We start from the raw sequence: 470259 nt of genomic DNA on the forward strand, positions 1-470259 counted from the left end.
TGTGCTACAGGCACAGTAAGAATAATTCAGAGCGGTACTGGGAGTTGGTTCAATTTCATGTCATCACTTTTCAATGAAGGGAGTGTATTTCCTGAGTAGTAAATGAGTATATTATTTGTGGCAGCTTTTCTGTCAAGGGAGCTTTCCAGACATCTGGTTGCAAAGACAAATGGGGTATATGTTTGTACTTCTTCTCTGTGGACATGATTTTGTGACACACAGTTATCTCTAGGAGTTGATGTCTGTGGGCACTAAGGGACTGGGGTCGGGGGAGAAAGCTGAGGAGGCTTTGGAAGAGAAAGTGAGGAACATTTCAGAATTTGCAGTCCCCTCCACAGGTATCCACATCTGAGCTGGTGGTGTTCCAATAATGAGGCATTTGGGGCAACCAATTCTGGAAGGATAGAATAGCTTTATGTGGAGCAAACTCGAGGATCAGTTGGAGTTGAGTGGTTTAAAACTTAAAGATGGCACATTGAAGAGAGGAGAATGCCAGGAAGCTGTATCATTTACAGGTGAAAAAAATAAACGGGTCTGACTTTAGGGCCTCAACTCTTTGTATTTCCTACTTGGAAGATGGGCCATTAGCTATTTTGAAAGCAAAGGCTTTGGTTTACATTTAAACTCTATAATTTTTTAAAAAATGTGTTCTTTCTAGTCTTGTTACCATAGCCAGCTGGAAAGGGCAAATTGCAAGCCTATATTGGGAACAAGTCTTCTTGCCGAAAGTAGGGCAGTGAAGTTCTTGGCAGATCTGAGATGAGAATGCCTTTCCCTGACTCCTTCATCAGCGTTCAGTGCTCACCTCCTCTGGCAACCAGTGTGCTAGACAGATTAGGCTTTGCTATGATCACAAATTAAATTCCAGATCTCTGTGACTTGCCCAATAAAGGTTTATTTCTTACAATATTTTTATGAGGCTGGGCGGAGTTCAAAACGGCTGTCTTCCATATGGTGACTCAGGGATCCAGACTACATCCAGCTTGTGGCTCTGTCCACTCAAAATGTCTTTGTCTGCTCCAGCACAGGAAGGCACAGCTCTAGAGATTTCCACTGGCCCTTAAACGCTCTGTGAGGGGGCTCATCACTTCTCCCACAGCCCATTGGCTGGAACTGGTCATACTGCCTTGTCTATGAGCAAGAGGCTGGGAAATATGGGAGCATAGGGCTACTTATGGTGCAGCTAATGTTTCTCCCACCTTAGGGAAGGTACAGCTACCTGCCATTTATTTGTTCTTTGTTTTTGTTTTTGTTTTTGCTTTTGTTTTGAGATGGGGTCTCCCTCTGTCACCCAGGCACAATCTCAGTTCATTGCAATCTAAAACCTCCTGGGTCCAAGCGATTCTCGTGCCTCAGCCTCCTGAGTAGCTGAGACTACAGGCACACGCCACCATGCCCAGCTAATGTTTGTATTTTTAGTAGAGACGGGGGTTTCACCGTGTTGGCCAGGCTGGTCTCGAACTCCTGACCTCAACTGATACTCCCGCCTTGGCCTCCCAAAATTCCAGGATTACAGGCGTGAGCCACCGCGCCCGGCCAAGATGCCCGCCATTTAAAGGTACCCTAAAACTGGACTAGCCTTTTCCCATTGTCACACAATTATAGCACCTCTTAGTAAAAAGTTACTTTTTAAAAGAATTAGCATTGGTAAATGTTAATGTTTACGGAGAGTGTTTTGGGCTGAATTCTTTCCTCCACAAATTCATATGTTGAAACCCTCAACCCCAGTACCTCAGAATGTGACTAGTTGGAGATAGGGCATTTAAAGAGGTAAGTTAAAATGAGGCCTTTAGGGAGGAACCTAATCCAATCTGACAAGTGCCCTAATAAAAATGTGAGACCTGGGCCGGGCGCGGTGGCTCACACCTGTAATCCCAGCACTTTGAGAGGCCGAGGTGAGTGGATCACGAAGTCAGGAGTTTGAGACCAGGCTGGCCAACATAGTGGAACCCCATCTCTACTAAAATACAAAAAATTAGCTGGGCATGGTGGCAGGCGCCTGTAATCCCAGCTACTTGAGAGTCTGAGGAAGGAGAATTTCTTGAAGCAGGGAGGCGGAGGTTGAAGTGAGCCTAGATTGCGCTGCTGCACTCCAGCCTGGGCGACAGTGCGAGACTCCATCTCAAAAAAATAAAAATAAAAATAAAAAATCAAACAAACAAAATGAAAATGTGAGATATGGAAGCACGATGGGACACCAGACAGAGGAAAGACCAGGTAAGGACACAGAGAGAAGGCAGCCCCAGGAGTGAAGCCTCAAGACGAACCAGCCCTGCCAACACCTCGATCTCAGACTTCCATCCTCCAGAACTGGGAGGAAACAAATGTCTGTTGCTTAGATCCCAGTCAGGTATTTCATTACAGCAGCCTAAGCCGACTAACACGGGGAAAAGATCAGATAGTAAAATTTACATCTTCTAGGAATCTCATGTTTTGCCCCATGTGCCAAATTTCCATTTATCCTTTTCTAACTAAATCACTCCCAGAAAATTTTTTTTTAGAGTGAAATTCCACCATCTCCTCTCCTCTCCCCTCCTCTCCCCTCCCCTCCCCTCCCCTCCCCTCCCCTCCCCTTCTTTTCTTTCTTTTTTGAGACGGAGTCTTGCTCTGTCACCCAGGCTGGAGTGCAGTGGCGCGATCTCGGCTCACTGCAACCTCTGCCTCCCAGGTTCAAGCAATTCTCCTGCTTCAGTCTCCCGAGTAGCTGGAACTACAGGCACCTGCTGCCACGCCCAGCTAATTTATTGTATTTTAGTAGAGACGGGTTTCACTGTGTTGCCTAGGCTGGTCTTGATCTCCTGAACTCAGGCAATCCGCCTGCCTCGGCCTCCTGAAGTGCTAGGATTACAGGCATGAGCCACTGCGCCCGGCCTGAAATTCCACCTTTTCTAAGTGTTTCCTGTGTGTTAAGCTCAGTGTGCCAATTATTTTCAAGTTTCTTTCTTCCTTTAATCCAGAGGTCTGCAAACTTTTTCTTTTAAGAACCAGATAATAAATATTTTAGGCTTAACAGATGACTGTTGCATATTAGTCTGTTGCATATTACTCTTTGCGTTGTTTTTAAGTTTAATTTAGTTTTTGTTTTTGTTACAACCCTTTGAAAATATGAAAACCATTCTTATCTGGTGGACCTATAAAAACAGACCATAGCAGATTTTGGCCCTCGGGTAGTTATTTTGCTAACCCCTGATTTAATCTTCACAAAAACTCCGTGAAGTGTCATATTTTCTCTATTTTATAGAATCGTTTTGTGGGTTGTTTTTGTTTTTAGTTTTTGTTTGTTTTTTTGAGACAGAGTCTCACTCTGTTACTTATGCTGGAGTACAGTGGTGCAATCATGGCTCACTGTAGCCTCGACCTCCTGGGCTCAAGTGATCCTCTCACCTCAGCCTACCAAGTAGTTGGGACTACAGGCACATGCCACCATGCTCGGGTAATTTTTAAAGTTTTTTTTTTTTTTTTTTTTTTTTTTAGAGATAGGGTCTCACTATATTGCCCAGGTTGGTTTCAAACTCCTGGGCTCAAGCAATCCTCCTGCCTCAGCCTCCCAAATTGCTGGGAATACAGGTGTGAGCCACCACACCCAGTTGACACAATCAGGACTTCTGCAATCACACACCACAAACGTTCATGTTAGGAACTCACCACTTGAAAGACAGAGAGGGCTCCTTTTGTGACATCTGGGCCAGTGGACTCTCAGAAGGGCCTGTGGTTAATGGTAACAAACTTGTTAAGGGTTTGGCAAAATGATTCAATCTAAGGGAACTTGGAGGTGGGCAGAGACCCTGGCTCTTTTCTTTGCCACTCCTTCCTGCATTGCTTTTGGTAGATTTCCAGGGTTGGTTGCCAGCCACAGGAATGGCAGTGCTTCAGGAGAGCCATCCTGGTCTCGAGTCTGTCATTGCCATTTGGTCCCCACCTTTACATTCAATCCTGCCTTCATCTGTGCAGAATGGAACATGGCCCTAGTCCCCAAGCTGTTTTCCATTCAAGCTGTTTTCCATTCAAGCTGTTTCCCTTTTCTCTTTTGTGAATAGCCTCTCAAAAATGGGCTCTTAATTGCTTATAAAAAGACAGAGCTTACTCAAAGTCTCAGGAAACAAGTCTAAATCTGGAGCAGATGTGAAGCTGGATGATGCTTGTAGACAGATCGTTACCATTACTCACAACTGGATGACGTGCGGGCCATGGGATGGAGAGGTGTCCCCGCCAGTGAAAGATGAATCATGTCATCTGAGTCAGAGAATTTCAAAGAGCCATTCAGAGTCCTTACCACCCACAGCCCCTTGAATTATTTGAGCCATTCTCACGTTCAGACCATTAGGCCAATGGTCTGAATCACAGGACAGTGGTGGTCACCCAGCCCTGGGCTTAGATCTACAGAAGTTTGAACCAAGAAATTTTGGATTTTCAGATTCTCAGTCTAAGCACAATGCAGCTTGTTGGAGCATCCTTTTTACAACTCACTGCTACTTTTTTTTTTTTTTTTAGACAGAGTCTCCTGTCACCCAGGCTGGAGTGCAGTCGCACGATCTTGGCTCACTGCAACCTCCACCTCCCAGGTTCAAGCAATTCTTGTGCCTCAGCCTCTCAAGTAGCTGGGACTACAGGTGTGCACTATCATGCCCGGCTAATTTTTGTATTTTTAGTAGAGATGGGGTTTCACCATGCTGGCCAGGCTGGTCTCGAACTCCTGACCTCAGATGATCTGTCCACCTCAATCTCCCAAAGTGTTGAGATTACAGGTGTGAGCCAACCCACCAAGCCTCACTGCTACTTTTACAAAACAAAACAACAAAACAAAACAAAACATTTTTACCTATAACTAACATGTTATGTATCCCAGATGCAAAATCAGTTGAATTTTGTGAGTACAATCCTTATTGTCCTCTACGCTTTGGGACATTCAGGGAATCATTTTAATAAGCAGATGATGCATTTGAGACCAGAAGGGAGAAATGATGTATTGAAGAACTCACAACTTCTCAGTCGCAACCTCTGCCTTCAAGCTCAGTTCTCCTCCCAGGAACCTGGACAAAGAACCCAGAATTAAAAGAGGATCTGGGGGTGCTTTGGGGTGTCATGATGTCTGGGGTCTACTCAGTCCCTTTTGCAAAATGTTGCACAACAGAAAGGGAGGACATGATGATGGCCATAGTAGGAAGAAGGAAATTGATTTGTGAGGAGTGTTTGAATGAAGAGGGTGTATATGAGTGCTCTTTTCACCTTCCTAAGCTTGGTTTGTCTTGCCCTCCTCTGAGTACTCCTGGCAGCAATGATTACCTGTAATAATTGTTACATTACTATTTCTCCTAGGGCTCTGGGACACTGTCTTACTCATCTTTTTAACTACACCCAGTGATCCAACCACATGGATGAATGAGTAGACGATGGATGGATTTTTGGTGGAATAGATGGGTAGATGATGGATGGATGGATGAATGGATGGATGGATGGTGAATGGATAGATACATGTACAGATGGATGGGTATTTGGTGAATAGATGAATGGTGGAATGGATAGATGATGAATGGATGGATGGGGAGGTGAATGGATAGATGGTTAGATGGATGGATGGAAAGATAGATGAGTAGATGATAGATGGTTGGTGGGATGAATGGGAAGATGATGGATGAATGGGTAGGTAAATGGATGGATGGGTGGGCGAATGAATGGATGGATGGATGGATGAATTCAGTTGATAATAAATGTTAAGGGGAGTTAGATGAATTAGATTAGTGGATTTCTGGGAGGGCAGTTCAAGGAAAGGAAAATACTTCCTTAATCCACGGTATAAACTCTCAAATACACAATAAACAAAAAAATAGAGGGCCTGGAAAACAAATAGAGCTCTAACTTTGGGTACAAACAGGCTTTACAGCATTGCCTCCTCCTACCACAGATCCACTCACCACCCTGAAAGCAAGGAATCACAAACCCCGGTTGCATGGTGAAGCCATTGTCCCTGTCATCAAACGTATGTGTGTCTATTTGATTGCTTTCTTTTGGTGAACTTATAGGAATTTGGCAAGGAGATAAGGTGACTATCAAATAAGCCGGAACAGGTACCCTGCCACTCTGTCCACCCATACAGCTGTTTATGAGGCCAGTGTACTGAGGCCCAAACTGCTGTCAAGTCAAAGTAAATCCTGACTGAAGTACTGTGTTAGCCTCACTTTCATGCCTCGTCAGCCCCAAGCTTCCAGCTGTGTTGTGCAAAAACATCTCAAAGCCATAGTTGGTTAATTAGGCATTTTCACAGGAGATGGGTAGCTAATCAAGATGACGTTCACACAGCTACGTCTCACCCCAGCTAACCTGCTCACTTTCCCACTGCTGTGGGCTGAATTATGCCCCCCCAATTCACGTGGAAGCCTGACTCCCAGTACTTCAGAATGTGTCTGCATTTGGAGCTAGGGCCTTTAAAGGGGTGATTGAGTGATTAAGGTGGGCCCTACTCCAGTCTGACAGGTGTCCTTATAAGAAGGGGAAATTGGGACACACAAAAAGACACAGGGATTCAGGCACACGGAGGAAAGACTATGTGAGGACACTGTGAGAAGGCAGCCGTCTCCCAGCCAAAGAGAGAGGCCTCTGGAGAAACTGAACCTGCCAACACCTTAATCTTGGACTGCTAGTCCCCAGAACTGTGAGAAAATAAATTTCTGTTGTTAAGCCACTCAGTCTGTGGTGTTTTGTTATGGCAACCCTGGTAAACTGATACACCCACAAGCCCAGGTGTGGAAATAATGAAGTCCCTTTATGGAGAACAAATGGGCTGTTTATTCAGAGCTTGCTGTAGCAAGGGAGTTGGCCACCATCACTTGCATTGGGCAAAGACTCAAAGGAGTGGAAAAGTGTCACTGGGGGAAAAGGGAAGGCTTCAGCTAGGCTCTGACTGGAGGTTGTTGGCACAGGGAAACGGGAGGTGGCCTAACTAGAAGTAGGACATTGTATTAGTTCATTCTCACACTGCTATGAAGAACTTCCTGAGACTGGGTAATTCATAAAGAAAAGAGGTTTAGGTGGCTTATGGTTCCACAGGCTGTCCAGGATGCATGATTCTGGCATCTGCTCAGCTTCCGGGGAGGCCTCAGGAAACTGACAATCATGGCAGAAGGTGAAGAAGAAGCAGGCATGTCTTTCACGACTGGAGTAGGAGGAATAGAGTAATTGGGGGAGGTGCTACACACTTTTAAACAGCCAGATCCAGTGATAATTCACTCACTATCATGAGAACAGCAGCACAGGGGAAACCCGCCCCCACGATCCAGTCACCTCCCACTGGGCCCTACTTCTAACACTGGAGCTTATAATTTGACATGAGATTTAGGCTAGGACACAAACCAAAACTGTATCAGACATCTTATGTGATTTTGTTTTTGGGAGAATATTTGACTTTTTTTCTGACATGGAAGTGAGGGCAAAGGAGGAAAGCTGGCAGTCACTGACCAAGTCCTGACCACTCTGGGCCCACAGCTGCAGAGGTTTGGCTTAGTGGGTTGGTTCACTGCAGAGCTGAGGGCCTGAGTTCTATTGTCGTATGTGATCTGGCCATCGTCCGTTTGTGTATTCAGTATGTTACAGGAGTGGTGGGATGTCTTCTCACTCATGTCTGCCTGGCTGCATTAGTTTCCTAGGGCTGTTATAACAAATTATCACAAACATGATGTCTTACAACACAAATGTATTCTCCCACAATTCTAGAGACAAGAAATCTAAAATTCTCACACTGCTATAAAGAACTACCTGAGACTGGGTAATTTATAAAGAAAAGAGGTTTAGGTGGCTTATGGTTCCACAGGCCACTCTCTCTCTGAAGGCTATAGGGGAGGATCCTTCCTTGCATCTTCCTGTTTCTGGTGGCTCCCAGCAATCCTTGACATTCTTTGGCCATCTTCCTGTTTCTGGTGGCTCCCAGTAATCCTTGACATTCTTTGGCCATAGGAGCATTCCTCCATTCTCTGCCGCCATCTTTACCTGGTGTTATTCCCTGTGCGTGTCTTCACATGTCCTCCTTATAAGGACACAAGTCACTGGATCTAGTTAGGGATCCACCCCAATCCAGTATGACCTCACCTTAACTAATTACACTTGCAATAACCCTATTTTCAAATAAGCTTACCTTCTGAGGTCCCAGCAGACATGAATTTTGGAAGAGACACTGTTCAACCCAGTAGACTAGTTAAGGGCCCTCTTCTGCTGTCACTGGGGCTGAAAGCCTCGTGAGTCAGGACCTGACATGGGGCCACAATGGGAGATTCAACTCTGCGATGTCTTGGGACATCCAGAGTAGAAGATGTTAGGACGTGACCTTTTGGGTGGAAACTTTGGGACCCTTACGAAAGGGAGGAAAGGAATCCATATCTAATCATGTGGCGTGACTGACAGTCCCACTCCAAGGAACACAAATCCTGGGGCCAAGTTGATGATCTGGTGACCTCCTAACATAGACTTTCACAAAGGAATCAGAGAGACAACTAGGATGACTTGAGGGCCAGGGTGGGGACTCTTGATTGTGGGAATGCTGTGCCAAGGGTTTACGGAGGCTTGACATAACTTGGTATTCCTCAAAAAGCACATAGATTGTCAACATGTTGTTGACCCCAAAACCGTATCTCTAGACCAGAATATTCTCTGGAGCATTAGGCAGGTTTATCAAACCCCAGAGAAGATCCACATTCGATTCAGTATGTCCAGAGCCAATGAGCTCGTTCCCCAAGACCGGGTCTTCCTGTGCTCCCTCTTGTATGACGAAGGGCATCACAGACTCCACTTTGCCCAAGCCCCAACCTGAGCATCATCCTGAACCACACTCTCCCCTCATCTCCAGCATCTAGTCCGTTTACAAATCTCACCACTTCTACCTCTTGTTTGCTTCTTGCTTAGTCAACTGCCCCAAAGATGAGGGGCTATCAAGGGCCACCAGGACCAACTCCAGAGGGGAGGATGAAGCCCACTCTCTTTCTACACTTGATGTTTAGCATGGTGCAGTGAAATACACATCAAATCAGGAACCATCCGCAAAACAGGGATTTGAGGTAATAAGGTGGTATTGCTTGAATGTTTGTCCCTTCTGAAACTCATATTGAAACTTAATCTCCAATGTGACAGTGTTGGGGTGGGGGTCCTTTAAGAGGTGATTGGGTCATGAGGGCTCTGCCCTCGTGAATGAATTAATCTATTTCCCAGTTAATGGGTTAATGGATTAGTGATTTACCATTGGAATGGGTTAGTTGTAGAAAAGCAGGTTGGCTGTCTCTCATGAGCCCCTTGCCATGTGATGCCCTGTGCCACCTCAGGACTCTACAGAAAGTCCCCACCAGCAGAAGACACTCACTAGTTGCAGCCCTTTGACCTTGGACTTCCCAGCCTCCAGAACTGTAAGAAATATTTTTTTTTAAATTGCCCAGTCTCAGGTATCCAGTTACAGCAACAGAAAATGGACTAAGACATAGGATCAAGGTTATGATTAAAGAGTTAATATATGCAAGACACTTAGGATAGGCTGTAGGAAGTGGTGCTACAGAAGCATTAGCTATTGCATGTTGGCTATACTGTTGTGCTACTGGATAGAGTCAAGGGGTCTGGTTCTCAAACTTGATCTGCATTAAGCAGCTATGGAAAAGTTGCCCCCCTCTCAATGGACAGATTCCTCACTGAAAATAAAAAACAGAAATAAAACAAAACAAAATCAGAATTAATTTCAGCCCCTTGAGAGACTGAACACATGTTCTAGTGTCACTACCATTTTTCAAAATGCTTTTGCGGAATTCTATTTTGCCCATGGAATTCATGGCAATTTTGTTTTTTTTCTTAACAATATCAACTTTTTATTTTGCAATAATTGAAGATTCACAGAAAAGTTACAAAGATAGTATAGAGAGTCCCCAAATACCCCTCATCCAGTTTCCCCCATTGTTAGCATCTTATATAATCCATTACATTTGTCAAAATGAAGAAAGTGGCATTGGGTTATTACTATTAACTAAACTCCAGACTTTACTTGGGTGTCATTAGTTTTTTTCTTTAATATCCTCTTTCTGTTCCAGGATCCAACTCAGGGTACTCAATTGCATTTAGTTGTTATGTCTTTACAGTCTCCTGTGGTTTGAAGTAATTGGTCAGTCTTTTCTTGTTCTTCATGACCTTGAGAGTCTTGAGGAGAACTGGCCCAGCATCCTATTGAAGGTTCCCCATTCTGGGTTTGCCTGTTGCCTTCATCATGAATAAACTGGGGTTATGGATTTTTGTTAAGGATGCCATAGAGATGAAGTCTCCTTTTCATCACGTCATATCAGGGAGTACATGATAGCCACATGGTATTACTCATGGTATTGACCGCAGTTAAGGTAGAGTTTCCCAGGTTTCTCTATTGTAATGCTTCTGTTTCTCCCTTTCTCTAGTCTTTGGAAGTAAGTCACTAAGTCTAGCCTACCCTTAAGGTGTGGGAGGGATTGAGTGCCACCTCCTAGAGGGGGGAAGATTTAACATGTATTATTTCAAATTCTTCTTTAAGGAAGATGTGTCTCTTTTCCCCTATTACTTTATTTGCTTGATCATTTATTGGTATCAGTATGGACTTATGGATATTTCTTTTATAATTTGGGTTATAATCCAATACAGTATTATTTATTTTGTTGCTCAAATTTTTGCAGCTTTGGCCATTGGGAGCTCTTTCAGGCTGGTTCCTGTTTCTCTCTGACGTGCTTCCTTCCCTTTGATTTGTGGGCACTTCCTCACCTCCTGGCACTACAAGATGCTCCAAGCTCATGTTGTATTTCCCTTGCTCCAGCCCTAGAATCAGCCATTTCTCAAAGGAGCCTTCGTTCATTACATTCTTTTGAATGTTACCAATAGTGGCAAATTCAATTTCTTTGTGGGTGGAATTAACAACCCAAAGTGAATTGTAATCATATCTGGTGAAATAGATTGGTAATCAAGAGCATTAAATAATGTCTTTCATCAAAAACTGTGACGGCATACATACACATATTTATAGCAGCACAATTCACAATTGCAGAGATATGGAACCAATCTGAGTGCCCATCAACAAATGAGTGGATAAAGAAAATGTGGTATATGTACACCATGGAATACTACTCAGCCATAAAAAAGAATGAAATGATATCTTCTGCAGCAACTTGGATGGAGCTGGAGGCCATTATTCTAACTAAGTGAAGTAACTTAGGAATGAAAAACCAAATATTGTATCTTCTCGGTTATAAGTGGGGGCTAAGCTATGAGGATACAAAGACATAAGAATTATATAATGGTCTCATTTATCCCTCATTCCCCCTTCCCAACCTTCTCTCTCAGGTGAGGGATCAAAGACTACTCATTTGATACAGCGTACACTGCTTGGGTGACGGGTGTACCAAAATCTAAGAAATCACCACTAAAGAACTTATCCATGTAACCAAAAGCCACCTGTACCCCCAAAACTATTGAAATAAAAATAAAAATTAATTAAAAAAGAAAAAAACAAAACCCTGTGTGACAGGAAGTAAGCATTGAGCCCAAAGAATTGTCAAGGCTGAGAAGCAAACACAGCCAGAGTTTCTTTTAAAAAAGGCTTGGCCGGGCATGGTGGCTCACGCCTGTAATCCCAGCATTTGGGAGGCCGAGGCGGGTGGATCACGAGGTCAGAAGATCAAGACCATCCTGGCTAACACGGTGAAACCCCGTCTCTACTAAAAATACAAAAAAAATTAGCCGGGCCTGGTGGCAGGCGCCTGTAGTCCGAGCTACTCAGGAGGATGAGGCAGGAGAATCGCTTGCACCTGGGAGGCGGAGGTTGCAGTGAGCCAGGATCACACCACTGCACTCCAGCCTGGGTGACAGAGCGAGACTCCATCTAAAAAAAAAAAAAAAAGCCTTTAACATTTTCCAGTCACTTCAGTATTTATGCCTAAAACAATCCAATCAGCTTTCTGCTTTTGTGGGATGCATTGAGCATGGACAACGTCACTGATGTTAAAGGAGCAAATGCGCATTCTCTTCACTTTTGAAATAGGTATTTGTCTTACGTCTCAGGGATGTTGAGCTTTCTACAGCAAACGCTGATGCTTTACTTCTGGATCATGATAGAAACACTATGTTCTATGATTGGTCATTATTTTTCTCTAAAGCGTGTGTGCTTTTTATTTTTTCAAACCTCCCTTGAGAGATCAGAGCAAATGCCAAGGCTTTTGAGTGTAAGTTTATCATTCAAAATTGTTGGCAAGTTTTCACAGAAATTTCCCTGCTGTCCCAGTTCTCTTCCCTCTGAATGTAACACTCTGGCCAACGTGCTCACAATTACTTGTTCAGCACACTGCCCGGTTCAGCACTTCCACAGCCCTTGTGAGTGACCAGGCTCCATGGCAGTGCCATCTCCTTCCTTCCTTAAACCTTCCATGACAACCCCTAACTCTTGTCTTTGCCATCTGTGCTTGGCTCTTTCTCCAAATGTTCCTTTTTAACATGTCAAATGTCTTGCTGGCCCCACTATGTTACTTTATGCAAAATGTAAGACTCTTTGTTCCTAAAACTGCTATCATTTTTACTCAGGCAGAGGCACCCGCTCTTCCTTAACCTCTGGCACAAATCTGCCTGCAAGGCAGGTTGTAGCAAGTCCCCGTTAAGACTGGTCTTTGATTTCCACCGGCCTCAAGGGACACCTCCTTGGGTACACAGAAATCCATTTCATTGGCTGGACAGATATTCACTGCGCAGAGCTACAAATGTCTGTGCTGTCCTTAGAAGGACTGCATGTCACTCAGCTAGGAGACACCCCCAGAAATTCCCCGTCAAACTCTATTCCATAGAGCCCCCATCAATGACAGTAAAGCACGCCAGTACTGCCCTAGATCAATCCCACACAGTTCCAGCGTGAATCTCTTCTCTCTTTCCCTTCTTATCCCAACTTACCCAAATTTAATGAAAATGCTGAAATCAAAGCTGACTGAAATAGAAATTGCTGCTCCCATATTTAAACGTTGTTCAGTGCATCTTGCTCCCCCGCATTCTGGATTCTTCTCCCACTGCCTTGTTGAAATTGCTCTCTGGCTTCACCAGGAGCTCCCTTGTGGTAAAATGTAATGGACATTTTTCATCTATTTCACTGGGCTCTCTCTCTGACATGGTCGAAACTGTGTGTCCCCCGCCACCCACCCCAATACATGTGTTGAAGCGCTGACCTCTCATGTGACTGTATTTGGAGATCGGATCTTTAAGGAGATAATTAAAATTAAATCAGATCATAAAGGCAGGGCTCTAATCCAATAGGACTGATGTCCCTCTAAGGAGGTAGGGGTGGGAGGGGAGAGAGAGAGAGAGAGAGAGAGAGAGAGAGAGAGAGTCCAGGGATGCGTGCACAGAGGAAAGGCCACATGAGGACACAGCAAGAAGGCAAACATCTGGAAGCCAAGGAGAGGCCTCAGGAGAAACCAAACCTACCAATTCCTGGATCCCAGACTTCTAGCCTCCAGAACTGTGAGAAAATCAATGCCTCGTGGAAGGCACCCAGCCTCATATTTGCTGTGGCAGCCCGAGCAGACTAACATACGCTCCTTCTAGAAACACTGTATTATCCCAGCTCTGTGATTCTCCTCCCACCTTTCCAGCGATTCCTGGGGATTTCCTCTTTCAGGTATTCTGACTGTTGCGGTCTCCATCTTCCATCCACAGCCTTCTCACTCATAGCGTTTCAAGCATTTCAACTCCTATTCCCAAGCCAAAGAGTCAAGAACATCTATGTCCCCTAGAACTTCAGATGTGAGTATCCAATTTCTGGTTGGAAGTCTCCCAGGTATCTCATAGGAACCTCAAAGTCAACATGTGCAAAGCTGAACTTACCCATTTCCACCTGTTTTTTGTTTGTTTGTTTGTTTTTTGAGATGGAGTTTCACTCTTATTCCCTAGGCTAGAGTGCAATGGTGCGATCTTGGCTCACTACAACCTCCGCCTCCCGGGTTCAAGCAATTCTCCTGCCTCAGCCTCCCGAATAGCTGGGATTACAGGCCTGTGCCACCACGCCTGGCTAATTTTTATATTTTTAGTAGAGATGGGGCTTCTCTATGTTGGTCAGGCTAGTCTCAAACTCCCGACCTCAGGTGATCCGCCCACCTCAGCCTCCTAAAGTGCTGGGATTACAGGAGTGAGCCATCGCGCCTGGCCCCGTTTCACCTGTTTTGACTCTAAATCTGCTCCCATGCCTATGGCCTCTATCTGTATCTCCCAGAGGCCCCCAAGCCAGAATCCTGGCCACTGTGCTAAGTTCACTTCTCCCTTGGTTCCCACATTCAGCCAGCCTCTAGAGTTTGCTCTGTCCCATCCTCACTGAAGCTTGTCCGCCTCTTCAATAGGCATCACACAGGCCTTTGTTGCCTCTGGCCAAGCCTATCACAGCAACCATCTGATGGGCTTTCTCAAATCTATCCCTTGTCCAGCTGGCCACTGCTCTTAACCAATATTAAACTTTGACCATGTCAATCCTTAACATTTGACGTTAAACGTTACAGCTTAACATCTTTGGTGCCTCTGGAATAACTCTCAGCTAATGTCCTCACTCCTTAGCAAGAATATGGGGCCCAGTGCAGCGTGGCCACTGCTCACCCTCCAAGCTCAACTTTTACTATTTTTTGCCTGCAGCTTTGTGCTTTAGCCATGCTCAGGGTGCACCTTCCTGTGCATCTGCTGTCTTCTCTGAGGGCCCCGCTCACCTACTCCTGCCCGTTTTGTAAGAGTCTCTCAGGAGTTCCCACATCTAGAATCTCGTCTTTACTAGATTGATGTATTGCCTGTATTAGTTTCCTGTTGCTGCTGTGACAAGTAACCACAAACGTTAATGTATTAAAACAACACAAGTTTATTCTCTTACATTTCTGGAGGCCAGAAATCTGAAATGTGCATTATGGGGCTGAAATCAAGGTTTTGTTAGGGTGGGTTTCTTAGGAGGGTCTTATGTGAGAATCTGTCTTCTTGACTTTTCCAGCCTCTCACAGCTGCCTCTGTTCCTTGGCTTGTTGCCCCCTCAGGGTGCATGACTCTGATCTCTGATTCCTTATCACACCTCTTTTTTCTGACTCTAGTCCTGCTCCTTTCCTCCCTCTTATAAGGACCTTTGTGATTGGGCCCTCCCGGATAATCCAAGATAATCTGCCCTTGGCAAGATGCTTAATTTAATCACATTCTCAAAGTTCCTTTTGCCATGTAAGGCAAAATATTCACAGGTTCCAGGGATTGGGATGTGGATATCTTTTGGGACCATTATTCAGCCAGCTATACTGCCCGTCTCTGATTCTCCCATAACTATTTGTGTGCATCCTGATCATTTTTCTTACTACATTATGTTAGTGTTATCTATTTCTGCATCCGTCTTGCTCCTTCCACCCTCAAATATGTGCTCTTTGAGCATAGGAATAATGTCTTTCTCATCTTGTATTCTCAGTTCTAGCTGTGCCTGGAATATAACAGGTGCTCAGCAAGCATTTGTGGAATGATGAAATGAATGGTGATCACCTCAGTTTTGAGATCTGATCTGTGGCCAGACTCCTGTGCTGAGATTGCTAAAGAATCTAGTCAGTTGAAAGCGGAAAGGGCAAGTTGTAAGTTTGCCCTCACCCACCTCCCAGGAAGGCCAGAGATGCAGCAGGGTCAGGGGTGTGCCCAGGCAGGGCATCCCTGCAGAATCTGGGCAGAGGAGGCTAAGGGTCCTTCTTCTCCCATGCAGGGGGAGTTTGATGTTTGAAGATGTTAGCATCCTAGATTTCTCATGTTGCTAAACTACACAGAGTTGGAGCTCATGATGCCACTTGGACCCACCAACCACTTCCTCTATTGTGGTGTATGGGCTGTGGATGTCCTTAATTCTGGGCCAAGCCACAGACTGCAGGGTTGGGGCCACTATCCCTGCCTCCCAGGGTGGGAACTTAGTACCCCTATGCCCTGACTGAGAGCCATGCAAGGTCATGGAAATGACTGTTTAGAAAGGTCCCCACAGGGCCACAGAACCTTGTGCCTTTTAGCCTTCCAGTGTGGCAGGCCCTTTGGGGCCTGAAGGTCGTCAGGTCCTGTGGTCCCTGCTGTAAGCTATAGTGGGGTAGCTTTAGGGGATGGAGATGTTGGTGTTAGGAGCCCATTTGTTTTGGTAAGGAATGCACCAGACCTGAAAATAACAAGACAAAGGGCTGGAGGAGCACGGATGAGACATTTGTATCTTTGAGGTGCAAATGGAAGAATGACAATTTCAGATTTGGGTTTGAGAAAGAGACTTTAAACTAAGAAGGGCTGAATTCAAAGGCATGGAGCCTCCCCTTCAGCCTCCTGAAGGGGATTTTTCAGGAAGGCAGTCAGCTTGGGAGATGCCATGAAGGTGAGCTTGCCAGGATTGCAGCAACAAATTACCCCCAAGCTGGGCAGCTTGAATAACAGAAATTCATCATCGCACACCTGTGGTGGCTGGAAGTCCAAAATCAAGGTGTGGCATGGTTGGTTCCTTCTGAGGGCTGCAAGGGAGAATCTGCTCCAGGCGCCTCCCCTCGCTGCTCGTAGCCTCAGGTGTTCCTTGGCTTGTAGATGACTTCTCTCTCTGTGTCTTCACTTTGTCTTCTCTTTGTGCATGTCTGTCTCTGTGTCCAAACTTCTCCTTTTGTAAGAACACCAGGGGGCCAGGCACGGTGGCTCACACCTGTAATCCCAGCACTTTGTGGGGCCGAGGCAGGTGGATCACCTGAGGCCGGGAGTTTGAGACCAGCCTGACCCACATGGAGAAACTCAGTCTCTACCAAAAATACAAAAGTAGCTGGGCGTGGTGGCGCACGCCTGTAATCCCAGCTACTGGGGAGGCTGAGGCAGGAGAATCGCTTGAACCTGGGAGGCGGAGGCTGTGGTGAGCTGAGATTGTACCATTGCACTCCAGCCTGGGCAACAAGAGCAAAACTCCATCTCAAAAATTAAAAAATAAAATAAAAATAAAAAAGAATACCAGTCATATTGAATTAGGGACCACACTGATGACTTCGTCTTGATTACCTCTCTCAAGACCCTGTCTTATTTTGCTTGGGCTATGATAACAAAAAACCATAGTCTGGGTGGCTTAAACAGCAGACATCTATTTCTCACAGTTCTGAAGGTTGCGAAGTCCAAGGTCAGGGTGCTGGCATGGCTGAGTTCCAGGGAGGTTCCTCTCTCCTCTCTCCCTGTGTCCTCACACGGCAGAGAAAGAGAGAGCTCGGATGTCTTCCTTTTCTAATAGGGGCACGAATCTCATCATGGAGCCTCCATTCTCATGACCAAATTTAGCCCTAAGGTTCTACCTCCTAATACCGTCACCTTGGGGGCTAGGGTTTCAACATATAAATTTGGGGGGACACAAACATTCGGTCTATAACAGAACCCCATCTTCCAATAAGGTCTCATTCTCTCAACATATCGATTTAAGGGAGATAGTTCAATTCAAACCAGCTAGCTAGCTGGGAGGTGAGAAATTTTGTTCCAACTTTCCCACAGTGACTCTAGAGAAAACTTTTCTGTGCAATTTGTGGGGTGGGCTGGCTTGGGGATGGGAGTGTGGAAAGGGACCGAGGATCTGATGAAAGATACCAGAACCCGAACGTTATGATGAACTTTATAGAAAAGCTTCCTGATTGCCAGCGGCGAAGGCCACTAGTCTGTTCATGGCAATGACCTTCTTTCCGGCCCAGGATATAACATTGGCTGGGACTGATGCCTTTTGTTTCCTTTATTAGCCGTTGGTCTGTCTGGTTTTCATCTCAGCATGATTGTAATGGGAATAGTGATTACAATTTCTTCAACAAAAATGTATTTGCACCTATAACATGCTGGGCACTGTGAAGATCTCAAGTTGTGACTTCATTGTGGTCCTTGAATGTCAAAAAGAGAATCACATTTCTATGTGTTACTGGAAGAGTAGCAAGAGATTCCTAAAAGTTTTTTTCAGGCCAGGCGCGGTGGCTCAAGCCTGTAATCCCAGCACTTTGGGAGGCCGAGACGGGTGGATCACAAGGTCAGGAGATCGAGACCATCCTGGCTGACACGGTGAAACCCCGTCTCTACTAAAAAATACAAAAAATTAGCCAGGCGAGGTGGCAGGCGCCTGTAGTCCCAGCTACTCGGGAGGCTGAGGCAGAAGAATGGCGTAAACCCGGGAGGTGGAGCTTGCAGTGAGCTGAGATCCGGCCACTGCACTCCAGCCTGGGTGACAGAGCAAGACTCCGTCTCAAAAAAAAAAAAAAAAAAAAAAGTTTTTTTCACCCTAATTGTGATAGTTAACAAGCCCAGAAGAGCAGAAAAAACAAAAAGAGTTACCACCAAATCCCATGACCTAAATTTGGTGTATTCTCTTATAATTTTTGTTCTATACATTTGGAAATGCATGTGTTACCCTTTTATATGGTTTGTTCATTTAAAAAAATTTTATTTTGAAATAATTTTAGATCCATATATAAGTGGCAAAAGGAGTACAGAAAATTCCTCTGTACTCTTCCCCAGGTTCCACAGCAATAACATTTTAAAATTTTTTTATTTTTAAAATTGTGGTAAAATACAAATAACACAAAATTGACCATTTTAAAGATGTTGAAGTGCACAGCTCAGTGGTGTCAAGAACATTCAGGCCAAGTGCGGTGACTCACACCTGTAATCCCAGAACTTTGGGAGGCTGAGGCAGGTGGATCACCTGAGGTCAGGAGTTCGAGACCAACCTGGTCAACATGGCGAAACCCCGTCTCTACTGAAAATACAGAAATTAGCCAGGCGTGGTGGCAGGTGCCTGCAATCCCAGCTACTTAGGAGACTGAGGCAAGAGAATAGCTTGAACCTGGGAGGCGGAGGTTGTAGTGAGCCGAGATTGTGTCACTGCACCCCAGTCTGGGAGATAGAGTGAGGCTCCATCTCAAATAAAATAAAATAAAAACAACAACAAAAAACCCATTCACAGTGTTATGCTGCCATCACCAGCATCCATCTCCAGACCTTTTTTCTATCTTCCAAAATGGAGACTGTGTGCCAATTACACAGCTCCACATTCCCTCTCCCCACAGGCCTTGGCGACTCCCGTTCTACTTTCTGTCTCTGTGAATTTGACAACTCTAGGGACTCAAGGGGCCCTGGCTTCCCTGCCGTGAGTGGACTTGAAGGAGCAGGGAGGAGTTTCCAGGACACCCAGTTTCCCTATCCCTGGAGCGAGTCCAGCAGGTCACTGGGCTTCCGGTGTTCTGGGTGACTTCTCAAGCCTAGTGACCCGGAACAGAGGTGCACAGTGGGAGGACAGAGGCTCCCTGATGTGTGTGTGGCATTGCCAATCTCCTTATTAGCTTATTGGTGCCATGAGCCACCAGACCTGGAAATCTCACCATAGGAGGCTGGCTGACAGGGAACACTGATTTCTAGCGTGTGTTCTTGAGGTTCAAAAGGAAAAACAGCCATTTGGGGTTTGCTTAGAGAATGAGGTTTCAGCTAACCATGGCTGATTGCAGAGTTGCTCCAGTAGTGACTGTGTTTGACCTCGACCCCCAGCAGCTGTCCCTGCTGTGTCTGTTCAGTGAAACAATCCTTACAACCACGCCTCCAAGTCCATCATCACAGATCCCCCCTGCCTGAGTTTTCAGTGGCTGCTGTAATAAAGTACCAGTAGCAGGGTGGCCTAGAACAACGCATTTTATTCTCTCACAGTTCTGGTGGCCAGAAGTTCCAAATCAAGGTGTCCAAACCAAAGCTCTTTAATGTTGGGCAAGTTGCTTAATGTCCCTGTACCTCACTTTGCTCATCTGTCCAATGGGAGGGTAAGAGCACCCCAGGACACTCCTGGTGCTCTGCCCAGACCTTCAGAGATCCCTTTTACCCATTTTGTGTGTGCATCCCCCAGCTTGTGTGTGCTTTCCTTCTACCTGCTCCTATCTGTGATCGTCTTCAGACACCTGCTAATACAGCTGCTTTGCCTGCAAGGGACATAGAGTTGGAAGTGCCCGGCACTGTGTGGTGCTCCCTGGAGCCAATGCACAGCATGCTGGTCTTCCCAGGGTGGAATACGGGCTTGCAGGGTTCCCACCTGAGGCTTTATAGGGAGATACAGGGCATGGGGTCTTCTAGGCAGGGTGATAACCGCATCCAGTTTGGCCAGGCCTTTCCCAGTTTTAGCGCTGAAGTCCCCATGAAGGTGGGTCATAGACACACTATCAAGTCACAGGAGCCTAGAAGGAGCCTTTCTGAGTGATCATCCTGCCCTTGGCATCAGGTTCATGCCTCTGTGCTCACATAGATGACGTGGGACCCTCGCCTTGGCTGCAACAGATGAGACCGGCACTGTTGTGGATAAGCTTAGGGGGTTTCCAGGGCCTCCCATGCTTTTCTGCTGCCTGACCTCTCCCTTTGGCATCTGATGACAGCAAGCCTGCGCCAGGAGTGAGAATGATGGGGGAATCCTGGGCATTACCCCCCTTCATTGTGACTGGTGGGGATATTCCGGGAGGAATTCACTTTGGCACCGCTCAGGGAAGCTGTGAATGAAAGGCAGCTGCACGGACATCATAATCTTCATCCGGGAACAGGCAGGCCCCTCTGGCACGCGGCCCGCCCCGTCCATGTGGTGCCAACAGCTCCTGGGCAGACACAACCGGGAATTTTAAGGCAAGGCCTGTATTTGCAGTCCTCCCTGCTGGCCATAAACTGCGGCTTGTTAGTTTCAAAGGCTTGAGGCCAAATGTATCACTATAACAAGTTAGACCAGTTTATAAAAGAAGACCAAGGTAGGAGGTTTTGCCAGTCTTTCCGTTTCACATCATCTTGCTCTTTGATTTAAATGTTTTGGTGAACTGCCCTGATGGTCACGATGCTGGTGGCCAGTGAAATCCTACCAAACCTTCCTGCACTAATTCTGCCCCGAACATGGTTGGAGAATCCTTAATGATCACAATGCAGTAATCTTCCACTTTTCACCATTCAGAACTATTGCAAAACTTTCCAAGCAATTGGCCTGATTCCCTGGCAGTGGGGGTGGGGTGCTGGCCTTTCCTCATCCTGGAACCCTGATATTTTGTAGAACTGCCACTTTGGGAGGTAGGATGTGGATAGACCAAAGCACAAGAACAATGCCTTATGGCATTTCTGCAACGCAAAAGCTTCATTTCTTAACCACTTCCTCTTTTTTTGTGGAATCAGAGGAAGTCGAGAAAAAAGGGGAACAGGAAATTCATTCCAGCATACGGAATAAAATCTGTCCTTCAACAAATGAAGGCTGAAAGGGACATGTGAACATTTCATCTTGCATATTCCTGTTCTTAGACAATGCTAAGCTGTCATTTCAGAGGATATCCAGCCTCTTCGCTGTACCTCCAAATCCCAATTTTCTGTGAACAGGGACAGAGGAAGAGCTGCTAACAAGGAAGGTACCTAGGTTTTGACAGCTTATTAGTTCTATTATTCTGACTCAGGCTCAGGGCTGCATGGGCCAGTAGAGTGCGGGAGAGTCTGAGAAATACAGGGACTGGATAATTTTCTCCTATAAAATTCAATGCTGTTGTCAGTTTTGATTTCACCAAATGAAATCTCCAAATGACCAATGAGAGAAAGCACTGTCGTCTCACAAAACTGCCTTGAGTTATGATTTCAATAGATTCCAGCTACCATGCTTTTATTAAACTCCCAAATACCTGCAACTTTTGTTGGTATAATATTATTTCACTATCATTTAAAAAAAAAACAAACCCAAAATCAGAATCATTTACATCTTGAGGCATAGCCAGTGAGTTACAGGCTTAAAGTTACCTTATTTGGTAAGAATGAAAACCATATCCCTCCATTGTTTTTCCCAAGGAATCATATTGTTTTTCATTCCTATTTCTGGAGTTACTTTGTGAGGTTGAACATCTTTTTTTTTTTTTTTTTTTTGAGACGTAGTCTCACTCTTGTCCCCTAGGCTGGAGTGCAATGGCGCGATCTTGGCTCACTGCAACCTCCGCCTTCCAGTTTCAAGCAATTCTCCTGTCTCAGCCTCCCAAGTAGCTGGGATTACAGGTGCCTGCCACCATACCCAGCTAAATTTTGCATTTTAAGTAGAGACAGGGTTTCATCATGTTGGCCAGGCTGGTCTCGAACTCCTGACCTCAGGTGATCCACTGGCCTCGGTCTCTCAAAGTGTTGGGATTACAGGAGTGAGCCACTGCGCCTGGCAAGGTTGAACATCTTATGTTTTTCAGCCATTTGCAATTCTTCCAGAGCCTTCGACCCACATCTGTTTTCTTAACTCTCTCCTAGAATCATTTTAGAATTGTGGAGAATTATTAAGGGAAAGAGGAGAAGTGCATAGTAGGGGATGAAGGGGAAGAGGTGAAGCTAGGTGGGGAGCACTGTTCTCAAGCCCTGCCCCTACCGCTCTCACTTTTCTTTCCCCAGGGCTAGATTCCCTCCACCCCACTCCTACTTTTCCTCGAAGGCCATGTCAAGTCTCTTAGGATAAGTCCGTCTTCTCCTCAAATAACTTACTACTCTTGATCTTAGCCAAAACGCTGAGAAGCGATTCCTATAATAATTTGTTTTACTTTTAATAATTTCAGGTAAAGAGAGAGGACCTTCAGTCTCGGATCCTGACCTCCTCTTAGGCAAAACTTCCTCTGAAGACAAAGTATAGATGGTCCCAGTGTCCCTGTCTCATTTAAAAAGTAAAATACTGGTAGTGTAGCTTGGGATAAGCAAACTAAGGAATCAGATTCTGGCATTCTAAATCTTCCTTTTGCTTAGGAATTGCTAAGGCCAAGGGTTGTCTCTGGCTCAACGTTTGCATGAACGTTCAGTCTCCTTTTGGGTCTGTGAGGAAGCAGATGCTACTGCGGGAGCCTCAGGGAGCCCTGCCCACACCTTCCTCTTCTCCTCCTTAAAGGTCACAATAGCTGGGTTCATCCCAGAAGTGGATGTCAAGTTTGCTTTTAAAATTGATTGTAACACTCAATTCTTGCTGTCATCCTGTAGGAAATATCATGATTCGGTGGTAGCCTCCAAGTATATCACCCTGAAAACAATTCTGGTGGTCTCCAAACAGAAAGTACAGAGGCCCAATTAAGATGCTCAAATCTCGGCCAGGCACGGTGGCTCAAGCCTGTAATCCCAGCACTTTGGGAGGCCGAGACAGGTGGGTCACGAGGTCAGGAGATCGAGACCATCCTGGCTAACACGGTGAAATCCTGTCTCTACTAAAAAATACAAAAAACTAGCCGGGCGAGGTGGTGGGCGCCTATAGTCCCAGCTACTCAGGAGGCTGAGGCAGGAGAATGGTGTGAACCCGGGAGGCGGAGCTTGCAGTGAGCTGAGATCCGGCCACTGCACTCCAGCCTGGGCGACAGAGCAAGACTCTGTCTCAAAAAAAAAAAAAAAAAAAAAAAGATGCTCAAATCTCATGGCTTATTAAATCAACACGAAACTCACGACAAGAAGCAAGGGGATAGGGATGGGTTAGGTAGTGTATTAGTCAGGTTTCTCTAGAGGGCAGAACTAATAGGATAGAGAGAGATATATATAAAGGGGAGTTTATTAAGTAGTATTAACTCACACAATCACAAGTTCCCACAACAGACCAGCTGCAAGCTGAGGAGGAAGCCAGTCAGAGTCCCAAAGCTGAAGAACTTGGAATCTGATGTTTGAGGGCAGGAAGCATCCAACACAGGAGAAAGATGGAGGCTGGGGGGCTAAGCCAGTATAGTCTTTTCACATTCTTCTGTCTGCTTTATATCCTGGCCATGCTGGCGGCTGATTAGATGGTGCCCACTCAGATTGAGGGTGGGTCTGCCTTTCCCAGCCCACTGACTCAAATGTTAATCTCCTTTGGCAACACCCCTCACAGACACACGCAGGATCAGTACTTTGCATCCTTCAGTCTGATCAAGTCGACACTCGGTATTAACCATCACAGGTAGCCACACTGAGTATAGTGTGAAAATGGGGTGGAAAGACCACCCACCTCAATCCAGAGTTACATGATGAGTTCACGCATCCTATTTCTCTGCTGTCTGCATCACATCCCCCAAGGAATGTTGAGCAGTGGCTCAGCAGGCAGAGGTGCCTGCAGTCAATACTTGCTTGTTTTATGGGAGAGATGCAGGAGCAGTTACTCCTGGTCACAGCAGCACAGTAGTTACCCCTTTATCTGAGGTTTTCCTTTTTGCAGTTCCATTTACCCATGGTCTGAAAGTATTGAACAGAAATGAAATATTGAATGGAAAATTCCAGAAATAAACAATATATGTCTTAAATCATGTACCATTCTGATTAGTGTGATGAAATCTTGCAAAGTTCAGCTCCATCCCACCTGAGATGTGAATCCTTCTTTTTCCAGCGTCTCCACGCTGTAGATGCTTAGGGGTCATCTCGATTATCAGATCCCCTGACGTATTGCAGAGCTTGCCTTCAGATCACCTTTATTTGACTTCATAATGCCCCAAAGCATGAGTAGTGATGCTGGCAGTTCAGATATGCCAAAGAGAAGCCGTGAAATGTTTCCTATAAGTGAAAAAGTGAAAGTTCTTGACTTAATAAGAGAAAGATCATAGGCTGAGGTTGCTAAGATCTATGGTAAAGATGAATCTTCCATCCATGAAATTGTGAAGAAAGAAAAAGAAGTGGGTGCTAGTCTTGCTGTTTCACCTTAAACTGCAAACATTATGGCCACAGTGCATGACAACAGAACTCAGTTAAAATGAAAAATATATTAAATTTGTGGGTGGAAGACATGAACACACACGTGTCTTGGCTGATGGTGATCAGGTTCAGTACTATCTGCGGTTTACACATCTACTGGGGACCAGGGAACGTATCTCTTGTGGATAAAGGGGTACTCCTGTAGTTTGCCAACTATTTCACTGAACAGTTATGGATCTTATCTGTGTTCCTTGGGCAGAGCATGTGAGTCTCGAATGGGACATACTGTTACCAATGGGTGGCCAGTAAAAGATAACAAAACCATCAGCTTAGAGTTGCTTGACCCCTTGCCTTATAACTTGATCTTTCCATCCTTTTCCATCCTTTTCTATCTAGAATTGCTCTTGCTACTCCATTCTTTTTAAAAACTCACACATCTCTTACATGTCACTAACTTATTATCTGTACTTGACATCTTTTATGGCTTCTGCTCATCTTACAAGCTACTTGCTTACTCATTCTCTGCACTTCACCTTTTCAGTTTTATACAACCCATTTGTTTTCCTGTCTCCTATTGCAGAATTGAATATCCTCAATTAATATGACAAATTCATGTCGTAACTTCACTTTAGTGAAGGTGACAAATTTACAAAAAAAGAAGTGAATTAGAGTTGGCTTATACTTAAGGTATCTAGACATCACCTGCACGGAAGGTTTTGACAGAGAGCACACATTGCGGTTCGCATCAGTCTCTGCCCAAATCACCGGTGGGTGCCAAAGACCCAGGGCTTACCTAGATTAGGGTTTGGAGGTTGGATCTGATCTAAAAAATACAAATAGGCTGAGGAATTGAGTATGTCCAGATGAGTGAGGCTCAGTGAAGAGAACTGGATGAGACTTCCCTGAAGGGAGAGAGAAATTTCACCTTCTGTATAGTAAAACTTTGAACCTTGCTCAAAGAGAGATCTGGCTTTTGCTATTGGCTCCTGGGAGATGATCTCTAAGCCCTTGAGATTTCATGTCATGGTGTGTCTTTATTTGCCTGGAAGTTTTCAGCAACACCAAAAATGTGATACAGGGTGGGGATTAGGGCCATGTGATATTTGTTGATTTCTGGAGGGGCTGGAGACTGAGATCAGCCACGTGGGTAACCAACCAAGTTTAAGTGATGGAGTCCCATTCAACACTCTAGACATCAAGGCTCAGGAGACCCTCCGTGGTTGGCAACAGTCTGTGCATATTGTCACACGCCCATGCTGGGAGAGTGACACTGTCAGCTCCATGGGAGAGGTTAATGGAAGCTCCACACTGGGAACTCTCTTGGGTTTCACCCTATGCTCCTCTTCCCTTGGCTGACTCTGTATCCTTTTCTGGGAATAAATCATATCCGTGAGGATAACAGCTTTCAGTGAACTCTGTGAGATCTTCTAGTGAATTATGGAGCCTCAGGATAGGTACTGTCTTCCCTTGAACTTTGCAGTTGGTGTCAGAAGTGAGAGTCCTGTGGATGGATAGCTCCCACACTGCATCTTTCCAAGCAAGAGACAGACAGGAAGGGGATGAAAAAGAATGAAGCTTAGTGTTTCCCTTATGACTAATTTTGGGACTTCTCCTTCTCCATCATCCCCTTCCCTTCTTCCTATTTGTCTCGCATGGGTCCCCACTGGGGCCAGATTTCCAGTTGTCAATGAAAAAGTGAAAATGTTTGGCAGAGCACTTACCGTCTTGGATTTCAGAGCATTTTGCACATGCATCCAGTTAAGGCTTTCCTACGTTAGAAGGTGAATTAGGAAACCAGGTTCATAGTGACACCTTTTGTCTGCTCTCAGGCACAGAACAGGTCTGTGGTTTGGCCCCAGTGAAGAGTAGGCATCTCAAAGCCTCTAATGACGGGGTCATTGCTCCCAGGAGGGAGTGTTTCCCTGCCCTGCCTGAGCTGGGACCAGCTCATCTTCAGATATATCTCGTTCAGTGTTGCAAATCAGAGACACCTGGGCTTTGTTTGGCTTCAGGTGTTTTTACTTAAACAACCGAACACAGAAATGAATTAAAGAGAAGCAAAGCCAACCCGTCAAGGGCAGTATCAAGTGCAACCATACAAAATTGCCATTTTTGTAGGCCAATTTTATACAGCCCAACTTCATACATACAAGTTCACCGACAGCTAAAGCAGTGGTTCTCAGTTTGACTACACATAAGATACACGAGGGAGCTTTCAAAACAAAACAAAACAAAAACCATGCCCAGGCCATACCCTAGACCAATTAAATTGGAATCTCTAGGGTTGGAACTCAAGCAACAAGACTTTTAACACTCCCCAGGAGGTTTCAAGAGGCAGTCAAGGCTGAAAATTTCTAAAACAAATTAAAATATGTGGGTTTTACTAAATCATCAGTCATCCCTCCTCATGGGCCACAGTCATTTAACAGACTCTTGCCAGGGGCTGACCACGAGCCAGGCACTGATGAGATCCTGGGACAGCAGGGAGCCCCACTCCCTTAACTTGTAGCCACTCTGCTTCCTTTCCATCCATGCCCATCGCTCTGCACAGCTGTACCTGGGATTATGCCTCCAAGTGACAGTGCCCATCTTCAGGTGCCCTTAGGGCTGGGTGGTTTTCCCAGGTGGGCTCACATGCAGACCCCTCTTAGCTCTTTGCAACTACCTGGAGGAGAGCACTTTTTCTGGGGTCCCCACCTGGCAAAACAGTTTTCTCTGTCCTCTAGGGCCACGTTTCTCGAGATATGGTCCAGGGACCACCTGCTTCTAAACAACACAGGGATGTTTGTTTCAATGCAGGTCCTGGGCCCACCCTAGACCAGTTCAGACTGTTTGCAGGTGGATCATGGGCGTCAACATTTTAAATAAGACCCTCTCCCTAAGGTGTCTGCTCTGCACCCAGAGTTTGAGAACCAGCCAAGGGACTCAACCTGGCTGCCTGGCCACAGGGTCAGTGACCTCCCTTTTCTCACATCTCTCAGCCCAGGCTGGCCACCCCCATAACTGACCAGGGGCCGCATGGAGCAGGCTGGTCTCCCTGGCAGCACTGGCCCCATCCCTTTAGATTTACATGTCTCAGGTTTGCTCTGACTCTCACGTTTTGTGAGATGTTGGAGCTCTGAAATACCTCAAACCTCCCCTCAGCCTAAGGGACAGGTCTGATTACATGCACAGTTGACCCTTGAATGGCATGATTTGAATTGTGCAGGTCCACTTCTACATGCATTTCCTTCTGCCTCTACCACCCCCGAGACAGCAACACCAACCCCTCCTCTTCCTCCTCCTTCTCAGCCCACATAACCCGAAGACAATTACGATGAAGACCTTTATGATGCCCCACTTCCACTTAATCAATAGTAAATATAGTTTCTCTTTCTCATGATTGTATTAATAACATTTTCTTTTCAATAGTTTATGTATCGTAAGAATACAGGATATAATACATATAACATACAACTGTTATGTACGTGTTAATCAACGGTTTGTGTTATTGGCAGGGCTTCCGGTCAACAGTAGGCTATTAGAAGTTAAGTTTTGGGGGAGTCAAAATCTATACTGGGGTTTTCCACTACATGAGGGTCAGCATTCCTAACCTCTGCATTATCCAAGGGCCAACTATATCATCTATCTATCCATTCATCAACCCGTCTGTTTCTCTCCTCCTCCTCCTGCTCCTTCTCCTCTTCTCTCTCCCCTCCCCTCTCTCTCTCATACACACCACACACACACACACACCCCCCACACACCCCATACCCACTATGCACCAGGTACTGTACTAAGCACTTGAGACATAGAAATGAACAACACAAACATCTCTGCCCTTAGGAGCCTCCACCCCAGTGAGGACAGAAAGACAATGTTTTCTGGGGAAGTGGTAACTTCAAGGACACAGAATTGTTAGGAAGATACTCTCAAAGGAGTGAAATGTAATATTTTAATGGACTTTGCCATTCTCTCTTTAACATCTTTCCCCTTCCTCTACAACTAGAGAATAAGGGGCAGAAGATTCCTGCTTCACGTGGAAGAAGTCTGAGTTCTACCTCTGCCTGTTAAAAGGATACACACTGGGGCAGGTTCTGAAATGGGTGTGGCCAGATCCACTCTATTTAGGTCCAGTCCATCCAAGTGTGCTCCACCCAGGTGCACTCCATCCAGATTCACTTCATCTGAATTCACTCCATCCGGTCCACTCCATCTGAGTCCCCTCCATCCAGGTCCACTTCATCCAGGTGAACTCCATCCAGGTCCACTCCATCCAGGTCCACTCCATCTGGGTCCACTCCATCCAGGTCTGCTCCATCCAGATCCACTGTATCCAGATCCACTCCATCCAGGCGAACTCCATCCAGATCTACTTCATCCAGATCCACTCCATCTGGGTCCACTCCATCCGGGTCCACTCCATCTGGGTCCACTCCATCCAGGTCCACTCCATCTGGGTCCACTCCATCCAGGTCTGCTCCATCCAGATCCACTGTATCCAGATCCACTCCATCCAGGCGAACTCCATCCAGATCTACTTCATCCAGATCCACTCCATCTGGGTCCACTCCATCCGAGTCCACTCCATCTGGGTCCACTCCATCCAGGTCCACTCCATCTGGGTCCACTCCATCCAGGTCTGCTCCATCCAGATCCACTGTATCCAGATCCACTCCATCCAGGCGAACTCCATCCAGATCTACTTCATCCAGATCCACTCCATCTGGGTCCACTCCATCCGGGTCCACTCCATCTGGGTCCACTCCATCCAGGTCCACTCCATCTGGGTCCACTCCATCCAGGTCTGCTCCATCCAGATCCACTGTATCCAGATCCACTCCATCCAAGCGAACTCCATCCAGATCCACTTCATCCAGATCCACTCCATCTGGGTCCACTCCATCTGGGTCCACTTCATCCAGGTCCACTTCACCCAGATCCACTCTCTCTGGGTCCACTCTATCCAGGTCCACTCCATCCAGATCCACTCCATTCAGGTCCACTCCATCCAGGTCCACTCTATCTGGGCCCACTCTATCCAGGTCCACTCTATCTGGGCCCACTCTATCCAGGTCCACTCTATCTGGGTCCTGTCATGGGCATAGTCAAACTGAGGGATGTTTGCAAAAAACAAACAAAAAACAACGTGTTGACAAAGATGTGGACTGGTTTAGAGAAACCACAAAAGACAGTGCAGAAGCCTGGGGGCCAGCAAGAGCCGAGTGCTGTTACCACCCTGATACTGTTTGGATGTTTGTTCCCTCCAAATCTCACCTGCAATGTGATCCCCAATGTTGGAGGTGGAGTCTACTGGGAGGTATTTGGGTCATGGGGGTGATCCCTCATGAGTAACTTGGCGCTGTCTTCACAGTGGTAAAGTGAGTTCTCACTCTATGAGTTCACAAGATATCTGGTTGTTTAAAACAGTGTGGCATCTCCTCTCCCTCTCTCTTGCTCCCTCTCTCGCCATGAGAGACACTGGCTCCCCTTCACCTTCCACTATGATCGCAGTCTTCCTGAGCCCCTTGCCAGAAGCAGATGCCAGCACTGTTTCCTCTACAGCCTGCAGAACCATGAGCCAAATAAACCTCTTTTCTTTATAAATGACCCAGCCTCAGGTATTTCTTTGTAGCAGGGCAAATGGACTAATACACACCCCTTTCTTGGAGGGGCAAAGACAGGAAGCGGTTACCCCCAATCAAAGAGGGCAGCAGAACAGCAAGGGCTATCTGAAGAGAGCTGTGTCATCTGCTGGCTTGACACAGCGAACTTTAAGCAACTCAACAGAAAAGGAGCTGGGAAAATAAATATCTGGAGCTCTCTCCCTTATCCCTCCTCTGCTCCCTCTCACTGCGCTGGTGCCTACCACTGGAAGCCAGAGTGGAGGGAGGTTGTGATGCAGCTTAGGTGGGTCAGGTCCACCTTGCAGGGCTTAGTGCCGAAGGCAGGAGGATAGATGGAAATCACCGGCATGACCATTTATCATAGCATATCCAGAGGACCATATTCCCAGGGAAAGGGTTTGAAAGCCCAGGCCTTCATGAGCCCAAACACCCTCCCCTCCATCAGCTATACAACTAAGCCCCTTGTAGCTAGAGAGAACTTGCCCCTTCTTGTCCCTTCTGTGGGTGATCCAGAGTAATATCTGGAGAGAGAAAGCTGCTAAATTGCACGAGGTTCTTCCGAGTCACTCATTCAGATTATCCCTTTCTTCCCATTCTGCTGTGTTGCCCGTAGTGCTAGCCACCTGTGGGGTGTGCACGCATGCATGTGTACCTTTGGTCCATAGTGCTTGGATGATAGCCACAGAGGTTTCACGAACTGGCCCTTCTGGACATGATGGGCTCCAGCATGGGGTCAAAACCGCTGCCGGTGCTGGTGGCCACTGGGCCCCAGGGAACAAAGAGGTTTCTCCCTCATGCACTTTCCTCCTCGCAGGGGTAAGCACTGCTCAGTGTCACGTGCAGCTGAAGCAGAATTGTTGGAAAGATACTCCTAACGATTGTTTCCCTTCTCCCCCCGCCCCCCGCCCCCAGACGTACTGGGAAGGCCTCAGCCTGTCTGACACTACAGATGTTGGAGTTCCCCATTTTGTGTGTGGGAGGTTAGGGTGTGTGAAGGGAAGCTGGAGGTTTGATGAACAGAGAACCCAGAGAATGGAATAATTAGGGAGCATTTCCCAAGACCCAGAACAAAACTGTTTCCACTCTGATGACAGAGTCTAGGATAGCATTTTTAGAGGCCTCTTGCTGCTTTTTAAATCCCTGAAAAGGTAGCATGACGTCATCGGTGCCTCAGTTTGCAGGCATTTATTAGGTCCCCTGCATCTCAGACAGGAGCAGCGCCTGTAGCATGGAAGCAGTGGGCCCCAGACCTGGGAGGAGACAGGGAGAGGTGAAGGCTGTTAAGATGGACCTCGGCTATTCCAGACTCTTACCCAAGCCCAGCATCTGTTTCTAAAATCCTAAATGGAAACTCACCAGACAGCCCAGGAGCCCCTGGGGCCTTCTCGAGAGGGAGTGTGTTTTCCTGTCCGCTCGGGCAGGGTGAGAACCCCTGCACCCTCTTCGTCCTTCATCTCATCTTCATCCCGGGAGGTCCCAGACTTAGCGAGGAAAATGGCAATCCAGAGACAATCTTTGTTGGCCAAAGTGCTCCTGGAACTAAAAGTGAGGATTCAACACGTGTGAGAAGAGACAGCCCCGCCGTGCTCATGATGTGTGCAAGTACCCTGCTTGTGAGCTAGACTTGCACTGGCCAACCGGTGGGAGAGGAGAGAGGCAACGCGCAGAAACCATGCTACCAGAAGGAATTCTGCTGGTATTGTGCAGGCCAGGGTTGCATTTTCCAGAAGGGCCAGGTAGAGGCTCACTAATCACCCAAGACGGTGAAATCAGGCAGAAGAAACAGCAGAGGTTGCTTTTCTGGGGGTGAAAAGAAAACAAACTGCCATACAAGGTGGGTGGGGTGAGAGCCTGGGAGGGGCAGGCGATCAGACCCGTCATCCTCAGGCCCCAGGGAGGACTCTGTCCACTGGTGGGGGCTGGGCCTCCATCCTGTTCAGCATGACCGGACTAGCCATCTTCTGATCTTCTTTAAGCAGCCTCCAAGTCACTGCCCAACCCTGTGGGAGGCCCTGCCACATAGCCTTTGCCAGAGACAGTCACCCCAATGTGTTCTTCTGGGCCCTCCCTGCCTCAAAGGCCACATGAGGCGTGTTCCTCACAGGCTGCACTTTGTTGGTTAGGAGGTCATTCTTCTGAGTAATGAAGGGAAAGATTTTAGTTCCCACTGTCCCTCTAAGTAGACATCCCCCTTACGTGACCCAGAAGTGTGGCTACCATGACTCACTGCACCTGTAAGCTACAGAACACGACCCTAAGGTTGGTTGGGAGGACCCAGCTATACCTACCTCTTTATTGAAGAATCACCTTGGAGCTTCTTGCCATGAGATGCTGCCGGTGTGTTGAGGAAGCATAGACTAACTACGCAGGGTCTTCCCTACTGACAGAGAACAGTTCACGTATGTTTGTTAATCAGCTAAGATGACTCTGGGTCTAGTATCTTACAATTCTACCCTTAAAAAATTTCAAACATTTATTTCAGCCTTACCAAAAAGAATCTAGAGAATGCATTCCTATTTGGTTGTCTAGAGCAGGAATTTTCAACGTTGGCATATTGACATTCTGGATTTGATCATTCTTTGGAGTGGGCCTGTTCTGTGCCTTGTAAGATGTTGAGCTGCATCCCTGGCCTCTACCTACTAGACACCAGTAGCACCCACTATACCCAACCACTCATGACAACCAAAAATGTCTCCAGATATTGTCAAATGTCCCCAGGGGTGGTGGAGGTGGGGAACCACACATGGTTGAGAACCATTGCTATTAGAGCAATTTTGTTCAAACAACAAATATGTATCAAATACCCGTGTGATAATTCAATATTTAAACATCTTACCTGAACCAGGAACTGGAGAGGTAAAAGTGTGACTAAGACATTATCCCTGTTCTTTGTGAGCTTGCAATATGGGACTGGGAATGTCCCACAAGTGACAGGATAGAAGACAGAAAGTACGTGCCTAAAAGGGGTCCTTACTGAGCCTCACTCTTGATTGGGAATGAAGTATCATTCCCAGAAAGTCCCCAGCAGACTCATCCTATTTCTCATTGGCCAGCAAGGTGCCACATGCTCACTTCCAGACCAATCACTAACCAAACGGAAAGTGATTGCAAGATAGGCTTGGCCAATCATGACTCATTCTCTAGGGCACAGTGTTTTCATATGCTCACCCACTTACCTGCAAAGTCCATTTTTTAGTTTTTATTTTTGCAGGAAATTAAATGGAATTACTGCTGATGATTCAGCTAATGGTGTCTGCCACACCATGTCCCAAGCTTAGGTCTTCCTGACCCTCTTTCATCCATTGCGTACCACCCATAAAACATACTCTGCTCTTTGCAGTCACAGAAATTGCCTTTTTTGGAGGTGGGAAGTTGCTTTCTATGAGAAAGCCAAGTTAAGGCTGCTTTTGATAATGTCATAGTAAAGTACATTGTGTCAAGAATAGACTGATAAAGGGATGAGTGGGTTCTGCCTCAGCATGTGAGCAGTTCATTATGCTTGCCGAGTCAATTCATGCTTTGACCAAAAGCGTTTGCCAAAGCCCAGAGGCCAACATCAGCATTAACAGCCAGGCTACACAAAGAAACCACTGGTTATGCTTCAAGTGCTTGGATCAAGCACTGTGGACGCTTGCATTGGTATAGAGCTGTTGAGTGACGGTCCCTTGTCTGGTCGGTTGTGTGTTAGGTTGTTCTGCCCGTGGTTGGTGTGTGCGCAGGCTGATATAATGGTAGCCACCATTTATTGTGTCTATACTATTTGTCCCCTTATGTACATTACTTCATTTAACACTCACAACAGTCCCGGGAAGCAGGTATTGCCTTCACTGACAGACACACGAGGAAGTTGACTCAGACAGAGAAAGTAGGTTCCTAATGTCACCAAGCTAGTACTGGGCAAAGCCAACAGCCAGGTTACCCCATGCCTGTCTGTGCAGTGTGGCAATCCCCCCTCCAGGTTACACTTAAGGGTGTATGTCCACTACCTGAACCCTGAAGGCCAGGTGATGAGCCAAAGCCATCATGCCTAGCCAAAGAGCAGACATCCCTGATAACCCAAACATCCTGTAGTGTATCTGAGAATCCATCAAGGAAAACAGTCCCATTATACACACAGTGGGCAAAAATCCAGAAAATTAGCTTAAGGATGGGAGGTAATGCAGATCTCTAAAGCTATTCTGCTGCCATCCAGGAGAGCCTCACATGTAAGCTGGACGTGTCCGAGTCATTCTGTGGTCTCTTGGCTCCCTCCTAGTTTGGGGAAGGTTTTTCTTTTTTTTTTCTTTTTTTTTTTTTTTTTTGAGACGGAGTCTCGCTCTGTCACCCAGGCTGGAGTGCAGTGGCCGGATCTCAGCTCACTGCAAGCTCCGCCTCCCGGGTTCACACCATTCTCCTGCCTCAGCCTCCCGAGTAGCTGGGACTACAGGCGCCTGCCACCTCGCCCGGCTAAGTTTTTGTATTTTTAGTAGAGACAGGGTTTCACTGTGTTAGCCAGGATGGTCTCGATCTCCTGACCTCGTGATCCGCCCGTCTCGGCCTCCCAAAGTGCTGGGATTACAGGCTTGAGCCACCGCGCCCGGCCAAGGTTTTTCTATATGATTCTGGGTTTTTCTTATTACAGTCTGCACATCAGATGCTAAATGGGCTTGGGAAGATAAAGGAGGGGCCCTCTGTTAGGTTAAGGAATAGAGAAAAGAAAGTGAGCACAGATGTAAGATGCTGAAGGCTGTTACATCCACCTTGGAGGATGGGGGACCAGCATTCTCTCTCGTCCTCTCCAGGGCCCACATGACACACACACACAAGAATTGCTGGACCCCTTTGGGCCACCCATGCCTGCCCTTTTGCAGATGTCCCCTTAACATCACCTGATGATGCCTTTCTTTTCCACCCTCCCTCCCCAAACAATTGACCCGCCCATCTTGCACCTTCACAATGGAACATCCATCGGCATGGGTCCTTACTTCACAGGCTGGTTCTATCTGCAGCATTCTCCACCACACCTTCACCTGAGCATGATCTCACCTTCCTTCAGAGGTCAGCTCAAGTACCACCACCTCCATGAAGTCCACCTGGGTCATCTGTATGCTTCTAGTAATTCCCAGGGGTGCCCTTTTTTTGCTTAATTTGTCTTGCATTAGAGCTTGCTGTGGGGCATCTCACTCTCAACCCAGTTATGAGTCCTTCAAGGGCAGGGACTTCAGCATCCCTCCCTAGTACCTAACAGGGTATCTTGCAAGCTACATAAGTTTATTTAATTAGATTAGAGTGGATAATTCAAAATTGATTGCTTGACGTGATCGAGCTTTAGCAATAGCCCTCATAAAGAAGCTAAATGTGTCCTGCTCACATTTTGAGAGTCTGCACTTTACTCTGGGCTTTTGACTGGATCTGTCCTGCAAATTTAGTCTCAGCTCAGAGAGGCTGAATGCATACTGAAATAACTCAGCAAAATGTCCCTGACCCTCTGACACGTGATGCTTCATCACTGAAGTATTCCTGGTCAAATCACGCTCTTATCCACGACCATTTCTCGTGTGCCTTCCCATTCTCCCCCTACACGTACACCCCAAAGACACAGGAGAGTTTAAATCTTATTTTATAAAGAAAGCTTCAGAAAAGATTCTCTGTGGCAGAAGATATGAGTGGCTTGAGAACAATTCCTGTCTAGTTGGAATGGGAGTGATTGAAGTGCTTTTGCGCATGCAGTAGATTTGTGTGACATAAAATGTCTTCTGAGAATCCAGCGATACCTAGTGGGCCGCAGGGCCTAGAGTTGGCGTCTATGGCAATGAATCTCAGAGCTTTAGGATGGACTATAGTTTGGAATATAAGGACGTGCATGAATATGAGGACAATTTCCTTCTCTTCACATTTGCCTGGACGCCAATGCAATTCTGAGATCCATTCATCCTTCATGTCTTTGCTTACTGGGAGCCTGGCCTGAGTTAGGAGCTAGGGTTTCCAAAGTGATGTGGCATCACAGCCCTAAGTTTCTCCCGGTCTAGGGGTGGTGGGTAGCAGAGCGCACAATAACAGCACCAAGGGCAGCTTGGGAAGGGGCTTAGCACCCGTCTTCACCCTTCCCCCAGCTTTCTTTGATATGAACCACCAACATTTTCTCCATCATAGTGAATCAATGGCTTCAAGGCCTGCTTCCAATGAGATGTTGCCCCCAAGACTTTCCTTTATACAAATTCTGGGCCTGTCACTGGGCAACAGGAGTGAGAAAGTGACCAGACCTCCCGGGTGTCTGGTTGGAGTTCGTAGGCCCACAGGGCAAGGACTCTGGAGTATGGGAGATGCATCCAGTTAGGTTTAGAGGAAAGGCTTTGCTCTCCTAGTGACTAGGGCAGCTGGAAGACAGAGCGTCAGGAGGTAGGTTGGAGAGGGTGGTCATAGCCTTCCTTGAAAAGAAACAGGAAACTTGCCAAACTGATGGAGAGAACAAACCACCTGACAGAGCACAAACTGCATCTGGGGCTCGTGGTTAGGACATCCTGGAGCAGAGAGGAGCACAGGCAAAAGGGAAAATCCCCCAGCCCGTGCAGGTGCACAAGTTCACGACCAATGTCCTTAAGCTGAACCATGCTCATTTTAATGCTAAAACACACACCCCTGGGTAGAGATTTAAGGTGCTAATGAGACATGGGATGTATGTGCTAGCGTGCACAGCAATAGTGCATGGGCATCCAGGAGACCTCCCACAGCATGCTTAACAACAGTGCCCATTCCCACCCCTTCATGAATAATCATGTAAGACTCCCATAAAGGGAGCTTCCCTGGTGTCAGTGGGCGCTGTCTCATTATCTCGAGCAGCCCACTCTGACCCAGCTATCAGAGTGTGCTTTTCACTTTGCAATAAACTACTCACTTTCACTTTTGACTCGCTCTCAAAATCTCTTAAGCAGCGAAGTCAAGAACCTGAACTGGCCCAATGACAACATCAGGAGAAAGGGTTGATTTCGCGGGGAGGCTGGGAACCGAGATGTAGCAGTCCAAGCCTGAGCATGAGGGGCTGTGTGCCAGGGAAAATGAATAGCAGGGCTCGGGCGAGAGGGCATCCTTTTGTGCCAGTTTTCAAAGGTAAAGGGATGAATGCAACAAGAAGAGCTAACTATCTTAAATATAAATGCACCCAATACAGGAACACCCAGATTCATAAAACAAGTTCTTAGAGACATACAAAAAGACTTACTCTCCCACACAATAATAGTAGGAGACTTTACCACCCCACTGTCAATATTAGACAGATCAACGAGACAGAAAATTAACAAGGATATTCTGGACTTGAACTTAGCTCGGGACCAAGCTGACCTAATAGACATCTACAGAATTCTCCACCCCAAATCAACAGAATATACATTCTTCTCAGCGCCACATAGCACGTATTCTAAAATTAACCACATAATTGGAAGTAAAACACTTCTCAGGAAATGCAAAAGAACGGAAATCATAACAGTCTCTCAGACCACAATGCAATCAAATTATAACTCAGGATTAAGAAACTCACTCAAAATTGCACAACTGCATGGAAATTAAACAACCTGCTCCTGAATGACTACTGGGTAAATAATGAAATTAGGGAAAAAACAAAGAAGTCCTTTGAAACCAATGAGAACAAAGAGACGACATATTAGAATCTCTGGAACACAGTGTTAAGAGGGAAATTCATAGCGCTAAATGCCCACGTGAGAAAGTGGGAAAGATCCAGAATTGACACCCTAACATCACAATTAAAAGAACTAGAGCCGGGCGCGGTGGCTCACGCCTGTAATCCCAGCACTTTGGGAGGCCGAGACGGGCGGATCACGAGGTCAGGAGATCGAGACCATCCTGGCTAACACGGTGAAACCCCGTCTCTACTAAAAAATACAAAAAACTAGCCGGGCGAGGTGGCGGGCGCCTATAGTCCCAGCTACTCAGGAGGCTGAGGCAGGAGAATGGCGTGAACCCGGGAGGCGGAGCTTGCAGTGAGCTGAGATCCGGCCACCGCACTCCAGCCTGGGTGACAGAGCGAGACTCCGTCTCAAAAAAAAAAAAAAAAAAAAAAAGAACTAGAGAAGCAAGAGCGAACAAATTCAAAAGCTAGCAGAAGACAAGAAATAACTAAGATCAGAGAAGAACTGAAGGAGGTGGAGACACGAAAAACGCTTAAAAAAAAATCAATGAATCCAGGAGCTGTTTTTTGAAAAGATGAGCAAAATAGATGGACCACTAGTTAGACTAATAAAGAAGAAAAGAGAGAAGAATCAAATAGACACAATAAAAAATGATAAAGGGGATATCACCGCTGATCCCATAGAAATACAAACTAACATCAGAGAATACTATAAACACCTCTACGCAAATAAACTAGAAAATCTAGAAGAAATGGATAAATTCCTGACACATACACCCTCCCAAGACTAAACCAGGAAGAAGTCAAATCCCCTCAAATGAAACTGAGGGAGTAATTAATAGCCTACCAACTGAAAAAAGCCCAGGACCAGACAGATTCACAGCCAAATTCTGCCAGAGGTACAAAGAGGAGCTGGTACCATTCCTTCTGGAACTATTCCAAACAACCCGAAAAAGAGGGAATCCTCCCTAACTCATTTTATGAGGCCAGCATCATCCTGATATCAAAACCTGGCAGAGACACCACAAACAAAGAAAATTTCAGGCCAATATCCCCGATGAACATCGATGCCACAATCATCAATAAAATACTGGCAAACTGAATCCAGTAGCACATCAAAAAGCTTATCTACCACGATCAAGTCGGCTTTACCCCTGGGTTCCAAGGCTGGTTCAACGTATGCAAATCAATAAACGTAATCCACCACATAAACGGAACCAATGACAGAAACCACATGATTATCTCGAGAGATGCAGAAAAGCCTTCTATAAAATTCAACATCCCTTCATGCCAAATATTCTCAATAAGAAGTATTGATGGAACATATCTCAATAAGAGCTATTTATGACAAACCCATAGCCAGTATCATACTGAATGGGCATCTGTGCTTCTTTTATTGATGTTTTGCTCCTCCACTCAACCCAACTGAAACACCGACTCTATGGGAGCAGAGCCCTCTCTGCTTCGTACATTACGTGGCTGTATTCTCCGCTCCCAGAGCAGAGCTGGCTGCTAGGAGTGCTGGGTGAGTGTTTATTTATTGAATGAGAGAAAGAATGAAGGAGTAACGAATGGTTTAATTCGTCCTCTGTGATCTCCCAAACAACAACGAGCCACAGCTGAGACACTGGGACAGGCAGGAAAAGCGTTGGGAAGCCTGGGATCCCAGGAACATGGGCTTCGAGGGAAAAAAGGCTGATCCCTTGGTGACAGTGGCCAAGAGACCTGCAAGAGGACCAGGGCAGGCAGCAGGGGGTGGGTGGGGCGACTGTTTGAGGGCTGCCCGGGGAAACCCTTTCACACCGGCTTACACTAGACTGGCAGCTCCCCCAGCCCTTGGCACCCGGCTAGGCAGAGCTGGTACTGAAGCCCATTCCAGCCAGCAGATGGTATTCCCTAGCCCACCTGCAAGCTGGCCTCCTGGTGGCTTCGAGAAAATTAGAGTGGTCTCGCTGAGGGGGTCTCCCCTGACTTACACTCTGTGGATTGGCCTGGCTTCTATGTCCTGCCAGGGCAGAGGGAGAGGTTTGACTTGAAGGGCTTTGTTCAAGACAATCAATGACCTCTTTAGGTGGGGCCGTGTCTCCAGCGGGGAAGCGCAGTGGGTGTGTGTGAGTGAAATGCGTGTGAGCATGAGAGTGTGCACATATGTGACAGTGTGTGTGTTTGAGCATGTATGCGCATGTGAAAGTGTGTGTGAGCATGACAGTGCACGTGTTTGTGTGTCCATGAATGTGTGTTTGTGTGTCCATGAATGTGTCTACATATGTGTGAAAATGTGCAAGAGTATAAGTGTAAGTTCTGAGCATGTTGAGTGAATTCACACGTGAGTGTACTTGTGTAAGCATATACAGGTGTGAGCATGCACATAAGTGTGTGAGCATACACGTGTGTGTACACATGAGCATACATGTGTGTGAGCATACATATGTAAGTATACACAAATGTGCTGACTGTACACGTGAGTACATATGAGTGTGTGAGCATGGACACATGTGAGTGTAAGCATAGAAATATGAGTGTGTGACTACATGTGGGCATGTTAGTGTACATGTATGTGAGGGTACACATGTGAGTGTGTGAGCATACATGTGTGTACATGTGTGTACACATGTGAGTGTGTACACATGTGTTAGCACACACATGTGACTACATGTGTATAGGTGTACACGTGTGTGATGTACACATGTGTGAGCATACATGTGTGAGAGTAGAGTGTGTGAGCATACATGTGGGTGAGCATACAAGTGTGTTAGTGTATGCATGTGTGTACACGTGTGTGAACGTGCACATGTATGAGTGTACAGGTGTGTGAGAGCACACACAAGTGTGAGTGTATGTGTGTGAACATACACATCTGAGTGTGTGTACATCAGTGTGAACATGTGAATGTACACGTGTGTACATGTGCACATATGAGTGTGTGTACATGTGAGTGTGTGTATGCATATGTGTCAGTGCACATGTGTGTAACTGTATGTGTGTGAATGTACACATGTGAGTGTGTGAGCATGTACACATAAGTGTGTGCACGTGGAGCAGTGCAGTGGAGCAGGCAGGGGCCTGGATCCCCTCCCCTTGACAGACTTGTCTTGATTTCATTCCTTGCAGGACTCTCCGGAGGGTGGAGGCCCTTGTCACTGGGCACCTTGAAAGGACATCCTGCCATTGTTCACAGGACTCAACTACAGACGGCCCTTCCAGATCTTGAAAGAAGTACCCCCTGGCCTGGCCCAGGAGCCTGCCAGGCCCCGCACAGGATGGTGGGTGGACACAGACAGCCCAAGGCTTCCCTTCCACGCGGTGGGGAGCCGAGGAGTGAGAAAGCTGGAACTCCGCTGTGCAGGGGAGCTGACAGATGCACCCTGGGCGGACGCCGGCCAACTTAATGGGGTCACTCCAAGGCCAGAGACTCTCCCCATCTTTCATGGTGTGACCTGGACCCCCACACACGTGGCGTCAATCAAAACATTGCTCTAGCCCAGGGTGTTACCCCCTTCCTGGCCCCTGAGCTTTGTGTGCTTGGGCCGCATGCCCCGCCCCCGCTCCGTGACGTGTGAGACACGAAGACATGAACTTGCTTGATACCTGCTCCCCCTGACGCGCAGCTGGAGCACGCAGCCTCCCCACGTGTCCAGAGACTGCGGACAGCCATCCCCACGGCCACATTGACCCTTGCCCTGATGCAGGCAGCACCATCAACCTTCTCTCCATGGCCACCAGTCTCCCCGAGGAAGGACACTTGAGAAGCATGTGTGCACACATATGTTTAGTTTGGACGAAACCTGCTGCTGAAACCCAAAGCACCACATAATTCAAGGCGTTTATTTGTGGGGCCCAAGGATAGACAGAACGGCTGTGGAGTGCCTTGGCTCAGGTTTCCAGTAAAAAAAAAAAAAAAAAAAAAAAAAGGCTGGGAACTTGTTCACATAAAGGGGAATATTTATAGATGCTGAGGGAACCTCTTATTTTTCTGATTTAGAATTTCCTGACATGATTTGGTGTATGTGGGAAAATTCCCACTTTAAAACCACAGAAATCTGGTAGTCATAAAGCCATGTGCAGAAGATCGGAGCTCTACACCCAGGCATCTCATGCTTAAACTACGGAAAATTAAAGACACAGAGAAAATCCTGAAGCAAGCCAGATGGGGAGGGAAGCACCTTACCTATAGAGGAACAAAGATAAAAATTACATCAGACGTCTTTTCAGAAACCATATAAGCAAGAAGAGAGTTATTTAAAGAGTTGAAAGAAGACAGAAAAAAAACAAAATCACCAACTTAGGCATCTGTACCCAGTAAAATTATCCTTCAAAAGTGAAGGAGGAAGAAAGACTTTCCCAGACAAAGACTGAGGAAATTTGTTTCAAGTAGACTTGCCTTGCAAGAATTGTACCTCTTAAGAGAGAATGAAAATGATACACGTCAGAAATTCAGCACTGCATACATAAAGAACAACTTCAGAAGGAGATACCTGGTGGTTTGAATGAAAACACTTCTTTCCGAAGACACTGGTCTTCAGTGAAGTCCAGAACTTCTTGAGCAAGAAACTGTAGCACGGAAGCAAAGAATTTGAGATAAGGAACAAATGCTGCAACCCTTGAACACACAAATGAAAGCTACTGTGAATGATAAAATGAGCCCATTGGAATCTTTGGCTGAACCATGCTGAAGACCACCCATCTGGGAGTCAGAAGTTAATCTGAAGAGTCACGTTGATGATTTGATTTAAATGTGTCCTTTGAAAGGCCTGAAGGAAAAGAACAAGAACTATACATAAAATAGTGCGAGGAAAATAAAAATGAATGAAGAGCTTGCAGGACAAATAAAAAGGTCCCAAACTGAAGCATTTGGGCAGTGTGAAAATTCACAGCTTGAAAATGAGATATAGAAGCCTTAGCTGAAGCTTCAAATACTGCCTAAATTACATCCAGAACATGTAATGCAATGGCAGAGAAAATGACTGAGGAGGAAATACGCTGCTTGGAAATTAAGAAGAAACTTCCCAGCGTGTGTAGAAATGTGAATTACACACATCAGATTCACAACCTCTACAAGAAGATGGCCCAAGACATGGACAAAGAATGAGAAAGAACCACTTTCTTCTATCAAAAGGAGATTCCCTTCCTTGAGGAAACAGTACAAGAAAATTGGATGGCAGTTCTGTTGACTGAGAGAAAACTCAACTTGCTAAGAAAAAAAAAAAAAAAAAAGATCGCAGCAGTAAAGTCCTGGTTAATGTCAAGTTCAAGTCTCACCTTTCCCAAGTGGCCTTTTTGTTCCTGCTATTCCAAGCACAACCCACAGAGGCCCAGAACTACTAGGGGTCCTCTGAACCATCAGGTTCTCCAGGAAGGAGGAGGACGGTGCTATGAGGCTCAGGGATCTGGGTCACCTGCAGATTCCACTCAGCTCTCACAGCAGGGGTCCCTGAACACTCACAACCACAGCAGGACATCCGCCTGTGCTGTCTCTTTAAAGTGATTTTGATGTATCTCTTTTTAGTTCAGCTGCTCTTATTCAATGGATGCTACCATTGCTCTTATTCAAGTAGACATAGCATTATAATTTTAAGACAGGCTTTTTTTTGTTTGTTTGTTTTTGTTTGTTTTTTTTGATGGAGTTTCGCTCCTGTTGCTCAGGCTGGAGTGCAGTGGCATGATCTCGGCTCACGGCAACCTCTGCCTTCCGGGTTCAAGTGATTCTCCTGCCTCAGCCTCCCGAGTAGCTGGGATTACAGGCATGAGCCACCATGCCCGGCTAATTTTTTGTATTTTTAGTAGAGACAGGGTTTCTCCATGTTGGTCAGGCTGGTCTTGAACTCCTGACCTCACGTGATCCACCCTCCTCTGCACCCCAAAGTGCTGGGATTACAGGCGCGAGCCACTACACCTGGCCTTTAAGATAGTATTTTTCTTTTCTTTTTTTTTTTTTTTTTGAGACGGAGTCTAGCTCTGTTGCCTAGGCTGGAGTGCAGTGGCCGATCTCAGCTCACTGCAAGCCCCGCCTCCCGGGTTCACGCCATTCTCCTGCCTCAGCCTCCCGAGTAGCTGGGAGTACAGGCGCCCGCCACCTCGCCCGGCTAATTTTTTTTGTATTTTTAGTAGAGACGGGGTTTCACCGTGTTAGCCAGGATGGTCTCGATCTCCTGAACTCGTGATCTGCCCGTCTCGGCCTCCCAAAGTGCTGGGATTACAGGCTTGAGCCACCGCGCCCGGCCTAAGATAGTATTTTTCAAATAAAGGTTTACTTTATATTAACACTTACCAATACATTATTTTTCATGTTGTTGAACTCTCTACAATTAGGCCATAGAAATCTTGTTTTGTTTTTGAGACAGTCTCTCTCTGTTGCCTAGGTTGGAGGGCAGGGGCACAATCTCGGCTCACTGCAGCCTCCGCTTTCTGGGTTCCAGAGATTCTCAAGCCCAACCTCCTGAGTAACTGGGACTACAGGTGTGCACCACTATGCCCGGATTATTTTTGTATTTTTAGTAGAGATGGGGATTTGCCATGTTGCCCAGGCTGGTATCAAACTCCTGACCTCAAGCAATCCACCCATGTTGGCCTCCCAAAGTGCTGGGATTACAGGCATGAGCCACCATGCCCAGCAAAATACTGTATTTTAATTTAAATGGAAGGTCCACTATTACTTAAACTACCAGTGAATAAAGATGTTTAGAACAACAAAGACCATTTCCATATGCTGGCAACCGCTATTAGACATTTGTTCAAGTAATTTCATATTTACCAGAATACATTTTGATGGGTTTTAAAAAGTTGAGGGGAAAAACCCCTTAACAATTCCCCACTCAAACATCATAATGTTGTTATTAGATTAGCCCTCAATTCATAGATTGATTTAGGGGAGTCGATATTTTGCAACCACTTTTTTGCTTATTTTGTAATTTTTAAAGACTTTGTTGTTTTGTTTAAGATGCTGTTTGTTGTTTAAACATTTCTAAATTTTATACAGTCAAAAGTTTTCCCTTGCATGCAGGGCTTAAAACCTAGATGACGGGTTGATGGGTGCAGCAAACCACCATGGCACATGTATACCTGTGTAACAAACCTGCACGTTCTGCACATGTATCCCAGAACTTAAAGTAAAATTAAAAAAAAAAAAGTTTTCTCTTAATGTCATGCGCACCTGTACACACACACACACACACAGACAGACACACACAGACTCACACACCCCACAATGCAGATATGAGATATTTTCAGTTGTTAGGTCAGTACTTGAGGAAAATGTAAAAATAAAAAGAGCCACTATTTTAAAAACATTTTTAAAGTAAATAAATAAGTGAAGAAAGAAAAAATTGAGTGCATGCCAAATTTGTATATACAGAAAAGAGATCCAAATCATAAACACACAAAAGGAGGGTTGCTAATGTATCAAACAGGATTCAAACAAGAAGCAGTTCATCCCAAACCGTGCAGATGAAGAGACGTTGATGAAAGCGGTTTCCTGAGCCATGGGTGGGGATAAGGAACTGACAGGGGATGGTGAGGCTCTCAGACGCCAGCCAGCCATAGGGGGATGACTGCCCTCCCCCACCTAGGCCCCAAGGAAGGAGGGAAGAAGTGGTGTCGTCTGAGCCCAGCGAGCAGCTTTTAAGGGATGGGTAAAACTGGTCCCCACCCTCTCTGCTCGTCTTCCTGTTGACTGCTGGTGCACAGGCAGCCACCAGCCACAGGGCCTGAGCAGTGCAGGCCAGAGGAATTGGCCTCCTAGGCACAGAGCAGGCCCACAAAGGCTGCAAAGCAAATTTAGAGAATGACCAGTTCACTTGACTCTATTCGACTGAAAGAGCGCATGTTATTGCATTCATTCATTCCCATGTGTATATCTAATAAATACCTATTGCACTTCTGCCGTATCTTACCATGGTTCCAGGTGCTTGGGATGCAGCAAAGGAAAATCAACCTGAGGAAGCCTGTGGACCACCAGAGCTTACATTCCAGTGAGGGGCAAGATCAGGTAACAAAAAGGAAGCAGAAGGTGGTGATGGTGGAAAAGGAGGAGGAAGAGGAGGAGATGACAAGATCACAAGACTGGCTTTGGCGCTGTAGCAGGGCTGGCTCCCTCTTACCTCTGCAGGGACCTTTGGCTGTGGTCTCCGCAGGGCCTGGCCCACGACAGAACTTTGCTGGGAAGCAGCTTCAAAGCCCAGCATGTAGCCAGGTGGCTCTGATAACAAGGCTTCTTTCCTCAACAGAGGCTTCTCTTTTTCCTGCCATCACTGGAGTCCCCGCCTGATGCAGAGAGGCTGAGTTCATGCTGTGTTTATGCTGGCTGGCGGCAAAGGTCAGAATGGAAGCATCATGCCTTCTTCACCATAGGAAGTCTTCTGTCTTTCTTGCTGTATGTGATCACTCCCCTGTCTTGCAAGTGCCTCACTGTGCTGAACTACTCAGCCTCCTTATTGCCTGATTCAGCATAGCACAAGGGTTTCGAGTGTGAATTCTGGTACTACACATACTAGCTGTGTGCCCTTGACCAAGTTTCTTACCCTCTCTGTGCCTCAGTTTCTTATCTGTAAAATAGGAATGCTAATATGTGGTACATGTCATCTACGTTTGTTGTGGGGTCATGTGATCACACAGGTAAAGTGCTTACAACAGTGCCTGGCTCACAGCAGAATCTAGGTACGTTTGCTAACAGCAGTTTTCCTCTTGACCACATGGAGCTCTGGGGTAAAGAGACATGCCTAGAGCCAGGCATGGTGGCTCAGGCCTGTAATCCCAGCACTTTGGGAGGCTGAGGCAGGAGAATCACTTGAGGTCAAGAGTTCAAGGCCAGCCTGGCCAACATGGTGAAACCGCATCTCTACTAAAAATACAACATTTATCCAGGCATGGTGGTACATGGCTATAATCCCAGCTACTCAAGAGGCTGAGGCAGGCGAATTGCTTGAACCTGGGAGGCAGAGGTTGCATTGATCTGAGATCGTGCCACAGCAGTCCAGCCTGGGCAACAGTGTGAGACCCCATCTCAAAAAAAAAAAAAAAAAAATGTAAGCCATGCCTAGAAATCAAAGAGGTGAGGCAGATGCATGGTGATCCAGCCCAGCTGATGGGCATGCAGGAGGCGCAGCCAGGCTGGCACAGGCTGGCCAAGCAGAGTGCAATGACAGGCAGAAGGTAGATGGGACACTCAGGGGGCTCAGCAGGTCTCCAGGAGGTAATGACAGCTACTGGGAAACTGGTGTGGACTGGAGACTGGGATCCAGGTTCCCAGGCTACCATTATTCTCGGAACCACTGGACCCCCTTGACTAGCCCTTCCTCTGGTGCTCAAGAGTGGGGAAGGGCTGAGCTGCAGGTTCAAAGCTCCTCCTCTGGGGCTGAGCTGAGCTGGGTGTCATGCCGGTCACCTGTAGAGGCAGGCACCACCAGCTCAGGTGGGATTGTCAATAAAGCCAATTCTCTAATGACCTTCGCAGATGGGCCCAGGAGGAGTGAGACTGAAACATCCCAGATTGGGCAGTCACTTGGCCATACCAGGAAACCGGCTGATCCTATCTTCTAGGCTCTTGGATATTCCTTTTCCATTGTCCTCACGTGCCTGAAGCTACCATGCTGCCTGTCAGCTGGCCAGAGGCCTCTGGTTGATCATCCATCTGAGCCTGAATTCTCCCTCCTGGGCTTATTTAAAAATAGTACTTTCCCCTGCTCCTTCCACTCACGAGGCCCTATTCCTGGATTCTTATCAGCTGGGCCTTGGATAAAGATAAACTGATGGATTCGTACTTTACCGAGCGGCTGACAGCCCTCAGGAACACGTGCTGGGAGGGTAGCACACCCCAGCTCCGCTGGGACAGAAGCGGCTGTGCTTGGGATCTTTCCAGATCTCGCCTTATGTATCCTTCATCTGTCTGTTTGTTTATATATTTTAAAGTATCCTTGGTAATACACTGGTAAAGGTAAGTGTTTCCCTGAGTTCTGTAAGCAGTTCTAGCAAATTAATCAAACCCAAGGAGGGGGTCATGGAACTCCAATTTATAGCCGGTGGATCAAAAAGCACAGGCAAAATAACCCGGGGCTTGTGATTGCCCCGGAAGCAGAGGGCGGCCTTGTGGGACTGAGCCCTCACCCTGTGGGATCTGATGCTAGCTCCAGGTAGATGGCATCGGAACTGAACTGGAGGACACCCAGCTGGTGTCTGCTGCAGAATGGATTGCTTCCTTGGTGTGTGGGGAAAAACCCACACACATTTGATTGAAGAAGTCTTCTGGCTGGGCGCGGTGGCTCAAGCCTGTAATCCCAGCACTTTGGGAGGCCGAGACGGGCGGATCACGAGGTCAGGAGATCGAGACCATCCTGGCTAACACGGTGAAACCCCGTCTCTACTAAAAAAATACAAAAAACTAGCCGGGCGCGGTGGCGGGCGTCTGTAGTCCCAGCTACTCGGGAGGCTGAGGCAGGAGAATGGCGGGAACCCGGGAGGCGGAGCTTGCAGTGAGCTGAGATCGGGCCACTGCACTCCAGCCTGGGCGGCAGATCGAGACTCCGTCTCAAAAAAAAAAAAAAAAAAAAAAAGAAGTATTCTGTGTTGGTTGTTGTGGTGTGAGAGAAGAGGAAAACCAGACTGAGTTTTCCCCCTCAATGTCTAACCTCAGTTCCCCCTCAGTTAGGCATAGTGACCCAACACACATTTCTATAAACAAGTAGATACAGAGGCACAGTGACCCAACGCACACATTTCAATAAATAGGTAGATGTTGGGAATAGTGAAGCAACATACACATTTCTTACGCACCTTATACACATATTTATCATGTCCCAGCCTGCTTGGGCTGCTACAACAAAATACCCAGATGGCTGGAGTGGCTTATTGATATGGTTTGGCTCTGTGTCCCCACCCAAATCTCATCTTGAATTGTAATCCCCATCTGTCAAGGGAGGGAGCGGGTGGGAGGTGATTGGATCATGGCGACAGTTTCTCCCATGCTGTTCTTGATCTGGTGGGTGAGTTCCCACAAGATCTGATGGTTTTGTAAGTGTTTGGCCGTTCCTCCTTTGCTCTCTTTTCCTGCTGCCTTGTGAAGAAGGTACTTGCTTCTCCTTCACCTTCCACTATGATTGTAAGTTTCCTGAGGCCTCCCCAGCTGTGCAGAACTATGAGTTAATTAAACCTCCTTTCTTTATAAATTACCCAGTCTCAGGTATTCTTTATAGCAGTGTGAAAACGGACTAATACATTTACAAATAACAGATTTATTTCTCACGGTTTTGGAGACTGAAAAGTCCAAGATCAAGGTACCAGCAGATTCTGTGTCTGGTGAGGGCCTACTGCCTTGCTCATAGATGGTGCTTTCTAGTTGTGTCCTCACATGGTGGAAGGGGAAAACTCTGTTCTCTTTAGTCCTTTATAAGGACAGTAATCCCATTGATGAGGGCCCCACCCTCATGACCTAGTTACCTCCCAAAGGTTATACTTGTTAATTCTATCACACTGGGGATTAGGCTTAGGCATTACCATCTGAATTTTGGGGTCAACAAACATTCAGAACAAAGCATATCATAATTGTACAATTCAATGAATCGCCATAAAATCAATACACTCATGTAACCACAACCCAGGTGAAAAAACGGAATCTTATCATTATCTTCAGCCTTCCTCCCCACCTCCACTCTGTGATGTCTACCCCTTCCTTCTCCCATGACTTCTAACACCACAGATTAGTGTCTGAACATAACGTATTTGTCTTGTTTTGAGTCTGGCATCCTTCCCCCTATGTCACGTTTTGGCTTAGAGCAGTGATTCATTCATTCACTTAAGTATTCCATATATGAATATATCACAATTTGTTTATTCATTCACTTGCTAATGGATATTTGGGTTGTTTCATCTTTGAGCTTTCACTTATAATGCAGCTATGAACATTCTTGCTCATGTCTTTCGGTAAACCTATATACAGGTGTGATTTTAGTAGATGCTACCAGTTTTCCAAAGGGGTATACAGTTTTTCCCTTCTAGTAGCATATGAGAGTTCCAGTTGCTCCATATCCTTCAATAAATGATATTGTCAGTCTTTTTAAATGTAGCTTTTCTGATGGGTAAGGATGGTTTTTCTTATGGTTTTAATTTGCATTTGTCTGCTGAATAGTGTGGCTCAACACCTTCTTGTTTGTCATTATGTTTATTAGGTAGCCTCTTTTATGAAGTGCCTGATCCATTTTCTTACCCATCATTTTCCTTTGGATTGTCTTTTTGCTTTTGTTTAATTAGAAGGGTTCTTTATATAAGTCCTTCCTTACGTCTTATCCCACGCTGTGGTTTCCATTCTCTTTTGTTGAGACAGGGTCTCACTATGTTTCCCAGGCTGGTTTTGAACTCCTGAGCTCAAGCAATCCTCCCACCTCAGCCTCTTTTCCACTCTCTTAATAGTGTTTATTGATGAATATAATTTTTGTGAAATCCAGTAAATCAGTATTTTCCACTGTGGTTATTGTTTTAAGTGTCTCGTTTAAGAAAATTTTGCTTATTCCTAGCTCAGGAAGACATTTCCCTGTTGTATTTCTAGGATTGTTATTGCTTTGGTGTTCACATTTAGGTCTACAATTGACATGGAATTGATTTCTGTGTATGATGCGAGGTAGCTGGCAAGAGAAATATTTTTCCTTAGGAATAACCAGTTGACTTGGAATCATTTGTGGAAAATCTCCCATTTCTCCTCTGTTCTGAGGTGTGGATTTTTTTTTTTTTTTAAGATGAATTTTCTCTCTTGTTGCCCAGGCTTGAGTGCAATGGCACAGTCTCGGCTCACTGCAACCTCCACCTTGTGGGTTCAAGCAGTTCTGCCTCGGCCTCCCGAGTAGCTGGGATTATAGGTGCCTGCCACCATGCCTAGCTAATTTTTGTATTTTTAGTAGAGATGTGGTTTCACCATGTTGACTGGGCTGGTCTCGAACTCCTGACCTCAGGTGATCTGCCCGCCTTGTCCTCCCAAAGTGTTGGGATTACAGGCTTGAGCCACCGCACCTGGCCAGATCTTTTTTTATAAATCAAAAACAAGTGTTTATATATATGTGATTCTGTTCCTGGATGTTCCATCATTCGATTTGTCTCTGTGCCAGTAACGTGCTACCTTAATTACTGTAGGTTAATAATAAGTCTTGATTGACAGTAGGGCAAGTCCCCAGGGTAAGTCTTCATTCTTGTTCTTCAAGGTTGTCTTGACTATTCTTAAACTTTTGAACTTCTGTGCACATTTTAGAATCAGCTTATCCATTTTCACAAATATCTACCTAGATTTTGATTTTGGGTTGCATTTAATCTACACCTTAATTGAATTAATTCATTTGGGGAGAATGGATATCTTTACACTATTGAGTCTTCCAGTCTACAACATAACATATACCTTCATTGATTTAGACCTTCTTAATAATATTTTATGTTTTTCTATGTGGAGGTCTTATATATCTTTCGTTATATTTATTCCCATGTGTTTAATATATTTGATCCTATCATCAATGGTATAGTTTAAAATATTTATTTTCTAATTATTTATTACTAGTGTATAAGTACTATTGATTATTGATTTTTAAAAATAAGGGTCTGCTATTCAGTAAAATCTAAATTTACTTCCCAAAATATTCTGGGCATCTGGATTTGTTTCCTAGGCTGCTGCAACAAAGTATCACAAACTTGGTGGCTTAAAACAACACGAATTTATTCTCTCACAGTTGCAGAGGCCAGAAGCCCCCAAACCAGGTGTTGGCAGAGCCACACTCCCTCTGAGGGCTCTGGGGGAACATCCTTCCTTGCCTCTTCCAGCTTCTGGTCGCTCCAGGAGTTCCTTGGCTTGTGGCAGCCTCACTCCTATCTCTTCCTCTGTTTTCACATGGCTGCTTCTATGTACCTGTGTCTCAAACCTCCCTCTCCTTTCTCTTATAAGGATACTCATCAGTGGGTTTAGGCCCATCCTCCATCCAGGCTGATCTCATTTTGAGATCCACAACTTGCTTCCCTCAGCGAAGATACGATTTCCAAAGAAGGCCACATTCACAGGCACTGGGGGTTAGGACTTGGACGTATCTTTTTGAGAGATACAATTCAACACACAATAGCATCCAAGCAAATATATATGTTTGCTCCATTCTTCACCCACGTGGTCACTGTTCCATACCTTGCCTTTATTCACTTAGCAGTGCGCCTCCAAGATTGTTCTGTGGCACCCCTTCGAGAGGTCTGCATTCTCTCAGAGGCTGCACAGCATAGCATGGGGGTGGGGGGGTAGGGGGTGGAATACCACATTTTAGGGGACCCATCCTCTATTGCTGGATATTTGGGAGAGAGCAGAGCCTTAGAGCTCATCCAGCCATATTCAGGCCAGTGGCCTTTCCTGGACAGGTGCTTCAGTGTATGTCCCCAGGCTCCTCCTCTGTAAAGCGGATGGTTGGGGAGATGATCACAGCCTACTTTCCGGGTGCCAGGCATTCGGGTCTACTCCTCCCAAATGATTCTTCCTGTGTGTTTTAAATGGGGGTCGAGGGGATGGGAGAAGGTGGCCCTGACCTCCTCTGCTCCCTGACAGGGTCACAGATTGATGGTGGTTTGTGTGTGTGGGAGGGAAGTGTGGGAAGAGGCAGAGCGTCTTGATTCATTTGATGAAAGCCAGAGAAGAGGGCCGAGGAAGCTTTCTGAACGAGGTCCAGATGGCTGAACACTCAGGTACCAACCACCGTGTCCAAACCAAGGGCTTGGGGTGTTGGATGGAGCAAGTGTCCAGATGTCTGCTGCCTGCAGCATTGCCTCCTCTGACAAGCAAAGCAGGACTGTTTGCAGCCTTCAGAAGGTCTGGCTTGCTTTTCAACTTCTTGCCTTTGCTTTTATAATCCTCTCAGCGACCTCCATGACTTACTAAGGTTTCTGAAATAAAAACCAGATGCATGACGTCTTAGGCCTATGAAAGCTTTTCTAAAACTCCTTCTGAGCTGCTGAAGTCTCAGGCTGCTAGTGACTCGGAAGTGCTCAAACACTCTGCTGCAAAAAGCAAGTGTCATAATATTATTCTCCAGCCTGGGTTAATTATAGTGATTTTTCTCTATTCAAGGCAGCTAGAAGATCCTCTGTGGCATGCAAGGATCTAGGTTGCTGGGATCTGGGTGGATCTTGCATTTACTGTCGGAATTCCCACTAGCGTTGGTTTTCTCAGCCTCCAGGGAGAGGCCACTGTCGTTCTGCCTTTAGGTTACCTCAGGCTAGGTTTGTACAGACGCCTATCCATCTCACTGTAAGCCACTCTGACCTCACACACTGGCAGAGCTAGCAAATTCCAGAGCTTTAATAGGGGACTCATAAGCATAGGATGCAGCAACATCTGTCCAGAGTGTCTTCCCCAGCTGGTCCTTCTCACCTGGAAATGGTTCCTTTTTATTTGTAAGAGCCAAGTTTTCAGACACCTAAACCATCAGCCAAGGCCTGGGGGGTACACATGGCAGAGAGTCTGGGGTCAGGAGACTTACTTACCGTCTAGCCTGGGCTCAGCATGGAAGTTCTTGGTCTTAGGCTCCACCAATAGAGACATTGACTTTCTGAGCCTCAGTTTACCCACATAATTATTCAACCACATGCTGAGGCTCCACAGGGGAATCAGGAACAGCCCAAGCTCTCAAAAGCCTTGCGGTTTAGGACGGGAGACAAACACTCACGCAAGGGTTCAAAGGCATTTTAGGTGCTTCGACAGAAATACATAGGGGTGACCATGAAAACACAGTGGGGGAAAACTCAGTTCTCCGTGTCTGGGGAGACACACAAGACATGGGTACAATGATGTTGAAAGGTGAGGGCGGGCATGGTGGCTCACACCTGTAATCCCAGCACTTTGGGAGGCCGAGGCAGGTGGATCATGAGGTCTGGAGTTCGAGACCAGTCTGGTCAATATGGTGAAACCCTGTCTCTACTGAAAATATAAAAATTAGCTGGGTGTGGTGGTGCACACCTGTAATCCCGGCTACTTGGGAGTTTGAGGCAGAAGAATCGCTTGAACCTGGGAAGTGGAGGTTGCAGTGAGCTGAGATCACTCCACTTCACTACAGCCTGGATGACAAGAGCGAGACTCCATCTCAAAAAAAAAAAAAAAGAAAGAAAGAAAGGTAAGAGGGCATTTACCCAGTGACAGGATGCGGAGGGCATTCCTGGAAGGGACTGATGAGCAAAAACACAGAACTGTGAAGAGCCTGGCAGGCCTGGGAGACTGCAGGAGGCTTAGCACGGCTGGAGCAAGGGGCACAACAGGCAATGTGGGGAGGGAGGCAGAGCCGGGGAGGGGGCTTGGACTCCACTCTTAGGGCAGAGGCTGTCACCCAGGGATGATTTCGCTGTGCTTGAAGACGTCTTTGACTATCGCTCCCAGGGAGCTGGGGATGCTACTGGCATCTAATAGGTGAAGGTCAGGTCAGGGATTCTGCTAAGAATTCTAAACGCACAGAACAGCCCCTACAACAAAGAATCATTCAGCCCCATATATCAATAGTGCCGAGGTTGAGACCTTTACTGTATTAGTCTGTTTCATGCTGCTATTAAAGACATACCTGAGACTGGGTAATTTATAAAGAAAAGAGACTTAATGGACTCACAGTTCCACGTGGCTGGGGAGGCCTCACGATCATGGCAGAAGATGAAGGAACAGCAAAGGGACTTCTCACATGGCGGTGGGCAAGAAAGCTTGTGCAGGGGAGCTCTCATTTATAAAACCATCAGATCTTGTGAAACTTATTCACTGCTTCGATAACAGTATGGGGGAAACCGCCCCCATGATTCAATTATCTTCACCTGGTTCTGCCCTTGACACATGGGGATTATTAAAATTTAGGGTGGGATTTGGGTGGGGACACAGCCAAACCATATCACTTCCTCTCAGGGTAATGGGGACTGCTGGGGGGTTTGAAGCTAGGGAGAGGCGCTCCCAGCTTTTTTCTTAGGAAGATGACTGTAGCAGCACCACAGCGCGTGATCAGAGGGGAAAACCCCAGCAGAAGGAAGATCATTTCAAGCAGGAGTTGTTATGCCTTAAAGTAGGAGTTGCCCAACTGCAACCTGTGGTCCAAATCTGGCCTGTCATCTGTTTCCGTAGGTCTACAAACTAAGAATGCATTTTACATATTTTAGTGGGTTGAACAAAATCAAAAGAAGAAGAATGTGTCATGTTATGTAAAAATTATATAAAATTCAACTTTCAGTATTCATACATAGTTTTATTGGAACTCAGCCACTCTTATTTATTTACACATTATTTAGAGCTGTTTTGCACTAAAATGATGGAACTGAGTAGCTGCAACAGAGACCATATGGCCTGTAAAGCCTAAAATATTTACTATTTGGCCCTTTATAGAGAAAGTTGGTCAGCTCCTGACTTAAACCAAGGCAACAGTGGTGAAGATGACAGAAAGATACAGGCCCAGGAGTGACGTAAGAGGAGTAGCATTAATGGACGTGGCCATTGATTGATTATGGGGTGAAGAAAGGAGATCATTTTCTAGCTTGGGAGCTTTGGTAAGAGAGGAAAAAAGAGCAAGGGTTTAGGGTTTAAAGACAGGTTGGCCACGCCTGTAGTCCCAGCAATCTGGGAGGCTGAGGCAGGTAGATTGCTTGAGCCCAGGAGTTCTAGACCTGCCTGGGCAACATGGAGAGACGCAGTCTTTACAAAAAAATACAAAAATTATCTGGTTATGGTGGCATGTGCTTGTAGTCCCAGCTACTCAGGATGCTGAGGCAGGAAGATCACTTGAGCCCAGGAGGTTGAGGCTGCAGTGAGTTGTGATCATGCCATTGTCCTTCTGCCCAGGTGGCAGAGCAAGATCCTGTCTCAAAAAATACAATAAAGACTTAGGTTTGGGACATGTTGGGTTTGAAGTAACTGTGAGATGACTAGGCCAACCTATAAAAGGAAAACCAAAGCTAGTGGGAAGACAATAAATGCAAGATGCACCCAGATCCCAGCAACCTGGATCCTTGCATACCATAGAGGATTTTCTAGCTGCCTTGAATAGAGAAAAATCACTATAATTAACCCAGGGTAGAGAATAATATTATGACACTTGCTTTTTGCAGCAGAGTTTTTGAGCACCTCTGAGTCACCAGCAGCCTGGGACTTCAGTGGCTCAGAAGCAGTTTTAGAAAAGTATTCACAGGCCTAACCCACACACAGGACTGGGGTGTAGGAAAGACATACAGATTGGAAATGACTATTAACAAATCTTCAGCCTGTGGGGTTGAGATGAAGCCAGGACAGCAGGTGACATGGCCTAAGACAATGGGTTGTCCTTGTGTAGGTAACAGCACCCTGGAGGAATCTTTTGAAAGCTTTGGCTTTCTCCTCAGAACAATAACACACTCAAAAATCTTCATATGGTTTCTGGTTCTCAAATCATGGGTTTAATGAAGTCCTGGACTCAAGATTAAGAACTTTTGGCCTAGAATGAATTTATAAGTCAAAGGAAGGCCAAGCACAGGCAGATGGGCACACCCACATGCAAGGTGTGGGCAGAGGGACAGAGCCCATGTAGGAGACAGACAGGGGCTGGATGGAAAGAGAGGAAGAGAACAGAGGTGTTCTAAAAACCAAGCAAAAAAAAGCATGTGCCAAGAATGGATGGAAGGATCAATGGTGTTCTAGCTGCAGGGAAGTTAAGCCACATGGGCTGATGAGAATCTACTGGGGATTTAAGGGTGGTGGTCATGGGTAAGCTTTGCCTGAACCTCTCTGGGGAAGGGGGAGGTGGAGACAGGGTAGGCTAACAACTGAGTGGGAAGTAAGGTGGAAGAAACATGAGTGCAGGTTCTTCTTTCAGGGGTTTGGGTATGAGGAAAGAGGAAAACTCCAGCAGGAGTAGTGGAAGGCATGCAAAGAACTTAGGGATGGACAGTTAGAGTGTACAGCTCATATTGTCTTAATCCCAGAAAGACTTGAGTTGTATAATACTTTGTCAATTACCAGCTGTATTAGTCTGTTTCCACACTGCTGATAAAGACATACCTGAGACTGGGCAATTTATAAAAGAAAAGGTTTAATGGGACTCACAGTTCCACGTGGCTGCAGAGGCCTCACAATCATGGCAGAAGGCAAGGAGGAGCAAGTCACATCTTACATGGATGGCGGCAGGCAAAAAGAGAGAGAGCTTGTGCATGGCAACTCCCAGTTTTTAAAAGGTCACATCTCATAAGGCTCATTCACTATTATGAGAGCAGTGCAGGAAAGACCCACCCCCATAATTAAATCATCTCCCACCAGGTTCGTCCCATGACACTTGGGAATTGTGGGAGTTACAATTCAAGATGCGATTTGGGTGGGGACACAGCCAAACCTTATCACCAGCAGACAGGGAGAGGCAGAAAAGACAGAAGAGAGCAGAGAGAACCGAGGAACACAATTTTGGTCCTAAGAAAGATGATGCAGATGGGTGCTGTGGTGGGCGGAGTGGGGAGGTCAAGAGGTTTCACTGCTGTCCCTGAACCCCAATTCCCACATTCCCCTTTCCCTATCGGGCAACACCCCACCTGCCCTCTATAGCCAGAGTGACTTCAGCTGAATGTCTGTGGGTTACTCTGGTCATTCCTGCCAATTTGGGATAGACACTGATCTGGCTGGAAATGGTTTTTGAACTTGCATCCAAAATACATAGACTAATTTGAATCTCACCAGAGAAGTCTGGCTCTGAAGCAATATTTGAACTCAAATTTATTGCTGCTATTAGCTCTTTCTAAGGGAATCATAAGTAGATGTTGATATTTTAATGACAGTTATGTCACTGACTGGCATATATAAAAGTAGTCTTTTTAAGATGTTTCAACAGATCAGTCATGCACCCTGTCAAATGAGAGGTGCAAATTAGCAGTAAAATATATAACAAACTGTCCTTTTATAGGTATTGCCGAATTTGAGAAATCCAGTAGAGGGAATATAAATTACTGTGACTGATACATTGGTAGTCCATCAGTCTGCATATCCAGAGAATCTGCTAACATATTCCTGTAAATGCTGAGTGTGGGAGAATGCTCTTCTGGTGATTCCCAGTGAATTGCACCTCCCAGTACTCACTGCCTTTAAATTTGGCCTTGCCTGGGTCTGCTTTAATGAGTCAAGTATGTGGCAAAAGTGTTCCTGGGCCAATTCTAGATCTACATCTTTTTTTTTTTTTTTGCTTTTTCATTTTTAGAGTCAACATCTTGCTGTGTTGTTCAGGCTGGAGTGCAGTGGCACGATGAGAGCTCACTGCAGCCTCCCCAGCCTGGGCTCAAGTGATCCTCCCACCTCAGCCCGTTGAGTAATTGGGACTATAGGCTCATGTCACCCCACCCAGCTAACTTTTGTATTTTTTGTAGAGACGGGATTTCACCATGTTGCCCAGGCTGGTCTTAAACTCCTAGGCTCAAGTGATCCTCCCCTGACAGCCTTCCAAAGTGCAGGGATTATAAATGTGAGCCACTGTGCCCAGTCCAACGTCTTTCAAAGGCCCAACAGCATCTGCTTTTGTCCTCTGGGGGAAGCCAGCTGCCACGTAAGAAGTCCAGCTACCCTGAGATGTCATGCCCCGAGGAAAGCCCACACTCACCATGTGAAGAGGCCACAGCGGGAGAATCAAGGAACTACCCACTTCCCACTGGACAACAGTGTCAGCCGAGGCCCCAGCTGATTACCCAGGTTGAGCCATTCCAGCCAGCTCTAGCTGGCCAATCTACCCAAGTTGATACCACGTGGAGCAAGACAAGCTCTCCCCATTGAACTCTTCCCAGGTTGCAACATCTGGAGCGAATAATAAAATGATAACTGTCTTAAGCCACTAAATTTTGAGTATATTGGTAGAGTATACTGTTTTGTAGCAATGAGTATATTTTTTGAGTATAAGTATGGGTATTATGAGTATTAGGTATGAGTATTATGTTGGAGTATATTGTTTTGCAGCGATAGGTGACGGAAACATGGTGCTTTCTGGCACATTTTGCTTGTTTGTTTGTTTGTGGAGATGGGGTCTCACTATGTTGCTCAGGCTGGTCTTGAACTCCTGGCCTCAAGCAATCCTCCTGCCTCAGCTTCCTGAGTAGCTAAAACTATAGGTATGAGCCACTGTGCCCAGCATTTGGTACATTTGAAATATGCAGAATGGGAGAGAGTCATGTACATGAAATGTTTGGAAAGGATTAGTCCATGGAGCTGGATCAGTTGGTTAGCCTTGTGTGGGGAGGGGAGGGATAAAGTTAGATCTTTCACTTCAATCTAGATGAAAATTAATTCCAAACAATATTTGTACAACACTTCTGAGAAATGCTGTAAGACATGTCAGTAAGACTGTATTTTCATCAGCTTTTAGTTTACTTCTGGGGATTTGGCAGTGGAAAGGGAGTGGGGGCATAAATAATGTATGTTCATTGCATAAAAATTCAAAAGTCCAGATGAGCAGAAAAGGAGAAAAATAAAAATTATCCACAATCTTGTCACATAGAGGTAACCACTGTTAGCATTTTTGTTTATATTTTTTCATGGTTTTACCGTATATTAATAATCATAAAAAATAGACTCATATTGTATAATTGTTGTAACCTATTTTGTTTTACTTGACACCCTATCATGAACATCTTTGCATGTCCATCAATAATGCATGTGTTATGAATGCATAATATTACATCAAATAGATGTTCCATAATTTGTTCAACAAATTCCTTACTGCTGGACATTGAGGCTGGTTCCAATTTTTCAACTCCATAGTGAATGCTTCAGTGAACATCCTTGTAGCTAAATCTTCATGTACATACAGAATTATTTCCTTAGAATAAATTCCAAAAAGTGGAATTGATTGGTAAATAAATTTGCATATAGTGACGGCTTTTCAATATAAAATTTCAAATTACTCTCAAAAGTGATCAGCCTCCTTGGTAATATAAGAGAATTATTCTCCCCCTTACATGGTCTTACATGTAGGTAATATTACTTTTTATTTTTTTATTGGTTTTCAAAGAAGGCACTACTGTTTGACAACTGTTAATGAGTGTTTGGCTAAGGTACAGGTGTTTCAACTCCAAATAACCAAATGCCAAGTTAGAGTGGTTGTGGGGGCGGGGTGTGCATCTAGTAAACATTTTAGGGTTTGAGATCCAAGAGGCACAATTGAGAATATTATGTAGGTATTTATATAAGAATGCAAAAATGTAAAACACCTAGATGCCACACAGTTACTTCAAACCCAACATGCCCAAAACGTAAGTCTTTATTTTATTAACTCATAACTTCTTAACTCCTAACTGTACAAAAACTGGTGGTGAGTCCGTTTGCCCACAAGTCATAATTCGCTGACTGCTGCTCTAAGCGGTTGCTCCTCCTACTTGAGACACTTCACTGGATAATTTTTAGAAGTCAGGGGTTAGTGAGCCCATGTTGGGTAACACTTAGGGTACATCTTTCCACAAAAGCCTCCTATGGAGGAATTTACTGGAATCCTAGGTTGCCATCATTTGGTGAGCTTTATTTTGTACGACCTATTAATGAATATCTCAGCCACGACACGGGTATATGGGTGGGTGGTGTGCGGGAAGAGTGATGCAGATATTCACAGCTACGCAGCATCCAACCCACAGATAACGCTGTGCTTGTCACCTTGCTGTCAGGAAATGGGGGCTCATGTAAGATTTTGTGTGTTTTACATTATAAAAATTGTGGTTTTTTTTCCCATTAAAGAAGTACTACCTACTTGTAAAAAGTACAAAGAGTGTTAATACACTCACTCTGCTAACAGAATCTCTACTAATATTTTGGTTAATTTCCTTGTAAGTGCCTGTGTGATAGAGAGAGAGAGACAGACAGACAGACAGACAGAGAAAGAGACAGACTCCAAAACAGACATCATATTTGTATATAGTGTGGCATAAGTTTGTTCACTTAGCATTAGTTATGAATGTCATTAGCTAATTCATATCCCATCACAAGGAAGTAGCTTTTTCAAGTGAATTCCCAGCTGATGGGCATTTGGGTCTTTACTAGTCTTCCAATGTTATAAATAATGCTACAGGAAATATCTTTAAATGCAAGTCTTCATTCATGTCTTTATATCTTTTATGATTTCCTTTGAACAGGTTCCAAAAGTGGGGTTGACAGTTCACAGAGTAGGAGTGTACCTGAGATCTTTTATACATATTTCTACTTTACTTTGATTTTCCAGAAGGCTGCCCTCATTTACAGCAGTGTACTAGTGTGATCATTATCACATCCTTAGGATAATATCATTTTCAAAATATTTGCTAATTCTGACAGGTTGAATGATGTTTTATTGTTGGTTTAAATAATACTGATTTAATTTCTAGCTTTTAAAAAACTATTTTCTTATGTGTTTTATTTGTATTTCTTTTGTGAAATATGTATTCAGATTCTTTTTTCCATTTTGTTGCTTCCCCTCATTTTCTTATTGTTCTGTAAGAATTCTTTAAATACTAATAACATGAGCCATATTGCATATGTACCTACTGTATATGGTGTAAACAGTGTTGCAAATATTTTGTGATTTGCCTTTTAATTTTGCTTTGGATGTCTTTCTGGCATGGAGAAGTTTTGTATTTTTATGTACCCAAATCTAGCAAGCTTTTTCTTTTTGACTCCTTTTCTTGCTTTCATGTTTGGGAAGTTCATCTGTGGGATCATCCCCCAACCCATAGCACCTTTGAAGTTTCATTTTTAATGGCTTCATGTTTTACATGTAATTCTTGAAGCCATCTGGAATTAATTTTGGTCTAGGTTGAAGTGAAGGATCTAACTTTATCCCCCAGCCCCGCAAAGTTAACCATCTGATCTGGCTCTATTGACTAATCCTTTCCAAACTCCTAATGTGCATGACTCTCTCCCACTCTGCGGTATTGGACTGGGGGAGGGGGAGGGAGAAAGAGAGAGGAGGAGAAGGAGGAGGAAGGGGAGAGATTCTTCAGCTACACACCAAAGTTGCACAGCTGTAGGTGCTGCAGAGACTTTTGTCCCTAACTGTGTGATCACCACGTGATCCCTAACAATGCACTGAAAAATCTCATGGTTGCTGCTGACCCCAGAACTTCGATGCCTAGTGGAGTAACAAACAGTTGACCAAGGCCATTTCTGACCCCAACTCCAAGTCCTCTGACACAACTCAGATTTAAGCTGAATTATCAACCTAGGTGGGAAGGAGGTGGCAAGTGTCTCTGTCTCTCAGGCACTCACATAAGTTCCAGAGTACTTTGTTGAAGAACGGCGCTGAACCTTCTAGGAGAAGATGCTGCCTTCAGCCACCTCCCCCCACTATGTGTGGAAACAGATCCTGTTACCCAGACATTTTCAGAGACGTGTCTTATCATCTGTCTTCCAGAGACGAGAGCCTTGGCCACCGCTCTGGCTGGCTATGAGCTCCCTGTGCTGGTTTCCACTCTGCCATGTTATTCATTTAAATATTTACTGTGTGGACAATGTGAGATCTCAACCGTGACACACAGCCCCTCCCTTCCCTCCAGGAATTCACAGTCTAAAATTGCTTGTGGCATTTTACTCATACCCTTTGCTAGAGGATGAACAGCAGGGGCTGTCTCCTTGGGACTGCAACCCTGGACCCACCTGCTAAACCTAAATATAGACTAAACCAGCATTTCCTAAGTACCTAGGATGTACCTGGGCATGAGGGATTGGGGGAAAATGAGTGCATACACTTTACGCATATGTTTACTTATAAATATTATTACCAATATACTTGTTCTTATTTTGTATATAGATAAACAGAATCCTGTATAAAGTCTTTCTGGGCTAGGTTTCTAAGGCATTACCAAGTTAAGTAGGTACCTGCTCAAAATCGCGCTGGGAAATGGCAGCCCTGGGGGTCAACCCTGAAGTAACCTGCTCTCCCAGGCTTAGTGCATCTGATCCATCATCACTCCCCCTTTCATCCCATCCTCTAACATATCCATTGCCACGTACCAGGTGTCAGCCTTTGCTTGTCCTAACTCTAAAGACCTCATTCAGATGTCTTCTCTCTCCTTTCAGTTATTTTGCTGTTTCCTCACATCCACCAGCATGCCTGCCCATCCCCAAAGAGCTCCTTCTCCCTATACATTTATATTTGCCTTTGCACAATGATGATATTTGCATAAGATGCTTTTTGCCCTCAGCCCAAAAGGGTGCAGCCACATTACACATATAATCGGGTGTGGTGGTTCTTTACCTTAAGCCTTGATGGGTGTACATTGATAGCACACCAGGGCAGAGAGGTCACGTGTGCAAAGATTTGCACATTAGAAGGAATATAAGCCTTGAGGGACGTTGCGTTTATTTCATCCCTATACACCCCCAGCTTAATTATTATTGACATTCAGAGTGAAGAATTATTATTATTTCCCAGAGAAAGAGCCTTGTCTTTGGCAGACTTCCCGGAAGAATACTCAAGGAAAATCCGGCTGTTTCTATTGCCTGGAGGTGTGAAACATGAAAGGTGGTTTGCAGTGTGTTCCTGACGTTTCTAAAGTGTGGGCAGAGGGAAACAGACATAAGGTATTTTTTAAAGCAGTTTCTTTTCTGTGAGCCCAGATCCCACGGGTTCAAGGGTGCCAATTTGCCTACCTCTCTGCTTTTCTTCCTCCCCTGGCATGGCCATGTGAGCTCAACCTTGAGAACCCAAGCAAAAGGAATGATAATAGCAACACTGACACTGTGACAGCAGTGTTGTTCTGTTTCCTTCCTAGGTGCCGGGCACTATGCTTGGTTTGTATAAATTATCTCATTTACTTTCACAACAGCTGAGGCAGAAGCTCCTTTTGTCACACCCATTTTACAGACGGGCAATTGAGGATCAGAGAAATGAAGAAACAGGCCTAAAGTCACACAGCTAGCGAGTGGCAGAGCTGGGGTTTGAAACAGACTTTTTGGCTCCGGAGTCCTCACTCCTAACTGTTAGAGCTATTCTGCTTCTGACATTGGAGCTTAGTTTATGGGGGTGGTATAGAGGGTCTAGCAGTATGTCTGACAACTACTAAGTGCCTCCAAATTTAATGGTGGTAGTTGCCATTGCTGGAATTTGTGAATTGTTTGTAAAACAGCTCCCCTTGGCCAGGAGTGGTGGCTCACGCCTGTAATCCCAGCACTGTGGGAGGCTGAGGTGGGTGGATCACCTGAGGTCAGGAGTTTGAGATCAGCCTGGCTAACATGTCAAAAGCCTGTCTCTACTAAAAATACAGAAATTAGCTGGGCATGGTGGCGGGTGCCTGTAATTCCAGCGACTTGGGAGGCTGAGGCATGAGAATTGCTTGAACCTGGGAGGCAGAGGTTGCAGTCAGCCGAAATCGTGCCCCTGCACTCCAGCCTGGGTGATGAAGTAAGACTCTGTCTCAAAAAATAAAATAAAATAAATAAAATAAAATAAAACAAAACAAAACAAAGCATAAAAAATAAAACAAACAAACAAACTGGAACAACACGAAACAACCCCAGCTGTCTCGGGGCTATGTCCTAATGGGGTCCCGACCCCTGTGTTGCCTCCTTCTAGCAGTTGCAGTCACTCGATGTCCACCCGAGGGGCAGCCCCATTTTCATGAGCAATGCTGAGCTGAGGGTGGGGGACAATTAAGTCCCTCCAGATGGATTGCGACCCTGATTCCTTCTCACAAGGACCCTCTCCTCCCTCTTCCTGTCTACTTGCCTCTGTTCTTCCAGCTGGGGCCCGCCTTTGTCCTAGTTCTTAACCTTCTACGTTTCCCGGACGTGGGGCCACGCTCTTGCCCGCTGGGAACCAGTGCTGCTCCCTGTGGACCTGGCTGCCTGCTTTGGGCTCTTCTGCAGACCATCTTTTTGTCGGGGCCTGGCTCTGGTCAGCTTGCGGTGTTGGGAAGCATTACCTGCCTACAGGCTGCCAAACCAGAGCTGAGAGGCCAACAAGCTTCTGGGGCAGTTTGGAATCTAAATGCTCCCTGGAGCCACTGTAATTTAGGCAGAGAGGGGAAAACCTCAGGAAAAAGCTGAAGGGAGAGAAATCAGGATCAGGGAGGGGAGCTGGGGTGCAGAGGGAGAGAGGAGGCACCTGGAGGCACCTGTTCCTGCAGCAGGCGGGCGGGTGGGAGCTGCACCTGCATGTGGCTGTGTATCCTGGCTGGGATGCTCCGCCCATCACTTCTGTTGCCACCATGTTGCCAGGAAATATTTGTATTGCATCCTACCATCGAAGAAGCTCTGCCAAGAGGGCCAGGCAGGGCCAGGGCATGGCTCTCTCCTGCTCACAGCTGGCTATGCCCAGCTGGTTCTCCAGAGGGCACCAGCACCAGGGATCAGGAGCTCACTGGGTATTTCTTTGCATGGCAAGTGGTAACCTACAAAGCAGGGCCCTGCACTGTGAATTGGCAAGTTCAGTTTCGTTGGGTCTTGACACAGTGTGGTGAAATAACACCTGTAGATGGAATCACCAGGGGAGCTTGTTAAAATACAAATTCCTGGGACTACCCCTAGGTACCCACAAACCTAGTCAAAACTCCCACTCTGTGCCAAGTACTGCTCAACTCACTTTATATGTGCTAACTCAGAGTTAACACCTGCAAGGTAGGTGCTTCTATCACTGTTCCCATTTTACAGATGAAGCAACTGGTGCAGAGAGGGCTGGGAACGCACCCTGGTCACATAGCTAATAAGAACTGGGATCTGAACCCAGGCTGAGTGGCTGCAGAGCCCTCTGCCAGGCCAGCTTGGGAGCCTCCTGTCTCAGACAAGAAGCCTGTCTACCCTCAGGAATGGCTTTTCAACCTACCAGGCTAATTAGTGCTCACTTAAAGCAAATATTGTTAATCTGTAAAATTCCTAATGCCATGGGTCAGCCACCTTGCTGCCCTGCAAATGATAGGGTATTATGTTCCCAAACTCAATAAGGTTTTCAACCTATTTGGGAGTCAGTGACCTCCTTGGCAATCCAACGAAAGTGTGGATTCTGCCCACATAACAAAAGACACCTACTCACATTTAATATGTAATAGCAAGAATGCACAGGAAATCTGTGGATGCCATGTTGAGAACCCCAACCTACATGAATACACGAATCTTCCCTAAACTGAGGTTCCCCCACCCCTAATCTCCTTATCTCTTAAAATTCTCAGTAAGAAGGAAGGCACACCTAGGAAAATTATTTGATTGGAGTCAAAGTAATTAAGGCACAACTTCCCTTTGGTACTTACAAACATCCATCTTAATTAAAGTGTTCATTATGAGACCAGTGCTCGGGGCTGCCAGGAGTCTGGATAAGACAGAAAACCCCTTGGGATTATGAGAGGTCACTGTTATTGAACCTGGGATTCTCATTACTGAAGTGACCCTCTGCCTTGGGTAGCTTAAGGAAGATTCTCTCTGGTAGCAGACATGGCTTTTTTGCATTTTCTTTGAAGCCAGTTTTTAACCATGAACTGTAGAGTTACCTTACTGTGTGTTATTCAACAAATGTTCTTTCCCTACAGTTCTACTCTGGGTAAGTAGGTTAACCAATTAAGAAATGTCCTGTGACAGTTAGTTTTATGTGTCAATCTGGTGAGACTCTAGTACCCAGTTATTTCATCAAACACGGATCTAGATGTTGCTGTGAACGTATTTTGTAAATGTGGTTAACATCTACAATCAGGACACTTTAAGTACAGGAGCTCATTCTCAAGACTGTGAATGGACGACTTCCAATCAGTTGGAAGAGGCCTCATGAGTAAAGACGGACATTTCCCAGACAAGAAATTTTGCTTCGAGACTAGAGGATCACACTCTTGCCTGAGTTTCTAGCCTGCTGGCCTAACCTACAGATTTTGGCCTTGACGGCCTCCCTAATTGCAGAAGCCCAGTCCTTAAAATAAATCTCTTTAGATAGATATTAGACAGACAGACAGACAGACAGAGAGAAGGATAGATCTGTATCTATTTCTACCTACCTACCTACCTATCAATCTATATCTGCCTAACATCTCTCTGTACATATGTATCTCCCGTTTGTTCTATTTCTCTGGAGGGCCTTAACTAATATGCATCCCAAAGAGCCCAGTCATCTATGTGGATGACAATTGCTTTGTAATAAATAAAAGAGCTGTATGTTATCAAATGTCACTCGATTACCCACATCCCCTGCTCCTGGCCCCTGAAGGAAGCGATGTGAAGTCAGAACGGTGAGCTGGGAGCAGGCAGTCAACTTGGTACTTCTCAGCTTGACTATGTGTCAGTGTCACTGTAGGGGATGTGGGAGGTATGGGGTAGGAAGAGTTTGTTAAAAAGACAGTCTCTCAGAGTTCTGTCCACCAAAGTTCTGACTCTACAGGTCCAGGCTCTGAAGTCTGCATCTTAACAATCTCCCAGAGTAATTCCACTTCAGGCGGCCCTTTGGGAAATACAGCTTACAGGACGGCTCCCAAGCCTCCAGACCAGGCCCAAGTCCATTCTCCATGCCCAGGGTTTTCCCATTAGGTCCCTCAAGTCCTGAAGCTAAGAGCAGGGGGGCCAGTTTTTACCTCCTGGTTAGTCCCCTGGCCTGGCTGTGCCTCTTGAAGTCTAAACACTTAATGCCAGGAAAGGTACATGTGAGGCCTTCTAGCTCCCATGGTGTAGTTGCTAAGCGGATGGACTCTTTAACCAGACTGTGTAGTGTTCAAATCCCAGCTTGGTCTTTTAATGACTGTTCTTATAACTACACGTCACACTATTTCTTTCGTTCTGCAATTGTGGTATCATCTTCCGACATGACATATAGTGGACTTGCTCTACTTGCCAATCCAATAGCAGATTTGATTTTGCCTCTTCCCACAATTGCAGGTTTAAACAGCAAAATATGGATGTGTTGGTCTGAATACCCTGGTGGCTTCACAGTTTGATACTGATCTGTAGCCTCCTTTTATAGTACAAACCTCATCGAGTCAGTAGGATGGGATGAAACTCAAGACACACGCCAGGCACTGGTCCTCCAACAACCCCCAGCTTTGAGGCTTTCCTTACCTCCCAAAAAGCTTCTCTGGGTACACACAGAGTAGCTTTGCTCCTCCTCCAACAAAGAAAGCTGGCCCATCCCTGCCCAACCTCAAGGTACATTCCCAGTAGCTGATGTGAACCTTGTTTGCCTGTGTTTGAGAATGAAGAAGAATGGGGCCAACCTAACATGTGACTGGATCTTCACCAGGAAAAGAAATATCAGGATACTATGAAAGTTATGGGGGCAGAGCAAGGAGGAGAGCGGGGGTGGCAGCGCTCATAAAACTTAAAGATAAGGAAGCAGAGGTCTCTTGCCGTGTTTGCTCAGGGGATCTTCCACCCTCCGTGGCCTTCCAGTAACTGATCTCCCCTACCTTTCAGCACTTGCTGACCTGCCCTTGCCTTCTGCCTCTGGCCTCTTCTAGACATGGACCTGCAAAACATCTGCAAAAACAGTGCTGGGCTGCCCTGGCTGGTAACAGAGCCCTGGCAGAGTCTGTTTCGTTTTCGAGTTCTGATTTTATCTTGTTTATAAAATCCATATGGAGAGAGAAGGAAAAAGAGAGTCAGGGGGAACAAATCACTTCAGGCTGCTACAAGGGTAGGTTGGCTTCTGGCAGACGTGGTGTCTCTTCTGGGCCCAGGGTTTGGCTTTGCCGATTCCATTGCTCACAGCTTCTCCTCCGGTCAGTCCAGCTGCTTATTTGAGCATTTTGCAGAAGAGGAAGTTTAAACTCAGAGCTGAACTCCAGGATTGAGGTTGCTATTAACCTTGTCATCTGAGCTTGTCCTCTCTCATCTATGGAAGAAAAGTTGGCTGTATCTAATCTGGACTAGGGCTCTGAAGACTCGATCTGGGTCTCTGGTACCTGCTGGCTGTGTGACTGTATTAGTATGTTTTCACACTACTGATAAACATGTACCCAAGACTGGGTAACTGTAAGGAAAAGAGGTCTCATGGACTCACAGTCCCACGTGGGCATGGTTTAAGGCGAAAGGCATGTCTTACATGGCAGCAGGCAAGAGAGAAGCTTGTGCAGGGGAAACTCCCATTTATAAAACCATCAGATCTTGTGAGACTTATTCACTACCACAAGAACAGCCTGGGAAAGACCCGCCCCCATGATTCAATTTCCTCCCACTGGGTCCATCCCATGACATGTGGGAATTATGGGAACTACAATTCAAGATGAGATGTGGGTGGAAACACAGCAAAACCGTATCACTGACCTTGGGTGAGTCCAAGGCCAAGCTCTCTAAGTCTTGGTTTTTCATCTGGAAAATAGAGGTAATACCTCAAGAAATGTTTGTGAAGATCTGACACATAATGAGAGCTCAAAAGATGTTAGCTATTGGGTCCTACTCTTTGTCCCTTGTAATGACTTCATCTTGTAAGTGCCACATGTCCTTCCCTGGCATCACCCTCCCTAACTTATATGGCTGTTGGAGAATTAATTGCAACAAGGGTCATGAACACATCTTGTAAATGTGACTCAAACTCCACGCTAATGCCCAGATCATCATAATTACCTCCCTAACCTGCATCTTGCTTTAGTTCATCTTTGCCTCCATATCTGGAATACCCTCCATTCCTCCCCCCTTTTCTGCTTAAGAAATTCCTACTGAAGATCCAATCAAGTATCTCTCCCTCTAAGAAGCCTCTCCAGCCTCCCCAGGCCTCTGGTTGTTTCCTTTACTGAATGCATAGTTATATTTATAGTTTTCCATCCTGATTCCATCATTTGAATTAAAGTTCTTCTAAGGTCAGAAGCTAGACCATGTTCTTTCACAAATCCTAGGGTCTAGCAAAATACTTTACACAGAGTAAGGATCCGGTAAATAAATGGAAGGGTGGATGAATGGATGGGTGAATGGATGAAAAGATAATGAATGAATAGATGGGTTTTGGAAGGATGGGTGGTTGGATGGATGGAAGGATGGATGGCTGGTTAAGTGGTTGAATGGATGGCAGAATTTTGTAGACACGTCTCAAGAACCATCAACAGTTGATATCCAGTCTCTCAATGTCTCCATTGTGCTAAAATGATTCCCTTGTCTTCAGTTGACATTTATCACAGGAGGACTGATGGACTTCTAGCAAAAGGTTAATTCGCTCAACTCCACACCTAAAATATGATCTTAGGAGATTTTGACGTGCAGTTGGTCTTCTGCAGGGGAGTCTGCCTGTGGCAGGTTGGACGCTTATCCCAGTTGGAATCATGGTGTCTGTCCAACTCTTCCAACTCCTATAGAAGAACTGCCATGGCAAACCCAATCAAATATGTCACAGCCTTCGTGATCAGGAAGGGTTTCTCAGAATCCTTTACAAATCTCTCAAGCTACGGAAGAAAATAACTATCTCTTGTTAAGATGCAGCATGGTATTTAACAAAGATCACTGGGTTGGAAACCAGGACATCTATGTTCTTGGCCTGGTTCTGCCGCTAATTTGCTCTGGGATTTGGGGCCAGCCACTTCACCTCCCTGGACCTTAGCCTCTTTGTGAGAGAAATGGGGACTGTATGATTTCAAAGCCCTGTTCGGCTCTGCAAGGCATGATTTTATGTTCTGCACGGCCGCAGGGTCTAAGACCCCAACTTAGCCCTGCATGACGGACTTCAGAGGCCCTTCCCTGCAACCCTCCTGCTTGGTCCTGCTGTCTGCTCACAGACTTCCCACGGAGAGGAGAACACAGCCCACGGTGGTTACCAGCACGGAGCTTGGCTCTGTCACCTACCAGCTCTGTGGCCTTCGGCAAGTTCCTTAACCTCTCTGTGCCTCAGTTTCCTGATGCGTAAGACGAGATAACGAAGGGACCCACCCGCTAGGGCAGTTAGAGGATGAAAGGACAAAATGCACAGAAAGTGCTTATCATGGTGCCAAACGCAGAGGAAATGCTGGAGAGACGGGAGTTATGACGGTGGTGTTTAAGAGACTGATGGCAGAAGTCACAGTTTCTGGCCTCTCTTCCTTGGAGACCTCCCTGAGAGCCGCCTCAGTACCAGGACTCTTAGATCTGCAGGTCCTGGTTCTTAAAGGCACGTTCAGCCTCCACACTCCTGGTGTGTGCCTGGGCCCCAGTAGCTTGAATTAAACCATTGTCTGGATAAAGGGGGAGCCCACATGGAGCAGGGGCCGTTCCTAGCTCTCTGGGCTGCCTGAACACCCCTTTCTCTATTTTCTCTCCTTGTTCTTGTGTCCCTGTGGCTGCTTTTATCTGAGCCGAGGGGCTCTGACCCCTGACGGGGACAATGGCCGCCCTCCTCCCGCATGGCAATTACTCTGAACTGCATCAGAGCCAGAGCTCTGGGCCCAGGAGGGCGGCTTTAGCACAGGGTGGGCTCGGAGGAGGCGGCTGCTCCTCATCGGAACATTGTGAAAGTGGCTTTGTCTCCAGCCAGCAACCCTTTGGCTGCCGGACTCCTGCGCACCTTCGAACAACAAGGCCGCAAAGTGGTCCATCCACCCACAGAGGGAGAAAATGCGGCCGTCCCGCTGACGCTGAGAAAAGGAGCGCTCAGCTGGCCTTTAGGTCTGCGGGGGCTGCCGTGAGAAAACACCACAGGCTGGGGCCTTGCACGGCAGAAGTGGGTCGTCTAAACTCAGGAGGGCGGAAGTCTAAGATCAAGATGTCGGCAGAGCTGGTTCCTCCCGAGGCTGCGAGGGGGAATCTGTCCCGGGCCTCTCACCTACCCTCTGGGGGTTTCCAGCAACCTTTGGCCTTCCTTGGTTTATAAATGCATCACCATTGCCTCTGGCTACAGCTTCACATGGATTTTCCTCCTGGGGGCCTGTCTGTGCCCAAATCTTCCCCTTTTATGAGGATACGAGTCATATTGGATTTAGGACCCAGCTTACACTGGTATGACCTCATCTTATTTAATTACACCTGCAATTACCCTGTTTGCAAATAAGGTCACATGCTGAGGTACTGGGGGTTAGGACTTCAACATATGATTTTGGGCAGATTGTGGGGGCAAAATTCAACCCTTAGCATGTGGCATTTGGCCTTTCCTTAAAGGAGGAACTTTTAAAAAAAATTTTTATTTTATTTGTTTATTTTTGAGACGGAGCCTGGCTCTGTTGCCCAGGCTGGAGTGCAGTGGCGTGATCTTGGCTCACTGCAACCTCCGCCTCCTGGATTCAAGCGATTCTCCTGCCTCAGCCTCCCGAGTAGCTGGGATTAGAGGTGGACATCACCACACCCGGGTAATTTTTGTATGTTTAGTAGAGATGGGGTTTCACCATGTTGGTGAGGCTGGTCTTGAACTTCTGAGTTCAAGTGATCGCCCACCTCAGTCTCCCAAAGTGCTAGATTACACCGTGCCCTGCGTCAAGGAGGGGCGATATTGAGTCCACCTGTATTCTGTGTCTCTACGCTCATGAGAGGCAGTCAGCAGGCGTTTCCCAGGCCTCTGGGCAGAAAGGAGCCTGGAAGGTCAAGGTGATCCATCCTTCACTGGCTGGCTGCATCTCTGGCCCCCGGCTGGGGACTCTCCATGTGGAGTTTGCATATCTCTAGCAAGAGCAAACTGACTACTTCCCTTCTCCTTGGGCAGCTCTTTAATGGAGAATGGCCTTCTATGTAACACTTTTTTCTTTTTTTTGTTCTTTTTTTTTTTCCTTTTTTTGAGACAGAGTTTCACTCTGACACTCAGGCTGGGGTGCAGTGGTGCCATCTCGGCTCACTGCAACCTCCACCTTCCGGGTTCAAGCAATTCTCCTGTCTCAGCCTCCCAAGTAGCTGGGATTACAGGCATCTGCCACCACACCCAGCTAATTTTTATATTTTTAGTAGAAACAAGGTTTCGCCATGTTGGCCAGGGTGGTCCTGATCTCAGGTGATCCGCCCAGCTCGGCCTCCCAAAGTGCTGGGATTACAGGTGTGAGTCACCCCTCCCGGCCACACTTTTGTTTCTCACTTGAGCTCTCTGCAGTGAGACAGAGTTGAGGGGAAAAGAAAAAGGTGCTGTCAAAGTAGCTGAGAGATAAGCCAAGCAGCAAAAGAGTCAATATTAGCTTTGCAGTCATCTTATTACACTAAATTTGTTTTAAACTAAGATATTAGTTTACAAATTCTCTCCAGAAATGACAGACTATTTATTCTTCCATGCAAGGCAAGCCGTTTGAAAGGTTTTTTAAAAAGCAAGGATAAAAGAGCCATCTACTGTGCCAGAATACAAGGCTAAAACGATTTTTTTTCTAGAAAAACAAAAGATCCCAATCTATTTATAGAGTATAGCTAATGGATAGAAGAAAATCGTTTCAGGAAAATTAATGACAATGTGAAGAGTCATTCCTTCGTTTGAAAACTGGGTTAGCTTCCTGAAGGGAGGGAGAGAGGCTGTCACGCTTTTGGTTCACTAAGAGCCACGCTGGCTGGGACCACCAAAGCCGTCCCACCAACCCTTCTGAAGAAGAGACTGTGGTCTCAGTGGCAACTACCATTTATTAAGAGTCTCCTACCTTCCAGGTCTTTTACGTGAACTTGCTCATTTGGTTCAACAGCTCTGCAAGAGGCTTTAGTGCCCCTACTTTGGGAGGGGCGTGGGGCGTGAGGATGTCTCCCTTTAGAAGCTGAGATTCTAAGAACAACTCAGGTACAGCAGACTCCCTGGGCCTTGCTCTGTGTATCCAGCCGTGCGCGCATCACAGCCAGGACCTCAGGTGGCTTCTCTCCCATCATGGGCTCCATGTTCCAGGCTGCTTGAGCTAAGCCCACTTCCATTCTGGAAAGCTTTGTGCTGGGAGCTGATGGCAGGAGGCAAAGAAGGGCAGACTCGTGGGCTGCTCAGACTGTGATCACAGGCCACCAGGAGAGGGACCTGGAGACAGTCCTTGTGAAACCTCCCTGTGAGGCCGGCGAGGCCTCAGGGGTGCATTGGGCTCCACAGTCCAAAGGAGGCGTGAGGGTCCCGTTGGGTCTCCAGCTCTCCAGCTCTGGCGTCTGTAGGCTGCTCCCTTCCAACGCTCCAGTGTCACCCTCTCTGGGAGACTCTCAGCTCCCCAAGGTCCCCGGTCCCTCCCAATGGGCCACATTCGGCCCTCTGTGACCTCCTTTGGAGACAGCATTATGACCCGTTTGTCTTTTCTCCCTGCCACGGGACGGTGGGTTCCTGCGGGCTTTGGTGCGTTCTCCATGATGCTGAGGGCCTGAGCCTGCTCCACAGCCTTGAATGTTTAAGGCATCCCCGCCCCTGTCCCCCATGTGGCGATAAAGCAGTAAAGGAGGAGAGGGAAGGTCTGGAGCCCCACGGCCAAAGGAGGCACCTGCGCAGAGCACACAGCACCAGCTGGCACCTCACACTTCCGTGGCAGCCGTGAGGCCCGCACTATGCGGGAAGCGGCAGCCCAAGGGCCCGGATTTGAGGCCAGCGTGGACTCAGGAGCTCGTGACCTTGGGCCAGTCGCTCCACCTCTCTGAGATTCTGCTCTTTTCTCTTTGACAATGTGTGGTGTTCCCCAGGCACCTTCAGGGCAGGAGGGAAAGCCAAGATGACAGATGCTAAAGAATGACAGGAGGCACAGAATCGATGACTTTCTCACATACACACAACACACACACACACACACACACACACACACACACACACACACACACACACAGAGCACTGCCTGCAGCGCCTCATTATTCCCAGATAGATAGGATCGGGGGAGGGAGCCGACTGCTCTATTTTTCTTTTAATTAAATAATTTGGACTCTGCCTTGTTCTAGAAATTATTAAAACCAGGCAGCCAAAAATTTCCAGTTAACATATTTTCTTCATCACCAAAGCAATTCACTTTCAATGTAGAAAACTTAGAAAATACAGATAATTTTTTTTAAAAAACCAACCCACTCATCATCTCCCCAATTCTCCTGCACAGTGAAATATTGGATGCTTCTGCTGTTTATTTTTCTGGGCTTCTTTCCTGTGCCTCAATACATTTTAAGATATTTACTTAACAAACATGGGATCTTACCTGGTTATTGTTTTTCAGCTTTATGCTTTACCTAATTGAGTGGTAAATATCTTACAGTATCAATCAATATAACCATAAGTGCAAATTTGCAATTACAATTTTGCGTAGCTCCTAGTATTTTATTCTAAGACCATGCCATACATTAATCATTTGTTTTTCAGGTATTGGGTTTTTCTAATTTTTCACTACTGAAAGTATTAACATTAGGTTGCACATCCTTAAACAGAGTGTCAACAGACCTGAAGATAACAGTGAAAATATCATGGTTTCTTAGTCACTTCATTCCCTTGTCTCATTCAGAGGGAAAAAGAAAAACAATAGCAAGCCATGAAGAAAGTTCAACAAAATTCTAGTTTGTCTATGATGCCTACTCCAATCCATTTTTGAAATGTTGAAAATATAATTCTTTTAAAAAATTGATTCTCTCGTTTCACAGATATCTAAACATCCTTATCTCTGTGCTTTTAATAAACAAAAGTACATTGCTGGGTCAAAGGACGTGCATATTCGTATGACTTTGGAGATATAGTGTCAAACATATTCGTATGACTTTGGAGATATAGTGCCAAACTGTCTTCCAGAAACCACCTATCAGTTTATATTTATTTGGGGTGAACTGACTTCTCCACACTCTCTTTGCCAACCCATTAGGCAAAAAGTGTCTCCTCTTTATTTCATGTGCATTCTATTCACTAATGAGTTTCAATACTTTTTTTCATCCATTAATTGGCTATTTGTACTTACTGGAAGAATAGTTGGTTCTTATTCTGTCCTATTTATTTATTTATTTATTTATTTGTTTGTTTGTTTAGAGATAGAGTTTCGCTCCTGTTGCCCACGTTGGAGTGCAGTGGCACAATCTTGGCTCACTGCAGCCTCTACCTCCTCCCAAGTTCAAGTGATTCTCCTGCCTCAGCCTCCTGAGTAGCTGGGATCACAGGTGCCCACCACCATGCCTGGCTAATTTTTTTATGTTTAGTAGAGATGGGGTTTTGTCATGTTGACCAGGCTGGTCTCGAACTCTTGGCCTCAAATGATCTGCCCGCCTCAACCTCCCAAAGTGCTGGGATTACAGGCGTGAGCCACCGTGCCTGGCCTCCCATTTATTTTTTTACAGGGCTATCTTTTTCTCGTTGTCTGTCAGAGTTCTCTGTATTTTAAGGATATTAAACCCTGTCTTTGTAATCTGTCACAGCTATTTTCCCAGATGTAATTTACCTTTTATGTTTTTATTCATGCTTTTAAAAAATTTTTGGGTAAAATATTTTTTATAATCCTATTTCCCAATATGTCATTTATTGATTTTTCCTTTGGTGTTATGCTTTAAAAGTTTTCTTACTACAAGTTTACATAAAATTTTACTTCTTTTTCCTCTCAGTACTCTTATAATTTTTTAAAAATATGTAAACCGTTTGCAAATTATTACCACTTATGAGGAGGGAATCTCACTTTATTTTTTTCCAGATAGCTAGTTATTCCAAATCCATTTATCAAATGGTTCATTCTTCCTCACTTAATTGGAACAGCATCTTTAGCTCATCCTCATTACTTATACACGATCAGGGATGTACCTGTGCTTTTTATACCTATCTATTTGTTTTTAAAATAGTATCATTCTATTTATATTTTCTTTTAAAATATGTTTTAATATCTGGAAAAACAAATACCCCTGCTTATTCTTTTTCTTTTTAAAAGACTGACCAGTATCACACATTCTGCCAAATTAACTTTAAAATCATTATGAAGTTCCAGAAATAGTTTTGTTGGGATAGAGACTGTAAGTGTAATGAATATATATAGTTAGTTTGGGTTGAATAAACATGTTTACAATGTTAAACTTTCCCAACATGATTGTGTCTACTTTATGAAGTGGATTTAAAGAAAAATATTACTCAATAAAGTTTGTAGATCTCTGGTTCTAGATTCTGCACACTTTTTTTTTTAACCCCTCAATACTTTATATTTTTGTGAGCAGAAATTTCATTCTGTTTTCTTAACAGCCACACAAATGTTGCTAGTCTCTTGTATTTCTCTGCCATGAGGTCAGGTCTATAGGCCATTTAAGATCATCTTTTTCCCCATTAATGTCAAAACTAAGAGTTCTGATAGAAGGTTTTTTATAGACTCAAATTTGTCCAAAGCTTCTGGGAATTTGGAGAACACCCTTTCAGAATCTCTCAATACCCCTAGATGTGACAGCAAAACACAGCTGCCCTGAACATCCTTCACTCATTACCCGGTGCCGATAGTGGGCGCTCGCTTCTTTTTGGTTTTTCCTTAAAGGAAGACCCAGATATCCCATCCCCACTCTAGGATGTTCAGACAGAAAGCTCCCAGATGGTCTGTTTTACACTTCTGAGCATGCATCATGGCTGCCGAGGATTTTGTAACAGTGGTCACACAATTAGGACTCCATAAAATAGCTGATTTGGACCACCAGGAAACCAAACTCATTCGGCAGTTCTCAACCCTGACTGAATATTAGAATCACCTTTGGAAATTTTAAATGCTACCAATGCGTAGGCCCTACCCTTGGAGATGCTGTCAATCTGTCTGGGATTGGGCATCAGTACCTTTCAACCCCCTGCCCCGTCCACTCCCTTGGAATTTGATTCTGACATGCGGCCAGGGCTAAGACACACTTCTTTAAATGGTGCCCAATTGATTTATCAAATGCTTATTTATACGCAACAGAAACAAATTATGGATGATTTAAGCAATAATCTATTAAATGATATTTAAATAGATACCTTTGGCCTTTGGGAGATCCGAAGAAGCAGCCTTGAAGTCCACGTTCCAGTCCCAGTTCCGCACATCACACCATAGAACTGACACAGTGATGATACTACTGCCTGTTGCTGGGCATACGCGCCCAGAGACACAGTCAGGTTTTAGGAGCCATTCTAACGAAAAAATACAAAATTATAAACAGAAAATTAGGCACCAAAGTAAATATTCATAATGAGAAAAAAATCCCAATTTAATATCATTAAAGTTAAATATTTAGACCTCATCTAAACCAAATTACCTCCCAAATGCCCCATATAAGCATCACGAAATTTAGAAATATTACATAATATTTTAACTTTTTGCCTGACAACACCACTCTACAATGTATTTTTCTTTTTCTTTCCTTTTTTTTTCTTTTTTCTTTTTCTTTGAGATGGAGTCTTGCTCTGTCGCCCAGGCTGGAGTGCAGTCCTGGTGCGATCTCGAGTCACTGCAACTTCTGCATCCTGGGTTCAAGCGATTCTCCTGCCTCAGCCTCCTGAGTAGCTGGGACTACAGGCGCCCGCCACCACGCCCAGCTAATTTTTGTATTTTTAGTAGAGACGGGGTTTCACCATAATGGTCAGGCTGGTCTCAAACTCCTAACCTCAGGTGATCTGGCTGCCTCAGCCTCCCAAAGTACTGGGATTACAGGAGTGAGCCACTGTGCCAGACCTCAATGTATTTTTCTTTTTTGTTTTTTTTGAGACGGAGTCTCGCTTTGTCGCCCAGGCTGGCCTGCAGTGGCGGCATCTTGGCTCACTGCAAGCTCCGTCTCTCGGGTTCCCGCCATTCTCCTGCCTCAGCCTCCCGAGTAGCTGGGACCACAGGCGCCTGCCACCTTGCCCGGCTAGTTTTTTTTTGTATTTTTGGTAGAGATGGGATTTCACCGTGTTAGCCAGGATGGTCTCAATCTCCTGACCTTGTGATCCGTCCATCTCGACCTCCCAAAGTGCTGGGATTACAGGCGTGAGCCCCCGCGCCTGGCCCTCAATGTATTTTTCGATTTCGCTTTTGGCTGTGTCTTACTTAGTCAGCTTGGGCTGCTGTAACAAAATGTCATAGACCAGGTGGATAAAACAACAAACATTTATTTATCCCAATTCTGGAGGCTGAGAGTTGAAATTAGGGTATCAGTTTGGTCAAGCTTTGCCCCTCATGACTTCGTCTATACCAAGTTACTTCTCGAATGCCCACTTACAAATACAGTCATGACAGGGGGTTAGGGCTTCGATATATAAATTTTGGGAGGAGAAACATTCAGTCAATAATAGGCTATGTAAGAATATGGTTATAAAATGTGATTTTATATTTTCTGTAGAAAGAATAGACAATTTGGTCTTTCTTTTAGCATGGTTGATCCAAATTTCTTTTTCAAGTAATCTTTTTAATATAGAATAGTTTTATATTTACAGAAAGTTGTGACGATAGTACAAAGAGTTCCTTTATATTTCTTACCCAGTTTCCTCTATTATATATTTGTTACAATGAATGAACCAATATCCATAAATTATTATTAACTAAATTCCATATTTTATTCACATTTCCTTAGATGTTTTCTCATCTCTTTTTCTGTACCAGGATCTCATTCAACATAATGTACTACATTTAATCATCCTGTCTCCTTAGCCTCCTCCAGACTGTGACAGTTTCTCAGACTTTCTGTTTTTGATGACCTTGACCGTTTTGAGGAGGGCTGGTCAGGTATTTTCTAGAACGTCCCTCCGTTTGGGTTTGTTTGATATTTTTCTCATGGTTAGACTGGAGCTATGGGCCTTTGGGAGGAAGGCTACCGAGGCGAAGTGCCATTTTCATCCCATCATTTCATAGGCTGTCACTGATAATGTCGATCTTGATCATCTGTCTGAGATCCAAATTTGTTTTACATTATTTATGATTTAGAAAAGTTGCTTTCAACTTCATACCCACTGTTGGCATTGTTATGTAAAGTTATAGGATTGCCGTTAAATTTGGAACGACCTCTATCAAGTTTCATCTGCGATCTGAGGGTCTAGAAGGGTTTCCCACAGGCTAGCTTCTAGCTCCATGCATTTTGGATCTTGTTTCCCCTCCACTCTCCACATCATTCCACAGCCTGGGACTCAGGACATGTTTATATTGCAATGCAATTTCTGTCCCGGAACCTTCATATCATGAAGTTTGTTCATTTGGCACAGTGGACAGTAGAGATTTCCTGGCAGCCATTCTGACCCCGGGGAGGCCAGCAAAGACTGCAGAAGTAATTAGGAACCACATAAAAATGATGCCACACTGAACTCAAACAAAATGTAACCTAATGCCTCTTCCCCTTAGTTTGTCCCCCCAAAATGCCAGAGCCACTCCAACACCACATGGCATGAAAGGAAGTGTGACAAATGGTACGTTGGAGTGGATGGAGACAATGATCAGCCTTAACAAATTACAGTTCAAATATCTTGCTTTTGCAGCTTTTATAGAAACATGTGAACACATTTCTGGAACATCCTCCTAGGCCTTGGAAGAGGCTTGTTAGAGTAAGGCGCCTCCAAATGTAAGTCATTAGATTAACCATTAATCTGGCTCTGCAAATGCCTTAGTGTAGGCTGCAGGCTCCCTTGACCCTGAACCCAAGACGCTGCAGCTTGAAACACTAGCGCTGCTGTCTCTGGAAATCAGATACGGCTGCTGCTGCCCTAGAGAAGATTCTTCACTATGTCTGCTTCGGTTTGTCACCACCTTTCAATTCAAAGTCTGGGGAGGGTGTTTTGCATTGGCTGAGCCTAAATCTTATGCCTTCACCCTAGCTGCGGGGGAGGCTGGGAATGTATCTGTTAATTTGAGCTTATAGAGTGAAGACAAGTTCTGCCTTCTAGTGTGGCAGCCCTCAAATCAAAGCAGAAAGTTTATTGTTTGTAGTTGTATTACAAAAAAAAAAAAGAAAGAAAAAAAAGCATGAAACGATATAAAAGGAACTGATGAAAGTAGTTACCTATGGGGGTGGGTAGTAGGAGGAGATTAGGAGCCAGACTTCTTAATGTGAACATTTTCCTATCATTTTGAGTCTTAAAACATGAGCATATATTATCTAGTCAAAAATTAAAAATTTTAAGGGTAATATAATCATATTAACAAATATCACAAATCGAAGTAACTTCTCTCTTTAATCAACATTCTGAGCAAGGATTAAAAACATTATACTACTAAGTGCGCTGCTATGCTTACATCTGTGTTATTTAATGCCACCAAATCCATCAGGCCAATTTGCTTTCCTCTTTTCTTTGCCTACTTTGGCATCCTCCCAAATGGCTCATTTTCACAACAGCCCCATGAATTGGCAGTGATCAGCCTTACTGGTAGGGGGAGAAATGGTATGGATTTCCCATACAATGCAATATAACGTGACTCAGTTTCTTGTCAGGAGATTTCAGAACAGTTTCTCACACACAAAGGAGCCTTTTCAGAACCAAACACTGCATCAGGTGCTGAGGGAAAGTGAAGCCAGTGAAGATTTGCTCATTGTCCAGAAATGAATCCTTAGGGTTAGTGAAGTTCTGGGGAAGGAGGCAGGGGGAGATCACCATTTAAGGAGTGGAGTGGAAGATTTCATCAAGTGCTTCTGGAGCAATCCTTGTCTATCAGAAAGACCAAGGATTCTTCTTTGAGAAGAGAAAGCCCTTGATGGGGAAGATAAAGAAAGGACCCAGCTAGAAGTGATGTCAAAATATTTAACTGCTTGTATGGGATGGACCTGACCAATCAGAACCCGACAAGTTTCAAAGCTTCAGAGAAGTCTAGAATCCCTGGTGATCAAGAGAAAGTGATCAGGAACAGGGCTGAGAAAGCTGGAAACACACCTGATACGAAAGTCATGGTTGGAGTCTGTTCTGATTAGGAGGTGGAGAGACAACTGGATCCTAACTACGAATTCGCTGTTTATTACAGAGGCTGTGCTGGCTATATTCTCTGCTAAAGTCTGTCTTTCTCTTTCTCTCTCTCTCTCTTTCCTTCCTTCTTTCCTTCCTTCCTTCCTTCCTTTCCTTTCTTTTCTTTCTTTCTTTCCTTCTTTCTTTCACAGGGTCTCCCAGGCTGAAATACAGTGGTTCAGTCTTGGCTCACTGCAACCTCCACCTCCCAAGTTCAAGTGATTCTCCTGCTTCAGCCTCCTAAGTAGCCGGGATTACAGGCTTGAGCCACCACGCCCAGCCCCAAACTCTTTCTAGAAGGATTCTTCACCTTATTTTTGTCCTAGAGACACTCAATACTCCGTAATCTCATCCTAATCCAATATGGCCTACCCTGAGGAATGGAGGAAGAGCTTGGTTCTGGACTGGACTCTTCTGAGAAGGCAGGCATGAGAGCAGACTTTGCTATTCACGAGCTTATGAAAAATCTTGAGGAAACTTGAGCTCACCTGTGGTCATTCCTTCTCCCCACCCCAAGGAGAAGAGAAGGTTGTCCTCTTGGATGCCGTTGGGAGCCTACAGCCTACTCCCACACCCAGGCCTCTGTGACTGTCCAAAGTTCAGGTGTCCCCAAGACCATCCTCACTTGGGGAGGGCTTCAGCACATTAGGAGTGTCAGTCATTCTGGATATAACTATCTTCTCTATGACCAGGTCAAGCTACATATAGCTTAGAAATTTTCAGGTGCTCGACTAGTAATCACAACCAATGTGATTCAAGCATCTGTCTGTTTGGATTTTTTTAAAAAGTGTTTTCAGTCATACCATCCCAGCGTACCATCCTGGTCCTGGATATTTTAAGCAGAAAGACCCATCCAAGTATCATAGAATAAGCACCCAAATCAGAACAAACTCCTGGTGTCTCAGCCCTAGGTGCAGCTCCTTTCTCATTACTGCCCATCTTCCCTGACCAGACTTTGAGGTTTTATCCGCTGTTACAGTCCTGAGATTGCCCCTTGGATACAAGGACAGTTTCACTTTGGTCTGATCTTCTGCCACAGATTTGATCCTCTGATCTGCCCTGTGCAGTAAAGAATTCACCTTGTCCAAAAGAGGTTTGACTTTTGCCCTCAGCACATGGGAGGTAACTTCTAGCCCTTGAAATGTTTCTGAGGCAGGAGAACGGCATGAACCCAGGCGGTGGAGCTTGCAGTGAGCCGAGATCGCACTACTGCACTCCAGCCTGGGTGACAGAGCGAGACTCCGTCTCAAAAAAAAAAAAAAAAAAAAGAATGCCTTCATTTACATGGGGGGCTTGGACTATGCCAAAGGGTCTATGTTATCAATGTGATTTATGGTGGGGACTTTGAACCACACAGTATCAACCTGACCTCTGGAAAGGCTGGTGACCAAGGTCAGCCAAGCAGATGGTCAATCATGTCTACATGAACAAGTCCCAATAAACACTGTGCACACCAAGACTCTGGTAAGTTTTTCCTGGTTAATAATACCCTGTGCATGATGTCAAGTATTATATTTGAGAGGTGCTCTCTGCACAACTCATGTTTAGTGACTTCTAAAATCTGACCTATATGCCTCTTCCCATGGAGGATTTTAATCTGTATCCTTTCATGGTAATAAACCATAATCATGAATATCATGACTTTTCTGAATTCTGTGCATCTTGTTAGCAAATTATTGAATCTGAGATGGTCCTGGGGGCCTTCAACTTGTTGTTGGTGTCAGAAGTGAGGAGTATCTTGTAGACACCTGAACTTTGCAACCTTCAAAGTAGAACCCCAGCATCGACTCACTTGGCCAGAACTCCCATGAAAAGCGATTAGCAATCTTCATCCTAGAACCTGGGGGCATTCTGTTTTTCCTCCTTTTCTGGTCAACCGGTCTCTTCTCAGCCACTGCACACTTAGAACAGTCTGACCTCCTAGTTTCCCATTGGAGCCTTTCCTACCTCATTCCCAAACCAGATTAAACCCTCCCACTTTCTGTTTATCCTCTTTTAGAGATATCTCCCTTTTCTGTGTCATTACCTTCTCTTATCAGGCACATACCTCAGGCTCATACCTGCCCAAATGAGGTCCTCCTTCTGTCAATCAATTCCTGAATTATCAAAGCTTACCACATCTTCTGAGCTGGCATTTCTATATCATATCAGTCTGCTGAAAATAAGTTCCAATATACAGACACAAGGAGATCCAGTTAAAAGAGCCCAAGAAATTCACTGTTTATTACAGAATGACAAGTAGAAGTCTTGATATAAATGCAGAAAAGCAGGAGGCCCTGGAATTCCACAGAAAGAAATAACATGAGAATTGGGAAGGACAGTTCTGCAGCTTTCATAAGACAAATCCATCAAACACAAGAGAGAAAATTAGATTTCCTATTCTGCTTTTTCAATAGTGATCCAATTAGTACTTGAGCTAAATACCATCTACAATAGTATCATGTTTCTTTAAATCCCAGATTAAATGTTGGGGAAGTACAATAAAAACACAGTAATTTGGATCAATTGGTAAAGAGCTCAATATGAGTTAATGAAAGTTAGAATTGCAGAATATGGTGGAAGAAACACAATAAAATTACTTCCAAATATTTACATAGATTTTTAAAAAACAGGTCACCAAGTAGAAGTCTTATGGGTCGATTGTAATAAGTAGACAGTTTTCGTGTGCCAGTTCACATTATTTTAATCCAATCAGTGCTGCTCAAGTGCTTTAATAATGTGCAAAATAGTTCCCATTCTTAATCAGATCAAATATTTTCCTTCCAAGGCTTCTGAGATTGTGTTTAGCAAATTTGTATAAATAGTAATTCTCATCTCTCATGAAGGCAAATTTGAGGGAGGAGGAGGGATGGGAGGAAGGCCTATGTTAATAAAGAATTACTTGATTAGAATGAGTTGGCATATTGTAGATCTAGAAAATAGAGAGGGCTTGTTTTTCATGGATAAAAGTAGATTCCTACTAACAAATGTGTGGTCCAAGAAAGTACTATTAATACTTCGTTTCATTTATTTATGTATTCATTCACACATTCATGTGTTCAGCAAACATTTCTTTAAGACTTATTTCAGGCGCCATGTTTGGTTTTGGTGATCAAAGATATGCAAAACACTATTTCTGCCCTCAAGACATTTGCAGTCCACTAGGACTCTTCAAATGACAACGATTCCGTGTGGCAAATAGTCTCCTGGTGGGTTCTCAGAGAACACAGAGTAAAGGACACTCCCCTTCTTCCTAAGTGTAGAGTTCAATATTTCCCAGCCTCCTCTGAGGTCACAAGTGGCCACATGACCCATTTCTCCCAATGGCATGTTGAGAGAAGTCATGTCTACCTCTGCTGGGTGTAGGCTTAGGAGATGGGCATACCTTCTGCCTGTTTTCCCCTTGTAACTGGGGCAGAATAGTCCAACGTTGACCATAGGTGAGGACAATGCCATTGGGTCTAGAGGATGATGGAGCAAAGACTTGACAACCTGGAAGAAATTGAGTCCCTGCCCACAAACCTGGCACTCTTGAATGGGCAGATGGAACAGAATTGCCCAAGAACCTGGCCCACTCACTTTAGAACTGTTACTTGAGGAGGAGGAGAAACAGCTACAATTTTAAAACCACTTTATGATGGGGTCTTTTTATTCATTTTTACTATGAAAATGTTCACACGTATAGAAAAGCTAAAAGAATTGTACAATAGACATTTATATATCCACAGCTTAAATGATACCATTAAAATTTTACTGTACTTTCCTTTTTAAAATTATACACCTACCTATTTTTCCACCCATCTAGTCACTCATCAGTCCTTCTTAATTTTTGAACAAAACTCAAAGTATGTTGCAGACATCTCTACATTTCAACCTAAATACTTTGGCATGCAAATTATTAACTAGACTTTTTCTTCTGATGAAAAAACTAACAATGAAATGCATACATCTTCAGTGTGTAGTTGTTGAACTTTGACAAATATGACACCCATATAACCCAAACCACTGTCAAGATCAAGATCATTCAATTTCCCCAGAAGTTCCATTAGGATATTTCTGTTACAGCAGCTTAGCTTTACCTTAAATTGTATACAGAGTCATAATTTTAATAATCGTTAGAAGAGCTGAACATCTTTTATGCGTCAGGGATTACATAATGCAGATTTTACTTAATTTTCACAATAAAGTCATGCTGTAGGTATGATTAGCTCTGTCATATTGATAAGAAAAATGAGGTTTAAGAAATTTTCCAGGTTCACTCAACTAGTAAGTGGCAGACATGAGCTCTGTGTCTAGATCCCACTGATTGTAACACTTTGCATCTTTCCACTACTGTCTTTGACTGACCCTGCTTGAGGGCTTTGGAGGGGAGCTTAGCTGCACAAAGGAAGAATATTTAAGCTACATCTTGAGCCTCATCCCTGGAAGACTGAGCTGAATTCACTTATCAGAAGGACAAAGCAGGGAAGGGCCTTCCATGCAGAAGAAACATCACATCCAAAGCAAAGAAGGATGAGATTATAGCATTTGGACAATTGCTGATGTCTCCGTCTGCTCAGAGCTTAGGGTAATAATGTAGGGGCAGCAGAAGATGAGAGTTAAAAACTGACCAAGATACTAATGCTTTGCTAAGTGGATTGGATTTGATCCTACAGGCAGTGAAGAGCCATCAAAAGGATTTAAGCAGGGAAGTGACGTAATTAGATTTGCATTTTACAATGCAACTTAGAATGCTGTTGATGCAGAAAATGGTATCAGAAAGAGACAGGGGCTAAGGAAACCAATGATGAAATAGGTGAAGTAGTCCTTCGGCCTGAGGATCCAAACAGAGCAGTTACTATGGAGACCATGAGCAGGAGCTGGAAGATAGGTCAGCTGGTGATTCCCGCTTCTAGGACAAGCTTCCATTTTTTTCTGTATGTGCTCTAATTAAGAAATCTTTAAAGGCCGGGCGCGGTGGCTCACGCCTGTAATCCCAGCACTTTGGGAGGCCAAGGCGGGCAGATCATGAGGTCAGGAGATCGAGACCAGCCTGGTCAATATGGTGAAACCCTGCCTCTACTAAAAATACAAAAATTAGGCAGGCATGGTGGTGTGCACCTGTAGTCCCAGCTACTCAGGAGGCTGAGGCAGGAGAATCATCTGAACCTGGGAGACAGAGGTTGCAGTGAACCAAGACTGTGCCACAGAACTCCAGCCTGGGTGACAGAGTAAGATTCTGTCTCAAAAAAAAGAAAAGAAAAGAAATCTTTTCCATTTATTGTGTGGTGGGGACTGCTATTGCCTCCCACAATATCTTTCACTCCCTTCTATAGTAATAAAAGTTTCATCTTGATCAATCCAGTCAAAAACTAAGTTATCTAGCCTCTCTTGAGGCTAAATATGACTAACTGTACGGCCAGGTTCAAGCCTACTGGGATGTGAACAGAAACTGTGTGTGCAACTTCTAGGATGTTCCTATAAAAGGAAAGGGGCGTGCGCTCCATTCCTTCCTCTTCCCTCTCTCCTGGGCTGGAATGTGGAGGTGGTGGAGAGCCACCTTTGATCATTTGTTCAAGGAGAAGCCTGTACAGATGGTAAAGCAACAAGATGATAAGAGCCTGGGTCCACACAGAGTTCACCTGTGACCCTGGGCCGCCTGCTAGGACTTTTTCAAAGGGAAGAAACCTTTATCTCATTTAAGCCATTGTATTATGGAAAAAATTTGTTATAGAAGTCCAATATGTGGCAACAAAATTCTTCAGAGTAGTAAAGGAGATGGAATCTCTCATGCAGGTTCTGACCTGGATGGCTCCCTAAGTGTAAGACATGGTAGGCGACTTTGTGGCAAGAATAGCTATCCTGGGAGTTAGATCGGGATTTGAACACCAGCATGCCATTGGCTAAATGGCCTCAAGCATATTATTTTACCTTTCTGGACCTGTGAGTTTTTTTCTTGTTGCTGTTTCTTTGTGTCCTTCTATAGAATGGGGAAAATGGTGGTGCTACTATAAAGAGTTGAGATGGTATTTGTAAAAGTCTGCACCTTAGTCCCTGGCACATGGTGGGCCTCTATCATGGCAGGCATTGTCATTATGAATAACTCTGGGTGAAGTTGGCAGGGGCAGCTAGCTCACCAGGAAGGGGCATCCCAGGAACTTGAGCATACAAATGCACTTCTCTCTCAATCCGCACCATATTTGCTTTTTTTTTTCAGATAGAGTCTCACTCTGTCACCAGGCTAGAGCGCAGTGGCGCGATCACTGCAACCTCCGCCTCCCGGGTTCAAGCGATTCTCCTGCCTCAGCCCCCCAAGTAGCTGGGCCTACAGGTGTGTGCCACCATGCCCAACTTATTGTTGTATTTTTAGTAAATATGGGGTTTTATGATGTTGGCCAGGATGGTCTTGATCTCTTGACCTCGTAGTCCACCTGCCTTGGCCTCCCAAAGCACTGGGATTATAGATGTGAGCCACCGCACCCGGCCTCAATGCTTTTATTTCTTTTTGCCATCTCCATAAGAGAGTAGGATTTGTATTCCTCTCTTATGAGTCTTACCTTTTAATTGCAGTCTTGTTGCTAGCAAGATAGGCAATCTTGGACAAGATTGATTAGGTTTGTGATCATCTGAACATTCAGGGGTTCTGCGAGACCAACAGCCCTGGTTTGGAGTTGAGTTTACAGGGTAACCTCAGTTTCCAAACTGAAGAATGAGACTTAGCTGCTTCCTCAGTCAGGTTTATTGCACATGTCGAGAAGCAACTGACTCCATACCAGCTTCTTTTCACCCTTGTAAGGGCCATGGTTCAAACTGATGGGACTGTCCTTATCAGTCCTGCAACCCTAACTAATCAGGGGAAACTTCTTGACTCATAAGCTACAAGGAAGAAAAAGGGAAACAAAGTTTTCCAGGAGGCCAATGGGTGAATGTCTTTTCCTTCTGGGAAGCGTTTGCTCTGAATTCCTGCTCTAGAAAGAATCACCTTGTTAAGTAAGAGTTCTTCCTCTCTTTAACTTTCTGTATACAGACCTTAGACCAGTGAATCTCATGCTCACAGTAGATCAGAGTCACCCGGAAAGCTTTTAGAAAACTCAGATCCCTGCACTCTATTGGCCAAGAAATTGAGACATGATTGATCTGTGGAGGGGCTCAGGAAATGGTATTTTGAGAGAAGGACTCAAGCTAGTTTTTATAGAGAGTATTTTAGATAGAGTGCATGGGCTTGATCCTTGGTTAACACTTTTTATGGTGATTGGCACTCAAACAACATTTCTGATGGAGAGAATGGGACTCCCATGTCTTGCCCTGGCATCTGGAAAGCTCAGAGCTCCTGCTCCTCGAGTGCTGCTGCTGCACCTCCACCTGCACCCCCACTTCACTTGTGTGGAGGATTCTCAACCTATTTTAGAAGCAGAGGCTTATTAATGTGAAGGCCACTGAATAGCCTTGAAGTAGAGTTTCCATCCAGATGAACGTCTAAATATTTTCAATCTGAGATTATTTTCCTGACTACAAGAAGAAGGAAGACATAATTTTCATGGTTGACTTGAGAGAGGCAGACTGCCTGCCCCACCCTTACCTCTCCTTCCAAACTGATCTTTCTTTTTGGTGTCATTTGGCTCTTGGTGGGAGGAGCAAGGAGGAAACTCTTTCCCAGGCAAGAATATAAGCACCCCATCTCTTGCAAGGAGCAAGTGCATTTTGGAAGAAGAGCCCTCTGTCCCCTCCAGGGAAGACTGTGGGAATGCGAGCCCCTATTTTTTTTTAATTCCTGTGGTCGTTGATTTATTCTCCAATTCTAGTAGACAACCAAGGACTCTGGAATTGGTCACAAAAGCAACTGTGGGAGAGGAGATGAGAGCTTTTGTGTAGTGAGGTAGAAGTGGAAGAGGCCAGAAGGAAGGGAGTTGAAGAGATTCCAACCACATGGCCACTCCAAAGCTGCAAGGGCACCGTCCTAGTGTCCACTAGCCACTCTGCAGCAAAGGGCATGGTCAGCTGCCTGTTCCAGCTGCATGGGATGCGAACGGTCCATCACCCGCCCATGCCCTTGCTCTGGGCCCACACTCTTCTGTCACCTCCCTACAAGTGGGTTCTTCACTGAGCACCCTTCTTGTGGCTACCTAACCCCCAAGAGGGGAGGCAATGCCTGACCAGGATCTCCCAGCTCCATGATAGGGTCACCTTCTTCAAAGCCCCCAGCTCTCATTCCAAGAAAACTGTAAAATTGAAGACCGTCAGAATACCTGGTATCTGGGTTCCCTAGGGCTGCCGTGGCGAAGGTACCACAACCTGGGGGGCTTAGACCAACAGAAGTCTACTGCCTCCTGGTTCTGGAGGCTAAAAGGCCAAAATCAAGTTGTCAGGAGGGCCATGGGCTCTCTGAAACCTGTAGGGGAAGCCTCCTTCCCTGCCTCTTCCAGCTTTTGGTAGCTCCAGACATTGTTTGGCTTGTGGCAGCCTCACCCTAATCTCTGTCTCCACCTCACATGGCTTTCTCCCTGCATGTCTGTGTCTTTTAAAAAGAAAAACAGTCATATTGGATGAGGAGCCCACTCTGCTCCAGGATGATCTCACCTTAACTTATTACATTTGCAGTGACCCAATTTCCAAATAAGGTCACATTCTAAGATACTGAGGGTTAGGCTTCAAATATCATTTTTTGGCAGGGAGGATATAGTAGTCTGTTTTCAAGCTGCTGATAAAGATGTACTTGAGGCTGGGCAATTTATAAAAGAAAGAGGTTTAATGGACTTACGGTTCCACATGGCTGGGGAAGCCTCACAATCATGGTGGAAGGCAAGGAGGAGCAAGCAATGTCTTACATGGATAGCAACAGGCAAAGAGAGAGAGCTTGTGCAAGGAAACTACCCCTTATAAAGCCATCAGATTTCATGAGACTTATTCACTATCACAAGAACAGCACGGGAAAGATCTGCCCCATGATTCAATTACCTCCCACCAGGTCCCTCCCACAACATGTGAGAATTCAAGACGAGATTTGGGTGGGAACACAGCCAAACCATGTCAGAGGGAGGCACAATTTAACCCAGAACACTTGGGATCATGAGGAGTATGAACTGGAAATGCCTGAGCCCCCTAAACTGGACTAAGGAGACAATCCCTCCCTCTCTCCTACCTTTCCTCCTCTCTCTCCCTTCTTTCCCTCTCTCTCTTCCTCTGCTCCCTCCCTCCCTCCTTTTCTTCCTGCCTTCCCTCCCTCCCTTCCTTCCTTCCCTTACCCCTTCCTCTTATCCTTTCCCTTCTTTCTTTCCCTCCCTCTCCCCTGTCCCCTCTCTTTCTTCTTGCCATTACTCCTGCCCCCATGTCCTCTTCCCCTCCATCTGTCCATCTCCTTAGGAGGCCCCCAGTGAGGTGAATAGATGAGGAATGTCAGGCTGCCCAGGATGGCACCAGCCAGCTGGCTGCTTGCAAGTGGCTCTATGGGCCCTAGGGAAGGGAGGAGGCCAACCTCCTCCATCTGAATGCCCTTCTGCTTTACAAGCCTTGTCTATGCTGCCATTTTTAGCAGCAGCTTAACTTGCAGGGATACTGCCCTGGTCCTCAGCTGCCATCCCAGACCTGCAGGCAATGACTTGGCACTCCTTCCCTGCTGTCATGGGACACTCACCACCCGCTGATAGCCAGCCTGCTTTTTTGACATTGTGAGGCATCTGCCTGGACAGCCGAGGACAATGCTGCAGTTTCCGTGGAAACCTGAGTGCCGGTAAGGACTCTAGTGGGGACTCTACCCCACCATTGCGCAGGCTCTGGGAGAGCTGTCAAGAGGCTAGGAATGGTGGTCAACCACCTGAGTGAGGTCTCTCTGATCTGTGACCCAAGGGATGTCACTCACTCTGCAGCAAGGGGCCCTCTCTGGGCCTCAGCTTGCTTCTCCAGTGAGAAATTGCCAAGCCTGGCCACCTGCCTGAAATGAGGGTAAGAGGAGACAGAAACAGCACAAACACAAACTAACATTTAAAGGGATTACCTTGTCAGTTGCATGGGACTCTCTTTTGCTGTCCATGGAGATAGCTATAGGAAGAGGGATGGAAAGACGGAGGAGGGGGTGGGACCTGATTCCTTGATGTAGAGAGAGATACAAGAAGAAGCAGAAGGCTTGGTTTTGATAAGAAGCATTTTAGATTTGGCCATCCCAGGGGCTCAGATGATGCAGTAGTGGAGGGAGCCAATCTCGGACTCCCTCTTCTCCTCAATTCTTCCCTGGGTCATGGTGCAGCTTGGGACTTCTGAAGGCTTTGGCTGCTCTCTGTGGAAGACTTTGGGAGAGCCAAAGTCTATGTCAGCACATGGCCTATGGGCAGATTCACAAAGGGCATCTCCCATCTTGCTCTGCTGTATGAATGAATGGTTATGAAGCCTTCACAGGTACCACAGAGAGGCCCCAGGGCTGAAGACCATGCACATACTCTTTTAGCTTTGAAAAACACTCACAAAGGCAGTTATTAGTTATAGCACCTTGTTTAGGGACTTTATAAGACACAATTTTTGTTTATCAATTTGTAGGAACATAGATCATTTACTGTTGCTAACTGTGGTTCTCCTGTGAGAACCTCTCTCTCTCATGCTTCCTTCTTCCTGGTAGTTATAGAACCACTCAGACTACATTTCCCAGCTCCCCCAGCACCTAGCCATGGTCATGTGACTACATTCTAGCAAATGGGATGCTATGGAAGCAATGTGTGTAAAGCTGCCAGGGAAGCTGTTTGCCCTCCACATCTTTCACCAAAGCTGGAAGGTGAACTTGGGGTAATGAACCAGTCCTAATAAGGCTGTAACCAAAGGGAACAGTGGAACAATGAAATGAAAGGAAGTTGGATCCCTGTATGATCTGCCAGATCAGAGCAGCTGCCCTCCATCCTCTCTCCCGAAACTGCCCTGTTCAGCTCAAACTTTAAAGGAGAGAAAAATGAACACTCCATCTTATTTAAGTCACTCTTATTTTTATCTCTGCTAAAGCAACTGAACCAACATATACAAACTGGATCGATAAGTAATTTGCGCTGTGACTTTGCTTATTATCATGCACGTATATTGGTCTCCAAAAAACATGAGTGTTAAATCTTGTCAAAAGTTTGCTCACATGTTACCTGTTTTTTCCTGCCAACCAACACCACACACCACTTTCTCATAAAGGGCTTCTTAGATCCAGGAAGCTAACCCAGAACCCTTTAAAAATGATCATATTCTCAAACAGCTAATAGAAAGGTCAATTCAGAGTGATTTACCTTCAGAGACGGACCCTCAGAGAGAACCCTGTATTGGAGAGTTGTAAGAAGTCCTGTGGGCTCTATGACCTCGTATCTCAGATTTTTAGGACAATTCTAATTTAAACTATTCTGGCCCAGTTCCCACAAACGTATTTATAAGTGTGCTTGCTATGGTTTTTGTTGAGAAATGTGGTCGCAGTCCCTACAGGCCCCTCAGCTGATTGTCATCCCTTCTGGTCTTCCTCTGGTCTTCCTCCTGCCAGCTCAGGAAGGTCTAAACTCAGGAGACAGAGGACCGCTCCCTTTGAGCTGCTCCCTCCGAGCTGCTCCCTCCGGCCCCCTCTCTGATGGACTTTTTCTATTCTAGGACTGAACTGTACTGCACTCATTTGTAGAGAAGCTTTTTTTTTTTTTTCTTCCTTTTTGGAGAAGTTAAGCTTCTTTAGAGATTAAAGTTGGTTTCCTCTAGCTTCCTCACAAACTCACAGTGTTAAAACTGGGTCATAGAGACATAGTTGTTCCATTTTCTAACCAGACAACAGCTTCAGGCAGTGCCAGAGTTCTCTTCCTCTCTGCCCGCTTTCTGGAGCCCCAGGAAGCCACTGAGCAAATCCCTCCTGCTGGGAGTGGACAGACCTCCTTTGCACCTGCCCTCCTCCCTGGGCCAAGGGCACTTGCCCTTGTCACCAGCTTAAACTGTCCCCTTTTCCTTTGTCTCTAATTTATGCTACTGGCCTCCAGGGGGCTCCCCTCTGCTCCTGCTTCCCTCTCCTTCCCTCCTCCCTCTAGGATGCATTCTAATCAAGGGCAAGGACATTTTTTGGGGTCATGGTGCTAGGGGTGGAATTTTTGTTGGTCCACAAGGGCTTCATGCGTTGAGACTGTCATAGATGGTATCATCATTCAAAAATATTTCCTGGCCTTTCCTGAAGGAGAGGATAGTTCTCTATCCCCCGCCCCCCCGCTGACATCAGATTTGACACTGTGACTTGCTCTTGCCAAGAAATGCAAGCAAAAGTGATGTGACATGTGTCACTTCCAGGCAAAAGCTTTAAGAGCCAGTGTGTGGTTTGCTGTGTGTCTTTTCTGTCTTCCACAAGATGGACAACGGTTCAAAAAGGGGCTGCTTCATCAGCCTGGATCCCAAAGAAGATAACATGAAGCGGGGACATACTTGACCCATGACAGATGGGCAGCTTGAGCAAGAAATAAACCTCTCTGACTGTCAGTCATTGCAGGTTGGGTATGTTGTTATTGTAGCATAATCTAACCTGTCCTGACTATTTTAGAACATACATAGAAATGATCTCAGACTCTTTTTCTATGAAGCTCTGGTGAGTTGGGCTTGGGGTAGGCATGCAAGGAGACTGCTGCATCTTGAGAATATAGTGTGGATGGATTAGTCCACCTCTGCTCTAGGCCTTAGAAAGAACCCCACCACTCCCCACGCCCTACTCCACTCTCTTTTCTGGCCCTGGAATGACCTTAATGTTATCTGTTTCCATATATGCCTGTGTATTAGTCTGTTTTCACACTGCTGATAAAGACATACCCGAGACTGGGTAATTTATAAGGAAAAAGAGGTTTAATGGACTCACAGTTTCACATGGTTGGGGAGGCCTCACAATCATGGCGAAAGGCAAAAGGCACGTCTTCCATGGCAGCAGACAAGAGAGAATGAGAATCAAGCAAAAGGGGAAACTCCTTACAAAACCATCAGATCTTGTGTGATTTATTCACTACCATGAGAACAGTGTGAGGGAAAACATCCCCAGGATTCAATTATCTCCACCTAGTAGCTCCCACAACACATCAGAATTATGGGAGCTACAATTCAAGATGAGATTTGGTTGGGGACACAGCCAAACCATATCAGCCTATTTTTATCTCTGTTCCACCTTAAGAAAGGATGCAGTCTCTCTTCCCAGGCACCAGAAAGAGGCCATTGCACTAGAAGAGCTGATGATAAATATTGATTTTACTGAAGATCTCACAGGAAAGATAGAGAGAAGGTTCATATCACATCCTCAATGCCAACTGCCTAGGCATGTCTTTAGCAGTTCTCCATTGGCTTTCTGGAGCCAAAATACTTAGGTTCACATCTCAGCTTTACCACTTAATGTGTGATCCTGAGCAAGTGAATTTAATTCTATGTCTGAGTTTTCTTTTCTGCAAATTGGAGACAATGACGCTTCCTGTCTACTAGAGTTGTTATTCTTGGTCTCTGACAAGCATGAAAGTTAGACTCAGACTAACCTCTTCTTGGTAACTTTATTCTTTACCTGTCTTCTCTGCATGACCAGAGATACCTCTGTAAAATGAGGCTGAGCAGGAATATCAAGCCTGACACACAGCAAATGCACAGCAAATGTTAGTCATCATCATCATCGTTATTTCAGCTATAAACAATCTTCATCAGATATGCTTGCTTTTCTAAGTCCCTTCCTGCCCATTACGCTATTGGTAGCTGTGACTTTCTTTTTTTTTCTTTGTTTTTTGTTTTTTTTTTTTTGAGACGGAGTCTCACTCTGTCCTCCAAGCTGGAGTGCAGTGGTGTGATCTCGGCTCACTGCAACCTCTGCCTCCAGGGTTCAAGCAATTCTCCTGCCTCAGTCTCCCGAGTAGCTGGGACCATAAGTGCATGCCACCATGCCAGGCTAATTTTTGTATTGTTAGTAGAGATGGGGTGTCACCATATTGGCCAGGCTGGTTTCGAACTCCTGACCTCATGATATGCCTGCCTCAGCCTCCCAAAGTGTGGGATTATAGGCATGAGCCACTACGCCTGGCCTGTGCCTTGCCTTTCATTTGATCTTCTCCTGTGTTGTGTCCAGCCTCATGGGCTCCTGTCCCTCCCCTTCTGAATTGAAGCTTCCCCAACACAGTTGAGTCCCTTGTGTATTTGGGATCTGGCCTTTGTGCCCTCCTCTTTCTCTTCCCTCCTACACTCCACACCGCCACCCCTACCACAAGCACACATATCTCTGGCTCTTCACCATCCTACTTTGGAGACATCACTTGCAGAAAATAGCCTGTAACCTACTGTGAAGTTCCCTCCCTGGGGAAAAGAGGCCATCTTGAGAACTTATATCCTACAGCCCCCAGCTTCCCATGCTGGGACCTTCTCACCTCTTCTGTCCTGGCAAGCAGCCAAGTGTGGCTCAGAGGCTGAGCAGAGGGAAAGATGTTGGCCCTTTGCTCCTCAGCATCGGTGGGCTTAAGTCTGGTCCACAATCCAGACCTAGAGTGTTTGCATTTGAAGGCTTATTTCCACTCGAGTGAAACTCTAGTTCAAGGCCTTCCAGGCCAATGAAAACTTCCAGCCAACTGAGACCAAGCAAATGTGGCTGTATCCACATATTCAGAGCCAGGCCTTGGGCAGGGCAGGTGACAAGGAGCATGTCATTTGGGGGAACCTAGCACTGAGTGAAATCATCACAGTTAATTCTTTACTAGCTGTGTCACAATTTTGGCTCATTTTAATCTTGGTATTCAATGAAGACCCTGAGGTCTTCCTCCTGGGTCCCCTGCATTCTGATGAAATTGCCTTTAGTGTCCCAGGAGGCTGTGTGGTTCAGAGCATGGGTGTGGAGTCAAGAGATGTCCATTCAACTCCAGGTTTCACCCTAAAAAGCAGTGTGAGGTGGAACAAGTTATTCTGAGGCTCAATTTTTTCATCTATAAAATGATCATTATTACCATCATCATCATCATCATCATCATCATTATCAATCACCCTGCCCCCTGCCTCACAGCCTTATTAAGGTCCAACAGGATAAGGTTTGTAAAGTGTTTGGCCCAGGGCCTGGGACCTGTTGTTCCTGCTTCTGCTGTTGTTATTTTACTATTATTGTTTCAGGTCACCTGGCCCTCCAGGGCCTCTTTGTAACTCTTACAAAATGATCTCTGACACTCTGAGCCTGTTTTTATTTGGAATCTTAGGGAAAAAAGCATTTGTGAGGTCCAGGATTTAATCTTGTTTGTCCTCGGGGCATGTGGCTATTAATGAGGGTTGTTTACGGAAGGCCTGCCCATCCTGCTGAGCTCACGTGCAGTGCCTTGAGTGATCCTCACAGTGGCCCTGTGAGGTCAGCATTATTATTTCCATTTCATGAATGAAGAAGAGGCCCGGGGAGGTTGAGGCACTTGCTCAAGTTCACACATCCAGAAAGGAGCCGGATTGGAGTAGGAACCTGCGTCTGATTCATTTTGCAAAAACTTTTCTAGCACTTTCTATGCTCCTAGCACTGTTTCAAGTACTTTTTAAATAAGCATTAATTGATGTCATCCTCTTAACAACCCTATGAGGTAGGTACCATGACTGCCCCCCTTGTGTAGATGAGGAAACTAAGGCACAAAGAGTTGTTAAGCCACTTGCTCAAATTCACCGAGGTTTGCATGGCAGTGACAAATTCACTTTGGCAGCTTGACCCCAGCTGCCTCTCAAGGGTGTTCTTTCCAATACACGTCACTGTCTCTCACAGGGGTCCTGCTTTTTCAGTGGGTACATAGGCTGCCTTCCTGGTACAGACATAGCCCCCTTCCCTGGTCCCCTTCAAGCCTCTTAAAAGGGAAGCCACTGCTCTGTATTCATCCCTCCATGACTGCAGGCTGCCTTTTCTGCTTCCTCCTCAGAAGCCAGTGGGTTTGTTCTGCAAATTGCTAGAGTCAGAGGAGGCCAGGCATTGTTTAGGCTGCTGGTGGTGACGGCCAATGCCAACTACTGGACCAGAGCCAGACCTGCCCCCGTGCCAAACCCACCACAGGGAGGCCCTCTGTACCTCCTCCTGGGAGGTCTCCCTAGGGCATCACCGGAGAGCATGCAAAACAAAAGCCACACAACCAAACCATTTTTCCAAGGAGGGCCTGCTTGCCCAGGATGGTAAAATCCAACTCCCATCGCTTGTATTCCGGTAGATGCATTCGGTGTGTCCCTTGGCAAAATAACATGGTCATTGCTGTAGGAGATTGCCTGCTGCCTTCCCCAGTGGATGCTCTATCCTTCACCAGTGCTCATGGGCATTCGTGGAGGGATCCTCTTCCATGGCCAGCCAACAGCCCCACTTCTGCACCCTGGCTCGTACCATCCAGAGTCTGCACCCTGGACTGACTTAGACTAGGAAAAGACTTTAATCAACTGGTTCCATCTCTCCAGCCCACACCAGATATCTGGGGAATCCTAAAAACACCATCTCTGCCTGAAGAAATTCCCCTAGCATCTGCTAAAGCAGGCTAGCAAAGAGGGAAGGGGGCTCACTCCGTCTTTTAACAAATTGACTTATTAGGAAGTGTCCTCACATCCTGAGTCAAATCTACTCTCTTAAAATTTTCTCCCATTCTCTTCGTGCATGTTCTGGAGTAACAAGATCAAGACTGTTTCCTCCCCTACATGACAGCCCTTTAATATTTAAAAGCAGCTGTTCTTTTTTTTTTTTTTTTCAGTCTCCAATTCCCTAGGCTAAATATATCCAGTTCTTCCATCTGTTATTCCAACAGGATGGTTCAGAATTCCTTACCATTTGGGCTGTCCTAATGGGAGAATGCTCAAGATTGCCAATATCCCCTTTAAAATGAGGCCCCAGGAACTGAACCCACTGTCAGAGCTGACTGTCATCTGGATTCCCTGGGCGTGAGCTGCATTTATTTTCCTTAGGAGCCAGGTTGCCCTGTTGGCTCACTCCAATCTGCTCTTCTCACATAAGCTGCTGCTGGTTATGTTTCTCCCACATTCTAAACTTGAACAAGAGAGTTTTTAGATCTAAATGCAGGCTTTTATATTGATTACTATTTAAAATCCTTTTAATCCCTTTTAAAGGAAATTCTAGTCAAATTCAACATGTTCCCATATCAACAGCATTATTTTACCTTTCCATTTCATATTATCTTCAAATCTAAAAAAAAAATTTCCCTTCACACATTTGTCCAAGAAAAATGCTGAAAAATTCTGCCAGAGCATCTGGGTTATCCACGAAAGAGAATCCTCCAGAAGAAGGTCAATTGAAGAGATGGCCTGCCATGCTAATCATAAACAAATTCTAAGCAGATGGCTTGGAAATTCGTTAGAAAATGGATGATGTGATCACCATCCGTCAACCAGCTGGTTAACTCAACCAGCTATTAATACTCTGGGTAACATTCCATCTCACCCACAAACATATCATGGTAGACTTTGTCAAATGCTTCATGGAAATCAAATCATGTAAAGGATAAGTCTCCTGACTTTAAAAACTAATACCCTTGGCTGGGTGCGGTGGCTCATGCCTGTAATCCCTGCATTTTGGGAGGCTGAGGTGAGCGAATCGCTTCAGGTCAGGAGTTTGAGACAATCCTGGCCAACATGGTGAAACCCCATTTCTACTAAAAATACAAAAATTATCCAGGTGTGGTGGCGGCGTGCCTGTAGTCCCAGCTACTCGGGAGGCTGAGGCAGGAGAATTGCTTGAACCCGAGAGGCAGAGGTTGCAGTAAGCCAAGATCACACCATTGGACTCCAGCCTGGGTGACAGAGTGAGTCTCTGTCCCCCCACCAAAAAAAAAAAAAAAAAAAAAAAAAAAAAAAAAAAAAAATCAAAAACAAAACTAATACTCTTAAAAAACAACAACAACAAATGATGTTGGTTTGTTTTTTAAGAACACGTGCTGATTCCTAGTGATCACTCGTCCACAAACCATCCATTTCCTACTCAAATCCAGTGGGAGTATGTTATCCCCTGGCCCCATTGATTGAGTCAGAGATAGGCATGATTCAAGCCAGAAGAATCAGAGTCAATCCAGAAACTTGTACTGGAACTATCTGGAAAGAATCTTCTTTCCACTGAAATTGCTAAGCTTGGAGGATATAAGCCTGGGAGTGTCAAGAGCCATCACATGAGATGGTTGAGACGGAAGTCAATAGAGAAACTAGCAAAGAAACTGGCTGGGTTGCTACTAAGTCCTCATGGTGATATCTGACACCTGATCTAACTGTGCCTGAAAATGGAACTCCCATTTGGATTTTTCAGTTGCAGGAGCCAATAATTTTTGCCAAGCCTCCATCTTTTTGAAATTTGCATCTAGGTCATTTTTTCGACCCCTGCCCCAAATATATGCATAACTGTCCCTCTAAGCACAGCTTCCACAAGCTCCAATATGTCACGACTTCATTAATTTTCAGTTCAATATATTTTCTTATATCCATTGGGATTTCTTATTAGACCCATGGATTATTTAGAAGTGTGTTGCTTAATTTCCAAGCATTTAGGTCTTTTCTAGATATCTTTTGTTATTATTTCCAGGGCTCACCAGTCTGTAAATATATGCACAGGATCTCATTTCCCTTGAGGTCTTCCTCAGTGAAGATTCTGCACACTCAACATGGGTATCTTCCTTATGACTCCTCATGTGTTCATCTCCTCAGTGCCACCTTGGTCCCACCACATCCTGCATAGATTTTCAGTGTAGTGTGGTATTTGCTATCTCCCATGGAAGCAAGGCCTCTGGAGCCCTCTAAATGTAAAGCTGCACCTCATTTAATAATGGAGGGAGAAGAATGTCCTCAGTAGACATACTTAGTTTGTCCATCCAGCAGCTCTTCCTTGGAGGAACTATGCTACCTCTCTTCCATATAGTTCTAGTGGGGTTGTCAATCACTGTAAAGCCCCTCCCCCACCACATGCAGAAATGGGCATGTGACTCAAAATGGCCAATCAGAGTTTTCCTTAGGAATTTTCTATACAGTTATCAAACAAGACTGTCTTTTTCAACTGCAAGGTTATGTGTGGAGGTTTTCTAGGGGCTATCGTCACAGCCCCATCAGAAAGGTCTGTAGAAGAAATAAAGTCAAATTGAGATAAGCAAAACTGAGAAACACGATGATAGATAGAAAAGAAACCTGCTAACATTGTCTGAGCCTTCCATCCATTGGAAACTTGAACCTCTCCTGTGCTTTCCGTTTTCATGAACCTGCAAATTTCCCTTTGGCTTATTTTAACTTGGGCAGTGGTCTGTCACATAAATCCAATAGAGCCCTATATTGCTTGAAAGGGTTGAATGGTGGCCCCCAAAATGTATGTCTATGTCCTAATCCCCAAAACCTCTGAATGTGTCCTTATTTGGAAAAAGGTATTTGCAGATGGAATTAAGTTAAGCATCTGGAGATGAGATCATCCTGAATTACCTGAGTTGACCCTAAGTCCAATGGCAAGTATCCTTATAAAAGACACACAGGAGAGAGAGGAGAAGACAGCCGGGTGAAGATGGAGGCAGAGACTGGAGTTATGCAGCCACAAGCCTAGGAACACTGGCATCCATCAAGTTGGCAGGGGCAAAGAACATTATCTCCCTTAGAGCCCCCTGAGGGAGTGCAGCCCTGCCAACACCTTGACTTCAGGCCTCCGGAACTATGAGAGAACAAATTTCTGTTGTTGAAGCCCCCAAGTTTCTGGGAATTTGTCAGCAGCCTCAGGAAACTAACACATTATTCCACTTTTGTATCAGCTGAGGGGAGGGTTATTTGGCCCTGATGTCTTCTAAGGCAGACTGGTTCCTGTCTGTGGCCTGTTATGAACCAGGGCTGCACAGCAGGAAGTCAGTGGCGGGCGAGCAAGTGAAGCTTCATCTGTATTACAACTGCTCTCCATCACTCACATTACTGCCTGAGCTCCACTTCCTATCAGACCAGCAGCGGCATTAGATTCTCATAGGAGCACGAACCCCATTGTGGACCATGCATGCGAGCGATCTGGGTTGCACACTCCTTATGAGAATCTAATGCCTGATGATCTGTCACTTGTCTCCTGTCACCCCCAGATGAAACCCTAGTTTCAGGTAAACAAGCTCAAGCTCCCATTGATTCTACATTATGGTGAGCGGTGTAACTGTTGCATTATATATTACAGTGTACTAATATTAGAAATAAAGTGCACAATAAATGTAATGCACTTGAATCATCCTGAAATCATTCACCCCCAACCCCTGGTCCATGGAAAAATTGTCTTCCATGAAACCAGTCCCTGGTGCCAAAAAGGTTGAGGACTGCTGTTCTAAGGCTTACAGATAATAAAGACGGAGACGGGACGGACATACCATGCTATATTCCAGATTCCCTATCCGCTCTGACAACCAAAGTTTCCTAGCTGGCTTGGTCTGGGCATGCCTACTACACTCTTCACTCAGAATGAGTTATCTCCCAGGAGATATCACAATCCCCTTACAAATGGACTCCTGATGAGTCCATCACCGGTAACACACACACACTTTGCCATAGGGCAATGTTAATACCTCAGACATTAGAGTCAGCGAGACCAAAATTCAAATTCTACATCTGCTAATTCCTGTGAGACCGTGGAGACAAATTGGTTTACATTTCCAGGTCCCAACTTTCTCAGCTTGCAAATTAGGGATCTCTAGCTCACAGGGTATTATAAATGTTAGGTAATCCACACAAAGCACAGAGCAGCCCATGGTCCATCTTCTCAGCAAATGCAAGCTAGGGTATGTTGCTAGATATTTTTAAAACCTGGCTTTGGACTTTTTTCAGATATTGAGCAGCAATATGTTCAGGAAAGGTGTACGAAGCTTCATTGGGGTGAGTCATGATTTGCAAAGGATGGTTTAGGATTGGGCATAGGATCTAGTTTGGGCCAATGAGATGAGAGGGGAAATTTTTGCTGGGCTTTTCTGGGGAAACATGATTTTAGAAAATTAGACACACAAAGAGACACTCACTCAGACTTCGTGCTTTTGGACACTGTGCTGTGAAGATACAGTGCATAGAGTGCTGGCAGCCATCTTGTGACCATGAGGCAAAAGCCCAGAAAATTTTAGTGAGTAGTCATAGAGCTTTGATATCGATAAGCTGCTAAATTCACCAATTCTGCAAACCCAGGCCTCCAGAACTCTTAATGTGTGAGGTCATAAACTCTACATGTCTATGTCACTTTTGCAGCTGATAGCCTCCTGAAATGTTCCTAAAGGACTTTGTGTGTTGTGTAGTTGTTTTTGTTGGTGATGCAGTGTTTTTAGGCTCAGCGAGTGTATTAGTCTGTTCTCACGCTGCTAATAAAGACATCCTGGAGATTGGGTAATTTATAAAGAAAAAGAGGTTTAATGGACTCACAGTTGCATGTGGCTGGGAGGCCTCACAATCACGGTGGAAGGTGAAAGGTACATCTTATATGATAGCAGGCAAGACAGAATGAGAGCCAAGCAAAAAGGGTTTCCCCTTATAAAACCATCAGATCTTGTGAGACTTATTCCCTACCATGAGAACAGTAGGGGGAAACCATCCTAATCATTCAATTATCTCCCACTGGGTCCCTCCCACAACACGTGGAAATTGTAGGAGCTACAATTCAAGATGAGATTTGGGTGGGGACACAGCCAAACCATATCAGTAAGCAACACCTTCAAGTGGTTTCATGACACCTATTACCATTTATGATTCTCTCCTCAGTGTCACACCAAATAAAGCTTCATCCTCAGGGTTCTGCCTTCTATTGCAACATTCTCACATCACTTGGGGAAAAACACCCCTTTTTAACCAAATTTATTTGCCCCCCAAATCTCAACACATGGGTGATCAATTTCTGCCTTGGAAATGTTTTCCACATTAAAATTCAAGCACAACATTTGCTTCATCTGGGGACAGAGTGAGCAGGAGAACAACTTTGAAAACTATGAACCATGTGAGACACAGGGGCTTGGCTGTCTGGATCCTGAATCCTGTTCAGCTCTGACAGTGAGCTTTATTTCATTTCTTTTCACTCTCTCCTACATTAGTTCTCTTGAACATCAGCCAGGTTCTTCCTTCCTCCTCTCGAGAACAGGCAGGTCTCCCTGAAAGAGCTCAAGATCCAGGCTGCGGGGTGACTAATGGTCACTAATTTAAAGAGGGGAACCCTCTTGCTCTTTGGTGCATAAATTCTCTCTACTCTGCCTAATGCAATCACTAAGAAGTCCCTCTCTGCCTTCTAGGAAAACACAAGGAATATGTTCTACTAGAGTAATAGTTAACCCTTAACAGCCACATAGAATATTAAGAGGGTTTAAACTAAAGGATGCTACGGCACAAGTGCCAGCTTTTCAGAGAGCCCTTCACTTGACCACATAATTACAAAAAGAACCCTGGTCGTTCTCTGGTTCCTTACCTGACCCTTTTCTGAAGTCACATTTCCTGAAGTATAATTTATTACAGTAACATTCACCCTTTAGGTGTACAGTTCTCTCTTGGTGAGGGGCAGCTGTGCAGCCCCCACTGCAATCCACCTGGAGAATTTCCTGTCCACCAAAATGTTCCCTTGCACCCCTTGGCAGAGAATCCCCTCCTCCTTTCTAACTCCTTAAAAACCACAGATCTGATCTCTACCCCTCTGCTATTGCCTTTGGTGAATGTCACATAGAAGGAATCACATGGTATGTAGCCTTTGTGAATTGCTTCTTTCACTTAGCACAATGCTTTTGAGATTCATCTGTGTTGTGTGTATCCACGGTTCATTCCATTTAGTGCTGGGTAGTATTCTTTTATATGGTGATACCATAGAGTGTTTAACTATTTATGTATTGAAAGGCATTTTACTGGTTTCCAGTTTTGGTTTTGTTTCCAAATGATTGTTCCAAGCTGCTATGAAGAATCACGTACAGGTTTTTGTGCTCATACGCTTTTATTTCTTTGGGAAAAATGCCCAAGAGTGCAACTGCCAAGTCATAGGGTAAATGTTTGTTTGTTTTTTTCCTAAAAACTGTCAAACTATATTCTAACTGGCTATTTTATGTTAATTTAAATAAGGGCCAATTTATTAATAATTTATTTTATGGTTCAAGCTTTTGATGTCATGTTCAAGAGCTCTACCTAAGCCCAGGTCACAGACATCTTCTCCCACATTCTCTTCTAAAAGTTTTAGGCTGGGCTTGGTGGCTCATGCCTGTAATCCTGGCACTTTGGGAGGCCGAGGCGAGCAGATCACCTGAGGTCAGGAGTTCGAGACCAGCCTGGCCAAAGTGGTGAAACCCGCCTCTACTAAAAATTCAAAAAAATTAGCCTGGTGTGGTGACGCACACCTGTACTCTCAGCTACTCAGGAGGCTAAGGCAGAAGAATCGCTTGAAGCGGGTCCCTCTCACTTGGCTTACAGTGAGCCAAGATCACGCTACTGCATTCCACCCCGGGTGACAGAGCAAGACTCCATCTCAAAAACAAATAAAATTAAATTAAAATAGTTCTAAAATATTATACTTTACACTTAGATCTATGATCCATTTTGAGTTAATATTTTGTATGTGATGCTTAGGTTGATGTTCATTTTTTTTTTCTTATAACTGTCCAGTTGTTTAAAAACCATTTTTTCTCTTTTCTCCATTGAATTGCCTGTGCATCTTTATCAAAAATCAACTGGCTGGCATGCTTTAGTCCCAGCTACGCAGGAGGCTGAGGTGGGAGAATTGATTGAACCCAGGAGGCAGAGGTTGAAGTGAGCCAAGATCATGCCAGTGCACTCCATCCTGGGTGAGAGAGTGAGATTCTGTCTCAAAAAAAAAAAAAAAAAATCAAGTGGCCATCCCAGCAAGTTATTTTGTGGATATAGACTAACTGATTCCAAAGTTTTAATATAGAAGCAAAAGATCCAGAATATCCAACTGAATAGTGAAGAACAAAAACAAAGTTGGATGACAGATACTACCCATCTTCAAGACTTCCTGTAAAGCTACAGTAATCAAGTGTGGTACCGGTGAAAGAATAAACAAGTAAATCAATGGAACATAACAGAGAGCCTAGAAATAGATCCATACACATATCATCAACTGATCTTTGACAAAGGAGCAAAGGCAAAACAATGAAGCAAAGTCAGCCTTTTCAACAGCTGGTGCTGGAACAACTGGACATTCACATGCAAAAAAACTGAATCTAGGCCCAGATCTTACAGCCTTCCCAAAAGTTAACTCAAAATAGATCACAGACCTAAATGTTAAATGCAAAACTATAAAACTCCTAGAAGATAACGTAGGAGGAAATCTAGATGATCGTGGATTTGATGATGACTTTTTAGAAGCAAAACAAAACACATGATCTATGAAAAAACTAATAGTTAAGTTAATAAAATTAATCATTCCTGCTCTGCAAAAGACACTGTCAAGAAAATGGAAAGATAAGCCACAGGATGGGAGAAAATATTTGCAAAAGACATATCTGATAAAGGATTGTTAACTGAAATAAACAAAGAACTCCTAAAATTCAACAAAAACAAAAAAACCTGATTTAATGAGATATACAGATGACAAATAAGCATATAAAAAGATGCTCCACTTCATAGTCATCAGGAAAGTGCAAATTAAAACAACAATGAGATACTACTACACGGTCCAGAACAGTGACAATACCAAATGCTGCCGAGGATTTGGAACAAAAGGACCTCTCATTAATTGCTGGTGAGAATGCAAAATGGCACAGTCACTTTGGAAGACAGCTTGGCAGTTTCTCATAAAACTAAACGTACTTTTACCCTATGATCCAGCAATTGTACAGCAAGTGTATGAGGAGTGCTTCAAATGACATTGCCTTTTGAAAAGATATGTTGAAAATTATGTCCATGTAAAAACCTGTACACAAATGTTTATAGCAGTTTTATTCATAATTGCCAAAACTTGGGAGCAACCAAGATGTCCTTCAGTAGGTGAATGGATAAGTAAACTGTGGTACATCCAGGCAATGGGATATTATTTAGCAGTAAAAAGACACATTTATCAAGTCATGAAAAGACATGGAGGAACCATAGATGCATATTACTAAGTAAAGAAGCAAATCTGAAAAGGCTGCATATTCTATGATTCCAACTACATGACATCTGGAAAAGGTAAAACTATAGAGATAGTAAAAAGATCAGTGGTTGCCAGGGGTTGTGGGGGAGGAAGGAATAAACAGGTGAAACACAGGGGATTTGGGGGCCAGTGAAACTACTTTGTATGATTCTGTAATGGCAGATACATGTCACCATACATTTGTCCAAACCCATAGAATGCTACTATAAACCCACAATACTAATAGTGAACCCTAAGGTAAACTATGGACTTTGGGTGATTATGATGCATCAATGTGAGTTTATCAATTTAACAAATGTACTACTCTGATGGGGGATGTTGATAATGGGGAAGGCTATGTGTGTTAGAATGTTGGGGGCATGCGGGAATCTCTGTACCTTTTGCTCAATATTGCTGTGAACCTAAATCTGCTCTAAAAAAATAAAGCCTATGAAAAGAAAATCACTTCATCATATTTACATGGACCTATTTCCAGACTCTCTATTCTGTTCCATTGATCTATACGCTTATCTCTTCACCAATACCACAGCATTATTTCTCCAAATTTATGTTTCTTTTTAAAAACTGTTTTTGCTACAAGTTCCTTTTGCTTGCCATACAAATTTTAGAATCAAATTACAAAAAATCCTCCTGTGATTTGGATGGAAAGTGTGATAATCCTATAGATGAATTTGAAGATAATTGACATCTTTGCTATGTGAAGGCTTTCGATCCATGAACATAGTTTGTCTTCATTTATTTGGTTCTTCTTTGATTTTTGCTACCAGGATTTTTTTGGAAACAGTCAACATAAAAATTCTGTGCAACTTTTGTTAAGTTTCTGTTATAGTATTTTATTTTGTGGGGGAGGAGCTATTGTAAATTTTCTTGACTTATACATTTCAACTTCCAATTGTACATTGCTAGAATATAGAAATATGATTGATTTTTGTGTGTGTTGACCTTGTATCCCACAATCTTACTAAACTTAGTTATTTTTTCTAGCTTATTTATAGATTCCTTGGGGTTTTCTATGTAGACAATCATGCTGTCTGCTAGTAGAGATTATTTTCTCTCTTACTTTCCAACCTGGATGTGTATTATTTCGTTTCTTGACTCACCGCACTGCCTAGAGCCCCCAAAATAATGTTGAATAGGAGTAGTAAGAGAGGACAACCTTGTTCTCAGCCTTAGGGGAAAAGCATCCCCTTTCCTCAGTAAGTGTAATGTTAGCTGTAGGTTTTTGTAAATTTTTACCACTTATCAGGTAAAAGAAGGACTCTTCTGGCAAGGTGCAGTGGCTCACACCTGTAATTCCAGCACTTTTGGAGGCCGAGGCAGGTGGATCACCTGAGATCGGAGTTCCAGACTAGCCTGGCCAACATGGTGAAACCCCATCTCTACTAAAAATACAAAAATTAGCCAGGTGTGGGGGCATGCACCTGTAATCCCAGCTGCTTGGGAGGCTGAGGCAGGAGAATTGGTTGAACCTGGGAGGCAGAGGTTGCAATAAGCCGAGATCATGCCACTGCACTCCAGCCTGGGTGACAGAGCAAGACTCTATCTCAAAAAAAAAAAAAAAAAAAAAAAAAAGGACTCTTTTTTACCTAGTTTGACGAGCTTTTAAAAAAGTCATTGATGCATTTCAAATATTATCAAATAGTTCTTCTACATAAGTTGATATTGTCATGTGGTTTTTCTTCTTTAGATTGTTCATATGATGGAGTACTTTGACTGATTTTTAAAAAATATTTCAATGCCATGACCCTTAGTTTAATATTGCTGTGGATACAATATCTTTGTATTCTCTGGGGATATAAAACATATTTATTCTAAAATTCTATTCTTACTGTATTAATGCTCTGTCTTTGGGTATAAGTAAGTTTTTTTTCATTTTGTTTTTTTCCTTTCCATCTTTTATTTTATGTTCAGGGGGTACATGCACATGTTTGTCGCGTGGGTAAATTGCATGTCATGGGCGTTTGGTGTACAGATTATTTTCACACCCAGGTAATGAGCTTGACTTCCTAGGAAAAACCCACTTGGTTGTAGTATATTATTCTTTTTCTATATTATTGTATTCAATTTCTTAATATCTCAAAATAATTTTTGTATTTATGTTCATGAAGCATATTGGATTTTAGTTTCTTTTTTGTAACATTTTTGTCTGGATGTGGTATCAGAGTAATGCTGGGAGGTTTTCTCTCTTGTTCCTTTATTTTCCTTCAGAACATTTACATACTGGCCTCTCTCAATAGGAATATAAGCTCCATGAGGGCTGAGGTCTCCTCTCTTTTGTTCATTGTTCTAGCCTAAGTGTCTAGAACAGTGCGTGGACACAGTACACAATCAATAAATATTTGTTGCTGAATAAATAAATGTCCTCTGCCTGAGCCAAGCAAAAAGAAAAAGGAAGAAACTAAAAGGGAAAAGAGCCAGGAGGATCTACCAGGAGGGGCTTTTGCTTGAATTGAACTTGGAAATGTGAAGATATAAAAATGATATTGAAGACAGTGTACATCAATAATGGAAGGGGAAAGACTGCTTTGGAGTCAAACTGCCTGGGTTTGGATCCTGCCTCTACCACTCCCCACCTGTGTGTCCTTGGACAAATTGATTAGCCTCTTGAAGTTTCCATCTCCTCTTCTGCAAAGTGGCGATAATGATAATACCTACGTAGCAGGGTTGAGATAGGTGATGATGTATACAAGGTCCCTGGCAGTGAGCCAGCATTCAACAGGTGGAAGGTACAGTAGCAATAATAGTAGGTTCTTTATTGAATGGCTGCTAGCAATCTCTTCTACAACCAGAAGTGGATCTGAGCTCAGAATGATCTGGAGCACCTTAGAGGGAACTATACCTTAGCTGCTTAATACTCTTGAGAGCTAAGAAAGATTTCATTCTTCTTCAGTTGACCCCAGGTAAGAGAGCAAAAGTCACTAGAAAAATCTCAGCTAAGTTACTGACAACCATATCTTCTCCCAGACCCTATCTCTGACAACTGACCCAGGTTCCAGCATCTTGGACCTCATCCAGACCCACTTCCTCAGTAGCCTGTCAGACAACTAGGAGAGCACACTGCTGCCTTCCTGCAAAAGAGAGCAAAACCAGGCTCGGAGACCCTCAGTAAGAATGCCTGTGTTTTTCAGGTGAAAACTGAAAAAGGGTTGGGAAACCAAGAAATCTGAGCCATGTATTTGGTCATAGTTATCCTCCAGCTCTGCCAAAAGTCAAATGCCTAAGAGAGAAGACCTGGAACAAGACGAAGTCAAGAATGTTCTTCCAGTCTTGGATCTGAAATGGATGTAGCTGAAGGAAGAGCAGTGGCCTAGAGGGAGAATGCAGGAGACAGGGAATCCATAATTCCACTGGCAGCGTTTTGTGAAACATTAAGCCCAGGTCCATCTCAGTGCTGATTCTCATGGAAACCCCAGAGGCCGGGCTGAGTTCCTTAGCCACACTATGCTGCCACCAGCTCTCACACCCCCTCCCAGCCTTCTACCTCACTGGATCCTCATACCCAGCCTGCTGTGAACCCCTGTGCCATAGCACACACTTGTCTGCCATTTTGTCAAGCAGCATGGACAAAGCCAACCAGAGAGCAGAGTGTTAAATGGTCATTGCCCTTTTGGTTGGGCTGAAACATCAAAATGACTTCTCTGAATACATTTGGCTCTAACGTAATTACTATTTCCCATGAGCAAAAGCACAACTAAAAGTCAACACCACACCAGGACTTTTTAATTTCCAAAGGTGTTTATTTTCCCTCTGAGGACAAGCAGTAGCTTTTTATTTTGTTTAATGACATACACAGGAGGAAAAAAAGAAACTAGAGATCACTTGAGGTTTCTGTGAGAAACAGGGCTTTCTCCCATCTAAAATGTAGATTGCATTCCTGGCTTGACATTTATGCTCTTGGAGTGTGAAACAAGAACCTTGGGAAATTATCGTCCATTGGACGAAAAGCCAGGCTTCCAAGTTTGGAAGTATCTGCTGGCTCGCCGGAATGGGCATGCTTGCTGCTCACGGTCTGGGAAACAGAGGCAAAACTGGAGTTGACCTCCTCTGCTGTTTTTGGGGCGGCAAAAATCACCATCTGCTCTAACTCAGTCTTTCTTCTGATGCTTACATGTTAGACCAGACTCCTAGGTCCTAGCCCAACTTGTTACAAGGAAGATGTGTTTTTCTTTGTGTCAATATACCTTCCCCTGGTTGATTATTTCAGACTGGGCCAGGCGCGGTGGCTCAGGCCTGTAATCCCAGCACTTCGGGAGGCCGAGGCAGGTGGATCACCTGAGGTCAGGAGTTCCAGACCAGCCTGAACAACATGGTGAAACCCCGTCTCTACTAAATACAAAAAATTAGCTGGGCGTGGTGGTGCGTGCCTGTCATCCCAGCTACTCTGGAGGCTGAGGCAGGAGAATCGCTTGAACCCGGGAGGTGGAGGTTGCAGTGAGCCGAGATTGCACTATTGCACTCCAGCCTGGGCAACAAGAGCCAAACTCTGTCTCAAAATAATAATAATAATAATAATAATAATAATAATAATAATTTTAGACTGGACACGGAACTTTTGACTCTGACTCTTATAGAGAAGACTACATAAATAAAGGTATTGTAAACAAGTATTTTGGAGGATTGTATGTGACTTCATAATTTTCCCCTTATGTTTTAACGTTATATTACATTCTATCACATCTAAAACTATAACCTCAGATGGTTTCCCATTACCCTCAGCAATGGCTTTCAGACTTTTCTAAGCAATGGAACTTGTTTTCCTCAAGTGAAACGTTACACAGATCTCAAATATATAAAACAGATAGAATTGGAGCTTAAACTAAACTCTTCAGAAGCCACAGAGGAGAGATTAGGACCTTGACTGACTCAGACATTGCTTAATCTCTGCTAAAGGAAGAACTAAACATGTGTCAAGACGGGGAGCTTTAGTTGAGCCTAGCTGCTACCATGTTTACATGATTAGAAGGCCAGAGAGCAAGGAGGAAGGTGGGCTGGGAGCGTGGCCAATGCATTCCAGGCTGAAGACCCCCCTCCTCCATCCCTACCCAACACGTGGAAGATCCTTCATGAAGCTACATGCCCGCTTCTGGGTTTTGGTCACCCTGTGGAGAAGTGGAGGGGCCCAGACACATTTGCACATCTGGTTCCAATGACTGAAAACCCATCCAAGCCGAATGAGTTGAGTTTCCCAGAACAGCTGCTGCCCTCCTTTTCAGTCGAGAAATCCTTCTCTGCCTCCCGTGAGGAAGGGAAGCAGGCTCTATAGAAAATGTGCTCTCAATAATGTTTGCCCATCAAATGAACACACGACAATCCCTGTGTTCAGGAGAATGAGAACCACTCACAGTGAAGTTGAGATTCTGTTCAAACAAAGTACTTCCTTCCCCACTTGGCCAGAGCAAACTATCACTTTGGAACCCATCACACTCTAAGGAAGACAAGGTGTCTCATTCCCAGCAAAGGTTTGATCACAGGCTTATGGTGGGGGCCCCTACAGAGTCAGTTAACCTCTCTGCACCTGAGTCCTCTCCCCTGTCAGACTAAGCATAGGGTTGGGCTCAAACATTCCAGAATTTCCAATAACAGAAACGAAGGCTCAGTCTGCAAATGCTTGAAAGCACTTAGCTTTGAGTACGGTCAGAGAATGAGCTCACATTCAAAAAACTACAGAACGGAAAAGAACCATGGATATTCCTGTATTCAAATCCCTATATTAGGTTGATGGTCTTTCCTATGTGTCACCTTGGCAGGCTGTAATATCCAACAGTTTGTCCAACACTGACCTAGGTGTTGCTGTGAAGGTGTTTTGTGGATGTGACTAACATCTACGATCAGTTGACCTAAAATAATGGAGGCTACCTTTGATAATATGAGTGGGCTTCATCTAATCTGTTGAAGACTTTAAGAGAAAAACAGGTTTTCCAGAGAAGAAACTCTGCCTCAAGACTGTGACATAGAAACTTTACCTGAGTTTCCAGCCTGCTGGCCTGCCCTAGAGATTTCAGAGTTGCCAACACCACAATGGCATGCAGGAGCCAATTTCCTAAAATAAAATCTCTCTCTCTGTCTCTCTCCCTCTCTTTCTCTCTCTCTCTATATATTATATTATTATATATCATATATATTATGAGATATAATAATATATATTATATATCATATATATTATATATATTATGATATATAATATATGTGTGTATGTTATCGATCATCTATCATCTACCTACCTATCTATAATCTATAATTCTATCTACCTATACATCTATTATCTATCTATCATCTACCTATTATCTATCTGTCTGTCTATCTACCTATCTATCTATCTATCTATCTATCTATCTATCTATCTATAATCCTATTGCTTCTGTTTCTCTGGAGAACCTTAACTGATATACCAGAACTCTTCAAGGAAAATAGTCTGAGATCATATTATTCCTAAGAAACAGAGGCAAGATCAGGGACCAAATCTCCTTGGACTCATTCCATGTTCTTTCACCAGGACGCACAGCTCTTCAATTACCCTGCTATAATCTAAAAATACAAGTTAAAATGAACTTCATTTTCTGAAAGAATTAAGAGATAATTCCAGCTGAGCAGCATTTTTCACCCTGACTCATAGGAATGAAAACACTGTAGGTTGCAACCCGAAATACACATATATACAGAGGCACATTTAGCATGTTAACAAAACAAAAAATTCCTGAAATAAGACTTTTCAGATGTAATGCATTTGATAATTTCTATGTTACTCTCTTTTACTTCATTTTTTGAAAATGCTAGTCATAGTCATTAAATTGCTCGTGTGAGCCTAAATGGCCCACTGTGGCGGGTGCCTCAGGTGCTCATAACCCATTTGTGAGCCACCTCTGATTTCAGTCACAGCGGTGGTAGACTCCCATGTGAGTTCAGATTCACTTTATTCATAGTATCTCCCCTGAGGCATGCTGTACACATTGTTCTGCTTTGAGCCCCAGGGTCTTGTGGTAGCTCCTATGGCCCCCACACAAGTACAGCCTGAGAGTGTGGGAGAGTTAACATTCTACGGGGCAGTCCTCATCCAGTGTGGAGAGCAGTTGGTGTAGAGTGGCCCAGCCTCCCACCCTTCTAGCAGCCCATCTAGGGAGGTGTTCTGTACACTCCTCGGGAGGACTTGGAGAGCTGAGCTCCATGCTCATTGCAGTGACCTTGGTAATGCACCTGCTCCTCCCTGCTGGTTCCTGGGATCACCTCCCAATCAATGAGCTGCCCCAAGTCTATGCCCCAGGCTCTACTTTCAAGAAAATGTGAACCAAGACCCAGCCTCCCTGTCACTGAGGGAACTTTCTACAACCCCCCTTCAGATGGTCACCAGTGTTTGCGAGAATCTCCAGGGATGACAGGAGTTTGTGTGCCTCAACTAAGTCTTCCCATTGCTGGACAACAGAGAGGGATAAGAAAAGGGAGCCTGGGGGTAGCCAGGGCCTCCCACAGATAAAGCACTGTGCTAGTTTATTTTTTTCACTTTTATTTTCGAGAAGTATTTCCTCTTTTTAAAAACAGGCCAATCATTTTTTTATAATAGCTTTATCGAGATATTTATGTACTATGCAATTTACCCACAGTAAAGTGTTCAATCCAGTGATTTTAAGAAGTAGTTAAGAAGTGGTTTATTTTTTTTAAGTTAAAAACAGACATTATTTTTTATAACAGCTTTTTTTGTTTTGTTTTGAGACAGAGTCTTGCTCTGTGGCCCAGGCTGGAGTGCAGTGGCACAATTTCAGCTCACTGCAACCTCCACCTCCCAGGTTCAAGCGATTCTCTTGCCTCAGCCTCCCGAGTAGCTGGGACTACAGGTGCGCACCACCATGCCCAGCTAATTTTTGTATTTTTAGTACAGACAGGGTTTCACTGTTGTCCAGGCTGCTCTCAAACTTCTGATCTCGTGGTTCGTCTGCCTCGGCCTCCCAAAGGCTGGGATTACAGGCCTAAGTCACTGCACCCAGCCTTTATAACAGCTTTATTGAGAAATGTACACACTATACAATTCATTCACGTAAAGTGTTCAATAGTTTTTTAATACATTCACAGAGTTGTGCAACCATTGTGGCAATTTTAGAATGTCCTCATTACACCTAAAAGAAACTCCATAACCGTTAACAGTCACTCCCCATTTCCCTCCACACCTTAGCCCTAGGCAACCACTAATCCACTTTTCTGTCTCTATGGATTTGCCTATCCTGGATATTTCACATAAATGGAATCATGCAACATGTGGATTTTTGTTATTGGCTTATTTTGCTTAATGTAACATTTTCCAGGTTCATCCATGTTGCAGCACATACTGTAATAAATTGCAGTACTTTAGTTCCTTTTATTTGCTTTTTAGTTCCTTTTTATTGCTGAATAATATTGCATCAAATGGATATGCCACTCTTTTATCCATTTATCACTTGATAGACATTTTGGTTGTTTCAAAAGTAGTTTCTTACTGAACTAAACTCTGCTTTAGAATTCTATCTTAGCTTTGACCTTCTAGGTCAATTCAGGACAAACCTTCTCCCTCTTCATGTGAGAGCCCCTCTAATATATGGAAGTTCTTCTCCACCCTATCTTTCTGCCGTTGTTGATGTTCTGGTCTGATCTCTAGCTCACACCTTCCTCATTATACTGATCACATTCCCCTGACAAACTCCTGTTTATCACAATCACCGTAAAAGTTGGGTGGCCAATGTAGAATATCATAGTGAGTACTATCCTTTTTAATTATAAATTTGTATAATATTAATAAAATGATAATTACCTGGAATGGAAATCATACTGTGAGACTGTGTCCAAAAGAGGGCATATTCGATTTTAATTTTTAATGTATTAATACATTCTGCAAAACTGAGTAATGGCCCATTTACCACAATGACATTCCTCTGAGTGAGTAGGAGGGTCTGGCTACAATAACAAAACCATTTACTCAGGAAGCCTTTGTGAAGCAGCTCAATAATGCCTTTTCCCAGGAAGTGTCAATGTGACCACATAATTACCTTTATCTCAGGAAGAAGTTTGACAGAGAAAGGCTTCCACACAGGTGTCCAAGAAAATGGAGGAGAAGGAGAGTGAGGCAAGGGGTGAAGAGGTCCCCATGACTCTCTTGTACTCCTCAGTTTTGATCATTCTCCTGTGTTATCTTTGCCTCATGAGTCTGTCTTCCCAGCTCAAATAAACGTTCCCCTAAGACAAGGGTCCTTCTTCAGCATGTCCTGAAATCCCACACAGAGCCTGCTGCCATCCCTGCAAACCAAGTATATGTTTAATAAATACTTTTGGAAAATAGATGGATGGGGTGGATGAATGGATGGATGGGTGAATGGATGGATGGATAGTTGGATGGATAGTCAGATGGATGAATGGATGGATGGATGGATGGATGGATGGATGGATGGATGGATGGACAAATGGGTGAACAGCTGGATAGATAGATGGATAGACTGATGGATCCATGGATGGACGGATGGACAGGTATAAGGATTGATGGGTGAGTGAGTGGATAGCTGTTTGGACAAGTGGATGACTGAATGGGTAGATGGGTGAGTGAGTGGATGGATGGGTGGATGGATGAATGGTGGGTAGATGAATGCATAAAGGGATGGAGAGAGAGAAGAAGAGATGAAGACTCATGACTACAAACAGAATGGGTAGATAGCTGGTTGGGTGAGTGGATGAATAAATAGGTAGATGGGTGGGTGGATGGATGAATGGTGGGTGGATGGATGGATGAATGGGTAAAGGGAAAGAGAGAGAAGATGTGATGAAAACTCATAACTACAAACAGAATCATCTCCTCAGGGATTAATTAACAGTCTGCACAGGCATACATTGAAGACATGGCAGGGATGGTTCCAGACCACCACAATGAAGCAAATATCACAATAAAGCAAGTCATACAAATTTTTTGGTTTCCAAGTTATGTTTACACTATACTGTAATCAATTAAGTGTGCAGCAGCATTATGTCTAAAAAACAACGGGCATACCTTAATTTAAAAATGCTTCATTGCTAGAAAATGCTAACAGTCATCTGAGCTTTCAGCAACTCCTAATCTTTTCGCTGGTGGAGGGTCTTGCCTAGATGTTGATGGTTGCTGACTTATCAGGGTGGTGGTTGCTGAAGGTTGGGGTGGCTGTGGCAATTTCTTAAAATAAGACAACAGTGAAGTTCACTGCATTGATTGACTTTTCCTTTCACAAAAGTTTTCTCTGTAGCATTCAATGTTGTTTGGTAGCATTTTACTCACAGTAGAACTTCTCTCAAAATTAGAGTGAATTCTCTCAAATTTTGCTGCTGCTTTGTCAACTAAGTTTACATAATATTCTAAATCCTTTTGTTCTCACTTTAACAATGTTCACAGCATCTTCACGAGTAATAGACTCCATCTTGAAAAGCCACTTTTTTGCTAATCCATAGGAAGCAACTCCTCATCTGTTAAAATTTTCTCATGAGGTTGCAGAAATTCAGTCACATCTTCAGGCTCCACTTCTAATTCTAGTTCTCTTGCTATTTCTGCCATACCTGCAGTTCCTTCCTCCACTGAAGTCTAAAATCCCTCAATGTCATTTATAAGGGTTGGAGTCAACTTACTCCAAACTCCTGTTAATGTTGATATTTTGACCTCCTTCCATGAATCACAAATGTTCTTAATGGCATCTAGAATGGTGAATCCTTTCCAGAAGGTTTTCTATTGAAAACCAATTCCATCAGAGGAATCACTATCTATGGCAGCTATAGCTTTATAAAATGTATTTCTAAAATAGTAGGACATGAAGTTAAAATTGCTCCTCAATTGATGGGCTGCAGGATGGATGTCATGTCAGGAGGCATAAAAATAACAGTAATCTCCTTGTATGTCTCTATCAGAGTTCTTGGGTGAGTTGGTGCATTGTCAATGAGCAGTAATGTTTTGAAAGGAATTTTTTTGAGCAGGTCTCAACAGTGGGCTTAAAATATTCAGTAAAGTATGCTGTAAAAAGGTGTGCTGTCATCCAGGCTTTGGTGTTCCATCTACAGGCAAAGTACATTTAGTATAATTCTTTAGGGACCTAGGATTTTAAGAATGGTAAGCGAGCAATGTCTTCACCTTAAGTCACCTGCTGCATTAGGTGGTTCGAAAGAGTCAGCCTGTCCTTTGAAGCTTTGAAGCCATGCATTGACTTCTCCTGTGTAGCTGTGAAATTTCTAGATGGCATCTTCTTCCAACAGAAGGCTGTTTCATCTACATTGAAAATTTGTTGTTTACAGCTGCCACCTTAATAATTTTTGCTAGATCTTCTGGGTAACTTGCTGCAGCTTCTCCATCAGCACTTGCTGCTCCACCTCCTACTTCTATGTTATAGAGGTGGCTTCTTTCCTTAAACTTAATGAATCAATTTCTAGCTTCACACTTTTCTTCTGCAGCTTCCTCACCTCTCTTAGACTTCATAGAATTTAAGAGAGTTAGGGCCTTGCTCTGAAGTAGGCTTTGGCTTAAGGGAATGTTGTGGTTAGTTTGATCTTCTATCTAGATCATTAACATTTTATTCGTATCAGCAATAAGGCTGTCTCTCTCTCTCTCTCTCTTTTTTAATCATTTCTGTGTTCACTGGAATAACATTTTTAATTTCCTTAATGAACGTATCTTTTGCATATACAATTTGTCTAACTGGCACAAGAGATCTAGCTTTTAGCCCATGTTGGCTTTTGACATGCTTTCCTAAGTTTAATCATTTCTAGCTTTTGATGCAAAGTAAGAGATATACAACTCTTCCTTTCATTTCAACACTTAGAGCCTACTGTTGGGTTATTAATTGGCTTAATTTCAATATTGTAATGCGTCAGTGAATAGGGAGGCCCACAGAGAGGGAGAGAGATAAGGGAATGGTTTTTCAGTGGAGAAGTAAGAACAGACACAACATTCATCAATTAATTTTGTCATCTTATATGAGAATGGTTCATGGTGCCCTAAAACAATTACAATGATAACATCAAAGATCACTGAGAACATACCACCATAACAGATATAATAACAATGAAAATTTTGAAATATTGTGAGAATTACCAAAATGTGACACAGAGAAACAAACTGAGCATATGCTGTTGGAAAAATAGCACTAATAGACTTGCTCAAGTCAGGGTTGCAACAAATCTTCAATTTGTAAAAAACTCAGTATCTGTGAAGTACAATAAAGTGAAGCATAATGTAACAAGATATGTCTATACCTAGAAGCAGCCTGTCTAGTCCCAAGTGTGGCCAGCTTCTGGGGGCTCACCACACTTCTTCCGGTTGGTCACGGAATGTGTCCTTTTCAAATACTCATATCCATGTCAGGTGTCCCAGTAGCCTGGGGAAAACTGGGTTGCTTATTTTACTCATTAAGATAATATGTCTTCATCCATTTGGTCTGCCATAACAGAATACCATGAACTGACTGTATTATAAACAACAGAAATCATTTCTTACAGTTCTGGAGGTTGGGAAGTGCAAGATCAAGGCACCAGCAGAGCAGATTTAGTGCCTGGTGAGGGTCCACTTCCTGGTTCACAGACAGCTGCCTTCTCGCTGTGTTCTCATATGATGGAAGGGCCAAGGCAGCTCTGTCTGGTCTTTTTCATAAGGACACTAATCCCATTCATGAGAGCTCTGCCCTAATGACTTCATCACTTCCCCAAAACTTCACCTCCAAATATCATCATCTTGGGAGTTAGGATTTCAGCATATGAATTTGGGAGGGGTATAAACCTGCTGTTATGTTTATAGTCACTCATATTATTTCCCCTGGTATAGATCTGGCCCAAAATATCCAACAGATTAATGTGTCTCTATTAATCCCTTTGCATATGAATAGTGTGTGGCAGTGATAGTATTCTTTCCCTAGGGTGTTTAGGTATAGGGAAGTGACAGGTATTCTCTGACCACTAGCAATAGGATTAAACATATCAGATGGTTATAGGATGCTCAAGAAATGGGATCACCTTCTCCAACTACCTCTTTGTACAAATGAGGACAAGAAAGGAGAGGTGAATTCTTCCAGGTCACAGGAGTAGATAGTAACTGATCGAGAATTAGGATCCAGGTCTTATAATTCCTACTTTCTTCCTCTTTCACATCCTTACTGAATCATTTCTTTCTTTTTTTTTGAGACAGAGTCTCACTCTGTTGCCCAGTCTGGAGTGCAATGATGTAATCTCAGCTCAGCTCACTGTAACCTCTGCCTCCTGGGTTTAAGCAATTCTCCTGCCTCAGCCTCCTCAGTAGCTGGGATTACAGGCACACACCACCACAACCAGCTAATTTTTGTATTTTTAGTAGAGATGGGGTTTCATCATGTTGACCAGGCTGGTCTCGAACTCCTGACTTCAAGTATCCGCCTGCCTTGGCCTCCCAAAGTGCTGGGATTATAGGTGTGAACCACCACATCTGGCCCTGAATTATTTCTTAAAGAACAGCAATCATCCCAAACACACTATCATTAACCTCTAAGGACAACTTCCTGGCAATCTAAGAGGAGCTCCCCTGAGCACTCCAAATTCTCTTTCGTGTCTATGTTGGCTTAATGATAGGGGCTCTTGGCTCTTTGTGAATTCAGTTCTTCCAGATGGTTCTATAGCTCCTGTTTTGGCCCCGTGGCTAATGAGTTCAAGATCTGCTGATGAGAATGGGAGCCTTGGAGAGCCTCTGAGAGAAGCAAATGACGTCTCTGATGACGCACGACCTCATCACAGTGCTTGGTGGACTTAAAAAACCTCTTCCAAGTCACTCAGATTATTTCCCCTGGTATAGATCTGGCCCAAAATATCCAACAGACCATTCCCAGTGTACTTTTCAAGGCTGAGATACTGCTAAGATAGTGATCTTGGGAAATGCAGCCACTATTACATAATAAGGGTTTGTACCTTTATTCTGCTTTAGCAGATAAAATCTTCCCTGTTCATTAAGGGTAAAAATAAGAATTTATCAAAATTATTTTCTTCCTCAGCCCTGACACTAACACTTTTTGCTCCAATAATTCTGAAAGCTAGAGACGCACCTCTTTTTTGTGTCTGGAGGAAAGCAAGCACATGAATTTGGGAATCAGAAAAGCCAGATGATGGGAAAACTTTCCCCGTCCCCAACTGTATGATGTTGGGTGAGTCACCCAACTTAATTGAGTTTCAGATTCTTCAGCTGGGAAACAGCAATTGTAATAACAGCTATGTCATAGGCTGATATTACACGTAGCAAAGGAATAATTTAAATCAAAAATAAAAACATTAAATGTCTTCCAACTTGCTTGTCGGGAAAGGTTGATCAAAAAAGATGAGCAAAGGGAGAAAACGAGGCACCCGGATCTTGAGGAACCAGCCGCAAGCCTGACTTCCCAGCCGATTGCACCTTGTCTCCGTGTAATCTATGTCTACAGCAGAACACTTCTTCCTTAGACCTCAGATGCCATGAAAATTCACTTCAGGATTTATTTTATGCTTCCAGATTTTGCACATAAGGAAATAGTGGAGCAGGGACTAATGGCTCAAAATTGCACAGCACGTCAGCTGGGAAACGTATGTGGATCGTCCCGCCTCCCGGTGCTTTCCCACCTGAATCTCAAGGCCTCAGGATGTCATGTGATCTTTCCTGGTAGACCAGTTGGATTTCTGTTTGTCTCTGGGCTCAGCATTTTGTATCATTTTTGATAGGCACTCCAGGGTCCTTTTGAGCACAGGTATGTTTTAAAATGTACTCCTTTTAAAAAGTGAGCTCATGAATCCAATCATTTATCAAGGATGGCAAAAAAAAAGCTGACTCGATTTAACTTATCGAAAGAAACAGAGCTTCCCCTCCCACCATTCAGGCAACTTAAAATCTATCAGACTGGCCAGGCACTGTGGCTCACGCGATCCCAGCACTTTGGGAGGCCGAGGCGGGTGGATCACAAGGTCAGGAGATCAAGATAATCTACTAAAATACAAAAAAATTAGCTGGGTGTAGTGGCATATGCCTGTAAGCCCAGCTAGTCGGGAGGCTAAGGTAGGGGAATCGCTTGAACCCTGGAGGCAGAGGATGCAGTGAGACAAGATTGTGCCACTGCACTCCAGCCTGGTGACAGAGCGAGACGCCATCTCGAGAAAAAAAAAAAAAAAAATTCTATCAGACCAAAACCACAAAGGTTTTTCTAGAATGCTGCAGAATGATGCAATTTCACCTTATGAGCATCTTTCTCATCATCTGCCCTCCCCAAGCCTTTCTCAGTTAAAACAGACATGTGGGATTTAGGACTTTGCCACAAAGAGAAAAAAGACAGAATCAAGCAAAAATGGGCTGAAGGGAAATTAGATTTTTCAGAGAAGAAGTGAGCAAACCAGGGCGGCCCCTGCAGAGGAAGCTCTCTGCTCTCACGGGCTTGTTAATCACTCGAAGCACAGCCTCTGAGTGCTGAGCCCCTAGTTGGTGCCCCCTCCATGGGCAGTGGATGGTGTCCTGCAGGCCTAGGGGAAGTCATCACCTGGGACCTCCCCTGAGCAGCTTCCGCAGCCTCACTCTGGGCTGCATTTAAAACTTTCAACCTGAAAGATAAACACTGGAACCCAAAGGGATTGATTTGGGGAGCCTGGAGTGAGCAGATGAGGTCAGGGGCTGGAGGGAAATGAAACCACTTTTGCAAAATTAAGACTGAGACAGTGAAAGAGATCTAACTTAACCAACTCCATCATGCTTCTAACCTCCAAGCTGTCCTTGTTCATTCCTGGGCATAGGCTGAACTGACTTTGGAAGAAACTTAGTTTATAGTTTAAACTAAGATGTTTAAAACAACCCTTTAAAACAGCCCTTTCCCAAAGCAGATCTCCTTCTTGCCTGGGGTCTAGGCAAGAATTGCCCTTGTAGGACTAACATTAGCCAGAAGATTAGAAAGTATGGTTTAGGAGTCATGCAGCTGGAGGCTACAAGATTCTGACCCTCCCTACACCACTCAGATCAGTGCTTGAGATATTTTGCAGATGCTACACTTGATGGATCAGCTGGCACCATCCAGATGGATAAACCGACTCATCTGATCTTGTGGTCTCCACCCAGGAACTCAGTGCAAGAAGACAGTTTCCACTTCCTATGATTTCATCTCTGACGAATCAGCACTTCCAGCTCACTAGCTTCCCCCCATTCACCAAGTTGTCCTTAAAAAGTCTTCTTCCCGAATGCTCAGGAAGACTGATTTGAGTAATAATAAAGCTCTGCTCTCCTGCACAGCTGGCTCTGCATCAATTACCTTTTCTCTATTGCAATTCCCCTGTCTTGATAAATTGGCTCTGTCTAGGCAGCAGGCAAGGTAAACTCCTGGGGCAATTACAGAAAGGGCAGTCAGATGTTGGAGGTCTCCTACCTCCTGCTACCCCCAGGTCGGCCAGCAGGGTGGAGGATAGGCTCAGAGGCTTGGGGAAAGGGAGAGAGAGAGACGGGATGAGGGTTGTGGAGAGAAGGAAGAGAGGGAAGAAAGATGAAACAGACAGGTACACAAAGACAAGGGAGAAACGAAAGACGGAAGAGGGAAGAGAAAGGAACAACTTGAGAATCACAAGTTAAAAGAGAAGTTTCTCTCAAGAACTCTGAAACCAAAACCACACAAACTTGCCTTCAAGTCTTATTTTCTAAAATTAACAGCAGAGCTTCAGAAGTAGCCTAGTTTCTGAGTGCAGCTTTAAAGGTATCCACATTTCCTTAAGGTCCGAAGGGGATCTGCAAAACTGCCTCTCTCTCCTTCTTCACCCCAGAAGCAGCTTCTGTTTGCAGAAGAGGCTGCCTTTTATATTCTTTTACAATGTTAATATTTGTTTTGCTCCATTGGCTTATTTTGGCTTTTCTAAAGGGCTGATGAGCCGCTGTTGAATGAGTTCTGCCAATACTCTAGTTTCAACCACAATTTGGAATGTTAGGGATCAGAAGCTGATCCGACGAAGGGAAGGGGTCATTGAGCAGAGGAGTATAAGGGTGAACACTTAGCTATCCTTTATGCATGAAAATTTAAAGTATATCAAGTTCAGCCAACAGTCTAAGCTCTAGTCACCTGCTCTAGTCAATAGTCCTATCCCCTAGGGATTATCTTGTGTTTCAAGTATTCGCTTACTTTTCATGGGCTTTATACCTTTGGCTGAAAATGTTGCTGCAAAGATGTGGGCAGGATTAAATGACCACATGAGGTTTCAAAGGGCTCCCAGTAATTCTCCACTCCCAAAGGGGTCGACACCTGATCTTTGAAAGGCTTCTGTCCAAGCACTGGATTTGAGGACTGGAAAGGGTATCCGCCTTCAACCCGTCATTTTACAGACCAGGAAATATTTACAAGTCAGGAGCACAGGGAGATTCTGTAACATATTCATGCCTCAACACCCTGTCTGTGCCATGGTGAAGACTAGATGCTGAGACTCTTTGGGGAGGGAATTCGGCAGTCCTGTGTTTATACATCCTATCACCCTATCACACTGCCCTCCATCGGGGGGTGGTGCTTCGGAAGCAACCTCTCAGAGGAACATCTTAAGTCAAAAAGATGGCATCTTAGTGCTTGAAAGAAGCAATACACAATCTGGTCAGTGGAGTGATGAAACCTAAGTGTCTGGGGTAAGAATAGGAACTGAGTATCGGGAAGAAAGTGGAAATTTGCAGTCTCAGGATTTGGAGGTCCAAGGACCCAGGAGAGCAGGGATGTGGGTGGGATTAAAAACAGCATCGGTGCAAGAAGGAGCTACATCTTCCCAGATCTATGCAGTGAAGGGACTGTATCCCTCCATAACCTAGACCTCCCCAGATCTATGTAGCCAGGAGATTGTTCCTCCCTAACCTGGTAGAAAACTGCAGCAGAGTTTATACTCCCTGGAGAGGTTGAACCCAAGTACCTTTGACCTCAGAGACCTAAGGAGTACCTCAGAGAGGCATGAGATGCTGTACTAAGAACAGGGGAATTAGGTGAAGGCTGGCATGCTCTTTGTCCATTCTTGAGCTCCCAAACACTGGATCCAGACTTATACCCCAACCCAGTCAGAAGAACACCCTTTGCCAGCAAGACTAAACTGTCTTATCTAGTGGGAAAGGCCTATAGGTACTGACACTTAGCTATCCGTAGCAAAATGACAGGGTTCCTGGCCAATCTCCCAGGACCAGGTCTGCCAGTCAATGGGTGGGCATTCAATACATGCCAGAGATTCTACTCTTAATGCAGTTCTCTGCTTTGTTTTAAAAAAATTGTTTGTATTGAGGTGAAATTCAAGTAACATAAAAGCAACCAGTTTAAAGTGAACAGTCAGTGGTATTTAGCACATTCTCAATGTTGTGCAACCACCACCTCTATCTAGGTCCAAAACATTTCATCACTCTAGCAGGAAACCCCTGTGCTTCACCTTCCACTATGCGCAACCGGGAGTCACCAAACATTGGAGGAAAAGCTTCTGATATGAATGACAAACAGAAAAAGACAGCAGGCAGGAAGAACGCAAATGAAACAGAGTGAGAAGAGCAGAAGAAAAATTAAAAAGCAAAACTTCTGAAAATTCTCCTCAGAAAGATGAGAAGTCATTGCATATTTGAAACAAAAAACTGATGCTTCAAAAGCATTGGGGGATATATTTGTAAAATGTACAGAATGAGAAAGAGCTCTTAGAAATTCAAAGTATGAGCATGGAAATTTAAATATCTTACAGAAAATATTTTTTTTAAAATGGAAGAGTTAGAAGTTGAAAAGATCACCCAGAAAGTAGGCAAATAATGTAAACAGGGAAGAAAAGACAAGACAATTAGAATCCATGAGTCAGTCTAAAAATGTCAACATTGAATAACAGGAGTTCTAGAAAGAAAGAACAGAGAACATAGAAAGATGCTATTAAAGAACAAATACAGGAAAAGCTTCCTAAACTGAAGACATTAGTCTCCACATTGAAAGGGCTGCCTGAGTTTCCAGCACAAAGAATGAAAAAAGAGATTCACACCAAGACTCTCTGTAAGATTTTAGAAGAGCTGGCACAGGAAAATACCTTAAAATTTCCTGGAGGAAAAAAACATAGGCCACGTATTGAGGATTTGAAATCAGAATGACTTCAAACTTCTCAATAGTAATAATGGAATCTGGAAAATAATGGAACAATGCTTTTGAAACTTTGAGTGAAAATAATGTCTAAACTAAAATTTATACCAGCCAATCTAGCAATCTGTCATGATGGTAGAATAAAGTTATTTTCAGACATTTATGAACTCCATTTATTAATATGTTCCACCAAAATAAGGAAGCATATTTTTAAAACAAGATGATATGAAGTCAAGGAAATAAAGGATTCAACATGGGGCTGGGCACAGTGACTCACACCCGCAATCCCAGCACTTTAGGATGCTGAGGCAGATGGATCACCTGAGGTCAGGAGTTTGAGACCAGCCTGGCCAACGTGGTGAAACCCCATCTCTACTAAAAATACAAAAATTAGCCAGGCATGGTGGTGCACGCCTGTAGTCCCAGCTACTCAGGAGGCTGAGGCATGAGAATTGCTTGAACCCAGGAGGTGGAGGTTGCAGTGAGCTGAGATCGCACCACTGCATTCCAGCTTGGGCAACAGAATGAGACTCCATAAAAAAAAAAAATGTATTTAACATGAGAAAGAGTTAAAAGGAATCCCTAGAGTGGTTAGGGTAGTACAGGGGAATCCTAAGATGAGTAAAGGGGAGTGACAGAATTGCAATCGGGAGTCTTTCTGGAGGCACGTCCAAAAACGGTCCAGGAGAGACGTAGCTAAGACAAAAATGGAACTTGACATGCTGGTATTCAAAGGAATTTTAAGATCTGGTAGAGGCCATGAATTAATGTAAATACAAAGAAAACTAAGCAAATAGAAAAATGAGGCCATTATTATTTCTGGGAAAACAAAAGCTCTGCATGAGAAAGCAAAGGAACCATGGTCAACTACATGGTTTAAATGTATTTACGTGGTCAAAATAGTACAACATCTGGATACTGACTTTTTTTAATTTTTAATTTTTGTGGGTACATAGTAGGTGTATAGGTTGATGGGGTACATGAAATGTTTTGATACAGGCCTGGAATGCATAATGATCCCATCAAGGAGAATGGGGTATCCATCCCCTCAAGCATTATCCTTTGCATTACAAACATCTAATTATACTCTTTTAGTTATTTTAAAATGTACAAGTAAGTTATTATTGACTATAGTCACCCTGTTGTGCTATCAAATAGCAGGTCTTATTCATTCTTTCTATTTCTTATAGCCTGATTACTGATTTGATCAAACATTGTTATATAACTATATCAGAAGGCTAAGAAGGCAGAGGAAGTGTGGGTGAGTACTGGGGGAGTGAGTCTGGTATAAAAGTATCCAGAGTCAAGAAATCAAGAAATGGCAATATACACATGTTATTGAGAAACCCAGAGGTAAAGACCATAAGAAGCATTTAAAAAGACTTGGGGCCGGGCACGATGGCTTATGCCTGTAATCCCAGTACTTTGGGAGGCCAAAGCAGAAAGACTGGGCTCAGGAGTTCAAGACCAGCCTGGGCAACATGGTGAAACCCTGTCTCTACAAAACATACAAAAAATTAGCCAGGTGGTGCATGCCTGAAATACCAGCTACTTGGGAGGCTGAGGCTGGAGGATCACCCGAGCCCAGGAGGTTGAGACTGCAGTGGGCTGTGATTGCACCACTGCATTCCAGCCTGGGGCGACAGGCAAGACTGTATCTCAAAACAAACAAACGAACAAAAAAGACTTGGCAGTGTTTGCCTCAGTGGAGGAGGAATTAGCTAGGGGAGAAGTGGGTCAGAAGACTGCTGTTTCAGTATCAACGTTTTAAAACTGTTTGGCTTTTTAAACTAGGTCCATAAATATCTTTGAGAGAGATGTAGATTAATTTTTTAAACCCCGTTACTGTAACAACTTGGCCCATCAACCAAGCTACAACAAACCAAGTTATACCCAGTGGCATGAGATGGTCCTCCCTGCTATAGCAAGTGGTTCACAGAGGAGAAATGCTACTCGCTGTCAAGTCCCATTTCTGAAAGATGTGAACTCTTTTTCAACCCTGAGAAAATGTAGCCACTAAATACAAGTCAAATCTGGTTACCATCAAAATCCAAGTGATGTGTAACCAAAATATTTGTAAGCCCCAGGTAATGGCCTAGTTATCCCAGCATAATGTGTTGTAACAGCATCTTCGAATACTAAAAAATGTATAGTAGTTGCTTTCAACCTGGGCTCCTATAGTAAGTACCCTACTGCCCTTACCAATGGGTAATTTATCACGTTTTTATTGTACTTTATTGTTGGGATTTTCAAAGTGTTTGTTAAATGGTCTGTCTTCATGAGGACAAAGACCATAGCTAGTTAATTTTTTTTAATCCCCTTTATCCAACACAGTAACTAATATATAGAAGGCATGAAGGAAATGTTTGAATAAAGAAAGAAAGAAAGGACTAAATCAATTTAAAACAAATAAATAAAGCAGCATCCAAGATAATCGATGCATACTGAAAGCTTAGAGTGAAGAGGACCAAAAAGAAGGGCCCATTAAGAGTGACAAACACTGCAAAGCCTGAAGAATAACAAGAATGGCTAACTCTTACAGAGTGTTTGCTATGTGCCAGCATGGTTGTAGGAGAGGCATGGGTAACAGCTCAATTAATTCTCATGATAACCCATGAGGCAGGTTATCACTATTCCCATTTTATAGAGAAGTAAATAAATGGCCCAAAATCACACAGTCTGCAAGTGACAGAGGGCATGTTTAGGACCCAAGCCACCTGCCTCCAGAGTCTGTGCTCATAAGCACTTCACATGAAGGCCTGAAGTCCTCGGAGGCAAAGGCCTAAGGCATATAGCCCAGGCAACTGACTTGGTTGGGTACATTCAGCCAGTTTGGAGTTGTTAAGAAAGTTCTAAAGGAGAAGAGGTCTTCAGGAGAGAATAAGAGCTTGTAGGATGAGAGCTACCTGGAACCTTTAGATTGGGAGTGAGGCCTCACCTCAGTTTCCTCAGTTGTGTAGGGGGAGGGCTACCCTTGTCCTCTAAGTTGTTGAGCTGGGTAAGGGAAGAGCCAGTTGATGGGAGAGAGTGCCCAGGCACAAGTAGGTGTGAACCAAAGGACAAACGGCTATGTCTGGTGCTCTTGGGTGAGCACTGATTGTCCAAGGTCCTGGTGTTCTCCAGACCCAGGAGAGAAGAGCAAGAAGACTGATTAAGCGAAAATAAAACCTGGTTAGTGAGAATTTCTGCAGAAAACTGAGAGTAAGAGGACCCAAGGAAGCCCTGATTGGAGAAATAACAGAACCAATACTGAATGTTTTCACCTTCCCAAAATTCATTTATTGAAACCTAATGCCCAGTGTGATGGGGTTAGGAAATGGGGCCTTTGGGAGGTGACCAGGTTATGAGGGCAGATCCTTCGTTTGTTCCCTTTAAAAGAGACTCTAGAGATTTCTTGCCTCTTCCACCATATGAGGGCACAGTGAGACAGCCATCTATGAACCAGGAAGTGGGCCCTCACCAGACCCTGAGTTTGCTGGTGCCTTGATCTTGGACTTCCCAGCCTCTAGAGCTATCAGAAATAATTTCTGTTATCTACAAGTCACTCAGTTTACGGTATCCTATTACAGCAGCCCAAGCTGACTAAGACAACCAATGAGGTACAATTCATAAGGAAACACATTTTCCACATGGTTGCTGTGGGCCAAGGTTGACAGAACAGAATCTCTTGGGTCCTTCCATGATGCCAGGGCACTGTGGTCTCCCTCAACATGAGATAGAAGCTGGGATAGATTGATTATGAAAATGTCTGCTATTCTTCACCTGTATCTAGTGCTTTCAACGTTTCTTTGCAGTTCTGATCCCCAAACATGTGAGAGCCCAGCCAAGATCAGCAGAGCCACCTCCCTGACCCTCAGCCAACCTCAGATGGATGGATGAGCCCAGGCGAAACTAGAGGGACCATCCAGCTTACCTGTAGACTTGCAAGCAATAACAGTGCTTGTTATTTTATCCCACTGGGTTTCTGGGTGGTTTGTTATGTAGGTATCATTAACTGATACAGGAACCATGTAGAATACCAGGAAGACAAGAGTTGCAGGGCAACTCAGAGCTCCCCATCTTCTCACTCTTTGGGGAAGAGATATGGCAGGGAAAAAGATGGACCAGCTAGCTAGTAGAGGCTATCAAATGAATTTTAAAAAAAGAAAACAAAAACAAAAACAAAACACTCTTTAATGAGCACCTACTATGCAGATGGCAACTTCGTGAGGTGGGCATGGGGGCAGCAGCTAGGTGACTACCCAATACATATTCTCCACTTCATTCTTCCTTTTTTACTAACAGAACCTTATTTGGGAAAGAAAGAAAACAATGTACCTGTATTAAAAAATAACATTTCCTAAACTCCCTTGCAGGTAAAGGTGGCCATGTGACACAGTGGATAGGGCTTCTGGGAAAGCTCTTTCAGAGGAAGGCTGTCCCCACTGAAGCATACCTTGTGCTATTTGCTCTACCCATTTCTGGCTCTTAGAAAGACACTGAGGCCAGGCATGGTGCCTCACAACTGTAATCCCAGCACTTTGGGAAGCCAAAGTGGGTGGATCACCTGAGGTCAGGAGTTCCAGACCAGCCTGGCCAACATGGTGAAACCCCATCTGTACTAAAAATACAAAAAATTAGCCAGGCGTGGTGGCGCGTGCCTATAATCCCAGCTACCTGGGAGGCTGAGGCAGGAGAATTGCTGGAACCCAGGAGGTGAAGGCTGCAGTAAGCTGAGATTGTGCACTGCACTCTAGCCTGGGTGACAGAGCAAGACTCTGTTAAAAAAAAAAAAAAAAAAAAAGAGAGAGAGAGAGAGAGAGAGAAAGGAAGGACGGAAGGAAGGAAGGAAGGAAGGAAGGAAGGAAGGAAGGAAGGAAGGAAGGAAGGAAGGAAGGAAGGAATTGAAAGAGCTGGAGTTATTGCAGCCATCTTATTACCATGAGGGAAAAGCCAAGGGAATTGCAGAGACTTACACCATGATATTATTTATAATGCCTCTGAACTAAAGACTACCAAATGCCAAACTCAGATATCATGTCACATGAGGGGGGAAAAAATCCTCAATTATTCACACCATACTTTGTTGGCATTTTGTATTACATGAATCCAGCCTATTTCCAAGTGATACATCAAAGATTATTCTCATTTTACAGATCAGAAAACCAACACTTGGAGAGATTAAAAGCTTGGCCTGGGCTGCCAGTATAGTATATTATTATACTAATGATCTCCAATGAATTCTACCTCTCAGTATCTATATCCTTCTATAATTTACCCTCCCTCCCATATTAGCTCAGAACTTGACCATGTGACTTGCTTTGGCCAAAGGGACATCAGCAAATATAATGCAAACAAAGGCTTTATAAATGCATGTGCACCTATTCACAATAGCAAAGACTTGGAATCAACCCAAATGTCCATCAGTGACAGACTGGATTAAGAAAATGTGGCACATATACACAATGGAATACTATGCAGCCATAAAAAAGGATGAGTTTGTGTCCTTTGTAGGGACGTGGATGCAGCTGGAAACCATCATTCTTAGCAAACTATCACAAGAACAGAAAACCAAACACCGCATGTTCTCACTTATAGGTGGGAACTGAACAATGAGATCACTTGGACTCGGGAAGGGGAACATCACACACCGGGGCCTATCATGGGGAGTGGGGAGGGGGGAAGGATTGCATTGGGAGTTTTACCTGATGTAAATGACGAGTTGATGGGTGCTGACGAGTTGATGGGTGCAGCACACCAACACGGCACAAGTATACATATGTAACAAACCTGCACGTTATGCACATGTACCCTAGAACTTAAAGTATTATAATAATAATAATAATAATAAAAATGTTGACCTAAAAAAATAAATAAATAAAATAAAATAAATGCATGTGCACTTATAAAGGGGCTTCCCTTTTTGGAATGGTCCCTCCCTCCACCATGGGAAGAAACCTTGTCTTCACATGTTTCTCACGTGAGAGACCAGGATGAGAAAAGACCACATGGAGAAAGAGGCCCACCTGTCCCAATCATTCTAGACATTCCCACTGGGACCCACCAGCCCTTGCTGCAGCCACACAAGTAACCCCTGCAAAGACTGGCAGAGGAGCCTTCCAACTGAGTCCCATCCAACTGTAGAATTTTTGAACAAATACATGGTTGTTAATTCAAGCCACTAAACACTGGGGTGGTTTGTTACACGAAAATATATAACTGCTACACCTAGCTAATAAATGGCAAAAGCAGAACTTGAATTTAGATCTGTATGACACCAAGGGCCACGTTTGTAACCACTCTCCTATTCCCCACCACCATATTCCTGTTTTACTTGTTTTAACTACACACTTCCCCCAGGTCTGAAGAAAGACTTGCATTTCCCGTTCAGATTCTGTAAAATCACTTTCCCACGTTGGTGGCTCTTCCTTTCTACTCTGAGCTCTGGACTCTAAGTTGACAGAGTTCCTGTCCAAAAACAAAGAGCATCTGATGCTGACTGAACCTCCAGACGCAATCTTGCTCTGATCTCCACTCTCGGCGCTCCAACGCCTTCAAAGCATGTGCGGAACTGAGTCAATGAAGTCAGGGAGGTGGAGCTATTCCCAGAGGGCATTTCATTCACCTAATAATGAAATGTGTGTGTACCTCTCCACCACCAATCCCTTCCGCAATTAAAGTAGGAACATTTTGCATTCAGGGTGTTCTTGTCACGACTGAAGCCTCAAAGGGCTTTGCAACCCTGGGTGAATCCTCCCAATACCAAGGCCTGCATCTGCCAATCCCTGTCACTCAACACTCCCTTGAGATCACCTCAAGCCATGTACGCTGAATTGAGTACTTTTCCAAAAGCAATCTCTCTGAAGACATCTATTTAACTTGCACATTCTATGGTACTAGTGTGGTTTAGTTAGGGACACGGACCCTATGAGTGTTGAGGATTTGGTAGAGGTGTCACAGCCTGGCTGCTGGTACTAGCTTCCCCTGTGGCACCTCCATTCATCCCTGTGTGGCCTCTCATCTTCCAGTAGGTCAGGCCAGCTTCCTTATGTGACATCCACAAGACAATGTTCCAGCTTTGGAAGTCAGACAATGTCACTTTTATCACATTCATTCCATTAAAGAACGTCGCATGTTTTCAAGAGTGAGAAAATAGACTCTACTTCTTGAGCTGTCAAGCACCTAGGGCCACACTGAATCTTCCATGCCTGTATTCAAGGTGAATTGTTGTTATTGACTATTACTTAGGCTGAAGAGTGGGACGGATCTCTTTAAGAGCAATGCTGAGTCATCCACTCAGCTTCAGCCCAAAGACATCACTCCAAGCTCACAGGAGATACTGAGGTCAGTGCAGACACATGGTTTTAGGGCAGTGCAAAAATCACAGGACAGGTCGACAAAGAGAAAGACCGGAGGTGTAAGGACTGCTCCAAGAAGGCACCTGAGAACCTTTCACAGGAGAGAACCACAAAGAGAAATTGAGGCTGCTGTGTGGAGTAGGGAGGGGTGAGGGTTGGGCAAGTACCTACGATGTACCAGGTGCATGTCACCAAGGCCTCACACAACCTGTCATCATCCTCATTGGAAATCCTCACACTATGCTATGTGCCAGGGCTGTGCTAATCACTTTATGCAAGTGACTTGGTTAACATCAGCAACAACTCCGAGATAGGTGTCATTGTGTCTCCCATCTCACAGATAAAAGAAAACTAAGTCCCAGAGAGGTTAAGTAACTATCCCAAAGTCACACAGCTAATAGCCAATGGAGTTAGGTTGGGCCATTGTACAGAGGAGAAAATTGAGGCTTGGAGAGATTAAATAACTTGCCAAAGAACACAGAATTGAACTAAGAGTCATGCCTAAATCTTTCTGTCTCCTCAAATGGGGCTCTTCCCTTGAATGCACTGTGTTGCCTCTGAAGTATTTGCTTCATGAGAAAGATTATTCCAGACTCTTCCAGAAAGAGAAGACTGGCTGCCATGGAAGAGGCAGACCCAGGCACCCAGACCTTCTTCATAAAGCAAATTTAACATGAAATTAACATGTTAAATTTGGGCATTTAAAAATATGCTTAAGCTAAGAATGCACTGTATGCTGCACCCCTAATAATGCAAGTGAAGTCAGAAATGGCAGTGTGTGCCTGTTGCTTATACTTCTTTTCTTTTCTTTCTATTTTGATGTTTAATTTCTTGCCAGTAAAGAGAATTAACTACTTCCTGTCTTAAACAAATGTGGACATATTTATGGGAAGCTATGTGTAAACACAGGTAGGGTTTCACTGGGAGAGCCTTCACAGTTTGATTCTCCTGTCACCCCTAAATTCCCCGCTGGACAGCCTAGTCTAAAAATGGCACTGCTCACGTCTCTAATCCCAGCACTTTGGGAGGCCACGGCGGGCAGATCACTTGATGCTGGGAATTCAAGACCAGCCTGGCCAACATGGTGAAATACTGTCTCTACTAAAAATACAAAAATTAGTGGGACATGGTGGCGGGTGCCTGTAATCCCAGCTACTCAGGAGGCTGAGGCACAAGAATCACTTGAACCCAGGAGGTGGAGGTTGCAGTGAGCCAAGATTGCACCACTGCACTCCAGCCTAGACAATAGAGCAAGACTCTGTCAAAAACAAACAAACAGACCAACGGACAAACAGCACCGACTTCCCTGATGCCCGGGACAGAAGGAAGGGACCAGTCCAGAAATCCCTACTCAGAGTCGGTCCAGCCCACAGGCAGTGAGAGCATTTCCCCTGGATCCTGAGCCTATCAGTGCCTTCCTTGAGGCAGCGTGGGTGGGTTCTAGAAGGAGAAGAGGGAGCGAGGAATTTAGCAGGAAAATCACCACTCTGGAAGGTGCCCTTGGGAAGGCAGCTCGGACCCTAATCAGACCTAACAAATGCCTGAGGAGAGAAAGAAGAGACGCTGGCATGGGTTCTTTCCAGTCTGTGCTTGGAGAAACGCCCACTTAGGTTTTGGCCATCTGCCTGTTATGTTCTAGAAAATTCCACAGGACCCTGAAGGATAAGCCATTCTGGGAGGGAGTTAAGCAGGATGTGACGGCAGAGATGAGGGATCCTGGCAGAGATCTTGTGGGGACAGAGGGGTGCAGAGCCACCCTCCCTGGGAAGAGAGCTCGGGCTTCCCACTCTCAGGCTGGGCCTCTGCTCGTGACCCATTCCAAAGATGGAAAAACATAACTGATTACCTTATCAGTTATGTTTATAACTGATATAAACATATATCAGTTTATAGATATGTTTGATTTTTCATTGTCTTAGTGGGCTTAGGTTGCAGTGAAGCTCGCAGTTGAGACAAGGATGGAGAAGAACAAGCACTAGGGAGAAGGTGGCAGAGCTGTGTTAAAAATATCTGTGAGTGTCTGGGCACAGTGATTCACGCCTGTAATCCCAGCACTTTGGGAGGCCGAGGCAGGTGGACCACCTGAGATCAGAAGTTCAAGACCAGTCTGACCAACATGGTAAAACCCCATCTCTACTAAAAATACAAAAATTAGCCAGGCATGGTGGTGCGCACCTGTAATGCCAGCTACTCAGGAGGCTGAGGCAGGACAACAGCATGAACCCGGGAGGCGGAGGTTGTAGTGAGCCGAGATCGCACCACTGCACTCCAGCCTGGGGGACAGAGCAAGACTCCGTCTTGAAACAAACAAACAAACAAGCAAAAACAAACAAACAAACAAAACAAACAAACAAAACATTCTGTGAGTGCAGGGGACCTTGCTGTGCAACAGGAGATGTTGGTTTGTGGGCCAGTGTCTCTCTTAGCATCTCCCTGGAATCTCCCTTTCCACCTGCCACCATGGCCCCCAGGACACTCAGGGTCCCTGGGGACAGTGGGCAGCAGCCACAAATCCTCCCAGGGCTCCTCCTCACTTAGCTCCCTCCTGTCCTCCGAGCCTCTTCCTTCCCTCTGCATCACCTCCCTGAGCAGGCATTTCTTCCATCTGTCCAGTCCCTGTCTACACACATTATTCCTCTTTTATGATCTCAATGTAATGGAGTGAAATGATCACATAAACACAAGAAGAGTCTCTGGGCCTCTTCTCCTCTCCCCACCTCCTCCCCAGCATCCGATCTCCCTCTGGCATTGTCTGTGTGGGCTGTTGGCCACATCTCACTCCCCAGTCCCTGCAGGCACAACCCCAAAAGCCTCACACATTTCAGGCCCCAGAGGGAGGGAACAGGCCATGGAACATGTCTGAGACCTCCTCCTGCCTTTTGTTTTGGGGACTGTTCAGACCAACCCACTTTTTTCTTTTCCCCAGTGCCCAAGGTTCTCACCGCTCAAAATCACTCTCAGATTTCCACAGCAAGTTGAAGCTTTGGCAGCTCAGGTGTCCACTGAGACCTCAAACACCCCACAGTCACCCCCAGAGGATTAAGTAGCTTCGAGCTCAAACTTGGAGGATTTTTGGAGAAATGGGATTCCAGTAGGTACTGGATTCAGTTCAGTCTAATTTCCCTGGAATCCTTTCATCCCCCTAGAAAAGACTTGGGGTTCCCAAAGTGTAACCTGGTCCTCTGGAGAGGGCGTGAGGGACTGAGGTGCATGTAATGGCCCGAACGCTGCTGCTGGACTTGAACTTGATCATCGTCAACCAGTCTGCTGCTAGGATTCTGATTTTCAAGGAGCTAGGAGCGACTCACTTCATTAGAAGCGAATGCACACTGTGTACCCCAGCTTGCTCCAGTTTCTACATGACCCCAGCGTTTCCCCAGTGCCTGCAGTAGTACCTGGCACATAGGGGGCCTCCCAAAACGTTTAATGATTGAAGAAACAACCTCACCCTCTCAAGAGGCTGCCACCCTCCCGCAGCCCACAGGAAAGGAATCTGGAAGCTCCCTGCAGAGGGGAGGTTGTGTGATGGTCATCTTTTAGTTTGTTTTCTCTAAGCCCTCACAGTGGGTACTGACTACATTCACTGTTCATATTTTACTGAGAAAAATATTCATCACTTCCCTCTCAGAAAATCAAACGCTGCTTTGCATGTTGGAGAAGCAGCACGATCTAAAAATCCCCACTGGGTAGAGCCAGGCAGAGTGATTCATACCCTCTATTCAGAGGCAAGACTGACATATGTCGTGCACATGTGCCCAGCACCGACCAAGCGGCCAAGCTGAATTCTCAGAGCAGCCCACTCAGAAGAACATTCTTTATTTTTACCCTTTGCCAAAAACAGAAACTCGCACCGATGCTCCCTCATAAATAGCCTTGCCATTTCAGAAAGCTGCTTCGAGGTACAAGATGCTCAGTGGAACTGAGACCACGGAAGCACGACTGTGGTTTACAGAAACTGAATTAGACTCATTATCTAAGAATGAAAGAATTCAGCTTCTAAAAATACAGTAGCTTTTATTTCTGGCCCAGCCTCCGTGTTTGTGTACTTTTTATTTTATTTTATTTTTATAGAAACCTATGCCTTTTTAAAGACACTCTCTACAGCACTTGCCACAAAGGACCAGTTTCTAAGTGTGGTTGAAAATAGCCTGTGGCCTCCGGTGCAGTGAAAGGGAAAATCGGAGGAGGACAGCGCCTGAGAAGTGCAGAGACACAGGTGCGTGGTGATCGAGAGGTCTCGGGAAGGATTTTTGTTGTACTTTGAAAGGCAACTGGAGACTCCACAGCTGTAAGAAGAGCAAGAAGAACAAGTTCTTTCAAGGAACTTACTTGGTAAATATAATGATGCTTTATATCAACACGATTGTCCCAAGACACAGGAAAAATGACAACAAAACCATTCCAGTGGCTCCTTTGGGAAGAAGTAACTATGATGCATCGCCTTCTCTTGATTTATAATTGGGGAAACTGAGTCTAACTGAGGTGAAGCATTTTTCCCAGCATTGTGCAATAGATGCGAACCCTCGGTTCTGGCTGTTTTCTGTTGATTCGTCAGCCATGAATCTCAACAGCTGGGTGAGATCTGGCTCTCATCCAAACCCTGTGCCAGTGGAAGTGATCTTTGTTTGTGGGCAGAGAAGGCAAGAGTAGGAAGGGGACAACGATGGTGTCTGCTTTGACCCCGGTGGGAAGCATCACTGGGATGTTTCTCCTCCGTGATTACTCACAGCCTAACTGCAATCCATTCTCTCCTGTTTTGCAGAGGTTCTCATCCTGAATTTTCCCAAACAAAGAGTAGACTGGACTTAGTCTAGTCTTACAATCCCATGGTGGGGAGAAATGGCCCCCCCAGAGATATGTCCACATCCTAATCCCTAGAATTTGTGCATATGACCTTATTTGGATAAAACGTCTTTGCAGATGTAATTAAGTTAAATATTTTAATGAGGAAATAATCCTGGGTTATCTCGGTGGGTCCTAAATGTAATACAATGTCCTTACAAGGCACTTATACAAAGAGGGAGATTTGACACAAAATAAGAGGAAAAGGTGATTTGAAGATGGAGGTAGAGATTGGAGTGATGCGGCCACAACCCAAGGGAAGCCAGCAACCCCTAAGGAGCTGGGAGAAGCAGGGAACAGTTTCTCTCCTAAAGACCCAGTAGGGAGTGTGGCCCTGACAACACCTCGAACTCAGATTTCTGGCCTCCAGAACCATCAGAGAATAAATATCTCTTGTTTAAGCCACCCAGCATTAGGTAATTTGTCACAGGAGCCACAGGAAACTAATATAGACTACATCCTGTCTAAAATTCTGTTAGATTTGCCTAAGGGCTAAATTGCAACTCCCTAAATCTGATTCAATGGAGGCTTGCTTTCCTATTTTGTCATTCTCTCAACAGATACTCAGGAGTGCATATTAGGCAGTAACAATGAGCTAGGTGCTGGGATAATGATGGGCAAATAGACACAAACCCTGTCTTCATGCAGCTTACAGCAGGGGAAATAGTTCAGGAAGCAAATACCAATGCCAACTGCATTATAATCTGTAATAAAGGCTGAGAAGGCAGAGTGCAGGTGCTGTGACAGGTGATGGCAGTTAATGGCCTAATGTGAAGAGGAAGAGAGTGAGCTTGAGACTGAGACCTGAAGTCTAATAGGAAAAGGGGCTTTCCAGCTAGAGAAAACAGCTCATAGGGAGACCCCCAAAGCAGGAAGGAGGTGGAAACTTTCAAGGATGGACTACAGGCAGAAAGCAAGGAGGGGAATTTTAATCTCTGTTCTTAGGACATGGGGAAGCCAAGTGTTTTATGCAGAGGGGTGGCCCAATGAGATGAAAGTTTCCAGCAGCTCAGTCCAGCTGTGGAGGAGATGGGAGTGGGCCAAGACCAGTGAGGAGACTCTTGAGAAGCCTAGGCAAGAGGTGGTGGTGGTTTTGATATGGGAGGGGGGCAGGGAAGTGCTGAGTAGAGAAGGGCAGGGCCCCTGGCGAGGGTTCCACCCTCAGTCTTGTGCCCATGGACCTAAACGAGAACTGGCACTCCTGTTTCCATGCCCAAATGTTGCATTGTACAAGACTACTCCGAACTACCGCACCGCTGATCCTGTGCCCATAAAAACCCTGAGACCCTAGCAGGCATAGACACAAGCAGCTGGACATCGAGAGGAGCAGAAGAGCACACCAACAGACACCAGCAGACACTGGCAGGCCATCAACAGCAGGACAACATGGAATTCAGTCAGGGGCAGTCAGAGGAGAGACCGGCTGCTGAGCAGCCCACTCCAGGGGAAGACCACCTTCCCACCCCATTCTCCTTCTGGCTCCCCATCCATCTGCTGAGAGTTACTTCCTCCACTCAATAAAACCTTGCACTAATCCTCCAAGCCCACGTGTAATCTGATTTTTCCAGCACACTAGGACAAGAACCCGGGATACAGAAAGGCCTCTGTCCTTGCGATAAGGCAGAGGGTCTAACTGAGCTGATTAACACAAGCTGCCTATGGATGGCTAAACTGAAAGAACTCATTGTAACACATGCCCACTGGGGCTTCGGGAGCTGTAAACATTCACCCCTAGACACTGCTGTGGGGTCGGAGCCCAAAAACACTCCCCATGACCTGCCTGTCTGCATGCTTCCCCTAGGAGTTTGAGTAGCAGGTCACCGACAAAGCGAGCCACACCCCTGTCACACGCCCTGTGAGGGGGAAAAGGAACTCCTCCCGTTTCACTTTGTACTAGGATAGGAAATGCTGAGATGGGGAGAAGTGGGTGGATTCCAAAGGAGTTGGTGATGGGTTGGAGGTGGGTAGTGGAAAGGATACAAACCAGGTTTCTCAGTTGTACCGTAGCCAGGATAGAAGTGCCAGAGACATTGGGAACATTCAAGAAGGACTCAGATTTGGGCAAAGAAAACAACTAGTATTTTCATTTGGAATGACCATGCATCTCAGTTTTCCAGGAACCATCCAAGGTAAGCCTATCATCCCAAAGTCTTGTCTGGTTTAGTTTAGAATTTGTTATTCTCAAAAATGCTCTGGTTTGGACCAATACATTACACAGTCACTCTAGGCTAAGACTTGTGTGATTTGAAAGGCCTTGGAGACATCTGAGAGAAGATTTTGAGAATCTAGAATGAGAAGAGGAGGAGCGCAGGAGTGAGGCTTCCTGAACTTTAATATCTGAGGACAGGCAAAGTTGCCGAGCAGGCGGGGTCCAAGAGTGAGGAGGCCAGAAATGTTACGGGAGGTGCATGACCTGTCTTCTAGTTTTCCTTTAGATCAGGGGATGGCAAACTTTTTGTGTAAAAGGCCAAATGAACATTATTTGGCTTCCCAGGTCAAATGGTATTGGTCGCTGATATGGTTTGGCTCTGTTTCCCCACCCAAATCTCATCTTGAATTGTACTTCCATAATTCCCACATGTTGTAGGAGGGACCCAGTGAGAGATAATTGAATCATGGGGGCTGTTTCTCCCATACTGTTCTCGTGATAGTGAATAAGTCTCACGAGATCTGATGGTTTTCTCAGGGGTTTCCATTAGCTCTGCGTCCCCACCCAAATCTCATTTTGAATTATACTCCCATAATTCCCAAGTGTTGTGGGAGGGACCTGGTGGGAGATAACTGAATCATGGGGGTGGTTTCCCCCATACTGTTGTCATGATAGTAAATAAGGCTTATGAGGTCTGATGATTTTATCAGGGGTTTCCGCTTTTGCGTTTTCCTTATTATCTCTTTGCCTGCTGCCACATATGTAACACAGGACTTGCTTCTCCTTGCCTTCCACCATGATTGTGAGGCTTCCCCAGCCACATGGACCTGTAAGTCCAATTAAACAGTTTTCTTTTGTAAATTACCCCATCTTGGGTATGTCTTTATCAGCAGCGTGAAAACGGACTAATACAGTCTCTAATACCCAACTATGCCATTGGAGCAGATTTAGACACTGTGTAAATCAACCAGTGTGGCTATGTTCCAAAAACACTTCATTCACAAAAACAGGTATGAGCTACATTTTGCCCACAGTAAGTAGCTGGCAGAGCTCAATTTAGAATAACACTCCGGGCCTCTCCCTTTCTTATTCCTCCCCAGTGGAGGTGGGAAGGGGAGCAGGGCATCGGCACTGACGGGCTCTACTGGAGAGCTTAGGCCACCTCCTCTTTGGGGAGCTCTGTCTGAGTGCAGAGAGCTCCACAATGCTGGAAGTCATAGGGGGTGGGACTTGTAGGAGGGCCCTAAAGCTGTTCAGTGCTGACAGAAACACGTCTATGATCCAGCCTTATTCTGGGGTGAGTTATTAGTAGTCCCACTAGGCTAAGAGCACTAACTATGGTCTGCTATCCTAGTTTTGTCAGAAATGGAAGTGATACTGTGACTCCATCTGCATGACATTTTTGCTCCAAACTGGGACGGGAAGGACTAGGTACATTGGCCACTGCCCTGACCAATTCCAACAGTAAAGGAAGTGTCTATTTCTCAGTTCCACTGTATTTTGGGTTGGATCTTTTTGTTGATGACTTGCCACTCTTTCAGGCAACTTCAGAAATAGAGTAGTCACTGTAGAGTCCGGTAGCATCTATTCTCTCTTCTGCTAAATGAAAACACAAGACAGCCTGGTTGCTAAGTAATACATGTAATGCATGTTGATGTAAATGGTGGTCGAGAGGTGGAGTTGGGGTGAGACACAAAAGGGGACAAGACCTTGAAGGCCTTGGAGATTCTACCAGGTAGGGGTGGGGGCTAAGTTCCCTCTCGTGTCTGTCTCGCTTTCAGATGCCCACCCTCACTCAAAAACATCATTAGGTTTGCAGCAATTACCCAAGGACTATACATCCTTTATTATTATTATTACAAAATACAGACAAGCAAAGGAGAAAATAAAAACCACCTTTAATCTCCACCCAGAGATACTTATTAATAACGATTTGGCATGTATTTTTCCAGATGCAAAAATGAGATCATACTATCCATGTTGTTTTGTGGTCTACTTTTGGCATTTAAAATATAATAAATATCCTTCCCTGTTCCAGAGAAGAACATACACCGTGATTTTTATTACACGATTCATTTACTCATTCCTCTGTGATTGGCCATTTAGCTTGTTTCCAAGTTTTCCCAGTAAAAACAATGCTACAGTGTGCATTCTGATAGCTAGTTCTGGGAGCACTTTTTGAATTATTTTCTTAAGCTGAATTCCAAGAAGACAAGCATGATTGTAGAAGACCTCATCCTTCTTAGGGGGCCTTGACTTGAAGTAAGTTTAAGTTTCCTATAGAGGAAAAGCAGGCTTGACTGTGCTTACATGTTGGTTCCAGCAATCTCTCGACAACTGCCAATGTGGGTTATGGAGTCAGAGCCTCACTCTAGAAGAATCTCTAACCCGCTAGGAGAGTACAATAGTGTGGAGTCTCTGTTTCCATCTCTCCGGGGAAGATGGGCCTTGTCAGTTGCAATGGAGAGACCAGAGAAATGCAAAGATCAACAGACTAGGTGAGTCCCAGCCATTTAGAAGAAGATGAGGTGAAAATACCCCAAATATTCCCTCTGTCTGCACTGTGAGAAGTGGGGAGTCTGCAGTTTTCTCCCTCTTTTTGCCATATTTTAAACTGTGTCATCAGAGCTTGGTAAGGTTACCTTAGGGGCCAGAAATGGCTCATCGGGAGGCCCCTCAGTTATTCAGAACTCATTGAAGCAGGGGTCTAGGAGAGGGGCAAGGACCTGGCTCCGGGCTTCATGGAGGAAGGCAGTGAACCCTAGGACTTCCTTCTGGACCATCAAGCCCAAGTCAGCAGGTCAGGAAAGAGCTAGACTCAGGGCAGAAGTCCTGCCAGGAGTAAGGAACATGTCTTTGGCTTCTATCTTCCTTGTTATTCTTTCAGACTCAAGGAGATGTGGCAGGTGGGCTGCAGCAGCCACCGCAGAGGGAAGGGCTCCCTAAAAAGGGGCTGGATCTCCACACCAACTCCAAAACTCTGCATCACCTAACATGCTTCTACAGAGGTTCTCAGCCCCACCATGCATCCGGGTCACAGTGAGCGAATTTAAGGCACAGGTGCTTAGACCCCAGACGTTCTGACTTAATAGGTCCAGGGAGAAGCCTCAATGTTGGTAAGACTTTAAAAGGCTTTGAAACCACAGAGTAATGGCTTTAGATGGCAGGGAATAGTGTAAAGGAAAGACAGTGGGCTTTGGAATTGACTGATTGATCTGAGGGCCTGGATAGTGGGAATAAAAATAAATAATAGTATGTACCTCTATAAAGTGGCTTCCACACAGTAGGTACTCGAATGGCAACTTAACATGATGAGTATTAATTACTTGCATGGCTGCAAGAGGAAATATAAAAGGGAATGGAAGAACAGGTGGTGGGAGAATACAGCACAGTCACTCTTGCTTGTCAAATCTGACCTAAGAGTCTTGGCATCAAAATGGCATCAAAAGAGAACTGGAACTATTTGTTTTGCAGCAAACAAAAGGTAAAGAGCTAGTCTTAAATGTTGGCCCTGGGATCCAGAATTCCTATTTGTACCAATGTGCTGTGCAAATGGTTTAAGGATTGAGTGGCCATTTAGCTTTATCTTCCCTTCCTGGCCTGCTGTTAGATTGGAGGGCTAGGGTCTGCTTTGTGTTAAAGATTATCTCCCTGGAGGGAATGTAATCTGCTATTCGTATGTCTCGTAGGTGGAGGCCAACTGCTTTCCCACAGTCTAAATCTGAGTTCTGTTTCCCCACCATTCTATTTAGTAACAGCCATTGGCCAAGGGGAAGAGAATGAAGGATTCCAAGACAGGCTTAAAGCTTTGAGTCTAAATTGAATAGGTGTTTCCTCCTGCAGGTTTAGGATGATCTCTTTGTGTAACTCACAAGGAGGCTAATCCAATTCCAGGTCTGAGGTCGTCACATCACTGCTTTTAAGGCTCCCGAAAAGTCCACGGTATCTCAAGCAGTCTTTCTTTCTCCCTTAGATGCTTTATACTTCAAGATTCTGGTCTCTTGACTTTTTAATTGATCTTCACTTGGCACTTCATACTTAGAACACATCAGCTGGAAGGTTCTTTGTTCCTTCCCTCAGAAATTAATGATGTGTGGGGAAACTTTTAGATGCACCAGGGGGAATGTTAATTAAAAGAGGCCTGCTCAGAGACCTTCTGCAAAACAATCATCCTTTGAATACGTGGCCGCTCACCCTGCCCCAATCTGTCAGCTTTGTAAGTTTGGGTTTCACGTATTAAGAGTTTCTTAGTGTAGGACTCACTTTTGAACCTCCTTCGGGCTCCAAGATAAAGCCTTGAGCTGGGTCTGCAGGGAGCAGTGTGAGCCAGTTAGCATGTGGTGGTGACGGCCACAGCCTCTTGCTGGGCTCTAAATCATGGCAAAAACCCCAGAGCTAAAAGCATCACCCCTTTCTGGCACTTTCAATTTAAAAACCATGCTATATTTTTGTTTCCAATTATAGAAGGAGAAAAATAAAAGCATCTGGAACTCATTACTGTCCCTTTATTCCACGCCATAACTTTAAGAAAGCAAAATAAGCACTCTCACAAATGCACAGGAAAAGAGAGGAAGCAATGACTCCAGAACTAAGCCCTCACACCCTAGACCTCACTCCCCTGTGCATCTCTGTGCCCATATTGCAAACACATGGAGCGTGGGGTTTATGACGGAAACCTTGACAGCTTGCCGGCTCACGGGTCACTGGCTCTTGCAAGGAGAAAGCTCAAGGGAGTCTGCAAGTCACCCGGCTGCTCAGGACACTGGCTCCCTCTGTCTGGCCGTTCCTAATGTGCAACCCTTGACCCCATTCCAAGAATCCAAGCCTGACAAGGTCAGGCCTTCTCCTGAAACAACCGCATGGATGGCAAGGATCCTGGTTCCAGGAATCCAAGACTCCAGTGGATGATAGGAAGAACTCAACTTGCAAAAAAGGCAAGGTGGTATCCCCTTTCATGCCACACAGAAGAAGACTGACACATGACTCCTGGGGGCCTTGGGACCAAAACCCGAACTCTTTGGCATGCCACACAAGGCCCTTCCTGGTTTGCTCCCTGTTGCTGCCCTGGAATTGTTATCTTCGTGCTCTCTGAGCACACTGTCCTCTCCCAGATGATAATTTATTTCTCTAAACAAACCGTGAACAGCCTTGTCCTTGCCCAAACAGCTCCCCAATCTTCAAAGCCCTTCCTTGACCCATTTCTATGCCTCTGCCCATGCCTGATAATACAGTTCATAAATAGTGCCTTCATTTGAAATGCACTCTAAATAGTTATTGACCTCTAACTCCATGCTCAGTGTGGTGGTGGAGTTGGGGCTCAGAAATACAATACCCCCAAACATGGCATCTTGGAAATTAAGAAAACAGCAGAAGCAAAAAGGTCATTCTCTTGACTTTTTTCCACCTTCCTCTGTAAGAGCTGGCCATAAAGGAATTCTCTCACCTATCTCTTCTGAAAGTAGGTCACAAGACCCTATGTGACAGGTGTCCTACCCTATACCCAGAGGAGAGGAATGCTACACAGAGAAGCCAAGAGGGATCTGAACAAACAGACCATGCTAATTCCCTTCAATTTATTATTATTAGCTCATACCTCTCTTATCTGATCATATTTTTACATAACTGCCCATTCTTCATGAAACATAAGCATAAAAATATAGTTTTCCCTGAGTCTTTACTTGTTCATTTCTTTAAAAAAAAAAAAAAAAAAAAAGGCCTTTAGGAGACAGGGTTTTACTCTGTCACCCAGGCTGGAGTGCAGTGTTGTGATCATAGCTCACTGTAGCCTCAACTCCTGGACTCAAGTGATCCTCCTGCCTCGACCTCCCAAGTAGCTGAGACCACAGGTGCATGATGTCTCACCCAGCTAATTTAAAAAGATGTTTTTTGTTTTTTGTTTTTTAGAGATGGGATCTTGATGTGTTGCCCTGGCTGGTCTCAAACTCCTGGCCTCAAACGATCTTCTCAGAGTGTTGGGATTATAGGCTTGAGCCACCACATCTGGCCTAACTGTTCATTTCTGAGGGCTCTCATGTCATGGGAAAGCTTGGTTAAATAAATTTGCTATGCTTTTATCTTGTTAATTTGTCTTTTGTTATGAGGGTGTTAGCCAAGGACTCTCTTGATGGGTGAGGAAAAGATATTACCCTTTTTTTTTTTTTAGACAGTTTCGCTCTTGTTGCCCAGGCTGGAGTGCAATGGCATAATCTCAGCTCACCGCAACCTCCACCTCCCAGGCTCAAGCAATTCTCATGCCTCAGCCTCCCGAGTAGCCGGGTTTATAGGCATGTGCCACCTAACCCAGCTAATTTTTGTATTATTAGTAGAGACAGGGTTTCTCCATGTTGGCCATGGCCTCGAACTCCCAATCTCAGGTAATCTGCCTGCCTCGGCCTCCCAAAGTGCTGGGATTACAGGCGTGAGCCACTGCACCTGGCCAACATTATCTTTTCTCGGCTGCAGTAGACACTAGAGCTACAGGAGAGAAAAAGACAGGGTACTTGTCCTCAGAGAACCTAAAGGGGAGTGCTCATTCAGTTTGGTTTATTTTCAGCCAGTGACTACGGGGTATCAGGCACTGTAGGGGTGTTTTGGTTTCCTACGGATGCTATAACAAACTTAATGGCTCAAAACAACCACAAATTTATTAGCTTACCGTTCTGTTGTCCAGCATGAGTCTATGCTAAAATCAAGATGTCAGCAGGAGTGCATAACTTCCTGGAGGCTCTAGGGGAGAACTGGTTTCCTTTCCTTTTCCAGCTTCTAGAGGCCATACTTTCCTTGGCTCCTGGCCCCATCCTCCATCTTCAAAGCCAGTAACAGCAATAGGGGCCTTCACATACCACATCACTCTCTCACTGCCTTCCTCTTCTGTTTCTAAAAACTCTTGTCCAGCCGGGCGCGGTGGCTCACGCCTGTAATCCCAGCACTTTGGGAGGCCGAGGCGGGTGGATCACGAGGTCAGGAGATTGAGACCATCCTGGCTAACACGGTGAAACCCCGTCTCTACTACAAAATACAAAACATTTGCCGGGCGCGGTGGCGGGCGCCTGTAGTCCCAGCTACTCTGGAGGCTGAGGCAGGAGAATGGCGTGAACCCGGGAGGCGGAGCTTGCAGTGAGCCGAGATCGCGCCACTGCACTCCAGAATGGGCGACAGAGCCAGACTCCGTCTCAAAAAAAAAAAAAAAAAAACTCTTGTCCAAACCCTTGTCTAAAAACATTTGGTCCACCTAGATCATTTAGTATAATCTTTTTAAAGCCAGATGATTAGCAACTTTCATTCCATCTGCAATCTTAATTTCCCTTTGCCATGTAATGTAAAACATTCCTGTGATTAGGACATGGACTGGACATCTTGTGGGGATGCATTATTCTGTCTACCACAGAGGACCCAATGATAAAGGGAATACTGTCATTCCCCTTAAAGAGACATTTTGCAAAGCCTTCCTTTAAAACACAAGCAGGATTAAGAAACTGCTTTTATATTCCCATTACACTATTTGCACTTTACAAACACCTCTTGTATAACATTTAACGTGCTTAAAGCAGTGTTTGTCAGAGTGTGGGACGAGTAATACTTGAGAGTTTGCATTTAGTCATTTTGCGCTTTAATAATTATGCATTTATTTTAATGTGATTGAAGAGCATAAGCAGCATATCCAACCTGTGATATAATCTTTCCTTTTAAATTAAATCCATTTAAGCTTTTAAAGAGTGAGACATGTAAAATATGAATTAGTGGTACATATTATATAGGCCAAGCCAAAAAAAAAAAAATAGGAAAGCTGTACTTGAGATGACTGCAATATAGGAAAAACTCTCCTAATGTTTTCTGGATAAATTCTGAGTTCCTTAAGGGCAGAGATTTGTCCATCTGCTTATTACTGTATTAATTTTCATATTTTTGGAATCTGGTACCTGTGACAGCAATAGGCGCTCAAATGTTTATTGAATGAATAAATACAGTAGGATTGTCTTGTAGACTTCCATTTGCTTCAACTTTATACCTTTTGAATTACTTTCACATTATGGAAATGCAGCTAAAGTAACAGTTGAACAATCATCATCTGCTATTTTAGTTATTTTATTTTAGTGAGATTTTGCTATAATGTGTACTCTATGGAAATAATATATGATGGCACAAATATTAAAGATTAAATGTGGCTGAGGCTCAGATTCTTGTTAGTGGATTAACAAGTGAAAATTATACCAAAGTATAGGAAGGTCATATAGGAAGTATATATAAATTATATTTTATATGTACTTTAAATATAAATTATATTTTATATATAAACTATATATTGTAGTTTATAATATAAAATTTTACCAAAGTATAGGAAGCTGATATATACACTAGACTTCCATCTTTTCCCTCCTGATACCTGAATATTAGTAAAAGTGTTCTGGTTTGGGGGATGTTTCTTGAATTGCATGGTTCATTAGCTTGTTCATGCATTCAGCACTATGGCAGGTCCATTGTCTGCTGAGAATAAGCAAGATGTGGAGGACACAAAAATAAGACCCAGTCACTGCCTTTGAGAAGCTCTGAGAGCAAGATCCACACTTAAACCTATTACTGCCACATAATCAAAGAGCTATACCAGGAATGACATTTCCTTGGCTTGGAAGCATTCAAGCTGAGTTTGCAGTTTGACTTCAATCGAGTTAATTAATGCTACACCAAAGAAAGCAAAAACAAACTCCTATGAAAGAATATAACAGAATCCAGAATGCTACAACATAAACTTTGTAATATGCAGGGTACAATAAAAAAACTATTCAACATATGAAAAGCCAAGAAAATGTTCCCTATTCTTGCGAGAAAAGACAATCAATGGAGATCAAAACCAGATGGTGAAATTTGCAGATTTGGGTTTTAAAGCACCTTTAAGCCACATTCATTGACTTAAAGGAAAATATGCTTGCAATGAATGAAAAAAATAGGAAATCTCAGTGGAGAAATATAATCCATAAAAAGACCCAAATAGAAATTCTAGAACTGGGCTGAGCACAGTGGCTCATGCCTGTAATCCCAGCACTTTGGGAGGCTGAGGCAGGCAGATTGCCTGAGCTCAGGAGTTCACCACCAGCCTGGGCAACATGGTGAAACCCAGTCTCTACTAAAAAATACAAAAAAAAAAAAAAATAGCCAGGCATGGTGGTGTGTGCCTGTAGTTACAGCTACTTGGGAGGCTGAGACAGGAGAATTGCTTGAACTCAGGAGGCAGAAGTTGCAGTGAGCCGAGATCACGCCACTGCACTCTAGCCTGGGTGACAGAGCGGGACTCCGTCTAACAAAAAAAAAAGAAAAGAAAAGAAAAGAAATTCTAGAACTGAAAAACACAACCTCTGAAATTTAAAATGTACTGGATGTGCTTGAGAGCAGAATGGGAATGATACAGGAAAGAGTCAGTAAACTTTAAGATAGATCCATAGAAATTATTTAATCTTAAAAAAAAGGGAGAGAAAAAAAGTTTAAAAAATAATAGTCTCAGGAACCAATTTAAAAAGTTTAACATGTATACATTTGGAGCCTCAAAAGGAGATAAGAAAGATTGGGACAGAAACAATTGTAATAAATAATGGATGAAATTTCCCCAATTTTGTGAAAGACAAAAATGTACAGATTAAAGAAACTCAGGAAACCCCAAGCAAGGTAAATATGAATAAATATGAAGAAAACCATGCCTAGGGGACATCACAGCTAAATGCTGATAATAAAAATAAAGGGGAGAAACCTTAAAAGCAACCAAAGAAAAATGATGTAATACATATAGGAGACAAAGATTTGAATGATTTTTGACTTCTTATTAAAAACTCTGGAGGCCAGAAGACAGTAGAAGAACATCTTTAAAGTGCTGAAAGAGAATTCACTTGGCAACCATTCAGTGAAAATATTCTTCGAAAACAAGGTGAAATAAAGATATTTTCAGATAAAAAGAAAACAGAATGTGCTAACAGAATGACACTATGCTAAACAAAAGAAAAACTTTAAGTTGAAGAGGAATAAGAAAAGCTGGAAAATCAGGTCCTTAAGAAGGAATATAGACTGTCAGCAATGACAAATATCTGTCTAAATATTATCAACCCCATAACTGGGAACTGTATCCCTCCTTCCCTACATGAGTTCTGTTTAAAGTTGAACACAAAAGGAATTCCATGATATCTCTGACATGGAAATGAAGCAGTAACCATTACTCCCTGAAGGCTTGGAGTCAGACGTAGTGACTGAAGAAGAAACAATTTGGGCTTGGTTTACAGATGGTTCTACACAATATACTGGTACACAAAAGGAGGGCTGCAACATGACATTGCCACTGAAGGACAAGGGTAAACAGAAATTCTCTCTGTTGGCAGGAATTCAAGCAATGTACCTGTTGTTCATTTTGCCTAGAAGGAGAAGCGGTTAGAGATGCTATGTATACTGGCTTATGGGCAATGGTAAATGGTTTGGCCAGATGGTCAGGGACTTGAAATACAATTGGGAAATTAGTGACAAGAGGATCTGGGGAAGAGATATATGGATATGTGGATAGGCCTCTTGAATGGACACAGAGGACAAAGATATTTGTGTGCCACATGAATGCTTGCAAAAGAGCAAACTTACCTGGGAAGATCTTAATAGACAAGACGGTCCATTCTGTAGATGTCAGTCTCGTTACCACCTTTCCCTGTCTTTGCCCAATGGACTCATGAACAAAGTGAACATGGTAGCAGGGTTAGAGACTATGCATGGTCTTTCACTTACCAAAGCTATCCACCTACAACCACTGCTGGGTGCCCAACCAGCCAACTGCAGAGATCAACAATGAGTTCCTGATAAGTTATCATTCCCAAGGGAATCAGCCAGGCACATGGTAGCATATTTTTTACATTCTCTATCCCTTCCATATGGCAGGGATAGCACTTTGGTCTCACCAAAATAGACACTTACTCTGTATATGGATTTGTCTTTCTTGCCTGCAAACCTTCTGCTAAAACCATCATCTCTAGGCTCACAGAGTGCTTTATTTAGTGCCATGATATTCCATGTAGCATCGCTGCTGATGAGAGGGCTCATTTTATAGCATATGAAGTGCCACAATGGACTCACAGAATGCCCAAGTCTCACAATCATCCTAAAGCAGCTGGCCTGGTAGAATGATGGCATAGCCTTTTGAAGACTCAGTTGTAGTGTCAGCTGGGTGGCAACATTTATGGGCCTCCAGAATGTGATACTTGCTGTAACTCCATACAGGCTGATGTTTCTCTCAAAGTCTGAATTAAGATGTCTGGGAATCAAGGGGTGGAAAAGGGAGTGATTTCTCTTACTATTCCCTTAATAATTCACAAGCAAAGTTTTTGCTTTTTGTCCCCATGATTCTGGGTTCTGCTTGTCTAGAAGTGTTTGATTGTGACAAAGGACATGACAGTAGTTCTATTAAACTGGAAGCTGAGACTACCACCTGGCTCCTTTGTGTTTCTCATGCCATGAACCAACAGGAGGAGAAAGAGCTTACTGCACTGACTGGGGTGCTCTATCCTGACTCTCAAGTGGAAACGGTGGTGACCTCACAAGAGGGCAGATGAGCGTGTGTCTGAACCATAGGAGATCCTCTTGGGTACCTCTTAGCACTCCCATGTCCTGTGACAAATGTTTGTTAGCAGGAAATGACAACAAGCCAGTTCAGACAGGACTGCCAGTGGCACAGAGCTTTCAGGAATGATGAAAAGCATGACTGCTGAGGTGCTTGCTAAGAACAAAGAGAATATAGACTGGGTGGGGAAGAAGTAAGTGATGAATGTCATCCATGACCATGTGGCCAGTTGAAGGAAACCAAGACTGTCATCATGATTCATAATTTCAAAAAGGGACTCAGTTAGAAGAGAAATGAGCATCACACCAAGATGGATAAGAGGAAGCTTTGTGTATCCTCTTTCAGGGAGAGGATGACATGTTTTGGGTGTTCAAGGATAGTTGTGCATCATGTTAGGTGGAGGCATTACTTTTCTACTCTCATTTGGAGGTCATGGTTCAAAGAGGTGTGTGTGGATACCAAGTTGATATAGAATCCAGTGGTGTCCAATCTTTTAGCTTCTCTGGGCCACACTGGAAGAAGTATTGTCTTGGACTATATGATACATTAACACTAATGATAGCTGATGAGTTTTTTAAAAATTGCAAAAATAATCTCGTAATGTTTTAAAAAAGTTTACAAATTTGTGTTGGGTCCTATTCAAAACTGTGCTGGGCCGCATGCAGACCTCGGGTCACAGGTTGGGCAAGCTTAGTGTAGACTGTGTTAGATTGTCCTATCGACAACTTGGTTGAGTTGGAAATTTCACTCCCAGAATCCTCTTTTCTGTATAGTTCTAGGTTAAAATTGGCCAAGAGGGGAACTTGAAAAAGATCTGGGAGGCAGAAGTGAAGCGACATCATTTTTGCAGGTCATGATGGTCACATGCAGAAACAGTAGCACGGAGGTGCCACAGATCCCGGCTTGGCCTTGCTCCCCTCTGCTCCACGCCCAGCACATCCTCCTGACTGTAGATCCACTGACCAACAGTGGCCCTGGGGCCACCATCAGACTCTTGGTGGCAGACCCACAGAGTGGTGGTTGTGCTCAGGCAGCAGCCTCCCATCAACGTGTCCCCCACTTCCTGGTCCCACTTGGTGGCTGGATGTACCTGGTCTCTCAGATTTCTCTTCAAAGCTCCAACTTGTCCATCTACACCAGTGCTTCAGGAAGACTGGTTAATGACTTTGTCTGTAGCCTTCTAACTCTCCTTAACTACCCTCACCTCCCCAGTTCCTCTCATCATTATGTAAGGTCTAATTCCTGAACTAAATATCTGATTAGGTTGCTGCAAAAGTAATTGCAGTTTTTGTCATTACTTTCAATGCCGTTACTTTTGAAAGTAATGGCGAAAATCGCAATTACTTTTGCACCAACTTAATATCTAATAATATTCATAGTGGTTCCACTTCCCTGGATGTATTTTGGCTTCCACATCAGGTGGAATGGGGGAGGGGAGGTTAGGGGGTATATTAGGGTTTTCTAGAGAAATGGGAACAATACTATATTTACATTATATATATATTCTATATATAATATATATATATGATTTCTTATGGGAATTAGCTCATGCAATTATGGAGACCAGGAAGTCCCATGACCTACTGTTGCAAGGTGGGGAACCGAGAAAACCAGTGATGTAATTCAGAGTCCACAGCCCTGTGAAACATGGGAGGCATGGCCTCCCAGTCTGAGGTCAAAGGCCTGAGAACTGCAGTGTGGGCAGGGGAGACCTGTAGGGTAAGTTCCAGGTTCCAATGGCTGGAGAAGCAGGAGCACAGAAGTCTGAGGGTAGGAAAAGACGGATGTCCCAGTGCAAGGAGAATGAGAATGTGTCCTTCCTCCCCCTTTTTGTTCTATTTCAGGCCTTCAATGGATTAGATGACGCCTACCCACAATGGGGAGGGTGGGTCTTCTTGACTCCATCCACTGATTCAAATGCAAATCTCTTTCAGAAACACTCTTCTAGACACACCCAGAAATAATATTTTACCAGATATCTTGGCCACCCTTAGCCAGGCAAGTGGATGAGTAAAATTAACCATGACAAGTAGTGAAGTAAAATTTACCATGACAAGTAGTGAATTGCACACTTGGGCTGAAAGTTTCTGTCAGTGAAGAGGTACATCATTTCTGCTTAAGCCTCATTAGCCAAAGCAGATCCGATGGCCACACCTAACTTCAAAAATGGCAGGGAAATGGGATCCTATTGACCCTAAAAGGAACGTGAACCAGAATATTTGTGAACATGTGAAGGTGACCACCATGCATAGGAAATAAGTAAATGACCAATAGATATTTGGATATTTGGATGAATGTACAGATGTGAGATTTTAAATATTTATGAAGGTCAGTAGAAATCAACAAAGAGGAAAACAAACTTTCATTCACCAAGTCTCATGCACTAACCTTGTATAAAATCACATACAAGCTTTTCATTAGACCTCAAAAACTCCTATCAAATCAATTTCCTTCTCATTTTACAAACTCCATGAAATGAGGAACCATGCTTTTTTTTTTTTTTAATGGACTGTATTTTTTAGAGCAGTTTTAGATTTCCAGGAAAAACATTGAGAAGATAGTCTGGAGAGTTTACATAATGTTGATGAAAAGAGTCAAACTCTGTAAAATATTTGAAGAGATTTATTCTGAGCCAAATATGAGTGACCATGGCCTGCAACACAGCCCTCAGGAGGTCCTGAGAATGTGTGCCCAAGATGGTTGGGGTACAGCTTGGTTTTATGTGTTTTAGGAAGGCATGAGACATCAATCCAATGCATTTAAGAAATACATTGGTTTGGTTTAGAAAGGCGGACAACTCAAAGCAGGGGCTTCCCGGCTATACGTAAATTTAAACATTTTCTGGTTGAAAATTGGTTGAGGTTCTCTGAAGATCTGGGATTGACAGAAAGAATGTTCAGGTTAAAGATAAAGAATTGTGGAGACCAAGTGTTATTGTGCAGATGAAACTCTTAGATAGCAGACTTTAGAGAGAGCAGGCGGTAAATTGTTTTATATCAGACTTAAAAGGGTGCCTGGCTCTTAGTTGATTATCTCCTGGATCTGGGAAGGAAGGAAGGAAGGAAAACCAAGGGGAAAGGGGATTCTCTACAGAATGTGGATTGTTCCCATAAGAGACTTTGCAGGGCAATTTCAAGGTATGGCAAGGAAATATATTTTGGGGTAAAACATTTTGATTTTCTTCCTTGTTATGCCAGAGTCAGTTTGGAAAGTCATGAATACAGGATTAAATAAAATCCATTTGATTAGAATTTATGGTTTGTAGGGCATGACTCCCCAGACCCTTTAGAAAGGAATTTGGGTAAGGTAAAAAATCAGAGCTTAGTCCTCAGTCCTCCCTCTTGGCCAAAAAGCATTCGCAGAAAGCACATTCTATGGCTCTAGGAACGCTTATTCCTAGAGTTGTCTGATCTGGTCATTTGGCGAGGTCCCACAGTGCTAGGAAGGCGCATTCCTAGTGTAGTCTGGTTGATGGAGTAGTTCTAAATATTAGCGATTTGGATAATGGGGGAAGGACACGGTCTGACCTGATGCAATAGCCAATTGTTTACCGAGTGAGATGGAGTCAGTCTTAGGGTTTAGTCTAAAAAAACCATTCTGGATCAGATCTATTTTCTGAGTTACTATGACACAGGTTTTTAATTGTGTCTTTCCTTTTGCTGTATCTGGCATAACATGTACAAGAAAATGTCTAATGTTAATAGAGTAACAAATATTATAAAGATAGTGAAGGTTTGGGCATCCAGGGTTAAGTTAGAATCAGAGGGTAGTAACCAACCCAATCAGCCAGAAAATCCCGCATGCATCATCATATTTTTGATCAGACTCACAATGTATTTACCCTCCTTATTAAGGGCTATTTGGACCTTGTGATAAATCTTACTTGAGAATTGTAGGACCAACATTAAATGAGAATTTAATAAATTTAATGTTTTCCAGCCAATGTATTTCCATAGCTATAGTAACCTATGCATATAACATAAATTAAATGCCAGAAACACCTGGTCCTCAGTGTTTAAATTGTTATAGACTTGTTAACAGTAGACAAATCTATTCCTCCCCCACCCCCACTTTTGTATTGCACCATATACTGGTATTTGGAGAGAAAAGGTCTTGTCACAGGAGAAGTTATATAATTCTACAGTGTTATTTTTTCCTTGGCAGGACTTCCTATGGCTGAAGACCATAAGAGTGAAAAGACTTATAGCCAATTAGTTGCTCTACGCCAGATAGGAAGGGTTGTGGACAGCCATTTGTTACTTTTTAAAATTATTATTTTAAGTAAAAAGGCCAACAGAAAAACCAAAAGGCAAAATTGCAAGACTGACTTATGTTTAACTTCTATGTGTTGAGCTGCTGTGAGCTTGGTTTTTTTTTTTTTTTTAACAGACTTATAGCAATTAGCTATACAAAACATAAGTGCTGTTCTGAAAAATTAAAAATATATATGGATAGATAGGTTTATTTTTACCACTCATCATTGGGAGTGTTACACCCAGGAAACTTGGTGGTAAGGTATTTTATCCTATTAGTAAATATTTTTCTTTAATTTTATAGTAAAATTTTATGGTTGGGATGGATGCAAAAGGGTTAGAAGACAACCAAACTTGTTTTACCAGCTGTTTAGGCTTTTTTTTTTTTTGGACCTCCTTCTTGATTTGGAGGGTTTGATCTTGTCCTAATTTTATCCCTCAAAACTGGCCCTTACAATTGTACATGCCCACCTCTTCCACGATAGTCCCTGGGCCTAGAGGTAAGCAGCTTGCATAGTTCTGGCAGCAAAGCATTAGCAGTGAAACAGATCCAGACCCAGTGGATGTCAAATGAGGGAGATTCCTATCTCTGGTCTTCAGAATACCATGATTTTGGTTTCCATGGATGTAAAACAAAAAGAGATAAATGACATTTATAGTTTGACAGTTATAAGTCATTTGTATGTTAGAACAGAAAAAGGAACCTATTCCATTAGGGAACCAGCTAAAAACGTGAAGAAAAATTATAATCTGGTACTTTTTAGAGGATTATTGTAGCCAAGAAATAATGATTTAATCTGTACGTAAAAAGTTACGGTTGAAATTTAGTGTTAAGTGTTACACTTTGCCCTTGAAACAATGTTTTTGCTGCCTTTTTTATGAAAGAGAATATTATAACCAGGCCAATTTGTGTGCAATGCTAGTTTTAGGCTTATTATGCTTGCCTGATTATTTGCATAAAATGCAGCAAGAAATTAACTGGCCATATAGACTCCTTTTAAAGTTGGTTTTGCTGCAACTTTACCTAAAAATAGGCTATACCAGTTTCACTCTTGGTAAAATAATCAGTGTCACCAATTGTTAGGAAAAAAAAAAAAAACTATTATTGAACTTACACAGACAACTGTATTGCCATAAAATTACAATCTGAATTTTGGAGGACTCAGAAAGGGAAATTTGCTTACAAAAACATACTTTACCCAAATAATTTGAAAGAAAAAGATTTTCTTGCCCTTTTTTAACCAGAGCAGCAGCTTTTAAAACAAGATGTTTGTTTACCTTCGAAATGCCGCTTACAAATGAAACAGCTCAGGAGAGCTATGAGGCACTGTGGAATTCAGCAACTCCTTACAATTAGTTCTAGAAAAGAGCCCCTCTGCTTATTAGGCAGCAAGATTTTACGTAAACCATTTTTATTTTATTATGGAACTTTGTGGGAAACATTATTTCCATTAATATAGGGGTAACTTTAGTTAATATTCCATAGCAAGCCAGTAAATGCCCCATCAAAATACCTCAGCGGTTGTTATTGAAAAGTACTCACAGTTTTTGCCATCAGCCCTGATAAATGCTCCACATGAAAGGCTATGCAGTGGAGGATTTACATGAGCAGATTTACATGTCTTCAGTCTTATAGTACTAGAAAGGGGAAAACATCCCCCCAGTGACTTAGATACAGTACCCATTTTCATAAGACATTTAGGTAAAAGGGGTTACAACTAGCTTACATAAAGCTTGTTTAAATATTTTATGTTTTATAATTCTATGAACCAATATATTTTTATGTTCTGGTCCCAGGAAGCATTTTTACCCCCAGACCATTTTACCTTTTCTGGTGAAAAGGGTTTGGGTTTCCAGCGGGGGACTGCATCTGTAAGATCTATGAGGGATATCAGATTTGATACGGCTTCCTAAACAGACCTATGATTCTGTGGGAGGGGCACCCATGTAAAAGAGAGGCCCCTGAACCCCTAAATTTACCATGATCCAGGTAATAGACTTATTAGGTAGGAGGATATCTAGTTATAAAGCTAGTCCAACATGGCTTGCATATGAAACATATTAACTGCTTCATCTAGGTACTCCACTTGGTATTTTATAGGGAGACTTGGGCAGTCCCCTTCTCAGGGCAAACGGACCTTATATGGCCCACTAGGCTGATTGCTCGCTCTCTCTCTCGCTCTCTCTCTCTCTCTCTCTTTCTTTTGAGATGGAGTAGTCTTATTCTGTCGCCCAGGCTGGAGTACAGTGGCGCCATCCTGGCTCACTGCAACCTCTGCCTCCCGGGTTCAAACGATTTTCCTGCCTCAGCCTCCCGAGTAGCTGGGATTACCAGGCACCTGCCACCGTGCCTGGCTAATTTGTTTTCTTTTTTGTAGTTTTAGTAGAGACGGGGTTTCCTCATCTTGGCCAGGCTGGTCTTGAACTCCTGACCTCATGATCCACCCTCCTCAGCCTCCCAAAGTGCTGGGATTACAGGCGTCAGCCATCGCGCCCGGCTGTTTTTTCAGGAATAACTCCTTGTGCATTAGTGATTGTTCGGTAGTGAGCTCTGGGTCCTGCAAGCTCTTAAATTTTGTAGCATTTAAAATTAAGAATTTTGTCCTTAAAGCGGTTAAGTGGTTATTTTTACAATTTACTACAGTAAAGTTTGTTGTTGTTGTTGTTTTTAAAGAAGCTAAATGATACCAATCTACAAAGTGGAACAATTCCTTTACATTACACCCTTTGGTTTTAAATAGTTACTTGGTTTTGCCCTTCCCCCATATCAACTATTTTCTTGGTAACCATAGGGCTCAGAGTTTTGTGGCTCTAGATTTTTTTTTTTTTTTTTTAGTTTTATTTGTATAATTTCCTTTATTATAAAGCAACCCTTAGTTTCTTAACCAAAAGAAACTTACATTTTTTTTTTGAGAACTGACATCCTTATGTTTATAAAATTTTAACGAAAGCATATTTTATGCTTCTATTTAACTGTTTAGTAACCCAAATTTCCAGTCAGGGAAAACGAAAAACCCAAGGGTTTAACATGACTTCGAGAATTTTAAATTACTGGAGAATTTTGAGATTAAATTTATGAAATTAATTTTTACCAAAGATTACCAAGGTCATGTGAATTAAAAGGCATCTGAGCTAGTGTTTACCAATTTGATAAGCATTTACAATTTTTTAAGTTACTTGATCAGAGCTTTTTCATGTGGTTTGGCAGTGAAATATCACTTCCACACGACACGTACAGAAATAGAGATATAACAGGCATGCAGAATTAAAAGGCAGGTCTTTATTTGCCTGTTTTCAAAAATAATTTGTCTCCCTTCTTAGATAATTAGTAACAGTTACAGAAGGCAACAAAAAGTGAAGAAGAGAGCCATCATTCAAGGCCTTTTTAAAAGAGAAAGAATGGCATTTTAAAGATACCAATCTGAAGAATGTTAAAGAAACAGATGATAGAATTTAAAAATTTTAAAGCTTTTTGCATTGTAAAAGGTCAATACTTATAATAAAATCTTGTTTTTACCAATTGTTTAGTTTTGTATTAGTGCATCAGTATTAAAGACCCATCTCTAAAAAGATTATTACGATTTTTTTTTCTTTTTGAGACAGAGTTTTGCTCCTGTTGCCCAGGCCGGCATGCAATGATGCAATCTCGGCTCACCACAAGCTCCGCCTCCCAAGTTCAAGTGATTCTCCTGCGTCAGCTTCCCGAGTAGCTGGGATTACAGGCATGCACCACCATGCCCAGCTAATTTTTGTATTTTTAGTAGAGACAGGGTTTCTCCACGTTGGTCAAGCTGTTTTCAAACTCCCGATCTCTGGTGATCCTCCCGCCTCGGCCTCTCAAAGGGTTAGGATTACAGGCATGAGCCACCGCACCCGGCCTGATTTCTTTTTAATTATAGCCAACACCAGCTGAATTATACAACATCCTTAAAAATTCATTTTACTAACCTTATTACAACTTACCTAGATCTTTCACAATGATTAGACTTTCTGTTTTATCCTAAATATCGCTCTTCCTTGAACAACCCAGTTATTTTATTTTAGGGCAAAAATTTGCCACACAAGATTCTTTCTTATATAAAATTACTTTCCTTTTTGCCTTCTTTACCAAAAACACCTCTTGATATCTTTAACTTTTTCCATCTCTTATTTCCTGATTTCTTTACCTTGTTTTATATATAACCCTTAAATAAGGTTTGAACTGGACAAAGATATTGTACCTCTAATAAGACCGTTAACAAAAAATGTTTTCCTACAATTCTTAAATTGGAAATTACCCAGATACTTAATATGAAACAATAACATTAGGTCCTAAATTATGACAACTTTGTTTACAAGCATTTATTCCATTACATTTACCTGATTAATTTTGTAGTTTACCTAGATTATTTTAAAAAACTGTGAGAGCCAATATTTAAAGTTATTTTGCTATTAACCATTTTTATAGCTGTGAATTTCAGGTATTTACTTTAGTAATAAAACTTATGGTTAGTTTTAAAAGTATTTATACCAATAACTCAGTATTTAGCTGTTTTCATTTAAGCCAACAATATTTCATAAGCATATACAAGCAAAAATCATTCTGTCTTGGTCTGGGTTTTATAGTTTATAACCCTTATGGCAAACCTTATAGTATTCAAGAGTCAAACTCTGTAAAATATTTGAAGAGATTTATTGTGAGTCAAATATGAATGACCATGACCCATGACACAGCCCTCAGGAGGTCCTGAGAACATGTACCCAATGTGGTTGGGGTACAGCTTGGTTTTATGTATTTTAGGAAGGCATGAGACATCAATCAAATACATTTAAGAAATACATTGATTTGGTTTAGAAAGCTGGGACAACTCAAAGCGGGGGCTTCCAGGCTGTAGGGAAATTTAAACATTTTCTGGTTGACAATTGGTTGAGTTATCTGAAGACCTAGTCAACAGAAAGGAATGCTCAGGTGAAAGATAAAATGGAGACCAAGTTTTATTGTGCAGAGGAAGCTCTTAGGTAGCTGACTTTAGAGAGAGCAGGCGGTAAATTGTTTTATATCAGACTTAAAAGGGCGCCTGGCTCTTTTAAGTTGATTATCCCCTAGATCTGGAAAGGAAGGAAAACCAAGGGGAAAGGGGTTTCTCTATAGAATGTGGATTTTTCCCACCAGAGACTTTGCAAGGCAATTTCAAGGTATGGCAAGGAAATATATTTTGGGGTAAAACATTTTGATTTTCTTCCTTGTTGTGCCAGAGTCAGATTGGAAAGTAAGTCATGATATACAGGGTTAAATAAAACCCATCTGATGAGAATTTATGGTTTGTAGGCCATGACTCCCCAGACTGCTTAGAAAGGAATTTGGGTAAGATAAAAAATCAGAGCTTAGTCCTCAACAGAGCTTAGTCCTCAGTAAACACCTCCACAACACACACACACACCCCACACACACTCCATTTCCTCTATTATTGATATTTTACATTAGTACAGTATGTGAACCCCAAATATCGGAAGCAGGTCACAGTTAATATAGAAAGTTTATTTTGCCAAGATTGAGAATGGGCGCCTGTGACACAGCCTCAAGAGGTCCTGCCGGGCGCGGTGGCTCACGCCTGTAATCCCAGCAATTTGGGAGGCCGAGGCGGGCGGATCACAAGGTCAGGAGATCGAGACCACGGTGAAACCCCGTCTCTACTAAAAATACAAAAAAAAATGAGCCGGGCGCGGTTGTGGGCGCCTGTAGTCCCAGCTACTCGGGAGGCTGAGGCAGGAGAATGGCGTGAACCCGGGAGGCGGAGCTTGCAGTGAGCCGAGATCACGCCACTGCACTCCAGCCTGGGCAACAGAGCGAGACTCCGTCTCAAAAAAAAAAAAAAAAAAAAAGAGGTCCTGACAACACGTGTCCACGGTGGTCAGAGCACAGTTTGGTTTTATACATTTTAGGGAGCCATGAGACATCAATCAACATATGTAAGATAAACATTGGTTTGGTCCGGAAAGGTGGGACAACTCTAAGCAGGGAGGGAGCTTCCATTTCAGATACATAAGAGACAAATGGTTGCATTCTTTTTTTTTTTTTGAGACGGAGTTTCGCTGGAGTGCAATGGCGTGATCTCGGCTCACTGCAACCTCTGCTTCCTGGGTTCAAGAGATTCTCCTGCCTCAGCCTCCCGAGTAGCTGGGATTACAGGTATGTGCCGCCATGTCCAGCTAATTTTGTATTTTTAGTAGCGACAGGGTTTCTCCACGTTGGTGAGGCTGGTCTCAAACTTCCAACCTCAGGTGATCCTCCCACCTCAGCCTCCCAAAGTGCTGGGATTACAGGCGTGAGCCACTGCGCCCGGTCGATTGCATTCTTTTGAGTGTCTGTCTAGCCTCTCCAAAAGAGGCAATCAGATATGCATTTACCTCAGTGGGCAGAGGGGTGATTTTAAATAGAATAGGAGGCAGGTTTGCCCTAACCAGTTCCCTGCATGACTTTTCCCTTTAGCTTAGTGATTTGGGGACCCCAAGATTTATTTTCCTTTCACAGTACATTTATTATAATTAATGAATCGATATTGATACATTATTATTAAAGTTCATACTTTAGCTTGATTTCCTTGGTTTTTATCTAATATCCTCTCTTCTTCAAGAATCCCATCCAGGATACAAATTACATTGCATTGTTGTGTCTCCTTTGTCTCTTTTTGGCTGTGACCATTTCTCAGATTCTCAGACCATCCTTTGTTTTTGGTGACCTTGACAGTTCTGAAGAGTAGTGGTTGTGTATTTTATAAAATGTCCCTCATTTGAGATTTGACTGATGTTTTTCTCAAATCTGATTAGTGTTTTGGGTTTTGTAGGTGACCATTTACTTAAGCAACACAGGGCTGCATTTGGAAGCTTGTTTTTTGTTTGTTTGTTTGTTGTTTTTGAGACGGAGGCTCACTCTGTCACCCAGGCTGGAGTGCAGTTGCAGTGGCATGATCTCAGCTCACTGCAAACTCCGCCTCCCAGGTTCAAGAGATTCTCCTGCCTCAGCCTCCCAAGTAGCTGGGATTGCAGGTGCCCACCACCACACCCGGCTAACTTTTGTATTTTTAGTAGAGATGGGATTTCGCCGTGTTACCCAGGCTGGTCTCGAATGCCTGATCTCAGGTGATCCGCCCACCTTGGCCTCCCAAAGTACTGGGATTACAGGCATGAGCCACTGCACCTGGCCGGAAGTTTTTAAATAAACGTTTTTTGAGTACATGAATATTTACCAGTAAGAAAATAAATTCAGAAAGTTTAAGAAATATGACAAAATGAAATATGACAGTTTTGCCTCATCAGAGGCAAAACTAGGATCAGAACCCAGGACTCTGACTCAGAAACTCTACTTTCCAGTAGATTATATTAACCTCAAAATAATTACAGCAACAGCTTCTAGACACTGTCCTAGTTAAATAGTATATATTGTTTCTAATTCTCTCAACAACATTTCAAGGAATGCATTATTATCCTATTTTCCTGAAGCTCAGGGATATCTGGAGCATCTTCTCCAAGGCCACACAGTGAAAAAGTGGCCTGGCTTTTGAACCAACTGTGGCTGCCTCTAGAGTTTCTGCCCATACCATTACCATTGCAGAGAGTTCTCAAAGACGACTAAGTGATTCTTCCCGCCTCAAAACTCTCCAAAGCCTCCCCGACCTGCCAGTGAAACTTTGCCTGCCCTACACACCCTCACTTCCCACTTTCCCAACTGCACTTCCTACTCCAGGCATAGGAAGCCCCTGGCCACTCCCCTAATGGGCACACTGCTTCGTGGATCTTTGTAAGTGCTGTTGTCATGCTTAGAACACCTTTCCTCTCCCATCTCTTACCTCTCTGTGGGAGACAGGGGATCTTATTTATATTTCACCCATCAGTTTCAACTCCTAACTCTATGAAACAAACCTCTGATCCATCCAAGTGAACTTCATCCTCCCAGCGCTGTGCACCTTAGTTCATAGTACATGCCACTATTATTGTACTGCTCATACCATAGTGACGTTGTTCAAGTATAGCTCTTACTCTCTAACCAGAGATGGAACTTCTCTGGGCAAGGATACTTTCCTATTCATCTTCATACCTACCATAACCTAGTAGAGTGCCTGGCCCATCACCAGTGTTCAATAATGAATGAATGAATGACAAATACATGAGTAAATATGGAAGAGTATATAACAATCTTCCACGCAGGAACGTACAGCTCCCAAAAGTGAACTGAATGCTGCCTCCAGACTCCCTTCTCCTCCAAAGCCAGGGGCACATGGCCAATCTCTCTAGGAGTTTTCCATCTTGCTATTAAATGCATCTTGTTGGATCCATGGACGAATAACACCAAGGACCTCAGAGTGAAGAATTGGCTTAATCTCAGTATCTAAGCGAGTTAATGAGCCAGAAATCCAGCAGAGCCTCTTCTGTCATTTCGCAAAGAAAACACAGGAAAAGTTCCATCACAAACTACCTTAAAGGCCAAATATCTATTCCACAAAGACATTCTCATCAGCTCTGTATAGAAGAATCCGATGCTGGTTTAATCCCCTTTCCCTTTTGCTGTCCCTGAGCAATTCAAAGTGGAGTGGAAACCTGGCAGTTAACCAATCAGCTTGATTGGAATAAACAGCCAAATTAGATAATTAATGACCATGTTTGCCAAATTTCCGCTTCATTTTTTGCTGGGTAGATACATCCCTGAGGCTACAGATACATTTACGAGCAAATTGCCCAATTTTCCTGCTGAATCCTCCTGTATCATGAATCTCACATCTACCCTTTCTGGTTCTTTTCCATCACTTTAGAAAACAACTAGAGAAAGAGTCATGCTGACGGCACTGGGAAACTAACCCTCACACCCAGTTCTTAGAAGAAGACTGGTGGCCTCGTTTGGCAGGTCAACCCAGGCCAAGGTTATGACCTTGCCTTTCCTTTCTACATCAGCATCCACAAAGTGACTGCTCTGCCTGCCCTTTGACACAGGAGCCAAGAAAAGTGGGAGATCCTCTCCTACAGGTCACATACTGGATGTGACTTGAGGAATTGATATCCTTCCTCTCTAGATTGTTTCATCTCGCTATTTGCATGACTGGGAGAAGCTATGTCTATTGCTTCCCCCTGAGGCTCTTTTTGGCCACTATTGCATTGATGGAAAGTTGAGTGGCAGGACATTTCTAGATCAAAAAAAGATTTCTGGATTAAAATCTAGAGGTCTAAAGGAGGCAGTTTTTTGTAATGGAAGTAACATGGTGGTTGTCTTCATTTGTTTGTGTTGCTATAAAGGGATACCTGAGGTTGGGAAATAAGGAAAACATGTGTGCAAGAAACATGGGGTCTGCATTTGTTTCTGGTGAGGCCTCAGGAAGCTTCCACTCACGAAGGTGAACAGGAACAGTCATCACATGATGAGAGAAGAGGCAAGAGAGAGAGGAGGTGCCAGGCTCTTTTCAACAAGCAATACTTGTGAGAACCATGAGTAAGAACTCATTCATTACCATGTAAGGACTGCACCAACCCATTCTTGAGGGATCCACCCCCATGATCTAAACACCTCCCACTAGACCCCACCTCCAACATTGGAGTCAAATTTTAACATGAGACTTGGTGAGGCCAAATAAACCATATCCAAACCATAGCAATGGTCAACAAGATAAGGAGTATAAAGCATCTTGCACAGATTTTAATCAGGTGCTGGGAAGCTGGAAGATAGGGGATAGAGAGAGTTGCAGAGCTAGTATTAGCAGAGTCAGTCCACCCTGTAGCTATATTCAATTACTGGCGTTAGAGTACTCAGGAATTCTCGAACCTTTCAAGAAGCACAGTTTTTTTTTTTCATTATTTAGAGAATACTTCATTAGTTTCTGTAATCAAACCCATGTAGATAAGATCTTACATATTTAATATAGTGTGTTACCCCTGTACAAGTGGAAAAATATTACATTTAACATTTCTAGACCAATACGGCTGTTAACTTCTGTACAATGCCAACTTAATACAGTAAACTGGGATATCTTTTCCAAAGGTAACAACACAGCTAATGTTTCCAAAAATTCAAATTACATATGTGTATATATATATTTATGTTAAAAAACCAATAATAGCAGTATGTTATGCATCAACAACAGCAACAGCTTTTCTAGGTTCTGCAGTCATCTGAACAAAATTACAGAGATATCCAGCACACTCCATTTTAAAAAGTCAGGGTGGGGGAAGGTAAAAAACAAATCCCCAGAATATTGCAAAGTTCTGTTACTGTTGTGGTACCTGGCACCATTTTTTAAAATTAGCTTTTGAATCATCATCTGGAAAGAAAACATTCTAGAATAACATCCTTAAAAACAGCTCTGATAAAGCACGGTCACTACTACATATCATAAAGCAGGTACAAGATATTTTACAATCACAGAGGTATAATACAGTACCGTCCTATACCTATTATACTAGAGGATACAATTGAAAAGGCATTATTTGGCCGGGCATGGTGGCTTATGCCTATAATCCCAGTACTTTGGGAGGCCAAGGCAGGAAGATCACCTGAGGTTGGGACTTCGAGACCAGCCTAACCAACATGGTTAAAACCCTGTCTCTACTAAAAATAGAAAATTAGTCGGGTGTGGTGGCACATGCCTGTAATCCCAGCTATTCGGGAGGCTGAGGCAAGAGAATTGCTTGAACCCAGGAGGTAGTGGTTGCAGTGAGCAGAGATCGCGCCATTGTACTCCAGCCTGGGCAACAAGAGCAAAACTCCATTTCAAAAAAAAAAAAAAAAAAGGCATTATTTGAGACTTGATTCTACTTTTCCAGCAGAGGGCCCAAAGGATGGCATGACACAGCTCTGTAAAGAAATGCACCTTCTTAGGATTTCCTTTAATTAGTGGCACAGTTCTAGGTACTCACTGTTCTTCATGAACACCAGCTAAAAACTGGTTTCTTAAAAAAAAGAAAGAAAGAAAAAGGAAAGGAAAAAAAAGAAAAGACAAAAACCCAAAACCATGAGATTCATACAAAGATGACTGAGTAGGGGCTAGGAAGACTCAACCTAACTTACTTACATGATGAGAGCTCCATGGAAGAAAGGAGATGCTAAGCAGTGAATAAGCACACTTTTAATGGTCACACGTCTACATTACATTGGAACCCTTGTTGGGATTTTATGCATTAAAAAATATCTTTTTAGTGTTTACCTACTTCATGCTAACTGCTATTCTACAGACACAATGATAAACAAGACAAATAACTTAAAATCTAGTGAACAGGCACTATCACCTTCTCACTCCTGCAAAACTGATATTAAAACCCCATCTTGGTCATCCTTGACCACTCCAAGGTCTACAAACCAGGCAGGGATACTAGAACTGGAACTAAATGCCGAAAACAGATCAGAGTTTCCAGGGGATGAGGGGCAGGGTGGACAACTACAAAAGAGATGCACAGGACAATTTTTAGGTGAATGTAGTGTTCTACATGGCACTATGGTGATGGATACATGATTCTATGCATTTTCAAATGCCATTGAAATGTATCTCACAAAGAATGAAGCAAAATGTAGGCAAAAATGTTAAAAATCAACTAGGAGGTGATGGAATCTCAGGGGGGAATGCAGACTGTGATAAATTGTATTACAAATGTATCACATAATCCAATTAAGCAGCAAGCACACCAACACCAGATATTGGCTTCTAAATACCATTCTCTAACAAAAGAAACCAGAGCACTGGAGAAGTGCTTGATTCTAGGGCTGGGACAGGGAAAATGCAAAATGAGCCTGAAGTATTGTGTAGTATCAAGAAAGGAAGTGCTCAAAAAACAGAAGGATGGAGGCAGGTCAAAAGGACACAATAACCAAACTGAAAGAGTTCCCAGTGGCCAAAGCTGGAACAATTTGAGTACTAAATTAATTAATTAACTAAATAACATGATACTAAATTGCAATCCAAAGCATAAAATAATTATACATGAGTCCATACTGATATAAATGTATTCATATAATTAAATAAATATGTAAATAAGGGAGAAAACATAAATCTTTCTTAAAAAAGAATTCCAAATAGTTATGTAGATACTCCCCTTCAAAAGATGGAGTCTAGTTCTACCTCCCTGTGCTTGAACCTGGGTGGATCTTTATGACTTGCTTCCAAAGAAGAGAATATGGAAGGGGGGGGATGGGTAACTTTACAGTGAAGAAAACTTCCAGTTACTACCTTGACTGAGTGATCAAGGTTAACATCAGCACTAGTAAGAGATGTTGACAGTATGTACCCCTTGATATGATGCAATTCGAAAGACATGTTACCTTTGTGGCATTTTTTTCTAAACAAAAATATAACCCCAGTATCAACACATGAAAAACATCAGAAGCCCAAATTGAGAGACATTCCACAAAATAATCAAAAATCCTCAAAACTCAATGTCATTAAATAAAGGAAAGCCTGAGAAACTGTCCCAGATCAGGGAACCCAAAGGAGACGTGACAACTAAATGTAATGTGGGATCCTGGATTGGATCCTGAAATAGATAAAGAACATTAATGAACGATTAGTGAAATCCTAATAAGTCAGGAGTTTACTTAATAGTAACGTGCCAATGTCATGTCTTTTAGTTTTTAAAATGTACACTGGTAATATAAGATGTCAACATTAGGGGAGGCTGGGTGAAGGACAGACAGAAATTCACTGTGCTCTCTTTGCAAACTTTATATCAATCTAAATTTTCTCCAAATAAAGTTAAAAAAAAATTTTTATTTTTAATTATTATGGATACATAATAGTGGCACAGATTTATGGGGTACATGTGATATTTTGATACAAGCATGCAAGGCATAATGATCAAATCAGGGTGATTGGGATATCCAACACCTGAAGCATTTCTTTGTATTAGGAGCATTCCACTCTTATTTATTTTGAAATATATAATAAGTTATTAACTATAGTCACCCTATTGTGCAAGCAAACATTAGATCTCATTCCTTCTTCCTAAATAAATGCAGTTTGTCAAAAACCCATAGAAGGTACAACACCAAGAGAGAATCCAATATAAACTATGATTTTGGGTTGCTAATGATGTGTTCATGAAGGTTCACAGATTATAGCAAATGCAATTGCAGTGGGGGATGCTGATAGTGGAGGGAGATCTGCATGTATTAGGCAAAGGCTGTATGGAAACTCTCTGTGCTTTCTGTTCAATTTTGCTATTCACCTAAAACTTCTTGAAAAATTAAAGTCTATTAAAAACAAATGCATGCAGATTTACCCCTAGCTGTGACTGATTTACTTTTTGGTAGGTTATAGGGTTTGGCTGTGTCCCTACCCAAATCTCACCTTGAACTGTAATTGTAAATTTCCCACGTGTCAAGGGCAGGGCCAGGTGGAGATAATTGAATCATGGGGGCCGTTCCCCTATACTGTTCTTGTGGTAGTGAATAAGTCTCACGAGATCTGATAGTTTTATAAAGGGGAGCTCCCCTGCACAAACTCTCTCTTGCCTGCCACCATGTAAGACACTCCTTGGCTCTTCCTTCATCTTCCGCCATTATCATGAAGCCTTCCCAGCCATGTGGAGCTATGAGTCAATTAAACCTCTTTCCTTTCTAAATTACCTAGTCTTGGGTATGTCTTTATTAGCAGTGTGAGAACAGACTACTACAGTAAATTAGTACTGGTAGACTGGGGTGCTGCTGTAAAGATGCCTGAAAATGTGGAAGCAACTTTGAAGCTGGGTAACAGACAGAGGTTGGAACAATTTGGAGGGCTCAGAAGAAGACAGAAAAATGTGGGAAAGTATGGAACTTCCTAAAGACTTGAAGAGCTCAGAAGACAGGAAGATGTGGGAAAGTTTGGAACTTCCTAGAGACTTGTTGAATGACTTTGACCAAAGTGCTTACAGTGATATGGACAATAAGGTCCAGGCTGAGGTGGTCTCAGATGGAGATGAGGAGCTTATTGGGAACTGGAGTAAAGGTCACTCTTGTTATACAAAGAGACTGGCAGCATTTTGCTCCTGCCCTAGAGATCTGTGGAACTTTGAACTTGAGAGAAATAATGTAGGGTATCTGGGGAAAAAAATTTCTAAGCAGCAAAGCATTGAAAAGGAAGCATGGCATAAAAGTTAGAAAAATTTGCAGCCTGACAATGCTGTAGAAAAGGAAAACCCATTTTCTGGGGAGAAATTCAAGCTGGCTGCAGAAATTTGCATAAGTAAAGAGGAACCAAATGTTAATTACCAAGATAATGGGAAAAATGTCTCTAGGGCCTATCAGATACCTTCACAACAGCCCCTCTTATCACAGGCCTGGAGGCCTAGGGGGAAAAAATAGTTTTGTAGGCCAAGCCCAGGGACCCTGTGCTCTATGCAGCCTCAGGACACAGTGCCCTGTGTCCCAGCTGCTTCAGCTCCAGCCTTGGTGGAAAAAAGCCAAGGTACAGCTCAGGCTGTTGCTTCAGAGGGTACAAGCCCCAAGTCTTGGTAGCTTCCATTTGGCATTGGTCTTATAGGTACACAGGAGTCAGGGACTGAGGTTTGGGAACTTCTGCCCAGATTTCAGAAGATGTATGGAAACTCCTGGATTTCCAGGCAGAAGTTTGCTGTGGGAGCAGGGCCTTCATGGAGAACCTCTGCTAGGGCAGTGCTGAAGGGAAATGTGGGGTTGGAGTCCCTACACAGAATCTCCACTGGGGCACTGCCTAGTGGAGCTGTGAGAAGAAGGCCACACTCCTCCAGACACCGGAACGGTAGATCCACTGACAGCTTGTACCATGCACCTGGAAAAGCCACAGACACTCAATGCCAGCCCATGAAAGCAGCTGGGAGTAGCGCTGTACCCTGCAAAGCCATAGGGATGGAGCTGCCCAACGACGTGGGAGCCCACCTCTTGCATCAGTGTGACCTAGATGTGAGACACGGAGTCAAAGGAGATCATTTCAGAGCTTTAATATTTGACTGCTTCATTGGATTTCAGAGTTGCATGGGACCTGTAGTCCCTTCATTTTGGCCAATTTCTCCCATTTGGAAGGGGTATGTTTACCCAATGCCCATACCCCTATTGTATCTAGGAAGTAACTAACTTGCTTTTGATTTTACAGGCTCATAGGTAGAAGGGACTTGCCTTGTCTCAGATGAGACTTTGGACTGGGGACTTTTGAATTAATGCTGAAATGACTTAAGACTTTGGGGGACTGTTGGAAGGGCATGACTGGTTTTGAAATGTGAAAGAATGAGATTTGGGAGGGGCAAAGGGTGGAATGATATGGCTTGGCTGTGTCCTCACCAAAATCTCATCTTGAATTGTAATAATCCCCACATGTCAAGAATGTGGCCAGATGGAGATAATTGAATCATGGGGGTGGTTTCCCCTATACTGTTCTAGTGGTAGAGAATAAGTCTCACAAGATTTGATGGTTTTATAAATGGGATTTCCCCTACACAAGCGCTCTCTTGCCTGCCACTGTGTAAGACATCCCTTTGCTTCCTTTGTCTTCCACCATGATCGTGAGGCCTAGCCAGCCATGTGGAACTGTGAGTTGTTTAAACCTATTTCCTTTAGAAATTACCCAGTCTTAGGCATGTCTTTATTAGCAGTGTGAGAACAAACTAATACAGTAGGTCCATGCTTACATAGAAAAACAACTAGAAGAGCTAGATTAAAAGAAAAAAAAGTAACCTATTTGAAAACATTAAAGAGCTTCAAGGCTATTGAACTTCAGACAGCAGATTCCAGAGAAAGGGGAAGTGCACTGGAGAAGCCAAGCTTTTTACATGAGGCTTTTCCCCCTTGGAGCATTTACCAATCTTTATATAAGGCTGAAAAGCCAGCAGGTCTTCATAAAAATCTCACCTGGTGAGAGAGAAAAAAATTGGACTGTATAGATACCAGGGCACCCATGTCTTGAGAAGCCAGGATTGTGGAGAGAAGGAAAGCACAGACGGCTAAGCCTGACATTCAGCATCAGTTTTTCTATCAAAGTGCATTTTCTTCTTGGTAGGAAAGATGCTAAGAAACCAAGTGGAAACAGTTGAAAATAGAGTCAAGCTTTCAGTGGTTTCACAGTGCTGAGAAATTAAAATTAAATTTCAGGACTCATCAAGGAGAAAGAACCCTAAGAAACTTCCTGGTTCTCCCATAGCCAACATCATACTGAATGGGTTAAAGATGAAAACATTCCCCCTAAGAACTGGAACGAGACAAGGATGTCCACTCTCACTACCCCTATTCAACATAGTACTGGAAGTCCTAGCCAGAGCAATCAGGCAAGACAAAGAAATAAAAAACATTCATATAGGAAAAGAGAAAGACAAGTTATCTCTCTTCACTGATAATATGATTCTATACCTAAAAAGCCCTAACAATTCCAACAAAAGATTCCTAGCCCTGATAAACTACTTCAGTAAAGTTTCAGGATACAAAATCAATGTACACAAATCAGTAGCACATCTATGCACCAATAACATTCAAGCCGAGAATCAAATCAAGAATGCAATCCCATTTTACAATAGCCACAAAAAATATAAAATATCTAGGAACACATATAACCAAGGAAGTGAAGGATCTGTACAAGGAGAGCTACAAAACATTGCTGAAAGAAATCACAGATGACACGAACAAAAGGAAATATTCCATGATCATGGAGTAGAAGCATCAACATCATTAGAATGTCCATACTGCCCAAAGCAATCTACAGATTCAATGCAATTCCTATCAAAATAGCAATGACATTTTTCACGGAATTACCAAAAAAAAGTTCTAAAATTCTATGGGACCAAAAAAGAGCCTAAATAGCCAAAGCAATCCTCAGCAAAAAGAACAAAGCTGGAGGCACCACATTACCCAACTTCAAACTATACTACAAAGCTATAGTAACTAAACAGCATGATACGGATGCAAAAAATAGACATACAGACAAATGGAACAAAATATAGAACCCAGAAATAAAGCTGAACACCTACAACCAAATGATCAACAAAGTTGACAAAAATAACCAGAGGGGAAAGGACACCCTATTCAATAAATGGTGCTGGGAAAACTGGCTAATCCTAAGCAGAAAAATGAAGCTGAACCCCTGTCCCTCACCATATACAAAAATTAACTCGAGATAGATTAAAGACTTAAATGTAATACTTAATAAAAATTATAGAAGAAAACATAGGAAATACTCAAAGATTGGTAAGGCACTTCTGGATTGATGGGGCCCTCCAAAATTCCACTCCTCCATAAAAGCGCAGAGAACAACAGAAGCAGAATTGGTCAAAATCACCTATTTCAGAACTCTGGAAATTAACCAAAGGCTAATCAATATGAGGTGCATTTATTTAAGAAAAAGAGCTAAATCTTAGTAAGGATAACAATCTTAGTGGTTTTTTAACTTGCCTTGGTCTCACCCCCACTCCTACCTTTCAGCTTAAAAACCAGCAGCCTCACAAGCACAGTAGCTATGAAGAACAGCAGTGTAGCAGCCACGGGAAGGGGCATAAGAGATTTGAAACCCTCTCAGAAAACTAATTCGCAGAGAGCTGTCACTCTATGACCCTTCTAGCAACTCCCTGGAAAAGCCCCATTCATAAAGCCCCTCTTTATTTGACCTGACTCAGAGCTTACTCAGTGGGCATTTGTCAAAATCATCAGTGCCAATTAATTAACATCACAGCTGCCTCAAGTGGCGAAACTAGTTGGGCCAAATGACAGGCTGGCAGAAAACTCAAAAGGAAAATATGGAAAACGAGATGTCCATAGGGAACTTTGAAAAATCTAAAAGGCCATGAGCATGGCTAGGATTTCATGCATGCCCGGGAAATACCTGAGAAAACCCTAATCTCTTACCTGTGTCTAACCTTGAGGCTCTTTTCAAAGCAGGAAATGAAGGCAAAGGCAGAATTGTAAGCCACTGGAAACCTGGAGATATACCCCAACACACACAAAGAGCCCCTCAACTTAAAATGAGAGATACACTGGTTCAAGGCATTTAAGGAAACCTCTGTCTCTAATAATTATATGAACATTAAGTTAGTAAGTAGAAGCTTCAGTGGCCACACACAACAAAGAATAAAACTTTACAGAATAAGTCCAGGAAAGCCACTAGGAAAACAAACAACAACAACAACAACAACAACAACAAAAAAAAAAAAAAAAAAAACTTGAAGAGCAAGGAAGAATCTGACTTCCAGAGTGGCTGCATTCTATTATTTTTAATGTCCAGTATCCACAAAAAAGTATAAAATGTGAAAATAAATAGGAGAGTATAGCCTACATATAGGAAAAACAGTCAACAGAAACTATCCCTGAATAAGCCCAGATATTGAACTTGCTAGACAACTACGTTAAACAAGCTATTATAAATATGTTCAAAGAACTAAAAGAAACTGTATCCAAAGACTTAGAGAAAATTATGACAACAACATCTCACCAAAAAGAAAATTACCGGGTATATACCAAAAAAAAAAAAAAAAACCATTCTACCAAAAAGACACCTACACTCATATTTTTATCACAGCACTATTCAAATAGAAAACACAAGGAATCAACCTAGGTGCTCATCACTGATGGATTAGATAAAGAAAATGTGGTACATTGGAATTCTACAGAAAATCCCCATTCATAAGGCCCCTCTTTATTTGACCAGACTGAGAGCCCATTCAGTGGGCATTTGTAAAACACCATCAGTGCCAATTAATTAACATCACAGCTGCTTGTGATATTATATTTATATAGAAAATATAAAGAAATGGAAATTCTGGAGTAGAAAAGTAGAATAACTAAAATGAAAATTTCAGTAGAGGGGCTGAATAGAAGATTTGAGATGGCAGAAGAAAAAAATAGAAAGACTGAAGATACGTCCATTGGAAGGACATAAGGAACAGAAAGGGGAAAAAATTAAGAAAAACTAACATAGCCTCATAGACTTGTAGGACAACATCAAGCCTACCAACATACACATAATGCGAGTCCCAAAAGGAATATAGATGCAAACATCCTCAATAAAATACTAGTGAACTAAATCAAGCAGCATGTAAAAGGATTATACATCAAGACCAAGTGGGATTCATCCCAGGAATGTAAGGTTAGTTTAATATCCAAAAATCAATCAATGTAACACACAATATTCATAGAATAAAGCTGAGGGGGGAAACATATGATCATCTCAATAGATACAGAAAAAGCATTTGACAAAATCCAACATCTTTTTATAATAAAACACCCTACAAACTAAGAATAGAAAGAAACTTCTTCAACCTGATAAAGGGCATCTAGGAAAAAACCTACAGTTATCATTATACTTAATGGCAAAAGACTGAATGCTTTCCTTTAAGATCAGGAAGAAGACGAGGATGTCCATTCTTGCCTCTTCTGTCCAACATTATACTGGAGGATTTAGGTAGTGCCATTAGGCAAGAAAATGAAATAAAATATATCCAGATTGAAAAGGAAGAATCAAATATCTCCATTAGCAGATGGCATGATCTTCTGTATAAAAAGATCCTAATGAATCTGCAAAAAAAACTATCAGAACTAACAAATGAATTCATCAAGGTTGAATTCAGCAAGATAGGCTACAATGTAGATCAATACACAAAATTCAATTGTAGTTCTATACACTAACAATAAACAGTTTTAAATTTTTTTTATGAACAATTCTATCTATAATAGCACCAAAAAGAATAAAATACTTAGAAACAAATTTAACAAAAGAAGTACAGTTAATGACAGGGATACATTCTGAGAAATGTCTTTAAGACAATTTCATCATTGTATGAACATCATAGAGTGTACTTACACAAACCTAGATGGTATAGCCTGCTACACAACTAGGCTATACGGTATAGCCTATTGCTCCTAGGCTACAAACCTATATAGCATGTTACTTGACTGAATCCTGTAGGCAATTTTAACACAATTATAAGTACTTGTGTATCTAACACTCTAAACATAGAAAAGCTACAGTAAATATACAGTATTATAATCTTATGGGATCACTGTCATACATCCAGTCCACAATTGACTGAACATTGCTATATGGCATATGATTGTACAAGATTTGCAGAAATGAGAACTAGAAAACATTGTTGAAACAAGTAAGAGAAGACCTAAAAACATGCAAAGATATTATCCCATGCTCATGGATCAGAAAACTTCATACTGCTAGAAAGACAAGACTCCCCCATATTGGTCTATGGAACTTAATAGCAAGAAAACAAGCTTATTTTAAAATGGGCAAAGGACTTGAATAGCCATTTCTCTGAAGAAGACATAAAAATGGCCAAGAGGTATATGAAAAGGCACTCAATTTCACTAATCCACAGAGAAATGCAAATTAAAGTCACAAGGAGATATCGCCTCACACCGTTTAGGATGGCTATTATCAAAAAGACACACGACAACAAGTGTTGGTGAGGGTGTAGAGAAAATGAAACCCTTGCACTCTGTTAATACGAATATAAATTGCTGCAACCTTTATGGACAATAGTATGTAGATTCTTCTAAAAATTAAAAACAGATCTATCATAGGACCCAATAATCCTTCTTCTGGGCATATACCCAAAGGAAACAAAATCAGCACTTCATGGAGATATCCATGCTTCCATGTTCATTGCAGCATTATTCACAATAGCAAAGATATGGTAACTTCCTAAGTATCTGTCAACAGATGAATGGATAAAGAAACTGTGAATAATATTCCATTTGACTATAGTAACACTTCACTATGTATATCAAAACGTCATGTTGTACACCCTAAGTATACACAATTTTTAAAAACCAAATTGGTGTATAGATTCAAAGGAATTGTGATCAATCCCAGCTGCCTTTTTTTTCCTTTTCTTTTTCCTTTCCTTTTTTTTTTTAACAGAAACTAACAAGATGATCCTAAAATTCATATGGGAAATGCAAAAGACCCAGAATAATCAAAACAATCTTTAAAAAGAACAAAGTTGGAGCACTTACAAATCCTAGCCTCAAAACTTAACAATAAAACAGCATGGTACTGGCATAAGGATAGACCAAAATATCAATGGAATAGAATTGGGAGTTCAAAAATAAACCTTCATATTTATGGCAAATTTATTTTTGATAAGAGTCCAAGACAATCGAATAGGGAAATTGTCTTTTCAACAAATGGTGTTGGGACAACTGGATATCCATAAAAAGACAAAAGAAGTTAGATTCCAACCTCACACCATAGCCAAAATTAACTCAAAATGGATCATCAACCTAAATGTGGGAGCTAAAACTATAAACCTCTTAGGAGAAAACTGTTGTGGTAAATTTTTGTGACCTTAGGCCAGGCAGTACTTTCTTGGATATGATACAATAAGCATAACAAAAAAAAAGATAAATCATACTCATCAAAATTGAAGTCTTTGGTGCTTCAAAGAAGACAATCAAGAAAATGAAAAGGCAACTAATAGAATGGAAGCAACCATCATATGAATGAATGCTCAATAGCACTGGTCATTAAGGAAGCACAAATCAAAACCACAATAAGATACCACTTATTAGAATAGCTAGAATCGAGATCGACCATAACAAATGGGGGCAAGAATGTGGAGAATTTGGAATCCTCATGCAATGCTGGTAGGATTATAAAATGGTGCAGTAACTTTGGAAAACTGTTTGGCAGTTCCTCAAAACGTTAAGCATAGAGTTATTGTATGATCCAGCAGTGTCACTCCTACAAATATACCCAAGAGAAATGAAAATATATTTTCACACAAAAACTTGTATTTGAATGTTCCTAGCAACGCTTTTCATAATAGCCAAAAAGTGGAAACAACCCAAATGTCCATCAATGGCTGAATAAACAAAAGGTGGTATATACACACTCTGGAATATGATTTGGCAGTAAAATGAAGTACTAATGATGAACCTTAAAAACATTAAGTGGAAGAAGCCAGTCACAAAGGCCACATATTGCATGATTCCTTTTAAATGAAATATCCAGAATAGGCAAATCCATAGTAACAGAAAAATACATCGGTGTTTACTAGGGGCGAGGGGGTGGGGGTGATGAAGAATGACTGCTAACGGATATGGGTTTCTTTTGGGAGTAGTAATGAAAATGACCTAAAATTAGATAGTTGTGATTGTTGCAAAACTCTGTGGATATACTAAAACCACTGAATTTTATACTGTGAAATGGTAAATTTTACTGTATGTGCATTACATGTCAATAAAATATTACTTTTTAAGTAATTTTTTTTTTTTTTTTTTTTGAGACAGAGTCTCACTCTGTTACCAGGCTGGAGTGCGGAGGCAGGATCTTAGCTCACTGCAACCTCTGCCTCCCAGGTTCAAGCAATTCTCCTGCCTCAGCCTCCCAAGTAGCTGGGATTACAGGTGCACGCCACCACGCCCAGCTAATTTTTGTATTTTTAGTAGAGACGATGTTTCACCATGTTGGTCAGGATGGTCTTGATCTCCTGACCTCGTGATCTGCCTGCCTCAGCCTCCCAAAGTGTTGGGATTACAGGCATAAGCCACCACACCCGGCCTTTTAAAATAATTTTTAATACCAAAAATTGTCAGACTGCGTTTTTAAAACATACATGCTGCTTACAAGATGTCCTATATATAAGAAAGTTGAAAGTAAAAAAAAATGAAAAATATATACTATGCAAGCACTAATTAAAAGAATGCTGACATAGCTCTCAAACAAGGTAGACTTTAAGACAAGAAGCATTGTTAGAGCTATAGATGAACACTACCCATTGTACATGTTTACCTATGTAACAAACCTGCACATCCTGTACATGTACCCTGGAACTTAAAACGATGAACATTTCTCAATGAATGAAAAGAGGTCAATTTCCCAGGAAGACACAACAAAACTTGCATGTGTTAATAACACAGCTTCAAAATATAGACAACAAAAACTGAAAGAGCTAAAAGATATAGCAAATAAATCTACAACCATAGTAAGAGTCATTAACACACCATCCTCAGTAACTAATAAAACAAGCAGAGAAACGACAGTAAGGATGATGAAAACTTGAACATGATTAACCAACTTCACAAGTGACATACTGAGAACATAACATTCAATGACATAGAATATACATTCCCTTCTCAAGGACACATAAGATATTTGTTAAAATAGACCATATCCTGGTCATAACACAAGTCTCAAATATAAGAGAACTGAAGTCACTAAGAGTAAATTTTCTAAACACTATGGAATTAAGCTAGAAATAAATACAGTCATGCATTGCTTAGCAACAGGTATACATTCTGATAAGTATGTAGTTGGACAAGTTTGTTATTGGGCAAGCCTCATACATAGAGTGTACTTACACAGACCTAGATGGTATAACCTACTACACACACAGGCTATATGGTATACCCTATTGCTCCCAGGCTACAAACCTGTATAACATGTTACTGGACTGAATATTGTAGGCAATTGTAACACAATGGTAAGTATTTGTGTATTTAAACATACCCAAACATAGAAAGGTACAGTAAAAAATGATATTAAAGATATCAAAATGGTACACCCATAGACACCACTTACCATGCATGAACGGAGCTTGCAGAAGTCGAAGTTGCAGTGGGTGAATCTGTGTGAGTGGGGAGTGAATGTGAAGGTCAGACATTCTTGTACGCTACTGTAGACTTTACAAACATTGTACACTTAGGCCACACACATTTATAAAAATATATTTTATTTTTTCAAGAATAAATTATTGACCTCAGCTTACTGTAACTTTTTTACTTTATAAACTGTAATTATTTTTAATGTTGGCACTTTTGTAATAACACTTAGCTTAAAACACAAACACATTACCCGGGCAGAGTGGCTCATGCCTGTAATGCCAACACTTTGGGAGGTTGAGGCGGGTGGATCATGAAGTCAGGACTTTGAGACCAGCCTGGCCAACATGGTGAAATCCCGTCTCTACTAAAAATACAAAACAAAAAAATTAGCTGGGGGTAGTCTCGGGTGCCTGTAATCCCAGCTACTCAGGAGGCTGAGGCAGGAGAATCGCTCGAACCTGGGAGTGAGCTGAGATCGCACCATTGCATTCCAGCCCAGGTGACAGTGAGAGACTCCATCTCAAAAAAACAAAAACAAACAAACAAAAACCCACATTGTACAGCTGTACAAATTTTTTTTCCCTTATATTCTTATTCCGTATGCCTTTCTATTTTAAATTTTTTATTTTTAAACTTTTTGTTAAAAACTAAGACACAAACACACACATGAGCCTAGGCCTACACAGAGTAGGATCCTTAATCCCACTGTCTTCCCCCTCCACATTTCACCCCACTGGCAGGTCTCCACACAATAACAGGCATGGAGCTGTGTATGATAACAATGCTGTCTTCTAGAATACTTCCTGAAGAACCTGCCTGAGGCTGTTTTACAGTTAACTTTTTTTATAAGTAGAACGAGTACACTCTAAAATAACTAAAAAGTATAATATAGTAAATACATAAACTAATAACATAGTTGTTTATTATCATTATCGAGTATTATGTACTATATGTAATTGTGTGTGCTATACTTTTATACAACTGGCAGCATAATAAGTTTGTTTACAGCAGCACGTAGTTCACTGAGCTAGGATGTTACAATGGATATGACATCACTAGGTGATAGGATTTTTTTTCAGCTCCATTATAATCTTATGGAACCACCACTGTATATGCAAACTGTCATTGACCAAAATGTTATTATGTGGTACACAGCTATAGCTAAAAATCCCTAGGAAATATTCAAATATTTGTAAACTGTATTGTTTAATTTTAAAAATTCCATTTTTAAATGAATGATAATGTAAACATGACCTATCAAAACTTGTGAGTTACAGCTAAGGCTGTACTCAGAGGGAAAATTTATAGCTTAAAACTGTATATATTAGAAAATAAGAAAGGCTGAAAAATCGGTTGTCTAAAGATCCATCTCAAGAAGTTAGAAAACAGCAGGAAAATAAAAGAAAGTGGAAGGATGGTAATAATAAAGACAAAAGCAAAAATTATCAACATAGAAGACAAACATATGGCAACTGAATATCAACAAGGCAAAACCTGATTCTTCAAAAATACCAGTAAAAGTGAAAGAAGAAATAGCACAGATATTACACAAAACTATCCCAGAGAATAGAAAAAGAGAGTATTCATACAAAACCATTTTATGAGGATGAAATAATATGGATATAAAAGTGTGATGAGGACATTACAAGAAGACAAAATTACATTCTATAGGATGAGCTGCAGGTAATAAAAGAGAGAGAGATAGAAAAAATTTCAGGAAAATCTCTCTCATGAAAGCAGATGCAAAAATCCTAAATAAAATATTAGCAAGTCAGATCCAATGACAAATAAAAAGGAGAATCCTTCGTGATCAAATGAGTTTATTCCAGATAGAAGATGCCAGTGTAAAAATTAAAACTCAGTTAATGAGTTTACCATATTAACATAATAAATAAGTTAAATTATATGACCATCTTAATAAATGCAGAAAAGCATTCAATAAAATTTCACCTGTGTTCATGGTAAAACCTTTAGCAAACTAGGAATAGAAAATAACTTTCTCAATCTAATAATAGTATCTTTAAAAAAAACCTACATCAAATATGATACTGATGAAAACTTTCCGTCTGAGTTCAAGAATAAAACAAGAATCCCCGCTTTCACTATAACTATATTGTACTAGAAGTCCCAGCCATTGAAAAAAGTCAGGAAAAAATGCAAGTATTGGAAAGTAAGAAATGAAACATCATTATTCCCACACAACATAACCACAACATAATTGTATGTATAAAACTCCAAAGAACTTGCAGACAGTTGAGTAATCTTAGCAAGGTCATTGGATATAAGGTCAATTTAAAAATCAATTATATTTTATATACAAGGAATGAACAATTAGAAAATGAAATTTTAAAAACAGCATTTACAATAGAATGGAAAATCAGAATCGTGGGAATAAACCCAAAGAAAATTTTTCTATATAGAAACTACAAACCTAATATTTCTACCATTATATTATTAATTAGTAATTATTAGTAAGTAAAGAGAGAGATGATGTTCATAAATGGAAAGACTCAATATTATGAAGATATCAATTATCTCCAGATTGATCTATAGATTCAATGTAATCCCAATAAAAATCCTGGCTTTGTTTTTCTTTCTTTTTTTTGAGACAGAATCTCATTCGGCTACCCAGGCTGGAGTAGAGTGGCATGGTCACGGCTCACTACAGCCTTGACCTCCAGGGCTCAAGAAAGCTTCCCTCCTCAGCAGCCTGAGTAGCTAGCTAAGATCACACGTGCACGCTGCTATACTAGGCTAATTTTGTTGATTTTTTGTAGAGACAGGGTCTCACTATGTTGCCCAGGCTGGTCTCAAACTCCTGGCTCAAGCAATCCTGGGCTCAAGCAATCCTCACATCTCCGCCTCTCAAAGTGCTGGGGTTATAGGCATAAGCCACAGCACCTCATTTCCAGCAACTTTTTCTTATTCCTGGAAATTAAAAAAGCTATTCCAAAATTTACATGGAAATGCAGAGAGACCAAAAGAAGCCAAGACATTTTCACAGAAAAAATTAGACGTTATTGCTGTTGTTGTCGTTTTTATACAGTCATTGTTTTCTTAGGTTTATTCACATATTTACATTTTTGTTTTTCTCTATTTTTTCCTACATTTCAGACTTCCTTCTGAATTCATTTCTTTTCTTCCTGAATTGTATTTTTTAAAGTTACTAATAAATGTCACTTACTAAAGTATCTCAAGCTAGCTCTGCAATTCTAGGTTTACAATTATTTCTTTAGCATTTTGAAGACAGAGTATTTTAATGTTGTCTTGATGATTTTGAGAATTCAGCTATCAATCTTACTGTCATCCCTTCATAGGTCATTTATCTTTTCTCTTTTAAAATCTTCTTTGTCTTAGTCTTTGACTAAGTACAAGGTACTCTTTCCTTATCCTATTTGGAATACATTGAACTTGTTGAGTCTGTTAATTCATATCTTTCATCATTTAGGGAAAATCCTAAGCCATTATCTCTTCTAATATTGCCTCTCCATCATTCTGTCTAGTCTCTCCTTTTGATTAAACTCATGTAAAACCTTTTCGATCTGCCCTCTTCTTTTTTTTATCCGTTATTTCTCTCTGCTGCACTTCCAGTAATTTCTCAGCATCTATCTTCAGCTGCTTCATCTGCTGTTTAACCCAACCATTTGAGTTCCTAATCCCGATTATTACATTGTTTGTATTTAGAATTTTATTCATCTTCCCGGTTCTTTATAATAGTGTCTTGTCCCTTAGTTTTATTTTCAATACTCTGTTATTTTTTAAAATATATAAAAATATATATCTTATATTTCTCTTTGCTGATTCCAGTATCTGGAAAATGTATCTCAGTATGGTATTACTGGATTTCAGTTCCCAACCCACACAAGAACTTGAAATTAGGAACTCTCTAGACTTTCTCTTTTCCCCTGTACTCAAAGCGAAGGCCAAGATCACCAAGAATCTTCACTTTTTACTTCTGTGAGACAGGCTTCCTTCTTGGGATTCTTGGCTGTCTTTGGGAGAAGTCCCAGGTTTAGTGGAGGTGAGTGGTCTCTGATTCAACTTCACACTTTGTGTGGGCCAAGATCACCTCCTATGTCCTTCTTCATGCACACACACACAAGCACACAAATGCACATATGCACACATCTACACTCTAGTCTTCCAGGAGCCTACAGATGACCCCAGGGTAACTGTCAGCTGCAGCACTGATGTGCCGTTCTAGATTCACACCTAATCTTGAAGGATTTCCCTTGCTGTACCGCCAGATCACCCATGCATTCATTTTTCTTCTATTTTATCAGTGTTTTAGCTGCTATGTACTGAGAGTTTCTCTCCAGACATCAATATCACCAATTTTATTGAAAAGGAAATATAAGCTTAAGGGTTTCTATTAGATAAATGAGGAGTAGCCTATTGTTGGGTCAAATGACGTTCTCGAGTTCAGGCAATGTCACTCACTAAGGAATGTGGGATAAAAACGACGACAACAACAAAGAGGAGTGTGAATGGGGTGAAGGTTGGGATGTTCTCACGAAACTGTGTATACAATGTTCCAGTAATGGAGTTAGGAATGAAATCTACACCTCCTGATTTCCAAGGTTAGTCCTTTGCCTAGGCTTTCTGACAGCTCTTTCTTCAGGAACACAGGTAGAATACTGTACATGAGAGTCCACAATAGAGTGGACACGGCCAATGCCTATCAAACAGCGGTGTGTTTCAAAGAAACCCAGAACTGGCTTATCAAGGTAAAGACTTCAGAAAGCTCTATATTCAGCAAAGTAAGCAAAATGTATTCGAGGGAATTAATGAGACATGTTCCCTCCTCAAGGAACTTCATGTACAGACTCACCTAGGCCAGTTCTTGGCTTTCAGACAGGTGAACCTACACTGAAAATAGAGCATGGTCTTCTGTGGATCAATTTCAGAAGTCACCCAAGCTGGAACTCTGCTTCTACTGAAGCCAAAGCTCTCTTCATCCAAAAAATAGGACAGCAGCCCAGCCCCTAAGGTCTCCGCTGCCAGACTCCATCATGCCACCTTCATTTCCCAAGGCTTCCCTCTGCTACCCACCCTGCTTTCCGTCTATAGCTGACCATCCTTTCCCCTTCCCCCACAAACCTCCACAGTCCCTCTCTCTCACAGCCCTCTTCTCCATGATCTTGTGAATGCACTGTTGTTTGTAATTTTCACTACCACAGCTGCAATACATGTTCTTGGGCACATGTGTCAATTTCTCCAGGAAAAATGCCAATGAGTGAAAATGGTTGATCATAGAGTGTGCACATTGTTCACTTTCCTAGATATCACCAAAGACCTCACCAAAGTGGTTTACCAACTGCACTACCATCCACAGCATATGGTGGAATGCTGGTCCTCCATATCCTTGCCAACACACGGTGTTATCAGACTTTATTTCTTAAGGAGCTTCTCCCTACAAGTCTGTCCAGTGAACTACTCCCTTCTGACCTGCTGATGGGTAGTGAATAACACATTTGCACTAGTTCAGGCCCTTCCAAACATTGGATCTTAGAGCAGGGCTCTATAGCACTTTCTGAAGAGTGAGCTGAGATCCGTCCATTTCTCCCAGCAGCTGACTGGGAGAAGGGAATGTGATGGTTAATTTTATGGGTCAACTTGATTGGGCCATGGGATGCCCACATAGCTGGTTAGACATTATTTCTGGATGTGTCTGGAAGAGTGTTTCCAGGAGATAGTAACATTTGAACTGGCCGATAGAATCAAGCAGATGGCCCTCCCCAGTATGAGTAGGCATCATTCAAATCACTGAAGGCCTGAGTAGAACAAAAAGGCAGAGAAAGGTTGAACTAATTCTGCCTGACTGCCTGAGCTGGAACATCAGTCTTTTCCTGCTCTCAGCACTCCTTGTTCTCAGGCCTTCAGAATCAGACTGGAACCTACACCACAGCTCTCCACTTCTAAGACTTTTGTACTGTATCCCTGGCTTTCCTGGATCTCCAGCTTGCAGGCAAAGATCATAGGACTCTCCAGCCTCCATAATTGCATGAGCCAATAACTTAGAATAAATCTCTTTGTAGATACAGATATAGACATTAATATGCTTTGTTGGTTCTGTTTCTCTGGGGAACCCCCACTAATACACTGGGAATAATGACTCTATCTTACTTTGAGTGAGAGCACATGCCAGTGGGAAGGAGAAGGAGAACTGAGGCTTCTACCACCCGCACTGCTTACCAGCATGGCTGTTGGAGGTAAGGTCAGAAGTGGCACTGACTCTTGAGCCAGGGAAACTAGCCAGCCTGCCGCTGCTGGGACATAGTGCCCAGATAATGGGAACACCAGGTCCTGGAGTCAAAGGGTAGAGGGATATTTGGCCTCAATGATAGACAGCAGGCCAGAGAAGGCCAGGCAAAGAAGGGACAAAGGAACAGGAATGAGGGCAGTGAATGGCCTGGGAAATCTCTGTGCACATCTGGGTCTGAGATATGTGTTTGTCCATCATTCCACTTGTCAGTGTCAAGAGGCAGCAAAGAGGGCAGAGTGATTAAGCCTGACCTCAGAAGGTAGCTAAGCCAGGGTCTTCTACCTACGAGTCCATGATCTTACACTGACCACTTATCCTCTCCCTGCCTCTGGTTCCTTGTCTGTAAAATGAGAATATTCATACGTGTTTATAAGGTTACCATGAAAATAAATGAGATAATACCAGTAAAATACTTAGCAAGGGTCTGGTGCATAGTGAGGACTCAGTAAATGTTAGTTGTTATTCTTATCACCATCATTATTGCTATTTCAAATCATAGCCTATGACCAGCTTCCTCAGAGCAAACCGCAGATCGGGATTGGTATCTTATCCATCAATTCTGATTGATAGTGGTTGTCTGCTGAGGATTCCATGGTCACCCTTGTGCTCATCCGAAAAGAACAGTGGATTGTGATCCATTGGCAATGTCTGCCATGGCTCCAGATGGGAAGCAGTAGCAGAGGCGCCATGCACTTGACTCGCATGGTCTACATTTCACAATTTATCTGGCAGGAAATATTGATTCAGGAATGTTCCTATTTTAAGTTTCTAAGAGAGTACCTATGAACACCACCCCACCCCCCACTGCCCCCAACCCCAACACACAAAAGGACTGGTTTTTAAACGAGGCCAACTGCACATGGCTTTTTAAAAAACTGTACTGAAAGCAGGTTCTCCCTCCTTTTCTGCTCTGTAGACAGTATCTATTTCATCATTCCTGGCTGCTCAGCTGCATCCCACCTGCAGCGGCAGGTGAGCCTCAGGTGGGCTCGTCGTAAGTGCGGTCCACACATAGCTTTCCACAGCTGGAGCTACTAAAGCAGACAGCCCTAGGGTGCCAAGAGATTCACATAAGAACACTGAAAAATAAAATTAAATTAAAAATGCCTGGGAATCCACAGGCCTGGATTCCAGCTTCAGCAGAAACCCACACTGTGAAACTGGGTGCAGCAAGTCACTTCACAGAGGCCTAGTTTCCTGTCACCAAAATAAAGGTCAGTGATCGCCAAGATCCCATCCAATTTTGTTATTCTGTTCTGGCAAAGGGAGTGCATCTCCTGTAGTTACTGTATGTTTGAAAGAGAGAGAAATGTGCCAAGATGTACACTTTAGTAGACCCTTGACTTTCTTAAAGGGGAAGCTCCAAAATTTTCCTAGATTCCCAAATGGCGAAATAGCACTCCAGCCCCATTTCTTCTGGGGACTAGTTCTTCACAATGATCAAAGGGTTTATCGGTATGAAAGATGATATTACAGAAAAGCGAGAATTAGAAAAATGGATTCTGGGGCAGGAGCTGGTCCTGTCTTAGAATCTATTCCCCCGCCCATCCTGCCCCACACACCTGTACTCACACACACAAACTTCTTAGTCCATTGAACCAATGTCATATTTCAGCAAAGTTATAAATTAGTGCCTATCATGGACTTCTGCTATTAACACTACAACTGTTAAATTCCTAACCATGAGGCAAGCATCTATTGAATACACACATACACAAAGTACTTAGACAACCATAGCTATGTAGTCTGTTTTGGTAATATGTCATCACGCAAATTTGCAATTGCTTTTGCCAACAGCTATATACTGAAAACATCATGATAATTTCCCAAAACCATAATGGATTTTGCACCTGTCTTTTCTCATATACAATAAATATAATATGTAATGATTTATTAGCATAAACTCATACGAATGACTTTTCAGAACCATCCAGGTCCTCTCATCTGAGTGAGACATGTCCCTTTCCAAACAACCCCCTCCTCGGGAGTGGCTGTTCTCACTGACATGGTGTGGTCATTTTTGGCCCTTCTCCTTAGAAACTGCTTTTCAGAGCCAGTGAAGGAGTCTCAGAAGGAAACTGGATCCCAGCTGCTGACATACCTTGTTTCAGATCCAAAACAATATTTCCAGATCCATCCCAATGACACAGTTCACTTCAAGTCTCAAAAACCGTTTATAATTTGCCTCTGAATGGCTTTTTGCTGTTGTCCAAAACCCAAATCTACCCTTTATGGAGGAAAGTGGTCACCACTAAGGTTACTGGAGAAAGTGCACCACATCTGAATGCAGTTCCTCACGGACAACATCAAACATGTTTTAGACGTGGGCAGCACACACAGGATCTGATGATACCATCCTTAAAGGGGTTGTATTTAAGGGAAGGACATTCATTTGGGTTTTTCAAAATACCAAGTCATATATGAGTTTCAGGGATTTCCGAGTCAATTTCTACACTTCCACTCTGTCTACAACCATTCAGCCTCACCCTCTCCCTGATTCCCGTTAAAGTGGCTGCGTCAAAATAGCCACTTCAGAAAGCCCCCAGCATCACAACTGCCACCTGGGCATGACTGGGAGATCATCTGCCTATCATCCCGGATCAAGAAATTCTGTAGATTCTGCTACTGCCCTCCAGACGCGATTTGCTTGTTTAGCCACCTACTTACAGGGTGAGGCTGCAAAGCAGGGCATTTTCGAAGACATCATCAGGAGAAGCAACAAACCGGGATCTCGCTTCCATACTGAGAAGATAAAAGAGGAAGCGACAAATAAAATGTCCAAATGCCACCTTCTGACTCACTTATAATTCTGCCACCAAACTGAATAGAAAATGTCAGACCCAGGTTACACTGGCTACTCTTTAGGAAATAGGACATTTGAAATTTTTTAACAATCTCTGTTCTTACACGGGCTGTGGAAAGGTCATCTGAGACATCCCAATCATCACCCTTAATGGTTTCCAATCTGCACTCATCTGACCTGATGTCCGTGACATGTGACACCTACCCACCTCCTTCTGGTTCCTGCATCCCTTTTCAGTTGCACAGCCCCCTCCTGTGTCGCAGTCCCATATGACCAACAGATGTCCCACTTGCACTTCATGCTTGAGATGCACAAATGCGCCCTCATCCCCGCCCACCACAGGTTGGGCTCCCTCCGTTGACACCTTAGTTGCTGTCCCCGTAGCATCATGCTCTGAGTCCTCTGGGCACAAAGCCTCGACTGCTCATTGCCACTCTCTCCTTGTCCCTCACAATCAGCCACAAGGTCCTGGTGATTGTGCCTCCTCTGTGTCTCCCGGCCACCGCAGCCAACCCCCTGGCTAGAGCACTTACGGCCTTAGCTCAGGGCCGGCTCCCACCAGCCTTTCTCTTCCTGTCCCTTCTCCGGGGATATCCACTTCACATGTCTGTCATAGATTCATATCCCTTAAAGGCTGCTTAAGGCATTTCCCCAAATTTTCCATGGCTCCCATTGCCTATGACGTAAGTACCCCAGCCCCTCTCTGTCAATCAAGGGACTCTTCACATAGTCCCCGTTTAACCTTACCCCATTCAGACAGGCCTCTCCACTGCTCCCTGCACGCTTACTAAAGGAGATCCCACCTCCCCCACAGCTGGCTTCCACCTGGGGCAGTTTCTATAAACACCCTGGTCCTCCTCCCCCTCACTCACTCCTCCCCAGGAGGGACTTATCTGATTGGTTAGTTTGGGAGAAGAAACGGAGCACTCCCAGCCCAGCATTTTTCTCTTCCCTCTTTACCTTGGGAGCTGAGCAGCCCATTGGGCTCCTCCAGGCCATGCTCCATGGGGAGGTCTGTGGTGCTCCCAGGCTACCTGTGATGCTGTCAGGAGCCACCTTCCCTGTCAATGTGGCGTGCATCCTCCTATATCAGATTTCTCAGTAATAAAAGTGATCGTGGTTTTGGACTCCCAGGTGCCATATTCCTTTTGATTCATTCTCAATTGCTGTAGAACCCCAGGGAAGAGAAGAGCTCTTGACAGGGCCCTTTTACACACCAACAACCCTGGAACTTTGCTGCCTCTGGGTCTTGCGCCTCTCATTCCTCCTTCCCAGGAGCACCTTCCCCTCTCGCTCTGTCTAGCTCTTACCCACCTTCAAGACCCTCCTAAAGTCCAACATTACCTGAATCTTCCCTGGGCCCCTGCCACCTCCCCTCCCTCTGAACTCACAGTTCCTGGCTAAACTCATCACTTGGCAACCGTGCACCGCCACATCATATTTCCGGTAACTTCATCCTTCATCCTGCATTCTGGTGCAGGGGTCTCACCTGTTTCCGCTTTGCCTCCCTGGTTAGTTACGCCTGAGGACAGGTGCATTCCCTTCAGCCTTATTATCATGCTTACCCTCCACAGCACCTGCCCAGGGTCTTGCTCAAGGTAAGCTCTGGATGACTGTTTAATTTTGCTGCTGACAATGCACAGGCAGCTTCCCACCTTCTCATCTCAGCCCTAGACAATGTGAAGGTCCAAATTATGGCATCAAGGCAACATTGGCATGGTGCTTTTTAACTCCTGACACTTTGATTGTGGCCTTGGACAGTAACTCTACCTGACAAATGGAGAAATGATCACAACGACTTGAGAGATTTTCAGACTCTGTTCTCTGACAACATGTCTATCCTGTACCAAATAACTTTGCCTTGAACAGTGAGTAAAATAGAAGAAGACAGCAAACACAGAGCACAGGCATGCTAGCTTTGCATCGCCCATGAGCCTGCTGGCTCCTGAAGGCTAGGCCTTGTGTTCTTTTCTTCTCCCTAGTAACATGGGTGCTGTGTCCAAGGTAGGTGCTCAGGAAACACTTGTTAGCTCCACTTATCTAACAGTGGGAACGATCTCCAAACTCTGACATCAGGGTCACCTGTGCTTTTGATTATGTAATATGGTATTTTGTTACTGAGGTTAAACTTTATGCTTTAGTTGCAAATAAAATAAGGAAGAGGGTGATACATCTACAACTAGCTTAGTGGGGGCAGGTGTGTGAAAGAGCGAGCGCAAGAGTGAGAGACAGAAAGAAATTAAGAGCAGTAAGGCCAGTCTTTAAATAAAGTACCATTTACATGAGCAAAATAGTTCTCATTACAGTTATTTTGCCCTCCCTGAAGCCTCCATGAGCACTGAATGGGTAGAAATACCTCTTTGATTCAAGGCGATGGTTGGCAAAGTAAACCATATGCTCCTGGCTGGTGCAAGGAGCCCAGAGAGCGCCCATTCTAACCGAGAACAAAGGTTCGGGGAAAAGCAGTTTCCTGCACAATGCAGCTGAATGATTGACAGGCAGATTATTATTAGGCTGAGTTGGCCTCATCTGGCCTTTTTTAAGTGCAATATGGTCTGCATAACATGACATATGAATGCTGAACTCCTGGCAGGTCCTGCGAAGGGGACAATGGAGCTGGCAGCCTGACACCGGTGCAGCTGGGAGGGGAAGGCTTGGTTTCTGCACATTAACACATTTGACATTTGGTATCTAAAGGGAAGGGCTAATAAATAACCCGCCAACGATGACACTCTGTAATGACAGCTTTTATTACCAGCCAGTTAATCCTCCACTCCAGCTCTGTCCTTTCAGGCCATCTGGTGTTGAATTCTTATTTACTTATTTTTATTTTCCTGGAGCTTGAACTTGGGGCATTTGCCTCCTGCCAGTGTCATATTTTGAAGTCGATTCAGGGGCCAGGAGGGTGGCAGACTGATTGTGGATGATTCTGCACCAAGGTCTGCAGAAAGTGGAGTGAATGGAGTTTTTAGCAGGTGACCTTGGGTTTGGGGTTCAGCTGCATGAAGCCAGTTAGTCATCCTGGGTCCAGAGGGATGGGGGAAATCCACCTCTTGATTACCACCTCTTTCTAGAAACAATATACATGGTTTCTGCCTCGATGGATCTGACACACATTTACTGAGCATCCACTCTGTGGCCCATAAAAAGATGTGTTCTAGGGATGTTACTCCATCCCTTTAAGGCCAAAGCTGACAGACCAGAAGGTGAGACCCTTGCATAATATATCTACATAATAGGATCTGAACTCTAAGAGGAAGAAGCATAAAGTGCTAGGGGGTGGGAGACGACAAGGAAATCCCTTCTTCCTCAGAGGATTTGAGGAAGTTGTCCAGAATTATAAAGGATCTGAGGTTTTACCCTATTTGCGTGCTAACAGGTTAGCTGGCATTATATACTGAATGCCCCAAAATTCGTATGTGCAAGTCCCAACCCCAAGTGTGATAGTATTTGGACATGGGGCCTTTGGGAGGTGCTTAGGTTTAGATGAGGCCATGAGGGTTGGGCCCCATGTTGAGATCAGGGTCTTCACAACAAGAGAGACCAAAGGGCTCCCTTTCCGTCTCTCTCTCTCTCTGTCCCTTTCTCTCTTTCTCTCTCTCCATCATGCAAAGACACAGCAAGAAGGTGGCCATCTGCAAGCCAGGAAAAGGGCCCTCGATAGGAACCAACCATTCTGGGACTTGATCTTGGACTTCCAGCCTCCAGAGCTGAGACAAATAAATGTCTATTGTTTAAGCCACCCAATCTGTGGTATTCTGCGTTGGCAGCCTAAGCTGACGAAGACAGCTAGCCACAGTTTCATGCATGTTGGCAGAAGACACAAGACACCAGGGTCAGAGACAAAGGACTTTATTACTCACAGCATTGGCAGTCGCCAGAATATCAGCTTTTGTATGGATTCTCCAAGCTCAGTTCCCACAGAGTGACACAAAGAAGGCACCTGCACACATGGCAAGTTACATTGCAAGAGACGAACCCTGGAGCTAGGGAACCCAAATCTTTCATAATGGGCAGTAAATATGCCCCATTTTTGCACTGGAGAAAGACACTAACTCTGTCTTTAGTCCCTTGTAAATTCAGAGCCATGACATCAAGCGCTGAGTGGAAGAGAAAGTGAGGGTTGTTCCCTTAGTGAATATTTGTTGGGTAAGTGCACAGGGCTGGGTCCTTTGCTGGGAGCAGAAAGAGGAAAAGACATTGCTCCAGGTATCCCAGAGACTGGTGTGGAGAGAAATACATGCAGATAACTAAGAATGATGTGGAAGACAGTGACAGGCTGGGCACAGAGGATGACAGGAAGCAAAAGAAAGGCATCCCCTGTAGCCTAAGATGATGAGAGATGGGGTGTCCACTGAACAAACACCCATGAAAAGAAAATGTAGAACAAGGCAGTGAGTGCCTCTGCTCACAGATGTGCAAAAACACAAGGGACCCAAGGAGAATTGTCTCCCTGCAGAGGCCACCACATCAATGGATGTCAGTTCCCAAAGGATTTTTATAAAGGCCAAGATGTTTTCAAAGAAGAAAGCAGAAATTTTCTCAAGGTTGTGTTTCTCTGTGGTTGGGCTGTCTATAGGACCCCCTTAAAATACAACCCACAGTGGTACTTCTGGACAAACCCCCTCAGCTGTCACCTCATGGAAGAGAGGAAGCGGCCATGGAAAAGCAGGCGGTGTGCGGAGCGCCACCAGGACTCCATGTGCAGGTGCATCAGAAGGGAGACGGGAAGAGGTATTCAAGGCCCTTCATGATGTGGTCCTTCCCCAACTCCCCTGCCTTGTGTCTGGGAACTCCCTGCCTCATACTTCATTTTATTTTATTTATTTAATTTTGAAACAGAGGCTCACTCTGTCACTCAGGCTGGAGTGCAGTGGCATGATCATGGCTCACTGCAGCCTTGACCTCCCGGCCTCAGGTGATCCTCCCACCTCAGCCTCCAGAGTAGCTGGGACCATAGGTATGCACCACCATACCTGGTTAATTTTTCCAATTTTTGTCAAGAAGGGGTTTTGCCATGTTGCCCAGGCTGGTCTGAAATTCATGTGTTCAAGCAATCTGCCTGCCTTGGTCTACCAAAGTGCTGGAATCCGCACCTTGCTGCTTCTCCCATCCCTTTACCTTTTATCATGCAGTGCTCTCTGTCTTTCCCACCCCAAAACTCAATTCCCTTGACTCACCTGTGTCCTTTAGGACTTAGCTCCAATACTGTCACCTGCAGGCAGTCCTCCTAGATCACCTCAGGCTGCAGGAGATGCCTTTCTTTTGCTTCCTGTCATCTTCTGCATCCCCTTCCAAACCATTCTTAGTTATCTGTGTGTATTTCTCTCTGCACCGACTCTGGGATACCTGGAGCAACATCTTTTCCTCTTTGTGCTCCCAGCACAGGACCCAGCCCCGAGCAATTACCCAACAAATACTCACACAAGGAACAACCCCCACTTTCTCCTCCACCCGGCCCTTGACATCATGAGTCTTGGTCTACAAATGTCTAAGGATCCACCAGCAAATGTGAAAATTACAGAAGAAGGTAACCATGTGCCACAGAAAACTCCGTTATTTTCAAATTAGCCCCTAAGGGCCGTGGGATAGTGAAATTGATTTTTTCCACTACTTTATTTTCACCTTCTTCCTCTCCTGAAATGCAAACAGCAACTGCAGCATCATCTCACTGTCTCTCTTTCTCTTTTCCTCTTTTTCCTGCTTCCCTTCTCGTGGCATGATTATACCAGTTGCATGCAATGGTATTGCACAACCCCTCTGGTAGCTAAAGGTGCCACCCACCTCTGTTCTACAGAGAAAAATGAGAAATGGAAGATGCTCGATGATTAGATGGTTCCAAACCTTTGTTTGTGTTTTGAGAATTGGTAGTGAGCGTTCGTGATAGACACCCCTGAGAATCTGATGAAGTGCACAGTTCCCTCAAAATGCATACGCCCATCTACCCACAAAATTTCATAGACAATTGCTGGGAGTTCGTACAAGCCCATGGTCTCCAGCTATAAGAACGCATTTTTAAAATACACTAAACAAGACACCCACCTATTAAACCCACATATGTTTAATTTTTCTAGATCCTAAGCTTCCGTAGCGATGAAGCACACTGTCTCAGAAGAGGGCCAGGTCCTGCAGCTCCTGTCAAGTGAGCCAACCGTGGGATCTAACAACGGGGACTGAGGAGCAGATGGCATGTGACTGTTTGCTGTGGCCTCACTGCATGTGGGTGATAAATAGGCAGAGAAGCTATGAGAATAGTTTTTAATAATCTTTAGACCGATGAAAGTTCAGCCCAACCTGGAAAGTCCGCATTCATTAATTCTACCTCCTCCTGCTTCTGGACAGGTCGATGTCCGTCTGCCACTGCCAGTTGTATTGAATATGCAAAATGGAGTCAGATGTGTCATACATACATTCCCCTACCTGTGCCCACATCCTGTGAGGCACATCGCTTTCCCTGAAAGTGAAACAAAAGATGTGCCAAAAGAAGGAACCAGGCAGATGATATTTAGGATGTGTAACCTGAGTTCGGCCCACCAGGCTATCCGTTCTTGGAGAGCAGTAGCCATCTCTTGTTCACGGCTGCACTTCCAGTCGGCACCTGGCATATAATAAGTGCTCAAGAAATACATGTCCAGGGAATAGATGCATGAATGGACAATGTAAAGTGTACCATAAATTCCCAGTGCCCCCACAATATCTTTTCTCCATGAAAGTACAGAAATTTAGTGTATCCCACAGCCTGAAATCCACCTCAGATTTTCAGCATAAAAGTCTTGCTCTTGGCTGGGCATGGTGGCTCACACCTGTAATCCCAACCACTTGGGAGGCTGGGGTGGGAGGATTGCTTGAGCCCAAGAGTTCAAGACCAGCCTGAGAAACATAGCAACACCCCATTTCTACAAAAAGCTTAAAAAATTAGCCAGGCATTGTGGTGCAAGCCTGTAGTCCTAGCTACTAAAGAGGCTGAGGCGGAAGGATCATTTGAGCCCGGGAGTTCAAGGCTACAGTGAGTTATGACCCATTCCAGCCCTGAGTGAGAGCAAGACCCTTTCCCTTAAAAAAGAAAAAAAAAAAAAATTTGGCCAGGCACGGTGGCTTACAGCTGTAATCCCAGCACTTTGGGAAGCCGAGGCGGGTGGATCACCTAAGGTCAGGAGTTCAAGACCAGCCTAGCCAACACGGTGAAACCCCATCTCTAATAAAAATACAAAAATTTAGCCAAGCATTGTGGCAGATGCCTGTACTACCAAGTACTTGGGAGGCTGAGGCAGCAGAATCGCTTGAACCCGGGAGCTGGAGGTTGCTGAGAGCCGAGATCATGCCATTGCACTCCAGCCTGGGCAACAAGAGTGAAATTTTGAGAGAGAGAGAGAGAGAAAGAAAGAGAGAAATAATCTCCCCTTGCCCCCCTTTACCCATGCTCTTTCTCCTTCAATCTAAGGTGACACAAATGTTTGCAGACAGAGTAGAATAAAACCCATTGGAAGGAAGGGAAGATACCTCACCAAATCCTGATGCCATCAATCATGGTGCTGATTGAATTGAGCTTGTATCCTCTTTCTGGACTCAGTAGACTCCTGTACCCAGATGCACCCTACTCACTGTTCCAGTGGAGTCTCCTCTGTTCCCATAGACAGCCCCAGGACAGGACGAGCAGTCTGGCATTGGCCCTATGGATGTCTTTTGCAAATGCTGTCATAGGGAGCCTCACACCAGGCCCTCCAGCCCGACTGCAGAACTGCAGCCCCACCCCAACCCTGCCCTGGGGTCTCCTCGGGTGGCTGCGTCTCCCCTCTGCTCAGGAACAACGTCACTGAGGTCTTCCTCTTGGCCTCCACATGGGTACTCCTTTCTATCTGTCCCCCACCCCCCATACTCCAGGAGCTTGGCAAATTCTGCGGGGAGCCCAGAACCCCCAGGCCACCAAGCCACACTGAAGTTGTAGGTGGGGGTGGTCACAGACTAGCCCTCTTTCCAACTCCATCATCTGGTTATGCTACAGTCTCACGTGGTCTCTCGTGGATTCACGTCCGTCAGCCTCTTGCCCTGACCCTGCCCTCCAAGAGGCATCGCGCTGCCCTTTAGCAGGGAGCAGGGGGAATCATGGTGGGAATATCAACGCTTCACTTCTCCCCACTTCCCCCTCCACATCTCAGGTGCCTCCAAACTCCTCCTTCCTCTTTTAGTCCAAACACCCAAGCTCGGCTGAATAACCCTCTCGTAGGAGCAACCGCTTGCAAGGTGGGAGCAGTCACCCATGTGGCCCACCTAAGAAGCTCTGGCGGTCTTTGCGAGGCCTGCTTCTAGGAGCTATGAGATGTCATTAAACAGATAACTACGTCCTCAGCTTGAGGTTGACCGTTATCCCCATCTCTTGTTTGCCTGATTAAATCAGATTAAAATCAACATCAAAGGCTGCCTGTGGGCACATGAGAAAACACAGGGTCAACGCTTTCGTTTCTTGATCATGAAAAATGAGGGAAGACAGCAAAGGTTCCATGCCCAGAATCTGCCTCACATTTTCATCTTGTTTTGTTTTATTTTAACATGAGCTGAAGCAATTCCCTTGTGCTCTGTCCCCTGAGCCACTACCAGGGACAGGCAGTGCAGCAAGAGGTGAGGGCATGAGGAGGCCAGGCCCGGGGCTCCTGGTGCTGTTTCCCAAGGACAGTCCTGTCTTTAACTGCAAGGAGAAAAGGCCTCCCACATCCTGAAGAGTTCATGGACAAAGGATTGTGTTCGTGGGGTTCTTCCCACGTGGCAGATTACAACTAGAAATGCACAGCTAGATGGTGGGCCAGCAGTGGAAACAGAAACTCACACGTTTCAGCCCAAAGAGAAAGGACCTCATTCTGTTTTACCAAAGTTCAAGCAATTTGTGCTTGATATAATGGATGATAGATGATAGATAATATAGATGATAGATGATAGATAGATAGATAGATAGATAGATAGATAGATAGATAGATAGATAGATAGATCTAATCGAGCTAAAACCATACTGAGCTCTGGAATTGCATAAATAATTTTAAGAAAATAAATCTGTAGAAACTAATGGTTTCTGTTTCATTTTTGCCCTCAATCAGTAGCCATTCTATTTCTCTAAGAAATGTGTTTTATTTAAGAGGTCCACTACTGTCAACTATAACCTGTTAAACTATTTCTTTCTTTCTTTTTTTTTTGTGCAGCAGATTTGTCACTGCTTTGGTTTTACTTTTCTGATGTTTTAACACGTACTTCTGCAAATGACCAATAAACAAACTAAGAAAGATTTGGTGACAATTTTGGCATAAAACTCTGAAATGGCTTCTCAGCATTGGCTCTACTGGTATTTGGAGTCTGCTCATTTTTTGTTGTAGGGTAGGGGGCTGTCCTATGATTGTGGTACATCCCTCACCTGTACCCACTAGAGGCCAGTGGTAACCCCTTGCCAGTTGATAACCAAAATATCTCCAGACATGGTCAAGTGGGAGGCCCCCAGCTGAGAGCCCCAGTTCCGAAGCGATGAGGCTGTGGAATGGGGAATCTCAGTCACCCAAACTGAAATTTGGGCACCAATATTTGTAGATTCCCTGGAAGCTGGAGGACCCACACCTGTGCCTTTCCATGCAAGTCCCTGGACCTGTGTGGAAATGGGAAAACAACCATTGTCTTCATGAGTAAGCCCTTCTGTACTTTTGTGTATCACAGCACTATTCACAGTGGCAAAGTCACAGAACCAATCTAAGAATTCATCAATAATTGGATAAAAAACATTTTGTGTGTGTGTATATATATATATTCCATATATATGATATATATAGTATATAGATATAGGTCAGGCATGGTGGCTCATGCCTATAATCCCAGTACTTTGGGAAGCTGAGGGGGGCGGATCACCTGAGGCTGAGAGTTCAAGACCAGCCTGGCCAACATGGAGAAACCCTGTCTCCACTAAAAATACAAAATTAGCCGGGCATGGTGGTGCATGCCTGTTATCCCAGCTACTCGGGAGGTTGAGGCAGGAGGATAGCTTGAACCTGGGAGGCAGATGTTGCAGTGAGCCGAGATCATGCCACTGCACTCCAGACTGGGCAACAAGAGTGAAACTCTGTCTCAAAAAAATATATAGATATAGATATAGATACAGATATAGATATAGATATAGATATAGACGCCTTGGAATACTAGTCAGACATAAAAAAGAATGAAATCACGTCTTGCAGCAACATGGACGGAACAGGAGGCCGTTATTCCTAGTGCAACAACTTAGAAACAGAAAGTCAAAAACCATAACTTCTCACTTACAAGTGGGAGTTAAACAATGGGTACACACAGACATACAGAATGGAATAACACACATTGGAAACTCCAAAGGTGGGAGGGTGGGAAAGGGATGAGGGATGAAATACCATCTGTTAGCTACAATGTACCCTGTTCGGGTGATCCTGCACTAAAAGCCCAGGCTTCTCCAGTCCACAACATATCCACAAAACACAATTGCACTTGTAACCCTAAACCCATTTAAAAAATTTAAATAAAATAAAATAATAAAATTCATAAAATAAAACGCAGAGGGTTACAAAATGCACCAATTCTATGGAAAGACAGTTATCAAAAAGATTTGAATCTGCCATATGGCAGGCCTCATAATGACTGTACTTTTCACATGCTGATGAGCTCAAGAAATATTGTGAGATGCCCGTCTTAACTGTAATGTGATATAAAATATGTGTTTGGTGTCTCTTGGTTTCAAAGTCACAGGCACTATTCATACTACTGAACTGTATGGCCTATGTGCATCATTCAAGAAAATCCTCAATTTCAGTTAGAGAGGATAGTTGAAATTAAAATGCAAGTTCTCAGACTAAGTTTGCTTACCTGAATTCTGAGGCCCTTAAATTCCAGTGGCTTCCATGTGCCAAGGCAGGAGCTCTGCTTCCCTCACCACAGGGGCTGACTGGTTCCCCATGCTAGCCAGTTGGAAACCCCTCCCTGAAGACCTAGTAAGTTTTTCAGGGATAGGCACTTGACCTGAACCAGACTAATCAGGGCCCTTTCTGGAACTTTCTGACAAATTTGTCAAGGTAGATCCTCTCTTTGCACAGGGGATATTGTGAGTGTGTGTGTTTATTTTTAATTGTGAGCTCCGTGCTCCAGGGCAGCTTGGAGGCATGGAGGTGGGAAGCAGGTGCCTCAAAATTCTAGTCTGTCTGGGCCAGGCACAGTGGCTCACACCTGTAATCCCAGCCCTTTGGGAGGCAGAGGCAGGTGGATCACTTGAGGTCAGCAGTTCGAGACCAGCCTGGCCAACATGGTGAAGGTCCGTCTCTACTAAAAATACAAAAATTAGCTGGGCATGGTGACACGCACATGTAGTCCCAGCTACTCAGGAGGCTGAGGTGGGAGGATCGCTTAACCTGGTTGGAGGAGGTTGCAGTGAGCCGAGATCGTTCCACTGCACTCCAGCCTGGGTAACAGTGAGACTCCGTCTCAAAAAAAAAAAAAATTCTTGTCTATCTGTGATGGTTACTTTTATGTGTCAGCTTGACTGGGCCATGGGGGTGTCCAGATATTTGGTAAAACACTATCTGGGCATGTCTGTGAGAGTGTTTTGGAAGGGATTACCATTTGAACTGATAGACTGAGTAAAGCAGGTTGCCACCTCCATGTGGGTGGGCCTCATCCAATCTGTTGAAGGACTGAATGGAAAAAAGGGCTGAATAAAGGAGAATTTGCTCTCTCTCCCTGCCTGTCTTCAAGCTGGGACATTTGGTCCTCTCCAGTCTTCAGATTGGAACTCACACCGGAACTCACACCATCAGCTCTACCACTTCTTAGGTCTTAGGACTTAGGTCTCAGCTCTCCTGGGTTCCCAGCTTGCTGCCTGCAGATCTTGGAGCTTCTCAACTTCCATTACTGAGTGAGCTAATGTCTTTTTTTTTTTTTTTTAGACAGAGTCTCTCTCTGTTGCCCAGGCTGGAGTGCAGTGGCACAATCTCGGCTCACTGCAACCTCCCAAGTTCAAGCAATTCTCCTGCCTCAGCATCCCAAGTAGCTGGGACTACAGGTGCATGCCACTGCGTCCAGCTAATTTTTGTAGAGATGGAGTTTTGCCACGTTGGCCAGGCTGGTCTTGATTTCCTGACCTCAAATGATCCGCCTGCCTCGGCCTCCCAAAGTGCTGGGATTACAGGCATGAGCCACCACGCCTGGCCGAGCTAATGTCTTTTAATAAATTTCCTTAGAGATAGATCAATGATTAATAGAGAGATAGGTCAGATAGATAGATAATTGATTGACAGGTAGGTAGTTAGGTAGATTGATAGATAGACAACCTATTGGTTCTGTTTCTCTGAGGAGCCCTAACACACAATCTAAGTCTAAAGTCCATGGTACACACATGTTTGTGTAAGATGTAGTACACACACACAGAAAGTTTACAGTTTTTCCAATGTACAAGCCTGTCATTAATATCTTAATCTCAGGACAGCAGGACTTTTTTTTTTTTTTTAAAAGACCTATTGAGAATAACAGAACCTATTGTACAAAATGAACTGATACAGGTTTATTACAGGGTAAATACATAGTCCCATAAACTGAGTATAACCTACCAAGTAGTTCTGAAGTTAAGTTCCAATCCCTCAGGATAGCTTCTGGAAAGAAGGCAATTTTGAAGTCAAGCACCTTCTTCACAATGTCTGTCCTTATTAGGTCAAAAAGACATTGCCCTTTGGTAGTTCCTTCTGCCATGCTATCACATTTATTATCCCAAGAGCTGTAGCTGTCTGAGGTTTTGCTACCTATTTTCTACCCACCTACGTGAGGCTGACATTTACACATTCACTGCCCATCTATAGGTCTTGCATGATACATGGATTTGAATCTCCGCATCTGACCATCAGTTCCAGCCACGCCAAGCAGATAATGAGCCCAAGGATACAAGAAGAAAGCTTTTTAATGGATTCAATATTTCTGGTTCACTTGTAGCATCTGGGAAAAGGTCTCAGGATCCCTAAGGCTGAAACTGAATATTTTGAGCAACTATGCACTAATGAAATAATCAAATCAAAATTAGAACTATTTAGATCATTTCTGCAGAGACCGTCTGCCTGCTCTCTGATCAAAGCACAGCAGAGAAAAAGTTTCCTTGTAACTTCCTCCCTTTTCATTTTGAGGGTGGGAAGCACGTTTCAAAGACCCACTGGAGCTTTAAATCAAGGAAAGATAAAACAATCCACACCTGAATTCTAGGAGGGCTAATTCCAGACACAGAGCTGTTTTCTCCACCAGCACGTCACGGTTGGCCCCAAACAGTTTGCAGTTGTTTTTGGTGCCTTGTGCATCTAATTCCAAAGAAACGGCTATTTTATTTGGCTTTCATGCTATTACTCATGCAGTGCAACATGTCTGCAACCACACATCCAAGAAAGTGAAATATAAGAGATTAAAAACAGATCTGTCTAGTGAACAGGTGTCGAGCATTATCTAATAGCAAACTAAATATAAAAAGGGAGCCTAATTAGAGTTCTGGCATCTCTCCTGCTCTGGGCTTCACAGCTCTTTAACTCTTGAAGTTGCTTCTCAGATCAAAGACCAGAATTCATCAACAAAGGGAGGCTGTGATTTCTGTATGTAGGAGGGTGTGCACGTGCATGTGCACACATGGGAAGGGAAGGAAGAGGGCCTGGGAGGGGGCAGTTTTGCCCAGCAGTGCAAAACAATGAGATACACTGAGGAGAACTTGCTTTTCTATCAAAGGTATTGAATGAGAAGAAAAATAAAATAATTAAAAAGAAATTTTAAAAAAGAAATTGCTTTTCCTGAAAAAGTCTTCTAGAATCTTGTTCCTCAAAGTGTGTTCCTTCCCGGGTGTGTATCAAAAATGAGAATAAGGATTTACCAGTGACTCCTTTGGCAGAGACCTGGGCACTCTGGCCAGCAGAGAGCTGGGACCTGTTAGTGTAGAGAAGGCAGGGTCCACGCTGCCACCGCCTCCCCTCGGATGCCACTGCCCCGGGCCCGAAGCACTGGGCAGTCTGCCCAGTTCTGCCCATGGCTTCTGCTCCAGAGGAGCCCAGCAGGGACACTCACAGTGGAAGAGGGAGGAGCTGTCCCTGCAGAGGCCCTGACTGCGGAGTCCCACCAGTGGCACAGTCTCCCAAAGTCTCTGGAGGCCCCAGAGGGCCAAGAGGCCAAAGACCCAGCTTTGAATGTAGTTGAAATATTCTTGGAGCAGTGATACTTGCTACAGAAGAATTTACCGGGAATTGAAACGTGGCTTTAGTCCATATGTTATTAGGCTGAGATGATAAGGAGTTTTAACCAGTTGACCCCATGGTATGGCATGGGCCTGGGCGACAGAGTGAGACTCTGTCTCAAAAAACAAACAAAAAAAAGAAATACAGTCTTGGGCACCATCCCAGAGGTACTGAGTCAGAACCTGTATTTCTCAGGACTGATTGCTAGTCGATTCATATGCACATCAAGGTTACAAAAGTGTGTTTCAGGAATTTGAACAGATTGGATTGGGCTTTGCAGCAAGGCGGGCATGGGGCCGGGCTAAAGTAGGCGTTTCCTGAAGAGGCAGATTTGAGTGGGATACTTGGCAGTTGCCTGAGGCAGAAGTCAGCAAACTTTTCCTGTAAAGGTCCAGACAATAAACATGTAGACTTTGCAGGCCATACAGCTTCCGTCACAACTACTCAACTGTATCACCATAGTGCAAAAGCAGCTGCAGACATTATGTAAACGAGTAGGCATGGCCGTATTCCAATAAAACTTTATTTGCAAAAACAGGGGCTGGGTCCAGTTTGGCTCACGGGAGTAGTTTGCTGACACCTGGCCTGAGAGAACAAGTATGTCTTCATAAAGCGCGAAACATTCTAGATCAATTGTGGGTTTGGTTGTACCTGGTCCCAAGACTCAAGGTCTCACTAGCTTCTGAACCCAGCTCTGTTAACGGAGCAGAATACTTTATATCAAGGCGTTTTCTTTAAAAATTAAGGTCATGTGATGTAGTTCTATTCCTCAACCATGCTCCTTATTCTGAAAAATGTTCAAAACTCAGGTTACTGCACACTTAGAGCGCTCCTAATTATCTACTACTTAAAACTCTCCTAATTATCTTATGATAACCCTCAGGAGGCAGGAGAACCAGAGGATGAATAAGTCAGCCTACCTGTGCCTATTAGTGCCCTTTGCCTTGCTACAAAGGAGTACCTGAGGCTGGGTAATTAATAAAGAAAAGAGGTATATTTTGGCTTATAGTTCTGTGGGTTGCGCAGGAGACATGGCGCCAGCATCTGCTCCTGGTGAGGCCTCAGGAAGTTTACAATTGTGGTGGAAGGTGAGGAGGAGCAGACATGGTGAGAGAGGGAGAAAGACAGAGAGGGGACAGGTATCAGATTCTTTGTAATAAGCAGAGCTCACATGAACTCACTGCTGCTGGGAGTGCACTAGCCACTCACCGGGATCCGCCCCTATGACCCCAACTCTCCTCACCAGGCCCCACCTCCAACATCGGAGCTGACCACGAGACAGAGGATAAATAGAGGAGCCAGATGGAAAGAAAAACAGAATACACTGAAAGTCTGTTTACAGACTGGTGGAATCCTTATACTCATCCCCCACTTACCCTCAGAACCTTGGAAGGCAATTTAATAAACTTTTCTCTTGAGATTTTTAAAGCCCCAAAATAAAGACCTCCAGTATTGACATTTTTGATCCCCAGTTGTCCCCCAATGCTACAAAGACATCTACCCATTAAAAAGTTCCTTGCGGGCCGGGCACAGTTGCTCACGCCTACAATCCCAACACTTTGGAAGGCCGAGGTGGGAAGATCACCTGAAGCCAGGAGTTTGAGACCAGCCTCAGCAACATAGTGAGCCCCTGTTTCTACATAAAATTTAAAAATTACCCAGGCATGCACCTATAGTTCTGGCTACTTGGGAGGCTGAGGCAGAAGAATCACTTGAGCCTGGGAATTCAAGGTTGCAGTGGAGCTATGATCGTGCCATTACACTCCAGCCTGGGTGACAGAGTGAGACCCAGTCTCTAAATAAATAAATAAATAAATTTTTATTTAAAAAAACCTTTTTTTTAATCCTTGCAACACAGGAAATGCCCTTTCAACTTTGCATTACCTTTCTTAAATATAAATAGAAAGCTGAATATTACCTGATATTCAAGAAGGCCATCAAAATTAAAGGCAAATACCCAAACATACAAACCAGGGATAAAGAAACCCTGAGGCCAGGTGCAGTGGCTAATGCCTGTAATCTCAGCACTTTGGGAGACCAAGGAAGGCGAATCACTTGAGCCCAGGAGTTCAAGACCAACCTGGGAAACATGGCGAGACCCTGCCTCTACAAAAACTTAAAAAATTAGCTGGACATGGTGATGCATGCCTGTAGTCCCAACTACTTGGGAGGCTGAGGTGGGAGGATCACTTGAGCCTGGGAGGTTGAGGCTGCAGTGAGCCGTAACCATGTCACTGAACTCCAACCTGGGTGACAGAGTGTGACCTTGCCTCAAAAAAAAAAAAAAAAAAAAAAAAAAAGAAACCCTGAGTTCTAGAAATTTGTTTTAAACGTCAAAGAAACAAATCATTACTATGAAAGATGAGTTTGAATTCATGAAACAAGCACAAGATGCTATGTAAAACAATTAGAAAATAGCAAAGAGCTATTGGAAATTTTTGTAATCAAAATACACATAACATAAAATGTACCATCTAAACCCTTTCTAAGTGTACAAGGGTATCAAGTACATTCACATTGCTGTGCAACCATCACCACCACCTTCCATCTCCAGAACACTTTTCATCTTGCAAAGTTGAAACTTTGTACTGATTAAACAGTAATTCCCCATTCCACATCCCCCCTTGGCAAAAACCATTCAACTTTCTATGTCTATAAATTTAACTACTCTGGAGACGTCACATAAGTGAAATCTGACAGAATTTGTCTTTTTATGACACACTTATATCACTTAGTACAATGTCTTCAAGGTTCACCCAGGTTGTAGCATGCGTCAGAATTTTCTTCCTTTTAAGGCTGAATTAATATTCCATCATATGTATATACTACTGCTTGCTTATCCATTCATCCATTGATGGGCACTTTGGTTATTTCTACCATTCGGCTATCGTGAATAATGCTGCTATGAACTTGACTGTAAAAATATACTTTAAGACCTTGCTTTCAATTATTTTTGATATATGCCCGGAAGCGGAACTGCTGGGTAATATAGTAATTCTATTTTAAATTTTTGAGAAATCACCATACTGTTTTCTTAAAAATATTAATGTAATAGAAAGTTTTAAAAGTATCCCCCAAATAAAGATGAAAGAAAACATTAAGAAACTCTTCCAGAAAGTAGAACAAAGAGACTAGAAATAGGAAACAGAAAAGAGAAAAAAAAATGAGGATTGCTCCATAAGGTCAAGTATACTACTAAGAGGAACTCCAGAAAGAATGAACAGAAAAAATAAAGAAGAAAAAATTATTGTCTAAAAACATGCAGACATTTACCCTAAACTTAAGAAAATTAGTTTCTAAAATGAAAGGGTCATTAAGAGCTCAGTACAAGTCATGATGAAATCTCAGAGATAAAGAAAAGATATTACAGTTTTTAGAGAGTGATGGGGGAATCAGTTTACATGCTAAGGGGTGAAACTTAGAATGGTATCTTACTTCTCAATATCATCCTTGGAAGCTTAAAAAAAGGTAGTGTTACCTTTAATATTCTGCATAAAAACGCATTTCCACCTAGCAATTTATACCTAGCTAAACTATCAATCAAGTGTGAAAATGGAATAAAAACATTTTTTTTAATGCTTTTGTTGTTGTTGCTGTTGTTGAGATAGGGTCTCACTCTGTCACCCAGGCTGGAGTGCAGTGGCGTGATCACAGCTTACTGCCTCTAATTTCTGGACTCAAGTGATCCTCCCACCTCAGCCTGGGACTACAGGCACATGCCACCATGCCCAGCTAATTTTTTTGTAGAGACAACGTTTCACTATGTTGCCCAGGCTGGTCTTGGACTCCTGGGCTCAAGTAATCTGCCAACCTCAGCCTCCCAAAGTACTAGGATTACAGATGTGAGCCACTGTGCCCAGCCCAGCAAATTTTTTGAAGAATGGGTGAGCTAATTAATGGAAGACATAGGCCCAATCATTGGACTCATGGATTCAAGCCTGTAAGGGAGAGGAGCACAAGAATGTCTCAGGAAGGAAGTAAACCGCAGGACAAGAAGAACTAGTCCAGCTGAAGGTGTAGAGAAGCCTTAGAAGAGAGGTCAGCCAGAAGAGGATATGAATCAAATGAATTAAAGGACATATTGCACATTTGTAAAATAACAAACGGCTGATGGAGCAATTAGAGGGGCTCATAGAAAATGAAGCAAATGAAAAAAAGGAAGGCCAGGTGCGGTGGCTCACGCCTGTAATCCCAGCACTTTGGGAGGCCGAGGCAGGTGGATCATGAGGTCAGGAGTTCAAGACCAGCCTGGTCAAGATGGTGAAACCCTGTCTCTGCTAAAACTACAAAAATTAGCCAGACGTGGTGGCAGGTGCCTGTAATCCCAGCTACTCAGAAGGCTGAGGCAGGAGAATCACTTGAACCTGGGCAGCAGAGGTTGCAGTGAGCAGAGATCCCGCCACTGCCCTCCAGTCTGGGTGACAGAGTGAGATTCCGTCTCAAAAAAAAAAAAAAAAAAAAAAGGAAAAGAAAAAAGGAAGCATTTATTAACTTTGGGGAAAAAAATCCAATGGTACAAGAAAGGAAATAGAAACATGTAATTGCTACACTGAAAGTTGCAACTTGACATGTAATTTAGGCCAGGCACAGTGGTTCATGCCTGTAATCCCAGCACTTTGGGAGGCCAAGGTGGGTGGATCACCGAGGTCAGGAGTTCGAGACCAGCCTAGCCAACATGGCAAAACCCTGTCTCTACTAAAAATACAAAAATTAGCCAGGCGTGGTGGCAGGTGCCTGTTGTTCCAGTTACTCAGGAGATTGAGGCAGGAGAATTGCTTGGGCTCAGAAGGTGGAGGTTGCAGTGAGCCAAGATCACGCCACTGCACTCTAGCCTGGGTGACAGAGGAAGACTCCCGCTCAAACAAACTGTATCTTAAAACAACAACAACCCTAGACTATAACTTCAACAATGAAAAAGCGGAGTTAAAGGATAAATGGCACAGCCTCCCATTCACTGGATGGCCAATTCTAGGAAGTATTCTCCATTCTCTGCCAAAGTCCTGGCAAGACTGAGCCACCTTTGCCTACCTCAGTGACTTTACTAATTATGCCCTTATAAGAACTTGTCCTTCTTATCTGTCTCATTCTCCCTGCTCCCTCACTCCTAGTTTCTGGAATCACATTGCAGATAGAGAACCTGCAATGAAAACAAACCCCATTTTCATTTTTCCCCCACCCCTACTTAAATCCACCCTGCACAGCCTCACCATTTGAATAAAATCTAAGACAAATCCAATGATCTATGTGTCTGTGTTGGGGGTGGGGAGGGTTATTATTAAGTAATTTAAAAGCTTCTTGGCCATCTACCATAAGAAAAAGTGACTTGTTTCAGTGTTACAATCTGCAGATCTGTCTAGTGGTAATGTATTTTACTTAAATTTAGAGCTCCGCCTTCTCTGACTGTCCCGTTCTGGGCCGGTTGGCTGCCTGAGGAAGCTGGCAGCTCAGCCTTGAGTTTTCTGCTGTCTACTCTCAGCTTGTTAAGCAAGGGTTCTGGCCTTTTCAGGGTGGGAGAAAGGAGAGGTAAGGTTCAAGGAAACAAGAAAGGTCAGATTTGCCATAAGATGGCCAACCAAGCTGCTTCTGGGCTGGATAGGGGGGTTTGGGAGACTCCCCCATTCCAATCATTCTTGGGGTTTTCTCACCAGCAATTCTCTTGATACTGGCCAATGCCTTTCCCTGGCTGGCCACTCCTTGTTTTCCCTTCAGCTCCTGGGAATCCAGTGGTTTTCTGACCCACTGTAGTCACCAGGTCCTCCAGGCCAAACTCTTAGAATTCAGATGACCCCTCTTGTGTGGTCCCATCTGGCTCAGTCTCACTTTTAGATTTTTTAGGTGTGATTCAGGCACCACCTAACAGGTCTCCACAGGCTCGTGGAGACTTGCATCAGGGACCCCTGGAAACCCCCTTCCCTAGGCTGGGGGTGAAGGAAAAGTATTCTCCATCCCTTCCATGTGTGGTAGGGTGTATATTGGGTGAGGAGGGATTAGTGTTAAGATTCTCAGCACTCTGACAGCTCTTTCCAAAAGGACTCATCTGATCTCCAACTCCCTAGACTTCTAAGTCTCCTGGTATAGACTGGAGCTAGGTGGTCAGTTAAGGACAGAATCTCATTACTGGATTCTCCGTTGCAAGTCCTGCTTGGTGGCCTCATTCCTCACTTTGAAATGTGGGATTCATCAGCATTTTTTGTCTTGGAGTTTTAGCTTAAATTGAGGGAAAAAGCATCCTTTTCTAACATCCTGTTACATATGATACACAACTTGGTTCAGCACTAAACAACATTTACGTGGTCATAATAATGTAAACACTGAAGACTGATTTAACGAAAAAATGATGGCACCATAACGGGAGATGGGCAGAAGGGTGAGAGAGCTGCAGCTTCATCTACCAAGTGTGAAAGTCAAGGCTCTGAGCTGCAAACGGCAGACTTTCCCTGGCTGGTGAAAGCAGGAAATGAGGTTATTAAAGGAGATCAGGTCACTCTCCAGCACCTCAAGGAACAATGCCCAGCCACACTGCGGGCTGCTCTGTGAATGCCCCGCCGTCTCTGGTGCCCAGCACCCACACTACCCCTGACACATCACGCCACCGATGCCTGGGACCATGTACCAGAGGCTCTGGCCGTTCTGTTTCACAAACGCCAAACCGTGCGCCACCACGGCTGCTAGAAGATTCCTTCCCTGCACGCCCCTTTCCTCCTGGGCTTACTTTGGGATCAAAATCTTAATAAGGGGCATCTGATTGATGAAGTCTAAATTCCATGCCTGCGCCCCAGCTGTCATGTAATGACGCATTTTTTTATGACTTCTATCTTGGGAACTCAGGAAATTACCAGAATACGAGGCGTGTTCAAAAAATGTTGAACTTCTACAAGTAACAAATGTCTGCTTCAGGAAGTCAACAGATAATGAGGAAAATGGATAAATGCAAAAATTGCAGATAAGCATCTCATCTAGAAAGAAAATGGTAAATACCAAAAGAAACAGGTCAGGGTTGAAAGTCCTGGAAAGAAGCATGAGGGGGAGAAGGTGGTGGGTCGAGGGCAGATGTTTTTTACATAAGTTGTTGGGAAATGTTACATTTTTTTGTACCATGTGCATGTGATACCCTGATAAATATAAAATTGAGAAAGGGGTCACATTTCATAAGCATCAGATTTTAAAGGTGATGCACCTCAGGTGCTGCAGTCCAGCTGGCCTGGTACAGCCGCTTGCCAGAATATCTGGCATGTTGCCAAATCATGCATTTTCTGCTAATCTGCCTGCAGCTGTCTGCGGTGGAGGGGCTGCTGTCTCTCTTGCTAACAGTTCAACACTGGCATAAATAGGGAAACAGATTGGTTGGAATTTTTTGGTTTCTTCTTTTCTTTTCCATTTTTTTTGGCTTATCCACCATAAATATAAATATCGTGTTGAAACTTTAAAAATTATAATACCAAGTTCACCAAACGTTTATTAATGCAGGATATTACATTTTACGAGGCTGTGCTTTCAAAAACAGACCAGAAAGCCCAGTGTACCTCTTGGCCTCCTGGGCCCAGGGTCTACTTCATGAGCAAGGGATCCGTGCAATGGCATAGGGGCCTGTGCTCAAGCTTGGTTTAATGTTTAATGCTTGGTATTGCTGTCTGGAAATCCTTAATGATGTTTGAACCAGGGACCCTGCATTTTCATTTGGCACTGGGTCCTGCAAAATATGTAGCCAGTCCTGCATGGACCTCAAAGTCCAGCATCAAATTTAGGCATAAACACACAGGTCCCATTAGTCAAGGTTTAGTATATTTCTTTTCTCCTGCCTCCTCATCTGTCTTTTCTCTCTCTCTCTCTCTCTCTCTCTCTCTCTCTCTGAGACTCTTAACTTGAGGACTCCACAAACTGCAGACAAACATTTCTGTGGACATGTGAATGTGTATGACATGGTTTAGATCTGTGTCCCCACCAAATCTCATGTCGAATTCTAATCCCCAGTATTGGAGGTGGAGCCTGGTGGGAGGTGACTGGACCATGGGGGTGGATTTCTCATGAATGGTTTAGAACCATCCCCTTGGCTCTGATCTCAGGATATTGAGTGAGTTCTCATGAGATCTGGTTGCTTAAAAGTATGTGAGACCTCCCCTCTCTCTTGCCCTTGCTTCTGCTTTGGCCATATGAGGTGCCTGCTCCCCCTTCACCTTCCACCGTGATTGTAAGTTTCCTGAGGCTTTCCCAGAAGCTGAGCAGATGCCAACACCATGCTTCCCATACAGCCTACAGAACCATGAGCCCATTAAACCTCTTTTCTTTATAAATTGCTCAGTCTGAGCTATTTCTTTATAGCAATATGAGAATGGATTAATACAGTGCAATTTTCAGGAAAGAGCATCTCGTTAGCCTTTATCAGGTTCTCAAAAGTTCTGTGGCCTCCAAAATTTGAGAACCACCAATTTACAGGAGCTTTGGCCTTCTAGTTTCTCTTTAACCACTCAGCATAAATGTGGATGTCATCCTATGTCATCTCCAAGCCTTATTGATAGCAGGTGGCACATAAATTATAACTACATGGAGTGTTCACTGAGAAGGCTGAACCTCGTCCTTGTATTTCTCATCACCAGGTGTCCCTCCCAATGGAGAAGATGGCACAAAACAGTGGGCAAACCTCCTTTGTTTAAAATGGCTAGAAATGGTATAGTTACTAGTCTAACTCTCTTCTGAGATCAAAAAGCAGGTGCTTGAAAGCAAAGTTCTCACAGTAGCTATCTAGAAGGAGGCATTTTATTTATGTAGGGAAGTCACCTAAAAGAAAATTCATTCATTATGGTGTGGCTCTAAGAGTTACTTACTTTTAATGGAATCCCCCAGATAATAATAAATTCTGAAAAAAATCAGAATCATGGCATGTTAAAACTGGATACATTCCTAGAAATAGATGGAAACTGCTCTTGCAAAAAGCTTAGCACATGTTAAAGCGTTTTAGAAACAGTTTGCCAAAGTTTATTTAGTCTAGTGATTTTGACAGGTTAAATGGACCCTTTGAGATCTTTCTTCCTCAAGCACACAGGCTCACTTGCTTAATGAACAGTCCCAGAAAAGCAGGAGCCTGAACTTCGGCTCTACCATCTTACCTAAGATTCTAGAGTTAGCGAAGGGTTTCCACAAACCCAAATTATTATGTTTAATCTTTTCAATTATCTGTGAAGCATTAGGTTGGTGCAAAAGTCACTGCAGGTTTTGCCATTAAAACTGGCAAAAACCGCAATAACTTGTGCATCAAGCTAATAATAACACTATCCCTATTGTTCAGGTAAAGACATTGATATGGTTTTGCTGTGTTCCCACTCAAATCTCATCTTGAATTGTAGTTCCCATAATTCCCATGTGTGGTGGGAGGGGCCCATTAAGAGGTAATTGAATCATGGGGGCGCTTACCCCAAGCTGCTGTTCTCATCATAGTGAGTGAGTTCTCATGAGATCCGATGGTTTTTTAAGGGACTTTCCCCACTTTTGCTCATTCTTCTCCTTCCTGCTGCTACATGCAGAAGGACATGTCTGCTTCCCCTTCCACCATGATTGTAAGTTTCCTGAGGCCTCCCCAACCCTGTGGAACTGTGAGTCAATTAACCCTCTTTCCTTTACAAATTACCTAGTCTTGGGTATGTCCTTATAGCAACAGGAGAACGGACTAATACAGAAATCAAAACTCAGAGAAGTTGTATAACATGCTCAAGGCCAAGAATGGAGCAGGTTGAACAGAGTTGTTGGACTCTGAATCAAGTGCTCCTTTCACTACCAGAGACAGTGACGCTTTCCCCAAATAGCTTCTCTGCAAAGTCTCTGCTGAGTGGCGTCATAGGGAGGTGCTGGCACTCACTTCTTAGCTGTGTGATCTTAGACAAGTCACTTAACCTTTTCTTGCCTGTTTCTTCATGCTTACAACGGGAGTAATAATAATCTCCATCTCAAAGAATTATTGTGAGGATTGAACGAGTTGTTATTTGTACAACTGTATTTTTAAAAGGCCCTAGCTTATAGTAGGCACCATGGTGTTGTCATTATTAATAATACTATTATTATCCTTATAGCTCATCAGTATTGTAAATTATTTGATTTGCACACTTGGATACCTAGAGAGGCTAAATTCTTCATCGCTAGTAGCCATTTGTGCTTATTTTGTGAGTTGCCTCACGTGTCCTCATGCATTTTTGACAGTCGAGAAGGGCTTCAGGCGGACGGTATGCATCGGATGGGATCAGTGTATTTTAATGCGCCTCCTCCCCATCACCCCCCATCTGCATATTGAACATTGACTTTATGATGTCATGAGCACAAATGTCCCTTGAAAATTAAATTCATTGTTCATTTGGAACAGTGTTGGGGGAGCAGGAATGTTTATGCTGACAACTCAGGCCGTTAACAGTTTCAAAACTGTAAGGGAGAACACAAACAGTGTGACCCACTCATTGTTAATAGAGGCATTAAAAGGTGGAAGGACTTCGATTCCCATAAAGGTGACTTTCAAATCCACATGCAATCTACTGCCTTTTTATCACATCACCATTCTTGCCCCCTTCTGACCAACCCGTGAGTGTGGGATTTATTCTCATCTCCTACTCAGTCCATTTTCTTCACTTCCATTAATAAAATAAATTCTGGAAAAAAAATACTTTTCTGAGTCTGCCTCCCAAATAACTCTCAGGTCATCTTGATAGCCCTGTGCCAAGCCAGTCACCAGTCCACACAAGCCAACCAATGGGCAGGACTTTTTCTTTTTTTCTTGAGATGGAGTCTCTCTCTGTCGCCCAGGCTGGAGGGCAGTGGCGTGATATGAGCTCATTGCAACATTTGCCTCCCGGGTTCAAGCGATTCTCCTGTCTCAGCCTCCTGAGTAGCTGAGATTACAGGCATGCACCATCATGCCTGGCTAATTTTTGTATTTTTACTAGAGATGGGGTTTCACCATGTTGGTCAGTCTGGTCTCGAACCCCTGACCTCAGGAATCAGGAGTTCCACCTACCTTGACCTCCCAAAGTTCTGGGATTACAGGCGTGAGCCTCCATCCCTGGCTGGGCAGAACTATTAATTGGAGAAAGGAGGAAAGGGGAAATAAGCAACTGTTCCATGAAATCATGCCTCTCTTCTTTCTCTTTCTGAATTTCAGTCAGGAAATGACACGCATCCCCTGCCATACTTAACTGCCACCTAGACACCATCTCCTAATGAGAGCCTGTTTCGGGAGATGGCTGTCACCTCCCTATGATTCTGTTTGCAAGATCCCAAAAGACAGATTAGCTCAGTGTCCTCCCTGCCACCACTGAGTTACAATACAAGAGAAATCCTAGGCACGCAACTCATGATGGAAGTCTTAGGAGAGGCTCTGTTTTGAACTAGAGATTAGAAACTTCTCATTGGTAGTTTCTGGTTTCTCTCACTGACCATTAGGCCAGACATTTCCATGATGGACTTCATAATCATGCAAGCTGCAATAGCAAAAATAGAAGGAAAAGAAAATGACCAGAATGGTGCACACAAAGGGCACATCCCAAATTATATGATTTTGTTCCCATCTGCATTAAAAGAATCACTTTGCATTTTTCAGAGACTAAATGTCTAAAACCCAAGACTCTGTTTTCTCCTCTCTCAGGCCTCTCCCCAGGCCCATACCCTATCTCTCCCCTGGCACTCTGATTTTGATGCAATGAATGCATATGAGGGACTATATGATAAATAAGAAGTTTTTGGTCTGACGGAAAGTCTAAAATTAATAATGCCTTTTTACCAGCAGTGAGTATGGGCTGATGATGCTACTTGTGAAACAAACCTGGTGGAGAGAGGCAGGACAGAGGTGAGTTAAGTCAGAGAGGAGAGCCTTACATCAAGGCAACCCAGTATGCTTTTTATTTGAATAACTGGATGGCTTTCTCTTATGTAAAGTTGTTACACAGATTACCAGGAGAATTTGATGAGTGTCAAATGCAGCACAATCAGAAGGCATGACTTTAATGTGTCCTGAAAATGCAGTCATGCCTCCGTCCTTCTACTTCTTGGGGTTGGCAGGAACCTGTAGCAGCTCAATGCCTCCATCCTGTCCCTGAATGGCCCAGACTTTGCACCCTCAGCTGCAAGGGTCTACATTTTATCCAGCCATGAAGAATGCTGTCAAAGAAGGAGCTGGAGAAGTCAGACTCTCACACCTGCACCTCCAGGAAGGCTGAAGGTGAAGGGGGAAGTAGGGGTGCTGCTCAGGTATGCAGTGACTGAGGACCCAGGAAGGGGCCCTTCTGGGCTTGGATGCTGGTGATCCTTCTCCAGCTTGTTTCAAGAGTTCATCAGGTCCCCAAGCTTTCACCTACTGATATGGTTTGGCTGTGTCCCCACCCAAATCTCACCCTGAATTGTAACAATCCCCACATGTCAAGGTGGAGGGCCAGGTGGAGATAACTGAATCGTGGGGGCAGTTTCCCCCTTACTGTTCTCGTGGTAGTGAAAAAATCTAATGAGAGCCGATGGTTTGATAAATTGGAGCTCCCCTGCACAAGCTCTCTTGCTCATCACCATGTAAAAAGTCCCTTTGCTCTTCCTTTGTCTTCCTCCATGATTGGGAGGCCTCCCCAGCCATGTGAAACTGTGAGTCCATTAAACCTCTTTCCTTTGTAAATTACCCAGACTCGGGTATGTCTTTATTAGTAGCATGCGAACACGCTAATACATCTATCAAGCTTATAGAAAAGATCAAATCAGATAACTGGGGCTGGGGAACAGCTACTTTCAAATGTTGCTGCTGGGAGTGTGAATTGGTACAACCTTTAAGGTGGGCAACTCAGCCATATCTACCCAAATTTTAAAAAAATGCACATGCCCTTTGGCCATCCCCCTTCTGGGGTTTAATCCTGTAGATAGGGTTATACATGTACAAAATGTAACATTACTAAGATATTCACTGAAATATTGTTTGGAAAGAGATTGGAAACAACCCAAATGTCCATCACTAAATGGCTGATTGTATGAATGACAACACATAGACAGACAAAAGGAAATTAACACTGCTATTAAAAAGAAGAATCAGCACTGTACATTCTGATACAGAATTCACTCCATGATAATATAAAGTGAAAAAAGAAAGTGCAAAATACTGTGTATAATATGCTACTCTTTGGACACAGTGTACTTTATGTATACTTTATGTACACTATATGCTTTTTTATGCACAGAATATCTCTGGAAATATCCACAAGAAACTGACTAACTACGGTTCCTTCTAGGGAGGAGAAACCAGTGGCTGGGAGATGGGAGAAGAGAGTCTTTCTGCACTGTGTATACTTTTCTACTTTTCAACATGTGGATCATATTCAAGTATTAATTTTTTGACTGAAAAAGAAATTAGCTATAAACAGCATTATAAAGACTATTACCAGGAACTCTTCTAACGTTCTCAGAGTCAGAAGTCCAAAATCAGTCTCATGAGGTTAATGTCAAGGTGTCAGCAAGTCTTGTTCCTTCTGGAATCTCTAGGGGACAAGAGGCTCCCTGCATTCCTTGGCTTGTGGCCACATCACCCTGACCTCTGCTTCTGTGCTCACATCTCTTCCTCTCTGACTCTGACCCTCCTGACTCCCTCTTATCAAGATCCTTGTGATTACATTGGGATCTTGGGTAAACAAGGATAATTAACAGATTCTAGGAATTCTAGGACTGAATATCTTTGGGGGTCCATTATTCAGTCTACCACACAGGGTATGGGAGGAAATACTCCTGTTCTCTCTTCATTCCATTTCCTCTGTCCCCTAGGAAACCGGAGTGGACACTCTGACATCCACCAGCCAGGGCTCCCCAGTGGAGGGATTGCTGTGGTAAAGGCTGTGGTCCCTCGCTCCCATGGTGCCCACGCCCTTGACCCCACACCCCACCTCTCTTCTCTGAGGAACATAGCTATCAAGTCCACCTTGGAGGCCAGAAACCCCCATTGTGAGATGGGACATGAGAGGCTCCACCACATTCCTCAGGAGGTTGACTCAGAGCTCTACATCTTGGCAGTTGGTGGGGTCTCATCTAGAGAGTGCATTGGACCCAGAAAATTCTGACAAAGTCACTTCCTTTGGCAAGAACCTTGGAGAGGCGAGAGCTGGGATTCAGACGGGTTGCAAGGGTCCCAGTCAGGGAGGTTTGGTGCTGCACTTCCCAAATTTTATACATATATATGGTTGACTAGTGATCTTATTATTTTTCTTCCATGAGCGCTTGGGTTTTAAAAGCTTTTTGTCTTCTTAACCATCTACATTTAGTAAGTAGTAGCCTGTATGTTCTAATCACAGATTAAGGCATAATTTCCATTAAACTTTTTAAAATCTTGAAAAGAAGCCACAACTCCCATTACCATATTTAGAAATAAACCCTTGACAGTCTCCGAAGTCCAGATTGGGAAACAAGGATACAGAAATAACGGCAATGACAACAGTAATATTACTTACAGCACAAGGAGCTCTGGGCTGAGGGTCAGGATACCTGCAGCCTGGCCCTTGCCCTGTTACTCACTCACTATGCCAAGCTAAGAAACCACTCACCTGCCCAGAGATCACAACCCCCAGCCCCGGAGCCTCTGGTTTAACTGGCCCAGGATGGGATTCCCCCAGGTAAGTCCAGTGTGAGTCAAGACCACTGGTTGGACAGGGTCTAGCTGCCCCAGAGAACTCTCCAGGCTGAGTCTCCTGGAGCCAAGGGGACAAACTTGGGACTCTGCGAGAGGGAGGGCAATGGGATGGGGACATAAGCATTCACAGGCCCCAGGGCCTGTGAATGTTGACATCTTGTGGGCTCAGGCCACCTGGTGAGGCTAAGCAGGAGAGCACTTGGCTATTCTGACACTGCTCATCAAGCCAGGGACAGACAGAGACTAATGTGATTTAAAAGCCTCCAAAAGACACACTGCAAATCAGGGTCACAGCAAGGGCCAGTCAGCAGCCAGCCCAAGCTTGCCCTCTCTCCGTCTCACCCCTCTATTCCCCCTGCACTCACCTTGTCTGAGCCAAATTGTTTTCCCACCAAAATTCACAGGGGTAGCACTGTGGTGAAACATTTGGGAGAGATCTCCGGCTGTGACCCACTGTTAAAAGCATCTCCACTGGCTGTTGCTAAACATAAAAGATTGTGGCTTCCCAGTAAGGCTGATTTCCCAGACAACAGGCCCTGGTAGGCCAAAGCGTAGGAATGCGAGGTCCTACTAGGATGTCCACTAGGGAAGCCAGGGACAGTCAGGATATGTCACCCCAGCTGAAAACAGATGACAAGCTGGTGTTCATCTCAAAGGGAGCTCCAGAGGACAAGCAGAGGCAGGCTGAACATAGGTATCTTCTTTTTGTTGAAACATAAAGATAGCTGCTGCCTTTCTTTCTTGCCCTCTAACTCATAATTTTGTCCTGGAGAGGATCAGGAGGAGCCTCCCTGGATTATTCCAATTAGTCATTAGTCCCTTGTTTCTCTGGTATAGGATAATCTGGTTCTATGATTAGAGTGACCTAGAGCACCTGAACCAAAAACTGAGAGGCACATTTTAGTAAAAATTGTTTTGGTGGGAGGTTTTTCCCACTATTTGTTGTTCTGTGAAAACAAAAAGTTTGCAGGCTAGAAGACAAAAATTTAGATCATAACAAAAAGGTCTAAAATTCTAAGATGAATTTCTAAGGCTCTGCGGTGCCATCACCATAGGAAGATATTGTGGGGGATGTTAGTGGACGTGGTGGACTAAAGACCTCTAAAACTCCTTTCCTCCATAAAAGCAACAAAAACACTAACCAAAAAAAAAGTCAGAATCAAATTTTTCAGAAATTTAGAAATTAACCAAAGGCTTGCAACAATCTGAGGTGCATTTATTCAGTAACAATGGCTGAATCTTGGTAAGAAATAGAAAGCTTCATGGTATTTTAATTGGCCTATTCCCATCCCTTACCCCTACCCCCAGATTTGCAGCACTCTGGAAAACCAACAGCCCACAATCGCAGTGAAAAATCTCAAAAACCTAGTCTGACAGCCACTGGAAGGAGAACAGGTCTGGAACCCCCTCAAAGTTCCATTTCCAGAGAACTGTCATCATTCCACCTGTCTATTTTCCTGGAAGACCCCACCAACAATGCTGTCTTTATGTGATGTGACTCAGAGCTCTTCCAGCGCAAAAAGCCTTTTCTTCAGAGGATATTTGTCTAAAACAAAGCATCTCGACTGCCTGAGGCAGTAGATAGCAGTTGGGGCAAACAATAGGCCAACTAAAGAGCTTAAAAGAAAAAGCTGGAGAACGACTTGTTCACAGAGAGCTTTTAAAAACTCTGACATATTCCTGTTAATCTAGAATGCCACATATATGCATAGGACAGTGGGCATGCCCAGAGCTATATCATGCCCAAGAAAGACCTGAGAAGGGTTGGCTGACTTTGAAGCTCTGTGGTAGCAGGAAGTAAAGGCTAAGGCAGAGTTTTTAACTACTTGACCAAATGTTAAAGGTGGGCTCCCAATACACATACAGAACCTCTCAGCAAAAATTGGGAGACTTATTGGTTCCACATACTTAAGAAACATTTGACTAATTATTAGTGTGCCACTAAGCCAAATGAGCAGAGCCTTCAGGGGCAAAGAATGACAAATGTCACTAAACAAACATTTACAAAACAAACAGCAAGAACAAACCATGGAGAGGGGTGAAGATCTGATTTCCACAGTTGTCATATTATATTATGTAAAAATTCCAGTTTTTAATAACAATAAAAAATTATGAGACATGCAAAGAAACCAAAAGTATGACCCATACAGGCTGAAGGAAGCAGTCAAGAAACTGTTCCAAAGGAAAACTACATATTAGACATATTAGACAAGGACTTTAAACCACCTATTTTAAATATGTTTAAAGAACTAAAGACACATGTAAAGAACTAAAGTATGAAAATGATGTTTCACTATATAGAGAATACCAATAAAGAGATAAAACAAATAAAAACAACCCAAATAGAAATTCTAGAGTTGAAAAGTACGAAAACTGAAATGAAAAAAATTTCACTCAACAGCAGACTTGAGCTGGCAAAAGAAAGAAACAACATACTTGAAAGTAAGTTAATTGAGATTATTCAGTCTGACTTACAGAAAGAAAAAAGAAGGAAGAAAAATTAACAGAGCATAAAAGACCAACAAACACATAATTGGAATTCCAAAACTAGTGAAGAGAGAGAAAGGGTCAGAAAGAATAGTTGAAGAAGTAATGGCTGAAAACTTTCCAAATTGGATAAAATACATTTACCCACACATCCAAATAGCTCAACAACCTTCAAGTAGGAGAAACTCAAAGAGACTCACACATAGACTCATCATGATCCAACTGTCAAAAGATAAAGAGAGAATCTTGAGAGCAGCAAGACGGCAGGGATCCATCATGTATAAGGGATACTCAAGAAGGTTAACTTTCTCACTGGAATCCATGGAATCGCAAAGGCAAAGGGTGACATATTCAAAATTCTGAAGGAAAATTTAAAAGACTATCAACCAATAATTTTACATTCAACAAAACTATCCTTAAACATGAAGGTGAAATTAAGACATCAAGATAAACAAATAATGAAATGATCTGTCACTTGCACCTAAACTACAAGAAATATTAAAGAGAATCCTTCCAGCTGAAGTGATAAGACACAAAACAGTAACTTATGAAGAAGCAACAACATGAAGAAATAAAAAGCACTGGTGAAGATAACTACATAGTATGAAAGACAGGATAAATGTATTCCTTTTTGTGTTTTACTCTTTTTTCTCCAGATTTAAAAGATAACTGCATGAAGCAATAATTATAAGCCTGTGTTAACAAGTGAATATGATATAAATATGCAATTTGTATAATAAAAGCACAAAGGAGCAGAAAGGAAATAGAGCTATAATACAAAGAGTTTTGTATCCTTTTTAAAGTTAGGTTGTTACAAATCCTAGATTGTCATAAATTAAGATGTTAAATGTAATCCCTAGGGCAACAACTAAGAAAAAAACTAAAAAACATATAGTAAAAGAAGGAACAAAGGAACTAAGTTGGTACGCTAGAACATGGCTGTTTAACATAAAAGAAGGGAGTAGTGGAGGCATAAAAGAAGATATAAGACTTACAGAAAACTAATATCAAAATGGAAGAAAGAAATCTTAGCCACTTTGGGAAGCTGAGGCGAGTGGATCACCTGAGGTCAGGAGTTCAAGCCCAGCCTGGCCAACATGGTGAAAACCCCATCTCTACTAAAAATACAAAAAAAATTAGCCGGGTATGGTGGTGCACACCTGTAATCCCAGCTTCTAGGGAGGCCGAGGTAAGAAAATCGCTTGAACCCGGGAGGCAGAGGTTGCAGTGAGCTGAATTCATGCCATTGCACTCTAGCCAGGGTGACAGAGTGAGACTGTGTCTCAAAAAAAACAAATCTTATCAGCAATTACATTAAACATAAACGGATTAACATTCCAATCAAAAGACACAGATTGGCAGAACTAATTCTTAAAAATGCATTCTTCAGGGGCTGGCAAGGTGGCCGAATAGGAACAGTTCCAGTCTGCAGCACCCAGTGAGACCAATGCAGAAGGCAGATGATTTCTGCATTTCCAACTGAGATACCTAGTTCATCTCCTTGGGATGGTTAGACAGTGGGTGCAGTCCACAGAGGGCGAGCAAAAGCAGGGTGGGGCATTGCCTCACCCGGGAAGTGCAAGGCATTGGGGAACTCCCTCCCCTAGCCAAGAGAAGCCATGAAGCACTATGCTGTGAGAGATGGTGCTATCCCGCCCAGATACTACGCTTTCCCCACGGTCTTTGCAACCTGCAGACCAGAAGATTCCCTTGGCTGCCTACATCACCAGGGCCCTGGGTTTCAAGAACAAAACTGGGCAGTCGTTTGGGCAGACACCAAGTTAGCTGCAGGAGTCTTTTTTCGTACCCCAGTGGCACCTGTAATACCAGCAAGACAGAATGGTTCACTCCCTGGAAAGGGGGCTGAAGCCAGGGAGCTAAGTGGTCTTTCTCAGAGGATCCCACCCCCATGGAGCCCAACAAGCTAAGATCCACTGGTGTGAAATTCTCTCTGCCAGCACAGCAGTCTGAAGTCAACTTGGGATGCTTGAGCTTGGTGAGGGGAGTGGCATCTGCCATTTCTGAGGCTTGAGTAGGTGGTTTTCCCCTCACAGTGTAAACAAAGCTGCAGGGAAGTTCAAACTGGGCAGAGCCCTCCACAGCACAGCAAAGCCACTATAGCCAGACTGCTTCTCTAGATTCTTCCTCTCTGGGCAGGGCATCTCTGAAAGAAAGGTAGCAGCCCCAGTCAGGTGCTTATAGATAAAACTTCCATCTCCCTGGGACAGAGCACCTGGGGGAAGGGGCAGCTGTGGGTGCAGCTTCAGCAGATGTAAACATTCCTGCCTGCTGACTCTGAAGAGAGCAGCAGATCTCCTAACACAGCACTTGAGCTCTGCTAAGGGACAGGCTGCCTCTTCAAGTGTGTCCCTGACTCCTCTGCCTCCTGAGTGTGAGACACCTCCCAGCAGGATTCAACAGACACCTCATACAGGAGAGCCCCAGCTGGCATCTGGTGGGTGCCCCTCTGGGACGAAGCTTCCAGAGGAAGGAGCAGGCAGCTGTTCTGCAGCCTCCACTGGTGATACTCAGGCAAACAAGATCTGGAGTGGACCTCCTGCAAACTCCAGCAGACCTGCAGAAGAGGGTCTTGACTGTTAGAAGGAAAACTAACAAACTGAAAGCAATAGCATCAACATCAACAAAAAGGACACCCACACAAAAACCCCATCCAAAGGTCACCAACATCAAAGACCAAAGGTAGATAAATCCACGAAGATGAGGAAAAACCAATGCAATGCAAAAAGGCTGAAAATTCCAAAAGCCAGAATACCTCTTCTCCTCCAAAAGATCACAACTCACCAGCAAGGGAACAAAACTAGACGGAGAACGAGTTTGACAAATCGACAGAAGTAGGCTTCAGAAAGTGGGTGATAACAAACTCTTCTGAGGTAAAACAGCATGTTCTAACCCAATCCAAGGAAGCTAAGTACCTTGATAAAAGGTTACAGGACCTGCTAACTAGAATAACCAGTCTAGAGAAGAACATAAATGACACGATGGAGCTGAAAAACACAGCACAATAACTTTGTGAAGCATACACAAGTATCAATAGCTGAATCAATCAAGCAGAAGAAAGTATATCAGAGATTGAAGATCAATCTAATGAAATAAAGTGTGAAGACAAGATTAGAGAAAAAACAATGAAAAGGAACAAACAAAGCCTCCAAGAAATATGGGACTATGTGAAAAGACCAAACCTACGTTTGATTGGTGTACCTGAAAATGATGGAGAGAATGGAACAAAGTTGGAAAACATACTTCAGGAAATTATCCAAGAGAACTTCTCCAACCTATCAAGATAGGCCAACATTCAAATTCAGGAAATACGAGAAAACCAAAAAGATACTCCTCACGAAGAGCAACCTGAAGACACATAATCATCAGATTCACCAAGGTTGAAATGAAGGGAAAAATGTTAAGGGCAGTCAGAAAGAAAGGTTGAGTTACCTGCAAAGGGAAGCCCGTCAGACCAACAGGAGATCTCTCTGCAGAAACCCTACAAGCCAGAAGAGAGTGGGGGCCAATATTCAACATTCTTAAAGAAAAGAATTTTCAACCCAGAATTTCGTATCCAGCCAAACTAAGCTTCATAAGTAAAGGAGAAATAAAATCCTTTACAGACAAGCAAATGCTGAGGGATTTTGTCACCACCAGGCCTGCCTTACAAGATCTCCTGAAGGAAGCACTAAATATCAAAAGGAAAAACCAGTACCAGTCACTGCAAAAACATAACAAAATGTAAAGACTATCAACACTATGAAGAAACTCCATCAACTAATGGGCAAAATAACCAGCTAGTGGTCCAGGTGTGGTGGCTGACACCTGTAATCCTAGCACTTTTGGAGGTTCAGGCAGGTGGATCACGAGGTCAGGAGTTCAAAACCAACCTGGCCAAGATGGCAAAACCCCATCTCTACGAATAATACCAAAAAAAAAAAAATTAGCCAGGTGTGGTAGAGGGTGCCTGTAATCCCAGCTACTCGGGAGGCTGAGGCAAAGAACTGCTTGAACCGAGGAGGTGGAAGTTACAGTGAGCCAAGATCATGCCACTGCACTCCAGCCTGGACAACAGAGCAAGACTCCGAAAAAGAAAAAGAAAAAAAAAAGCTAGCATCATAATGACGGAATAAATTCACACATACAATATTAACCTTAAATGTAAATGGGCTAAATGTCCCAATTAAAAGACACAGACTGGTAAATTGGATAGAGTCAAGACCTATTGGTGTGCTGTATTCAGGAGATACATCTCACATGCAAAGACAAAACACACATAGGCTCCAAATAAAGGGATGGAGGAATATTTACCAAGCAAATGGAAAGAAAAAAAAAAGCAGAGGTTGCAATCCTAGTCTCTGATAAAACAGACTTTAAACTAACAAAGATCAAAAAAGACAAAGATGGGCATTATATAATGGTAAAGGGATCAATGCAACAAGAAAAGCTAATGATCTAAATATATACTCACCCAATACAGGAGAACCCAGATTCATAAAGCAAGTTTTTAGAGACCTACAAAGAGACTTAGACTCCCAAACAATAATAGTGGGAGACTTTAACACCCCACCAACAATATTAGACAGATCAATGAGACAGAAAATTAACAAGGATATTCAGGACTTGAATTCAGCTCTGGACCAAAAGGACCTAATAGAAATCTACAGAACTTTCCACCCCAAATCAACAGAATATACATTGATCTCAGCACCACTTAGCACTTACTCTAAAATTAACCACATAATTGGAAGTAAAACACTCCTCAGCAAATGCAAAAGAACGGGAATCATAACAGTCTCTCAGACCACAGTGCAATCAAATTAGAAACCAGGATTAAGAAACTCACTCAAAACCGGCCAGGTCTGGTGGCTCACGCCTGTAATCCCAGCACTTTGGGAGGCCAAGGCGGGCAGATCACAAAGTCAGGAGATCGAGACCATCCTGGCTAACATGGTGAAACCCCGTCTCTACTAATAATACAAAAAAAATTGCCAGGCATGGTGGTGGGCACCTGTAGTCCCATCTACTTGGGAGGCTGAGGCAGGAGAATGGTGTGAACCCGGGAGGTGGAGCTCAGAGTAAGCCCAGATTGCACCACTGCACTCCAGCCTGGGTGACAGAACAAGACTCCATCCCAAAAAAGAAAAAAAAAAAAGAAAGAAAAGAAAAGAAAAGAAAAGGAAGGAAGGAAGGAAGGAAGGAAGGAAGGAAGGAAGGAAGGAAGGAAGGAAGGAAGGAAGGAAGGGAAGAAACTCACTTAAAACCTCACAACTACATGGGAACTGAGCAACCTGCTCCTGAATGACTCCTGGGTAAATAACAAAATTAACGTAGATATAAAGAAGTTCTTTGAAATCAATGAGAACAAAGACACAACATACCAGAATCTCTAGGACACAGTTAAACCAGTGTTTAGAGGAAAATTTATAGCACTAAATGCCCACATGAGAACGTGGGAAAGATCCAGAATTGACACCCTAACATCATGATTAAAAGAATTAGAGAAGTAAGAGCAAACAAATTCAAAAGCTAGCAGAAGACAAGAAATAACTAAGATCAGAGCAGAACTGAAGAAGTTAGAGACATGAAAAACTCTTAAAAAAATCAGTGAACCCAGGAGTTGTTTTTTTTGAAAAGATTAACAAAATAGATGGACCGCCAGCCCAAATAATAAAGAAGAAAACAGAGAAGAATCAAATAGACACAATAAAAAATGATTAAGAGGACATCGCCACCAATCCCATAGAAATACAAACTACCATCAGAGTATACTATAAACAAATCTACACAAATAAACTAGAAAATTTACAAGAAATGGATAAATTCCTGGACACATACACCCTCCCAAGACTAAACAAGGAAGAAGTTGAATCCCTGAATAGATCAATAACAACTTCTGAAATTGAGGCAGTAATTAATAGCCTACCAACCAAAAAAAGCCCAGGACCAGATGGATTCACAGCCCAATTCTACCAGAGGTAAAAGAGGAGCTGGTACCATTCCTTCTGAAACTATTCAAACAATAGAAAAAGAGAAACTCCTCCCTAACTCATTTTATGAGGCCAGCATCATCCTGCTACCAAAACCTGGCAGAGACACAACAAAAAAAGAAAATTTCAGGCCAATATCCCTGATGAACATCAATGCAAAAATCTTCAATAAAATACTGGCAAACCGAATCCAGTAGTATATTAAAAGCTTATCCACCACAATCAAGTTGGCTTCATCCCTCGGATGCAAGGCTGGTTCAACATACACAAATCAATAAGCGTAATCCATCACATAAACAGAACTAATGACAAAAACCAGATGATTATCTCAATAGATGCAGAAAAGCCCTTTGATAAAATTCAACACCCTTCATGCTAAAAACACTCAATAAACTAGGTATTGATGGAACATATCTAAAAATAATAAGAGCTATTTATGACAATCCAAAGCCAATATCATACTGAATGGGCAAAAGCTGGAAACATTTTCTTGGAAAACCATCACAAGACAAGGATGCCCTCTCTCTCCACTCCTATTCAACATAGTATTGTAAGTTCTGGCCAGGGCAATCAGGCAAGAGAAAGAAGTAAAGGTATTCAAATAGGAAGAGAGGAAGTAATTGTCTCTGTTTTCAGATGACATAATTGTATATTTAGAAAACCCCATCGTCTCAGCCCAAAAACTCCTTAAGCTGATAAGTAACTTCAGCAAAGTCTCAGGACACAAAATCAATGTGCAAAAATCACAAGTATTCCTATACACCAATAATAGATAAACAGAGAGCCAAATCATGAGTGAACTCCCTTTCACAATTGCTACAAAGAGAATAAAATACTTAGGAATACAACTTACAAAGGACATGAAGGACCTCTTCAAAGAGAACTACAAACCACTGCTCAAGGAAATAAGAGAGGACACAAACAGAGAGGATATAAGAAAATAAGAGAGGAAAATAAGAGAGCAAAAACATTCCACACTCATGGACAGGAAGAATCAGTATCATGAAAACAGCCATACTGCCCAAAGTAATTTACAGATTCAATGCTATTCCCATCAAGCTGCCATTGGCTTTCTTCACAGAATTAGAAAAAGTCACTTTAAATTTCATATGGAAAAAAAGAGCCTGTATAGCCAAGACAATCTTAAGCAAAAAGAACAAAGCTGGAGGCATCCTGCTACCTGACTTCAAACTATACTACAAGGCTACAGTAACCAAAACAGCATGGTACTGGCACCAAAACAGATACATAGATCAATGGAACAGAACAGAGGCCTCAGAAATAACACCAGACATCCACAACCATCTGATCTATGAGAAACCTGACAAAAACAAGCAATGGAGAAAGGATTCCCTATTTAATAAATGGTGTTGGGAAAACTGGCTAGCCATATGCAGCAAACTGAAACTGAACACTTTCCTTACACCTTATACAAAAATTAGCTCAAGATGGATTAAATACTTAAACATAAGACCTAAAACCATAAAAACCCTAAAAGAAAACCTAGGCAATACCATTCAGGACATAGGCATGGGCAAAGACTTCATAACTAAAACACCAAAAGCACTTGCAATAAAAGCCAAAATTGACAAATGGGATCTAATTAAACTAAAGAGCTTCTGCACAGGAAAATAAATATCATTAGAGTTAACAGGCAACCTACAGAATGGGAGAAAAATTTTGCAATCTCTCCATCTGACAAAGGGCTAATATCCAGAAACAAGGAACTTAAACAAATTTACAAGAAAAAAAACAGACAACCCCATCAAAAAGTGGGCAAAGGATGTGAACAGACACTTCTCAAAAGAAGACATTTATGTGGCAAACATATGTAGAAAAGCTCATCCTCACTGGTCATCAGAGAAATGCAAATCAAAACCACAATGAGATACTATCTCACGCCAGTTAGAATGGCAATCATTAAAAAGTCAGGAAACAACAGATGCTGGAGAGGATGTGGAGAAATAGGAATGCTTTTACACTGTTGGTGGGAGTATAAATTAGTTCAATCATTGTGGAAGACAGTGTGGCAAATCCTCAAGGATCTAGAACTAGAAATATCATTTGACCCAGTTATCCCATTACTGGGTATTTACCCAAAGGAATATAAGTCATTCTACTAGCAAGACACATGCACATGTATGTTTATTACAGCACTATTCACAATAGCAAAGACTTGGAATCAACTCAAATGCCCATCAATGATAGACTGGATAAAGAAAATGTGGCATATATACACCATGGAATACTATGCAGCCATTAAAAAGAATGAGTTCATGTCCTTTGCAGGGACATGGATGAAGCTGGAAACCATCATTCTTAGCAAACTAACACAGGAACAGAAAACCAAACACTGCATGTTCTCACTCATAAGTGGGAGTTGAACAATGAGAACATATGGGCACAGGGAGAGGAACATCACACACCAGGGCCTGTTGCAGGGTGGGGGGTAAGGGGAGGGATAGCATCTGGAAAAATACCTAATGTAGATGATCGGTTGATGGGTGCAGCAAACCACCATGGTACATGTATACCTATGTAACAAACCTGCACGTTCTGCAGATGTATCCCAGAACTTAAAGTACAATAAAAAACGTTTTTCATAAAAAAATGCATTATTCAACTATATGCTGTCTACAAAAGACGCATTTTAAACTTAATGACATAAATAGGCTGAAAATAAAAGGATAGGAAAGCCTATACCATTCACACAAAAGAGAGCCAGAGTGGCTATACCAATATCAGACAAAATGGACTTTATACAAAAATCATTACTAGAGACAAAGAAGGACATTTTATAATGATAAAAGTGTCAATCTATCAAAAAGAAACAACAATTATAAACATGGAAGGACCTAAAAACAGGGCTCCAAAATACATAAAGCAAAAACTGACAAAATGGGCAGATATGAAAGAATAAATAGACAAGTCAGCAATAACAGTTGGAGTCTTTCAACCGTACTTTCAATAATATAGAGAAAAACTAGACAGAAGATCAACAAGAAAGTAGAACACTTGAACAGTACTATGAACCAACTAGGCCTAATAGACATCTACAGACACTTCAGAATACATATTTTTCTCAAGCACACATGGAATATTTTCTAGGATAAACTATATTGCCATAAGACAAGTTTCAATAAGTTTAAATTGATTAAAAATACACAAAATATGCTCTCCAACCACAATGAAATGAAATTAGAAATCAATCACAGAAGAAAATTTAGAAAATTCACAAACAGGAAAACAACACAATTCTAAAAAAATCAATGGCTCAAAAATAAAATCACAAGAGAAATTGGAAATTGAGCAGAATGAAAACAAAACACAACATATCTATGGGATGCAAATAAAGCAGTGCTCATAGGGAAATTTATAGTGTAAATGTCTATATTTACAAAGTAGAATGATCTCAAACCAACAACCACTGGCTACCTTAAGAAACTAGAGAAAGAACTAAACCCAAAGCAGAAAAAGGAATGAAATAATAAATATTAGAGACAAAATAAATGAAATAGAGAATAGAAAATAATAAAAATAAATTAATAAAACCAAAAAGTAGAATTTGATATGATCAACAAAATTGATAAATGTTTTCCAAAACTGAACAAGAAATAAAGAAAGGATTCAAATAACTAAAATTGGAAATGATATAGGGAACATTACTACTGACCTTACAGAAAAAAAAAAAAATAAGATTATAACAAAAAACAATGGGCAATTGTATATCAAAAAATCAGATAACCTAGATGAAACGGACACATTCTTAGAAAGATAAAACAACCCAAACTGACTCAAAAAGAAACAGAAGTCCGAATAGAATTATAAAAAATATGGAGATTGAATTAGTCAACAAAAACATAGCAAAGAAAAGGTCAGGCCCAGATAGCTTCACTGGTGAATTCTACCAAAAGTTTAAAGAATACTTGACATCAATCCTTCACAAACTCTTCCAAAAAATAAAAGAGGGAGAACGTTTCGCAACTCATTCTATGAAGCCAGTATTACTCTCATACCCAAATCAAAGACATCACAAGAGAAGAAAATTACATACTAATACTTCTTGTGCATATATGCAAACTCCTCAACATACTATTACTAAACCAAATCCAACAAGGTATGAAAAGATGTGTACACTGTGACCAAATGAGATTTATCCCACAAATGCAATGTGGATTCAACATACAAAAATCAAGCAATGCAATATGTCATATTAATAAAGGACAAAACCACATGGTTATCTCAGTAGACACAGAAGGTATTTGATAAAATCAATATCCTTTCCTGATAAAAACACTCAATAAACTAGTAATAGAAGGGAATTTCATCAACCTCATAAAGGGTATCTACAAAAAAAGTTAACATCGTCTTTTTTTGTTTGTTTGTTTGTTTGTTTTGTTTTTTTGAGATGGAGTCTCTCTCTGTCACCCAGGCTGGAGTACAGTGGTGTGATCTCAGCTCACTGCAACCGTGGCCTTGCAGGTTCAAGCGATTCTCCTGGCTCTGCCTCCTGAGTAGCTGGGATTACAGGCACGTGCCACCACACCTGGCTAATTTTTGTATTTTTGAGACAGGGTTTCACCATGTTGGTCAGGCTGGTCTCAAACTCTTGACCTAGTGATCTGCTCACCTTGGCCTCCCAAAGTGCTGGGATTACAGGCGTGAGCCACTGCGCCCAGTCGTTAATATCGTCTTTAACGGTGAAAGGCAGTGCTTTCTCCCTATGATCACGAATAAAGAAAGGATGTCCACTCTCTGTACTTCTATTCAACATTTCGTGGGAGATTCTAGCCAGGGCAACAGGCAAGAAAGAGAAACAAAAGACATGCAGATTGAAAAGGAAGAAGTAAAACTGTCTCTATTGACAGATGGCATGATTTTGTATATAGAAAATCCTAAGGAATACACACACGCACATACACACTCCAACCTATTAGATCTAATAAACGAGTTCAGCAAGTTTGCAGGATACAAGATTAATAAACAAAACTCAATTATACTTTTATACACTACAATGAATTATCTGAGAATGAAATTAAAAAGCAATTCTATTTATAATCAAAAAGAATAAAATGCTTAGCAGTAATTTTAACAAAAAAAGTGCAAGACTTGAACAGTGAAAATTATAAAATACTGTAGAAAGAAATTAAGGAAGGCTAAATAGATGAAAAGAGACAATGTGTTCATAGATTGGAAGACTTAACAATGTTAAGCTGGCAATACTCCTCTATGCCAATATTACGAAAAACAAATCACCTAGGTATGTTTCTAGTTTTCATTTTTAAGTATTTAATTCTTTTATTTTATTTTATTTCAGCACAAGCAATCTAGTTTTTTTCCAAATGGCTGCCACTAATTCTAATGTTATGTATTAAATGTCTCTTTTCCTCACTGATTTGAAACACTGCCCTCTAAATTCCCAAAGTATTTCTTAATTACGATGTTTCTTAGTCCCTTGGGATTCTTACAAAACCTGTGTTAACTGGCCATGTGTCGAAAAAACAAACGATATAAATAAGAGAATGGAAATATTCACCTAAGGGTAAGTCAGTAAGAAAGTTCTTCAAGGACATAGTCACCTTAACCAAGTGCTATGTCTAAAGTTCAATTGGATGGTCTGCATCTGCGGCAGGTGCCAGGCAAACAAGCAAGCGGGCAAGGATCTAGGGCAATCTGGGGTTTTGCGGCCCTCTTAGTGTAAAATCCTTCCCATTAGGGTTCTTGGATTTTTGCGAGAACACGGTGGTTTTTAATAAGTGCATAACCGAAAGAAGGCTTTGCATTTCAAAGCCTGTTGCAATTACACCCGCTGCATTAGTAAAGTAAGAGGACCAGTTGCAACAAGAACTTTAAGTGTTTCATGGCATCTCTTTGCAGCAAGACAGCCTTTCTGAAGGTGACCGCAGACAGACATGGTCCTGCATCTTTGGCAAATACAGAATCAATTCGGCATCTCACTGACACTAGTTATCAGCTTGTGTTTATTCACATCACAGAGAAGAGCTTAATTTACATAATACATATTGGTCAATTATTTGCTTCTGAACTTTACCTTTTCCCATCAGCAGATCAATATGTATTTAATCTTCTGTTTTAGAACTGATTTTAAGACTCACAGTAAGAGGCCCAGATTTCACAATCATTCATTGCTATTATCATCCCCTTTTCATTTCCTAAACATCAGCAGTTTCTTAAAGTTCTGCTTTCATTCCTTTATTAAGTTATCCCTTCTTGTTCATCACTTGGTTCTATTGCGTCTTTCAACCAAGTGCAGAGCTTACAACTAGCCAAGAATGCAAAACAAAAGAATGCTCTGAAATTTTCCATTGACCCTCCCGTCTATCTGACCTCATCAACAACTGCATACAAAACTCAAGTCGTCTGACCATTTCCTGATGGATGCCATCAAGTACTTCCAAAGTTCCAGGTAGGTCTGCCAAAGGGTAGAGGACTCAGATTTTTCCTTTCTCTCTTTTAAATAAGAACTGAATTATCTTCTTTGGATGGCTAATTATTCTGTATATTACAGTGTAACTGGTTTCTCCCTACATTTTCATACTTTCAGATATATCAAAATATCCTATACTCCTGACTCGCATCAGGAGAATCTGCCATTCCTTCACCACCTAATTCAGGCAAGTCACTTAATCCCTCTGGGTCTTAGTATCCTCATCTGTAAAATGGATTAACAATAGAGCATTTTTGAAAATTGTGCAATAACCTGAATAATGTATTTTACACAGAGCCTGGCTCCCAGGACAAATAAGGGACTCAAAGCCCAAATGAAGGACTGTCTCTGTTAACAGTGTTGGTATCACTGCCAACACGTAGACTAAATAAAGGGTAGTAACTGAATGGAAGGGAGTCATCTGACTGAATGGTCAGTTGTGTTCATACCAGCCCTCACATTTACCCTCAGCTGATTTTCAACAAGGGAGCCAAATTAATTCAACGGAGAAAGAATATTCTTTCCAACAAATTATGCTGGAACAACTGGGTATCATCATGCAAAAGAATGAAGTTGGACTCCTATTTCACACCATATACAAAAATGAACTCAAAATGGATCAAAGACCTACATGGAAAAACCAAAACTCTTACAAGAAAACACAGGGATACGTCTTTGTGAGTCTGAATTAGCAATGGTTTCTTAGATATTACATCAAAAGCACAAATAACAAAAGCAAAAATACACATATATGACTGCATCAAAATTAAAATATTTCGTGCTTTAAAGGACTTCATCAAGAGAGTGAAAAGACAACCCACACAGGCTGGGCACAGTGGTTCATGCCTGTAATCCTAGCACTTTGGGAGGCTGAGGTGGGCAGATCACTTGAGGCCAGGAGTTCGAGACCAGCCTGGCCAACACTGTGAAACCCTGTCTCTAATAAAAAATACAAAAATTAGCCAGGCATGGTGGTGCATACCTGTAGTCCCAGCTACTTGGGAAGCTGAGGCAGAGAATCACTTGAACCTGGGCGACAGAGGTTGCAGTGAGCTGAGATCGCGCCACTGCACTCCAGCCTAGGCAACACAGCGAGACCCTGTCTCAAAATAAGAAAAAAAAAAAAAAAAGCCCACAAAATGGGGAAAGTTATTTGCAAATCACGTATCTGATAAAGACTTGTATCTAGGATATAAAGAATTCGTAAAACTCAGTAATAAAGAGACAAATAATCTCTTACAAATTGGGCAAAGGATCTGAACAAATATCCCATGAAGATAATGCAAATGGCCAATAAACACATGAAAAGATACCCCACATTACTAGCCATCAGGGAAATGCCAGTCAAAACCGCAATGCGCTATCAGGTCACACCCACTACGATGGCTAGAATCTAAAAGACAGATAATAAATGTTGGCAAGGATGTGGAGAAATTTGAACGCTCATATGCTGCTGGTGGGAATGTAAACTCGTACAGCTACCTTGACAAACAGTCTGTCTAGCAAAGCCTCAAAGTGTTAAACATGAGAGTTACTCCCAGCACTTTGGGAGGCCGAGGCGGGCAGATCACGAGGTCAGGAGTTTGAGACCATCCTGGCTAACACGGTGAAACCCCATCTCTACTAAAACTACAAAAATTTAGCCGGGTGTGGTGGCGGCGCCTGTAGTCCCAGCTACTCGGGAGGCTGAGGCAGGAGAACGGCAGTAACCCGGGAGGCAGAGCTTGCAGTGAGCCGAGATTGCGCCACTGCACTCCAGCCTGGGAGACAGAGCGAGACTGCGTCTCGAAACCACAAAATAAAAAAAATGTTAAAGTTCATACGACCCAGCAATCTCTGCTGGGTATATTCCCAAAGGAAATGAAATCAGCACATTGTAGCGATATCTGCATGCCCATGTTCACTGCTGCGTTATTCACAATAACCAAGATACAGAAACAACCTAAGCATCTGTCAACAGAAGAATGGATTAAAAAACTGCAGTATGCACATGTATGTAGATCTCTATCTCTATCTCTATATGTCTATAACTATAGCTATACATCTAGATATATCTAGGATCTGAACAAATATACCACGAAGATCTACATATCCAGATATATAGATCTGTAGATATATCTAGATATATAGATATATGTGCATACCACAATTTATCCATTCATAGATATAAAGATATATCTATAGATATAGCTATATAGATAAATATATGTGCATACCGCAATATATATATATCTATGTGGTATGCATAGACACACATTATATATCTTTATATTATATATATAAATCTTTATATCTTTATATTACATATGTAAAGATATATATCTTTATACTACATATATAAGATATATATAAAGGTATTATATATGTAATATATAAAGACATATGTATATATCTAGATATATAAAGACATATATGTATATATCTATAGATATATAAAGACATACGTATAGATACATAGACATATATGTATATATCTATAGATATATAAAGATATATATGTATATATCTATAAAGATATATGTATATCTTTATATATCATATATAATATCTTTATATATGTAATATATATCTTTATAGTATCCATCATTTTTAAGGGTGAATAATATCCATTGTATACTGAATAACATCCTTTGTATATAGAATAGTATCCATTGTGTGTGTGTGTGTGTATATATATACAAAATTGAATATTATTCAGCCTTTAAAAAAGATGAATATTATTCATCTTCAAGACAACATACATGAACTTGGAGGACATCATGCTACGTGAAATTAACCAGGCACAGAAAGAAAAATCCTGCATGATCTCACTTATGTGAGGAAACTTTTAAAGAGTCAGATGCATAGAAACAAAGAATTAAAACTGTGGTTACTGGGGTGGACAGAGAGGGAAGAAATGAAGAGATACAGGTCAAAGGAGACAAAGTTGCAGATAGGCAGGATGAATAAAATCCAGAGACCTAACGTACAACATGGGGACTACAGTTATAATATTATATGGTATACTGGAAGTTTGGTAAGAGAGTAGATTTTAGGTGCTCTCTACAGGGTATTAGAGTGAGCAGAGATGGAGCATCACTGGGAACCTGAAAATGATCATTTTATCTGGTTCAGCTTTGACATACACAGTGAAATTGTTTCTGTTTGAAAACAGGAAAGGCAGTAGTCTAAATTCACTTAACCTTTACATACTAGGCAAACAAATAATTGTACAATTTACAAAAGAACAACAGGTTTCTTTAAATAGGCCAGTGTTTAATTGCTTTCCTGGATGAATTATTTGTTTTCTGGATAAAGGCATGAGTCAATGAGTTCAATGAGTTCAGCTCAGTTCAGTGAGCACCACAGCTCTTTGCTATGTAAATGACCTATTTAGAAATGAATTGCATTTCTGAATTTTTCTCAGCAGCAGTTGTTTTTAACCAAGGGCCTTGCACATCAATTGTTCTGTAATCTTCAGGGTCGGGATGGGGAGAGAAACAAAAGAAATAGCAAATTAATTGTATCTTGTAATCGTAAGAAACCACAGTTTGAGAGTTTGCCATCTTGTTGAAAGAAAAAAAATTGCTATGTGCAGTGATACCGTAATCAAAATGACAAGCCATGGAAAAGGAATTTCAGGCATACTGTCCTGTTTTAAGCTGAAGCACAGAGAATAAAGTATGTAGCAGCCACGGCTTTGATTCTGGTCAGAATGACTGAGGTTTCTTCTCTACAATTGCTTAACCTTGGCCATCAAATTTTGTGCCACTTCTTAAGCTACCATTGTGGGCATATGGAATCATCCTCCTGGGACCTAACTCGTGTCATCTTATCATGCAGGCAGGGGACCCTGATTTCATTACCAGGATTGTAGGCACAAAACAGGATGGATAGGGTTCACAAGGACCCCTACCCCAACCATGGACTTGCTCTGCTCCCTCTCCGCCCCTGGCCATGGCAAATTGATCCAAGGAGGAAGACAGTGGACTCAAACTGAGCCAAAATTAAAGGGGAACACAAAGTAAAAGATATTCTACAAACACCTCACCAATACTCCTCAAAACCGTCCAGTCATCAAAAACAAGGGAAGTCTGAGAAATTCTGTCTAGAGAAGCCTCAGGAGATATGACTACTAAATGTAATGCAGTGCCCTGGATGGGCTCCTGAGGCAGACAAATGATATTAAATAAAAACTAAGGAAATCTGAGTAAACTGTGGAATTGAGGTAATAACAATGTGTCAACATCCATTCATTATTTGTGACAAATGTACCATAGCAGTGTTAACAACAGGGGAAATAGTACAGGGACTCTTTCTCATATTCTTGCAACTTTTCAGTAAACTGAAACTATTCTAAAATTATAAGTTGATCAAAAAGAAGGAATTTAGAGACCAGAGGTGGTTGGAGCAGAGGGTTCTCGCCCCACCCTAGAAAGTGGTCCTGATGCTGACGATGCTGGAGTGGCCCCAATTCCTGCTCAGCCTTATGGTCTTTCTTTGATCCCATGAGCTTCCTCAATGTGCTTCCCATAGTCCTAATGCCAAACATGCTGAAGTTACCTAGGATGAAATCTGTTGCTTGCAACCAAAGGTTCTTAGCAGAAGCTCTGCTTCTGAGTCCTTAGGAAAAAGGTAGTGCCAGCTCTCAATTTATAAGGCAATGGTTGGGCCACCATATGGTGTGGATGTCTGTCCCCTCCAAATCTCCTGTTGAAATGTAATCCCCAATGATGGAGGTGGGTCCTCTCACGACTGGCTTAGCGGCATCCTTGGTGGTGAGTGTGTTCTCACCCAGTTCATGTGAGAGCTGCTTGTTTAAAGGAGTCTGAGACCTCCCCCTTGGCTCTCTGGCTCCCTCTCTCATCATATGACATGCAGGCTCCACCATGATTAGAAGCTCCCTGAGGCCTCACCAGAAGCCCAGCAGATGCCGGCACCACACTTCCTGTACAGCCTACAGAACCATGAGCCAAGATAAAACCTCTTTTCTTTATAAATTACCCAGCCTTGGGTATTCCTTTATAGTGACACAAGAACGGACTAACAGTAAGCTGTAATGCAAATCTTATTCTATAATTTTCATACTTTTCCTCAGTAAACATTTTACCAGAGCTCTTGAGACAGAGGAGCACCTATTTCACTCTTTCCTCTCCTCTCCTCCCAGCATGGGTCTCCACAGAGATAGTGTCCATGACCATGGCAGACATAGCTAATTGATCACAACACTTATTCCCTGAGCATGAATGCAGAGGAGTAGATGCTGTTGGTATTGCTCCCAGGTTCCTTTTATCAGCAAGGGCACCCATTTCCTGGCTGCTATGAATGCCAATACTGGATACTCACAGCTGCCCCCACCTCCAGAGAAATGTCTTCAGCAGAATTGGAGGATCTTCACCTGAGGCAGCCAGCAACCAATAACTGACTGATAAAGTCCAGCCCCCTTGCTTCGAAGTGCATACAACTCTGAGGTTTGATTTATGCTCTAGAGGCCTGCATGGGATTAAACTGAAATTGGGCTGCAGCTGAGACCACATCCCTATGTAGCTCCTTCCCTATCTGGCTTCCCTCACTCCCTTCTCCAAAGAGCCCCTTTCAATAAACCCAGTGCATCTGAATCCTTGCCTGAGGTTCTGCTTCAGAGAACCCAACACAGTGACTCATGCAGCCACTACCGATACATAAGTGTTGACACAGGAGGTGAAACCTATTTGACATTTCTACTAGGAAAAATACGAACAAATGGGAGAAACTGTGCCAGCAAAAAAGGAAACATCAACAAAGAAGCTAGAAGCCTATTTAACCACCAGCCCCTGCAAAGGCCAAGGAGAGTGTACAACCTGCACGTTCTCTGTGGAGACACCGCGTTCAGGCACGGTTTGAGACCTGCCCACCATCATCCATCATTGGACTGCCTGGTCCTCAGTCCACCATGGAGAACAAGATTTTCTATGGGAAGGACATCTGCAGGATAAAACGGGAAAAGGAGAAGGTAAAGAGGGACAGCTGTTACTTCCAGGAGCTGTCCTGTCTGATCACAGAAAGCATTTCTCATTCCCTTTGAAAAGTGTCCTGGTGAAGAAGCAGGCGCACTGTCTCAAGAGCCCCCCTGCAAGTGGCATCAGGGAACTCTCACGCAGTTGGGCATTTTTATTACTAAATATAACCTAGTCTTTTTTTTCCCCTGCTATTGTTTAATGCCAGCTGTGTTTTATTTAAAATAAAAAAAGAGTGTACTTGGGCAGGAAATGTGTATGTAAGACTGATGAAACAGAAACCCAAAATAACATTGGTCAAAAAAAAAAAAAAATCAAAATCTATTTATCTATTTCTGTCTTATGTAGAAGTCCAGGCTAGTATGGCAGCTCAATGGCCTAGCTCTTGAGCGGGCACAGATTCCTCCCCATGTTGCTTTGCCATCTCCAGAGCATCACTCTTGTCTGGTGAGTCCAGCATGGTTCATCATTGCATCTGGACTTCAGCCAGCAGCAAGTGGGAACAGGTAAAGGGGTGGATATGTCCCTTCCTTTTAAGGGCATCACACATCATCTTAAGGCTATATTTTAATTCACCAAAAAGTTAAATACACAGCCACACCTACCTGCAAGGGAGGCTGGTGGATGGAGGGTTTAACTTGGGAGCCGTGAGTCCAGCTACAAATTGACTGTTCTATTGCTATGAGCAAAAAGAGAATGAGGGTACAGTTGGCAGGGCAATGAGATATCAGGAATGCAAGCAAGGGTTTGAGAGCAATGATACCTTCTTAGGGAAACTGGGCTGACTTGAGGGTCTCAGACACCCCAGTTCATTGCCTCTGGTGGATTGTATTACTGTTCCCCCAAATTCTACTTTCCTCTCATGGTGCAACACCTTCACCCACCCCCTGCAAAAATCAACTTGCTTCAGCCAATGAGATGTGGGCAGAAGTGGCATGTGTTGCTTTCAGGAGAAAGCTATAAAGGCCAGCCCATGATTCATGGTCTCTTTCTTCTCTTTGCCACAAAACCAGCAATGTTCCAGACAGGCTGTTCCATCAGCGTTGGAACTGCAGGTGATGTGGGCAGAACCAAGCCAACCTGAGGGGGTCATGCAGCATGAAAGAGAAACAAACTTTGATGCTGCTGCAAGCCCCTGAGGTTGCCAGGTTGCTGATGTGTTAGCACAGCATAACTCAGCCTGGCCTGACAGGTACAGTGTCATGTCTGCCTGCCAGTGTATCCAGAGTGGAGTCAACGTCCAAAAAGTACAACCAATTGCCGTAGCTTAATAGTACTAATGGCTGCCTTTCACTGAACACTTACAATGGGCTAAGCCTTAATAATTTAAGTAACATTAAAGAAACCATTTAAGCTTCACTTGGAGTTGATAATCAAATTACAGATAGTTCCTAATGCTTTCATTTCATAATTGATCACTGAAATGCACATGGGTAACTCGTATTTGAAACAACTCTAATGAGTCCTTTTATAAAATAAGAGTCTTTGGGGAAGAAACCCTGCCCCTAAATATATTTTATGAGTTTAACATTTTACAAATTGCAAAACTGTAAAATTATATTCCTGATAATTAGGAAAAATGATCATTTTAATTATTTTATCATTAACATACTATTAGATGGACAGCTAGGATACTCTGACTGTGAGTAGGGGAGGAACCAACCAGAACTAGCTAAAAGGCTAAGGATGGTCTTAACAGACCCAGTCAGAAGTACAGAGGCAGGGAAGCTCCAAGCTTGGTTCAGTGGCTCTATGGTGTCATTAAGGACCCAGATGCTCTCCATCTTTCTGCCCTGTAATCCTTATGTCAGTAATGCCTCCCCTTATGGTCACAAGGAGGAGGCTGCCATAGCCCCAAGTACCATATCTATATAATATGACAACATCTGGCAAAAGGAGAGGGGAGAATGGCAGTATCTCCATACTCATCTCTTCTTCTAAGGCAGAAAAGCCATTTTCTAAAGCCCCATAATAGATTTCACCCAACCCCTGTGTCACATGAACTCTTTGCCCATGCCTAGCCACAAACAAGACAAAGAAGGCAAATTTCTTGTACTTGTAAGAATCCACATGGCTAAATTAGTTAGGATAGGATAGGTTGTGCTGCAGTGACTACAATCCCCCAAATCTCAATGGCTTTATACAACTTAGGTTTGTTCCACACATTCATACTATAAGTCCACGAAGTCTCTCAGGGATCCAGGATACACCATTTTTAATGTGAGGCCTTCCCATTTCCTACAGCAGGGGATGAGAGAGCCAGAGGGTCATACACAAGCTTTTCTTTACTTCAGTCTGGAAATAATTTATGTTTCTTCTACCCACTTTAATCATAACTTGCTCCATGACCCCACCCTGCTGTAAGTGCTAGACAATGCACAGGGACAGATGAAATTCTGTCTCTGCCATGTTGGCTTTTCCCCATTATCACCATTCCCTCTTTGTTATCCCTTTGCCCCTTCCTCAGTCAACCCCCAATACCATCACCTCTATGCCCTAGTTTGTGTGGTCCACGTCACTCCTCCCTTCCTCAGAGCTCTGTGGGTCCCAAGTCCTTCTTGCATCTTTGTGACTGTACCACTCTAGTGACTTCTGTAAGTCAAAAGCATTCTTTCCTCTGCCTGTTGCTGCTGTCAAGAAGAGGGAGGGGTGATTTTTGGGAACCATGAATAGAGGAAAAAGGACATCAGAAATTCCTGTTCCAATGTACAATTTGATGTTTGTCAAAGTGTGTAAATAATCATCCCAACCTCACAGTATGAGGATTTGTTTCTTGGGGTAAAGAAAATACCTATTTTAGTTTTACATAAGAGATACGGATTCCACCTAACATAACATTGTCTTTATAATTTTAATTGTATAAGGAAAAAATTATATATATGCACTGGGAAAAAATATTAGCAAAATATTAACAGCATTTATACCTGTGCAATGGGATTATGAGTAACTTATTTTCTTCTTAACATATAAATGTAATCCTTCAATAATGGAGTGGGGGAAGAACTATTTTAAAGAGGTCAAGCTTTTTCAACCCCAAGGTAACACTTCTCTACACTTGCTTTCCGTCTGACCTTGAGAAGTTAATTTCCAGCACAAATACCAAGTATTATTATTATTAGAGGTTAGTTTTCTGGTAGGGAGGCAGGAGCTAGGGACAAGGGGAAGGATATTTTACCTGAACTTAAAGTGGAAAGCATTTATGCAATTTTTCATTCCCAGGAACAATCTTCCAGCTGAACTAAACATTCTTCGGAGCTGATACTGATAAGGTTTGACAGAAAATATAATCCCAATCATTTCCACCCAGAAATGTTGAGCAGAAAACTGAAGTGGGAAAAGAATTTCTATCACCAAAAGCTTTCTTGTGCTGCTCTTTGTTATTTATAAGATTCTCACCATGAAAGATTCCCTACGAAGGGGCCATCGCAACCAGGTATGTGCAAGCTGCCTTGGAAGAAAAATGGATTCTTTGACTGACTGTGAGCCACAGGAGGCTTTTATAATATTCTGGCCACAGAAGAGCCACGAGAAAGAAAACAGAACGGGAAAAGGGCTCAGCTTGAGTTCCACCCTTAGGTTTGGTATTTTCTGTTGCTGCTTTTAAACAAAGAAAGCTCAAACTCTATTTAGCCCTCTGAGGAGGAAAAGTGCTACAGGATTGGCACATTAATTACATGCCAAGGGCATTTTCCTAAGGAGAAAATCTTTGGTGGTTTCAAAGAAAAATACACTGCTGTTGACTGAAAGAGCTTCTGGGTTATTCCTGATCACCTTTCCTGAACCACAGACATCTGTTTCTTCTGGGTACTATTGAAACAAAAAAAGTTATACCTAAATAAGTAAGCATCCTTAAAGCAGAATTGCACTTGAGTTGTTGGGAATTATGTACCAATACGCAGCCCAGGTCTGTGGGGGACACGGTGATGTCAAGGTCACGGTGCTGCGAATGTTGCATCGCATCGCTGCGATGTTGGTTCTGCAGAAAGCAGAACCAACATCAACCAATTATGTGACTGTATGGACTGAACCTTTGCGTCCCTTAAATTCATACATTAAAACCTAATCCCCAACATGGTGGCACTGGGATGTCTTTGGACAGGTGACTAGGTCATGATGGTGAAGCCCTCATGAATAGGACTAGTGTCCTTATAAGGAGCTAAAGAGAGGAGAGTTCTCCCTTCTGCCTCATGAGTACGCAGCAAGAAGATGTCATCTAGGAACCAAGAGCAGCTGCCACCAGATGCCAAATCTACGGGGCCTTGTTCTTGGACTTCCCAGCCTCCAGAATGGTGAGAACTAAATTTCTCACAGTTGTAGTTGATAAGCCACCCAGTTGGTGGTATTTTCTTATAGCAGCCAAAACAAACTAAGACAGTGACCCTGGGCAAAATCAAGGGATCCAGCCAGACTTGGTTTCTTCTCCATCTATAGGATGGTGATAATAATAGCCCACAACAACGTTGTCAGGATTAAATAAGACTTGGATATACAATATATGTTGCTACACTTACTTGGATCTATACATGAATGCCCTCGTCTTTGTACACAAACATCTGTGTCTGCAACGAACTGCCACAAACACTGATGCCCAAAAGATGTGGTTTTGGTTCTGTTTTTAAAGTACCTACTCAAGGAAATTCGTCCAGCAATCCCTTCTCAGTGAACTCATACTGCAGAGCGTATTTGTATCCCTCTCCCTTGGATTCATTTATTTGCAGTTTATTTTTCTAGCAGTCACTACAATCCCCATAATACAGGAAGTCTCGTTCATGGTTCACGTCTGGGAGACTTGACAGATGCTGCTTAAATATTTAGAAATTTCTCCTTAAAGAAAGCAGCTGAAACTGAGGCCTGTCAAGCTGTTAAAATGTGGCCCTATTCCTCAAACTCACGTTTCAATGTTAAGACTGTATTTGGCTTTCGGTGTTTCTAGAAAGGCCGTAGTGATTTTTACATGTATATTTTTTCAAAGTCAACATAGATGGCACTTACCTTTTCATAACTTTCATATACAACGTCATGACTGAAAACCAAACATGTAACTGACTGTTCACTTTCAATTTAAGTTAAGTCATTTGGTGTGGTTATTACAAAAGTAGAACTTCAAATTCTTCTCCATCCAAAGAAAATACAATTAAAATCGAAGCAACATTCCAGTGGAGTACTGCTTTATTTGAAGAAGAAAAATGTCTAGCTGACAATAAAAAAAAAAAAAAAATTCAAGAAAGCAAGACAGCCAACTGTCAAGGATGTGACACCAAATGGCACCTTAAGCATCATCATTCTTATGATTCTGTCTCAGTGAAGATGGTGCGGCAGGGTGATGGGCTACATCCTATTTCCCTTTCCTTAGAAGGAAGGAACACGGAGTTCCTGAGAATTTAGGAAGACTTGGAGCCAGCTTCCTCGGCCTTGTGGCCTGTCTGCTAGACCAGACTGTCTGAAGCGGAGATGTGAGAAATTAAACATCAGAGAAGGAAGTAGGGCTTCTCAGGCTGGGTTTCTGACATTCTTTCCTCCCCTGACAGGTGTAATAAAAGACACACATGTCAACCCTTAACAGCTCAGAGGCAAAGCAGGTAACATTTCACGATAAAGAACACCATTATGGAAAACTGCCTTATCGAGCTATTTTCTTGTCCCACAGAAGACTCAAAGAAATTCTTCTGTGTTGCTCTCTTGACAATTTCATACCAGAAAGGATTTTTACAGCAGCAAGAAGCAGCCTGAGAGCGACTGAATTTTCCAATACAAACCTGAATGCACTTCAGGATGAAGGATGATAAGGCTCCATGGCTTTCACTTTCCAAAGATGCCTGGATATGGCCATTTTGGAAGGTGAAAGGCAGTGCCTGTTTCCTCATCATATTATTTTACTGAGTAAAATAGATAATCTTAGGTAAAAATATCTGTCATTTTTTTTCCATGGTATTTAATATAATGATTTCATTTTGATTGGGGAAAAAGCCCGTAAGTATATTTTCTTCATCTGAATTAGACTATACTTAAAGAAAAAAAAAAAGTTTCTGAGTGCTGCAGCACAGCAACAACGTCTCTGCTCCCTGTTTGTAGAATGATCACTCTGTGATTAAAAGCCTCCTTCTAAATGTGACTTCTTGTCTGTATTCTTGAATGTAGACAGTGTTTAGCCAGTGAACCATTAGTCATTTTTTCCCACAAATATGATTGGGCACCTGCTGTGTGGCAGGTCCTGTGCTGGGCTTATCAAAAAGAATGTCACTATCCCTGCCCTCCAGAAGCTCCCAGTGCTGTGGGACTCTGACAGATGGACAGGGGTAGCGAAGACCCAGACATGGTGGGGCCAGATCGAACTGGCAATGTTTTAAAACACTTCTTTCAGTAAAAGTGTAGCCAGAGTCCTAACAAATGAGTGAACTATTTACCTACCTCCCCAAGACAGTGTGGTATTGGCAGAACAAAAGAGAGCACCTGGAAACAGACCCACACAGATAGAACAAACTGATTCTTGACAAAGGTGAAAAGCAATTCACTGGAAGAAGGATGGCTTTCCAACAAACGGTGTGGACCTACTGGACATCCAGAGGCAAAATAAATAAACTTCAGCATAAACCTCATACCTTATTAAAAAAAAATTCAAAATAGATCACAAACCTAAATGAAAAACGTTAAACTTTTTAGAAACAAACATAGGAGAAAATCTTTGTAATCTGAGGTTAGGCAAAGAGTTCATAGATATGACACCAAAAAAGATAAAGTTGCTAAATTGAACTTCTTCAAAATCAAAACCTTTTGCTCAGTGAAAAGTTAAGAGAATAAAAAGTCAAGCTACAGACTGGGAGAAAATATTTTTTAAATACCTAACAAAAGATCTAGAATATAAAAAGAACTACCAGAGTGCAGCAGTAAGAAAACTGAAACCCAGTTTTTAAAAATGGTCAAAACACTTGAATAGGTGTGTTACCAAATGGTATATATATGTGACAAGCATATGAAAAAGATATTTATCATAGTTATTAGGCAGATGCAAATGAAAATAATCATGAGGAACCACTGCAGACCTATTAGAATAAATTTTAAAATCTGACAGTAACAAGTGCTGGTGAGGATGCAGAGAAACTGGAACATCTAAACATTTCTTATAAAGTTAAACATAGACTTACCATATGACCCAGCAATTCTACTCATAGGTGTTTACCCAAGAGAAATGTGAGCCTGTGTCCACTCAAAAATTTGTATGTAGATATTCATTAGAAGTTTTATTTGTGACAAGGCCAGATGCGGTGGCTCACACCTGTAATCCCAGCACTTTGGGAGGCCAAGGCAGGCCTCCCAGATCACCTGAGGTCAGAAGTTCGAGAGTAGCCTGGTTAACATGGTGAAACCCCATCTCTACTAAAAATACAAAAATTAGCCAGTGAGCTGCAATGAGCCGCAGTGAGCCGAGATCGTGCCACTGCACTCTAGCCTGGGTGACACAGCCAGACCCTGACTCAAAAAAAATAAAAATAAAAAAGAAGAAGTCATAACAGCATAAAACTAGAAACCACCCAGATGTCCATCATCAGTGGGTTAACAAATTGTAGTATATCCATACGATGGATCACCAGCAGCAATAAAAACATACAACCTAGTGATTCCTGCAATAACATGGATGATCTCAAAAGCATTCTGCTAAGTGAAGGAAAGTCAGATACAAAAGACTACATACAGTATGATTTCCTTCATATAATATTCTAGAAAAGGAAAACGCACAGCGACAGAAGAAAGCACAGTGGGTTGCACCGGGCCAGGGCTGGGGAGGAAATTGACTCTAAAAGGGTGTAAGGGAATTTTTTTAAGGTGATATAAATATGCTACATTGTAATTGTGAGGGGGTTATGTGAGGGTATGTATGTGTCAAACTCATCAAATTGTACATTTCATTTTTTACTAATTTGATCCTATGTAAAATATGCCACAAAAAGCTGACTTTTACAAAATCAGTGGGGGCCAGGCATGGTGGCTCATGCTTATAATCACATTTTGGGAGGCCGAGGTAGGAGGATCGCTTGAGTCCCAGAATTTGAGATCAGCCTGTGCAACATAGTGAAACCTCATCTTTACAAAAAATCAAAAAAGTAGCCAGGTGTGGTGGTGCTTGCCTGTAATCCCAGCTACTTGGGAGGCTGAGGTGGGAGGACTGCTTGAGCCTGGGAGGTCGAGGCTGCAGTTAGCTATGATTGAGCCACTGCACTGGAGTCTGGGCAACAGAGACCCTGTCTCAGAAACCAACCAACCAACCAACCAATCAATGGGAAGTAAAAATCCATACATGAAGCCAAGAGTTTTTTGGAAAAGGCACAATGATGGAAGGATTTTATATAGAAGATATCAAAATATGGTAACTATAAAGTGACCATAATTTTAAAAGTATGCTACTGGTACAGCAATAGACAAATGGATCTGTTGTTGTAAAATAAAGTCCAAAAACAGAGCAATGTGCATATTCAGTAAATAGTTTAGGCAGCAATTTAAATTTGCAGGAAAAAATGAACTGTTCATAATTCAATAAATAGAATTGAAATCTGGATTTCATTTGGAAAAAGAATTGTTCCATAGTGCACATCGTTCTCAACAGTAAAATCTCAATTGATTAATTAATAATTGACCTACTTGTGAAGACTCATGCCATTGATTTCATGATCCTATTTAATGTCTGGAAGACCACTTCCTGCATTATGGTAGGCAGGTCCCTACAATAAATGAAAAGAATGCTCCCGAACACCCAAACTGATGGTTTCACTTCTGCCTTCTAGTGGGCATCATTCCTCACACTGGGAAGATAGGTATCTGAAGTGTTCCCTTCCACCTACACAGATAAAGGAGAGAGGATGGAAACCCTGAAATGTCAACATCCCTGTAGCTCTTCCGAGATGCCAAAGTAGATAGATGATCGTGTGTGTAGCTGAGCCCTTTAGTGTTCCTTAGATGTCCAACAGAGGGACGAAGAGTCAAAATTCTCTCTGCATCGTAAGAGGAATTCAGGAGAAGCACCTTTCAGGAGGGAAGGCTCTAGCAACACCAGAGGAAGCTGCAGCTGGGAAGCAGACGGCCAGGGAACAGTTCTTGGTGGCAGGGCCAAAGGACTTCCGAGATAAGGAGGCCAATGGCTAATACTCAAGGTTAAGCCATCAGTGTCAGGCAGTGTGAGCCTGCCCTCTGTCCTTCCAAACCTTCAGTAAAGACCTCACACCTGACTATGCTGGGTGAGTTGTTTCGGGGTAAGTGTCAGTGTTGTGGGGAAGCTTTTCTTCCTATTCCTGATCTTTCCTTCTATGAGTCATGACATCCATTCACCTGACACTCAGCCTCCCTCTGCCCCTGGCCATCTGTATTAGGCCATTCTTGCATTGCTATAAAGAAATACCGGAGACTGAGTAATCTGTAAAGAAAAGAGGTTTAATTGGCTCATGGTTCTGCAGGCTTTACAGGAAACATGATGCTGGCATCTGCTTGGCTTCTAGAGTGGCCTCAGGAAGCTCATAATCATGGTAGAAGGTAAAGAGGGAGCAGGCACAGGGCCAGAGAAGGAGCAAGAGATGGAGGGGGAGGTGCTACACCCTTTTCAACAACCAGATCTCACAAACTGACTCACTATGGTGAGGACAGTATCAAGGGGATGGTGCTAAACCATTCATGAGAAATCCGCCCCCATCATCCAATCACCTCCCACCAGGCTCTACCTGCAACACTGGGGATTACATTTCAACCAGATATTTGGGCGGAGACATGTATACAGACTCTATGACCACCCCTCATTTGCTGGAAAGGGAGGCTGGGCCAGCAGAGCTCAGCTGCTGCTCCTGCTTGTCTTTCAGAACCCGTCAGGTGTAGACCTGGGACTGCGCGTGCCGTTCAGCGCATCCCTCCTTCCCATCAGTTCTGCTGGCCTCTGAGTCTCTGGTTTCTGTTAGGAAACCCACTACTGTGCCCCCGAGGCACATTCTCCTCTCCTTTTGTCTTGGCTTAGGAGTCTGGCAAGGGAGAGAGGGTATGATTTATGGAGCCCCTCAAATCTCAAGAAGAGGTTCTATGTGTAAAGGAAAAGCCCCAAGATTCATCCAAGCACACAGGAAACCAAGGACAGTGTCCTTGTGGGAACTCCCTGAGAAAATTTCATTCCAGAACTCAGAGTTGAGGGCATCTTCCTTCTCTTTGTCTTATCTGACTCTTGTCCTAAATCCTTCATTTGTCACCAGAGTCCTGACAGACCCTTTCCGGCGCCTTCTCTTTCAGTCACTGGCCTTCAGAATCTCAAGAGCAGCAATCCCAGTTCTGCCAAGCCTCCAGCAGTGTCTGCCAGAGCGGGAGCTGGGGCAGACAGGCTGATGATGGAGGGAAACGAGCAGAAAGTGCTTTTCTCTGAGACTTCCCTTCAAAATATGTGCTGCTTTGGCTCTGAAGGGCAGAACTTTATTTTATTTTATTGTCAGAAGAAAAAGAGACAAGTTGCTTCTGACCAAAAAAATGCAGTCAGTCATAGATGATGACTGGCTCCAACCCAAACACAGATTATGGGAAACACTCCATTTTGAGCAAGCACAAAGGCTTTCCCAGCAACTCTCGTCAACACCAATTATTTACCCCTCACTTTGGCGCTCTGCCCTTAACCAAGGCGAGGCTTAGAATCACTGAATCATGGGATCATCGGGCCCACTTGCCTCTACCTACCCACCCCAGTTCATCCACGAGAAACTGACCCAAAAGATGACATTGGGCCCACTTGGCTCTACCTACCCACCCCATTTCATCCATGAGAAACTGACCTAAAAGCTGACATCTCTTACCCACTTGGTAAGCAGTGGCATGATCCGGACCAGGATCCCAGACTCTGGAGTCTCAAGTCTACATTCATCCTGTGGCTCGGGATTTGTTTCACAGCTTCAGGCATCATCTCCCTTGGGGAAAAAGACTTCCGTGATGGCAGAGAACTAGTGCTTTGCAGAGAGAAGGAAAGAGTACCAAAATGTGAAGAGAGCCTGCTATGTTCCTGTTGCTGGGCTAGGGACGTGGCTAGAGTGGACACCTTTGGGAATGTCTTCCTAACAAGCCTCTCTGTTGGAGGACATTGTTTTGGGCTGACTTGTGGGCCACAAAAAGTTCATATGTTAAAGACCCAACCCCTGGATCTCCTAAAGTAACCATATTTGGATGTAGGGTTACGAAAGAGGTGATTAAGTTAAAATGAGGCCGTTAGGGTAGGCCCTAATCTGACCGCAGTCCTTATAAAAAGAGGAGATTAGGACACAGACCCATACGTGGAGGAAAAACGTGTGAAGACACAGGGAGAAGGTGGCCATCCGCAAGCCGAGGAGAGAGGCCTCAGAAGAAACCAACCCTGCCCACACCTCGATCTTGGACTTCCAAGCTACTCTAAACAAAGCCCAGTTGTTTCAGCCTCTCAGTCTGTGGTATCTTGTCGGGGCAGCCCAGAGACTCATATAGGCACCCAGTCCCCATCCTACTCAGGCTTCCAGGCTGGGAGCCTACCCCTCAGGCCAGAGTCAACTGAACCAAACAGACTGTATGTGAAGAGCTGGAACTGAGAGTGGCATAGAGATTGCTGCAGGGAAGAGCCTTGTTAGTGCAGACTTCAGGGTAAAGGTACCCCCTCCTAGTTGCTGAGCCCCAGAACAGCCCTGGTCTTCTCTGTCCTCCCTGTGGCTCCCAGGCTAGTCTTCCTGGTAAAATCCAGGAGAGACCCCAACACCCTTCCAAGAAATTCCCTTTCTTGGTTATGTGGCTTTGTTACTTGCAACCGAAGGGACTTTAGCCATGACACTGACATATGTCACCCCACGCAGTGTAATTTCTCCCTGAGGTATTACTGCCCCATCTTACAGACCAAGGAACTGAGATTCAAGGATATTAAGCAGCCGTTCCAAGTCACGAAATGGTGGAACTATAGGGATCTGCACTCAAGCTTCTTCCTCTCTCCATGCTCTCCTGGATGCTACACTTCTTCCTTGTCCCCCTGCAGCGCTCAGCTAGGAGTCAGGCATATGGTAGGTGCTCAATAAAAGCTTGTTAAATGGAATGGAGCTCACAGGCATATGTTCCATCTTTAGACTAAAGCATAGATAAATATGCTGCCCGTTCACACAATTGGAGCCACAGGTAAATAAAACCGGTGTCAGGAATTGATTCATCTCGTTACCCTTCTCTATTCAGACCTAATGAGGCCAGAGAGCTTAACCCAGGCTTTCCATGGAACCCTTTGCTTCACTCAGTAACACCAAGATAGTCCGGTCTCATTGAATTCACAAATTCCCTCTAACTCTTCCCATCTGTTCCGTGTTTATTTAACCTGCAGACCAGGGCAGCTACTTCCCCAGAGGAACTTCATAGTCTCCAGAAAGAAAGATCTGAACTTCCTCCCCTCCCCCATTTGTCTTGTAGCAAAAGGATATAAACCACCCCTTGTTAGGAACAGTAAACTTGCCTTTTTTCAAGGTTTAGAGCTTTGTAGGCAGTAAGTAGCTGGGGAGAAAAATGAAGAAAGGGCTCCACTGGCAAGGGCTTTCAGGGTATTTTTCTCTTCTTTATAAAAATAAAATTACTTTTCCCCTGTTGCTTTGGAAAGGCCCCAAAATAAACCTAAGAGCACTTGCATAGCTGTCATTAAACTTCCCAGGCTGATCGAGACTCTGAGGCTCCCTGGCAGAGAAAGATGGTTGATCTGGCCCTGCCATCTTGTATTTCATTGTGGATGCTTCAAGCTTGGGAAGGGGCCCTGACCTCTTAGCGCAACATCCCAGAGCAATGAGAGAGCAATGCGTTATTCTCTGACATTTGACAGACTAGAGGAGTGAGTGTGGGGGTGCTTCTCCCCACCGTGAAACCCTCCATGCGGAGCCCTCAGTAGACAGATGCAGCCTGTGCCTCCTCGTCTTCCACCCTCTAACACAGGACGGCCGGGTGGGGAAAGACAGCACAGGTGCAGTGAGCACGCCGCACAGGCACTCATCCACACTGTTTGCGTTTCTATTATATGTAGCCGTAATTAATCATGAAGACATCTGGGAGGAGCCATGGATATTCCAGCCTCAGCAGGGGAAAAAACACACCAAAATTATATCCCAGAATTAGAGCCGCTGATGTTTACATAGCTATTTACAAAGTAATTTTTATGGGGCTGTGTTAGTCCATTTTGTGTTGCTATAAAGGACTACTCGAGGCTGAGTAACACATAAAGAAAAGAGACAGGGCACCGGCATCTGCTTCGGGTCAGAACCTCAGGAAGCTTCCACACATGGGGGAAGGGGAGGAAGGGGGAGAGGGAGCTCTTTTAAACAACCAGCTCTTCCGTGAACTAATAGAGCCAAAAACTCAGTAGCATGGAGAGAGAATTAATTTAATTACCGAAGGTGGGAGACAGGTGGGAGACTGTCTATGGGCACAGGGTAATGTCTCTCAGAAACATTTATGCGTCTGTGTTTATGGTCCATAATATACTCCTGTCTCTCATATTTACCAGATGCTACAGTCCTTTCTTTGGACTTTAATAGCAACTAAAAGTCCATCTTACAAGAAGCACTCCTCTTCTTCCAGATTTTTGTCAATATAGTTTTAGAAAATTACCAGCCTAGGCAACATAGCAAGACCCTGACTCTACCAAAAGAAAATTAAAAATTAGCTGGGCATAGTGGCATGTGCCTGTAGTCCCAGCTACTCAGAAGGGTGAGGCAAAAGGATCGCTTAAGCCCAGGAGTTTGACACTGCAGTGAACTAAGATTGCACCACTGCACTCCAGCCTGGGCAACAAAGTGAGATCTTGTCTCAAAAGAAGGAGAAGGAAAAGGAGGAGGAGGAGGAGGAGAAGGAGGAGGAGGAGGAAAAGGAGGAGGAACAGAAGGAGGAGGAGAAGGAGGAGGAGGAGGAGGAGGAGGAGGAGAAGGAGAAGCGGAGGAAGAGGAAGAAAGAAGGGAGAAGGAAGAGGAGGAGGAAAAAGGAAGAGGAAGGAAGGAAGGGAGGGAGGGAAAGAGGAAGACAGAATAAGGAGAAGGAAAGAAGAAGAAGAAAGAAGAAGGAGGAGGAGGAAGAAGAGGAGAAGGAGGAAAAAGAAGAAGAAATGTATGTATTAATATATTTACTTGGTCAGCATTAGATAACTGCAAGGGAGCTATCTACAGCAAAGCAAAAAATATATGTTTTTAATGTAGCATTTATTCATCTCTGCTCCTGAAGAATGAGTGTACTCTCATCCCCTGGGGTCCAGCATACCCGCTGTCAGGAGTACCCCCTCCTTTCTCCCTCCCTTAACTAAGTTGACCTCCTACCTCACTGAGTTCAAGTTTGGGGGCCTAACCAGGAAAGAAAAATATGTCAGCTTTACAATGTGCCTTTCAGAAAACTGAAGTGTTGTCTTTATAAATTTAGATGTATCTCTTTTTTTCTAACCCAAGATGTCTTCCTTCATGGGTGAGAATACAAATTATTTTGCTTAGGGATCCCAAAGAATGACTGTGAAATTCCTGCCCCGCTGGCAGACAGGTGGTGCAGAGATCTCCCACCTCTGGATCTGGTGCTACTCACTCGTCCATTTCGTGAGCGCACAATGAGCATCTACTCTATGCCCAGATCCCTCCTAGGCTTAGAGAACTAAGGAAGGGGAGCTGTCGTCGGGACCTCTCCAGCTAGGAAAGGATGGAGGGATGGGATGTGCTTTAGGGGAGCTGTCCTCAGGACCTCTCCTGCTGGACGAGGATGGAAGGGTGGGATGCGCTTTAGGAGGGGTCACTCCATCGAACACCATGCAGATGGTGCCCCCACCATGACCTCCAGCATCAGAGGTGTGCACTGATGGCCTGCGGATGAGCATGGGAGAAACGAAGGCTCTATGCCGCTTTGCGTGTGGTCAGAGGCATTTCTCCCAATGCTTCTGCATCCTATTGGTGAGTGACAGGTACACAGCAGGCATGTGCAGTTTCCAGCTGAGGATTGTCACTTTGGAGCTCATTTGGGCTGCAAGGTTTCCATTCATGTTACCTACTTGCCCTCCCCCCCACCCCATTAGGCCTGCTCCCAAGGGAGGCTGAAATTCCCAGAATTCTTTATTAACATATTTTTCTTCTGACTCCACTTCCAACAGCCATTTTTATCTCTGACAGCAAGCTGGCCTCTGTCTCTGGAGCTGGACAGCATCATGCCCAGATCACTCCATTTTCAGAGCAGGCTTTAGCAGACTCCTGGCTGATGGGAGCCCCAGGGAGGGGAGCGGGGGAGTGAGCGACCTGCCCCCACTGCAATCACACGGCGAAGGTTACTTTCCCCTCCACCAAGTGGGACCCTTTGCAAAGCATTTGCTCCCTCTGCCTTTGGGTTGTCCTAATTCAGAAGGCAGGCTGCTGTCTGATTAGCCCAAAATGCTCCTAGAAGCTTCTCCCAAGAAGCACCCATTCAGGCACTACAGCTTCCAAATTACTCAACATTCAATTAGTTCATAAAAATTCATATTCCTGGAGAAAGTAAAAAAATTGGAAATAGTTTTAGTTGATATAATAGAATTTTTTTAAACCACATTTTGAAAAAAAAAAAAATCATAAATCCCTATAGAAGTAAACTGCTGGCCAGGCAGTGACTCACGCCTGTAATCCCAGCACTTTGGGAGGTAGAGGCAGGTGGATCACCTGAGGTCAGGAGTTCGAGACTAGCCTGGCCAACTCTGTCTCTAAAAATACAAAAAGAAATTAGCCAGGTGTGGTGGCAGATGCCTGTAATCCCAGCTACTCAGGAGGCTGACACAGGAGAATCACTTAAACCTAGGAGGTGGAGGTTGCAGTGAGCCGAGATCATGTCATTGCACTGCAGCCTGGACAACAAGAGTGAAACTCCATCTCAAAAAAAAAAAAAAAAAAGGACGAAAAAGTAAACTGCTTTATAACTTTAAATAGTTTTTCACACCTTTACCATGTCTACAGTAAACCAGTTCAAGGTTTCATTAATTATGTCTAATTTTTGTCATGTTATTATAAATAAGAAAACTAACCAGAGGGAGGTTAAGTAACATGCTCAGGGTTCTATGCTGGGCCGGACCTAGAACCCATCTCCTCTTTTATTCTTATTGCGTGTTCATTCCACAATCACATCTTAATCCGGGCCCAGATTTAACAGCCTCAGTTCTCCCACCGAATTCACACAATCCAGATTCATTCATTATATGGCACAAAGATTTCACTAGATGTTCAGAACTACATTGCAGTACAAAAAGTCTACAAATAGCTTCGTACATAATGCGGAGAGTTTGGGTAAGTGAACTATTCAATATTGTGAAATATTATGCAGTCATCAAAACAAAGTTGCAAAAGTATATTTGGCGATATAGCAAACCATAATATAATAATATAGAATATGCACAGCAAGCTGACCTTTTTATAATTATATGTATAAATAAAATGTATAGGAAATCATGTGAAAGGATATACCCTAAGATATTAATAGTGGTTACTTATGGATACTTGGATTATAGGTGATTTTATTGTCTTCAATTCAGTTTTCTGTAGAATCTTCTAATTTTTCTACAGTAAAAGTACATTTCTTGGGTACTTTTTTTGTTTGTTTTTTCTGAGACGGAGTCTTGCTCTGTCGCTCAGGCTGGAGTACAGTGGTGCAATCTTGGCTCACTGCAACCTCCGCCTCCTGGGTTTAAGCGATTCTCCTGCCTTAGCCTCCTGGGTAGCAGGGATTACAAGTGCATGCCACAATGCCTGGCTAATTTTTGTATTTTTTTAGTAGAGACAGGGTTTCACCATGTTGGCCAGGCTGGTCTTGAACTCCTGACCTCAAGTGATTTGCCTACCTTGGCCTCCCAAAGTGCTAGGATTACAGGCATGAGCCACCATGACCAGCATTCTTGGGTACTTTTTAAAGTTTCAAGGTTGTTTCAGCAGGAAGACCCATCTGGTTAAAAAACAAATGTGTGTTTGGCCAGGCGCGGTGGCTCACACCTGTAATCCCGGCACTTTGGGAGGCTGAGGAGGGCGGATCACGAGGTCAGGAGATCGAGACCATCCTGGCTAACATGGTGAAACCCCGTCTCTACTAAAAATACAAAAAAAATTAGCCGGGTGTGGTGGTGTCCACTTGTAATCCCAGCTACTCGGGAGGCTAAGGCAGGAGAATGGCATGAACCCGGGAGGTAGAGCTTGAGGTAAGCCAAGATCGTGTCACTGCACTCCAGCCTTGGCAACAGAGCGAGACTTTGTCTCAAAAATAAATAAATAAATAAACAAACAAAAACGTGTGTTTATGCCTGGGTTAAATACATTTAATAGTGTAAAAGTTCAGTCATTTCCATCTATTTTATCTCATCCCTAACTGGCTATGGATGTTAGTAAACTCAGTTGACTTCTTTGAGGATAAACATAAACATGTTTCACAAGCTTATTGATGTCTACTTTTAGTGAATTTCTTTAGGAAACAGAAGATTCATTACTAAACATTTTTTTCATGTCTATTATGTTGGGATTGTTCTCCCCAGAAACTGTGTATTGCTGCTCGAACCTAAAGAGAATTACTGTACTCTTTAGTGGACAAAATCACAAAACCACTGACTGGCCCACCCCGAATTGTGTTCCCTCAGAGACGACCACTGCCTCCAAGTCTTTTTTATCTATTTCTGCTTGATCTATCATCAGATTTCCCTGAGTTGCTGTTCAAACGTGTCCACATTTCTTTCATTTCTCTACTCCATTCCCACCCGACTCTGTTTCATCGGAGGACTTGGCATCTTTCTCCCTCACTTGAGCCTCGTGGCTTTCACACTCTGGTAGCTGAGGCCACCTTTGTTCAAAGGGCTCTCTACCAGGAGGCACACAAAGTAAGGTGACATGTGTGCTTGTTTTCCCAGGACAGTTGACATCTGTCATCCTGACTTAATTATGAGACGTTCCCTCTTCCACTCGCGAATGTGCCCTGATTTGGACAATAATTTTTATAGTCCTACTAATGACGAGAAAAACATTGAAGATGGAAGCTGTTCTCAGTGGGGACGGTCCCTTGCCCCTTTTTCGGCCTCTGTGTCTTGGCTTATGCTAATCTTTCTTGTACTCGGTGACAAAAATGATCTCTTGTTCCTGTGAGAATTCTGACGTTATTACTTCTTAATCTGGATGGTTGTCTAGTGCTTCTCAGACTGATGATCTGTGTATGTTTTCTTTTAACCACCCGTCTCAAACAGTTCAATTCAAATCCTCATTTCAGAGCTACCCAAAAATGCATGTGAGTAAGACTCATTCTTGCAGAGAAAAAAAAAACAAAACAGGCTGGAACCAAAGTCTGCTCATTCACAGATTGCTTTCCCCCACCCTGGCTCTCTTAAGAGCCACATCAGGACTGGATTCTCCCAGGTTTTCCTTCAGAGTGGAGAGAAACACAGCAGTCGTTGCCTTGGAAACTCTGTCCAGGGGCTGGCATCACGGGACTTGGCTCGCCTGCTCTGTGGCTGACATCCAAAGCTGACTCACTTAAGTTTTGATTGGTTATGGCTTCGCTAAGAGGGACATAGCGATTGAGGAGAGAGGACAGGGGAACTTGAGCAAGTGAAATGACTATAGCAAGACATCTGTCTTTTTCACAGAGTAACTCAAATGATGGCAAAAGAAATAACCAGTGCACGTTAATAATTAAGAGTCTTGATGAAATGTTGGCAGCCAGAGATGCCCGTGTTTTAATCCAGTTCAGAATTCCATGAGCTGATTCAAGAATATCTTCAAGACGTGCACCTGGTGCCACCTACAACTGTTCTTACACAGCAGCAGCAAATGTGGGTGGTTCTTCTATTCTAAGCTTCTTTTGTGGTCTTGGTTCTCCAATGGGCAGAATATTGTCAATATCCATCAGATTACAGATGCTTTAAATGAGTCTCTATCAGCTATCAATCGAGGTTTCCATTTCAAATCAATAATTAAAATAACAAAACATTTCTGATTGCTTTTTTAGATTACTTTTAAAAGGAAACCTACAGAGCATCCTAACGCAACCCCCTCTTTCTATAGATGAGGAAACCTAGCTTGGGAGATGGATGCCAGGGATGTGAATTGCTCCAGTTGTTAGAGGCTCAGTAGGACACAGACCCCAAGGCTCTAGGACTCCCAGTGTGCTGGAACCTCACAGAACTACCACTTTGCCTCTGCTACATTCTGTGGAGTCTAATCGCTTAATGCATGAGTATTTTTTTTAATCTGTTTCAGCAAATGGAAGTCTGGCATAAAATGTAGTTGCCTGAATTCACTTTAAAGCTTTGGACAATGTTGTCATTCTGAATAATGTGCTTTGGAGATCTTGACCCATAACAAGATAGCACTGTTCCTTAATCTTTCCAAAGGAATCTATAGCGTTAACACAGATAGAGCGTTCCTGCAAAGTCTCGTGTGAGTCAGACACATTAGCAAGGTGATCAGAAATGTACTTATTCTGGAAGACTGCCACCTCTCAGCTGGCAACTCTGAAGTGATCTGGCAAACACAGCATTAAGGACTCAGAAAGCATTGAGGGAGGGGATTTAGTAACAAATCTGAGTCATGAAAACAGGAAACGACGGAAAGAGAAAACATAATTAACTTCCAGCGTAGAATGCTAGTGCCTCAGGGACAATACTGAAAAAGCTGTTAGCAGTCTGAGAGGGGCTGCATCGGGGACGGGGGGTGGCCTTGACTATTATTTTATTTTAATTAAGATTCTTGGTTACAAGAGTGAAGGGATAAAGTCAGGCTGCAATGAGGCGACCTTCCTGTTGGACAGGGCCTCCTGCAGCTACTGAGTTTCCCACTGTGTTTGTGCACAGGCTGGACACGATGAATGTTTACGTGGTGAAATGCGGCCCCTTGTGGCCTGGTTCGGAAAACATAACAAAAAAGTCCGACTCACAGCCTCAGAGTAATACTAACCTACTTTACAGCGTGTCAAACAGTGACACTGAAAAAATGACTACGGTACTCAGCAAAGTTAGTAATCACACCAAAACGCACCAACATATAAAAGAACCATTTTATTCAAGAAAGCCGGGAAGAACTGTCCCCTAAGCCAACTCGTGTCACATTTGAACGTGCCTGGGGACCCCCTGGCATGTTGTTGCAGCAGCACAGGTTTGGTTCAGCAGGCCTGGACGAGGCGTGAGGGTCTGCATTTTATTTATTTACTTACTTGCTTACTTGTTTTGAGATAGGCCTGTCGCCCAGGACGGAGTGCAGTGGCGAGATGACGGCTCACTGCAGCCTCGACCTCCCAGGCTCAAGCAGTCCTCTCACTTCAGCCTCCAGGGTAGCTGGGACTGCAAGTGCACGCTACCATACCTGCTAATTTTTTATTTTTTCATAGAGACAGGGTCTTGCTATGTCGCCCAGGCCAGTCTCCTAGACTCAAGTGATCCTCCTGCCTCGGCCTCCCAAAGTGCCAGGATTTCAGGTGGGAGCCACTGTGCCCAGCCAGGGTCTGCATTTCTGATAAGCCTCAGCAATTCCCACCCTGAGAGTGGCCAGTGGCTCAAGGGAAGGGTTGGCCAGGTCTCCTCTATCAGGGCCTCCTCACTCCAGGACCACAGGCCTCTGGAGGGCATTCTCTGCCTTGCTTTGGCCTCCCCGGGGTTACAATTATTTCCCACACCCAAGCACTGAGAAGCCTGGGGAGCTACTTTTCTTTCGCATCTTCCAGCTCCAGGGTCTCCTTGCCCCAGCTCGAGGTCATTTCCCCGTAAGAAAGAGTGTCCTGTGGGGAGACAGCCCACTCCCCGACACCTTCCTAGCCTACTCTGGACCTTCCTGCTGCAGGAAGCAACCATTCCAGGCTGGCAACTGACTGTGTCTTATGGATTCCGCAGTCATGAAAGCCACAGGTTTCTTTCTTGATCACTGAAAGCAGCAGGTGGTTTTCAATGCCATTGCCTCCAAGTCTCCTCTTGGGATGTGCATCTCTGAAGGTGGCATTAATGTGTATCTGCCAGGCTTCTCCCTCGCACCCAGACAGCGTGCACTGAGGCCCACTCCGGCATCTTGTTTCCAGTGTCAGAGTGGCACTCACACCCCACCCCACTCCCAGTCCCCAGAATTCATTGTATTTGGTTAGGAAGAAAATCTTTAATACAAAGTATTTTTAACCCGGTGTGGGAGGAGAAAGACAGAATAAATACAACAGTAGAATCATCACAGATGGGTAATTACACATGTAAATGAGCTCAATTTGGTTAATTTCCCTTGAGTTCCTATTTACCTGGTTAACATTTTATGCTAGCCCCACAGCACCACTGAATTTTGGGGTACTTTCTTTTTACTCTTAAACGTCAGTTCCAAAATATGAAAAGCAATTTTGAATAGTTTGGTGGAACCATTTTTCTCAGCTTATTTTTTTTTCAGATTTTTCCATTTACCATCATAAATGGTCTATAAAGTATGAATTGCCTCCAGTGTACAGAGTCCTACAACATGTTGGATCTCAGGAAAACACAACCCTAGTATTCCAGGAACAGTGGCCACAAAACTAGAATACAAAATCTAAGTAATAAGGTCAGGCCATGCTGGAGTCATTTAAGAATAATGAAGTGGGAGAAATGACATCGGGCTGAGAAATCAGCAAGGGCTTCCTAGAGGAAGTGGCACTCAAGCAAGATCTTGAAGGACAAATAAGAACCGTATGTATAGAAAAGGATCAGGTGTGAGACACAGAGAGTACACAGGGCATATTCAGGGGATATCTGCAGATCATTAGAAAGTCAGGACCAAGGACCCGGGGAGACAATTGAGGGCTGTGGGAATTAGAGACACAGGAATAATCATTGAAATCCTGGCAGGGCAGAAGTATCCAAGAGAGACTGCAGAGAAAGAAATGAGGGCAAAGGCAGAGCCGGGGAGAAGCAGGAGGAAGATGAACTCCAGCAAAGCAGCAGCAAGGAGGCAGGAGGCCACCAGGAAAGACAGACGCCATCAATGCCCGAGGATGACAGCACACTTGTTTGTTTTTTGTTTGGTAAAAATTTTCAAACAATACACAGGCCAGGTGCTGTGGCTCATGCCAGCACTTTGGGAGGCCAAGTGGGGAGGATCACCTGAGGTCGTAAGTTCGAGACCAGCCTGGCCGACATGGGGAAACCCCATCCCTACCAAAAATACAAAAATTAGCCAGGTGTGGTGGCACATGCTTGTAATCCCAGCTACTTGGGAGGCTGAGGCAGGAGAATCACTTGAACCCAGAGGCAAAGGTTGCAGTGAGCCAAGATGGCACCACTGCACTCCAGCCTGGGTGACAGAGTGAAATGATCTAAAATAAACCACAGGTACTCAAAAGTGCAGATATAATGAACCCCTACCCATGCCCATTCATAAATAATCAGCAGAGAGTAAGATGAGGGCCATACTATCCCTTTTGCTGTGTGGTTACTTTATCGACATTTTACCACAAACCCCAGGCCCCACAGCATCCAGCCCCTGCATACGTCATTATGCCTCGCTCAGAAATGTGGGCAATCAAGAAGAAAATGTTAAAGGAGAGGACAATTTAAAATCATTGGAAATTTTAGGGATTTCAGACAGAGAGTAACACTGTGTAGGAACTCACCGGCGGCCTTCAAGAGAGTAGTTTCAGCAAGATGCCTGGAGCGACGACCAAAGACCCAGAGTGGAAGTCCCTAGTGGGCAAAGTCAGCGCGGTTAAAAATAAGAACGCAGTTCAGCAAGGTGCCTGGGCCACAGGAGGGCTCTCTGTCACCAAGATGAGACGTAAGTATGCTTGCGGGTCAAGATAAAGAATCAATAGAGTAGTTAGAGAATGAAGATGTGAGTAAACAGATACTCGATGCAGCAACATTCGTTCGTTCCATTGAAGATGAAATGAGCACGTATTACCGGGCTGCATTCTTTTTGGCCCAGGCCACGAGACGGATAAAATCCCTGCCCTCGTGGAGCTAACACTCCAGTGGCGGGACAGACATTAAACAAACAAATGTAAAATACAATGCCCAGCAATGATCACCGCAATAAAGTAAAATAAATGACTCAAAGGAGGTGGCACACGACAGAGCCAAGAAGACACATGAAGAGGTGAGAGCTTGAAAGAGAGGCCAGACAGGACCTCTGGGCAGAAGAGGGGCTGGGGGATCTAGTAGCCAGAGAATCTCAAGGGAGGGACAACAGCAGGGGAGGGAACTCACGCTGAGTTCACTGTGTTTTATAGAAGAAAAAGAAGAGAGAAGCTCAGGACTTCTAAACCCTTCTAGACGCGAAGATTGCTAATACTCTATTAACTGACACAATGTCCCTTTATGTGTTTTACTGCGAAAAAACAAGCTCAGAGCGAGGCAAGAAGGCAGCCATGCACGGAAGGAAGGCACTGGGTCTGTTTATTAGCCAAGTGGGACTTCAGGCAATGTAAAGTCTCCGAGTCTCAGTTTCTGCATGTGTAAAATGGATATGATGCTTCCTGTGGAAGGGGTTTCTGTGAGAATGAGGTGGTATCATACATGGAGCCCAAGCACAGTGCTCGGCACCTCCTAAATGATCGTTAAGTGCTATCTTAGAAAAAAAAAAAAAAGGAAGCAGTTGTGACGGTCAAAAAGCAGCTGTTCCGTTTTGGAAAGAACCTTTAGAAGGCTTCCTAAGATTTCTCCTCAAAATGGCTACGTGCTCTTCTTTTTGGTCTGGAAAATGTTATGCAATCAAACACACGCTTTACTTTCTCAAAATTTCTACTGTTCTCAACAAGCCCCCAAAATTGCATGCTCCTGGTAAGGGTGGACAACGGTTAACGGAGAGAAACGTGAAAGTGACGACATCCTGGAGAAACCTAAATTATCGCATTTCCTCGAATCCACACAGTAGGTTCATGGAGTCTCACTTCCCCGCTTTGAACTTTTCTCATTTTCTTTCAGGGTTACATGAATTAGAAGGTTGAAGAGCCCTTGAAGGGTCACCTTGTCCATCTCTGCCTTAAAATTAGATAATAACTAAAAACCATGGTGGTAATTGTTCAGGGAGAAAAAAAAGAGTTATAGAGTTCATTTAATTTTGTTAAGCTAATTAGCAGAGGTCGACAGAGCCAACTTGAATGAAATGAGGCCAGTTCTATTTGAAATCACATTTAGGCCAATAAAACTCTGGGCCCCAGCACATCCATTCCTCATCCCACCCTTCTCTACCTTCAAGCTTATTATCACTGGGATTTAAATGGGTGTGACTATCCCCAAGAAACTATAACTCTATAAACTGGCCTTGACTGCACTCATACTCTCGTGATCAGCTGCCTAAATAATGAATTAGCCCACAGATAGAACTCAGCTCTCACTAAAAAAATTAACGATCAATACCCAAAATATGTCAGATTAGATCAAAAAATAAGTTATTCTCCCTCAGTTCAAAAGTGATTGCCAACAAACTGTCTCTGCATGTTCACTCAAGCAACTGCCCAGTTATTTATCCTATCTGGGGAGAACAAAATAGATGTACATAATATCAACTACTTGTATAAAATTTTAAGTCATTTGTTTCAGGTATTTTGGGTTTTCTCCAGGAGAGGTGGAGAATGTGGCTGTAATCCCTAAAGTCTTAGAACGAGACTCGGCACAGTGGCTCACACCTGTAATCCCGGCACTTTGGAAGGCTGAGGCAGGCAGATCACTTGAGGCCAGGAGTTTGAGACCAGCCTCGCCAACATGGTGAAACCCTGTCTCTACTATAAAAATACAAGAATCAGCCAGGTGTGGTGGCACATGCCCGTAGTCCCAGCTACTTGGGAGGCTGAGGCACAAGAATCGCTTGAACCCAGGAGGCGGAGGTTGCAGTGAGCCCAGATTGCGCCGCTGCACTCCAGCCTAGGTAACGGAGTGGGACTTTATCTCAAAATAAATAAAATCATATTTCCAGACATGGCTAACTTTAAAAAAATAAGTTTCATTTTAGACATACTAAATGAAAAGATGTTAGAACTTGTTCTTTTGGGTGTTGAGAAGTCATTTTGTCTTTTCAACTTTAAGTCAAACAGTATAGAAGGAATACACAGCAATATGCTGGAAACCCAGCTGGGGTGGGGGAAGCCTTCATTTTTTAGCACTTGCTGATTTCTCAGGTGTAAATATCCCCACCATGGCCAGTTTCAAGCTACCAACAGTTTAATGACCAGCTGAAAAATTCCTGAAAAATTGATAATTGGTTCTCCCCTGCACACCACTGGAGCTAGACAAAGAGGCGACTGGTCTAAGATTTCTTTCACACCCTGTCTTATTTGGTTAGTAAACTCAGTTGTTAAATAAACCACTAAAAAGTGTGAATTTCATACCATATAATCACATTTAAACAAGCTTTTAAATATGGTTCTCATCCTAGGTGATCATTAAAACTCAGGTTATAAAATAATATTCAATTATATAGAAATATTTTTAGGAAATATTTTAAGTGAAAATAGTGTGACCAGTATGACCCCAAATTTGCATATAAAAATGACTAGAAGGATATACCCCAAAATGTGAATAATTATTAATTTTAAGATTATGTGCTTTATTTCCTTCTTTGTGCTTTTTTTTTTTTTTTTTTTGAGATGGAGTCTCGCTCTGTCGCCCAGGCTGGAGAGCAGTGGCATGATCTCAGCTCACTGCAAGCTCCACCTCCTGGGTTCACGCCATTCTCCTCTCTCAGCCTCCCGAGTAGCTGGGAGTACAGGCACCCGCCACCACGCCCGGCTAATTTTTTGTATTTTTAGTAGAGATAGGGTTTCACCGTGTTAGCCAGGATGGTCTCAATCTCCTGACCTCGTGATTCACCCACCTTGGCCTCCCAAAATGCTGGGATTACAGGCGTGAGCCACCACGCCCGGCCATGCTTTTTTCTATTTTTCAAATTTTGTGCAATGTTTACAACTGGAAAAAAAAATAAAGCCAATAAATGTTACATAGTTTAGAAAAAAATATATAGCATTTCAGATTATGTCATTAGAATCTTACAAATAGACTGGCTAGAAGACTGAATCAGATTGACTCTATTTAAATAAGGCTAAATCTTTATCCTTTATTTTTATGATGTTTTACTGCTTTCAAAGTACTGTCGTATGCATTATCTAATTTGATCATCCTTGACGCAGGGAAGACAGGTTATTGTACTTTCACTATACAGATGCAAAAACAGATGATTACATGATTTGCCCCTGATCACATAGCTAATAAAGCAGTTAAACTGGGACTTTGACCCTGGATTTCTGGTTGCTATCCCCAAGACCCTCCTTCAAAAACAAGCTAGGGGAAGCTTTGCTCATGGCGCCTTGGTTCAAGAAGTTCCTACTGAAAACCTAGACCTGATTCTGCAAGGGGCCACTCTCCTGGTCTTGAGCATTTTAAATGTCCTGTGCTTGACTGGAATCATCCGGGTAGGACACATGCCATTCAGGCATCGATGCCACACAGAACGATGCCTCCAGTGGACTCTTTAGCTTGGAAATGTATGAGCATGACTGGAGAACTTGCTGAGGACAGCACCCACACTCTGGGATGAAAACTATGCACAACGTTCTACACACACCCAGTTACAACAATCTTTAAAAGCTGCACACCAGGTTCTGGTATCAGTTTCCATATCTTCTCCTTAAAGAACTAGGGAGTGCCCTTTATGGGAATGGCTGAAGGAGTAACTTCTGGGGAGATCTGTCTGAAGCCTCCACTGGGTCCCGTGTGGTTTGGGCTGGGACATCGGTCTCCTGCTTCTGGACTCTTACTCTTGCTCACAGGCAGTGCTTTCCCAGGGCTCATTCACCAGAAACGACCACATGCTGGGTTTTCCAATTGTAAGAAACAAAAATTTGTTGCCTCAAGTAGTAGGTTTTAGCAGGTGGATATATGGGACCACACATACACGTTCTGATGAGGCCTCATAGAAAGCCAGAAAAGCCACGCCACCAGATTCAGAGAAACAGGTGGCCCAGGAGGGGGTGGCCCAGAACAGGGGAAGGCGCAAGTGTCACCGTGCAGCACAGACAGGAGGCAGCACTCCCACCTGGACCCCAGCCTTGGAAGTCCCTCTCTCACTGCGATGGCAAGGCCACTCCTTCAGGGATGCCACAGGTTGAGGCCAAAGATGAAGACTGTCTTATGAAACAGTGTTTCCTGGATTGGCTTTTAGATGCTTCGGTGGAGGCCATGTGATACAAAAGTGTTCTGGCTTCCATCTGCAGCCCAGGGGAGCTTCGTTAACTTCATGTGAAGAACCCTAACAAGAATACACGTGCAGGGATGGAAAGGTAATCAAAGGCCCACTCTAGAGGCAGGCACTAAGGCATGAGCTACATTTATCTCCTGATCCGTAACAGAATCTTAATGAGCACCAGGACATTAGAAATTACTTTTCATTGGTGAAATGAGCTTTCAAGATGAGTGAATTGGCTACAAATATTGTACAGCCCCTTCCTTCCCTAGTATCAACAGGGTATAAGGAATCAGGGAGCCAAACTGCCTATGGCTTTGGAATGGAATCTGAAAATGCTTGCTGGAGTACTCTGTAACCTGCACAACCAGAGTTAGCTGAGTCTTGTGGCTAAAATACTCTCTCATCTGTTTGGAATGAATTTTCACACAAGATGCCATCAAAGCACCTAAGAGGACAGACACCTGGGACTACATCAAGCTTACTGCGGCCAGACGTTTCCTTGTTGCCAGCCGGTGTTGACATTTGCTTCCACAGCACCATAGTCTGTTAGTGGGAGAGGAGTCTGCGAGAGAGAACACCTAGAGGACTCACTCAACTCTGAGGTTGTCAACAATCTCTCAAAAAGAACACAAGAATCCTGCAGGATCCAGTCAGTGTGACTTAGGACCTTTTGCTCTCAGAACTTTAGTATTCTCACAAATAATCAGGGAACTTCTGAGCACAAGCTGAGTGAGTTACTCATACCACTGGGTACTGTTTTGTGACCTCACTCGCACCCAGAAACAAAGGGGTCTGGGGAAATGTGGGGTTACCTTTATATTCCTGAGCAGGCCTTCCACACTGCCATGCTAATGTGTGGCTTTCACAGCACGAGGATTTCTGATCTCAATTAAATATAATTCAGTTGGTAAAAATCAATCTTAAAGAACTTTGTTTTAACCTTTATTCTCTTCAATTATAAAAATACATACTACAGAAGTTTTACATGACAGAAAACAGAAAAACCAAAAACTCCCCCAGAATCCCACCCTCAGAGATGGCTACTCCTCTTTGGTAAGTATTCCTCCAGGTTTTTTAAGCATATAGTAGTACACAGCAGGAAAATGTAAAATCCTACTATATATGCGACTGCTCTTGAAGAAGTTTTCAAACAGTTCTGACAGATCATTCTGACCAATTTCTCTAGGAAACTTTAAGCATTAGTTTTCAGAGAAAATTCCATGACGCTGCGGGTAGAAAAACCTCTAAGATTTTTCTTATCATTTATAATAAATATTATCCCAAGTGTTAAAGGTCAAATAAAGTTTTTAAAAATAGTAAATAAATGTGATACAGAGGAAAAAAGTTCAGAAAATTATCCCAGTTTCTTATCAAAATCAAAACTCCTAAGTCCCAATTCCAACAAGTACCATAAAACGGCTTTAAAATGGGATTTTGAGAAACAATCACTTTTTACCATAAAATATAGCTAAAAGTAATTCCACAATTTTGGGGTCTTTTTTTTTGCGGGGCGGGGGGACAAGGTCTCAGTCTGTCACCCAGGCTGGAATGCAGTAATGGCATGATCAAGGCTCACTGCAGCCTCGACCTCCCAAGCTCAAGTGATCCTCCCACCTCAGCGTTTCGCATGCCTGGCTAATTTTTTTTTTTTTTTTTTTTTTTTTTTTGTAGAGACGACGTCTCACTATGTTGCTTCATTTAACAAATAAGGGGAGGAAGGGCGGGGGCAGAATGGAGGACACAGACTAGAGTTCAGCTTTTACAAGTGGCAAAGGACAATTTTGATTCGGCCTCCCACAGCTTCATTTGTAATGCTTTCAAGACATCTTCCATCTATTGAATTGAAAAAATAAAAAATTAAACACACATATCATTTAAAATTATACATGGTTAAAAATAATTAAGATATACACTTAATGCAATTTTGGATATGTCATACATTACATGGTAGATATTCAGTGTTTACCAAAACTATTTGCAGGCATAAATTTTTTTAAATAAAGCATAATTCTATCAACATTAGTTCTCAACCTACAATCTGCATCTCTTTTATACAATCATCACCATCTCACCTATCTGGCCATGACAAAATGTTAACATCCAACAACAAGGCTATTTATACCACAAGAATCGAAGCAAACAAAATACTGATTTGAATCAAAGATGTATTTCTAGCTTAGCAAAATTAGAATACATAGTTTTGATTTTGTCATGAAATGTCTTCCTTATTATTTTGTTGATTAAGATTTAGCTTCATTTGAGTTCCCCAAAAATCAACTTTACTAACACCTGAAATGAAACAGGCACACTTCCTGCGATCAAGACAGATGACGTTATGAGAATTATCGTTTGTGGGGAAGCACTTCTTCACTGACAAATTGTTCATACAGAGATACAAAACGTACAGAATAAAATTACCTGTGTTAGAGACTTTTCTATTTCAACTCTGCTTTCAAGATTAAAAAGCTCTTTATCTTCTGACACAATTTGCTTTTCAGAGGACCCTAAAACATAACTGACGTACGGTACAAGGTTAAAATACAAGCCTGGTGTGGTGGCATGCACTTGTTCCCAGCTATTCAGGAGGCTGAGACAGAAGGATCATCTGAGGCTAGGAGTTTGAAACCAGCCTGGGCAACACAAGACCCCAGGCAATACGCCTGTTGTCTTAGCTGCCTGGGAGGCTGACGCAAGAGGATTGCTGGAGCCCAGGAGTTCAAGGACGCAGAAAGCTATGACCACAGCATTGCACTCCAGCCTGGGTGACAGAGTGAGACCCCATATCTTACAAAAATAAGTTTTAAAAGAAATAAAAATAAAAAGCTAGGGGCGGTGGGCAAAATCCTACTAAACTACATTCAATTTTTAAAAACAACTGAATATACTTTTATTCCAAAAAATTTCTCACAGTGTTTTCTCCTACAATTTAGAGTGTCTGACTTTTCCAATACCAAATAAAGAAGCAGGTCAAAGCAAAAAAAAAAAAAAAAAAAAAAATTACTGGCTTGTTAGAAATCATTACTTGAAAATATATTTAACCAAACAGTATTGATTTAGTTCGGACACTTCCGTGCCAATTTCTCTGCAAACTTAACTTTCTGAAACACCAGTTGTGAGGTAAACATTTATATATCAAACTTACCTTTCAATGGCTTCAACACTGAGGCAAAACAAGTCTCTCTTGTAATCAAGATTCTTGGGTGTGCATCTGTACACGTAGCCAAGATTGAGCGAGCACCCTGCACAGTACAAAGTCTCCAGGATGCTGCAATAAAGAAACGCCTTGCTTTAGGAAACGAAGTAGCAACTCATTCTAATCTCATTGTTAAAATCCATAAACACTTCAGCTTCTAAAGTATGCTATTCTGACCACACTAGGTCATACATAAAGGATAGGAAAAAATGATAGTAATATATTTACAATAAAAATGTAAAGACAGTCATCTCCAAGTCACAATGCCTTAAGTATCAAATAACAAGGGACATACAAAAAAGTGACAAGAGAGGATATCGAGGTGGTGTTTTTCTAGAATATAAATTCCTCAATCTGGTACTAATGTAACAAAGTGGAAAATAAATATTTTAGGCTTGCCAGCCATATGGTGTCTGTCACTACTCACCTCTGTCATTGTAAAACAAAGCACCTATAGACAATACTAACTGAATAATCTGTGTTCCCATAAACTCGTATTCACAAATGAGTGCCCTCCCCATGGGCCATAGTTTACCAAACTCTGCTCTAGTGTCTTAATTAAAAAAAAAAAAAAAAAAAAACTCTCCAAAGTTAGATGACAACCCATGCAATTGTTCCTTCATTCTAGTTACCTCTCAACTCAGGTTCCACACACTTGAATATACCCTCCCCTAAAGCCTATTCATGTCTCCTTAAAACCCGGCTTAGAATCCAGTGTCTCTCAAACGCCTTGTTGAACTGACCCATCCAAATTTACCATTCTATAAATACACTAAAATTGCCACTCCAACACAAAGCAAAGTGATGACTGGAGATTTCAATCCAGTAGTGATCACAGTAGTAAAACATACACCACAATCGATTATTATTGCAAAAGTATTATCTCCTACTCAGTACATGAAATACTTGTAATCACAAAATATCTATTCCTGCTATCAAGCAAAAGGGAGCTACCCAAGACTCACAGATTACAGACTACATCATTGTTTACTTACAGATACTGAGACACTGTTAATTATTACAGCAACATATGGATCAAAGAACAAAATGGAATTCTCACTGATGATGTGATTAGCTGGATAATATGCCACTGATTACATATTAAGTGTCTACGGGCTTTTATAAGTTTCTACACTTTTTTTAGTTTTATAGTAGAAACAATCTCACTATGTTGCCCAGGCTGGTCTTGAACTCCTAGCCTCAAGCAGTCTTCCACCTTGGCCTCCCAAAGTGCTGAGATTACTGGCAGGAACCACCATACCCAGCCAGCTTGTACAAGTTTTTATATAAGAAATATAAAAGTATGTTAGTAAATCCCACTTAAATTACTCACAGTGAACAGGCAAACCTCCATGCTATATATCAAACCTCATTACCATTATGAGACCGCCTCACACCATTACCAAGATTGTAAACTAGTATCTAATGTCATCAGCCAAGAAAGGACACTCAGAGAAACCAGAGGCTTGAACTCCCCAAACACACTGAGCCATGAATAAGACTGTTTTATCCTGAGTTATCAAAATCAACCTAAACACCACCAAAAATAGGAAAAAACCCATTCACACTTCTAGAATCATCTTGTGGAACAATGAATGGTAGCTACTATTAAGGCAGCATCTTTCTGCTTTCACAGTTGGCAAGAATTTGGCCAGAATTCACCCTTGTCATCGAACACTAACATTGAGAAGGCAGTGCCAACAATCGTAAGGTAATGTTAGACAAGGAATAATCCGATTGTAAGATCCTCAACAAAGGACAAAGTCAGACTTAAGAGAGAAAACAGCACTGCTACCTTCACAACATATTTCTAAAGCCCTCAGTGCTCTTGCTGACCATCAGCAGAATGGCTCAGGCAGGTATTTCACAGGATGGGCCTATCAAAAAATTCCCTAGTGAAGTCCAAGACAACTGAAGGCAGTCTAATCGATGGGTTTAGGTGATACGAACAAACAGTATTAATAACTCTGGATCAAAGAGAGTGAATTCTCTATCAATCCTGATTAGAAAAAAGAAGAAAGTCTCTGTTTGGTGCTAGACTGTCTTTGACACTTGTCTCATAGTTGCAAATCTTTTAATAGTAAGAGAACAGACCTCAGGCAGAGAACGAGCCAGGCAACAATATCTCAGCTAGAACTAACAACAATTGTTTTCACTGTAATTCTCTCCAGAGTTACTTTCTAGTTATGGCAAGTATATATTTATGATAGTAAAAAGAATCCTTTTAAGATAAATTTAAATAAAAATTTTGAGTTGATTTAATTTAAAAAATTTAGTATGTAATAGCACAGTTGGTAGGTAGTACACAAATAGAACAAAAATGATGGTGACATCAAAATGGCTAGAGCTAGGAAGTGGGGAAGAAAAAGCACTTCGAAGGCAGTAAGGAAGGATAACAAGCATAGTCCTAGCTCTTACTGCTAATTCGTCCTGTGACCTTAGCAAATTCTAGCCTCCCTGGGCCTAACTTTCTTCAACTACAAAATGAGAAATGATCTGAGCCTGGGTTTTCCAAATTTTTATGGCCTGCATGCCAGCACCACAATTTTTGTCACATTCACAAACTATCTGTACTGTTACTAATGTATCTTAAATGGAGAAACTTTTTTTTTAACTTTTTATGGAAGAGATACATAGGGCAAAGATTACAGAAGGAGGACACAGAGCTTCCAAGACCTTTCTAGGTACACCCGGCATCTCATATTCACCAACCTGGAAGTTCTCTAAAACCTGTGGGGGTTTTGGAGGTCTTAGAACACAGGCATGATCAAGTAAATCATTGCTGATAATCTCTAGCCCCTCTCCCCTCCACGGAGGTGGGAGAAGAGGTTGGGGTAGGGCTGAAACTTCCAACCCTCTAATCATGCCTTGGTCCTTCTGGACCCCAATCCTTAAGCTACCTAGAAGCCCCCCAGCCACAGTAATCTCATTAGGATTCAAAACGACATCATCATCACTCCAGAGATTCCAAGCATCTTAGAAGCTCTTCTGTCAGAACTGGTGACTAAGACCAAACATGGTAACAAAAGATACCCTTATCACCCCATCGCTCAAGAAATTAAAAGGGTTTTAGGAGTAACTAAGTATTGAATGTTTCTGTCCCCCACCAAACGTATCAGTTGAAATGGTAGCTCCTAATGTGATGGTATTAGGAGGTGGGGTCATCAGGAGGTATTGGTCGTAAGTGCACAGTTAACTTTTTTTAAATTGAAATATACTTTATTTGACAGGATACTCTAGCATCACTAAAAATGAAAAGCCAGGATTTTTAATATACATAAAATATATATAAAATTAATTTGTGTTTAACTGTGTACCGCCTAAAGTTATTTCATATGCAAGTATAAGATACAGTTTACATTTGGAGCAACAATTACATAGGGCAGCGCTTCCCACTCAGTTTGCTCAGGTGTCACTATGGCACATGGGTGGCAGGTATGGCAAGACATTTGTCCCCTCAACCCTTAAAGTGGCCACACAGGGCCTCAGATTGCTGGGGCTCCTGTGTTGTTTGCTCTTGCCACAAACAGCCTTATCTGTTTACCCCAATAGGCTGTGTATGTGACAGCAGCATTTCATGTGTGCCATAACATGAGAAAGGTGGGCAACATTAGCCTAAGGCACTCTTTAACATTCAGATTTTATAATACAGCTATTTTCTTTTTTTTTTTTTTCAAGACTGAGTCTTGATCTGTTGCCCAGGCTAGAGTGCAGTGGTGATCTTGGCTCACTGCAAGCTCTGCCTCCCTGGTTCAAGTGATTCTCCTGTCTCAGCATCCTGAGTAGCTGGGATTACAGGCATGTGCCACCATACCCAGCTAATTTTTGTATTTTTAGTAGAGATGGGGTTTTGCCATGTTGGCCAGGCTCGTCTCAAACTCTTAACTCCCAGTGATCTGCCACCTTGGCCTCCCAAAGTGCTGGGATTACAGGTGTAAGCCACCGCACCCAACCTTCTTTTTCTACTTTTATTTTCGATTTTCTTCAGCACCAAGCCCAAAGATCCAAAAAGGGAGTGTCAGAATATGCTTTTAGAAATCTGGAAACTCTAACTTTTCAATATTTAAAGGTGACCACAACCACTCAAGAACTGATATATTTTCTAAAACAGGATATAGAAAAAGCAAAAAGAGAACTGATATATGCAAATGACTGATTTTTTACTATCATGGAAAGTTTTATCCCAAGTAATCTTACTACTAGTAATGACCTTTTAAAGATTTTTATTAAAAAAAAAATTCTCTAACATATTCATATACAGCTTTACTCACCAACCATTTTCCTTTTCACGTTTGGATAACTTCTGTTCCTTATCCACAGAAACATTACAGGAAACACCTAGAAACAGAGAAAGTAACAATAATTTATTAATGTGGTTCATTATAACATATATGCAGACAATTTCTAGTCCAACTTTTTAGAACTTGAAGGACAAAAAATAAGCCCAAAGTCACACACACACAACAGTGGTTTGAAATGAAATGTACTGGGGCCTTCTGGGAAAAGATGGCAGAATAAGAGTTATTTCCAACCAGATGCAGTGGCTCACACCTGTCATCCCAATAATTTGGGAGGCCAAGGTGAGAGGATGGAGTGCGGCCAGGAGTTCAAGGTCAGCCTGGACAACATAACGAGACTCTATCTTCAAAAAAATGTTTAAATAAAAATTTAAGAAAAATTTTAAAAGGTTATTTCCTCCCTTTCCCTGAAAACCACTAACATTAATAGTATGGCTAAAATTAGAGGGAAAAATTCATTCCACAGTAAACTTGGAACCATTAGAATCTCAAATCACAGACTGAAAAGAACTATCTGCCAGTTAGTGAAACTGGGTTCCCAAACTAGGAAGATGCAAACAGCCAATACATATATCTCCAGATTTCCAACACAGGGCCCATTTCTCTAAAAGTAACTGAGAAGGTCCTCAGGATCCCAGCCACACATCTTTTACTTGAACAATGACTTGGACAGAGGTCACTGCTGGACTTGAGGCAGCAGCAAACATTCCCAAAGAATCCAGGTCTAGGACACACTAAAGGACAGGGTAGAGGGTGAAGAGAAATGAAGAAAGGACATCAGACCTAAAATGGCCAAAACAGACTCTTGATTTCATGGCCTCCTACAGTCTACCTTAACTCTGTAAACTCCATCCACCTGCTTGCTGAAATCAGAAACCAGGGTGTCATCCTTGATTCTTCATCTCCTCATCTTGCTCCCCCATATCTACTCCACTGATCCATCCCATCAATTCTACGTCACAAACCTCACTCCAGCCCCCAAACGACCAGCACTAACTCTTGCCTGGACTACTACCCTGGCTCTTCACTGACCTCCCCCCTTCCATACTTGTTCCTCCTTCAATGCTTTCTCCAAAGAAAATGCAGGGTCATATTACTCCCCTGCCTAAGCTAGCATAATAATGTACTTACTAGAACAGATTACTACTCTTTAGAACAGACTAAAACGTCTTGCAGTTTCTGGTCTCTTCCTTCCTCCCTAAATCTTATCTTTATTCTCTTTGACCATACTCTAGTCTCAAGGATTTTGCACCAGCTGCTCAGCACCTATCAAAAGCAGAGAGCATGACCAAGAACTGTACCCGCAGCCCAGCTAGCATTCACGTATAAAAACAGGAAAATATTTTCAAGCACATAAACTTGAAATTTTCTTGGAGATGTGGACGTGGGGAGCACTAAAGATTAAGCAAACAACTCAGGAATGAAAAAAGCTATTAAGAAGCTTTCTTATGTTAATGAGTACTGGAGTTGGGAAAAAAAATTATATAAACATTATAGAATCGGGTGCTCTAACTCACATTTGCAATCCCAGCACTCTAGGAGGCTGAAGCAGGGGATTGCTTGGGGCCAGGAGTTTGAGATCAGCCTGAGCAACATAGCAAGACTCTGTCTCTACAAAACATTTAAAAATTAGCCAGGTGTTAGTTTGTGTCTGTTGTCCCAAGCTACTTGGGAAGCTGAGCTGGGAGGACAGTTTGAGCAGGCATTCAAGGTTACAGTGAGCTATGATTGTGCCACTGTACTCCAGCCTGGGCAACAGAGGGCTGTTAACCCACTATAACCCTATTTAAAAAATAATCTATTAAATAATTAACCCTATTTTAAAAAATCATAGTAAGGCTGTTATGTCTACAACAGAATGTAAATGTACAGAATGTAAATGTATAAACCTTAACAAAATGAAAATAATTAAACTAATTCAAATTGGGTAAGGAAGGAATGGAAATGAATCAGAATTCATGTTTGTCTTTACGGGGGTGGGGGGGAGGGCGGGGAGATGTTAAATCCTATTATCTAAATCTGATTAATCAAAAAGTGTATAGTTCTTTAAACTATGTTTACTATTTTAAAACTACGTTTTAAATTTAAAAACTATTAATATAAAAATTAACAAAAATAATTGCCTTTCTATAAGTAAAGCAAAACAAAGAAAAGAGGCCACATGGTAAAAGATACTATCGAAACAAAGTACAAATAAAATGAAAGATGTAACACCAAACATGTTATTTCTTAAAAAGATGTAAACAAGGTAAACTCATTCAAAGAGCTTTTCCTACTGGATCAAAAATCTGCCTGGTTTTTCTTTTCTTTTCTTTTTTTTTTTTTTTTGAGATGGAGTCTAGCGCTGTTGCCAGGCTGCAGTGCAGTGGCACAATCTCGGCCCCTGCAACCTCCTCCTCCCTGATTCAAGCGATTCTCCTGCCTCAGCCTCCGGAATAGCTGGGATTACGAGCGCACACCACCATGCCCGGTTAATTTTTGGCTTTGGCGAGGGTGGTCTGGAATTGTTGTATTTTCAGTAGAGATGGGGTTTCACATGTTGGCCAGGATGGTCTCGAACTCCTGACCTCGTGATCCGCCCATTTCAGCCTCCCAAACTGCTGAGATTACAGGTCTGAGTCACCGCGCTTGGCCTAGTTTGATTTTAAGAGGTGCAAAGAGTTTATCTCAACTTTCAGTTAACTAGGGGACACTGGTGTGCTCCTTTATTCCCAGTATTACACCAAGGAAAACGTTCCAGAAACGTCGATAAGCCGGTGATGAATTTCTGCCATCGAAACATTTACAGTATTCAAAGAGAGGAAAAACCTCATCTTGAAAAACCACAATCCAAAACAACAGCCATTTTTACACCAATTCAGAAAAAATATGTGAACCACTTTATCCCTAAATACTGTAAAAATAGCAAAAGGAGGGAACAGAGGAAAAACAGGTAACTGCTAGGACCAGGATTAGAAACGAATTCCCGCCGCCTTCTGAACTCTTTTGCTACGTCCTCCTTCCTCGCCAATTTTGATGAGGTTGGTGGTGCTTTTACGGCAAATTTCCTTCCCTTTCTTCCCCATAGCACTGTTCCGTCAGCTCCGCGGCCCTATCACTGGAGACTGTAGAGGTATCCGCTGATACACACAGCCCGCTAATTTCTGTGGGGAGTAATAGTACTGGCTGCACCTCAAGTGTTTACAGTCTAGTTGACCATTTGTTTCTCTTTTTTTAGGGTCTTTAAAAGTGTTATTCTTTGTTGCCCTTTGCTTCTGAGTAATGCTCACGATGATGCTGACTCAACCGCTGCTCTTCTGGGATCGGGGAGCCCAGAACAGAACCAGTCGCCCGAGAACCAAAGTGGAGGGGTGACCCTCCTCCCCTTTTCCTGCGACAGCTCACACACTCAGACTTTTTGCTCTCAAAGTCCCTGGACAGCGCCAAGGAGCCCCCGCCCCCTCCGGGGCCGCCCCGGCGCGGCACACCTGGAAGAAGGCGACCCCACGCCCCCATGCCCGGCTCGACCCAACTGACAGCGCAGCAGGATGCAGTTGGTGTCCTCCTGGCTGGCCACCCAGCTCAGCGAGTCGCCCAGCGGCCGCCGGCAGCCGCAGCACAGGAACACCAGCGGCCTCTCCTCCGCAGCCCCCGCCTCCTCGAGCCGCGCCTTCTCCGTGTCGGCCACCGACGCGTCTTCGCTCACGGAGCTCCACATGCTCGCCCACTTCTGCAGCAGCTGGTGGCGGCTCGAGTCTTCGGAGAGTCTCTTGCCCAACAGCGAGGAGTCGCTGCCCTTGCCCTTGTCGCCGCACTCACAGCCGCCAGCGCATCCTCTGCTGCACCTCAGGGCCCGAACGCCCGCCATTACCTACAAATCGCCCGCGCCCCAGAGCGCGAAGGGAAAAAAAACCGCCGCTGCACATGCGCGGGGCGGGGCGCGTTGGCGGAGGCCGAGAAGGGGCAAACGCTTGAAGGGGCCGGACGGCGGGCGGCTTCTAGTGCGCATGCGCGCCGTGCGCCCTTGGCCTGGCGTGTTAGTCACTGCGCCTGCGTCAGGTTTTCCAGCCTGAAGAAATTGACGCTGTTGACCTGTTTGCTTGTCTTCCTAAGGATTATTCACCCCTTTCCGTGGGAGGGGCAGCGTCACTGAGAAAGTTACGGGCTGCAAGCCTGAGTGTCTAAGAACCACCTGGCGAGCTTCTTAAACAGATCGCCAGGCTCCATCTTCACAGACTCTGGTTCAGCAGGTAGCAGGTTAGCCCGAGAATCTGCATTTCTAACAAGCTCCTAGGCTTGCCCACGCTGTCAGTATTGGCAGCCCAACCTTTTTTGGGGGATGGGGAGGAGTCTTTCTATGTTGCCAGTCTCGAACTCCTAGCCTTAAGCGATCTTCCCGCCTCGACCTCCCAAAATGCCAGGATCACAAGCGTGAGCCACTGTGCCAGACCACCACCCTTTTTCTTCTTTTTTGTAAATGGACTAATTATAGTTGCATATAAGCGACTCCACTTTTGATGAACACTGCGCTATTTTGTCTGCTCCTGGGGGCCTCCTTTCCATGAAGTGGAGAAGGAAGGGGATAGGGGAGCCCCTCGTCACAGGGTCTTTTTGCGCATTGCTATTCCTAGAATGAGACCCTGGGAAGGGCCCCGGATCACTCAGGCTGTCACTGCAAGGAAAAAGTTGAGGAAGCAGCCATGCCCCTGGAAAGCTTGGAAGTGTGCCTGCTGCTTGGATCAAGGAATAATTCGTCCTTGCAAGGAAGAAGCATCCCTTCTTGATGATAAGGACAGATTTCCCCAGCTGCCCCAGAAAGCCAGCCTCTGCCTAAAACACCATAGGTCAGGAGGGAAAGCTGACGGGGAACCAGCCAGCTTTATGCACCGGAGACAGCCTGGTGGCATACCTGGGAAGAAAGCTACCTGCAAGGACCTACCTCTGTTCCCACTACGCGCTGGGTGTCCCCCAAGTCACTGCCTACTTTGCTTGGTTGCATAAACTATTTACGTACTTACAGCCACTAGCAAAAAGCAAAAGCTTTGGAGTCAGTGGTCCTGGTTAACTTACCCCTCCCTCCACAAGGTAGTAACAGTGTAGGGAACTGTGGAAAAGGCTGTTTGCCTTTCCTGAGTCTGATTCTTCCTGGAGTAAATGGAGTCTGTTTCTTCAGTACTACACCAAGTTGTTCATAAGGATCAAGTTTTCTAATATTCATGAAGATACTTTGTAAACCCTAGCACACCATGCTCATGTTAATGAGCTTCTTACTGGAAGAAAATGCTTTAGATAATTTGGGCTTTTTTTTTTTCCACCCATAGAATTCCCTTCCTTCCTTCTGCTTTTTTTCCTTTATTTTTTCAGAGATGATGTTTCAGTATGTTGTCCAGGCTGGTCTCGAACTCCTGGCCTCAAGCGATCCTCCTGCCTCAGCCTCCCAAGTAGCTGGAACTACAGGCATGCATCACCATACTTTGCCCCTTCTGCTGTTGTGGAGCCAAGCCTGACCTTCCTGGACTGTTGTTTTCAAGCATAATATATCTGGTGCAACATTGATACAATCCACATGAGTTCTTTAATTAAGTGGCTAGTTACTTTGGGATTCAAAGGATCATCTTGTCTCAGGCTTTGGGTTCCTATTGTCAATACTTTAATTCTATGATAGGGTGCCCCAGGAAAGAAGGAATACAAGGCCGAGCTGCATGGTGACTTTCAGGGACCCTATTTTTGCCTCAGTAGGCCTTTCCCTCCATAAAACAGTTAACAAAAATTTCATTATATAGTCACATTGCTATGAAGATAATTATATTAAAATGATATCATAAAACATTTTTAGACCTATAAGTTCATTTATTTCTCCTGATTAAAAAAATGGAAACATTTTCATGATCCTTCAAAATATGGTTTGTAAGCATGGTGACTCCTGCACCTCATGGAGAAGTTGGCTGGTGCAAAATGAATTCCTCTATAGGCACAAGTGTGTGTGTATTAATATTAGGAATATAAAAACAAGACTAGCCTTGGTGGCTCATGCCTGTAACCCCGGCACTTTGGGAGTCTGAGGCGAGAGAGTCACTTGAGCCCGGGGGTTTGAGACCAACCTGGGCAACACAGAGACACTCTGTCTCTACAAAGATTTAAAAATCAGCCAGGCATGGTGGTGCGCCCCTGTAGTCCCAGCTGCTTGTGAGGCGAAGGCAGAAGGATGGGTTGGGGTTGGGAGGTCGAGGCTGCAGTAAGCTGTGATCATGCCATTGCACTCCAGCCTGGGTGACAGAACGAGATCCTGTCTCAAAAAAATAAAGAAAACAAAAACCTCAGCTAACCACAAAATCATCCTATTTATGGAGGGAGGACAAAATGAGATGCTTGAATAAGATGACCTCATATTTCGTGGTTGTAGTTGCTTCCTAAACTACATTCTCACCATACCTCCTAGTTATATAACTAGGAGATTTGGATAAGGTTGAGTCCATCTCCACCACTCTCACCACCAGTTCCAGGAATGAGTCCCTATAGGTTTAACCCGATCAACAGGGATGACCATGACTCTTCCATAGTGATTGGGGCAGGGATGGCACCTACCCCTGGCTACCCATGCTGCTCCCCTGGCAATAGGGATTGGCTCAGAATAAAAACTTGACCTTGTCAAGTTCAGTTTTTCCTAATCTGAGTAAGGGAATCACAGAGAAACAGCACCCAATCTCTAGATCCTTCCAGTTGTATGAGCCAACCAGTTCCAGTTATTGTGGAAGCCAGTTTCAATTGTTTTGTTTTTACTAGCAACCAAAAATGTATGTAACAATTGAGGTTTCCACTAAGACTCCAAGATGAGGTAAAAATGAGATACCAAAGTGTGTGTGAGACAGATTGCCCTCCTTCCTGGAGGAATCTTCAGCATAGATTTAGGAGAGATGATTTCCTCTTGTTTTTTTTTTTTGTTGTTGTTTGTTTGTTTTGTTTTTGCAGTCTCGCTCTGTCACCCACGCTAGAGTGCAGTGACATGATCTCAGCTCACTGCAACCTCCACCTCACGGGTTCAAGCAATTCTCCCACCTCAGCCTCCCGTGTAGCTGGGATTACAGGCGCCCACCACCACACCCAGCTAATTTTTGTATTTTTAGTAGAGACGGGGTTTTACCATGTTGAACAGGCTGGTCTTGAACTCCTGACCTCAGGTAATCAACCCACCTCGGCCTCCCAGAGTGCTGGGATTACAGGCATGGGCCACCATGCCTAGCTGATTTCCTCCTTCTCTTACACCTCTCTCACACACTTTGGGAATATAAAGGAAGGGAGAAAATGGTGACCAAGATGATGTCACTGGAAGGATCTCTTTGGAGATGGGCCCCTCCCTGATAGAGAAGATGAGGGCATCTGCCTTCTTGCATCAGTTTGGCTGACAAGAGACTTTGAGGAGACACTTACATACCTGTTGGTTCCCAGGCACTTGGGGACAGGGTGACGTGCAGGAGCGGCAAGCTGCATGTGTTTTGATAGCACAACAAAGGCAAACAAGGTAGGTTGTCAGCTAGATCTGAACTTTGCTGGCAGGATGTCACCTGGAGTCTTAATTTCTGCCTAAGGAGCTAACCTGAAAGCACGAAGACCCCCCGTGGTGAGTCAAGTGTGAACAGCACTCCTGGAGAACCAGGGCAGAGGGAGAGCCGGCCTGAGATGAGGCCTTGTCCAGTGGGTTATGGGCATGCACTTGGGATTTGGGAGGTACAGGGAGTCCCCGAGGGGGCTAGGAGAGAGGGTCAGTTCTAACTAGACCTGACCTAAGAGTGCAAAACAAAGTTAGAACAAGTTCAAGTGTGTATTAGTCTGTTCTCATGCTGCTATAAAGAACTACTTAAGATAGGGTAATTTATAAAGGAAAGAGGTTTGATTGACTCACAGTTCTGCATGGCTGGGGAGGCCTCAGGAAACTTACACTCATGGCAGAAGGCGAAGGGGAAGCAAAGCACATCTTACATGGCAGCAAGAGAGAGAGAGCAAGTCAAGAGGAAGTGCCACACTTTAAAACTATCAGATCTCATGAGAACTCACTGTCATGAGAACAGCCTGGGGGAACTGCCCCCATGATCCAATTCCTCCCACCAGGCCCCTTCCTCAACACATGGAGATTGCAATTCAAGATGAGATTTGGGTGGGGACACAGAGCCAAACCATATCAAAGTGAAAACTGTCCTATCCCCCACCTTCTCCATCTCAAGCTAGGCAGAAATGAAAACCGCAGGGAACAGGTGAGGTGGGAAAGAGCAGGGCCAGCCACAGCCCCTTCCCCACCTGAGGCAGGGAAGGCTGAGGCAGCCTATGTCCTACCTGGGGCAAAAGGAAAACAGTTCTCATCCTGTAGTGAAGATTGCTGTGTTGACTAATATCTTGGACTGATGCTACCATTTCTTCACTGAGATTCTGTTTGCAACGAAAGTGCCTGCAGAATTGTCTATTCCCTAAGAGGGCCTTGGAAGAACACAGAGGGCATGCACTAAAATTCTGCTAGTATGGGTTTCTTTGCAAAGGTGTGTAGGAGAGAACCATGAGGGATGGTACAGGAATCCAGGTTAGCAGCCCTGAAGCCAACACCACTTCTCCTACAACCTAGAGGGATGCTGGGCGAGGTTATCAGAAGGAAGGAGAGTTGCGAAGAGCAGACCACCTTGAGACGATCACCTTCCATCCAGGGTCACAGCCACCAGCTGGGGTGACCTCATAGGGTCATTAAGGAGATTAAATTCTCTGACCTCACTCTCTTCTGTCCCTCTGTTTCCTGCTGGAACTCGCCACTGCCCACATCCAGCCAGAATCCACAGGGCACAGAGGATATTGATGTAATCCATACAAGTTCACCATGGTTGAGAGCAGGGTGGAGGGTGAATGGGAAGGGATCCCACACACAGACTGCCCTTGTGCTCATCCAGGGCCACAGGGAAGGTGGTCATCACCAAAGAAGGTCTAAGGGCATAGTGGAAGGCAAAATGTGAAAGAGAATTCCATTTTTATTGTAACCTGCAGTCTTTTCTTGCACAACGTATGGGTTACTTGAACTACCTGATTCAACCCTAATTTTTGGCTTGATTCAAAAGCTTTGGTGTAAATAACAAACAAATGCTCATCCAATTTATATCAATGGCTAGCACTAGAGGGGAGAGAGAGAGAGAGCAAGAAAATATAACTGGGGGAGAGAAGGAAAAAGAGAAGAAACAAATGAGATCTTGATAATTTGGGTGAATTATGGCCTTTTAAGAGTGCTCTGGCAATTGAGGAAAATCAGAAATTAATGGCTACAGGCCAGGCATGGTGGCTCATGCCTATAATCCCAGCACTTTAGGAGGCCAAGGGTGATTACTTGAGGTCAGGAGTTAGAGACCAGCCTGGCCAACACGGTGAAACTCCGTCTCTACTAAAAATACAAAAATTAGCCAGCTGTGGTGGCGGCCACCTGTAGTCCCAGCTACTCAGGAGGCTGAGGCAGGAGAATCATTTGAACCTGGAGGGCAGAGGTTGCAGTGAGCCAAGATTGTACCACTGCACTCCAGCCTGGGTGAAAGAGTGAAACTCTGTCAAAAGAAAGAAAGAAAGAAATGGCTATAGAACACAATCAGTCTATATTTTAATTTCATTCCCTTCCTTACACTAATATGATGGGATGACAGGTCGCTGGAATCAGTCAGCTGGCTCCTTTAGTGTGATCCACTTCTTTTTTTTTTTTTTTTTTTTTTTTTTTTTTTTTTTTTTGAGACAGTCTTAGTCTGTCACCCAGGCTGGAGTGCAGTGGTGTGATCTCAGGCTGGAGTGCAGTGGTGTGATCTCAGCTCAGTACAACTTCTGCCTCCCAGGTTCCAATGATTCTCGTACCTCAGCTTCCTGAATAGCTGGGATTACAGATGCATGTCACCACACTTGGCTAATTTTTTGTATTGTTTGTAGAGACAGGGTCTGGCTATGTTGCCCAGGCTGGTCTGCAACTCAAGTGATTCCCCCCACCTCAGCCTTCCATAGTGCCGGGATTACAGGCATGAGCCACCACACCTGGCCTGATCCAATTATTGGTAGAAATATGTCTAGGGGCCAAATGGCACCCAAAGCTGCCTTCCCAAGAGAATGCCATGCTGAACATTCAGCCCCAAGGGACCTTCTGCCACCATCCGAGCCCTCCTTAGGGCGATAAAATGCATTGTGGGAAAAGTGTGGATAGATATTTCTAGCTCTGTTCTGGGAGTGAAACAATATCTACAGGAATACACTTCACCTTCTTAAAAATCCTCAGAGGCAAGATGTTCTTTAAATAGTTCTGTTTCCCTCTCCTATTTAGTGTGTGGAATCACGATTTGCTAGTCTTTAACAGAGATGTTTGGTTCTCATGCAAGTTAAAAAAGAATAAGGAAAAGAACGTGATTTTCAGCAAAGTCATAATATATTTCAGCTGGGAAAGAATCCACACATCATAATCCACATGTCTCAGTCTACAAGTGGAAAAGCTCAGGTCTGGAGTAGTTCAGGAGTCACGGATCTAGTTAGTGGCAGAGACTTATGGACATCTGGGCTGATAGATGTCAGGTACCCTTCCCCTCTCAGGAATACTGCGCCTCCTCTCCCCACTCCAGCAGTATGACTATGGTGGGCTCCCACCCTGAAGGTCTTAACTCACTCCTACCCTATCCCAGAGGTGGCTACACTCTAGCCCTGGTGATCAGTCTTAGCCACCAGCCACCTTCCTGGCCACAGCAACTGGTTCAAGGTGAGCGGGTGCCCAAACTAGAGTCCGTCCTGGGACTTTTCATGCCAAAGCTTGAAAGGAGAGTCCTCTGCTCATCCTTTCCTCTTGAATCACGACTCCAGAGCTGTCATGAGCCATGTCCCTAGTCATGTGGAACAGCCTGGCATGACCATGACCCTCAGAAAGAGACAAGATGCAAGGCAGAGCACGGGAGTCCTAGCAGCACCCACACCCCACTGCTCCCCATCCAGCTCCACGGCCCCCACCTCACAGCATGGTCCCATTAAACCCCACTGGTGTTTAAGCCACTTAAAATTGGGTTTCTGTCACTACCAAAAGAATCCTGACTGAATGCAGATTCCAGTCCAGAGCCTAGGACTCTGAACCCCAAGTACGGTGGTCACACCAAACTGTTGAAATGTAACACCATATATCTATAGGCCCATGTAGTTTTCAAAATACGTCTTTCAAGGGGGCTAACTCTGAGGAATTCCAATATCATGTGGGAGAAGAATATGTTTCCAATGTAAAATTCTTTTTTTTTTTTTTTTTTTTTTTTTTTTTTTGAGACAGAGTCTCACTCTGTCGCTCTGTCAGGCTGGAGTGCAGTGGCGTGATCTTGGCTCACCGTAACCTCCACCTCCCTGGTTCTAGCTATTCCCCTGCCTCAGCCACCCAAGTAAGTGGGATTACAGGTGCATGCAACCACGCCCGGCTAATTTTTTTGTGTTTTTAGTAGATACAGTGTTTCACCATGTTGGCCAGACTAGTCTCAAACTCCTGACCTCAGGCAATCCACTTGCCTCCATCTCCCAAAGTGCTGGGATTACAGGTGTGAGCCACTGCACCCGGCCTCTCAATGTAAAATTCTTCTATCAGCCCCTCGCTCTCTTTCTAAGCACTCCTTTGTTTCCCTGTAGTTCTGTTCATTTTTTTTTTTAAATACAACTGGAGGAAGATGGCTAAGACTGATCACCAGGGCTATGCTATAGCCGTTAAGGAATAATAGGTTTTAGCATCTATGCCAAACGCATAAATCTCCCTTTTAACTAAAAGGGTATTTTCTAAACCCAGCACAGACTAATCAGAACATGAATTTTGTGACTTCTGAATCTGGAATAATACCAGAGATGCTTAAGATTACAAATCAAGTATTCTTGGAGAGATTCAAGAAATGTCATATCCATAGCTGAAGGATTGGAAGATAAAGGAATTCACAGAAAATAAAGTAAGTAAGAAATGTAAATGACTAAAGAAAAGACAAGAGGCATAGGTCCAGGAGGCCCAACATCTGACTAATAGGTGGTTCAAATACCGGGAACACAAAATAAAGAGAATAAATCTTTAAAGAAATAATACAATTGACTGGGCACAGTGGCTCATGCCTGTAATCCCAGCACTTTGGGAGGCTGAGGTGGGTGGATCGTTTGAGGTCAAAAGTTCAAGACCAGCCTGGCCAACATGGTGAAACCCAGTCTCTACTAAAAATACAAAAATTAGCTGGGCAGTGGTGACGCATGCCTGTAATCTCAGCTACTCCGGAGACTGAGGCAGGAGAATCGCTTGAGCCTGGGAGGCAGAGGCTGCAGGCAGTGAGCTGGGATCATGCCACTGCACTCCAGCCTGGGCAACAGAGTGAGGTCCTGTGGGAAAAAAAAAAAAAAAAAAAAAACCAGCAATTGTCACTGCACTCCAGCCTGGGTGAGAGAGTGAGGCCCTGTCAAAAAAGAAAGAAAAGAAAAGAAAACAAAAGAAAGGGAGAGAGAGGAAGGAAGGAAGAGAGGGAGGGAGGGAGGGAGGGAAAGGAAGGAAAGGAGGGAATGCAATTGCCCAGAGCTAAAATATGAATCTTCACATTGGAAGAGCATACTAATTTCATGGCACAAGAAATGAAATAATCTCACACCGAGGCTTAACATTGTAAATTATCAGAACCCCAACCTTAAGAGAAATTTCTAAAAGTTTCAGAGAAGAGGGAAAAGGTAAAAGAATCAGATCACATTAGACTTCTCATCAGCAACCTGACTTCAGAAGCCAGAAAGCTCAAAGTTCAATGGGCAGATGATTTTCAGACTAGAGTTATATGCCCATTCCAATCATGATCCAGGTATAATTGACATTTTCAGATGTAACGGAGCTTGAAAATTTTATCTTTTACATCACTGTTTTTTTTTTTTTTGAAAAGAGTCTTGCTCTGTCACCCAGGCTGGAGTGCAATGGCGTGATCTCAGCTCCCTGCCACCTCTACCTCCTGGTTTCAAGTGATTCTCCTGCCTCAGCCTCCCAAGTAGCTGGGATTACAGGTGTCTGCCACTATGCCCAGCTTATTTTTGTATTTTTAGTAGAGACAGGGTTTCACCAGGTTGGCCAGGCTGGTTTCGAACTCCTGACCTCAGGCGATCCACCCGCCTCGGCCTCCCAAAGTGTTGGGATTACAGGTGTGAGCCACCACACCTGGCCACATAGCTTTTCTTATTTGAACATATGCTACAACAAGAAATGTAGAAAGGTAGGTCACTATAAAAGAAAAGCAAATATTTAATATATGAAAAGATTCTCTGCCATGCTCATTTTTAAACTACACTAAAAACCAATAGCTCACCTGTCACTTTGATAAAATCCAGAAGTTTGACAACATAATCTGTTGTCCATACTATTTCCCAAGAAAACAGGCACTTTCATACATTGTTGATAGAAATGCAAGGTATTATAACCTCTATGGAAAGGAATTCGGCAATATCTAACACCATTGCATACATATGTATCCTCTCTCTCTCTCTCTCTCTCTCTTTCTCACACACACACACACACACACACACACACACACACACACACACACACCCCTACCTCAGATCTAGGAATTGATTCCAAAAGTACATTCGCAAAAATATTGTAAAACATGAACACAAGACATTGCAGCACTACTTGAAATAGTGTAGTAGTGGTAGTACAGCCACACAATGGGAGCATTACATACCTGTGAAAAAGAGAGAGGCTTATCTCTACATGCCATGGAGGGGACACCAGAATAAACAGTTAAGTGAAAAAAGGCAGTCTAGGTGCGGTGGCTTACGCCGGTAATCTTAGCACTTTGGGAGGCCAAGGCGGGGGGATTACTTGGGTCCAGTAGTTCGACACCAGCCTGGGTGACATGGCAAGACCCTGTCTCTACTAAAAATACAGTAAAAGTTAGCTGGGCATGGTGGCACATGCCTGTAGTCTCAGCTACTCAGGAGGCTGAGGTGGGAGGATTACTTGAGCTTAGGAGGCAGAGGTTACAGGGAGCCAAGATGGCGCCACTGCACTGCAGCCTGCACAACAGAGCAAGACCCTGTCTCAAAAAAATAAAACAATGTTTTTTTTTTAAATGTAATTTGCTAATGGACATCTAAAAAAAGGTAGAGGGAAGACATTAATATACATACATATTTACTTATATTTTTAAAAATTGAAGGATATACCAAAAATTTTTTTTAAAAAGTGCTTACTTAGCTGAGAGTAACAGAAACACAGAGGAGGAATAGGAACTGTGGATCCACAAGTGTACCTTGTCTTGTATATTTGACTTTGGAATCATGTAACTATTTGACATAATTATAAAACAAAATCTTTTTTTAAAAAGTGATCTCTAAATATGTAGATATCGAATATATCTAAGTGGATGGCATAGCTGCATGGAGAAGAACTATTTTGAGTAATTTTAAAACACGAACTTGAGTATATATATCTCATGAGATATGCCCTAAGTACCAAAATAAATAAATAAATTTCTGCCATCTCTCTCCCAAAAAGATTTAAACCATTTTTAGTAAGCATGTTGTTGTTGTTAGAATTGATATTGTTAGATGCAAAGAATAAAATAAAATACTGACAAATATACCTAACCAAAAAGGTGAAAGACCTCTACAAGGAAAACTACAGAACACTGCTGAAAGAAATCACAGCTGACACAAACAAATGAAAACACATCCCACGCTCATGGATGGGTAGAATCAATATTGTCAAAATGACCATACTGCCAAAAGCAATCTACAAATTCAATGCAATTCCCATCAAAATACCACCATCATTCTTCACAGAACTAGAAAAAACAATCCTAAAATTCATATCGAACCAAAAAAGAGCCCACATAGCCAAAGCAAGACTAAGCAAAAAGAACAAATCTGGCGGCATCAAATTGCCTGATTTCAAACTATATTATAGGGCCGTAATTGCCAAAACAGCATGGTACTGGTATAAAAATAGGCACATATACTAATGGAACAGAATAGGGAACCCAGAAATAAACCCAAATACTTACAGTCAACTGATCTTTGACAAAGCAAACAAAAACATAAAGTGGGGAAAGGACACCCTATTCAACAAATGATGCTGGGATAACTGGCAAACCACATGTAGAAGAATTAAACTGGATCCTCATCTCTTACCTTATACAAAAATCAACTCAAGATGGATTAAGGACTTACATCTAAGACCTGAAACTTTAAAAATTCTAGAAGATAACATCGGAAAAACCCTTCTAGACATTGGCCTAGGCAAAGATTTCATATCCAAGAACCCAAAAGCAAATGTAACAAATACAACGATAAATAGGTGGGACTTAATTAAACCAAAGAGCTTTTGCACGACTAAAGGAACAGTCAGCAGAATAAACAGACAATCCACAGAGTGGGAGAAAATCTTCACAACCTATACATCTGACGTGGAACTAATATCCAGAATCTACAAAGAACTCAAATCAGCAAGCAAAAAACAATCCCATCAAAAAGTGGGCAAGGACATAAATAGACAATTATTAAAAGAAGATATACAAATAGCCAACAAACATATGAAAAATGCTCAACATCACTAATGATTAGGGAAATGTAAATCAAAACCACAATGCAATACCACCTTACCCCTACAAGAATGGCCATAATCAAAAAATCAAAAAATAGCAGATGTTGGTGTGGATGCCGTGAACAGGGAACACTTCTACACTGCTGGTGGGAATGTAAACTAGTACAATCACTATGGAAAACAGTGTGGAGATTCCTTAAAGAACTAAAACCATTTGATCCAGCAATCCCACTACTGGGTATCTATCAAGAGGAAAATAAGTCGTTATATGAAAAAGATAGTTGCACACGCAGGTGTATAGCAGCACAATAGCAATTGCAAAAATGTGAAACCAGCCCAAATGCCCATCAATCAATGAGTGGATAAAGAAACTATGGTGTGTATATATATATATATATATACACACACACACCATGGAATACTACTCAGCCACAAAAAGGCATTTGCAGCAACCTGGATTGGATTGGAGACTATTATTCTAAGTGAAGTAACTCAGGAATGGAAAACCAAACATCATATGTTCTCACTCATAAGTGGGAGCTAAGCTATGAGGATACAAAGGCATAAAAATGATACAGTGGATTTTGGGGACTCAGAGGGAAAGGGCGGGAAGGGGGTGAGGAATGAAAGACCACAAATTGGGTTCACTGTATACTGCTCAAGTGATAGGTGCACCAAAATCTCACAAATCACCACTAAAGAACTTACTCATGTAAGCAAATACCACCTGTTCCCCAGAAACCTATGGAAATAAAAAGGTTTTGAAAAAAAGAACAGAAATGATAAATTATTCCAAAGACAAAATAGAATCGATATTGGTATTCTGAGGTTGTTTGTGTGTACATTGTATATTGAGTAATTATGTTAGTCTTGTTGGGAATGTAATTTTACATTTTGGAGAAAGAGATATAGCTAAGAAAGATAAGGTTAAGTAAAAACTCCATGCTTGTGATTTTGCAGTGGAAGCATCAGTATGAACTCATGCTATTTTGTATCTCAAAAAATAAATATTTCCTAGCTCTCTATATTGAATAGGTCTAAACATTATAACCAACCCAGTAGCAACAAGCGCACCTATCATCTAGACAGTGATAGCTAAATACTATTTTCTGCTAAGAACTGGGATTCCTTCGAGAAATGACTGAATTCAAGGTTCGCAGGGGTATCCAATCTTTTGGCTTTCCTGGGCCACACTGGAAGAAGAGTAATTGTCTTGGGCTACACATAAAATACACAAATAGTAACAATAGCTGATGAGCTTTAAAAAAAATGCAAAGGAATCTCATAATGTTTTAAGAAACTTTATGAATTTGTATTGAGCCACACTCAAAGCCATCCTGGGCCACATGTGGCCCATGACAAGCTTGTTCTAGGACAAGAAACGTACAAAATGTACATAGATTTAAGTTCAAAAATGCATCTCTCTCTCTCTCTATATATATATATATATATATGTGTGTGTGTGTGGGTATATATATACATACACACACACATTTTTTTTTGAGACAGAGTCTCACTCCATTACCCAATGTGGAGTGCAGTGGCATGATCTTGGCTCACAGCAACCTTCACCTCTTAGGTTCAAGCAATTCTCCTGCCTCAGCCTCCTGAGTAGCTGGGACTGACTACAGGTGTGTGCAACCGTGCTCGACTAATTTTTGTATTATTTTAGTAGAAACAGGGTTTCACCCTGTTGGCCAGGCTGGTCTCAAACTTCTGGCCTCAAGTGATCCTTCCGCCTTGGCCTCCCAAAGTGCTGGCATTAGAGGCATGAGTCACCATGCCCAGCCCCCGAAATGTATAATAATTTTTTAAGCTTCTTATTATTTACTGTTGGAAGACTCTAGACAGGGATAAATAGGTGTAGCATAAAAGACTTTCAGGGCAGTGAAACTACTTTGTATGATACAATAATGGTGGATACATGTTATTATACATTTTCCCAAACCCATAGAATATACAACAACAGTGAACCCTAATGTAAACTATGGACTCTGGGTGATAGTGATGTGTCATTGTTGGTTCATCAGTTGTAACAAATGTACCACTCTGAGGCAGCATGTGGATAATGGGGAGGCTATGCAGGTGTGTGGGCTGGAGGTATATAGAAAATCTGTCCCTTTTTCTCAATTTTGCTATGAACATAAAACTGCTTTTTTTTTAAAAAAAAAAAAAAGGTTTATTAGACAGAGAGAGAGTAAGAATAGGAAGGAGAAGACATCTGTAAATTTAACAAGACTTCAGAGACACATCTCCCATCAAGCAATTGCAAAACATGGCCCTTACTTGCTCCCAATTTGAGCAAATTAACTATAAAAAAAATTATGAGACAAAGAAAATGTGAACATTGACTAGATATTTGATTCAATTAAATAATATTCAGGTGGGATAATATGGTTTTCTTTAAAAAAAAAAAAAACCCTCCTGCAGAGATACATACAGAAATATTTGCAGATGAAATGATATTTTTTGAATTTGCTTCACAGTAACCCAGGGTTGGAGACGTGCATAGGGTTACAGATGAAACTAAATTGGCCTTGGCCATGACTTGATAAAAACTGTTCAAGTTGAGTGATGGTTACATGGGAATTAATTATGCTTTCTCACTGCTTTTGCAAATGTTGAAATTATCTATGACAAAAATTGACTTTTTAACAAAGTTATGCAAATTTTGCAAGTACTCTGATATATACCTATGTTTGTTTCAATATTAAAATGTAACTTTTTTTTCTTTGAGTTGGAGTCTCGCTCTGTCCTCCAGGCTGGAGTGCAGTGGCGTGATCTTGGCTCACTGCAAACTTTGCCTCTTGGGCTCAAGCCATTCTCTTGCCTCAGCCTCCTGAGTAGCTGGGATTACAGGTGTGCACCGCCACGCCTGACTGATCTTTGTATTTTTAGTAGAGATGGGTTTTCACCATGTTGGCCGGGCTGGTCTCGAACTCCTGACCTCAGGTAATTCACCTGCCTTGGCCTCCCAAAGTGCTGGAATTACAGGTGTGAGCCACCATGCCCAGCCATTAAAATGTAACTTTTATAGCAAAAATCTTTAATAAAAACATGGGCACTCCAGAAAGAAGTGTGTTTATTTTGAGGATTTATATTCCCAGGAAGTGACATTGATTTGCCCAGTGCAGAGGCTGACTCATGGCCCCCAAAAATATCTACATTCGAATCCCCTAAGCCTGTGAATTTTACTTTGTGTGGCAAAAGGGACTTTGCAGATGTCATTAAGGATTTTGAGATGGAAAGATTATCCTTGATTACCTGCGCAGGCCCAGTATAATCACAACTGTCCTTATAAGAAGAGGAGCTTTGGAAGAAGAGAGAGTTGACTATGGAAGAGGGAAAAGGTGATGTGATAATGGAAGCAGGGGAGAACGACAGTGTGGTGGGGGCCACGAACCAAGGCATGAGGACAGCCTCCCAAAGCTGGAAAGGGCAAGGAAACAGATTATCTCCTGGGGCCTCCAGAAGGAACCAGTCCTGGCAACACCTTGTTTGAGCCCCATAAGACTCATTTCAGGCTACTGGCCTCCAGAACTGTAAGACAAAAAAAGAAATAGAAATTGACATAAGGTAAGACATCAAATCTGTGTTGTTTTAAGCCACCAAGTTAATAGTAATGTGTTGTAGCAGCCATCGCACATTAATGCAACCAGTTTGCAGATCTCAGGGGTACTGGAGACTACTGTATCTGGCTGTATCCAGCTCTTTGCCGGGAAAATGAGGTTCCCACCACCTGAGACCATAGTATTGTGAGAATTGCCTGAAGCACCTTGTCCAGGTCATCGTTCAATAAACGTTTGTGCGGTCTTGCTCCCTAGATTTCTCCCTTCTACCTTTCTCTCCACACTCAATCTGTAGTTGCGATGTAATAGAAAACATCCTAGAAAAGACAACTTTGCCTTCAAGCTTTGGGTTACAAATTAAAGAGAGAAGAAAAACAATGCTAACAGTCAAGGTCTTTGAGGTATTTGTTAATGTAAGTATGTCATTATTATCTTAGAGTTAACCTTGATGACAGTATCACTTCTTACTAATGTCAAAGGGGCAACATTTTTTAAAAACTGTTTTTCTACCAGGGTGCTTGCATGGATCTTTCTTTTCTAGTCAGTCTCTGCTTGTCCATCATGGATATTTTAAAACCTAGATTATTATCAGACAAATAAATTCAACTTAACAATCAGTATTCTGTCAGAAGTGAAAATTCCAAACTAATAAAATTACGCTCAACTGGAAAACGTAGGAAGGTCTTTTTAATTTTATCCATTCTGTAGAGGTATCTCCTGTTTGTTTTTTGTTTGTTTGTTTGTTTGTTTGAGACAGAGTCTTGCTCTGTCGCCCAAGGCTGGAGTGCAGTGGCGCGATCTCGGCTCACTGCACCCTCCGCCTTCCGGGTTCACACCATTCTCCTCCCTCAGCCTCCTGAGTAGCTGGGACTACAGGTGCCCGTCACCACGCCTGGCTCATATTTTTGTATTTTTAGTAGAGACGGGGTTTCACCATGTTAGCCAGGATGGTCTCGATTTCCTGACCTCATGGTCCACCCGCCTTGGCCTCCCAAAGTGCTGGGATTACAGGCGTGAGCCACCACGCCCGGCCAGGTATCTCTTGGTTTTATTTGCATCTCCCTGATGACTAATGACTTGGAGCGCTTTTTCTTGTGCGTATTGGCTATTCACCTATCTTTCTTTATAAAGTATCTGTTCAAGTCTATGGCCAATTTTTTAATTGGGTTATTTGTCTTTTTATTATTGATGTATATATTCTTGGTATAAATTCCTTAGTAGATATATAATTTTTAACTTTATTTCTTTCCAGTTTGTGGCTTGCCTATTCATTTTCTTAGTAATCTCTTTGATAAACAAAAGTTTTAAATTTCAGCTGAATGTAATTTATCAATATATCCATTTCTACAGTTTGTAAAGCTGCTGGGATGATGATTGGGATTGCAGTGAACGTGATCAATTTGGGGCCATTTAACATCTTAATAATACTGAATTTTTCAAACCATAAGCTAGTATCTCTCTCCATATTTTAAGTCTTATTTCATCTCAGTAACATTTTGCAGGTTTTACTCTGGCACATATTTTGTTAATTTTATTCCTATATATTTTATAATTGTTGACACTAACAGAAAACATTTATCAGAGTATCAAAAAAGCATAAATTACACTAAAAAATAATGTGCATTCTGCAACTGTTGAATATAGTAATTCCGTCCAAGGCAACTAGATCTAGATGACAGATAGTCGTATCGCTACTGGCAGCAAATTCATATGGGTCTACAGCAACCTCAATCCTTGCCTCCCCAGAAGGAAGAATTCAACTAAGGGGTGTAAGGCAGGAAAAGAGACGGAAGCAAGTTTTAGAGCAGGAGTGAGAGCTTCTTGGAAAGCTTTAGAGCAGGAACGAAAGAAAATAAAGTACACATGGAAGGGGGCCAAGCGGGCACCTGGGGAGATGAAGTGCACAGCTGGACCGTTTGACTCGGGGCTTCATACGTGGGCCTGCTTCCGGGGTCTTGCATTCCTTCTCCCCTGATTCCTCCCTGCGGGTGGGCTGTCCACATGCCATGCTTGAGCCCACGCACCCAACTCCTGAGATCCTATCAGAAAGCTGCTGACTGGTTTTAGGTGTTTTCTATCTATTGGGAGCCTGCCTTTCCCTGGTGCCACCTGTGACCAATTATGACTTTAGAGAGACAGTTAACAACAGCCTAACCATCACCTGATGGTTGCCCGACACTCCCCGTGTGTGTGGGGGGGCCCCCTCCTGCCTTGCTCATACCTGACTAGCTACCCATTGTAACAGTATTAGTCTGCTCGCTCTGCCCAACTAGCCCAAAGTCCCACAGAATAGGTGTCTTAACAGAAATATGGCCAGGCATGGTGGCTCACGCCTGTAATCCCAGCACTTTGGGAGGCCAAGGCAGGCATATCTCCTGAGGTCAGGAGTTCGAGACCAGCCTGGCCAACATGACGAAACCCCCGTCTCTACTAAAAATACAAAAATTAGCCAGGCATGGTGGTGCATGCCTGTAATCTCAACTACTTGGGAGGCTGAGGCAGGAGAATTACTTGAACCCAGGAGGCAGAGGTGGGAGTCAGCCAAGATCAAGTCACTGCACTCCAGCCTGGACAACAGAGCAAGACACTGTCTCAAAAAAAAAAAAAGAAAAGAAAGAAAACCAGAAATGTATTTCCTCACAATTCTGGAGGCTAGAAGTCCAAGATCAAGGTGTAAGTGGCCTGGTTTCATTCTGAGGCCCCTTGCAATAGTCAGTGGCCATCTCCTCCCTATGTTTTCACATCATCTTCTTTCTGTGCCTCGGTGCTATCCCAACCTCCTCTTCTTATGAAGACACCAGTCATCTTGAATTAAAACCCATTGTCACGGCTTTTTAACCTAATTATCTTTCTGAAGATCCTATCTCCAAATACAGTCACATTCTGAGATACTGGGGGTAAAGGCTTCAACTTAGGAATTTGGGGGAGCACAGTTCAGCCCAGAACAGACGTGATATCTGCACAGTGTTGTACACACCTGGGAGGCACGTGTACAGCAGTGTACACAGAAACATCTGGAAGTACACAGGTGGGTGTATGGTGTGGGGGATGTCTGTGATATTTTGATACAAGAAACATGTAGAGTCATGTGTCACTTCACGACGGGGATACATTGTGAGAACTGCATCGCGAGGTGATTTCGTTATTGTGTGAACACCAGAGAGTGTAACTTACATGAATCTAGAGGGTACAGCCTACCACACACCTCGGCTGTACGGCCTAGCCTATTGTCCCCAGGCTACAAACCTATTGTTACTATGCTGAATACTTTAGGCAATTATAACACAATGGTAAGGATTTATGATAGTATTATGATATTATTAGTGTTAGATATAAACATATCTAAACATACAAAAGATACAGTAAAAAAAAAAAAAAAAAAAAAAAACAGTAAAAAAAATAGTACATCTGTATAGGGTCCTTACCTGAATGACTCCTGCAGGCCTGGAAGTTGCCCTGCATGAGGCAGGGAGTAGTGAGTGAATGCAAAGGCTTAGGACATTACTGGCCACTACTGTAGACTTTACAAACACCACACTTAGCGTATACTCAATTTATTTATAAAATAAAGTAAATGTGCAATGATGTTATGTTGGCTACAACGTCACTAAGTGATAGGAATTTTCCAGCTCTATGATAAGCTTATGTGACCATGGTTCTATATGGAGTTGGTCATTGATGGAAGCATTATTAATCAGCATTTGACTGTATTTGATCTTTGTCCCTGGTAGCACAGCCCATAAAACTTGCAATACCTGAGTAATGGAGTAAGAGGAGCGTCTTCTGTTACTCAGCATAAACCACTTTCAACTCTACCTGAGTTTATGCTAATGAGGTGGGGGCTGGTTGTCAGAGGAACCCACCATATATTAGAGGGTTGCAACGTTCCCTCCCACCCTGGAAAAGGGAGAGAGGCTGGGGATTGAGTTCATTCACTGATAGCCAGTGATTTCATCAATGCTGCCCACATAATGGAATATAATAATAATCTAGATGGCATAGCACATGATGAAACCCTACAAAAACCCTCCTCAAGGGGGTTCAGAGAACTTCCAAGTTGCTGAACACGTTGAGGTGCTGGGAGGGTGTGCACCTGGATCAAGCGTGGAAATATCCGTGCCCCTTCCCATACCCTGCCCCACGTGTCTCTTCCACGTGGCTGTTCCTGAGTTGTATTCTTTTATGACAAACCAGTCATTTAGTAAGTGAACTGTTTGTCCCAAGTTCTGTGTATGAGCCATTCTAGCAAATGACATAGTGTCAGGATTGAGTTACATTGTAGGACACCCAGCCAGTGTCTGCCAAGAATAGGAAGTTGCTTGGTATGGAAAAGCCCACACGTCTGGTGTCAGAAGTGTAGGGTGTAGCGGGACCAGGGGTTTTGTTTTACTGTTCAAGTGGATCTTTTGCCCCTCCCTTTGGAAACACAAAAGCCTCATTCCTCCCCTTCCAGTCAACTGAACTACCCTCAAAGTGCTCCCCAAGGAATGCCTCAGGCATGGCAAGCCTCAGCAAAACCAGCAGAGGGGCTCAAGTTATCTGGGTGGACTGTCTACACTGTCAATACCCAGCTTTATTCTGACAGTGTAGACCTGAATCAAGAACACAAGAAAGCGGGGCGTATTGGAGGGAAAGGCCCCATAAGCTGTATATTTTGGCGTCCTAATTCTCAAAGGCTAAATTCTAGGGTTCCTGTCACCTGTGGTCCTGCTCATTCCAGATGTTCAGAATGTTCCTCTTGTTAGTGTCTGAGGATCTTAGAAGAGGGTGTAGAATTTGGAGTCAAGCCCTACAGAAACCCAGCAGAATCTACGTCACGTGTGGTATCAGCCAAGAGCTGAGTGGACTCTATTTCCCAAGAGCTCGAACCACATGGGGTCATGGCCCAGATAAACAGCCTTTTGAGTTTGAACAAATGCGGCCAGCTGGTTGGTTCTTGGGGGCTTAGATATAAGCGGAGAGGTGCACTCTGTTGGGACAGGGGGCTCTCATTGGTTTTAATTAACTGGCTTTGAGTACATGACAGAGGTTTTTACAAGTTCACGGCTGACATCACTCAATTTCTGCCCTCAGATTTTGAATCTAAGCCAGCAGTTCGGTGGTTGCTCAATAGCATCAAGAACTGCTTAAATGTAAGTCAAGGGCACTGTCAGGCTTACATTTTGATTCTTTTAACTTTTCAAGTATTTAAGGCAAAAAGCGATTGTCTTTCCGTTCCTACTGGGCATTTTCTAAGGGGCCCTGGGCATCTATTTCCTGCCCAGCTCCCTGTCCTGACACAGAGGGGCATCCTAGGGCTGCCCTGGAAAGCCATTCTCCCGTCTCTCTGCTCTGTTTGCTTTGGAGTTTTATCAAGGAGCAGCAGGATGGGAGGCTCTGCTGGATGCTGGCGATGTGAGGCACACTCCCCTGACCTTTCTTCCAGCCAAATAGCTCTGATAAGTGGGCAGACCTTGAGCCTAGAGACCCACAGACACACTTGGACGATTCCTGCAGAAATCAGTGAGGCAGTCTCCTCCCAGGGGCTCGGCGCCTGGCTCCAGAGGCGAGGCAGCTGGCCCGGACGCTGACTGCCCAGTGCCACAGACATGGCCAACGGGACCAACGCCTCTGCCCCATACTACAGCTATGAATACTACCTGGACTATCTGGACCTCATTCTCGTAGATGAGAAGAAGCTGAAAGCCCACAAACGTAAGTCTAAACTAGGGAAGCCGGCCCGACAGAGGCTGGGGGCCGGCCCAAATGACTGGCCACTCCCAGCTTTTTCTGCATTCACTTATTAACTCCAGTAGACATCACGGGAAAGCAGCAGTGTGGCTAGTTCACTCGTAGATATAAATGAATGGGGCCGGGAAAGAAATTGTATCTGTTAAGTTCTGTAATAAGCTTGGAATTAACCTGCTAAGTCACGAAGACACTTTGGAAGCAGAATTTTTATTTTATTTTATTTTATTTTGGAGATAGGGTCTAGCTCTGTTGCTTAGGCTGGAGTGCAGTGGCATGACCATAGCTCACTGCAGCCTTGACCACCCTGGGTCAACTAATCCTCCTACCTTAGCCTCCCAAGTAACTGAGACTACAGGCACATGCCACCACGCCTGGTTAATTTTGTGTAGTTTTTGTAGAGACATGTTATGTTACCCAGGCTGGTCTGGAACTCCTGGCCTCAAGTGATCCCCCCATCTCGGCTTCCCAAAGTGCTGGGATTACAGGTGTGAGCCACTGCACCTGGCCAGAGTATTCTTTTAAAGACAGATTTCTTGTTTAATTTGTTTGGGGCTCCAATAAGCTGAGCGAGTTTCCTCAAATTAGAGATTTGCCTTTTCCATTGTCTGTATTTAGATTTGGGACAGTTATTCTCTCCATCCCTAAGATGCAGGATTTAATAATTTTTGCTAAAATGCCAACATACATTTAATCATCATGGTCTCAGCAAGGACAAACTAGCATGACTTTGCTTCTTTTTGCTCATCTGCCCTCGGGTTCCTTATCTCTTGGCTAACATGGCATGTGTGGATAATCTTCTCTGAGGAGTCCAGTTACTTGAGCACAATGACAAATTAGATGAGGAAGTGAGCATGAGAAACAAAACAAAAACAAAGCCTGGAAAGATTGGGTCTCAGCCCTGGAAACCCATGCATTACCTATCCCATAGGAAGTCTTGGCTTCCTTGGGTTTTCACTCACTATAATCAGATACTGTCCGTCAAACAGTAAATGCAGGGCTAGGTGCCGTTGCTCACACCTGTAATCCCACCAACTAGAGAGGATGACTTGACGCCAGGAGTTTGAGGCCAGCCCGGGCAACATAGTGAGACCCTCATCTCCACACACACACAGAAAAAGTAAACGCAGTCCAGGCACGGTGGCTCATGCCGGTAATCTCAGCACTTTGGGAGGCCGAGGCAGGTAGATCACTTGAGGTCAGGAGTTTGAGACCAGCCTGGCCAACATGGTGAAACCCTATCTCTACTAAAAACACAAAAATTAGCTGGGTGTGTTGACACATGCCTATAATTCCAGCTACTCAGGAGACTGAGGCACAAGAATCGCTTGAACCCAGGAGGCGGAGGTTGCAGTGAGATGAGGTCACACCACTGCATTCCAACCTGGGCAACAGAGCAAGACTCCATCTCAAATAATGATGATGATGATAATAATAATAATAATAATGTTTTTGCTTCCAAAGTATCTTCATTTCTTAGGAGGTGAATTCCAAATTTATGACAGAAGATAACAGACACCATTTCACCTCCAAGCCCCTTAGGGTGTCAGGGGTCCTTGACACCCACAGAGAGAGATGCTTCTTGGGGTCTTTTTTATTCCTATTTGTGTCACAGTATCCCAGTCTTTATGTTTTATTTGAATGTAATTTCTATATTCCCTAGAAGAGAAGTTTGGGGCTAGACAAAAATCCCCCCCTACCCCCCACAACAGACATAAGAATCTTTAAACTCCAAATAGGTGGTTGTTGAGTTTTTTTCTAGGGAACCCACCAGGAGGCAGGGGCTAGGCAAAGGCCAGGCACGCGGACTGTTGAGCCAGTCAGCTGGATTCACATCTTGGCTCTGCCACGTCCTGGCCGTGTTCCCCTGGGCAGGTCCGTTACCCAGGCTAGCCAGATTCAAGTAGAGAGAATGAGAGCCCCCGTCTCAATGGGAGAACTGTTGAAAATATGAGGTGGTCTTTAATTCACCATAAACAAGAAAAATGTGGCAGATGGTAATATGAAAATATGAGGTGGTCTTTAATTCACTATAAACAAGAAAAATGTGGCAGATGGTAATATGTGCTCCATACAGAAAAATAAAACTGGGCTGGGCACGGTGGCTCATGCCTGTAATCCCAGCACTTTGGGAGACCGAGGTGGGTGGATCACGCCTGAGGTCAGGAGTTCAAGACCAGCCTGGCCAACATGGCGAAACCCCATCTCTACTAAAAATACAAAAACTTAGCTGGGCATGGTGGCGGGTGCCTGTAATTCCATCTGCTTGGGAAGCTGAGGCAGAAGAATTGCTTGAACCTGGGAGGCAGAGGCTGCAGTGAGCTGAGATTGCACCATTGCACTCCAGCCCGGGCAACAAGAGCAAAACTCTGTCTCAAAAAAATAAAAAATAAAACTAGAGGGGGCAGCTAGGGAGAACAGGGACCCAAGGAAAGATTGCCACTGTGAACAGGGCACCAGTGAAGGCCTCCCCAGGGTCCCTGGGAGGAGGTGAGCCATCACGATGGCACCTGGAGGAGGTCTCAGAAGAAGCCTCCCATGCAGCAGGAACGGCAGGGCAAGGGCTCCAGGGCAGGTGAGCACCTGGCATTTTCAAGGAAGAACAAAGAACAAGAAGTTGCAGTGACTCTCCCTTCCTCTCCCTTCCCTTCCCTTCCCTTCCCTTCCTTTCCCTTCCCTTCCCTTCCCTTCCCTTCCCTTCCCTCCCCTCCCCTCCCCTCCCCTCCCCTCCCCTCTTCTCCCCTCCCCTCCCTTCCCTTCTTCCTTCTTTTTGTTTGTTTTGTTAAGATGGAGTCTATCTCTGTCACCTAGCCTGGACTGCAGTGGCGTGATCTCGGCTCGCTGCAACCTCCGCTTCCTGGGTTCAAGCGATTCTCCTGCCTCAGCCTCCTGAGTAGCTGGGATTACAGGTGCCTGCCACCACACCCAGCTAATTTTTGCATTTTTAGTAGAGACAGGGTTTCACAGTGTTGGCCAGGCTGGTCTTGAACTCCGACATTGTGATCCGCCTGCCTCGGCCTCCCAAAGTGCTGGGATTACAAGCATGAGCCACCGTGCCCGGCCAACTCTTTTCTTATATTTTTGGAAACTGTTCTGGAAATATCTTTTTTCTTTTAAAATGGAAACGAGTTTATTATTTCATCATTTAATGCAATTTATCAGTCAATAAGGAAAAGAACAAAAGAGTATAGGCAAGGGTATGAAAAGACAGTAGCCACAGAGAAAACTCAAATGGCCCACAGAGAGAAAAAATGTGCAGCTTCACAAGTGGCCTGGGAAATGCATGGGGAGAGAGCCATGAGAGAGCACTCCACAACCACGGGATTAGTAAAAATTGCAGGATGGATATTCAGCCTGGGCAACATAGGAAGACCCCGTCTCCACAAATGAATGAATGAATGAATGAGTGAATGAATGAACAATTAGCTGGGTGTGGTGGCATGTGCCTGTGGTCCCAGCTATACAGGAGGCTGAGGCAGGAGGATTGCTTGAGACCAGGAAGTCAAGGCTGCCTTGCAAACCTAGCTAGTGGCACTGGTTCTTTCCCCGCCTCATAGCTTCACCACTCACTCTTAAATTTGAAGAAATATCTGAGTCACTTTAGTTACCAAAGCAAATGTCCAGTCCCATGAAATACATTTTTAAAATGTTTAAACACAAACCATCCTTGAATTCCACTCAAAGTTAGAGCTTCCTATTTCCCCAGCATGGTGAAATGGATGCTTTTCCTTTATTAGATCTGCCAGCTCCTTTCTCTGTTTTCAGACCAACCCCACCTGGAGTTGCTCCACCATCCCTTTAGCCTGCTCCAGACTCTGAGCCTACCCTCCCCTGAGGCCCTCTAATGTGTCTTGCACTGCACACAGCTTTCCCTCTGACACCAGGATGGCAGCCCCCTGTCTACTCTGCTGCCACCAACTGCTGAGCCTCTTCCTCTGGAGATTTTCTGGAGCACATGCCAGACTCTAGCCTGACTCAAGGTCAGGGAAGTGCCTCTGATATGGTTTAGGTCTGTATTCCCACTCAAATCTCATGTCAAATTGCAACCCCCAATGTTGGGGGTGGGGTCTGGTGGGAGGCAATTGGATCATGAGGACAGATCTCCTCCTTGATGCTGCTCTTGTGATAGTGAGTTGTTGCTTATGAGATTTGGTTGTTTAAACGTGTATGACGCCCCCCCACCGCTTCCTCCTGCTCTGGCCATGTGAAGATGTGCCTGCTTCCCCTTTGCCTTCTACCATGACTGCAACTTTCCTGAGACTCCTCAGCCATGCTTCCTGTACAGCCTGCAGAACTGTGAGCCAGTTAAGCCTCTTTTCTTCATAAATTACCCAGTCTCAGGTATTTCTTTATAGCAGTGCAAGAATGGACTAATGCAGCTTCCCGCCCTCTCCAACAGAGTAAGAGTTGTGGGAGACTCCACACACTGTTCTATCATCTCTAAAAAAAAATTATTCAGACCCAAGCATCATGAAATCCAACTTTAAGTAGTTGGCACCTGCCTTAGTCTGCTCAAGCCAATATAACAAAATACCATAGACTGGGTGGTTTAAAAAAAAGAAATTTATTTTCATACAGTTATAGAGGCTGGAAGTCCAAGATCAAGATGACAGCAGATTCAGTGTCTGGTGAGAGCTCCCTTCCTGGCTTGAAAATAGATGGCCACCTTCTTGCTGTGTCCTCTCATGGCCTTTCCTCAGTGGGCACAGTGGGGGTGGTGCAAATACATTCTGTATCTTGTCCTCTTCTTAGAAGGACACTAATCCCACTATGGGAGCACCATTCTTATAATGTCATCTAAATTTCATTAGATGAGGACCCACTTCCAAATACTGTCACAATGGGGATTAGGGATTCAACATATGAATTTTGGGAGGACACAACATTCTGACAATAACACCATCTTTGGATTGGATTTCAGTCTTGGGTTTCAGCTAAAGCAGCCAGAGTGAGTCTACTATTAATATTAGATAGATAGATAGATAGAGATACAGGATCTCACTGTATTGTTTTTTACTCTGTTCATATTGACCTCATAATATTTTGTTTTCCCATGTCCTTAAATACTCTTTCACAAAGACTTTGCATGATGTTATAGAAATTTGTATCTTTGAACATACAGGGCGTTTCCAGGATTTTGCTATGGTAAATAATGGCCTTGGTGGGAGTGAAACTTCTTCCACTGTTGTGTGTTAAGTGAAGCTGTTCTGTGTACTTTTGTTTTCAGTATTAGAATTCAGATAAGTTTACTTAAAAAAAAAATCTAAAACAGACAGAAGCAAAATTCTGTGTTAGGCAGTCTGAGGGATGCTCTTCCATGGCTTCATGGGTGGGGTGGGGTGAGGTGAGCGTGAGTCAGGTGAGGGTGGACAGAGGTCATACCACAGAAAGCAGGTGACTGCCTTTGTTGACTTCCTTGCTGATGAATTCAACTTTCTCTCAGCTGGCCAGTTCTTTGGAGCCTGGGTCTCCTCCCCAATCAAATCAGAATAACATCACACCCTAGTTCTGCAAACCTTCTCTGCAGCAACACACATCAAAGACAGGAAGAAGCTGAGTGGATCCCAGGGCCCAGGGATGCTTCAAGATGGAAATAAAAAGGCAAAGCTCTGGCTTAGATGTTTTCGCTAGGCCATGTGTGGTGACTCATGCCTCTAATCCTAGCACTTTGGGAGGCCCAGGTGGGTGGATCACTTGAGGTCAGGTATTCGAGACCAGCCTGGCCAACATGGCAAAACCCCATCTCTACTAAAAATACAAAAAATTAGCTGGGTGTGGTGGCAGGTGCCTGTAATCCCAGCTACTCAGGAGGCTGAGGCAGGAGAATCACTTGAACCTGTGAGCCAAGGTCATTCTACTGCACTCGAGAGCCTGGGCAACAGAATGAGACTCCATCTAAAAAAAAAAAAAAAAAGATGTTTTCACTAGAATGCCATTTGGGCAGCTGGCTAAAATGTGTGAGGCCAGGCTGGGTTCAAATCTTGTTCAGAGTAGAGGAGGAATCAAAATACAAAGAATATGCAGGGTTCATGCATTAACCTAACAGGGACGATGGAATTTTTTCTTTTCTTTTCTTCTCTTTTTTTTGACACAGAGTCTCATTCTGTTGTCCAGTCTGGAGTGCCGTGGCATGATCTCGGCTCACTGCAATCTCTGCTTCCTGGGTTCATACCATTCTCCTTCCTCAGCCTCCTGAGTAGCTGGGACTACAGGCGCCACCACCACACCCGGCTAATTTTTTGTATTTTTAGTAGAGATGGGGTTTCACTGTGTTCGCCAGGATGGCCTCGATCTCCTGACCTTGTGATCCACCCACCTCAGCCTCCCAAAGTGCTGGGATTACAGGCATGAGCCACCGCGCTCGGCCCAAGGAGGATGGATTTTAAAATTTTTGTGTTTATGCTCTGATATGATTTGGATCTGTGTCCCCAGCAAATCTCATGTTGAATCGTAATCCCCAGTGTTGGAGGTGGGGCATGGTAGTGGGTGACTGGGTCATGGGGACAGAGTTCTCATGAATGGGTTAGCACCATCTCCTTGGTGCTTTCTCATGATAGTGAGTGAGTTATTATGAAATCTGGTTGTTTAAAAGTGTGTGGCATCTCCTCTTTCTTCCTCTTGCTCTGGCCATGTAAAGTGCTGGCTCCCCTTTTGCCTTCTGCCGTAACTGTAAGTTTCCTGAGGTCTCCCCAGAAGCAGAAGCTGCCATACTTCCTGTACAGCCTGCGGAACACGAGCGAATGAAACCTCTTTATTTATTTATTTATTTTTTAAATAAATTACCCAGTCTCAGGTATTTCTTTATAGCAATGTGGAAACAGACTAATACATACATATGCTGGAATATATCCCATCATGTTTGGGCAGATATTTGGAAACATTTAGAGATTTACATATATATATTTATATGGAGCAATCAGCGCCGAATTGAAGGCTCTGGGCTGCCCTTTCCCAGGGACTGCTCAAAGTCTGGTGTGATTTTGTTGCAGGCACTTGACGGGGATTTTGCCCTTGTGATTTTCAGACAGGGCTTCTGACTGTTCCAAGGAAAGGTTAAGAATCACAACCTTTCCTTGAAACTGTCATCAAGGTGGAAAATGCAAATCTGTTTCCTGCAGCCCTGCCTTAATTGACTAATTACATGTTTGATCTTCATCTGTGCCCTTTTCCAAGGAAGAAAACCAATCTTACGGCAGCAATACAGATTATTCTAACATAGTGAGTCTCCAGACACCAGCCTAATGCTCCCTTTCAGAGAGTAGGATGGGCTGATTTCCCTTGAGTAGTACCTGGCTTAATGCTCTATTATTTACCTCTCAGGTCAATATACCTCCTTCCCTTTAGTTATGGGTTAAGAAGAACCAGTCACAGTCCATACTGACCTCCACTGTCACGCTGGTTCAATGAGACAATCTGTTCATCTGCTTCTCTGAGCATTGGAAGCAAGAGAACAAAATGACACTGCCAACCAATTTCTCTGTACACAATGTAGAAAATTCAAAGTACAGATTAAACAAAACAACTACATATAACTCTTTTTCTCTCATTCAGAGCAATCAATTTCAGGCCTCAACTTTAATTGCAGCTTCAAATTCTTCAGCAAATGATCATTCCCACGGGCATGACATAAGTAGTGAAAGTAATTTTTAAACAAAAGATACCAGAATGTGTATCTGCAAATGAATTTCCATCAAGGTAGCACTAGGGGCAGGTGCAACGCTTGAATGACTCTACTATTGCTCAACAACTTCTTGAACTGATGTTGCTGGGTGGCAACATTCTAGGAAACATTTGTGGTAATAAATTGTGTATCTCTTTTAAGAGGATGAAGTTTCTTTTTGGAAATAGTTAAGATTCACCCAGGAACAAATCAGGTTAATGAAATGGGTGATTAAGCTGGTTGATACCATCTGGATGTCATAAATGAATTATCTCACAACGTAGCAAAATTGTGTCTATGTGTGACTCCTTGAAGGTAATTCCAAAAGAAGAGATCTATAAGTGTTTGATCAATACGTGTGTTTTAGTAAGAATTCTATGACTCCATGGTACAGAGAGGATGATTATTTTGAAGGTCACTTTTCATTTGGATTTTTAAGTTCTGGTACACTCATTGAGAATGTCTGTTTCTTTGCTGACTTGGTAAAGAAAATGGATTACAACTAACAGAGTACCATATGAAACAGAAGTTATTTTCTCTCAGTCTACAGGACTGGGCTGGTGAGGTGGCTCCACGGAGTCCTTAGGAACTCACATCCTTCCAGCTCATTGCACTACCATCCCTGGGACATGGCTGCCCTCATCCTCATGTTGCAAGACACGTTCTGACCATCACATCCATGTTCAGGGAGCAACATGGAGTAAGGGAATAAAAATGGACACACGGTGCTAGAAGTCTAGCAATCCCTGGAGGGAGGCTTCTAGAAGCTGTCCTGTGATGGCTCCACTCATATCACGTTGGCCAGAACCTTATCACATGGTTCTCTGAAAAGGAGGCAAGGAAATGTAGTTTTTAACTCAGGTGGCCATGTGTTCTGCTAAAAGCAAGGATCCTATTACAATGGAAGCATACAAGGGGCTGACCTTAGGGTTGACAGCTAGTAACCTATGCCACAATTCCCTCTTTTTATTTTTTTGAGATGGAGTCTCACTCTGTCACTCTGTCACCCAGGTTGGAGTGCAGTGGCTCGATCTCGGCTCACTGCAACCTCCGCCTCCCAGGTTCAAGCAATTCACCTACCTCAGCCTCCCGACTAGCTGGGATTACAGGTATGCACCACCATGCCTGACTAATTTTATTTTGTATTTTTAGTAGAGACAGGGTTTCACCATGTTGGCCAGGCTGGTCTTGAACTCCTGATCTTAGGTGATCCACCAACCTTGGTCTCCCAAAGTGCTGGGATTACAGGCGTGAACCATCGCGCCCCACAATTCCCTGTACTCATATCCGACATTTGGGTGAACTTGAAGGATACAATGATATTACTTGCCACAAAATCCTCTTAACAGATAATAATTTTAGTTCTATTTATAAATTGTTTCATAAACACGGAACAAGAAATGACGCCATTAGCATTTATGTAGATATTTTATTTAATTCTCCTAACATTTAATTTATGCTTATGTAATTCTATATAAGTAGTACCTATTTAATAGGTACTACTGTCCTCAGTTTACAAATGAGCAGATTTAGAGGTTAGCCAGGGAACACCCACCTCCAGAGCCTGGGTTCTTAACCACATTATTATTCCCTAATAAGGAAAACATCTTTTTTTTTTTTTTTTAAGACCAAGTCTTACTCTGTCACCCATGCTGGAGTGCAGTGGCACAATCTTGGCTCATCGCAGCCTCCACCTCCTGGGTTCAAGCAATTCTCCTCCCTCAGCCTCCCGAGTAGCTGGGACCACAGGCACGCACCACCAAGCCCGGCTAATTTTTGTATTTTTTTTTTTTTTAGTAGAGTTGGGGTTTCACCACGCAGACCAGGCTGGTCTCGAACTCCTGACTGCAAGTGATCCTCTTGTCCTGACCTCCCAAAGTGTTGGGATTACAGACTGAGGCACCATGCCCAGCCACATCTTGATTTTCTACTGGAACTCTGGAACCGAAACGTTAGTAGAATGAAGAACGGAGGAATGCTAGAACTGTTTATTTACCAAAACAGATGTGCCTACTATAAGAAGGAGCCCTTGGATTGGATTAATTTGTTAACTCGATGAAAATCCTCCCAAGATGAAGTGCAGCCTGGCCATGCCATCCAGAACCTTTCCTGTCACTCCACTGCCGATGACTAACTCCCCTCATTCCAGCAGTGTGGACCCAGAGGGGAAGGGAAGAAAGGAAGGAGGGAAGAGAGGAGAGAGGGAAGGAAAGGAGAAAGAACAGGCAGGGAGGAGAAGGGAGGATAGGAGAGAGGAGAGGAGGTAAGTTTCTATGGCTGGACCAGTTTCATTGTCAACCCAGCCTGGGGCTCCCTGTTGGGAAAACCAGCTTAGGGATGTCTAAATATTCCTGACACTAGAGAGTCACACAGCTCTTGCTTTTGGAATGAAATGTTCTCTCCAAGCACTCGGGTGAACCTTCAGTAGGAAGAGGAAAAAGAATCGTATTCTCTTGCCTGTTTTTTTCAACAGAACATGATGAAAGAGATTTTAGTACCGAAAATGACTAGTGGCTGAGGATTGCCTTTTGGTCTGACAAAACTTAAACTCCACTTATCTGAAGACACTGTGTTCTGTGAAACCTGTCATCTTATTTCTTGCTCAATATCTGGGGATGACGACAAGGACTCAGACAAGTGTCAGTCTGGGAGAAGGGGGCTCTCAGGTGCTGAGTTTGAAGCTATTCCTTTAGATCCCTGGTAGAACTTACCTAGGTGCTATAAGACCTCAAACCCTGCACTATTTTTAGGAAGGAAAAAGAACATTAGTGTCTGCAGAAACCTAAAATATCCCTACAGAATAAAACTTCCAACCACATTTTCTGACAGCATATGTACTCTTACACTGTAAGGGTTGTAAAATAGATTGTGACTCTTGGGGAGTGTAGGACAATGTGCAGGGAGTGGGCAAGGAAGGCTAAGAGAGTCAAAAGCTTCTTTCAAAAGTCCTTAAGCTGGCCGGGCGCAGTGGCTCACACCTGTAATCCCAGCACTTTGGGAGGCTGAGGCGGGTGGATCACGAGGTCAGGAGATCGAGACCACCCTGGCCAACATGGTAAAACCCCATCTCTACTAAAAATACAAAAGTTAGCTGGGCGTGGTGGTGGGTGTCTGTAATCCTACTCGGGAGGCTGAGGTAGGAGAATCACTTGAATCCAGGAGGCGGAGGTTGCAGTGAGCCGAGATGGTGCCACTGCACTCCAGCCTGGTGACAGAGCAAGACTCTGTCTCAATAAAATTAAATAAAAATTCCTTTTAAATTTAGGACACACAGTCCAATTTCATTTCCCTTTCCCCAGGAATCCAGAGGTGCCCTTAAAAAGTTCACTGTTCTAGGGGACGGCATCAGCTCCTCAGCTCAGAGACAGAGAGGAGCGACGTGAGAGCCAGCCTGGCGGTCTTTGCTGTCCCTGCCCTCACGGAGTGTAAATGCCAAGTTGCTGAAGATTACAAGGCAGTAGATGCTCATGATTCTTTTGCAAGTACCCGTGCCTTTTCATTATACCCTGTTTTGAGGGGGATTTTTTTTTTCCCCCCGAGACAGTGTCTCACTCTGTGGCCCAGGCTGGAGCACAGTGGCGTGATCATAGCTCACTTCAGCCTTGAACTCCTGGCCTCAAGTGATCCTCCAGTCCCAGCCTCATGAAGGGGTAGGACTATAGGCATACACCACCATGCCCAGGTAATTAAAAAAAATTTTTTTTCTAGACATGGGGTCTTGCTATGTTGCCCAGGCTGGCCTCAAACTCCTGGACTCAAGTGATCCACCTCCCACCTTGGCGTCCCAAAGTGCTGGGATTATAGGCATGGGCCACTGTGCCCAGCCCATTATACCCTGTTTTTAATGTTAAATTTTAGGGTCCGAGGTCACCTCTTATGAATCCTCAGTTTTTCCTTCTATGTCTCAGGGGTTGTGGATGGCAGAGATGACACCCTTTGCTCAAGTACCAATCTTCACCCCAGAGCCTCCACCGCGGTCCGCCTCTGTGCACATTACTCTCACTCTATTCATTCTTTCAGTGGTTTGTGCATTCTCTTACTCATTTACTGACATCGTTAGTGCTGGAAGCACTGCAGAAGTTCAGAGGAGGAGGGTGCGGGGAGTGAGCAGTTTCTCATGTGCAGGTTTAGCCCCCTTTGAATCCTGAACAGTCCCTCACAAAAGGTGCTCAGTGAATTCTCTTTAGGTTATCATCCGCAAGTAGCCCTTTTTGGTGACACACGTAGGTGTCTAGAATATCCCATCTTGTGGCATTTGGCATTATGCAGTTGGTCTGGGATGAGACACTCGCAGACCCGAATTACGGGCCGGACTGCCCACAGCCACAGACAACCACCAAGAAAAACTGTGGTGCTGGAAAGTAGTTCCATAGCAACTGGCCTAACGTTCCCAAACCGGAGTCTGGAGAAGGGGAAAGGCCCCTCCTGGTCTGCCAGGTTCTTCTACCCAGGGCCCCAGGCAGGCTAACTGTGTTTCCTGGTTTCCTTTTCCCCCTTCAGCCTCAGGCCACAAATCCAGCCATCGCGCTGGTGGCAAAAGTGCTTTCTCCTTCCTGCCACAGCCCCTGAGATGAGACTTTCTGCCTGAGAGAGGGACTCGCTATTTCCACCTCGCCAACCCAGGCATGAGCAGACCTAGGCTAACTCCTGTAGAGCGGAAAGGGCCTCTCCGCCAGCGCGCTGCAGCCCAGCGCTCATCCTTCTTAGAGTATCAACTCTTGGGGTCTCTGAAGCTGTTCCACCAACAGCCCCTGGTAGGCGCTAGATCCCTCCCGGGGACCCAGGAGTCCTTCCTAATACTCGGAGCTGCCCACAGCCCTCTCCTCTCCCTCCCATCCTTCAGACCTGTTCCTCTGAGCACCACTAGGAGCTGGGCAAGCAGATGCGTGGGGTTGGGCGGGGGGCGGAGTGGGGGGAGGAAGCACACAATTCCGTTCAATGTTTCCTCTTAACAGACAATCACCCTAAACAGACTCCGTGGCCAGCTGCCCTGAGGGGGGAAAAAAACAAAAAAAAACCAAAAAACGCTTCTTGGCTTCTCTGTTCTTTCCCAAAGTGATTGTTAATGGGAGATCTTCCCCATGGTAACAGCTGAGAGGCTGGAGGACAACTGAAACTCAGGGCCCTCATTCCACAATACCCCGGGACTCCTTACTGCCCCCCAGTGTTGCTTTATGTCAACACCAACCCAGCGCTGAGACGCATCTCCTCCTCCCGCAGATTCCATCGTGATCGCCTTCTGGGTGAGCCTGGCTGCCTTCGTGCTGCTCCTCTTCCTCATCCTGCTTTACATGTCCTGGTCGGGCTCCCCGCAGATGAAGTGAGTAACAAGGGGTGTGGGTCTCTGGGTCACTCAGACGCTCTCCAGTGAGTAATGGTGCAGGTCGAGTATCCCTCATCCAAAATCCTGGAGACCAGAGGTGTTTCAGATCTGGGATTTTAAAATATTTGCATTGTACCTACCAGCTGAGCATCTCAAATCCAGAAATCTGAAATATTCCAGCGAGCATTTCCTTTGAGCCTCATGTCAGTGCTCAATACGTTTCAGATTTTGCAGCGTTTCAGAGTTTCGGATTTGGGATGCTCAACTTACGTCCCTACAATGGAATAGTATTCAGCAATAAAAAGGGACGGAGTTCTGATCCATACTGCAACATGGACGAACCTCAAAAACATCATGCTAAGTGAAAAAAGACAGACACAGAGCTGCATGTCCTATGACTCCTTTCACACAAAACATCCAGAGTAGGCAAATCGAGAGACAGAAAGCAGATTAGCAGCTGCCTAGGGCTGTGGGGAGAGCAGGGAAGGGGGAACGACTGCTGATGGGTTTCTTTTGGGGATGATAAAAATGTTCTAAAATTAAGCTGGGCATGGTGGCTCATGCCTTGTAATCCCAGCACTTTGGGAGGCCAAGGTTGGTGGATCACTTGAGGTCAGGAGTTCAAGACCAGCCTAGCCCACTTGGTGAAATCCTGTCTCTACTAAAAATACAAAAATTAGCTGGGCGTGGTGGTGCGCACTTGTAATCCCAGCTACTCAGGAGGCTGAGGCAGGAGGATCGCTGGAACCCAGGAGGCAGAAAGGTTGCAGTGAGCCGAGATTGCACCACTATACTCCAGTCTGGGCAACAGAGTGAGACTCCATCTCAAAAAAAAAAAAGTTCTAAAATTAAGCCAGGCACAGTGGCTCACACCTGTAGTCCCAGCACCTTGGGAAGCCAAGGCAGGAGGATCGTTTGAGCCCAGGAGTTGGAGACCTTGTCTTCACAAAAAATATTAAAAAATTAGCTGGGCATGGCAGTGTGCACCTGTAGTCCTGGCTACTCGGGAGGCTGAGGCAGGAGGATCACTAGAGCCCAGAAGGTCAAGGCTGCAGTGAGCTGTGATCATGCCACTGCACTCTAGCCTGGGTGATAGAGCAAGACCCTGTCTCAACAAAACAAACAAAAAGTTCTAAAATTAGATTGTGGTGATGGTTGCACAACTCTGTGGATGTACTAAAGACCACTGAATTGTACTCTTTAAATGAGTCAACCTCATGGAATGAAAATATATCTCAGTAAAGCTGTTAAAGAAAATGAAGCCAACTTGACACCATGGGCATTAAGTCTTGCTGGCCAGCTCACCAGGAGCATAAGAATCTTACCTTTGGCGGCCGGGCGCGGTGGCTCAAGCCTGTAATCCCAGCACTTTGGGAGGCCGAGACGGGCGGATCACGAGGTCAGGAGATCGAGACCATCCTGGTTAACATGGTGAAACCCCGTCTCTACTAAAAAATACAAAAAACTAGCCGGCCGAGGTGGCGGACGCCTGTAGTCCCAGCTACTCGGGAGGCGGAGGCAGGAGAATGGCGTGAACCCGGGAGGCGGAGCTTGCAGTGAGCTGAGATCCGGCCACTGCACTCCAGCCTGGGTGACAGAGCGAGACTCCGTCTCAAAAAAAAGAATCTTACCTTTGGCCAGGCGTGGGGGCTCACACCTGTAATCCCCGCACTTTGGGAGGCCAAGGTGGGCGGATGGCCTGAGGTCAGGTGTTTGAGACCAGCCTGGCCAACATGGTGAAACCCCATCTCTACTGAAAATATTAAAAAAATAAAATAAAAAATAGCTGGGTGTGGTGGTGCATGCCTGTAATCCCAGCTACTCACGAGGCTGAGGTAGGACAATCTCTTGAACCCAGGAGGCGGAGGTTGCAGTGAACCGAGATCGCGCCACTGCACTCCAGCCTGGGCAAGAAGAGTGAAACTCTGTCTCCAAAAAAAAAAAAAAAAAAAAAAAAAAGAAAAAAGAAAAAGAAAGATCCTTACCTTAGGTACCTATGGCCAGCATCTGTTATTGGATGCCTGCTGTGTGCCACTAAATTGGAGGTGAAATCCAGTTTTAAGGAGTAATTGGAACCCAGCTTGTTTTATGTTTTATGTTAATTCTGTTGTGCTAGAGGATTGGCTGCCACATCCCATGTTCCCTTCTAGGCTAATCAGCCCTCACAGCTGCTGGTCTCCTAATGACTGTTCTTAGGAGGCACCCTGTATTTTGCCATCGCTTATGCAAAGAGGGCCTGTCCAGTGGCTGGCCCATGCCCTTGGATACGTGTGGCCTGGCAAAAGAGCTGGGACCGGTCAGATTCTTGTCTTTGGAATTTGGAATCTAGACTCTGAGGGATGGACCTGGTGTCTCTGGGGCTGCACTGATTGGTCCAGGAGGAGGGCTAGGGCTGGTGCCATTATGGACTGTTACGTCCATTACAGACGGAAGTCTTGGGGACTGGAAACCCTCAGTGTAGGAAGCTGGTCAGCAGAGAGATGAGCTGAACTGTGCTGAGGAAGAGCTGAGTGGCCTTGGACCCCCTGAGCCAAAGTATCCCACACCAGGTCCCACGAGGAGCCATGGACTCGCGCATTCGCACAGCATCTTAGTGTTTTCTGTTGCTGTAACAGAATACCTGAGGTTGAGTAATTTATGAAGAAAAGAGGCTTATTTAGCTCATGGTTCTGAAGGCTTAGAAGTCTAGGGAGCTCATCAACATCTGCTCAGCTTCTGGTGAGGGCCTCGTTTTGCAAAAAGATCTATTTCAGTCTAGAGAAAAAAACTCATTACCCCTTAAAGGCTCCACCTCCCAGTGTTGCCACACTGGGGACCAGGCCTTCACATGAGTTTTGGTGGTGACACATCACACCACAGCCCAGCGTTACCTCGAAGGGGCCTCTGATTCTCCTCCCCGCCCCGCCTGCCCTGCCTGCGGTGTCTCACCCACCAGGGCTACCCTCGCCAGGCCATTTCTGCTCACCTTGGTCATATATGGAAGGTAGCTTTACAGCAATGAAGAAATTCATTCTATTTTTTTTTTTTTTTTTTGAGATGAAAGTCTCGCTCTGTCACCCAGGCTGGAGTGCAGTGGCGTGATCTCGGCTCACTGCAACCTCCGCCTCCCACGTTCAAGCTATTCTCTTGCCTTAGCCTCCTGAGTAGCTGGGATTACAGGCACCCACCATGAGGCCCAGTCGATTTTTGTATTTTTAGCAGAGATGGGGTTTCGCCAAGTTGGCCAGGCCAGTCTCAAACTCCAGACCTGTAATCCTAGCACTTTGGGAGGCCGAGGTGCGTGGATCACCTGAGGTCAGGAGTTCGAGAATGGCCTGGCCAACTTGGCAAAACCCGGTTTCTATTAAAAATACAAAAATTAGCTGGGCATCGTGGCTGGTGCCTATCATCCCAGCTACACGGGGAGGCTGAGACAAGAGAATCGCTTGAACCTGGGAGGCAGAGGTTGCAGTGAGCTGAGATGGCGCCACTGAGGTCAGGAGCCACCTGACCTGAAATCTGTTCTTCTCTTTCAGTTTTTAGAACTCACATTCAATTTAAGCACATTTTTACACCCGAGACACATCTGAGGGACAAACGAGTAATGTCACCCTTCTTTTCTACTCTTCTGAGATGACCTGCAGCCGCCCTGGGCCAGGGAGTGTGCAAGGATCGTCAGTAATCCTCCTGGTACAAAGTTCCCTGGCCTGGTCCGGCAAGCCCAGAGGCTGCCTCCACCGTGCCCAGCTCCCTGGGGGGCACAGGCCTTCTGGGCTGTTTCACAGGGGCAAACTGATGACACTGTACATCCTGACCAGCTACAGGGCTTACTAAAGAAAATGCTCTCAAGGCACTTGGTAACATTCCTGGAATGCTCAGGGCAGCAAAGTGGATCCTTAGCAAGATTTAGGAGTCACTCCATGAGGAGCTGACCTTCCCATGAGGAAGGGGAGGAGGGAGGGCATTCTTGGGTGAGTGCCATCTGAAAGAACGGCCTCTGCCCAGTGGGCTCATCACTTGGTACTCTTCATTCGTGCCAGCGTTGTAACCACGTTTAGAGTCGTTTTATACGTCACCTCATTTCATCCTGAAGATATCTGTGAGCCAATACTGTCCCATTTTACAGATGACGTCAAAGGCATCTGGGAAGTGGTGGCCAGAGCTCACTCCAGATGGCCATGTCCACTGCCCCAGCACTTTCTGGGCAGGAGAATCCACCCAGGGAGGATGCTTTTCTTTCTTTTCTTTTTTCTTTTCTTTTCCTCTTCTTTTCTTTTTTTTGAGACAGAGTCTTGCTCTCTTGCCAGGCTGGGGTGCAGTGGCGCAATCTCGGCTCACTGCAACCTCTGACACCTTGGTTCAAGTGATTCTCCTGCCTCAGCCTTCCGAGTACTGGGATTACAGGCACGCGCCACCACGCCCAGCTAATTTTTGTATTTTTAGTAGAGACGGGGTTTCCCTGTGTTGGCCAGGATGGTCTCAATCTCCTGACCTCGTGATCTGCCTGCCTCTGCCTCCCCAAGTGCTAGGATGACAGGTGTGAGCCACCATGCCTGGCACAGGGAGGACGCATTTCTAGCCAAGTGTATTAGTTTGTTCTCAGCTGCTAATAAAGACATATCCGAGGCTGGGTAATTTATAAAGGAAAGAGGTTTAATGGACTCACAGTTCCACATGGCTGGGAAGGCCTCACAATCATGGCAGAAGGCAAAGGAAGAGCAAAGCCACATCTTACATGGCACAGGCAAAAGGGCATGTGCAGGGAAACTCCCCTTTACAAAACCATCAGATCTCGTGAGACTTATTCACTATCACGAGAACAGCATGGGAAGACCCGCCCCCGTGATTCAATTACCTCCCACTGGGTCCTTCCCACTACCCGTAGGGATTATTACAATGCAAGGTGAGAGTTGTGTGGTGACACGGCCAAACCATATCACCAAGATACAAGATGGCTTGGGCTACGGATATAAAATGAGGTACATTCAGATACAGGGCTGGATGGGAGGTCAACCTGCTCCTCCAACGCCCCCATCCCCTCCATCCTAAATCAATGTAGGAAGAAGTGGCCTCCAGGAAAAGACCTGAGGCCTAGTTCCTGACAAAGCACCTCCTCTCTTTTGAGATCTCTCTACAATGGCCACCTTGGTGAGCTGGCTGACCCTTCTCAGGAATTTGCCTGTGTGGCCTTCCCTATGGGGTCTGGGCAGATGGCAGGTGTGGCAGGAAACCCCCAAGCCCCACAGTACGGACTGTTCTGCAACTTTGACGCTTGCCTCCCACTCCGCTCTGTTCACAGGAACAGCCCCAAGCACCACCAAACATGCCCCTGGAGTCACAGCCTCAGCCTCCAGCTCTGCATCCAGAAGTGCCTGCCGTGCCACAGGGAACCCCTGGGGACCTCACGGGCTCAGGCGCGTTCAGTGGAGCCAGGGAGCAGAACTGACCCTGACCAGCTGCTACGACAGGAGAGCTCCTCCACCTTGCCCCTTGGGGTTTTCCAGACCCACCCCACTCTCCTCTGGGAACTGACCCTCAATGGGGGTCCCCTCGTCAGGAGCAAGCCCAGCGAGCCTCCCCCTGGAGACAGGACCTCTCAATTGCAGAGCTGATGTCAGCAGATCGTGGCCATAGCTGAGTGAACTGATGAAATCAAGCCAACCTGGACACCTCCGTTCTTTGTTCTTCTTAGAGGCTGTCTGCGTGTAGCGGAAAGGGCACCTAGGTCAAGTGCGACTAGAGCAGGAGCATCCTATGCCTTTGACAAAGATTGCAGTGATCCCTCGAGGGCAGAGGTCATCCCAGGTGTTGCTGATTTTATTGAGCACACTTGGCCCGCTTGCTTATGGCTTGTTTGCTTAGGGAAGAGTAGGAAAATAAAATATATGTAAATCCAGAGGAAAACCTGTTTGCTTACTATGCCACTTTACCATTACTGTGTAATGTGTTATCAGCCCTGAGTTCACCTGGTCCTTCTGTACCTTTGTTAGGATGGTGGGTAAGTTCCCATCCAAGCTCCACTGACACCCTCCGGCTCCCCCAGATGTGATGCATCTGCCCTGCCAGGTCAGCTCGCTGCAGTCAGGGGACCTGAGTCTCACCTTCAACCTCCCCACAGCCTTTCAAAGACAGAGCCCAAGGAAGTCTCTCCCCTGGAGGGCAGGCAGCCAACGCCTGTCAGCAGCCAGGCCCGGTAAGCAGGGCCTATGCTCAAACGCTGTCACAGAACACAAAGAGCCCTGGAAAGGTCTCCTTCTGGATGTGACTTTATGTGACAGTGGATCTGGGACCCTTGAAGGATCCAGTCCTCTAGTGCCCAGCAGCCTTGTTCCTGGAGAGGAGACAGCATCACACTGCAAATCCCAGAAGAGCCATGTGTCCCCTACAGCTTTCCGGCAGCAAGTTGGTAGGTTTTATTTTTAAAATAACTGCCCCCGCCCCACTTATTTCTAATTTAGCACTTTATATTTTAAGTCAGGTGAAGACCATGTACCATCTATTCTCCATGGGATGAGATTCCCTTCCTCCACGCTAAGTGACTGGAAAATACATGGACAAGGTCAGGGCAGTGGATTGAGAAGGGAGAACAAAGACAAGCAGGACTGATGAGCTCCAGAGATGCAGAAAAGAAGGTGAGGTGCTGAAAATGTGTCCTCACTTGACTGAGCTGAACTCGGCTTTGGAGCACTTGTTGCCACCTGACGTAGCATGTATTTGACTTGCTGGGCCCTAAGAACCTGGGAGGCAGCTAGGCCTGGAGCCAGGGATGAAGCTGTGGAAATCCATCCCACCTGCTCGATGCCCCTCCCCGCACCCCCAGAGGCATGGGGTTCAGGGATATTCCCCAGACCAGTGTCCTTCCAGCCAATGCCCTCTGCATGAACGAGCAGAGGTGCCTATAACCAAAGGAATCCCCATCGACAGGCCTCGGAGAGGGGGATAAAGATTAAAGGGAACCAGGAAGAGAATGTTCTGCTGGAGCAGTGCTTGCCTGAGTCCAACTTGGATCTAAACATCGGATTTCAACTTCAGGACAGTCTCAAATAACAGCGTTGTAAGGTTTATTTGGGTAGGAAAGGGGGACAAGTGAGGTAACTGATCCTTGCTTTGTAGACAATGCAAGACAATTATTTGTGGTGAAGGGACTGTATGCCAACAAGTGTTACTCATGCTTTAGTTAAAACTTTAAGTCACCTAAAACAAACAATTCTAAAGAACACTGGTAGAAAATAGGGGCCGGGCACGGTGGCTCAAGCCTGTAATCCTAGCACTTTGGGAGGCCAAGACAGGTGGATCATGAGGTCAGGAGATCAAGACCATCCTGGCTAACACGGTGAAACCCCGTCTCTACTAAAAAATACAAAAAAAACAAAAACAACAAAAACCCAAAAAACTAGCTGGGTGCAGTGGCAGGCGCCTGTAGTCCCAGCTACTCGGGAGGCTGAGGCAGGAGAATGGTGTAAACCCGGGAGGCGGGGCTTGCAGTGAGCTGAGATCCGGCCACTGCACTCCAGCCTGGGTGACAGAGCGAGACTCTGTCTCAAAAAAAATAAAAAAGAAAAAGAAAATAAAAGTGTAAATGTTTCAGACAAAACCAAGGCAGCGTGATGTACGTTATATGGCAAATAAAACAGACATGTCCTAGGCCACAGAGCAGACCCCAAGAATGCAGGAGAGTTTTAAAGGAACAGACAGAAATTTTAACTGCGAAAACCACGAAATTTCATGACTGTCAGCTACAACAGCAACGAATATATGACCATTAATAGTAAAGTTCTGACCTTTAAAATAAATGCAGGCCTACGTGGAACAAAACTAGCCTCTTTAACAATGAAAGGAAAACACAAAAACCTTACAAAAATAGACATTTATTAATAAGCATTTATAAAATTCAAAATCCCCTCTTTGAAGTATAACTTTAAAAATTACAGGCTGTCTTCTCAAAGCAGAGGTCAAATCACTTTTACACTTTAAGGATTCAGTGCAACATCTTTTATTTAATAAAATAATTAACAAACATTGGCAGAAATTAACTTACTCAAAAAGTCATACTAAACTTTGTTATGACTTTTTATAGAAAAATAAACTTTATTTATTTTTTTGAGATGGAGTCTTGCTCTGTCGCCTAGGTTGGAGTGCAGTGGCACAATCTCAGCTCACTGCAGCCTCCACCTCCCAGTTTCAAGCGATTCCCCTGCCTTAGCCTCCCGAGTAGCTGGAATTTCAGGCGTGCACCACCACGTCCAGCTAATTTTTGTATTTTTAGTAGGGATGGGGTTTCACCATGTTGGGAAGGCTGGTCTTGAACTCCTGACCTCAGGTTATCCACCTGCCTTGGCCTCCCAAAGTGCTGGGATTAGAGGCATGAGCCACCTCACCCAGCTGAAAAATAAAATTTAAACATATCTCTTCGTTTTTATAAAAAAAAACCTGATACCTTTTGACATTTCAGCTTTAACACACATGAATCTCTTCTGCATTCAGAAGTGCCTCAAACTTGAGCTATTTCCTGTGACGAGCTCCAAGCCCCTAGAGAGGAAGGGGCTGGCCTGGCCTGACGAGGCAATGGATGGGCCTCACGGCCTGGAAGTCCCCACATTCCCTGCAACTCTGATGCGGGGCACACACAGGCCCGAGTTTATCATTTACTGGCCTGTTCAATCAAGTCCTCTCGACTTTTCTTGTCAGAGAACTGAGTCAATGTACTGAACTTGTTGTTTCCCACACCTTCTCCGGAAACCCTTGACTCAACCAAACTTCTTGAGGCTCTGGTCATCAGGGCGCAAGGCGCTGGCCGGCAGGAGTCAAGCATCTGAGGCTGCACTGGCGACATCCTTGCAGAGCACCACGATGGCCTCCTCTTCACTGCTCGGAGCATCATCTGCGGCCTCACACACCATCCGGATGTGGGCTAAGAGGGTGTCAGGCCGCTGGGCCCCCAGCCAGATGTCCTTTATGTAGAGAGACACCAGGAATGCTGCGGAGGCTGAACAAGAGCAGGGGATAGGCCGTCAGGATGCACACCTGCTCAGCTCGAAAACAGGTCATCCTGCCCACAACGCAATGGCTTTGCCAAGTGCCCAAATAAACCGTGCGACAGGCCTGTGCAACCCAAGGTGAGCAGACCGATACAACAACTCATTCTGCCTTTGCTTAACTTTTGTGTTAATCTTTTTTACTAAAAAATTTTTTTCTTTCTTTTTTTTTTTTTTTAAGAAAAAGACAGGTCTCACTCTGTCACCCAGACTGGAGTGCAGTAGCGTGATCTCAGCTCACTGCAACCTCGACGGCCTGGGCTCAGGTGATCCTCCCACCTCAGCCTCCAGAGTAGCTGGGACTACATGCATGTGCCACCACGCCCAGCTAACTTTTGTAGAGACAGGGTTTCACTATGTTGGCCAGGCTGGTCTCAAGCGGTCTCCCCACCTCAGCTTCCCAAAGTGCTAGGATTATAGGTGTGAGCCACTGTGCCTGGCAAAATTTATCTTTCTTCTGATGAACATGTGTGGATCCCCTCAAAAAGCTGTTACAAGACAAGTCTCAGTCTGGTTCTGACCGTCCATGCCAAGAATGAGACTGAAGTTTGAGAAGAACCTCCCAGAATCATTTCCTACCATTTCCTCAGTGGCACGGGTAAGGAGGAAGAGAAAGCTTTGCAGGCAAAAAGGCCCAACTCCCCAACTGCGGCCAGACCAGAGGGTGAGGTCGCCCCTGCTACCAGGTGAGTCCACCCACTAGGCTGCTGGCCCCTCCCTCCCCTGCACCCCCACATTCCTCCGTGAAAGGATAGCCCTCCAGGTTACCACACGCACCTCCCTGGAGCTCTAACGGCCCCCTGGAGCCTGTGCTACTCACTCATTCACACTGCTAGGCTCCTACCTAGTGACTGCCAAGTACACAGACTGCACATGGGCACATTTGTACGCATGTGAAGCTACATGCGCACACACATGCACATACGCAGCTGGCCACACGTGAAACAGAACTTGTCATGTGGTTAATGGTCGGAAACCGACTGCCCCGCGGGGTGGAGGGATGCAAAGGTTCTGCAGTGCCCTCTCTGCACCGTCAACATAACCAGCACCAAAGGTTTCCCCTGCAAGCGAAGACAAAGACTTCCTTCCCTTCACATTCACTGCCCAGTGGCAAGTTCTCTACAACCCCAGAACCGTAAGAGGCCACCTAAACAGGCACAATAGCCAGCTGAGGAAGTCGGCAGAAACCTAAGCGTTCCAAGCACAGAAGTCACTCCTGCCCCAGACCCACTTCTGCATCCATTTCTTCAGCCTCCAACGAAAAAACCAGCCTTACCTCGTGTGGCTTCGTCCTTCTCACTCAGAGAAGACAGGCAGAGAGCTTCCATGGCCGGGTGGAAGGGGCTCCCTGCCTGGCCCTGGGCGGCCACCAGCTGCAGCATGACCAGATTGAACAGGCAGGCCACCTCCTGCGCAGGCCCCGCCAGCCCCTCGGCCCCACAGAGCCGGCTATACAGCTTGAATATGCTGCTCCTCACGGCACCATCCTTAAGGAGGTCAGCCACGACCACAGGGTGTGGCAAAATGTGGCTCTTAAGCCAGCCAACCAGTCCTGCAGCCTCTGCCCTGCTGAGCGGGTGCTCGGCCACCGACCGCAGCACCCAACTGACTGCCACGGAAGCGGCGGCATACACGGGGCCTGGTGCATTGCTCTCGGGGCTGGCTGAGTCCACAGGCTCCTGAGTGGGGTCAGGAACAGGGATCACTGGTCCCCAGTAGGTCAAGATGGACCTCAGGAGGCCCTTGCATGTCTCCAAGGTAGATGCCATCAGCTCAGGGTCAGCCATCTCCTCTGCCTCCCCAAGCCTCCTCTTTCGGCCCCGTGGGCCTTTGGCTCGGGCTGGCACGACAGGCTTGTTTTTATCCTTGAGCATTTCTGTGAAATGCACAAAGAGAAGGTAGTGAGACGGGGGTCCCTCCTGCCCACACAGATCCAGATGTGGGGAGGTGTCAATGGGGGACACGCAGGGCGGCTTGCATGTCCTGAGCACCTGGCCCTGCTCCCACGTCAGGAGCCTGGTGAGTGCTCGATGTTTCACTATGCCTGTCATCACTGTTGTTATAACCAACTCATTAATCCTCACACCGTGAGGCAGGCGCCATTACTGTCCTCTTTAAACACAGGGAATCAGGGCAGCATCAGAGCTTCAGTCCAGGAGGTCTGGTTCCAGTCTTTTCCTTAACCCTGCACTACAGGATGAGGTGGCAGCAAGTAGCTCACAGCCACCCCCAGCCTCTTTACAAGTGGGCACCCTGACACTAACGTAGGTGAAGTGACTTCTCCAAAGACAGACAGCTAGTCAGTAGCTGGGCTGAAACTCAAAGGCTGCCCAGCTCCCCCTCCAGGGCTCCAAGATGGATGTGTCCCATCTCTGAGCCTCATTAGCTTTGGAAATGTGGCTGAGAGGCAGAGAGAGAGGGAGAGAGAGAGAGAGGGAGAGGGAGAGAGAGAGGTGTTGGCTAATCTGGGCCAGTCCTGGGTCCTGACACTTACTCATGAGCTCCCGGGCTTGGCCCTTCTCAATGGCTGCTCTCAGGTCTTCCTGGAGCTTGAGGTCTCTTTCAATGAGGCTCCACTTGTGCAAGAGGACAAGGACGTCCTTGGTGGAAAGCACTGTCTCATTTACAGTGAATCTGTTCATGTCCTTGAAGGCCTGTATAACGGTGGCCCGGTACCTCAGCACAGACTCAAGTGTCCCGAAGAAGTTGGTCAGCTGGATGGGGGCCAAGGTGGGCCTGTTTGGGAGCCAATGTTACAGACTGAGCAAAGGCTGCCTCCCCAGCCTGGCAGGCAGCACTGCGGCAGCCTGACGACATTGCACACCCAGAGGTACACACAGTTCCTGCAGGAACCAGCTTTTCCTGCACAGCAGACATCTAGCATGGGCCCCCAGGATGCAGAAAAGAAAAGTGAGCCACTCCAGCAAGGCACAAAGGGGACCTGGGGTATGATCTGCACCCCAGAGGCACAGAAGCTTCCAGAAACCCTGGCTAAACAGGGTGGCCAAACACACAGCTTGAGTTTGGCCACCTCAAACAGCCAGGGTGCCAAGAGCCTGCGAGGGCTCCACTCTGGGCCTGCCCATTTCCCTTGCTCGCTGACCACCAGTCTGAAGTGAGAAAAACTCAGGGAGGCCCTGGGACAGCGTCATCACCCACGGCCAAAACCTGACTGATGGCCACCAGGAGGAAACAGATCTCCCTGAACTCCAAGAGAGTTAAATCCTGTAACATCGCTTCCACGCAATTGTAAACGTAAAACCAGTATTTTAAATAGCAATTGGTTCTTAGACACCAGCATGTCTTCCGACAATCCCTACATAGGAAACGTTGACTATCCAGCATGGACTTAACAATTTAGTTTTAAACAATACAAAACAAAAGGCCTTGTTCTTTATCAAGACATTTTTCCTTCTGAGACTACAATCCTCTTGCTATCAACCTTCTGGTTCCGGTTAGCATCACTTGGCTCCCAAATCAGAAATAATGAGTGCACACTGTGTATTTTCTGTAACATGGTAGATTCGGAGGGAAATTTAGCTCTTCCGAGGAAACCAAAAGCATGACTCCAAGGGATCAGGTGAAAATACTGAAACATTCAAGAGAATTCATGGACAATGAGTCTTCACAGGCTAATATAATGAAGGCAGAGGCAACCTTGGGAATACCCTGTCTTATGTTAGAGTCATAGAAAATACTTTCTTTCTATGAAACATCACTTGATTCTAGTGTTTGAATCACAGTATCAAGGTAGATGGCTCGCCAGCTAAAAAATGACCTCAAACAATGCATATTCGGGTTTGAAAAGTATGTTAAGTTCTCAAGGCCTTGACAAGAAGCCTTATAAAGTTGAAGGGGAAAGAAAGAGCTAATGAAATAGATGTTCTGACACTACCTACACCTGACACTGGTACTCTGCCCCAATCCACAGCAGGTCACACAGCCCAGCGTTCCCCTGGTACAGCCAGAGTCGTGACCGAGACATGGTGTCCACAGGTGGCAGACCAACACAGCATCCAAGAGGCCAGGAAGGACCCCCTGGCGGGGGCAGGACTCACCTCAGGTGCTTCATGAGCACGACAAGAACATAAAGGAACTCGTTGACCAGGTGCAAGGCAAGCCGCTTGGTGGGCTCCCGGGAACCAGGCTGGCAAGGGCGCTGGCTCTCCCACTCCACTGCCTTATCCCCCAGGTTGGTCACCCACAGTGTGTGGAGCAAGGAGATCACATTAGACAGCAGCGGAGTCTCCAGAAACCTAAAACCAAGCACAGCAGCCTTCAATCTGCCACATCTTGTCCTTTCAGCAGGATCAGACGATCCCCCTCCATAATCCTATCTGCTCATCCCCTGAGACAAGCATAGTCTCCAAGTAAAAACAGGGTGCTTGCTATACGAACGCAGCTTCCACACAGGACAAGGTGCCCCTTCCTAACAGAAGACTGCCCTAAGTCCCTCCAAAAATTCAGCAGCCACTGGGGCACACTAATAAAAACTGTCCGGTTCATGATAACAACTCAATTTCTAAAACAAGCCATTATTAGCCAGGAACATTAGCTAATTATGCCTTTTATAAACCTGAAACAGTACTGAAGTTGATGTCCAAATACACATTCTAATTTTGGATATTAATTTCTTCCCCACACCCCCTTTTTTTTGTTGTTTGCAGATATACTTGGATGTATTACTTTCTTTTAGAGATATTTCAGGAAATACTTAAAAAAATGCACAAAAGGGCCTGCATTCTCCCAGGCTTCTTATAGTAGTTATTCTTTGTAAGACAGAGCCCTCCCGCCAAGTGCTGTCTGCTGTGACAGGGTCTTCATCTTTTCAGTCTCAAACAGCCGGAGAATCAGGAATCATAATAAATCATCAAGTTCAGACCCTTGGTGCTGTTCCTCCAATGCGGGCTCGTCACTGAGGACAGACCCTGCACTGACAGCAGAGCCCTGTAAGCTGTTAGACCGGCCCTCCTGCAACAGACGGCTGCAGCTGCTAAAGCCTTAGCGAACAGGACACTACTTCAGAGCACAGAAGGCTGCTGGGACACCAGGGGAGGAGCCTGACCTGAGCAGAACAGAGCCAGACAGGCTGGCAGAGATTCTGCCAGATGTGAACAGCAGCTGGTGTCTGCTGTCCCATGGCAGACAAGAGACACTCAAGGAAAGGCTGTGAATGGAGGAAAGGCACTTTGGCACTGCCAGGAGCAGGACTGCCAGGCATATGGTAGCATTGGAGAACGCTGCATTTCAGAGAGCATGGATTTTACTGGACATTTCCAACCAATAGAGCTGGCAGCAGACACCATTGTTTCTGTTCCTTTCCTTCCCACCTGACGCGCACCTCGCATGCAAAAGGTACTTACTTGCTTTCAAGGATGTGTAAAATCCATGTTAAAAGGCTATAGTCTCGTATGATTTCATAGGCAGATCTGGCAACCTGGGCAGCATTCTGTAGAATTTCCAGAATCCAATTCTGAAAACCCCAAACAAGAAGTTACTCTTCAGTGAGAAAACCCAATTTACTTGATTAAAGAAACCGTTTTAAAAATGTAATGGTATGGTGCTATTACAGGTGGCGGCTGCAAATGAAGCCTGCTGTGCTAAGTCTGTCAGAGTGGTGGCCGTGTACAAACGTGCCCTTCCCCACAAGTGACAGCCAGAAGACACAGACTTCCACAGCAATCTCTGGGCCCGGGGGATCCCACTTCCATTAATCCATCATCTGGAGCCCACCCACAAGCAAAGCTGCACCACAGAAGCCAATGGCCCAGACGCGCAGCCGCCGGCACAGGGACTACGTGAGGCCCGCCTCCAGGCCAGCCACTGGCCACCAGCCATGAGCCACGCAACCCTGTGTTTACCACCTGGAAGGGAGGACATAAAAATGGGACTGTCCCCTGACGTGTTCGTGGGGTGCTTCAGAATTCTCACATGCCACAAAAAACAAAAAGTTACCATACTCAAATTCAGTTTAATCAAATGGGCTTCTTCATCTTGACTTACTCTATTTACCCACATTTTACATATGAGAAACAAAAGCTGACTATGCTAGAAATTAATCAAAATACTAAAGGCTTTTCCTATTTCCTTCTACCACCTACCTGTAATATCTAGAAGGCACACACACCAGCTCTTGGTTCCTGACTGGTTAGGTGAGGCTGTCTGTTTCAACCTGACTCTTGCTTTCTAAATGAGTTCTAATGGCCCCCAACTTCTGTAGTAGGTGAAATCCTGGTGATTCCAAAGCACCTCAGTCACTGACAGGGGGTTTCTAGGCTTTCTGGCCACTCCGAAGGCTCACGATTAGTGATCAGTACGCACCACTGATGGCCTTCGTATATGCCAAGGGCCATATACACAGTAGGAGGGCCACAGTAAAGAATATGCAGAGGACACACGACACTGGGGGGTCACAACAGTGCAGCCTCGAGTGAATCCACCTGCTCTGCATGCAGGGAGCGGCACAGGCGCTGTCAGTGTCTCACTTCCCCTAACTGAGAGCCAGGTTTAGGTCGGTCGTGTCCAGGCTGGGAACTGAATTCATACGGACTTGACTTCCAAACAAAACCTTAAGAAGCGGCACAGACCTCTCGCTTTCAAATAGGCTTGCGGAACCCATGTACCTGTGCCGCCTCGTCACACAGTGGGCTGTAGAAGAAGGACAGGATGATGTGGAAGATGCCACGGCGGGCACACAGCTCATAGCACTGCTTGTCACGGATCCCCTGCCGCAGAAGGCCAAACACCCACTCCTGCTCCGATTTTTGCTATAACCCAGGCACACAAAAAACCGTTGTTAAGTAAGTGAAAGTCCTTTCATCTGACAACTGTTCAAACACTACTATTTTTAAGTGGCGGCAAAGGTTGTAACACAGCAGCCCTGACCTCCATGTCTGATAATGAAAAATCCCTGATCTCATCTTTGATTCTATTTCTTCAGGTCAAAAATGGAGGATCGAGTCAAGTTTAAATACTGAAGTCAGATAGGTATTCTATGAAAGAATATTTAATATGAATATCTAAAAAAAGAATTTAATATTTAACCCAGTGATTCACCAGAAAATACGAGAATGTCGTAAAGCTCAGGACTCTGAAGCAGAGTTTTGAAGGTGTGGGGCACCATGTAGAAGTGAGGCCACAGCACAGAGGCATTCCGAAGTGCAGGCCTGCGTGGTCACCGCCTGCACAATCGTGTGGGCTGTGCAGCACACAGTATCCATGGGGAAAACGGCAGTAGACAATGGCGGCTGCATAATCAATTCAGGGGCCTGTGGAAGGCCATGAGGACTGTGGAAGCATACCTCCAAGTCGGAGCTGTAGAAGAACTGGTAGAAACCTGGCACTTTGTCCATGTTCAAGTACTCGTGCGACAGCAGGAAGTTGCTGACCTTCAGATACATGTGCTCCTCTGAGAACACAGGCAGACGGTCAGTCACGGCAGGCCCCAGCAGGACGCCCCCTGGTCTGGCAGCACTCAGAGGCCGGCGTTCTGGGTATCAGACATAAATCCCCTCCCAGGAACTTTTGTATCCTGACCTAGAGGACTGGCTCTCGAGAATGAGAACACAATTCGACACCTCAGCTCCATACTGCACACAGGCTTGCTCTCCTGGCTCAGAAACCACTGCTGGACGTTGAGTCCTTCAGGGACCTCGCCACCTCCCCCTCCCCAGCTCCTGTCCTACAGCACAGGCTCAAACCAGCAGGTGGGAAGGCTGGGACTTGGTCACACATCCCACAGATCAGGGCTGACACCACACCAACCTGCTGCACCTGCCTCTAGCTTCTCACTGAAGGGAACCGTCACAGCAGGGGAGGCTCAGACACTGCTGAGTGCCTCTGGAATGCAACAAGGCAGAGGCAACAGACACCCTAGCTCCTGCCATCTCCTATCCTTGGATCACCAATGAGTCTACCCCATGACCAAGCTGCCATGCACACGCCCCACCCCGACATGAGCACCAGTGTGGGACAGAGCCACACCCAGGACCAAAACCGTCATGGTCTCTGCCAATTATTTTCTTCCCCTTCCAAATCTCCAAGGCAAGTAAACCCATGGAATAAAATGAAATGGGAGCAGATGAAAATCAGATCTGAATTCTAATAGCAACTTGACTGTGAACGAACTGTGGGGCCTTGACAAGCTATCTACCCTCGGGAGCCTCAGTTATGAGTGTGGGGGATGGGGTGGAAACAGTGAGTGGGCTGTTCCCTCATCTGAAATAGAACCATGTTATACTAAAAGCACCCTGTGGTCCCTGATGGTACCAACTTTCTATGATTCTTCTCTCCATAACCAAAACCAGTCTTAGAATAAGCTCACTTCTAGTCACAGTATCTCAGCAGTGGTAGCCCCATTCCTGTAACAAAAAGGAGCCTTGTTCTAACAACGTGGGTTATACCTGCACAGTACTCATACACCAAAAGCTTTGTAGCCAAGGACCCGTAAGCCTAAGCATGAATCGATGATTAATAATGACGGTGATGGTGACGGCAGCTATCACCGATGGGTTTTGACTGTGCCAGGCACTTACATGTGTGTGAGTGTGTGTGATCTAGGCCAGGTGTGGTGGCTCACACCTGTAATCCCAGCACTTTGGGAGGCCGAAGCAGGAGGATGGCTTGAGCCCAGGAGTTGAGACCAGCCTGGGCAACATAATGAAACTGTTTCTACAAAAAAATCAACCAGGCGTGGTGGCATTTGCTATAGTCCCAGCTACTCGGGAGGCCGAGGTGAGAGATTCCCTGAGCCTGGGAGGCCGAGGCTGCAGTGAGCCGAGATCATGTCACTGTACTCCAGCCTGGGTGACAGAGCCAGACGGTGTCTCCAAAAAAAGCACCAAAAAAAAGCACCAAAAAACAAAAGAAGTGCGTGATCCTCATCACCCTCACAGCAATGCTAGAGGCAGTGGGTCCTATCATCACCCCATCTTAGAGGAAGAAACAGGCATGGGGAAGTCCGGGACAGTCTGGCTATGTCCACGCTTTTAGCCCCGGGTTCCAATCCCTATGATGTGATCGGCCCACATTTGAACTTCAGTTTGACTTGCTCTCGCTACAGTTTTCTATAGCTACAAGCAAATAGGAATATGCAATCTTTCCCTCCATTATAAATGCTGTTCTGCACTTCGCTTTGTCATCTCATTTTTTCTGGATTTCACCCCACAGGGGTCCATGACGAACTTCCTCACAGCCCTCGTCTATTTACTGTCCAGAGCTGATGGGGACTTCCGGGACTCCTCATCTTCCACGACCATGAGCACGGAGTGGCCTTGAACACAGATGTGTGACCCACTACACCTGTGGGACTAACCCCTAGAAGTGGACTTGCTCAGCCTCAGCTTTCCAGTTTCCCCTCAACCTAATTATGTCAGTGGTACCTGGTTTCAAAATCTGCAGGGCTGCTTTGGCAATGAAGAGAGCCAAGGTAAAAGTGAGTCTCATGTCCTGAGTTCGAATCCCATTCCGGACTACATCCAACAGGTAAAGTAGCTTGAAAACAGAACAGAAAAGGAAAACGTAAGATGAGCGTTCAGAGCTATGGTCAGTCTTCTCTGGTGCAGCCGAACCGGGGCTCGGCAGGGTGTGCCTGCTCCTCATATCCCAGGGGCCACCAAAGACGAAGCTCACAGGAGCAGACACAACTCGCCAGCATCTCCGGAACGCTGTTTGTTTTTATTTTAGGAGTCAGTCATGTGCACAACAGCAGAGAGAAGTCTGGCACCATGCCCCGAAAAGCTAATCTGCTCTTGTTCCTCCAGCACCACGGGGTACAGGTTTCTGAGGTTCAGTGTGTCGTGGATAATAGCTACCTTAACCACTGAGTTTAGACCAAAGAAATACTCCGTAGAATTCAAATCATTTTGTCTACACACAACACAAGAAAGCCTGTACGGAGACACTTTTCTCAGCCTCCACAGGGGGTTGTGGATCAAAGGCAACCTCCGGCATCACCTCCTAGGGGAACAGACTTCTGCTCTTCAGCAGAGACCTCCCGGCAACACGCCACCTCCGTGCTCCTTAGTAAATCCTTCCACCAAACTGGGCGGACAGCCCGCTCTCTGAAGCCCGCAGCCCACCCCCACAGTGGGATGTACACTCTTCCTACTTACCTGGGACTGCTCATGGAACCGTGCCCCCTCCAAGTGTGAGTAGTAGGCCGCCAGGACATGGTAGGCTACGGCTCGCATCTGCGGGTCATAGCTGCTGAGGGCTGTGACAGTTAGGCCCAGAGCATTTGAATCCAAAAATTTTCGACAATCCACCACAAACTCTACAGGAAATAAGATACAGCATGAAACACACACACATTATTATTGTTAACCTGGAGTATGAAATTTCCTCTTGCGTCTTACCAATAGCTACCTGCGCCAAGCACAAGGAATGCAAGTCTCTCTCCAACTCCTCCTAACTTCTGCTGAAGTTAGACAAAAACAAACTCTTCCTTCATGTGGCAATAATGACCATACCTTCAGTTTTTAAAATGCTCATACATCCCAACCAGGATAATTTCATTACTTCTCATAAACACCCAATGAGTCAGGATACTGGAGGTGACACTGAGACCCACTGCGGAGACCCCAGCATGCCAGCGGCCTGGGGAACACAACTGGGAATCAGCAGAGAAAATCAGTCCCCAGCTTCCACCTTGCTCAGCCTTCCACTGCGGGCGTCTGTCTACAAGCATCACCGAGGAAAGCACGTATGGCAGTGAAAGCAGGAAAAGGCAGCTGATGCCAACCAGCCTGACGAAGGACTCACTCATACTCACTCTGCAACCCTAGCTCTTCCTTCAAACGAACAACACAAATCTCACAGAAAAGTGGCTCACCAAGCTTAATCAAAAGCTACGGTCCAGAGAGCCTGTTGGCTGGTATCCATTTGCCATTTGTGAGGCCTAGAGAAGCTGACAATCGCTACAGGAGTGGAGAAGACTCAAAGAGAGAGGGAGAAGGTCAGACACATGAGGGGATGTGCCTTACCACAACCTAGAGGGCTCTCCACGAATCAAACTGAGGACACCTCACCACTCCTTAATAAAAGCCCAGGCTATTTTACAAGATAAATACTATCAAGAAGAACCTTAGAATAGGGATTCATGATTAATGATTAAACTGATCTTGATAATTACCCACAATGATGTTCTCGAGATAGAGTGACCAGTGGCCTAATTGGGAATCAAACACAAGCCAACTGAAATGACTACTCCAAATGAGTAATCATGGAATATACTATCAATAAGAGATAGTTCACTGATGACATTTTTAAAAGTTACAGAAAGATTAAGCATGTTAAGCAGGGACACAGAAGATACAAAAACCTAAAACCAAGCTTCTAGAGATGAAAATGAAAATATCCGAGCTGAAAAACACATTGGATGGTGATATGGTTTGGATCTGTGCCCCTACCCAAATCTCATGTCGAATTATAAACCCCCGTGTCGGAGGCAGGGACCCTGGTGGCAGGTGATTGGATCTCCGGGCAGATTTTCCCTTGCTGTTCTCATCATAGCGAGTGAGTTCTCACAAGAGCCGGTTGTTTAGAAGTGTGTGACACTGCCCCACTTCCTCCTGCTCTGGCATGTAAGATGTGCCTGCTTTCCCTTTGCCTTCCACAATAATTAAAAGTTTCCTGAGGCCTCCCCAGCCATGCTTCCTGTATAGACTATGAAACCATGAGCCAATTAAACCTCTTTTTTTTAATCAATTGTCCAGTCTCAGGTTCTTTATACCTGTGCAAGAACGGACCAATACAGATGGGATTATCAGTGACTAGACACTAGACCAAAAAGGATTAGTGAACTTAAGACAGCAACAGAAACTATCCAAGTTGAAACACAGAGAGAAAAAAAATGAACAGAACATCAGTGTCCTGTAGGTATGTGTAATTGGGGTCCCTGAAAAAAATCTGAAGAAATAATGGCCAAAACTTTTCTAAATCTGACCAAAAAAAAAAAAAAAAAAAAAACTATGAACCTAGAAAGCCAAGAAACTCAATAACATAAAACATTAAGAATATCATGCAAGCATTATTACAAAAAGAAAATCACACCAAAGCACATCATGATCAAATTGTTTGACACCAGTGATTTTAAAAAAATCTTAAGAACAGCCACATGACATACAGAAGAATGAAGATAAGAATGGCAGATTTCTTGTCAGAAATAACCCAATTCAGGGGCCGGGCACAGTGGCTCACGTCTGTGATCCCAGCACTTTGGGAGGCCGAGGCGGGTGGATCACGAGGTCAGGAGATTGAGACCATGCTGGCTAACATGGTGAAACCCTGTCTCTACTAAAAAAGACAAAAAATTAGCTGGGCATGTTGGCGGGCGCCTGTAGTCCCAGCTACTCGGGAGGCTGAGGCAGGAGAATGGTGTGAACCCGGGAGGCGGAGCTTGCAGTGAGCCCAGATCGCGCCACTTTACTCCAGCCTGGGTGACAGAGCAAGACTCCGTCTCAAAAAAAAAAAAAAAAAAAAAAACCAATTCAGAAACCAGAGAAGCAACTTCTTTAAAGTACTATACGAAAAAACTGTCAATCTTGAATTTTATACCCCATCAAAATCTTTCAAAAGTTAAGACTTTTTTCAGACACAAAAAAGCTAAAATAATTGGTCACCAGTAGACTTGAACTATAAGAATTCTTAAAGGCAGTATTTTAAGAAGAAGAAAAACAATACCAGATAGAAATCTAGATCTACACAAAGGAATGGTAGCAATATGGCAAATATCAAATATTTACATTTCTTCTAAAAATAATGACAATTTGAAGCAAAAACAATATATTGTATGGTTTATAGCATACTGAAGTGTAATGCATGATAAGAATAGCAGAAAAGCCAGAAGGGAGGAAATGGATCTATACTGTTACAAGGTTCTTATACTGTACATGCAGTAGTATCATCTCACTTGAAGATAAACTGTAATAGATTGAAGATGTGTACTATAAACCCTAAAGCAACCAGTAAAAATATGCATGCATGCACTCATACACATACAAAAGTTGCAGCTAAAAGTCAACAAAAGACATTTAGAGTCAGATCAACAATCACATTAAATATAAATGATGTATACACTCCAATTAAAAGGCAGAGATGGTCAGATTAGATAAAAAGCAGAACCTAGGTACATGCTGCCTTCAAGAAACCCATTTGCAATATCAAGACATAGACTAAAAGTGAAAGGATGAAAAGAGCATAGTCAGATGACTCTTGGGCATAGCAGTTTAGGAACAAAATTTTCTAATTCTCTTATTTCTACTTTTTTAAAGAGAAGAGTCTCCTTTGTCGCCCAGGCTGGAGTGCAGTGGCACAATCTTGCTCACTGCAACCTCTGCCTTATGGGTGCAAGCGATTCTTGTGTCTCAGCCTCCTGCATAGCTAGGACTACAGGCATGTGCCACCACGCCCAGCTAATTTTCATATTTTTAGTAGAGATGGGGTTTCACCATGTTGGCCAGGCTGGTCTCAAACGCCTGGCCTCAAGTTATCAGCCTGCCTTGGCCTCCCAAAGTGCTGGGATTACAGGCATGAGTCACCATGCCCATCCTAATTTTCTTATTTCTCACAAGTGACTGTTTCTGATAAGAGGGGAAAAGAAATCCAAAAGCTTTAAAAGCACCAAACTAGATAAAATTATATTGTTTTACAAAAGATGGGAGAAATGTATTTAAGAGACACCTACGTAAGTACATAACAAATATAGGTAAATGGACTACATTTGGGAAAGAGAACAGTCTAAACATTTAGTTTATACTCACTAAAAGCAGCTAATACTCAGCTGGCTGGGATATTTTTAGTAATCACTGACATTCTAAGACAAATGGATTTTCCACGTGTCCATGAGGAAAAGTCAGTTTTCTGTTTTGTGCTCATCTCTGCTAGTCTATGAAAATCTTGGCTTTGTAACACTTATGGAAAAGAGCTGCCCTCAGAATGTTGAAAACATAATAGGCTATTTAAAAATATTTATAAATGCCATTCTCTTTGTTTCAAGAACCTCATGAATAGCAACTTGGCCTTAACAGACCTTCAGATCAAAATGGCTTAACCAGGACAAGTTATCAAGGATTAAAACTAAAACTGCCCCAAAACTTGGTGTAATGGCTCACCCAGCAACTTGGGAGGCTGAGGTGGGAGGATTACTTGGGGCCAGGAGTTCCCCTGGCAACACAGAGAGATACAGTCTCTACTAAAAAAAAAAAAAAATTAGCTAGGCATGATGGTGCACATTTGCAGTCCTAGCTACTCAGGAGGCTGAGGCAGGAGGACGGCTAGAAAGGAGTTTGGGTATACAGTGAGCCATGATTGTGCCACTGCACTCCAACCTAGGTGACAGAGTGACACCCTGACTCTTAAAACAATGTGCCCCAGTTTTAGTGGGCTTCAGTAGCAGTGTAACTGTGCTGTTGGAGCATCAGAAATCTTCCTTACACCTCTTTTTTCCATAATATCCCCCAGAGGCACCCCACTGGGCTAGACTCATCACAGTGAGAACAGTCAGAGGAACCCGCGCGCTCTGGTCGTCTGGTGATGAGGCTCAGAGAATTGCAAACGGGGCTTCCTGCTCTGGCTGCCTTGTGGCATGTGTGAATTATGAGCTGTAGATTTCAGCCCAGTTCTGTTGAGGACAAGAGTTCACTGTGGAAAAAGCATTTGTCACTGCCATTGCTAACAGCCTTGGTTGGCCCTGTTTCTTGGCCAAGGACTCAGAGAAGGAAAGCAATAAGGTTAAGAAAACAGGTTCCCACTTCCAGCAAAAGGCTGAAAACGGAGCAGTGAGACTGTAATTACTCTCAAGACTGGCAGCCACATATAAAAATTAATTGTATGATCAATTTAGGATTATAGTTAGTTTAGCAATACCTGGACCAGGTGCCACCGCAGGAAGTAAAAACATACTGTTCAGAACTTCTGCTACACTCTGGGTAGCTGAATCGCACAAATATAACATGGGATAAATGCAGCTTGGCAGAAAAGATTGCATCATGTGTATCGCCATTTACATTAAGATCAAATACAGGATGCTGGCCCCTTCTAGGGAGGGAGGGGCTTGAGGAGCTGCTTACTGTTCTATGCCCTGATCTGGCTGGTGGTGTCACTACCACTGACTTTTCTATATGTCACACTTCAACTATTTCAGTGCCAGGAATCTGCCTCTTCCAACGAATGGGTATGCTTCCCTTCAGCAATCAATGAAATCTGTTTAAAAACCAGGCCTCCATTTTTTGTTCAGGATGACAAGATGCCCAGAGCAACATCTAATAAACGTACTTTTCGGGCAGTGGTTTTTTGTTTCTGTTTTTGGTATATCCATTTCCCTCTCCACCTCTATACCTTTTGAAACGTTCTACTTTGATATGAATTTTTTGTGTAAATTTTTGGCTATTGCAATTCCTTTCCAAGATTGGGACAGACAAGTTCTGCAATTTTTTTACCTATATTAAACCAATAAAACTTAAAATAGATGTATTTGGAAATTTAACATAAGGCAACTGGTACCTGGTACATTTTCCTAATTTGAAAGACCATTTACTAGTGACAGCTCTTCAAAAAAGTCCTCCCAGACCAAGGGGGGGTTGGGGGGAAGTACACTACTCAAGATTTCATGAAAATTAACATTCTGATTTTGCTATTAAACATTTTCCAAGCCTTTTTCTCCTGAAAGCTCTATTGTGAGACAGAGGACAGACTAAATGATTTGTCATAATTCACTAAAGTTAAAATGTCTAGTAGTCTTGCATTTTTTTAGAGTACGGAAACTTTATTTCCATGTTTGATGAGTAACAGACTTAGCCAGCGCCACTGAGGCACAGGGGAAATCAGAAGAGCTTCCTGGCCACAGAATAGGAGATCTGCTGCAGTTAGCCTGCTGCTTAAAATCGCCATCAGGGCAATTAAGATATCCGTTTGCTATTACCGTAATCTGACATTTGTATGAAATGCCTTCTGCTCTCTTGCAAACAAAATCTAGCTTCAGCAACAAACCACAGTGCTCACCAAGGGGAGCTAGAGCCAACACAAAGGCCTATTGATGGGAAGATCTCTATGAAATCCCAGCCTCTTTGATCTTTTTAAAAGGGATACAAAGGGCACCGATAGAGGACTGGTAAATCTATTCAGAAGTAGGAGCATTTGTAGAGAAAAGAAAATTTCAAGTTTAAAAAGGAGGAAAACAGGATGAATAGTAGAACACGGTCTCCCCAGTGCACCTAAATCTCCCCAGTTGTGAAGTCTGGGAGTCCATTCAGGGATCGTGCGAACCAGCACAGAAGCAAAATGCGTGCCCCGACGCCCCCAGCACACCCCACTGGGAGCTCAAGCTGCACCTTGGAAAACATGAGGAACTGCAACAGTTCTCCCTCTAGAATGAGGAAACTATGGCCAGAGGTAGGGCAGGAAGCGGATTTTCCCTGTACACCCTTCAGCACCTGCTGAATTTCAAACTGTGAATCTATTACCTAATGTTAAAAATTAATGAACTTAGACTTCCCAATTCTGGCAAGATAGACACGCTTTTTCCTATTCTTCCTATCAAGCAGAACGAAAAATACTGAGCGTCATGTGTAGAACAAATATAAGATGATTCTGGAAGGTAGAAAGAAAGCAGACCAGACAGAGACCTTGAGACCCAAAGAACAAGCTAGTGCATTCCGGGGTTGTCTTCTTGCCTCATCTCTCCTAGACTTAGAGCTCAAGTCAGCAACCTGGAAACGTCGACAGGCTCTCTTACACACAAAGGCCACAACAAAAGTCTGTTCTAACAAAAAAAAAAGAAAAAGAAAAAAGGCTGCCTAACAAAGCAGAAAACTTTGAGACAATAATGGCGATACTTCAGCCAAACACTTTACTGTGCCCCACTCCCAGGCACATCAGCAAAGGTGGAGCCTAGACTCCCAACCCTGCCAGGCTGGAAGGAGGAGCCCCAGATCCCCTGCTGGGGTGGCATCAGAGAAGGCCAAGGAGAGAGGCAGGATGTTCCTCTCTTGGGCAGTGACAGTACACTCCTCCTGACCCCACTGGGGTGTCAGAGGAAGCCGAGCAGAGAGCAAGGACATTCAGCATGCCCAGCAGTGACTCGGTGGCCCCGACTTCTACTCGTCCCCACCAGGAAAGACCTGCGGAGGCCCAGTGAGCAGCTGAGACCCCCATCTGTCACAAGCTGGACAGATGGACTTTTCAACACACGGAGGCTGTAACAACTGACAACAACAGGTGAAGCAGTAAGAATCGGGACCCAGACCTCACACCTCACAGAAAAACGAGCTCAAAACAGATCACGGGCTTAAACGTAAAGAGTAAAACTAGAAACGTTTAGATAGAAATATAAGAAAAATTTATCAGGATCTAGGGGTAGACAGAGTTCTTAGATGCCAAGAACATGATCCATAAAAGGAAAAACTGACCAAGTGGACTTCATCAAAATTAAAAGCTTTTGCTCTGTGAAAGAGCCTGTTAAGAGGATTAAAAGATAAGCTATGGATTGTTAGATATTTGCAAACCACAAATCCTTTCAAGGACTAGTATCTAGAATATATAAACAACACTCAAAACTCAATAGTCAAAAAAAGAAAGACAAAAAAAAAAAAAAAAAATCCCCAAATGCAATAGTTAAAAAAACAAAAAACAAAACATCCCATTAGAAAATGGGCAAAAGGCATGAACAGACATTTCACCAAAGAGGATATGTAGACAGCAAATAAGCCACAGGATGTTCAACATCATTAGCCATTAGAAAAATGCAAATTCAAGCCACAATGAGCTATCCTGCACACTGTCAGAATGCCCCCAACCAACAGACCTGACCAGCCTGGGAAGATCAATCTCAGTGTTTCTCAATGTGTGTTACATGTACGTGTTTCTTTCTCTCTCCACAACCCATTCCACCCACAAGAACTCCCGCTCTGAGGCTACTAGACACAAAACATAATTTCCAAAATGTATTTAAGCCAAGAAAAAGGCAACCTCAGCAGGCTGACTCATTTTCAGGAATAAAATCTCTCATTTCTGTTGGTATTTGACCAGTAACTAATGAAAATGCTCATCATTAGGAATTAGGGAAACATCAAAGATAATCGGACATTCCCAGATTTTAAAATTACAATTTTTTTTTACATCACTGTATGTTCAAAATACTAACTGACTTTGCTGAAAATCACTGGAATGAACAGATGAGAGGGTGGCTGAAGATCCCTTAAGAATTATTTCCAAGATTCAGGTCCTCATCTGGTAATTGTGGCAATAATTACCATAATCAACCTGACCTCTGAGAAGTCACGCATAGCAAACGCATAGCAAGCCCTGACCCCAGAGAAGGCTGTAGTTACCTGGCCTGGTCAGCTCACTGAAGAGCTGAAGGAGAAAGCAGGGGTCGTAGAGGCCATCAAGATCCACCCTGCTCTTGTCTTTGAATATCAGCTCCTGTGTGTCCTGAAAGAGCCAAAACCAACAAAAATGTGTGATTCAACCTCACGAAGGTAATATAGGTTGAGTATCCTTTATCTGAAACACTTGGGATCAGAAGTGTTTCAGATTTTGGAATATTTGCATACATAATGAGATAGCTTGGAGATGGGAGCCAAGTCTACCAACACACAAATCATTTGGGTTTCATATGCACATAACATACATAGTCTGCAGGTAACTTTATACAAGAATTTAAGATAATTTTGTGCATGAAACAAAGTCTCTGTACACTGAGCCTCAGGAAAGCAAAGGCGTCTCTATCTCATGTTAGTGCTCAAAAAGCCTCAAATTTTGGAACGTTTCAGATGTGGCATTTTCAGATTAGAGATTCTCAACCTGTATGGCGTAACTGTTTACCCACTATTGCCAGAGCTCAAATTATTTTGAATATTTAAGGGCATAAAACAAAGTACTTCTTTAAAAGCAGTGCCTGTACATGAAATGATAGGATCCTTGGGATGTGCTGCAAAATCATCTCCTTGGGGGCAGGGGAGCAGAGTGGTATAAACAGAACAAACGTGGCCAGTGCAGATCATTGTCGCAGCTGGGTGGTGGGCTTATGAGGGTCTGGTTTCTGTACCTTTAAATATGATAAGATTCTTACTTAATAAAATGGTAAATAACAAGAAAAACGAAGCTGAGGGTGCAGATGGAGCCCCTGCGGCTGGGGCAACGGGGTGGGTAGGGAAAGAACAGCAGCAGCCGCACCTCAGAGGGCAGCAGCCTCCGGTTCTGGGGGAAGTGCAGGATGGTCTGCATCATCCGATCCCGGTCCAGCAGGCAAAGGATGTCCCCGACGCTCGGCTGCTGCCACAATGACCTGCCCAGGCTCCGGCATGTCTTATGATGCTCCACAGCCGCTGGGCCCCACAGCAGCACCCTAGAGCCAGAAAAGGGAAAAGAGACTGGTCACAGAGCCCCCCGGGAACAGAATTCATCCTGATAACAACAACAGGCAGTTGTCAGGCCGCCAGTTCACACCAGGTGCTGTTCTGAGCATGTGACATGTTACATCACTCAATCCCATCACAGCTTATGTGAGGGTGATGCTGAGGGTGGGTGAGTGTCGGTGATGACAGAAGCTGGTGTCTACTCAGAGCTTATGATGTGCAGGCCTATTCTAAGTCCTTCACGTAGATCAATTCACTCAATCTGCCCAATGGCTCCATCAGGTGGGCACTATTATTATCTCCCATGTTCAAATGGGGCAAAGAGGTGCGGAGAGGATTAAGCAAGTTGCTCAGCTGCTCACCTGCCCAGATGGTATATTGCAGGGCTGGGATTCAAACTCAGGAAGTCTGGCTCCTGAGTCCATGCTAGACCACAGCAGCAGAATCCTGATCTCTCACTGCTCACATGTGGCCACGACTGAACCAGGTCTGCCTACACTAGCCTTTCGGCTACGCCCACCATGTGTATGCTGTGGACAACCTTCACACCACAACCTCCACCACAGCTGTGAGAGGCCACCTTGCCTTCTTCCTAGAAAATGACTCTAGCCTAGCGCTTCCGCCAACTCTTCTCCTCCCTCCCCCATCCACTGCCCCGCTGCTGCCAGGCCGCTGCCCAGAGCCCAGCTGTGACGAGGACTGCTTCTCCGCTGTCTCCTGGATGGAATGGAAATGCTTCTGTCTGGTACTTCCACCCTCTACTGCCAATTCATTTGGCCTTCCCATTGCCTGCTTCCCTGCACACATCCGATGACCCCGATAAGCCGGGCTACTCACCCTTTTCCCAAATGTCCTGATTTTCCACCTCCTGCATGCTGTTTCCTCCTCCTGCTGTCCCAGGCCCCTCTGCCCACCTCACCTCAATTAAATCCCTCTGACTTGCCAAATGCCAACCCTGGCACAAATTGGTCCTGAGCACACAGAGCCTGGCTCTTGGTGCTTCTGTAAGAGCTGGTTTACATCTTGGGGCGTGAGTCAGCTGCCACTTTAAAAATGTTAAATTTCTCACAGTCTGATACCCTCAGCAGACAGGAAGACTGTATCTCATTCCTGTAGGTTTTCCTGAGAGCACCAAGCCCAGCGCCTCCAGGCACTCAAGTAACATCTATAGAGCTAAATACTTCTAAACAAAATTCTTCTAAATACAGGTTTGCTTCTGTGCGAGTCAACAACAGTCACTAACGTTAGAAAAGGAAAGAATCATCCTTTCAGGGATGCTCGCTGTTCACCTCAGTTTCTGGCAGGCAGGCAGCCCATGCGCCAGGCACACCGGCAGACTGCCCGCTACTGACCGTCGGGAGAGCCACCACGGAGCGTCCAAGGTCCCCAGCGCAGCACCCCAAGCTCAGGCCTGCTCCCTCATCTAAGGACGGGATGTTTATTTTGTTTGCGGAAATGCTCTGTGCCCTTTAGAGCCACAGAGCCAGTGAGTGACAAATCCTTGATTCACTCTTCCCCCGGGAGCTGAAACTAGACTCCCTTCACAACCAGCCCCATCTGCGACTCCCAGGGCAGCCTTGCTTGGCTCTCTCTGCTCTCTGGGTTAGAGGGTGCTCTCCTGCAGAAATGGGGAGCTGGACCAATGCTGCACTGTGATAAAACCCGCCTCCGATTTGCTCTCCCCTCTTCCTCACATAAGGAGGACTGTTCTACTCCAGAAAGGACATAACTGACATAGCACCAGGTCTGACGTCAGAAGAGCGAGGCTGGCGCAGGAGAAAGGAAGACAGTTTCTATGCAAGCCCTGGGCGTTCTTAAGAGACAGAAAAAAATGTTTTCATTTCCTTTTTCTTTCTTTTTTTTGTAGTGGGGAGGGTTCAGAGATCGCTTCTGAGCTGATACAGTTCTTATCTTTAAACAAAGTACTTTGAAGTGGAAATCATTTTCTCCTCCCTCCGAGCTCTCCTGAAGGATCTTCCTTGGCTCAGTCAGCCCACCTCCTGGCTGAACACACACACACACACGTACATATGGAGCAGATGTTCCGGTGCTAGTCCCAAATGGCAAGGAGAAAAGAAGACTCTAGGGCAGCAAAGGGGATCCAAAAGTGCATTCTATCAATGGCACCTTCGATCAAGCTCCCGCTGAGGTGCGGCACTTGTAAAGGTGAGGCAGGGCCCACAGGGAAAGGTGTTACACTCAGCCCTGCAGGACCAAAGCCCAACTGACCAAGAAGCTGGGAGCCCAGGAGAGGCCGACGTGCACACACACACCTACCCACACACATGCACACACACACAGACACAAGCACGCATGCACAAACAAAAATAGAGTAGATTTTATGCATGGTTAGGCCCCCTGACACTTCCCCTGAAATCCCTACGGCATAAGTCAATCTACCTAAAGGCATGAGGAGAAAAGTTTTCAGAAAAATCAGCCAAATGAGACACCTCAGCCTAGCCGCCAGTGAGCCTGGGGCATTTCCAGATGGACAGGCACCCATCAGTCAGCTGGAGTGTCCCTGCCCAGATGCCTTATGGCATGAGGCCAAGCTTCCCCAGAGCAGCCTATGCAGAAGCCGGTGTGAGTCAGGGGAGTGCTGCCTGCCTCACTCTTTCCCTGAGAACCAAACTGGAATGAGAGAAAATCTCGAGTCTGGAGCTCGCTGTGTGGAGAGGGGGCTGAGACCTCAAGGCCTAGTCCACCTCTAGCTCAATACTCACCTGAAGTTGATGAGGCTGAGCTTGTTCCGCTCATATGCTCGAAGCAGAAGTAAAATCTTCTGATCTACAAGTCAAAGCAGGATCGGTTTAGAAAGATGAACCCCTGACACCCTCCTGCTGCTCACACCACCTGCCCTCATACCCTCCCCTGCTCAAATGGCCCGGTCCTCACATCTTCACCCTGCTCCCACCGCCTGCTCTCACTCCCTCCTCCTGCTCACATCCCCCTGGCCCTCATTCCCTATGTCTGCTCACACCCCCGGTCTTCATTCCCTATCTCTGCTCACATCCCCCGGCCCTCACTCCCTATGTCTGCTCACACCCCCGGTCCTCACTCCCTACCCTGCTCACACCACCCCCACCCTGGCCCTCACTCCCTCCCCGTTTACAGCCCCACCCCGGCCCTCACACCCTCCCCCTGCTCACACCACCCAGCCCTCACACCCTCACCTAGGACACTGAGAGTGGCGCCATAGGCCCCGAGAAGCACGGCAAAATGGCTGCTCTCACAGACAGAGGGGCACATCTCCACCACTGTCAACATCAGGTCCACCAGCGCTTCTGCAAGAAAACAACCCTGAAACACACGGCATGGTGAAGTAGACACCCTGAACACCAGCAGCGAAGAGAGCCTTCCAGGGAACACCGAAATGCTGGAAATCTCCCCCTCTGAATAACACTGGTGTGTGGACTGCCATCTAATCCCTTCCCCACTTATTTCTGTTATCATTATTTTCTTTTTTTGAGATGGGGTCGTGCCACGTTGCCCAGGCTGGTCTTGAACTCCTTAGCTCAAGCGATCCTCCTTGGCGTCCCAAAGTGCTGGGATTAGAGGCATGAGCCACTGCGCCCAGCCCCCCACTTATTTTTCAATTAAGACATCTCCACAATCACCTTTCTTCCTAGGCCTTTGACAAGGCTGAATTCAGCCCCTGCACACTCCCCCTCCCAAATGTTAAGCCAATACGGATTTTCAATCCAGCCGTGTTCTCCCCATGACTGTGCTACGGAAGCCTCTAGTCTGTCTACTCTTGCCTGAATTGAAGGGGGCAGCCCTTTTTAGTTTTTCTACTACTCATACCAGTGATGTGGCTGATGGCTGTCTTCGACTTATTAATAGCAGTTTATTACAGTCCGGCCCTGTGGTGATTGCTAATACTTCTGGGTGTGAATTTTATGTCTAAAAGGCGTGGTTTCAAGAGGGCGGGAACCCTCGGATTATCTTCTCTGACACCCGACCTGTGAGCACTAAAATGAATGAATACTGACTGAATTAGGGATGGAGCCTAAACTTAGACTTTTGAAGTTCTTTACCACCGAACTGTCAATGGGCAAGTTCTAACCATTTTTCCTTGATAAAAGTTTCAATCTTCCTGAGCAGAAATTTCATGCAACTAATCCATTTCTCTCAGGTTAGACACCCACACTTTTTTCCACACTTGACTTCCCCTGTCCCAGATTTTAACATGAGCCCATGATATGGCACTAAGATCTCAAACACGACTTCTGTACGCCAGTTATGGCCTTGAAAACAGGTCTGTGTTTGCTGTTTGACGACAAGTCAGGAGACATTTCTTGACCCTAGATTTGACAGAAATAAAACATTCCAAGACTGTCTTGGCAATGCTTCCTTAGCTCCGAGAGCCTGAGGGAGATGAGCTTCAGTGCAGCTGGTATAAGGAAATCAGGATAAAATCTGGATCTGGAATGGAAGGGCTGGGGTGAGGGGTCACCTTTTACTTGGCTGTCTGGGCTCTCCTCTCCGTCAGACTTCAGTAGAGTCGGCAGAAACAGCGAGTGCTGCATGAGCATCATGTGGACCACCGGGAGCTGGATGAGCTTCGTGCGCACGGAGCTTTCTGGGCCATACAGGAGCTGTATGGCGGTGAGGAGTGTTTTTAAAAATGTGCGGTCCTGGTACCGAAATCTAGGTGGCGAGAGTCAAAGGGAAAAGAGCTTTGCTAAAGGGAAAATTTATTTTATAGAAAACAATAAAAATTCTTTTTCTCAGTATTTTATTTGTTTATTTATTTTTGAGATAGAGTCTTTAATTCATTCTGTTGCCCAGGCTGGAATATAGTGGTGCAATCTCAGCTCACTGCAGCCTTTGCCTCCCAGGTGCAAGTGATTCTCCTGCCTCAGCCTCCACAGTAGCTGGGATTAAAGGCATGCACCACCATGCCTGGTGAATTTTTGTATTTTTAGTAGAGATGGGATTTCACCAGGTTGGCCAGGTTGGGCTTGAATTCCTGACCTCAGGTGATCCGCCCACCTTGGCCTCTCAAAGTGCAGGGATTACAGGCGTGAGCCACCGCGCCCGGCCATTTTCTCAGCGTTTTATTAAGAAAATTTTCAAACAACACCAAGTTGAGAATTTTGCAGTGGATATCCTCTACCCACCATCTAGGCTCTACCACTGACATGGCACTGCATGGCTCTATCACGTCCTGTCTGTCCACTGACACAGGGAGCACTTCTGAAAACAAGGGAGGGATGCAGTGCATTTATTTTTATGACTCAAACACCAAACGAACTTCCTGCTCAGTGGAAACGCCAGGAGGCATGATAACAGCTGCGCCTGAGAAAGAGGCAACTTAGTGCCTCCCAGGTCACCTTGCCCAGCCTCCCTCCTTCCTCACTGTCCCCTATTCAGAACTTCCATCAAATGGTTCAGAAGCCTTCTATGTCCTAAATCCCTTCAAAACCCACTAAGGAAAGGAAAGCAACATGCTCTAAAAAAAGTGTTTTTCAGTCCTACACAAATAACTTTAACCTAAGACAGAAAGAAATATCATAATTCTGTGATGGTAACCTATGGTCGTCATTAACCTGGCACCCACCCTCACTTCTCTTTCTCCTCTTGTGTGAAATACTTTTCTCTGTTTCAAGTTCATAGGATGGTCAGGGAAATGAAAATAATGCATGACTATCTGATTGCCCCAAACTGAAGAGCTGGAATGTATTAAGGGTCAGGGAGGATGTGAGGGAAAAATGAACCCTAACACACACTCTGTTGGGAGTGCAAATTCACTGGCCGGGCGTGGTGGTTCATGCCTGTAATCCCAGCACTTTGGGAGGCCAAGGCAGGCGGATTATCTGAGGTCAGGAGTTCGAGGCCAGCCGGCCCAACATGGTGAAACCCCGTCTCTACTAAAAATATAAAAAATTAGCAGGGCGTGGTGGTGCGTGCCTGTGGATCCAGCTATTTGGGAGGCCGAGGCAGGAGAATCGCTCGAACCTGGGAGATGGAGATTGTCGTAAGCCGAGATCGCACCATTGTACTCCAGCCTGGGCAACAAGAGTGAAACTCTGTCTCAAAAACAAAACCAAAAAATTTGCTCAACAACTTTGGAGAGCAGTTTGAACATCTAGAACTGAAGATGCACCCACACTAAAAGCCAGTAAGTCCCCAGTCCACTCCAAGAAACTGTTGCCTCTGCACCAAGAGACATGATAGAGACTACAAGACTATAATGGGAGAGAATGAGACAGAGGAAGAGAAAAAGAGAGGGAGGGAGCGAGAGATGTGATTTAAAGGGGAGAAGAGGGAGAACAGCCTAGACGTTTGTCAGTAGAGGACTGGCTAAGTAAACTGGAATATAGATGACCGAATATTCTACTGCAATAAAAATGAACGACTTAGATCTACAAGTATCAACATGGGTAAATTAGAAACATGTCAGTGAACAAAAGGATGTATAAAGAATGATACATTAGTGTAAAATGTTAAACACGCTAAATAATATTGTTTAACAACATACTAACACTCAGTGTATGAAAATACAAAAGAAGATATTGACAAGACAAAGCAGAACCTCGGAAGACTATTGACCTTTGGTTAGAGAGGGATGAGAAAGAAACAGGACAAACACAGAAGACTGTCAGTATTTATTAAATGTGGGCACTACTATTATTCTCTGCACATTTCTGCATTTCTTTAAATAGTTCTTTTTAAAAGACCGCTTCTCTCATCATCAGAAGCACCCTGTGTCAAGAGGCAAATCATTTAACTTCTTCAGCTTCTATCTCTAAAAATGAGGTGACATCTGCTCCACCACCTGGATTATGCTAATGACAAGCTATAAAAGAGGCTTCGCATGATGAACGACATTCACACCTTTACTGAAGGGCTCTAAGAAAATAAAATCAACTTACTTGAGTCCTGTCTTCACGAATTTCTGCCAATCACCAGGATCAACTTCATTAAGTGCATGCTATGAATAAAATAAGTAAGAAATACACATGAAACATCTCAATCTACAAAATACTAAAAGATCCCGGCTGCAGAGCCTTCAGAAAGGGCATCTGCCTCCATGGCCTGATTCCTCCTCTGTAAAACCCATGATCAAAGGGTTGAAAAGAGGAACGCCGGTGTCCCCTCCTGCTCCGACCCTTGTGATTTGACCCAGCACCTCCTCTGTTCCGGACTCTTGTACAACACTTTTTTTTTTTTTTTTAAATAGAATAGGCATACAAATTGATTAATGTGCGTGGGGAAAAATCACTGAGCAGTTACTCTTGTTTGCACAATTCTTGATAAGCATGTGACATCTCAAACTTGCAGGGGCAGAGAGCAGAACCGAGATTAATCTTAAAACAAAAACTAAAATGCAGAATATGAAATTACACTTAAAGCCATTCAGTAAACACAAAACACAGTCATCCAAACAATCCACAAGAGCATGCAGGTTTTGGGTTTTTTTTTTTAACTTAAAAAAATTGTTTGGTTATTTCTGCTAGTAGCTCTGACATTTTATCAGCATAATTGTGTTTATCAAATAGTCAAAGGAAATTTCCTGAGTAGTCCTATTTTTTTCCTTTGTCTATCATTTCAAATAGCACTAATAGATTTGTAATTAGCCTTTTATTAAATAGCCAATGAAACCCACTAGTGTGACATCTCTACCCAGCCTCCAGGACACAGGGTTGGATGACATGAAGAGGTCTGTGGAACTGGAGGATCAATGTGGCTCCAGAGAGACCAGCTAAAGGCCGTGTGTGTGCAGGCTGCTGCCTCCCACCAGGCTGGCTGTGCAGTGGAGGCCACAGTTCCAGAAATCACAAGGAGATACAAGGAGATCCTGGACCCATCAGCTGAGGCCTATCTCATACTCGTTACTTTTATTTATTTATTTTTTTAAAAATAGATTGGGTCTTGCTAGGTTGCCAAGGCTGGAGTGCAATCCCACTACTGATCAGCACAGGAGTTTTGACCTGTTGTTTCCAACCTAAGCCAGTTCACTTCTCCTTAGGCAACCTGGTGGTCTCCTGCTCCAGAAGGTCACCAAACTGATGCCAAACTTAGTGTGGAAACCCAATGGGTATAGCCCAGAAGCTATGGGCTCAAGCGATCATCCTGCCTCAGCCTCCAGAGCAGCTGGAACTACAGGCGCGCGCCACCATGCCTGTCTCATCACATTTTTAAATACATGTTCTCTTTCCCCCGGCATTCCCTACAGCTGGACATAATTGGCCAAGTATGCAAAAATGGACCACGCAAAGATGTTTATCACAGCATTTTCTATCATAATAAAAAAACCGGAAAACCACCTACAGGTCCAGTATTATACAGCTGCATGATACATGATGGTACATCTACCCATCTACCACTCACCAACAAAGTCACAGCAGGTCCACAGTCACCAGGTGGGAAAAAAAAATCTCTAAATATGGTACTATGTTAAAAAGAAACAAAAGACCAGGCTACACACAACATGCATAATATCCCAATAATACATAAAATTGTACATAATTTTATCACATACACGCAGATATATAACAAGGTCTCTAGAGGGAAATTCACCAAACTTATAATGAGATGGACTCTGGGTAGTGGGAGTTTTTTTTTTCCTTCTTCTGTATTTTTTGCAGTGTTAATACTTGCAATGAGTATGTCTTTTAGCCTTATGATCACAAAAACCAGTAATGCCAAACTGCATGCGTGGTAGAGGAGGGTGGATATCATACAGTGGAATTCTACTCAGCAACAAAAAGTAAGAAACTACTCATTCCCACTACATGGATGAATCTGGAAAGCATCACTGAACTGAAAGAAGTGAAATGCACCACAGCTGACACACTGTATGATTACACTGCACAGTTCCAAGTCTACAAAGGTCTCAAACAGGCAAAACAACCTCAGGGTGACAGAAATCAAAAGAGTGGTTGCTTTGGAGGGAAGCGGATTTTGAGAAGATGCACAAGAAACTTTCTGGGAGATGAAAATCTTGGATAGGAATGTAGGGTACACAGATATATGAAGTACACATATTTCTGGATACTTCAAAATATGTAAACTTACCTCAATTAAAAGAAAAGGCAGGCAAGGAGGGAGGCAATCCCCTAAAAGAGCCCAGTCTGTCATTCCATCAACAAGCCACCCACAGGGTGGAGAGGAATAATGGCCAAATATTTCGAAATTTTGTGAAAACTATAAACCTACAGAACATAAAGCTCACTGAACCCAAAGTACAAGAAACTTGAATAAAACTATCCAGAGGTATATCATTATCAAACTGCTTTAAACCATGCCAAAAAAAAAAAAAAATCCTAAAATCAGTCAGAGAAAAAAGACACAACACAGAGAAACAAAGGCAAGAAAGGCAGATTTCTTACTGGAAGCAAAGCAGGCCAGAAGACAGAAAAGCAACAAGTTTGAAATACTTAAATGAGGAAAAAACTATTAACCTAGAGTGAAACTATTAACCCAGTGAAACTTCCCAGCTTGTTTTATGAGGCCAGCGTTACCTAATCCTTAAAACCAAAGACACTGCAGGAAAATAAAATTACAAACATCCCTCATGCACACAGATGCAAAAATTCTTAACAAAATATTAGCAAATCATACAATATATAAAAATAAAACATCAAAATCAAGCAGGCTTATCCCAGGAATGCAAGGTTGGTTTAACATTCAAAAATTTGTTAATGTAATTCATCTTATTAGTAGACTAATCAAAAAACAAGACATTATACAACATCTCTAGATGGAAAAAAGGATTTGACAAAATTCAACATCCATTCCTGATAAAAGATGGTTCACCAATTCTGGGGTTATCTGGTATCTGCCACTCTGCCACAGACACAGCCCCTCTCATTTCCTACAGGGCCATATTCATGCCACCTGGCTTGAAATGCATCTATAGCTTGGTTTATCCAGCATACTCTTTCCCACAGAAATTTAATCTGGATCTCTAAGAAAAGACACTTACCAACAACGCGTTTAATCTAAGCAGCATTTGCTTCTCCTGATCCTGAGTATTGTCATCATCTTTCTGGCCACCATTGAAAGATACAATCAGCCACTTCACACAGGACTCCAAAAGGGTCCTTCTCCAGGCACATAGCTCTTCTGCTGACCCTTCCAGAACTGCTGAAATGGAGTCAGCCACGATCCACCTGCAGCAGGGGATGAGAGTCAGAGACAGAGAGGAGGCCTAAATCCTTCTGACTTTACATATAATCCAGCATCACAAAGAGCCATATGGGATAGATGCTGAGTCCTGCTCCCCACACTACCCACTCACAGGAATCACAGGCTTCCCTAGACTCTTACTCAAATGCCAAAGATATACCAGAATTTTTACAAGCAAGGGAAATACTATTAGTACACTAGGAAAAGGATACGTATATCCAGACTTTGTCTAAATTAGGGTTTCTCAACCTCAGTGCTACTGACATTATGGGACAGATAACTCTACCCTTTAGAAGCCAGAAGCAACACCCCCTCATCCTAGTTGTGACAATAAAAGATGTCAGACATTGTCAATTGTCCCCTGGGAAAAAATCACCCCCAGCTGAGATCCACGGCTCTCAGGGAATCCAACTCAACCATCCACTTATGGAGATGTACAAGCTCCAGGCAGGATGCCTGGAAGTCAAGTTCTCGTAGGAACTGCCTGATCAGCACAACAGTAATGCAGCAGTTTTTCAATGACTTACTCCATGAATTTAAAAAAGAGAAAAGTGAAGCCGAGAGGAGAACATCCTGCGACCAATCTGAGCCTTCATACCTCTTGTGACTGCTTGGGGTGTGAAGCAAGCTGGGCAGGCGGTCCATGAGGACACTGAGATCCTTGGCTCGTGCAAACGGGACCAGCTGTGCCAGGATCTCCTGGTATGGCCCAGGCGCTAGGGGACTGTCAGTGCTAAGAAGCCTGTTCTGTAGCTGCCTCCACAGGGTTTTCCTCAAGACAGGAATGACAGCAGAGGACACTAGGGCAGAGATACCAAGGAGAAGTCATCACACTCAATGGTGGGCTGGAGCCAGCTTGGACCAGCTCATAGGAACTGGCTGCTGTATTTTAGGTATCCTGTGACCCTGGCGATGCCACACTGATGGCTTGAAATTGGCCATGGCAGGAGTACTGACACCATGGAAACTGGCACACCTGTCTCCTTCAAGGGTCCTCTCCTATCTCATCAGTCAACACTCTTGCTGGACACTCTTCAACCCAGGGGGCCCTGGCCATAGCCGCTATTTCTAAGCTCATGATAAGACCATGAGTGCCAAGGTTCTCAGTTCACATGGGATTCATTCTTCAAAGCCAGGTAACAGGGAGAGTAGCTGTTACGGTTTGGATGTCTGTCGCCTCCAAATCTCATGATGAAACGTGATCCCCAGTGTTGGAGGTGGGGTCTAATGGGAGGTGTTTGGGTCATGGAGGCAGGTCCCTCATGAATGGCTTGGTGCAGTCCTTGTGGTAGAGTGAATGAGCTCTGGCTCACGCTATTAGTTCCCAGAGTGCCAGGTGTTAAAAAGAGCCTGCCACCTCCTGTGCCTCTTGCCTCCCCTCTGGCCATGTGATCTCTGCAGAGCTGGCTCCACTTTTTCTTCTACCATGAGTGGAAGCAGCCTGAGGCCCTCACAAGACGCAGATGCTAGCTCCATGCTTCCTGGACAGCCTGCAGAAGCATGGGCCAAATAACCCTCTTTTCTTTATGAATTACTCAGCCTCAGGTATTCCGTTATATCACTGTTAAATGGACTAAGTGCCCAAGGACAGGTATGTCAAGCACCACTGACTAGAACCCTAGTTGCAGGGCGCTGTCTTACTTTTTAAAACCTCTGCCATCAGTGATATGGAGTTACACGAAACAGAGGCAAAGTGGTGAGTAAAAATCATCCATACATTCGACAAAAGGGAATTATATTAAATTTGGGGTAATCAAAAAGTGCCTCAGCTCTGAAACCCAGTGAGTGGAGACAGAAGAGAAAGTTGAACCCAGGCTGCCTCGACTCAACATCAACTCACCAACATCTCCCCAGAGGGCGGGGAACCCTGGGACATGGGATGGATTGGTGCCCAAGAACTCCTTCAATGTAACAGGACAGTCCTAAATAGCCCCAGCTACTGCACCCAACTCCGCCAGCTTCATGTAGGGGAACTCAGACCTGATGGGGCACAAGGTGCTGTGCCTCAGGCCACGAAGTACGGAGACTGAAGGGAGACAGGGTACTGGGGAGAATTACTCCATCTTTCTCCATCTTCAGAGTTGTGCTGGACACTGGAAACTAACCCACATCCCAGAAACTGAATTTCTAGGGTTTAAAAATGGCCATGCAGTTCACCTTCTTAGCCCGAGCAACTTAAGACTCCCAGCTGCCCAAAGCTAGCCTTTCCCTTACCTCCTGCTGGGCGTGTGAAGTGGCTCCGCATCCTGCACTGGAGGTACACATGGATGAGGGGGAGGAAGTCATCCAGGTCCCCCTGGAGGCCGAGCCCTGGGCCAGCCTGCAGGCACCACTGCTCGAACCACAGCAGGTGGGTGCAGCTCTCCTGCAGGAGCAGGGCAGCGATGCTGAGGGCCGCCTGCGTGCGCCGGGCCAGGCAGTAGTCAAGCAGATCAGCCCCTACCGCGGGGGCCAGCACAGGCTCTCTCTGCAGAGTGTGGAGGAGCACTGTGTCCAGCTCGTCCACTGCCAGCGCGGGCAGCAGAGCCCCCAGGCCTCTCACAGACTCGGAGGACCACAGGAGCCCACCACTCTGCAGCTGATCCTGGGGGCTGCAGGTCAGCAGCTGCACCAGGGTCTTCCCAAGAGCATTCAGGTGTCTTTCTTTCCCGGGGCATTTCGTGGGTTGCTGGGTCACCAGGTGGGTCTCAGGCAGGCTCAGCAGGGCCAGCGTGACCTCACGGAGCTGGGCACCCTCCATGTATGGATGCAGCTCCTGCAGGGCCTCCAGCTGCAGGGGTGTCTTTGGTGGCGATGTGGCCGGGCCCTCTCTCCTGCTCTGAAGTTCCTTCAGCACGCTCTGGGTGATGGCCTCTAAGTACCTGGCCAGAAGGCCCAGCTGCCCAATGTTCCGGAGGATCGGGGCACTCGCCGCCAGCAGCTGGAGGAGCCCTGCACTGAAGTGGGCGGCCAGGAGCTTCACAAGGACAGGGCTGAGCGAGTGCGGCGGGAGGGCCTGCTGCTCCAGGGCCAGGAACCAGCCCTCCAGGGTGGGGTGCCTGAGGACGGCCACGAGCACCTCCTCCAGCGTCTGAAAGGCAGTGACGAGGCACAGACGTCACACGAGGCCCAGGGCTAAGAGGGGACAGCCGCTGCCACACAAGTATTCACTGTTGTTAGCAGGACAGAGAGCAGAGGCCCCTTCTCTAACCCATTCCATCCTCAAGCCCGCATTTCCATGCCCCCTCAGGGTGCCCACGGCATCCTAGCCAAGCCCAGCCAGCGCAGTCATCCAGTGGTACCACAATCGCCTGAGGCACTCCATCTGCCCTGGCAGCACTGGACTGTGACCTGGCTGGTGCCCCACCCACATTTTCGAGCACGTGTCTGAAGAACCCAGCCTGGGTGAATTTCCAGCATGGGAAAAGGGCTCTCGACGGTCACTCAGTGTGGGGGGCGGGCCGTGCAGAAACCCCACCATGTGAGTAAGAGTAATCAGCTGCTGGCTTCTCCTCAGTGGCCTTGCCCTCCTAAATAAATCTGGTTGAGGGACAGGGGTGTCTACTTACAGCTGGGGTGATGTCAGTTTAGATGAGACCATGTGTCTGGGAAAAGTGGGTTGGGATTAAACCACCGTGTGTCTACGATCCTGAATTGAAAGTAATCCTGTCTCCACTGTCAGGAGGAGACTGGGCCTCGAGTGACCCCACAAACCCCCAAACTAGTTCTGACCTGGCCAATTGAGTAAACACTGAGCAGAACGCAGGTGAGCACCCTTGCTGGATTAGAGAACAATTTCATTCAATTGTTCCGCATAGCCCTCCTGAACTGATTCCTCACCAGCGACACTCCACCAGTTCCCAGAGACAGAAAGAAATTTTCTTCCCTCATTTATTCTCAGGGAAGGAAAGAGGAGCCTATCACAGTCTCCACTCAAGCTTTACCAGTTAAAAACAGCAAAGCACGATCACATACTGAGAATGCTTTGCCTCACGCTGACTGGCTAACAGGTGGTCCCTCCCAAGCAAATACCTCCCAGAAAGACAACTCGGAACTCAAAGGAAAAAAGTGTATATTTCAATTAGATTGTGAAACAAGGAACGTATCTGCCTCCTGAACCTGGGAACACAGGTTACATGGCAAACTGTGAGAGAAACAGTCATCCTGGCCCCAATTAAACAGTCTGCTCCCCAAGACTCCCAACAGGACAGGAAGGCTGCTGCTTCTCAGAGCGGTCTATTTCCTGTGAAGAGCAGTACCCGCTGCCCACCTTTCACTCAACACAAGCTGCAGCTATTCACACTGTTTCTCAGCAGGCTCCTCACACAGCGTGAGAGAGAGCCGTCTGCAGGGAGGGTGACGGTGCACAGAAAAGCAACTGGAAACAGAAATGCCCAAATTAAATCGCACACTGGGCGGGTGCTAGGAAGTTTCTATGATCTCTGCTGTAGTTTCTGCATTTCCCGACTTTCCCACAATGGACCCATGTTTGTTTTTAACCAGAAGTGAAGAGAAAGCCATTACCCATGACTCTGAGAACAGGCTAACAGGCGACCTGTGGGAGTACCTGATCATTAGCCAACTCCAGTGAGGCCGCAGACTCCATGTCCAGGAAGAGGTCGGCTTCGGCCCGGGCGGCCTCACATCTCTGCTGGTTCTGGGCATCCAGCTGCTCACAGTGGACAACCAGGCGCCTGAGGAGATCCAGGAAGAGCTGCAGGAGGGGCGGGCCCACGCTTCTGCCCAGCTGTGAGAACAAGAGCACGAGCCTCAGCAGGGAAAAGAAGGGCTCACAGCCACCAGGCAGTGACTTCCAGGGCCCGTGTTTTCACAACAGGAGACTCGGGAGGCAGGCTGAGATGGCAACTCCTCCCAGAGTGTGTGTGACACCCGTCAATGCAATGCCATTTCTCAAATAAGAGATGTGTCTTCCTAAGCCCTGGTGAAACACAAAGGTGTCCCTAAGCTGAAAGGGACAGGCCCACCTCAAAACTTAAAAATCCCTTGAACCACATCAGGAACAGAAATTCATCAGCCAGCTACTACACAAATAAACTTAAGAGGGAGGGCTGGGTCAGGCACGGTGGCTCACACCTGTAATCCCAGCACTTCGGGAGGCTGAGGCAGGCAGGTCACCTGAGGTCAGGAGTTCAGGACCAGCCCCGCCAACATGGCAAAACCCCGTCTCTACTAAAAATACAAAAATTAGCCGGGCATGGTGGTGCGTGCCTGTTATCCCAGCTACTAGGGAGGCTTAGGGAGGAGAATAGCTTGAACCTGGGAGGCAGAGGTTGCAGTGAGCCAAGATCCTGCCATTGTACACCATCCTGGGCAACAAGAGCTAAACTCCGTCTCAGGAAAAAAAAAAAAAAAAAAGAAAGAGGGAGGGCTGGGTGCAGTGGCTCATGCCTGCAATCCCAGCACTGTGGGAGGTTGAGGCAGGCAGATCACTTTGAACCCAGGAGTTTGAGACCAGCCTGACCAACACGGCGAGAACGCATCTCTTCAAAAAACACAAAAATTAGCTGGGAATGGTGGTGCATGCCTATAGTCCCAGCTGATTGAAAGGCTGAGAGGTCGAGGCTGTAGTGAGCTATGACACGCCACTGCACTCCAGGCTTGGTGACAAAAAAACAAAGGCGCGGCAGGGCCGCCAACGCAGTCTACCGTAGGAAGGGCTCTGTCTTGACCAGAGCTGCCCTGAAAACAAAGTCAGGCTGACCTGACTCCCGTCTGCAGCTGCTGAGGGACATGAAGAGTTTGCAGCTGAGGTCTGGACAGAACAGCACTTAAACTGCCTCTGCAGTGAGTTCCAGGGAGCAAGAGTGTGCTGAGCTGTGGGCCCGACTCAGAGAAGGCTGAGCTCTCTGGTGGCAGAGCTCTGGGGCGTGCGGAGGATGGGGCAACGCTAACCTGGCCGAAGTTCTCCATGGTGCTCCGCAGGTAGAGCAGCACCTGCTTGGCCGCGCGCAGGACCTGCTGCATGGGGAGGCGTGGCATGCTGGCCTGCAGCTGCGCCTGGATGTGCTTGTCCCGAAGTGCCTGGCTCTCATAGGCTGCCTGCAGCAGGGCTGTGAAGGAGGAGGCCGAGGGAAGGGCAGGGGGCGAGGGGCTACGCTGTGCCTGCAGCAGCTGAGGGAGACAGCAAAAGGCCGGGGAAGAGAAAGACACATCACCACCGATGAAAACAGTCATAGGCATGGGTAACATACAACAAACGGACATTTCACAAAGAAGCACGTGCTGGGATAGGACTAACAAATACGGGATCGCGTGGCATTTTACTTCAGTAGAGTAAGTTCTGGTCATGTCATGCATACTTTCCTAGAGCATTTCCGCTGACCACATGTAAAGGCCCAAATCATGCTGGATCTACACCCCTTGGAGAATAAGGCAGGAGCCTGTCCCACAGGCAGGAGCCACATGTGACAGAGGCCGGATGTGAATCACAAGAATCACTAGAAAGGGGGAAATCAGCCTACAGAGGAGCCCGCTCTGCTAGTGGCCTTTGGAAGACCTTCCCCAGGAGCTGCGGGTTGAATATGTTGTTAGAAGGACAGAAGATGGGCAGAACACAGAAATTTCTGGAGCCCTTCTGCCTCAAACTGAAGTTATTCACTTCTTCTAACGTAACTACCAAGCTGCCTCCTTTATTCACTCAATGTGGCTTATGTTGTATAACTCCATTTGACTTCCTTAGGCTAATAAAACCCAAGGCTGTAACATGCCCTGAAACTTGGTGGTTGCCAGTGTTCCCCAGGCCTGCAGCAGCACCAGAATACATGAGAAATGCAGATTCTCAGGCCCCACCCAGACCCGCCGGGTCACTGTGCGGCTGGAGTCCAGCAGTCAAGTTTGAATAGGCCCTCTGGGGAATTCTGACACACCCTGGACGGTGAGAACCACTGCTGAGTCTTATTCCACAGAAGGTGGACACCCACTCCGAGCATCCACGAGGGGCAGGACAGAACCTCTCCGAGCATCCATGAGGGGCAGGACGGAACCTCTAATACCTCCACATAAGCTGCTGTCTGGCTATCACTATGGCCTACGTGTGGAGGAAGGTGGCAACAATGTTGTGGGCGAGGCCTCTGGAGCCGGAATGCTTGGGCCGAATCCTGACTCCGCCACTGACTGGTGTTGGAACCGCTCTGTGCCTCAGTTTCCCTATGTGCATAAAGGACGGCGAGAGTCCCGGCCTACTTCTCAGAGTTGAGGTGAGGATTAAACGGCCAAAAATACATGTAGTACACTTAGTACAGGGCTGGGTATGCCTCCAAAAAACACCCAGAAAACATGCGATCGTTGTTGGCTATTGCTACCAATATCACAAGACAAGGAGGGTCTAAGCTGTCTGCTTTTTCGAACACAGCTAAAATGAAATGAATGCACAAAAATGCCTACCACAAACGTCGTGTACCGCACAGCACTGTAAATACTCTGCATTGGAGCCAGAATCCCACCAAGAGAATGTAGTCCCCAGCAAAAGAAAATACACTTTTTCCTTTTCTTCCCCAGCTTCAGCAGAAGAGACCCTGCTGGAGGCCTTGAGGGGCCACGTGTGACAGCTGAGCACAATCTGTCTAGGGCCATGCTAAGGTCCACAGAGGACAGCCAGGAGACAAGCACGCACAGATAACAAGGTAAGGAAAAAAAGGAAAAGGCAACGCTCCTGCCCCAGGCTGAACGAGGAACTAACCTATTATCATTATCAGGGAGCCAGTGGGAAATTTACTTTGGCTGCATCACTGAGTCTTGTGTGTTCAGTTATGTTAGCTGAGCACCAGGGATACCACTTAGCTTCCCCTCTTATGCAGGGCACTTTAGGGTAAGAAATTTCACCCTGCAGGCTGTCTGGCTATCCAACTGCACAGCTGTGGCCCAACCAGCTGTGACCCTGGGAAGAGCCCTGTACGGGAGCAGTGACCGCAGCTGTGGCTGCAGCTCACCCAGGCCTCTCTGGCTTGCTCTGGAATCCAGAGGCTGTAGTATCTGTTAAACAGTGAGAGCTGGTGGCAGCAAGGCACTGGGCATGGAGGTTCAAGCTTGTCATACGCCTGGAGCAGGAGACACAGAGCCAGGGGGTCCCTCTGGGTGTGGAGGAGGTCAGTCAGCACCGCCGTCAGATACGTCACAACGTTTTCCGCTGCAAAGGAACGAGATGCATGTGGGAAGAGGCTGGCTGGGCCCACCCTTCCATGACCTACCAACACCACCTTCTTCCACATACACGCAAGACCCTGAGACATTCATGCAACTCCACGAGGGGACACATAACCACAGGGAAGGAGGTGCTACTACTAGAGACTGTACTAGGCTCTGGTTTTTTTAAACATATAGAGCAAAGTCAGACATTCACTCCCTTTTGCCTGGCCTCTTACATGCCTGGGTCTTCACTCACTGGGAAAGAGGCCCAGGAGTGAAGACCCAGCCATGTAAGAGGCCAGGCAAAACCCACCTGGGACCAGGACTTGCTAGGTGCTCAGCAATCCGTTTACTCTGCCTCGGCACACAAGCCTCCCTTGTGTGTAGGCTGGGACCACATGCCTGGTGAGTCACTTCCAGGCCATAACACCCCTTGCTTGACTATCCACCCTCACTTCCCTTTCCATGGTGATCTTGGAAGCCACAAATTGAGATGGCATAGCTACAAAATGGGAGCAGCCTGAATCCCTGTCCAACTTCCTGGAGGACAGCCAAACAGAAGAGCCACCCGGCCTGTACTAGACCACAGCAAGGTCTAGAAACAGACTCTTATTTACTAAAACTACTGACAAGTCAGGGCTTATTTGTTACTGCAGCAAAGCCTGAGTTCTCCCGACCAATCACACTACTATAATCTGTGAGCACTTCCTTGGGTCTAAGTTGCCTGCAAAATCCAACAAGTATGAAGGAGTCATCCTTCGCATCAACGTATCAAGAATAAATGTTGACAAAAAAACACCACTGTTACAGAGGCTCTCTGGGCAGCCAGGCAAACACATTATTTCAGACTCATGCTCAAATGACCAATTTCCCAAAAGCCTAGCCAGCCCCAAGATCCCCACCCCTGTGCTCCTAGCTCTGCTGGCTGGGTAGCTCTCACCCTGGGGATTCTGACCTCTTGTTGCCCTAGATTCTCAGCAACTGATCCCACAGCCCCTGGAATCCCACCTCCCACCCCGCACAGACCAGCCGGCCAGATACGGCCAGAACATCCTGACTACACACAGGCACCTGCTTCACTGTCTGTCCCAAGAAGCAACTTATTCCTCGCTTCCAGGGCCGCAGGGACCACAGCACTGAATGGGAACGTGAGCAGGATCATGTCTTCATTTAACGTGAACCCTATTTCCTCGTCCAAGCCTTCACTGCCCTCCACCAGGACATCCACCATGTCGAGAACATCTGAGACAGAAAGAGGAGAATCCAGATGATGTGATAGCCACTGAAGGGTTTCACTGCAAATACCCACAGGGAGGCAGGAGCAGAATCCACGCAAAAAGAAAAAAGCCACATTCCTCTTGGGGTAGCATTTAATATAGTTTGACCCTGAACAGACAAGACATTGCCTATGAAATCTTTCATATCTTTGTCTGATAAAATGCAGGATATTCAGCTGAGGTGATAAAAGGTTAAAGTTTCCTCAAGTGACACAAGAAGCCCAGGAACTTTAACCCAGATATTCAGGCAAACGAGCCAAAATCTGAGAGGCAAAATAGTGTGAGGGTTAAAGCACACGCCAGAGCCAGAGCGCCTGGGTTCAAATCCTGACTTTGCTATGTAGTAGCTATATGAGCTTGAGCAAGTTATTATACTAAACCTCTCTGTGCCCCAGCTCTTATCTCCATATAAAATGAGGAGAATAATAATATCCTTTTCTTTTGGGGTTGCTTATGAGATTTTCATGAGTTAGGACTTACAAAGAGCTTAAAACTCTACCTGGCACACAGTAAGTACTACATAAATAAAACAGCAAGTGTTTCCTATTACATGAACACATAAGGAGACTTCATTTCCAGAACAGGCTGGTCTTTGCTGCAAAGGGACTGTGTGCACTTGGCCTAGGGCATCAGTGCAGTTCTTGTTCTCAATCTCTTAACATGTCACTGTGGCTTGGTCTTCAGACCTTTGAGCAACACAGAACAGAATGGAACATACCGTCAACGTGGGGGATAGAGTGGAACGTACCGTCAACGTGAGGAATAGAGTGGAACATACCGTCAACGTGGGGGATAGAGTGGAACAAACAGTCAACGTGGGGGATAGAGTGGAACATACCGTCTATGTCAGGGATAGAGTGGAACATACCGTCAATGTGGGAGATGGGAATGCTCATGTCGTCGGCTTCTTGCTTCGTCATAGTGGCCTGCAGCGTGCTTGCTTCTTGGACAAAGTCAGATGCTTTGTCTGTGTATGAATAGGGATTCGCCACCAATGTCAATAAAATCTGGGCATTAAAGAGCCAAGTAGAAAGCATTCAGATGGTCACAGGTAAATGAAAAAGCCAAAAAATGTCACTGGTCAAAATCAAGGGAAGTGACATAATATGTTCAATCCTTAATTAGAATAATTGTACTATGAAGTTGGGTCTAAACTTTTTGTAGTGGAATTAAAAAAAAAAAATCTCCTTTTAGTATAGCACTGCTTTTAATATCACTTTTGGTATGCCCCTATTCCCCTGTGCAAAAACAAATTTCCAAAAGGAAATGAAACAGCATGCTGTAATATATACCTATTTTACATATTCTAAAACGAAGATTCTGAAGTCTCAGCAAGAATAAGGAAGTCAGGCCGAGAAGCCTTTTGGTGCTGGTGCATCAAAAATGCCTCCATTACGCTAAGAAGTTAATATAATTATCTCTGAGCATGCTCCTTTATGTGGGAAATATGTGCTTACGCGTTCCAGAAACTGAATCACAGTCTCTTTGTTCTCTTCCACGGTGTTCTCTAAATGCTCCAGCCAAAGCTCCAGCTCCTTCCAGGTGTGCTCAAACACCCCCGTGTCCTGCAGAATCTGCCAGGAAGCAGGTACCAGTGAAAAAGTCAGAACAGAACCCACTTTTTTTTTTTGAGACAGAGTCTCGCTCTGTCGCCCAGGCTGGAGTACAGCGGCACGATCTCAGCTCACTGCAACCTCCGCTTCCCAGGTTCAAGAGACTCTCCTGCTCAGCCTCCCGAGTAGCTGGGATTTCAGGCATGTGCCAACACATCCAGCTAATTTTTGTAACTTTTTAGCAGAGACAAACTTTCACCAAGTTGGCCAGGTTGGTATCAAACTCCTAGCTTCAAGAGATCTGCCTACCTTGGCCTCCCAAAGTGTTGGGATTATAGGCATGAGCCACCACACCCAGCCTACAGGACCCACTTTCTGTTGGAGGTCAAGCAGTTTCATTGTGCTCCAGCACCACATGCCCAAGGAGCATGCAGGCGGTGAAAGTTTCATCCCATTTTTCTCTGAAAGTTAGTCTTTCAAAATAATATCCCCATTGTTGAGGGAAACAAAGAAATCATTCTACGCTTTCTCAAAGACAATATAATCTGGCCAGGCCTAGTGGCTCATGCATGTAATCTCAGCACTTCAGGAGGTTGAGGTGTGAGAACTGCTTGAGCCCAGGAGCTAGAGATAAGCACAGGCAACATAGTTGAGACCGTCTCTACAGAAAATAGTAATTAAAAAACGAGCCGGGTTAGTGGTGGTGCACACATGTGGCCCTAGCTACTCAGGAGGCTGAGGTGGGAGGATCACTTGAGCCCGGAAGGTCAAGATGGCAGTGAACTGTGATTGTACCAGTGCACTGCAGCCTGGGAGACAGAGCAACAGCCTGTCTCAAACAAACAAAAAAGACAATATGATCCCTTCTCTCATGGCTGCTTATCCTTTATCCTCATTTCCTAAATAAAAAGAAGTGAAAAAATTTGGCTGCTACTTAGGAGCCAGAGGCCTCTGGATTTTCACAAAGACCCAGGTAAATGTGTAAAACTTGACCCCTCACAGCAACTCAACCCTCAGCCTGTATGAAATTCTCCAACATCACGAGCCAGTCACATCATATCACTTCAACGTGGACCTCAAGACTCAGACCTCAAGACTCACTATTTCCAACAGAAGAGAAGCTGATATGAGGCAGGACTTGAATGTGCAGAAGTGATGAAATGATTTCCCCAAATGATCTGACAGCGGAAACTCAGGGTCTAAGAGGACTTACGGCACAGAGCCCTGCAACAGCATGCACCGAAGGAAAGCCTGACTGTGCCAATTTCATCTATTTGCAGTCAGTGATCATGAAATCTAGCGGGGGTCAGGTTCACAGCTGCACTACCTGGAAGGAAATGGCAGCCTATGGAGGTCAAAACTTAGCCTGCCACATTCTTTCAGCGGCTCAAGAGAGAAGGCTGTAAGTGCAGCAAGGTTATCAGCACTTCAAATACAAGTGGAAGGTCAAACCTCTGTACCCTAAACATAGTGCATCCCCCAAGCTGTTTGCTGCAGAGCAGAAACGAGGACTAGATGTCCTACTGCCATCATAAGACCTGACACAGCTCTGGAAACATGAGTATCAAGGACAAAAAAAGAGAAGGAAATAAATTCCTGTTATTTTCCACTGCCTTTGATGACCCATGTGCTGTGGGTGATGGATTTGGGCAAAAAGGCTGAAAGCCCTGGAGAAGGCCGGAGCCTGAGAAGGAGGAAAGAGGCACTGCCTAATCAACACCAAGAAGCCAAAATGTAGTATTTAGTGAGCCTACAACAAGCTAGAAATGACCTACCTAAAAAAAAAAAAAAAAAAAAAAAAGTCTCTCCAATGTACCAGGCTGCCTCTGAGAAATGTAGCTAAGTGTAAGACACAATAAATTTAACTGCCATAAAACCTTCTATTTTAAAACTAAAAACAATCCCAATACGTCCTGAATTCAACAACTGTTAAACACTTACCATAAGGAAGATCTATACAAAATGCTTTTCAGAGTCAGAAACTGGTAGAAAATGCTCACCTTCATGATCAGAAGTTTAGTCGATGACTTCAGTTGTAAATGACTACTGGTCACAAACATTTTCATTAGTAAGTAAAATACCGATCGTTCACCTCCAATAATTTCTGCATCTGGGCCTTCCTAGAGTTTAAACAATATTATGTATTTTTAATATATATAATTACATATATAATTTTAATATATAGTATATATTAGACACATACCACAGGGCCAGGCGTGGTGGCTCACACTTGTAATCTCAGCACTCTGGGAGGCCAAAGCAGGCAGATCACCTGAGGTCAGGAGTTTGAGACCAGCCTGGCCAACATGGCGAAACCCTGTCTCTACTAAAAATACAAAAATTAGCCAGGCATGGTGGCACACGCCTGTAGTTCCAGCTACTTGGGAGGCTGAAGCATAAGAATCACCTGAACCCAGGAGGCAGACGTTGCAATGAGTCCAGATGACGCCACTGCACTCCAGCCTGGGCAACAGAGTGAGACTTCATCTCCAAAAACAAAAAACAAAACAAAACATAACAGGAGCCATCACTTGCTGAACGCACAGTATGCTGCCAGGTCCTTACCTCATCTCATTTTAACCACAATTTGGCAGGAAGAGTAGCAAGAGTAAGCACAGGTAGCCGTGTTCCTGTGCTGGAGTCATCCTAGGGACCCAGCTTACACTGACTCGCTGAATTCTCCCAATACCCCTGTGAGGTGGGTACAGCTGCTACCCTATTTTACATGTGGAAACTGAGGCACTGAGAAGGCACCTGGCTGTTCACTGGAAACCAAGGCAGATGCTGTGCTGTCTGGTGGATGGTGAGCAGGAGGGACCCCAGGGCTGAGTCCGTCAAAACATGTCCTTGTTACTTTCATCAGGATGCCGGTGCTGGCAGAATGGATTGCTTATGCATAATTTAACCTCCTCAAAAGGCTTTTGGGCTTTGAACACATGTCTTCAACAAGTACATGGAGCTCCAGATCCCCAATCCAAACTCTGTTGAGCCCGTGTGTCTCACTGCAGCCCTTGGCAATGAGGACAACCCTGAATATGGTGAAGTGCTGGTTAGCTTAGGCAAAGCCAGCAGATGTATCTTATAAGCATAAGGTGGGGCACAGGATATAAATTCATACCGGTTCTTTCAAATTATGAGGCCTCTGTTCACTTTCCAACTAAATTATCAAGATCCCATGAGCCCAGTTGAGCTGGAGTAAAAACCAACCAGCAATGCCGGAGCCTGTCACCTCCCTAGGATTGGTGACAATGACCTCACATCTCAGTGGAATGGTGGCAATCAGCGATGCCCGAGCCTGTCACCACCCTAGGATTGGTGGCAATGACCTCACATCTCAGTGGAATGGTGGCAAGCAGGGCTCTGGGCAGCACCGCCTGGGTCCCATCCTGGACCCACCACTCATGGACGGGACCCTGAAGAAGGTTCTGACACTCTGTGCCCAGTTGCCTTGTCTTTAAGTAGCGTGAACCGAGCAGCCACATGAAGCACCCGTATCCTGCCCAGCACGCAAGTAAGTTCTCAGGAAGAATGATCCTCAGCTACGACGCCGGAAAGCCTCAGTATGGGGACTCAAGAGAGAGATACATGGTCCCAGAGGCACAGCATTCTTAAGTCTTCCTGGATATGTCGCATGTAAAAATGCCAACATACATTTCCATACTATTGGTTCCATGTAAAATCTAAGTCACTAAAAAATAAATCAGCTCAGATTATGAGAAACACTTAGACAATGCTTAATTTTGCTCGATCATGTTCCCTCCTCCTCTTTGCATAGAAATGATGCAGCATCCTGGGCTTAAGCCCAGGGTAAAATTCTGTGGCATCCTGAGTTTCCCTTTATGATTTAACATTATGTTCTCCAAAAAGTTCTGGAAGATATTCTATTAACGACCTAGAAAAAAATGCTGGCAATGTCTACTGATTCTTCCACCAGCCTCAATCCTCTTCTGACTTGGTATCTATTCTCATCTCGTCTTTAATTCTCCCAGGATGAGGGTAAAGCAAAAGGAATGTATTTTATTTTGTTTATTATTTTAAAATGGGAAAAATGTAAAACAGTTGAGATAAACAAGAAACTCCCTGGACCCAGCAACAATGTATTTGCAGCAAGGACATGTTAAGCACCCTATTTTACAAAAGCAAGCAGGTTCCCAGGCCTTCTGGTTCATGAATCAGGACCTCTGCTGTGGGTCTCTCTAAAATGAGAACGCTTAACCTCTTTCGTCTTGCCCCGTCAGGTTCTGAGCCAGTTAGCAATTCATCAGGCCAAGCAGCCACCTGGCCCAGGGTTAGCTTAGGGCAGAAGACTGGGAGCTCTGCTTCCTACCTGTGCCTTTAACCACAGAAACTTGCTGGCCGGCAGCTCCAGGGCCACCTTCAGCATGTGGTGCTGCAGAATGGGAGGCACCTCCTCTCGAAGGCCCTGCTCGGAGATGATGCCTATGGGTGAAAAAGAGGCAGGCTGAAAAAAGTCACGTGGACGTGGGTCCCCAGCAATTGCTGCCCTGGCCAGAAGGTCAAGGAACTCAACATGGAGAAAGAAAAAGAGTGGATGCAAGGTTCTGTTTCTCTGTCCTGTGCTCACTCTCACGCGGCACATCTCGCCTGATGTCTCCCCACGCCCTGGTCTGTACAAATCTTTCAACAGAAAGTCCAAATCCCACTTGCCTGAAGAAGCCACACAGTCCGCACTGACCCCGAACAGCTGGAATCACTGCACCCACCACGTACCCTCCAGGGGTGGGCTCTCGCTAACGTTCTCCCTGGCTCCCCAGACAGCAAGCATTTTGTGGACAAAGACTGCAGCCACCTGCGCCTGAGACTGGGTCCTCATCCTCTAGCCGGCTCTCTGGGTTTCTCCTTTGCTACTAAATACTAAATGGCCACATTCTAGTAAATTTCACATTTCCACAGCAAAGAGAACCGGTCACCTTCAAATGATTAAAAAGTGAATTGCAGCTTTTGAAAAGGAGTATTTCATAGCTTATATAAATTCCAAGAACGGTATTTTTGCAAGTCTTCTCCCACAGGCCCAATTATAAAGTGTATCAGACAAACTTTACCATCCAGGAAACATGACCAGACAAGCATTATGTTACTTTTAAAAGTATGAAACTGACTCAGTGGGGGAAAAGATGAGGTAACTATGTCAAAAGTGTCTCTGCATGAACAGGACGTCCCTTCTGCAGGATCCTTGTTTCTGCTATACCCTCTGCACCCCCACTCCCTTGAAAAGTGACGTTAGAGTTAATGTCACATGCTCGGATTTGTGGGCCATTCATGCCGGTTGCTCAGCACTCGGAAGCTGGCTGGCTTCTTCCATTGTTCTCACTGCTACCAAGTGTTCATCTGATATTTACTTATGGAAGACAAGCTATTTAAAAAATACTGATGCAAGTACAATTTCTCAGGCTGACGGAGGAGCATGCAGTCAACTGTCCACCAGCCTTCCCGATTCTTGGCTCCAGGGCTCTGCTCTGGTTTACTGGCACTTCCTCCACCTGCACTGGCAGGAACAGTGGCGGCTTGTCTGCAAGCCCTTGAAACCCACCTTTCAGGAGTTTGCTGAAGTCAAAGTTGTACTGCGTGACCACGTGGGGGACCACCTTCTGATAGAGGCATATGACCTGGAGCAGAACAGCTTTCAAAAGAATGGTTTCCGCATCATCTGCACACACAGACACACACATACACACACAAAGAAAAAGAAAAAGAAAGAAAGAAACAGTTTGAATTAGGAAACATATTGGTTCTTTGTCCTTGAGCAGCTGAACCAGGTGTGGCACCACATTGCAGCCAACTGCATGCTGTACACTGAGGCTGCAGACAGATTGCTCAGTACCTGGGTCTAAGGAGTCAACGTGGTAAAAACGTTAAAACTGTTCAGGGGATCTGGGTTAAAACCTCATTTCACTGCTGTGACCTTGGACAGGTTCTGGTCACTCTGTCTCCCTGTGCTTTCATGTCTTCATCTGAGCAACAGGGACACACAGCAGAGCCTACCCCTGCAGGGCTGCCGTCAGGATGAAATACGACACAGACATAAGACAAAGCTCAATGCCTGACCAACGACAAGGCTCTGAGTTCTATCTGCAGAGCGAGAGACAGCACCCCGGTATTGCCGTCCCTGGAGAGGCCAGAGCACATGGCACCCAACACTCAAGTCTTCAGAGACACACAGTACTTGTATAAAGATGGGCACATGTCTAACAGATACTAAAATTCAATCTATGATTCCTTTCCAATTCTTCTCCCTAAGCAAAAAAAGATAGAGACACATTCACAGCCAGAGGTGCCTTGAAACAAGCACTGCTCCAGGACTCTCTGGATAGGAGCTATCCTAGGCTGCCAGTGTCAGCTCCGTCCCATGCAAAAGGCAGAGTGCCCCCTCACCCCTGAGCCCTTACCGCACTGGCGAGCCTCGCAGGCAGCTGGGGGCCCATCGCTCCCTTTCTTCCCTTTCTTGTCATCTGGTTTGGTCTCTTGCTTTTTAAGTGACTGCCAGACCCACACGATAGTGTTCAGGTCTGGCAAAATCTAAAAGGGAAAAAGAGGTAAAATATTAGTTGTATTCAACCACGAAGGGAGACAAATGAACTGAACATACCAACAAGATGCAAAAATCAGGGAGTGGGGTGCGAGCCTACAGGACTGTGTGTAAGAAGGAGACGGACGAGTGGTGAGAAAACAGGCCCATATCCACCATAAGCTCTGCTCTGCAGTGTAATTTTTTCTTTCTTTCTTTCTTTTTTTTTTTGAGATGGAGTCTCACTCTGTCACCCTGGCTGGAGTTCAGTGGGGTGACCTCAGCTCACTGCAACCTCCACCTCCCAGGTTCAAGTCATTCTCGTGCCTCAGCCACCTGAGTAGCTGGAACTACAGGCACCCGTCATCACGTCCAGCTAATTTTTTGTATTTTTAGTAGAAGCAGGGTTTCACCAGATGGCCAGGCTGGTCCTCGAACTCCTGACCTCAGGTGATCGAGGCCTCCCAAATGCTGCGATTACAGGTGTGAGCCACTGCGCCCGACCATGTTCTGCAGTATAATTTCTAGAACTATACACAGCAAAGATTTGGTGAACAGGCAAGTGCTGATCATTAAAACAAACCCCTTAAGCCTCATTCACCTGAGCAAAAGACACGGGGAACAAAGAAAGACTTTCTCAGGAGCAGCTCAGGGAAAGCTGCCCTGTGCGACCGGGGCTCTCAGAGCAGCCAGCCAATTTACAGAAGCTTGGCCTTCAGCCACAGGAAGCAAGCGGGGCTTCCTGAGCCACTGCATCCCTTCTCGCTGGGCCACAGTGTGGTGTGTGTGTGCCTGCAGCCACGGGTGAGGGGTAAGGACACAACCTACCCCTCAACATCACACGGCTCCTGATTGAACATGAGGTCCCCACCAGAGCCAGAACTCCTGCGAGAGAACACGTGTATCGTCTAAATTCTTACTCTGCACAAGACTTCTGGATCATGCTCTGTGACATCACTGCCTATAATCACAAGTGGCAGGTCTTCTCAGCTGACCCTCAGCACCCATGCTACCACACTGCCCGCTGGCCCATCCAACTCTGCGGTTCCAAGGACACATCACTTGGCTTCCGCCCTTGAGCTCCCAGAACGGCCTTTTCCACCTGGTGAGGTCTGGAAGGAAAGCCCAAACCCGGATTGGAGCCTACCTTGCTCAGGGCTTCTCTGAAGAGCTGCACGAATTCTTCCATCATCACAGCTGTGTACACGCCTGATTCCTGCCACACCTCTTTATTCAGGCAGTGGTCAACAGTTTTTAATGCCCTCTTCAAAACGACAGAAATAAGGGATAAGGCCGTGTGCCTCACTGAGGTGCTGTCCAACTGGGAAGAAAAAGAGTTAAATGCACAAATGTCTCTAGGATACACTGGTGGACACAGATTTGCTAAGTGTGGGCTTGGCTGGCATTTGCCCCTCCTCAGGTCACTCACAGGGGAAGCTGCATGAAACAGCTGGTCTCTACACTGTGAGAAGAGGCGACCTGGGTACCTTACCCTCCTGATATCCTCTGGGTCTGACCTCGGCAATCGCCAGGAAACGACCACTAATGGCAGCATCCAGCAGTAGTTTCATTTTTATCATCTGCTCTTTGGTAAGCCTTGAGACAACTACTCAGCTACTGTGAATGTTCTCCATTAACAACAGATCTCATCAGAAGCCACTCTGCCACTGTTTTCTTTTTTTTTGAGTCAGGGTCTCACTCTGTCACCCAGGCTGGAGTGCAATGGTGCGATCATAGCTCACTGCAGCCTCAAGCTCCTGGACTCAGGCAATCCTCCCGCCTCATCCTCCCAGGCCCCGGCCCAGACAACTCAAGCAGAATCTGCATTTCACATGATCCCCAGGAGAGCCCTCCAACACTGAGATCTGAGAAGCCCTGGCTGGGACACTGCAGACTGGCGGTGAGGTAGAAACAAAGAGCTTTTCTGGTTTACTTTTAGCTCAGTAACCGCGACACCCCAGAGCCCCAGCATTCCAGTCAGCTGCGGCTTCACTCTGCGTACACTGCACACTAAATCAGGACTACAGGAACTATCCTAAGCCAAGAATGGCCGGCCTCACAATCGCTTCAAAGGCAGGCCCCACACAAGCATGCACACCACACCCAAGGCGCTGGGAGCACAAAGCTCAACCAACAACCCGGGCCCTGCTTCCAAACGCTTTCTTACTTCCTGTTTCTAAAATAGGCTAAAGCTTCTCTTCCTGATTCTAAAATGTATGCTTTAAAAGTTTTTTAGACAAAACCATAAGAAATAAAAAAAAACCCAAACAAACATCATCTAACTCCAGCCCCTGGAGGCACTCGCATCACCGGGTCTCACATAAAAACAGTCTTGGCTCTCGGAAAGGGCACCTGTGGAGGGAAGGCAAGGCTGGGCTCAGTGGCCCTGGTCCTGGCCCTGCAGGGCATGGCAACAGCCAACAGGGGGAGAGGAGGCTGTGTCCTCTGAGACTCCTTCCTTGGAGCCACTCCGTGCAGGAGCTAGAACACCCCTCTAGGGGCACAAGCCTTTATCCTGAAACAACACTGAGAGGAGGAGGAGACAGGCTTTTCTCTCCCAGCCTACCAGGAGCAAGCTTGGAGGGGAGAGCAAACGCAGCCCACAGGGGAGGCACATCTGGCTGGGTGTGGTGGCTCAGACCTCTAATCCCAACGCTTTGGGAGGTCCAGGTGGGAAAACTGCGTGAGGCCAGGAGTTTGAAACCAGCCTGCGCAACATAGTGAAACCCTGTCTATACACAAAATAAAGATAAGAAAATCAGCTGGGTGTGGCGGTGTGTACCCGTAGTCCCGGCTACTCAGGGGGCTGAGGTGGGAGGAACACTTGAGTCCAAGAGTTTGAGGCTGCAATGAGCTATGATCACACCACTGTACTCCAGCCTAGGCAACAAAATGAGACCCTGTCTCAAAAAAGAGGAAAAAAAATAATAAAAAAATAAAGGAGGTTCATCAAACTAATCCTTTCGATCTGGTTTTCCCGCAAGCCCTTTGAGAAATGCAAATGTCTCCCACGTTAATTAAAACAGTTGGGCAAGCTAGCTGGGTGCCAATTTTGCATACGATGATTTGACAAACACAACACGAGACCTTTCTGCCTACTCCCACACAGGCCTCCTCTCTACTCCTCACCCCATCACCCATGCTCAGCACAAACCCTGGAGGGGTATCAAAAAACAGTGAATCTCACCACATGGTCTCAGGAGTCCACCCCACTTTACAGTGACTGTGCTCATTCCTACAGGGCCAACCCGCGCCTGTGCAACCCACCACAGCCAACCTGCTCCTCCTGAAGCCACACAATTCAGCCTGCCTAGAAGGACAAAGACACCCCTCCGAATACCTGGCCTCCCCCAGGTACCTCACGCAACTTGGGGTTAGGAGGGGCTGGCAGGGCCCGGGACCCAGGTGTGCCAACAACACACAGCCATCCACCCATGCCCGTGATGCTGGGGTGAAAGACATGTGAACCCCTCAGAATGTGGTTTCTGAGGGGCATGGGGACCTTTATAACAAATAATCATGTAAAATTTAAGTATCAATTTCTTCCATGAACATGTCCTCCAAAAATGCCTGAAAACAGCTGGCCTTCAAAGTATATGTTCACCAGGCATCTTAACACCATTCACCTAAACCATAAAAGAAAGAATGTGCTGGGCAAATTTCATTCCTACCATGTCTGGAAATTCTAAACTAATGAGATTTTAATGATGAATTTTCCTTCTTCTGATTTAGACATTCTTTCACCCTCCGGCAGGACTAGAAAGGCTTGGAGGGATGCAGGGGTCCCCGCTGTGTGATGGAGCAGGGCCAAGGACATGAAGTCCAGTGTCCCTAGAAGCAAAGTCTCTTTGCTCCAAGGTCCTTACCCACGTGCGTGGACCTGTCACTCATGGGTTATCTCAAACTACAGCCTCTGTCCTGGAAGCCTCAGAGGCTCCCTAACAAAACACAATCAAACCACATCCAGGCAGGTTCTCAGAATAATCACATCATGTAGCCAGCGAGTTTAGCTGGAGGCAGTTCCAGAAGTGGGGCAACCGCATGGCCTTACGTTTAATGCTTGGGTGAACATGCTCTTATTGCACACCAGGGGAACAGTGGTCACCATCACCATAGCCAGGAGCCGAGGCAAGGGTATAAACTCTCTGGTCTGAAATGCCCGGGAAATCTCCGGCTGAGCCTCATAGATCTAGGAAAAGCAAAAAAGAGATATAGTTGGTGCTGGAAGTAAGTTTCAAACCTGAGACTAGTTGTAGGCACCCGAAGGTGAAGCCATTCAATCAAATAATTATAGCAGTAAAGGTTCGAGACTCCCCACAAGGCAGAGTGGAAGATTAACTCCCCCAAATCTACTTGTCAAAGACAAATGAGGTCAGGAGACTGGCTGTTAACAGACAAAGGACCTTCAGAGCAGAACTTGACCTGTGGTCTGCAGAGTCTCTTAAAACCTCTGATGGCAAATCAATCACTGCTAGAACTACGAATGGTACTACTTATCAGTTCCGGCTGCACTTGACAGGCACCTGACAAATGATGTCAGGAAGGCATATCAGGAAGCCATTTTCTCAAAGCTTCCTGACAACCCTTTGGGATAGGGACACTTTACATTAAAACAAAAATATATTCACAGGTGACAAAATTGGAGCTCAGCGAGGTTAGGTAATTTCCCTAAGGCTACATAGCTAGTTAGCAGCCAAGTAAGGACTCAATACTGGGCCTGCAAAGACCACACACTCACCCCTCCCCTGTATCAGATGCAGCTCCCAGTAGGGTGCTGGCCCCGGGACTATCTGTACCAAAATGAGGGGTGGAGTACATCCTCCTTATCCCAAGGTAAATGTGGAGACGGTGCACATAGGCACTCAAGCAGAATAAAAGCTGGTTTTACAGATAATGCCAGGCCCAGGCAGAGGCACAAGAAACAATCCCAGGTATTTTACCACTAGGCAAACCATGAATCAGTGACAGAGAGTTCAAACAAGGCAGGCATCACTGCCAAAGAACTAACAGTAGGTACCTCCATTTGTAAATGGGCAGATGCTGACACCATAATCAAGAGGAAGGTAACGCACATCCACTTAAACCATCAGACCAACGTTCCACAGCTTATTTCAAGTTTTTCTAACTGAAGCAGCAACGTTTAAAAACTATCTGACAAATCAGACATTTCATTTTATTTTGCTTTTTATGAGCTGAGATGGAGAAAAGATAATTAGGCATCTCATCAATCCCAGTCTAACTGTGCTGGGATTTCACTCTAGGCAAAATCTTGATGAACAAGATAAATTGGCTCAAAAGATTCTAAAGGAATAAACTTCAAATTCAGCTCAGTGAAAGGCAAAATGCTATAGAAGATAAGGACACCAAATTTACATGATCTAAAATATCCCTTTTTATCCCTGAAAGGTCTTCATATTGTACAGTTTACCAGATCAGAATGTCTGCCAGTCCCCCAACTCCCTATGCCCCCCTATCTAGCTAACTGACTTTTTTTTTCTGAGATGGAGTCTCGCTCTGTCACCCAGGCTGGAGTAGAGTGGCGCAATCTTGGCTCACTGCAACCTCCGCCTCCCAGGTTCAAGCAATTCTCCTGCCTCAGGCTCCCAAGTACCTGGGATTACAGGCGCACACCACCACACTCGGTTGACTTTTGCATTTTTAGTAAGAGGCAGGTTTCGTCATGTTGGTCAGGCTGGTCTTAAACTCCTGACCTCAGGTAATTCGCCTGCCTCAGCCTCCCAAAGTGCTGGGATTATAGGCATGAGCCACCATGCCCAGCCTAGCTAACAGACTTTTAAATATGTTTTTTTACCTTGTTTAGTAGTTTGATATTATTTAACCAAGTAGACTTCACTCGTGGGATAAAGGAAAACGTCACTTCCTTGAAGTATTTGTTCAGTAGGTCCGGGCACACTCTGAGGATGTTCACCACAAGGTCAGCCACCAGCTCATCATCAGCTGCAGTTTTCAAACCCAGCAAGAAGTGCAAAAGTGTCAGGTTTCCACCTCTGTTAGAGAAAGAGACATGGGGAGAGGTCAAAGCACCCTGAGAGCTCACGGTGATGCAGCTCTGCAGAACTGCCCTCAGTGGACACAGCAATCACAGCCTGGGGCACTTCCCCCAAGACATAAAGTGGGAGTTCTGTGGCCTGGGGCTTCCCGCTCTCCACAGAGGACTTCCCTCCCATCCTCTACTTCTGAGTGGCTGAAAAAGTCTAAGTCTCTGATTGTCCTGCTCCATTTCTTCTTTCCTACTTCCCTCTCTTGAGCTCAATTTGCTTTCTAAAGGAAGGGAAGAACACCGTTCTCTCTCACTCTACCTCAGCCACCTACCAGTCTACCTAGAAGTCAAGGCTACTGAAAAGAAAGGGCAAAACCAGCATGGAGGAATCCAAGCCCCAAACTTCATTTTGAGATTTTACTGACATCCCTCCTCCAGCCACACATGAAAAAGCACTACGTAGGGCTGGCTGCGGTGACTCACGACTGTAATCCCAGCACTTTGGGAGGCCAAGGCGGGAGGATTACCTGAGGTCAGGAGTTCAAGACCAGCTTGGCCAACATAGTGAAACCCTGTCTCTACTAAAAACACACAAAAAATTAGCCAGGTGTGGTGGTGCCCATCTGTAGTCCTAGCTACTCAAGAGGCTGAGGCAGGATAATCGCTTGAACCTGAGAGGTGGAGGCTGCAATGAGCTGAGATTGCACCACTGCACTCCAGCCTGGGCAACAGAGTGAGACTCCATCTGAAAAAAAAAGCACTATGTAAATACATATGTGAGTGTAAATGTAAAAAAATGCAGGTAAGACATTTTTCTCTTGAAAGGGGGACTTCTTTTACTTTTTAAAATGTTTTATTATTTCTTTATTTAGAGATAGGGTCTTGCTCTGTCATCCAGAATGCAGTGGTGTGACCAGGGCTCACTGCAGCCTCGAACTCCTGGATTCAAGTGATCCTCCTGCCTCAGCCTCCTGAGTAGCTGGGACTAGAGGTGCGCACCACCACACCTGGCAATAAAGTTTTTTTATATGAACTGCTCATGAGTTGCTGCATGGTCCAGAGTGCCATCAAATTATTTCTTGACAAGAAATCTGACAAGACAGCACAAGGTCCTTGCACGGGCCTTCTGCCTTCCCTGTTTCTAGCTTATTTCAAATTCCCTCATCTTCATTTAGCAGCTGAAAAAAGCTAGGATGGGGAAAAATATTGAAAAGTTGTCTCAAAGTGGACAATCTTCAAAGGTATGAGAAGATAATAAAAGCAGCAGATGAGCCCAGGAGTTCGAGGCTGCAGTGACCTATGACTGCGCCACTGCCTTCCATCCTGAGCAACAGAGCGAGACTCCATCTCAAAAAAAAAAAGTAAGACGCAGGAAAGACCACAGAGACTCAAACTTGCATAAAGGGAGTAAAACCCCAGGATCCACACAGCGAAAGCCCCAGGTAACAAGGCTTCACCTGCCTCAAAGTCTTTTTAGAAAGTACGCCCTTTCCTATCTGCTTGACCCTGGGAAGTCAAAACACCCAGAAAACCCTCAGACTCGGCCTCGTGCACGACACAGCGATGGTTTCTAGGGTCCCCAGTGTCTCATATGCCCCTTATAAATTCAGTAAAACTACAATGCTATAGGACAGCTTTACATATAGTTTTAAAAAGTTTTTTAAAAATCAAATTAGAAAGTATAATTTTGATCAGAAAAACTATCCTTTAAAAAAAGGATATGAAAATATCCTTTCTTAATATGAAAATGTCATGAACAAATATAGTTTGTGCTGTCAAATGAAAAGGATATTAAACCTACAAAGAGTGCTAAAAATACTACACATACTTTAATCAACAACGTAATAAAATGGAGAGCACTAATATTTATGTAGTGCATGATACATGCCAGACACTGCTCTAGGCATTACCACCACCTCTCTACGACAGGCACTACTTTTATTCCCACTTTATAGACGAGATAATGGAGGCAGAGAGGATGCCTAACCCAGTGACGGTCTCAGAGCTAAGTTACAATTGAAGCCCAGCTGCCTGCTGTTAACCTACACCAGGGACTGGCAAAGTAGGGCTCAGCACCTATCACTGTAATTTTATTGGGACACAGGTAAACCTACTTATTTACATCTATGGATGCTTTGGTGGCACAATTGAGTGGTCACAACAGACTGTAGGCTGCCAAGCCTAAAATACAATCTGGCCCTTTGTAGAAAAAGTGTGCCAATCCTTGCTCTATGCTGTAACACCAGTTTTCAGTGAACACCTACTATGTGCCAGGCACTGTCCTAGGGACTGGAGGCCCATAACAGACCGGCACCTGTTCTCACCACTTCTCACCAATCTGGTAACGAACAAGCAAATAAATAAATCGGCAAACAAATAAACGAACAGTCAGAAGCCTAAGCCAGGCAAAAACACCGTGACAGTGGAGGGACGATTTCAGAAAGGGCTGCTGGGGAAGGCCTCCCTGAAGCGGTGAGGTCTGCAAAGGAACCTGAATGAAATGAGGGAGTGGGCCACATGTCTACTGGGGAACAGGGAACGATGCAATTCAGTGTTCCCAAAGCTTTCTGTTACCATTCACAAACACATCTCCTTCCTTTCCCTTATGCACAAACACTTGTCTTTTGCCCATGGCTTCAAAATTCACATACATCACAGCTTGCTGCAAACAGACGCATACCCACAAGTTGATTCAAAACGCCCATCAAATGATCATCTATTTCAGGGGCCTAGTTATGGAGGAAAAATGCTTTAAAAAGAGAGAACAATGCATGTGTTTTAAGCATGGTGTACTATTCTATTCAACTATAAAAGTCTGCTGTTGTGTTTTGGCAGGAAAATGAGCTCATTCTTACTGATGAAAGAAGAAAGAAATGATGTGACAAGTTAAATCACAGTAACCTCAGAATCAAAACATGTACAAAGTCATAAGCAGACAGAAAAATTCCCACCACGTTATTCCATTCTGAAGGAATCACCTGATTTCCTGACTGGCTGAAACTAGAAGTAAATCAAACTGCCTAAATCCTTGTGATATAATGCTATGATAGAATAACAAGGAGTAAAAAATAAATCATTTACAATGACCAGAAAACGTGGCCCATATTTTTATTGTCAAATGGGGAAAAAGCAGATAGGATGAACAGTAGTAAGCTGTTTTTGTTATTAAAAAAAAACTACATGGACCTGTATTATACGACTACAAAAAGAAAGTCTCAAAGAATATAATCAAAACCAGTAGATTTGAACTTTATGTTTCCTTACTGATGAAATGTTATCACAATTGTGAAATATGAAACAAAATATAAAAAATAAAAACAATTTTGAAATCGTGACTCATGGGCAGCCTGTCGAGGACAGGGAGGACTGTTTAGTACCAGTTTGGAGCTAGACTTCCTGGATTCCAATGCAAGCTCTGCCATTTAACCAGGATAAGGGTCTGGACCTCTCTAGAACTACTTTCTTCCTCTGCAAAGTTGGCATAACAATGGCACTTGCATCAGGACTGCTGTGAGGCCCATGTCAGGGCCAACCCTCTCTGTGAAGGCAGACGCCTTTCCTGAACTCCAGCTGACGAACACTGTCTTTAGGTAAACATCTGCAGCACCTCCCTGGGTGAAATATCCCATGACCTAACTAAGTGCTAATAGACAGCTACCCTCAGAACTGCCCCCGAGGACGTGCAACGAGTAGAAGTTCTCTGGGACTACAACTGTTCAACCCTGAAATGAGTTAGATAATGTCCACAGTTCTAGTTCTAACCTACTACAGTTCCACTGGACACTCATGTATGTGGTGACTTCTAAGGAACACGCACACCCTGGGGTCCACAAGAGTGTTATACTTTACCTGCCAAAGGTACCCAAAGATGCATCATAAAAATTAATTCCATGCTTGAGTGAACAGCAAAGATCCATCAGGAAGTTATGAACGAGCTCCCGTACCATGGTTTTCCCTGCTTCTTCAGCAGAAACCTATGAAGATTTTTAAAAATTCAATGCAAATCCCAAGCTCATACATCTAAGTAAGAGCTACAGTAAAAACAAGGACAATATCAACTGCCTGATGACAATTTAGAAAACATTTTAAACATCTGGTATCATTCCAAACAGTAAATGAAAACAACAACCAAAGATACACCGATCAAGATAAAAGAATACTCTGAAGAGGGACAAGCTTGAACCTGTATTTTTTAAAAGCTTTAAAGTGATCTAATTTCTCTTGTTCATTTGAATAAAATTCCACATTTGGGAGTGTTTTCAGGCAGCCCCCGAGGCTTGCTGCTCTAGAGCATACAAAAACATGTTCAAAACAAGATGACCTGGGCAAGTCTCCAAGATAAAAGGAGGTGAAGTAGTAGACTCTTGAGAGGTGAGTTATTATAACATTAACAGGAAGTCCGCGCCTTTACTACTCTGGCCAAGTCCATGTTAAGTAACATCCTGAGGGAAATTAAAATATATACTGGCATTGGGTCAGTGTGAGAGCAGCTGTTTCAATTTAGCACATGCGTTAACTAGCACAAAATAAATTACGTATGTCAGTAGATGAGGCTCCTAGACATTCAGGATCCTGAAGTTAAAAACAAACAAACAAACAAACAAACAAACAAACAACACGCAACAAGGCTTGAAACTCCAACAACTGGACATGAAAGAATGGAAGGACAGGAAGGCAGAGGTAAAGCAAGAGGAGGAAAAGAGGGCCGGGATGACCCTGCAGGTCTAACAGGCAAATGCTGCAGGGAAAACCAAGATATGGCTCAGCTCAAGGAAATCATGGTTTTCTAAAAGAAAAAAATATATATATGTATTAGCATGATTAAGAAATTAGGGGAAAAAATCCTATTGCAATTAGCAGAGGGTTAATACAACCATATAACCACAGTCAAAAGAAACCGATCAAATGAGGGGACTTCAAGTCTGGTGCAGCGTTGAGAATTCTCCCTCTCCCGACCCTGAGGATCAAATTCCAACAACGAGGTCAATGAAAACTAAAAAGGGTCTGCACCTTGACATCTTCCGGGTTCACGTCGGTAATCCCATTCCAGCTGTACAGTGATGCTATGTGGTTCAATAACTGCCCCGTAAAAAAACGCACCTTCTGGGTTTTTGTGATATTTTTATTGTGAACTACCTGAAAACAATAATAAAAACAAATGAAGTTCATGGAATTCAATTACTTTTAAAATGGTGCTCACTGTTTTCTGATCATTATAAAAATAACGCATGCTAGTGGCAGAAAATTTGGTTTAAAAAAAGTAAAAACATAAAAGGGAAGTTCACCAATATTCCCAACCATCCTAGGACACCTAGTTACTATTTTGATACATTTCATTTCAGTCACCACCCACACCCACACAATATATATGTGTATGTATTAGTTATTTTTTGCCTGAGATTTTATTTATATGTGATTACTTATGAAACATAATCCTTTTCCACATCATTAAAAATCCCTGTAGAACATTTTGGGGGGCTAAATACCATTCTATCCTATGAGTGGACCACCACTTATCTAACCATTCCCCTGGTGTTTACAATTAGTTGTTTCTAAATTCTGGCTATTCTCCATAAAGCCGTGATTAGCATCCTTGAACAAAGTTTTCACTGCATCTGACTTTGGACTTGACTCTGGTTCCTGCAAGTGGAATTGTGGAACAAATTCTCAGCTCCACCCAAACCTACCCCCAGTATCCCTAGGGGTGTGGCCCAGGTATATATATTTCAAATACATTCCCCTAGTGGTTCTGATGCAACTCCCCCAGTTCAGAACCACCATACATCAGGGTCCATGAACATATTTAAGACCTCTGACACATCCTGTCAGAACTGTTATCTTCCATAGGGGATACAACACTTCCTTCTCAAGAAAGTATCTGATTCAAAGCATCCTGGCTAGCACTGAACACTATTGTTTTTAAAAGGCAATGCTATTTTAGTAGGCAAAAAAATCTGTATGTCACTATTTGCATTACTTTAAATTAGGGTTTCTCAACCTCAGCTCCACTGACACTTGGGGCCAGGTAATTGTTTTGGGGGCTGTCCTGAGCATTGCAGGATGTCTGGCAGCATCCCTGCTGTCTCCTCACTAGGCACCCGTTGTACCTCCCCAGTTGTGACAACCCAAAATGTCTTCAGAGTTTGCCAAATGTCCCGTAGAAGGCAAAATTGCCCCCAGTTGAGAATCGCTCTTTAAAATACTTTGAACATAAAGTCCTTTCATGCTTATTAGCCACTTTCATGTGGACTCTGGACAACATGTCATGTCGGGAGGGTCACAGAGTTTTTCTTACTGCTGATTTAAGGTGTTTCTGTGTTAAAGGCAGTGATCCTTTTAGCAAGTTTTCAAATATGGATGAGATGCTTGCAAAAGGCAGAATATGGAACATGACACAAAACAACCTTTTGCTAGCTATGTGAATGAAGTATTATTTATAATTGACAGCCCACAATGATCACTTTGGGTTGCTGTGAAATGTTGACCATCAGCTTTTCTGCTGCTGTAATAAAACAGCAGCCACGTCTGGACGTCACTGGCTGCTTCAGCTATTCCTTAACCTTCTAGTCTCAGGGTATGCTCATCAACAAGAACAAGTTTCTGCTTAAGGAAGAAGTTCCCACTCAACCAATACAACAGTCTACGTAACGTAAGATGTTGTAGCTCTACAGTACTGTAAACACCGGAGAATATCTCCACGCTCGAGGGAAATCAGACAACAGAAACACTGATCACCAAGCACGTACCTTTGTTTTCAGTGTGGATAATAAAATATTGATGGTAGAGATCCTATCTTCCTTTATCCCTGAGCTAAAAATGCAGGGAATAAATTCTGAAAGTAAAAGTTTCAAAGCATTAAATTCAAAAATATTTTGAAAATGAGAATAGACGAGAGAATATTACTGTTTAAGTAGTACAGCAAAGAATGCCTTTTACCTTTTCTTTTTTTTAAGTTTTTCTTTTTTTTTTTTTAACTACACAAGTTTCCAGTAGACATAACCACTTCCATGACATAAGAAATCAAGAAGCCAGGCACAGTGGCTCATGCCTGTAAACCCAGCACTATGGGAGGCCAAGAGTTCAAGAACAGCCTGGGCAATATAGCAAGACCCTGTCTCTAAAAAAAAATTTAAAAATGATCTGGGTATGGTGGTGCGCACATGTACTCTTACTGTAGTCTTAGCTACCTAGGAGGCTGAGGTGGCAGGATCAGTAGTACCCAGGAGTTTGAGGTTGCAGTAAGCTATGATTGCACCACCACACTCCAACCTAGGCAACAGAGCAAGACAGTGTCTCCAAAAAAACAAAACAAAACAAAACAAAAAAAACAAAAAGGAGGAAAGAAAAGAAATCAAGAGCACCTAAAGGTGAACCAATGACAGAACTTTTTAAGAAGTTCAGTAGGTCTTTAGTTCCATTTTGCTTTTCTTTTCTTATATTAAAATTAACTAAATACTATTTGAAAGAGAATGTATGGCATAACAAACTAATAAAATTTCTCGCTTAGACTTGCTGAGATATGTTTAAAGAGAAGGTCATCATTTTTTAAGTTGGCAGTAGAATTTTGGTTGATTTAGTTTGTTGACTTTTTGCTTTCTCTTCCTACTTTTCAATCCCCAGGGAAATAGCCACCAGCGCTTGACACTATCATTATTAATGCAGTGGTGACAGTGGGCAGAAGCAGCAAAGCAATTACAATTTTCCTTGCTCCACACAGGCTTACTGGGCACACAGAATTTCTACAAAAGCAAATTCATTATTTGTGAAAAAGGAAAAATCAGAAAATACCAGACAAACCAAAAGAATAAGTCAAGGCCTCAGTACCGAGAAGTTAACACTGTTAACATTGTCTGAGTTAACTATTAACTTTCTGATGTATTCATGCTGTTCTATTTGAGTAAAATGAGATCGTACTTTACAGTTTTATAACTCAGTTTACACCTGATCATGTATCACTAAAAAACTTTGAAACCATTAAGTACAGCATTTTTTTTTCTTTTTGAGACAGGGCCTCCCTCTGTCCTCCAAGCTAGAGTGCAGTGGTGCAATCTCGACTTACTGCAGCCTTGACATTCCAGGCTCAAGCAATTCTCCCACCTCAGCCTCCCAAGTAGCTGAGACAATAGGTACACGCCAACACGCCCAGTTAACTTTTGTATTTTTTTCTTCTGGTAGAGACAGAATCTCACTATGTTGCCCAGGACGGTCTCAAGAATTCCTGGGTTCAAGCAATCCTCCCGCCTCCACCTCCCAAAATGCTGGGATTACAGGCGTGAGCCACCACGGCCAGCCTCTAGAGTATTTTTAATCGCTGCATTCCGTCTTATGACCAGTCCCCTATTTGCTCAGCCAATCTCATACTGGTGGAGAGTTAGAAGTCCCATTTCCAGCTAATATAAATATTATTCCCTAACAAAACTTCTACTCACATCTGTAATTATTTCACTGGGATAAATGACTAGACATGGAATTGCAGGATCAAGTATCTTAAAAGTTGTTTTATCTTTTTTTCTTTATCCATTGTGCAACCCACCTCAGTGCCAGCAGCCTACGGGCACAGAGGCCAGGCAATGGTTCGGGGCTACAGTTTGCTCTGGCATGGGGTACTATGAGAGGCCCAGGGGGACGGGCCCATCATAAATCCAAACCCATGCATAAGCATCTTAAAAGTTTTAATGCGTACAGCCAAACTCCCAGCAGAAACATTAAACTGTAGCACGTTCCAGTCCCCTTCAACAGTGAAAATGGTACCAACTGTCCTGGAATAAAAGGCCAGATGGCTGAAATGACCCAGGGGAGTCTTAAGAAACTACTGGCCCTGGCAGCAGCAAGACATCCTGAACCTAGTTCCTAGTAACAAGTAGGAAAAAAAAAAAATCTGTCTGCTGCATTATGCAGAAACCACATCTCCACTCTCACGCTGCCCACCACAGCAGCAATGGAGGGCCCCACACAGACCAGGCTGACTACAGACAGGGTGACCACCACCCGCACTCTTCTCCTAAATGGCCCCGGCAGTCACGTTCCAGGGGCAGTTCAGATCGCCCACCTGGGAGGGGGAAGAAGGACTAGAGACCCAAAAGCCCTGAGTACAGTACCCTGCTACTCCTCCTCAACAGCTCCCAGAGCTCCGGCCAGTCCACGGGACTGTTCTTCACCTCCAGAGAGGCCAGGATTCCAGGGAATCTTACTGAGCAACTGCCATGTGCTGAGCTAAGTGCTGCCATTGATCATCTTACTGAATCTCTTGATAAAACGCAAGGGGCCCTAGCAGATTAAATGATGCCAAGCCTCACTCTAGGGACACAGCCACCAGAAGGTGGTCAAGCTGGAATTCTCTGAAGCCCTGTTACTGATATTCTCATAACACGGGGCTAAGCCACCAAAGAACTAACTTCATTTTTTAAAACTACAGCTCCCAAGGAAATCCAGGTAGCCAGGGCTATGAGTCTGAGTATGTTCCAGAGCCATAAAGCCTCCTTTGTTTGCCCGACTCTGCCTCTCTGAGGTCTGCATTTATCCTCTGTTACGGCCTTGCTCAGCACTCCAGATGGCATAACAGGACACCTCTGTTCACTCTGACCCGTGATATCAAAACGGTACTGACCAAGGCTTTGCACCCGCTCACCCATCTCCCTGCCCCATACCCTTCGATCTGGGGTACAGAGCAACTGCAAAGGCTGCAGACCTTTTTCTAACTTGGAAGAAACGGTTTGCAGCAGGGTTTTCAAAACAAATGGGCTTTCCTAAGGGACAAGGGGGTGCACCTACCTTTCACTTCCAACACCTGCACTATAGTGCTGTCATCACCCGCAATTAGAAAGGAGAGAGCAAACTGAATGTAGGCCTGCCGAACGTCGTACACTCCCTGGAGGACAAAGGAGACCTACATGTCACATGCATACTCCACACAGAGCCAAAGGAATCAGTAACACGGTGGCCAAGCACACCCCTCCCGTCTCAACATCACCAGCCCCCCGGCCTCGTCCCCAGTCACCAGGGGCTGCAAGTCTGAAACCAACGTTCATTCTTCACGGAAAGCAAACAATTTTTTCTATTCTCTTTCCCTGGTAATCTTCTCTACTTTTCCTTCTCTTTCAAGCCCTATTCTCAATACAAAAGTATGGGTAAAAAATAGCAGCGTTCCCTTCCCTGACTATAACACACATATTTTAGTTTCTTGGCCACTTTGGTGCAGAACAAGACTCTCAGCCTGCCTAGATCCATCTCCTCTCGCTTGCTAATGAAAATCATCTATGTTTTTGAAAAGTCAGAGATGATGAAATGACTGGTACTGCTTTTGGTGAGACATCAATGTGGCGATGTCTGGTTTTTATCAGATACTATAAATAACTTATTAGCTCATACCACAAACCAAAGCACAGATGCTGTCACGTTACCAACCCTGTTAGGCCTTCCCAGGGTTGCAGCCAGCACTGTCACACAGGCATCAGCCACCACCTAGGGCAGTGGGCACGTTTGGGGAGGGCCCCAACACCGTGACAGCAGCTGATGCCTCTAGGGAAGTCGCTGGTCAACTTCCCCTCCCAGTATCACTAAGACAAATCTGTGTCACATCACTCCTCGTTTTGTATCTAAGGAACTCAAGGCATATGGTCATGTCAGTCTCCTATCAGCTGTTCCAGAACTAGCAGGAGTGCCTAGATCCTCCATTGCTTACGCCCAGCAGTATTCTCTACTTCACAGTTACTCCAAAGACACCTTCATTCACTGCCGAGAAATAAGTTAGTATCACAACAAATCATTGCCCCAAAATGCCTGGGAAAATTAAGGAGTAATCTCTGCCTTCCAGATAGTTCTGATCCACTTAGTAGTAGCAGGAGAGGTGGTGGCAGTAGCAGTGACGATGAGGAGGAGGAGGAGGAGAACAATGTTTACAGAGCACTTACTATGTGCCAGGCACTATACCAAATGCTGCACATCTGTGATCTCATTTACTCCTCATAACAGCCTGAGGGAGAGATGCCCACACCACACCCATTTTACAGACGAGAAAACTGAGGGGTCAAAAATTCAGCCGGATACAGTGGCTCACGCCTATAATCCCAGCACATTGGGAGGCCAAGCAGGGCAGATCATTTGAGGTTAGGAGTTCGAAACCAACCCAGCCAACGTGGTGAAACCCTGTCTCTACTAAAAATACAAAGATTAGCTGGGTATGGTGGTAGGCGCCTATAATTCCAGCTACTCGGGAGGCTGAGACAGGAGAATCACTTGAGCCCGGGAGGCAGAGCTTGCAGTGAGCAGAGATCGCGCCACTGCACTCCAACCTGGGTGACAGAGGAAGACTCCATCTCAAAAAAAAAAAAAAAAAAAAATTCACCCGAGGTCACACAGCTAATTAAGTACCATAACTGAGATAAGAAGTAATTGTACAAACATACTACTTATGTTCAACTACAGAGTTCTTCCTTCTTCACGAGATTCTGTGGCATTTTCCATTTTCATTTCACTTTTTCTCAGGGTGCAATGACCATACCTGGCACCAGTTAGGTCTCTGTGCAAGTCTTCAGTTAATTCCATCTTATTTTGTTGGGTCTATGTTCCTTCCAGAGAAAAGGAAGGCTATCCAACCCATGCTCCCTGATACGTAGATCAAGGCCTTGCACACTCATTACATTTATTGAGTCTATCCCCATACATGCCACACAGCATCTCAGCAAGACCTTATTACACCAATGCGGGTTTCTCCCAAAACTGAGAGCTTCAAACTATCCTCTCTATTCTGAGGACCTACCTGTGTGACTCATCACAATAAGGAGTTTGCGTCCAATGATCACTGGTGCTGAGAATGTGCAGCACTTCCATAGTGTCAGCAACACTCCAGTGCCTTAACCCACCAATTCACTTTTTATAAAACACTCACTGCATTCAAGATGCCATCATCTCAGGCCAAGGGAGGGTGCAAAGTTAACCAAGATGTTGTCCCTGTCCTCAGGAAATTTAAGCTGCTCCCAAGCCATCTCTATGCCTCACGGTTCAAATAAACATGCCATCTAATTCAAGCAGTTAATTTTCCTGATCTACACATGCCTTGTGTTCCAGATAAATGCTGGTAAAATGCTATAACTTGCCTGGCAAAATTAAATTAAGTTCTGTCTTTTCCCTCCTAGTGGAAAGTTCCTGTGCTTTTATTTTTTGTCCACTGACGTAACAGTACTGGGAGTCAGGACTCTGGAATGCTGGTCCAGGTTTTCTGCCATTCTAGATCTTTCTATCCTGCTGGTACACAGCAGAACTAGACCTCCTGCGGATCCCTCCAGCAATGAATTTATAAATGAAAAGGTTTTAGTTATCACCTCCTGGCTTCCATCTTTTATATCCCAGACAACTCCAAATTTTCTGTCCTGACGTGATGGAGGAACTGGGTAAGATCCCCAGGACACAGCAGCTGCCCGCTCTAGGCTCTGCCACTGCCGTCTCCAGCCCACTCCATCCTCTGTCTCCAGTCTACTCCATCAAAGGCGTCCCACTCCTACTGCAAGTGGGCCACATGCCTGCTCTTCATTCCCACCCTGTGACCTCACAGGGTTATTATTCCAGGAAGAAAACGTCCTGAACTCTTCAGGGCTTATTCTGCAAAACACCGTCTAAAATAGACCAAAATACATTTGGTAAAACTGCTCTTTGGCACAGGATTTTAACAATGCTTTCTTTGGCTGGATGAATAATATCTACAATCCTCCTTCTTCATGAGGCTTTAATAATTTCCTCCGAAATGTTAACATATATTCATTAAAAAAAAAAAAAATCCCTGCCAGCACTTCAACAACTAAATGGCATAAAACAAACAAACAAACAAACAAAAGCAGGGGATGGAGTGAGGGAGAAAAACTCAGACTCAAAAGGGATCAAAGATATTTAAGAAACATATCAGCCAAATGCAATGTAGACTTTGTTCGGATCCTGATCTGAACCACAAGGTGTAAAAACATTCTTGAAACGGAAAAAACCTGAGACCAAACTGAGTAATAGATGATAGTGAGAAATTATTAATGGGTTAGGCGTGATAATGGCACTGTGGTTTCTGTTCTTTAAAGGGTCTTTTTCTGTTAGAGTACATGCTGAAATATTTATAGTGAAGTATGATTCGCGTCTGGGATTTGCTGTAATCGACTGCCCCAGAGGAAACTAAGAAGGTGGAGGGTGGGGACAGTGGCTGAAGCTGGACAGCTGGTATAGGGGTTCCTTACGCTGCTCTATTTTTAAATGTTCCTAACAGTTCCTTATTAAATGTAATGTCTCAACTCCATTTCCTGTAACATATAAGGTATCTAAGATACTTATTACAGATTACACAATGAGAGTAAAAACACTTTCGACTTGACTGTAACTCCCATTTTACAGATCCTGGAGAGGTAAAATAATGTGCCGAGACCCTGAGAGGAAACAGCTCGTGCGTGGCCCTGCAGTCAGGGTTCAGGACAGGAAGCCCTAGTCGGCCTTTCCCACGCTCTCTGGGCTCCTGGAGTCTATTTCACTCAGACAGCTGGGAGGGCTGACATCAAAAGAGATGGGTGGGGAGGGCATTTGATGGATAATTACTGCCAGGCTTACTGCCAGGTAAGACCAAAGAACCGTGATATTTGCCCTAGTCTGCAAATAGCACACACATTCTTTTTATTAGAAACGTATTTAAATGTCAGGAGCCATTATTCATTGAATGGAATTTGTTGACACATGGATAAAGCGTAGTATCTAAGAGACATTAAGACCTGGAATTTTTTTCCTTAGAGAATACCTTATTTGTAATTCCAGTAAAACCCTCAACACCAGGCCAATCTCGCAGAGCCATAAAAGCTACTTGGTATTATCAACCTTTTAGTCCAATTCCTGGCAATGTAGAAACTTCTAGTTCCCAGGGATACTGACAGAACAAGGTGGCACGGGGTTATAGAAGTGAATTACTCTAATGTGGTTCTCCACCGCGGCAGATGGGATGGGCTGATATCTGTCTCCTTATTCTTTACGTTCAGGAAGAGGGTGACACTCTGGCCAGGGCTGTTCACAGCACTGACTTCCAGCAGGGGAGCTGATATGGCAACCAGAAAATGCCCTTCGACAGACAACCTGCAGCCGGCACACGTGACGGGAGGATGCCCTCGCTCAAGCTCAGGAGTCCTCAAAGTGTGCCTGCTCCCCAAGAACCTTTCCAAACCTAAGTGAAATTTCTAAAGTCACCAGGGAATTTTTGTTTCACAGGTTTCCTGAAAACCAACCATCCACACTCCCATTTTATTGGGCACAATCCAACCCTTACCCATCATGAGATTACAACTGGGAGGCAAAAGTCACTTATTAAAAAGCCACAGAAGTCCTCTTTGAGGACGTCACTGGCTTAGAGCTTCAAGGGCTTTCTCCGAGGTGGGCAGAGCAGGAACAGAGGACTGGGACACGCTACGAGCTTCAGGGCCATGGGCACATGGAGGGTATTTCGTTTACTTAGGAGAGGAGCTGCCCACAGCTAAGTCATCCTCACATCTCACTCAGCCCCCAAGAGCTTCCTCAGATGTCCCCATTGTTCAGGCTCTGCCAGGTTCTGGCCCTGTCGCCAGCCTGAAGTGAGTCCTATCCTCACAGACAGATCCTGTGGCTGCTGACACACGCCCTTCTGCATAGACACCTCTCATTCCATCTGTGTGGGGATCAGGGCCAGAGAATGGAGGAAAAACCACTGCAATCCTCCAAGGGAAGGAGATCCATGGAAGGCACGAGATACTGTGGTCCCCTCACCTTTGAATCCCTCTTGATCACCAAGGTGTACAAGGTCTTTTTATTCAAATCAAAATGGCTGCAGACATCCCTGGCAGCTTCCGGACCCTGGGTCACCATGGCGGCCATCAGGCTCAGGCAGGCGCGAGCCAACCTGTACAGGGGGCCAGAGGAAATCAGACACGTCAGCAACAGCAGAAGCAGAGCCGCCTCACCACAAAGCCAGCTGCAAGCTGCTTGTGTTATTTGCTATTTCCAAACCAGAAAAAAAGAAGGAAAAAGACACGCCATGTTTTAAGCAGGAAAAAAAAAAAAAAAGCATAAAGATTCAAAATAAGGCTCAAAATTAAAACTAAGTAGGATTAAGATTATAAACAGGAGATTTGAAGAAGATGGACATTTCTCTCTGGAGCGAGCCATCATGTGATCAACAGACCACACCTCAGTCCCCGTGACCGCAGGATACAGACGACGACTTCTTCACAAAGGCATCTCCGAACGCGATCGCGGCTGTCTTTCCGTTCTGCAGTTACCCAGATTCCATGGTTTTCTGAGAACATGCTACATGCAAGGCCCTGTTATCTAGGGGAAGGTGGCATTTACAACACAGGCAAGGCCCTGCCACATGCACCTCGGATTCCAGTAGGGGGAGTCAGTCAACAGATATCGCAGCAAGGACAGTTGCAGGCAGGACAAGAGGGACAAGGGATAAGTGAGAGAGGAGTCAGGGACAGCCAGGGCTGGTCTACAAAGGAAGGGGGCAGAGACTCGGTCACTGTGGCCTCAGAAACAGCTCAGCTCTCCTCTAGCCATAAAGGTAATAACCACATGCACCTGCGGAGAGCTGAATGCACACCAAACCCAAAGGCCCGTCCTTTGTCACGCAAGGGCAGACAGCCTACCTGTAACCCGAGGCATACAGGGACTCACAGATGAGCTTCATGTGGTTGTTCATCAGCTTTTTCACAATGTTGCTTCCCACAACATGGAAATGTGAAAGATCACTTGCTGTCCGCAATAATATGGCCTCAAACACTTGAAATATTAACACCGTCTACAAAGAATTGAAACGCATAGAAATTGTATCATTTCTATTCCTACTGTACATACATGCTCCTTTTGTCTTAGCCATAGTTACTTGCAGGCTTAAAGCCTTTTAACATGCAGGATGAGGCCCACCCAGATCCTGAGTCAAAGGTGACAGCTTGGCAGGCTGACCCGCGGGACCCAGGCTCTGCATGTAGCCCCGCTCCCACAGCCCAGCAAAATAAAGAACAGCTTGTCGGGGCCGTGCACGGTGGCTCACGCCTGTAATCCCAACACTTTGAGAAGCCGAGGCGGGCGGATCACGATGTCAGGAGATTGAGACCATCCTGGCCAACACGGTGAAACCCCGTCTCTACTAAAAATACAAAAAATTAGCTAGGCATGGTGGCGGGCGCCTATAGTCCCAGCTACTTGGGAGGCTGAGGCAGGAGAATGGCGTGAATCCGGGAGGCGGAGCTTGTGGTGAGCCGAGATTGTGCCACTGCACTCCAGCCTGGGTGACGGAGCCAGACTCTGTCTCAAAAATAAATAAAAATAAAGAACAGCTTGTTTAAAATTACAGAAAATCAAATGAGAAAAATCAAATGAAGTGACAGGACTCACTTCAGGCTGGCGATAAGGCCAGAATGAGAAGAAAATTCTCTTAATGACTGGGCCTCATTGCTTTAGAGATAATCAGGTCTACATCCTTATAGCAATAACCCTGAGATTTCAACAGGCACATAAATATCCCAGTGTTCAATCTCTTTGGAATCAGAAAACAATCATCAATTCATTATGTGTTGTGAGTCTGTGACACCACGTGTTTATCTGTTTCCCTTTTGTTTAAACCATACTGAAACCAAGTGCATTTTGATTAGGAATCTATTATCCTTCCTTCCGATAGCATTCATCAGATGTTAATAATAAGTGAGAATTTTCCACTAAAATGCTTTCAAAGGTCATGGAGGCAAAAAATGAATACATTCCTACAGCACAGGGACAAAGCATCATTTTCTATAGAAAGTTGGTAATGGAAATTTCTATCACATTTTTCCTCATCAAACTTAACAGCAGCATTAACTTTTCTTCTCTTCATCAAGCCATGTAAGGAACAACATACTTCACTTTCAGGTCGTTTCTCTCCACTTAGGAGCTGGAAAATTTCTGCACACTCAACAGAAATCTTTATATACCCTTCCACAACATCATACACATCTTCTCGTGGTAGCTTCTTGGCAGCAGACACAAACGCTTCCAGGCCTGGAAAAAAAAGTTATGTTCAAACGTTAACAAGGTCAGTCTTAGAAACAATCACATCCACCACCGCAACCTGCTTTCCCTATTCTGTGACCTTCCCTGATCCACCTACACTGCACAGAAGCTACTATGAATGCTATCAACTGAACTGTTTCTCTCCAAAATTCATGTTGAAACCCTAAGCCCTGCCGGGCATGGTGGCTCACGCCTGTAATTCCAGCACTTTAGGAGGCTGAGGCGGGTGGATCACCTGAGGTCAGGAGTTCGAGACCAGCCTGGCCAACATGGTGAAACCCCGTCTCTACTAAAAATACACAAATTAGCCGGGCGTGGTGGCACATACCTGTAATCCCAGCTACTCTGGAGGCTGAGGCAGGAGAATTGTTTGAACCCAGGTGGCAGAGGTTGCAGTGAGCCAAGACAATGCCATTGCACTGTCTTGGGTGACAGAGTGAGACTCTGTCTCAGAAAAAGAAAAGAAAACGAGAGGAGAGGTGGGGAGGGGAGGAGAGGAGAGGGGAGGGGAGCGGAGAGGAGAAAAGAAACCCGAATCCCTAAAAAGACAGTATTTGGAGATACAGCCTTTTAGGAGATAATTCAGGTTAAATGAGGTCATGAGGGTGAGGTCCTAATCTAATAGGATTGGTGTCCTTATAAGAGAAGGAGGAGACATCAGAGAGCTCCCTCTCTGCATGTGGACAGAGGAAAGGCCATGTGAGGACACAGCAAGAGGGCAGTTGTCTGCAAGCCAGGATGTGCCCTTACCAGGATGTGACTCCGCTAATGCCTTGACCGTGGACATGGCCTTCAGAACCATGAGAAAATAAATTATTCTTGTTTAAGCCACTCAGTCTACAGTATTTTGTTATGGCTGCCCTAGTAGATTAATCCACGTGGACATCATGAACACACTTAGAAACCACGAAGGCAATACAGGAACAAGACAAACTGAGTGCCAATGTGACTCCCAGGTTTGAGTACTGACTCTGGCAATGATTCGTCTGGATCCCTACACAGCTTTTGTTCCCTCAACTATAGAATGGGTATAACAAGAAAAACCATATACAGCATGGTAATGAAACATCACCAACAGCTTTACTTACATGACATCAGTTAATTCTCACTGCAACCCTGCACCCTAGGTACGAGTATTTTTTTCCCTAGGTACTAGTATTTCACAGATGAGAAAACTAAGGCCCTTGTCCAAAGGTACATAGCTTAGGAGAGGCAGAGCCAGGACTCCAATCCAGGCAGTCTGGCTCCAGAGCCCATATTCTTCCTCCACGAACCAGACGATTCCTGGCCATGCAATGGAGCTGACGCCTGCTGCTGTAAGTGCAGTGGCACATGGAGTGTCCGTGCTGCGCCTGGCCCACGGTCAGCACGCCAAGCATCAGCTAACATCAGTGCTCTTCAAAACCCAAAGGGGGGATCTCCACTCAAGTATTTCCCCATAAGGTCAGACCCCAGAAGTCCCCCACTCAAAAATCTCCCATCTCAACGGCCTGAGGATTCTACTACCCTTCCCACAATTAATACAACCTCCCCTCCCACATCACTGACACCTGAATCTGAACCCCCGCCACAACCCCACCCAACCAACGGGGAGCCACCTGTGTGCTGCTGCCCACGAAATTCTCCTGCCAGAACCTGTTCTATAAAACTGCCTCTCAGAGAATCACTTGAACTTGCCTCTTGGAGAATTGCTTGAACCTGGGAGGTGGAGGTTGCAGTGAGTTGAGATCGCACCACTCCACTCGTCTGGCAACAGAGGGAGGCTCTGTCTCAAAAACAGAACAAAACAAAAAAACCCTGCCTGTCTCTGGTTCTACTCTCTGGGCCGCACTTCTCGACACTAGGAAGGCAGGGCACGGCAGTGTTTGGAAGCCGCATGAGAGCATGAGCTACAGGTAACACATCTTACTGGGGCCTTCATCTCCTCTGGGGAAGTAGAGACTTCACCTTATTTGAAAAAAAAAAAAAAAAAACAGACAAAGGGACTAAATATTTCTATTAAAACACACTTAGTAATTATCAATACAGTAAAATGCAAAATGCCACGACCTTTGAGAAACACACTACAGTCTTCCTAGACACATCAGAACAGGGTGGTCTGCTTTAGGGAGTGCCCAGGCATCCCCGGGGGTCCTTCCCCCTCTGCCTTGGGGCCAGAGGCAAGGGATCTAATCCTTCTTTCCCACACCAGCTGCCATCACCCTAGTCGGCACCTCTGAAGACCCAACACTTCCTTTAACCTCTCTCCAGAAATGACAGTTTCGAGATCCTTCTATGTTCAGGTCACTTTCTATGTTCCCTTGAAGCATGAGGCCCAGAACAGGGCTCGGTACTGCAGGTGAGCTCCACTAGCTGAGCAGAGAGGACCAACACATCCTTCCTCTTGGACAGCAATTCTGCATGTCGCAGATTCAAGTCCAGATGCTGCTAAGCAACATCTGCCCAGGGACGCATGAGCAGGACCTTACACCAAAAACACAGCAGGTAAGAACACAAACTGGAGCCAGACTCCTGAGCACGCATCCCTGCTCGGCCACTTACTAGTTGCATGGTACTGAGTAACAGTGAACTCTGAGCTTTGGGTACCTGACCTGTATAATGGCACAAGAACAGAACCTACCTGACAGGGTTTGTAGGAAGGGTAAAAAGGCTAGTTTACACATAAAGCCTCCAGCATCACACTTACGGCAAGGTAAACCCTCAAAACATAAGAAGCCCCCCAGGCGTCCTCAGCAGCAGCAGTGAAAATCCGGTCACATTCGGTCTCTGCCAGCCTCACAGGAGTTTTCAGATCCCATTTTATGCTGCAACATTTTCCGCAGCAACCACCGTCATTCCTTTAACAGTCACCAAGGGAGTGCATCTGCCATGCCAGGCGCTGCTCTGAGCGTCGGGGCCAGACTCCATCACTGCTGTCTGCAGCATGGTCTGGTGGAGATTACGAGCAAGAGCCATGGGTGTTCTGGCCGAGGTGACTGTGGGTCACAGGATTCAACCGGCACAGGCACCCTGGAGTCATGCATAATACCTGCTCTGTCCCTCAAGAAAACACAGAATGCAGGTGATAGCAAGGGCTGTTAATGCAGAAAGAGCAGTGCAACTACTTACTCTTTTTTAAGGAATTATTCGCCAAACTCTAGCATGTAACTCCCAGCATTCCAGAGTAGTACAGGGTGGAAACCGCTGGCCTGTTACATTTGCCGTCTCTTTGCAGGTTCATCTTTCCATACACCATTTACTGGGCACCTACCACGTGCTCCAGGCATCACAGGGAGTGCCCAAGATGTGCTGGTGAGCAAATCAGAAATGGCCTCTACCCACAAGGTGCTTACAATCTAATGGTAGAGACCAACGTGAATATGTATTAAGCACCTACCGCAATCACTTACATAGACACATATGGCACCTGTAGGAAGTACTATCAAGCAAACATCAAGAGTGTAATGAGGGCTGTAACTAGGGAACATGATCTAGATTAGAGGGTTGGGAAGGTTTCCTCTGAAGAAGTAATGCTGAACCTATTATTAATAATAGTAAACATAAGTATTGAGGGGGCAGAGAGTGAGACCACATTCCAGGCCCCAAGGCTGGAGGGTACAGAGTGTGACTGGAGCCAGACAAGTGGGGAGGGGTGATTGAGTGAGTGAGGAGGGTAGCCTGAGATGAAGTCAAAGAAGCAGGCAGGGCTAGATGAAGCAACGGAAATGACTTTGGATTTTATCCCAACGGCAGTGGGACACCACTGAAGGGTGTCATGAGAGGAGTGACATAATCAGATTTGGAGTTTTAAAGGATCATCTGACTGCTGCACACAGCACGGGCTGTAGGGAAGCAAGTCCAAGAGAGACCAATTCTGGGCAACTCTAGCCGGGGTCCCAGCCAGGGTCCCAGCTGGGGCTGATGATGCCTGGACTAGAATGATGATGAAGGAAAGAGGGGGAGCAGACGGACTCCAGAAATTCTCAGGAGGAGAATCAACCAAGGCCAGGGGACAGACCGATGCAGACGGAGGGCTCTGGCAGGAACATCCAGGTAATCAGAATTACCACTTAATGCAGCGGGGAAACCAGAAGCAATGCGGGGAGAAGGGGATCAAGAGTTTAACCATTAGTGTACTCTCTTACAGTATGGCCTTTTCTCTATCACCAGTGGAATCATGGGCAAACATTTTCAAAGGAATTGGCTTGGAGCCAAACCCTTCTTGATGGGGGATCCTCCCACAGGCTGACATTGATCCACTCTGGAATATCCTCAGTCCTTACCAATCTAACCCTGCAGCTCTTGTTCCTCCACTACACGAAGGGAGCATCATCAGAACCCTTCCCTCACATGCCTGGTGAAAACAAAGTCTCCTAACAAACATCAACTTCACTTCCCTGATCCTCCAGCAATCCTATCATAGGAGGTTACGAGAGCATATCAAGAGGAAGAGAGGAGGAGAGAATTCAAGATACAGACCAGACTCAAACACTAGTTCAACATAGCCTCAAACAAGAGATCCACACTTTCACCCACTGACTCAGCTTTGCCCCATCTTTCAACTACTCACTTACACCCATGGGCTGTCAACCCAGGTTTCCTTCTGACACGTGTTCACATGATGTAGCACCTGAATGTCATGAGACTCTCTGTGCAAGACCATGAAATACAGATACTACATCTTTTTAACAATTAAACGTGCTCTTTCTTCTGCCAGAAAGGTTCCTGTCCCTGTCCCATCCTAGAATCCTTTTGAAAAGCCACTTCCTCAGGGGAGCCTTCTTTGAGCTCCCAGATTAGATCCAAGGCCTGCTAAACACCCTCAGGCACCATGTACCTCTCCTTTGGAAAACTCATGCTTGAAACTCTATGTGTATGATTTTGCTGACCGATATCTGCCTTCCCCACTCGACTGGACTGTTTGTAAAGCCCCACAAAGGCAGAGGCTTTTTGAGATTTTTACTCATCACTTTCTCTCTACCTAGCAAATAATAGCCTCTAGTAATACTTAATGAGGCTGGGCGTGGTGGCTCATGCCTGTAATCCCAGTAGTTTGGGAGGCCGAGGCAGGCAGATCACCTGAGGTCAGGAGTTTGAGACCAGCCTCAACATGGAGAAACCCCATCTCTACTAAAAATACAAAATTAGCCGGGCGTGGTGGTACATGCCTGTAATCCCAGCTACTTGGGAGGCTAAGGCAGGAGAATCGCTTGAACCTGGAGGCGGACGTTGCGGTGCACCAAGATCGCATCATTGCACTCCAGCCTGGGCAACAAGAGCGAATCTCTGTCTCAAAAATAAACAAAAAATAATGAATTCGGAAATATATAATTCTATGCTAATGTAAGTATCATCTTCCTAGCTGTGACTAGCAAGTACAGGTATCAAAACTTTAAAAACAGGCCAGGTGTGGTGGCTCATGCCTATACTCCCAGCCCTTTGAGAAGACAAGGTGGGAGCATTGCTTGAGACTGGGAGTTCGAGGGCAGCCTGGACAACATAGTGAGATTCCATCTCTACAAAAAGTGAAAAAAAAAACATAGCTGGGAATGGTGGTGTGCACCTACAGTCTCAGCTACTTGGGGGACTGAGGTGGGAGGACAGCGTAAGCCCAGAAGTTCAAGGCTGCAGTGAGCCATAATTGTGCCACTGCACTTCATTCAGCCTTGGCAACACAGCAAGATCCTGTCTGTTAAAAAAAAAAATCAGGACAAAAATTGAAGTTGAAGCTATTTTGGCCATTAATTTAATAATTTATTTATCCTGAGAGAAAAACTGCCACTGTTTTATGTTAGAGCAATGCTTCCACATGGCAACACGTTCAATTGCGTTTTTCCCAAACCATGTTACTTTCCAAACGATTACAAGTAGTCGTGAAGGATGGTCACACTTCACAAAAAGTGTAATTATAGAGTCGACTCCATCTCAGTCACTGGCCCATTCCTGGTAAACTGACAAGTAGCTGTGGTGGCTTCCAGCAGCTTGTTACAAGTCATCAAGTCAGTATGAGTGCTGGGGGATAGAAGCTCTTGAAAAAACGGTGCTGACGCCCCAAGGAGTGGCAAAGTGTATCATGAACCGTCCTGAGCTGACTCAGTAAGGACTCAACAGAGAAGGACACTTCATTTACTTCCCTGACAACTGCAATAAAATTTAGAACTAGCGGAGGGATGCTGCCTGGGCAAGGGAAATAAATGTGTTGTAACGTGAAATGGTCCCAATCAAGCAAGTCGGGGTCCCCTCGCTATCGCCGATAGTCCAGAGCAAGGAAGTACAGAGCAGTCCTGAACCTCAGTCTTCTGCAAACCAGAGGCTTGCTACTGAGCCTAGGTGACCCGAAAGCTGAAGAAAAGAGAGGTTGTGCCTGGCACACGGAGGCCGCCTCGCCAGCCTGTGCTCCTGATCCTGCGCCTGCCGCCCCGGACTCACCTGGCCCGGGGCCCTGCGGGTCCTTCAGCTGAGCCTTGAACCGCACGCCCGTGAGCTCTTCTTTGCGGGCCCGCTTGGCTGCGCCCGCGGAGGAAGCCGCGCCGTCCTGGCCACTCGAGGCCTTCCTCTTGGAGACCCCCATGGCCGACAAGGCGGAAGCGCGACAGAAACGACACACCTGAGGTGTCCCGGCAGGAGCACTGGCACAGAGAGCGGACACGCGCTTCAGGACCACATGGGGCAGGAAAGGGCGGGGATACCGGAAGAGGCGGGGCTCGGGGAAACGCAGGCGGAAGGCGCCGGCCCGCTGGAGGCCGGGACCGGCGGAAGGGGCGTGGCCTGTGGAAGGGGTAGGCCGGCGGGAATCCAGAGTCATGGGTCTCCCTGTGAGTTTGCTGTCCCGGTTGGCTCGGTCACGGCATGGGGCGAGCGGACACTCCACGACACTCCCCTCCCCCGGCTGCGGGGTTTGGGGTGCACTGGGGCGCGCTCCTGATCCCGGTGGCTCTCTCGGGTGCTCTTGGCAGGAAGAACTCCCAGACCTTTCACTCCTGGCCCGGCCGGTCCGCGAAGACGCGGGCCCCGGCGCATACAAGCAGCACAATGAGTAGTTCTTGACCCGAGGTCGCCCTGACGGTGTCGCATGAAGAGCTTGCTTCACACACAACAGGATTCGATACTTTGCCAATTCGAGACCCGGGTGGCTGGCAGGGAAGGCGGATTCGCCTTGGCTAGGTGCCGGGCAGGTCCCCCTCTGCGGGTGCCCCTGACTTCGACCCCTAGCTTATGTCACAGCCCGAACCAGATCGACTGGTCTGGTAGGATGTCACTCCAGACTGTCCTCCACCCCAGACTTCCCCAAACTGATGGGCTGTTTGTGCCGTACAGGGTGGGAGGAGAAGACCAAACGAAGTAACGTCTGTAAAACCTCTTCCTGGACAGCATAAGGCCTCCACATCTAAGTTCCTGCCATTAAAATGGAGACAGCAAAGCCAACCCTATCCAGTCCTTGGGACTGTTATGAACAGAAAATGATGCAATGTATGAAAAACTGCTTTAACGAGGAAAACAATACAGTGTGTTTTTGGAAGATGTTATTGACTTGTGAACCGCATTAAATGCTCTGAAATAAAATGAAAGTAAAAATGAATAAGTAAAAACAGGCTGGTACATATTTTAATACGACTTCATCAATACTTGGGTATGTGTCCAAATAAATCATGAACCAGCGGATTAGATAAGTAACTTGGTGATTACTGAAATTCTCCATCAGGTTGTCCTCTAGTCTAAGAAAATAGTGTTTCATATTCTGTAAGCAGATATGTTTTGAACATCCGAGGATGTGGCGTTTTGTGGCCTGTTGGGGTTGTAGAGTTTCTAGTAGAAAAAGCACGTGTGTTGACACTGAGCCTCTGTCCTGACAAGGTTATTGTGCTTGTGGAGATGTCTGTTGTAGGCAGGTCAGAGATAGGGTGTCACCCCCAGCAGATATGAGCTAATGCAGCAGTATTGAGAGGGGGATATGCTCAAAAAGTCATCTGTAAAAGGCAGCACTCATTAGTGAATACAGACAATTCTGACTGATTATGCACACTGGTCCTCTTTGGTTAATCGCTAACCACCAACTTTGTTTTCTGCCATGGTGGTCCCAACCAAAGAGTTATCAGAGAGTTCAGAAACAGTCAAAAGCCCTGAGTTCAGTTTCTGCCTGTGTGACCTTGGTCAAATTACCATCTCTCTGCTCTGGTTTGCTTTACAAACAATTAAAGAGCATGAGGAACTTCCCAGGATTATCCAGCTAGTAACTGGTGGAGCCAGGACTCACCCAGTGTATCTTAGTCCCAAATTGAAAGCAAAGAAACAGAAGTAGGCAGTGCCCATTTACAGCCTTAGCCAGAGATGTGTGTGATGGCAAGTGTGGCTCAGAAGTGCATTTTGATGCTTTAGACTAAGTTAATGTCATGAATCGTTGATGTTGGGTTAACCCTTTGTTCGGTTATGAGGCTCACCAACCTCTGGATAGTGACTTGGCTTTCCATATCAAAGCTTTGCATTATTTGCCTCCAGGAGCATTCTGGTTTGTTGCAGACTATGTGGTACTGCTCCTAGGACATTGTAAGCCGAGGAAAAAAGCTGAGGGCTTTTGTACTTGTTCTCTGTCTTTGAAACTCTTTGCCCAGAGCTCAAGTGGCTCAGATAGTCACTTCATGTGGACTTTTCCTGTTCATACCTCACTCTCTGTCTCCTGACCTTTCTTGATTGGGCCTATTTCATAAACACACTAATTCCATCTGAGGGCTCCCCCCTCATGAGCTAATTACCTCACAAAAAGCCCCCCCACCACCAAATAATATCGCATTGGGGATGGGGTTTCAACATAGTGAATTTGAGGGGGACACAAACATTCAAACCATAGCACTTTCCCAACGTGAAGATGATTTTTCAGTTAAGTTCTAACAATCTTTTCAGAAACAGATAATTCTCACCTTGTGCAGTTTGTTCCACAAAATAAAAAATAAAGTATCCCAACATCTTTTACGAGCCTCATATAACCTTAAATACAGAACAAGCTAAGGATAATACAAAGTATGAAAATGATGAACTTATTTCAAGTATGGATATAAATGTGTGTAAATAGAATATTAGCTAACTGAATACAAAGCTGCACTTGAAAAAAAAACACAAGAAATACAAGGAAATAATACCTTGCTTATATAACTCACCACAATAATGGATTAAAGGAGAAAAATCCATTATGATTTCAATAGATGGAAAAAGACATTTGAAAAAATACCTATTTATGATTTTAAAAATTCACATAAAACTAGGAATAGAAGGACTTTCCTTAACTTGGTAAAGATTATACACCAAAACCCTGCAGCAACCATCATGAACAATGGGAAAACTTTACATGCCCTTGAATTATAACTGGGAACAATAGGAAAAACAGGGATGTCCACCATGCTACTATCTATTACGAGAGGTCATGGCTAGTGAAATAAGGCAAGACAAAGAAGAAGTGAAACTGTCATCTAATTGGAAAAGTCAACAGAAATGCAAACTAAGTAAGAGTTTAGCAAGGTTGTCAGACATAAAATCAGTTACCAAAATTGGTAGCATTACCTCTACATTAGCAATAGCTAATTTATATATGTAGGAGAAGCTGGGTATGGTGGCTCATGCCTGTAATCCCAGCGCTTTGGGAGACTGAGGTGGGAGGATCACTTGAACTCAGGAGCAACATAGTGGGACCTTGTCTCTCCAAAAAAAAAGAAAAAAAAAATTTAAGTAGCTGGGTATGGTGGTGCATTCTGCAGTCCCAGCTAATCAGGATGCCAAGGTGTGAGGATTGCTTGAGCACAGAACACTGAGGCTGCAGTGAGCTGGATTGCCCCACTGCACTCCAGCCAAGGCAACAGAGGGAGACCCTGTCTCAAAAAATAAAATAAATATAAAACAAAAATAAATAAATATGTGATAGAAAACAAAGCACCATTTAGAAAGAATGGAGCGATGTCAAAGAGTCATAGGAACCAACTTGAAAGAACTCCCACTGGAACAGTTTTGGTGACAAAATGAATAATATAGCATTGGATCATAACCTAGGGTAAAAAGTAAACATATGTAAGTCCATACTGATATAAAAAATGATGATCACCAGGCATGGTGGCTCATGCCTGTAATCCTAGCACCTTGGGAGGCTGAGGCAAGAGGATCACTGGAACCCAGGAGTATGGGTCCAGCCTGGGCAACAGTTTAGCAAGACCCCATCTCTAATAGAAATAATAATAATAAAATAAAAATAAATTGGTTGCTAAGTAAATAAATGGGGGAGAAGAGATAAATCTTCCTTACAAAAGTAATCCAAATAATGTATGTAGATACGTCCCACTTCAAGAGGTGGACCTTAATTCAAATACTCCTCCCCACTTCCCCAGTGTAGGTTTAGTGACTTACTTCTAAAGACTGGAATACGAAAAGGGAAAAATGATAACTCTATAATAGAGAAGAAAGGCAAACACTACCTTATCCAAGGGATCAAAGTTAATGTCATGTATATGCTGTTAGATGTACATAAATCAAGTTACTCTTATGTACCCCTGATGTGATGTGTGATGAAGATGCTTTGCCTCTGTATATCCTTCCTGAAACCCATAATCCCAGTCCAGTTGTGTGGAAAACATCAGACAAACTCAAATTGAGGGACAGTCTAAAAAGTACATGAGCAGTACCCTTTAAAACTGTCGAGGTCATGAAAAGCAATGAAGAACTGAAACACGACCACAGACCAGATGTGATGGGAGACGCAACGATAAAATGCACTTTGGTACCCTGGACTGGACCCTGAAGCAGAAAAAGGCCACAAGGGGAAAAATTAGTACAGCGCAAATAAAATAAAGTCAGGCATTTAGTTAATAGTAACGTCCCAATGCTGCTTGCTTAGTTGGCAAATGCACCCTACAACTGTCAGAAATGCAAAACATTAGATGAAACTGGCTGAGAGTATATGGAATTTTTTCAAATGTTCTGCAAATCTAGAATCATTTCAAAATAAAAAGTGTAGTCAAGGCTGGGCATGGTGGCTCACACCTGTAATCCCAGCACTTTGGGAGGCCAAGGTGGATAGATCACTTGAGGTCAGGAGTTCGACACCAGCCTGGCCAACATGACAAAACCCTGTCTCAACTAAAAGTACAAAAAGTAGCTGGGCGTGGTGGCATATGCCTGTAACCCCAACTACTGGGGAGGCTGAGACAGGGGAATCGCTTTAACCCAGGAGGTGGAGGTTGTAGTGAGCCAAGATCATGTCACTGCACTCCAGCCTGGGCAACCGAACAAGACCCTGTCTAAGAAAGAAAGAAAGAGAGAGAGAGAGAGAGAGAGAGAGAAAGAGAGAGAGAGAGAGAGAGAGAAAGAAAGAAAGGAAGGAAGGAAGGAAGGAAGGAAAGAAAGAAAGAAAGAAAGAAAGAAAGAAAGAAAGAAAGAAAGAAAGAAAAGAAAAGAAAGAAAGAGAAAGAAAGAAAGAGAAAGAAGGAAGGAAGGAAGGAAAAGTGTAGTTAAAACAAAGACCTATAGATAGGAACTTTTTATTTTTAATTTTGAAACAGCTTTATTAAGGTAAAAATGAGAGTGTGGTATCCAATCTGATTTCAAGGTTGAAGAAATAGTGACATGTCCAACCGGCACACACCCCATTCAAAAGTATTGGTGCTTATTTAAGAATAAAGGAGGGCTGGGCATGGTGGCTCACACCTCTAATCCCACCCAGCACTTTGGGAGGCCAAGGTGGGCAGATCATCTATGATCAGGAGAGTCAGCCTGGCCAACATGGTGAAACCCCATCTCTATTAAAAATACAAAAGTTAGCTGGGAGTGGTGGCAAGTACCTGTAGTCTCCCTCTGTCTCCCAGGCTAGAGTGCAATGGTGTGATCCCTGCACTCCCAGGCTAGAGTGCAATGGTGTGATCCCTGCACTCCCAGGCTACAGTGCAATGGTGTGATCCTCAGCTACTTGGGAGGCTGAGGCAGGAGAATCACTTGAATCCGGGAGGCAGAGGTTACAGGGATCACACCATTGCACTCTAGCCTGGGAGACAGAAGGAGACTCTGTTTCAAAAAGAAAAAAGAAAGAATAAAGGAAAACATTTTTATTTCCATCTGTATGTATTTATGTATATATGTAAACTGCTTCTTTATTATTAGAACACAAATACTTATGTTGTTTGGACATAGCTATTTAATAAACCTAACAGTTTAGGTTTGGGTTTAGGTTTGGGTTTTGTCCTGGGGCACTTGAAAAATTATTGAGCCACTAAAGGTGCCATTAACTGAGAAAGATTGAGAACCTCTGGACTATACCTTTGATCAGAGCTCACTTTTATTAATTCTAAATTCCCTTTGTGGGTTTTGATTCGTTTTCTTTTTGGTAGCCCTAAGCTTTCCCTTGAGAATGTGTACTTCAAACTTGTAAATTTTCTGTACACCCATGTTCATAGCAGCATTATTCACAGTAGCCAAAGGTGGAAGCCATCTGTGTCCATCAATGGATGAATGGATACACAAACTGTGGTATACGTACCACGGAGTATTTTTCAGTCTTAAAAAGGGATAAAATTCTCACAGTCTTGAAAACATTACACTAAGTGAAATCAGCTAGGCACAAAAGGACAAATACTGTATAATTCCACTTATATGAGGTACCTACGGTAGTTAAATTCACAGAGAAGCGAAGGCCGGGCACAGTGGCTCACGTCTGTAATCCCAGCACTTTGGGAGGCTGAGGCAGGCGGATCACCTGAGGTCGGGAGTTTGAGACCAGCCTGACCAACATGGAAAAACCCCGTCTCTACTAAAAATGCAAAATTAATCGGGCACAGTGGCGCATGACTGTAATTCCAGCCACTCGGGAGGCTGAGGCAGGAAAATCGCTTAAACCTGGGAGGTGGAGCTTGCGGTGAGCCGAGATCTCGCCACTACACTCCAGCCTGGGCAACAAGAGTGAAACTCCGTCTCAAGAAAAATTTAAAAATTTTAAAAAGTGAAATAGTGGTTGCCAGGGGCTAGGAGAAAAGGGAATGAAGAGTTAGTGTTTAAATGGGTGCAGAGATTCAATTTTGGAAGATGAAGCGGTCTGGAGATGGAAGTTGATGATGGCTGCACAACAATGTGAACGTACTTAATGTTACTGAACTTTACAGGTAAGATGGCTACTATGGTAAATTTCATGTTACGTATATTTTGCCATAATAAAAATGTGTTTTTCAAATTCACCGACCACGATCATCACTGCTAAAACATAAATTAAGATTCCCACCTACAGAGGGCGCCATTGACAGCTCCTAGTCGCATTCTGGGGTTGGGTGTGCAGGACCCACAACCGCCTGAAGCTCCAGCCTTCTCCTTCCCCAGCCACCTGTGTGTGCAACAGTCCTCAGCCTCCCCCACCCCACCCCCCACCCTTCTGAGACTTTTGCTGAGGTTTTTGTTTTCCTTGTTTTTTTAAACTGCTGCCGATCAAAGGGAAACAGACTGGGCATATCCGTGACTACCCCTCTCTTCTTCCTTCCAAGAGAGACAAAGTCACTAGAAGAGCTAATGTGGTACCTACATACAACAAGATACCACTCAACCTCAGGAAGGAAGGATATTCTGACACGTGCTACAACCGGGATGCACCCCGAGGTCATTATGCTAAGTGAAATAAGCCAATTAATCCTGTATGATTCCACTGATGGGAGGTACCCAGAGAAGTCAAATCCATAAAGACAGAAGTAGAATGGTGGCTGCCGGGGCTGGGGAGAGGTGGGGATGGGGAGTTGGTGTTTAACGGGTACAGAGTTTCAGTTTAGCAAAATAAAAAGAGTTCTGTGGATACGGGGTGGTGATGGCTGCACAAGAATGTGAATGTACTTAATACCACTGAACTGTACACTTAGAAATGGTTAAAATGGGCCAGGCGCAGTGGCTCACACCTGTAATCCCAGCATTTTGGGAGGCCGAGGCAGGCGGATTTCTTGAGGTCAGAAGTTCATGATCAGCCTGGCCAACATGGTGAAACCCGGTCTCTACTAAAAACAGAGGTGTGGTGGCAGCACCTGTAATCCCAGCTACTCAGGAGGCTGAGGCAGGAGAATCGCTTGAACCCGGGAGGTGGAGCCTGCAGTGAACCCAGATCATGCCACTGCACTCCAGCCTAGGCGACAGAGTGAAACTCCGTCTCAAAAAAAAAAAAAGTTAAAATGGTAAATTTTATGTTATGTATATTTTACAATAAAAATATTTATACATATATGTATATTTATATATACACATATTTTTATATATTATATATACATATTTATTTTACATATGTGTTTTATGTATATACATATTTATTTTATGTATATACACATATACATATGTGTGTATGCATATATGTATATATGTGTATGCATATGTATGTGTATGCATATACACATATACACATATGTATATATGTATGTAAAACACACATATATGTATATATGCAAAATATACATACATGTATATATGTACATATGTGTGTATGTGTATGTGTACGTGTATGTATATACTATATATGTATATATACATATATGTATATTTTACAACAATAAAATATTTTTTAAAAGAAAAATGATTTTTTAGAACATATATACTCCACACATGGGGGGGTGTGTGTGTAATATCAGGTCCTTGAGGACTTAAAGAGCTCAAATCAGATTTGGCTGGCATTTTCAGAGGAAAGCCAGGCCCCCAAAACTCAGGTTTGTCACAGAGAACTCAAGGACAGGGATGCTGCTGAGCAGAGGAAGAGGATGAGGGAGTGAGCCTGGCCTAAGGAGGCCAACAGAGTGGGCCAGAGGTGGGGAGGGAAGGGGGTATTCAGAAACCAGGGTTGAGAAGAGTGTCCCAGCCAGTCCACAGGAAGAAGAAAACAAATTTCTGGTGGAAAAGCCCATTCCAGTGTCCCACTAGAGCAGTGGTCCCCACCCTTTTTGGCACCAGGGACCACCTTCTTTTTTCTCCCTTTCCTTCCCTTCCCGTCCCTTCCCGTCCCGTCCCGTCCCTTCCCGTCCCTTCCCGTCCCTTCCCTTCCCTTCCCTTGCTTCCCTTCCTTTCCTTTCCTTCTTTCTTTTTCTTCTTCCTTCCTTCCGTCCTCCCTTCCTCCCTTCCTTCCTTCCTTCCTTCCTTCCTTCCTTCCTTCCTTCCTTCCTTCCTTCCTTCTTTCCTACCTTCCTTCTTTCCTTCTTTCTTTCTTATTTCGGAGATGGAGTTTTGTTCTGTCATCTAGGCTGGAGTGCAGTGGCGTGATCTTGGCTCACTGTAACCTCTGCCTCCTGGGTCCAAGCTATTCTCCTTCATTAGCCCACATATCCAGGACTACAGATGCCTGCACCTCACACAACTAATTTGTATTTTTAGTTTTCACAATGTCCTGGTCTCTGGTGATTCATGTGCCTCAGCCTCCCAAAGTGCTGGGATTACAGGCATGAGCCACTATGCCCGACATGGGGACCAGTTTTGTGTAAGACAATTTTTCCAAAGATGGGGGTGGGGGGATAGTTTGGGGATGATTCGAGAGCATTACATTTACTGTGCACTTTATTTCTGTTATTATTACATTGTAACATGTAATGAAATAATTACACAACTCACTATAATGTAGAATCAGTGAGAGCCCTGAGCTTGTTTTCCTGCAACTAGACAGTTCCATCTGGGGGTGATGGGAGACAATGACAGATCATCAGTCGTCAGATTCTTGTAAGGAGCGTGCAACCTAGATCCCTCGCATGTGCAGTTCACAATAGGGTTCACACTCCTGTGAGAATCTAATGCTGCCACGGATCTGACAGGAGGCAGAGACCAGGCAGTAATGTGAGCCATGGGGAGCGGCTGTAAATACAGATGAAGCTTCTCTTACTTCTCTCACCAGTGTGGTCTGTGACCCAGGGTTGGAGACCCCTGCACTAGAAGACCAGGGCTGCTGTCACTCAGAGGAACAAGCTGGAAGCTGTTTGCACCTAAGAGTTCAAATTAAAACCAAACATGGTGGCTCACACCTATAATCCCAGCACTTTGGGAGGCCTCAGGAGTTTGACATAGCGAGAACTCATCTCTACTAAAATTTTTTTAAAAACTTTAGCCAGGCGTAGTGGTGTACGCCTGTGGTCCCAGCCACTCAGGAGGCCGAGGCAGGAGGATCGCTTGAGCCCGGAAGGTTGAGACAGCAGTGAGCTGTGACTGTGCCACTGTACTCGAGTCTGGGCGACAGAGTGAGTGAGACTGTCTCAAAAACAAAAAAACAAAAAACAAAATTTTAAAAATAAATTAAAACCAAACACTATCTTTTACCCAATAAAAAAATAATATGCAAAGTCCATAAAATGATTACATTTATTGTCATGGCTACCCGTGTATGAAGCTTCTACTCTGACTGTCTCGTCTCAGCTCACTGCAACTTCCGCCTCGTGGGTTCAAGCAATTCTCCTGCCTCAGCCTCCCGGGTAGCTGGGACTACAGGCGCACACCACCATGCCCAGCTGATTTTTGTGTTCTTATTAGAGACGGGGTTTCACCATGTTAGCCAGGCTGGTCTCAAACTCCACCCGCCTCGACCTCCCAAAGTGCTGGGATTACAGGTGTGAGCCACCGCACCTGGCCCTGACTGGCTCTTTAAGCTCTAAACTCCACCACAACCCACAACACAAGTACCAGTCAGGGCAGAGCTGGATTTGCATCTTTGAGCTCTGACCACAGAGCCCACACCAATAACGACTGCCCTAAAGCATGACCAGGCAAGCTTGGTTTAGCAGAACCAGAGCTACTGCTTTCCAACATTCTAGGGAGTTTCCTTCCTTTAGCATACTTTCCTTAATGATGGCAGAGCACTGGGTTGGAAGAGTGCCTGTCTTCAAATGGAAGGGAAGAGCAGTAAGGAGGGTGGAGAGAGGGAGTACGGGTTTCTGCCCTTTGTTCCCAGGTAGAGCCCAGGCTGGCCTGGCTCCCTGTAGCATTTGCTGAAGGCAGCAGGTCACTGGCACCTCAGGGCTTCTGTTGAAATCAGCACCTTCCTGCCTCCCTCAATGGGGGAAAAGGCACCTGCTTCCTCCAGGATGGAAGCCATGGTGTCCTCCAGAAACTGAGTGTACCATTTAGAACACCTGGTAATGCCCACACTAAAAGTTCCTTTTTTTTTTCTTTTGGAGACAGAGTCTTGCTCTGTCACGCAGGCTGGAGTATGATGGCACAATCTCGGCTCACTGCAATCTCCACCTCCCAGGTTCAAGCAATTCTCCTTCCTCAACTTCCCAAGTAGCTGGGACGACAGGCACATGCAACTACGCCTGGCTAATTTTTTTTTTTTTTTTTTTTTTTTGTAGAGATGGGGTTTCCCAATGTCAGCCAGGCTGGTCTCGAACTCCTGACCTCAAGTGATCCTCCTGCCTTGGCCTAAAAGTGCTGGGATTACAGGCCTGAGCCACTGCACTCGGCCTTGAAAATTTCCCATGAATTTGAATTCAGTCATTCACAATGCTTCGAAAACCTCCAAGAGTTTACATGTGCTGCATTCTTCTCTTACAAAGACAATGATGCACGAATAAACTGTTAGCATATGCAAAAGGTAAGTGAAAATATATATTTAAGAAAACATTCAGGAATGAAATAAAATCAGTTCAGACTTAGCCTGATTTTTTGAAATCCTACATCTATTTTAAATAGGTTATGGGTTTTTAGAGCTAAAATGGATTTTAGCATTCAATCTTTTCATTTTGCAGATGTGAAAAAGTGAGAGGCAGGCGGGTCAAGTGCCTCTGTGGGTTCCTCTGTCTCAGTGGCAGAGCTGGGACTTGACCTGAGGTCTCCTGAGTGGCTATTTGAATATAAATTGACACTATTGGATGAGATGTCTTTGACCTTGGATGGGCCGTCAGTACATACATCAGTTGACTGCTGTGCACATACCCTTAAAGACCTCCGTCTGGCTGGGCACAGTGGCTCATACCTGTAATCCCAGCACTTTGGGAGGCTGAGGCAGGCAGATCACGAGGTCAGGAGTTCGAGACCCGCCTGACCAACATGGTGAAACCCTATCTCTACTAAAAATATAAAAATTAGCCGGGCTTGGTGGTGCGTGCCTGTAATCCCAGCTACTCAGGAGGCTGAGGCAGAAGAATCACTTGAACCCAGGAGGCGGAGGTTGCAGTGAGCCGAGATCGCACCACTGTTCTCCAGCCTGGGTGACACAGAGAGACTCCATCTCAAAAAACAAAACAAAACAAAACCTCCTTCTGCTAGCTTTGGGGCCACACCTTCCTACACAACTTTTCTAGTGCATTGTAGCTTTTGCAGTCCTCACCAAGCAGGCTCCTTGCTATTGATGCAGCTCTGTGATGCCAGCTCTAGAAACAAACCACCATTTGTTGCTTTCTAAAAAAAAGCCTTTTAAGCTCCAGACGACATTCGGCCTCTCTCTCCTGAGCTGAAAGGTTGGTTTCTTTGAGGTTTCCAAATGGTAGCTTATGTCTTCTCAAAACGACCACAGCCCATTTGTTGGCAGCCAAAAACCTTACCTCGATGGCCCAGGTGAGAGGACACGGCTCAGGGTTGCAGTCTGAGTGCAAAGCACATAAACATCTCTCATAATAGGCTTGGAGGCTGAGCCTGGCGGCTCGGGCCTGTAATCCCAGCTCTCTGGGAGGCCGAGGCGGGTGGATCACCTGAGGTCAGGAGTTCAAGACCAGCCTGATCAACATAGTGAAGCCCTGTCTCTACTAAAAATACACACCACACACACACACACACACACACAATTAGCTGGGCATGGTGGTGCACACCTGTGATCCCAGCTACTTGGATGGTTAAGGCAGGAGAATCACTTGAACTCGGGAGGCAGAGATTGCAGTGAGCCAAGATCATGCCACTGCACTCCAGCCGGGGCAACGGAGCAAGACTCCACCTAAAGAAAAAATAAATAGGCTTGGATATGGCAGAGGGTGGGAGACAAGTAGCTAGGATCTCAAGGAAGAAGGAAAGCAGAGATGTAACGTGGAGCTGAAAAGAAGGTGCAGGAATTGCTTTAAAAGAAGACAAAGAGGCAGGAAGTAAGACCTGTAATTTACAATGTCCTATAAAGGTTTTGCACACATGGACTGAATGCTGGGACTACAGAGGCACTTTTCAAACTAGTACAAGAAGGAACAAGCTTGCCCAATGGTACCATTGCTTAGAAAAAACCCTTTATTTTACCTCCACCTAATTGCTGTGCCTCTGCAGTGTAAGAGGGCTTCAAGTCTTGGTTGGGATGATCAGTGTGACTTTGTGCCCTCAGTCTCCCTATCTGAGAAATGAAGATTCCCGTTGTACCTGGGCCAGCTTCATATGACCTGAGCAATCACTCAGGGCCCTGTGTTCAAAGCATTAAACCATGCTTGGTTTAATGCTACGCTATTATCATCCTGGAATTTTTAATATTTTTTGAACAAGGGGCCCCACATTTTCATTTTGCACTGGGCCAGTAGATGACGTAGTTAGCCTGGTTAGTACCTATCTCAAAGGGTTGTTGTCAGTATTAATATTTTGGAAACACTTTATTATTTGGCACGCCATTCATCATTCACTTTAATTCCAGCTCCCATAACTGTGTTGAATTACCAAGTGGCTATGACTGTTTTTATTATTCAAATTCTATCATAGTAGAAAGCATGCCTCAGTGAAAAAGATTATTTCTTTCCAGACCCCAGATTGATTTTACAAGGTTCATCCCTCTTTGAAACATATATTCCTTTTCCCATTTTTCCGTCCTAGTTTAGGTATTTGACCTACAAGGCTCTTAGAAAAGTGTGATCCAGAGAGAAAGATAACTGAGCAATTCCATTTTCTTGCAAGATTCCAAAATTCTTAAAGAGATTAGATTAGGACCAAAATCTTCTGATTTAACAGAGAGGGGCTAAGGGACAAAGCAGAGGGAAGCCAGGGAGATGTCCTTCAGACTGTTCTCATAGCCCATGACCGCCCAGCCACATTGTGCTATTCATCTGCCTCCTAAACATCTTTCCATTGCGGCCACTTCTCCTCTTCTCTCTGGGTGTACAGCAAGCACATCAGCCCAAGCACAGCCATGTACCCCTGACTGCACTCCCTCCCTCGCCACGGCCATCTCCCCAGACCCACTTTTCTTTTTTGAGACGGAGTCTCGCTCTGTCTGGCCCAGGCTGGAGTGCAGTAGTGCAACCTCGGCTCACTGCAGCCTCCGCCTCCCGCGTTCAAGCAAAACTCCTGCCTCAGCCTCCGGGGTAACTGGGACTACAAGCACGAGTCACCACGCCCAGCTAATTTTGTATTTTTAGTAGAGATGGGATTTCACCATGTGGGCCAGGCTGGTCTTGAACTCTTGACCTCAGGTGATCCACCCACCTCGGCCTCCCAAAGTGCTGGGATTACAGATGTGAGCCACCATGCCCAGTCAGCACAGACCCATTTTTGTTGTTGTTGTTGTTTGAGTTTTTAAAACAGCTTTATTGAGATATAATTCACATACCATTCTATTCACCCATTTAAAGTGTGCCACTCAAAGATTTCTGATAAATGACATTATTAATTTTTTAAAGTCATGCTAAATATATATAAAATAAAATTGCCATTTTAACCATTTTAAGGGTATAATTCGGTGGCATTAATTGCATTCAAAATGTTGTAGAGCCATCATCATTATTTCCAGAATTTTTTCACCATTCCAAACAAAAACTCAGTACCCATTAAGCAAAAACTCTCCATTCCTCTCCCCCACCAGCTCCTGGTAACCTCAATTCTACTTTCTTCCTCTATGAATTTGTCTATTCTAGATATTTCATTTAAGTGAAATCATAGGATATTTGTCCTTTTGTGTCCTGTTTATGTCACTTAGCATGACGTCTTCAAGGTTCATCATGTTTTAGCATGTATCAGAACTTCATTCCCCTTTATGGTTGACTAACATTCCATTTTTTTTACATTTAAATTTTAATTATTTTTTGAGACAAGGTCTTGCTCTGTCACCCAGGCCGGAATGCAGTGGCGACATCTCAGCTCACTGCAACCTCTGCCTCCTGGGTTCAAGCGATTCTCCTGCCTCAGCCTCACAGGTAGCTAACACTGCGGACGCAGACGACAGCGCCTGGCTAATTTTTGTATTATTTTAGAGATGGGGTTTCACCATGTTGGCCAGGCTGGTCTCAAACTCCTCACCTCAAGTGATCCACCCGCCTCGGCCTCCCAAAGTGCTGGGATTACAGGCGTGAGCCACTGCGTGTGGCCACATTCCATATTTTGTTTATCCATTCATCCACTGAGGTTGTTCCATCTGTTGGCTCTTCTAAATGATGCCGCAAGGAATATTGGTGCGTAAGTATCTGTTTGAGTCTCTGCTTTCAGTTATTTGGCATATGTACTTCCAGGGCCTGCTTTTGACTCCTCCAGTCCATCTGCACTCAGCAGCTGAGAACGACTTTTTACCAACACACATCCAATCACATCACTTTTGTACTTACAATTCTTTGCTGGCTTAAGATAAAAGATGTAAATGCTCACCAAAGTCTCCAGGGCCCTGAACTCTGGCCTGCCGACCTCCAAATCCCCTGGCTCTTCCCTTTGCTCTGCTCCAGCTGTCTAGATTTTTCTCCATCCTTCAAGAGAGCCATGCTCCTTTTGGATTTCAACATGCTGGTCCCTTTTTCTAAAATATTCATCCTCCCGCAGCACCCAGAGTTTGCTAGTTTTTGCCTGGCCAGTTCATCCTCTATCTTTCTCATTCATCTTGCTTTAAAATGCTCCTGAACATCTCCCTTCCTCCCTCCGGCTCAGCTCCTTCCTTACTCGCTTCTACTCCCATGGTTCCTGTCTTTCGTGACTGTCTGTTCGAGGGGCATTATTGTCCAATGTCTGTCTTCCCCGCTGTAATAATAACTGTATGCATTCATCCACTGGAGTCGTTTCCATCTTTTGGCCATCATAAATAATGCTGCAGTGAATATTGGTGTGCAAGTATGTTTGAGTCTCTGCTTTACCAGACAAGAAAGCCTGGGGATGCTGTCACAGTTAGTAACAGTGCCCACTTAGACATTTGGAGGCCAGTGCAGACCCACAGGGCAGTGCTGCCCACTCCCAAGACTCCGGAGCATGGCTGCCTCCTTGTGCCAACACTGTCAGTCACTAGCTCAGAACCCGGCATACGCTGGTACCAATTCATATCTAAACTGGCTGAATGAGCAGACAGAATGGAAAGTACAGGAGGGACTCGAGTTTTGGACAAACATTACTTACATTGTGGCTCCAAAGTGCTGGGCATCCTTACCCACACTCCCAGCCTCAGTTTCCCTAACCTAGAGAGCGCACACTAATATTTATATGTTCAGAGGTTATTGGGGAGGTTGAGTTTTTATTTAATATTTTAATGTAGATTTTTAAAGTCATTATGCCAGACAGACTGGGCCTCACTTGGTAAACACTGATGTTTAGCATTTAACACACCTTTCCCCAGACTGGAAGAAGGGGCCGAGATCCCAATTCGGTGACCCAGCCCCTGCTGGAGTACTGGGTGGTATCTAACGCCATCCACCCTTCTGGAATCTTTACGGCCCATCTCTGAGTGGGTCCCACGGGGACCCTCAGCCGCATTTTCTTTCACCATGCCTCCCGGCACACTCTGGGGCGTTCGCAGCTCTGAAGCCCGCCGGACAGTGCGTCCGGCCCCGCCCTGGGCCTCATTATCTACGTTTCCGCGTCACGCCCGCTGAGAACTTGGCAGGCCCTCCCGCGGGGTTCGGGAACACTGTGTGCTTAGCGCCCGCCCTCCTCCCTCCCGCCGGCCCCGCGCGGTCCTTAGGTTTGGGTCGCTGGGCCCCAGGTACCCGCACCCGGCAAGCAGCCACGGAGCCCCTCGCGCACTTGTCCTCGATACCCTTGAGTTTGGGCCACGCAGGCCACTCCTCGGCCACTGGCTGGGCGTCCAAACGTGGGTCACCCCGCGCACAGTCTAGAGGTTCAGAAAGATGCTGTGGCCCACTTTAAAACAAAGCCCAATTATTAGCGCTAGGCGGCTGTTTGCGCCGGTCCGGTGTCAGATCCCCCAGCGCTGCGGACAACCAGTACCCAAAGGAAGCCGAGCTGGAGCTAAAGATCCCGGCTCCGGAGCCATCTGACCGGTTTTGAGACCTCCAGCTCGTCGCCGTCCTGGCTGCGAGAGCTTGGGCACGGTGCTGGGGCTCAGTCTCCTCTACTGTGAAATGGCGATAACTGTATGTGCCAGGTGACAGCACGTGGCGCGCGGCGGGTGGCGGGGATGGCAGCGGTGCGATCCCACGCCTCCAGAACCCCACCTTCCCGCGGCCCCCGATCGGCCCCGCCCCGGGGGCGCCCCAGCTGCACGCGCGGCGCTGGCTCCAAAGTGCGTCACGGGCACCGTCCGCGCTCCTTCTGCCGCCAGGGCGAGGCTGGCACCCGGCCAGCGCGGGCAGGGCCACGGGTGCTCGGCTGTCTCCCGGGTGTGGAAGGCGCTCAAGGTGCGCGGCCGGGGACGCGCTACTGGGGGCGCCCTCCGCGGCGGGCAGCGCGCCAGGGACCGGCCTGGGCAGCCGCCCGGGGCGCCAAGGCTGCGCTTTCCCTACCGCCCTCCTCGCTTCCTCCCGCACCGCGGCAGCGGAGATTTCCTCTCTTGGAAACTACGCGGATCCTTTTCGGGGATCCTCGCCCCGCCCCAGTTCTCCGCCCCCTCCCCTTTGCTGGGGCGCCTGGACTGGCCCGCTCAGGGTAGGAGGCTCTGGCAGCCTGGGCGGGGAGGTGGCGGGGGGCCGCGGAGTCGCTGGCCATCGATTCGCCCCGCCATGTGACGCCGTCCTTAGCCCTGCGACCCCCCGCGCGTCCCGGGCCTGCGCCCCCGCCCCGCCGCGCCGAGCACCATGCTCCTGCCGGGACCTGCACGCCAGCCGCCGGCGCCCCAGCCCGCGCAGCATCCCGGCCTCCGCCGGCAGGTAGAGCCGCCGGGGCAGCTCCTGCGCCTCTTCTACTGCACTGTCCTCGTCTGCTCCAAAGAGATCTCAGCGCTCAGCGACTTCTCTGGTAAGAGTGCCCTCCCTGGCTGTGCGTCCCCCGGCACCGCGGAGCACCCAGGTGAGCCCTCGAATGGGGGCAGCCGCACCAGCGGACACGGCCAGGCAGGATTAAAGTTGAGGCGTGCTCACAGACACTTGTCTTGTCTGGTGTGAGCCCTTGGCATATAGGTGGCTGTGAGTGAAGTGGCGACAGGGGACTGCCACTCCCAAGAAGGAAGGGTGTGTAATGTATTTAGAGTTTCTCGCCCTGCTGTTGACCTCGTCAATTTCCTAGCATTAGGGACCCGGTCCTGACCCACGCTGGTTCTCTGGAGCCCTGTGCTGCGCCCAGCGCTGTAAAATACACGTGTTGTGGTCGGAGGCGTTGCACCGGGTTTGCCACCCGCGTAGCCCATTTGCCCATGTAAGGAGACTAGCCCAGGGGACACCTGACCTCGAGTCCACATTGGCAGGTAGGAAGGGAAGCCCGCGGGGACTGGAGGTCTGGTGGAAAGCAGTGAGAGATGAGGAGATACTTAAATAACAGAGAGGAGCCTCTGCCAAAGTATACCAGGGTCCTCCCTCTCCAATTCCAGTTTCCTTCACAGAAAATAATGACTTCCTACTCTCAAATCAACTAGGAGGCTTTTCTTTTTGGGAATCGTGATCCAGGTTCTCGCAGCGGATCTCAGCTAGTTCTGAGCTTACAGGTGTGACTCCCCAAAGTGAAAAGTGAAAAGTGAAAAGTGAAAGGGATTTCTAGGTTGACGATAGACTTAGGAGCACATGCTTATGTTAGCACTGCAGTTGCTTACCGTAACACAAGTCCTTGCAGACGAAACAGACCTGGATCTCCCTCTGGCAAGGCTGGAGGCCTTCAGCCAGCTTAGGGAGCAACTCTGAGCGCCACACTCCTCCTTCTCCAGGGAACCTCTCCCAAGTTCAGACTTTGCACAGTCAGTCCCTATCGGGTCCTGCAGTGCAGAGTCTTTTGCAACATAATGGTGGTAAAGGGAGTCCTTCCTCAGTCCTGTTTGTGCAGTAGGCTAGCACATAGCAAATTGAACAAGAGCAAACCAGAACCTGAATTGGGATTCTAGTTTACTTACAGAGAATGGCATTGTTAGTGGAGAGCCCTTAGGTCAGAGGCTCTTTGCTTTGAATATGTAATATCAAGGCAGTATTCCTACCTAGCAAAGGAAGCCAAGATATGCCTATTTGGCAAGCCACCCATGGCCCTTACAATCAAGTATCCCAGGATCAGAACTCTGTGGTAAGCATTCTGGGGAAATGCATCAGGCTTTTCAAGTGCTATTAACTATTTTTTTTTTGTACTAGAACTTTCTTGGCTGCTAGAAAAGCTCTGTATTAGCTTATTTGAGCTATGGAAAGCAGTTCTGAGTTCAGCCATCATCTAGCTCTGAATTTTAGGGAAATAATTGAAAACTGACAAGCCTTTTTGTGTGTGTGACATCATTGCAACTGAACAAATATTGCTTTAGGCAAATTGCAGTGCAATCATTAGATTGTTTTCACAGATTATAGACACTAAGAGTTCTGTTGCTTTAGGGAAGCAGTTACAATACTTGTAACAGTCTATAGATTACCACCCAAGTTTGGAATTGTCTGTCTCTAGCAACTGTTATATACAGTGGAGTTGACCTATCAAACAGGGAGGCTATATCCTTAGTAAAATGAATGATTTGATACATGTTATTCTAAATAGTATAAACGATAAAAGGCATTTCCTTCTGCTTTCCATGCGAACCTGAATTCCAGGGTTTCAAACTCCCTGAGCCAGCAGTAGGTGGTGATATTGCTACCCACAGCCAGTCCCCATTTTTCCTCTCATCAGTGATGCTCTCTAGAGATCTGAAGATTAGGGAGAACATGTCAGAAGCCTTTTGGGGAGAAGAAAAGAAATATAATGTCCTCCCAAACCACTGAGGCCCTTAAGTTTAAACCTTAATTCCATATCATGTGAGGTCGGAGAAATATTAGAAAAATCTCACGGAGAAAGAAAGATCATCTTCCAAGTTGGCTCATTTGACTTGGGTTTTAGCCGCCCTCCCTCTGCAAATTCCTAAGCTCCAAAGATGACCATCTTATTGTCCGGTTCAGTGTTTCAGCTGACGCGAACCCCCTGTGGCCTCAAGGCTTGCCGCTTGTGTTCTTGGGACAGTCGGTCCTGTTCCTTTTTATGAACTTGAAGGAGTGCATAGAAACCAAAGCTGAGGCCTGGAAAGAGACAGTGGACTCTCCCCCGCAGAGCCTGATCACAATAAACAGGGCTAGAGAGCAGTGTTTGACAATGCAGATACTTGCCTGTTTTTCTAAATAAGGGGAACATCAAAAACTAGCAGAGGATAGAGGAAACTTGGGACCCCTCTGCCCTGTGAAGGAGGGAGGATGGTGTATCCATGTGAAAGAAAGTGCCAGAATGTCAGGGGTCCCAGCCATTGTCTGTACAATATAGGCCCCCCTCTCCCGCAAGGAGATTAACAGTGCAGAGTTTTGGAAAGTTCCTTAAGCCTTTCTCTTCTTTGCGGCTCTTCCTTGAGCCTTTTCCTGGGGCTGTCAGCTGGTGTAGTTTTCCTGGGTCATTGATTTTTTTTGCCCTCGGGGATTCCAGCATCGATCTCACTCTTAATAAGCCAGAGGCAGCATCGTGGCCCCCTCCTTCTCCCCATCCATGCTCGTGACGTTCTAATCACCTCCAAGCCTGCTGGTAAACAGGCTCCCCAAACACCGCCTCCTCTCTCATCCCCAAAGATTTTGAGATGTCGCCAGCGGCCACTGGAAGGCTATCATCATTGCATTAAAAATGAATCCCAGCGAAGGCAAGAGAAGTTCATGCAAAATTAGTGCCTCTGATCCTTAATCTCATACTCAAATGTGCTTGGCTTTCGTCCACTTTCCTCTTTGGGATAGAGTTCTGTTCATTTGACTGCATTCTCAAATTGAGGATTTGGCTTGAGACGTCTAAATTCATCATTGACTTGAAAAACAAAACAAACCCCAGAAGTATAATGCTATGCCCATCGTCTTTGTTCAGAGAACAAGACAGGGAGCTGGAGCTTGAGGATGAGTGCTGAAAGGAGGGAGGGGTACCCTCTTGAGTAGCAGCCATAAAGAGCAAGGGATCCTCTACATTTTTGCCGTAAAGAGTGGTGTTTCAGTGTGTCTCTTGTATTTAGTTTGTGATGGTCCTTCAGTACTTACTGTTTTGTGTGTGTGTGTCTGCTTTTAATTTGTGTTGTTTCTCTGCTGAAGGCAAGCTGGGTCTTCTCTTTCTTCCCTACTTCTTTCCTTTGTCTCCTTTTCTTTTTCTTTTTTTTTCTTTCTGAGACGCAGTCTCACTCTGTTGCCCAGGCTGGAGTGCAGTGGTGCAATCTTGGCTCACTCACTGCAACCTCTGTCTCCCAGGTTCAAGCAATTCTCTTGCCTCAGCCTCCCAAGTAGTTGGGATTACGGGCACCCACCACCACACCCAGCTCATTTTTGTATTTTTAGTAGAGACAGGGTTTCACCATTTTGGCCAGGCTGGTCTCGAACTCCTGACCTCAGGTGATGCACCCACCTTGGCCTCCCAATGTGCTGGGATTATAGGCGTGAGCCACCGCACCCAGCCTCTTCTTTTCTTTCGTTTCTTTTTTTTCTCCAAGAAGTTCAAAGTGATTGACGGGCTTATAGGTAGAGGTGGGGAGGAAGGAAGGGAAGGAAAGGGTAGAAAGTTGTTCTAGGTCTCACTTGAATTCCTCAAGAACTCCTGGCCTTGGACAAAGTAGACATAACCATGTGTTTCCACATTTGATTTTGCCCTAGGGCACATAGTGGTGAATGTGAGAAGTAGGAGGGACAGGGGATGGGAAACAAGGAGAGTGGGGCAGCCTTTAAGGCCTTCCTTGTACCCAAATGTCCCCAGACCTCAAAGAAAGGTCACTCTATAATAGAAGTGTTGTTTTTTTAAAAATAGAGTCATGCTCTGCTGCCCAGGCCAGAGTGCAGTGGCTATTCACAGGTGCAGTTGTAGTGCACTGTAGCCTCAAACTGCTGGCCTTAACCGATCTCCTCCTGCCTTAGCCTCCTGAGTAGCTGGGATTACAGGTGTGCACCACCCACCTGGCCTGGGCCAGTGTTCCAGTCCCTGCCATTGGTAGCCCAAGTGAGCATTAAGTGGTACTTGGTACCAGATTGTATTAGTTTGCTAGGGCTGGCATAACAATATACTACAGACTGCGTGGCTCACACAAGGAACATTTATTTTATCACAGTTCTGGAGGCTAGAAGTTCAAGATCAAGGTCTTGGCAGAGTTGGTTTCTTCTGAGGCCTATCTCCTTGGCTTGTAAATGGCATCTCCCTGCTGTATCTTCACACGGTCTTCCCTCCATATGTGTCTGTGTCCTAACCATCTCTTCTTACAAGGACATCAGTCATATTGGACTAGACTCCTTCAAATGATCTCATTTTAAGCTAGTCACCCATTTAAAGGCCCTATCTCTAAATACTATCATAGTCTGAAGTGTTAGGGATTAGGACTCCAACGTATGAATTTTAGTGGGATGCAGTTCAGCCAAAACTTAGGTCATTTGCAGCCCAATAAATAAACCTGACTGGTAGCTCTTTATTTCATTGGCCAGGAATTCCAGGGTATAGAAATATGGTAATTCAATTGAACCTGGGGCCTCAAGGTGGGAACTCAGTATTGATGGACACAGTTGTTCATTTTGGAGAGGTCGAACCTTGTTATTTGCTTTCAGATAAACATTGGGTCTCAGCCCTGGCAGCACAATAACATCTCCTGGGGAGACTAAAAAAAATATATAGACAGGCTGCACCCCAAGACATCTGATGTAATTGGCCCTGGGAGAGCCAGTCACTGATCTCTTTTTGAAAGCTCCCCGGGCAATTCTAATATGTGGCTACAGTTGAGGACCACACTTTTGGAGTTCAGAGGGGAGGGTGACCTCCTGCCCATGCATCAGTTCATCCAAGGGTACACAGTATGGCTGGGTGTCCCCTTCACCCCCTACCCTAGGGCTCATCACCAGGGAGACCAGGACTGTATTTCCCCAGCATATCAGCACCTCCCAATACAGACACCTGTGCATGCACAGCCATGCAAACACACGCATGCACACACCCTTCCCTCTGCCTTGTATTATGCCTCAGTCACATCATCCTTTTTATTCAAGATTTATCTTTACTTTAAAAAATGTATGGAGTGAAAAGCCAGCTCGTAACTAAAGCAAAACAAACCAAGTATCCAAAGGAGTTGTCTAGAGGCCACAGAAGAAGAGAGATGAATAGCCAGTGTCTGAATCTGCTCATCTGTTTCCATGGAAAGTGACTACATCTGAAAAGTTTTCTGCCGGCTCTTTTTATGGCAGAGAAGAGTCTCGGCCCACAAGTGGTCCCTGTTATTGATGGCTTTGGTCTCCCAGGTGCTTTATGGGAAAGGGGAGCCTAGCAGCAGTTTCAGAGAAGAAACAGAAAGGAAGAGGGTAAAAGTTAGTTGAGCTCAGTTTTTATCTGATTCATCCTCATAGCAACTCTATGAGGTCAGGCCCAGTCTCATTTGCAGATGGGAACTCAGCCTCAGAGAGGGTAACAAACGTGCCCAAGACCGCCCAGCTAGGGAGCAGCGCTGAGGCAGGCTCCAGCACCAGGGCTGGCCAGAGCACGGGGATGGGGCCAGGCTGGGGTCTTCGCCTGCAAGGGTGTTGGGGTAGGGAGGAGCAAGACCAGAAAAAAAGGTGCCACAATTTTGCCTAACCTTTCTTGATCGTTCATGGGGTGATCGCTGCCAGTTGAGGTGCTTCTGAATAGACTGACCTTTTCCTACCCTTCCATCAGCATCATTTCATCACCGTCCTTCCCAAGTGGGTGCACTCACAAAGTAGTCCAGTGGGATAGGAGAAAAATGTCAGAACTTCTGTTTTTGCCTATTGGCTTTTCCATCTTAACAAAAAAAAAGAGTTAAGTTTTGCTTATAATTAACATATAAATTGACAGAACATGTGATTTATAAATAAGTGTGCATATATTGGAGATGTGTTATCAAAATGTTTCTGTTCATGATGTTTTTTATAATGTTTTTCTGCCAGTAATAATAATTATTTTTAAAAACTTTTATTTTAGGTGTGGGGGTACATGGGAAGGTTGGGTACATAGATGAGTTCATGAGTTAAAAAATTTGGAGGTCACTGATCTTCACAGCCCACCTGTTGGCTTAATATCTTTAAAATTCTCAGTGAGGCACCACTCTGAGGGTAGTATACAGTGAGAGAACAATTGCTCCCTTGTTACCCACCCCTATTGCCTGACTTGCCTACTGCTATCCCCAGTTCCACAACTGCTAATAAAATTTAGACACAGGATTTGAACCCAGTACCTATCAGGTTTTAAATATCCATACTGATGGCCGGGCACTGTGGCTCATGCCTGTAATCCCAACACTTTGGGAGGCCGAGGCGGGTGGATCATTTGAGTTCAGGAGTTCGAGACCAGCCTGGCCAAAATGGTGAAACCCCATCTCTACTAAAAATACAAAAATTAGCTGGGCGTAGTGGCGTGCTCCTGTAGTCCCAGCTACCCAGGAGACTGAGGCAGGAGAATCGCTTGAACCCAGGAGGTGAAGTTTGCAGTGAGCCGAGATTATGCCACTGCACTTCAGCCTGGGCAACAGAGCGAGATCCTGTAAAAAAAAAAAAAAATTCCATACTGTCACTGAAGCTGAGCAATGGACCAAGAAGGTGGGAGCAAGGGTGGGGGCTGGGGAGGGGGAATCTGAAGTCTTATGATACTTTGTCACTATTTTAATGAGGCTGGTCTATTTGCATCCTTCTGTAAGGAAATGGTTTCTCATAATAACATAAATCCTAAATCCTAGAGTCACGAAGATTTTAGTACTGGAAAGAGAATCTCGGATTGGAAAGGCAGCTGACCAAGTGATTCTGGTGTCTTCCGAGTTTCCCCTTGCCCCTTGGGGTACCTCGTTCTGCCACCCCTTTAGTTGACTCCCATGTGTGCACCACCGGTTCAGCAGAGCCAATAACTTCTTGGTTACCCTCAGCACGAGTAAAAAAGTTGGTGAGTTAAAAATACTTTTAGGGTTTTAAAAAATTTTTACAGCCTGGCCTATACGGTGAAACCCTGTCTCTACTTAAAATACAAAATTTAGCCGGGCATGGTGGTGGGCACCTGTAATCCCAGCTACTCGGGAGGCTGAGGTAGGAGAATTGTGTGAGCCTGGGAGGTGGAGGTTGCAGTGAGCCAAGATCACGCCACTGCACTCCAGTCTGGGCGACAGAGTGAGACCCTGTCTCAAGAAAAAAGAAAAAACTTATTTTTTACTTTTGAGATAGGGTCTCGCTCTGTCACCCAGGCTGGTATACAGTAGTGCAATCACGGCTCACTGCAGCCTCAACCTCTGGGGCTCAAGCCATCCTCCCACCTCAGCACCCCCTAGTAGTTGGGACTATAGTCACATGCCACCAGGCCTAGCTAATTTTTTTGGCATTTTTTGGGTAGAGACAGGGTCTCACTATGTTGCCCAGGCTGGTCTCGAACTCCTGGACTCAAGAGAGCCACCCGCCCCGGCATCCCAAAGTGCTGGGATTACAGGAGTGAGCCACTGCGCCTGGCCCTAAAAATAATGTATTAAGCACATAAAACATTCTATGCCAGACACTGTTCAAAGAACTTCATGTTAAGTCATTCAGTCCTCCCAATTGTAGCTATAAAGGAGATGCTTGTATAAAAAGTTCAAGAAACTGAGGCAAAGAGCGTCACTTTTGGGGATTTGAATCCAGGTAGCCTTTCTAATACTAAGGGAAGAAAACAAAATAAATTACATGTAGTTTAAAGCAGAGGCACTTCTGTCATGTTTATCTCTTCATTTACCAGAGCCAAATCATTCCCAGGACTTATATAAGTAATATCCATTCCTTGTCCTGTTTAAAGATAATACCATCTAGCCCCAAAGAACTGATTATAGAATTGAGTCTGTAATTTGTTTCTGGAAATTGGTGTTCTGAAACTATTTCCCCAACAGAACACCTAGAAACGCTGAATAAAATATAAGAAACATCTTTTCATGCATAAGTGAGTGGTTAAATATAAGAAATATCCAGGAAACAAAAATGAAGAGAGAATAGAGAACTAGGGATGATAGCTGGTGCAAACCCTATGACTACGTTGGAGTTGCTGATGGTCTTGACAATGCAGATTTAACAGGTGCCTGAGCGCAGGTGATAAGGCATGAGACCACTGTAAAGTGAGGGATTAGAATAAAGACCTCTATATAAAGCCAGGACCTTGAAAGCCTAAACCTTCATTAAAAGGTGGATGTGAAACAAATCAGCCTTCTTGTAAAGAAAGATGACAAAGAAACTTGTCATAGCCTTGGTTCAGGATTGGAGAAAAAAATAATGTCTCTTGAGACAGTGTAACCAAAATTCTGCCTTTTGGGGAGTCTAGGTTTTGAATTCATATTACCTTTACTGAGAAACCCAAACTGAGACACTAATAAAGTTGGCCCATGATACCTGGTAAAAGCAAACACATAGATACTGCCTGCATGGGAACATCATCAATATAGGCCCATCTATAGATTCCTATAGATGAAATGTTGCTGATTATGATCACACAATTCAAAATTACATTATATGAGAAGTAGTCAGCAGCGATGACATAGTTCTTAAGTAATAAAAGAGAGAATCTAGGGCTGGCCATGGTGGCTCATGCCTGTAATCCCAGCACTTTGGGAGGCCAAGGTAGGTGGGTCACCTGAGGTCAGGAGTTCAAGACCAGCCTGGCCAACATGGCGAAGCCCTGTCTCTACTAAAAATACAAAAATTAGCTGGGCGTGGTGGTGGGTGCCTGTAATCCCAGCTACTTGGGAGGCTGAGACATGAGAATCGCTTGAACCCAGGAGGCAGAGGTTGCAGTGAGCTGAGATTGTGCCCCTGCACTCCAGCCTGGGCAACAGAGCAAGACCCTACCTCAAAAAAAAAAAAAAAAAGAGGGAATCTAAAAAGAAATTTAAGAAGGAATCTAAAACATGAGAAAGGAACAAAAGGCTATCAAGAAAAAAACAGGTGTATTTATAAAAGAATCAAATGTATTTACTCACATGAAAAATATATTCATTGACATGAAAAGCCTGATGGGTAGGTTGAAGAGCAGATTAGATATAGCTGAAGAGAGAAACAGTGAGGTGAAAAAAAAAAAAAAAGCTGGAGAAATTATCCAGAATGAAACAAAACAGGTAAACATATGGAAAACATGGAAGAAAAGTCATAAGACATGGAGGACGGAATGATGGTTGAATATACATTTGATCAGTATTCCAGAAAAAGAAAGTAGGGAAAAGGAGAGAGAGGCGACACTCAAAGTAATGATGTGCTAGGATTAATTTTTTTTTTTTTTTGAGATGGAGTTTTGCTCTTATTGCCCAGGCTAGAGTGCAGTGGTGCAATCTCAGCTCACTGCAACCTCCACCTTCCAGTTTTCAAACAATTCTCCTGCCTCAGCCTCCCAAGTCGCTGGGATTACAGGCACCCACCACCATGCCCAGCTAATTTTTTTGTATTTTTAGTAGAGATGGGGTTTCACCATGTTGGTCAGACCAGTCTTGAACTGCTGACCTCATGATCCACCCACCTCGGCCTCCCAAAGTGCTGGGATTACAGACGTGAGCCACCGCACCTGGCCCTGTCCTAGGATTAATTTTTAAGAATTAATGAAAGATTCAGATTTAAGCATTCCACGGAAAATAAATAAAATAAATTTATACCTGAATGTGTCATACTGAAACTGTAAAATACTAAAGACAAAGTGACAGTCTTAAAAGCAATCAGATAGTAAAGAAAATGTTATCTATAAAGACTTTGCAACAAAAACAGTGGGAGCCATAAGATAGTGAAATAATATTTTTCAGGTTCTGAGAAACAAACAAACAAACAAACAACAACCATCAGCCCTGAATTATATACCCAGCTAAACTACTTTTCAAGAGTGTGTGAAATAAAGACAAATTTACCACTATTGAATCTTTACTAAAACAGCTACTAAAGGGGTCAGGCACAGTGGCTCACACCTGTCATCCCAGCACTTTGGGAGGCCGAGGCAGATCACTTGAGGTCAGGAGTTCGAGACCAGCCTGGCCAATTTGGTGAAACCCATGTCTGTACTAAAAATACAAAAATTAGCTGGGCGTGGTGGTGTGTGCCTGTAATCCCAGCTACTCATGAGTCTGAGGCAGGAGAATCGCTTGAACATGGGAGGCAGAGGTTGCAGTGAGCCAAGATAGTGCCACTGCACTCCAGCCTGGGCAACAGAGTGAGATTCTGTCTCAAAAAAAAAAAAAAAAAAAAAAAAAAAAAACAAATGGTGGGCAAAGAAATGGTACAACTTCAAATGCCCTTTATCCACATTCCTTGCTCTGTCTTCTGCTGAGGGAGTATCATCTTTTTGTGTTGAGAGGGATGTTCTCTAATATATTTCACTCTTTTGATGGCAAAAGTCATGAGAGACTTTCTTGACCCACTTGAGCTCTTCCAAGGACTATAACTTCCACCCTGAGATACTTAAGGCTCCTCCACAGGTGAGCCTCAGTTTCGTGGTGACCACACACTGGAAGTTCTGTAGGGAAGAATGGGAAACAGTCTAAAGCCTCTCAGGTCCCGGATGCTGTGCTAGATATGATACAGCCTACTCCAAAAAATCATTCCTTTCCTGGGGAAGCTTGCTTTTTAGTGGGTTCGTGGACACACACATTACAGAGGAGTTTGAGGGATGAGCCATAGATTTGGCAGGTCACATTCTCCAAAAAATAGTAAGCAAACCACAGAGTTTGGAACTGAGTGTTTGGAAGTATGTTCACAGACCTACTAGATGACTCTGTCTATGCGTAGATTTTACATTTCCTTACATGAATTTCTCCCCTTATGTTCTCTCCGACACCTGTATCGTTTGCTCACTCAAGCCTCTGGAAATGAATTTCTCCTGCACTAATAAGTTAGAGAATGAAACGATACTGGGATGAAGTGATGCTTTGGGTTCATTTCCATCTGAGCACCAAGTTTTCCACACGCAGAAAACCAGGCAACATTAAAATTCAAAACTCGGGCCACGGAGTCTGAAACGTATGTTTGCGAACAGTCTGATTTCATGTCTGCCTCTGATGCCCTGTGAATACAAATCGCCTCATTTGGGGCTGGAGGAGCAGAGAGGAGGAAACCCAAGAATGATCTCCAACACAAATCTTTAATTCGGATGAGTATAATAGAGTGTAATCCCATTTCAAGTCTGTCAGCATTCCTTTGATGATTACAAATGAGTCCCTTTTCCCCTGCAATGTGGGGGAATAATCTGGATAAAATAACCCTTTTTGTCTGCAAAGGCCCATGCGATGCATACTCGTGACAGCTTTCAGAGTAGTGTTTCAGAGGCTGAGAAGAGCATACTGTGCTACCACGTCATCTCCTTTCTTTCTCTTGACTTAGAAGATTTTTCACTCTTTTCATGTTCAGTGGCTTCCGAAATTCTCAGGCTTAGAAATCATAAATCATCGTACTGTACCGAGAAACAAGAGAGACCCAGGTCACCAGGTCCTTTTCCCTCCCTGCCTGCTCAACAGGAGACGACAGGTGGAAATGGGAATGTATGATCTTATCTAGAAGGCCAATTTGTACAGCTTTGGAGGGATATACTTGAAGAAATGCATACAATTTTATAGTCTCTTTTTCATTAAAAAAGAATGTACACTGAACCCAAGTTCAGGCTTACATGCTTCCCTTTGTGAATTTCCTTGTAAAATTAAGGGATAGTCATTTTAAACACTTCGTTCTATTCGCTGAGACCTGAATGCCAGGACACTCGTTCCAAAGCTAACGATGCAAAATGCTTTGTGGACAGGCCACCCTGGACACAAAGATTCAGAATGAAAAGAGGTCTTGAGAACTCCAGTGCTGCGGTCCCACTCTGTGGTGCTGGTCACAGCAGGCTGTGGAGAACCACACAGAGCAGATCTTGTGGTCTTGTTTGTTCTGCTTTCAAGTGCACAAGTGCCTCTCACCTGCTTTCCCTATTTTTTCTTCTTTTAAGTTAGAATGCCCCAGGATGATGATGATGATGATTGATAATGATTTCTGACAGAGACTCATTCTGTTACCCAGGCTGGAGTGCACTGGCATGATTGTGACTCACTGCAGCCTCAACCTCCTGGGCTCAACAGATCCTCCTGCCTCAGCCCGCTAATTTTTAAAAGGTAGCTGGGACTACACACCCCGCTAATTTTTAAAAGTATTTTGTAGGGTGGGTGCAGTGGCTCACAACTGTAATCGCAGCACTGTGGGACACCTGAATTCAGGAGTTCGAGACCGACCTGGCCAACATGGCAAAATCCCGTCTCGACTGAAAAAAAAAAAAATACAAAAATTAACTGGGTGTGGTGGCATGTGCCTGTAAATCCCAGCTACTTGGGAGGCTGAGGTAGGAGAATCACTTGAACCCGGGAGGTGAAGGTTATAGTGAGCCGAGATCACGCCACTGCACTCCAGCCTGGGAGACAGAGTGAGACTCCATCTCAAAAACAAAGTATTTTGTAGAGGCAGGGTCTTGCTATGTTGCCCAGGCTGGTCTCAAACTCCTAGCCTCAAGCGATTCTCCTGTCTCAGCCTCTCAAAGTGCTGAGATTGCAGATAGGAGCCAGTGTGCCTGGCCCAGGATTATTTTTTATTAGTGTTCTAGCTCTCAAAAACCATAAACTAAGGCTTTGAGGCAAAAGGTCTTTTCTTGTCTCAGACTTCTGCATTTCTCCCTGGCTATTCAAGTCAAGGCAGGTTCTTTGGGTTTGTCAACATTTGCCAAAAGTGCTATATGGTCTTTCCAGGGGATGGCTCTCTTTATCCGGTGAAAATTTTGCTTTTCCGAATGTTTAGTTGAGATCAGTGATTCTCAATCCAAGAGTGATTTTGTCCCTCGGGAATATCTGGCAATATCTGGAGGCAATTTTCTTTGTCACAGCCTTTCAGTGGGTGGAAGCCAGGGACACCGCTAAACATCTTACAATGCCCAGGACTGCGCCCCCACAGCAAAGAACCATGCAGTCCTCGTGCCAAGGTTGAGGAACCCTGGGCTAGACCAGCAGACTTGTCCTTGTTTTATTATCGACACTTTTAGAACCTGAAAAAAGTGAAAACTTTTGTTTTTTTAAATCAGAATTGAGTCTGGAGTCCCTAGACAGCTCTAAAAGACTCTCTTCTCCACATCTAGCTTGTCTTCTGTAGCCTGAAGGAGGTCTTCAGTTCCATAAAGCCAAAGAAATGAAAATCCACAGGCTGCTATGCTTCTCCACACTCTCTAGCCCAGTGGGGTTTTAGTCAGAAGTTTTCCCCCTTCCTTTCCTCCAAGGACCTTGTCTATGTGTTTGGCCCTTTTGCCTTCATCTCCAGCTAGACTCTTGGCCATCATTAACGTCAAAGTGAAATATCGCTCTCGAGAGGTGTTCAAACTTGAAATCACTCGCTCACTTGACGTGCAAGGATGTGTTTGCAACACATCTCAATTATTTCAAAATCTCAGTGAAACAGTTGCATGATGGGGGTGGATAATTTGATTTGAACATGAAAAAGGAAGAGAGAAAGTCATGAAGATAATGCAGAGATTTTTTTTTTTTTTTTGGCATCTCCCACTGCCTCCCTGACTTTCCTCCTTCCCTGTGTTCCTGCTCTTATTCCCCTACCTCTCTCTCTCCATCCCCGGCCACCCCACCAGTCTCCATGCACTCACAGACGGACAGCTTCGGCGTTACTTTGTGAACAGTGCATTCAGTCGTCTGTGCTGCTGTTATACAGTTATCAGGATACTCCGGAGTTTATGTGGTCATGGGGCTGAGCACCGTTTTATGGCCCACATCGAGGAGGAGGAGTCATTCGACTCCTCTGAAGTGGTAACTACCATCCCTGCCCAGAGGCCTCAAGACTGCGGAGCAGCTTCCACTTTCTGAGCGTGCCTCCCTCCATCACCCCTTCAGACAAGTCACAACTCTACTTAAAATATTTTTTTCCTTCTGCCAAACACAGAGAAAATATAGTATTGTTTCCAAGAGAGCGAGCAGGGGCACCAGCAGGAATGGGTGTGCAGTATTTGTACAGTTTTGTGACTCAGTCCATCTGAATTTCCAAGCATTTTAAGAGCTTTGTCCCAAAAAAAGGTCTATTGTGTGGCTCTTGGCACTGAAGAAAATAGCAGGCCTGTCAGAACTCTGTTTCAGATTTAATTTTCAAGTGGGTGATGTACGAATGCTGTCCAACGGGAGGGCATTTTCTCATTCCTGCTCACTTTGGTGCCATAGAACTTCAGTTTTCAGAATCAGCTCAGATTAAAAAACTGAAGCATCTTTTCCCTTGACACCCTTTTAATAAAAAGGCACCATGTTCTTAAGCACCATGTTCTTAAGCATGTTTAAGTGGCTCTTAAATGAATATGGCTTCCTGCAATAAAAGTAAAAACATTTGACAATGTATATAATAAGTTTTTTTTTTCAGAGCATCTTCTTGCAAGACTTTACTATTCTTTGTTTCTATACAGTTTGGAAATTCAGGCCTAAAGACATTATTGATCTTCTTAAATGCCTCTTGAATGGAGTATTTACTGCTGGGTATAGACGGTGTAAAAAATAGGCAGAGGCTGGGCGTGGTGGCTCATGTTTGTAATCCCAGCACTTTGGGAGGCTAAGGAGGGCAGATCACAAGGTCAAGAGATTGAGACCATCCTGGCCAACATGGTAAAACCTCATCTCTACTAAAGATACAAAAATTAGCTGGGCGTGGTGGCACATGCCTGTAGTCCCAGCTACTCGGGAGGCTGAGGCAGGAGAATCGCTTGAGCCTGGGAGGCAGAGGTTACAGTGAGCTGATATCACACCACTGCACTCCAGCCTGGAGACAGAGCGAGGCTCCATCTCAGGGAAAAAAAAAAAAAAAAAAAAAACAGGCTGAGGCCAGGCACAGTGGCTCATACCTATAATCTCAGCACTGTGGGAGGCCAAGGTGGGAGGATGGCTTGAAGGCAGGAGATTGAGACAAGCCTGGGCAACATAGCAGGACTCCATCTCTATTTAAAAAAAAAAAAAAAAAAAAAAAAAAAAAAAAAAAAAAGCAGGAAACACTTGTTTTTGAAGTTGCTCTTTTCCTAATTGTTTTCTTCCCTGGACCTTAAACAGTGGACAGTGACTTTTCTCATCACATGTATACTTTATGTAGAGTGTACAATTTGTCCTCCATGTCCCTGTCTTCTCTTGTTGATAAAGATTATGTACTACATTTTTTAAAAAAAGGAACTGAAGGATCATATCTGACCCCTGGATCCCTCTGAACTGTGAATAGATGATAAACTTCTGGGCTCAGAAATTTTCTCATAATGTTGCCAAGCATTAGTCCAGCGTGGAGGCAACTTTCTGCTCAAACCACTCATTTGGGTCCCATGCCCAGTGTCACCCATCCTCAGCAAAACAACCTTTATTTCCTTCTTCCTGGTTTCCAGAAAGTTCCCCTAAAGCCTCGAGGAATCACCGAATGAAAGGGGCTTTTTACCAACAGGAAACTTAAGTGGAGTGCCAATACACAACATGGATTGCACCAGGCTGGGTCTAAGATAAAACTAGACTGTGGACAACAGAAGAGATAAGACCCACATGGCTCTGCACTGCCTGGGTCTGTTATTGTGTGGGAGGAATGTCTTAGTCTGTTGCTCCTGTGGGTGTAGCTAAGACATGAACTAGGAGCCTTCATCTGTAGAAAGCAGACACCTGAGAACCAATCCCAAACTGCAGGCTTCCACAGAACCTTCTGGAATCTTCTGGAATGCAACTCATTACTGCCAGAGGGTCTTTGATGAGTGTCTACTCTCCACCATTTGTCTTCATTACCCACATATTCTCTTTCCGTGGAAAGGTAAGTTATTAGAGTTTATGCAGTCTGGTATATTAATCGAGAGCTTTACTTTAAAGAATGTCACTTTTATGATTCAGTCTCACAGACTGGGTTAAAATGGCAGTGTTGACTATTAAGTCATAAATTACTATAATGATCCTTATTATTATTCAAGCAAGCTGTGAGAAATGAGCATTATCTCACAATATATGCCTTTTAGTGGACCTGAGGGAAGAGTGTATTTGCTGGAATTACAGAAGCCTGAGAACCACAGAGGAATTCTCACTGCAGGGCATTCAGGGTCCAAGGCTGATTCTATTTTGCATGCTCAGTCCTTACTCAATTTATTTTTGTTTATTTATTTATTTTTTGAGACGGGGTCTCGCTCTGTCGCCCGGGCTGGAGCGCCGTGGTACAATCTCGGCTCACTGCAACGTCACCTCCCGGGTTCAAGTGATTCCCCTGCCTCAGCCTCCCGAGTAGCTGGGATTTCAGGCACCCACCATCAAGCCTGGCTAATTTTTGTATTTTTAGTAGGGACAGGGTTTCACCATGTTGGCTAGGCTGGTCTCAAACTCCTGATCTCAGGTAATCCTCCTGCCTCGGCCTCCCAAAGTGCTGGGATTATAGGCATGAGCCACTGTGCCTGGCCCTCAATTTATTTTTTAATTAATTAATTAATTAATTAATTAATTTTGAGATGGATGTTTGCTCTTGTCCCACAGGCTGGAGTGCAGTGGCATGATCTCGGCTCGCTGCAACTTCTGCCACCCAGGTTCAAGCGATTCTCCTGCCTCAGCCTCCTGAGTAGCTGGGATTATAGGCACGTACCCTTACACCCAGCTAATTTTTGTATTTTTAGTAGAGACAGGGTTTCACCATGTTGGCCAGGCTGGTCTCGAACTCCTGACCTCAGGTGATCCACCCGCCTCAGCCTTCCAAAATGCTGAGATTACAGGCGTGAGCCACTGCACCTGGCCCCTCAATTTAATTTTAATAAAAGTATCAGGGAAATAAGCCACAAAAGGACAATGTGCAGATGTTAGAACAGAGCTGTCCAATAGAAATATAAGGTAATCCACATATGTAATACTAAATAATTTAGTCGCCATATTAGAAAAAGTAAAAGGGGTGAAATGAATTCTCCTAGTAAACTTTATTTAACCAACATATTCAAAATAGTATTATTTCAACATTAATGAATACTTAAAAATTCTTAATGAGATATTTTATGGTTTTTTTTTTTTTTTTTTGCTTATGAAGGCTTGGAAATCTAGTGTATATTTTACACTAACAGCATATCGCAATTGAGATGGCCACATCTCAAGTGCCAAGTAGCCATGTATGGCCTGAGGCCACGACTCTGGGCAGTACAGCTTTGGGTAAGTCTAGGGCAGGGCAGAGGGGGGCACCTGGGATCAGGTGTGGAGCCTCAGGCCTTCTTAACACCCTTTGGTGAGGGCACTTTCTTTCCATAAAACCCAGGTCAAGCGTGCCTCACAAAGGGGCCAGGGGAAGTGCCTCAGTTTACTTGGGAGCTTGGCCTCTCCAGCTTGCCTTCCTGCTGCCTGGAAGAAGGTTGCTGTCCTCTCGCCTTCTCTAGCCCCTTTCCCAAGGACCCTCCCAGAATTTAGTCCTGTGAAGGGCCAGGGGTGCAAGGAGTCACCCACACAATGACAGGACCCACCAGCAATACCAGAAGTTGGCCAACCCTACTCATCCAAATTCCTTTCTGCCAGCTGGACGTCACAAAGCTTTCAGACTGCCGTCCTATGGCAACTCCATTTTGGGTTGCAGGGATGTAAGGGTTACTATATTAGTCCTTTCTCACTCTGCTAATAAAGTGATACCTGAGACTAGGTAACTTATAAAGAAAAAGAAGTTTAATGGACTCATAGATCCACATGACTGGGGAGGCCTCATGATTATGGCAGTGGAGGAGGAGCAAAGTCACATCTTACATGGCAGCAGGCAAGAAAGCTTGTGCAGGGGAGCTCCCCTTTATAAAACCAGATCAGGCAGGGCACAGTGGCTCATTCCTCTAATTGCAGCACTTTGGGAAGCCAAGGTGGGTGGATCACCTGAGATCGGGAGTTTGAGACCAGCCTGGCCAACATGGTGATACCCCATCTCTACTAAAAATACAAAAATTAGCCAGGCGTGGTGGCTCATGCCTGTAGTCCCAGATATTCGGGAGGCTGAGGCATGAAAATTGCTTAAACCCAGGAGGCGGAGGTTGCAGTGAGCTGAGATCACGCCACTGCACTCCAGCCTGGGCAACAGTGAGACTCGGTCTCAAAAAAAAAAAATTAGATCTTGTGAGGTTTATTCAATGTCATGAGAACAGCAGGGGAAGGACCCACCCCCATGATTCAGTTACCTCCCACCGGGTCCCTCCCACAGCATGTGGTGATTATGGGAACTACACTTGGAGATTTGGGTGGGGACACAGCCAGACCATATCAGTTACTGAGCTGGGCGTCTTCTTCCTTGAATGCACATTAACCTCTGAGGCGCTTCCCGGTTAACCTCCTTCCACAGCTGAGAAAACCCAGGTTTGGCACAGGCAAGGGATCTGACCCAATGTCTCCCATCTTATTAGTGGAAGGACCAAGCATGAACCCACAACTGTGCTCCTCTTTTGAGTCACCATGCTGCCCCCAAGATCAGATCTCAAAGCAAGCAGACGTGGGGGCCTCAGAAACTCCCCAGCCTAGAAATCTCCTGTCACCCAGCAACACTAAGGGCTAAGCTGGCTGCTTATTATTCTGGATTCACACTAGAATGACCTTGGGGTGTATTTCACACGTGCTGATATCTGGAGTCTCACTCCCAGCTAACTGAATATGAATCTCTGGGTTGGGGCCTGGGCACTGATATTTACACAGAGCTTCTGAGGTGATCCTAATACATCGCCAAGGTTGACACCTGCGGAAACATTGCACACTTTTCCATTTCTTTAGTTATTAAATATGTAATATTTATTATTAGTTTTCCAGACACAGAAGTGTTGCAAGAATAGTACAAAGACATCCTTTATACCCTTCACTGGGATTCCCCAGTGCTACCATTTTACCCCATTTGCTTTATTATTTTCTAAGTGGCAGATAAGTTGTCCTTTACCCCTAAATATTCCTGTGTACTCCTTAATAACAAGGACTTTCTCTTATATAACCAAGGCAATGATCCAAATCAGGAAACTAACCCTGCTACAATACGGTTTTCTAATGTATGGACCTCATTCAGATTTCACCAGTTAACCCAATAATGTACATTGGAGCAAAAGATAATCCCAGATCATTTATTATTTTAGTTGTGTCTCTGTAGGTCCCTTTTAGCCTGGAACAGCTCCTCAGTTTTTTTTTCTCTTTCATGGTATTGGCATTCTTGAAGAACACAAGACGGTTATTTGATAGAATGTCCCTTAGTTTGGATTTGGCTGATGTTTCTTGGTGGCGTATTCTTATGCATTTGGGGTGGGACTGTCACAGCAATGGTATCGTGTTCTTCTCTGTGCATCGCATCAGGAGGGACATGTTGATGGTTTACCCCATTACACCAAAGTGAATGTTGATCGTTCAGTGAAGGTGGGCGCAGGTTCATTGCATTATATTGCAGAAGCCATCGTCAGCCATACTTGCTCTGATTAACCGATCATCTTACGTAGCCATTTATCTAACAAAGCTGTAAGGGTCTTGAACTCAGGATGAGCAAGCTTTAAAGCAGAAGAGAAGAAAGAAAGGAAGGCTCTGGAACCTGGAGCTTTGACCAGGGTACAGGTCAGGGGAAGGCACCACCAAAGTTGCTCCTGGTGTTAGGATGAAGAGGAAGGAGAGCATTCTGTCTAGAAGGGGTTTGGGGTTAGAGAGAGGGGCACAGGAGAGTCAGAGCTGCCCACTTACGGTTTTGCTGAGGGCTACACCGTGGCAGGCAGGTCTTTCATTGCTGCTCTTGAAAATTTTGTTTCGCAACCCTTCATCTGAAACAGAGCAATTCCCTTTTTCTAAGTTTTGGCCCACTTTGCAGGTGCTTCATCTGTCTTCTCTTCTCTTATTTTTGGAGACAGGGTCTTGCTCTGTTGCCCAGGCTGGAGCGCAGTGATATGATCATCGGCCACTGCAGCCTTGACCTCCTGGGCTCAAGCGATCCTCCTGCCTTAGCCTCCTGAGTAGCCGGGACTACAGGTGTGCACCACTGCACCCAGCTAATTTATTTTATTTGTTTTAGTTTTTTGTAGAGACAAGGTCTCACTTTGTTTCCCAGGCTGATCTTGAACTCTTGGCTTCAAGTGATCCTCCCGCCTCAGCCTCCCAAAGTGTTGAGATTACAGGCATGAGCCACCATGCCCAGCCCTGTCTTTTCTCTTGGGATCGATGACTTCCGCATTAGCTCCAGGAATAATTTCTGTTAAGGTGATACCTGGCTTGACACTTCTGGTAACTCTGGTTGTTTACCTATTGCTTATCTCCAGAACCCATGTGATGCTTCCCACTTCAAAGCACACTAGCGCCTGTCAGCTTGAAGGCATCCCCTGAGTTGCTGGCAAACGAGGCCTTTTTACCCACAGATTAAACCTCTTATTTGTTTTAATAAATGATCAAAACTTGGTTTGCCTCCTGTGCGTATGTTGGTTGGGGCCAAGAGGGGGTGGTGGTGATTTCTGTCCACCTGGGACCTCAGGCCGCCTGGTGGCCCCTGAACAAAAGTGAGGCAGGCAGAACAATGAGCATGTTCCCCGTCTGCCTCGCTGCAGTCAGTGTTTCTGCCTGTGGTTGTCTTTGGCGCTTTATCAAGATGTGTCACTCCCTTGTCTTTGTTCCCCTCCTTCTTATATTTACCTTCACCTGGGCTGCTAAGTGCTGCGGGAGAAACATCGGGTTGTTGTGGAGATTGTGGCCACAACAAAATTAGGTTCCCCACCCTCAAGTTGTCCCTGGCTGGTCTCTTCCTCATGCCTTTGAAGAAAACAACTCGTGGAGGTCGTCATACTCATAAAAGTGAACATTTCACAGAGCAGGGCACTGCTGTGGGTTGAGTTGCATCCCCCTTCCCACAAAAGACTTCTTGGAGTCCTGACCCTCCAGTACCTCAAAATGTGATTATATTTGGAGATACTCATTACAGAGGTACTCAAGTTAAAATGAGGTTGATAGAGCAGGCTTTATCCAGTATAATGGGTGTCTTTATGGAAAGGGAACATTGGCCAGATGCAGTGGTTCATGTCTGTAATCCCAGCACTTTGGGAGGTTGAGGCGGCAGGATCACTTGAGGCAAAGGTTCAAGACCAACCTGGCCAACATAGCAAGACCCCCATCTCTATTAAAAAATAATAAAATAGCTGGGTGTGGTGGCTCATGCCTGTAATCTTAGCAGTTTGGGAGGCCAAGGCGGGTGGATCACTTGAGGTCAGGAGTTCAAGACCAGCCTGGCCAACATGGTAAAAACTGTCTCTACTAAAAATACAAAAAAATTAGCTGGGCATGGTGGCGGGCACCTGTAATCCCAGCTACTCGGGAGGCTGAGGCAGGAGAATGGTGTGAACCTGGGAGGTGGAGCTTGCAGTGAGCTGAGATCACACCACTGCACTCCAGCCTGGGCGACAGAGCGAGACTCCATCTTAAATAAGTAAATAAATAAATATAATTTTATATATATATATATATATATATATATATATATATATATATATATGGGAAATTTTGGACACAGATGCACACAGGGAGAAGGCCACGTGAAGATTGGACTTGGGCTGCCACGAGCTAAGGAGCTGGCGGAAGCTGGAAGGGAGATCCTTCCCTAGCATCTTCAGAGGGAGCATGGCCCTGAGAATGCCTTCCTGTCAGCCTTCTGGCCTGCAGGTGTGAGGCGATGCATTTCTGTAGTTCTAAGCTACCCAGCTTGGGGTACTTTGTTATAGCAGCCCGAGGCATTTAATACAGCAGCATTCGGAGCCCTTCCCATATAAACTCTTCATTTAATCTTCACCACAACCGCCCCGCCCATAAGTGCTGTTGTTATTGTCTTCATTTTATCTTCATTTTATCCATGACATGTGCAGCACAGAGAGGTTCAGTAATTTGCTTATGGTCACTTGAGATAATAAACCCCCACCCTAGGAAACCTCTTATGCCTGCTTTGGCTGTCAACAAAGCTCTCCTCTTTCCTCCTGTCCCCTTCCTCTCCGTCTCCTTTATGAGGCCTTCTTTGTTGTCCCATCTCTTTTTTTGCATTTTTACTTTTTATTAATTTTTTTTGGTGGGGGGAAATGGGGTCTTGCTGTGTTGTGCAGGCTGATCTTGAACTCCTGGCCCCGAGCTGTCCTCCTGTCTCAGCCTCCTGAATAGCTGGGATTACAGGTGTGAGCCACCATACCCAGCTGTTGTCCCGTCTCCTAAATGTCTGCCTTCCCCAGCATCCCTGCCCACAGTTCCTGCCTCAGTAGCCCCTCATGAGCCTCAGCCACCACCTGTGCTGACGAATTGCTGCTTGCCCTCCTCCCAGGCAGGATGCACCATGGCCACTGCAGGCTTAGCCCATCCACAACAGATTCACAAAGCCTGTCTTTCGATGCTGGATTTCATAGATATCCCAGTCAACGGTACCACCAGCTTAAAACCCTGCAGCCATGCCTAAATCCTCTCTCTTCCCATACCCCAAGTCCCCACGACCGACCAACCCCTGCTGATTTTATGGCTAAATCCCTGTCTTTATAGTCAGGATCAGCTGCAGAATTTGCAAGGCCCAGTGCAAGATGAAAACATGGGCTCCCTTATTCAAAAATCAGAAGAAAAGCACTGCTGCAGGACTAACATATACAGCATTTTCTTTCTTCTGCAGTCTCTGTGTCTCAGTTTATCATGATGCTTTCATTTGTTAGTTAATGTCCTTCTAAGTAAAGGAAAATTAACATTGTAAATTACTAGGGTGGATTATACTGTTCCTCTTTACATTATGTAATGCCAGATTGAAATAGGAACATTTGGCTCAAATGTGGAATCACAGAAATGACATAATTTGTATTTTGCACGTGGGGTTTTTTTGCCTCACAGAAACAGTGAGACGTTGCAGGAAACTAATTCAGCTGGTTTTTTGTTTGTTTGTTTGTTTGTTTTTGTTTTTTCCCCGAGACGGAGTCTTGCTCTCTTGCCCAGGCTGAAGTGCAGTGGTGAGATCTCAGCTGACTGCACCTCTGCCTCCCGGGTTCAAGCCATTCTCCTGCTTTAGCCTCCTGAGCAGCTGGGATTACAGGAGCCCGCCACCACGCCCGCCTAAGTTTTGTATTTTTAATAGAGACAGGGTTTCGCCATGTTGGCCAGGCTGTTCTCGAACTCCTGACCTTGTGATCCACCTGCCTCAGCCTCCCAAAATGCTGGGATTACAGACATGAGCCACCGCACCCGCCACTCAGCTGTTTTTATTTCACTTTTTCACACCTATGCTATCTACTGCCACTCTCTACCTTTGGCTTACTGATGTGTAAGGAAGAATTGAAAGGAAGAATAACTATGACTCTGCTATCTTTGCGTCTCCTATGTCCTCATTTCCAGTGGAAGTGGTTGGCTACTACAAGGAATCAGATGAGTGGAAAAGGCTGGGAGAGGGTTCCTTGTTTGTTCATGTTTCTTAGAATGCCTTTGACTTGGTTTTCAATTCTGATTCTATAAGAGAAAGTGTGACCTCTTGGTGCTGTCAGCATCTCTTGCAGACTCTGTTGTGGACATAGTAGGCTTTCCTTATGCTCACTTGGAGCCTTGCTAGGCTCCCATGCACTGCAGACCCACCAAGATTCCATGCTTACTGCACGGCAGACACGCCATGGGGAGTGCGGTGGCAAGGGACAGTGGTAACTCATATTGTTGGTGTCTCGTCTGCCCACGCACATGTTCTATTTCCCCGTTGGATTTCACTGATAAAACATAGATTCAGACAGGGTGCAGTGGCTCACGCCTGTAATCCCAGCACTTTGGTAGGCCGAGGCGGGCAGATCACTTGAGGTCAAGAGTTCAAGACCAGCCTGGCCAATATGGGGAAACTCACTCTCTACCAAAAATACAAAAATTAGCCAGGTGTGGTGGCGGGTGGCTGTAGTCCCAGCTACTTGGGAGGCTGAGGCAGGAGAATCACTTGAGCCTGGGAGGTGGAGGTCGCAGTGAGCCAAGATGGCGCCACTGCACTCCAGCCTGGGTGACAGAGCGAGACTCTTTCTTAAAACAAAACATAGATTCAAACATAAAATGAGGAGGAATTTTAAGACAGTAACATCAGAGTATTAAGCCAAGCTCGGGGGCCCTCTCAGCATGGGCCCTGTGTGACTGCACAGGCCAAACACCCTTAAATTCATCTCAATTTCCCTCCCTCTCACACCCTTCCCCACTGCTGTGGTCTCAGTTGGCACCTTCCTCATTTCTCCCCCGGAGGACTGCCTGTACCCTGATTTCTTCAAGGGTCTCTCCAGTCCATCGGATGCAGGCCAACCAAAGGTTTCTCTGCATTGTAATCCAACCAGCATCACCCCCCTGCTTACCAGCCTGCAGTAGCTCCCATGTCTCTTCAGGTTAAAATTCAGAATTCTTAGCAAGGCACTGCTTATTTCCCCAGCCTCTGTGACAGCCTAACACCCTGCAATCGAGCCCGCCCTGCTGATCCTGGAGAAGCTCCCTGTGAGCCTTTGCACACCTGTCCCTGCTACTCGAGGGTCATTTCTACCTGGTTACCTCCTGGCGTCACCTCCCACCCGAAAGCCTTCCTCATCTCTGGGATCGAATGTAACCATTTTTGCCCTCTCCCTACACACCCTGCATTTCCTCTCTCCCAGCATTCGTTTCGTGATGTACAATAAGCAATTGACTAACTTGTCCTTAAGGCCAGGGCCACACCAGGTCTTCTTGGTGACGAATGAGGGAGCAGCGAGCGCTTTTGCCCTCTAATGGCATCTGTGGATCACTAGCTGGAGGCCTTGCAACTCTAAGAGCCAAGCTATTCAAGTGCTACAAATAACACCGCATGGTCTCCGGTCTTTCCTGTTTCCTCTCTGCGTCTATCAAGAAGGAGCAGCTGTTTTTTGAAGCCCTGCTTTCCTTCCCATGGCTCTGCTCACCCTCACCCTGCTTGGCCTCCAAACTCAGAGCCTTAACTTCCCTATAAATACAGTTTCTCTCCAACTCAACTTGATTCATTCATGCAGGGTCCTAGTTCTCTCTCTCTCTCTCTCTGCCATTCCAATTCTCCTCTTTCCATTACCTTTAAGAGAACCCTGGCTGGGCGAGGTGGCTCACACCTGTAATCCTAGCACCTTGGGTGGCCAAGGCAGGTGGATCACCTGAGGTCAGGAGTTTGAGACCAGCCTGGCCAATATGGCGAAACTCCATTTCTACTAAAAAACCAAAATTAGCTGGCTGTGGTGGCACATGCCTGTAGTCCCAGCTACTCGGGAGGCTGAGGCAGGAGAATCACTTGAACCTGAGAGGTGGAGGTTGCAATCACACCACTGCACTCCAGCTTGGGTGACAGAGTGAGACTCTGTCTCAAAAAAAAAAAAAAAAAAAAAAAAGACCATGAAAAGGGCATTCATTTGTGGTATAAGAGGTGAAACCAAAAGGCAGAGGTTCCTCAATGGAGCTCTGCTGGGACTGTGCTTATCAGCCATTGAACCTCTTCACCACCTAGCGCACATCCAGGAAGGCCCCGCTGGTATTGATTCAGGGGTTATAAATAAACATTATCAAGTAGGTGAATTTGCAGCTACAGAATCTGCAGGTAATGAAGATTGTAGATGCACCAATGAACTGGAGGTCAGATTTTCAACTTAACCATCCAGGAGATGGCCAGCAACCAAGAGCTAGAAAAAAGGATTCCTGGAGGGTGGGGAAGAAAATAGAAGTCTTACAGGCTCAAAGACAGACGAATGTCATCCCTCAGCTGTTACTTGAGCTGTGGCTATAAAATGAGGCAACAGATTAAGAATAGTAAGCATAAGATTGAGGCCAGGCTTGGTGGCTCATGCCTGTAATCCCAGCACTTTGGGAGGCCAAGGCGGGCGGATCACTTGAGGTTGGGAGTTAGAGACCAGCCTGGCCAACATGGTAAAACTCCGTCTCTACTAAAAATACAAAAAAAATTAGCCAGGTGTGGTGGCACACACCTGTAATCCCAGCCACTCGGGAGGCCAAGGCAGGAGAATCACTTGAACTGGGGAGGCGGAGGTTACAGTGAGACGAGATCTCGCCACAGCACTCCAGCCTGGGCAACAGAGTGAGACTCCATCTCAAAAAAAAAAAAAAAGATTGGGGCAGTCAGAAGCGACCACAGTCAGCAAAGGAAGGATGAGGGGGAGTGAATAAAGGGTTCACAGGAGAATTAAGAAAGTATGGGCCCTTGGGGCCATTCGGTGAAGCTGAGCCACTGGCGAGTGTGCCAGGGAATCAATTAAGGATGAATATGAAGCTTGAGGCCAGGCCAGCATAATTACCGTGTGGGCGCCCGTATTTCTTTACATTTGCTGACTGTCAATCCAGCCTCCTGTGTTTCTGTGAAATGCAAAGGAGGAAATGCTGTGACTTCCCCTCATTCTAAGGTGAAACCAAAGAAGGGGAAACTGAGAGACTTGTCCGAAATCCTCCACCGAGCCAATGGGGGGCTGGAATAGATACAGCCGGTCGCCCGACCTGTTCTCTAGGCATGGCTTTTTGGATCTGCCATTTACATCTGCTTCAAGTTTTAGAAACTTCCAGGTTCTGGCTTTTTTGCTGCTTTGAGGGAACAAAGCAGTTCGGTCAAGTATACAGCAAACCTGTCCTTCTCCTAAATCCGATCATCTTCAAAATAGATTTTTGAGGTTTATAGTACTACTCTCCAAATGTCATTATCATCCCTAAAGTGGAAAAAAAAAAAAGGTTTAATTATTATGAGCAGTGAAATTACCATATAATCTTCCAATTAACTGAATAAGGCACCAAATAAGTGCCCTCAAGTCTTAATTTCTACCTTGAAGTTAAGGCAGGTATATCATGCCTACCTTGATCATCCTACACATCCTCAAAGTGGGCAGAGTTGAAAGGCTAAGTGGGTGGGGTGTGAAGCAGTGTCCTTCCACCCTCCTGTCTGTTTGTCGAGCTCTGTTGGTCCTTCCGATTGGTTAGCGACCCTGAGTGTTTCTGAAAGCCTTTTGTTGTACGTGGGGGCAGAACCACTAATCTGGCCAATTCCAAGCAGAAAAGATCAAGTGTAGATTTCATATCTGAGTTTTAAGTGCTAGTAAAAAGTTGCATTAAGTTATCAAATGCACTGCGATCCTGGCTTCATCGCCAAGTGGCTCTGCAGTTTGGGGATTACGCTGCGTCCCGAAGAAAAGAAAAGAAAATTGTTCCGTTTAGATGCTTGGGGTAAAGGGGGATTGATCCAGTTACTTTTAAATTAATCTAATTCAGATGGTGTTCACTGCATAACTTTCTAAGGTTGGTACTTGGTCAAAGAACAAGGTGTTCATTTTTATAGGATTGAAGGCTTTTGGTTGAAAAGGCATGAAGAAGTTTCTACCAGTCCTGTTTGAAATAAAATAGTAGTGTAATCTAAAGATTGTAATTCAAGACCAACACAGCACATTTAGAGTAACTTTTTAAAATTGGTTGACTGATGTGCTTCTCCCTCTCTCTTTCTGTAAATGTGCGTGTAGCATATTACATAGAGAAATCTATAAGCCCTGGGTTATGTTGGTTGCTGATGAGGATTAATTAGAACCTACTACTCAGTTATTCACTTTTGATCTGCTCTTGCTCTGGTAGTCTTCTTCACTGTGTTATTCATTCAAGAGCTGTTCATTGGGCCAGGCGCAGTGGTTCACACCTGTAATCCCAGCACTTTCGGAGGCCGAGGTGGGCAGGTCACCTGAGGTCGGAAGTTTGAGATCAGCCTGACCAACATGGAGAAACCCTGTCTCTGTTAAAAATACAAAAAATTAGCCAGGTGTGGTGGCACATGCCTGTAATCTCAGCTACTCAGGAGGCTGAGGCAGGAGAATCACTTGAGCCCAGGAGGTAGAGGTTGCAGCGAGCCAAGATCATGCCATTGCACTCCAGCCTGGGCAACAAGAGTGAAACTCCCTCTCAAAAAACAAAAAAAAAGAAAAAGAAAAAAGAAAAAGAACTCTTCATTTTCCTATATGATGACATTCTGCCATTCTACTATATGACAAACTCTTTCTAGCTATTCAGGATATAGCAATAAATAAAGCAAAGTCCTTGCTTACATCGCAGAGGGGAGAAATAGGCAACAGGTCTCTAGGCAGCAAAATACAGCAGAGCCAGGGGTGTGGGGCAGGAGGTGTGCTGTCTTGCAGAGCAACCCAGAAAGGTCTGACTGATGAGGCCACATTGGTACAAGAGGCTGAATGAAGGGAGGAAGGGAGAAAGCAGATGTTTGGAGGAAGACTGCTTCGGGCTGAGAGACAGTCAAAGCAAAGGTCCCGAGGTCAGAGTACGCTTAGCGTTTTTGAGAAACAAGAAGGCACTGTGGCTGAAGTCAAGCAGGAGAATGGCAAGAGATAAGGTTGGACGAGGTTGGATGAAGCAGAAGGGGCCCCAGTGGCATGGGACTTTAGATTTTTGTTTGGAGTCGGAAATCCATGCAATGGATTGACATGTGTAGACAAATGCCGAGACAGCCACAAAAATCTGAAATCCATACATATAAATATACATATGGGCAACTACATAGGAAAATCCACTTAAAATAGTGTGAATATATGGGGGAAAACTATGGGGCTTGATGAATCAGAGGGTTGGTGTACAGAAAGGGAAAAGAAGTGAGAAAAAGTGACAAGATGGGAGATAATTGGGTGACTATCAGAAACCAATGTTAACTACAAGAATTCAAAGTCCAGGTGTAGCCCAGAATGAGGTTTCTTCCATCCTGTGCCTCCCCGTCTTCTGGGGCCTCAGAGTCTGTCCTTGTCCCCTCTGTCGTCCACTTGTGACAGCAAACGGGAGAGAGAGGGAGTGGAGGTCACAAGGGGTCTCAAGGGCCAGATCTTCAAGTGGCAAGCATCATTTCTGCCCTCTTTCCATTGCCCAGAATTTTCCACTGGCCCACTGTACTGCAAGGAGAGATTGGGGCAGGGCGGGCTGGGAAATATACTACTCCCGTGTGCTCAGGAAGAAAACATATTGTCTCTGCCTTGTCTGGACTCTCAGTTCACCTTCTCTCCTCTGTGGTTTGTTTCAGGACTAGGATCTGAGCTCATCACTTAAGAGTGGTCACAGCTATCCTTGGTCATCCCTAACTTGGGAACCCTCCAAATATCTAAAAAACAGGCTGGTGGCTCTAGTTCTCTTCACAATGAACCTCCAGGTTCACCTTCCTATTCTCACACCTGGGACTAGAGGAAGGACTTAAATTCAGACCTAACTTCACCTTTTGATCTTGATGCCCCTGGGTGTGTAGTGCCCAGTCCTGAGCCCTTGTTCATGGGCTCTTTCCCGTACCCTCAGGACCCCTGACTCATGGCTCCCCACCCCCCAACCCCATGCCGTTGCCAGTTCTCTAAATGCATTCACAAACACAAAAGAAAAGAACATCTTTTTCTAGAAAAGGACTTTCAAACAGGTAAAAACACCTTTCAGTATTTGGGAATACAAGGGTGTGGTCTTTCATCTAAAGCATTATCAAGTGGAGGGTGGCACGCTATTAAAAAAAAAAAAAAAAAAAAAAAAAAAAAAAAAAAAAGGAAGGCAAGGACGTAGCAATTGAATTCCTTTCTCTTCCCAGAAGTAAGATTGTGAAATTGGCCCCTGGAGATTAGGGGTCTTTAGCACACCAATGTGGGGCCAGTGACTGAGGTTCTTATATCCTGCGCTCAGAGTGACTCAGGCAACGTCAGCCCTCAGGAAACTCAGACTTCATTGGAAGCCTCTGGCTTCAGAAAAGAAAGAGAAGAAGAATGTACAGCTTGTTTGGCCTCTTCTAAATACTAGTAACTTTTTAGATCTTAATTATTAGGAAGGAAGGAGGGAAGGAAGGGAGGGAGGGAGGGAAGAAGGGAGGGATGGGAGGGAGGAAGGGTGGGGAGGGAGGGTTCCCTTTTCCTCCAGGCTCAGCAGGGACGTGTCTGGACTGAGGGCAGTCACGGGGCTATGTACTGGTCTCTGAGCTGTCTACCTTACATCAAGGTGCTCAGAGCTGAGAGGGCTGGCTGCGAATGTAATTTGATTAGAGCTGGGTTGTTCAGCATTGTACCAATGGAAGCTCTATGTTAATTAGTGTTCTTCAAGATTTACAGTACATGGCAGGGTACAGTGGCTCATGCCTGCAATCCCAGCACTTTGGGAGGCCTAGGCAGGTGGATCACCTGAGGTCAGGAGTTGGAGATCAGCCTGACCAACACGGTGAAACCCAGTCTCTACTAAAAATACAAAAAATATTAGCCAGGCATTGTGGCAAGCACTGTAACTCCCAGCTACTTGTGAAGCTGAGGCAGAAGAATCTCTTGAACCCAGGAGGTGGAAGTTGTAGTGAGCCAAGATTGCACAATTGCACTCCAGCATGGGCAAGAAGAGTGAAACTCCGTCTCAAAAACCAAACAAACAAACACAACCCTTACACTATAATTGTAATATCTTAGAGATGTGTAGTGGTTTATGGTAAAGAAAAAAAAAAGATGCTTATGCCCATTATATCATTTAATCCTCACAGCAAAACATGAAGCCACCAATTCCAAGAGGTGGCTGTCACAGCCACACACCCTAATCCCAGGCTGAGCCATAGTCTTGGGATTTTTATTAATTTACTCATTTTAGAGATGGAGTCTTGCTCTGTCATCCAGGCTGGAGTGCAGTGGTGTGATCTTAGCTCACTGCAACTTCAAGTTCCTGGGCTCAAGAGGTCTGTGTGTGCCAGCCACCACACCTGGCAATCTTGGGTCTTGTTTTTTTTGTTTTTGTTTTTGTTTTTCTGAGACAGAGTCTTACTCTGTCACCCAGGCTGGAGTGCAGTGGTGTCATCTCGGCTCAGTGCAACCTCTGCCTCCTGGGTTCAAGCGATTCTCCTGCCTCAGCCTCCCGAGTAGCTGGGATTACAGGCATCCACCATCATGCCCTGCTAATTTTCTGTATTTTTAGTAGAGATGGAGTTTCACCACGTTGGCCAGGCTGGTCTCCAACTCCTGATCTCAGTGATCTGCCCGCCTCGGCCTCCTAAAATGCTGGGATTACAGGTGTGAGCCACCGCACCTGGCCTCATGAGAGTGTTTCTATGACATTACCTGAGACAGCATTGGGTATTTCAGGTGTCAAGGTCATTTTATGGGCTGGGAGTCGTCGCTGGGAGACGGTGAAAGGCTTTTGCCATATGCCGCATTAGAGGCTTTGTAGAGGGGTTATCGAATGGAGAACATGTCCCTCCCAGCTCAGCAGCTTCCACTCTGTACTGTGTGGGCTGGGGCAATCTTACTGGCTCCCATCTCACGTCCCATTAATATGGCTTGAAGGGCAAGTCAGATACAAAGTCCATTCCCTAATATAATCAGGTAAAAGAGATGTAACCATTTCATATGAAGCATGTTCAAATACACCAACTTGCATAATTCTACCAACCCTTACATTTTTAAGTTCTAGACCCAGGAGCTTTTCTTTTCCACCAGCCAGTGCAAAAGTCTTTCAGTCGCCAGCAGAGGGTTGAGCCAAGGAACCTTGGCCCTTTTGTCCATCTTTATCTTGATGAACCTGCCTCAACATTGGCCCAGGCAATTGCTGGTCAGCTTTCTCATTGTAATCTCTGCTTAATGACTTTTAAAGTTTCTCCAAACTAGGGTGAATACAGCAAACCCATTTGGAACTCCTTAATGCTAGTAGCCAGCAAGGGCTCTTTTTGGTCCACTCAACCTTCAATAGTGTTATATTAAGACCTTTGTTTTCACCTCATCAATTTCCATTCTATTCTTCTCATTTCCTAAGCACCACTGAAGATTTTCAGCCTGATGGGATGAGTCCCATGGCGCTTCCCTTTTTCCTCTTCGTTTTAGCTTTATTAATGTTTTCTTTAATCTCTTTACTTCTTAATAACTGCTTAAATACATCCACCTTCCTGGGATGAGTCCTTTGACTCTGTCCTCTGCTTTTCCGCATTCTTTTATTAATTGCCCTAATGTTTTTATCAGCATCTATAAGGCCCACGAGGGGAAGCTGAGATAGCAAATTCAATAAGGCTTCTCCGACCATAGCTTGATTTTGCAGCAGTGAGATTGCATGAGGTGTCCATGCAAATGGGGCCCCCTTAATCACAGCATTTCCCATGACCTGGGTAACAGGCATATTTAGTGGGTGGATATCCCAGTTGTCATAAAGCCAGTCCCACGTGGCTTGCATACAAAGCATATTAGCTGCTTCATCCTGGGCACTCCACTTGGCATTTATAGGTGGAGTTGGACAGTCCCCCTTCTCAGGGTAAACAAACTTTATGGTGACTTTTATCCAGTCTACTAGGCTGGCTGTTGCCTCAGGAATAACCTGCTGTATGTCCAGATCGTATATAGCCATCTGAGGTTGTTCCATAGTGAGCTGTGGATCCTGCATCAACCTAAACATGCGCTTCCCCTCTGTAGCATGTAAAACCAAAGATGCTGCCCCTAAATTAGTTACTCTCACAGTCCATTTTAGTAAAGGTCCCTCAGGGAGTTGATGATACTGAACCACAAAATAAAACAGTTCCTTCACACTCTACCCCTTGGTTTCAGTAGTTTCTTGATTTTGCCCTTCCCCCACATTGACCACCTTCTTGGTAACCACACGTCTCAGAGGCATTTTCTGTTGTTAGGAATGGCTCCAAAACTAGTGGCCAAAGCTCAGACTCACTGACATCTAAGCTTGGTGTAGCATTGAGGCTGGACCTAGCACTCTCTTTTATTTTTATTTTAGCTATTACACATAACAATAACCAACAGATTGCATATTTCACTTCTTTATTATCAGTTTGCATTTCCTTGCACATCCAGCGAACCAACTTCCCAAGAGTTGGATCTATCTCCAAATTCCAGTGGTAACTTTCACCTTTAGTAACTGAGTGCAGTACAGCTGTGACTTTGTACCATGGGTGACCATGCGACCATCCAGGAATCAAAGATCCCTTATCCTCCTTCCTCTTATTTTTTCTCTTCCCAAAGCACATGTTTCTATGAGCCAGGGCCATGGCCAGCAGATCCCACTTCTGACATCAATTGTGTGAAAAAAAACACACACACAGACACACACACACTAAAACTCAAAGTACTTTCTCTATTCTTTCACTCAACAACAATCAACACAGAATATTTTTGTGACCAAATGTTTGGCGATTCCTCCCCACCAACAAACAATCAATTCTGCAGCAAATACCAGCTGGGTATACTCCAATTCAATTCTGACACCATCTATCTGGAGATAGCATCATATCCCACAGATTGAGGGCTCAGTCCCCAAGACTATTGCCCCTCTTCCCAGTAGTCACAGTCTGAGCCTCCAGAACTTCTGAACAACCAGCTTCAAACTGAGGTTCCCGTGACCCCCTCCTTGGGTTCCATCAATATGGAGTGGTTCACAGAAAAACTTTAGGGAAGTTTACTTATGTTTATCAGTTTACTGTAAAGGCTGTTACAAAGGATACAGATGACGAGACACATAGGGAAAGGGATGAGGGAAGGAGTAAGGAGCTTCTATGCCCAGCCTGGGTGCCCTGCTCCCCAGAAACCTGTACGTGTTCTGCCATCCAGAAACTCTCCAAACCCAGTTCTTTTGGATTTTTATAGAAGCATCATCACATAGGCACAATTGATTAAATCACTGGCCATGAGTGACCAACATAACCTTCAGTTCCTGTCCTCTCCCTGGAAATTGGGGGGTGGGCTCAAAGTCCCAACTCTCTAATCTTGCCTTGGTCTTTCCAGGGACCAGCCCCCATCCTGAAGCTAGCTAGGGGCTGCCAGCCATCAGTCAACTTATTAGCATACAAAAACACATCACTTTGGAGATTCTAAGGGTTTTAGGAGTTGTATGGAAGGAAACACATGAAAGATCAAATATATATTTCACAATATCACACTCCTGTAGAACACTTTGGGACACGTACCATGATTCTTTGAAAATCACTTACATCATTCCAGTATAAATCAATGAAAATGACTGAGGCAAGTTGTAATCATTTTAGGGGGTTTATCTGCCAAAGTTAAGGACACCCACCCGGGAGACAGGTCTATGCCTTTCTCCAAAGATAATTTTAAGGGCTTCAATATTTAAATGGGAAAGGATGGATATTGGGGGAATATCCAATTTTCATATGAGGGTGAGTAGAGGAAATAGTCATTCATGCTGTCACTTCATCTGGGTAAGTGAATCTGCAATTTTACACGAGATAACGTAAACAATAGGGCAGGGGAAGCAACCAGATATGCATTTGTCTCAGGCAAATAGAAGGATGACTTTGAGTTCTGTCCGGTCCGCATCTGTGGATAAGCTATCAATTTACATTGCCAGGGTGAAATTCAACAGAACTGTTTTCAAGCAAAGATCTTGGGGCCTGTAAGGAATCTCCTTGTGGGTAAAAGGTAAGGGATGTATGTAGCTTTTTATCTTTGTAGCCGTCTTAGTTAGGAATGAAGTAGGAGGCAGGTTTGTGTGACCCAGTTCCCAGCTTGACTTTTCCCTTTGGCTTAGTAAGTATGGGGCCCCAAGATTTATTTTCCTATCACACCGGTCTTTCTATAGTCAGTGGATTATTTGAATATTAATGGATTTTCATTGTAAATGTGATAAAGATGACGCTCCAAAGAAGGACTTCCCTGTGTCTTTCAGAAGACAGAAGAGAGCTCCCACCACTCTCAGGGGTTCATGTCATGAACTCTTGATCTGATTCAAAAAATGAAAACCTTAGAACTTTGGTTTAAGCTGTTCTAAGATTTGCTCAACCCAGGCCTTTCCAGATACTCCTTTGAGGAAGGTTTTAGCCATGGCAGTAGCCGTAAGAGTTTCTGCTGATACACAGTGGGAGGATTCATCAGGGAAGAGTATCTTGGAGTTGCACATGAGCTGTACCAAGATCCCTGAACGATGTGAAGCTGACAAAAAAAAAGTCTACATCCGGCTGGGTGCGGTGGCTCACGCCTGTAATCCTAGCACTTTAGGAGGCCAAGGCGGGCAGATCACTTGAGGTCAGGAGTTCGAGACCAGCCTGGCCAACATGGTGAAACCCCCATCTCTACCAAAAAAAAAAAAAAAAAAAAAAATTAGTCAGGCATAGTGGCACGTGCCTGTAGTCCCAGCTACTTGGGAGGCTGAGGCAGGAGAATCGCTTGAACCTGGGAGGTGGAGATTGCAGTGAGCCGAGATTGTGCCACTGCACTCCAACCTGGGTGACACAGTGAGACTCCGTCTCGAAAAAAAAAAAAAAAGAAAGAAAAAGAGTCTACATCCTCCCATTTCCTCTCCTCACCAGTTTAACAAGGATCAACAGAGCATCTCCAGGCTCTACTGGATTCCAGGACTGATTTCTTAACAGAGTGTGCCCATCTGCCATCTTTCAGGATAGTTAATACTTGCCCACAAATAGAGTTAGATTATAAAAGCTCTGGCTGAAACTATTAAGAAATAAAGCAGTTTTGACTGATCCAACACGATGGCTAATTTTACCCGGAGGGAATCGTTAATAAACAGCTGCATTAGTAGTTGTTCTTTAAAAAGGATCTCTCTTGAACCAGCCAAGAAACCAAGGTGTGGAAAGCTCAGTGGCATGACTCTGCCCAGCACACTGAAATGATGAGCTTGCCGACTGGGAAAGGAGCATGCCGGAAAGGGCGTTAGATTAGGAGCAGCTCATCTGTCATCTGCCTTTTGTTTAAGGACGACCTCGGCAGCTGGCTCCTGCTCCACCCCACTTCCTACCTTCATCCTGGGAGACGCCTGGTCCACAGGGCATCTTCACTCTCAGTCCTGGCATCCTTGTTTCCAGCAACCCTCTCCATCAACCTCTTCTACCTCCTTCTGTGGCCACCCCTGGACATTTCCATAACCTGCAAATCCACCTTGAAATCACTCCTCAAACAACTCGTGGGCACAGCCTCCTGCCTTTCCAGCCTGCTGTGTGATTCCCTCACTCTGATCTTGCTGGTCCTCAGCAGGATCTCTGGTCCCTTGGGCCCCTCCCCTCTTCTGTGCTCATTTCCTTTCTTATATTTAGCTTGGAGCCCACGGTTCATCATTTTGAGCAGTCTTTGACAATAACCCCCTTCAAACTTGTCAGACCATAACCCACAGTAAGAAATCTAATACATATGAGCTGGGCGCAGTGGCTCATGCCTGTAATCCCAGCACTTTGGGAGACTGAGGTGGGTGGATCACTTGAGGTCAGGAGTTCCAGACCAGCCTGGCCAAAAACAAAAATTAGCTGGGCATGGTGGCGGGAACCTGTAATCCCAGCTACTCTGGAGGCTGAGGCAGGAAAATTGCTTGAATCCAGGAGGTGGAGGTTGCAGTGAACCGAGATCGCGCCACTGCACTCCAGCCTGGGCGACAAAGGGAGACTCCATCTCGGGGCAGCGGGGGTAGAGAAAGAAATCTAATACATATGGTCTAAGGGTCATCTGCATATGTATTTATCTATACACATACATATATGCACAAGCCTCTTTCAACTGTAACTCAATCACAATTATTTAAAAATCTCTCCCTGAACATCAGTTCTTACAGTTACAGCTCTATTTCTCTCATCTTCACCACACTGTTGCAATAGTCATCTATACAAACTGCATTAGTATTCCTATTGCTTCTGTAACAAGTTGCCACAAACTCAGTGACTTAAAACAGCACACATTTATTCTCTTACCGTTCTGGCAGTCAGATGTTTGCAATGAAGATTTCTGCATGGCTGCATTCCTTTTGGAGGTTTCAGGGCAAAATCTATTTCCTTGCTTTTTCCCGGTTCTAAAGACTGCCTACATTCTTGGGCTCATGGCTGCATCATTCCAACTACTGCTTCCATTGTCACAACTCCTTTCTCTGACTCTCTCTTGCCTTCCTCCTTTTTTTCTTTGAGATGGAGTTTCTCTCTTGTTGCCTAGGCTGGAGTGCAATGGAGCTATCTCAGCTCACTGCAACCTCCACCTCCCGAGTTCAAGAGATTCTCCTGCCTCAGCCTCCCAAGTAGGGAGGGATCACAGGCATGCACCACCACACCCAGTTTATTTTCATATTTTTAGTAGAGACGAGGTTTCACCATGTTGGCCAGGCTGGTCTCGAACTCCTGACCTCAGATGATCCACCCACCTCGGCCTCCCAAAGTGCTGGGATTACAGGTGTGAGCCACTGCACCCAGCCACCTTCCTCCTTTTAAGAACTCTTGTGATTATATAAACCCCTTCCAGATAATCTAGGATAATCTCCCCAACTCAAAATCCTGAACTTAATCACATCTGCCAAGTCCCTTTTATCATGAATGTCTGGTAACGTAATCACCGGCCCTGGGGATTAAGGCCTGTGGACATCTTTGGGGACCGTTATTCTGCCTACCACATGAGCCATCTTTGACTTTCTTAACTTCCACTCACTTTTCTTTTTTCTTTTATTTATTTTATTTTTTTTTTTTGTGACGGAGTTTTGTTGTTGTTGCCCAGGCTGGAGTGCAGTGGCGCGATCTCAGCTCACTGCAAGCTCCGCTTCCTGGGTTCACGCCATTCTCCTGCCTCAGCCTCCCGAGTAGCTGGGACCACAGGCGCCCGCCACCATGCCTGGCCAATTTTTTTGTATTTTTAGTAGAGACAGGGTTTCACTGTGTTAGCCAGGATGGTCTCGATCTCCTGACCTTGTGATCCGCCACCTGGGCCTCCCAAAGTGCTGGGATTACAGGCATGAGCCACTGTGCCCCACCCTAAATAAACTTAATTTTTTAGAGAAGTTCTAGGTTCATAGAAAAATGGAGCAGAGGCTGGGCGCGGTGGCTCACACCTGTAATCCCAGCACTTTGGGAGGCTGGGATTGCTTGGGTGACAGAGTAAGACAACAACAACAGAAAAAAAAAAAAAAAGAAAAGAAAAGAAAAAAAAAATGGAGCAGAAAGTGCAGAGTTTTCATCAACCTCTACTCCCCCTCACCACACACACACATGCACAGCTTCCCCCACTAGCAGTATCAAACCTGAGTGGGACATTTGTCATAATCAATAAACCTACACTGACACACACTATCACCCAGAGTCCATAGTTTACATTAGCGCTCACTCTTGGTGTACGTTGCATGGGTCTGGACTTATGGACAATGACATGGGTCCACCATTGTAGTATCGCACAGAGTAGTTTCACTGCCCTAAAAATCCTCTGTGTTCCACCAATTCATTCCTCCTTTCTCCTGACCTCTGGCAACCATGGATATTTTCGCTGTCTCCATAGTTTTGCTTTTCCCAGAATGTCATATAGTTGGAATCATACAGTACACAGCCTTTTCGGATTGGTTTCTTTCACTTAGGAATATGCATTTAAGGTTTCTCCATGTCTTTTTGTGGTTTGATAGCTCATTTCATTTTAGTGCTAAGTAACATTCCATTGTCTGAATGTGGGCCTAGGTTTCTTTTTTTAATTTTTATTTATTTATTTTTTGAGATGGGGTTTTGCTCTGTCTCCGTGGCTGGAGTGCAGTGGCATGATCTCGGCTCACTGCAGCCTCCACCTCCAGGGTTCAAGCAATTCCTCTACCTCAGCCTCCAGAGTAGCTGGGATTACAGGGGTGTGCCACCACACCCGGCTAATTTTTTGCCTTTTTTGTAGAGACGGAATTTCACCATGTTGACCTGGCTGGTATCGAACTCCTGACCTCAGGTGATCTGCCTGCCTCGGCCTCCCAAAGTGTTGGGATTACAGGTGTGAGCCACCACGCCTGGCCAGGTCTAGGTTTTTGAAGAAGGAATTGAACTGAGTGTAGGGCAGGCTGCACTGCTGAAGTGTCTTCTTTGTACTTGGATTGTGCTAGGACTGATAGACTTCAAAGTGCAAAGCGCCTGAAGGATCTTGCATTAGTCAGTTCTATGCACTGAGCTTCTGCCCCCAGAATACCACTCTCAGAATAAGAATATGATAAGGCCGGTTGGATAGGTGGGGCATGGATTGAAGGCTCAGGCCACTGCACTGCACATACAGGTCTTGATGTAAATGGTCTGGCAGAGGTCAAGTTCTATTTAGTGGGGATAGACGATGTGACAGAGTGAAGAAAGGTAATGGTCTAAACGCAGCAAAAGTTTCATTCCCACTCATGTGATAGTCTGTGGAGCAGGCAGCTCCTCTTTTCATGAACCTGGGACCCAGGTATCGTCCATCTTGTGGCTCTGCTTCTCCGGAGCTTTGTCATTTTTTTTCATCTAGCGATAGTGACACGGTCTTTTGGATAAGCCGTGAATATTAAACCAAAAGCACACTCTGAAAATTGATTTGACATGTGGTCAGCTGCTTATTTAGCATAGTCTGAGGGATGCTGGGGTGATGGACAAGAAGGTTTTCATGAGGAGGCTGAAGAGATCTAAGTATGGGGGTGCCAGCCTGGGGCACTTCAGAAGGGGCACTGGCCTAGGGGTAGCATCAGGGTGACCCTAAGTTCCCTGGGGCAGGGTGTAGCTCATGACAGGGTGTTGAGAACCCACCAAGAAGGCTGGAACTTTCAGTACTCATTGTTTTATGAGAGCCTGCCTGTGTGCCAGGCAAGAAGACACTGACCAGAGGCCCAGGGCCACTGAGGGGTCTCGGCCTGGTCTCTTGGTGCCTGGGGGGTACACTGTGCAAGTGATGATGTGGTTCCAAGGGGCATGACTCTGACCCACACTCCTGGTGCCAGTGTCCGTTTTGCCACTCATGTTAGATTTTGCTTCTGTAAGTGAACTTACTCGGGATGGCTGGTTTCTTGGCCACTCTTCCAGTGGTTTTCAAGGGTGAAAAAAGGAGACAAGACAGCTAACGTCTGGATGAGCGTGCCAGAAAGTGTCTGTAGCCTTCCTCTAGAGAGCACTCTGGACTGGTGGGTGTGAGGACCCCAGGGTAGGCTGGCTCAGCCCCTTTGACTTCAGATTTCAGGGAAGCCCAGGGAGCTGGATTGGGCACCTGGATTTTCCGAGAATTATATTTCTGAGAGGATTTTGAAACCTAAACAGGAATACTTTACACACAGGTCATCGAGCAGGAATTGGGAAGTTCCGAAGCTGCCCTCCTCCACGCCACCTCCTCCCTTCAGAGGCCAAGGGCTGCCAAGCTCTCTCCCACACACCTCAGTGAAAAGTCCCTGGCTCTCCTCCCAGCCGCCTCGCCGTGACCTCGTGAGGTGTAAGAAGGAGGAAGGGGATCTACATTCTGGATGAACCTTCCTTCCTCCTTGCCGAGAAATAGTTTAGGCCCCTGCGCCTGCTGGGCCTTAGAGCTTCTCAGAGCCCAGGGCCCCGTGTGGTTCCTGCAGGCTGCCTGGGAATTCCAAGGAGGCTGCCTGGCTGCCTGTCTTATTTCCAGTGTCTGCTGCAACCCATTTCCTAAGCTTGAGTGGCTGAAAACAACAGAAATTCGTCCTCTCACAGTTCTGGAGGCCAGAGTCTGAATCCAGGTGTTGGCAGGGCTGTGCTGCCTTTGAAGGTTCTAGGGAAGGCTCCTTCCTGGCCTTTTCCAGCTTTGGGTGGTGGCCGGCAGCGCTCGGCATTCCTTGACTTCAGATGCATCATTCCAGCTGCACGTGGCTGTCTTTCCTCTGTGTCTCTTCTTTTCTTCTTATAAGGACACCAGTCATATGGTGTTAAGGGCCCACCTTACTCCAGTATATCGCCAACTTAATTCATTACATCTGCAACCCCATTTCCAAATGTCACATTCTGAGGTTCCTGACGAATGTGAATTTGAGGGGACACTATTCAACCCACAGCAGAGCCCCACCATCACTTCCCCACACCGTGCCCTTGGAGCAGGCCCCTTTGCTGCACAGGGTACCCTGCCTGTCATTCCTCTCTAGCACCAAGACAGAGCTAAGAGTGATTTCTTGAAATGAAACTGCATCCTCTCATCCCAATAAGGCATGGCCTCACTAGTGGGAGATAAGCAAATGTAAGCCTTCCTCAGGACGGGTATCCACACGTCCAGGGTACACTCACCCCGATTTTTTTCCTGGTTTATAAAGGTGCTTCAGGACTCTTTGGCTCCTGGTCAATACCTTAGTGCTTCCTGAAGGGGAAAGAGCCCTCCAAACCATTCAGTAGGCCATCCCAGACCAAGGTTTCTGACCCAGACACTGAAACAGGAGGAGTTCCCTTATCCCCCTTGCAGGGCATGTGACAGGGACATGGCTTGCTTCTTCAGTACCCTGCTGCTCAAACCCCTAGATGGAACATGCAGACGGATAGGTCGTGGGGAGCATTTTTGGGCTCCGACCCCACAGCAGCATGTAGCATTGAGTGTTTACAGCTCCCGAAGCCCCAGTAGGCATGTGTTACAGCGGTCTCCTTCAGTTATGCGATCTGCAGGCAGCTTGTGTTAATCAGCTCAATTAGACCCTCTGCCTTATTACAAAGACAGAGGGCTTTCTGTATCCTGGATTCTTGCCTTAGTGTACTTGAAAAATCAGATCACACGTGGACTTAGAGAATGAGTGCGAGGTTTTATTGAGTGGAGGAGGTGGCTCTCAGATGGATGGGGAGCCAGAAGGGGGATGGAGTGGGAAGGTGGTCTTCGCCTAGAGTTGGGCCGCTCCAGCAGCTAGACTCTCCCTCCAACTGCCCCTGACTGAATTCCACGTTGCCCCGCTGTCAAAAGCCTGCCGGCATCTGCTGGTATCTGTCGGTGTGCTCTTCTGCTCCTCTTGACGTCCAGCCACTTGTGTCTGTGCCCACTAGGGTCTTGGGTTTTTTATGGGCACAGGATGGGGGTCATGGCAGGCCAGAGTAGTCTTGGAAAATGCAACATTTGGACATGGAAACAGGAATGCCTGTTCTCACTAAGGTCCATGGGCACAAACCCAAGGGTGGAGCCCTCACCAGGGACCCCATCCTTCTCTACCCAGCACTCCCCTGCCCCACTTCTGTATCAACATGAAAGCTGACATTTGCTCCTGTGCCCTACCTCTGGGCCTGGTTTGGTGACTTTTGCACCAGAGCTGCTAGGGAGGCCCCACCCCACATGTTGTTGACTGAACAGCCCTTCCCCAGGGGAACCAGCCTCCTCCTGTCCCCAAACCCATGGAGGAGTGGTGGGTTCCTGGGCCTCTTGTAACCCGACTGAATATTTTCCAGGTTACCTAACCAAACTCCTGCAAAACCACACCACCTATGCCTGTGATGGGGACTATTTGAATCTACAGTGCCCTCGGCATTCTACGATAAGTGTCCAATCGGCATTTTATGGGCAAGATTACCAAATGTGTAGTTCCCAGAAGCCCGCCTCCCAGAGGGAAGACAGCTTAACCTGTGTGGCACCCACCACCTTCCAGGTATTGCCTTTTGTAGACATGTTAAGATGATACAGTTTCAACACACACTCTTTCTCTCTCTCTCTGGGTGTAAATATATTTGTGATTATATAGTTCAATCCAAGCAAAACTGATCCATGAAAAATCCCAATTTATACAGATCACCAGTTTTGTAGGTGAGCCATTATTTGCTTCTCAAAGGATTTGTTACCCAACAAAACTAAATAGAATTCCTACCTATTGTAGAGCCCCCTTTGTGCACTTCAGTATGAATTTATTTGTAGGTTTACTCCTTACTTCAGTATAGCAAAGTACAACCAGGATGGATTCCAACCTCCAGGCCTACATCTCCCATAAATACTCCTGTAGAAAGGGAAGGTGGGTTCTTTAATAGAAACCACAAGTATCTCTTTGAGGCAGACATCTGAAGTCATGACCAACTTCTTAGAAAATGTACTCAAAGGGCCGGGCGCAGTGGCTCATGCCTGTAATCCCAGCACCTTGGGAGGTGAGGTGGGCAGATCACCAGGAGTTCAAGACCAGCCTGGCCAATATGGCGAAACCCCATCTCTACTAATAATATAAAAATCAGCTGAGCATGATGGCACGCACCTGTAGTCCCAGCTACTTGGGAGGCTGAGGCAGAAGAATCGCTTGAACCCAGGAGGCGGAGGTTACAGTGAGCTGAGATCGTGCCACTGCACTCTAGCCTGGGCAACAGAGTGGGACTCCATCTCAAAAAAAATAAAAAAGAAAAGAAAAAAGAAAATGTACTCAAGGAAGGAAACATCAGTAACCGCCTTGTGTTTTTTAATGGTTTGCTTCTCCAGTTATAGATAATCATGTCATTCTTGCTTGGAGCTATTTTAGGCAGCCTTTACTGACTCCTTCCTTCTACCAGATAGTACCAGGAATTGGGAGAGATGTGGCTTAAGTCATTCTTTTTGTGGTTGGCATATTTAGGGAAATATTTGGTATAGGAGAAGGTCAAACTAATATTTCAGTGATGGTTTTAGACTGTGCATGGCTTTCAATCATCTAAGCAGCTTCTACTTTACCATCTCTGGCCCCTAACATATACAACTAGTTGACCAGGATTACTCGGCCTTGGATTTTTTTTTAATGCCTCCAAGTTCCATATGAATACATTTAAAGCAGGGAGTTTAAAGCAGCTGGCAAGTTGGAAGTCTGTTTGATTTTGTCAACCATAGGAAATATGGATAAAGATAAATTTGCTAGGAGAACTAAGGAGAAATAGGAGTAGTTTTAATGCTGTGTAGTTCTCCTTAAGGCCCAAATAGGAGACGCAAAACTAATGTGATGATATAAGAAGTTTTCTATTTCTCACACCATCCCTTGCTTCCACTCCAAGCATAGTAGTATCTGGGTATTCAGGTGATTGGTGAAACACACCAGTTGAGTAGCCAAAATGAATGTGTTTGAATGACTGCCCGTGACATGGTTTCTATACCTTGAGGAGAAACAATGTTTCTTCAGGAGACAAAAAGTTGCTTTCCCTGTGTGCTCCACTGTCTTAGTCCTTTTTGTGCTGCTATAACAGCGTACCTGAGCCTGGGTAATTTGTAAGGAACTGACATTGATTTCTCACTGTTCTGAAGGTCAGGAAGTCGAAGAGCAAGGCGCCACAGGTTTGGTGTCTCTAATTCCAGGATGGCTCCTTGAACACTACATCCTCTAGGGGGTTGGGGAACGCTGGTACTCACGTGGCAGAAGAATGGAAGGGGCAAGAGGAGGGGGGCCAAACTTGCCATTTATAACAAGCCTAGTGCCTAGTGCCACTCTAACAACCTACTCCTGAAAAAACAACAACAACAAAAAAAAAACAGTATTAATCCATTCATGAGGATGGAGGCCTGATGGTCTAATCACCCCTTAAAGACTCCACCTGTTAATACTGTTACAGTGGCAATTACATTTCGATGTGAGTTTTGGGGGGGATAAACGTTCCAGCCATAGCATCCACCCTACCCCTAATTCTCTCCGTTGGGCGCCACCCCAGGAGCTACACCTCTCTTGACTCACCCCCATTTCTCAGTCACCTGCCCTGGCCATCCATCCTTGGATCCCAGGCTACCTGCTGCCCTCCTGGGTACATGAAATTGGCCAGTACCAACATTTTTTCTAAAGCGGCTACTCTGTAAAAGTATGAACTCCTGGCACACACTAGAGCATGGGCACCACCCCCACCATTCCACGGGTACCTGCCTCTGCCAGATACCCCTGAGGGAAGAGGATGTTCTATAACCAGGCCGACAGGTTAGCATCTGTGAACACAGTTCTGATGTTGTTGGGAGGGTTTGTTTGCCAGAAACATCCCCATGCACTACTCTTTCAACCAGAGGTCAAGAAGTCCTTTACTTTTGTGTCTTTTTTGTTTATTTGAGACAGAGTTTCGCTCTTATTGCCCAGGCTGGAATGCAATGGGGCAATCTTGGCTCACCGCAACCTCCACCTCCCAGGTTCAAGCAATTCTCCTGCCTCAGCCTCCTGAGTAGCTACGATCACAGGCGCCCACCACCACGCCCAGCTAATTTTTTAATTTTTTTGTAGAGAAAGGGTTTCACTATGTTAGTCAGGCTGGTCTTGAACTCCTGACCTCAGGTGATCTGCCTGCCTCGGCCTCCCAAAATGCTGGGATTACAGGCATGAGCCACTGCACCCAGCCTTCTTTTGTGTCTTTTAAGCTGCACTCGGAGCCCAGGCAAGGTGCTTCCTCAGAGGGAGGTTGCTTAATGTGGGGAGACGTCCACACGGGAGACCACAGCTGATCCATCCCTTGACTGTCAACGGGAAGTCCCCCTTTCTGCATTTTCCAGCTCATGACATAGTTTGGAAACAGCCCTGCCCTGGGGTCTGCTCTGCGGTTGTAACCGCGGAGCCCTCCAGTGACGTCTGTGGGCTGAGTCGTTTCACAATGACGTTTGGCCATGCCACATGCAGTCATCTGAAAGCTGCACCCTCTGGGGTCTGAGGGGTTTCTGGGGTGTTTTTTTCTGATTGAGACACATCTGCTGGGCCCCTGAGAGAACGGGGTATAGCTGGCAGGGCCAGCATGCTTCGCAGAGATACTCCATGAGCTACCATGAGAACATGGTGACTCAGAGAGGCTCATGTGTTTGCACTAAATTCAGACCTAAAGTAATAAGCAGATTCTTGGGAATTTTTTTTTTTTTTTTTAACTGTGCTTGGTGTCCTTTTTGTTTTTGTTTTAACCAGACCCAAGTTCAGGACCTCTGTGTTTATCACAGGCAGGACTTGTTCCATTTGGGAATGAGGACCTAGAGAACAGCAGCAAAATGCTGAGCCTTATCAGGACCTGGAGGAGGGCGTCCTGTGAGCTTCCACAGAACAGATGTCTTAAACACGAAGGCGCTGCCTGGAAAAAATCAGGAGACAGAGAGAGACTGAGATTTGAAGGAAAGCCTTTACTCCCAATGCTCAACAGAAAGTCTGAGTACTCCACTAAGAAAACTGCTCCCCGAGGGAGACGTGGGTCCCATCCTCTTGAGTTTGATGAGGGTGGGAATCAGCTTTGTAATTTTTATTTTTTGGCCTGGGGACAGTTCGTAAGCTGGAAAGGGTTTGGGTCCTCAAGGGCTCCCCAGTGCACAGCTCTCCTGTGGCCTGTGTAGGGCCGTTTAAGGATGAAGGGCCAGGACTGTGATTGCTGATGGTCACAGCTCTTTCAGCTTAAAGCTAGGGGACCCCACTCGAAGGGGACCTTGAAGTCCCCTGCACCCCAATACTGGAAAGTACTCTGACCTCGCTTGCACCTCCTAGAGCCTCAGTAGTCAGTGCCTTTGCTGAAAGTATCAGCAGCCGCACCCGTGGTGGTGAATCAGAGGTTAGTTTTCCCAGGAGCCTGGCACTATTGGATCAGGTTTCTTTTCAGGAGAAAGAGCAGGGAGACAGGGAGCCAATCCACTCACCCACGTGTACGCTCTTCGGCCTTAGACACAGCTTGGCCAGGTGGGGAGGCGTCCTTCCCTTTGCAGAGCCCAGAGCAGCCCAGGTTCGGGTCTGGCAGTCACTGTGAGCAGTTTTCAAGCCTGTCCCTTTTCTACCCTCTCCTTCTAGAAGGTGCTGGACGAATGCCAGAACCAGCGGGCCTGCCACCTCCTGGTCAATAGCCGTGTTTTTGGACCTGACCTTTGTCCAGGAAGCAGTAAATACCTCCTGGTCTCCTTTAAATGCCAACCTAGTAAGTAACTTCGGAGGGGGACAGTGTGTTTGGGGTGTGGTTCTCGCTTCCTTCACACTCCTGGTCAAAATTCTCTGCCCGTTGGCATTTGTCCAACTTTGAAACTCATTAATAGAAACATTGGGCTCCATCCTACCCAGTTTTTTAGAGAGAGAGAAAGACAGAGAGAGCGAGCGAAAGAGAGGGATTTTGTGTGCGTGAGTCTGCACATGCCTTCATTTTCTTACAAATGCCTGAATTTTAAGAATCCAATCTGTAAAACTCAGTTGTACTGATGCTACAGCTCCCAGGGGTGGTGAGAGACTGCTGTTGCTGTTCCTCAAAGTGAGGAGCTGGTTCTGCTTTTCAGAGGTGTCCTGTGCTGAGATTGAGGGGCTCCCTGTTTTTCCTTGAGGCTCAGTGGCCCACTTGCCACCTGCACCCACTGCTTCAGAGCTTTGATCTGGCTCCTCCCGCCCTCACCCACGGCAGGGGCTCCTTGTTCCCCAGGAGAGTGACAAGGGGCATGGCTGGAGCACTCTCTTTTATTCTGGTTCTTGTTCTTTTCTCCATTGACTTTTGCCATTTCTAACACGCATCAGCTTTGTGATGGCCAAAAATAATCCCTCTTCCATGGGTGGGTCACACTTCCAGGCGCCAAGAACCTGCCTGAGATAAATCATAGGTCACTGTGGCATTAGAGGTTCCTGCACACCTTGTTGCAAAGAAACGATAGCAGTATGTTTAACCAAACAATGAGAAGTTAAGCTTTTTTTTTTTTTTTTTTTTTTTGAGACAGAGTTTCACTCTTGTTGCCCAGGCTGGAGTGCAGTGGGCAATCTCGGCCCACCACAACCTTCGCCTCCCAGGTTCAAGCAATTCTCCTGCCTCAGCTTCCCGAGTAGCCGGGACTACAGGCATGTGCCACCGTGCCTGGCTAATTTTGTATTTTTAGTAGAGAGAGGGTTTCGCCATGCTGGTCAGGCTGGTCTTGAACTCCTGACCTCAGGTGATCCACCCGTCTTGGCCTCCCAAAGTGCTGGGATTACAGGCATGAGCCACCGCGTCTGGTCAAGTTAAGCATTTTTAAGCCTCCTCCCTGCCACCCAACACAACTGTTTTCACTTTTTGCATTTTGTTGTCTGTTAGCTCCCATCCTGGAGCCCAGAGTTCCCCGATATCCTGGTGGCCTAGGTGCCAGACTTATGTGGGGAGAGGTCAGGCCACACTCGTACTGTAGTCTCAGGTACACAACTGGGAACAAACCCCTCGAACCCTTCAGCAGATATGCAGGCTTCTGGCAAACTCCTTCCCTGCCAGGGCCCACATACGTCGAAACTGCCCTGTGCTTTTCTAACACAGCACATGCAAAGGCACTCATGCTCTCACAGCATATAATAGGTACTCATCACACACGCCTCTCATAATAGACATCATCACCCACAGGCACACACTAGCACAACCTTATACCCCATTATACACACTCAAACGCACACAAGCTGTCACACTCACTCACACTATCATACATGCTCACACACGCTCACATGTACAGACAATCGCAAATACCTACAAGCAGGCCCAGCCATTCAGAACCGCCGGAACTCCCTTCGTGACCCCTCTCTACCCTCCCTCCAGCACCAGACATTGGGATCACCTCCTGCCTCAGTCAACAGACTCAGGAAATCACACCAAGATCTCAGTGTTCTTCCTCACTTCCCTCCCACCGCTGAACCTCACAGATGACTGTGTCATGGCCTTGAAGACACCCTTGACTGCCATTAGCTTCGCCTTCTTTTTTTTTCTGTTCTCCACTTCCCTCCTTCCATGGTGTAAAAGATTGCCCTTTAAAAAGTGGCTCTTGGCTGGGGGCGGTGGCTCACGCCTGTAATCCCAGCACTTTGGGAGGCCAAGGCAGGCAGATCACCTGAGGTCGGGTGCTTGAGACCAGCCTGACCAACATGGAGAAACCCCGTCTCTACTAAAAATATGAAATTAGCTGGGCATAGTGGCGGACGCCTGTAATCCCAGCTACTCGAGAGGCTGAGGCAGGAGAATCGCTTGAACCCGGGAGGCAGAGGTTGCAGTGAGCTGAGATGGCACCATTGTACTCCCGCCTGGGCAACAGAGCGAGACTCTGTCTTGGGGAAAAAAAAAAAAAAGCTCTTGTTCAAGATGTTAACAGTTGGAGAACTGAGGTGGTGGGAATATGGCTGTTGGTTGTGATATTCTTTCACATTTTCTATATGTTTGAAATGTTTCATAAGTTGAGAAAAGCCAGCCTCTAAGAGACGTCAAATGACCTTTGTAAAATTGCCCGAGCCTCAGATAAGTCAGTGCAGAGCCCCAGCCCCGCAACTGTGGTGTGAGGCTTCCTCTGGTTTACTCATATCATTTCAGCAAACACTTATGAAGCCCCCACCGTGCACAGGAGTGGAGGATGAAGAGAACCCACATCCTGCAGACATTCCCTGAATGGCGGTTCTATCGTGGGTGGTGTCCACACCCCCTCCAGGGTATTTCTCAACCTTCCTTCACCCAGCAACCATTCCTAAGATCTTCACACAGCTGGTTCCTTCTCCTTATGTAATCTCCACCCCAAACAGCACCTTTCAAGAGAGACCTTCTCTGTCCAAAAAACAGCAACAACAACCAAAAAAAAAAAAACCCCTCTACTATCACAGCATCCTATGTTATTTTCTTCACAGCAGCATCATCATTTGGATTTACCTTATTTGTGGCCTGTGTATGATTTGCACACACACTGCATCAGATTGTGAGCATCATGAAAGCAGGAACTCTGTGTGGTTCAGCATTGTCACCCCAGAGCAGTAGGTGCTTAATATGTATTCACAGAGCAAATGTTCACCCAGCAGGGGCCAGGTCCTGGGCTCAGCACTGGGGAGACACAGGTGAGCACATCCTTGGTAACCAGATTGTCCAGTCCTGTGAGGCCTGATATTCACTGTGAGTTTCACACAAATATGTGCAAGATTCCAGGTAGGGTCAGGGCTTCATGGAGAGGCACTTGGTACTATGCAAGCAGCTTGCAGAAGAATTTTTTTTTTTTTTTCTTGAGATAGGGTCTCACTCCATCACCCAGACTGGAGTATAGTGGCTTGATCTTGGCTCACTGCAACCTCTGCCTCACGGGTTCAAGCAATTCTCCTGCCTCAGCCTCCTGAGTAACTGGGATTACAGGCATGCACCACCACACCTGGCTAATTTTTGTATTTTTAGTAGAGACCTGGTTTCTCCATGTTGGCCAGGCTGGTCTTGAACTCCTGACCTCAAGTGATCTGTCCCCCTTGGCCTCCCAAAGTGCTGGGATCACAGGCGTGAACCACCGTGCCCAGCCTCATAGGAGGAATTGACCTCAACTGGGGGTTCAGTGGAGTCTTTTTGGAGCAAGTGGTGACGGAGCTGAGAACTGCAGGGATGCAGGGCACAGAAAGAGTGCTCCATACAGAAGCCTGTGGCTGGGGGTTGCAGGTGCATTGGCGCAGCCAGTCACGGGGTAGGAGCACAGAAGCAAGATAGCAGGAGAGAGCACCAGCTGGGGAGCTGGAGTAGGGATCCTGAGCCGTCAGAGCCAAGGAAGGAGTTGGGGCTCTATCTGTAGGGCAGCATTTAAGCAGGGAGGGTGCTAAGATGAAGTCATAAGGCCCCACTGGCTGCCCCATAGAGAGCAGATGAGAGGCAGAGCCCCTGTGTAACCTGGACACCGGCAACCTGAGCACTGCCATTTAGGAGGTGGAAGTGAGATTGTCTGCACACCTTCCTGCCTCTTTTTCTGCATCTCTCACACCTCCTGAGGCTCTTCTCACTTCCCAGTTCTAGTCGGGGCAGGACACTGTGAATGTCCAAAGGCTGCACGGCTGTACCCTGTGGTGTGTGGAGCCAGTGCTTATCATGCAAGCCAGTTATGCATGTGTTACCAGCTCTGCCTGTGTTCTGTGGAATCTGCCACGGTGGGAATATTTACACCAGGGAAACTGGCAAATGCCACTGATTGGGCTTATTTGTTTGTCTTTACGGAAAGCTATTTTACCAGCAAGCCTCACTGGAAACTTCTTTTCCTTAATGTGCATTATGCTTCCTTCCTCAAAACCTCACCTCCCAAATTGCAGCCTTTCAGGAAATGTAGGTTTCAGCGAGGCTTGGATTTAGGTAGTTCTGGGTTCATATTCCTTTCTGCTGTGTATCTGCTGTGTGTTGGGCAGTGTAGGGACACTTTCTAGGACTCGGTTGTAACATGGGATTATGTCTCTTCTGCAGAGGGCTGTTATAAGACTGTGAAAACACAGTGTTGTATGTAACATGCTTAGCACAGGACCATGGAGTTGAGCTCAGCAGTTGGTAGCTATTATTTCAATAAAGCTGATTCAAGTCACTCTGCTAAAGACATGAATGACTAAATGATTTAGTCATGCCTGTCATTCCGGCATTTTGGGAAGCCAAGGCAGGAGAATTGTTTGAGGCCAGTAGTCAGAGACTAGCCTGGGTAACATAGTGAGACCCCTATCTCTCTTAAAAAAAAAAAAAAAAAGAAAAGAAAATTAGCAGGGCATAGTGGCAGACACCTGCAGTCCTAGCTCTTTGGGAGGCTGCAGCGAAAGGATTGCTGGAGCCCAGGAATCTGAGGTTACAATGAACTATGATCTCACCACTGCACTCCAATCTAGATGACAGGGTGAGATCTATTTACTAAAGAAAGAATAACAATAAATAAAAGTGACTGTCTGTCTACATTTCAACATCACTATGCACTGGCAATTGTATACAATGTCAGTAATAAAATACTCTCACCACGGCAGATCCTTCCTCTGCCCACCTTTGAAAGGTGGCTGGTGATGTGTTGGGAACAGGTCCCCCAAAATCTGGCCATGAACTGGCCCCCAAACAGGCCATAAACAAAATCTCTGCAGCACAAAATCTCTGCATCACAAACATGTGACATGTTTGTGATGGCCATGACGCCCATGATGGAAGGTTGTGGGTTTACCGGAATGAGGGCAAGGAACACCTGGCCCACCCAGGGCGAAAAACCGCTTAAAGGAGTTCTTAACCACAAACAATAGCATGAGCGATCTGTGCCTTAAGGACTTGCTCCTGCGGCAGATATCTAGCCAGAGCCCATCCCTCTATTTCGGCCCATCCCTTTATTTCTCATAAGGAATACTTTTAGTTAATCTATAATCTATAGAAACAGTGCTTGTCACTGGCTTGCTGTCAGTAAATATGTGGGTAAATCTCTGTTCCAGGCTCTCAGCTCTGGAGGCTGTGAGACCCCTGATTTCCCACTCCACACCTCTATATTTCTGTGTGTGTGTCTCTAATTCCTCCAGCACCATTGGGTTAGGGTCTTTCCAACTGAGCTGGTCTCGGCAGTGATGTGCTTTTGTGACTGTTGTATCGAAGAGAAGCAGAATGACCCACATAGCCCGCTCATTAGTAGGTTGGTGCAAAAATAATTACGGTTTTTGCCTATTGCTTTTAAGGGCAAAAATCACAGTCACTTTTGCACCAATTTAATAAAATGAGGAAGGGGAATTTCGTCGCTGTTGTCATTTAAGCAGAGTCGTGGTTCTACCTTCCCAGGCCCCTGCCATCCTCCCCATCTAAACTCCCAGGAGAGTTGGCAACCCACTTCTGGAAGGCTGCCCACACCTTCTCTAATCTGAGACCAGTTGAGAACTCTAACCCAGCTCTAAAACAAATTCTAGTCTTCTAAGAAAAGTAGCAATGATATTAGTAGTTTCTTAATTTTTTATAATCCAGAAATGTCACTCTTATGTGACAGTGAATTAGCACATTCCCAAGGAACCAAGTGACTCAATGTAACACAGCAGTCACCCCAAGGATGTAATATGACACGCACAGGCCCCTCCATTCCAGGAGATGATTTGCCCATAATCTGGGGACGAAATCGCTGGAGGCCTTGCATGTGGGTGTTGCGTTACTCTGGGAGGGTTTTGTTGGCATCGAGGCTACCTTTAATGAATGGGCTTTAATAAATCAAAGAGATGTGGCTAATAAATGCGTTTCATGACATGCCTTAAACAAAACAAAACAAAAAAACCTCTTCTAACTTTTAAGAATTTTGATTTAACAAAAAAGAAAAAGAAAAAGAAAAAAGATTTCCATTTAAAAAGTTTCCAATTTGTGGAGATAAGGCTTGTTTTTGTCCTGCCTTCTCCCATCCTCTTTCTGTGCCAGCTCTGCCACCGGAAGGCATTCTTAACATTTTTCTGAGTTCTTATGGTTGGAAGGGGGCTTTGGCTCTTTTGGTGTTTCTATCCAAGCCCTCTTTTCTGCATCAAAGGCCATCGTTCACTCTGGGTCTTTGAAGTCAGGCAAAATGTTGTTGTTGGTGGGATTTAGCATCTACTCATAAACTGCATACAAATGCCAGTGCGGATATGACTCACCAAAAAGAATCAAACCTTCTGACGTTGGGGTCAGACTTAGCAGTCTTTTCTTTAGAGAATGAAAACAAAACTTGCCTTGGCTCTAAGTTTAAGCTGTTGAATTAAGATTCCAGTGAGTGGGTAAAGGGCCTTCGAGACATTTGCTTAGTCACCATTTTCATTTTTCTTCCTCGTGGAGGTTCTTCCTGCTTATTAAACTACCAGGGCAGGATGGGGATTTTGTGAGCATCTGTAGGCTGGCTTCTGCTCTGAGCCTTTCATTCATCTTGAATGTTCGCATCCTCATGGATGAAAGGATAGCAACAAAGTTTGCCAGCAGCAGAGCTGGTGGTCCTCTTGAGATTTTGTAAAGTTTGCCTTCCTGTGGTCCAAAATTTGGCCTTGCTGTTGCTTCTCTGCTTTTGGTAGAAAGTCATGGAAATTTACAAGGTACAGAAAGATGCTGTTTAGTCCAGGCATGGTGGCTCACGCCTGTAATCCCAGCATTTTGGGAGGTCTAGGTGGGTGGATCATTTGAGGTCAGGAGTTCAAGACCAGCCTAGCCAACATGGTGAAACTCTGTCTCTACTAAAAATACAAAAATTAGCCAGTCCTGGTGGCACATGCCTGTAATCCCAGCTCCTCGGGAGGCTGAGGCAGGAGAATGGCTTGAACCTGGGAGGTGGAAGTTGCGGTGAGATGAGATTGCCTCCCCTGCACTCCAGCCTAGGTGACAGAGTGAGACCCTGTCAGAAAAAGAAAGAAAGAAGGAGGAGGGGGGAGAGAGAGAGAGAGAGAGAGGAGAGAGAGAGAGAGAGAGGAGAGGGAGAGAGAGAGGGAGAGAGGGAAGGAGGGAGAGAGAGAGGGAGGGAGGGAGGGAGGGAGAGAGAGAAAGAGAGAGAGAGAAAGAAAGAGAAAGAAAGAAAGAAAGAAAGAAAGAAAGAAAGAAAGAAAGAAAGAAAGAAAGAAAGAAAGAAAGAAAGAAAGAAAGGTGGCATTTATATTTAAAAATTATTGTCTTTCACTTTTTTAAGTTTGGAGCTTGGCATCATTGATGCCAGGATACGAAGATCCAGCCAGCTGCTGTGGCCCTAATGTGTACAGCTCATGCCTTTCTGTAGGGATTAAGGTGGGCGTTTTCAAATTGTGATTGCAGCTCATGGTAGGAAAAGATTTTCACATTTTGGCCCAGTGGAACACATACTCATATACACACAACTGAAAAACAAATGTTTAAATTACAAAACAGTGTTTATACTTTCTTCATGTGATGCCCTTTGTTGTTTTCTAAACTACTGTATTCTTTATTTTAAAAAATTGCTGGTTACAACGCACTAATGATTTCAAGACTCATGAATGAACCTCAAATCACAATTTGGAAAACTTGGGCTTGAGGTGCCTGTGGGAGCTGGAATCCGCCTGCACTTCCAATCCAGGAAAGAAAAGTGGAAGGAGAACATGAGCATGTGCGAGGAGTGAGAAGCTGGGGTGGAAGAGGTTCCCTCTGGACAGTCTTCCCGCCCACTCCGGGCCAGCCCATTACAGCCCTAGCAGTTCTTGCCATTTAACTCTTGTTTGCAGTTAACGCCAATGCTTGTTTGGCTAAAAAATGCGCCTGTCTGCTGTGTGGTTGCCATTTCAAAGTAGAAAACTCCAGAACAAGGGTGATAGAGTAGAGCTAGCATTTTTTAAAGAATTTTCTTTACAGAATGTTGGCAAGGATAAGAACCACATATGCAAATAAATGACCGTGGTCCCCTTTATATTTTGCTTTGCTTTGATTTTGCGAAGTTTAAGATAAGTGACAATCTAGGAGAGATTTTCTAACACCTAAGAGACAAAAGTTAGCATCCGGAATACATGAATCACTCCTGCAAATTTTAAAAATCCATCACACACTATGCAAAGGATTTGAAGAGGTTGTTCACAGAAGGACTGCTTTGAATATCAATTTATTAATACATTTAAAGCTGTTAGAACAGGGCCTAGTTGGGAGGAAGTCTTCAGCAAGTATTAGCTATTATTATTATTTATTATTATTTTTGAGATGAAGGCTTGCTCTGTTCCTCAGGCTGCAGTGCAGTGGCACAATCTCAGCTCACTGCAACCTTCCCCTCCTGGGTTCGTGATTCTCCTGCCTCAGCCTCCTGAGTAGCTGGGATTACAGGCACCCAACATCACGCCTGGCTAATATTCGTAGTTTTAGTAGAGACAGGGTTTCGCTATGTTGGCCAGGCTGGTCTCGAACTCCTGACCTCAGGTGATCCACCCACCTCAGCCTCTCAAGGTGCTGAGATATCATTTACATAGCATAAAATTCACATTTTTCAAGTGTACAATCCAGTGATTTTCAGTGAATTTACTGAGTTGTGCAACCGTGAGCACAGTCCAGCATGGGACATTCCTACCATCTCAGAAGGCTTCCCTGTGTCTATTTTCTGTCACTCTGTGACCTCACTTTCAGCCTCAGGTGCCCACTTATCTACATTCTGCCCCTAAAGGTTTGCCTCTTCTCAATTCGTCATATAAAAGGAATCACACCGTATGCGGTCTTTTGTGTCTGGAGTGTTAGCTCTTACTGCTTTAAAAAAATCAAATCATTATTAAACATTTTCACTAATTAAATGGTTTTGGAGTACATTCTTTAAAAAAAAAATACGTTTTCTTCAACAGTGCATTCATAATGCCAACTTTGTATGACATTGCAAAGAAAGATTTTACTATGATAAGCAGATTAAACAAACAAACTTTTCCCTGAATTCTTTGAGAACAACGTACAACCTGGTCCAGATCATCCTAACCTAGAATGCGCCATCAGCTTGATAGTCAGTTGTTCCTGGATTTACCAGATTTGGGGCAGAGTTTCCACGCTTCTCTAAAGAGGGATTCTTAACTGACACCGTGCCTTGTTTTTGCCCCTTTCCTAGTAAAGGAAATGATTTGATTTGGTATCATATCATCTTTCTTGCTTTTTTTTAATTAGAAACGAGGCCTTGCTATGTTTCCCAGGCTGGCCTCTGACTTCCGGGCTTAAGTGATCCTCCTGCCTCAGCCTCCCTCCCAAGATGCTGGGATTATGGGTGTGAGCCACTGTGCCCGGTCTCTTTTCTTGTCTTTTAAACAAATAAATGTAAGCCGGGCATGGTGTGCACTCATATTCCCAGGTACTTGAGAAGCTGAGGGGAGAGGATCCTTTGAGCCTAGGTTTGAGCCCAAGAGTTCAAGGCTGCAGTGAGCTATGATTGCACCACTGCACTCTAGCCTGGGTAACAGAGTGAAACCCTGTCTCTAAAAAACTAAACTAAACTAAACTAATAAATAATTCGTACACACATGGGGATGCCAGTGGAGGGGCTGGAGGTGAGGTTTAACTGGGCTGTCTCCAGAGAGAGAAAGAAGCTTAATGCTTCTTTCAAGTAACTTCTCGTCTGTCTTTACCTATGTGGATCCCAAGCCAACATTTGAGAAAAGGCTCCCTTCAGTGAAGGAACGTGTGACCTTAAGTGGTGAGCGAGAGAAACTTCCTTTCTAGCCAGGCCCTGCCTGGGACCTAACTCCATGCGTCTGCCTCCTTAACTCTGGCACCTCTCCTCCATTTGCCCCTTAGTATAATTCCCAGGGTCTTTGCGCTTGTCAACAGGTTACTTCCCACCCGCTTCCTGCAGAGGGCTTTGTTTTCTAGGGTCAGAGACAGCATGAGCCCAGAGGGCCATCCCTACCGCCCCCTTCTCAGGGTGCGGCCCCAGGGAAATGAGCAGGGGGACTTGGACAGAGCTCACCGATTCCTTCTGGGGGAAGCTGATGGTGCCTTCAATTTTTGTTTCTGCTTCAGATGAATTAAAAAACAAAACCGTGTGTGAAGACCAGGAGCTGAAACTGCACTGCCATGAATCCAAGTTCCTCAACATCTACTCTGCGACCTACGGCAGGAGGAC

General features: G+C 44.6%; 4 protein-coding genes, 3 long non-coding RNA genes, 1 other non-coding gene and 1 pseudogene across 29 annotated transcripts in view; 6 read left to right on the forward strand and 3 right to left on the reverse strand.

The window, feature by feature from the left end:
• Positions 1 to 23501: 23501 nt before the first annotated feature.
• On the reverse strand, positions 23502 to 276416 carry LOC105472729 (MIS18 kinetochore protein A). 5 transcript variants are annotated; one of them, XR_011622791.1, is made up of 6 exons: positions 276046 to 276416; positions 272503 to 272569; positions 268181 to 268303; positions 237752 to 237875; positions 77484 to 77636; positions 23502 to 24492 (listed from the first exon to the last, which is right to left on the reverse strand). XR_011622791.1 is itself a non-coding variant. In XM_011726263.3 (5 exons), exons 1-5 carry the CDS (start codon positions 276374 to 276376, stop codon positions 266791 to 266793), a joined length of 699 nt encoding a protein of 232 aa, XP_011724565.1. In that variant the 5' UTR covers positions 276377 to 276412; the 3' UTR covers positions 265964 to 266790. The 5 variants fall into 5 exon arrangements, 2 of the variants coding, with proteins under 2 accessions (XP_070951710.1, XP_011724565.1); XR_011622790.1 differs by lacking the exon at positions 23502 to 24492 and adding an exon at positions 55148 to 74240; XR_981764.3 differs by lacking the exon at positions 23502 to 24492 and adding an exon at positions 55148 to 74275.
• Positions 91162 to 93821, forward strand: LOC105472726 (uncharacterized). The gene is made up of 2 exons (XR_981759.3): positions 91162 to 91301; positions 93694 to 93821. It is a non-coding gene; the product is annotated as an uncharacterized lncRNA (long non-coding RNA).
• Positions 106280 to 122489, forward strand: LOC105472727 (uncharacterized). Its single transcript, XR_011622792.1, has 3 exons — positions 106280 to 106418; positions 120848 to 121079; positions 122353 to 122489. It is a non-coding gene; the product is annotated as an uncharacterized lncRNA (long non-coding RNA).
• Positions 276417 to 297061: 20645 nt separating the features above from the next.
• Positions 297062 to 315943, forward strand: MRA (melanocortin 2 receptor accessory protein). 4 transcript variants are annotated; one of them, XM_071095613.1, is made up of 4 exons: positions 297251 to 297336; positions 306827 to 306980; positions 310250 to 310349; positions 315631 to 315943. In XM_071095613.1, exons 3-4 carry the CDS (start codon positions 310321 to 310323, stop codon positions 315941 to 315943), a joined length of 342 nt encoding a protein of 113 aa, XP_070951714.1. In that variant the 5' UTR covers positions 297251 to 297336; positions 306827 to 306980; positions 310250 to 310320. The 4 variants fall into 4 exon arrangements, with proteins under 4 accessions (XP_011724562.1, XP_070951714.1, XP_070951715.1 ...); XM_071095614.1 differs by having other exon boundaries at positions 306830 to 306980; XM_011726260.3 differs by lacking the exon at positions 306827 to 306980 and having other exon boundaries at positions 297062 to 297336.
• Positions 315944 to 316053: 110 nt separating this feature from the next.
• Positions 316054 to 396032, reverse strand: LOC105472723 (URB1 ribosome biogenesis homolog). 4 transcript variants are annotated; one of them, XR_011622793.1, is made up of 40 exons: positions 395782 to 396032; positions 389222 to 389361; positions 387975 to 388126; positions 387094 to 387226; positions 382111 to 382207; positions 379086 to 379171; positions 377350 to 377475; positions 376189 to 376313; positions 372151 to 372346; positions 370390 to 370527; positions 367486 to 367659; positions 366220 to 366349; positions 365364 to 365480; positions 364140 to 364252; positions 361813 to 361932; positions 359717 to 359833; positions 359128 to 359266; positions 358048 to 358224; positions 356787 to 356983; positions 354751 to 354969; positions 353405 to 353584; positions 351073 to 351928; positions 349457 to 349658; positions 348656 to 348842; positions 345600 to 345658; positions 343178 to 343371; positions 341895 to 342005; positions 341445 to 341508; positions 338540 to 338711; positions 337693 to 337795; positions 329479 to 329639; positions 328747 to 328858; positions 326668 to 326774; positions 325990 to 326133; positions 324730 to 324839; positions 323425 to 323622; positions 321861 to 322102; positions 320643 to 321242; positions 318769 to 319317; positions 316054 to 316188 (listed from the first exon to the last, which is right to left on the reverse strand). XR_011622793.1 is itself a non-coding variant. In XM_071095611.1 (39 exons), the coding sequence occupies exons 1-39, from the start codon at positions 395921 to 395923 to the stop codon at positions 319136 to 319138; spliced, it is 6816 nt and encodes a 2271-aa protein (XP_070951712.1). In that variant the 5' UTR covers positions 395924 to 396032; the 3' UTR covers positions 318184 to 319135. The 4 variants fall into 4 exon arrangements, 3 of the variants coding, with proteins under 3 accessions (XP_070951712.1, XP_070951711.1, XP_070951713.1); XM_071095611.1 differs by lacking the exon at positions 316054 to 316188 and having other exon boundaries at positions 318184 to 319317; positions 358054 to 358224; XM_071095610.1 differs by lacking the exon at positions 316054 to 316188 and having other exon boundaries at positions 318184 to 319317.
• Positions 367789 to 386436, forward strand: LOC139362992 (uncharacterized). Of its 2 annotated transcripts, none has more exons than XR_011622794.1 (3): positions 367789 to 367928; positions 369580 to 369692; positions 386337 to 386436. It is a non-coding gene; the product is annotated as an uncharacterized lncRNA (long non-coding RNA). The 2 variants fall into 2 exon arrangements; XR_011622795.1 differs by lacking the exon at positions 386337 to 386436 and adding an exon at positions 375175 to 375274.
• Positions 380858 to 380993, reverse strand: LOC112425075 (small nucleolar RNA SNORA42/SNORA80 family). Its single transcript, XR_003016074.2, has one exon. It is a non-coding gene; the product is annotated as a small nucleolar RNA SNORA42/SNORA80 family (small nucleolar RNA).
• Positions 396033 to 412147: 16115 nt separating the features above from the next.
• LOC105472721 (eva-1 homolog C) overlaps positions 412148 to 470259 on the forward strand; it is a 105581-nt gene continuing 47469 nt past the window's right edge. The window contains exons 1-6 of one of the 11 annotated variants that reach the window (XM_011726255.3): positions 413244 to 413373; positions 428899 to 429308; positions 430551 to 430669; positions 455541 to 455737; positions 459815 to 459938; positions 470157 to 470259. The exon at positions 470157 to 470259 is cut by the window's right edge and continues 50 nt beyond it. In XM_011726255.3, the coding sequence (XP_011724557.1) occupies positions 430600 to 430669; positions 455541 to 455737; positions 459815 to 459938; positions 470157 to 470259 (494 nt within the window). In that variant the 5' untranslated portion in view covers positions 413244 to 413373; positions 428899 to 429308; positions 430551 to 430599. Of the gene's footprint in view, positions 413374 to 428508; positions 429309 to 430550; positions 430670 to 441297; positions 441831 to 455540; positions 455738 to 459814; positions 459939 to 470156 lie in introns of those variants that run through there. The other 10 variants (XM_071095615.1, XM_071095618.1, XM_011726256.3 and 7 more) reach the window with 10 other exon arrangements.
• Positions 456143 to 458869, forward strand: LOC105472720 (protein GVQW1-like; annotated as a pseudogene).

This window comes from Macaca nemestrina, chromosome 4 (assembly GCF_043159975.1).
Source record: "Macaca nemestrina isolate mMacNem1 chromosome 4, mMacNem.hap1, whole genome shotgun sequence".
NCBI classification, from domain to species: domain Eukaryota; kingdom Metazoa; phylum Chordata; class Mammalia; order Primates; family Cercopithecidae; genus Macaca; species Macaca nemestrina.

Coding starts and splice junctions, on each gene's coding strand:
- LOC105472729 (XM_011726263.3), bottom strand. CDS start 276,376: ATGGCGGGCGTTCGGGCCCTGAGGTGCAGCAGAGGATGCGCTGGCGGC. Junction 267,554..268,180: donor AGTGTTGAAGCCATTGAAAG/GTAAGTTTGATA, acceptor ACCGTACGTCAG/TTATGTTTTAGGGTCCTCTG. Junction 266,872..267,456: donor TAGAAAAGTCTCTAACACAG/GTAATTTTATTC, acceptor TCAATTCAATAG/ATGGAAGATGTCTTGAAAGC.
- MRA (XM_011726260.3), top strand. CDS start 297,231: ATGGCCAACGGGACCAACGCCTCTGCCCCATACTACAGCTATGAATAC. Junction 297,337..310,249: donor GAAGCTGAAAGCCCACAAAC/GTAAGTCTAAAC, acceptor CTCCTCCCGCAG/ATTCCATCGTGATCGCCTTC. Junction 310,350..315,630: donor TCGGGCTCCCCGCAGATGAA/GTGAGTAACAAG, acceptor CTCTGTTCACAG/GAACAGCCCCAAGCACCACC.
- LOC105472723 (XM_071095610.1), bottom strand. CDS start 395,923: ATGGGGGTCTCCAAGAGGAAGGCCTCGAGTGGCCAGGACGGCGCGGCT. Junction 372,347..376,188: donor TCTTTGGGTACCTTTGGCAG/GTAAAGTATAAC, acceptor TTTCTCTAACAG/AGGTGGAAACCTGACACTTT. Junction 348,843..349,456: donor ACCCCAAGCAGTCACAAGAG/GTATGAAGGCTC, acceptor CCCCTGCTGCAG/GTGGATCGTGGCTGACTCCA.